A 576,716-nucleotide genomic window follows, 5' to 3' on the forward strand; every position below is an offset into this window, starting at 1 on the left:
GTTCAAGCCCTAACTCCTTATATCCCCACCTCGTTGGGGACATGCAAAAAAACAAAAGCAAAGAAAAAGCAGACCGCTCTGATACCACTGATCCGGATTTAAACAGGAATGTAAAAAATTATAGAGATAAACATAAACACAGAGATGCAATGGAAAGAAGACTTCATTTCAATAATGTAAAATACTGAAATATTCTTACAAACAACAATGGAAATAAACCAGCTAGGGCACTGGTAGCTTATCTTTGAGAAGAGACGTGGTGGCTACATGCCTCTGAACCGTGTTACAATGAGGCTTGAAGGCCTATTTATTGTTGAGAAACAATGGAAAGCCCTAAACATCCAAAAACCTAACCCTAGAAGATGAAACGCCAAACGGTGGGCCCTGTTTGGGTAAATTGGTACATCAACTTCCCGGGGTCGTAAATTTGGCATACGATCTTCATTTGATGCACACAATATCTCGTTAGAAAGATCTATCTGAGAACTACAACTTTGGGAAGAGAAACATTAATCCATGGACCCATGTTGCTCCCATTTTTCCCAAAAAACGTCATTTAGGGCCTCAAAATGACTTCAGAAGTTCAGGACTTGAAAAACTTTAAAAAATAGTAAACTGTGCTACAATTAAGGAAACTGAAAAGCTAAAAGAAACAATTTTATAGTTGGATCCTAAACAGAAGGGAATTTTCATAATGCCAGGTTGGAGCATCCATGCCTAACCCCTTCCTCTTTTCTATCTTTATCAAAAGATAAGGCACTGGATTATAAATACGACCCAAGGCCTTTTTTGCATTCTCCTATTCGAAATGGGCCTACACTAGGTAGAATTTCTTCCCCTCTCTCTGAGGATGCCAATTTGGAATTGTTATCTAGGGAGGGATCACTTGGCTTAGAACCTATGAGCATTGGAAGAGTCAAATGACTAGAAATAAGAAAGAAATTAAATATAAGAAAGCTTCTTCATGCATGGATATTGGATTTGATCTTAACTCTTGTTTCTTGGAGTCTCAAAACAAGGTTCTGTATCCACCTTTTGATCTCGATTCTTCCAATGACACTTATGGTATGCATGATGGTTCCAATTTATGGGTCCATAGAGGGTAAAAACATGTTGTCGCCCCATTATAATAAATATTATGTCTCTAAATGTACAAGTTTTGCGATAGGCACAAAATAGAAGATCTCTTTATAATATCATTCATTCAAAGTAGCCCTTTGTAGTTCTTCTCTAGGAAACATTGTCAATTAAAGAGAAATTGAGGGACCTCCTACTGAAAATATGCCCTACATTTGAGGTTTTCACAATAAGTGCTTCAAGCCTGTCTAGGGGATTGGTAGCTATATGGGTTCCTAAACAGTTTTCCCTCAAAGTTTTCAAAAATTTTGATTGGATACATCATGGAATCTTGAAATGGTTTGTGCATTCTCAATATATATGCTCCATACACCAATTGAAAACTTTTATGGGACAGGCTTGATTCCCATGGACTTTTGGATATTCAATCCTTCATTTTAGCTAGAGATTTGATTTTAACAACAAAAGACGGGCATATCTGTTGAAGAAAGTGTAACTAGGTTCGGTCCTCATGACATTGTAATTATGATTTTTTGTAAAATGAATTTATTATTCCTTTCTATATGGGTTTCATGAGAAAGATGTTTATTTATTTAGTGGCTCCCATTGAGAGCCTTAGGATGTCAAAGAGTCAATTTCACGTGTAATGAAAAGTCTAAACAACCCTCCAAGACAAGCATAGTCTTCTAAGATAAGCACAAGAAGAAGTATTCAAGCTAAAGTATGAAGAAGATAGTGATGTCAAAATCAAAGCATATATAAATGACAAGTTGGACCAAAAATAAATTCACAATGGTTCACTGTGACATGTCGGCTTATTTTTGGAGACTAACAACTATATATACCCCGTCCAGGTCTGTGCTGAATAGAGACCCAAAACTCGGACTTGTCTGAGGTTTTTGAAGGTCTATTATAGGGTCTCGGATGACACAGTAAGTACAGGATCTTGGACAAGTAGGAATGTAATTTCGAATGGGTACAAGACTATAATTTCATTTGGGTACAAACTAGCATATCTGTATTTCAAATAGGTACAAAACATCATCTTCATATATTTCGGATGCATAGTTCAGAAGGGGAAAACACAATCATGGTATCGATATATTTGGACATCTGTCAATAACATACTCTCGGCATATATTTGCCTCTGTATTCATGTCTCGGATCACTATATCGAATTTATTATGATCCAACAGTGATATACTCTTGACATAACTAGACACAATGGCAACCATGTAATTAAGCTCAAGGTCGTGATGAATATCCATATAAAGAGAGGATGATGATCTCAGTAAGAGTGCAGGCTATGATCTCGGTGAAGGTATATATATGGATGTAGCAATGATAAACTAAGTATAGATGGAGATATGGTGCAACATTCATGCTTTAATGAATATCTCAGTGAAGGAAGCGTGACTGATGATCTCGGTGAAGTAGTAATGACGATGATGCTCTCAGCAACAAGAAGAGGATTTGAGTCTTCATCTTAGATTGGCCTAGTAGGTCAAGGGTCATCTTGGATTGGCCTAGTAAGTCAAGGGTCATCGTCTTGGTATTCATCAATTGGAATCTATATAAGAATAATTTTGTGCAGGTTTTCCTCTCCAAGAGGGAGAGGTTTTGGCATTGGCAGAATGCCAACATCTTGTGTTCTTGTCTCTTTTTTTTGGTAGTTATTTGATGAACTAATGAAGGCACACTCTAATAATAATAAGTGAAGATTGGTATAAGAAGAAAAATTGAAAACACCTCACAAATAGTTATCATGCTAAGAAGAATCTCATTAACTAGGTTCGGTTTTCATGACATTGTAATTATGATTTTTTGTAAAATGAATTTATTATTCCTTATTGCATGGGTTTCATGAGCAGGAGGTTTATTTATTTAGTGGATCCCATTGAGAGACTTAGGATGTCAAAGAGTCAATGTCATTTGTAATGAATAGTCTAAACATCCCTCCAAGACAAGCACAAGAAGAAGTCTTCAAGATAAACGATGAATAAGATAGTTATGTCAGCCTCAAAGCACATATAAATGACAAGTTGGCCCAAAAATAAAGTCACAACAGTTAACTGTGATATGTAAGCTTATTTTTCGAGACTAACCACTATATATACCTCGTCAAGGTCTGTGAAGAATAGAGACACATAACTCGGACTTGTCTCAGTTTTTCGGAGGTCTGTTACAAGATCTCGGATGACAAAGTAAGTACAGGATCTTGGACAGGTAGAACTGTAATTTCGGATGGGTACAAGACTGTAATTTTAGATGGGTACAAACTAGCATCTCTTTATTTCGAATAGGTATAGACCAACATCTTTGTATATTTCAGATGGGTACTTCAAAAGGAGAAAACACAGTCATGGTCTCAGTATATTTGAAGATCTCTCAATAAAATACTCTCGACATACCTCTGTCTCTGTATTCATGTCTCAGATCACTGTCTCAACTTAATTATGATCCAACAGTGATATACTCTTGACATAACTAGACACAATGGCAACCATGTAATTAAGGTCAAGGTCATGATGAAGATCCAGATGAAGACAGGATGATGATCTCAGTGAGAGTGCAGGCTATGATCTCGGTGAAGGTATATCTATGGATGTAGCAGTAATAAACTAAGTACAGATGGAGATATGGTGCAACAATCATGCTCTAATGAATATCTCAGTGAAGGAAGCATGAATGATGATCTCGGTGAAGCAGTAATGACAATGATGATCTCATCAACAAGAAGAGGATTGGTGTCTTCATCTTGGATTGGCCTAGAAGGTCAAGGGTCATGGTATTGGTATTTTTCAATTGGAATCTCTATAAGAATAATTTTGTGCGGCTTTTCCTCTCCAAGAGGGAGAGGTTTTGGCACTGGCAGAATGCCAACATCTTGTGTTTTTGTCTCTTTGTTTTGGTAGCTATTTGAAGAACTAACAATGACACACTCTAATAATAATAAGTGAAGATTGGTATAAGAAGAAAAATTGAAAACACCTGACAAATAGTTATCATGCCAAGAAGAATCTCATTAACTATATTAGCCCTAAATTCTTCAACAAGATCTCAGGTCAGAAAATCAAGTCAGACCCACTAGTTGGGTACTTCAAGGACCTATTTTCTTACAAAATGCTTAGGTATATAATCCCCTATCCTATTTGCGCAACTTGGAGTGCACTGGAGCTAAAGGCATAGCTAAAAGGTTGGACAGGTTTCTTGTACATTCCTATTTGTATGAAAGAATGAAACATGTTTTGTCTTGGACCTTTTTCTTTGATATTTATAATCATGATGCAATTTTTCTAGAATGGACTAGAGAAAATGATTCTCCGACCTTACCATTTAAGTTTAATATATGTGGTTGCAAGAAAAGGAGTTTGTAAACCTCGTTAGAGCATCATGGCTCCAACATTTAGAGACATATCCAAAACACAATATGGAGAAGGTGACTCACAAATTGAGTAGGTTGAAGTCAGTAGTTTTCTCATGGAAATGAAAGTTGAAGAAGTAGCTTTCTAAGGAATTGTTGATTATTCATCAAGAGATAGGTGCACTAACTGATTCCATAGGTTCTGATTTCTTTGCTAAACATATTAAGAAGGCACTTATGGAAGTAGTGTCTATAAAATATGAAATATTGAAATTTCAAGAAGAAGAATGGAGAAGTTAAAGATTAAATCGAATTGGGTAGTAGGTGGGGGTAAGAATACTCATTTTTTCCACAAGGTTTCCATGAAAAGGAAGAGGGAAAATACCATTTGGGATATTAGGGTTGGGGAAAATAGATTTATTACTTCCTAGAAAGATATTCAAAAGGAGGATTTTCTCTTTTTTAGTTATTAGTATAGGGCTGCAGAGGATATAAACATTGAAAAACAATTAGGTATTTCCAACCTTTTCCCCTGCATGGTGAATGATGAAGCTATTGAGATGATGGATAGACCGATTACATTAGGAGAGCTACAAGAGGTGATGAATGCATTGGTGAGGTACAAGCTTCCTCTATCTAGATGGATGGTCGGTTGAACTATTTTTCTTCTTCTATGATATCATGGGCACAAATATCTTGGAAATGGTGGAAGAATCACATTGCATGGGCTACATTTCAAGTGCTATTAATGGAAATTTCATCACCCTTATTCCTAAAAAGTATAAAAAAACATGCTTTTCTGATTCCAAGAAACTCCAGAGACTCCAGAGACCTAGGACACCTCAGAGTCCCCCAGGGGGAAGGCAGAAACCCTCCACATACCAGTGGAGGGTCAAGCACCTGTAGTGAACCAAAGGGGAATGAAAATCGCCTCCTATTTCCTCCCCCACCTAGAGGAAATCTCCATCAGTCTTTGGCTTGGATGGCTCAATCCCCATTAGGCATTAAGGTCAAACTTCACGACATGCCTCGCCATCCCGAGAAACATCTCTTGAAATTCGACCCTGAAAAGGGAACCTCACCTGACGACCATATTAGCAATTTTTACCTAGCCTTGCAAATGATGAGGGTGAAATACGATGACGTGGCTTTCCACCTTCTCCCTCTCACTTTTGAAAATAAGGCTACCACCTAGTATCGGTCACTACCTATAGCCTCAATCTGAACATGGGAAGAATTCTAAAAAAACCTTTCTTGATAAGTTTTCAGAAGACAAGACACCTTCTATGCTCCTCACCAAGCTTAGTACGTTAAAGTGCCATAAGAAGGAGAAGGTGAAATATTTCAACCAATGATTCACCACCATTTTGAATAAGTTCCCGACAGACATGGCCCTTGATGACTCCATCACAATCAATTATTACACTAGGGCCCTTCCGTGGGACATTGCCATGTTCGTTAAATGTGAAGCAAAACCCACTCTAGTAGAAAACTTTGCTACAACCCTAGAAGTTGAGAAATATCTACTCTCTATTGGCACCCTCAAGCATGATTTGCGAGAGGAGACAAAACCATCCGCTAAGAAAAATCAAGCCTCAACTAGTAAACATGTCGATAAAGACAAAGATTCCTTTGATTTCGAAGGATTAGCCAAATCTTTAAAGAAGCTAACTAATGAGGTGTCTTAATTGAAAAAAAAGACTAGTGACACCATCACAAGGGGGAAACCCACTAAACCTTTTCTCTGAAATACCAACAATCCCCCCTAATACAACTCAAGGATCCAGTACGTGTTAGAAAATTATATATTAAGGAGCAATGGAACACATAAAATATTGCAGTAATATAAACACAGAAAACGCACAAAACAAGAGAGACACAGATATACGTGGTTCACCCAGTTTGGGCTACGTCCACCCCGAACAACCAGTCCTTCCTTTCTATTATCCAGCAAAATGAAGAGACACAACCTACAGCAAATCCGCTGTAATATCCTCTATTTTCTCTCACAGTCTCACCTCTCTGTTTCTCGCTCACAGAATACACATCTATCACACAGCCTCAAATACAATACCCTCATACAAAGAGAGGGGTTTCCTTCTAGGGCAAAAAACCCTAAGCTAAACATAAGTTATACCGTCAGATCATCCGCCTAATGAACGGCCCAAATTGACTAGAAATTACTATACTTTTACAAGGTAATTTTACAGCTGTTTTTAGCTTCAGGGGCGCTGCCCCCGAAACCCCCCGCTAGGGGGGGGCTCCCAAAGGTCGCAGCTACCCCCCTTGGACCCCCCCCCCCCCCCCTACAGTGAATATTTTACGGGCAGCGTTGCCGCCCCCATTTCGAACTAGGGTTTTATGTGGCGATACCTTTGAATATAGAAGATAATCAGGCTCCACACCCAACATTATGAACTTCAATGTGTAAGAACTATGAAAGAACAATTTCTACACTTTCCATTAGGACTCTCATTCCGAGAAGACTTGCCCCCAGTGGCTCCATAACATGACTATCGTAGTAACCTAACTCCTAGAAGACCAGGTCATGGGAGAGGGTGAGGAAGAAACTAACGACCCTGAAGAGGAAGCCTCCCCTCCCAACAATGATGCTCCTTCCATTGTGCTATCCTTTAAGGTCATTTGCGAGGCAGAGGTTCTGACCACTCAAGAGGCCATCATGGGGGACACCCCTCCCTCAAAGCCTCCCAAAAGTTACAACCTCAGGAGTAAGGGACCTGTGTCAGACTCCACACTAGAAGATAAAAAAATGGCTTTGTTAAGAAGGATTCTTCCACCCACTAACACTAGCCAGCCATCCACCCCTTCCTCTAGAGGGGCACCTGGCCAAAGCCCTAAAGAATCCCCAATGGGTGGTAAAGGAGACACATCCGTACCTAAAAGTTCAACCAAAGGGGTTGTAACTAAATCCATTGCATCCTCGCAACCCTCGTTGGAAGATACTTCGTCCGTAGACTTGGAATATAATGTCATCGCGGACATGAAGAAGACGCAAGCCAAAATCTCATTATATGGGCTATGCAAGTTGACTAGCCAACAGGAGTTGATCATCAAAGCCTTCATCGCCTCTCTCGCTACTTCAAAACCTTCCTCGTCAGCTAGGACTAACTCCTCAGGCCAATCCCAAGCCGTGATTGACCTTCAAGCCATTGTAAATGCCACCAATGCAAACTCGAGAGGTTCAACCCCTCCTTTCCTCTTGACCTTCGATATTTTCAACTACAATGTGCACAACTACCTCGTTGACTCTGGCATGTCAACCAACGTCATGCCTTGGTTGGTCTATAAGAAGCTAAATATCCAGCCCGAAAAAACATATGCTAAGATCATCCAACTAGATAGGTCCCAGGTCTTGACCATTGGTGAGTTGAATAACGTTATTATTAGGTTGTCTTCCAATTCTCGGGTGCATCAGTGCATTGACATTATTGTGGTGGACATCCTAGAAGCCTATGGGTTACTCCTTAGCAGGGATTGGTCCTACAAGCTTCAAGGCTACTTCGCCATAGACTGGTCCCACTTATGGTTACCCTATAAAGGAAAGAATAATCAAATCAGAGTCAACAATGAACCTTGCATGAAACACACTGTTACTGATCTTGAAGGCTCTAATGAGCCAATCAGCTACGCCCAAGAGGAGTTGAGGGTGTGTTTCCTCGAGACATTATTGGGTTTTTATCAGTCCTAAACATCGACCATCCCCCCGGGTACCCAACTAGAACTCCCATCACACCCCCCAGCCAATGAGAATGAAATATGCACTCTAAACCTACACACTCTGGACCCACCCGTTCTCAATGATGGAATCTGGATGTTATATTATGACGGGTCCAAGACTCATGATGGAGCTGGAGTGGGTTGTGTCTTGGTAGATCCCAAAAGGAACAAATTTTTGATTTCTTGCAGGTTAGAGTTCCAATGCACCAACAACACTATAGAATACGAGGAATTAATCCTTGGCCTCAAGAAATCCATAGATCTAAAGGTGGAGTGTCTGAAGGTAATCGAGGATTCTGAAATTATTACAAGACAGGTATGCAACACAATTCATTGTTTGTCACCTCACCTCAAGAATTACTAGCAAGAGGTATGGCGCTTCATAAGATTGTTTAAATATTTTAACATTATTTATGTTCCTAGATTTAATAATGTCACTGCTGATACTCTAGAAAATGCAGCGGCTAGGTTTACACCCCTTAGGGATGGATTTTCAATTGAAATTGTTTATAAACTGGTTGTTCCTAACAATATAAATAACGTACATGTTTTCAATGATGACCAACAGATACTGGAGTTCATGACGAATTCAGAATTGTTTATGGACGTAGACATCAAGGAGGAGAAGCATGAAAGGCCCCTACAGGAAGAAGCAAATTCACGTAAGGGGAATCCTATACCTAAAGGAGTGGTTACATTAGAAAAATTATTTGATTTAAAGAATACCTTCCAGGGCCTGCCAAAAACCAAGACCCAAAGTTCCACCCTCTTGCACGAACAAATCAACCTCAGAACTGAGTCTGATCCCAAATTCATTAACATAGGTCTTGGATGCTCCCCCGATGAAAGATAAGCCCTCATCAGCATGCTTAAGATGTACTATGACATTTTCGCTTGGGCATATGATGACCTAAAAACATATGATACGCAAATCATCCAACATGTTGTTCCTACGAAAGAAGGGGCCAAACCATTCCATCAAAATTTGAGGAAAGTGCATCCTGCATTAGAACCCCTTATCTAGAAGGAACTTAAGAAGTTTTTGGATGCCCACATTATCTTCAAGGTCAAGCACTCTATGTGGGTATCCAATCTAGTCCTAACATGGAAAAAATATGGAGAGATATGTTTATGTGTCGATTTCCAGAACCTCAATCAAGCATCAAACAAAGACAACTACTCGATCCCTTACATGGAGAAGATTCTCCAAACCGTTTTAGGATTGGAAATATTCTCCTTGCTTGATGGCTTCTCCGACTACAATCAATTCCTAGAAGCCAAAACAAACTGGATTAAAACGAACTTCAGAATGAAGTGGGGAATGTTCGCATTTTGCCGCATGCCATTCAGATTTATTAATGTCGGGGAAACATTCCAAGAGTGATGGGCATTGCATTTAGGGGTTTAATGGGCCAGAATGTGGTGGTATACCTCGACAATTTCATTTTCTTTTCAAAGAAGAGGTATGATCACCTTCACCATTTGAACCAGATTTTTGAACAATGTCGGAAATATGGAATTTCGCTCAATCCTATAAAAATCATATTCGTAGTTTCCGAGGGAAATCTCCTCAGCCATATCATCACTAAATATGGAATCATTGTCTATCCCGATCGCGTAAAATCTATAGCAAAATCCCTCCACCAAGCTGTAAAAAAGGCATGCAGTCCTTCCTTGGTAAAATCAATTTCATATTTTGTGAAAATTGTTAAGCCCTTGTAGAACATGATAAAGAAATATTTGGTCTTCAAATGGAACCAAGAAGAAAAGGATTCATTTGATCGCATCAAGAGAGCAATCGTTGAGGCCCCTTCCCTTTTCAGCCCAAACTTTAGTAGGGACTTCATCTTATACACTTTTGCTTCAGATTCATCCTTAGCCGTAGTCCTCACACAAAAGGATAACAACAATGATGAATGTCCTATATCCTTCATGAGTACAGGGCTGCAAGGTGCCAAACTCAATTACCCGGACATAGATAAGTAGGAGTACGTGGTCTACAAAGCAGTGAAACACTTCAAACCATTCATTCTCAAAAACCACATCAAAGTGATGGTACTGCACCGAGTAATCAAATCACTCTTCATCCAACAAGAGTTGGGTGAGAGGAGAGCCAACTGGATGACTTCTCTGTAGGAATATGACTTGGAGTTTAAACCCTCACATACAGTGAAAGGGCACGGGCTTTGTAAACTAACCATCGAGGCTGTAGATCAACAGGGTTCGAAGGCAGAAGGCTAGGAGCATGAGGTTGAAATGTACCAGAATGAGCTACTTGGCTCACATGATCCCTCGTCATGGTACTCTGACCTGAAACAATACCTAGTGCAGGGGGCCCTACCACATACTTTGTTCACCAAGTAGAAGAGAGAAATCGAACTCAAGGCTGCCTCGTATCAAATGGTCTAGGGAAACCTATTTAGAAAGAACCACCTCAGTGTGCTACTAAGATGTTTGGAATATGATGAAGCTTAGCGAGTGTTGAAGGAATTGCATGATGGACCTGCAGGAGGCCACTATGCGGGCGATGCCACTACCCACAATAACATGCTGGAAGGTTTCTACTAGACCGCACTCTTCAAGGACGTGCATGCTTATGCTTAAAAGTGTCCCATTTGTCATAAGCCCGCAGGAAGGTAGGCTCGATCATCTGCTCCACTCCAACCCATAGTGGTAGAAGAGCCTTTCCAACAATGGGGGTTGGATGTCATTGGAGAGATCGTGCCAAACTCATCAAAATAGCACAAGTATATACTCATAGCCACCGACTATTTCACTAGGTGGGTGGAGGAAATCCCGTTACAGAAAATCAACGACGACGAGGTAATATCTTTCATCCATTAATACATCATGGCTAGGTTTGGTGTCCGAACATCACTTGTCTTTGATAATACTACATATTTTTCATCCTTAAAGTTGTATGATTTTGTTTTGGAGAATAGTATTGTTTTAAAACATTCAGCCAACTATTACCCACAAGGGAATGGCCTAGCAGAATCTACCAATAAAAACCTCATCCACATCCTCAAGAAAACCTTGCTTTCCCACCAAATAAACTAGCACAATGCACTCAACAACGCCTTGTGGGTTGATCGGGTCATGCCCAAACCATCCCTTGGTACATCCCCCTACTTCCTGGTTTATGGGAAAGAAGCCATACTACCTCCTAACCTTTATCTCTCGGCCCTCAAACTAGCACAAGAATCACAAGGCTCCCCTTGCCCTACCATTCAAAGCCGCATTGACACACTCCTTAGATTGGAAGAGGAGAGACTAAAGACCAGGGAGAAATTTGTTATTCACCAAAACTAGATTAAGAGGTGGTTTGACAAGAAGTCTGCGGGAACCTGTGAATTCAGTGTGGGAGATCTAGTTCTTAAATGGGATCGTGCCCATGAGGACAAGGGAAAACACACCAAGTTCCAAGCCTTGTGGATTGGTCCTTTCCAAGTCAAAGAGAAAATTGGCCAGCACACCTATAAGTTGCAAACCCTAGGAGGGCGGGTTGAACCCCTTCCTGTGAATGGCCAAGACCTAAAATTCTACTTCACCTAGAAGCCCTCGAGGTTGCTAGTCCCACCCTGTACTATAGTTCCCTTTTGTTTTCCTTTTTAGTCAGTTTGTTTTTCCAGCACAGTTTGAGTTTTGTTTGCTTTGAAATAAAAGTTTGGGATGTCAGGTGGAGGTTGGAATGACCCTGCACTTTGGCTCCTGCGGGTGCTCTATGGAACCGTTTGTTGACTAAACCTTAAGTCACGACCAAAATAGAGTGTTCAAAATTGACATAGTGGGGAACTTGACGACACACACAATCCCTTTTTTCTCGTGTCGGCCTATCCCAGCTGCTTACTTGGCTTGAATTTTACATTGTTCTAGCTCACCCGTTGTTTTGGGAATGAAGGGAAATTGAAGAAACCTTTTTGAAGCACACAAAAATTACTAGAAAACAATAAGGAAACCATAAGCAACCTCTTTGCAAGCCAAATAAGTCGGGATCCCTCGTTTGCTCAGGATTACACAGCCACCTCAAGTAAGTGCAAATAAGCACAGACAGATAAGTGTCAATGATCACATCCATTTATCAATAAGGGATAAAGGACTAAGAAAGGCTTCCTGCGCAAAGAGGTGAAGGAACGACTTCGTCAGGGTATTGACAAGGATCACTAGCAATGGAGCAATGTTTGTGATTTCTAGGTAGTGACTCTGACGGGGTACTGTTCATGCTCGTTGGGAGCGAAGAAACACTAGAGTACTATGACTATTATACCAAAAATACTTAAATATCATATCATTACTTCAGCTTCCTTTTCCTTCCCAAACCAACAGGAATTGATGTCCTATTCCATGTGTTAAAGGTTAAGTTTTTGCAGATTGGGGATAGCCAACCAATGTAAAGGAGAGACCCAGGTACCATCAGCAGGACCCACAACTCTATGGAAACAACACTCATTGAGGTCCCCCTTAAGCTAGGCCATAAGACGTCTCAAGATCCTAGAGTTCTCCTAGTGAATCGCCAATTGTTGTAGCCGCTGCAACAACCCCTCCAAAATTTCAAGCTCTTCAAAATTTAGGAGCCCCTTTTACCTTTCAAGAGTTTTCCTCATCCTAAGAGTCTGTTTAAGAGCTCGAGAGACCAAAAAAGTCTCGTAAGAACCCAAGGCTTCCTTCCAAGTCAAGCTAAGTTGCAATCTGGTCCAAGTCATCTAGTCGCAGCCGCATAATGCGACCTTTCCTTCACCTGCGACTAGTACAACCCATGCGACCCGACCAACCCAAGTCACATAGGTCTTATAGGGAATATATCTAAAGTTTGTGACCCTTGATGCCTTTGCGACTGTGCGACCAATAGGTTGTTGGGTCGCAAGGTCGCATAGGTCATAGATCGCAGCCACCACGACCACGTGACCCTTGCGACCTAGCGACCTTCAGAGGTCATAGAGGTCACAAAGGTCACAAGGTTGCACTCCTTCCCCACTCCAGGAGTTGCAACCCATTCAACCACTGCACGTGCGACCGAAACTATTTATATTTGTTGCCCAAGACTCATTTTGTTATGGTTCTTGGGTCACACGAGAGACGAGGGAAATTTGCGACTGGGGTATGCACACATTTTCTCGAGGTAGGCAACCTTTTCTCTTCCCCTATAATCATTTCTCCATCCAAGTGTCACTCTCTTCCATCCCGACCCTACATATTCCAACCCTAGGGGGTTTTATCTACATTTCAACCTAAGTTTTCACCACAAACCTCAAATCAATGCCTCTGGCCTCATGAAACCCCTTTTTCTTTCCTCACAGTCATTCCTCACCCTTAGCCACCCCTATTTTCTCCTATGAGCCTGACCATTTGGCCTTGAGGAATTCCAGACATCTCCCTAAGTCTCAAGCTGCCTTTTTAACTCACCCAGTGCATAGGTCACACGGTCAACAACCACGATAGTCTACATCGCATGAACGATGTGACTCATCTCTACTACTTAGTCGCTAAGTCACACTTCTCTCCTTGTGACCCTTGTGACTGCTTTCCCTTGCGACCTACCTAAAAGCCCCCTCACAGCATCTGGAACTGATTTTGTTTAAGTAGTCTATTTTATTTTCATGTCATCACTCTCATCGTGGGATTGTTTGTTTGACATGCCAGGTGACATGGACCTCGACTACATTTCCATCTCCTCTTTCGAAGACGAGATGACACCCCTAACTACAAAGGCCACTCGTAGAAGCTCGGGGAGAAGTTCACTAGAAATATATCAATATGAGGAACCACCTATCTATGGAGACACGACCTGCAATATCAATAAGAATATGAGGCTCTCCTGGTACAACATCTATGAAGAGTTCACCAAGCCAAACATACCAAAAACCCAGGAAGACTTCCTAGTGTACCTGAACGTCAAGAGGTCTAAGCTCCATAAGATAGCATCACACCCTCCCATTTTTCTGTTAGCTTAAACGATTGATTAGATCCTACAAAGAAAATATATAGATTCATTGACAGTGAGGGATCATACCGATGCGCCCTTAGCAGTTATCTCTTCTACAGATATTACCACCTACTACAAACTCCCAGAGAATCAGGAGACTTTCAACACCCTAGGACTCTCTGGCTTTGTGACACCTACGAAAGACATCCTGAGGGAATGGTGGAAACCCCCATCTAAATTTCGGGTTAGAAAAGATCAGTTGTACAAGATAGAAGGGCTAAGAAAATTTTATCAACTAATTTCCATCATGATGTGCCGCTTGTACAGAAAAGTAGACTGTCATGTACATTGTCGCCACCCGTGGAACAATCTTCCACTGGGAAAGAATCCTTTTGTTGGACCTAAGAAAAAACATCATTTCAGCAAAGCAACCAGAGCTAGAGTAGCCACTATAATTTTACATAGCTTCATACCTCATGGATACCATCTATTCAAGATGTCAGTTCAATAACTGGAGCTATAATTGGGATACATCAGTAGCCAGCCTTGTGCACCAACTCTACAAGGTCTTCTAGGACACCGCCTATAAGGGTATGATAGATGTTATTTCCGATTCTTTTATCACCCCAATATACCAGCAACTATCCAAGGAGGAGCCACCATGCATGTCAAAGAGGGCCATGGAAACCATTGTCAAGGTGGCACATTGGTTCCCATCGAGGAAGGTACGTTCATTAGAGTTTTTGGTACCCATAAGACCCCTCATACTCTGCCCAGGTTTGTCATAAACAAAGTACTCATGCAATAAGCATGGTACAAAATGATGCAAGGTTTCTCGAGGGTACTAAGAAAAGGCAAGAAAAAACCATTGTCGGCTTTCTCGCTCATCATTGGAGCATATGTAGTTGAGAAATTCAAGCAAGTAGAAGAAGAAGTTGAAGCTTTGAAGGGTAGTCACTTTGTAACCCTCAACTATCGGATATACAACCCTGAGAAAGTTGTGGCTTCCCACTGCAAGAGGGAAAAATTTAACTAGTCATATTCACACGCCACGTAGGATCATGAAGATGGGGTCAAGATTTGGTATAATACCACTAGGGAACTCTACCCCAGTGAGAAATAAGCCAGAGATGAGAAGCTCACTGAACACTCCTAGGAAAATGTTAGTCTATAAGAAATATCCTCTGCCCTGAAGAAGAAGCAGTAGGAGACACAGAAAGCCACCGGGAAATCTAAGAATTAAAAGGTGAAAGAAGTCAAAGATATCCCAAGAGACTCAGAAAAGGGGGATGATAACAAAATGTTGGAACAAAGGAATGATGCCCTGTAAAAGAAGAAATAAGAGCTTAAGAGAAAAAGTGAGCAAGAGATCAAACAGTAACAAGAGTCCAATGACCAGGGCCAGCGTGAAAAAAGAGGTGCCAGGAAGAGGTGGAAAAGAAGAAACAACTAGAAGAAAAGCAACAGGAAGAACAAAGGGCCCAAGAAGAAGCAGAAAAGAAAAGACAGAAAGAAGAGCAGATAGCCAGAGAGGAGGAAGAGAAGAAGAGATGAGAACAAGAGCTAAAACAACAAGAAGAAAAACTTAAGCAAGCCGAAGAGCTCAAGAAGAAACAAGCGCTAGCAAAACAAGAGAGGAAGTATCAAGAGGAAGAACTATGGAAGAGCAAATAAGAGGAATGAAGTACCTTTCTAAATAGTTATACAATGTAGTCATTGTTTGAGATTTGATTGTCTTAAGTGAATTTATTTTGTTGAGCATAAGCAAGGCACCATATTAAGATAATTCCATTGTAAAAACCTTAAATGACATTGGTTTAGATGATAAACAATTATTTCATCTAACAAAACATTTTAACAAGTTTAATTTAAAAGCTTGTCACACATATTTGTATAATTTCCACAACACCTATAAAATAAGAAACTTTTTTCCAAGATGACCCATTACATCAAAATGTTATCTTCTAATACAATGGAAATATTTACATGTTAAACCTATGTATCCTTTACACTCTCCCACATAATCTCCACCCAACAATTAACAAATATCCCATCTAGCAATCCTATTTGGTGCGGCACAAGAAGAAACTTTTCCATCCTTGTTTGTTGCTTACCCACATGTATTTTTGGAAAACGACTACATAAGCATTTCAAACACATGACGTGATGTTTGGACATCACCTTCCTCAACATTGTGCATTTACTTGACCTTATCATAGATCCATAATTTCTAGCTAGTGATATGGCTTGTTATTAATGTACAAGTTTTATCACCATAAACTGAATTTTACAAAGTTCATTAGGTGGCAAGTTTTATGACAATTGTTTGATTAGTCATAATCGTCTTCATGGAAAAGTAAAGTCTCATAGTCACAACTAAAGGTAGTCCCTCTAGAACTAACACTACAATTATCTTAGCTGCGATTGTCATGAAAATCTTTCTATATCCATCTTGGACCTTTGTCACTGACTTTAGAAAGGTATTCTCTTTATTCACTTTTGCAGGTCACTATCCCTTGTTAGATTAGTTACATATTATCAAGAATAACTCATAAAAAAATAAAACCTAGTACAATGATCTAGGTGGATGTTGGGGGCCACCTGCCTACCACTTGGACCCCTAACATTGTCTCTTTTAGTTTTTCAGTTTCCTTAATTGTAGCACAATTTACTACTTTTGGTATTTTTTTGGGTCCTAAGCTTCCAAATCCGTTTTGAGGCCCTAAATGACGTTTTTTTTGGAAACATTCATCCAATAGTTTCGAAATAAATCACATCAATAGTTGTAGTCCTCGGAGAGGTCTTTCCAACGAGGTATCATAGGCATCGAATGGAGATAATATGACCAAGTTACGACCTCGGGAAGTTGTCTTCCCAACTAACCCCAACGACGCCCATAAACTCTTAGTGTTACATCTCCTCAGGTTAGGGTTTTGGTTGTTTAGGGTTTTCTCTTATTGTTCAATAATAAAAAGGCCCTTGAGCCTCATTGTAACTCAATTCAGAGGCATGTAGCCACCACATCTCTTCTCAAAGATAAGCTACCATCGCCTGAGCTAGTCTTATTTCCATTTTGTTTGTAAGCATATTTCAGTATTTGATATTAATGAAATGAAGTGTTATTTCTATTGCATCTCTGTATTTATGGTTATATTTGTAATTTGTTGTGTTTCTATTTAAATCTGAATCAGTGGTACCAGAGTGGTTTGCTCTTTCTCTGTTTTTCTTCGCATGTCCCCAATGAGGTTGGGATATAAGGAGTTAGGGCTTGAACTAGTCAAACCTTTGCATGACCAGCCTCACAAATCTCGATGGCCTCCCATGGAAAATGAAAAGAAAGATGAGGGGTAGGGGATCCTTTCAAAATCTTGCTCGATGAAGCCCTCGAGTGACAAAGGAACGTGATGATGGAAAACTTTGCCCATATCCTTCAGTGGCTACCCATGGGCGATGCATCTACTTCTGGCATCTACTTTGGAAGCGCCACACCCTTTAAGGTACAAGTTAACTTTGACATTCCCATATTTGAGTGTTAGATAGACACGGATGCCATAGATAATGGTTAAATCTGCTAGAAGGATATTTTTTTGTTCATGATTTTTCCAGCCAGGTAAAAGTCACTTTTACACTCTTAAAAGTCGTCCCCCGTGTCAAGTATAGGTGGGAAAACTATTACGAGCAGAAGGATGAAAGTACGGTCTCACTATTTTCATCTGCACCCACTTGGAATTCATTCTAGGATGCCATCAATGAGCAGTACTACCCTATCGGAAGCTATGAGGATAAATACGTATAGTGGATCATGTTGCACCAGGGAAGGGACTAGTCATGCCAGATTTTACCAATACTTTCCATGCCCTTTGTATAATCTTGGGTACCAAGGACTCTGAGTGGCATTTGGTACTTAAATACCGCAACTGCCTACACAGGTACATCTAAGATGAGATGGAGTTCCTGAACATATCCTGTTTGGCATGATGTACCGATATGCTATTAAGATCAGGAAGAAGTTTAAACAAAAGAAGCAAGACTTTGGATCTGCGAATCCGAAGAACAAAGGAAAAAGCCAAGGCGAGGTGACCTAAGACAACCCATCGATGCTGCAAGAAAATAACACCACCACGAATTCAAAGAAGGACACAGGAAAGTGGTGTGAGATCCATAAGATCCCCACTCACAACACAAGTGAGTGTCGAACCAAGCAGTCGTTGGTGGTCGAGTTGAAGGCTTCAGAATCAGATGCATGTTCCAACCCTGAGTCAGATCCTGACAAGAGGAATGACAATGGGAAGCAGATTATATGCAGAGCCCAGCGCCACTATTTCCATCACCAAGATCCATAAGAATGAGCCTAAAGATCCATGTTGAAGGAAATGTAACTAGGCTTGGTATTCATAAATGTACTTTTGATATTTGTATAAGAAATATTATTTTTATAATATGTTAATGAGTTTCTTGCTTAGTGAAGTAGGTCTAGTACATGTCAAAGTGCTATAGGAAAGTCAAAGAGTCAAAAAAATTATGTTGAAGACCTTAAGGGCATGTTACATTATGTATATTTATGTATAAGAGTCAAAGAATACACCTCCAAGCAAATTTAAGTCTCCTCCTAGCAAAGACACCATCAAAAGAAGCAATGGCACTATTAAAAGCACCTATTGCAGCAATGAAAGTTAAGTCAGCCTCAATGCAGCAAGTTGGCCTACAAGTCAGCCTAAAGAAGGGACAATCCTCTATATATAAAGGTTGTTCACTCCTCAAATGATAGCAAAGATCATCTCTGAAATAAGTAGGCAAGTGCAGCCAACTAGAGGGTGGAAAAGTCAAGTTTAAGGAAGCCTCCTGAGCAGCGAAGAAGGAGGAAAGATAACCAAAGTATTAAGGAGTATTTTAGGGTAAGTTGCAGTGACACATGAAAGAAATAAAAGGGTTGACTACAGTCACTACAACAGCAACATTAAGGTTTCTCATCCATCATTGTTTGGGCTTCAAACTAGGCTTACTAGGCTTACTAGGCCTCCTAACCAAGCGAAGAGAGAAGGACCTCAAGCGAAGTTAGAGGGATCCCTATAACTACAACAAGAATTATCACACGTGAGAAGATTAGGGCTACAATGTTGTCACACCTAGCCTCCCACCATACATCAAGAAAGAACTCGGATGATCTAGAGAAGGAATGAGTATACTTAGGTGAAGGATATCACTAAGTAAAAGTATCTCTCTTAGAAGATCTACTTATAGTATAAGGAAGAATGAGGTGTCAGAAAAAGGACAAAGTGCCAGGGAACAAAGTGCCGGAAGGAGGTAGACAAAGTGCTAGGGAACATAGTGCAAAGAAAAGGAAGGACTTGACTTGTGCTTGGAGGATCTTCTAGTCAATCATCTAGGGTTTGGCATTGATCAAGAAAGAATCTCCAATAAGAGAAAACTTACCAAAGGTTTTTCCTCTTAAGAAAAGAGAGGTTTTGGCCCTCGCAGAGAGCCAACATCTTTTTTTCTTGTTCTTATGTTCTGGTAGTAGTTTGATGAAGTACACTCACATGCATTAATAATAATAAGAAGAAGATTACGCTAACAAGAAAAAGTAAAAAGACTCCACAAATTTTTATCAAGTAATGAAGAATACTACTATACCTAATTGCTCTAGATTCTTCAACATGGTATCAGAGGTAAGGTGTTAAGTTATGGTATGTTCTATGCTTATAGCAGTTTACTTATCTTTCTTATTACTATCCACAAATCAGCAATTACATGTACATAAAGTAAAGTGCAAATAGAACATTCAACGATCGACAGAAAACAAGCCAAGACAAGAGACACAAGATGTGGCGGCTAGCCAGGGATAAACCCCAATGTGGGGAAACCCTTTGATCAAATCATCCTTTATTTTCAATAATTCAGTGGAGAGAAATAGTACATAAATTTGATTTATATCAGCAGCAGCAAACCCTAGATCAGCATCATTAGCATTAGCAGCTTCATCATCAAAACTAGGGCAGTCGATATCTTGCAAACCAACTGTCGGATCGGCTTGATTCCACCACCAAAAAATGCGGCCTTTTAGGAGGTCCAGATGGACCTACAGTGTAGTTCAAAAGAGGAGGTTTGATGGTCAATGCTGGTCAAAGTTAGGATCTACAGTTGCAGCTTCAGGTTCAGTAGCTTCCTTCCACATGTGTGAGAGAGAGACTCTTTTCTGTGCAGTAGAGAAGAACCTCTTTTCTGCACAGGAGAGAGAGAGAGAGAGAGAGAGAGATGTGATGAGATGAGTGAGTGAAAATGAGGAAAATTCCTCCTGTATTTATACACAATTGTTGATGTTTGAATGGATGCAACTGTTGGGCTTCTGAGCCTACATGAGTTGTAGGTTGGCTTGATAATAATTCCATAATCAAAATAAATTCATATCTCCATAAATACTTATCGGAATCGGATGATCTTTAGATCAATCCTACACCTCTCGATGAGAGGAATCTAATAAAAATATTATCAGCCGTGAATAAGATGACCCACATGGAGTTTGGCCCTAGTTGACAATTTTAACACTCCCTCTCAATTAGGGATAACTCCATCACAATTCATTTGTCGATCACTACTATTAATCCATCAAATGCACTGCCCTGTACAACTTGACCCCTGCTTTGCTCTGCTCTATCCTGCCTACTCTGCTCTATTCTGTTCTTCCCTATTCTGATCTACTCTGCTCTACTATGTTCTATTCTGCCCTATTCTGATCTTCCTTGCTCTGCTCTGTTCTACTCTGCTCTACTTTTTCCAAATTATGAAGAAGAAGAAATGATCAAGGATGTATCGTATTGACTCAAAGTCAGTCTCAGAGTATGTACCACTGGTCCCAGACCAGTCTCAACCAACCCGAAGTCAATGTCATAGTGAATACAACTCCTACCACTGGTCCCAGACCAGTATCATCCTCCACTGACTCAAAGTCAGTCTCAGAGTGCATACCACTAGTCCCAGACAAGTCTCAACCGACCTAAAGTCAACGTCATAGTATGTACCACTCCTACCACTGGTCCCAGACCAATATCACAGTCTCATAGACTGTACCACTAGTCCCAGACCAGTCTCAACTGACCCGAAGTCAGTGTCATAGTATGTACCACTCTCACTGGTCCCAGACCAGTCCTGCACTGACCCAAGGTCAGTCTCAGAGTATGTACCACTGGTCCCAGACCAGTATCATTGATCCCAAATCAATGAAGGTCATCCTAGCGTAGGGAGTACAGTAGATACAGCGATGCGTCCATCGGTACTATTATGGTCCCTAACTTCATTTCCCTTCTCATTGATCAGATGAGAAGTACTTCCCATGAGTCCTTGACTACATGGGTAGGATGCCTTGACAGGAGAACTTAATCAATCCCGTCCTCACAGGAGAACTAATCATCCTGCTACACAATCGCCATGGAGAACACATCATCCAAGACTCACAAGAGAACTAATCATCCTGCTACATAATCATAATGGAGAACACATCATCCAGGCCTCACAGGAGAACCAATCATCCTGCTACATAGTTGTCATGGACAACACATCATCCAGACCTCACAGGAAAACCAATCATCCTTCTATATAGTCACCACGGAGTGTAAATGTACACCACCAGGGGATAGTGAGTCACCTTGAGGTCATATGTTTCTCCAAGAAGTACCCCGCACCCCCCAGAGCTCAATGCATCATACAGGACCCTCATCGGAGGGTCTTTGAAAAACACCAAGTTGTTCTCAGAAAGTCAGGAATTTGACTTTCCCTAGGGGCTTTGTTAGAGTGTCGGCAACCTATTCATCTACACTGATATGTTGGAGCCTTATAGCTCCCTGCTACACCATATCTCAAATATAGTGATACCTGATATCGATATGCTTGGATCTATCATGAAATACGGGATTTTCTGGCAAACGAATCCCACTCTGGTTGTCACATAGGATCACGGTGGTATCCAATGTAAATCCAAACAACTCACTGAAGAGCTTTCACACCCATACTGCCTCACAGGAGGCCATGCTAGTAGCAATGTATTCTACTTCGAGCGTGCTCAAAGCCACCAACTTCTTCTTCCTACTCATCCAAGATATTGAAGCAGATCTCAAGGAGAAACAACACCCAGAAGTGCTCTTACGGTCCTCCACATTGCCTGCCCAATCAGCATTAGTATATCCAAGTAGTCTCACATCTTCGGTAGTGTATCTTAACCCCTAAGTGATTGTGCCACGAAGATATCTCAACAGGTTCTTGCCACCAATCCAATGTATGTGGTGAGGTTCAACCATATGTTGACTCAATGTGTTGACTGCAAAGCATATGTCTGGAAGGGAGTTCACTAAGAACATTAATGCTCCAACGAGTTGCTGATACTCAGTAGCATTTCATAAAACAGGTCCAACAACACTACCGCTTAGCTTCTTGAAGTCAAGCTCCATCGGGGTAGTTACAGGCTTGCAGTCTACCATACCAAATCTTTCCAATATCTCCACCACATGTTTTCGTTGAAATAGGAAAATTTCCCCTGGATTTTGCCATATTTCAAGTCCTAGGAAATAATGCATCAGTCCTAGATCCTCCATTTCAAATTCAGAAGCCAACTCCCTCTTACATTTGTGAATAAGAGGGTCTGCGCCTGTTAGGAAGAGGTCATCCACATACAACACCAGTATGAGAGGTTTATATCTTCAACCTTAAAATAAAGGTTAGGATCGGCTTCACTCCTAGTGAATCCCAACTTCATCAAGTAGCTATCGATCCTCTCATACCATGCTTGAGGTGCTTGCTTCAGCCCATAGAGAGCTTTCTTCAACCTGCATACATGATATTTTCGATCATAAATCTCAAATCCTTCAGGTTGCTCCACGTAGACCTCTTCTTTGATCGAACCGTGAAAGAATGTGGTCTCAACATCCATCTGATGTATGTTCCATCCTTGTGAAGCCGCAAGGGATATGATTGAGTGGATGGTCGTATATCTGGCAACAGGTGCAAATATCTCATCATATTCTATACCTTCCTTCTGGGAGAAGTCACGAGCAACAAAACGAGCCTTATACTTTTTCGTACTTCCATCTGCTGCATGCTTTATCTTGTAAAGCCATTTTGAAGTGACCACTGTCTTGACCTGGGGTCCGGGAACTACTTCCCGGACATCATTCTTCATAATAGACTCATATTCTTCGGTCATAGCATCCTTCCATACTTGATGCTTGACAACATCTGAGAATGATAAAGGTTCATTTTGTATGATCATGCTCATGATAGTTAGGTATCCCTGATACCTGTTAGGTTTCTTACTTTCACAGAAGGTTCCTCGGGGTGCATCATGTCCTTCAGCATCATCAAGTAGCCCCCTAAGCCATGAAGGCCTCTTCCTAGAAAAGGAAGGCTTAGGTGGATAAATAGGATCCATGGGTTCCTCCACATCAAGCATTGTTACATCATCTACCCATAGAAACTTCGGAAGTCTTTGATCATGGAGCATGGTATGAACGAATTCCACAATCATACGGTTCTTCCTTTCTGCCACACCATTCTGCTCAGGAGTATTTGGTGTAGTAGTCTCCCTCTTAATGCCAGCCTCAGATATGTCGAAGTGAAACAACTGTAATATATCAGAAGTCTTGCTTTGGGTTGAGGGGAATGGTCCCCTTTTAAGCTTTCCTTCGGCACATCCTAGACATACACCTTCTTTCTCTACTCAGAATTCGGGCATCCATATCACCATTTGTCTTAAATCGGGTAGTGCTTTATAATGAAGGTGGGCAAACCTCCTATGCTAAGGTTCAGACTAAAGAGATGTGTCATAAGACATGACACCTAGCAGACTTCCACTGACCTAATATAATGAATCAACATGAAACCCAAGAGTAAAGGCATCTTTAACATTATTTTTCCATATATGTACCTTTCCATCGTTGAAGGTTACCTTGTAGCCTTTGTCTTCCATTGCTGAGATGGACACCAGGTTTTTTTAGAGGTCAGGTACATATAATACATCCTGGAATTTCTAGCCTTCTTGAATGGTTGTCCTCTTCCTTGGTTTCCAGCGCTCCTTTTACCTTTGCTATTGAATTTGCCATTCATTTGATTGCCATCAGAGGGATTTTGATCATTGTCCCAGTCTGAGTCCTTTCTATCAGGGCACTCCCTTGCATAGTGACCTGCTTTATCGCAGATGTAACATCATCCTTTTCTTCCACCCTTAGGTCCAACCTTTCCTTTTGATTTAGTCTCGGAATTATTTCTTTTCTTAGCATGAGAAGAAAAAGAAGCAAGAGGACCTTTAGGCATGGGCATTTCTTACTCTTCTACCCTTGTTTCTTCTTAGATGCATCCAACCATTAATTCCTCGAAACCAGGAATTACATTATTGTTCAGAAGAGTAGTCCTGAACACATATCATTCCGATGGTAATCCTCCAAGATTCGTGAGTGCCATTTCCCTATCAATAATAGTCTCCCCAATAGATAGGAGATCGTTCTTGATCTCGTTGATTCTTAAGAAGTATGCTTGCATACTCTCATCTATACCCTTCTTAATTTCCTTCAACTTATTTCGAAGAAACAAAACTTGATTTGCATCATTAACTTTAAATAAACTGACCAGTCTATCGTAGATTTCCTTGGAGTTCTTCAGGTCGGAGATGTAGGCCACTAAGCGCTTGTCAATAGAGTCTCGGATGATCTTCTTTGCTTTGACTTCTCTGGTTTTTCATTTGTTCCTGGCAGCAACGGATGCATTTGATGGAGGCTCAACAATATTACCTCTCACATGGTCCAACACTCCTTGATCTTCTAAGGTTAGATCGATAGACATCTTCCATCTGCAATAGTCAACTTTCTCACGGAGCTTGTCTTCGGCAGGAAAGAGTGATGAGGACCCCACAGTTCTTTTAGGATAGTCTTGCCAATATTCTCTTCAGTGATTGCTCTTGCTCTTGCTCGAGCTTCGTCTTCACCTCAGCTTTGATACCATGTTAAGTTATGGTATGTTCTATTCTTATAGCAGTTTACTTATCTTTCTTATTATTATCCACAGATCAGCAATTACATTTACATAAAGTAAAGTGCAGATAGAAAATTAAACGATTGACAGAAAACAAGCCAAGACAAGAGACACAAGATGTGGTGGCTAGCCAGGGACAAACCCCAATGTGGGGAAACCCTTTGATCAAATCTTCCTTTATCTTCAATAATTTAGCAAAGAGAAATAGTACATAAATCTGATTTACATCAGCAACAACAAACCCTAGATCAGCAGCATCAGCATTACAGCTTCATCATCAAAACTAAGGCAGTCGATATCTCGCAAACTAACCGTCGGATCGGCTTGATTCCACCACCAAAAAATGCGGCCATCAGAGGAGGTCCAGATGGACCTATAGCGCAGTTCAGAAGAGGAGGTTTGATGGTCAACGCTGGTCAAAGTTAGGATCTATAGTTGCAGCTTGAGGTTCAGCAGCTTCCTTCCACATGTGTGAGAGAGAGACTCTTTTCTGCGCAGTAGAGAAGAGCCTCTTTTCTGTGCAGGAGAGAGAGAGATGTGATGAGATGAGTGAGTGCAAATGAGGAAAAGTCCTCCTATATTTTACACAACTGTTGATGTTTGAATGGATGTGACTGTTGGACTTCTAAGCCTACATGAGTTGTAGGTCAACTTGATAATAATTCCATAATCAAAATAAATTCATATCTCCATAAATACTTATCGGGATTGGATGATCTTTAGATCAATCCTACACCTATCAACAAGAGGAATCTAATAAAAATATTATCAGCCATGAATAAGATGATCCACATGGAGTTTGGCCCTAGTTTCCAATTTTAACATGAGGTGACACATCAAGGAAAGGGAAACTCAAGAACACTCATCAAGGAAAGACATCTACAAGGTTGAAGCATCAAGCCTAGAAGTCTTAATCACTTCAAGGACAAGAAGGTCTACAATCCATCATTCATCAAGGAAGTCTACATAGCAAGAAGAAGAGCCTTACTCAAGGGCACCAACAAAGAAGAGAAGATTGAAGAGGACCTACATCAAACAAGTCATCAATCAAATCTCATCAACAAGCAAGTCCACTTGAAGAAGGCAACTTGAAGAACATCAAGATCCTAGGAAGGAAAGCCATCAAGTCTTCAAGGAGAAAGAAAATCCACTACATATCTGTTATAGACATTTTTGGGCACTACAACCCCAAGCATGAAATGTACATAAACCAAGGGCTCCTAAGTCCCTAAAAGTGTTGTTCTAACCCTTAAAGGAACAAGGTCAGCTGATTACAGCTTCTCCTAGAAGTTCTCCATGAAAAACTGCTCAAAATTGGTCAAAACAGGATCATTTCAGCTGCTCCACAGGCCAAGTGCGTTGCATCTCACCTAAATACTCTATGTGGGTGCGTTGCATTTCAAAAATCCCTTCTATGAGGTGCGATGGGCGAGAAATGACAAATGGCAGTGTCATTCCGCGAGGTGGAGAGGTAATGGAAGCTTCCAGAATCTTCTCCTGTGACACTTGCCTCTCTGAATTCGACCAAGGATGAGTAAGAGATCATCAATCTCCAAGTGGAAGCAAGAACTATTAGAGGGAAGACACTAATCAAACCACAATCTCACTCATCTCCCTTACAGATATCTATATATGGATCCCTCATCCCAGAGATCCGGAGGCTGGAATTTTGCATATTGTAAGGAATTGTTGTTGGTTTCTTGAGACAAACATCAGATTGTTGGGTGATCTAAGCTTTGTATGAGGTGAAGAGGGGCTTCCTTGCTGAGAGGTTGATGCTGGGTTAGAACAACTGGTTGTAACTCCTCTTGGCTCTTTCTTGTTTATCAATAAAATCTATTCAAGTTTTCCTCCATGCTTTTGTGTCATTTATGTTTGTTGCATTTGTATGGTCAATTTACATCTGATCCTAGATTGTTTATGATTATAGATCCATGTTCTTGTATAGTGCTATGCTACTGTGATCTTACAGGTACTCTGTGAAGCTGGGCGTGCAAGGGAACAAGTAGCGAAAGACTATCAAGGAAGAGAGGAATCGAACCAGGAGATTAGCGCAAGACAAAGGTTGGTCTTCTTTGTTCCTCTCTATCTATACTTCATAAAGGAAAAATGAAAGTAGCTTTACTTTGTTTGTTTCTAAGGCAGTTATCACACCTTAGTGGGATAAGCAGTTCTGAGTAGACACTTTTCCCTGTAACAAAATGGCGACTCTGCTGGGGACGAATTAGTTTGTTTGTTTATCTTCCTTGTTGTCTATTTCATAAACTTACAGACGGAGTCTGAAGTCGTGCCAGGTAGCTTTCGAACTGCATTTGCTATGCAAATGAAAAGTAGATAAATGTCGCTTCAGTCAATCTCCGGGATCTGTTTATGATTTAAACAACTGATTCACAAACTCTCTGATTACCCCTTGTGGTAGCTCTTAGAGCCTCCTTAGATCTACCCCTGATTATTGCATTACTGATTACCTTTCGCTCGGCCAAAACCCATGAACTGAACTGCAAACTGTGACCCGGAACCGAAGAAAAGTCTCGTTTCTGGCCCAGCACGGGTAGTGTTCTGAGAATCTGAAATTCAGCGCACTTCCCGAGTGTAGTAGGTGCGCTGCATTTCAAATTCCATGTGTTACAGGTGCGCTGATCAGACTAGGCATTGTGCAGTTTTGGTTTCTGTGATTCATTCTTTCCAGTTCTATTCATGAATTTTGCTGCCAGTGATCAGTATATCTCTGTTTGAAACCCCTTTTCCTTGCTGTTATTCCACCTCCTTTGTACAAAAGAACTTTAAATGTTTTTGTGTGTTTGTTGAGTCATTTTCAGTTCTCCTTTGCAAAAAGTAACATAATCGCACTGTCGTCCTTTGATTAGAAAGTTTCGCAAGTGTCGATTTCAATCATAGGAAAGAGTTTGATTGTTGTTGATAGTCGGTTATCCTGTTACTATTGTTTTTGGTCTGAATTTATAATTTTTCTAGTGTCGAAAACAAGTATTCATTTCAAAATCGTAAGGTGTTGTGATTGCCTCCATTTTTGATTTCGAAAAGAAACTTGTTGATAATTGTCGCTTGAAAAGAAATTCAGATTTGTGCATCAACTTTCTTTTTATCATCCATATACTAAGAAAGCCGAAAACAAATACATGCATGTTCATTTGCATTTAGACAGTCTGATTGGTTTGATTTAGGAAAGTGCATTTAGAGTGTGCTCTTTGCTCTTTGTGAAAGGATTCTGTCTTTATTTCCTTAGTAGCTAGGATTTTCATTGCACAAAGAAGATAAAAATATTGGTTATCATCTTAGATTGCATTTTAGGAATTACATCTACATCTCGCGGTGAACCTGAAAGGCAAACTTCATAAACAAGATCAACTATAAAATAAATTCAATAGTCTAACAACGCTTTGGAACCTAATGCACAACATTTAGAAGTCTAGGCTAGAGACGTATTCCGGCGTCGTAAAGCCTGGTAACTGTTGTTCTCACTAATGGTTGGGTGATTCCTCCTCTTTGAGACGATAAGTTCCAGTACAGACTTGTGCTCCCATGTACCGTCGAGTATATTTTAGGAGACCACAGTAGGCTTAATCCTTTATCCATAGGAAGCCGTGTCTGTCGCCCTATCGATCGCAATTCACTGAACACAACATTCAGGAAGATTGATTGCCATACTGTAAAAAGTATTCTACAGTTTTTCGATTGGTTTGGTAATCCCTCTACCTAGATTTCCAGAGCAGTCCCTTTCGTTCATTTTCAGACTCTTTAATGGAAAAGGTCCATCTGAGCACTTGTCACTTCAAGCTCATTAAAAATCAAAGGCGACTAGAGTCATCTTTTGTTTTTTATCGACTCTTAAAAATTGAAAAAACAAGTTGTGTCAAAGCGTCTAAAATTTATTTTAAACGGAATATTCATCACCCTTTCCTACGTTGATCTTGGGTTGAGAAAATGGAATCCACCAACCAAGGAATTCCCCTTGGAGGAAATCCTAGTCCCTTCTCCTCTTGGGGAGATGTTGGTGCACCCCATATGGCCACATTGTCGCTTCCAAGACTGACAATCGGCTTGCCTGTATGGCTCTTCTCAACCTCTGTCGTTCAGAACACCGCAATTCCTGAACAATCAAGTCAGCAACTAGACGAGTCCAGAGTTACCCACCGACCTTCTACTTCCTCCAATTCTTCCTCTCCTCCTTCCTCTTCGCTTGATGGGGCTGGTAAAGCCAAAAGTCAAGTACCTGAGAAGAAGAAGGAAAAGAAGAAGAAAGAGAAGAAGAAGAAGGAGCCAAAAGCGAAAGGGGGCAACCAAGCGTCGTCTAGCGAAAATCCACACACTGCACCGACTAGGCCTAAATCGCCATGTGTCATTTGCAAAGGAGACCACTATCATAGAGATTGTCCTTGCATCCCTCGGATCTTAAGGGACTGGTCTCCTCGTTTGCACAACCCGGTGTCGTCAACCTCTGATGATCATGTTGAAAACACACCGTCGACTAGTGAAAGTGAAGCCCCAGGACAAAAAGGAAAATATAGATTTCCTTGTAAACTGTGCGAAGGCGATCATGTCGTCCACCGTTGTCCCTTCTTAGACGAGGCTAAAAGAGTTTTGGACGATCGTCCGGTTTCACTGTTACGACTTCCTCTTGGATATAAAAAACTCTTGCCGAGTCCATCACTAGTTGAAAATCCGGTTGGCCTGCTCAGGTGGTCGACTGAAGCATCTATCATTGAAGACAAACCATCTGAACCCATACCAGATGAAAGTCAAAAGTTCGAGGCGGCGGTTGACTCGGTCTTGCCTTCAAGGGTTCCATCTTCAGATGATACAGTCACCGGAGAGAACAAGGATGACACCGTCCAAATTCTTTTCGTAAGCACAGACTCCGATGAACATGGGGGAAATTTACCCATTCCTTTACCGCAGGAAGGAAGTTTGTCAGATTCGTACCCGACCGTCTATTCGGTCCCACCTCCAAGCTACCTAGTTGTCTCCTTTGATTGGAATCAACTAGGCAGACCCCGTTTACGAGCTAGTATACCATTCTGAATCATTGTTCAAATATATAGAATGGTTATGGCCGGTACCATCATAGATGAAGGGGCTTCTGTGAGTATCCTTTCCTCAACTGCTTGGAAAGCGCTTGGTTCGCCATCGCTTTTGCCTGAGATGAGAAATCTGGCAGGCTTTGACAAAGGAACCAGTCGACCGTTAGGGATCCTTCCCAATGTACCCATAACATTGAGAGGGAAAACCGTTCAGATGAATGTAATGGTAGTTCAAGGACCCCTGGATTATAATCTACTCCTTGGACGAGACTATATTTATTGCATGGGAGCAATTGTCTCCTCACTCTTTAGAGTAATGTGTTTTCCGCACGAAGGAAGAGTGGTCAAGCTCGTGGAGCAGCTTTCATTTCCCGGATCACACAGAGCAAATAGTCATATACCATCCCTGAATGGTCTTTTCATGCAAGAAATGTCTCAATCCCCAGTCCGTCCGCCCGATGAGCGCGAGTAATTCGGGGGACTTGACTGAAACCCAGGGGGCATGCACCCTGGACTACTTCGGCAGGAAAACTTCGGGTATAGGGTAGGTTTCCGCGAGAGTATATGACCTCCATACTCCTGTCCGGGATTGGAAGAGGGAGTTGGACTAGAATAATATTCTCTTGTCAAAGTTATGTGGGTTGGCAGGCATTGTCACTCACCTTTGTTTATTTCGATAAGCATCGCCGAAGAAGTGTTTTGTTTACATCGTGAATAGAACAATCTTTGGTAACCTGTAAGAGGTATACCTTTCCTGATAAAACAAATGTTTTGTCAGTGATTTGAAGGGTGACCTTGAAACTCTGTTTTATACCTGGGGGCATGCAAACCTTTTGGAGTGCAAGCAAAGAGCGATCATTTATCTGTTTTTTGGATTGGTCGTTTTCTAACTTGCATAAAGAAAGGATGTGGGGCAAAACTCAAAAAATTGTCGTTTTTATATATGAGACATTCTTATTATACGACTGGATTAATCGAGCAGTTTTAGCGCAGACTTCATGCTCATTAAAAAATAAACATAAGCAATGAGCACATGTTCCTCCAAGAGTTTAAGCTCATTAAAAAATGAACCAATTTTCCGGTAAATAACCATCGTGAATGTAATACTTCAGCCTTTAAAGCCTTGGTCATGTTTGCACCGTCACCTCCACTTTTGCATTGGCCGATCATTCACCTCCATTTGATTGTTTACCCATTTTGAGGAACAGCTGCGAAGAGTGATCTCACTAGCCATCCTTGTAACACTGCCGTGATTGGAAAATTCCAAAACCTTACATGGAATCAGTAGCTACCCATTTTATCACTCATTCCTCAAAAAACAAGTCTCCTTTAATCTCTTTTCAATTCACTCGTAAAATATGAAAAGATTACCGAGCCATTGGCCTCTCTAGCTCGTTAAAGGGACCGGAAGTGCTATCCCTCCTCTAAATTTTAATATTTTTGGACCTGAGGGATTATTACACAAAAAGATCGAGCGCTTGTTTTGTTCGGCTTGTTAAAAGTATCGAAAATTCATCCTTCTGTATTGTTTTATACTTTTTCGGACTTAAGGGATTAGATGACGAAAAAGGAATTTTTGAGTTTCCTTTACATTCCTTTTCAGAAGCTCTAAAATTGAAAAGGACCGAGTTATCTTTGTCGTTAAACTCGTTAAAATTTTAACAACGACAAACTTGTCTATAGACGAGAACGAATTTCACTATCGCTAGGCTCGTTAAAACATAGCGATGGGTTTGCCCGAAGGGAAAATTATAGAACAAGCATATGTTATCCTCCTCAAGCTTGATAAAAATAAAGAGGTACTGGTCAGCAATGACTGGGGAAAAATTGGGAAGAAAACTTGAAGAAACTTTGTTGGTAGCAAGTCGCTCTTGAACATGACACTTTCACTCCGCATCCAAGTTGGGTTGGGTTGTTTCATTCACCGGTCACATCACCATGGTCCCATCATCCATCCACATTTGGGGTTAATGCTACCAATCCATCATGTCAGTGTCGCCGATATGTTCAAGAGAAGTCATTCAGAGAATTCACCTGTGTCTCACCTACTACAATACATTTATACTCCATTCTTTCATGACCTCCACCCTGAACCTTATATCACCAGATCGTTTTCACCTCCATTAAAATCATTTGCTCCGTTCTGTGTCATTGATGTGGGATTCATTAAGGCCCTCATGTGACGGATCGCTTCTTGTCGACATCAGCTCATTATCCAAGAAGTTGATCTAGGGACACCCCATTCAGTACTTTGAAGCTTGCATGCCTCAATGGCAATTTTCTCACTTCCGGCGACAGGTTTACATCAATGACCTTCGACCGAAAGATTTTGCGTGGTGTTCGACTCCAAGTCCTTTATTCACACCATGTGAATTGTACTGCAGTACCTTGAGGGTCATTATCATTATCGGTGATTCCTCTCGCGCTTGTTAACAGCTTATATCATTGGCTGGTAATCAAGCGATGTCTTTCCATGTTCGACTCCAAAACATCTATCACATGGATAGATTTTTACTTCGAGTGAAGATCGAACGAGATTGAAGACCCCGGATCTAGATTCATCCATCTGGGCTGTGATATATATTCAGGGAAATAAAGACATCAAATGTACATTATTGTTGCACAGATAATCATCCAATCAAAGGGATGATGGCTCTATCTGAATCATCAGTCTACACTCAGACGATTGTCTGTCCTATGTACATGAAAATAAATTTATAAAGCTGAGCATGGGAATGCCCGCCTCAGCTAGATCATGAAAATATTATGAAGATAATGTATTGTATTGTATCTTATTACAGGTCTCCTCCCAGCTTGAAAGAACTTCGGATCCTCATAATAAAGCATTTCACCCGACATCAAAAGATTAACGACCTCATGCTTTAGGGGGCAACTGTTATAGACATTTTTGGGCACTACAAACCCAAGCATGAAATGTCCATAAACCAAGGGCTCCTAAGTCCCTAAAAGTGTTTTTCTAACCCCTAAAAGAACAAGGTCAGCTGATTACAGCTTCTCCCAGAAGTTCTCCATGAAAAACTGCTCAGAATTGGTCAAAACAGGATCATTTCAGCGGCTCCACAGGCCAAGTGCGTTGCATCTCACTTAAATACTCTGTGTGAGTGCGTTGCATTTCAAAAATCCCTTCTATGGTGTGCGATGGGCGAGAAATGACAAATGGCAGTGTCATTCTGTGAGGTGGAGAGGCAATGGAAGCTTCCAGAAACTTCTCCTGTGACACTTGCCTCTCTGAATTCGACCGAGGATGAGTAAGAGATCATCAATCTCCAAGTGGAAGCAAGAACTATCAGAGGGAAGACACTAATAAAACCACAAGCTGACTCATCTCCCTTACAGATATCTATATATGGATCCCTCATCCCAGAGATCCGGAGGCTGGAATTTTGCATATTGTAAGGAATTGCTGTTGGTTTCTTGAGACAAACATCAGATTGTTGGGTTATCTAAGCTTTGTATGAGGTGAAGAGGGGCTTCCTTGCTGAGAGGTTGATGCTGGGTCAGAACAACTGGTTGTAACTCCTCTTGGCTCTTTCTTGTTTATCAATAAAATCTATTCAAGTTTTCCTCCATACTTTTGTGTCATTTATGTTTGCTGCATTTGTATGGTCAATTTACATCTGATCCTAGATTGTTTATGATTATAGATCCATGTTCTTGTATAGTGCTATGCTACTGTGATCTTACAGGTACTCTATGAAGCTGGGCGTGCAAGGGAACAAGTAGCGAAAGACTATCAAGGAAGAGAGGAATCGAACCAGGAGATTAGCGCAAGACAGAGGTTGGTCTTCTTTGTTCCTCTCTATCTATACTTCATAAAGGAAAAATGAAAGTAGCTTTACTTTGTTTGTTTCCAAGGCAGCTATCACACCTTAGTGGGATAAGCAGTTCTGAGTAGACACGTTTCCCTGTAACAATATAAAAATATATCAAGTAAGTACATGTCCCCTTCTGAATATACATCAATGTCTTTTTGCAAGAAATCAATAAATTGGTAGGTACCAATAACTTTCTTTCTTGGAAGAAGAGGACTAATTTACTTCTCAAGGAGAATGAACTTCTAGAACATGTCAAAAGGAATATTGCTATCCCTGCTAAGGAACAAACTCAAGCCTTAGCTAAATAAAATAAGGATGAGACAAGAGCTCAAAGGATTCTGATAGAATCAATCAAAGACTCTCATTCCTTACGTCTCCAAGATTAAAACATCAAAAGAAATTTATGATAAGCTAGTAGAGCTATTCGCGATATCCACAACCAGAGAAGTAATATCTCTAAGGAATGAATTGTACAAGATGAAGATAACAAAGGAAGGAATAGCTCCCTACTTCATGAAAATCTCTAACATGAGATATTGAATTTAAGAGCTTGGGGAAGTCATGTCTCACAGAGAGATGACAACTGTAGTACTCAATCCTCTACCTGAGGATTGCGGAAACTTCACATCAAGCATATATGCCAAGAAGGAAGCAACCACACTCAGTGAAATGTGGTCTCTATGTAGGATAGAGGAAACTAGACTTAAAGCAAAGGAAGATGTGGGATCAAAGGACCAAGCATTTTCTACCATGGACAAGAGAAAGGGAAAATTTGGCAGGTTTGGTCCACGAAGAACAAAAAACAAGACATGTCCAAAACCATGTTTTAGATGCCAAGAATATGGACACTACAAAAGAAATTGTCCTAAGATTAAGAAGGGCAATAACAACAAAATAAAGAGGGAAGCCACTCACCTGACTCAAGAGGTGAAAGAAGAAGAAAAGAAGCAAAAGAAGGAATATCCTCCGGATCTCTACTATGACTAGGTCAAACTCTTTACTTCAATTCTTCTTTCAAAGTTTTGAGTAGGATAGGAGCATGTATGAATAAAATAAAATTGCATGGCTAGAAACATCTTCTAGAATCTAGAAACATGAAGTGCATAGAGTTCTAGATACTCATGCGAAAAGAGAATTTATAAATGAGAACAAAAATGCATGGTTAGAAATATCTTCTAGAATATAGGAATATGATGAACATAGCTCAAGATATTCATATCGAAGGAGTATACCTAGAATAGGACCTCATCCACTACGAAAGAAAATTGATCATGAAAAAGAATCTTAGAAGACCTCCATCATCAAAAGAAAAGAAACATTTGCAAGGCAAGGATCTCTAAGATCCTATGATGGAATCTTCAAAAGAAGGTTCATAAACCAACACAGATGTCTCATTGAGAATCCCATTCCATGGGATTCAAGAAAAGCGCAATATGCAGGGAAGCTAAGATGAAGCAAGAAGGGCCACACAAAGGACAACGAAATGAAGCTAAGATGATCAAAGGAGAATCAAGATGAGGTATGTATGCATCAAAGTTTAATTCATGTTATCATTTGTATATAATTGAGTCATGGGAATAGTTCTACAACATGATCAAGTATGAAATAATCTCTTTCACCAAGGACATGCTCAAAGGCATGTACTACATTGCAATGAAGGTCAATAAAATAATATGCTCACATAAGGAGTATAAGATTGTTGACTAAGAAGCAAGAAGAAATGTTGACGAGTCTGAGAAACAAGCAATAAAGAAATGCTCTCACCGGAAGCACAAGATGGTTGAACTATCTATCTCAGAAGAAGAAAATGAAGAAAGAGATAAATCATGTGAAGAACACCATGATCACCGAGAATCACTATCCGAAAAAAACACTTTGAAGATATCTCCTGAAAGAAGGCAAGACAAATCTGACAAAGGAAGGAAGAACACTTGACACCTATGAAGGCCTTGGAGATATGAAATATGCAGATAATTGATTCTACTCTACAAAGATGTCGTGATGAAGAATCCATCCAACAAAGAAAAAGCAATGTTGAAGCAATATCAGGATGAAATCATGATGGGCTACTAGGTCGAAGCATGTAAACAAGAAAATACAACGAAGCATCCATGAGAAGAGTATTCTAAAGCATGGACAGATGACAAAGGAGTATCCAGATGACAAGAAAACTTGATGTACAGTAAGAAAGACACTTTCCATGAAGGAAGCAATGACATGACAAACTAGGAAGGAAAGTGATCGATGGATGGTGCCCTACCTAGAAGAAGTTTGAACAAAGACTTCATGACATCAAAGAAACGAAGGAGATCAAGCAGCTGAAGGACCCATGAAGAAGAATTTGTTGATGAATGAAAGAGACCCTAGTTAAGACGGAGCTCTGACAAGTCCCTGATCAAGAGGGACTTTTGGATCACCACTGGTTACAAAGGAGTGACAATTGTGTTTTTCCATTTCATGGGTCATGCACTAGACCAAGACTAACAGTCATAAGTCTAGATGAAGGACATGAATGGAAATGTAGACACAAGATAGACACAACCTTCTTTTCTTCACTTGGGAAGAAAGAATGGGAGGATTAGGTAATCATCTGGCATTCGATACTCTTTGAGAATGTGTAGGGCATCCATGACAAGAGTAGGTAAGAGGACCGATATTCTTTGAGGGCTGGGAACCAAGGATAAGATTAGTCCTAGAAGGTCATACTCAGTGAACACCTGGGTGGGTGTGTACCTTGAGAGACAATGATGAAGGTGTCAATCATTGGTCTTGACAACATTGTAACTCATAATCTCATGAAGAGATGGAGTTATTAGTCAAGGCCTTGCACTATGACAATATTGATTGATATGATGCTATAACAGATGGATTGCTAATCTGATTTCTCTTATGTGAATTCTTCAAAGATTGATAATAGCCAAACACCTTGTAATGTTGTATGAATACCTCCCTAGTTAAGAGGGAGTGTTGAAGGAAATGTAACTAGGTTCGGTCTTCATAAATGTACTTTTGATATTTGTATTTATACAAGAAAAGAAATATTATTTTTATAATATATGTCAATGAGTTTCTTGCTCATTGAAGTAGGTCTATGATAGGTCCCTATAATACTAGTGATTACCCCATTACTATTGTAGTTGTATCCCTTATTAATATTGTTGTGCCCCTATTGTCCCCATATTTTTATTACTGTGCCCCATAGAATCCCTCTATTGTTATTTTTGTGGCTTTATATTATTATTGTTAGGTCGACTGGGTTATATTGTGACTCCTTAGACTCCTATATATAGAAATGAGGTTTTGTCATTTGAATCATCAAGGAATCATTCATTTATATAATGTAAAGGAGGTTGCCCCCTCGAAGAGGCTAAATTCTAAGGCGTTGATCTATCTTTTCTATCTTTTTGTGAGTTGGTTTCATAACATTTGGTATCGGATCTTTGGATTCTAGGGTTTCACTGCTCCAAACAGGTCATTGTGGCATTTTCGCTATAACTTTTTTCTGCGACGTTTTAGAAGCTAAAAAAAAAACCCATTTGAGAAGAAATCGCACTGAATCGCGGGTCTGAATTTCAGAGCTTTTCGTGCTATATTTACGGAGATATGATCTGAGGAAGTTGGTCTTTTTGCAGACTCCTGAATTACATTCCAAACAGGTGACCTGGGGAAAATTGTCATAACTTTCTTTCTATGCATTGGATTGAAATTTCATAGGAAGGTACAGAATAGGATGGACTGTAGTTGCTTATATATATTTTTCAGAGCCAAAAGTCGAAACAGTGACTCGTGGCACGTCATACAAGTTCACTCTACTGAACTAGTCTATAATCAAGTCACTGTGGGAGATTGTGCATAACGCTTTCTTGGAGAACCCAATTTGGATCAGATTGGTGGCATTGGAAAGAGGACCCAGAGGGCTACTACAAATCAAAATTTTAGAACTGGATGATCTGAAATTACAAAGATACATCAGATTCAATATCAAGCTCCTACAAAGTGAAAAAAGGTGTGTAGTTTTTTTCAAATTTTTACATAAGCTTGGTTTGAAAAATTAGTTTGAAGGAATTCAAAGGGCATAGTAAATCATTATTATCGGTAATTGATGCCCCGGGGAAAGAAAATGCAAACACCTAGTAGGCAACCTGAAAGCTCTAGCATGAATCATGAAGAAGAGGAAGAAATGCAACATGATATATCAAAATTACAAGACCAAGTGCAACAGGTGTCACTTGCACAAAAAGGAACAGAATCTAAGATGGATGGCTTAAAGAAAGATGTAGAAGCTAAGATGGATGGTTTAAAGAAAGGCATAGAAACTAAGATGGATGGATTAAAGAAAGGCATAGAAGCTAAGATGAATGACGTGGAAGCTAAGATGGATGATTTGAAGATAGATTTGAAGACAGACATGGAATAATTGAAGATAAATATGAATAAGTTGCGACAAGAAATGGTCACTAATGGTGAAAGGGTAGTAAAGGAAACTCATGATGAGAACAAAAGAAATGTTAATCATGATTCCATAGACTCTAATGTTGGATCGAAGACCCACCATATTCCAAAAATTGATATGAGGAAGTTTGATGGCAACGATCCCGCAACATGGATATTACAGATGGAGCAATTTTTCGATCTCAATAATGTGCAAAACACACAAAAGGTACATATTGCAACTTTATATTTAGAACCAAATCAGTTTGTATGGTATCAATGGCTTTGATCTTGTAAACAAATTATCACTTGGGCAATTTTTACGGAAGAATTGACAACACATTATGAGGATACAAAAAACAACACTTTTTTTAGCCAATTTATAAGTCTCAAACAAAAGGGTTCAATAATGGAGCACATTGAGGAGTTACAAAAATTGAACATAAGGGTAAAAAGGAGCATAAGATTGATGTGTTCATAGGGACTTTAAAGGATAATATCCAACATGATGTTCGCCTTTGGGAACCTGATTCATTAAAGAAGGCATTCAGGTTAGCAAGAAAAATGGAAAGCAAAATTATGGCAACCAGGAAGCATACCAGTCACAACTATAAAGATGGAAGTGTTGTTACAGTTGTGATAGCGAATATACTAAAGGTCATAAGTGTGCTAAGAAGAAATTATTCTACATAGATTGTGAAGAGGAAGAAGAAAAGGAGCAAGAAAGGTCATAGGAAGAGGATATACTCCAGGAACAAAGCCTAAATAAATAAGAAATGAATCCTGTTAGCACTTGAAATTTCACCTCAGGATGAGAAAGGTAAACCTCAAGGCTACATCAAACCATTCAGCCTCGTAGCTAGCCCTACAGGGCAGGAGAAGGCTCTCTCCGGTCAATCTCGGTAGATCTTCAATGGGATGAGATGACCAACAAGGTAACACTGATATTAGGCTAGTAAACTGATTAGAAAGGTTGATTTGGGGGTTTTTTGGGTTTTTGGTGGCAATTTGAGGAATTGCAATTTTGGGTGCGGGGATTGGACACAGTTTCTGCAGGGGGTTCCTTGGGGCGAGGTAGGAAACAGTATTGATGCCTTAACTTGAGATGGATGATCAGGAATGAAAGATGAGGAGCTAAAGAGAGCAAACAATGACTTTGAATTCCCTTTAGACAGTAGAAAACATGGAAATTAAACAAATTTAAAAGCAGAGCATGGCTAGCATGAATTCCTACTTTAACACTTCATTTGTTTAATGTGCAGCAGTAAAGAAAGGAAATGAATCACATAACAAAGCTTACAAGAACATTGAGAAACACACCATCAACACATGAGTCCACAAGAATCCCAAAGAGGACTGCAAAACCTTGGTCTTCCTTAGCCAAAAATTGCAGAGATACAGTGAAAATATACAATGATAGCTTCTCCCTCAAGATTCCAACCATGAAAATGAGCAAGAAAGTACATAATATAGCTGATCTAACCTCTTTCCCTGCCTCCATGGGTCGAGCTCACTATCCTAGGAGCTGTTTCAACCACCTCTAAACTAAGCACTACAAAATAGGCAGTCAAAACAACTTGCCTCTATAAACTTGGAAACCAGTTCATACATTCAATTTTTACCCTTTACATGAATAAATCTTCTAGAAGAGTTAAAAAAGGGTAAAAGTGTCTAAAAAGTGTCACAATTACATCAAAGAGGACCATCATTAACCTCAAAAAGTCAAACCAAGTCAAACTGTGCTTTTCCGAGCTGTTACAGTGAAATCTGGCAAAGTTTGTCTGACGGGTCGCGCACATCTGCCTGACGTGTCGCGCACATTGGGAGCTCTATTTGAGGCACTTTCAGGTGTCAGAATTGGGTGCAGGATAGCTCGTTGGAAAGGTCTATGAGTCTACTTTCCAACCCAACTAGAATTTTTAAATTTGGAGGTCATTTGCCCTGTCAAAACTTAATTCTCCCAAGACTGGTTTCTGCAACTCAAAAAAGGGGCAGAAAGTCAAATTTTGCATGTATTTTGACCTTCTGGAGGCCCAAAACTCCATAAAAACTCAAGTCCATCCATAGGCATATGTAACTTTGCATAAAAAATCTAGAAATGCTGAGTTTTTACAAAAAGGAGCTGCCATGACAAAGGGTCTCACCGGGGGTGAGACCCGTTGAGGAGCCAAAACCTGTAAATTTCCAAAAAATGCCAAAATTACCCAAAATTCTCAAAATTTTTTGGGATTTGAGCTGTGGCTAGGCTATTGAGTGCCATGATCTTTGAGAGAAGCCTCAGCCAAGATACGGAGGGGATTTGGCTTCTTTCTCTGTTTTTGAGCCTTAGTCAACCTCCTTTGAAAAACTTTCATTTTGGCTTTGCATACATGCATCCTTGCCCAATAATGATTCTTCATATTCCTCAGCAGCTTTTTCTCTTGGTTGGCCTTAGCCAACAGCCTCTCTAAGTATGCATTCACCTGGATGAGCATTGACCCTCGGTTAGCAGGCAATGGATCACCGGGTCTTCTTCGGTTCAAGACTCGGTCACTACGAATCCTCCATAACTCATCCAGTGCTTTCTCCTCCTCCAACTGTTTGTTCCGCTGCTCCAGGTAAGTGATAGTCCATTGGGCACCCTCAAGTCTCTTCTGCAAAACATCATTTTCAGCTCTCAGATGCTGAATGATCTCCTTTGCCTCTCAGCTAGGAGAACTGGCCTCAAGATCAATGACCTCGGTGTCGGGGACTCCTGATGGACCCTCATGAATCATGGGATGTTTGCCCCTCTGTGGTACCTGTGCTGGTGAAGAAAGCGAGGCCCCTTCCACTTGATGTGGAGATAACACTCGTTGTGCTGATGATGAAGGCGAGACCCCTTCCACCTGCTGTGGAGATAGTACTCGCCTAGCTGCTGCAAATAAGGCCCTCTGGCCTCTCTGATAAGTGAGCTGAGATGAGGCACTAACATGTCTAGTGACAGGGATATCAGGTTGCTGAGATGGTCCTCCCTCCTCCTGAATGACCTCAGGATGTGGCTAGGGTGGTGCTGTGAAAAACTCACGGGAAATGAACTCCTCCCATGAGATGCCCTGCTGAGCCAACTGATGCAAGACTACGAGCTGAATCAAACCATAATGACATAAGCTCCTGTACTGCTGGGCCGGGGTCTTCCTCTGCAACATGGGCACCATCTTCTGAATGTTCTGAAAGAAGAAAACCGGGATGTTCATCATCCTCACTCGGGTGAAGTGCATCAAGAGGCGAATGTGATATGAGTACACCTGTGAAAATCTGCCCTCACAGGTAAAATAGTGCATAATAAGCCTCATGATGGGAGCATACTCTCTCCGGAGAAATCTGAATGGAAAAACACCCGCTAAATGTCTCAAGAATGATGGCCGAACATAAGGCTCAAAGTGAACAATATCTAGCAACTTGCGCTTAGGCCACACCTCACCAACATTCGGTATCCCTGTAGCATGTGAGATCACCTCGGGTGTCAATGTGAAATCTACCCCTGCTATATTGACATGTCCATCATGCAAATGTAAAACAAAGAGGCGGGCCAACTCTCTGTGATGTTGAATCCGGGAGATCCTCTCACAAAACTAATAACAAGACATGTACTGAAAACAAGTCACTGCCATGGGACAAGCCTGTAGTTCTGCCAAAGAGGTGGGCTCCTCTCGCTTATGATGTCCACCCTTACCTCCCCTGCGAGGCCTCCTCTGTACCTCAACCTCTGTAGATGATGAATGGTCATCACTTTGCTCATAAGTTTCGGTTTCTGACATGGTTTAGGAGCAAAGTGGACAAACTGAACTGCTGTCTCTGCCTGCAAAAAGTGCTGAACTCTATGCTGTTTCAAGGGGAAAAAGACATGAGGGAAATTTCAGGGGAGGGATCTTTTAACAAGGAATGGGAATATATAAATATAACAGGGAATTTTTAAGGGAAATGTTGCAAATCATTATGCATATAGGAATACATATTTATAATTGGGAAATCATTTGCAAAGATCATTGCATATGGGAAAAAACATATATGAAAGTGAACATGGGAATATGCATACATGTATTAATAGGGGAAATAGGGAAACCATGAACAAAACATGCTGACATATTTACCAACATTTTTGCTTTATTTACACATGCATATGGTGGAGGAGAACTAGGGTTTGAATTTTGTTTTTTGATGCTTTGGGAGAGGGGTAGGGTTTTCATTTTTAGTGATTAGGGATGGGGAAAGAATTGCATTTTATTTGTAAAATACTATGGGAAAAGAGATGAACATATAAGTGTGAGTGAAAGGGAAAGGAGGGAAACAAACCAAAGGGAACAATAGCTTGAAACAACACAAACCCTAGCACAATTTGCTCATTAACATTGCAGCCATATAAAGGAGTTCCACTTGCAAAATTTTAATCATTTTAACATGTTCATGACACCCACCATTCATAACCAGCAACCAATCCATGTTTAGAGCACCTACCTCGAACAATTTGATAGCTTGGAGGGCGTTTGAGGGAATTCGTTTGAAGTTTGCAGCAAAACAGTCCAACGGGTCGCGCACCACGCCCAACGGGTCACGCCCCTCTGACGGGTCGCGCCCATTGTTTTTCTGAACGGTGGGAGACCCTCTGACGGGTCGCGCGCACCCAACAGGTCGCGCACCTGGCTCAACGGGTCGCGCACCTCTCTGCTGCCCGAAACTGCTCTGCCTTTGCTCCTTTCTCACAATCGCTCTCTCAAACCTCTCTTGCAAGCGTTAGGATGCACAATGAGAGTGAAAGGAGGGAATTTAGGCTTTTATAAGTTTCATTTGAAAAAATTTCATTCATAAACCCACTTTCTAATGTTTTCCTTTTGACACTTTATAACACTGATTTTTGGTTTCTTTTATCCTGAATTTGACTCATTGAGTGCTTTGACTTGATTCTTTTTGCAGGTAGATCATCTGAGGGACCTTGGCAAGGGGACCAGGGTTGCATTTTGTCCGCTGAAGACTTTTGAAATTTCATCACTTATTTACAAAAACTGAGAAAATGACCTTGGCTTTAAAAACAGAGTTTTTAAATCCAAGGTGAAAGTTCACTGTACAAGATAAAAATATCGAAGAAACATGTTTACAAACCTCCCTCTGGCTTGCTGAGTACTCATGGATTTTCTTAGACATGACCTTGCAGAGATAAATGACCAAAACCCTAGACCTAGGACTTTGACCTCAAGACAAATCAAGACAAGCTTGAAAAACTTAATGACTGATATGACCTGATCCAGCAAAGCCAAGAGGGGTAAAAATAGACCAGCTCCTCCACCAGGGTTATGGCCTAACGGGATGCAAAATTTGACACTGATGAGACACCTACTAATGCAAATGCAAAGAGCTTTGATCACTGATGGAGGGCTTTCAAGACCGACACTAACAAATCCGACCATATCTTGTAATGCATTGGCTGGAATTACCACTCCTCAAACCATCAAGATAGAAGGACAAATCAAGAAGAAAAAGGTAATAGTGTTGATTGATTCAGGAAGTGCCCACAATTTTATTCATTGTAAGGTAGCAAAGGAATTGAATTGCTTCCTATATCTAGCACCAGAGTGTCAAGTGATAATTGCAAATGGAGGAACGATGAATTGCTTTGGAAAGTGCCATAATATCAAGCTATCCATGGGATAATATGTATTGACTAGCCCAACGCTTTCCATTCCAATGGGAGGTGTTGATGTTGTACTAGGAGTCCAATGGCTACAATCCTTGGGTACAATAGCTTTTAATTTTCAAGAACTCGTCATGAAATTTTCTGCAGAAGGAAAGGAAGTTGAATTAAGGGGTATTGTAGGGAAACTAGGAAAGATAATCAGCTCTAACGGTATGACAAAGCTTCTAAAAAGGGAACAAAGAGGTGTAATTGCATAATTATGTTCGCTAGATGTTTCCACATCGGAATCATCTATTTCTCCAGATCTCCAAAAAGTCTTGGACAATCATTCCAAGGTATTTTAGACTCCCAAATGTCTACCACCTATTCGTGATCATGATCATGCTATCCATCTGATTCCAGGAAGTGTTCCTCCAAACATCAGGCCGTACAAATATCCCTATGCCCAAAAGAGTGAAATTGAACGTATGGTTGCAGAAATACTAGAGGCTGGTATAATTCAACCTAGTCAAAGTTCTTTCTCTTCTCCAGTAGTATTGGTGCACAAGAAGTATGGATCATGGTGCATGTGTCTGGATTATAGGGAGCTCAAAAATCTCACTATTAAAGATAAGTTTCTCATTCCTGTCATTGATGAATTATTGGATGAACTGCATGGATCAATTTACTTCACCAAGTTGGATCTTCGTTCAGGATATCATCAAATCAGAATGAAGACTAAAGACATTCCAAAAAAAGCATTTAGAACTCATGAGAGTCATTATGAATTTTTGGTCATGCCTTTTAGCCTTACCAATGCACCTTCTACATTTCAAGGTTTGATGAATTCGATTTTCAAACCCTTCCTTAGAAAATTTGTGTTAGTATTTTTTGATGATATACTAATCTACAGAAAGTCTTGGAAGGATCATGTTGAACATGTTGACAAGGTGCTACAACTATTGGAGGAGAAACAATTATATGCAAAAAGATCCAAATGTTTATTTGGAGTACAAGAGGTGGAATATCTGGGTCATATTGTATCTCATGAAGGAGTTAAGGTAGACCCTAGCAAAATTAAATCCATTAAGGAATGGAAAATCCCCACATCCATAAAGCATCTGCGAGGATTTCTCGGGTTGACAGGGTATTATCGCAAGTTTGTTAAGAATTATGGGAGAATAGTGGCACCTCTAACAACATTATTGAAGAAAGATGCATTTTCATGGACTCCAGAAGCAACAAAGGCCTTCGAACATCTTAAAGAGGCAATGTGCCAAGCACCTGTCTTAGCTACACCAGACTTCACAAAAACCTTTATTGTGGAATGTGATGCTTCAGGAAATGGAATTGGTTTTGTTTTAATGCAAGATGAAAGACCCATTGCTTTTGAAAGCCGTCCAATCAAGGGAAAGTTTTTACACAAAGCTATTTATGAGAAGAAAATGTTGGAAATACTACATGCACTTAATAAATGGTGACCCTACCTAATGGGAAGACACTTCAAGGTAAAAATGGATCATGATAGCCTTAAATACTTTTTAGAAAAAAGATTATCCTCTCAAGAGCAACAAAAGTGGGTCACAAAGATGTTGGGTTATGACTTTGAAATCATCTACAAAAAAGGGAAGCAAAATGTGGTGGCAGATGCACTCTCAAGAAAGGATGAGAATGTGGAAGCATTGTTGTGCGCCATTTCTATTATCCAACCAGATTGGATAAATGAAGCAAGGGAGGAGTGGAAGAATGATGAAGAAGTGTGGGCACTTATTCGAAAGTTACAACAAGATTCCAGTACATCTGATACATTTAGCTGGCAAAATTATTCGTTATGGTACAAAGATCGCTTATACCTATGTAAGAATTCGCAACTCAAACAAAAGATTCTTATGGAATTGCACACTTCTCCCTTAGGAGGGCACTCAGGATTTTTAAAAACTTACCACAGGGTTAACAAGGAATTTTTTTGGGATGGCCTTAAATCAGATATTCAAAAGTTTGTGGCAGAATGTTTGGTTTGCCAAAAAAATAAAGTTGAAACAATTAAGACCCTGGGTCTATTACAACCTTTATCCACTCCAAGCCAACGTTGGGAGGAGGTTTCAATGGATTTTATCATAGGTTTACCCAAGTCTGAGGGAAAGAGTGTCATCATGGTGGTAGTTGACAGACTTACCAAGTATGCACACTTTTGTGCATTATCACATCCATTGAAATCCAGTACAGTTTCTACTGCATTTATGGAAACAATTCAAAAGCTACATGGAAACCCAAAGATTATTGTAAGTGACAGAGATCCCATTTTCACTGGAAATTTTTGGACATAATTATTTTCTTGTCTTATTACTCAGTTACCTCATAGCTCATCTTATCATCCTCAATCTGATGGGAAAACTGAGATAGTAAACAAATGTTTGGAAGGATATATTTGTTGCTTTGTATCTGATAAATAGACACAATGGGTCAAATGGTTTCCTCTGGCTGAATGGTGGTATAACACTTCCTTCCATACAGCAACAAAAATGACCCCATTTATGGCACTTTATGGATATTAGCCACCATCCATCACATCATATTTAAGAGAAAATTCTAAGGTTCAAGCAGTGGAACATCACATTGAACATCAACAACAAGTCCTCCAACTCTTAAAGGATAACCTCGTGTCGACACAGAATAGAATGAAACAACAGGCTGATCAACATCGCAAAAAAAGAAGTTTTGATGTAGGCGATTGGGTATTCCTACGGCTACAACCATATAAACAAATGTCCCTCAAGCAAGCTAAGAAGGAAAATAAATTATCACCAAAGTATTATGGTCCGTACAAGGTGTTGCAAAAGATTGGTACTATGGCATACAAATTGGAGCTTCCTGCAGCATCTCGAGTGCACCCAGTTTTCCATGTTTCATGTTTAAAGAAGGTTATAGACGACAAGCTCCCAGTTCAAACAATATTGCCAGAACTTGACGAGGAAGGAAAAATTATATTGGAACCGGAAGTAGTCACAGAAACAAGAGCTCGACAGCTACGAAATCGATCAATCTCGGAGTATCTCATCAAGTGGAAGAACTTATCCGCTGAAGATTCCACATGGGAGGATGAGAATTTTATACAGAAGCATCCAGAACTACTCAAGCATTGAGGAAAACACTTTTTTTGAAGGAGAGGGGCATGATAGGTCCCTATAATACTAGTGATTATCCCATTACTATTTTAGTTGTATCCCTTATTAATATTGTTGTGCCCCTATTGTCCCCATATTTTTATTACTGTTCCCCATAGAATTCCTCTATTGTTATTTTTGTGGCTTTATATTATTATTGTTAGGTCGGCTGGGTTATATTGTGACTCCTTAAACTCCTATATGAAGAAAGGAGGTTTTGTCATTTGAATCATCAAGGAATCATTCATTTATGTAATGTAAAGGAGGTTGCCCCCTCGAAGAGGCTAAATTCTAAGGCGTTGATCTATCTTTTCTATCTTTTGTGAGCTGGTTTCATAACAGTCTAGCACATGTCAAAGTGCTATAGGAAAGTCAAAGAGTCAAAAGAATTATGTTGAATACCTTAAGGGCGTGTTACATTATGTATATTTATGTATAAGAGTCAAAGAAGACACCTCCAAGCAAAGTCAAGTCTCCTCCTAGCAAAGACACCATCAAAAGAAGCAATGGCACCATTAAAAGAACCTATTGCAGCAACGAAAGTCAAGTCAGCCTCAATGCAATAAGTTGGCCTACAAGTTGGCCTAAAGGAGGGAAAATATTCTATATATATAGGTTGTCCACTCCTCCATTGATAGCAAAGATCATCTCTGAAATAAGCAAGCAAGTGCAGCCAAGTAAAGGGTGGAAAAGTCAAGTTTAAGGAAGCCTCTAGAGCAGCAAAGGAGGAAAGATAACTGAAGTATTAAGGACTATTTTAGGGTAAGCTATAGCCACACATGCGAGAAATATAAGGGCTAACTGTAGTCACTACAATAGCAACATTAAGGTTGCTCATCCATCATTGTTTGGGCTTAAATTTAGGCTTACTAGGCCTCTTTTCCAAGCGAAGAGAGAATGACCTCAAGTGAAGTTAGAGGGAGACCTATAACTACAAAAAAATCTCTCACACGTGTGAAGATTAGGGTTGCAGTACTGTCACACTCAGTCTACCACCATACATCAAGAAAGAAGTCTAATAATCTAGAGAAGGAATGAGTATCCTTAGGTGAAGGATATCACTAAGTAAAAGTATCTCTCCTAGAAGATCTACTTACAATAGAAGGAAGAACGAAGTGCCAGAAGAAGGACGAAGTACTAGGAAACAAAGTGCCGAAAGGAGGTAAACAAAGTGCCAGGGAACATGGTGCAGAGAAAAGGAAGGACTTGACTTGTGCTTGGAGGATCTTCTAGTCAAGGGTCTAGGGTTTGGCATTGATAAAGAAAGAAGCTTCAATAAGAGAAAACTTACTGAAGGGTTTTCCTCTCAAAAGAAGAGAGATTTTGGCCCTGGCAGAGAGCCAACATCTTGTGTTATTGTTCTTATGTTTTGGTAGTATTTTGAAGAAGTATACTCACATGCATTAATAAGAAGAAGAAAAAGATTAAGGTAACAAGAAAAAGTAAAAAGACTCCATAAATTGTTATCAAGTAACGAAGAATCCTACTATACCTAATTGCCCTAGATTCTTTAACAATCCAGAGGAGGGGGAGTGTCTTTTCCACTCACAAATGTGGGTGAAGGGTTCGTCATTGCAATTCCTTGTCGATAGTGATAGCCAAAAGAACCTCATTTCAACAGAGGTCGTAAAGCGGCTGGGCCTACTGACCACACCACACTTGCAGCCGTACAACATTTGGTGGCTTCACCAAGGACAAGATCTTTGAGTCAACCAGCACTGTTGCCTTCCCTACATCATCAAGCCCTTCATAGATGAGGTATCGTGTGATGTTGCTCCTCTCAACATTTGTGATTTATTATTAGAACAACCATACTTGTGGAAGCGACATGTTGTATATGAGTATAGACCTCACTCTGTGGTTATTTCTTTGGGTAATACGCTATACAGGATACCGGAGATAGCCCCACCTACTGGCACCTCTTTGATCTCTGCTAACAAATGTAGTAAGATCATCTCTAATACTAGGAAATTTATTTCTTTATGGTTTGCTCTCAAGGTAAGGGGAAGATCGTAGCCACATCCATGGCCCCTAGGAAGGGTTCCTACATGCAACAGAAGTAGGTGGATACGGTCATTAAAAGAATACAAGGACATCATCTTCTCACCCACAGGGGTATTGTTGCACTGTCAGGTGAAGCATTCGTTCGATCTAACTCCCAGAGCACCTCTACCCAATGGGCCGATATATTATCACTCCATTGTGGAAAATTCCAAGTACAAGTAGCAAGATGATCATCATCGGGTGCCACACAAGTTTCAGGTGAACAACAAAGTCTAGTTGCATTTGCAGAAAGAATGCCTTACAAGAGCCCTTTAGAATCTCAAACCACTCTAATATGGTCCTTACACCATTACCAAGATTTTGGGAAACAATGCTTTGGAGCGCATCATTCCCCCAGTCCTTGGCTTTCACCGACTGTTCAATGTTGGCCTCCCTCGACCATGCTTCCCACCATTATTGGACACATCAGGGATTGCAGAACATCTCATCAGGGACCAAACTCAAAAAAGTTTCCCATCTCATGGAGGCACTCAACGCAATGGGGACCATTGCTTCCTAAGGGGTGAGGAATGATCCATGTGGATGTTGGTGGCCAACCGCCTATCGCACTTGGACTCCTACCACAGTCTCTTTCAATTTCCTTAATTGTAGCATAGTTTACTATTTTTGGCAGTTTTTCGGGTCCTGAACTTCCGAAGCCGTTTTGAGGCCCTAAACGATGTTTTTTTTTGGCAAAATGCACTTGGAAATTTTGAACGAAATGTTGTCAACATCTGTAGTCCTCAGAGAGATCTTTCCAACGAGGTATCATATGCATCAAACAAAGATAATATGACCAAGTTACAACCCCGAAAAGTTTGCTGCCCAACTAACCCCAACGAGGCCCATCAACTCTTGGTGTTACATCTCCTTAGGTTAGGGTTTTGGTTGTTTAGGGTTTTCTCTTATTGTTCAAAAATAAAAAGGCCCTTGAGCCTCATTGCAACTCAGTTCAGAGGCATGTAGCCGCCACATCTCTTCTTAGAGATAAGCTACCATCACCCGAGCTAGTCTTATTTCCATTCTGTTTGTAAGCATATTTCAGTATTTGATATTAATGAAATGAAGTGTTATTTCTGTTGCATCTCTATATTTATGGTTATATCTGTAATTTGTTGCATTCCTGTTTAAATCTGGATCATACAAATAACATATTTGGGGAACTCAATGCCATCATCATCACTAAATGCTCAAGACCGCCATAAGCACCATATGGACATTCTTCTATAGAAATATGAACAACTAGTTTAGACAATATGTGTTAAATCCATACTAAATTGTAATGTGCTTCAAGCTCTCTTCTAATCATTGTATAGATATATCGGAAAATCGTCAGATGATCACTCTACAATTCTAAATAGAAGGATAATGGAGAATGATTGGTTGATCATTCCTTATTCTAATTAATGACGAGTGAGATTAGGGAATGGTCCTCTTATTGTTTCCCATTTTTTAGGAGAAGAATGATCAATGGATCATTCTCTTTGATAATTACAAAAGGAGGAGAATGAATAATTGTTGGTGGAACATTCCCCATTCCTAAGGATAGGAAGAGTAGATATTATTGGTCAATCACTTTCTTATAATCAATGAAGATGGAAATGTCTTAGGTTGACATGGATCAGTGGTTGGTTAAGGATGTCATAAATAGAAGTGATATAGTTAGACCTTGTGTAGAGGCCAGATAAAAAATGCATTCTATAGGAAAACCTGGTAAAATAATTTCTGCTAAGTTATACATTGGTAAACCACTTCTCTCTATTTAAATGCAAGTATTGATGCTCCTTTATGTTGAAGAAATTAACTAGCTTCGATCTTCATAATTGTACTTGTAAAAGAAAATTTATTATTGAAAAAAATGACTTATTAAAGCATGGGTTTCATGTTTGGGTCAATTTTTTCTAGGTCAAAGCTTCCATTGAAGGCTTCTAGGTTTTGTCTTGAGTCATTAGAGTAATTGCCATTTTTATTAGACCCTTCTTAGGCTTTTGTATCATGTAAAAAGAATTGTTTTTGAGTCAAAATATAATTTGTCACCTCCACACCAAGTTGGCCCTACCCTCAAAAAGTTGGCCTGGATTAGAGCAATTCGACCTCACAAGAAGCTTATATATTGAGCAACTCAACTTCATTTGGAGAGCATCATCAACAATTTTTATCTCTAAGAAGCAGTAGCTTCAAAAAAGAGTGAAGTTGCTTGAGAAGAAGGAGAGAAGCTAGGAAGAAGAAAATTGAGTATTTGGGTTGCCTTTCTCTCACACATGCGAAGTTACTGCGTTGAAGTTAGGGCTGAAATTATGTTTTTGTTGCAGAGTCAAAGTTATGAAGCTGGGGGGCGAAAATCTGTTGTTGGGGCCAAAATTTGGATCTAAAGCTACCCTTGGAAGAATTGTCATTTGAAAGGCTGAGCAAAGGACATCTACAAGGAGGAAGTTCTGACTTGGTGGCTAGAGGAGATCTTTGTCTAGGTCTAAGAAGTCTACAAGTGTCTCATCTTGAATTGAATTACTGAAGGAAGAGTTTTTGACTGGGTTTTCCCCTTATAGGGGTTTTTCCCTAGTTGTGTACCTACATCTTGTGTCTCGTCTTTTTGATCTTCATACACATATAATTTGGTAATTGCTTGATGAAATATAATCTAATAAAGAAATAAAAGAGGTCAACATAATTCACAAGTAATTATCAAGAAAGAGGAATCATAACACTTTCTTCTCAAAATATTCGATGCACATTGTGGGATAATTTGGCATCTTATAGTAACTATGAATCATCATAAATTTGGTTAATTTGTGGACCTTATTACCATTGAATAATACCAGGTTTTTTTAGGGAAAAATCCTGTTGTAAACACACCCCTTTGACCTTGGGGATGTGTTCGCTATGATAACCCAACTTCCCTAGTACAATTAGAAAAATGGGGTAATACTAAAAAAATTTAACATTCCCCAAATTTCCCAGAACTCGAATTTGATGTCACCAGCTCACTCGTTTCAGTGAAACTTTCCCAGTGATATAATTGTTTTCCCAATTTGGACTCTGAGATCTCAAGTTATTCTCTTTTGAAGTTTTATTTGATTTTAAGTTGTCATTTTTTTTTTTCAACCACGTGGCACATTACTATTCTACCATGTTGCTTGGCCACAAGGTGTACTTAAGTGTCACGTACCTCATATTACCCTTCCACCATCGTGTATGGTTTGTTACCACGTACCTTGTATTACACTTCCACCGTTGTGTATGGTTTGTTATATATATGTGTGTGTGTGTGTGTGTGTGTGTGTGTTTGGCCCTCCACCATCTATCATCTGATGGTCCACAACCAACAAACCAATCAAAACGATGTCCACTAATTGCACTACCCCCCCTCCACTGACATCATAGGGTGGGGTGGTGCAATCTGAATTTCGACTCTCGGTTCTGACGTAAAATTTGATGGTCCTCTGCTCTTTCTCTCATCCAAAAAACAATATTCAATAGCACCACCTCCCCCTTCCATTGGCGTCATAGGAGGGGGAAGGGGGCGAGTGTCATGTAATTAACCACGTCCATCGATTTTGACCGATTATGCCCACTATCCATATTAGGTTTGGCCTTGCCCTTGGTCATAACACACATTATATGGCTTTACGACCTGGCCCTCAGGGCTTAAACCTATGATTTCACCCGAATTGCTACGATGCATTATATTACGATAATGGAACCATGAGCTCTACTCTTGGTTATGAGGCTTGATCGAATGGAGTCAAAAGGGCTAAATCCCCTCTGGGCTAAAGCCCCTCCATTTGGTGCATACAATAGGTCAATCCTGACCTCAAACTCTGGGTTCTCAACATCTATTCACATTATATATTTACGTATAAATATACACATGCACACACACATATATCTATATATATAAATTTTATGGTCATATGTATTACATAAAACATTTTCCCATGTACATTTCCCTACCTGTGTGTGAGCCAAAGTCTCTCAGCACAAGCCTATCAACCCATTGAACATTACAGAGCCACCACAAATTAAAATATCTCATCTTTGATCCATTTCCATGACAATTTGGTTTTATTCATAGTCGTGACTGAGAGTTGTAGGCATTAAGCTCGGAACCGCAACACTTACATCAACATTGTTTATATATATATATATATATATATATATATATATATATATATATATATATATATATATATATATATATATATATATATATATATATATATATATATATATATATATATTAGCAGTCTCTAAATTAAATGGCATTCTCCTTTTGCATTACAACGACTGGTTTAAAAATTTCATGCATTGTACATTCATTTCTATGAGCTCTATACACTTAAGAATTTTCATTTATGTTGATGAATTTAATTAGTACAGAAAGGTTGACACATGATTTCTATACAGGTCCATTGTGGCTTTTGTATTTTCATTGTTCCAACTCATTGATCAAGCTCAAGGGTCATTTAGATTAATTCCATTATTATACTTGTGCCTAGTGCTTCTCACACTGACCTCACAACATGAATTTCTTGTGCATACAACACTCACTATATGTATGCCCCCCCCCGTGCATAAAGAATATTAATGCAAAACCACAACCATGTTAATTTTGGCAGCTAGGGAAAAATTCCCTAGCACTCACTTGACTTTGAAATATTATTGAAGTGAATTTAATTATGATCTCCAAGTTGGCTCAAATTATTGGAGGGAAATCTCTTTATTTTTATTTGAAAATTCAAATGTCAAAGGTCAGCCTCAAGTATTCATATCAGCCCAATTAAGGGTTGTGCCCCTTCACAGTCAAAGTTCCACTATATATTCCCATCGTAATGATCTCCAAGGATAGAATTTGATTATGAGGTTCAATGGACCTAATATTCTGAGGATCGATTGCAAGGGTTCTGAAGTTCAATATAATGGATTTGAGTTTCGATGGCACTTTTGTTCTAAGCAAGAAAAAGATTCGTATGGCAAGGAAATTTGTATGGTCTCTTGTTCTGGGCATTCGTATGGCACCTTTTGTTCCATACAATCAACATGGCATGACACAAAGTATTGACTTTACATGGAACAAAGTATATACTTTGCATGGAACAAAGTATTTACTTTGCATGGAACAAAGTATGGACTTTGCATGGCATAGTTTATTGGCATCTCAAAACAGAACTTTGCATGGCATAGTTTATTGGCATCTCAAAACAGAACTTTGCATAGCATAGTCTCTAGCTTTGGACTCTTGCTCATGATCATGATATGATGGTCTCTCTCTTACAGTCTCTCACTATCATGATATGAATCTCATTGCTGTGATATGGATCTATTTCTTGTGAATTCATATCTCACTCTATTCGGATATGGACACACTCTAGGTTATGTCTCACAACTCGTTCTAGAACTCATTCTCTGATCTCTTGTTATGGTAATCTTTGAACTATGTTATAACACCTTTTGCACATTATAAGAATGGTTGATACAGTCTGCAATATGATTGATCGTTGTATAGTTGGCATGGTTGATTTCAATACCTCAGTGGTATGTTATGTATGAACAAGGCACTCAATGTATGGCATCATAGATTCATAGTTATTTGCATAGTCTTGTTGGCATAACTGTATTCAATGTGGACAATCTCGTCTTGCACTCGACATCTCTATGGTATAGTTGATCTCTGCTCTTCGTGGTATGGATGATGGCATCACAGTTATATATATATATATATATATATATATATATATATATATATATATATATATTCATTGACCCTACAGTGATATACTTGGTATTTCTGGTCATGCTCAGTACAATATTAGGTATGACTTTATATCATAGTTCAACAATATATGTATGACCCTCTCTACATCTCAGCATATATGGTATGACTATTGGCTTCCTCTCAGTTGTATATTGGCTTCTTGTCAGTTGTATGTGGCATCAGTTCATTCGTATAACAATCCAGTTATTTGCATGGCATTATTGGCATCAGATCTTTGTTATATATTTGCAGTTCATAATTTTGGTGGCATCTCCATGTTAAAACCCTAATGTCAAGTATGCAACTTATTAATGATAGCATTATGTAATAACATTGTCAATGAATCTTGCTCACAAACGAAGTTGTGAACAAGACATATATAGACCCCAGGTAACCTATTGATATTTGTACTTTGTATCTCAATCGAACAATTGATGAAATCTAATAGAAGAAGAATTGAATTTCGGGTTTTTCCCCTTGTGGGGTTTTTCCTTGGTCTCCGACCAATCCTAGTGTCTCTATGTGTATGTGCTTTTCTTCTGGTGCTTCCCTTATTTTCGTAGCATTCTTAATGATGTTGTTCTTTCTACATAATTGCATATGATGTGATGATGTTATGAGGTGAATGAATATGTAAATAATGAAAAATATATATAAATGAAATTATCACAGCAAAGAACAATATAACCCTAGGGTAGATTAACAAACCACAAGGGACCATTTAACAAAGCTTCATTCTTTTTAATCACAAGTGAACCATGAACCTTTCATGCAATGAATACAACATTAATTTAGCAGTCCAACATGAAATTAATGGCAAGGAATACATATGAAAGCTCTTGTCTTCTTTCTCCACCGTTACCTTTGTTATTCCTTCTTGTTATCAGTGATTCCTCGAATCCCTTCTCTCTCTATATGTGCTCTCTCCTGGTTCTCTGTTGCGCAGGGGTTGACTTCCAATATCACATGTTGTCAACACATTCCATTCCTCCTATGAATTTCTTTGTCTTTCCTGCCTTGTAATGTTTTCAAAAGTAGCATGGTTCTCGTCCTTTTGCTTCATCTCAATTAAATTCAAAAAACCAATCCATTAAAACACACCAACCAACCTTTAATAGCTATCATAAACAATTTATATTTCCTGCTACAAGGAAACCTTAATATCCCAAGCAAGTAACCTCCCTCGGCCTCTGGAATCTGTGCCCTTCGACTCAGCCCATTTTTTTTTTGTTAATAAACCACATGAACTATGTACAATGAGTTCACAAGTAGAAAATAATTGGGGTTGTCACAAACCCCTCCCCCTTGGGGGAACGCTATCCTCGATGCCCTTTGTCCATATACAATGCAAAAGACATGCTTAAAAACAAACATATTATTTCATGGAGCTTTATATACACAACTTTATACAGTATTTACAAATTTGTATACATTTTCTTCAACTAGCAAACAAAAAAGAATATGATTCCCACATTGTATCAATCATTTCCCAAGTGGCTTCCTCGAGCCCAAAGTGCCTCCACTGCACTTTAACTTGCTCTATTGCTCGATTTCGGAGCATGAGGCTCCTCCAGTCTAGGATGTATAGTGCCTCTAGCTGAAACTTTCCCTCTTGTTCCACCTGTAGCACAGAACAATCAATCCCATGATTAGAATCTTGTACATATTTTTTAAGAAAAAAACATGGAAAACATCATGGGATTTTAATGATGGAGGCAAGGCTAGCTTATAGGCCATTAGCCCAATTCTTTCAAGTATCTCAAAATGTCCACAAAAGTGTGGTGCCAATTTGGCACATGACCCAATATTCAAGGAACTTTTCTTTGGTCTAACTCTAAAGTAAACATGTTCCCTAACTTGGAACTCCTTATGCACCCTATGTTGACTCACATAGATTTTCTGCCTGTCTTGTGCCACCGTTAAATTCTTCCTGATGATCTGCATTTGTTGCTCCATCTCCTTTAGCATATCAGGCCCAATAAGGACCATGTTCACTGGATCACTCCAGTTGATAGAAGGATTGTAACACCTTCCATAAAGTGCCTCGAATGTGCTCATCTTTATAGATTGTTAGCACCCATTGTTGTATGCAAACTCTACAAGTGGAAGATACTCTTCCCACTTCCTTGTGTGGTGCATTACATACATCCTCAACGTGTCTTTGAGGATTCTATTTGTCCTTTCTATTTGTCCATCCATTTGTGGATTCTATTTGTCCTCTCTATTTGTCCATCCATTTGTGGATGATAAGTTGTACTAAAGGCCAATTCTATCCCCAAGCCTGCAAATAGTTCCTTCCAAAACCTTGAAGTGAACTTGGCATCTCTATCTGAAATTATTTTATTGGGAACTCCATGTAACCTCACAATCTCCTTTATGAATATTTGAGCCACCTCACTAGTTGAATTGGTGGACTTAACTACTACAAAATGAGCCACCTTTCTCAACTTGTCAATGACCACCATAATTGCATCATGTTGTCTGGAGGTTCTTGGCATGCTGGTAATGAAATCCATGAAGATCATTTCCCACTTCCATTCTAGAATGGGAATGGGCTGCAATAAACCCTTTTGCTGTTTAAATTTGGCCTTCACCTGCTAGCATTCTATATATTTAGCAACAAAATCAACTACTTCCTTTTTCAAATTAGGCCAATAGTAAAACCTTTTGATGGCCATGAGAGTTTTATGGTATCTTGGGTGGACAAAATATGGCTTAGCATGGAACTCTCTCATTACAAGCCTCTTCAAATCATCATTGCTTGGCACATAGATTTGATTCTTGAATCTAACTAGAACAACATTTGTGAGATGATATTCTTCGTCTTTTCCACCCTTTCCACATTGTTCTAGCCTCTCCTTTATCTGCTAATATTTTTCATCATACTTCCCTACACTTTTGACTTGTGCTTCTAGGTCCAATCCATAAGAACTTATGGTTGCCAAGTGGTTCAACTAAATCCTTCTACTAAGTGCATCAACGACCCTGTTTTATTTTCCCTTGATGTACTTGATATCAAAGTTGAACTCGTTAAGTGTGTCTAACCACCTAGCTTGTCTAGTGTTCAACTTAGGTTGATTAAACAAGTATTTTAGTCCCCCATGAGTTGTCATAAGCATAAATCTTCTATCGAGAAGGTAATGCCTCTACATTTTCAGTGCATAAATAATGGAAACTGACTCCAAATCATGAGATACATGGTTTGCCTCATGTTCATTCAGCTTCCATGACTCATAGAAAACTACATGTTCTTCATGTATCAAGACTCCATCGAGCCCCTCCTTGCAGGCATTTGTACAAACCCTAAAATATTTGTCTGGATCTACAATCCTTAATACCAATGCATCAATGAGAAATTGTTTCAGTTGCTCAAAGCTTGATGCACATTCAGTTGTCCACTTAAATTGCTTTCCTTTTTTCTACAAGGATGTGATAGGGTGACCTATCTTGGAGGATTTTTTGATGAATCTTCTATAGTACCTTGCCAACCCGATGAATGATCTTATCTCATTCACATTTTTCGATGTTGGCCTATCCATTATGGCCTTTATATTTTTTGGAACAACTGATATCCCCTCCTTGGAGAAATTGTGTCCCAAATAATGTATTTGTGACTGGAAGAATTCACACTTACTAAGCTTTGCATAAATCTTGTGTTCCCTTAGCAACTATAGCACTGAATCTAGTTATTTTTTATTTTCTTATTCAGTTCTTGAATATACCATGAAAGTGGCGGGGGCATTAGTAAGCCCAAATGGTACCACCATAAACTCATAATTCATGTATCTGGTCCAGAATGCATTCTTATGGGTATCTTATTCCTTGATGCACACTTGATAATACCCTAACCTTCAATTGATTTTGGAGAAAATTTTTGCTCCTCTCCATTGGTTAAATAAGTCATCAATATGTGGCAATGGATACCTATTCTTTATGGTCGCCTTATTTAATTGTTTGTAGTTGATACACAACTTGAGTGTACCATCCTTTTTATTCACAAATAGCACCGTGCTCCCCACGGAGACAATCTCAGCCTTATATATCCCTTATCCACCATTTCCTTAAGCTGTAATTTTAACTTAGTCAATTCAGGAGTACTCATCTTGTATGGTGCCTTGGATGTTGACACTGCTCCTAGCATCAACTCAGTGGAGAAATCAACCTCTCTGTGAGGAGGTAATCCAGGAACATCTGTTGGAAACACATCTCTATATTGCTGCAACATAGGATATTCTTCACCACCTCAATTTCCTCTTCCTCAACGTTGTCATTGACTTTTTCATTGTTGGAGATTTCCACAACAAATAAATGGCAGTCTTTTCAACAATTATGTTTAGCTTGCATGGTTGTCATTAGCTTCAGAGAAGTAGGCTTGCACTTTCATTGTAGTATTCTCCTCTCTCCAACTTCATCCAGACACTCAATTTCCTTTTCAAAATAATCAACTTTGGTGTGGTGCTTGTACAACCAATCCATGCCTAGCAACATGTCATACACACCCAATGCGAGTAAATTTAAATGTGTTTTTGTCGGCATATCCTAGAGCTCCAACACACATGATTTCATCCCCTAACTTACTTTTCTCTTTGTCCATGTTGCTAATTGGACCAACCACGGCTTTGTATGCACTTATTTAGCTAACTGGAATTTTTCCATGAGCTTTGAACTAATGCAGTTGTAGTTAGAACTAGGATCAATTAAAGCATAAATAATTTGATTGCAAAACTTACCTTCCATCTCAATTATGGATGCTTGGTGGTATTCTCGTCAATTATCCACAACTGCATATATTCTAAGTAGGCTTTGTGTTCTCTCCCATAGTACAAGCTTCTTGCATGTTATAAATTTGTGGTCCTACATTTTTCTAGTGTGGGAAGTCCCATTTACCGTGATTCTTTCCACATGCCTAATACCTCAAGGATTCTTTGGTCTCAGGTCTCTGTTGTTCGCTATAGGCTAGTGCGCATAGCCTTTGTCAACTGGGTTGAATTTTTGCTGTGGTCGACTTGTATTATTTGTGCTCATGCCTTCCTTCTCATCTAATATTTTCTTGGGCCATTTCTTTCAGTCTTTCATGTTGTTCTTTGCTTTCCATTCCCATTTGAATTCGGGACTACATTTTGATTGTTCATAACAATGTTTTATATTTTTCATGGCATCATCTAATGTCTAATGTTCCCAAATTTCAATCTGATCCTTGAATGGTAGAGGTAACCTATTGATGAACCTTTGAATCGTTGCCTTATCATCTTTAAGATATGGCACATATCTCAGCGATTCTAAAAACTTGATTATGTATTCTTCATCAGACATTTTCCCCATTTTGGGCTCATAAAATTATTTTTCCTTGTTGTCATAATACCTGTCGGATAAATATTTACCTCTGAAGAGCCTTTCAAACTCACTGCAAGTCAACTCCTCTTCAGTGATGCCTCTGACATTCTTCAAATCTTCCCACCATATGTCTGTTTTTCCCTTCAAACTATAGGTGGCTACCTTTGCTTTCATGTTTTCGGAATAGTTATGGATTCTGAAGAATTTCTTCATTCCAAGCAACCAAGTTTCTACATCTTCATATTTCTTTATTTCTCCATCAAATGTGAGTGGTTTGGCATTCTTAAATTCCCCTGGGATATAGTCCCTTCTCTCTTGCTTTGATGATGATGATGTTATATTTTAAACTTATGTGTCTTTCTTTTGGGAAAAGATAGTTCAAATTTTCCACGGTATTATATGAATCTTGTCAACGTTTTGAACCCCAAAGGGGATCCATCATCAAGATAGTGAGTAAATGAAAGAAGAGTCAAATGATTAAAGGGACTATGAATAAATAATAATTGAAAAAAAAAAATCTAAAAAAGAGCCGACTAAAATTATAAAGCGTAAACCTAAATTAATTTAGAAATGGAATAATTGCAAAAAAAACAAATGACTTATAAATAATTAATTAATAATAATAATTAATTATTTAATATAAATAAATAAATTATTATTATTATAAAATAAATAATCATTAATACTAATTCATTCATTCATTTATTTATTTAGTAAAAACTAATTATTCATTCATTTGAAATAAATAAATAATTAATCGTTAATAATAAATAATTAATAATAATAATAATTAATTCATTAATTAATTTATTTATTTAATAACAACTAACTATTCATTCATGGGAAATAAATAAATAATTATTTATTAATAATAATTATTTATTTACCTATTAATTATTAATTATTTATTTATTGTAATAAATAAATAATTATTATTATAAATAAATAATCATTAATAATAAAACTAAAAAATATTAATGTTAAAGATTGTTGAATTGAGGCTTCTGTGATCCATATCAGGTTTATGAGAAATTCTTCGGCGTAAATCACAGGATAAATCATTTGTCGACGTGTTTCGAACCAACAAGTGTGATTCATCATCAGGACAAGTTGAAGAAACAGATCCAGCTTAGCATGTTAAATAGTCTGAGCAGAGACTCCAACGGCTATCTTGACTAATGGTTAATTTTGACTTTAGGACCAGAGTCAAGATTTAATTGAAATTAGTTAAATTATGTGAATAAATAAAAATATAAAATAATTTAAAATTGTTAAAGATTAGTTAGAAAGTTATTAAAAAATTATAATTTTTTTTAAATGGGACTTAAATAATAAGTATATATATATAAAAGAAATATATACAAAGGTTAGTTAGAAAAATAAAATAAAATTGAAATATACATAAAAATAATAATGAATAAAATTTTAATTACGAAAGTAATAAAAGGTAAAAAGATTTTATTTCATTTTAAATAAATAAATAAATTCAAAAAATAAATAAATAATAATAATAATAATAATAATAATAATAATAATAATAAAACTAAAACTAAAAATAAATAATAATAATAAATAAATAAATAATAATAATAATGGAAATTAAATAAATTAATAAATTAATTAAAGTAAATAAATCAAGCGAGCGAAAAATAAAATAAAATAAAATTAATTAATTAATTAATTAAAATAAATAAAACAAGCGAGTGAAAAAATAAAAATAAAATAAATAAATAATAATACTAATAATAATAATAATTGAATAAAACAAGCGAGCGAGGAGGAAGGAAAAAACAAGGCACCCAGGAAAAATGGCGAAATAAAGGGGAACCAACGAAAGCAAGAAAGGGCAAGACTAGGAAGAAAGGGTCGGGATCCAGCAGCTACTGATCTTCCAACCGTCATCTCTATTGAGATTGCCCGGCCTTCTTTCAATTTCAATAGCTTCTCTGAATTTACGGTGATGGAACTGAGCAACCTTGGCAATAACCTTGGCCTCCTCAATACACACTTGATGCTTGGTCTTTTCCACATGCTTTGCTAACGTTGAAGACTTGGTTCTTCCATGTCTTAGGTCCGCTGCATGTTCGCTAATCCTTTGATGGATGGAGCGCCCTGTTTCCCCAATATAGGGGGTCCCACAAGAACAGGGGATCAAGTAGACACCCTTCATATCTTTAGGATCAATGGGATCTTTCACTGATCTGAGGGATTTGCGAATAGTGTTGAGGGGCCTGAAGGTTGAGGGAATATCATACTTCTTAAGAATCTGAGCAATCTTGTCAGTGGTTCCTTGGACATAGGGAAGATGGACCCCTAGCCGGCGCTCTTTATGTTCTTTTTTTATTAACGAGCTTTTAGAGGCTTTTAAGAACGCCTTCTGACCCAGGCGCCTACTATAGCCATTCTCCATAAAGACATGAAGGAGATGGGATTTCTCTTTATCGAAGCTCTCCTTATCAGAAATCCTCAGGGCTCGCGTAGCGAGTGTGTTAAGAACACCCAACTTTTGAGCAGGGAAATGATGGGAATCGGCATGAAGATACTGCTCAGTATGCGTTTTTTTCCGAAATACTGAATGGGAGAGAGAACCATCACTATTCTTCGATATAAGGATATCCAAGAAAGGGAGGCAACCATTTACCTCTTTTTCCATAGTGAACTTAATGGAAAAGGACTGACAGTTGAGGTGGTTGAGGAAGAGATCTAACTCCTTTGAGCCATGGGACCAAATGACATTAGTGTCATCTACATACCTTTTCCACAGCTTGGGAACCACAGCTTAAGAACCCTCTTAAGAAGATTTCCAAATCGGTGGCTCTTGCCATCAAATCTTGTAGCTCTACGAGTTCTCTTTACCATAAGCTCATTGAAAGTAGTCCAATTACCCCTAGGATTTATGGGCTGCCTAAGATTCATAAAGAAGGGACCCCCTGAGGCCTATTGTCAACACCATTGGTGGGTCGACCTACCTTCTAGCCAAGTTCCTTGCCCTTAAGCTCAAACCCCTAGTTGGTCGTATAGAGTCCTTCGTAAAAGACTCTGCTTCCTTTGTTAAAGAGCTTAAGGACATAAAGCTTGACCCAGAAGACATTCTCGTGAGCTTTGATGTGGTCTCCCTTTATACGTGTATCCCTATAAAGGAAGCCATGGCAGTGATCTATCGCCTAACAGATCCTGATACAACGCATCTTGTTGAGATCTATCTCACTTCCACTTTCTTCTGTTTTGAGGGTGAGTTCTATGAACAAACCTGTGGTGTTGCCATGGGCTCACCCCTATCCCCTATTGTTGCGAATTTTTTTATGGAAGATTTCGAAGCCAGAGCTTTAGCCTCAGCTCGTCTCCTTCCCAAGCTGTGGAAAAGGTATGTAGATGACACTAATGTCATCTGGTCCCATGGCTCAAAGGAGTTAGATCTCTTCTTCAACCACCTCAACTGTCAGTCCTCTGCCATTAAGTTCACTATGGAAAAAGAGGTCAATGGTTGCCTCCCTTTCTTGGATATCCTTATATCGAAGAATAATGATGGTTCTCTCTCCCACTCAGTATTCTGGAAAAAAACGCATATTGAGCAGTATCTTCATGCCGATTCCCATCATTTCCCTGCTCAAAATTTGGGTGTTCTTAACACACTCGCTACGCGAGCCTTGAGGATTTCTGATAAGGAGAGCTTCGATAAAGAGAAATCCCATCTCCTTCATGTCTTTATGGAGAATGGCTATAGTAGGCGCTTGGGTCAGAAGGCGTTCTTAAAAGCCTCTAAAAGCTCGTTAATCAAAAAAGAACATAAAGAGCGTCGGCTAGGGGTCCATCTTCCCTATGTCCAAGGAACCATTGACAAGATTGCTCGGATTCTTAAGAAGTATGATATTCCCTCAACCTTCAGGCCCCTCAACACTATTCGCAAATCCCTCAGATCAGTGAAAGATCCCATTGATCCTAAAGATATGAAGGGTGTCTACTTGATCCCCTGTTCTTGTGGGACCCCCTATATTGGGGAAACAGGGCGCTCCATCCATCAAAGGATTAGCGAACATGCAGCGGACCTAAGACATGGAAGAACCAAGTCTTCAGCGTTAGCAGAGCATGCGGAAAAGACCAAGCATCAAGTGTGTATTGAGGAGGCCAAGGTTATTGCCAAGGTTGCTCAGTTCCATCACCGTAAATTCAGAGAAGCTATTGAAATTGAAAGAAGGCTGAGCAATCTCAATAGAGATGATGGCTGGAAGATCAGTAGCTGCTGGATCCCGGCCCTTTCTTCCTAGTCTTGCCCTTTCTTGCTTTCGTTGGTTCCCCTTTATTTCGCCGTTTTTCTTGGGCGCCTTGTTTTTTCCTTCCTCCTCGCTCGCTTGTTTTATTCAATTATTATTATTATTATTATTATTATTATTATTATTATTCTGTTTTTATTTTATTATTTTATTTTTATTTTTTTCACTCATTTTATTTATTTTAATTAATTTATTCATTTATTTTATTTTGTTTTATTTTTCGCTCGCTTGATTTATTTACTTTAATTAATTTATTAATTTATTTAATTTCCATTATTATTATTATTATTATTTATTTATTTATTATTATTATTATTATTATTTATTGATTTATTTTTATTTTTATTTTTAGTTTTATTTATTTATTTATTTATTATTATTATTATTATTATTTATTTATTTATTTATTTTGAATTTATTTATTTATTTAAAATGAAATAAAATCTTTTTACCTTTTATTACTTTCGTAATTAAAATTTTATTCATTATTATTTTTATGTATATTTCAATTTTATTTTATTTTTCTAACTAACCTTTGTATATATTTCTTTTATATATATATACTTATTATTTAAGTCCCATTTAAAAAAAAAAATTATATTTTTTTAATAACTTTCTAAATAATCTTTAACAATTTTAAATTATTTTGTATTTTTATTTATTCACATATTTTAACTAATTTCAATTAAATCTTGACTCTGGTCCTAAAGTCAAAATTAGCCGTTAGTCAAGATAGCCATTGGAGTCTCTGCTCAGACTATTTAACATGCTAAGTTGGATCTGTTTCTTCAACTTGTCCTGATGATGAACCACACTTGTTGGTTCGAAACGCGTCGACAAATGATTTATCTTGTGATTTACGCCGAAGAATTTCTCATAAAAATGTTAAAGATGTGAACTAATCTAATTATAAATATTATTTAATTTAATTTAATAAGAAATTCAAGATAAGGGTAAGGATAGAAAATATATACTTGGGATACTATACCTGAGAAGCAGAATTGGGGAACTAATGTGTCTGATTAGAGGAAGCCAATTTCCACTTAATCTCGCTCCCCCTATCCCTGGTGAGATCATGTGGATGCTTCATAATCTCAACAGTGTCTCTGATTTTCCTCTTTTGATAGTGCTCTTCCCTAGCGATAATCTTGGCGATAATGATGATGATGCCTTCTGGTAGTAGAACTAGAATGTCTACCAGAGTGATGCCCATAAGTGATAGTTCTTCTTTCTGGGGTACTTAATGGTGCATTCTCTCTCATGGTGTCTTCACTTTCCCATCTATGCCTCTTCCTGGACCTGCTACCATTTGCCCCATTTGTTCTCTCTTCTGATTCTAAAGGGCTCTACCTATCTCTGTGACTAGCTCCCAGGTCATGCTGCCTCTATCTCTATAAATCTGAGAGGCTTTGTAGTATGACTACATTTACCTCATCTTGCCTCTCCTGAGCCCTTACCAACCTTTCATTATCTACCTTGAAGCTCCTAATCTCAGCCCTTAGGCTCCTCAAGGTATCCATCCAGTTAGGAGAGTTTTCCCCTTGCATGTTCTCCACAGAAGCTTCTTCATGTCCATGTTGTGACCTGTCAAAACTTTATTGAGCCATCCTACTACTCCTTCCCTTGCTTCTCACTGTCCTTTGTTGGTTGTGATGTGTTGTCATTCACACACCATTATTAGACACATATAATATAAATAAATGACAAAATCATGATTATGGGCTTGCTTTTGTGGAGTTGCTATGGTAAGCTAGCTGTAAAAAACAACCCATGGTAGTACATCAATATCAATCAATCATCGAATCATTAGCATCACTACATATGCATGCCTAGTCAACAACATCTATCAATCAACGCAAACTGTTATCTCACAAAATGATCAATCATAGACTAGCCTTTAACACCTAACATTTGTTTTATCAATTTTCTAAAATTCAATATGTAACACCTTTGCAGGAACCTTGTTACTTTCCCATGATAGAGCCCATCCAATCCAAGTATTGAACCTGGATTCTCTAATAACCCCTGTAAACACACCCCCTTGACCACAGGGATGTGTCCAATATGATAACCCAACTTCCCTAACACAGTTAGAGAAATGGGGTAATAATACACCTTTTTTTTTGTACTTTTCCCAAGTTTCCCAAAACTCGAATTGAATGTCACCAACTCACTCGTCTCACTGATACTTTTACAGTGATATAAAATTTTTCCCAATTTGGACTCTAGGATCTCGAGTTATGCTCTTCTGAAGTTTTATTTAATTTTAAGGTGCCATTTCTCTTTTTCTACCATGTGGCACATTACTATTACACCAATTCCCCTACCCACGAGGTGCACTTCGATACCACGTACCCTGTATTACCCTTCCATCATTAGAGGAATATATATATATATATATATATATATAGATATAGATATAGATATAGATATAGATATAGATATAGATATAGATATAGATATAGATATATATATATATATATATATCTATATATATATATATATATATATATATATATATATATATATATATATATATATATATATATATATATATCTATATCTATATCTATATCTATATCTATATCTATATATATATATATATATATATATATATATATATATATATTTATATGGCCCTCCGTCATCTACCATCTGACAATCCACAACCAACAAACCAATCAAACAAATGTCAACCAATAGTTATACCCCCTTTCCGCTAATGTTACAAGCGGGGTCGCTCTTCCGCTCATCCGACAAACGATATTCAATAGTGCCACCCGCGCCCCTTCCACTAAAATCACAAGGTGAAGGTGTGCGTGTCGCACAATTAACCACGTCCATCGGCCTCCACTCTTGGCCATGACACATGCTTGTATGGCTTTACAACCTCGCCCTCAGGGCTTAAACCTTCGATTTTTCCCAAAATGCTATGGCACATTGTATTACGATAATGGAATTGTGACCTTTACTCCTAGTTATGAGGCTTGAATGCATGGAGTCAAGGTTTCACCATTTGGGTTAAGGACCCTCCATTCGACGCATATAACAGGTCGATCTTGTTGACCACACATGTGTCAACACCTCCCAAAAGCAGAGTACACATCAACAAATAAAATATTTCAAGATCATCTTCACCATGCAGCTTCCATATTATTATTTAACCCAAATTCTGCAGCCCTGTGAGCCTTCATTGTAAATATGATTCTAGTATGACTATGAAGCAATGTAAAAACATCTAGGTAGCCTAAAAAACTTTGCTGAAGAGTTTCACACTCAAGAGTTTTTTACCCTTTGCTAATTATTCATGTTTCCGAACCCAAATAATTGGCAAATTTTTTCTCCCACACATCCCCCAACGCTAGAGTGGGGCTCGATGGTAAGGTGTTAGGTGAGTCAGTTTGATTCTAAAAGTTCATGTGTCAATTGTAAAATTGCCCTTCTAATGGAATTTCTATATAAAATCTTGATGTAATAGGTGTTGTCTAGGAATATTTTTTGTGGATGATTACTCATAATTAGACATCATTGCCAAAATATTTCTTAGACCCACTTTGAGGGTGAAAATATGTTTAATCCCCTCTAGAGTAATTTTAATTTATTTTATGGCAAAATAATTAAGCCAAAAATTTGTCAAGAAATAAAATGAAAGAAAATTAAAATCTCTCTAAGTCGAAAAAATTACAAAAATTGATGAAGTCCTTTTTCAAAGTCCAAAAATTAGAAAGGACTCATTTCCAAGGCAAAATGTCCCAGTCCAAAAATTCGTTGGGGCCAAAAAAAATATTTTCTCAAGGAAATCAAATTTTTGGGTCATGGTGGTTCAATGAATGCGAGAATGACAATAATTCTATTTTTTTAAGATTCTCCAGTGGTCCAAAACCACCCAGAAGTCAAAATTTGGTCCATCCAACCTAACTATCTAGGAGGTCAAATTTTTTTGGGAATCAGTGCAACAATTATGAAGGGATCAAATTAATTTGGCAAAGGATCAAGCCATGGATTGAGGGAACTAGCTATTATTTCCACTTGGATGGGTTTGATGCTCTCATTTTCTATATAAGGAAGTTATTTGCACCTCATTTGAGATCGAAAAAAAAATTAATCGAGCTCTAAGTCAAGCTCTGTTGGTTGTAATACTTTTTCTAGAATAATAAAGCAAAATTCGTTGGGGGTTTATTCGTGATGGTGTTCCTCTTATGTTTCTTGTGGTAATTCTTTATGGATCATGTTCTTAATGCTCCACTGACTAATATTGCACAAGTTATTATTTCATTACCCAATGGTTTGATTAACTACTTCACTAGTATCTTGAATTAGTTACTTGGTTTAGAAAATCATTCTAACTTGATTGATCTAGCAGGTATCTCCAAATTTTGAAGTTTTTGATTTGTATCTAGCCCCTTTTGATCTAATAACTTCATCTTATGTGTGTAGATATTGTAAGGTATTCAAATCTTGGGCGTGAGGGGAAGTCTTCGGTTGGACCAACCAACTCCCAAGGCAGGGAGCTCAGAAACCTATTGTGTTAAACTCCCAGGACTTATCTAACGATTGTTTTGCAAAGATCTTGGCCATGACATTAATATAAAAAATTATTTATTTTACTCATTTATCTCTAAAATAATTGGGCAATAAAGATAGATTTGTTAATTATAGCTTGAAATCCATTGTGAATATTGTAGATAAATTGTAAATAATTTTTCTAACCCTTGTAATTATTTTCTTCCTATATATAGCCTATTGGGGGTTTTTTCTCATTTTCTTGTAGATCTAGAGGGACAAGTAGGGATTCGTCATTTTGCAGGTGCCATAATTCAAAGACCAAAGGCCAATTCAAATTTTTTGAAGGTGTTAGCCCTCAACAAGCCTAGCAGCTAGGGTTTGGGCATCATAACATTTAAAAGTTGTCCAACCATTTGAAGAGGGTCGCAGGGATTTTGGCCCTTGATTTAACCTTTAAAGGCCTAGATTGATCATCCCCAAGTCTCTATTCCTCAATTCTCAGTCTATATTGGAGGTTGCAAGCCCTACAAGGGATAATTTCATTACAAATCAGGGTTTTCATAAGGGTTTATCATTCCAGATTTTTTGCAAGTAATTTCTTGTGGCTTTAATTATATTTTTGGCAATAATTTTACTTTGGTTTGCATTGCATGCTTGTTGAAGAATTTTTTGAGGGTCGAAGATCTGATTTCTAGCCTCACTAAGGTAGCCGCAAGGGTTTGAGGCTAGTAGGCCCTGGTCGCAGGGCTAATCTTGCCCATCTAGCCTAGCTGCAAGCCTAAAAAGGCCAAAATACCCTAGTCATAGGACTTGGAAGCATCACAAATTCATCACCTTTGATTTTCATATTGATCCATTGGTTTTGCGAGTCTATTTGATAGGGTTATTGTTGATTTTGATTTGAAAATTTTCCATTATAAGATTGGATCCATTTAAAGGATAATAAAAATTGTTTACAAGCTAATTGTGATTGAGTTGCAAGCTTAACGTTCACTTGAGCAAGGGTTTTACATCTTGTTTTGGGCTTAGGTACTCATCTTGCCATCAAACCTTCTCTTTAGGTCTAGCCACAAGGCCTAAAGGCATATTTCTCTTTAGTCGCAAGCATATCAAGGGTGTATCCATAGCTTTTGTCACATTTGGGCTAAAAAATTTGTGGTTGCAAGTATAACGTGGAGATTTAAAACGGTTTCACTGATTGATTGTGGTCTAGACACCAATATTTTAGTGCTTTCCTTCATATACTAACCATTGAGGGAATTCGCAAGGCTTCAAGCCTCAATACTCCTCCATCTCTCACCTTTTGTTGACTTTCATAAAGCATAAGATATGACGTGTTTCATTGCAATACCTAATCATAAAGAATTCTAACAATAATAATCCCTAAAACACTAAATTTGTCACATAATAATTGTAAGAATCACAGCAAGTGCCATTTTGGATCTTGTTCCTTGCATTTTTGCTGATTAATTGGGGGTTAACTTGGACAGATCAGTGAGCTAAAGTAGGTTGATCTTATCTTAACAGTGGTATTTCTAGCATTTGAAGTTAGTCATTATGCAATCTTGTGGCATTGGTGTTTATTTTGGTTATCTTCAAGGACACTCTTGTCTTTTAGTTAGGTCACTAACCATTTTTCTTTTACAAGTTGCATTGCATGGTTGCATTTGACTCTCTTTGCATTTCATTAAATCACTATTAGCAATCTCAATTAGTTGTGCTTATAATTGTTCTTGTGTAATTTTAAGGTTCTTTTTGTTCTAATTGCTATATCACATAAGTGAAATATAACCTTAATAGGCACATATAAGTAAGCAAACACAATTTCTATGTTTCATTAACTTTGAAGTGCTTCTCTAATTGTGATCGGCATCTTGTAATCTTGGGTTGATAAGCAATATTTGAATATCTTGCTTGCATTTAGATTTATAGTGTTCATGTTGAAGAACTTCTCATAATTGTGATCTCATTTGAATTTTCATCTTAGAGATAGACTTGCATGGTCCAAGCCTAAACTTGGTTGAATAGAAAGTTAGGCACACCTTATCCACCATCTAATTTGAGAAGTATGACCCTTTGCTCAACGGTTAAAACAAGTGACCTTGTAGTTCTCTTGCAAGAAATCCCTTGTAGGAACGTAGGCATCTGGGTCATTAGAACTCCAAGGTATGTATTGTTAATGAGGCCTTAGCCTCCTTCCCCTAGAATTATTTCTACAACCTTGTGTGAACCTTGATTCACAACAATTGAGGAGAGGGATCTCATCTAGATTAAGCATTTTAACTAAACTCAACCACGATTTTGCACCTCACCTAGTTTAGATTGCATCTCATCTTTCTAGTTGTCTATTTCTCATGGCATATTCATTTCATTTTCCTTGCAATTAACATTGGCGTCCTTGTACTTATCTTTTATTTACGTGTTCATTGCTTATCTATTTTGTCATACTTTACTTGAACATCTACTTTAAAGTACAAGTTATCTGTTACTGCAAACTATAATTACATGCTCATACTTTTAATACCATGCCATTTTCTCATACTAACACTCTTCTTGCAATAATGTTATCATTGTGACTTGAGATATCTATTTGCAAGTTTCTTAATTCTCATTGAGCATTGTTAAGGCACTGGTCTATCATGTTTATCTCATTGAATCCATCTTAAAACACATTGTTCATAAATATTCACCCTTTCTCTAATCATAATAAAGTTACACTAATAACAATTGCATTGCCCTTAGATCTCCTAGACTTGTTGCTTCAACAAGTTTTATGTTGAAGAATCTAGGGCAAAGTAGTGTAGTGTAATTCTTCGTTACTTGATAACAATTTTGGAGTCTTTTACTTTTGTTGTTAGCTTATTCTTCTTCTTCTTCTTATTAGTGAATATGTGTGTACTTCATCAAATAGCTACCAAAACATAAAAACAAGAACACAAGATGTTGGATCTCTGCAGGGCCAAAATGTCTCTTCTCTTGAGAGGAAACCCCTTTAGTGAATTTCTCTTATTGAAGCTTCTATTGATCAATGCCAAACCCTAGACCCTTGACAAAGAGATCCTCCAAGCACAAATCAAGTCTTCACTCCTTTCTACACCATATACCTTGGCACTTCTTCCATAACTTTTTTTTTCTGGCACTTCATCCTCCTTCTTCCAGCACTTCGTTCTTCTACTACTTAGTAGTCTCTCTTATACTAGTTCTAGAAGAGACAATAATCTTTGATCCTTAGTGAGAGCTTTCACCAAGGGTATACCTTCTTTCTCTTGACCCAATCGATCTTCTTCTTGATGTATAGTGCAGGCTTGATATAGTGGTACTGCAGCCCTACCTTCTCACATGTGTGGGACGTTTCCTTTAAGCTTTTAGCTCCTTTTTCCTTCGCTAGAGAGACCCTCTTCTTCACTTGTGTATGAGGCCTAATAGGCCTAATTCACTAGCCCAAACAAAGAATAATATATGACTGTGATCTCACTGTTGTTATAGCCACAGACTATCCTTCATTTCCTCGCATGTGTGACTATGTATACCCTAGAAACAGTCCCTCAGTCTTCGTTGTGCTTCCTCCTTACTTCGCTGCCCTAGTAGACCCTTTACCTCAGCTTCCTTTGTTCTTCTTGTCCTCTTTTCTTCTTGCGGATTCTAGAGCTTGAGTAGTATGTTGTATTTGGAGTGGACAACCTCTATAAATAGAGGATTGTCCCTCGATTTAGGCCAACTTGTAGGCCGATTTGATTGATTGTTTGTAGGTCAACTTTGAGGGTTGTTTGTAGGTCGATTTGATTGATTGTTTATAGGTCAACTTTGAGGGTTGTTTGTAGGCCAACTTTGAGGGTTATTTGGATGTTTATGTGTTGAGCAGACTTCAGATATTTTTCATGGTGGTGTAGCAAGCTTGAAGGATCTTCTTGATGGTGCCTTTGCATAGGAGTAGACTTGACTTTGCCTGGAGGTTATGTCTTTGAGTTATATATTTATACATGGTGTAACATGCCCTTAAGGCCTTCAACATTTTCTTTTGACTATTTGACACACCTATAGCACTTTGACATGTGCTAGACCTATTTCAATGAGTAAGAAACTCATTGACATATATTATAAAATAATATTTATTTTCTTGAATAAGTACAAATATCAAAAGTACATTTATAAAGACCGAACCTAGTTACACTTTCCTTCAACATTTTCCTCCATCATTCATCCTTAGGGACTACCCCCTTTGACTTATCTAGGAGAGAGTCTAATCGGAGTGAGTAGGGATCAAAGTGATAAAACCTATTTTGAGTGTTGAACCTTATGTGTACACTTCAGGCGGCAACATTTTTGGCACTATTGTCGAGGATAGTGTTTTTTGTTCTTGGTTTTTGACTTCTTTCACCGAGATAAGTTTCTTGACCTCGGTTCCCCTTTACTAACTATCGGTTCTAGCAGCTTGGGTTTCTAGAGTTATATTTATGTTTGTGTGGCAACTCCACTTATTCCATCTTTCACAAGAGCGTATACTAGGAGGAATCTAGGTAGCCTGGTTAATCCTACTCTGAATCTTGAAAAGGCCTTCAAAGTTCGATTAAGCAAGCTCACTTCTAGTAAACTTCTTGTTTATCTCGGACAGGAAGCTCTCTCTAATATTTGTTTTATTTTTCCTGACTCGGTTGAACAAAACATCATGGACTTGTTCACCCCTTGTAACTTTGCTAACATTCAAGGTTATCCACATGATCTTCCTAACCATTAAGGTCTTGACAAGTTACCTTCTTTCCAAGGCAATAATGTGGTTAGTGTTAAGGCCCATCACTCTTTTAGCTCTTGGATGGGTTAAAAATTGTTCTTACTTTGGATGAAGATGCTTTGGAATGGTTCATTGAAAATCCTGATCATTAATTTGATTCACTGCAGTCGGTTCTTAATTCCTTTCAGGAAAATTATGGAGATAAGAGAGAAGAAATGCATTTGGTTAGAGCTATTAACGACATAAAGAAGAAAGAAAATGAGACTGTGGAGGAATTCAAGAAAAGGTTTAATGGTGTTGTTAAAGAGTTACATCACTACAACAAAACAGGCAATTTGCACCAGATTTTAGTGCATTTTTTTCTCAATTGGGATGAGCAGCCTGGCACTAAATCTGGCTCTATTGTACAATTTTTAAAGCGTCCTTTTTTGCACCAAATTTTGCATCTTTTTTATGCTAAATTTTCCATCATTTTTTGCATCATATTTTGCACCAAGATTTTCATTTGGTTTTACAACAGGATTTGCTTCTAGTTTTGTGCCATTTTTTGCATCTATTTCTGCATCATTTTTTTGCTTCCTCTTTTGTGGCATTCTTTGCTTCTAGTTTTGTGTCATAATTTGCATTGATTTTTACACCATCTTCGACATCTGATTTAGTGCATTTTTTTACATCCAGTTTGAGTCAATTTTTGCATTTGGTCTTATGCCATTTTTTGCTTCTAATTTTGTACTTATTTTTACATCTATTTTTGTGCCAGTTTTTCTCCCTTTTTTAACACCATTTTTTCCATCAATTTTGCACCATATGTTGAATTTGATTTAGTGTCAAATTTTACATGCATTTTTGCATCCACTTTTGCGTTTTATTTATCTCCCTTTTTTGCATCCTATTTTGCACCATATTTTGCATTTAATTTTGCATCATTTGTTTCATCCAATTTAGCACCATTTTTAACACCATTTCTTGCATCCAATTTTGCATCCTTTTGAGCATCTAAATTTGCGTCCTATGTTGAACCATATGTTGCATCCACCTTTGCATCCCATTTTGTGTCTATTGCTACGTTCAATTTTGAGCCATTTTTTTCGTCTACTTTTGCATTTGTTTTTGCACCAAGTTTTGAATGATTTGTGGCACCTCATTTTACATCCAATGTTGCATCCAAATTTGAGCCATTTTTATGCCCATTTTTGCACCATTTTTTCTTCTTTTGTGTCCAATTTTGCACCATTTTTAATGTCCAAATTTGCATCCCTTTTGGTATCTAATTTTTCATCCTTTTTGGCTTCCAAATTTGCATCCTTTTTCTGCCACATTTTGTGTCCACATTTGCATCTCATTTTGCACCTAGATTTTAGTTTGAATTTTCATCTAGTTATGCATCATTTTTGACATCCTTGGTTTCACCCTTTTTTAGTCCCATTTTGCATCTTTTCTTACATCCTTTTTTCATCCTAATTTTACACCATTCTTTGAATCCTCATTTTGGTGTCCATTTTTGCATCCTTGTTTGTGCCCAATTCGGTATCCTTTCATATGATCTATTTCGTTCCCTTCTTTGTGTCTAGTGTTGCACCATTTTTTTATTTTACTTTAAAACCCTTTTTGTGTCATTGTTTGCATCTTGTTTTGATGGCTAGTTTAACATCCAATTCGAATCTCAATTTTGCTTCCATGGTTAAATCCACTTTTGGCTTCTTGTTTAGAGTTTTACTTTTATTTCCATTTATGACCCCCTCTATGGGTTCATTTACTAAGTTCATTTACATAGTGAAATATATTAAAGTTTATAAATATCATTTTGCTGTAGGATTTAATGCACGGTTAGATGAAAATAAAACCCTCTCAGTTTATCCCGGAAACCTAGGACAAACCAATTAAGAGAAAGGTTGTTATAAGGCTTAGGATTCTTAGTAGATCAAGATGTAGAGTATAGATTAAAAAAAAGAGAATGAATTCTTGTGAGTCCTCACATGTAGATCTTCTTGGAGTTTTTAGTATAGCTAGGAAGTGCTCATAGCTAGCTCCAAATCTTGGTCCTACACATAATAGAGAGAATAAAGTAACCTTCACAACATAATATCTTGATAATCAAAACTATCATAAACATATAAATATTATTGAATAAATAAATACAAACCAAAATTCCATACATCCATTAGTTAAATAGAAGAAGTAAAGAATGAATAGAAGCATATGGAAGGAAGAACAACTTATCTATATGAATAAAGGAGTTGGAGGAAAGTTACAACAATCAGATGTAGTTGCAACAGCACCTCCCCCAACTCATAGCTCTAAAACTCTCCCTCTCAAGATAGATCTCAGTAGCATGACAATACAAGAATTCCCATCATTTTTTCAATGGCCAAGCCTCCAATATATAGGAAAGTGAAGGCTATGAAGATTTCCCAAATTCCTCATTAGTTCAATTTGGGAAAAATCTTTTGGGTGAATAATGTTTCCTCATATAAAAATGGCATTTTCCACTTTTTAGATGCTTTTGTGCTTGGGAAAAAGCTTCCTGGTGCTTTATGGCTCTTTCCCGCTTTTGTATGCTTTTATTTTTTAGGAAAAAGCTAAAGATGAGGATAAAGAGATCACATTCCACCATATGAGTTTCCGAAAGTGAACAAGAGTGTCAAATTCAAATTCTAGTTTGCTTATGTTTTAGTTTTTTTTAATATATATTTAGTTTTAGTATTTTTTTATTTTCTAAAAAAAATATTTAGTTTTTGGTATTTTTTTTCTATAAGAAAAATTATATTTTGTTTTTATAAAAATGGATTTTAAACATTCCATTCATGCTAAATTTGTGATTTTATTATAGGAGTTTAAATTATATATAAAAAAGTAACTCAATGCCATGTGTTGTGTCGTTGACATGGGTGTTATACATCTCTTCCTTGGTAAGTTATAGAATGTGCTTGGGTTTTCTTAATGTAATAAAACTAATTATGTTTTTCATGATATCTTGAAATGTTCATCTTGAACCAGGCTAATAAAACAATAAAGTTAAAATAGGTTTGCCTTTGTCCTTTGTAGATATTTGTCCCCATTAATCTTGATATTAATAGATTAATTGTCTTATGGTGGCCTTGAGTGGTCACTTCCATTAGTTGCATGCTTTATAGTTTTCTGTTAGTGACATTTTTTAGGCTTGATAATATGTTATTTAATTTATCAAAATGTGTTATTCTCCATATTATTGTTAAATATGTTGGTTTTTGAGCATGTTTTAGCAAAACATTTCCAAAATGTTTATAGATTGTATTTTATAATGCAATGATTCATTGATGAAATTGTTTTGGATATTTTTTTTAATGATTCATTGATTGATGAAATTGTTATGGATATTTTTTAAATATATTAAATTGTATGTGATAAAGTCAAAGGTCACCTCTTTTTTAGATTTTTATTGGTCAATTTCCCTTAAGGCCATCAAGTTCAGCATTTGGTCCCAAGTTAAGGAAATATAGGAGTCATGAAGTGGAATTGTCCAAGCACTTAAATCTTGAGACAGGTTTTTTTTTTAGTCACATTATACTTCCTTTCTATGTAAATTCTTGATGAAAATAGTCTCATGGAACATGAGGGGCATCAATAGTAAAGGAAAACAAAGACTCCTAAAAGAAAAATGGTACGCAAAGCACCCATCAATAATGTTGATATAAGAAGCAAAAATATTAAGTGAGGTTCTACCTCATATAATTAGAAAATGGGGGAGGAATTTCCAAGTAGTAGTGATTGATGCTTAGAGATACTTGGGTGGAATGGTTATTATTTGAAATTATCAAGACATCAAGGTTACCAATATGTTTACCTCTTTTCGCATTATGACAATACAATTTTAGTTAATCGACATCAAGGACTACTACCATGTATCTAATGTCTATGACTCCAATATCGCAAATGGAAAACCTCTATTTCTCAATTCTATTTCTAGCACAAGTAATTTATACTCCCCATCTCCATGGATTATTGGGAGTGACATCAATATTATCCAGTGTCTCGAGGAAAAGAAAGGATGAATTGCAATGTTTAACAAGATATTTTATAAGCTATACCATTAAAGCCATAAAGTAGTCTCCATTAAAGTTGTCAAGCAATGAGTCTCCAACCCACACATGTGGATCAATGAAATGTAATACATGTGTGTGTGGTGACTAGCTTAATACACCACTCTAATAACTCCACAAACTTACGTATTTCACTCCGTCACATAAATTGACAGTAGTGTGACATAAGTAAACCAAGAGTAGACATGAAAGCCTTAGGCAACAAACATTCCCTAGATCCTCAATTAGGTGCTTAAATGATGAAGTGAAAATGCAAGGAGAAAAGAGGAATTCATGATTTAACCATCACAAACATGTGATCAAGTGTGACTAGGAGTGTATATATTCATATATTTTCCAAAGAGGGAGTGAATACATGAGTTACCATTCATTGGCCCTTATTTTTCTTTCTTTTTCATTTTCTTAAATATAGGACTTAGGGAATAAGGTTTTCATAAGTTTGGCACAACTCGTAGATATAATATTTACATGAATTTTCACTTCAACCTTAGAGTTTAGACTTAGATAAATCAATATAGTGTATCTTTAATGATTTTGGCTTTCACTTTTTGATTTTATTTCATCACAAATGACAAAAGGGGAAATATTTTGCCACAAATCTATGAATGCTTAATCATAAAGGCATCATGTGATGAAAACAAATTAATGATTTTATTCTCTATGAAAATGATGGGTATTCTTGAGAAAATCTTATGCTTGTGGATGTCTCCTCTCTGGTTGAGAGGGAGTGAGGGTAGACACCATATTATCCATGTGTCATGTACTATGGCCAGGACTAACAATCGTAAGCCTAGTAAAGACACTAGTAGGGAGAATGGTGGATTGGATAAACATCTGGGACCAATATTCTTTGAGAATTTGGACTTTGACTAGGACTAATCGCCATAAGTCAAGTACATTAATCCAAGATAAGAATAGTCATGAGGATTGACATTTCCTGGTGTCAAATATTATGATAGTGGATTAGGAAATGATCATGTGAGGACATACCTGGTGAACATCCTGGTGGGGTAAGTGCCTAGAGAGGCAGTGGTGTCCAAATTTATGCGTCCCAACATTGTGCTCTGATCTAATGGAGAGATAAACTTGTTAGTCAAGGCCTTACTATTTTGACAATGTTGGCTATGATGATGTAAATCATCATTGATGCTTATCAATCCAGATCCCTTCTTATATGAATATTTCAACTTGAGAGTACTTTTTTGTCTCATTATGAGTACCTCCCTAGTTTAGAGGGAGGGTCATCATCTTCATTATCGCCATCATCACCACCATCAATGTCATCATTATTGTCATCATTTCATTATCGTCATAATCACCATTCATGTCTTCATCATCATCATCATTATCATTATGGATATTGTCATCAATTGTTCATAATTATAGGCATCATAAGAAATATCATCAACCTAAAAAATGTTACGAGTGCTCGAAAAGGGTTGTTAGGACACATGATATATGCAAGAAAAATAACAACTTTATTTTTTAGAGATGATTGATCATCATCATCATTACTACCATTATCATCATCATTGTAATTGTCATCATCCCCATCATCATAACTAATATAATTTTTATCATAATTTTTGTCATCTTCATCATGAACATCATAATCATTATTCATGCCATTATTGTTCTTGATGATGACCAAGATGAAAATAATGATAATGATGATCAGATGATGGTGACTTGGAAGATGACGCCAAAGATAATTATTATGATTTTGACCATGAAAACATTTAAAAATTGGGAAGAATGGCCAAGGTCATTAGCATCATCATCATCATTGTCATTGTAACTCTCATCATCTTTATCATCATTTTCGTTATCATAACAATCACAATTCATGTCATCATCATCATCTTCATTATCATCATCGTTATAATTATAGAAATTGTCATCAGTGGTTCATAATTTTCAATGTCAAAAGAAATATCATCAATGCAAAAAATATGATGTGTGTTGGAAAAGGGATGCAAAAGTGAACAAAAAAAATGGGGGTAAAAATAGACGTAAATTTGGATGAAGAGTGGACACAACATAAGTAGATGTAGAACAAGACAGAAAAATTGACACAAAAGTGGATGAAAAATTAGATGCAATAGTTGATGCAAACTTGAACACAAAATAGGATTCAAACATGGATGAAAAAGTGGAAGAAAACATGGGCACAATAGTAGGCATAAAACTTAGCATGAATTGTGGTGAAACAAATGTGGATACTACAATGAATGTAAAAAAAAAGACACAAACTTGAATGCAAAAAGGAGGAAAAATTGGATGAAAAAAGGGATGTAAACATGGGTGCAATAGTGAACACAAAATTAGTTGCAAAATTGGACGAATCAAAAGTGGATGTAAAAGTAGATTCAAAATGGGATGCAAAAAACATAAACAATATTTGATGCAAACTTGGACACAAAAGAGGATACAAATGTGGATGCAATAGTGGAAGAAAATGTGGGTTGCAACGATAGGCATAAGATATGGCACAAATCATAGCACAAAAAAAGTGGATGAGAAAGTGGATGTAATAATAGACAAAAAAAAAAGATGCAAACTTAGATGCAAGACAAGATGCTATAAGGGATATAAAAGTGGATGCAAACACGGGTGCAACATGAGAAACAAAATTGGATGCAATGGAAGTACATGCAAAAGAAGATACAAAATGAGATGCAAAAACTAACACAAAAATGGATGCAAAAATAGATGCAATGTTTTATGAAAAAGAGGATGTGAAGATGGATGCAAAATTGGAAGAAAACGTGGGTACAATAGTAAGTACAAAACATGGTACAAATTGTGTCACAACAAAAGTGGATGTAATGATAGATACCAAAAAAGAAGCAAATGAAAATGAAAAATAGGATGAAAAAAGGGATGTAAAAGTGGGCGTAAACATGGGTGCAACAATGGATGTAAAATATGATGCAAAAGTTGATGCAAAAAAATCCTATGCAATACAAGACACAAAACCTGATGCAAATCTTGACACAAAAGTGGACATAAAAAGGGATTAAAAATAGATGTAAAGGTCGATGAAAACCTAGATGTATATGAGGATGCAATCATGGATGCAAATTTAGAAACAAAAAAGGGTGCAAAGGGAGGTGTCAAACTAGGTGCAAATTATGGCACAAGAAAAATGGATGCAATAGTGGACACAATAACAGATGAAAAAGAGGATGTAAATATGGATGCAAAACAAGATGTAAAAGTCAATGCAACAAAAGTAGATGCAAAAACTAGACACAAACCTCGATACAAAACTTGGAACAAAGGGGATGCAAAAAATATGCAAAAATGGATGCAAAAAATGATTTTAAAAATGATGCAAAAGAAGATGCAAGAGATGATGCAAAAGTTGATGCAAGTGTAGGCGCAAAAAGTGGATGCAATAGAGAATGAAAAAGATGGTGAAACAAAATTAGGTGCCAAACTTGATGCAAACATGGTGCAAAGGATGGCACAAAACTTGGCATAAAACGTGGCGTAAAACTTGGTGTAAAATCTGGTGCAAAACCTATTACAATACCTGGTGCTAAACTTGATTTAAGACTTGGTGCAAAACTCAGTGAAAACTTTGCATCAAGTTTTGCACCATATTTGATAAATGGACACAAATAGTACCAAAAATGATCTCCAGACGCAAAAAAGGGAAGCAAAAAGGGATGCTAATCACAGGGTTTTGTTGTAGTGCATCAAGATTATAAGCCTCCTGACAAGTCTCTTTTGGAATTTTATATTGATGCATTTAACGTTGATACTTCTTATGAGTTGAGACGTGCTAAGCCTAATGATTATAAGGTTACCCAGACTTTGGCTACAAAAATATAACAGTGTAGAAAAGCATCTAGGTGAGATTTCAGGGTTTGATAGAGGTCCAAGTAAGTCTCGTGAATCTAAACGAAAAGAAAGTAAAGAATTTGATAATGATCCTATTAAAGAATTGACAAAACTGATTAAAGATATGAAACTAGATCATGCAAGATAGATGAGTGCCATGCAAGCTAGGTTGGTCCAAATGGAAAGATCACAAGTGCAAAATTTCAAACCTAGAAATAATAATGTTTTGTAGGAAAAGGGGCCTCCCAATGAACAAATACCACCCAATCCTCTTGAGTCTGCAAATATGGTTGAACAACTTGTGCCATATTGTAGATCTTGTGATAATTTTCATGATCAATCTACTTGTGTTGTTGTGAAAGGAATCCTGAGTAATGAAGTGGCGGGGACAAGTAATCAAATAAACATTGTTGGTAAGGAATATCACTTGTCTATGGAGGATTGGATAGAGGTTGTAGAAAATAGTCGTGATGTTAAAACTCTCCAATCTTCTTATAGTGTGAATTATTTTGGTGATGAAAGGGATATGATTATTGAATTATATGGTGAGAAACCTTTTCCGAAGCGTATCTTGGAAATTTCAAAAGATAAAGGATTAACTTATGAGCATAGAGATAATAAACAGAGTGAAAAACACAATGCATCTAAGACTTATAATTCTAGTCTCAAAATTGATTGGGAAGGATGGCCAGATAATGCAAAGATTCCTATTCTGGTATCTGAACTTATGAAGATCCCATCCCAGAAGGAAAAATTGTTAAGTTCCATTAGAATTAATCAAAATGAAATCATTATTGTACAAGATGATGAACCTATAGATGAATAAATTAAGTTGAAGAATATGAATTGCTATATCACAAATGAGGATCATCAGTTATTCTTTATGTCTTTGATAATTAATGACCGGATTTTAAATAAATGTATGCTAGATTCAAGAGATTCAACTAATGTTATGACCAAGAAAGTCATGGAACAATTAAACTTAAGGATGTCAAGGCCTTATCGCAACATTTGTTCCATGGATTCAAAAAGGATTGAAGTAATTGGGTTAATCAAAGACTTGCAGGTTTTTCTCGCAACATATCCTGACATAATGATTGGTATGGATATTGGTGTGATAGATGTGTCTGATGTATGGGGCATGCTATATTCTAGGAAATTTGCATATGACCTTGGAGAGTGTTACATGTCAATTTGTCGACATGACACTTGATTAGTTTATGGGTCTTTTTACCATCTGTGAACATGTTTGAACCAACTCCCTCAGAAGTCAAACAACCCAAAATATCTTGAATTAGATGAGAAATTTGGGGAAAGTAGTTGTCACACCTTGTTAAGTTCCACCTACGTTGATTTTTCTAGAGCTTCCCGCGCATTCGCTAGAATTAACTTTGAGAACAACACAGAGCTGCGCTCTGTCTGCCACTATAAACCCGCGCAGGTGAATTCAAGAAAGTAAAAATAAAAAGTACATTCTAGAAACATAGTTGGTCGAATATTTCCCAACTAAAAGCTTCCAGGTAATGATTATTCGAACTATAACCCTCAAATGATGCATCTTAATCCCTTTTGTCATGGTGACCTAATCCCTCAATGAAGGAGTCCCATCCTCCTCTTTTGGATCTAAAATTTCTTCCTCTTAGCCTATAAAATGACTAGAGGGTAGAGGGATTGAGGAGGTTAGAACTCATAGAAGACAAACTTATGTTGTTGGTTTGAGATTGAAAAGCTTGTCATCTAAGGAGATTGAAGGCATTTGGGAGGGACCTCACAGCATCAATTCAAAGGTTGTAAGGCTCCTCTTAATCTTTGATTAATACAAATGAACACTTTCTCCGATTGATTTGTCTTATTGGAATAATGAATGGCTTGCAATTGTTTATAATGTTTAATAAGGCAAATTCAATTCCTAATCTCCTTGATCATTAGGTTAAGTTGTTTGGATTATTATCTCGCATGTGTTTTTTATCCTTTTATGGTCGATGTTTGCAGGTCTTATCAAGAATTGAAGAGCTACAACGTATCACAACAAGGGATCTTCATCGAGCATTTCGTGAAATAGGTAAGAGGCTCATCCCTTAGCTTTAATTCTTTTAATCCAAACAAGTTCAACTTAGGGAAAGGGTCAGTTCAATTGGGCGAATCATTCCCAATAGAAAGCCTCAAACTCATGTTTATTCAAGCCTAACCTCATTTTTTATGGAACTAGTTCCCATTCTTCAAGGAGCCCTCATCCCTGTTTTAGTGGATCGCATCCTTGGACTCAGGATCTCAAACTACTTCCCTTTGGCATATTAATCAAGCCATAGGTGGGGGAATTGAGGGAGGCTATTGAGAGTAAGTTTATGCTGAGGGAACCAGGTTGGAGAGCTTATCATTCTTGGAGATGATTGAAATCAATGGGAGGAGCTTCACAACATCAAGGTACAGGTTTTGTAGCTCCTTTATGTTTCTGAAATTAATACAAACAAGCATTTCTTCTCACTTCATTATTTAATGGATTAATTGATCAATTTCATGGATGGTTTATGTTATTTATATTTGTCCATTGGAATGATGTTATTTATATTTTTCCATTGGAATGATGTTTGTTACTAGTCTCCTTGATCACTAGTTTGAATTATTGAATCATTTATGTTGCATATGCCTTTGATCCTTTGTTGTTTCCATGTGTGCAGGTCTAGATTCAAGCATGGAGGAGCTGCACTAAAGCACAAAGAGGGATCTTCATCAAGCATGTCGTAATAAGGTATGAATTTCCATTTCTCACCTTGTTAGCTTATGATTCAAGAAAAGATAGATTCAGGGAAGGAATTAGCTTGATTATCTGTTTGTTTCTAGTTTCCGTCTAGGATCTAGGGAGATTGCTCTTGTCAGCAAGAGGAATTTATCTGCCTAACAGAGAGTGTATTCAGTTAGTCTTATCTTATGCCACCATTCCTCTAACTGGTGGTCATACGACTAGAATCTATAGAGAAATTGAGAGGAAATATCATGTTAAAGATCTCAGAAAGTCGAACAACGCAACTATAAATGGGTCAACCATATAAAACAATAATGTAGTGTTGATAAATTTCCTGGAGTCCGTGATAGCACTAACATAGAATAAAGAAGTTTGGAATAGCACAAAAAGCTTGGATCATCCATCAAAACCTTTTCTATGAAAGACCAAAGCATTGGCCACAATTGCATCATCATAACCACAACTAATTAACAAGAAAAGAAAAAATCACTGAAAGAGAAAGGATACGAAAGATAAACCATCAACAGTAAGCATTGTCATACCTCAGCGGGATAAAAGTCAGAAAAGAAGCAAGAAGAAGCTTGATGAATCCAATGGCCACATACAACACAAGACTGAGATAATTCAACATCCTAAGATGATCTGAATTGGATAGCAAACATCAAACAAACAACCCATGGATCCACTTGTGAGTAGGTAGGTTCTCAAAATGGACTTCATTGAATGCATCTAATGCCATAAGGCATCATTATTATCGTATTTATAACCCTATTCTCATAGATAAGGTTTAATTTGGTCATTAGAATATGTTTCATTTCAACATTTATGTTTTTGTGTTATTAGATTCAGATTTCATTTTTATAGTGTTTGAGTAGAAGTTTTCTATTCCAACACTTGGTATTATATGATGATTAGATTTGTATTTGAATCGATATATGTTTCATTTACTTTGTTTCTTGGATGCATATTTTGGATTCACTAAAGCAACGTATTCCCAAGTAGAGCCAAATGTCGACCACACCTGTGTCAACACCCCCAAGAAGCAGGCTACACATTAGAGATAAAAAAATTCAAGATCATCTTCATCATACAGCTTCCATATTATCATTGTAATCCAAATTATGTAGGCTTGTGGGCCTTCATTGTAAAAAATATTCTAGTATGACTATGAAGCCATGTAAAAACATCTAGGTAACCTAAGATTTTTTGCTAAGGAGTTTCACTCTAGGGAGATTTTTACCCTCCGATAATTATTCGTGTTTTCGAACCCAAATAATTGGTAGATATTTTCTCCCACACATCCCCCAAAGCTAGAGCGGGGCTCAATGATAAGGTCCTAGGTAAGTCCCAGTGTTATCAAGTCTATTTATTTTTATCATACTAGATCATATGTCTTGTATCACAAAATTTTTTTGAGTCCAAGAGGTCATGTGTCAATTGTAAAATTCTCCTTCTAATGGGATGTCTATGTAATAGGTGTTGTCTACGAATATTTTTGGTGGACGATTACTCATAATTAACCATTATCACCAAAATATTTTTTAGACCCACTTTGAGGGTGAAAATATATATAATCCCCTCTAAAGTCATTTTAATTTATTTTCTGGCAAAAAATATCAAAATTATTAAGCCATAAATTAATCAAAAAATATAATGAGAAAAAATTAAATTCTCTCCAAGTGGAAAAATTTATAAAAAATGATGAGGTCCTTTTTCAAAGTCAAAAAATTAGAAAGGACTCATTTCCAAGGCAGAAAGTCCCAATCCAAAATTTCATTAGGGCCAAAAAGAATTTTTTCTCAAGGAAATCAAATTTTTGGGTCAAGGTGGTTGATTGAATGTGAGAATTACGATAATTCTATTTTTTGAAGATTCTCTAGTGGTCCAAAACAGCCCAGAAGACAAAATTTGGTCCATCCAACCCAACAATCAAGGAGGTCAAATTGTTCTAAGGATCTGTGCATTAGTTATCAAGGGATCAAATTTTTTTGACAAGGATCAAGCCATGGATCAAGGGAACTAGTTGTTACTTCCACTTACAGGGATTTGATGCTCTCATTTTCTATATAAGGAAGCTATTTGCTCCTCATTTGAGATCGAAAAATTTTCAATCGAGCTCTAAGTCAAGCTCTGTTGGTTGTAATACCTTTTTCTATAATATTAAACCAAAAGTCTTTGGGGGTTTATTCGTGATGGCATTCATTTTCTGTTTCTTGTGGTAATGTTTTATGGATCATGTTCTTAATGCTCTACTGAATAATATTGCACAAGTTATTATTTCATTAGCCAGCGGTTCGATTAACTATTTGCACTAGTATCTTGCATTAGTTACTGGGTTTGGAAATGCTAATCTAGGTTGTCATTGACGTCAATATGGCATTGACTGAGGTGTCAATACTCTTGAGAAGCCTAGTTCCAGATGATGATGTCTTGCCCTAAGAAGTTTCCAAGTGTCTGATTGGTGATCTAGTCCCTAGGTACAAACCCTTGATGTGAAGAACTACACTTAATGAAGGCATACGTGTGATGATGTTATACTCTTATATGTCCACACTTAATGATGGTACTTGATGAGGGTTGGAAGACTAAGTGATGACATGATTGATGATTGAAAGAGACTTTCCTAATGATACTACCTACAACATATCACTGCACCATTATATGATGACACGAGATGATACACTCATTATTGCATACACTCATGATGACATAAATGCAGCACTCCTACATGATGACACACTCATACATTGAAAACAATGAAGAACCCATTGTCCCAAACATTACTCATGTTGTCCTAAACTTTTTATGCATAAAATTTAAGGACAGTCACAAAGAAAAATATTTTTTGCCAACTTAGAGGCATCTTTTCTCAATGGGACCTAGACCATCTTAAAGAGGATTTTTTCCTCTTTCCAATGAGCCCTTACTTTCCCCGAAACTCCCAGCAGTTGATGAGATATTGAATTTTTAATGTAAAAATATATATAATACTTGCAGGCTAGCGGACCTACACTGTCACTCATGTCGGCCTCCCTCCAAAAAGACGTGTCCCTTCATTTCAAACGCAAATCAATATAAATATAAGCAGAATTCATCATTCTAGCACAGAATTTTCGGTGAAAACAATCACAGGATTTCAGAGAGAATAGATAAACTCAGAAAGACAACTGAGCTCATAAGAAGAAGGATGAAGGTGATTGGGTCTATTTTTAAGGGCAAGTTTACATCTGTAAGAAGGCCCCATTAGTACAGGTGGACAGCCGTTGTCTTAAGGATGTTTTTCTCCTCCTGTAATCTGATTTCTGAGCAAGGAAAGCAGCCACAGTTCTGAGCAGAAAGAAGGAAGATTTTTGTGTGGTTTAGGAGAGGGTTATCTCCTGCATATTAGCCGCAGTCCAGGTAGAGAAGGAAAGTAGGCTGCAGGCCTTACTCTGTCCTAAAACAGAGTTGTGTTTAGGTGGTGTTGGGGCTGGTTATTAGCCCAAAGAACAACAAGCAAGACAGGGATCTGTTATCACCTCCTTGAAGACCACCTTTGAAGTTGTGAACTACTGTTGAAGACATTTTTGATCTCTTGATGGAGCGGACTATAAAGGACCTATTGTGGATACTGTTTGGGCCGAATTTTTGTGTTGGGGAAATTCATTGAAGATTGGAAAGCTGCTGTTGGGTCCCTATAATACTAGCGATTACCCCATTACTATTGTAGTTATACCCCTTATTTATATTGTTGTGCCCCTATTACCCCCATGCTGTTATTTTGTGCCCCATAGAATCCCTCTATTGTTATTTTTGTGGCTTTATATTATTATTGTTAGGTCGGCTGGATTATATTGTGACTCCTTAGACTCCTATATATAAAAAGGAGGTTTTGTCATTTGTATCATCAAATAATTGTTCATTTATGTAATTTAAAGGAGGTTGCACCCTCGAAGAGGCTGAATTCTAAGGCGTTGATCTATCTTTTCCATCTTTTCTTGAGCTGGTTTCATAACATTTGGTATCAGAGCTTTGAATTCTAGGGTTTCGCTGCTCCAAACAGGTCATCATGGAATTTTCGCTATAACTTTTTTCTGTGACGTTTCAGAAGTCGCAAAAAAAACCCATTTGAGAAGAAATCGCGCTGAACCTTGATTCCGAATTTCAGAGCTTTTTGCGCGATATTTACGGAGATATGATCTGAGGAAGTTGGTCTTTTTGCAGACTCCTGAATTACATTCAAAACAGGTGACCTGGGGAAAATCGTCATAACTTTCTGTCTGGGGATCATATTGAAATTTCGTAAAAAGTTACAGAAAGAGGACAGACTGTAGTTTCTTGTATGTGTGGTTCAGATTCAAAGGTTGAAACAGTGACTTGTGGCACGTCGTACAAGTTCGCTCTACTGAACTAGTATAAAAGCAAGTCACTGTGGGAGATTTCACATAACTCTTCCTTGGAGAATCCAATTCGGATCAAACTTGTGGCATTGGAAAGAGGACGCAGAAGGATACTACAGGTCGCAATTTCAGAACTGGATGATCTGAAATCACAGACATACATCAAATTCAATATCAGGCTTCTATAAAGTGAAAAAAGGTGTGTAGTTTTTTTTTTAAATTTTTGTGTAAGCTTGGTTTAACGGAATTCAAAGGGCATAGTAAAGCATTATTATCGGTAACTGATGCTCCGAGGAAAGAAAATGCAAACACCTAGTAAGGAACCTGAAAGCTCGAGCATGACTCAGGAAGAAGAGGAAGAAATGCTACATGATATAGCAAAATTACAAGAACAAGTGCAACAAATGCCACGCTCACAAAAGCTAACAGAAGCTAAGTGGCGTGGAATCTAAGATAAATGGCGTGGAATCTAAGATAAATGGCATGGAAGCTAAGATGGATGATTCGAAAACATATTTGAGGACAGATTTGAAGACAGACATGGCAGATTTGAAGACAAATTTGACAAATTTTCTACAAGAAATACTTACTAATGGTGAAAAGGTTGTAAAGGAAACTCATGATGTAAACAAAAGTAATGTTAATCATGATTCCATAGACGCTAATTTTGGATCTAAGACCCACCATATTCCAAAAATCGATATGAGGAAGTTTGATGGCAAGGATCCCGCCACATGGATATTACAGATGGAGCAGTTCTTTGATCTCAATAATGTGCAAAACACACAAAAGGTACGTATGACAACTGTATATTTGGAACCAAATCAGTTTGTATGGTATCAATGGCTTTGCTCTCGTAAAAAATTTATCACTTGGGCAATTTTTACGGAAGAATTGATAGCACATTATGAAGATACAAAAAGCAACACTTTTTTTAGCCAATTGATAAGTCTCAAACAAAAGGGTTCAGTAATGGAGCACATTGAGGAGTTCCAAAAATTGAACATAAGGGTAAAAGATATTCCAGAGGAGCATAGGATTGATGTGTTCATAGGGACTTTAAACGATAATATCCAACATGATGTTCGCCTTTGGGAACCTGATTCATTAGAGAAGGCATTCAGGTTAGCAAGAAAAATGGAAAGCAAAATCATGGCAACCAAGAAGCATACCACTCACAACTATAAAGACAGAAGTGTTGTTGCCCCTAGTCTTCCACAACCTATAAGGTTGACACCACAACAATTGGAAGAAAAAAGAGCAAAAGGGCTTTGTTACAGTTGTGATAGCAAATACACTAAAGGTCATAAGTGTGCTGAGAAGAAATTATTCTACATAGATTGTGAAGAGGAAGAAGAAAAGGAGCAAGAAAGGTCAAAAGAAGAAGATATACTCCAGGAACAAAGCCTAGATGGAGAACAAATAAATCCGACCATATCTTGTAATGCATTGGCGGGAATTACCACTCCTCAAACCATCAAGATAGAAGGACAAATCAAAAAGAAAAAGGTAATAGTGTTGATTGATTCAGGAAGCACCCACAATTTTATTCACTGTAGGGTAGCAAAAGAATTGAATTGCTTCCTATATCCAGCACCAGAGTGTCAAGTGATGATTGCAAATGGAGGAACAATAAATTGATCTGGAAGGTGCCATAATATCAAGCTATCCATGGGAGAATATGTATTGACTAGCCCAATGCTTTCCATTCCAATGGGAGGTGCTGATGTTGTACTAGGAGTCCAATGGCTACAATCCTTGGGTACAATAGCTTTTAATTTTCAAGAACTTTTCATCAAATTTTCTACGAAAGGAAAGGAAGTTGAATTAATGGGTATTGTAGGGAAACCAGGAAAGATAATCAGCTCTAATGGTATGACAAAGCTTCTAAAAAATGAGCAAAGAGGTGTAATTCCACAATTATGTTCGCTAGATGTTTCCACATCGGAATCATCTATTTCTCCAGATCTCCAAAAAGTCCTGGACAATCATTCCAAGGTATTTGAGACTCCCAAAGGTCTCCCACCTATGCGTGATCATGATCATGCTATTCATCTGATTCCAGGAAGTGTTCCTCCAAACATCAGGCCGTACAGATATCCCTATGTCCAAAAAAGTGAAATTGAACGTATGGTTGCAGAAATGCTAGAGGCTGGTATAATTCAATCAAGTCAAAGTTCTTTCTCTGCTCCAGTAGTATTGGTGCACAAGAAGGATGGATCGTGGCGCATGTGTCTGTATTATAGGGAGCTCAACAAGCTCACTATTAAAGATAAGTTCCCCATTCCTGTCATTGATGAATTACTGGATGAACTGCATGGATCAATTTACTTCACCAAGTTGGATCTTCGTTCGGGATATCATCAAATCAGAATGAAGATTGAAGACATTCCGAAAACGGCATTTAGAACTCATGAGGGTCATTATGAATTTTTGGTCATGCCTTTTGGCCTTACTAATGCACCTTCAACATTTCAAAGTTTGATGAATTCAATTTTCAAACCATTCCTTAGAAAATTTGTGTTAGTATTTTTTGATGATATACTAATCTACAGCAAGTCTTGGAAGGATCATGTTGAACATGTTGACAAGGTGCTACAACTATTGGAGGAGAAACAATTATATGCAAAAAGATCCAAATTTTTCTTTGGAGTCCAGGAGGTGGAATATTTGGGTCATATTGTATCTCATGAAGGAGTTAAGGTAGACCCTAGCAAAATTAAAGCCATTAAGGAATGGAAAATCCCCACATCCATAAAGCATCTGCGAGGATTTCTTGGGTTGACAGGGTATTATCGCAAGTTTGTTAAGAATTATGGGAGAATAGCAGAACCTCTAACAACATTATTGAAGAAAGATGCATTTTCATGGACTCCGGAAGCAACAAAGGCCTTTGAACATCTTAAAGAGGCAATGTGCCAAGCACCAGTCTTAGCTACACCGGACTTCACAAAAACCTTTATTGTGGAATGTGATGCTTCAGGAAATGGAATTGGTGTTGTTCTAATGCAAGATGAAAGACCCATTTCCTTTGAAAGTCGTCCAATCAAGGGAAAGTTTTTAAGCAAAGCTATTTATGAGAAGGAAATGTTGGCAATACTCCATGCACAATGGCGACCCTACCTAATGGGAAGACACTTCAAGGTAATGTTACTTGGGAGCGGGAGCGGAAGCGGGGAGCGGGAGCGGAAGCGGGAGTGGGAGCGACCATTTTCAGAAGCTCCCGGTTTGGGAGCGAATCCCGGAGCGATTTTTTAAAAATATATATATTTTTTAATTTTTGATACATATATGTCAACAAAAACATGTAGAATGATGAAATAGACATAAAAAACATAAATTGATCATTGAACCATATCACATCAATCATCTAGAAATTATAATCATCATCAACCTTAGTAAAATTAAAATACATATTACAACTGCAACATATTGAGTCTTATAAATCATGATTCATCAAATTCAATATTAAAGTTTCAACTTCAAGCTTTCAGAATTGAAAATTCAATAACATTTATCATCATTGATCACCAAAGTAACAAGTTGTACTTGTAAGCCAAGTTTAACCATTACAAGAAGTAATATCGAAGATATTTCTAAGTCCTGACTCCTAACTTCTAACTGTTAACATGATATGAAATGTTAAAAATTTATAAAATGAAACATGAATAATGAGATGAAATGAAACAACTTTAGTGACTAGTCTTTCACAAAGCATCATATTCATAATTCACAATCATTACCAATGAGTTATAATTGCCAAGGCCCAACTTCAAACTTCAAATTTTCATTGTCACAGTGATATAATGTTTACAAAAAATATCATAATGTCATAATGATATGAAAGAGTCAAGAGTCAAGAGTCAAGGACTCAAAACTCAACACTGAACAGTTATGAAAACTAAAGTGACAAGTCTAATAGAAACTAAAAAAGACAAGTAAACTGTAAATCTACAAGTGGCCCTTGCCACGAGAGTCTCCAGGAGTATAAGTAGGTCGTGGTGGTCTTCTAGGAGTCTCCCGCCTAGACCGACGACCAGAACTAGAGCCTCCACGCGAGGGTGCCGATGGAGGTGGCGACAGCAATGGAACAAGACTCGGGCCCCGAGAACTGCTACTGGATGGTGGAGGTGGAGGTGCCATGGCTGCTGCAGCTGCTTCAGCTTCATCCCGTACAAGCTCCTCTTCTAGTTCTTCCATATGTACAATGCCATCCTCCAAATTGTCGTCCTCAGGGTGATTGTCCCAAATTTTATATGTGGGATCTTCATTAGCCCGATCACAGTAATGGCTCAACAACCTCAAGTTGTAGTGCACATAAACCAAGCTTTCTGCTCGGTTTTCGTTGAGCCTGTTTCTTTTCACATTATGTATATAACTGTAGGTGCTCCAACACCTATCTGCAGAAGAAGAATTTACAACCTGTGAAAGAACTTTTATTGCCAATTTTCGCAAAAGTCCGTGGCCGCCATATGTTTCCCACCATGTGAGAGAATCAAATTTATCTTTGTCATCCATTGCATGGAAGTTACCATACAAACCACTGCTAGTGAAGTATCTGCCTATTTCAAGGCGCACAGCTGCACATTCCTCCCTGTCAGGCACCAACTTTTCTAATGCTTCCAGATATCCTCTAGTTACCTCTCGATCTAAATGGGGTTTGGTCCTAACACCACCCCCTGCTGCAGGTTTGCCCAACCAAGAATCTGAGTAGTATTTTGGCGTAAGGATATACGCCAAGTAATGTAGTGGAAGGTTAAGCCTATTCCACCGTTCACACACACAATCGTGAATCAGTTTGTACAAGTCGGGATCTTTGTTATGAACAATGTCTTTTATTTCCCCCAACATGGTATCCATTTGCTCATACACCTCGCCAATCACTGGTTTGTCTGTATCTGCAAACCGAATCATGTTATAAATTGGCTTGGTGAAATCCAATACCTGTCTCACAGTTGTCCAAAACTGCCCATCAAGAGTGGCCTCCTCCACCGTTTCAAAACCTGCAATGTCAGCTACATTTGTAGCCCTTTCCTTTAACACCTGCCAATGTGGACTTGATACCATGCTAGATAATGCCTCTCTTACCTTCAAAAGGCACCTGAAGGTGAGGTAATATCTACCAAATCTAGTCCTCGCAATCTTCAGCAACTCCAATCTCGAGTGACTGCGGAAAAGGCCATGGGTATTGCTATGATTTGTAATAAATTTTATCATTTTTTTTCCTTTCTTGTACAAATCACCAATCCATTGGTATTGTTCATTTTTGTTTTTGACAATATCATGCAACAGAAGGTTCAATGTGTGAACCAAACATCCAGACCAAAATATGTTCGGGTATTTATCCTCAATAATTGCTCCCACTGCCTTACAATTAGGAGCATTATCAGTGATGACTTGGATGACATTGTATGGGCCAATACGCTCAATTGTTTCAAGCAATGCTTCTGCAATGTTGATAGCGGTCTTGAACTTGTCTGAGTAATCATGTGCAGCTAGAAAGATGGGACCACTAACAGACACAGCAAGAACACTTATCAATGGCTTGCCTTTTACATTTGTCCATCCATCAGATACAATGGACACCCCATTGTCAGTCCAAGAACTTGTCATTTTATTCAAAGAATGTGATATTTTTGCTTTTTCATGATCAAGGCCAACAGTTCTTGCCTTGTCATACCCAGGGCTCTTGTATCCTTTAGGGGCATCATTTATGGCAGAAACCATTTCGTGCCAATAAGGTGAGCGTAGAACATTGAATGGTATCCCACATGCATAGAGGAACCTGTAAACTTTTGAATCCACATCATTCCTACACCCCTCATCAAGGAAATCTGATATGGTTCTACGGCGTAAAGATGATGACCCTGTGCCTCCATGTCCATATCCACTGCCTTGGGAGGATGTTGAAGGAGTTCTTTGTGAGCTTGGTTCAAAGAAACCCCTTGATCTTTTTGCTCTGTATTGGGCGTCCTCCTCTTCCTTTATGTATTTGGCTCTATCTGCTGTTGACACCTTGTCACAAGTTTTGATTCATATTTGTTTCTCTCCATCCCATGGCCTTTTCCCGCAGAGGTGTCTTCTAGCACGGGTGTATGAGCCTGTGTAGTCAGTGTTGCAATGGGGGCAATGAAATTTAGTGGTTCCACCCCCTCTCCCTGTTTCAGCCCTGTGAACATATTTCCACAATGGAGTTTGGTCTTGTTTAGTTTTTTGACCCTCATGTTCACCCTCCTCCACATCCTCCTCACTGGGGTTTTCACCCATTTGACTTCCTCCGGCTTCTTCATCCACCTCTTCAGTTTTAGGCCCCCTCCGTTTCCTACTCTCCACCACCATAATAACCAGAAAGGGGACCAGGAAGAGGAAAATGCCAATAAAAATGCTCAGGTCCATCGTGTTTGATGTTTGTAGGGTTTGAGTCTTGAATCTGCAAATTAATTTAGTTTATTGGGATTAATTCATTTAATTTATTAATTTAATTTAAATTAATGATCTTTAAACTCAAATAGGTAAATGAAACTAACCAAATTAACTACCTAACCAGCTAAACTAATTAAATGATTAAGTTACTTACCTCTGCAAGCTTCCTCCTCGCTCCTTGGCACTTGCTCCTCGCTCCTCAGCTCTGGCTCCTTGCTCCTCAGCTCTTGCTCCTTGCTCCTTTGCTCTTGCTCAGCTCTCAATCTCAAGCTCAATGAAGTTGAAATGAGTTTTTTTTGGCCCATTGGGCTTATAAACAAAAAAAAATTAGTTAAATTTTTTTGATTTTTCGGGTCCGGCGGAATTTTTTTCGCCGAACCACTCCCGGCCGGTTAAAAATCGCTCCCGGAGCGTTTTTTAATGCCCGGGAGCGATCAGGGAGCGATCGCTCCCCGATCGCTCCCGGGCATTAAAAAGCGCTCCGGGAGCTCGGGAGCGATCGCTCCCTGAAACGCTCCCTATCAGAGCAGGGAGCGTAAATTTTTTTAAGGGAGCGCGCTCCCGAAAATTGCTCCCGTCCGGGAGCGATTTTGGGAGCGCGCTCCCGACCCGCCCCCGAGCCGCTCCGGCCCGGAGCGCGCTTCGGGAGCGGGTTCGAGGGGGGGTGGGGGGGCGCTCCCCCGCAACACTGCTTCAAGGTAAAAACGGATCATGATAGCCTTAAATACTTTTTAGAACAAAGATTATCCTCTGAAGAGAAAAAAAAGTGGGTCACAAATATGTTGGGTTATGACTTTGAAATCATCTACAAAAAAGGGAAGCAAAATGTGGTGGCAGATGCACTCTCAAGAAAGGATGAGGATGTGGAAGCATTGTTGTGCGCCATTTCTATTATCCAACCAGATTGGATAAACGAAGCAAGGGAGGAATGGAAGAATGATGAAGAAGTGTGGGCACTTATTCAAAAGCTACAACAAGATTCTAGTACGTCTGATACATTTAGCTAGCAAAATGATTCATTATGGTACAAAGATCGCTTATACCTCTGTAAGAATTCCCAGCTAAAACAAAAGATTCTTATGGAATTGCACACTTCTCCCTAAGGAGGGCACTCGATATTTTTAAAAACTTACCACAGGGTTAAGAAGGAATTTTTTTGGGATGGCCTTAAATCAGATATTCAAAAGTTTGTGGCGGAATGTTTGGTTTGCCAACAAAATAAAGTTGAAACAATTAAGACACCGGGTCTATTACAACCTTTATCCATTCCAAGCCAACGTTGGGAGGAGGTTTCAATGGATTTTATCACAGGTTTACCCAATTCTGAGGGAAAGAGTGTCATCATGGTGGTAGTTGACAGACTTACCAAGTATGCACATTTTTGTGCATTATCACATCCATTTAAAGCCAGTACAGTTCTACTGCATTTATGGAAACAATTCAAAAGCTACATGGAAACCCAAAGATTATTATAAGTGACAGAGATCCCATTTTCACTGGAAATTTTTGGACAGAATTATTTTCTTGTCTTGGTACTCAGTTAGCTCATAGCTCATATTATCATCCTCAATCTGATGGATGAACTGAGATAGTAAACAAATGTTTGGAAGGATATCTTTGTTGCTTTGTATTTGATAAACAGACACAATGGGTCAAATGGATGCCTCTGGCTGAATGGTGGTATAACACTTCCTTCCATACAACAACAAAAATGACCCCATTTATGGCACTTTATGGGTATCAACCACCATCTATCACATCATATTTAAGAGAAAATTCTAAGGTTCAAGCAGTGGAACATCACATCGAACATCAACAACAAGTCCTCTAACTCTTAAAGGATAACCTCGTGTTGGCACAAAATAGAATGAAACAACAGGCAGATCAACATCGCAGTGAAAGAAGTTTTGATGTAGGTGATTGGGTATTCCTACGGCTACAACCATATAAGCAAATGTCCCTAAAGCAAGCTAATAAGGATAATAAATTATCACCAAAGTATTATGGTCCGTACAAGGTGTTGCAAAAGATTGGTACTATGGCATACAAATTGGAGCTTCCTGCAGCTTCTCGATTGCACCTAGTTTTCCATGTTTCATGTTTAAAGAAGGTTATAGGCGACAAGCTCCCAGTGCAAACAATATTGGCAGAACTTGATGAGGAAGGAAAAATTATATTGGAACCAGAAGCAGTCACAGAAACAAGAACTCGACAGCTACGAAATCGAGCAATTTCAGAGTATCTTATCAAGTGGAAGAACTTATCTACTGAAGATTCCACATGGGAGGATGAGAATTTTATGCAGAAGTATCCAGAACTACTCAAGTGTTGAGGACAACACTTTTTTGAAGGAGAGGGGCATGTTGGGTCCCTATAATACTAGTGATTACCCCATTACTATTGTAGTTATACCCCTTATTTATATTGTTGTGCCCCTATTACCCCCATGTTGTTATTTCTGTGCCCCATAGAATCCCTCTATTGTTATTTTTGCGGCTTTATATTATTATTGTTAGGTCAGCTGGATTATATTGTGACTCCTTAGACTCCTATATATAGAAAGGAGGTTTTGTCATTTGTATCATCAAAGAATTGTTCATTTATGTAATGTAAAGGAGGTTGCCCCTCGAAGAGGCTGAATTCTAAGGCATTGATCTATCTTTTCTATCTTTTCTTGAGTTGGTTTCATAACAGCTGCAAGGTTGTGACATAACTTGTTCATCATTGTATTTGGAAATTATTGGACAATTTATTGAGCATCCTTTGTGACACTTTGAAGTATCTTTAAGAAGTCTAGTTAGAGCAACATTAACATAACATCTTGAAAGATGCCTTGGAGAAATTTGTGGGACTTTCCTTAATCTGAAGCCATCATTGTTAAAGCTTTGTTAAAGACATCCTTGGAGTCTATCTCTTGGACTTTTGTTTAACATTCTTGAAGATTTGGAGCACACTGTGGAGAAGGCTTCAGTTCTTGGGGAAACATATTGAAGAACTTGTGAAGATATCTAGACGCTGACTTGGAGGCATTAGTTAAGACCTTGATGTGTGATTGAAGACCTCATGGAATAACCTTGGAGAATTTTGTTTGAGTGACATGAAGAGCAGTGGTGACACCTTCTTGTGAAGAACAAGGTAGTCATTGATGATGTGACATGAAGACTACAATGAAGCTGAATATTGACAGGGCTCGGTGAAGAAGATTTTGGGAGTCATGAGATACTATCAAACACATCTAGACGAAGTATGAGAGTGGTTTGGAGCCCAGAGGGTTGGTGCCTGGAGGTTGGAGCCTCGAACAACAAGGTCAGTGCCTTGGAAAATAGGGTTGGAGCCCTAGAGGATCGAAGTCCTCAAGAAATTAGTTGGTGCCTGAAGAAGATATAGGATTGGAGTCCTTGGGGTCGATGCCTCAGAATTGACAAGGTCGGTGCCTTGGAAAGTCCAAGTTGGTGCTTGGCAATAGGTTGGAGCCTGGAAGATTGAAGATTGGTGTCTTCATCAAGGTTTGGAGCCCTATATAAATTGTACTTGATTCATTGTAAATATTATATTAATAAAAGAATTTATTCTTAGTGTTCATTTTGTGTTCTAAATATAAGTGATCTAACTGGTAAAAGTAACAATTGAAAAGAAATATCCATTCACCCCCCTGCCCCTGACACCAAGTATTTCCAACAGGAAAAGCATTCTAACTTGATTGATTTAGCATGTATCTCTAGATTTTGAAGGTTTAAATGTGTATCTAGCCCTTTTTTATCGAATAACTTCATCTTAAGTGTGTAGAGACTATAAGGTATTCAGATCTTGGGCATGAGGGGAAGTCTTCCATTGCACCAACCAACTCCCAAGGTATGAATTTCAAGATCCTATTGTGTTAAACTCCCAAGACTTTTCTAACAATTGTTTTTCAAAGATCTTGGCCATGGCATTAATATAAAATTTTATTCTACTCATTTATCTCTAAACTAATTGGGCAATAAAGATAGATCTGTTAATTAGAGCTTTACATCCATTGTGAATATTGTAGATAAAATGTAAATAATTGTTCTAACCCTTGTAATTATTTTTCTTCCTGTATATAGCCTATTGGGGTTTTTTTCTTCTCATTTTCTTGTAGAGCTAGAGGGACGACTAGGGCTTTGTCATTTTGCAAGTGCCATACTTCAAATATCAAAGACCAATTCGAATTTTTTGAAGGTTCTAGCCCTCACCTAGCCTAGAAGCTAGGGTTTGGGCATCATAACATTTTGAAGGAAGCCTTCTAGCCATTTGAAGAGGGTTACAAGGGTTTTGCCCCTTGATCTAGCCTTTAAAGGCCTAGATCTATCATCCCCAAGCCTCTATTCCTCAACGCTCAGTCTATATTGGAGGACGTAAGCCCTACAATGGTTAATTTCATTGCAAATCAGGGTTTTCATAAGGGTTTATAATTTCAAGATTTTTTGCAAGTAATTTCTTGTGCCTTTAATTATATTTTTGGTGTCAATTCTGACTTCGGTTTACACTGCAGGCTTGTTGAAGAAATTTTCAAGGGTCGAAGGTATGATTTCTGGCCTCACTAAGGTAGCCGCAAGGATTTGAGGCTAGTAGGCCCTAACTGCAGGCCTACTCTTGCCCATCTAGCCTAGCCGCAAGCCTAAAAAGGCCAAAATACCCTAGCCGCAGCCTTGGGAGCATCACAAATTCATCGACTTTGATTTTCATATTGATCCATTGGTTTTGCAAGCCTATTTGAAAGGGTTATTGTTGATTTTGATTTGAAAATTTGCCATTATAAGATCTTATCCATTGAAAGAATAATAAAATTTGTTTACAAGCTCACTGTGGTTGACTTGCAGGCCTAGCGTTCACTTGGGCAAGGGTTTTAAATCTTGTTTTGGGCTTAGGTACTTGTCTTGCAATCAAACCTTCTCTCTAGACCTGGCCGCAAGGCCTACAGGCCTCTTTCTCCTTAGTCACAGCCATATCAAGGGTTGATACATAGCTTTTGTCACACTTGAGCTAACGAATTGTTGTTGCAAGAATAGCGTGAAGATTTGGAAGGGTTTCACTGCTTGATTTTGGTCTACACACCAATATTTGAGTGCTTGCCTTCATATACTAACCATTGAGGGAAGGTCGCAAGGCTTCAAGCCTCAATCCTCTATCTCTCACCTTTTTTTTACTGTCATAAAGTATCAGATTTGAATTGTTTCATTGCAGTGCCTCATCATAAAGAAATCTAATAATAATAATCCCTTAACACTAAATTTGTCACATAATAGTCATAAGAATCATAGCAAGTGTTTTGGCTCTTGTTTCATTTATGGTGATTAATTGGGGGCTGACTTGGATTGATCGGTGAGCTACAATAGGCTGATCTCATCTTGACAATCGTATTTCTAGCATTTGAAGTTTGTCATTGTGCAATCTTGTGGCATTGGCATTTGTTTTCATTCTTATTAAGAATAACTGTTGTCTTCTAGTTAGGTGTTATAGCAGCTACAACCACACTCCAAAATTTTAGCCTGCACCAATTTCAAAGCCTCCCTTGAAGAGTTTCACTTGATGACTGCACACACTCGGGTTCACTCTGTGAGCTCAAGTGAGTCTTTACATCGCCTTACTTGATCCAATGCATTCAATTCTCTGCATGCTGATGTCTGAGTCACGCTTGCGACCGTGTTTTGGTTATACTCAAACTCTTCGCTTCGTATGTGCTTGGTGTATTCGCTATGAAAGCATCTATCGCACTCACACACAGAGTCACATTCATTGGTGCACAAGCGTCGTCTCGATCAATAAACGATCAATCATGACTATTGCGCTTGTCACTTCCACCGTTGGTCAGTCTTGTTGAACATGTGTGTCTGGATGGTTTGGTCATTTCGTCATCAAGTCATGCGAGTGTGTGTTCATATGATCACCTATGAATCTTTCGATTGTTCACACACTCAGCCATTTTTGCTGAAGGATCTAACGAACTGACTCCCCTCTGACAGTGGGACCATCACCCTACCATCGGCTCGATCGACTGTCAACCAGAACACCGCAAAGGCACCAAGCTATTCTTTTCAAGTTGCACTTGCTGCAAGCAATTCAATCAACTCTCATGCTGGCCACCCGAACAGTCAGACGCGGTAGTCGCCCCGGCACTAACTCCCCTAAAAAATTGCACAGAGGCCACTGACCTCACCCGCTCAACTGACTGAGGAAATTGCGCAGAGAATTCAAACACAAGTGCCTGTCCATGTCTCCCTTAGAAAATTGCGCAATTTTCCTAGTCAGTCATCCCAACAATCGACCAACTGTTATCTCATAAATTACACAGTGCTCATGAGCAGGTCTTCCATGGCCCATCAGTTAGCTCAACAAAAAAATTGCATAGAGATGATCAGTAGGCCGGCCTCCCGATCTCACTGCAGTTTTCCTTGCCAGCAGCCCCTGGCAGCAGATTGCCAGTTCCCTCTGGGAATTGAGCAGTTTCTGCTGCCAGTCTCCCAGGCAACCAACTGGCAGTTCCCTTTGGGAATTGGGAAGTTTTGGCTGCCTGTGACCCCAACAGCCAACAGGAAGTTCCCTCTGGGAATTGCGCAGTTTTGGATACCAGTCTCCCGGGCAATTCCCTAGAAAAACTGCGCAATCCCTACATGCTAACCCTTCATGCAGCACGGCCTATTCCTTTGGAAAATTGCGCAAATCTGGCTATCCAGCCCCGCTGCATATTCATTCTGAAAAATGCACAAAGCATGCCTGCCTTGCCTTCCAACAGCCCGGACTGTTCCTCCCAAAATTTGTGCAATTTTGCCTCCCAGCCGAGCCAGACCTTGCAGACAGTCACTGTTGACTCAAATTTCCTGTCTCCATCCCTCAGTGACTCTTACACATTTTTCATCAGCAGTTTCCCGGAGCCATCATCCCGCATCACAACCTTGCTGCCTCTCCTGGTCACCTGCATCTGAATGATTGTGTGCCATGATAGACTAGGAGGTTTTGGATTTGATGTCATCTCATCATGAGTGACTCCAGGTACAGGTACACCAACAAACATGGAAAGACGACCAATGGGATGAACGAAGGGAGCACATGCAGAATGATAGTTTCGCCAACGGATGAACAAACGAAGTGTGCGAAGCGAACGAACACAATGAACATGCACATTGATGAATAGATGAGCTTGTCAAGCCTTCCAACATGCAAGGAACAACATGCTAAAGCTTCATCAAGCAAACCAAGGACCATCGAAGACTACACGTACTTTGCCATGTGGAGGTGAAGCTATGATACACCATGAAGACATCCATCATCCAGCAGCACTATAGCTCGACATGCACTACAGCAGTAGCACGAATGTACTAGCAATGTCATGTCAAGTCATGTCAAGTCACGTCATGAGTCCTGTGGCCCACATCTCCACTATGGGCTTGTTGCCAATCAATGTGATGTAATGTGGAAGTCCAAGAGACCCACTTGTTAAACAAAGAGTCATGTAAGTCGAAGAGTCATGGAAGTCAAATGGTCATGAGAGTAATCGAACAACCACAAGGGTCAGTTTCACCCTTGGTTATAAATACCCCTCATTTGTACATGCAAAGGACTTTTCACCTCATCTCCTCCCACATAGCCAAGAGAGTCTGTAATCTTTTCTTTGAGCAGTAAGTAGTGGCTCCAATGCCCCACACTAGGGGTTAGTGATGTATGGTGTAACGATGTGTCTTGGAACTTTCGCTTAATTCAGAAGCCTGCTAATAGGCCAGCACGTTTTCACACATGTACTGTATTTGTTGTAAGACTGCTCTTTAATACTCGTAATGCATGTTGCTTTAACCTGTGTTCTACATCTGAACTGCTTCATTTGTTGTAATGCATAATCTATTAATGGAAACGTGTTGTATATGCTATTAACGTTGTCTCGCCCATGTAAACTACTCTCCCGGACATCAGACAGAACTTTTAGATGAAGCTTGTTGTAACAACCATTGCGGTCATTCGGACTGCTTCGTGAGTGTTGTACATGTTATCTCACCTTGTATGTTGGGATTGCCACATCCGTGTGGACTACTCCACCAGAAGTTGTGCATGTCCTGTTGTGTTGTGTGTTCCTAGCAGTGTTGGGACTGCTCCCAATCGACCTAGAACTCACTCTCACCCTCTCCCTCGACAATGAAAGAACCATTGACACAAGTGATACTTACACTCACCAGGCACGCGATCCTCACTTCTCAAAGACAAAGTGAACCACTCTCCTGCGTTGACAAGAACAAGTTGAATCAAATCCTTAAGACAATGGCAACCGAGCCATCATATTGGATGGGACTCCCACACCAAATGGTGTGAGGTCTAGTTGGGACTTCATACTGGGGTGATCCCCTGAATGTTGGCGAGTCTAGCACTGTCAACATTTTTGGCGCTAGAAGGAGGGAAACTAGTTGTACATGGTTGAAATTCCCCTCACACTCACTCATCAATCATCTGGTCAAGGCAGTAATTCACACTCCCTCTCACACGACTCTGCAGTTGGTTACTCCTCACCTCCCAGAATTGAACACGAGATTTCATATCAACACCTTCGCTCTGTCCATCCTGTCACTCGCCAATTCGCGAAAGCAATCGGACTGATCCCAGACGTACAACATCTTCCACACACATCTAGGAAGCCAAAAGCCACTCCCACAGGAGTTGTTGTATCATCGGTGGAAGAACCAGTCCCTACCACGCTTGAAGGTCTAAAGGAAGCTATTGAAGACAGAGAAAACCTCCAATCTTCCTTGAAGACGAACAAGGTACTCTTGAGATCTTGGGATTGAACTCCGGTATAGGAGGCGAAGGGGAAGGCAGCGGAGGAGGTGGAAGCGGAGAGGAACTGTTAAACTCAGATCTGAAACCATCAGACTCTGAAGGAGAGGAAGAAGATGAAGAAGGCGAAGAGATGGTTGACCCAAATCTTGAATGGATGACTTAGGGACCATTGGCCCTCCTAGCTGTTATGCACAAGATGTCAAAGCGAGAAAAGAGGATGAACATCAAGTTCAACCCTAACAACACGGTGAAGGCAGAAGACCACTTAGACAACTTCTACCTACAGCTGCAGACCCTAGAGGTATGTTATGACGACGTAGCACGTAGATTGTTCCCATGTACCTTGGACGGTCACGCAGCTGCTTGGTATCCCAACCTTCCGCCCAACTCCATATAGAATTGGGGTTCTTTCAAACGTATGTTCCTCGAAAAGTTTGCTGATGAAAAGACCCCAGCCATTATGCTCAAGGAATTGGGAAGCCTCAAGATGGAGGGAAAAGAGAAAGTGAAAGAGTTCAGTCAGAGGTTTATGTGTATTTTGAACAAATTTGTAGCAGACACTAAACCTCATGACTCCACTGTTGACTATTACACGTCTGCACTGTCGACCACCATTGCGCATTTCGTCAAGTAAGCTACGAAACCAACACTTTTAGAAAGTTGTGAAGAGGTTATTGTTGTTGAAAAAGACTTGCACACAATTGGAGTCATCAAGGATGACAAATCAACGAAAGACTCCAAGGATGCTAGCAGAAAGCCCCAAGCAACGGCGAGCAAGGGTAGAGACAAGGAAGCAACTGATATTGAGACCCTCACTCGCCTTGTCAAGAACTTGGCCACCGAAATGTTTGAACTCAAGCAACGGAAAACATACACATTCGCAAGCAGCCATCCGCCCAGACAAAGACAGGCAAGCAGTTCATCAACTGGCTCATCAAGCAACAACTAGTTCGCTTCCAAATTTGCACAGAAGCCTATGTTCCAACTCGAGCATTGCACTGATCCTAATTTTTGTTCGTTCCATGAAGAGTTCCACCCCAAGAACTCTTTCTCAGATTGGAAGCAAGTCGTTACCTCAGTTTGCAGTCATACACTTGATGCGGAAGGTGATATGCAGGAGCAGTTGGAAGACACTGATGATAACGAAGAGGTTGCACCTAATGAAACACCAAGTTCTGGGCATGTGGTGAACGCTTATCAGTGCTCGCAAGTAATATCGAAGACAAACACTGAGAAGCAGCCCCAAAAGAAAAACGATCGTTACAATCTTAGAAGTAAAGGGGCTCCCCCTACACTTGGGGAAATGCAAGAGAAAGTGAGGCAATTGATAAAGAAGGCCAATCCATTGGCTACCTCGAAGCAACAGACACAAAGCAAGTCCGGGAAGACAGCGGCAAATAAGAGTACATCCATAAGCAGCAAGTTGCAAAACACTTCGTCGGACAGCACGAACATTCGTTCCACCCCGAACACCTTGGTGAGTCTACCACCTCTAGACTACAACATAGTCGACGACATGAAGAAAACTCGGGTGAACATCACTTTGTTCGAGTTAGCCAAAGTCCAGAGTCAGCGAGATATCCTGCTGCATGCGTTGGGACAAACAGCAGCGAACAGTGCGGCCTCCACCAGCAAGGGAGCAAGCACACCTCCCGGATCACTATCTACTGTGCTCAATACACTTCAGATGGAAGAAGAAAACTTAGGTTGCCCCCAATTCCTGCTTTCAATTGAATTTTTCAACTACAATGTTCACCACTGCTTGGTTGGTTCTGGCATGGCAGCCAATGTCATGCCGCTCTCCATTGCTAAGAAGATTAATGCACGATGGAGCAAAACATCCACGAGAATCATCCAACTTGACAGAACATCAGTACCAGCCATTGGTGAACTTCGAGATGTGATCATCTGATTATCTCATGACGGTCGAGTTCACCAATGCATCAACATAGTTTTTATGGACATACCAGAAGCATATGGCCTGCTACTCAACAAAGATTGGTCCAGCAAGCTAGATGGATATTTTGTTGTAGACTGGTCTCACATGTGGCTTTCGTACAAGGGCAGATGCAACCAAATCCGAGTGTTATCCAAGAGGTATATGAAACATAATGTCACTCCCCTTAACGGCGAGAACGAACCGTTGGCCTTCGCAGAACTCATGTTTGGCAACTGCCTCCTGGAAAAGACATTGGAGTGTTATCCTACATGGCTAGCTCCAACCTCATCAGACAAGCAGTTGGGACTCCTTCCTCGCCCAACTGATGATAATGAAACTTGTACAGTTTGTTTTTCCAATAGTAGCAGTAGTAGAAACAATGATAGTAGCAGCAGTACCAACACGCCAAATGGTCCATGTACAGACGAGTTGTGGGCTATGAGCCTTGACAAGTTGGGAACACATGATGGCCCAAAGACCGAGTGTATCTCAATCATCCAAAATAATGAACAATGCATGATTTCGAGCTTTTTGAAGTTCAAAGGCACAAACAACGATGTTGAGTATGAAGCACTCATGCTGAACACACAAAAGACCAACACTAAAAATGAACAAGGCAACCTGGTAACCTACCACGATCCGAAGATGGCCAATCTCGGTACAAGCTACACACTATAGCAATGAAAAATCATTGACCACTTGATCAAACAGTACCGGGATGGGTCTGCACGAGTAGATGATGACATGAGTACACACTACACACAAGCAATCCAACATGAGATTCCAGGTAAAGGAGGAGACAAGATATTGCATCAAGGAATAGGTAACACATACATGTTGTTTGCACTCCTTTCACCGAAAAGATTGACTAACAGTTTAAGTGTTTGGATTACTTGTAAAGTTTGTCATCATACTTGGTGTTCTAATTTAAATCCTGCACGCAAGAAATCTAGGAAAATCTACTTACGCATTGACTTCAGAAACTTGAACCCTTCCCAGAATAAAAATAACTACCTCATGCCATCATTAGAGTCCATGTTGCACACAGTACCTGAAACAATGGTCTTGTCTTTATTTGAAGGTCTTCTGGAATGCCACCAGGTTCCGATAGCGGAGCCTGGTGGACTTGCACTGGTCTACGAGAATCTTGGCCCCCACACGTATCATTTGCAATCACTGGGTAGGAGGATTGATTACCTTCCTGCCAATGGCCAAGGTCTCAAGCATTATTTTCAATAGGTCGGGCCGTGCCCATGCCATGTACATAGTCTACTTGCTACTTGTTGTTTTCATTTGATTTGTTTTGCTTATTATCTTTGTTTTTGCCTTGTTTGATTTTGCTTACTATTTTTGTTCACATTCGTTTTGTTTGTTTCATATATTACTATTTTTGTTTCCGAAAATAAGCGTTGCCAACTACTATGTTTTGGCTTTTGAATAGAGTATGTGGCTGAAATTTGAAGAGACTTGTGACACTGCAGCACTTGGCCAGTCTTGTGTTCGTCTTCTCTGTGCTTTGGTTACAACCTTCGGCCAATGAAGTCCTGACAGGAAATATGAACCTTCTATAAGGGAAGCTTTGGTCCAACCATGAACTTGTGTCCACACTAGGAAGCCCCATGCCTGTACTCAGCGTTCTTCTCTGTGTGTTTAAGCTCATCCAACTAGTATAAATGAAGAAGGTGAAAATCTAAATGAGCAAACCTATGTTAGAGGTCTTACATGCTTCTCTGAAGGAACAACCTCTTTTGCTCTCAATAAGTCGGGATCCCTCTTCCGCCCCAAAAATAAATAAGTGCCTATGCACAGTCCTCTTGAAAAAATACGAAGGCGAAAGAAGAGAAAGGCTTCCTACGCAGAGAGGTAAAGCATGCAAGTCCACCGGGGTACTGACCAATCTCGCTGGAAGTGGAGCAATGTATGTGTTCTTGTGTGACTCCGCGGGGGTACTGTCTAGGCCTGCTGGCAACAGACCAACACCAGAGATGAAAACTTATACTATGAAAATCTTCAACTCGCGAGCTAAACTACCCTTCCCAGATTCGAAATACTGAGACCTAAGCTGAATTTTTTATTGTGTTTGACTGTGTTGGCAAAAGGTGAACCATGTATGTCCATGGGGTAAGTGCAAAACTGAAGTAACCTGCACAGTAATTCAATACTCCCCAAAAGACCAAGGCCCTTTGCTAGAAATGAACTGAAACAGAGAAGTTGGAGTTCTACCAGTATGTCGCCAAGTGTTTTAGTGGCTACAACCACCCTCCAAAATTTTGGCCTGCACTAATTTCGGAGTCTCCTTTGAAGAGTTTCACTTGGTGACTGCACACACTCGGGTTCACTCCGTGAGCTCGTGTGAGTCTTTACATCCGCCTTGCTTGATTCATTGCATTCAAGTCTCTGCATGTTGATGTCTGAGTCATGCTTGCGACCGTGTTCTGGTTATGCTCAAAGTCTTCGCTTCGTATGTGCTTGTTGTATTCGCTATGAAAGCATCTGTCACACTCACACACGGAGTCACATTCATTGTTGCGCAAGCGTTGTCTCGATCAATGAACGATCAATCATAAGTGTCGCGCTTGTTGCTTACAGCATCGATCAATCTTGTTGAACATGTGTGTCTAGATGGTTTGGTCATTTCGTTGTCAAGTCATGCGAGTGTGTGTTCGTATAATCACCTATGCATTTTTCGATTGTTCACACACTTAGCCATTTTTGTTGAAGGCTTTGACGACCTGACTCCCCTCTGACAGTCGGACCATCACCCTCCCATCGGCTCGATCGACTGTCAAGTCATGCGAGTGTGTGTTCGTATAATCACCTATGCATTTTTCGATTGTTCACACACTTAGCCATTTTTGTTGAAGGCTTTGACGACCTGACTCCCCTCTGACAGTCGGACCATCACCCTCCCATCGGCTCGATCGACTGTCAACGAGAACAGCGCATAGGCACCAAGCTAGTCTTTTCAAGCTGCGCTGCCTGCAAGCAATTCAATCAACTCTCATGTTGACCACCCAGATAGTCGGCCGTGGCAGTCACCCCAGTACTGGCTCCCCTCAAAAATTGTGTAAAGGCCACTGACCTCACCCGCTCAACTGATTGAGGAAATTGAGCAAACAGGTCGGACAGGTGCCCGTCTCTATCTCCCTTTGAAAATCGAGTAGTTTTTCCAGTCAGTCATTTTGACAGTCGACCAACTGTTCATCTCAGAAATTGCGCAGTGTTCATGAGCAGGCCTTTCGCTGCCCATCAGTCAACTCAGCTCAGAAATTGTGTAGAGATGATCAACAGGCCAACCTCCCGACCTCAGTGCAGTTTTCCTTGCCAGTAGCCCCTAGCAGCAGACTGCCAGTTCCCTCTGGGAATTGCGCAGTTTCTATTGCTAGTCTCCCGGGCAGCCAACTGGCAGTTCCCTTTGGGAATTGTGTAGTTTTGGCTACCAATGACCCCAACAGCCAACTGGAAGTTCCCTATGGGAATTGAGCAATTTTGGTTGCCAGTCTCCCAGGCAGTTCCCCAAAAAAACTACACAATCCCTGCCTTTTGAACCTTCATGCAGCCCAACCCGTACCTCTGGAAAATTGCACAAATTTAGCTGTCCAGCCCCGTTGCCTGTTCGTTCTGAAAAATGCGCAGAGCATGCATGTCTTGCCTTCCAACAGCCCGAACTATTCCTCCCAAAATTTGTGCAGTTTTGCCTCCCAGCCGAGCCAGACCTTATAGACATTCACTGTCCACTCAGATTGCTTGTCTCCATCCCTCAGTGACTCTTACATAGTTTTCATCAGCAATTACAGGAGCCATCATCCCGCATCACAACCTTGTTGCCTCTCTCGGTCACCTACATCCGAATGATCATGTGTCATGGTAGACTAGGAGGTTTTGGATTTGATGTCGTCTTATCATGAGTGACTGCAGGTACAGGTACACCAACGAACATGGCAAGACAACGAATGGGATGAACGAAGGGAGCACATGCAAAATGACAGGTTCACCAACGGACGAACGAATGAAGCATGCGAAGCAGACAAACACGACGAACATGCACCTTCGCGAACAGATGAGCCTGTCAAGCCTTCCAACATGCAAGCAAGGAACAACATGCTAAAGCTTCATCAAGCAAACCAAGGACCATCGAAGACTCCGCACACTTCGCCATGCGGAGGTGAAGCTATGATACACCATGAAGACATCCATCATCCAGCAGCATTATAGCTCGACATGCACTCCAGCAGTAGCACGAATGTACTAGCATTGTCATGTCAATTCATGTCGAGTCACGTCATGAGTCATGTCGCCCACATCTCCACTATGGGCTTGTTGTCAATCAATGTGATGTAACGTGGAAGTCCAAGAGACCCACTTGTTGAACAAAGAGTCATGTAAGTCGAAGAGTCATGGAAGTCAAATGATCATGAGGGTAGTCGAACAGCCACAAGGGTTAGTTTCACCCTTGGCTATAAATACCCCCTCATTTGTACATGCAAAGGACTTTTCACCTCAGCTCCTCCCACATAGCCAAGAGAGTCTGTAATCTTTTCTTTGAGGAGTAAGTAGTGGCTCCAACGCCCCGCACTCGGGGTTAGTGATGTATGGTGTAACGATGTGTCTTGGAACTTTTGCTTAATTCAGAAGCCTGCTAACAGGCCAACACGTTTTCACACATGTATTGTATTTTTTGTAAGACTGCTCTTTAACACTTGTAATGCATGTTGCTCTAACCTGTGTTCTACATCTGAACTGCTTCATCTGTTGTAATGCATAATCTATTAATGGAAACGTGTTGTATATGTTGTTAATGTTGTCTCGCCCGTGTAGACTACTCTCCCAGACATTAGATAGACCTTTCACATGAAGCTTGCTATAACAACTGTTGCACTCGTTTGGACTGCTCCGTGAGTGTTATACGTGTTATCTCACCTTGTATGTTGTGATTGCCACATCCATGTGGACTGCTCCGCCGAAAGTTGTGCATGTCCTGTTGTGTTGTGTGTTCCTAGCAGTGTTGGGACTACTTCCAATTGACCTGGAACTCACTCTCACCCTCTCCCTCGACAATGAAAGAACCATTGACACAAGTGACACTTACACTCACCAGGCACACGATCCTCACTTCTCGAAGACAAAGCGAACCACTCTGTTGTGCTGACAAGCAAGAGTTGAGGAAAATCCTTAAGACAATGGCAACTGGGCCATCATATCAAATGGGTCTCCCACACCAAACAGTGTGAGGTCTAGTTGGGCATTCATACCAGGGTGATCCCCTGAATTTTGGCAGGTCCAGTACCATCAACATTAGGACACTAACCATTTTTCTTTTAGAAGTTGTATTGCATCTTCACATTTGAATCTCTTTGCATTTCATTAAATCATTGTTAGTAATCTCATCTAATTGTGCTTGTGTAATTTTAAGATATCACATAAGTGAAAGGTAACCCTAATAGGCACATATAAGTAATCAAGCATCATTGCTATCATTGTTTCTTTAAGTAACTTTGAAGTGTTTCTCTAATTATGATTGGCATCTTGTAATCTTGGGTTGATAAGTGATATTTGAATATCTTGGTTGCAAGTGGATTTGCATTGTTCATGTTGAAGCACTTTTCATAATTGTGATCTCATTTGCATTTTCATCTTAGAGATAGACTTGCATGGTTAAAATTTACCTCCAAGCCTAAGCTTGGTTGAATAGAAAGTTAGGCATGCCTTCTCCACCATCCATTTTGAGAAGCTTCACACTTGCTCAACGGTTAAAATAGGTGACCTTGCAGTTCTCTTGCAGGCAATCCCTTGTATGAACGGAGGTATATGGGTCGTTAGAACTCCATGGTAGGTATTGTTAATGAGGCATTAGCCTGCTTCCCATGGACTTCTTTCTACAACCTTGTGTGAGACTTTCTTCAAAACAATTGAGGAGAGGGATCTCATCCAGATTAGGCATTTTAATAAAATCAACCAATATTTTGCACTTCACCTACTTTAGATTGCATCTCATCTTTCTAACTTTCTATTTCTCGTGGCATATTCATCATTGTGGCCATTTCATTTTCCTTCCAATATTACATTGGCATCCTTGTACTTACCTTTTATTTACCTACTCATTGCTTATCTATATTGTCAAACTTTACTTGAGCACCTACTTTGAAGTACAAGTTATCTGTTACTGCAAGCTATAATTACATGTTCATACTTTAAATATTGTGCCATTTTCTCATACTAACACTCATCTTGCAACATTGTTATCATTGTGACTTGAGATATCTATTTGCAAGTTTCTTAATTCTCATTGAGCATTGTTAAGGTGTCGATCTATCATATTTATCTCATTAAATCCATCTAAAACACATTGCTCATAAATATTCACACTTGCTCTAATTATAATCAAGTTACACTAATAATAATTGCCTTGTCGCCTTAGATCTCCTAGACTTGTTGCTTCAACAAGTTTTCCTCTATCATTCATCCTTAGGAACTACCCCTCTTGACTTAGCTAGGAGAGTGTCTAATCGAAGTGAGTAGGGATCATAGTGGCAACCCCTACTCTGAGTGTTGCGCCTTAGGTATACACTTCAAGCGACATGTCCTGACCTCAAACTCTGGGTTCTCAACATCTATTCGCATTATATATTTACATATAAATACACACACACACACACATATTCTATGGTCATACGTATTACATAAAACACATGCCCACATATGTTTCCATGCCTGTGTGTGAGCCAAAGTCTCTCAGCACAGGCCTATGAGCCCATCGAATATTACAGGGCCACCACAAATTAAAATATCTCGTATTTGCACCATTGTCATGACAATTTGGTTGTACTCATAGTCGTGACCAAGAATTGTAGGCATTAAGCTAGGAATCTCTACACTTACATCAGTAGTGTTTAGACGTGTGTGTGTGTATTTGCAGTCTATAAGTTAAATGCATTCTCCTTTTGCATTACAGCGACCGGCTTAAATTTCATGCATTGTACATTCATTTATGTGAGGTCTATACACCTAAGAATTTTCATTCCTGATGATGAATATAATTAGTACAGAAAGGTTGACAAAGGATTCCTTTACGGGTACATTGTGGCTTTTGTATGGTCATTGTTCCAACTCACTAATCAAGCTCAAGGGTCATTTATATTAATTCCATTATTATACCTATGCCTAGTTCTTCTCACATCGACCTCATAGCGAATTTCTGTGCATACAAAACTATATCTATATATATATATATATATATATATATATATATATATATGTTAGTCCACAAGTGGTAGCATAGTTGGAAAAAAGCATGTTGTCAAGCCCTTGTGTATCCAAGTGATAGGAAGTTCAATTCACCCGTACATGTCTCACCAACCAAACTTAAAAAGATTAATATGTGTGTATGTGTGTGTTAATTTTTCACGGTGTTCTATGCTGTAATAATCACTTCAAATTATTTTCTTCAATTCCAATTACCCCTGTAGCAGATAAGCAATTATAGATAGAACGATAAACAATAAATTCACAATAGAAGATTGTCAACCACAATGAGGCAGAGATTTGGTCAAAGACAAGAGGAAAACCCTTAATCAATTCTTCTTCTTCTATGAGTCAAACAATGTTCAACATGAGATACATAGTCCAATTGTACATCCAATAACCAGTGAAAGTCAGATTTTGAATTTCCCTAATCAACCAATCCAAATAGAGAGAGATATTCAAATATGGTCAAAGATACCAGTATAAAAATTTTCGGCCTATGGAGGTACAATCAACAACAGTGAACGATCTGCAATTTCCAGTCAAAGTCAATAGGAAAATTGCCTAGAAAAGTTCAGTCAACCCAACAGTAAATTTGGTCTTCCTTGCTCAATCAAACTCAGTCAAAATAGTCCTTAAATTCTTCCTACAATTTGGTCAACTTCCACAGTCAACCCTGCAGTTAAACCCTAATCAACTTTGCAGTCAACCTCAGTCAAAGTGCGCATAAAATTTTGTTCAAGGTCTCCTTCAATTCGGCCTTCCAAGACAGTAAAAAATTCAGTTAAACCATAAGCAAATAGTCCAAGTCAACGTTGGTCAAAGTAGCCCAAAACAAAAAGTCAATTTTGGTCAAAACAAAATCTTCTCTCCTCCTTCGCACGTGAATATGTCTCCCTACAATTTCATATTATATCAAACCTCTTGATGTGATGTGTGATGTGATGGATGATGCCAAATGAGCTCCATCGAATGGTCTATTTTTATGTGGTTTTCGAGGGATAATTTCTACTTGTGGGGCTGAATTGTAGGCTTCACAAAGCCGACATGTCAAACATGAAATAGTAATTTTCCTTTGATCAATTTGAAATTTTATTTGAAGAAGAATGGTTCCTCCTTGGGGTAGTTGGGTTTCTCCTTGGGAAAATTCATCCTGTAGCTGCCAATTTTAACACTCCCTCTCAACCAGTGAGGAATTTTCGATTGTACCATAAGTCTCATCTCATATGTATATATCTCAACATATGAGAAGCTCATCTCATTTGAAAATTTGATGATTCCATCCATAGAAGAAGAAGAATGATCCACATGATAATAGGGGAGATCGATTTACCACAACCAAGTCCATGGCAGTGATAAATGACCTTGGTAAAGATCACACACACCCTATGTCCATTGAATGACCCTCACCCAACTTGTTAATTTGGCAGCAAAGTGACAAATTCCAATCATTGGACTAGACTCATCTTTCTGAGAGGACCAAAATCGACCTTTGAAGCACTGAATTTGGATAAGGAAAGGTTGTATTTTTGAAGTCAAGCCCATAGGTACACAAATTGTCAAGGTCGGCCTAAGGACGAATTTCCCCTCTTCCAATGCATATAAATACAAGTGACCTCAAGCTCATTTGGACATCACATCACATCTTCTCATCTTCTCTCTCTCAATTTGATTAGTTCGTACAGGTCTGAGGCAACTCTTTTCACACAAGTGGGCAGAAAGAAGGATGAAATTACAAGTGGTCAAAAATATGTACTGATCTACACTCTGACCAGTGTTTACTAGCGTTGACTTTGACCTTTGGAGGAGTGTTTGACTTCGATTTTTCTGGGGTATCTCTATCTCATCAGGCTGCATCTTTTGGCATAAAATATGAGGCATTTGGAGCAATTTGACTTGGGTTGACCATAGGAAAAATTGCAGATTTAACCGCAGAAGTTTCTCTCTCATTTGATCAAGTTTGACTAGGTGTTTTTGGACTATTTTTGGCTTTGTTTGACTAGCACTTGAGGCCACACTATTTGACCTTTGACCATGTTTTATTGGAGCACTTTGACCATAGGATTGTGGATTGGTTAGGGCACATTGACTGTTGTTGACTGTTGACCAGAATTGCAAATTATGACAGTTGACCAGATTTGACTATTTCTTCATTGACAATGAAATTTGGATGGTTGATTTGTTAGATAAGTCAAACTTTGACTTTGACTCTTATTTATGAATTTGGGCTCATTGTACTCTCTGTTCAACATTTTATGACAATCTAATAAAAGAAGAACTTTCAAAGGGTTTTCCCCCTTGTGGGGTCTTTCCCTGGTCTTTGACCAAATCGACGTCTCTTGTTGATGTTCTTGATTGTCTCCTATAATCATTACATTTATTGTTCTATCTTCCATTAGAGTTGATTATTGGAAGAATTAATTGTTACTAAAAATATTACTTAATGAAGGATTGAATTGGGCTAAAGTAATTGATATAACATAGAGCAGTGGAAAATTAACACAACTTGATCCTCGATAATCAAGTGGTAGAACATATGAATCCAATACTTAGGGAGATCAATTTACCATAAACCAAGTCCATGGTAGTCGCATCCGACATTAGGTAAAGATCACACACACCTAAGTCTCCTCTCCCATGTGACCAAGATGGGAGGCAATCCCGACAAGTTTAATCATGTCCATGGCCCCTTTACAAGGGTGAATTGTCGTTAGAGAAATTATGGGGCCTAAAATGGGCCTACTAAGGAATATTATAAAATAATAATGGAAATAACAAAATAAGATTAGATTACATCATCAAATTTTAGAGGTAAAAAAGAAAAAACTACTTTTTCAACTCGTCTTTTCAACTTATCTCCCTATAGTTTTACTCAAATTTTGAGCAAAAGCACTCGTTGAATGCAAAATTTAATTCTCCATCCAAGAAGTACCCATTTTGCATACTTTTGATGGACCCTACTACACAAAAATGAGAAATACATGAAAAACGTGATTGCAATCACGTTTTTCATGTATTTCTCATTTTGCGTGTAGCAAGGTCCATCAAAAGTATGCAACATGGGTACTCTTTCGATGAGGAATTAAATTATGCATCCAACATGTGCTCCTGCTTGAAATTTGAGTAAAATCGTAGGGAGATAATTTGAAAATACGAGTTGAAAGGCTAGGTTTTTTTATTTTATTATCTTTTAATTTTTTTACTCCAAAAATGGTGAATCATCGCCCATGGTTGACATGAGTGTCTTGAATCTTATTGGTTCTTATAAAGTTGATTTTGTTTATACATTTTTGTTTTGAGGGTCATTTTAGACCTCAAAATTTCTCTAATGGGATAGGATGCAAATTGGGGCATGTACTCGGCGAAGTCCATGGTTTTAAGGAGTACTCTCACACCCAGGGGCTCTCTTGCTCTTCCCCCCCTACCAAGTCCATGGCTAGTCAAAAGACTGGGGGCCTAAGCATAGCTCAGTGTTCTTGATCAGCAGTGTTCCCTCTTGGAGAGGGATACATCTTATGCACTAAAGTTGCTCTTTGAAGACTAAGAACTTCATTTTTGGCAAAGGCTTAGTGAGAATGTCTGCAACCTGCTCATCAATCGAGACATGTTGAAGCCTCACTGCTCTTAGCATTACGATATCATTGATAATGTGGTACTTGATCTTGATTTTCTTTGACCTGTCATGGAATACTAGATTCTTTGAAAAAAGTAGTGCATGATTCCAATGTCCTTCATTTCGAATTCAAAGGCTAGCTCCCACTTACACTCGATCATCAGGGACTCACTATCTGTCAAGAATAGATCGTCAACATATAAAACCAAAATCAACGGCATACCTTGGACTACCTTGAAGTAGAGGTTGGGATTGACATTGTTTCTTGTGAATCCTAGCTTCACCAAATAACTTTCTATGCGGGCATACCATGCTCTGGGGGCTTGCTTCAAACCATACAATACCTTCTTCAACCCGTAAACATTTGTCTTTCGATCCTCTACCTCAAATCCTTGTGGCTGCTCAACTTACACTTCTTCTTGTAACATTGTTAAAATTGGCAACTACCGTCAAACTCCATGTGGGTCATCTTATTAATGGCAGCTGATATTTTTCTTGGATCCATCTCATCGAGAAGTGTAGGATTGATCTAGAGATCATCCAATTTCGATAAGTATTCATGGAGATATGAATTTATTTGTGTTATGGGACAATTCGTCAAGGTCGGCCAGCAACCAAATATACCCCACTTGTGCTAAACGTTTTAGTATAAATAAAGGAGGACTTCAAGTCATCTGATATCATCTCTTGTGATCTCACTCTCCACTTGTTTGGGTTTTTAGTGGAAGAGGAGGTCTAGAGGAGATGCCTTCTACGCACCGCTAAAGAAGGGTCATCTAGGAGAGCCCTAGCCACAGATTTGTAGGAGATCCGGCCGCAGATCTAAGAGGCCATAAGCCGCAGCTAGAAGAGCCCTAATCCGCAGCTAGAAGAGCCCAAATCCGCATCTAAAGAGAGCCCTAATCCGCAGCTAAAGTGAGCCCTAATCTGCAGCAAAGGGAAGGCCCTAATCAGCAACAAGAGGAAGCCCTACGCTGCCTTACCTAAGGGTGGTAAGGATATACCCTAACCGGCAGCAACCTAGAAGAGAACAAGAGGAGTTCTGGAGTTTGGACAGCGTGGGAAAACAGGGATCCGAAGTCTGCTAGAGGAGGCCGAGTGGCTGAGGTAAGTGCAGATAGTCTTAGGGCTGGAATAGTGATATAATCAGGATACGAGTTTGTTGTGAAGAGGGCCGAGAAGGCTCACTATTAGGCCGAGTTCCTAAGGGTCAAACACGTTGTTGTTTGGAAGTTATTTTTGCACATTTTTGGAGGTCTGTTGCTACAACAATTTGTTGTGCTAGGCTGCAGGCCATAGCACACAACTAGAGGTTGTGTGAGGGTTGTCAAGGGTGGACAGTACCCTAAGCAAGCAGTGTGGGTGAGGAGGAGACCTATGAAGACTGCTGCAAGTGCCCTAATCGGGAGTGCAACAAACAATTGTTGGCCTAATCTATTTGGGCATGTTGGTGTTGTTGTACATATTATGGGAGAGCAACTAGTACAACATAGTGTTGTTAGCATAAAGTGATGGGTAGCAATGCAGCGTAATGTAAAAAGGGTGTTGCATGATATGATGCATAGTACAACACTATGTATGATGCAGCTACATGATTGGATGTAGTGATGATGAGTGCAACAGTGGCACAATGAGACAGACATGACATAGTGCAGCAGTGGCACAACGGGATAGCCATGACATTGTGCAACAGTGGCACAATGGGACAACAAGCATGTGCAGCATGATGAGGTGTAGCATGATGACGAGATGCAGCACTACGATAGGTGAAGGAGTCATCTTGGAGAATCAATTGAAGCAGCTTGTCTTCAACTGATCTCATGTATCATCTTCTTAGAGATTATCTATCTAGATAAGCCAAAGTGTTGACTTCCGTTGTAAATGTACTATCTCTCTATCTCTGCTGAACTATTGAAGAAAATATAAAAAGAATTGATCAAGGGTTTCCCCAAATTGGGGTTTGTCCCTGGCTAGCGCCACATCTTGTGTCCTCTTGTCTTTTGCGATTTATGTTTATGTTCTATCTGCAGTTTATTCTAATGCTGGTGTGATTGCTAATCTGGAAAGATATGTGAAAATTGAAATAAATTGCTCTGAGCATAGAACATACCTAAAATTAACAAACATGCCATGAAGGAATGCAGTCGTAATGTCCATTTGATGAAGGGTCCATCCTTGACTTGTTGCAAGGGAAACTATTGAACAAATGGTTGTATATCGAGCCACAGGTGCAAATATATCATCATAATCTTCTCCCTCTTTTTGGGAGAATCCTCGAGCCATGAAACTTGCCTTGTATTTCTCAATGCTACCATTAACTCCATGCTTGATCTTGAATAGCCACTTTGAAGTCACCACAAATTTCCCCTTTAGTCTCAGCACAACATCCCATACGTCATTCTTCATAATCGATTCATATTCTTCGACCATAGCATCTTTCCAAACTTGTTCTTTTACGACTTCTTTGAACGTGGGAGGTTCGGGTTCAATCATAGTGCTCATGGCTGCAACATATCCCTGGTACCTGCAAGGCTTCTTGCTTTCTCTCAATGATCTTCGAATGGGAACACATCTCTCATCATCATGTAATGTGTCTCGAAGCTAATGCAGCGTCTTCCTGGTGGGAGGATTACATGGAGGATGATCTAAGGGACCCATGGGATCATCAACAATATCTGTCTCAGATTCGAGCACTAAAGGACCATCTAAAATATCCATATCATCATTCTTCTCAAGAGGAAGCGAAGGAAGGTCCCTTGCTTTTCCAAGGGCAACATCTTCATTGAATGTAACATCCCTGCTAATTTCAACCTTCCTTTTACTATGAATATATTCTAAATGCTTTAGAATTTTCACAATATCCAACAAACGTACATTTTCTTTCGGTGGCCTCCAACTAGTTTTTTTGTCCTTCAACACTTCAAAGTATACAGGGCAACCAAAGATACGAAGATGACCAACATCCGGCTTGACACCTGTAAATACTGCTTCGGGGGTCTTGTTGTCCAATGTTTGATGAGGTACCCTGTTTTGAACATATACGACGGCATTTGTTGCTTCTTCCCAAAGGAATTTCCGCAACTTTTGATCATGGAGCATGGCACGGGAAACTTCTATAATGGACTTGTTCTTGCTTTTAGCCACTCTATTTTGTTTGAGAGAATAGAGCACAATTGTCTCTTTCTTGATGCCTTCCTTCCTGCAAAAATCAATGAACTCCTTTGATATGTACACTCCACCATTGTCAGACCTGAATATTTTGATTTTCTTCCTTGTTTGATTTTCGATCAAAGCTTTGAACTCCTTGAAAATTTCAAAGGCTTCATCTTTGTGCTTCAAATAATATATCCATGTCTTTCTTGAGAAGTCATCAATGAGTGTGATATAGTAGAGATGGCCACCAATAGAATGCACGGGTATTGGACCACATATATCGGAATAAATGAGATGGAGGATGTCATTTGTCTTATTCTCGCTAGAGGGGAATGATCCCCTTGTCTTCTTTCCACTAGCACAACCTAGACATACTCCATCATGATGGGCTTAAACCTTGGGAATCCCTGAGACCAGTTTCTCCAATTTTGAAAGAGCATCATAATGTAGATAGGCAAATCTTCGGTGCCATAACTTGCTAAGATGATTAGTATCATGGACCAATGCTAGAAGTGTTCTTCCAGTAACCCTGTAGAGTCCTTCATATCTCGATCCCAATGTGAATGCAGTTCGCATAGGTGATCCAACCGGCCAAGTAAGAACCTTTCCCTTGATGAAGGCAACCCTCATCCCTTTGTCTTCCTGAATTCTTCTTCGATCCCGGCACATACATCACATCATGGAGCATAATAGATTCTCCAAAATTCAAATGAAATTTGACGGACCCAAAAACCTTTAACGAGGTGAGTGAAGTTGTCTCCAAGAATAATTTTCAAATTTGACTCCCCCTCTACCAAATTAGAGAGAACTCCCTTATAACTAGAGAAGTGATGGGTGGCTCCACTATCAACAAACCAACTATCCCACGAATCTGGAGGAGATGAACTAGTAAGGGAAGAAATAAGAATATATTCAAATTGATTTGCAACATTACTTTCATACCTGGAAAATCTTGACTTCTTTTGTGGATGATGATCTTCTTCATGATCACTTGGAGCATTTCTTCTTCTTCTTTCATCTCTTCCATTGCAATCATTTCTTCGGTCATCTCTTCTTCTTTGATCATTAAACATGTTGTTGTTGCTTCTAGTATTGTAGCATGGTCCATTGTTCTTCTTGGGGCAATATTGAGCATAGTGGCATTTCTTATGACAATTGTAGCATTCAATGTGCAATAATTCCTTCCTTCTATTTGGATTTCAAGGAGGAGGCTTTCTTGAATTTGATGGACCTCCTTTTCCTTTCTTCTTCTTCTTGTCATGAGTGATGAATGCAACAAGATCTCCTTCTTCATGCTTTTGAATCCTTCCTCTTGATATCATCCTTGATTCTTCTTGAGTGAGCTTTCCAACAATTTCATCAAATGATGGGAGGACATTGTTGTTGCTTATAGTAGTAATAAAGGTTTCCCAAATAGGAGGGAGACCTCTAAGAGTCACAATCACCAATTCCCTGTCAGGCACAAATTCCCCAACTCTTTGCAATTGATCTCTAAGACGAGATATCCTCATTATGTAGGATTGCACAGACTCTCCTTTGTTCATCTTTATGTCTTTGAGTTGATCTTTCAAGGAGATGATTTCATTCAAATTGTTGACTTCATACATGCTAACTATCTATCTTATCATACATGTCCTTAGACTTCCTCAAATTTCCAACATATGCAAGTAAATTATCTTGTAAACCATCAGCTATAATTTGCTTTGCTTTCAACTCACCTTTCTTGTGCTTGTTCTTGGTAGCAACAAAAGCATTCTCTGGAGGCTCAGGTACTTTTCCTTGAATGTATTCCAAAACATCATTGTTGTCAGCTATGATCTCCAACCTGACTTTCCATGCAACAAAATTGGATGAGTCACCCAACTTCTCATTTTCCTTGAAGAAGGAAGACATCTTGACTTGGCTAGATTAGCTCCTTCAACTTTCCCAAAGATGATTACTTCAATGCTTGTCTCCTTTTGGGATTTTCCTTCACCTTAGCTTTGATTCCATGTTAAATTTTCAGATTGTTCTATGTTGTATCAATTACTTTAGCCCAATTCAATACTTCAATTAGCAATCTTTCCAATAAAAATTAGTCTTTCCAATCATCAACAGTAATTGAAGATAGAAAAATAAATGTAATGACAAAGGAGACAATCAACACATCAAAAAGAGACACCAAGTTTGGTCAAAGACCAAGGAAAAACCCCACAACGGGGAAAACCCTTTGAAATTATTCTTCTATTAGATTGTCATAAAATGTTTAGCAGAGAGTACAATGAGCCCAATACAATATCATCCAACAACCCAATAAAATTCAAAAATATGTTTCCAACATCAAAATATATTAGAGGCATGTCTTCCTATCTGCGGTCAACGATAAAATTTTAGTCAAACTTCTCGGTTGCATGGAGGAGGAGTTGTGCAAGTGATTGAAGGCTTCCAGTTTCTCCCTTGAACCTGCAAGACATCGACTGTGGTCGAATTTGTCCTGTGACGAGCCAGCGATTGTAACCCAAAACCCTAAAAACAAATGTGAGCCTCAAACCCTGTAATTTCGGACCTTTGTGAACTCCTTTTGTCATCTCACCCTCGGACATGTGTGAACCAATCAATGAAGAAGAGAAGAAGATGCCTGGTGATATCCAAATGAGCTTGAGGTCACTTATTTTTATAGGCTTCCCAGGGTAACCAATTTACCATTAGGGCCAACCTATCCAAATATGCATATGAGGGCGTTTCTTCACAAGTATAGTTTCCCTTGTCCAAATTTGATGATCTTTAAGTCGATTTTGATCCTCTCGAAAACATGAATTCAATGCAATCATCATTTCTATCAAATGAGTTGTCCAAAGTGGAAATTGACCCTAGTTTCATATTTAACAAGGATATCTTCTCCTTCTATTGTTGAAGTTGTTATTATTGTTGCCATTGATGTTGTTGTTGCTAGGCCTTTGAGCATTTCTTCTATTAGGACAATCTTGAGCAATGTGGCCAAATTTGTCACACCTATAGCATTGGAATTTTGAAAAGTCCCTTCTATTGTTGTTGAATGGTGGGGTTGGCTTCTTAGGTTTCTATTTGGACAGTCTTTCTTTCCCTTTTCATTTCTTCACATTGGCAACAAAGGTTGTAAGCTCTCCTTCCTATCTCTGGATTCTTCCTCTAGAAATGAGCCTGGATTCTTCTTGAGTGCAATTTCCCAAAAGTTCATCAAATGTAGGAACTCTTTCCTGCAACTAATACTTGTGATGAATGTCTCCCAAGACATGGGGAGTCCTCCAAGGGTCATCTGCACCAACTCTCTATCAGGGATGACTTCTCCAATGGAAAGAAGTTGATCTCTTATTTGAGAGATCCTCATGAAGTAGGTTGTAATAGATTCAGACTTGTTCATCTTGATGTCATGGAGTTGACTCTTCAAAGAGATGACTTGGCTTAGATTGTTGACCTCATACATCCCAATCAATTTGTCATACATCTCCTTTGACTTCTTCATCTTGGACACATAGGTGATGAGATGGTCTCTAAGAGAGTCAATGATGATTTTCTTGGCCTTGATCTCACCCTTCTTGTACTTGGACTTGGCACTGGCATTGGCATTCTCAAGAGGCTCAACTACTTGACCCTGCACATATTCCATCACATCATTTTCTTTAAATGTGAGATCCAATCTAGCTTTCCATGCTGCAAAATTGGAAGTATCATTCATCTTTTCCTCAATATTGAAGTAGGATGTAGTCATCTTTCCCAAGAAACTTGATCACCAATCAGCAAAAAGAGTGTCTCAAAGGGGTGCACGCTAGTCTCCTTAAGCTAACCTTCACCTCAACTCTGAAACCATGTTCATTCTTCATAGTGTTCTATGCTGTAATAATCACTTCAAATTATTTTCTTCAATTCCAATCATCTCAGTAACAGATAAGCAATTATAGATAGATCAGTGAACAATAAATGCAGAATAGACGATAGCCAAGCATAATGAGACATGGGGATTTGGTTAAAGACAAGGGAAAACCCCATAAGGGGGGCAACCCTTAATCAATTCTTCTTCTGCTATTAGTCAATCAATGTTCAGCATTGTTGCATACATTTTGTCAAAGTTCGAAGGTAGCGAAAGTGCCCAATTTTTTTAACATGATCAGGGCATCTATCAGCAGTTTACATGTCATTATAAACCCATTTTACAAGTTATATAATATAAATGATCTTAGTAAGACCTTGACTATATGTTACAACCTAGGTAAGCCTATAATTTTGACGACAAATTTCATCCTATGAGGTTTTTTTAGCCTCATTGATTACTTATGTTTCTAGACACAGCTAATCAGAAAAGTTTTTTCCCTCTAACTTAAACCCCAAAGCTAGGGTGAAATTTATTGTCGGAATCTTAGGTTATTCCTAGTGCTTTTAGTCAAGTCTGATGTAAAAGTGATTTTGGAATAATTTAAGCTAGTTAGCTTAATTATTTTATTACAAATCACTTGGTTTACTAGATCATATTGTATCGCAGATGTGTTATGTGTCTTGAGGGTCTAAGTCAAATATGTAAATGTAAAATCTTATGTATTAGAGTGTGGAAAAATAATTAAATCCCCTCATGTGTAAATTAATTAATTTTCCTGGAAAAATAAAATTAAATCCTCATCCAAAAAATTAATTAATAAGGTCAAAATTAAATTGTCTTAGGAAAAATAATTCTCCAAATGGAAAAATCCGTGGGTCTTAAAGGAATAATTTTTCAAAGGTTTTCCACCAAGGGAATATTATATATTCAAAGAAAAGTTGGACTCTTGGACCTGAGTGGTTAAGTCAAAGTCAATTTTTATAGGAAATTAGCGCAAAATAACTAATTTTGAGCTAATAAAAAAGGAATTAAATGATAAATTCAAAAAATCCTCAAAAATAAAAAATCAAGGGCCAAGATTAAAAGATCTTGAAGTGTTTCACTTTAAGCATCCTGGGCCCATATCCGGCCCTCCTAGGGTCAGTGTCTCCCCTCTTTGGCATGTGTCAGCCTCTAGAGCCTCTGCATCATTTTTTTAAGCCATTTAGGGTAAGTCGTAGCCTCTAGAGGCCTTGGCCTCATTTTCCTAGCCCAACGTTAGGGCTTTAGGGCCTTAAAAGGCGTAACCGTGGGCCCTAGGCCACACGACTGCCTTCCTCTAGCCCTAATGAATGCTCTTTAAGCAAGTCATCCTCTTTTTGGCCCTAATTTACCTCAGAAGCCCCAATGTCTAGCCTTAGGGCCTTCTCCTCCTCCAACGTCCAACCTCTGACCCCCAATGTTAGCCTTTTTTTAGCCTTCTCTCTCCTCCTTAGCCCCTGATTTGCCCTCCTAAACCTTAGTTCCCTCAACGTTACTCTTCCTTGGCCTAGCGTTGGCTCTTCTTGGCCATTTTCTACCCTAGTTTGCCCTAAACCCTAAATCTAAAGTTTTGTAATTGATTCCTTGGTGGTCTTGCAAATTTTTGAGCTCCAAAAGTTTAATTTTCAAGCGGTTTCTTGATCAAAAAAATTGGGTCACTTGGGCAAGTGCATCTACAAGGCCTTGGGCCTAGGGTTTGACCTCTAAACCCTAGTTTTATCTCTGTTTTATTTCAACAGTTAGATCAGTAATAATTAGGCCCTAAAATCACATGTTAAATGGTCAAAATTGTTTAAAATTGCAAAATATTGATTTTCCTAAATTTTGGCCACTTGAGCACCCTAAATATAGCCTAGATATATTTTTATGCTTGTTGGAATTTACTGCATAACTAAAAATTTCAGATCTGAAATTTCCGAAGCATACACTTGAAAAATGGTCAGAAACTCAAAAATTTCAGTTTGTTATGTAAAAAATTAGTTGGTATTTAATTTTAGGTTTATTATTTAATTTTCGGTTAATTAGACGAAAGGGCATGATCATAAGATCATGCCCTTTCCCCAAAGGGTGCCCATGGTGATATATAAGCCAGGAACCCCCACTATAAACAATCATCATCTGTCAATTATATATATATATATATATATATATATATATATATATATATATATATTTCTCTTCGCAACTAGAAGTTTTCACTTCATTTGGTATCAGAGCAGTTTGGTCCTCTAGGTTGCTTAACCAGTGCATAGAGCTCATTCTCCGATCCAGGTCCTTGGCTATCGAAATTCATCAACCTTGTTGCCGTACAATTGAAACATTTTGCTCAGAATTTGGGAGTTTCTCATTTTCTCTGTTTTTCTAGGTCTTTGGCCATAGAAATAAATAATAAATAAAATAAAAATAAAAAATTAACCAAAAAAAATATAAGTAAATAAATAAATAAAAAAGAAGAAGAAAAAAAAAGTAAAAGAAAAAACAAAACGGATACAAATCTCATACCAAATATATTTAAAACTTTTACGTAGAGAAGCCTGTGGTTTTAAAAACAACCCATGGTAATTGCCCATGGTATTTAAAAAGTTAAAAAAACAAAAAAAACAAAAGGAATACGTTTTACTTTTTACGTGGAGAACATTTTAACGGAGGTTTTAAAAACAACCCATGGTAATAGCCCATGGTATTTTAACATCGTGACCGTGTCATATGAAAAGACGTGACTGTCCAACGATATATTTCATATAGAGTAAATAAATCCTAATATACGCATAGTATATAATATATACATATATTTCAATTAAATTATATATAATTTGAAAAATATACGTATATTTAATTAGATTATATATATTTAAAACTATATATAATTAAAAATTACATATATCTAAGTAACATTAATTAATTAGAATAATATATTGTAATTAATTAATTAAAAAAATATTATTTTAAGCTGGCAGATAAATACACGCCCCCACAAACTAGCTCAATGTCAACAATGACAATGGCAAATTTCCAAAAAAAATTGGTTGACGCAGAGCATAAGATAAATAACAACCACGATGAGGTCAATAAAAGATTAGATGATTTCCAGATCAAGCCTAAGGGGTAGGCTGACAATATCAAAAATCTTCAGGATACGACAAATCGAATAGAAATAAAGATGGAAAATCACCGTGTTCAAATAGAAGTAGATCTCAAAGAGACCTTAACATTGCTAGAACTTCTGTGGAAAAAGATGACTTATACACCCACACAACTACTACAAGAAGTTGAAGAAAATCAAGAGCACAAGTCATCAGATTCAACGAAGTCAACAAACTCTCATGAAAAAGTTGAATGCTCAAAAAAATCAGCAACACCCCACCAAGAAATGAGTAACGCGACTCTTACAAACAAGCAACTCTGGGATACCTTTACCAATCAACACCCTTTTTTCGCTCAACCATTAGCGACATACCAGCGAAGGGCAAAAGTCGAGAAGCCTAAATTCAATGGAAACGAAAAAAAACAATGTTGCATGGATAAATAAAGCAGAAGAATAATTTGATATATATGACATCAATGATGATGACGAAAAGCTCAAGCACGCATCCATGAAAATGGAAGGGAAAGCATATAATTGGTATATGTGGTGGAAAAAGACAACACACGTCATTAGTTGGAGAAAATTTAAGGATGCATTCTTTAAAAGATTCCAAGGTGTAACGGAAAAAGAGTTATTTTCAAAACTCATAAAATTGCGACAAAAAGGAAGTGTGGACGAATACACTCAAGAACGGGAAACCTTAGTAACACAAGTACCTGGGTTATCAGAATCTCGTCTAATTCAATCATACGTCTCGGGACTCAAAACCCATTTACAAGTAGAACTTGAGATGCATGACATTACATCAATAGAAGTAGCAAGACGAAAAGCAAAAATAGCCGAAAAGAAATTCGAACAAATATTTTGGTCAAAATCGGAAAAAACATATTCAAGACGAAGAATACCCCAGTATGCAGACTCAAACAATACAAGATATGTTTAACCAAATCGTCGTGAAGATGAAAAATCTAATGTGGAAACGCAAATGTAAACGTTTAAGAGGGTAAATGTAAACGTTGTGGTGAGAAGTGGGACCCCAAACATAGATGTGCTAAAGGAAAAGAACCAAAGAACTTATATAATTGTGAAGCAACCAAAGATTCAAACAGTGAAGATTTTGACATAGAAAAAACAGAGGATGCCTCAGAATTCTCACCAGAATTAGATGACGGAAGTATTCCGCAAGTGTCATCATCAGCTATGACAGGTATAACACAACCTCAGACCTTAAAGTTAAAAGGACACATAAAGAATAACAACGTAATGGTTCTCATCGACACTGGTAGCACACACAATTTTTTAGATACAACTGTGGCAGAGAGACTCAATATTTTTTCATTTCCCTTACCAAACATGAAAGTGATGGTAGCTAACGATAAGAAGATTGAAAATGTGGAGAAATGTCATAAGGTCAAATTGCATATTCAAGACTTTAATTTAGAGTCTCCATTCTTCACAGTACCGTTAGGAGTAGATGTAGTCTTAGGTATCCAATGGCTACAAACTTTAGGTACTTATGCCACCAACCATCAAGTAAAATTTATAAAATTCAAATGGGGAGGTCAAAAGTACAAACTATACGGATCCCAAGCACCAGAAAATCAAGTTGTATCATCATCTCAGATAATGAAGCTGAGTCGAAAAGGAGCACTCTCTTATGTAGTGCAATGTCACCAATTAGAGATGTTATCTACAAATATGACCAGTGAAGAGTCACCAGAGATAAAAGATCTAATTCAGAAGCATGAAAAAGTATTTCAAGACCGACCTATGAAAATGCCACCTAATAGGGAAATTGAGCATACAATAGAAGTTAAGGCAGGGTCAAACCTCGTCAACATCAAGCCATACCGATATCCACATCACCAAAAAATGGAAATTGAGAAATTAATCCAAGACCTTTTAGAGTGTGGGACCTTGATCATCTTGGAATATCTGATCAAGTGGAAGGACTTACCTGAAGAAGACGCTTCTTGGGAGAATGAAGTATTTTATCAACAACATCCGTCGTTACGTATGCTTTGAGGACAAAGCATTCTTTCGAAAGGAATGCAATGTTATGTAAAAAATTAGTTAGTATTTAATTTTAGGTTTATTATTTAATTTTAGGTTAATTAGACGAAAGGGCACGATCATAAGATCATGCCCTTTCCCCAAAGGGTGCCCATGGCGATATATGAGCCAGGAACCCCCACTATAAACAATCATCATCTGTCAATTAATTATTAATAAATATTTATATATACATATATTTCTCTGCACAACTAGAAGTTTTCACTTCACAGTTACAGAAAATTTTTCCTATTTTTGGGTTGTTATATGCATTGATTGTAGTTTCAATAGCTTGTTGATCAGTTAGTTATTCACTACTGTAATAAATAAATCAGATCTAAAAATTTTTGAAACATACCCTCTAAAATCCCTAAAAATTGATTTTTTCAAGTTCTGAAAATTTTTACTATTTTTTGGCATTTTGGGCATTGTCTTTAGCATTGCTAGCTTGCTGGTTTGTTATTTATTTATTGTTGAATTAAATATATCAGATCTGGAATATCTCTGAAAATACATATTAAGGGATCTAATTCATCTATTTTTTTAGTTAGCTAAGTTTGCTTGGCAATTGAGTTGTTTCTTATAACATTGGACAAGCATATAGACTTGAAATTTGTTATTTACTTCTTGTGGTCATAAACTTCTTATTGTTGTCATAACAGTCACCTGGTATTCATAAAATGGTCTTTGGAACATAAAGTGCATAAGTGTCTTCATAGCTCTATATCTTGTTGTTACTTGTTCCTAGCATTTATATGGTGAAAGTGGCTAACATTGTGTTGTTCTTGTGAGTTTATGTTATAAAAATTTACACTTCACATTTAATAAGCTCACTCACCTAAAAGCACTTGAATCATAAATTGTCTTGGCGATAAGTCTCTTGATCATATTGGTATCTGCTGATGTGATTGAATTCCTCTTAATAATTGTCATTGAAGTGATAAGATCATTCCTAATCTTGTTCTGGGCATCTAAGTTTCCATTGGTTATTTCAATAGCAATATTTGGCTCATCTTAAGTATTGAATATTGACATCTTACAGTTTTGTGGTAAGTAATCTAACATCTTGAGGAATATTTTGTGAAATTTGCACTTGTATCTTTCAACATTTATCTTGTTAAGATTGTTATCTCAATATTGTTAAGTACTCTTGCTCTAACATAATTTACACTAAGTACTTAAATAATATAAACAATCTTAACTCAAGATAATTTCACTCAACATCAATGCATAAGCATCCTATATCTAGCTTGCATTAAACCTTACCTCCTAGCATAAGCTAGGTTGATAGAGATCTAAGACAACCCTTCTCACCTAGATTGAGGGGCTTGGCAACTCTTCAGTGGTTAACACGGTGACCTTGCAGTCATCAGAGCCGTAGTCTATATAGCACCAGAGGCATCAGGTGATAGGAGCACAACAAAAGGTATTGTTAATCAAGCTCTAGCCTGCTTCCCTTTGGCCTCCTTCCCACAACCTACCTTGGAACCCAACTTCAAAATAGTTAAGGGAAGACCACATTTAGATTAGGCATATAATTAAAATTAACCAAGATCACTGCACCTTACATAGGTCATAAGACTTGCACATCATATAGGTTAGTTAATCATTCAAGCAACGGGTGTCCATCCGGTCACTTGGTTTTAATTTATCATAAGCAAGAATTGTGACTCCATTAAGGCACTAGTCTCATACTTAAAATTTAATCTAATCATTAATCTTGCTAAATTTAACCAAGTAACTAGGCCACTCATCCTTGTCTCCCAAACAAGTTGATTCCCAGTTTGTTTTCCTTCACCTCATTCCATAGGGACTACTCCCCATAGCCTGTTTTTTGGAGATAGCTAGAACGGAGTGGGCGGGGATCAGAGTGACATCCCCCGCCCTAAGCAGTTGTCACGGTGCCTGTACAATCCGAGCAACAAGAAGCATGAGATACATAGTCCGATTGTACATCCAATAACTAGTCAAAGTCAAATTTTTGACTTTCCCTAATCAATCAATCCATAACCAATCTAAGCAAAGAGATAGTCAAATTTGGTCAAAGATACCAATCTGCAAATTTCTGGTGTTTGGAGGTACAGTCAACAACAGTCAACAGTGTTCAGTTTCTAGTCAAAGTCAACAGACAAACTACCCAAAAAAATTATGTCAACCCAGCAATAAATTCGGCCTTTCTTTCTCAGTCAAAACAGTCATGAAATTCTTCCTGCAATTCGGTCAACTTCCACAGTCAAACTCAATCAAAGTGCCCAACAAATTGGTTCCTCCTTAGGGTACTTAGCCTTCTCCTTTGACAAATTCCTCCTGTAGCTTCCAATTATATATATACATATATGTGTGTGTGTGTGTATCCTCCTCTGCATAAAGAATATTAATATAAAACCACAACCACAAGGGACCAATTAATAGAGCTTCATTCTTTTCAATCACAAGTGAACCATGAACCATTCATGCAATGAATACAACATTAATTCAACAGTCCAACATGAACTTAATGGCAAGGAATATATATGAAAACAATTATTTTGAATTAAATTTTGGCAATTGATTTAGGAACAACCCTCCACCCAACCATAGACGAATTGCAACCAGTTCTTACTTGCAGTTGTCACCCCCAAGCCAAATTCCAAAGGTTGAGGTGGTTTTGCTCAAGGGATTAAATACCAACTATTGGTTGATACAAAGATTCCATAGGTTCTCCCACCTCCACCCACCAACCACTTAGTAGCCAACAAAAATGCAGGTTATCCAAAGTCCTGCTGCCTCCACCCTTCAGCCATTCAACATCCAATAAATTCCAAGGGTTCCAGAGACTTCACCTCCACCCTAAAGACATATATCACAGCGATTCCACCCAATGAAGAGAATCCAAAACCCACTACCAAAGCAAGATAAAACAAGCAAAAGAGACTCAAGAACTTCCCTTACTAGTTATCCAAGGACTAAATCTCTACCCCAGGCTGTCAAGGGAATCTAGAGAAGACCATCTCCACCCTCCAGCCCCCCAGGGCATCCTGAGATTTGTCCTCACTTGAAGAAAATTCCTCCCGTACTATTGTTGCTCAATCTAAGACTTGTCCACATTCAACACTCCTTTCCTGCTGATTTCTTCCATTGCCTCCAGACCAGCGATATGCACAAATTTTCCTTTGTTCTCTAATGTGCTTCCCTTGCTCACAGTGGTGTCGATCTGAGTGATCGTGCCTGTGTGTTGTCTACCCTTTGTCTCTCTCTTTTTTTCCTCTGTTACCTTCGTTCTTCCTAGTTGTTCTGAGTGATTCCTTGAATCCCCTCTCTCTCTGTTCTCTCCTGGTTCTCTGTTGCGTAGTGGTTGACTTCCATTGTCCCCTTTTGTAAGCACAGTCCATTCCTCCTCTGAATCTCTTTGTCCTTCCTTCCTTGTAATGTTTTCCAAAGCAACATGGTCCTGGTCCTTCTGCTTCAGCACAGTGAAATTCAGAAAACCAGTCCATTAAAACACAACAACCAGCCTTTAATGGCTGTCATAAACAGTTCAGGTTTCCTGTTGCAAGGAAACCTTAACATCCCAAGCAAGTAACCTCCCTCAGCCTCTGGAATCCGTGTCCCTTGACTCAGCCCAATTTTCTTTTGTAAATAAAACACATGAAATGTTTACAATGTCTTCACGAGTAGAAATAACTGGGGCCGTCACACTTAAAACAAAAATATTTGTCTTTATCTTTCCAGTACAAATTCCAATTTCTTCTACATTATTCATCCCATCCATATCCTTATCTTAAACCGCAATTGCAAAACTCATTTCACTTGTATCGCAAACATATCGTGCACATAAAAGCATGTGTGATGTTCGTTGTTTAGAAGAGTTTCTAGTCACAATATGTAATATAGAACTGTAAAAGAAGCTATTCACTGCACAAAAAGAAGCAAATAGTTCATTGCAAGACTCTCCTAAATTGATCAAGTGCCCTCCTGAAGTGGTTGTGGGATCCGTTAAAAATCAGAGCCCTGCATTTTGTTTGTTGGCCTCCCAAATTGTCATGGTATCTAAATGAATATTATGATTGGAGCATTGCATCTGGCTAGTTGAGGGACTGAAAACACCGAGAAGAATAGTATCACCTGAACAAAGAACTGTGATCTCAAGCTGTAAATCCAACAAAGGGAAGTCACCATCATTGGCAACAACATACTGTGAAGAAACAAGGGGCAGTAATATGCTTCTATAAACAATTTCTTCAGAGTTGTCCTGTCCAGTGAAACCCAATTGAACCTGCCATAAAAGTCAGACCCTTCCAGCATAGTGGAGGAGCCTAATTGTTCCTTGAACAGGGGAAACTCCACCTGAAGCCTTAGACTGGTCACAGAGATCTGGTCTGAGAACTCAGATCCGGGATTACGCTTTAAAAGGCCATCGTTTTACATCAATTTCATGATTTTTTATGATGAAGTTTATGCATATTGGATACCAGACATTTTCAACTAGATTTACTTGATCTTGCATGTGAAATATTTTTTCTTTGTGAAAGTGTTTCAAGCTTCTACCTTGAAAAACACATACATACTGAAGAAATTATAAGGAACTTTTTGTTTTTGGACCATAACAGCAATTAAGGAAAGAAGTGAATGAGACTCTCTCTCTCTCTCTTAGTTTCTGAAAGTCACAGACAGCCAAGGTTGTTGGTTGACAAAACTTGATAACTTGCAGCGTACAATGCAGAGTTAGAGAAATTTTCTCAGATCTCATTGATAGTATCAACAGTCCAAATCAATTAAATTTCCTTGGTTGCTTTTCATAACTAATAATTCTGGCCAATCAGATGAACACAGTTTGGAATCCATAGGAATAGAAATATAGAAAAAGAGTTTTCTCCTATTACAAAGTTGCAAGCTCTGTAACCTTATTTTCTCGTTGAGTCACAGTCATGTAAAGTCCCTGCAGAAAGAGACACTGATGAATAGCTGCTTCTAATGATTTCGACAGTAAAATCCACATCAAATGAAGATAAAGAACATTAAAGTTGATTTGCAACTACTTGATGGAAGGCACATACTGTTGTGGTATGAATAGTGGCTCCTGTCGTCATTCCTATGTTTTGGTTAGGAACAAGCTCAAAATTAAAGTTCTGCAGTAAAATTGCCAGCGCAACAAGGGATTCCAGCAATGCAAACTGATCACCAACGCACTTACGCGGGCCACCACTAAAGGGAATGAATCTGAAGACACAAATAAAAGGCAAACACTGGAATACTGAACAGTGAAAAATAAAATAAAAGAAATGAACATACTGGAACATTTAGGCGATATCTCTCTGGGCATGCACATGTGCAAATAATGAACATACCATACACTGTTCTCCCTAAGAGCTGTTTTCTTCTCTACTTTCCATTTATTAGCTGGGATGTTTACCTGAAGTCCGAATTTGTTTCATTTGGCACCGGACTGTCCAAGTCAAATCTTTCAGGTATGAATTCTTCGGCCTTATCCCATACCTGTGATACACCAATTCACCATTTTTAAACTTCAGTCAAAAAAATTAAAACACATTTGGAAGAAACAGCAGAACTACGAAAACACAAATACTTGCTAATGCAGCACAGCCTGAGATCATGGTCAAGGTTTTCCTCAGTTACAAGCAGTTTTCTCTATTGCTAGTAAGAATGTATTTATGTTTGCATGGTATAGATGTTGGGTAGCTGTAGCTCAGAAGATTTCCATCCTATCTTTTAGCAGTCTTTTGCAGGCAAAATCCACCTAGGATTAAAATTTTCCCACATAAGGACAGCTGTAGATATTTTCAATAGTTTTCTGACACTGCGAAAATCCCAGTTTGGAGAGAAATTCCCTGAAATTTAAAGAGCTCTTTGGGGCACCGTCGGTGTGAATGTGGGAATGTTTTTACTGAAGATTTCAAGAATGAATATAAAAACACAAATGTACCATTTAGAAAGCGTTTCTATACTGTGGTGAATTTTGGAATTTAACTTTGTATGTGCTTTAAAACACCCCAACTTTTTGAGTGAACACTACATCCATCATCAGAGAACCAATATAAGCTTTGTAAGATAGAGAAAAGTGAGTGGATGTTATCTCTACATGTGTAAAAGTCCCATTTATAATCAATGACATAAAATCTTACCCACTGGATATGGCAATTTAGAAAAAAAACATCTCGAGTATCATTAAATCTCAAGCAGTGCTGAAATGAACAGCGAATTTAATCAGCCATGCATAATTTTTTAAAGTTTCAAGAATAAATACTAAGTTTCGAGTAAAGTACCTCTTGTAACTAAAAACCAGTGTTGCGAAAATCGCGATAATATCGGAAAATCATGATTTTTTGAGTTTGGCGATATTATCACCCGATTTTTACGTTAATTTCTTTTCTGCAAAAAATCGCGATTTTTACGAAAAAAATCTTGAAAAAAAAAAAAAAAAAAAAAAAATATATATATATATATATATATATATATATATATTTTTCCGATTTTTTTATGAGGAGAAGCAATAGGAGGAGGAGGTGACACAACCTACCTAGGCTACCCCTGTCACCAGTAGAGGACGTGGTCTATCTTCTGTAGCTCCTAGTTCTTCAGCTTCTAGAGCACCGCAGAGTCCACTGCCAACTCCACCGGCATCTACATCTAGAGGGAAAGGGAAAGCTATTGCATTTTCTCGCAAGAGGGGCAGAGAAAATCAGTAGTATTAGACTTTAGTTATTTGGTTCATTTCATTGTATATGACATTATGACTCATGATATGAGATACATTATTATATTTGTTGTTGATATTCTGAGGCTGAGTTGGGACTCAGGAGTCAAGACTTACTATTCAGGACATGATTCACTGTTATATGTGATGTAGCACTAGAAATGATATTACACATCTTATATATTAGTTCTTTTATCATATTTATGTGTCAATGTATTTATTTTATGTTGTAGATGCTTTAGATATTGAAAAAAATGAAAAAAAAATGGATATTTTTGTATTTTACGATTTTTTTCCAGATTATTACCTGATTTTTACAATTTTTTCCGATTTTTTCCCTTGCCGATAATATCCCGATAACGATAACTGCAACATTGCTAAAAACCATACAAGGTCTGAATATCTAAAGACTATTATTGATTTAAGAGTGGCAACAATTGCTTTGACTATAGATTATGTTTAAGTTAATATCTATACAATGTTGTTTCTGTAAAATCTTCATGTTGCTTTCGAATGAGATATAAGAGTTTCAGGTGGACTTCTCTTACTTTTTGATAAACCAATTAAGGGCTACAATGCAACAATTACAAGGCCAGCTTCTATTTGGATATTAAGAGTTTATAATTTGCTCCATTGTCTTTGAAACAATATTTGATTGCCCAACAATTCTTCCATTTATTTTAACATCCTAATGACGAGTGAGTATGAAACGATTAATAAAGCAATACCTTTATAAATTCATGCATTAGTTATTTTGTTGAGATAAAACATATCAAAAGCATTGGAATAAGACAAGATTGTTTAGTATTCAGCAAGTCTACTTGCCTCGGCATGTTAGTTTTTGGTAACAAAAAATGTGCTCTAGCCATGAAAATTGGTGGAGAGGCTAAGGCACATGAATTCTAAAAAACCCAGAAACTATTTGGTAAAATTCCACCCGGATTGTATTTTATTAAAATTATTAATATTTTTAATGGGATTCCTAGGTCTAAACTTAAGAAAATTAAAATATTAATGGGTATTAATCAAAATATGTGTGAGAATGTTCTAGAAAACGGATATCATTCTGCAACAGAGGGGCAGGGATAGTTCAGGAATACTAGGCAGAGTGGCGGAGAGCCACTAGTGGAGGCAGAACAACATCTAGAGGGACTGACGATGGGCCAGTCTGGGCCCATGCAGTCTTGACGCAGAGCCAGAAGGGCTAGTGCAGAAGCGAGGTTGCCCTCACGCAGAAATCTATAACTGCCAAGGAGCTGCCGGAACATCCGAGAGAGGTTGACGCAGAAGCTCCAGGAGGCAGAAGAGACAACGCAGAGATAGTCGGGGTTAGCCAGTTTTGCTGCCGCATCAGCCGAAAACTGTCGGGTGAAGTGAGGTAATCTCACTCAGTTTTCTGCCATTATATTTTTCTTTGTAACTGGATTGTCGGGAGGGCATCCAGCATTGTATTCAGAACTACTGCTTAATAATATAAAACCCTCAGAGCTGTTGCACCGGTTTTCTCGCATTGGGTTTTTCCGGGGACTATTTTGTCCAAAAATAACGGTGTCCTATGTATCTTGTTCTTTGCTCAGTTTCTTGTTTCATGTAATCAAATTAAATTGGTGTAGGCTGCAAAAGTAATTTACTTCAGTATTTTTCAGAAAATAACTTGATAATGTATATTAAAATCAAGTAGGTGAAGTAAATTCAGTTTTGCTGTAGTAGGGGTTCCTTGAGTGTAGGAATTTTCACACGGCATTGGTTCCAAATGGAGGGGAGTATGCTCATTTGGGTCATACTCAGTCAGACATGGTCAAATGTATCAAAACTCTGTCATGTTTGACCAAGTTACCTAGCAATCTACATTTGACAGATATTGACAAATTCTTTTTCAACATTTACTAAGTTTTCAAGTATTTTTGAGTTTGTTTTTCAATTTGCTGAGAACTTCCAAGTCCAAGTTGTGAGACTTTGAAAGATTGTTATTTTGATGATTAAACCCTAAACCCTAGGGTAACACCTTGTAGCACATAAAATTAGTTCTGCAAATTAACAGTTGATATATTTATATTTTTTATTAAGAACAGTGTGATGAACTACAATGGTGGGAGGCCTTGGCTTAAATATAGCCTAGGTGCCTTTACATGAGGTGGCATGATCTTTTGATCAAGCCCCTTCATTTAAACATTAAATTAAATTAACTTTATACATAACATTGCCTTCCTCTCGAAAGAATTCTTTGCCCTCAAAGCATAGGTAAAGAAGGGTGTTGTTGATGGAATGATTCAGTCTCCCAAGAGGCTTCTTCTTCTGGTAGGTCCTTCCACTTAATCATGAATTCTTTGATTATTCGTGATCACAACTTCTTTTCCCTGGTGGTGATGATTCCTTTTGTTTCTAAAATGATCTTCCCTTCGTCATCTAATGTCGGAAGTGTTTCCTGTGCCACTTGGTGTTTTTCAAATGCTTTTCTAAGGAAAAATACATGGAAGATGTTGTGAACACAACTTTTATCAAGAAGGTTTAAGCTATAGGCTACTCGGCTGATTTTTTTATTAATATGGTATACAGTCCATAGAACTTTGGTGCCAATTTGGCTTTTTCCTTTCTGTTTAAGGACAATTGCTTGTAGGGCTGAAATTTAACAAATACCCATTCTCCAACCTCAAATTCTCTCTCTGTTTTGTTTTGGCCAGCCTGTTGCTTCATACAATTCATGCAATATTTAGTTTTTCCTTTAGTGCTTGGGAGACTTTTTGAGTTTCTTCTAACTAGTCTTTAACTGCTAGAAGTTTTGTCTCAATAATGGCAAAATCCTTCCATTTAGGAGGTTCATAACCATACAAAGCTTGAAAAGGGCCATTTTCGCTGAAGCGTGTTAAGTGCAATTGTACCACTACTAGGCAAGTTGTAACAATTGAGCCGACTTATTTTGTTTGTCTGTTGCATAACAACGAAGATAAGCTTCTAAACATTTATTGACAATTTTTGTTTGACCATCTGTTTGAGGATGGTATGTTGAACTCATGTTGAGGTATGTTCTGATATGTTTGAAAAATTCCTTCTAGAAATTCCCTTAAATTTGGCGTCTCTATCACTAACAATGACCTTGGGAAAACCATGTAGTTTGTAGACATTCTTGCAAAATATCTCAGCGATTTGTTTTGTTGAGTCTGATTTCTTCATTCCTATTAAGTGTGCATACTTGGTGAGTCTGTCAACTACTACGAGAATTTTGTCTTTTCCATCCAACATGGGTAGCCCTTTGATAAAGTCCATCGATATTTCTTCCCATTTTTGGTTTGGAATATTTAAGGAGTGGAGTAGTCCAGGGGTCATAATGTTATTATTTTTATTTCTCTGGCATTGATCACATTTTGCTACATATTTTTTAATATCATCATTCCTTTCCAGAAAAATGATTGGCGTGCATTATAGTAGGTTTTAAAGAAACCAACATGTCCTGTTGATAGTGAATCATGGGACTCTTTGAGAACTTTGGACTTAAATTTGGAATTTGGGCTTAGGTAAATTCTCCCCTTATACCAAAGAATATCGTTTTTCCATTTAAATTTTGAATTTTGAGCAGGATAATTGATTAGAGCACATGTTTCTGGATCTTTTGCATACTCATTTCAAACTTTGTTAAGCCATTCTGGGATTACAATCAAAATTGCAAGTAATGACGACTCTTCATCTTTCCTAGACAGAGCATCTGCTACTACATTGTCTTTCCCTTTCTTATGTAATATATCCATGTCAAAGGCAACAATTTTTTCAATCCATTTTTGTTGTTATATGTGAAAATTTCAACACTGAAATCCTATTGTAGTAACTGAAATTATTTCTTCTAATTGTTAATTAAATTAGCAGTTTATTGCTACAGCAACAATGAAATAAACACATTGAAATCTTCACAAGAATACTATAGAAAATAATAGGGCTGGAAACTGAGAAATATGCTAGCACAGACATAAAAATTGACACACTTATTTTTGGACAAAAGTCCCCGGAAAAACCCAACTTCGAAAAACCGGCGTAGTAGCTAAAGGTTTTTATTATTATGCAACAGTGAAATAATCTGAGTACAATCAGGATGTCAAAAATTGGCAATCCTGCAGAGAAAATACTGGCAAAAAATTTCTGAGGGAAATTACCCTCTCTCTAAGCAATCCTGACACATAACTGCCCCTTAAAAAGCTAGTCGTCCAACTTGGCTTGTGCAGGCTCTACGTCACTCTGGAGCTTCCTGTCACTCGTGTTGCCTAAATCGACTAGCAATCTAGTCGTCCTACCTACTGCTAACTGAGAAAATGCTTCTCCAACCCTCTGGAAACTCTTCCTGGCCTATGGAACTAAAAGCTTCTTTTCCTCCAGCAAAAAAGAACTGCTCACTTGAGGGTCTGTGCTACCTCTATACAACTTCCTGGAGAAAATCTCGGCCTCTCTACAAAGTACTCACGGGATCTAGAAAATCTTCCCCCAACCTCACTGTCCATGCCCCTCTCTGTCCCTACTTCCCTTCTGAAGCTCGAACTCTTCCGGCAACTGTTGCTGCTCTCTGGAAAATCGAACTCTCCAAGGAAATCAATCTCTAGTGTGTGTGTTCTCCATCTACCCATTGACTTCTTCTTATAATCTTCTTTTGGACCTCCAATGGCCAAGATCAAATTTTAATCAATGGCTAAGATCATTTCCTAGTCGATCCATGTGAGTTTATAGATAATTTTCACCTTTCTCAGTTAATATTGATTAATTAACCAGTTTTCCTAAGTTTAGACTTAGAAAATATTAAAAAATTAATCTAATTGAGACATTTATAGGTGGATATTCCTAGAAATTGGTTAATAATCTAATGAAGTCTTGGGAATGCCATATTGTTTATGTGTATATTGAATCCGCCTCTAAATCGGGTAATTGGACCAAACTTGAATCATTTTACATTTAACTCTTGAGCATCACTGATTTATCTTCAAGAGACACTAATATATCCTAGGCATTGACTCTTCTCCTCAACCCGAGAGTTGTCTCTAGGAGCAACAACACCACACATGTGTCAATAGTCCAAGAAGCAGGGTACAAGGCAGTGGTAAAACCTTTTCAAAGATCATTGTCATCATTCAACATCATTTTTATCATTGTAAACCAAATTTCTACTTTTATATTGTAAATGATTTTAGTAAGACTATTAAGCCATGTAATAACACCTAGGTAAGCCTATGATTTTTGTCAGAGGGTTTCATCCTAGGGAGTTCTTTAACATCCCCGAACTATGTGTGTTTGTAAACATGAATAATCGGAAGAATTTTTCTCCCATATAGACCCCAAATCTAGGTTGGAATTCATTCACAAGGTCTTAACTGAGTCCTAGTGTTTATCGAGTCTACGCATTTCTCATACTAGATCATGTGTCTTGTCGCAAAATTGAGTAATGTTTTGACGATCTATGCTGAATGTGTACTTCTCGTTCAAAGAATTAAATTAAATTGTAATATGTTGTAAAAAAAATTTAGTGCATGGTTATTCATAGTTAGACACCATGGCTAAAATATTTGAGGGTGGAAAAAATAATTAATCCCTTGTTAAGTCTTTTAATTAATTTTTCTGGCAAAAATAAAAAGAAAACAATTAGCCAGAAAATTAATTAAATTTGACTCAAAAAATTAATTTGAGAGGAATTAAATTCTCTCCAAGTGGAAAATCATCAAAAATCCATGGGTCAAAAAATAATTAAATTTTGAAAGTCCTCCACTAAGGGAAAAATGGATTTTCTAAGAAAAAATAACCCCTTGGACCTTGGTGGTCAAGTCAAAGTGATTTTTTTGAGGATAATAGTCCAAAATATTATTTTTTGGATTAATAAAAAAGGGGTTTTAAGAAAAATTCGAATTCTCCTCAAAATAAAATATAAAAAAATCCAATCGATGGATGAAATTATTTGGATGAGGATCAAGCCAACTCGCTGTTATTTTCCACTTGGAGAGATTTTCTTCTCTCATTTTCTATATAAGGAAGCTAATAAGCTCGTCATTGTAAGAGGTAATCACTGAAAATTTTTTGATGTACTAAGCTAAGCTCTGCTAGATTTTTCTGAACTTAATAAAAAAAAATCTAGTTCAATTCAAGGTGTCTCTCGCTTGTTGATTTGTGGTATGTGCTCGATGAGTTTTTGTTCTATGCTTTGAGCTATCATATGTTATGGTTCTTATTACAGTTGCCGATAGTAGGAACATCTATTAGCACGGGTATCTTTCTTTAAGTGTTGGGCTAGAGGAAGCACATTGAACCTAGCGAGATCTAGCAAGAATCTCTAGATCTATAGGGGATTTGTGTGAATTGAACCCCTCTTGATCTAATAATCTACCTTTCGAAGTGTATTTGAGTTATAGGTTGCTCCAGCCTTGGCCTCTAAGTTCATAGATTGTGAGGGGATCACACCTTTGTTTGGCTCGAAGTCTTGATCTAACGATTTCTTTGCAAGAAGGTTTGGCCAAAAAAAAAAAATAATAATTTCTCCAACTCATCTATCTTATTTTCAAAATTAATTTGTGCTACAAAGGAATTTATCTGCTAATTAGGGCTTGTAATTTTATTTGTAGACATTGTGAATAATTCGTAAATAATTTTGTAAATAAATTTTTGGCCCTTCTATTTTATTTTTTATTGTGTAAATATTTTCACTAACCCTTGTATTGTATTTTTATTCTTCTGATATAATTATTTGGGGGTTTTCCTTGGTGATTCAATTTTAAATTAAATTTTCAAAATATTTTTCATAGATTAATTATTCTTGAAGGGTTTTAAAGTTCTATTTTGTAGATAAATTTTACTTCATAAATAGTTTTTTATTACTCACCTTGACTATATTTTGATTTTCTTGTGTATGTATCTATTGCTTTCTAATGTGGGTTTTGCAAGGGGGCAAGGGTTTCTTCATTAATTTGTTTTGCAGGATCAACAAAGAAATCAGTCTTGGAAACCCTAGATGGATAGCGTTTTAGACCTCATCTTGTTGCCTTTTGAGGGTCGTCTAGCTTTTTGTCAAGGTCGTGTGGGGTAACAAGGCTAATAGGCCTTGGCCATAGCCTTAATTTATCCATCTAGCTTGGTCGCAGTTCTAAAAGAAGCTAATAACCCTAGCCACAAAAATTTGAAGGCTAACTGAGCTCATTTCAATTGATTGTTTGATTAATATACTCGTTACAAAGTTTGGTCTCTTGATTATTGAACTGACATTTATGATAGTGGGCCCCTAGGGTTTTTTCTAGCCCTAGCCGCAACTTATTCCAAGGTGTGTTATGGTCAAATTTGAGTATAGTGCTAACTCTTTATGGTTGCAAGAGTACCGTGAGTGTTTAGAGGAGCTTTGGCAGTTGTTTGAGGCCTTAATATTGCAATTCAAGGGCTCATCTTGGCATATCATCTTCTAGAAAGCAGGCCGCATTTTTCTAGAAGCTTGAAATCCTCTTCATTTTAACCCTTTTCCTCATTATCATATGCTTCAGACTTGAAGCATTGTTTGAAGATCTTAATCCCAAGAGAGAAACACCCCAATAAGATCCTAAACACACTAAGAGTTGACATAATAATTATAAGAAGGTAGCAACTATTTAAATTCTATATGACTAACATTTTTTCTTGTGATATGAAAGCTACTTGAAGGTCTGATATAAAGCTACAACAGTCTATTCCTTGAGGACACTGACATAGTTGAGGCATTTGGAGGTCAATTGAGCAGCGTCACAGAAGGTAACACAAAGAAAGAGTGTTGTGATAGGATGTGCAGAACTAGAACACAATCCTCGCTAAGACAGAGTGTTAGTTTCTGTAGCATCAGATGTGTTCTAGCCACAAAATTTGGTGGAGAGGCTAGAATGCATTCGATCTCCAAAACCCATAAATCATTTCTGGAAATTCCACCTAAATATGACTTAATTAGATTATTAGCCTATTTTTTAATGTTTCCTAAGTCTAAACTTAGGAAAACTGGTTAATTAATCAGAATTAATTATGTCAAGATGAGAATAGTCTAGAAGCTCACACAAATCGATTTGAAGATGATCTTATTCCTTGATTAAGTTTTAATCTTGGTCATTCGATTTTTTTGGCAGTTCAATTTCTGGAGAGCAACAGCAGTTACCAGAGAGCCAGAGATCGAAGCAGTCAGTGAGTGAGGGGCAGGGATAGTGAGTCCAAATGAGATTTTACAGATACAGAGAGGTAGCAGCAAGTGACAAAAGTGATCCACGTAGAAGCAGCGCAAAGACTGCACAGAGGTTGATGCAAAGCAATTCGAATAGTTGAGGAGGAGGTCGATTCAATTTCCAAAGCCCGAGAAATTCTTCCAGAGGGCCGAAGAGTCACTTCCAGCAGCAGAGACAAGCTAGACGACTTGCTCAGAGGCAATATCGAACCACACGTGTGAGAAGCAGTGTAAAAGGGCTCACGCTAGGGTTTGGACGACCAATTTTCTGTAGAAGTCAATGCCAGGATTGCTTATGGGGCAAGAGAATTTTCTCTCAAATTATTTATGTCAGATACTTGCTGATTGGATTACCAGCTGGGCATCCATAGATTGTACTCATATTTTCATTGTTGCATAATAAAATATAACCCTCATTTGCTGCACGGATTTTCCCGCATTGGGTTTTTCTGGGGACTTTTGTCGAAAAACAATGGTGTTATTTTTATGTGTGTGTGCAAGCATTTCTTAGTTCCAACACTATTTATAATTTTATTTTTCAGCAGTTTTTATTTGTGAAGGTTGTAGTGTGTTTATTTCAATGTTGTCATAGCAATAAACTGGATAATTAAATTATCAGTTAGAAGAAATAATACCACTCGCTGCAATAGGATTCTGGTATTGGAATTCTCACACTTGGGACATGTTACTAACAAACTGTGTAAAGTTCTATAGTTTGAAGGTTTTGCTCAAGCTTGCGATGGATAAGGTTGTAAATTATTTTCAGGTGTTTGATAATTTGGCTCTAGTTATAAATTGAATGGAAGCTGCAACGCCTTTTGCTACCATTGATATCTCACATTTCTATAGGGCATTAAATTAAGAAGCAGATTTACTTTCAAAAGAAGACCGACCAAGTACGAGAAGGCATGATACATTTTGAAGAAGTTCTAGATGGAATTGCAACAATTCACACAACAACTCTATAGTTATACTTCCTAATTTTTATTATGCCATATGTGCAGATAAAAATGATATTGTTTAAATCATTTTTTTAGATGTAATAATTGAACATTAAGCATAATTGCTCTCATTCCTTGGCTCTTGCTAGGCATTCCGTAAATACAACATCACATCCATATTGAGGATGTTCGCGTCCTTGCTAAGATTTCTCGCTATCATCATAAAAAAATTAGAGAAGCCCTTGAGATTGAGAAGAGTACCTGTTGACCACACTTTGTCAATAGTCCAAGGAAGTAGAGTACAAAGATGTGAAGAATTTTTTTCAAAGCTCAAAGTCATCAACTAGTAATTACGTCATTGTAAACCCAATTTCTGTAGGTTATATTGTAAATGATGCTATTATGACCATTTAATTATGTAACAACACCTAGGTAAGCCTCTGACTTTGGCAAAGGATTTCATCCTAGGAAGTTTTTTAACCTCGTCGAATTATGTGTGTTTCTAAACACGGATAATCAGCAGAGTTTTTCTTCCAACTTAAACCCCAAAGCTAGGGTGGAATTCATTGACAAGATCTTAAGTGAGTCCTAGTGTTATATCAAGTCTATTGTAAAAGTGTGTTTGGGAATAATTTTAGCACATTTGGCTAAATTATTTTATTACAAGCACACTTGGTCTATACTAGATCATATTGTGTCGCAGAATTGGGTAAATTATTGAGGGTCTGAGTCTAAATGTGTATTTTCCCTTTCAAGGGTTGATATTGTAATAATTTGATGTAAAAAATATTTTAGTGCATGGTTACTCTTAGTTAGACACCATGGCTAAAATATTTCATGGTGGAAAAATCATTAAATCCCTATTGATCACTACTTGTCAACAACCCATAGCAGTACACCCCCCTTTTTTCACAAAAGGGATAGTGCCTGATCGACGTGTCCGTGCCATTCAACTACCATCATCAGCCTGATCATCATGTTATATTGTAAAACCATTCTGCATGTATATGATGTAAATAGTCTCAACAAATCCGTGTCGTGTATGTAATTACCTAGGTAAATCTACTTTTCTGGTAACAATCTACATTCTGGGAGGTTTTTTGTCTCATTGATCCATTCTCAGATAGTCGGCAGAGTTTTCGTTCAGCCTTACCCCAAATGAAGAAGAATCACAAAGCCATACAACCATATGCACAACAAATTAACACACAAAAATTAAACTGGTGGAAAAGGTAGAGAGCCATCATGTGGTCTCTCATGCTCATGTAATTCACATTATTAAAAAAATTTAATAATACATTTAAATACATGAGTAAGTGGTCTTAAGATAGTGCGTCTATCTTAGACTCACTTGGTTGAGACAATTTCTGAACTTACACACTAATTTAGGAATCTGAATACAAGTCATGCACACAAATTCACTGCACACAGTGTACCTAAGATCCCCATATTCAATTTCAAGCGGATCTAGGACACAAACACCACAAAAAAGATATGTTTTTATTTAAATATGGGAGTACATCAACCTTCACCTTCTCAAGCAATGAGAATGTCACACTGGCAAACTTTTGTCTTCAAAAAATTGCCTGCACTGACTCAATCGCTCTCAAAGTAAAAAATTACTTTGGATTACAATAATGACTTTCACTCAAACAAATTCACTTATCACTCCAAATTTACAAAAAAAACATTTCAAAGAAATTCACACTTATACCTCCACTAAAAAAATGCACCTTTTCACAAAAAGAATTTCACCTTATCACTCCAAAAATATCTATGACCACTCGTGTCTGGAAAAAAAAAACAATTATATCTCCACTATTACAAGTCAAAATATTCTTGAAACACACCTTATCCCTCCAAACATAATACACTTTTATGCCTTTTGTTTTGAGAACATAAAATAATATAAGTTTCATAAAACTTCAACAAAGCCCATTGATTATCATGAATGCCCATATACTTCCATTATAATTCCATGTTGAATATAACTTTAGAAAAGAGATGAGGCGAGCTTCAAACAATACAAAGCTTGAATAAGAGACTCACCAATTCACTGCTATTGACAACTACACCCATTAGCAGAGGAAATGGGTTCGTCCAAGGTGGTTTTGCTCATCATTTCGATATTCATTGCAATAATTTCCAATTCAGTTGCCTTCCGCTCAAAAGAGCTCCAAGATGACGAAGAATGGGGACTGGTGGGTGGCATATCGCTCAAATCAGACTTCGTTCATTACCCAAAATTCTCCAGAAGTAGCACGACAGGCCACTCTGATGTCCTCTCTACTTCTTCCGACTCCAAGCTTAACATTTCCCTGGAGCATCCGTTCGGTTATTCAGATTTCTCCCCTACTGGATATTTTACAGCGCGGTTGAAGCCATCTCCTCAGGGTGGTCAGACCCTAACTAAACTTCGGCTCACGAGAAGTTATCTAACTGAAAGTGAGCAGAAACTATTTCAAGAACTGCTGAGGGAGGATGATTTTTACCGGATAAGGTTGTCGACCAATGTCTTAACTCCTAGAAAGGATTATGTTCCTTTATATGAATTGGAATGTCGCGAGAAATGACAGGTCTGGAAAATACAACTGTTGAAAATACTTCCCAGGTTGAGACTGAGGCTTCACCTGTTGTTGGTGATCATATCTCCAACGCTGTTAAAGACAAAACTTTCATTGCAATTGATAGAAATTATGTTGCAGAGGATGAATCAGGAAATTCACTCAAGTCAGAAACTTTGATTTCGAATGATGTGAACAATACTTCTGGAGAAGTGGAAGATAAAGAGGCCTGTGAGACGAAACTGATCATTGAAAATCATGATGTAGAAAAATTTCAGAAGTCTGGGAGTAAGTCGCCTGTAGTGGATAATATTTCTTCTTTACATGAAGTTGTTGATAACAAGGTGGGTGCCGCTCAACAAGGTACTATAAATAATGATCATGGTAATGATGTTGAAAACTCTCTCAAACTTGAAAAAGAGGTACCTAATGTTGGCCTTAAACATTCTTCTAACAATGCTCAAGATGTGGATTTGGATGTAACAACGCCAATCAAGGGCTCTGGACAAAAGGCTTGTAGCAGGACTGAAAATACTGACGCGACACCTGTTGAAGATCATCACAGCAATACAAATACCCTAAAAACTATCGAAGATGATCATAGCAATTCACTCACTATGGAATACCACCATGGTAATTCTGTAAGCACCGCAGAGGATCAATTTTTGGAAAGCAAGAAAGCATCAGTAGCTGAAAATGTGGATTCTGTTGTTCCAACAAGTACTCATGTTTCTTCGGTCGTTGAAGAATTCGTGCCTTCCGGAAAGGATCCTGGAGAAAGATTGGTGACAGTTGAAACGGGGGGACTACATCGACAAGTTGAAGAAGTGGCAGTGAGTTCTCAAACTGATCATTTAGTGCCAAAGGCAGAAGCAGAAACAATAGATGTGGACAAGAATGCAAACAAGGATAATGAATTCTCTGAAAAGACTATTCATTCTTCTTCTCAAGTGCATCGAGAAGAGTTGACACAAAACAAACATCTACAAAACTCTCAAGCATCTTCAACAGACTTTGCAAAGGAAGTGGCAGAAAATGATAAAGTTCCTAATATTGAGAATGTGGAAGGTGCATCAGTAAACAACACTCTGCTCCATGCTACATGAAGTCTTCACAGTCAGGATATACTGTGCATTTACAACAACTTCACGCAAATTCAAAAGAACAAAGCATAGCTTGGTATCCTGCACTTTCTCAGGGAGCACACCTCTCAAACCGCATCTTTCTTTCACACGAATATCCTTCCACAAATTTGTAATGGCCACGCACATGTCTTTCCAAGTATATGCATGTTTTAGGTCTTCAACACAAATCTCATTCTAGCGACCCATTCACTTAGCTCATCAACAGTGGTTGTCAGGCCCAAAGATCCTTAATGCTCTGATACCACATGAAGAAGAATCATAAAGCCATATAACCATATGCACAACAAATTAACACACAAAAATTAAACTGGCGGAAAAGGCAGAGAGCCATCATGTGGTCTCTCATGCTCATGTAATTCACATTATTCAAAAAATTTAATAATACATTTAAATACATGAGTAAGTGGTCTTAAGATAGTGCGTCTATTTTAGACTCACTTGGTTGAGACAATTTCTCAAGTTACACACTAATTTAGGAGAGCTAGTTGGAGAGAATCTCTCATCCAAACTAGACTCCTTAGTTTGAGGAATTCCCATGATTTTATTTATTTAATTTAATAATTGGATTTATTATTGATTTTTAAAAGAGTGAGGCTAACAACAAAGCCGAAATAGATTTTGTTACTGGGATCTTAGGCGAGTCCTAGTGTTCTAGATCGAGTCTATGTAAAAGCGATTTGGAAATAATTCTAACTATTTGGTTAGGTTATTTTATTACAAATTGCTTGTTCTGCTAAATTATATTTGTGTCCCAGAAATGGGTAGTCTGTGAGGGTCTATCACAAATGGGTTTTCCCCCTTGAGATGTAGAAAATATGAAAATTATGATGTAAAGTGTCTTGAGAGTTGGAAAAATAATTTATCCCCTCCTAGGTTAATTAATTAAATTTTCTAGCCAGAAATTAATTAAAATCCTAAGCCAGAAATTTAATTAGTTCTAGGTCTTTGGTAAATTTAAATTCTCCGAAGGCAAAATTCGTTGGTCCTTAAAAATCAAACTTTGAAAGGTCCCAGGAGTATGGTAAATTGATTATTTCACTAAATTTTAAGCCTATGGTCCCTGGGGTTCAAAGTCAAAATTTTGAGGAAATTAATTCAAAAATTCAATTTTTGAATTAATTAAAATGCATTTAATTGAAAAATTCGAATTTCCTCAAAAATTTAAAATTTCAACGGATGAGATTAAAAGAAATTTTGATCCTCATCAACGGTTGAGATTGCTTTGACGAGAATCACTCAAACTAGCCATTAGAGAATTTATCTTTAAATAGGAAGTCATTTGTCAGTGAATTCATCCGACCTTTGAGACGTGCTAAGCGAAAAGCTCTCGTGTAAATTTTTATTTGGATAATAAAGAAAGACTTTGGGGTTATTTTTTGTCGGTGTTACTCTTCATGGAAATACTGCAAGATATATTGTTTTCATGCGTAATTTCTTTTTGCCATTGATAATAGCTTCTGAAGAGTGATTTGAGTACAGGTATCTTGCTCAATCGCTGGGGTTTAAGTGATAATTTAAATTTGAATGTAATAGCAGGTATCTCTATTTATCTGAATTTTATTATCATTTTCTCGCTCTATTTTGATGGTTGAATTGAGTTTTGCAGGAAAGTCTTGACTTTTAGATCATCGAGCATTCGGGGAAGTTTTCAGTTGAACCAGCCAACTCTCGATTCGTTTTTTCTGAAGAGCCCAGCATGATTTGATTCTAGGCTCATCATAAGATTTTTGGTGGTGGTGCATGAAGGCCTTTGAGCTCAGCACCTCCTTTAAACTTTAAAAAATTTAAATTTTTTACATGCAAAATTGATAAATCTGGCTATTTAGAGCCTTAGATTGTCAGATTTAGGAACGGAGTTGGACTCACACTCCTCAGATCTGATAAATCTGTCATTCCTGTGCATAGATCTATAAATTATTTTTGGTTTTCTAACTTGGGCTTTCCGAGTTTTAGTTTTTATCATTGTATATATCGTTTGAGTGCTTTCTTGTTGTCTTGCAGCTACAATTCTAAGGAAGAAATCTGTATAGAGTCCAGATCTAGGCCCTAGAGGGTAAGATCTAGATCTCTAGGGTTCATCAACATCATTTTGCAAGGATATTATTCAAATTAATTTTGCATTCTAAGGTTTCAAAGAGTTTTAAATCTAGATAATTTTATAAGGGAAGATTTTAATTAAGATTTCCGGAAAATTTTCTAAGGATTTCTGGGCCACCAGTTTGCTGATTGGTCTCTTTGATTTCTGGTCTGATTTGTGGAGTTCACTGTGCAATTTCGAAATTTTTTTTAGAAAGCTCACAGTCTTTTTGCTGCTGTTGCATTCTCTACAAATCTGCAAACCCCAGTCTTGCTGCCATCTCTCTCATCAGCAAAATCCGTCCAGCAACTCTTCCACCGCTGCTTGCTCCATTTGGCTCCCATCGCTCATCCTTCAATCTGCAAAAAACGCTGGCCTAAACCTGCATTATTCCTCAAACAAAACTTGTGTTCTCCTTTCCGCATTCAAAGCTGCATACATTTCCTCGTTGTTGCTTGCGTCTCTCTCTGTGTTCCCGCAGCAACCTTCACCCTCCTCTCCACACTTTTCCTCTTTCAGCTGCCCACAGATCCGTATGCTCATCGCTGCCATACCTGCATGCTGCAGCAAGCAAAAACAAGCCTCATCTCCCCGCCGTCAAGAAAGCTCCTTGCCCTCCCATCGACCTGCACATTAACCCGACGTCAGTCTAGTTCAGATTCCATTAACCCCTTCAACGCTGCCATTGCCCTTCCTTTCACGCTGCCTGCCCAAACTCCTCACGTTGCCACAAACCTTCATTCCCACTGCTGTCTGCACCTCCTATCTCTGTGTCTACGTCTGTTCTCCTCGTCGGTGAGTTCATCTGCCGCCATCGAACCTGAAAGCACACTTCAATTTTCATTTTCCTTTTTTCTTTTGTTTGTATGCTCGTTGGGTTAGATAGGTAGGGTTAAGTTTGGCATATTTTCATTTTATGGTTTAGAATAGATTTGATATTTTCCATTTTGATTCATTTATTTAAAATCTAAAACATAAACAAACAAATCAACTTTTTTTTGAAATTCGATTTTTTTCAGCTTATGATTTTTCGATTTTTTCTCTTTTGATTTTACTTTTGTTTCTCAATTTTTTATGATTTTGATCTTGATTTATTTTTATTTATTTAAAATTTAAAAATCTAAAATCTAAATTTTTTTAATAAAAATCAAAAAATCTAAACATTTAAAAAAATCTAAAAATATAAAAATCGAAAAAATTCATTCAACTTGACTAAAAACTTAAATCAAAAGTGATTTTCAGCGTTAAAAGATTTTAATTTTTTTTTTATGTGGCCTTTGGCCCATTAAAAAAAAAAAATTTAAAAACATTATTAGATCATGTTGATTTGTTTTACTTTTGTCACATTAAAGGAAAATTTTGATTAATCATTTACCACATTGGATTTGTTTCATAAAATTTAGCACATCGAAAATTTTTCCTAAGGACTAATTGAATTGTCAATTTAAAATTCCTTTCTGGTGTTTTTTTTGTGGTAGGGGTAAATTCTAAAGAAAACTTTTGTGATATTAACATTTTTTCACTTCTCTATAGTTAAACATACTTAAATTTTTTATCTAAAGATTAACTATAGAAAAGTGGTAAATTTTCCTAGATTTGAGTCACTAAGCATAAATCATTTTAATTCTAGGATTGGAATTGATTAGCATTTAAATTTCATGGTGTTTTAAAGTATTTGGATCTCTAGAAATTTAACTGCTAGAATATCTTGCATCTATTGAAAATGATCACCATTGTTTGAATTATTTTATGTGTGTTACATGTTAGATATATTGCGAATATTTTCAAGTAATTGTTAAAGTGCTCTGTCGTGGAATTATAATAGATTGCATATCTTTGTTTCCTAAGTTGAGTATACTTTTGAGCATCTGTTGACATTGATATTAATTGCAAAGAAGTTTTTGTTCTCTTTGAGCTATAATTGTATCAGAAAGATTTGAAATAAGCTTGTGGTTTAATTGTAATATCTTCAGGGGTTTATTTTTAAGTCTTCATCCAATAAAGCGAACATTTCATTTTGGTAATTGAGGGCTTTTGCGACATAAGTGTTTCTAATCCTTGAGTCTAACTTCATCCCATCATCTGGTGCATTCGCATATAATTTAGCTTTGCATAAATAAAATTTATTTCCAAGCATAAGCTTGGTTGATAGAGAGATAGGTATCCATCCATCTTTGCTTGAGAAGCCACCTTTTAATAGTACTTAAAATAGTGACCTTACATCGTCAGAGCCACAACTCTCTGCGACGCCAGAGGCACCGGGTATGTTAGATTTTCAGGAGAGGTATCGTTAATCACACCTTAGTGTGCTTCACCGAGTCTTCTCTCTGCCAATCACTGTGAAATCAGGCTCAACACAGAAAGGATCGAAGGATTCACATTTAAGTAGGAATTTAACTAAAATTAACCAAGATTCTTGCATCTCACATTAGCTTTAGGATCTGCATTTCATATAAGATAGTCATTCATCTAAGAAGCAGTTGCTAATCGATTATTTGGTCTTAAATTCCCTAGCAAGATCGTTGACTCCATAAGGCACTGGTATCAACCGTTTAAAATATGATCAAATCCTAAAAGTCTTGCTAAATCTTAATCAAGTACTTGATCACTTCACTGCGTCTCCCGAACTGGTTGGTTCCCAACTAGTTCTTCTTCATTCCATTTTTCCATAGGGTCTACCCCACTTAGCCTGTTGTAGGGAGAGCTTAAACAGAGAGATGGGGGATCAGGGTGACAACCCCCGATCTGAGCCATTGTCGCGGTGCCTAGATATTATGTGCGACAACATCTTTTGGCACCATTGCCAGGGATATTTTATTCTCGGTGTTTCATCGACATTTCCTCATCATTCATATTTTGTCTTTCTATCATTCATTTTAGCCGGAAACGACAACATTTTTTTGGTGTCATTTGATCTTTTCATCGGTTCATCTTTTGTCATCTCATTAATCGTTTCATCTGCACTTTTAACACCTGGACATTTCGGCTCGTTTCTTGTTTGGGTGGCGACTCCACTTCTTTCATTTATTATTTCTCAAATAAGAAGCCCTCCCTTATATCCAGTTGTTTTTTCCTTTGGATCCTAGAGCTAGATTCATGTTCAAGTGGCGACTCCACTTCTTTCATTTCTTACAAGAATTTCTACTAGAAGCTCGCTTCTTGTGGATCTCTTGATTTTCTTGAGCAAGGGTCTCTCTCTAGCATCCATTTGGTCCCTCCTTATCCCTTCAAGCAAGTCATCATGGATGATTCATTTACCCCGTGTCATTTTACTGATTTTCTCCATGATATGCCAGAAGAGGCCATTCATAAATTTCCTTTGTTCTCGGGTGGTGATTCAGTCGTTGTTAGAAAGCATCTATGCAGGTTTACTCATACAATAATCAAATATTGTAGTTCTCCCCAATATAAACATGAAGATGTCAAAATGCGTCTATTTGCCTTTTCTTTAGAGGGTGATGCTTTGAATTGGTTTCATAATTGTCCTAAAGATTCTTTCGCTTCTTTACAAGACATCATCAATGCTTTTACAGATAGATATGGTGATCAAGGTAGCTCGCCTTGTGCCCCTAACATTATGCAACAGAATGAGAGTGATCTTGTAAAGGATCTAGCTGTCAATGAAAGATTTCAAGACAATTCTCCATATCAGAATGTGCCATCCACTTGTACCGTTGCAGGACAAATCCATGATAGTGGAAAAGTAGGAACAAGTTATCAAATCAATGTCGACTGTGAAAGGAGAATGATAAGCATCTTATAGAAGAACTAAAGCAGTTGGTTAAAGACATGCAATTCAGTCAAACAAAGCTCGTAAAAAATATGGAGCTTAATCAAGAAAATTTTATAACTGATTACGTCAAGGATATGAGAACTTTGTACACTCAACTGTAAAAACTTGATGAGGAGATGGAAATTATGAAAATTAAACACTCTGATCACGTAGCCACCATAGTAGAAAAGTGTGCTCAGAATATGGAGGATATGAGGACCGACATGCAGAGTCAGCGTGCTAAGGAAATGGAAACCATGAAAGCTAATCATGACAGGGAAATTAATTCTATGCAAAGCAAGTTATTAGCCCTAGAGGAAAATATGACGATCATGGAATTTAATCATTCAAATCACGTGACTGCCATGGAAACAAGTTATCAAGAAGAAATAAGTTCGATTCAGAACAAATTGTCAACTATGGATGAAGAAATGACCATCATGAGATTCGATTATAATAATCAGTTAGCTATCATACAAGCAAATCATGAGAAAGAGATAAACTCTATGCAACATTGCTTGATGACCATAAAAGCAGATAATGACAAAGTAATAAAAGATATGGAAGTTGGTCAGATATGTCTTCAGAATAAGTTATTGACTGTGGAGGAAAAACATGCCAAGGAAGTCAGTGCTATGAAGGTTGAACACTCTACCCAAATGGATGCCATAACAATACAGGTATAGAAACTTCAGCATCAGTCAGAGGATGAAAGAAACAAGGAAACATCAACAGATCATAAGCCTCCCTATCTGCTGCAGCAAGCTCCATCTTATTATGAGGTCATTTGTTCCATTGAAAAGTGGCTAATTGAAGGTGACTCAGATAAAATGGAAACTAATAAAAATCAGGTTGATGCCTGCATGTTTGATCCACCGGTCATAAAAGATCAAGTTATAACTCATGACATCTGTGAGACTGATCCATCATTCTTGATAGCGCAGATGCGGAATGAAGAAAGACATGTCATGCATATCTTACATACTTCATCTGAGAGTTTTGAAGCAAAATGTTCCACATCATCAGTGATACAGCCTGCCATAAAGAAAAAGTGCAAGAGAAAGAGAATGAGAAAGCGTTTGATGCATCATATGGTTGCGAGCAACTTGATTTTCGGATAGGAAAAGGTCCTATCGTATGCAGGATTGGACATGGCACATCTGAGAAACAGCCGACAAATTTGCCTGAAAGCAGGAAAATGCTTAGTATGCACTATATTGAACACATCTGATGCCATGGGGCATCTTTGTATTGTATTTCTAACCTTATGCCCTGTTATTTCAGTATTTCATTTTGTAGTTAGATTTATGTTTTTCATGTTGTTAGACTAGTTAATAAATGAAGAGCTTATATCTTTCCTGTGCTTAATGTTATATGATGATTTTTGGATGGACGCTACTTATGTTATATTGTGTGTTGCGTGGATGCAGATTCTGGATTCTCACATTGCTTCATTGCAGCAACGTGTCCCCAAGCAGAGCCAAATGTTGATCACTACATGTCAATGACCGATAGCAGTACACCCCCTTTTTTCACAAAAGGGAGAGCGCCTAATCGACGTGTCCATGTCGTTCAACTATCATCATCATCCTGATCATCATGTTATATTGTAAACCCATTATGCATGTATATGATGTAAATAGTCTCAGCAGATCCATGTCGTGTATGTAATTACCTAGGTAAACCTACTTTACTAGTAACGATCTACATTCCAGAAGGTTTTTTGTCTCACCGCTCCATTCTTGGATGGTCGGCAGAGTTTTCCTTTAGCCTTACCCCAAAGCCGGAATGGATTTTGTCACTGGGATCTTAAGCGAGTCCTAGTATTCTAGATCGAGTTTATGTAAAAGCGATTTGGGAATAATCCTAACTATTTGGTTAGGTTATTTTATTACATATTGCTTGGTCTGCTGGATTATATTTGTGTCCCAGAAATAGGTAGTCTGTGAGGGTCTATCACAACTGGGTTTTCCCCCTTGCGATGTAGAAAATATGAAAATTATGATGTAAAGTGCCTTGAGGGTTGGAAAATTAATTTATCCCCTCATAGGTTAATTAATTAAATTTTCTAGCCAAAAATTAATTAAAATCCTAAGCCAGAAATTTAATTAATCTAGGTCCTAGGAAAATTTAAATGCTCCGAAGGCAAAATTCGTTGGTCCTTAAAAGTCAAAATTTAAAAGGTCCCGGGACTAAGCAACCTTCACCCTCCTCTTTCCCTGCCCACAGATCCGTATGCTCATCGTTGCCATACCTGCATGCTGCAGCAAGAAAAGACAAGCCTTATCTCCCCGCCATCAAGCAAGCTCCTTGCCCTCCCATCGACCTGCACATTAACCCGCCGTCAGTCTAATTCAAATTCCATTAACCCCTTCAACACTGCCATTGTCCTCCCTTTCATGCTGCCTGCCCGAACTCCTCACGCTGCCACAAACCTTCATTCCCACTGTTGTCTGCACCTCCTATCTCTGCGTCTATGCCTGCTCTCCTCGCCATCGAGTTCATCTGTCATCGTTGAACCTGCAAGCACACTTCGATTTTCATTTTCCTTTTTTCTTTTGTTTGTATGCTCGTTGGGTTAGATAGGTAGGGTTAAGTTTGGCATATTTTCATTTTATGATTTAGATTAGGTTTGATATTTTTCATTTTGATTCATTTATTTAACATCTAAAACATAAACAAACAAATCAATTTTTTTTTGAAATTCGATTTTTTTTCAGCTTATGGTTTTTCGATTTTTTCTCTTTTGATTTTACTTTTGTTTCTCAATCTTTTATGATTTTGAGCTTGATTTATTTTTATTTATTTAAAATTTAAAAATCTAAATTAAAAAAAATAAAAATATATATATATATATTTATATATATATATATATATAAAATAAAATTTAAACATTTTAAAAAATCTATGTTGCCAGGAAACGTGGGTGCGGGGACGGGGACGGGTACGGGGACGGGGACGACATTTTTGGAAATAGGGTGCGTGGGTTCGTCGGGTAATATAATAATATTAAATTTTAATAATTATATTTTTATAAATTATAAATTTATAATTAATAATATATATGAAATTTGAATTTGTATATTTTTTCAACTTTAAACAAGAAAACTTTAATGATAACCATTTAAACATGCACATCATTGAACATTCAACATTGACATTGAAATTTCAAAATTTATCACCAAAAAACTGTTCTTTTGAATCTTTTCCGTGTAACCATGACATTGTGACAGCTATGTGAGAGAGCTCAAGGCTACTACTAAAACTGAAAATTCAAAATACATACTAGGATAAATGCTAGACTCAGCTATTTTGGTGAAACTTGGGACAGATTTTGTCACACACAGGCTTTAAAATAACTATGCAGCTTAGGTTCATTTGCAAGGATGCCTATCAATGAATCAGGCTGTGGTTGTACAGACCCTTCCTCCTACACAGCCAAGGAGTGTTAGCATTTCTACCTCCTGCTCTAATTTCAAGACAACGTCTCTCCTTATTGAAATTGCTCATTCTGGCTGGAGCTTGAGCTTGTAACTTTGCTTTGAATGTTTAGTCTCTCCCATATAAAAACACAATTTTTTCATAGGAGATTCTTCTCAACCTGATAGTGGTCTAGAATTTTCTTGATGTCTAATCATCCACATGCCCCATGCATGGTGTGCTCTGTGGTAAAGCAATCCCAAAAACAGTGGCAGCCTTACCCTTCCACAAAACACGCTTATCAATCTTTGTTTCCCAATAAAATGCACAGCAGCCATCTGATGGCTTGAGGGATAGTTTGTCTTTGAGTGCGAAGCTCTGCCTGAATATTAATTATCTAAACATAAAACATCTTCGCAGTTTTTAGAGATTACTTGGTGTACAAGTTTGTAGAGATCATATATGATTTAGGCATATTTTCCTAGTTTTAATCTTAACATGATGTTATCAGAATGCTATGAGAAATTCGCAGATTTTGATACTTAATTTAGCCATTGTCCAAAATAGCCCTTCGCCATTTAACAGCATCAGCTGATTACAGCTTATGGCTGGTCTCAATCCTACTTTCTATTTGACCGAAAATGTCTGAACCTGTATGTGTGCATTTACAATTTATAATTTGATGGTTATTTGGCTCGGGAATGAATGTTTCATTCCAAATTGATTTACAAGAATTCTTAAAAAACAAGACTTGTAAAAAACTTAAAAAACCGGGTGCAGGTACCCGTGCAACACAGGTTTTGATGGTAAGGACCGTGGAAGAATGTTTCATTCCAAATTGATTTACAAGAATTGATTTACAAGAATTGATTTAGGGTTTTTTAGGTTTTGTTATAAGTTATTTTTTAAATTTCAATAAAAAAATTATTTGAAAACTAAATTTTTAATATAGTTTTTTTATGAAGAACCCAAAGAACCCGAAGAACCCAACCCGAAGAACCCAAGAACCCAAGCACCCGAAGAACCCAAGAACCCATTAAAGGAAAAGAACCCAATTTTTTTTTTTTTGAAGAACCCGGTTCTTCATGGAAGAACCCGGTTCTTCATGGAAGAACCCGGTTCTTCTGGGTTCGTCTGGGAAGAACCCGTACCCGAATCCGGTACTTGGGTGCGGGAACCCGGGACGGGTTCGAGAACCCCACCCCCAGGTGCGGGTACCCATGCAACACAGTAAAAAATCTTCAACTATAACAATCGAAAAAATTCAGTTAACTTGACTAAAAACTTAAATCAAAAGTGATTTTCAGCGTTAAAAGATTTTAATTTTTTTTCTTTTATGTGGCCTCTAGCCCATTAAAAAAAAATTAAACACATTATTAGATCATGTTGATTTGTTTTACTTTGGTCACGTTAAAGGAAAATTTTGATTAATCATTTACCACATTGGATTTGTTTCATAAAATTTAGCACATCGAAAAATTAGGACTAATTGAATTGTCAATTAAAAATTCCTTTCAAGTGTTTTTTTTTGTGCTAGGGGTAAATTCTAAAGAAAACTTTTGTGGTATTAACATCTTTTCACTTTTCTATAGTTAAACATACTTAAATTTTTTATCTAAAGATTAACTATAGAAAAGTGGTAAATTTTCCTAGATTTGAGTCGCCAAGCATAAATCATATTAATTCTAGGATTGGAATTGATTAACATTTAAATTTCATGGTCTTTTAAAGTATTTGGATCTCTAGAAATTTAACTGCTAGAATATTTTGCATCTATTGAAATTGATCGTTATTGCTTGAATTATTTTATGTGTGTTACATGCTAGATATATTGTGAATATTTTCAAGTAACTATTAAAGTTCTCTATCGTGGAACTATAATAGATTGCATATCTTTGTTTCCTAAGCTGAGTATACTTTTGAGCATCTGTTGACATTGATATTAATTGCAAAGATGTTTTTGTTTTCTTTGAGCTATAATTTTATCAGAAAGATTTGAAATAAGCTTGTGGTTTAATTGTAATATCTTCAGGGGTTTATTTTGAAGTCTTTATCCAATAAAGCAAGAATTTCATTTTGGTAATTGAGGGCTTTTATGACATAAGTATTTCTAATCCTCGAGTCTAACTTCATCCCATCATCTAGTGCATTCGCATATAATTTAGCTTTGCATAAATAAAATTTACTTCCAAGCATAAGCTTGGTTGACAGAAAGATAGGTATCCATCCATCTTTGCTTGAGAAGCCTACTTTTAATAGTACTTAAAACGGTGACCTTGCAGTCGTCAGAACCACAACTCTCTGCAGCGCTGGAGGCACCGAGTATGTTAGATTTTCAGGAGAGGTATTGTTAATCACACCTTAGTGTGCTTCGTCGTGTCTTCTCTCTACCAATTACTATGAAATCAGGCTCAACACAGAAAGCATCGAAGGACTCACATTTAAGTAGGCATTTGACTATAATTAACCAAGATTCTTGCATCTCACATTAGCTTTAGGATCTGCATTTCATATAAGATAGTCATTCACCTAAGCAGCAGTTGCTACTCGATTACTTGGTCTTAATTTCCCTAGCAAGATCGTTGACTCCATGAAACACTAGTATCAATCGTTTAAAATCTGATCAAATCCTAAATGTCTTGCTAAATCTTAATCAAGTACTTGATCGCTTCACTATGTCTCCCGAACTCGTTGGTTCCCAACTAGTTCTTCTTCATTCCATTTTTCCATAGGGTCTACCCCACTTAGCCTGTTGTAGGGAGATAGCTTAAACGGAGAGATTGGGGATCAAGGTGACAGCCCCTGACCTGAGCCGTTGTCACAGTGCCTAGACATTCTGTTCAACAACAATCCCCTTTAGTGTCAATTAATTAATTTTTTTGGCTAAATTAAATAAAAATTATAAGCAAAAAAAATAATTAATTTTGAGTCAAAAATAATTACAGAGAAATTAATCTCTCTAAGTGGAAAATGATAAAAAATCGTGGGTCAAAGAGAAGTCAATTTTTGAAGGTCCTCCACCAAGGGTAAAATGGGTATTTTAACAAAATTTGAGCCCTTGGACCTTGGTGATTAAATCAAAATCAAAATTTTGAGGAAATTAATCCAAAATATTAATTTTTGAGTTAATTAAAAATGGGTTTAAAAAAAAAAATCAAATTTTTCCTCCAAACTAAAAATTCGACAATGGAGATTAAAAGATGATCAAGTTACTTTCGACGTCAAGATTATTTTGACGAGGAACAAGCCAACTAGTCGTTATTTTCCACTTGGAAGAATTTCTCTATATAAAAAAGCTATTGAGCTTCTATTGGATATCTTTGGATGATGTCATTCTTGAACGTTGGTATTGAGTTGTGGCTCTGCTGGGAACATTATTTTATCATAATAGAAAGATTTTGGGGTCCAGTTCATGGTGTTCTTCTTCTGTTGATCTGTTGTATGTGTTAACTATGTGTTGTCCTATATTGTGCTGAATATTTTATGAATTGTTATTTCATTTGTCGGTGATAAGAACATTCTATTGATACATGCTATCTTAGGTGATCTGATTCACCATATGATCTAATAATTTTATTTTGAGAAAATTGTAGAGATCTACAAGTACACTATCCCTTGGGCTCCAAGTTCACAGATTGTGGGGAAGAGCATACCATGTTTGGCCGTAAGATTTCATTGTGGTAATTGATTTTGCAAGAGGGCTTTGCCCAATATCTATTTTTCAAAATTATTCATCCATTGTTATTTATTCAAAAATATTTTTCCAAAATTATTATTTTTGGGCTAAAAGGAATTTATTTGCTAATGAGAGCTTGTAAATTTAATTTGTAAATATTGTACATTTGTAAATAATTTGTAATTTATTTTCCTAACCCATTTTATTTCGCAACACTTGGGTATTTGGGATTTTATATTTTTTGTATATCTATTTGGGGTTTGGCATTCTTTGATTCATTTTGCAGGTGATAGCTCAAGGGTTTGAAGCAGCAAATTTTTCAGGGCTATTCAACCATGCAAGGAAAGTTGATCTAGGCCCTTGACAGTAAGATCTAGTCCCCATAGTTTCCAACAACTCAACTTCTAGCTGAAGAAGGGAAGTCATCCAACATTTTGCAGTGATTTCGTGGCAAATTTTTGTGTTTGCAAGCTTCAGAAAAAATTTTAGGCCATAAGGCCTAGCCGTCCTCCCTCCTTTTCCCTAGTTGTGAGACCTAGGGGCCTCCTAGAGCCCTCGGCCCCCCTCCGTGGCTTGGTTGCAACCCTTTTAGGGCTTGTAGTAGCTTCCTTTTCCCCTCAGCTCCCTTCTTTACCCTAGCCGCAAGCATTTGGAGGCCTCAACCTCCCTTTCCTCCCTTTGTCATGGGCTTAGGTAGCCTCCTTTTCCCTTCGGCCCCCCTTCTAGCCCAGGTCACAAATCTAAAAGGGCTTATCCCTTGGCTGCTAGACCTTTTAGGGCCTCGTCTAGCCCTGCGTCAACCCTTTTGGGCCTGACATCAGCCCTAAGGGGCTTCATTTCCCTATTTGTGGCCTTCTAAGGCCTTTTTTCCCTCATCTCTGCCCTTGTTTGCCATTTCCATCCTTTCATTGGTCCTTTATAGCCCTAATGTTGGGGTTTCCTAGTCCTAGTCTATCATTCTAGCCCTCATTCAGCAATTAATCAGTCATTGATTTAATATTTCATCTCTAACATTTGGTTTTGCAGCAATTCTAGATCTAACTTGGTGGTTGCAAATTCTCAAGATCACTAAAAATCTCTCTATTTGCCTACAAGGCCACTAAGCCTCTTGGTTTACCCTCTAACCGTTCATTTCTATCACTATTCTCATTTCAATTTCTGAATCATTTATGACAACAACATATTCAAGGCTTAAGTGCATCCAAATCAAGCCTAAATTCACTAAATAATTTGACTGAGCAATTGAGAATTAATCTAAGGTCAAATTTGGTGCATGGAAGTGAATATTGTTGGACTGTAAGTTAATTTCCACATCTGATATGTTTGCTACAGCCATATAAATTCACTTACAGCAGTGAAAAAATAACATAATCTTGGCATATTTCATCATTTACTGAAGGCTATAATAATAACTTAAGGTCTGATATGCACTGCATAAATGTCTAATATAAAATTTATAGTGGTGGAAAAAGTGTTGAAAGTCATCTGATTTCACTTGGCTCTTGTTCCTAGCATCTTGTGCTTGTCAAATAATTATTTTCTAGCGAGAGTTGGTGATATTATTACTGTTGCAATCATTTAACTATTGGCTTCCCTATCTTGCACTCCATTGCATTTTGCACCATTGGCATCCATTTGCATTCTTGCATTAGCATATTTCTAATCTGTACAAGTGCTCTAATTGAATTGGTAATTGATTGATAAGATTGGTTCTAAGAATACATTGTGATTAATGCTCTTGCCTCTCCTTGCTATCATTATCGGATAAGTGGATTTATTGATGTTGTCGAATAAGTAGTTTCTTGTGGATTTGCAATCTAAGTCACTCTTATAGCACTCAATCAAGTTAAATTGTGATAAGAGATCTAATTCTGTCCATAAGGAGTCTAGTCCCTCTCTTGTATATCTGTTAAAATTGGCAACTAGGGCCAAACTCCATGTGGGTCATCTTATTCATGGCTGATAATATTTTATTAGATTCCTCTCGTCGAGAGGTGTAAGATTGATCTAAAGATCATCCGATTCCGATAAGTATTTATGGAGATATGAATTTATTTTGATTATGGAATAATTATCAAGCCGACCTACAACTCATGTAGGCTCAGAAGCCCAACAGTGGCATCTATTCAAACATCAACAGTTGTGTATAAATACAGGAGGTCTTTTCCTCATTTGCACTCACTCATCTCATCACATCTCTCTCTCTCCTGCACAGAAAAGAGACTCTTCTCTACTGCGCAGAAAAGAGACTCTCTCCCACACATGTCGAAGGAAGGACGCAGTTTTGGGGCAGCAACTGCAAAACCAAAGTTTGACCAGAAGACTCCCTCCTCGGAACTGCGTTGTAGGTCCACCCGGATCTCCTCTGAAGGCCACAATTTTTTGGTGTTGGAATCAAGCCGACCCGACGGTCAGTTTGCGAGATATTGTTTGCCCTAGTTTGGGACTGATCTAGGGTTTGTTGCTGCTAATGTAAATCTGATTTATGTATTATTTCTCTCTGCTGGATTATTGAAGATAAAGGAAGATTTGATCAAAGGGTTTCCCCACATTGGGGTTTGTCCCTGGTTAGCCGCCACATATTGTGTCTCTTGTCTTGGCTTGTTTTATGTCGATCGTTTAATGTTCTATCTGCACTTTACTTTATGTACATGTGATTGCTAATCTGTGGATAATAATAAGAAAGATAAGTAAACTGTTATAAGCATAGAACATACCATAACTTAACATGGTATCAGAGCTGAGGTGAAGACAAAGCCCGAGCAAGAGCAAGAGCAATCACCGAAGAGAAGATTGGCAAGGCTATCCTAAAAGAACTATGGGGTCCTCATCACTCTTTCCTGCCGAGGACAAGCTCCGTGAGAAAGCTGACTATCACGGATGGAAGATGTCTATCGATCTAACCTTAGAAGATCAAGGAGTATTGGACCATGTGAGAGGCAATATTGTTGAGCCTCCATCAAATGCATCTGTTGCTGCCAGGAACAAATGGAAAACCAGAGAAGTCAAATCAAAGAAGATCATCCGGGACTCTATCGACAAGCGCTTGGTGGCCTGCATCTCCAACCTGAACACCTCCAAGGAAATCTATGATAGATTGGTGAGTTTATTTAAAGTTAATGATGCAAATCAAGTTTTCTTTCTTAGAAATAAGCTTAAGGAAATTAAGAAGGGTAAATATGAGAGTATGCAAGCATACTTCTTAAGAATCACCGAGATCAGGAACGATCTCCTATCTATTGGGGAGACTATTACTGATAGGGAAATGGAACTCACAACTCTTGGAGGATTACCATCCAAATGGTACGTGTTCAGGACTACTCTTCTGAGCAATAATGTAATTCCTGGTTTCGAGGAATCACTGGCTAAATGCATCCAAGAAGAAACAAGGGTAGAAGAGCAAGAAATGCCCATGCCTAAAGGTCCTCCTACTACCTTTTCTTCTCATGCTAAGAAAAGAAATAATTCCGGGACTAAATCAAAAAGAAAGGATGGGCCTAAGGGTGGAAGAAAATGACGATGTTACATTTGCGATAAAGCAGGTCACTATGCAAGGGAGTGCCCCGATAGAAAGGACTCACACCGGGACAGTGATCAAAATCCCTCTCATGGCAATCAAAGGAATGGAAAATTCAATAGCAAAGGTAAAAGGAGTGCTGGAAATCAAGGAAGAGGACAACCATTCAAGAAGGATAGAAATTCCAGGTATGAATCCAACATTGTTAAAAATAAGCAGGATGAATATTATCTACCAGCTGCTCTATCTACCTCTGCTCCTTCGGACTCAATGGAAATTTGGCTCATTGATAGTGGTGCCTCAAGGCACTTCACTGGTTACAAAGATGTTCTCCATAATCTGATAGAGAAAGAAACTAACCTGGAAATTGTCCTTGGAGATAATATGAAATATCCCGTGAAAGGTGTAGGCAATGTCTCTCTCAAATTGAATCAAGGTAATACGATCCACTTACAGGATGTATTATATGTACCTAACCTCAAAAAGAACCTAGTGTCCATCTCGGCAATGGAAGACAAAGGCTACAAGGTGACATTCAGCAATGGCAAGGTACGTGTATGGAAAAATAATGTTAAAGATGCCTTTACTCTTGGGTTTCGTGTTGATTCATTATATCAGGTCGGTGGAAGTCTGCTAGGTGTCATGTCTTATGACACATCTCTTTAGTCCGAACTTTGGCATCGGAGGTTTGCCCACCTTCATTATAAAGCTCTACCCAATGTAAGACAAATGGTAACAGGGATGCTCGAATTCCGAGTAGAGAAAAAAGGTGTATGTCTAGGATGTGCCGAAGGAAAGCTCAAAAGGGGACCATTCCCCTCAAGCCAAAGCAAGACCTCCAATATATTACAATTGGTTCACTCAAGCATATATGAGGCTAGTATTAAGAGGGAGACTACTACACCACATACTCCAGAGCAGAATGGTGTGGCGGAAAGGAAGAACCATACGATTGTGGAAGCTGTTTGCGCCATGCTCCATGATCAAAGACTTCTGAAGTTTCTATGCGCAGATGATGTAACATTGCCTGATGTGGAGGAACCCATGGATCCTATTTATCCACCTGAGCCTTCCTCTTCTAGGAAGAGGCCTTCATGGCTTAGGGGGCTACTTGATGATGCTGAAGGACATGCTGCACGCCGAGGAACCTTCCGTGAAAGTAGGAAACCTAACAGGTATCAGGGATACCTGACCATCATGAGCACAATCATACAAAATGAGCCTTCATCATTCTCAGATGCTGTCAAGCATCAAGCATGGAAGGATGCTATGACCAAAGACAATGAGTCTAATATGAAGAATGATGTCTGGGAAGTAGTTCCCAGACCCCAGGACAAGACAGTTGTCACTTCTAAATGGCTTTACAAGATAAATCATGCAGCAAATGGAAGTACGGAAAAGTATAAGGCACGTTTTGTTGCTCATGGTTTCTCCCAGAAGGAAGGTATAGACTATGATGAGATATTTGCACCTGTTGCCAGATATATGACCATCTGCTCGATCATAGCCCTTGCGGCTTCACAAGAATGGAACCTACATCAGATGGATGTTAAGACCGCATTCTTGCATGGTTCGATCAAAGAAGAGGTCTACGTGGAGCAACCCGAAGGATTTGAGATTTATGATCAAAAATCTCATGTATGCAAGTTGAAGAAAGCACTCTATGGGCTGAAGCAAGCACCCCGAGCAATGTATGAGAGGATCGATAGCTACTTGATGAAGCTGGGAGTCACTAGGAGTGAAGCCGATCCTAACCTTTACTTTAAGGTTGAAGATGACAAACCTCTCATACTGGTGTTGTATGAGGATGACCTCTTCCTAACAGGTGTAGACCCTCTCATTCACAAATGTAAGAGGGAGTTGGCTTCTAAATTTGAAATGAAGGACTTAGGACTAATGCACTATTTCCTAGGACTTGAAGTGTGGCAGAAGCCAGGGGAAATTTTCCAATCTCAAGGAAAATATGTGGTGAAGATATTGGAAATATTCGGTATGGTGGACTACAAGCCTGTAACTACCCCGATGGAGCTTGACTTCAAGAAGTTAAGCAGTAGTGCTATTGGACCTGTTTTATGAAATGCTACCGAGTATCAGCAACTCGTTGGAGCATTAATGTTTTTAGTGAACTCCCGTCCAGATATATGCTTTGCAATCAACACATTGAGTCAACATATGGTTGAACCTCACCACATACATTGGATTGGTGCCAAGAATCTGTTAAGATATCTTCGTGGCACAATTACATATGGATTAAGATATACTGCCAAATGTGAGACTACTTGGATACACTGATGCTGATTGGGCAGGCAATATGGAGGACCGTAAGAGCACTTTCGGGTGCTGTTTCTCCTTGGGATCTGCTTCGATATCCTGGATGAGGAGGAAGTAAAAGTTGATGGCTTTGAGCACCGCCGAAGCAGAGTATATTGCTGCTAGCATGGCCTCCTGTGAGGCAGTCTGGTTGCAAAAGATCTTCAGTGATCTATTTGGATTTACATTGGATACCACCGTGATCCTATGTGACAACCAGAGTGGGATTCGTTTATCAGAGAATCTCGTATTTCATGATCGCTCCAAGCATATCGATATCAGATATCACTATATTCGAGATATGGTGTAGCGGGGAGCTATAAGGCTCCAACATATCGGTACAAATGAATAGGTCACTGACATTCTGACAAAGCCCCTAAGGAAAGTCAAATTCCTGACTTTCCAAGAACAACTTGGTGTTGTGCAAAGACCCTCCAATGAGGGTCTTGTATGATGTATTGAGATCTAGGAGCTCCGAGGGGTGCGGGGTACTTCTTGGAGCGACATATGACCACAGGGTGATTCACCATCCCCTGGTGGTATACATGTACACCCCGTAGTGACTATGTAGCAGGATGATTGGTTCTCTTGTGAGGTCTGGATTATGTGTTCTCCAAGATGACTATGTAGCAAGATGATTGGTTCTCCTATGAGGTTTGGATGATGTGTTCTCCATGACGACTATATAGCAGGACGATTGGTTCTCCTGTGAGGTCTGGATGATGTGTTCTCCATGACAACTATGTAGCAGGATGATTAGTTCTCCTGTGAGCACTGGATGATGTGTTCTCCATGGCGTTTATGTAGCAGGATGATTAGTTCTCCTGTGAGGACAGGATTGAGTAAGTTCTCCTGTCAAGGCATCATACCCATGCAATCTGGGACTCATGAGAAGTACCTCTCATCTGATCAATGAGCAGGGAAATGAGGATAGGGACCATAGTAGTACCGATGGATGCATCGCTGTATCTACCGTACTCCCTATGCTAGGATAACCTTCATTGATCTGGGATCAATGAGACTAGTATGGGACAAGTGGTAGGAGTTATACCCACTATGACGTTGACTTCGGGTCAGTTGAGACTGGTCTGGAACCAATGGTACATACTCTGAGACTAACTTCAGGTCAATGAAGGACTGGTCTAGGACCAGTGGTAGGAGTGGTACATACTATGACGCTGACTTTGGGTCGGTTGAGACTGGTCTAGGACCAGTAGTACACACTCTGAGACTGACTTTGAGTCAGTGGAGGATGATACTGGTCTGGGAACAGTGGTAGGAGTTGTACCCACTATGACGCTGACTTCGGGTCGGTTGAGACTGGTCTGGGACCAGTGGTACATACTCTGAGACTGACTTTGAATCAGTATGATATATCCTTGATCATTTCTTCCTCTTCATAATTCAGACAAAGTAGAGCAAAGCAGAACATAACAGAGCAGAGCAGAGCAGATCAGAACAGGGCAGAACAGAACAGAGCAGTGCAGGCAGGATAGAGCAGAGCAGAACAGGGGTCAAGCTGTATAAGGCAGTGCACTTGATGGATGAATAGTAGCGACCGACAGACAGATTGCAGATGGAGTTCTCCCTAGTTGAGAGGGAGTGTTAAAATTGGAAACTAGGTCCAAACTCCATGTGGGTCATCTTATTCATGGCTAATAATATTTTATTAGATTCCTCTCATCGAGAGGTGTAGGATTGATCTAAAGATCATCCGATTCCGATAAGTATTTATTGAGATATGAATTTATTTTGATTATGGAATAATTATCAAGCCGACCTACAACTCATGTAGGCTTAGAAGCCCAACAGTTGCATCTATTCAAACATCAACAGTTGTGTATAAATACAGGAGGTCTTTTCCTCATTTGCACTCACTCATCTCATCACATCTCTCTCTCTCTCCTGCACAGAAAAGAGGCTCTTCTCTATTGCGCAAAAAAGAGACTCTCTCTCACACATGTGGAAGGAAGGACGCAGTTTTGGGGCAGCAACTGCAAAACCAAAGTTTGACCAGCGTTGACCAGAAGACTCCCTCCTCAGAACTGCATTGTAGGTCCATTTGGATCTCCTCTAAGGGCTGCATTTTTTGGTGGTGGAATCAAGCCGATCCGACGATCGGTTTGCGAGATATTGTTTGCCCTAGTTTGGGACTGATCTAGGGTTTGTTGCTGCTAATGTAAATCTGATTTATGTACTATTCCTCTCTGCTAGATTATTGAAGATAAAAGAAGATTTGATCAAAGGGTTTCCCCACATTGGGGTTTGTCCCTGGCTAGCCACCACCTCTTGTGTCTCTTGTCTTGGATTGTTTTCTGTCGATCATTTAATGTTCTATCTGCACTTTACTTTATGTACATGTGATTGCTAATTTGTGGATAATAATAAGAAAGATAAGTAAATTGTTATAAGCATAGAACATACCATAACTTAACAATATCTAATTGGCATATTCCATTGTTATAATCTTGAAGATTTGATAATTGTGCATGAAGAATTATATCTAATCGTTAAGAGAATCGATCTTGCGTAATTACAATCTTGGAAACATTTTCTGGCACCATTTATCTTGAGCACTTTCTCTTGTGGTGAAGATTGTCGTTATTTACTTCTAAGTACTTCATTGTACTAGATTGAATATCATTGTCTTTCAAGTACTTAAGAAACTTAATAATTTCACCTTAAGAGCATTCACTCATAATTTGAATTTGCATCTTAGGCCTAGTGCTGCGTTAATTAACTTACTTCCAAGCATAAGCCTAGTCGATAGAGAGATAGGCCCACCTTTCTCACCCAACTTGCAAAGTCTAGGACCTCTTTAGTGGTTAACACGGTGATCTTACAATCATGACAGCCACAGTCTCTACAGTGTCGGAGGCATCGTGTGGTTAGAACTCAAGGGGAGGGATCATTAATCAAGCCATAGCTTGCTTCCCCTTGGTTTCTCTCACACAACCTACTCTAGAGATTAGCTTCAAAACAATTGAAAGGAAGGATACCACTTAGGCATATAATTTAAAATCAACCAAGATTTTGCATCTCACTTAGATTATAAGATTTGCATTTCATATAGGATAGTGAAGCATCTTTAAAGCAACAATTGTCCATTCAGTAACTTGGTAAACAATTTATCTTAAGCAAGTAATTGACTCCATTAAGGCACTGGTCTTTCAGGATAAATCTAATCTAATCTTCAACTTGCTAAATTAACCAAGTTGCTAGGCCATTCAGTTGTGTCTCCCAAACTTGTTGGTTGCCAACGAGTTTCCCATCTTCGCATTTCATAGGGACTACCCCCCATAGCTTATTGTAGGTAGGCAGCTAGAATGGAGAGGGCAGGGATCAAAGTGGCAACCCCCACCCTAAGCGTTGTTGCATATTGCCTGTACAATTTGATCGACAACATTTTATGGCACCATTGTCGGGGATAGAGTTTTTTCTGTCCCTGGTTTTCATGACATCTTCTCATCATTTCATCCTCTCATTCTTCATCTTCTCACCAATCTTCTTATCACCTTGTTCACCTCTATATTTGCACCTTTAGAACTTGGACGTTTGGGTTAGTTTCTTGTTTGGGTGGCGACTCCACTTATTTATCCATTCACAAGAGCTTATACTAGAAAAAATCTTGGTAGCTTGGTTAACCCCGCTTCCGATCCTTAAAAGGCTCTAAGAGCTTGGTTAAACAAATTACATTCTAGTAAGAATTTAATCTTTCTCGGACAGGAATCCCTCCCTAGTATCCACTTGCTTTTCCCTGATCCCGTCAATGAGGACATCATGGAGTTTTACAAGCCTTGCGACTTCGCCAATATCCACGGATATCCTCATGCTCTTCCAGATGTTGGTTTGGATAAGATTCCTGTGTTCCAAGGAAACAATGCAATCATTATTGATGCTCATATCAAGAAGTTCACATCCTTCCTGTTAAGACATGCTCACGTAGTTGCCTACAATCATGAAGATGTTAAAATGAAGCTCTTTGTCCTTTCATTAGAAGATGATGCATTGCAATGGTACTTAGATAAGCCTGATGACTCTTTTGATTTTCTGCAAGCGATCATCAATGCATTTAAGGGTAAATATGGGGACAAGAAAGAAGGAAGATATTTGTTCAAAGCCATCAATAGCATTAAGAAGAATGAGAATGAAACAGTTGAAGAATTTAATCAAAGATTCAATGGTATTATCAAAGAAATGACTCAGGATTATAAGCCTCCAGACAAGTCTCTGTTAGAGCAATATCTTGAAGCTTTTTGTGTTGATACATCTTATGAAATAAGACGTGCAAAACCAACTGATTTGGCTTCTGCTCAAACTATAGCCGAAGAATTAGAAAAGGATAAGAAAGCATCTAGTAAATCATACATTCCTCGTCTTGAAAGAGGTCTAGTAAGAGATAAGGGAAAGGAAATAAAGGAGGTAGAGCATGACCCAATTAAAGAATTAACTCAAATGATTAAAGAAATGAGAATTGAGCATGTTAGAGAAATGAGTGCCATGCAATCTAGGTTGATTCAAATGGAACGAAATCAAACTCAGAATGTTCAGCCTAGAAATAATAATAATAACAGAGGTAACAATAATCCATGGCCAAGAAGGAATCCTCCCAATGATCAAAGGCCTCCCACTCCGCTTGAATCTGCTAATATTGTCGATCAACCTATTCCATTTTGCAGACCTTGTGAAGGATTTCATGAAGAAAGTGTGTGTGCCATCGCTAGAAGACTCCTAGATGAAGAAGCTAGTGAACAAATAAATAATGTTAATCAGAATTATTCAAAGAAAGGGCATTGCACGGACATTATCCCCTCATCTTTCACCATCAACAATTTCAGTGATGAAAAGGATCCTATCACACAAATGTATGGTGAAACTCCATCTCAAGAGCAGATTCTAGAAATTGCTAGAAGCAAAGGTTACACATATCAAAAGAAAAGCAAAGATCAGAATCAAAGTAAGCAACAAGTTGCATCGAGAAGTTATCAATAAGGGCTAAAAATTGATTGGGTTGCGTGGATAAATAGTTTTAAAATTTATGTCCCGGTGTTAGAACTTTTAAAGATTCCTTCCCAAAGAATGGCATTTTTCAAAGCTCTAGGCACGGCTCGGTGTTGAATTTTCTAAGTCTATCCATTAGAAAATTAATTTGTATTCCGCTGGTTTATTTCTTCTACTTGTAAATTCTGAACAAGTTATTTCAAACATTTAAATACCGAAATAAACACAATACAGTCACAACATCTACAGATCATCAGCGTAAGCAAAACAAACACACAATTGCCACCGTTATTTTTGGACAAATGTCCCCGAAAAAACCCAATGCGGGAAAACCGATGCAGCTATTCTGAGGATTTATTATTATGCAGTATTTCCTTGAGTACAACTGGGTGCCTAATCGGCTCACCCAATAGAGAAAATACATGGAAACAATACCTCTGTATACGGAAACAGGTATTCAGAAAACCTGTCCCATGAAACCCTCTCCAGTGACTTTGAAGCTCAGTGCTGACCCTTCTGGCCTCTGCGTCAGCCTCCTCCTGACCTGTGTCAGCCCCAGGACCCTCTGCGTCAGCTTTCTAAGGCACTGCGCAGCCTCTGGGACCCTCTGCGTCACTCCAGCAACCTCTGCCTGGATGACGCAGTCCCTCTGGCCTCAGCGTTGTCTCTGTTGGGCTTTGCGTGGCCTGAACTGGCTGCTTCTCTCGCTCTCTTTGCTTCTGCGTTGGTCTCTCTACTGTCTCTGCCTCTCTGTCCAATACTCACCGCCCCTCGCTGCTAATCACTGATTCACTTTTTCTTAGCAACCCCGCTCTAGCAAAATGAATGATTGATCACTCTGGTGTATTCTCCAACTAACCCTCAAGCCTCTTCTTATACTTTTCTTGTTGGTCCTTCAACCGCCGAGATTAAATCTCTAATCAACGACTAAAGATTAGATTTGGCTTGATCCATGACTTTTGGAACCTTCTAACCCAGTTTTATACTAATACCCATTAATATTTTATTTTTCCGAAGTTTAGACTTAGGAACTCCATTAAAAATATTAATTATTTTAATATCTCCCAAACTGGGTACAATCTATCCAAACTATTTCTGGACCTTGGAGATCTCATGTGCTTTAGCCTCTCCACCAATTTTCATGGCTAGAGCACATTCAATGCTACCCCAAAATCAACACTCCCTCCTAGTGAGGATTGTGCTCTAGTAATACTCCACAACTGAGCATCACACTAATTATCTGGCACCAGTACCTGTGTTGATGCTAGGCCTCCCCGCCCAACGTCCTCTGCATTAGTGCATCCTGTACTGCTGCCCATGGCCCTACCACTGCCACTGCTGCATCCATACAATAGCTCCCTCTGCATCTATGCCGTTGTTGGTCCATTCTCCCAACACTGCATTTGCACTGCATCCCCCTCTCATCATGTTGCATCGTGCTACTGCACACTGCTACTGCACTGCAACTGAGTTACTGAGAAGTAAGTAACTGATCCACCCAACTTCTGACATCCCTGTCAAGCTAGAAACACTCCCGATGTTGAAGCCCTCTCTGTCGCTAACATGTGCTCCCTCTACTGACCTCTGCACCACTGCAACAACTCCCTGCATCTCGCACCGTTGCACACCTCTTTGTGCCATCTTGCACCGTTGCAACACTCCCATGCCTCTCGCACTGTTGCAGCCTGCTAGCCTCACGCTGCCCAGTGACTCCTGCACTGTAGCACTCTCTATCACTTCATCCGCATCCATCTCTACCTACATCTGCCAATCCTACTACTCTTCGGGGCTCCCGTAACAAGGTATAATCCAAGAGGTTGGGTACCTCAAGGATCCTGCCCCTCATCACCTGTAGTCCTCCTGACTACAGCTCAATGTCTCCCCACTTCTTCTCAAGTGGCACATGAGCACTCATGACACAATCGTCATCCTCCTCGACTTCTTTCTCCGTCTTCGCTGGCGCTGCCTTAGAGTCAGAAGCCTCTCCCTTACTCTTCTTCCTCGAACACTGGTTCACATAGTGACCTAGTTCCCCACAATGGAAGCACTTGACCTTGGAGAGGTCCTTCTTCTTCCTCTTCTCCTGCTTTCCCGCAAATGCCAGAGCTGCATCCTCTTCCTCTTCCTTCTTGATCTTGACCCCTTTGCTGCTACTTCCCGTCTTGGTCATCCTTATGATCTCTTCTTGACGAAGAGTCGCCCACAGTTCTTCCCAATCTGGAAGACTCGCCCTGCCCAGTATGCTCTAGACAAATGTCTCCCACTCCTCGGAGATTGCGTTAAGTGCAGTCCTCACTATCAACTCCTTGATCCGACGTGGCCCCTATGGAAGTCAATTGGTCACGTATCTCCTTCAACCGACAGAGGAAGAGATCTATCTGCTCCCCCTTCTGCATCTGGTATGAGCTTAGCTGATTCTCCAGGAGCATCTTCCTCTCCACGGAAGTATGCTAGTACAATGTCTTCAAAGTGTCCCACATCTCCTTTGTCGTTTCCTTCTTGGCAATATGTTGGACCACATGATCCTTGACCCCATCAAGGATGACGCACTTTGTCGTAGCCATTGCCTCATCGTACCTTTCATTAGCTACTGGGTCAACTGGGATAGCCATTACTCTTAAGGCGAAGCCCTTGATACGATGTCTATCTAGAATGGACAAGATCCTAGCCTTCAAGACCACAAAGCTGGATGCTCCATCCAGCTTGTCCTGATCTCTCAGCCCATTCACAGCCATCTTTCTGCTCTTCACTGTCGACTCCTCCAAGTCTCTTTACTTCCCGCCTAGAAGTTCTTTGTTCGACTCCTACTGAGTCTCTCTACTTCCTGTCTAGAAGTTCTCTTCTGGACTCCCTCTGAGTCCCGATTTCCCACCTGAAAATCCTTCTGCCAACCATCAAGTTCCCCTCTCCAATCGTCTGTGCAGCTACAACACTGATCCGAATTCCTTGACTAGAAATCTGTCTCGACAGCAACTCCCTCTACCTTGGTCTTGCCCTATTAGGTATTGTTCTGACCACAGTACCCCACCAGCTTCGCTCCCGCAAACTACCCACAGCTTCCTTTGCCCCAGCAACTGAAGGATTGAGCCTCTTGGCTCTGCGCAATCCCAGCACTGGCAAAACAGCTCCCTCAGCCAACTGCGTCAGCCCTCCTGGCCTCTGCGTGAGCCTCTCTCTGCCCTCCTCAGCCTTTGCGCTGGCCTCTCTCTGGCCCAGACTGATGACGCAGTCCCTCTGCGTCAACCCTTCCTCTGTCGCTTCTGCAAGGATCAACTACTATCACTCAGGACAGTTGATTCTATTGCAAATGCTCTACTCAACTGATGCCTTCAGGTCTCCTGTGATCTGCAACCACGCTTTCATACCATGTTGAATTTTCTAAGTCTATCCGTTAGAAAATCAATCTGTATTCTACTGGTTTATTTCTTCTACTTGTAAATTCTGAACAAGTTATTTAAAACATTTAAATACCGAAATAAACACAATACATACACAACATGTACAGATCATCAGCTGAAAGAAAACAAACACACGAGTGACACCGTTATTTTTGGACAAATGTCCCTAGAAAAACCCAATGCGGGAAAACCAGTGCAGCTATTTTGAGTGTTTATTATTATGCAGTATTTCCTTGAGTACAACTGGGTGCCTAACTGGCTCACCCAACAGAGAAAAATACACGGCAGCAATACCTCTATATTCGGAAACAGGTATTCAGAAAACCTGTCCTACGAAACCCTCTCTAGCGACTCTGAAGCTCAGCGTTGGCCCTTCTGGTCTCTACGTCATCCTCCTACTGACCTGTGTCAGCCCCAGGACCCTCTACATCAGCCCTCTTAGGCACTGCGCAGCCTCTTGGACCCTTTGCATCACTCCAGCATCCTCTGCATGGATGACACAGTCCCTCTGGCCTCTGCGTTGTCTCTGCTGGGCTCTGCATGGCCTGAACTGGCTGCTGCTCTCGCTCTCTCTGCTTCTACACGAGTCTCTCAGTATTGTCTTTGCCTCTCTGTCTAGTACTCACTGCCCCTCGCTGCTGATCACTGATTCACTTTTTCTTAGCAACTCTGCTCTAGCAAAATGAATGACTGATCACTCTAGTATATTCTCCAACTGACCCTCAAGCCTCTTCTTATACTTTTCTTGTTGGTCCTTCAACAACCTAGATTAAATCTCTAATCAATGGCTAAGATTAAATTTGACTTGATCCATGACTTTTGGAACCTTCTAACCCAGTTTTATATTAATACCCATTAATATTTTATTTTTCCCAAGTTTAGACTTAGGAACTCCATTAAAAATATTAATTATTTTAATATCTCCCAAATCGGATACATTCTATCCAAACCATTTATGGGTCTTGGAGATCTCATGTGCTTTAGCCTCTCCACCAATTTTCATGGCTAGTGCACATCTGATGCTACCCCAAATCAACACTCAGTAGGATAAGACTGATGTGCACCAAAAAGATGAAAAAATCAGGTTAAATGATTTGAATTATTACATGACGAACGAAGATAATCAGCGTTTCTTCCCGGCTTTAGAAGTTAATGATTGCTTGCTTCACAATTGTATGCTGGATTCCGGGGCCTCAACCAATGTCATGACTAAGAAGGTTATGGACCAGTTAAACTTGAGAATTTCAAGGCCCTATCACAACATTTGTTCTATGGATTCAAAAAAGATTGAAGTCCTCGGTGTGGTTAAATACTTGCAGGTTGCCTTGGCAAATTATCCATATAAAATTATCACCATGGATATAGCAATCATCGATGTGCCAGATGTATGGGGAATGCTTTTATCCAGGAAGTTCACAGTCGACTTAGGTGGATGTATTCAGTTAGATCTATCATATGCTACTATTCCCGCAGTAGCAGGTGGTATGGTCAGATTGTACAAAGAAGTAGAAAGGAGATATCATGTTGAAAATCCAAAGAGGTCGAACAATTATGAGGAAATGGAACCACGGGGTCATCCTTCAAAATATAATGCAATTGTGGTTGAATTCTTCCAGCCTATCTATCAATTTTTTTCCTCTCATATTCCAAGCAAGAAAAGAAAATGGCTAGAATTTGACAAAGATATGCAACGCATTGATAAAAGTTTACATCAGCCAAAAAGGGTCAGAATTCAACAAGGGACATCTGACAAATAGCCTATCAACCTACCTATAAGAAAACAGGTGTTCCAGATTGTACCACAAGGATGACATCTGATGCCATAGGGCATCCTTTGTATTGTATTTCTAACCCTAAACTCTTAATTAGAATTTTATTTCTATTAGTAGTTAGTCTTCTTTCATATATATTTTGTCCTTACATTTTGATATGTTAGGATAGGTTTTTCTATTCCAACAAATGTTCTATTTATACATGATGATTTTGATTTTCAGCAGATATCTATTTGATGGACTTATGTTTTTCTTGGATACAGGATTCTGAATTCTCACATTCCTTCAACGAAGCAAAATGTGTCCCCATATGGAACCAGATGTTGACCACACTTTGTCAACAGTCCAAGGAAGCAGAGTACAAAGATGTGAAGAAATGTTTTCAAAGCTCAAAGTCATTAGCCAGCAATTATGTCATTGTAAACCCAATTTCTGCAAGTTATATTGTAAATGATGCTCTTATGACCATTTAATTATGTAACAACACCTAGGTAAGTCGTTGTTTTTGGCAAAGGATTTCATCCTAGGAAGCTTTTTAACGTCACCGAATGATGTGTGTTTCTAAACACGGATAATCAGTTGAGTTTTTCTTCCAGCTTAAACCCCAAAGCTCAAGTGGAATTCATTGACAAGATCTCAAGTGAGTCCTAGTGTTATATCAAGTCTATTGTAAAAGTGAGTTTGGGAATAATTTTAGCACATTTGGCTAGATTATTTTATTACAAGCACACTTGGTCTATAGTAGACCATATTGTGTCACGGAATTGGGTAAATTATTGGGGGTCTGAGTCTAAATGTGTATTTCCCCTTTCAAGGGTTGATATCGTAATAATTTGATGTAAAAAATATTTTAGTGCATAGTTACTCATAGTTAAACACTATGGCTAAAATATTTGAGGGTGGAAAAATCATTAAATCCCCTCTAATGCCAATTAATTAATTTTTCTGGCTAAATTAAATAAAAATCCTAAGCCTAAAAGTTAATTAATTTTGAGTCAAAATTAATTATAGAGAAATTAATTTCTTTCCAAGTGGAAAAAAATCGTGGGTCAAAGAGAAGTCAATTTTTAGAGGTCCCCCACCAAGGCAAAAATGGATATTTTAAGAAAATTTGAGCCCTTGGACCTTGGTGGTTAAGTCAAAGTCAAACTTTTGAGGAAATTAATCCAAAATATTAACTTTTGGATTAATTAAAAGTGGGTTCTAAGAAAATTTCGATTTTTTCTTCCAAATTAAAAATTTGACAGTGGAGATTAAAAGATGATAAAGTTATTTTCGACGATTGAGATTATTTTGATGAAGAACAAGCCAACTAGCCGTTATTTTCCACTAAGAAGGGTTTTCTCTATATAAAGAAGCTATTGAGCTTCTATTGGATATCTTTGGATGATGTAATTTTTGAATGTTGGTATTGAGTTGTGGCTCTACTGGAAACATTATTTTATCATAATAGGAAGACTTTGGGGTTCAGTTCATGGTGTTTTCCTTCTACTGATCTATGGTATGTGTTAACTATGTGTTACCGTATATTGTGCTAAATATTTTATGAATCGTTATTTCATTTGTTGGTGATAAGAACATTCAATTGATACATGCTATCTTAGGTGATCTGATTCACCATACGATCTAACAATTTTGTTTTGACAAAATTATAGAGATCTACAGGTATGCTAACCCTTGGGCTCTAAGTTCACAAACTATGGAGAAGAGCTGACTATGTTTGGGCTCTGAGATTTCATTGTGGTAATTGATTTTGCAGGAAAGTTTTGGCCAATATCGATTTTTTGAAATTATTCATCCATTGCTATATATTCAAAAACATTTTTCCAAAATTATTATTTTTGGGCTAAAAGGAATTCATTTGCTAATGAGAGCTTGTAAATTTAATTTTGTAAATCTCGTAAATTTGTAAATTATTTGTAAATTGTTTTCCTAACCCATTTTATTTTGCAGCACTCGGGTATTTGGGGTTTTATATTTTTTGTATATATATTCAGGGTTTGGCATTCTTTGACTCATTTTGCAAGTGATAGTTCAAGGGTTTGAAGCAGAAAATTTTTATGGGCTATTCAACCAAGCAAGAAAGGTTGATCTAGGCACTTGAGGGTAAGATCTAGCCTCCCCAGCTTCCAACAACTCAACATATAGCTAAAGAAGGGAAGTCGTCAACCATTTTGCAGTGATTTCGTGGCGAATTTTTGTGTTTGCAAGCTTCAAAAAAAAATTTAGGCCCTAAGGCCTAATCGTCCTCCCTCATTTGCCCTAGCCGTGAGGCCTATGGGCCCCCTAGAGACTTCGGCCCCCCTCCTTGGCCTGGTCGCAGCCCTTTTTGGGCTTGTCATAGCGTCCTTTCCCCCCAGCCCCTTTCCTTACCCTAGTCGCAGGCCTTTAGAGGCATCGGCCTCCCCTTTCTCCCTTTGTCGTGAGCTTGGGAAGCTTCCTTTGCCCCTCAGCGCCCCTTCTAGCCTAGGGCGCAACCCTAAAAGGGCTTATCCCTTGGCCGCTAACCCTTTTAGGGCCTCTTCTAGACCTGCGTAAGCCCTTTTGGGCTTCACGTCAACCCTAAGGGGCTGGATTTCCCTAGCCATGGCCTTCTAGGGACTTTTTTCCCTCATCTCTGCACTTTTTTGCCATTTCTAGCCTTTCATTGGTCCTTTCTAGCCATAGTCTTGGGGTTTCCTAGTGCTAGCCTATCATTCTAGCCCTCATTTAGCAATTATTCAGTCATTGATTTAATATTTCATGTCTTTGGTTTTGCAACAACTCTAGAGCTAACTTGGTGGTTGCAGATTCTCAAGCTCATTGGAAATCTCTCTAGTTTCCTACAAGGACACTAGGCCTCTTGGTTTGTCCTCGAACCCTTCATTTCTATCACTATTCTCATTTCAGTTTCTAAAGCATTTATGACAGCAGCATATTCAGGGCTTAAGTGCATCTAAATCAAGCCTAAATTCACTAAATAATTTGCCTAAGCAATTGAGAATTAATCTAAGGTCAAATTTGGTGCATAGAAGTGAATATTTTTGGACTGTAAGTTAATTTCCAGATCTTATATGTTTGCTACAGCCATATAAATTCACTTACAGCAGTGGCAAAATAACATAATCTTGGCATATTTCATCATTTACTGAATGCTGTAATAATAGATCAAGGTCTGATATACTCTGCTTAAAGGTCTGATATAAAATTTACAGTGGTGGAAAAAGTGTTTAAAGTCATCTAATTTCACTCGGCTCTTGTTCCTAGCATCTTGTGCTTGTCAAATAATTGTTTTCTAGCGAAATTTGGTGATATTATTTCTGCTGCAATCATTTATCTATTGGCTGCCCCATCTTGCACTCCATTGCATTTTGCATTATTGGAATCCATTTGCATTCTTGCATTAGCTTATTCCTAATTTGTACAAGTGCTCTAATTGAATTGGTAATTGATTGATAAGATCGGTTCCAAGAATACATTGTGATTAATGCACTTGTCTCTCATTGTTATCAATGTTATTGGATAAGTGGATTTATTGATACTGTTGAATAAGTGGCATGATGTTAAATTGTGATAAGAGATCTAATTGTGTCCATAAGGAGTCTAATCTCTTTCTTGTGTATCTAATTGGCATATTCCATTGTTACAATTTTGAAGATTTGATTATAGTGCATGAAGAACTATATCTAATCATTAAGAGCATCGATCTTGTGTAATTACAATCTTGGCAACATTTTCTGGCACTGTTTATTTTGAGCACTTTCTCTTGTCGTGAAGATTGTCGTTATTTACTTTTACTTACTTCATTGTTCTAGATTGAATATCATTGTCTTTCAAGCACTTAAGAAACTTAACCTTAAGAGAATTCACTCATAATTTGCATTTGCATCTTAAACCTAGCGTTGCATTAAATTACCTACTTCCGAGCATAAGCTTGGTCGATAGAGAGATAGGCCCACCTTTCTCACCCAACTTACGAAGTCTAGAACCTCTTTAATGATAAACACGGTGACCTTGCAATCATCAGAGCTACAGTCTCTACAACGCCAGAGGCATTGAGTGGTTAGAACTCAAGGGGAGGGATCATTAATCAAGCCATAGCTTGCTTCCCCTTGGTTTCTCTCTCACAACCTACTCTAGAGACTAGCTTCAAAATAGTTGAGAGGAAGGATACACTTAGATAGGCATATAATTTAAAATAAACCAAGATTTTGCATCTCACTTAGATTGTAAGATTTGCATTTCATATAGGATAGTGAAGCATCTTTAAAGCAAAAATTGGTCATCCAGTGACTTGGTAAACAATTTATCTTAAGCAAGTAATTGACTCCATTAAGGCACTAGTCTTTCAGGATAAATATGATCTAATATTCAACTTGTTAAATTAACCAAGTTGCTAGTCCATTCAGTGGTGTCTCCTGGACTTATTGGTTTCCAACAAGTTTCCCATCTTCACATTTCATAAGGACTACCCCCCATAGCTTGTTGTAGGGAGACAGCTAAAATGGAGAGGGCAGGGATCAAAGTGATAACCCCCGCCTTGGGCATTGTTGTATATTGCATGTACAATTTGAGCGACAATAGTACCAACAATATTAACAGGGATGATGGTTGGAAAATCAGTAGTAATTGGGTTTGCGCTCTTTCCTCGAAGTTTATTTCTTCTTTGTACCCTTGTTCTTCTAATCTTTTCTCCTGTTTACTCCTTTGGTTTTCTTATTGTTTCCTCTTTTCTTGTTCCAGACCCTAAACACCTCTCCCCGCTGCCCTCTCCTTTTTTTTAATAATAATAATTACTATTATTATTTTAGAGTTTTATATAGTGGTTAATTATTATTAGTTTTTAAATCTCCTTAATAATTCTCACAACCTTTCTAGCCTTTATTGATTTGATATAATTTATTTATTAATTACTATGAAAGTATTAGTAATATTATTAATATTTTATTACTTTTTCTTTTATTTTAGTTTCTTCTTTAATTCTATCCCTAATTAACCTCATTCCTCTTTACCCTTTGATTTTTATTTAGTTATTCCTATTATATTTACCCCCTCCATAATATTAATAATATTATTAACCTTATTTTATATTAATATTCCCTAAGGTGGCCAACAAACCCACTTTCCCAATGGGCAGGTTGAGGCCACTTTACCAAATGGATATGGATGTAAAACCTGCCTGTTTTTGTTCAAAACGTTGGCAACAAAAGTCTTAATCTGATGGATCCAGAAAATGTATTTCAAAAAAACTCTACTCACAGAAGCCCACATCCAGAAATTATTGGACTGTCAGGCACTCTGTGTCCTCTATGGGGCTCCAGACTTGAATGTTTTGCTTGGCAGAAATGTTTTATATGTGTCTCAATCTCTAGGAGAATGTTTTGGAAAACATGTGAGGATTGTAAGCAATAACTGATAAATAGTGATGAGGATGATATGATGATCGGATGATCCTTACTCTTCACAATAGTGTTTCAGCACCTAAAAAGAGTAATTTTTATTCTGCTGGAATATATATTATGTTTTTTTCTTGGAAAAAGAGGTGCAAATAGGCAGGAACTTCCAAATTTATTTTTTAAACTGCTCCTTTATTGTTTTCTTAATTATTTCCTTATTTGAGGTTCCTAAGTCATGGGGCTAAATCATGTCTAATTAGAAAAATTATAATTAAAAATAACAATTTCATTACGTTTTTGTACTGTTTCTAATATCTATGCTTTAAGACATCTGTTTTCTGGAAATAAGCCCCATGTTACATAATGTGGTCACCTGGCATCAACATCAGGAAAACAAAATGATTCAAATTGATCTCAAGTAAAGAGACATTATAGTCAGAAATGTAACCTTTAAAAAACAAGAAACTGTAGTACTGCAGCAAGGAAATTGTATAAAATGAGTTTTAGTATTTACATAATTTGAAGAAAAAATTTAAGTCAAAAGTTCCATCCAAGGCTACATGAAATAAAAACTGGTTTCTCAAAATACATAATGTTTCAAAACAATGATACAGGGTTGAGGATGCGAGGCATCATCCTCAAATAAAAGAAACGACCAGAAGAGCTGCGTGGAACAAATATTGCAAAAAATTAGGTGTGGTATGGAAAATTACCATTGGTGAATGATGGATGTTGTAGATGGAAATCATAATATCCTGACCAGCATCCACCTTATAACCTCCAGGCAAAATATCAGGCTCTTGAGCTCGTCTAATCAAGACCTGCATATCCATATTTAAATTCTGGTGACTCTGCCAAGATATGGATTCTATGACCACAATAAATTTTTAAATCGTGTAATATTGAGTTTCTGCAAAGAATGAAAGGCCTTACTCAATACAATCTTCACATACAGGTGGGTGAGGATAAAGTCGCATTGACTCATTTATGCAACGAGTCAAGTACTTAAGCTCCTTGACGTCTGCAAATTTTGGTTTCCTTCCTTGTAGGACTCTATCAACTTCTTCTTGTGCCCTTGCCATTGCATGAGGGTTCTGAAAGTATTGAGCAACAACATGTCAAATACAGAATATTAGTATTAAGTTCGAACCAATAAAAACATTTGAATCTGTCAATTCTCCTATAATATTGATTATGTGATAGGTTTTGTTAGAGAGGTGGTAAACACGAAGAAGTTTTATCTATTATCTAACCCCTCAATAGAACTGTATTTGATTTTTGACAAAATGCCTAAAGGTGACCAAGAATAAAGAGAAGAATTGCAATGACAATCCCCAAGTAATGGTAGAATTTATGAGCATATTGAGTTTTTCAAGAAAAAAAAATTATGTTTCTGGTTCTTTAATTTGTTTCTCGGTGATGACTTTCAAGTATTTTCCATATCTATTATAGAAGAAAATTATAAATTTTGTCAATTTATGGTGATAGAAACATGTTTTGAACTACACAAATCATGACAAATATGAAATTGCTAGCAAAACATAATTTCTTACTTCGATAATCAAAGGAACTCGGTTTTAATACTTCTAGGTAACCAGTATGGTTTTGTGCCCACCATTTTTTGGGTGATATCCCTAGGAGAAAAAATTTCTCCAAGATGGTCCTCAGCCGGCAGCCAGCAGCCCCTTGCAGCCACTAACTAGCTCTTTGTGATATTTCTCCACCACCTAAGTGAGCCATGTGGTCCCATACCCATCTGCATGATCGTATGTTTGAAGGTGGGCCTCACGAAGCTAAAGGTATGCCTTGTCATTTGGTAATTGAGTATTGTAGTTTGCTTATCATAGACACTCCTAGGCATGGATTAATGGGGGAATTCAAAGGAAAGAATGAGCTAGGTTTGTGCTCTTGTCCCCTAGACCCCTTTGGATGTTGACCTTGAATTCTAGTCCCGTGGGATCTCTTGTACTGACCATCTGACTTTAGGGATGGTACTTCATGGGAAACCCTGATTTTGGTTGCATGGTCCTGCTTCCTCATCCACATATATTGCCCCCTTTCCACTCATTATAACCCCATTCATCATTTCTCCCACCTAGATCCAAATTCCTCCATTGGGTCCACATAGGGCTAGCTCTCTCCTTCCCCTTGCTCACACCTTGGGTCGGGCCTGGAATAATGCCCCAGAGGTTGATGCAATTGAAAAGAAAATTAAAAGCATAATTGGCCACATTCAACAGGAAAATGTACCATAAAATGCAAAATATGGCCGAGACAAACACATTTAGCACGTGGGCAAAAGCCAATACATGAGCTCTACCCCATCATCATGGCCATCACCCTAGTTCCTACAGGCTCTATGAGCCTTCATCACATAGGAGCCCATGATTGTCCCAACCCCTGGTGGGCAATGAACCGCCCTACCTTAAAAGGCAGTATTCACTATTATATCTCACACATCATGCTCTTATTGTGAAAATTCCTAGACCGGAATCCCTACTATAGCGACTGACAATTTTTCTCCTACTTGTTAATTTACATGAACAAGTTATTTGTAGTTTCCTACGGCAAACATTGAAATACATACACTACAGCTTACACCATTTAAAATAATATGCCAAAACAAGAAACTGAACAATAGAGAGATACAACACAAATAACTCGGTAGTTTTTGGACAAACGTTCCCAGGAAAACCCAATGTGGGAAAACCGATGCAGCAGATCTGAGGGTTTTTATTATTAAGCAGAATTTCTGAATACAAACTCTGGATGCCTTGCTGGCAATCCAATGCAAAGAATATCACTCGGCAGAAGAAATTTGTGAGATTACCTCACTCCACACTGCAAGTCCTAGCTGATCCGACAATTGATTCAACAAGTCCCCAGTGACTTTTGCGCTGCCCCTACGAAGTCACTGCATGGGCCTGCGTCACAGCGTCTAAGGCCCTGCGTCACTTCTTTGCTAGATCGATTTGCTCTCAGGAGCTGACTCTAACCCTCTGTAATGTTCCAAACTAGGAAAAATAGTGTTATGCAAAGCAAAGTTGCAAACAATAAAAACAACACCATAAAATTGAAACATTCAGTGCACACCCATAAAAAGTCCACGAATAACCAACAGTTGAGCCATTTTATTATAATCTGGGAGAAAAGTACAGTAATGTGGAAGTGGTGCACCTGGGCTTGCCTCAATGGCAAGCGTGATCAAGCCCAGGTAGTAATATGTCAAGCCCAAATGGCACAAATCATTGTTGCAATGGTGCCTTGCGCTACCCTTGTGAAACTATGTTGTCTGCTACAAAGATACTGTTGGAAACCCCACCTCCGGTGCTTAGAAAATTAAGGGAAATTAACCTCGACCTCTCTACCAAATACCCAGAGTAACCCACGAACGGATTGGCCAAATGTTGACCTCGAAATTTTGGCCCAAATTCCCCTCCGCTCCTCTAGTTGTTAGCTGAGTTGGGACCCTTGTTTGACCCCTTAAATCTGCCCAGAAAATTCTATAAAATTAGGAGTGTGATCTCTACCCAAAACCCAGAAAAACCCAGAAAGGGTTTCCTTTGGTTCCAACCTTCAAAAATTGACCCTTCACAGCTTGGCCCTCCTCCAATTTCGAACTCTGTCACTGTGATGATCCTGTCAATCTTTGTTCTCCCAACTCCAGCAATCCTCCTCAAATGGCCCTCCAAATGATCTCCTACTTCTCCTGGCCAACTCCAGCTCTACAATTCCTTCCTCCAACTCCCATGTGAGCCCAGTGATGGCTCTCTGCACAAGCCCAGGTCACTGTAAATCAAACTGCTCCAATGCAGCAACCTCCTCCTCCAAACTCTACCTAAAGGTTGATTCTCCACTATAGCTCCAATGCCCAAACTCCCCCGGCAGTTGCTGCCCGGATGAACCCACAAGCAACACCTGCGTGTTCCCCTTCTGCGTCCTCCAGAAACACGCACTAGCTGAGACAAATGCTGAATGATGTGACTGTGAAACTCCACCGGCTCTCCTCCAAGGTAGTACAAATTGCCTTCCTAGGGTGGCACTCAAAGTCCACCAAAGCAAGGGTTGAGATCTCCACTCAGAGACACTTGTGTGCTAAACTGCACAATAACCCGACTAAGTAGCTCGAGCAACTAAGTTTGAGTTCAATATGTCAAAAAGATACCAAATGAGGTTGAGCCTCCTCTATTTATAATTTGTGGGCCTCTTTCCCATGTGGGCCCCCTCGAGCTAGCAATTCGACTTTACCTCCTTAGTCATTCGAACTTCCCTCTAAGGTGGTGTGTATTTCCTCATGTGGGTGGCCCCCATGTTATGCCAACAAAACATTTCGGCCCCTTTTTCCTTCCTAAGTCTTTTCCAAAAATCACATGGGTCCCATGGCCTCCAAAATTGTCAAAATTGTAGAATAAATAAACCTGTAACAATTTAATTTCGGAAGGGACATTACAGTCCTCCCCTCCCAAATGTTGCTTGTCCCCAAGCAACTTCAACACCGGATGCTCACATATGTGTTCACCCTCCCAGGTGGCATCCTCATCTGGCAAGTTCCTCCAATGCACCAAAAATCGTTTGTCCTCCAACAATGCCTAAACAAGTGCCTCCTCTGTCTGTTGATCACCCCTATCACCATCAGTAATATCGGGGTCCCAAACGTGCCACTGAGTCATCCTAGGTCCCTGCACTGTCCTGACATGAAAGAATCCCTCAATACCAGGATCCCAATCCATCCTGTCCCACCTGAAGCTCCCCTCGCTCCACTCACTATCCTGTCCGGTATAAATACCAGAAGTCCCCCATGCCATCAGTGACTCGCTAAAGCCCAAAGGAAGACCTGAGTGACCTCCCCCTGTTGCAGCCGACTGACCCCTAATGGTCACTGAGTTGTCTAGTACTGTGATGTCTGGGTCCCATGCTAGCCATAGAAGGGTGCCACCATGTTGTCGTTGCACCACTCTAGCTCTAGCTGACTACCCATCATGCGTACACTAATCCTCCTCTCCTGGAACTCGATGGTGGAATACTGATAGAGGTGAGACACATCCTGCCCCGACATCTCCATGACGCCAAAGTCTACCCGTCTAAATCTAACTCCGAACCATTGCAGCCACAAAGAAAGCCTACCTCGCCATCTGATGAAAGCCACTGTGTACCCCCATGTGCCAATCCCAAAGTGAACTAGACCACTCTCTGCCATGACTTTGACCATCACGAGATAGATTGATCTATCAATCAACTGAATCCTTGCATCCCCTAGTTGGACTTGCTGCAACATAGCTCTTACAACTACAAGAATCCATCCATGCCTCATCTCTAGTCCCTGCATGTGATCAATGTATAGGCTCCATGTATCGTGGGTTAATCCGATGCATGCTATTCTGCCTTGTGCTTGCCATTGTGTAGTGTCGATGATTGTTGGAAGCCACGTGTGCCAAATAGCTAGCCCCTAAATGCAACCAAAAGATGGGTATACGATACTTGTAATCAACTCAAAGTACGTGGATCCCTCCTGTCCCTGCCAACCATCTCCCCTGGGTCTGCCATCCACCCTCTCGATTATGTGCCAATATAAGGTCTAGAGCCCGGACACATACTGGGAAACTACCTTAGTCGTACCTGGTATCCTCTGCTCATGCATGGTCCCGACATGCCCTAAGAAAAGAGTGACACATATCTCCCTCATGACTAGCTCCCTAGACATAGGCTCGGTGATGAACAATATGCCACCCCTCCAGATGATCACCTCATCCCCCAACCTGTGGTTGTCAACTAGTGCACCAACCCAATGTCACTGCTGAAAAGTCTACCCCGTAGTGCGCTAAGTGTCACGCAAATATCTCAAGTGAGCTCCTCGTCCCCCACTGTTCATGCCCAGAGTGCAGAAAGTCGACAGCAAAATCGACTGTGCCCGTGAGAGATGTAGAAGAGGATCAGGCATGTGAGTACTCGCGAATACCATCAAGTATCGCTCATCTGTGTCCCCGTCGATCCTCGGTGAACTACGCCCAAAGTTATGCCCAGTGTTTCCATCCAAGGGTCTCCCTGGAGGCAACACTCCAAGACCTCGTTGTGCAGCACTATACACCCCTGCATACCACCGATCATCCCAGTACTCCTGGACATGCCAATGTACACCGCTGCCTAACCCTGTACACTGTTGGATACCCTCGGGTACAGCTATGCCATCCTGTACTGGCTTGTGTCCTACCTATGTCACTGTACCTGCCACTCCCTACATGTACTCAACGCAAGGTGAGGCACTCCCACTCCACAGCATAGTCCAACATACTATGACACACCACCCTGCATCTCCATGCTCCTCTGCAAGCCCTTGCTCTTCACTGCATAGCCCTGCACACCACTGGATGTTATGGCCTAACATTGGGTCTGTATGCATCAAACTACATCCCTCTACATAACACTGGACCCTATGACATAACTTTGTGTAGTCCTGTGTACCACTACCCACTGTCGTACCACCTTGTAATATACAGTATCCTACATGGGCCAAAATATCCACCTCTTTGCTAGTATGCCCTCCATGATGTGGGCTACATCCCCCCATCTGCTCTGAAAAACCTGAGCGGCCCGACTCCCCACATGCTAATGGAAATGACACTACTGCGCCTATCCTCAATAGTCCCTGCATCCCATATGCTGATAAGAGAGCACTCTCTCCATACAATTCCCTATCTAATAGTCTGTCGATGCCACCTCCTACCAGCTCCTGCCAGAGTAAGCTTGTCACCTTGTGACTCCACGCACTATCAATATGCCAAGACAACTCATGAAATTTGTTTGCTCGCTTGTCAAACCATCCTGTCACCTAAGTCATCGCGTTCGGCGAATTTAATCCTAGGGATTTGAAATTCGCCGAACTTCAACCGAATTCGAATTTGTTCGATCAGGTTCGCCGAACAAAATGACGAACTCAAACCCGAATTCGAACCCCGAACTTAATCGCCGAACTTCATTAAATTCGAATTAAATTCGCCATTAAATTCATTGAGGTTCATTTAATCTGGTTTTTAAAAAATGATTTTTATGCGGGCCCGTCTAAGTTAGGGTTTTGTTTTTTTCGTTGTTTAAAAATTTAAAAAAAAATGTCATTGCTTATGTATGCCGCGGGCAGGGTGGGTTTGGTTTTGTTTTATTTCACAAATCCAAAACACAGTGACAACGTCACTGTTCCGCAGGTTCCGTTTTGTTTTATTTCACAAATCCAAACACAATGACCACTGACAGCGTCGCTCTCTGCGGGTTTCATTTCACAAATGGCACGACAATGCACGCATACACAGCCTCGGCCCTCTCGTGACAGACCAATGAGCCTCGGCCCTCTCGTGATAGAGCAGTATGTCGTCCACGACGCTGCACGCATATGCAGCCTCGACCCTCTCGTGACAGTCTACAGAGCAGTGAGCCTTGGCCCTCTCGTGACAGGGCAATGAGTCGTCTCCAAACTGCACAGTCCAGAGTCCAGTCTCCGCATCCCATGGCCGTTGGCGTCGACTCCAGAGTCCACTGTCCAGACTCCCGAGCATCTGTTCCAGTTCAACCAAATCGTATGCAGCCTTCAGCAAGCCGCCCTGTCCAGACTCCAGCCTCCATGTAAGTCAAAAATTAAAATACACACTTTTTTTTATTAGTTAAATACAATTTACTGGTTTTTTATCAGTTAAATACAATTTATCAGTAAGTCACAAATTACAATTTAATAGTTTTTTTTTAATATAGTGCCGCCTGAGAGATCCAAACTCCTGAAATTTATTTTATAAATTATAGTTTCATAATTTCATTCTACAAAAAAAATATAAAACTAATTAAAATGGAAATTAAAAAAAATAATTGCAGACATTTCAGGCTTCAAGACTTCACCTCAGTCTTCAACAATTCAGAAGTTCAGAACCTTCAAATTTCAATGGCACCCCCAAAATCAAGTGTTGTAGCATGGAATTTTTTCAAAAAAGAGGGGAAAAATCTTTTGTGTCAGCTGTGTGGACATCAATTCACTGGCTCTTTAACTAGAGCAGTGGATCACATTCTCAGTATTAGCAATGGAAATGGAGGTGGTGTTGAACGCTGCACTAAGATCTCTTATGAACAAAAAACGTAGTGGAGAAAGACTATTTCACTTCAAAGATGGAAAAGGAGAAAAGGGGAATAAGAGGCAGTGAATTGAGAAGGAGATTCCCATGTCTTCCTCCAACACCATTAATTCAATCTCAACCATTGGTGGATCAAGTTCTACTCAAGTAAAAACAGGTGGTACCAAAACATTAAATCAATTCAAGAAACCTGTTGAGAGACAAGAAGTTGATGATGTTGTTGCAGAATTCTTTTGTGCATGTGCAATTTCCTTTAATGTGGCAAGAAGTCCATATTTTAGAAATGTAATTAAAAAGGCCATTGATTTTGGGAAGGGCTATGTTCCTCCTGGATCTGAAGTTTTAAGGACAAATTTGCTAAAGAAAACAAAAGACGGAGTGACAGGAAAGTTGGTTCAAATTAAAGATGTAATATCCCTTTTCAGGAATATCCCTCGAACACAAGCAAACTCCAACCAAAAAAACACACAAGTGGTATAGTAGCCGGGAAGCTCACAGAGATAAAAATAACAGTGGTGCAATATACAATAACGCATACACGGAATATAGCAAATACTCAAGAAATGCAGAGAGAAATGCTAAGCCATATTATTATGCTGAGTAATGGACAGAGTACAAAGGTGATCAGAAAGATAGCACCTCAACTTGCACAAGGCATGTGAAGAAATACACTCAGAACGGAAGAAAATGGCCTCTCTCTCTGAACTGCGTCCAAGCTGCCGGAGAACTGCTATGCTGCTGCTACTGCTAGAATCAAGTGAGGATTTGGGGTTGTTCCCCTCCACAAAAAATGCTAAAACTCTAGAATCGGCCTCTGCTCAATAAACCCAGAAAGCTTTTCTGAAACAGCTGACCCCCGAAAATCACCCCCTTGAGGATCTACGTTGTCCCTCAAGGCTTTGCGCTTCCACTGAAGTAAACCCTCCAAGACTCTGCCCGAAACTCTACCAAAATCCTCCAATATGCAAGGGCTGATCCCTTGCTCAATCTCCCAGCTCAAATCCTCCACATAAACCCAATACGGAACTCCTACAAGAAGGAACTGCGTCTTCCTCTCTCAAGACTGCGCAGTCATCACAATGCCCAGTTCCCCCTCAACTCCAAAATCGATCCTCCTGCAAAAGACTGATGAAACTACCTTACCCGAGCAGGCACTCGAAGTCCGCTGGGGCTAAGGGGTGAGATCTCCGAACCGAGACACTCGATGCACTAAACAGTGTTGCAGACAGGCTAAACAGCCAGCGTGCTCGAAGTCGAAGTGACTAGCTCAAATGCACATAATCGAATGCCAAAATGAAGAGGCTCCTCTCTCCTTTATAGCATTGCCCTTTCTCAAAACCCTAAGGCCCACCTCCTCCAACGTAGCCATCTCTTGCAATGTGCTCCTCTCCATTTGCGTAGTCCCTCCAAGTGTCTGCGTGGGCCCCTTTTTCTACGTGGTCCTATGGCTCCCTTGGCTCCCCTTTAAGTTACAACGTTGTGCTACTAGGAAATGACTTTATTCTAAAAGTGAGTTAGGTCCCCCTTTCCTCACCTTTTTATTTATAAATAACTATAGAAGGCAAAATTGAGCAAAATCGAATATTCTAATTAACCATGGCTAATTAGGAATATTACAAAAGAGCCTTGGAAGCTTACAGGATGCACAATTTTGAGTGATGGTTGGTTAGATTTGTGTCATCGCCCATTGATCAATGTGCTTGTTTATAGTCCTCAAGGGGTACTTTTCTTGAAGGCAATAAATGCAATGGATTGAGTGAAGACATCAGAATTTATTTTTGGAATTTTGGATAAAGCAATTCAAGAGGTAGGGGAGAAAAATGTGGTCCATGTTTACAGATAATGCATTAAATTGTGTTGGTGCAAGGAAGCTGATTATGGAAAAGTATAATCACATTTATTGGACACCTTGTGCAGCTCATTGCTTGGATTTAATGTTGCATGACTTAGCCAAATTTCCTTGGGTCAATGAGACAATCCGAAGAGCCAAAACAATTGCAAACTTCATCATCAACCATCATCTCACTTTGAGCATATATAGGAAGAATGCATCAAAAGAGTTGTTAAGGCCTTGTGATACAAGGTTTGCCACTTTTTATGTTACTCTAAAAAGAGTTGTTGAGGAAAAAGCAAGCCTAAGAGTTGTTTTTTGTAATATTGAGTGGGAGAGATCTACCTTTTCCAAAGAAACTAAGGGGAAAAATGTTGAAGAAATAGTGCTCAATAATGGCTTTTGGGAAAATGCAAACAAGGTTTTAAAAATATGTGGCCCAATTGTTAATTTGCTCCGCATGGTTGACGGTGACAAACCTTGTATGGGTTTTGTTTATGAAAGCATTGATCATTGCAAAGAGACCACTGCAAGTGCTTTTAATAATGTGGACGTTGATTACCAAGGGATATGGGATTTAATTGATCAAAGATGGAAGATGACGCATAGTCCATTACATGCAACAGCATGCTATTTGGACCCTAGATTGTTTGGGTTATCAAGACATGGGGATGAAGAAGTCATGAATGGACTTATCTAGGCGAATCCAGATCTAGTAATTACAGGTTTGGTCAGAAGTCAGTTGAGGGCATACAGGTTAGAAGAAGGGTTATTTGGAACACAATTAGCAAATTATGATAGGAGCATAAGTGACCCAGTAGTATGGTGGGAATTTTATGGTTCAGGGGCACCAGATTGCAAAATTTTGCAATTCATATCTTAAGCCAGGGATCAAGTGCATCAGCGTGTGAAAGGAATTGGAGTTCCTTTGACCACATTCATTCCAAGAAAAGAAATAGATTGTTATCTGGAAGATTAGAAGATCTTGTTTATGTTTGTAGTAACTTGTAGTTGTCTTTGAAAAATGTGGCTAAAGAGTCATCTAATTCCTCTACTCCGTGGATCGATCCTGTTTAAAATGCATCAATGGATGAAGCTGATTTTTACATTGATAGTGAAATTGACAGGGAATTGAGTGACGAATCTGATGCTAAAGCATCTAGCGGATTCACAGCTCCTACTGCTCTTGATGATATAGAACTTTTTGATATAACAAGTGGGCCACACGAACATCAAGAATAAAACTTGTGTTCCTATTTTATATTTCTAGTTTACTTTTTACATGAACAATTTTCTAAAACTGCCAAGCTAATTTAAACTTTCGAGTTTATATATTTTGAATACTTTTTTATCAGATTGTTTTTCAATATATGAAATCTCATATGGCCCGTGGTTTTATTGAATTTGATATGGGTGCCAATGTCTATGATGAATTTCTCACCTTGTTTACTATGTATGGAAGTTAGTTCTTTATTGGCACTCGCTTTCATGATTTATAAAATTATGTGGAAATGATTCAAATGTTTGAGCCTGTGTTGCATGGGTACCCGCACCCGGGGGTGGGGTTCTCGAACCCGTCCCGGGTTCCCGCACCCAAGTACCGGATTCGGGTACGGGTTCTTCCCAGACGAACCCAGAAGAACCGGGTTCTTCCATGAAGCACCGGGTTCTTCAAAAAAAAAAAATTGGGTTCTTTTCCTTTAATGGGTTCTTGGGTTCTTCGGGTGCTTGGGTTCTTGGGTTCTTCGGGTTCTTCGGGTTGGGTTCTTCGGGTTCTTTGGGTTCTTCATAAAAAAACTATATTAAAAATTTAGTTTTCAAATAATTTTTTTTATTGAAATTTAAAAAATAACTTATAACAAAACCTAAAAAACCCTAAATCAATTCTTGTAAATCAATTTGGGATGAAACATTCTTCCACGGTCCTTACCATCAAAACCTGTGTTGCACGGGTACCTGCACCCGGTTTTTTAAGTTTTTTACAAGTCTTGTTTTTTAAGAATTCTTGTAAATCAATTTGGAATGAAACATTCATTCCCGAGCCAAATAACCATCAAATTATAAATTGTAAATGCACACATACAGGTTCAGACATTTTCGGTCAAATAGAAAGTAGGATTGAGACCAGCCATAAGCTGTAATCAGCTGATGCTGTTAAATGGCGAAGGGCTATTTTGGACAATGGCTAAATTAAGTATCAAAATCTGCGAATTTCTCATAGCATTCTGATAACATCATGTTAAGATTAAAACTAGGAAAATATGCCTAAATCATATATGATCTCTACAAACTTGTACACCAAGTAATCTCTAAAAACTGCGAAGATGTTTTATGTTTAGATAATTAATATTCAGGCAGAGCTTCGCACTCAAAGACAAACTATCCCTCAAGCCATCAGATGGCTGCTGTGCATTTTATTGGGAAACAAAGATTGATAAGCGTGTTTTGTGGAAGGGTAAGGCTGCCACTGTTTTTGGGATTGCTTTACCACAGAGCACACCATGCATGGGGCATGTGGATGATTAGACATCAAGAAAATTCTAGACCACTATCAGGTTGAGAAGAATCTCCTATGAAAAAATTGTGTTTCTATATGGGAGAGACTAAACATTCAAAGCAAAGTTACAAGCTCAAGCTCCAGCCAGAATGAGCAATTTCAATAAGGAGAGACGTTGTCTTGAAATTAGAGCAGGAGGTAGAAATGCTAACACTCCTTGGCTGTGTAGGAGGAAGGGTCTGTACAACCACAGCCTGATTCATTGATAGGCATCCTTGCAAATGAACCTAAGCTGCATAGTTATTTTAAAGCCTGTGTGTGACAAAATCTGTCCCAAGTTTCACCAAAATAGCTGAGTCTAGCATTTATCCTAGTATGTATTTTGAATTTTCAGTTTTAGTAGTAGCCTTGAGCTCTCTCACATAGCTGTCACAATGTCATGGTTACACGGAAAAGATTCAAAAGAACAGTTTTTTGGTGATAAATTTTGAAATTTCAATGTCAATGTTGAATGTTCAATGATGTGCATGTTTAAATGGTTATCATTAAAGTTTTCTTGTTTAAAGTTGAAAAAATATACAAATTCAAATTTCATATATATTATTAATTATAAATTTATAATTTATAAAAATTTAATTATTAAAATTTAATATTATTATATTACCCGACGAACCCACGCACCCTATTTCCAAAAATGTCGTCCCCGTCCCCGTACTCGTCCCCGTCCCCGTCCCCGCACCCACGTTTCCTGGCAACATAGGTTTGAGCAACAATCTTATGTGTTTGCAATGTGCATTATGGACTTTGAATTTGACTTTAAACTGATTTATATATATATTTTGTTTTTCAAATTTCTATATGTCGAACTTTATCGACAAAATTTTGGGTGTCAAACTTTATTCGAATTTCAAGGTCGCCGAACTCGAACACGAACATGAACCTGGTGACTTAACCTGTCACTAGTGCTAACTGGGGCTCTAATGGAGATTTGAAAATGTGGGTGTGCTCAAGCATCAAATCCATCACGTAGCTACTACCATCACCTACCAACCCTATGATGTGATGGAAAATCCCACCTAGATCCCAAAAACAGTCCGGCCCTCGAGTCCCTCTAGGAATCCATGGCATTTGCGAACATGTGGCCATGGATATATCCAACCACCTAACCTGCTCCATCGAGTACCAACTTAGTACCTCTCGCCATCAAATCCCAAAGGAGAGATCGAAAGTGTAATCCTATGTGGAAGGAACAAGCCCTCCAAGCTGATGTCGTATCATTGTAATATTCCTAACCCAGAATATTCCTCAAACCCCAGCAAAAACTCCAACCAAATATGTGCACATGATATAATAACCCAGAAGTGATAAAATAACAGTGGAACAACATATAATAAAGTAAACCGGAAATATAAACAGATACACAAGAAATGCAGCGAGAAAAGCTAAGCCATTTTATTATACTGAGCAATAAAATGAGTACAAGAGGTGATTAGACAGATGGCACCTCAACTTGCACAAGGCAAGTGAAGAAATACTCTCAGAATGACAAGAATGGCCTCTCTGCGTGGATGCTGCTGCTGCTGCTAGAAAACAAATGATGATTTGGGGCTGCTCCCCTCCTCGGAAAAAGCTGAAACTCTGGATTCAGGCTCTACTCAAAAAACCCAGAAAAACCTAGAAAGATTTCCCGGAATGGTCGACCCCCGAAAAAAACCCTCTTGGGGTTCTGCGCAATTCCTCAATGCCCTGCGCTGCCACTGAAGAAAACCCCTCTAAACTTTGCCTGAAACACTACTTGAAACCCTGCCAAAAATCCTCAATGAGACAAGAGTTGGACCCCTTCTCAATCTCCTAGCATAACTCCACCTGCAAAACCCCAATCCAGCACTGCAACCAAAAAGAACTGCATCCCTCTCCAAGTGTTGCGCAGTCCTCCAAAATGCTAATGAAACTGCTACTGAGATGTTGATAAAACTACTGCTGAAATGCTGATAGAAATACCTTGCCCGAGCAGGCACTCGAAGTCCCCCAGGGCTAAGGGTGAGATCTCCAAACAGAGACACTCAATGCACTAAACAGTGCTGCAGACCAGCTAAACAGCTAGCGTGCTCAGAAGTCGAAACGACTAGCTCAAAATGCACATAACTGAATGATCAAAATGAGGGGGCTCCTTTCTATTTTATAGCCTCTACCTCTCACAATCCCTAGGCTCACCTCCTCCTACGCGCTTCTCCTCTTGCCACATGTTCTTCCCTCCTGCGCAATCTCTCCATGTGTCTGCGTGGGCTCCATTTCTGTGTCCCCCTTTGGCCCCCTTGGCCCCCCTTTAAGTCACAACATTGTGCTACCTAGGAAGAGATTTCTTATTCTAAAGTGAGTTATGTCCCCCTTCCTCACTTTTTATTTACAAATAACTATAGAAGGCAAAAATTGAACAAAATCGAATATTCCAATTAGCCATAGCTAATTAGGAATATCACAGTCTCCCCCGGCAAAATGTTGCTTGTCCTCAAGCAACTAAAGTGATGGATGCTGCAAGATCCTCTCACTCTCCCAAATGGCATCCTCATCCGGAATGGGAAGAGGCTGCAATAATCCTGCGAGATGGCTCATCTCCCCCTTGTTCCTTTGGCAAACATCGCACTCCCTGACATGCTGGAGTACGTCCTCCTTGAGGCCCTTCCATGAGAACCTCTCTATGATGGCCCTGTAGGTTTTGGTAAACCCCTAATGGCCTGCCAATGGTGAGTCATGTGATGCCTGGAGTATCTTCTTCTTGAGCTGAGACCCCTCAGTCAAGAAAATCGATCCCTGTAATAGATGATCTCATCGATCACCTTGTACCTGTCATCTGCTACCTGTCCATCCAAAATCTCACATGCAAACCTATCCTTGGAGTACTCTACTAAGAATCGAGCCCTCCAGTCCGTATCCAAGCTCATAAGAGACAACGTGGCTAGTTCACGTGAAAGGGCATCTGCTACCACGTTATTCTTACCCTTGACATACTCAATGTCAAAGTCATATGCTTGGATCTTGCTGATCCACTTCTACTGCCTCTCCTGTAGTTGCTTCTGCTCCAAAAAGAACTTGAGGCTGTTGTGACCAGTCCTCACCATGAACCTGTTACCCACCAGATATTGTCGGTACTTAGCCAATGCATGCATGATGGCCAGCATCTCCTTGTCGTATATAGAATACAACCTCTCGTGCGGAAAGAGTTTCCGGCTCTCGAAGGCTATAGGGTGACCTCCCTGCATCAATACTGCACCGATCCCCTCTCCTGACGCATCACACTCCAAAACAAAAGGCTGCATAAAATCTGGCAACGTAAGCACTGGGTAGCTACTCATAACCTCCTTGAGCCTGTCAAAGGCTCGCTACGCTGTATCTGACCAACTGAATGCCCCCTTCCTCGTCAAATCTGTTAGGGGTGCAGCAAGCTGCGAGAAACTTTTGACGAACTTCCGGTAGTAAGTACAAATGCCAATGAATCCTCGAAGTTCCGTCACATTTCTCAGCTCCGGCCATTCTCTGATGGCCCTGATCTTCTCCTCGTGGACCCTCACTCTGCCCACCCCTATGATGTGTCCCAGATACAACATCTCTGTCAACCCGAACTCACACTTGGAGAGGTTGGCATAGAACTGCTGCTTCTGTAAGATACGCAATACTGTCTCAATGTGTTGGAGATGCTCCTCCCAAGTCTTACTGTAAATGAGAATGTCATCAAAGAATACCAACACAAACTTCCTCAAGTGACTACGGAAGATGTGATTCATGCAGGACTGAAATGTAGCTGGGGCTTTGGTTAGCCCAAAAGGCATCACCAAGAACTCAAAGTGCCCATAGTGACCCCTGAAGGCGGTCTTGGGAATGTCCTGCTCCCTCACGCAAATCTGATGGTACCCAGATCTCAAATCAATCTTTGAGAAGAAACGTGCCCCTCTCAACTCGTCCATCAACTCATCGATCCTGGGTATGGGGTACCTGTTCTTCAGGGTCTTCTTGTTCAAGGCCCTATAGTCAATGCACATCCTCAATGTACCATCCTTCTTCTTCACCAACACCACAGAAGAAGCAAAAGGACTTGTGCTCGATCGGATATGCCCAAGAGCCAGCAACTCCTAGATAGCCCGCTCAATCTCATCCCGATAGGCCTTGGGGTGCCTATAGGGGGTGGTGATCACGGCCTCTATGCCCTGCTCAAGCTCGATGGTGTGCTCAAACCCCCGATCCGGCAGCTGTCCTGGTGGAATCTCCCCAAACACTATGGCATACCGATCAAGGATAGACTGTATCTCTGGATGTACCGTCTGCCCTGAAGTCCCTGCCTCTGATGCACGCAACTCCACTGCCCACTCTATGTCCCCCTTTCGGAAGACTGCCTCCATCCGATGAGCCGAAACAATCTGAGGCGGATATGTGTGTTGTCCCCATATCTTCTCATGCCTCCCTGTCTTCTCATCATCCCACTCCATCTCTAGGGTCTTCCAATCTGTCATGACCTTCCCTAGAGTGATAAGCCACTGAACACCCAGTATCATTTTGGTGTCCGGAATATCGACCACGAAAAAGTGGTCAGTCAACGTGTAGGTGCCTATCGTCACTGAAAGCTCTTCAACATATCGAGCACACGTCATGGTCTGATCTCCTGGGACCAAGACTGAAAACCCATCGAAGCTCTCTGTCGGTATACCTCTCCGCTCAACCATCTGAGCATCGATGAAGTTGTGGGTCGCCCCACTGTCCACCAAAAGTGATACTCGCTGGCCACATACTGTCCCACGTACGTGTAGCGTCAGATATTTCGGTACTCCTCGCAATGCTGCAAGGGCCCCTCCGGTAGGTACAAATGATGCACCTCCTGCTGCTGGTGGTGGAGGTGGTAAAGGTCCCTGTATGGCATGGCTATCTCCTACCACCCCATCATCCTCATCATCCTCTTCTCCACTGCTCTCGGAGAAGACCTCAATAAAATGTGCTTTACCAGCAGCACATCTATGTCCCGGTGCCCACAGCTCCTGACATGTGAAGCACAACCGCTTCTTCTTAAGCTCCATCCTGGCATCATCATCAAGCTGTACTCGTCCTAAATTCCCCTTTGGAGGTGGAATCCTCACGTCCTTCCCCTTAGACTAGAAAGTCTGTCTCTAGGGGTAAAGGTGTCCGGGTCCTGGGTAAGACATCCTATAAGTCCCGGGTCCTGTTGATAGCATCCTGGAGTGTGGCTAGTCTAGTGGATTGGACTAGACCCCGAAGTGGCTCTGCTAACCTCTCAACATACATATAGACCCTCCGTGCCGTGGATAGGTCTGGCACCATTACGGAGACCCTCAAGAAATCTGCAATGTAGGTCTCTGGTCTCCCTGTCTGTTTGAGCCGCGTCAACTCAACGAAATGCTGCTCTGGATCCCTCCGATCAAATCGCTCCATCAGTCTCCTGGTAAACTCAGCATGTGTCGTCACTGTGGAGTGCCCCTGTGTAACCATCCCATGAAACCACCAATCCTGGGCCTCGCCATCCAAATGCAATGTTGCCACCTTTATGGCCTCTGCCTCCGACATTTGGTTACACTGGAAATAAATGTCCAGCTTCTCCACCCAAGACTTTGCCGAACTATTTGATGAGCCATCAAACGTAGGCAAGTGGAATCTACTCGCTGCACGGTGGGTGTCGCCATCATGGTAATGCCGGTACCCTCTGTGATGGTCGTGGGGTCAGCTATCCCGCTGGAGCTGAACAAAATCTCTAAATGAGAGGGCTTCCCTAAACTCCTGCCCATAGGCCTGGTACTCTGCAAAATAATCGCCCATATGTCCGGGCTCTGCCTCCTACTGGGCTACGGCCCCCATGTCTGCTCCTAAGAAAGTGGGCATGGTAGAGCGTGTAGGGGCATGTGAGGCCACCTGCTGCACAGTATCACGCTGCTCTAGCAAGTGATGGGATGCACCTGATCCCTCACAAATCTGAAAAACTCGTGGGCTCTCACACTGTCTGGCCTCTACTGCCGTGAATCTCTACCCCATCACCTTAATTTGCCTCGACAGATCCTGCACTGATTTGAGGAGCATATCCGCAAATCTCTTCCCGTCCTCGTCGGCCATCTGTTCTGTGTCCACTACTGGCTCTCTCTGTTCTGCGTCTACCACAGGCTCCACCAGTTCTGCATCTACCACAGGCTCCACCTGTTATGCGTCCACCACAGGAACACAGTCTCCCTCCCCGTAGGTATTCTCCAACCTATGTCCAGTGTCTCTGTACCTCCTACCTCTGTAACAAATGTAGGGTTTTTCCCTTGGTGTCATAGATTGCTAGCTCCACAGGCTGAGCCAGATCTATGCTCTGATACCACTATAATATTCCTAACCCAGAATATTCGTCAAACCCCAACAAAAACTCCAACCAGATATGTGCAAATGATATAATAACCCAGAAGTGATAAAATAACAGTGGAACATCATATAATAAAGTAAACCGGAAATATAAGCAGATACACAAGAAATGCAGCGAGAAAAGCTAAGCCATTTTATTATACTGAGCAATAAAATGAGTACAAGAGGTGATTAGACAGATGGCACCTCGACTTGCATAAGGCAAGTGAAGAAATACTCTCAGAATGACAAGAATGGCCTCTCTGCGTGGATGTCGTTGTTATGCTGCTGCTGCTGCTAGAAAACAAATGATGATTTGGGGCTGCTCCCCTCCTCGGAAAAAGCTGAAACTATAGATTCGGACTCTACTCAAGAAACCCAGAAAAACCCAAAAAGCTTTCCCGGAATGGTCAACCCCCAAAAAACACCCTCTTGGGGTTCTGCGCAGTTCCTCAATGCCCTGCGCTGCCACTGAAGAAAACCCCTCTAAACTCTACCTGAAACACTGCCTGAAACCCTGCCAAAAATCCTCAATGAGACAAGAGCTAGACCCCTGCTCAATCTCCCAGCATAACTCCACCTGCAAAACCCCAATCCAGCACTGCAACCAAAAAGAACTACGTCCCTCTCCAAGTGTTGCGCAGTCCTCCAAAATGCTGATGAAACTACTACTGAAATGTTGATAAAACTACTGCTGAAATGCTGATAGAAATACCTTGCCCGAGGAGGCACTCGAAGTCCCCCGGGGCTAAGGGTGAGATCTCTGAACGAAGACACTCAATGCACTAAACAATGCTGCAGACTAGCTAAATAGCCAGCGTGCTTAGAAGTCGAAACGACTAGCTCAAAATGCACATAACTGAATGATCAAAATGAGGGGACTCCTTTGTATTTAATAGCCTTTGCCTCTCATAATCCCTAAGCTCACCTCCTCCTACGTGCTTCTCCTCTTGCAATGTGTTCTTCCCTCCTGCGCAGTCTCTCCATGTGTCTGCGTGGGCTCCATTTCTACATCCCCCTTTGGCCCCCTTGGCCCCCCTTTAAGTCATAACGTTTTCCTACCTAGGAAGTGACTTCTTATTCTAAAGTGAGTTATGTCCCCCTTCCTCACTTTTTATTTACAAATAACTATAGAAGGCAAAAATTGAACAAAATCGAATATTCCAATTAGCCATAGCTAATTAGGAATATCACAATCATGCTCTACTCAGTTGGATGCTTAAATGACTTCCAATCACCTTATATTTATACCAAAAATAAGGGCTTCACGAATATTTTGAAGAGACATGTCTTTTGGACCAAGCCTACATGACTCGATTGTCCAATAATTAATTGTCAACTTCAAAAATTCATATCTCCATTTCTACAACTCGGATTCAGATGATTTTCGTTGCATCAGATTCATCTTGACGAGAGATATCATCCTCACATGTCGAAATGTGTCCATGGTTTTGGCCCAAATCACGATGGGTGCAAAACCCCAAACTTGGGTTCCAAGCCCACAAGTGACTCTTGTGGTGCTCCACCCTCCAAACCCCAAACCGTAGGGCTTGGAGTACCTCACAAGCTACTCAAAAATCAACAAATGTGCATATACACCACTATCTCTACCCTAGAAATCTCAAGCCTTCTCTTCTTCAAAGTATACAAATTCCCATAAGTGGTCCCTGTTGCATCAAAATTTGGCAAGTCTTATGACATGTCTCACAAGACAAAAGCTAGACTAAGATACAACAATGAGGTGGATGCCACGATCACCTCAGAGCTCCACCTCCTGCTCTTTACTGGAATTACATCACACTAGAGGTTTCCCAGTATATATCACCTAAATGGTATTCTAGGTCAAAGGATCAAAGTTGACAATTCGATAGGCTTAATCAAGGTGCTCATACTAGGAACAAAGCTCAATTCTTTGTGATTAGAAATAACGTACCTATGAAGAGGCCTTGTTACCCACCACCTATGTGTGAAAATTCCCAAACCCGTAAGGAATTCCTACTGTAGAAACTGATGATATTTGTCCTACTTGTTAGATTTACATGAACAAGTTATTTGCAGTTTCCTACGGCAAACATCGAAATACATACACTGCAGCCTACACCATTTAAATAATATGTAGAAACAAGAAACTGAACAATAGAGAAAAATACACACAAGTGACACAGATGTTTTTGGACAAATGTCCCCCGAAAAACCCAATGCGGGAAAACCGATGTAGCAAATCTGAGGGTTTTTATTATTAAGCTGAAGTATTTCTGAATACAACTACTGGATGCCCTCTCGGCAATCCAATTACAAAAAAAATCATTTAGCCGAAGAAACTGGTGAGATTACCTCACTCTACACTACAAGTCTCGGCTGATCCGACGGCTGAACTGTGAGTTCCCTGGCTACTTCTGCATTGCCCCTGCAGTCACTGCATCAGCTCAACTGAGAATCAATTTGCCCTCAGAAGCCTATTCCAATCCTCTTGACTCAGAAACATCAAATTCCCCAGCAAACTCGGACTTCTGTGCTAAAGCTACTACGCTGCTCTGCGTGGGGCCTGCGTGAGCCCTTCCTGGCTATGCATCACCCTCTCTGCACTCTGCGCTACCTCCTTTGTGTGTCTCTCTGCCTCTCTACTGAGTATTCTTGGCTCCGGAGAAGATCCTCTAGCAAAAACTCCCTCTTCCCCTCTCTGCAACAGCTCACTATCGCAATTCTCTCGGCAGCTGCGCTGCTTCAGAAAATCGAACTTCTGAACTCTCTGTCTTTCCAAATGACCCTCAAGCCTCCTTAAATAATCTCCTTACTGACATTCAACGACCCAGATTAAAAGTTAATCAATGGCTAAGATCATTTCTGCTTGATCCGCGTCTACTTCTAGAAGTTACACCCACAGTTAGATTAATACCCATTAATTATTTTATTTTCCTAAGTTCTAACATAGCGTCCCATTAAAAATAATTAAGTATTTTAATAAAAAAAATTCTGGGTGGAATTTCCCAAAATGTTTTCTGGGTTCTTTGGAATACATGTGCCCAAGCGTCCCTGCAAAGTTTGAAACTTAGAGCACATCTGATGCTACCAGAAATCAACATTGTGGGTAGTATGCATAGGAGAAAAAAATTCTCCTAGATGGTTCTCAGTCGGCAGCCAGCAACCCCTTGCAACCACCAGATAACTCGATGTGCCATTATCTCCGCCACCTAAGCCAACCATGTGATTTTTGAAATATGTAACTAGGTTTGGTCTTCATAATGACATATGTAATCATGATTTCATGTCTTTGATGTAAAGAGAAAAATAAATTTATTATTATTCATCTTGAGTCATGGGTTTCATTCTCAAGGAAAATTTTATTTTTAGGTCAACCTCCCATTGCAAACTCTTAGGATTGGTCATTGAGTCATCAAGTCATTAAATGTCATTGTCATGTATGAGAAACCCATTTGGGCATGTTACATATTTATTTGAGTCATTGTAAGAGTTAAAAGACCCTCCAAGACTTGGTCACAAGTGTTCAAACAAGTCAACCTTCCAAAGGAGCTATAGATCTATCTAGAAGCAAATGTCGACCTACACATAATGACAAGTCGACATATTTGCATGAGCAACAACACGATATAAAGGAGGACTCGGCCTCACTTGGGAGGGTATCAATCAAGCATCCAAAAAGAAGAAGTGCAAGTAAAGCAAGGAAAGGAGTCTCTCATCGAGCAAAGAGAAGGAGAAGAAGATGAAAGGTTTTTGGTATTGTTTTTGGGTCTCTCTACTTGCAAGTGTGACTGCAACTAGGGTTTCTGCAGTAGGGTTACATCAGTCCTCTAAGGAGCCGAGATAAAGGTCGAGAAAAGGGCATTATTACTAGCCAAAATCACAAGGAGAAGTGTGCAAGCATAGCGAAGGAGTAGAGCCACATAGATCTGCTCAATCAAGCTCACATGTGTGACATCTTGACAATGGCAGGTACACCAAAAATTACAAGTCTGTGAAAAGAGGTCAAAATTCCAAAGAAGCCTAAATCAGAGGTGCAGAAGTCAATTTGACTTAGCATTGAATTGAAGAAGAAGAAGAGTTGTTCAAGGAAGCCTTGTGACTTTATTTGGAGAGGTTCTTAGGTCAAGGGTCTTGGTCTTGGAATTCATCAATTGAAGATTCTATAAGAAGAAGAATTCGATGGGTTTTCCACTCAAGATTGGAGACGTTTTCGCCCTGGTTGATTGCCTATATCTGGTGTCCTTTGTCTCATTGTTCATTATGTTTTAATAGTTGTTTGATGTAGAGAACGCAAAAATAATCAAGCTAAAGAAGAATCTAATCAAGAAAAGTAAAAAGTATTCACAAGTAGTGATCATACGCTAGAGAAATCACCTACACTTGTTGCCCCTTAGGTTTCTCAACATGGTATCAGATCTAAGGTAACAAGTCAGGTAAGGGTAGCTCATCAAATCATCAAAGAAGATCCTCTCCTCTACAAGGCATAGTCAAGGTCAAGGATTACATCATCATCTTGAACGAAGAAGACCTACAAACTCTAGTTCCTTCAAAGAAGGATTCTACAAAGCTCTCTTGGTAGCCTCGATCAAGGAAGGAGACCTCAATAGACCATAAATCATCTCAAAATTCAATAAGAAATACAAAAGTGAAGCATCTTGAATTCTACTCATCCAAGAAAATCAAAATCAAAGGCTTTCTCTTCATCATCAAGGATTCAAAGAGATCCCCCTCTACTTGGATCAAAGATCATTTATGAAGAAAGGCATCTTCAAGAAGAAGTCCTCTACTACCAATATCATCATCAAAAATCCAGAAGGCAGCAAGAGAAGTATCTTCACAAGTAAGTACATTTATGTCCACATCTGAATCTATCAAAATGTCTTTTTGCAAAGAAAGCAACTAGTTGGTTGGGGCATCAAACTTTCTTGCATGGAAGAAGAGGACAAATTTGATCCTCATAGAAAATGAAGTTATAAATCATCTTAAGGGCTCAATCACTCAGCCTCCAAAAGAAGAAGCTCAAGCTCATGCAAAATTCATGAAAGGGGAAGTAAGGGCTCAAAGGATTCTCATAGAATCCATTAAGGATCCCCTCGTTCCCTATGTATCAAAATTAGAAACATCAGAAGAAATATATGATAAACTTGTAGAATTGTTCTCCGTAAATATTGCAGGAGAAGTGATCTCGCTCAGACAAGAACTCTACAAGATGAAGATATCAAAAGAAGAAGGAATAGCCTCATACTTTATGAGGGTGTCTCAAATAAGGGACCAACTACAAGAGTTGGGGGAGATAATGTCTGACAAGGAAATTGTTAGTTTTTGGTAGCATCGGAAGTGCTCTAGCCTTGAAAATTGGTGGAGAGGCTAAGGCACATGAGTTCTAAAGAACCCAAAAACCGTTTAGTGAAATTCCACCCATGTTGTATTTTATTAAAATAATTAATATTTTTAAGGGAGTTCATAAGTCTAAATTTAGGGAAATTAAAATATTAATGGGTATTAATCAAAATATGCGTGAGAATGATCTAGAAGGCGGATCAAGTCATGTTTTAATCTTAGCCGTTGATTAGAGACTTAATCTCGGTCATTGAAGACTCAACAGGAAAAGTATAAAATGGAGGCTTGGGGTTCATTTGAACACATACAGAGAGAGAGAGAGAGAGAGAGAGTTGATTTAGAGTTCGATTTTTGGGGCTTGGAAGCTGAGAAATTTGAACTAAGTGATCATTCAACAGCAGAGGGGGAATGAGAATCCGAGCGGACTTTCCGGAGAATATTGACAGCGAGGCGGAAAGAGCTTGCAGAGAAGGAGCACAGAAGCTGGGAGAGCTGACGCTGGGCCAATCTGGGCCCACGTAGTCCTGATGCAAAGGTAGAAGGGCCAGCGCAGAGCAGAAAAGCTACTTGTCACACAGAATCCAGAACTAATGGGAACAGTCCAAACTACCGAGAACTGTCGAAACAGCCGGGGTAGCTGATGTAGAGGGCAAAGAAGCTGACACGTAGCCTTAAAGGTTGACGCAGAGCCTACGCAGGGCCAGCACAGAATAGTCGAGATTAGCCAGTCTTGTGCAGGATCAGCCGAAATTCTGTCGGGCGAAGTGAGGTAAAACTCACTCATATTTTCTACCAATATTTTTCTCTATAAAGGATTGCTAGATGAGCATTCTAGATTTGTATTTAGATATTTATCCTGCAATAATAATAAACCCTCAGAACTGTTGCACCAGTTTTCCCGCATTGGGTTTTTCCAAGGACTATTGTGTCCAAAAATAAGTGTGTCCTATGTATCTTGTTCTTTGCTCTGTTTTCTATTTCATGGGATCAAATAGTTAATTACTATAGGCTGCAAAAGTAATTTGCTTCAGTATTCAGAAGATAACTTGATGAAAGTAATTTAAAAATCAAGTAGGTGAAGTAGATTCAGATTTGTTGTAGTAGGGGTTCCTTCAAAGTAGGAATTTTCACATGGTATCAGAGCATTGATTTTGAAACAAGAAGAGCAGATCTAGTGCTGAGCAGTGAGGCTGAAAGCTACACTTGGCAGCAATTCAAATCCCCCTGAAAGGATTGTGTAGTCCTTGCCAGAAGCAAATCCAATGAAATCTCTCTCTACGTGAGACGATAGAGAAGTACGCGTTGATTTGGGGTAGCATCGAATATGCTCTAGCCATGAAAATTGGTGGAGACGCTAAAGCACATGAGATCTCCAAGACCCAGAAATGGTTTGGGCAAATTCTTCCCGGTTTAGGAGATATTAAAATAATTAATATTTTTAATGGAGTTCCTGAGTCTAGACTCTAAACTTAGGAAAAATAAAATATTAATGGGTATTAATATAAAACTGGGTTAGAAGGTTCCAAAAGACATGGATTAAGCCAAATCTAATGTTAGCCGTTAATTAGAAATGTAATCTTGGTTGTTGAAGGACCAACAGGAAAAGTCTAAGAGGAGGCTTGAGGGTCAGTTGGAGAATACACCAGAGTGATCAATCATTCATTTTGCTAGAGCAAGGTTGCTAAGCAAAGTTCAATCAGTGATCAGCAACGAGGGGCAGAGAGGCAGGGACAATACTGGGAGACCAGCATAGAAGCAGAGAGAGCAAGAGCAATAGTCAATGCAGGCTACGCATAGCCCAGCAGAGGCAGTGCAGAGCCCAGAGAGATTGCGTCATCCATGCAAAGGACAAAGGGAGTGACGCAGAAGCTCCTAGAGGCTGCGCAGTGCTTTGGAGGGTTGGCGCAGAGGGTCCTAGGGCTGACGCAGGTCAACAGGAGGCTGACACAAAGGCCAAAAGGGCTAGCGTTGAGCTTCAGTTGTGTCGGAGAGGGTTTCGTGGGACAAGTTTTCTGAATACCTGTTTCCGGATATAGAAGTATTGTTGTCGTGTACTTTTCTTTGTCAGGTGAGCCGGTTAGGCACCCTGTTGTACTCAGATAGACTGCATAATAATATAACCCTCAGAATAGCTGCATCGATTTTCCCACAATGGGTTTTTCCGAAGACATTGGTCAAAAATAATAGTATCACTTGTGTGCTTGTTTTCTTTCAATTGATGATCTGTAGATGTTGTGACTGTATTGTGTCTATTTCGGTATTTAATGTATTAAATAACTTGTTCGATTTTTAAACAAGTAGAAGAAATAAACCAACAGAATACAAATTAATTTTCTAACGGATAGACTTAGAAAATTCAACATGGTATCAGAGCGTGGTTGCAGATCACAGGAAAACTGAAGGCATCAGCTTAGCAGAGCATTTGCAGTAGATTCAACTGTCCTGAGTGACAGAGCTGATCCTTGCAGAAAGCGACAGAGGAAGGAGTGACGCAAAGGGACTGTGTCATCAGTCTGGGCCAGAGAGAGGCAAGCAGAGGCTGAGGAGGGCAGAAACAGGCTCACGCAGAGGCCAGGAGGGCTGACGCAGTTGGCTGAGGGAGTTGTTTTGCCAGTGTCGGGATTGCGTAGAGCTAAGAGGCTCAATCCTTCAGTTGTTGGGGCATAGGAGGCTGTGGGTAGTTTGTGGAGCGAAGCTGGTGGGGTAATGTGGTCAGAACAGTACCTAACAAAGCAAGACCAAGGTGGAGGGAGTTGTTGCTGAAGCGGATTTCTAGCCAAGGAATCCGGATCAGTGTTGCAGTTGCACAGACGATCGGAGTGGGGCAACTTGACATCGGCAGAAGGATTTCCAGGAGGGAAATCAGGACTCAGAGGGAGTCCAGAAGAGAACTTCCAAATAGGGAGTAGAGAGACTTGGAGGAGTCGAACCGAGAACTTCCAGCGGGGAAGTAGAGAGACTCAGCAGAAGTCGAACAGAGAACTTCCAGGCAGGAAGTAGAGAGACTCGGAGGAGTCGACAGAGAAGAGCAGAGAGATGGTCGTGAATGGGCTGAGAGATCAGGATAGGTTGGATGGAGCATCCAACTTTGTGGTCTACAAGGCCAGGATCTTGTGCATTCTAGACAGACATCGCATCAAGGGCTTCGCCTTGAGAACGATGGCTATACCAGTTGACTCGGTAGCAAATGATAAGTACGAGGAGGCAATGGCTAAGGCAAAGTGCATCATCCTTGATGGGGTCAAGGATAATGTGGTACCACATATTGCCGAGAAGGAAACAACAATGGAGATGTGGGACACTTTGAAGACATTGTACCAACATACTTCCGTGCAGAGGAAGATGCTCCTGGAGAATCAGCTAAGGATGTAGAAGGGATAGTAGATAAATGTCTTCCTCAGTCAGTTGAAGGAGATCCGTGACCAGCGAACTTCCATAAGGGCCACGCCAGATGAGGAATTAATGGTGAGGACCACACTTAACGCAGTCTCCGGGGATTAGCAGGTATTTGTCCAGAGCATACTAGGCAAGACGAGTCTTTTAGATTGGGAAGAACTATGGGCGGCTCTTCATCAAGAAGAGATCAAATGGATGACCAAGGCGGGAAGTAGCGGCAAAGGGGTCAGGATCAAGAAGGAGGAAGAAAAGGATGTGGCTCTAGCATCTGCGGGAAAGCAGGAGAAGAGGAAGAAGAAAGACCTCTCCAAGGTCAAGTGCTTCCATTGTGGGGAACTGGGTCATTTGCGAACCAGTGTCCTAGGAAGAAGAGTAAGGGAGAGGCTTCTGACTCGAAGGCAGCACCAGCGAAGGCAGAGAAAGAAGTTGAGGAGGATGATGACTGTGCCATGAGTGCTCATGTTGTGAAAATTCTATCACTGTAACAACTGATTTACTTTTCCTACTTATTTCATCATAAGTTATTCATGAAATTATTTCTACAAACATTAAAATAAATGTTGTTGCAGATATCACATCATAATACAGAAACAAACATATGCACACATTGACATAGTTATTTTGGACTAATGTCCCCGGAAAAACCCAATGTGGGAAAATCAGTGCAGCAAGGGACGTTTTTATTATTCAGCAAATTTCTTGTAAAACAGGGTGCCAAACTGGCTTACTCGCAGATAGACAAACTTCCAACACTTTTCTAAACCCAGCATAGGCCCTACTAGCTTCTACTACAACCATAACCCTCTGCGTCAGTCTGAAACCCTCTGCGTCAGCCTGAGACCCTCTATGTCAGCTTACTGAGGCTCTGCGCAGCCTCTCTAGGCCTCTACGTCACTCCTGCAACCTCTGCATGGATGACGCAGGCCCTTCTGGCTCTGCACAGTGTCTGCTGCCTCTGCATGGCTTCCTCTGGCTCTATGTCTGCCTCTTCTGTGTTGATCACCCATCTCTTTGTTCCATACTTGCTGCCTCCTAACTGCTCTCCAAACCACTGGTTCAATTTCTCAGCAAACCCCGCTCCAGAAATTGAACTGACTGGTCTCCCTCAGTGTGTTCTCCAAGTGCCCCTCAAGCCTCCTCTTATACCTTTTTTGTTGACATCTCAACGGCTGAGATTAAGTCCCTAATCAACGGCTAAGATTAGATCTGGCTTGATCCATGTCATTTGGACCATTATAACACAGATTCATATTAATACACATTAATATTTTATTTTCCCTAAGTTTAAGCTTAGAGACTCCATTAAAAATATTAATTATTTTAATATCTCCTGATCTGTTTAGAATCTTCCCAAACCCTTTTTGGGTATTGGAGATCTTATGTGCCCCAACCTCTCCACCAAATTTCGTGGCTAGAGCACATTCGATGCTACCCCAAATCAACACATGTAACTCTAGAGAAGAGGTGGGGAGACATCGAGTTGTAGGTAGGACGACTACAGGCAATGAGGGGCAGGATCCTTGAGGTACCCAACCTCTTGGATTATACCTTCCTACGAGAGCCCCGAAGAGGGAGTAGCAGGACTAGCGGATGTCGGTAGGAACGGATGCGAATGAAGCGGCAGAGAGTGCTACAGTGCAGGAATCCCCGAGCAGCGCGAGGCTAGCAAGCTGCAACACTGCGAGAGGCACGGAGAGTGTTACAACAGCGCAAGATAGCACAGAGAGATTTGTAGCGGTGCGAGATGCAGGGAGTTGTTGCAGCAGCACAGAGGCAGTAGAGGGAGCACTTGATAGCGGTAGAGAGAGCTTCAGCATCGGGAGTGTTTCTAGCTTGACAGGGATGTCAGTAGTTGGGTGGATCAGTTACTTACTTCTCAGTAACTGAGTTGCAGTGCAGTAGCAGTTGGCAGTAGCACGATGCAGCATGATGAGAGGGGGTTGCAGTGCAGATGCAGTGTTGGGAGAAAGGACCAGCAGTAGCACGGATGTAGAGGGAGTTGTCGTACGGATGCAGCAGTGGCAGTGGCAGAGCCATGGGAAGCAGTATAGGATGCAGCAGTGCAGAGGATGTTGGGCATGGAGGCCTAGCATCAGCACAGGTACCGGTGTCGTATAATCAGAGTGATGCTCAGTGAGGAGTATTACTAGAGCATAGTCCTCACTAACAAGGAGTGTTGATTTGGGGTAGCATCGGATGTGCTCTAGCCATGAAAATTGGTGGAGAGGCTAAAGCACATGAGATCTCCAAGACCCAGAAATGGTTGGGGTAGATTTTTCCCAGTTTAGGAGATATTAGAATAATTAATATTTTTAATGGAGTTCCTAAGTCTAAACTTAGGAAAAATAAAAAATTAATGGGTATTAATATAAAATCAGGTTAGAAGGTTCCAAAAGACATGGATCAAGCCAAATCTAATCTTAGCCGTTGATTAGAGATGTAATCTCGGTCGTTGACGGACCAACAAGAAAAGTATAAGAGGAGGCTTGAGGGTCAATTGGAGAATACACCAGAGTGATCAGTCATTCATTTTGCTAGAGCGGGGTTGCTAAGCAAAGTTGAATCAGTGATCAGCAACGAGGGGTAGTGAGTACGAGGCAGAGAGGCAGGGACAATACTAGGAGCCCAGCACAGAAGCAGAGAGAGGGAGAGCAGCCGTCAGTCCAGGCTACGCAGAACCCAGCAGAGGCAGTGCAGAGCCTAGAGAGACTACGTCATCCACGCCGAGGCCAGAGGGAGTGACGCAGAGGGTCCTATAGGTTGCGCAGTGCCTCAGAGGGCTGACGCAGAGGGTCCTGGGGTTGATGCAGGTTAGTAGGAGGCTGACACAGAGGCCAAAAGGGCCAGCGCTGAGATTTAGTTGTGTCGGAGAGGGTTTCATGGGACATGTTTTCTAAATACCTATTTCTGGATATAGAGGTATTGTTGCCGTGTATTTTTCTCTATCGGGTGAGCTGGTTAGGCACCCAGTTGTACTCAGATAGACTAAATAATATAACCCTCAGAATAGCTGCACCGGTTTTCCGCATTGGGTTTTTCCAGGGACATTGGTCCAAAATAATGGTGTCACTTGTGTGCTTGTTTTCTTTCAGTTGGTGATCTGTAGATGTTGTTACTGTATTGTGTTTATTTTGGTATTTAATGTATTAAATAACTTGTTCGATTTTTAAACAATTAGAAGAAATAAACCAGCAGAATACAAATTAATTCTCAAACGGATAGACTTAGAAAATTCAATAGTACGATTTCCAGTTCATGAGTTTGCAAAGGCAAAGGGAGTGACGCAGAGCCTCAGCCCAGTGCTTGAAGGGCGTAGTTTCTGTGAGGTTAGAAATCTACTGGAAAAGAACAAAGATACGTAGAAGGGGAATTTTCTCCTCAAAAAACTTTTTGCCAAAAAGTTCGAATTTCTCACTTATTGAGCTGCTAAGCAGTGACTAGAGGAGTTAGTTCGACAATTGGGTGAGATGGCATCGCATGGGCTTAGAGATCAGAACAAGTTGGACGGAGCCTCCAACTATGTCATATGGAAGACTAGAATCTTAGTTGTTCTGGAAGAACATGATCTCGAGACTACATCAATAGTGTTGTAGTTGTTCCTGCTGACAACGATCAAAAGAAGAAGTACAAAGCCGAACAGGGGAAGGCGAAGAGGCTCATTCTCGATGGAGTTCGAGATTATGTGGTCTCAAACTTGCAAGGCAAGGATACAGCCCGAGAGATGTGGGAAGCCTTGTCTTCTCTGTATGAAGGCTCTTCCGAATAGTGGAAGATGTATTTAGAGCAAAAGTTGCAGCGGACTTTGATGCAGAAAGGAGAAGGGATGAACCTCTATCTTCAACATCTTCAGGACACTAGAGACCAGCTTGCTACAATGCGGTCCACTCGTCAACCAAACGCGATGGTGAGGATAGCCTTGAATGGAGTCTCGGATGAATGGCAAGTTTTCGTCCAAAGCATATTGGGCAGAGAAAAACTACCTTCATGGGAGGAGATGTGGGCCACGCTTCAACAGAAAGAGTTAAGGAGGGACCAAGTGAAGGTCAACCTCAATGGCAGCAGTGGGAGTGGCACAAAGACAAAGGAGGAGGAGGAAAACGCAACTCTAGCATCGAAGGGACAGTAGAAGCAAAAGCGAAAGGACATTTCAAAGGTGAAATGTTTCAGTTGTGGCGAGATGGACCACTATGCATCCCATTGTCCTTTGAAGAAAAAGGATAAGGATGAGAAACATGATCCTAAGGTTGCTTCAGCAAAGATTGATGAGGATGAGTTTTCCATGAGTTCCCACACGTCTCCAGGAGGGAGATGGGGCGATATTGAGTTGTAGTCAGGAGGACTACATGTGGGCAGGATCCTTGAGGAGTCCACCTCTTAGATCAATTCCTTGCTACGGGAGCCCAAGATTCAACAGTAGCGAGATGGACTTAGTGTCAGATGATTCTTTAGCTAAGCTCAGAGCTACGGATTTATGTTTCCTACTACACCAGGTGGTCATTCCCGATCCAATATTGAAACAGTACCCAGAGGTACTTTTCCAATCCACTGAACTTCCAGCCCAATCTGCATCAGTAAATCCACTCAATCTAATATCCTTACTCCTGAAGTACAAGAGTCCATAATCGACTGTTCCATGTATATATCTGAGAACACGTTTGGCTGCTGCCCAGTGCGCCCTCTTCGGTTCCACCATGAACTGACTGAGGGTGTTGACAGCATAACAGATGTCTGGCCTAGTATTGACCAGATACATTAGGGACCCTATCAGTTGCCTGTTTAAGGTGGGATCAACATCCTTGTCTTTTGATGCATCAATTTTCTTCCAGTTGGTGATCATTGGAGTAGCCATGGGTCTACAATCCTCCATCCTGAATCTCCTCATAATTTATGTAGCATATCTCCCTTGCCCAAGGAAGATCTCCCCCTTTTGTTGTCAAACTTCCAACCCCAGGAAATAATGCATTTATCCCAAATCCTTTATGTCAAATTCTGTGGCTAGATTCTTCTTGCAGTCCCCGATGAGCCTAGATGATCCTGTCAAGAATAGATCATCCGCATATAATACTAGGATTAGAGGCTCATTCTCTACAACCAGATAGTAGAGATTTGGATCTGTGTCACTCTTGACAAATCCAATCTTCTGCAAGTAGCCATCAATTCGACCATACCATGCTCTAAGTCCTTGTTTCAGCCCAAATAAGGCTTTCTTCAATCTACATACATGAGACTTCTTCTCATATGTCTCAAAGCCTTATGGCGGTTCAATGTATACCTCTTCTTCTATCACCTCGTTCAAAAATGTCGTTTTGACATCCATATGATGAATCTCCCATCCCATCTGTGCTGCAAGAGATATCATGGTTCTAATAGATGTATAGTTGGCTACTGGGAAGAAGGTCTCTTCGTAGTCAATTCTTTCCTTCTGAGCATACACCTTAGCCACAAACCTGGCTTTGTATTTTTCCACACTGTCGTCTGCAGCATATTTAATCTTGTAAATCCATCTCGAACCTACCACTAATCTGTCTTGAGGCCTTGGCACTACCTCCCAGAAATTGTTCACCATTTTGGAGTTGTATTCCTCTACCATCGCATCCAACCAAACCTGATGTTAAGCAGCCTCCTGAAAACTGGCAAGCTCCCCATCCTGAGCTACTAATGCCTGATATCTATCTAGCTGTTTTCGCTCCCTCTTATTATTCCTTGGTGCACCGATGAAATCCTCTGCATCTCGCAGAATCTGACAAAGTTCCCTGCTCGTTCTTCCTCTAGTAGCAGGTACTTCTATTAGCTACTCCTCCTCCTGTGATTCTCCCTGATCTGAGGAAGAATTCTTTACTTTCGTGGGTTGAAGAGGTTTGACCAATAGCTCATCTTTTGACTGCTCCTCGGAAGGCATTTCTCGATATTTTCTGAAAACCCTATCCTCCATGAACTTCACATCTCGTCGAACTACTACCTTCCTTCTCCCTAGAAGATAGATTCTATATGCCTTAGCGTTCTCGCTATATCCCACTAGATATCCTTTCTCAGCAATTTGATCCATCTTCTTCCTCTTCTCCTCAGGTATGCGGCAATATACTAAGCTCCCAAATATCCTGAAATCACTGACTTCGAGTGTCTTCCCTATGATGACTTTCTCTGGAGTAATCTTGCCCAATGCCCAATGAGGAGTTCTATTCTGCACATAGACTGTTGTGTTGCATGCTTCTGCCCACAGGAATTTTGGCATAACCTGATCATACATCATGGCCCTAGTTGCTTCTACGATAGTCCTGTTCTTCCTTTTTGCTACACCATTCTGCTCCGAATAGTAAGGAGTTGTCCACTCTCTTCTAATGCCCTCCTTAGTGCAAAAATTAGTGAAGTCCTTATCGACATACTCTCCACCATTATTTGAGCGCAAAACATTTATTTTCTTCCCAGTCAAATTCTCCACTAGATCCGCGAGCTCTTTGAATCGACAGAAAACCTCGTCCTTGATTTTCAGAAAATAAATCCAAGTTTTCTTTGAGTGGTCATCAATGAAGGTGACGAAGTACACTGTACCACTAAGAGCTTTTGTGGACATAGGTTCGCAGATATCTGAGTGTATCAATCCTAGTACACTCTTAGCCCTGTTTTTACTTCTAGGAAATGCTGCTTTGGCATACTTTCCCAGAGCACATCCTCTACATTCTGTACTAAGAACCGCAGAATTCTCGAAGCCCCATGGTGCAAATGTTCCATTATTCTATGCCATTGTTCGTTCAAATCCTTGTCTCCATGAATGCCTACCAGTGCCATTGGTGATTCTAGTTTAGTCTGTACAACATGTTACTTATGATCCCGATCTGCACTTTCTTTGTCCAACTTGGGTGTTTGACGTATACTTTCTCCTTGATGAAGAAAACGTCATAGCCCTTGCCTTGAAATTGCGACACAGAAAGTAAGTTCATCCTCAATCCTAGTACATGTAGAACATTGGCAGCACGGAACCACTCTCCCATTTATGTTTGAAAAACTATGGTACCCTTCCCTACGGGAGTACACTTTGTCTTATTCCCCATGGTGATCTGAAAATTCATCCTTTCCTCCTGATAATCTAAGAAACATTCCCGGATTCCCGTCATATGCCAAGAGATTCCACTATCTATATACCATACCTCTAATGATGCAGAGCTAGTCACACAAGCCACTTCTTCTTCCAACCTAGAAGCCAATATAGAGAAATCGAAATTACTGTCTCTTGTGCAATTTTCTGAAAATTTGTGCGAGTCTCCTGACATAGATGCCTCTGCATCATGGTTTCGACCCATAATTGATTTTCCCTTCCTTTCTCTGATTACTTCCTCTGATAACATGTGAAAATTCTATCACTGCAACAACTGATTTATTTTACCTACTTATTTCCCAACAAGTTATTTACGAAAACCCTTCAGTAAGCATTAAAATAAATTATGTTGCAGATAGTCTCCGAAAGTGATACCATCCTCATATGGGCCCTTAATCAACTGCCATCCATCAATTCATTCTAAGGTCAGGCTAGGGGTATGTTGTGTCCAAGTGTGTCATCTTGAAGAATCATCAAATTCAGTGCAAAGCGGTACAATGTCCTGGGTGCAGGAGGTGCCTTGGAACATGTGTGATATGCTTTTGCTGATAAGAGGCCAAAGAGTCTCATCACTTCACCTGTTTGTGCCAATCTACTTCTCTAATGGCCTGGGTACCTGTGGAGAAGGTGCCCAAGACATGGGCTATTGAACCACCTAACAATCACAACACAGATTCTAGTGAAAACAACCAGTCATTAAGGACAAAAATCATTATTACATATAAGTGAACCAAGCTTGAGTGTCATGGGCTATTTAATACTTCATATAAGGATCCCCTTCCAAAATCAGGGCCTTGAACTCACAATGGTGTTTCCTCCCAAGGTAGGAGTGGCTAAAGGACAACCCTATTAGGTGTATCCAACACCTAAAGGGAAGTAAAATTTCCTCAGTCCACCCTTCAATTGATAGGTGTGAGTGGATAATAGTGATGGTAGCGAAGGGGACAAGGCTTCATGGACAAGTGCCATGGTCAAAGGCAACATTGCACGAAGCAGGGACGAAGCGAGGACGTTTTTTGGAAGCGGGAACACGGAAGCGTCATTTCCCAAAAATCTAGGAGCGAAGCGTCTATTTTATATATATATATATATATATATATATATATATATATTATTTTTTTGCATTTATATTAAAAAAAACATCCAAAATACCAAATTGGTTGTAGACAACATGCAACCATGCATATTTTTACATAAATCAAGACAAATATGCCATCCATTGTACATCAATGATTAATTATTCCAGCATCAACCATCTAGAATCTAGATTCCTCCTCTTGTCTAGCCTTTGCCTCTACTTCGATTCTCTAGGAATATTAGTCAACATTGCCCAATTTTGATCAAATGGCCTAATCCAAGCCTTATAATATGGTAGAGAAAGCTTAACATGCTTGATCAATGATTTTGACATGAGTGAAGGGTACATTTTTGCTAAGGCCATGACAAAGGAGTTCAACAATCAACAACACCAACACTAGGGTACATATAGGGCTTTGTGCTCTTGACTAAATGCCAATCACATGCCCTCATACATGATATAATCCAATGAAACGCCACAATCCCATTGATCCTAAAAACTATTAAGTCTGTTGAATTTTGAATGGGATATTAAATTCTATTTTCTCCACATGAAGTTTGATGCGATTGAAACCACTCTCAAACATCCTGAGTCATTTCATGGTAATGCTAAAAATTTAAGTAAAATGATGGAAATGAAAGATAAAGGAGAATGTCACTTTTACTTTAAGAATTTAAAATTACCATTAGGAAGCATCTTGGAAGCATCTAGGGGGCATCAAGGGGCACCTTGGGAGTATTCAGAAAGTGTAGTTCCTCACATAACAATTCGAAATTTCTAGAAAAAAAACAAAAAAGGCCCCACGGAACCATGTGAACCGTTCACCTTCTCTTCGATCCGCGGTGGATACACGCCCGAACCTCCACGGATCTGCACCCAATCCTTTCTAGATCTGCGGATCAGGCAGCTGGAATCGCAAATTGGGCCCCAGCGTATCCGATTTTCCAGGAATCGCTTTTCGGATCCGCGGTTCCGCCAAAGGATCGGTGGCGGATCGGTACAGGGTGCGATTCCGCCTCTGGATCCTTAGGGGAGGGGACGTATCCTACAACACTGGTCAAAGGGGTCGGCTAATGGGGGTATCCACATCCTAAGTGTATAGATGTGAGGATAGACCATTTGTGGATGCATGAGTTACCAACTCACCCTTTGTTTTTCCACCCCTCTTGTGCATCTTTCACTTTTTCTTGATTTTTCTTTGTATTACTGCTCATAGCTCAAGGCTTAGAGCTTGCTTTGAACAATATGACAATTGTATTACCCCTTAATGATGAGTCAATTAATAGTTCATCGGGGTTGGGACATGCAAGGGTTCTTTCTTTTGATGTAATGGGGCAACATGTGCTCAAGAACCAAGTCATGGCCATAATGAGTGAGATAGAGCTCATGTTAGGATTTTTCCCACATGCTAATCTTTATGTCCCTGGCCATCTTTTGCATTTTGATATTCTTTCTTTTTAATTTTATTGTGGTCGCGATATGCTCTTTCTATTTCTTTTAGCTACATCAACCTCCTAGGCATAGTTTTAAGACTCCGACTCCGACTCGATCGAGGATCGACTCCGACTCCGACTCTGAAACGGTAATGACTCGGCCGGCTCGATTTCAATGACTCGATCGTTGTAAAAAATACATTAAATATTTATTTTTTTTATAAAAAAACATAATTTTAAAGATTTTCATTCATGTTTCCAAACACACAGCATTATAATATAGATGGAAGACAACATATGATCAAAGTAGGCTCATGAACCAATCCATTATATCAAAATGGTACCCAATGGCAATACATAGTCAATTGTCATACATGATCAAAGACTCAAAACAAAAAACACATAACCAAGGAGGCTAGAATTTAGAAATGGCCTCTACAACAAAAGTAAACTGTGACGGTGACCAGACTCCAGGGACCAATACTAGTACTACAGTACTACTGGCTAGTAGCTACTGTCAGAGGAGCCAAGATCATGTCGATCAATCTCTAGATCATCATCATCAGAGTCAGACAGGGGACCCCATGGCTCCTCATCATCATCATCATCTCCAACTGCAACTGTAGAAGTGGTACCACTAGCAGGCTGTGCAACTGCAGCAGATGCAAGCTGAGATAGAGTAGATATGCGGCTGCGCTTCTGTCGTGGCTGATCTGAGGAAGCACCTACAACTGGAGTCCTTGCTGGCTGTGAGACTGAGGCTGGTGGATTGGGATCTGCATTCAACTGAACAGGCCGAAGTTGAACAACATGTTCAAGTTCAACTGATGTCTCCATATCTAAATCTACATCAAGATCTTCATCAGGATCAAACTCTGCTGGACGACTCTCCACTACCCAATCTGATGTTGGATCAATGTCTTCCAACACAATGGGATCTGAATCAGGTCTTTTGTTCAGCAAATGGTTTCGTCTGAGCCGAAGGTTGTATTGGACATAAACTAGATCATTTAACCGTTTTTTATCCAAACGGTTTCTCTTCTTTGTGTGAATCCTCTCAAAGACAGACCAATTGTGCTCACACCTAGATGCACTGCAAGTTTGACTCAAAATACGAATTGCAAACCTTTGCAATTCAGGACAATGGCCACCAAAGGCCTCCCACCATTATGCTGCAAAAAACATAGGAGTGTAATGAGTTAGCTCAACAAAATTACAAATTATATCTAACTTTCAAAATTTCAAATTATAAACGATTTAACAAACTTTAAAAAAAAAAGTAAAACTATTAAGAATTTGAAAATTGAAATTTTTGTTTACCTGGCTCATCTGCTTCTCTTGCAATCTTTGCTAGGTTCTTCCCAAAGGTACCTGCTGCATTGCTGAAGATATTGGCCTGTCGGTGTATCTCCAGCTGATCAGACTCCAATGGGATCATGCGTTCAATGCAATCAACCAGTCCATCTCTGACCTCCCCCCTCAAAGCTCCTGACTCCTTAGCTTTATAATGATACCGTGGGTTCAAAAAATACCCAGCTGCATGTATAGGGCGACAGAGTTGATTGTTCCATCTTTCACCAATGATTGCCCAAATGGGCCCATACTTTGCCACTCTATCCTTGTATACCGTCTTTATTTGCTCCTTTGCTTGATCCATAGCCTCATAAATGAAGCCCATAGCCAACCTTTCCCCATCCACCAACCGCAACACCTTAACTAGTGGCTCAGCAAGCTTCACAATCTCTGCTGCCTTTCTCCAAAAAGTTTCTTCATGGACTTTCCTTTTCAATTCTCTGCCTTCTGGTTTGTTAGACCAATTGCTTTGATTCCATTCATCACTGGAAAACATCTTTTGCAAGTTTCTATGTTGGGAAAGCATAGATTGCAATGTCAAAAAATGTGTAGCAAATCTAGTGATGGCAGGCCTAATAATATCCTTGCCCCCAGTGTGTTTCCTCATGAGGCTCAAAACCAATGTATGATTGTAGATAAATTTTGTTATGCTTTTGGCATGATCTATAGTGTTTTTGACCCAATCTAATTTTCCAATATCCTCAAGCATGAGGTCTATGCAATGTGCAACGCATGGGATCCAAAAGATGGTCTTGTGTTTTTCCTCTAACAGTTTACCAGCAAGAACATAGTTAGAGGCATTACCTGTGATGATTTGAACAACATTAGCCACCCCCACCTCCTCAACAACCTGATCCAATAGCTGAAACAACAAGTGGCCATCTTTTACCTTATCAGATGCATCAACTGATTTTAAAAACATGGTTCCCTGTGGGCAGAAGACAAGAAAGTTTATGATGGTACAGTTTCTTTGATCAGTCCATCCATCTGACATGATGGTACACCCTGTTCTTGCCCATGAGTCCCTGAACTCTTGCAAATACTCATTAATGGATTGAATTTCTTTCTGCAAACGAAACCCCCTTAGCTCATGCATAGTAGGGCCTTTGAAGCCTTTTCCAGCAGCATGTATGGCATCAAACATAGGCTCATAATATGGTGAACGAACAGCATTAAAGGGGATATCAGCATCATACCACCATCTAGCTATGTACTCACAAGCAGTGTCCCTCAATTATTTCTTCCAATGGTCATCTAAAGTGGGCTGCATTTGAGTTTTACTAACTTCAGGACCATGTGCATCTGATGGAGAGGAGGGAGTGAAATAACTTTTGATAGTCACATCACCCTTTTTCATTCTACCCTTTCCCTTATCTTGAACAGAACCAAAAGAGGGAGGAACATATCGGAAAGGGTTGGATGTATCAGTTTGAGGGATAGAGGAAGAACCCTCAAAATCATAATGGGGGTTGGCACTGGTAGCCATCATTTTTTGTATCTCCCTCTTCCTCCCAATTTCAGCCTATATGTCTCTTTGCCTAGCCTTATCTTCTTTAAATTTCTCAAAGCTGGCCAACAAATTCTTCCTAATCTCCCCAATTTCTGGTGAGGTACATGGGGTAATTTGGCCTCTAATCCCTGCCAAGTGTTGTTCCAGCCTATTAATGCCCCCAGGACCTTCCTTAATTTTCCTATGGCAAAATTTGCATTGCATTTGACTATCAACCATTTCAACATATGCCCAAGCAGGATCTCTTGCTCTAGGTGCCATTTTTTGACTAGGAAATGAAAGCAAACAATCTGAAAATGAAAAAAAAATAAAACCTTGATTCAATGTTCATTTATTTGACAAAAAACACTCTCTAAGATTTCTAGATATGCACCTAAAATTTACTAAGCAAAAACAGGTTTATAGAGGTGAAAAAAAATACCTCCAGGCACAAACTGCCTCCTCAAGCTTGCTCCAAGAATCAGCTCCTCAATGCTGCTCCAAATGGCTGCCCAAGAAGCTCCTCACTCCAGCTACAATGCTCCTCCAAGACTCCTCACTGCTGCTCCAAAACAAGCTCAAGAACTACTCACTAACTCTCAAAGAAGACTCTCACTCAAATGCATAAGATTGCTGTGAGTGAATGAGAGCACTTGGGTGTGTTAAATAGGGTTTTGGGGGGGGAAATGGACCCCAAAAATCATTTAGCAAATTCATATAACTATTTGGAGTCCAAACCAACCAAAAAACAATTTAAAAATCCATTAAAATTTTATAAAATCGCTGTAATACGTGTTGTTGGGCGGTTTTTTGTGACTCGGCCGAGTCATAACGGAAACGGCCGAGTTGGCCGAGTCAGCCATGACTCGGCCGAGTCATTGAGTCATGGCTGACTCGGCCAGTCGAACCGTTCCAAAGGCCGGGTCATGGGTGGAGGCAACGGCTCGGATCAACCCGGCCGTTTCGGTTTCGAAACGGTCGTTTCTTAAAACAATGCTCCTAGGGCAAAGTTTTTGGACCTTACCCAAGTATGAGGACATGTGGTTGCCAAATCCCAAAGAACTAATGGTCAGTTGAACTTGAAGAATGGAGGTGAGATATCGGCTTGTAATGTAAGATGGAAAGTGTTAAGTATCACATAGGAATAGATGGAACTACGCTATCTCAATCAGGGCTTCCTAAGTAGTGCCCCTCCTTTACCTATTCGACCATTAGGGGAGGTCCCACTAGACTAGGATTGAAGATTAACCCCCCCATTTAAGGTGAGAGAACAAAATCACGATCAAAACACATCCTTCTTCTAGATCACCCTATAATCCATACCAAGTGCCCAAAAACAAACAAGCATAAGCACCCGATTGCAAAACTATCAAAAAACCTTTGCGTGGAAGTCGACCTTTGTCCATTTGCTCATGCCAGATGGGTGAGAGGCATATGGTTGATGCCATAGTATTCAAAATTGGTCGGTTCGAACAGTAAACCGGTCAGTTCATAAGCCCAAACCATTGCACCGTTTGAAAAAACCCAATTATCTGACCGCCCCACCTTTTTTTGGTCTAATCGACCATAAACCAGCTGGTTTTCCCATAAACAGGTTGGTTCTGTCATAAACCGGCCAATTTATTGCTAGGACAGTCGCAGACCCCACAGAATGCAGTTTTGTGAGTTCTGAAGTTGTTTTGAGGGAAATTTGGGATTGTCTCCCTCCAAAGACAACCCCTCCAAGAAAAGTATGCCTCCCCTCTCATTTTCCTCACACATCTCAACCCTAGCAACCCTGGCAATCAATGGTATTGTTAAATTCCTTTATTTTTCATTTTCATCCTTTTACTTAAATTTTTAACATTACCATGAAATGACTCAAGATGTTTGAAAGAGGTTTCAACCTCACTGGATCTCATATGGAGAAACTAGAATTTTAGATTTCACTCAAAATTCAATAGACTTAATGGTTTTCAGGATTTCATGGTTTAGGGGTTTGCAATGTTTCCATTTGATTCTATCATGCATGAGAGTATGAGATTAGCATTTGATCAAGAGCATGAAGCCCTTTAAGAACCTTGATGTTGGAGGCATTGATTGTTGAACTTTGTTGATGTTGGTGGTATTGATTGTTGAACTCCTCTAGCATGGGCCATGGACTTAACAAGAATGTACCCTTCACTTAAAGGAAAATAACCGGTTAGGCATACTAATCTTTTTCTACCACGTTATAAAGTTGAGGAGATGAACCCTTCACTCAAATCAAAATGACTGGTTAGGCATGTTAAACATTTTCAATTTCTATCATATTATAAGTTGAGCAATCCAAGTCTGAAGATTTTGAGCTAGATGATGTTTATGTCTCTCTTGTTGATGATCCCATTTCTAGTATTGTTGAATCAATGATGAGTTTCATGAGTGATAATGTTGATCAATGATTTGTAATTTTGATGTCTATTTTTTTTGCTACTACTACCACTACTACTAAGGTTGCAGAGCAGTTTTAGGAGCCCTCAAACTCTAAGCCAGATTATTTATGTAGCTCATGTAAATGATCCCTTGTCTAGTAGCGGTGATGAGTTTGATCATGATGAGGAGTGATCATATTGATCACTGATATGCAGATTTGTAGTAGGCCAATGGCGCCATAGCTTGTAGCATTGTTTCTGGACTCTATAGGCCATTTAGAGCCTCATTGATTATGTATTTTGTTGTTGATATGTATTGCACTCAGTGCCAATTTGATATATTCACCTTTACATGGTATATAGATGAGCAAACTTTGCATATTTTGTCTCTATTGGTTTGGAATCATGGTTTTAAATTTTAAAAATTGTTTTTTCATTAAAAACTAATTATTTCATGTATTTTTTAAAGACCATGTTGACGGTGCTTGACCTGCCAATATGTCAGGGGATCTCCCCGGTAAGAAGTCCCAACTAGACCTCAGACCATTTGGTGTAGGAGTCCCAGCAGTGGGTCGTACGGTATCGCCTTGACCACGGTTGCGCGCAGAGACAAGCAGGATGCCCTTGTTGGTAGCAAGGGTGTGACTAGCACAACAAGCCAAGGAAGGTAAATGAAGGGTTCTAACACACAGAAAGGAGAATGAGTGCGCCCCTTAGAAACTTGTGGAAACACGCAACTTGAAAGGGAACACACGAGAAAAGATACATCACAAGCTGGAAGGTAGGGAAACCAATGATCCAAAGTGATGGTTAAACTAACAGCACATCTCAGTAAGATTCATACATACATATATAAAAAGAGTCCATACATACATGCGTAAGCAAACAACTACATATATCATTAGAGTAACCAAGATAGTTGAAATACAATAACAACATATGCATGAAACGTGTTGGCTCTGTTATATTAAGAGTGAAATATACAATCATACAATGCAACCATGACCAAACACTAGTTTCAACAGCGGAACGTTACAGTCACTGTAGCCTGCTCCTCCAAAGAGATATACTAGCTCTGCACTATGGAAAAGCCAAGGCTCATTACAATACACTCCAAGCTTTCTCTAGGATACACCTATGGAAAAGCCAAGGCTCATTACAATACACTCCAAGCTTTCTCTAAGATACACCTATAGGAAGCTTGGCTCCCAAAAGCCTGTACAATGAGTTATGAGGTTTTATATATAGCAAAGGGTGGGGTGACCCTTGACATTCCCCTTTGTGACTCTTCACCTACCCTCAAGACTCTTCAACTACTACATGATTGTTACATTCAACTATCAACACTTGGTCTTTCACTTTTACAAGATGTTACATTACAATCTGCACATGTACCCACGTGAGACAAAATAGGCTTGAGTAAGCCATGCAAGACATTACTAAGACTCAAACAATTGTGGGAAGACCAACTCTTCGACATCCTCACGGTCATCGACATTGGCGAACTGATGTCAAGCTTGGTATTCTGTTATGGTGTTCGCATGCTCAATGGTGACATCGTACTAAAAACGAACTCTTGCCTCCGTTGCATCTAAGTACAATGATTTGGCTCCTCTGTCCAACTCATCTAATAACATGTGCATCATAGTCTTGAGTGCGGTCGGGCCAGCAACATACTGATGCATAGTGTCTGCGTTGATCTCCAAGTGTGTGTTGGTGGCTATGTGCATCAACTCGTCGAAGTACATGTCCAGCTCCAGTCGGACTTGGTTCTTTGTCTTCGCCTCGGTGAGTGTGCCAACGGATGGGATCACATGCGTGTGCACAATGACATCCACGCTCCTGAACACCCGTGCATGCAATTGACAGCACTGCTCACCCTGTTTGCTCTGTGCCAGCTGCTGGGATGGGTCTATATCCTGTATGGGCACAGTTTCATCAGTCTGCGCGTGTTGCGCCCCCTACTGTACCTGTTCCTGCTGCGCTTCCTTCTCTTCTTTGCGCAGCTCCTGTTCTTCCCTAAGTTTCCACTTCAACTCCTACAACTCCTTCTCTATTTCCTCCATCCTTTGTTTGTCTCTATGCCTTTGCGCAATCCTCTTGCCATGCTATCACCTCTTTGCCTCAATCTCCAAAGTTGTTTTCATCACAAGTGGATCTGCTTTGAACTTGCAGCTTTGCTTCGCCTCTGCACTGTCAACAACCTTCCTCTTACCTTTATCACGCGCAAGTTTGCTGCTCTCTGCTGCCGCTGATGGTGCTACTCTCTACGATGCTGCGGCCATTTCATATTGATATCCTTGTCTTTGAACATCTTGGTGTCTTCATAGATAGGCAAGCTCATAGACACTCGCTCAACTGCATCTCCAGTTACGCTCTCAATGGTGTCCTTTGACCCTGCTCCCTGAGAGGCCATTGTACCTGTGCTACTGAGAGGCAGACGAACACCTGTGATACCTGGAGACATAACAACACTCATGGAAAGCAATTCGTCAGTTGAAAACCAAAACAAACTTGAGGACTGACTTGCAACATACCTGTATGACTGATTGTGAAGATTGTGCAATTTCCACCGAGAGGCTGGGAGACTGACTGCCAAAACTACACAAGGCACAGTCCAGGCTATCAAGAGGCTAACTCACTGTTGGAACTGCGCAATGCATAGTCCAGCCTGCCTGCTGAGGACTAAAATTGTGCAATGCGCAGTTTCAGTCAGCAAGGACATGCATGCCTAGAGATTGCATTGCGCAATTTTTTGGGTCAGCAAGGCACTGCCTCCCATAATTGAGCAATGCAAGCCTGGAGGCCAGTGTTAGGCTAGATTTGCGCAATTTTTGGAGGAAGGTAGAGCCTTCACTTCTAGAAATGCACATTTCTATCCAGGCAAGGCAAGGTCTGGGCTAAGGCAACCCAGACCAACCGACGGGCGACTGAAAACATGAAAAGGTTGGAATGGATGGCCAGATTAAGTGTAAACAATAGTGAATGATCATGCATGCAAATAGTGAGTGCAGGATTCAAAAAACGGGAAAACAAACATGTGTGTGAAGCGAGTCACTGCAACGACGACCGTGAGTGCAGAAACAGTGTCATGCATGCGGCAACAGTGAGATGCAAGGAAAACCTGAAACAGTGCTTCTACAGGCTAACATGCATCAAAACAACAGCAAGCGTTCATTGAAATCAAGCAGACAGCACTTACACAAAGTGAAATACAAAAAGCAACAAAAACGCAGCACAAGACATGAAAAGCAGACTTACCTTGAAAAAGATGAGTCGAATGTGCTGAAGACTCCTAGATGCAATGTGGGATGTCAAAGCTGCAAGATGAATGTGAGGAATGAGCTCTGCAGCATCCGGAAAATGAGTTTTGATAAGATTGAGGTTATGGCGCACATGCCACAAATCTAAAAAAAGGTGACACTTAGAGGGAAGTTTCTAAAACGATCTTTGCATGTAACCGCCAGCTGCTAAAAATAGATCCCTAAAATTTAGGGATGCCTTTTGCATGTTGCTTTTTTTCTATTTCAGAAAAGCAGCCCATGCATGCAAATCAGGATTGTTCAGTCCCGAAGGGAACCGGTCAACCTGAAGGCACATGCAATAGTCTGCAACCCTGGGGATGAAATTTGCGCAGTTTCTAGGCGGAGCAACGCTGCCTCTCCCTCAAGCATTGCGCAATTTCTGGGGTCAGCAAGTCACAGTCTCCCAGAATTGTGCAATTTCTAGTCTGAAGCCCAGTGTTGAGCTGGATTGTGCAATTTTCTAAGGGAGGGTTGCCTAGCTGGATTACGCAATTCTGGTGCTCAGCAGGCAGCCCAGTAGGAGCGCAATTTCTGGAGGGAAGGTTGGTTCCCCTCCAAAATTGCGCAATTTTCAGGGGGAGCATCTCGGCCATAAAATAACCTAAGTCCGGAACGGCAGCCTGTGATAGGAGATGAGCAAGTTGACATGCATAGGCTGGCAAGCCTTTGAAACTCAGTTGAAGCCTATGTACTTGACAGTGCAAGACATGCTGCTAAGGATGGTTGGTAGGAAGGCTCCAAAATGAAGCTAAGGCAAAATTTTGGAGGGTGGTTGTAGCTGCTACAACAGACCGGTTCATTAAGATATGACCAGTCAATTTGACCGATTCTGGTTTGAAACCCGGTTTGATAAGTGGACCGGTCCGGTCACCGGTTCCGGTTTTGAATACTATGGTTGATGCAAGTGGCGGATATATAATGGCATATCATCAGCTAGTGGTGGTTGTCATGGGTTATTGGTTATGTGACTAATTGTAAAAATTTCTGTTTTCCCACCCCGGTTTTCAGTTTCTCCTTATTTCTCCCATGTAGTTAAATGCCCATTCCCATAACCATACATTTAACAGACTGAAAAAAATAAATATTGCTGAAAACACAAATTCTGGAAATTTTTCAGAATGCTGGAAATTGCAGAATTAAAAATCAGCAATTAAAAACAGCCATTAAAACACTGATATTTTTGGTCAACTTGACCCTGGAAAAACCCCCTACAACTCTTGGGGAAAACCAGTTTGAGAGCTCTTCTTTATTTCTGAAAATTGCCTTTTTACAGTGAGAATTATTCAGCAAAAAATCAGCAAGCAAATTTACAACTTATCTCCTTTCCCGTGCCTCACAGCAATCTGGAAATTACAGCAAACAGGACAGCAATAAATGTTGTACGACCTCCGTTTTGTGTGCAGAAAAATCAGCAAACTGCTCCTCGATGTTTGTGCAAAAATCTGCCTTTCACTATGTGCTGAATCAGCTGTACAAATCTGCTCAACTGCTGCCTTGGAATGTGTGCCAAGCTGCTGTCTCCTTCTCCTTCCTGCTCAGAAATCTCTCTTGCTCTCTTGCTCTCCTTCTCCCAATCTGCTCATGAAAGAATGAATGACCTTTTCCTCCTTTTCCTCCTTTAATATAACTCCAAGTGACTTTTGGGTGATCCAAGTGACTTTTGGGTGATCTCTAAATCCAATGGCTGAAATAGATTTAGATCAATGGTTGAGATTAAATGCTCATTTAAATCTCACTTTCTATTTTTTAATTCACCCCACTTTAATAAAGACCCACTTAGTCATTTATTTCCAAAGTCACTTTTCCTTTCTAATTTTTCATTGACTTTATAAAAGTCACTTTAAAATTAGACTTAATAACTTTATCACTTAAAGTCACTTTTAAATTAGATTTAACTTTATAAAATTATAAAGTCACTTTAGGAGAAAAATTAAATTCTTTTGGACACTTTTCCCTAGGCCAAAGATCAAAGCCTAAGGGAACCACCTGTCCTCCGGTACCAAATTTCAACACTCCCTCTTACCGAGGAAGGTGTTCCTCACCACACCCATCTTGTCTCTGAAGTAGACATGCTTGCCCCGTGGTAAGGCTTTGATAAGGATATCTGCAACCTGCTCATCAGTGGAAATATACTCAAGCTTCACAGCTCCCTTCTGAACATAGTCTCTGATGAAATGATATCTGATCCCGATATGCTTTGACCTGTCATGAAATACTGGATTCTCCGTGAGTTTAATGCAACTCTAATTATCACAGTAAATCACTGAAGGTCTCAACGGCTGACCAAATAAGCCAAACAACATCTTGCGAAGCCAGATGGCCTCACAACTAGCTAGACTGGCTGCCATATACTCTGCTTCCGCTGAACTCAGTGCTACTGACTGCTGCTTCCGGCTGAACCATGACACTACTGCTGAACCCAACCCAAAACAACACCCTGAAGTGCTCTTCCTATCAGAAGCACAACCTGCCCAATCAGAATCAGTGTATCCTGCCAATCTCACTCCATCTCCCTGCCTGTAGTCCAGACCATAATCCACTGTCCCCTGCAAGTACCGCAAAATGTGTTTTGCAGCCACCCAGTGAACCTTCCTAGGCTCACACATAAACTGACTCATCGTGTTGACTGCAAAACAGATATTTGGTCTAGTGTTGACCAAATACATCAAGGAACCAATCAGCTGCCTGTACAATGTGGGATCCACCAACTCGGAATCCGAAGCATGAAGCTTCTTCCAGTTGGTGATCATCGGTGTCGACATGGGTCTACAATCCTCCATGTGGAATCTGCTAAGGATGTCCACAATATACTTCCCCTGCCCCAGGAAGAAATGCCCCTCCTCCTGCCACACCTCCAAACCCAAAAAGTAATGCATCAAGCCGATGTCCTTCATCTCAAACTCCGCCGCAAGATCTCTCTTGCAGTGCTCTATGAGTCTCTCTGCACCTATAATGATCAAGTCATCCACATACAGCACCAGAATGAGAGGCTCCTCACCAATCACAATAAAGTAAAGGTTCGGATCTGCCTCACTCTTTGTGAAACCCATCCCCTGCAAGTATGCATCTATCCTGGAGTACCAAGCTCTGGGAGCTTGCTTCAGGCCATAAAGGGCCTTCTTCAATCTGCACACATGGGACTCCTTCCCATGCACCTCAAAGCCCTGTGGCTGCTCAATGTACACCTCCTCCTGTATGAAGCCATTGAGAAATGCGGTCTTCACATCCATCTGGTGGATCTTCCAACCCATCTCTGCTGCTATCGATATAATGGAGTGGATCGAAGTATATCGAGCCACGGGAGCGAAGGTCTCCTCATAATCAACTCCCTCTACCTGGGAGAACCCTCTAGCCACAAACCTCGCTTTGAATTTCTCAATGCTGCCATCTGCAGCATGCTTTACCTTGTAAAGCCATCTGGAAGTAACCACGGGTTTGCCCTCAGGCCTCGGCACCACCTCCCAAACATCATTCTTCATGATAGAAGAATACTCCTCCTGCATGGCCTCTCTCCAGACCTGCTGGCTAGCTGCCTCCTCATAGCTAGAAGGCTCAGAGTCAAGGATGCTGGTAACCATCGCCATATAACTACAAAACCTCTCAGGTGGTCTACTCTCTCTGACCGGCCTCTTCGGCTCAGCAACAGATGTGGCATCTCTCAAGGTGTCCTGAAGCCACTTGGGCTTCCTCTTCCCTGAGCGCACTTCTTCCACCGGAGAATGAAACTCCTCCTCCTCATCACCATCAGTAGCCTGAACTCCTGACTGTCTGTTTGCTGTCCTCCTGCCTGCACCTGAACCTGTAGAAGCTGAGGTACCGTGTGAACTGTCCATCAGTGGACTCCCTAGTGAACTGCTCTGTGAACTGCTCTGCATGCTGCCCGGAGCACCACCCCTCTGGCTCGGCGAGCCACTGCTCACTGATGGACCTGACATCCTCATAGATGTACCTCCAGATCCTCCTGATCCCTGCCCACTGGATCCTTGCGACTGACTCAACTGCTGCTGAGGGTCTGGCTGATCCAGATACTCTAACTCCCGTGACCTCCTAAAGGCCCTGTCCTCCTCGAACTTCACATCCCGTCTGACAACAACTCTCCTCTGTGCAGGAATGTAAATCCGAAAGGCCTTTGAGGTCTCACTGTAGCCCACAAAGATACCCTTCTCTGCGGTGGGCTCTAGTTTGGTCCTCTCCTCCTTGGGTATATAGGAGTATGTAATGCATCCAAAGATATGAAGATGACCAAGATCAGGTTTCTTCCCAGAGAAAGCCTCCTCAGGAGTCATGTGCCCCAAGGCACGATGCGGACTCCTGTTCTGCAAGTAAACAGCTGTGTTGCAGGCCTCTGCCCACAAGAACAATGGCAACCCCTGATCATGTATCATGGCTTTGGCAGCCCCTATGATGGATCTGTTCTTCCTCTCTGCAACTCCGTTCTGCTGGGGGTTGTAAGGAACAGTAAACTCCCTCCTAATGCCTGCCTCCGCACAATAGTCAACAAACTCTCCAAGGGTGTACTCTCCTCCATTGTCCGACCTCAAGGACTTGATCTTTCGGCCTGTCTGTGTCTCCACAAGAGCTCTGAACTCCTGAAACCGCTTGAAGACCTCACTCTTGGTCTTCAAGAAATAAATCCAGGTCCTCCTGGAGTGATCATCAATGAATAAAACATAGTACTCATACCCACTCAAGGAAACATGAGACATCCGACCGCTCACATCGGAATGAATCAAATCAAGTATCCCCGTCGCTCTGCTGTCACTGCTGGGAAAAGGGGATTTGGCAAATTTGCCCATCGCACAACCTCTGCAAGTATCAAAGTGATCAGCACTGAAATCTGGCACACCTGTAGTGATCTCCCGCAATGTCCTCAAGGCTCCATGATACATATGTCCCATCCTGCGGTGCCAAATCTCACACAGCTCAGAACTGCTAGCTCTGCTGTCGGTACTACTGCTCAATGCCAAAAGGGGCTGAAATGCAAACTTGTACACCTTTGCATGGCGTACACCTATCACTCTAGCTGAATCAGCTGGAGTGTCCCTGGGATACATCAACACCTGTCCTCCCCTGAACAGTACGTCATATCCTCTGTCCTCCAAAGCTGAGACGGATATGAGGTTCTTCCTCATCCCTGGCACATAAAGAACCTCTGACACCTTCAAGGGAGGTTTGGACTCCCTCTGAAATGTCACTGTCCCCACCCCGACTGCTCTAACAACTCTGTCATCACCGAGTACTACCTCAATATCAGTGCCACTCTCTGAAAGCTCTGAGAAGTACTCACGGACTCCTGTCATGTGACGTGAAGCCCCACTGTCCACATACCAAATACCTGTAGATGCTCCGCTAATCGAGGGAAAAGCATGCTCCCTCTGAACCTGTGTGGCAGGTGATCCTGCACTAGAGGACTCACATGTAGTGAACGCAAACTCCCGGTCAAAACGACCTACAAAGTCCTCAATCTCAGCTGAAGCTGCCACGTCCTGGTTCTTTCCCTTCTTCTTCTTCTTCTCCGGACACACAACTGCATAGTGTCCCATCTTTTGACAATTCCAACACTTCACCTTGGAATAGTCCTTCTGTGTGTTCCCCGGTTTACCTTTACCTTTGCCTTTGCCCCCACCACTGCTTGTGGAAGCCTGCTTCTTCCCTTTGCCTTTCTTGCCTCCTGCCACCAGTGCTACATCCTCATCCTGCTCAACTGGCTTGGCTGCCCCAAGCTGTCCTTTCCTGATCTCTGTCTGAATGCAATCATCCCAAAACCTCTCCCATGTGGGAAGGGTCTCACGTGCACAAACCCCATCAGCAAAGTTCAACCATGAACGGGGGAGGCCATTCACTGCAATATGCACCAACTCAGTGGATGGAATGGCCTCTCCAATCGCTGCCAACTCATCTCTCACATTGGTAATCTTTGTGAGATATCCAGCTGCACTATCATTACCCATCTTAATGTTCTTCAGCTTCTCCTTCAGGACCATCTTCCGGTTCTCATTGGTACTCTGGTAGAGATTGGACAATGCTGTCCACATCTCATGGGCATTGCTCTTTCCTCTCACATGAAGAATGCAATGGTCTTTGATTCCGTCTAGAATCAGCCTCTTACCCTTATTGTTCTTCTTTTTATACTCAGCCAACTGAGTAACATCAGTGGGCACAACAACAGGGTTCTGTGCGGTATGCACCATGATATCCCAGACTTCTGCCTCCTCAAAGATACTCTGCATTCTCTCCTTCCAAACGCTGTAATTTATATGCCCATCCAGCCTATCCTCCACCCTCAATCCCAATGACATCCTGCTGTCCTAAAACTGAAAAATAGCACTGTTGTAGTAAAGATAAAACTGTTGTTTATGAAAAAATCAGCTTGCTGGAATTTTCTGAGTGAAAAATCAGCAACTGTAATTTTTCCTTTTGCTGTCCCAAACTGCCCTTCAGCACTCAAGCTCTGATACCATGTAAAAATTTCTGTTTTCCCACCCCGGTTTTCAGTTTCTCCTTATTTCTCCCATGTAGTTAAATGCCCATTCCCATAACCATACATTTAACAGACTGAAAAAAATAAATATTGTTGAAAACACAAATTCTGGAAATTTTTCAGAATGCTGGAAATTGCAGAATTAAAAATCAGCAATTAAAAACAGCCATTAAAACACATTAAAACACTGATATTTTTGGTCAACTTGACCCTGGAAAAACCCCCTACAACTCTTGGGGAAAACCAGTTTGAGAACACTTCTTTATTTCTGAAAATTGCCTTTTTACAGTGAGAATTATTCAGCAAAAAATCAGCAAGCAAATTTACAACTTATCTCCTTTCCCGTGCCTCACAGCAATCTGGAAATTACAGCAAACAGGACAGCAATAAATGCCGTACGACCTCCGTTTTGTGTGCAGAAAAATCAGCAAACTGCTCCTCGATGTTTGTGCAAAAATCTGCCTTTCACTATGTGCTGAATCAGCTGTACAAATCTGTTCAACTTCTACCTTGGAATGTGTGCCAAGCTGCTGTCTCCTTCTCCTTCCTGCTCAGAAATCTCTCTTGCTCTCTTGCTCTCCTTCTCCCAATCTGCTCATGAAAGAATGAATGACCTTTTCCTCCTTTTCCTCCTTTAATATAACTCCAAGTGACTTTTGGGTGATCCAAGTGACTTTTGGGTGATCTCTAAATCCAATGGCTGAAATAGATTTAGATCAATGGTTGAGATTAAATGCTCATTTAAATCTCACTTTCTATTTTTTAATTCACCCCACTTTAATAAAGACCCACTTAGTCATTTATTTCCAAAGTCACTTTTCCTTTCTAATTTTTCATTGACTTTATAAAAGTCACTTTAAAAGTAGACTTAATAACTTTATCACTTAAAGTCACTTTTAAATTAGATTTAACTTTATAAAATTATAAAGTCACTTTAGGAGAAAAATTAAATTCTTTTGGACACTTTTCCCTAGGCCAAAGATCAAAGCCTAAGGGAACCACCTGTCCTCCGGTACCAAATTTCAACACTAATCGGTTAGCTGTCAAGAATAGGAGAAAAGTTTTCTCCTATGGGGTTACCCATTTTGGTGGGTAACAGACCCAAAAAATTAGAAAATGTTATTAGACTTTTTAACACCCAAGATGATTTTCTATAAAACTCAAATTGGGCATTCAATAGGGACAACCCATTGATACATTATGCAATGCACCGGTTTGTCAGTCCATCATTTGATAGCAATGATTCATGGGTGCCACTTAGATAAGGCATGTAACGACCCATCTATAAATACAAAGAACGCAAGCATAATAGCAGATATACGGTACATGCATATGATAGCTGCATATGCATGTGTCGCATACACCGCACTAGTATTTTATACTAAATTGATTATAAGTGCTAAATACCATGACCCTTCTAGGAAAAGAAGTTCTACTCATTCATCAATATTGTGTAATGTATGGTTAGATCAAAGAGGACTATATATATTATATGCTCCAGAATATAGATAAAAATCATATTAATAAATTAATAAAATAAAGGTTAAATATTAATATAAATAATTAATTACAAAAGATCCAAGTATAGAGTTCTAAATGTTATATTAAGACAAATATAAATAAACTTTGTATTAAAACAAATATAAATAAACTTTATATTAAAACAAATATAAATAAAACTATGTAATATGATCAAAATATATATAAACGTAATAAAGTTTAATGGTACGTGCATATCCAAATGTAATGACATATTAAAAGAACGATTTATAAATATCTTATGGATTCAAAAAGGCGTATTTCATTTCACAACCTTAATCGAAACTAGGATACGTAGGCGGAGGCGTGGCATTAGAAGGGTGAGAAGTGGCTGCATGTGGGAGGGCGGCCACCGCCAAACCAAAGGATATAAACCGCAGGTCATGGGTTGAGCAGGGGGGGAAAAAGGAAGGAGAAAAACCAGGAGGAAGAATTCGGAAGGCAAGGGAATCAGCCATTGGAAGAGCTTGAGAGTTCTGAGGTTCTGGGCACGGGGGACAGTCAGCTTCTGTTGAGAAGCTTACTGGATTGAGCAGCCAGGCTCTGCTCAGTCTGGATGGGTGGAATCGGTCTCTCGGTAATTGGGTAACTGGAGCAGTGTAGCCAGAGGCATCTTCAACTGCAAGAGTGCAGGTAGGTACCTCAAATCGATTTTGTCAGGTTTCTGTTAAAAAATGTTACAGGTTCATACTTTAAAATTCATTACCGTTTTCTGTACATCTTTTTTTTGGTTCTTACATATGGTATCAGAGCCAAGTTCAAACCCTTTCGACCTTACCGGCCCTATGCATTATGTAACTCTCTGCTGAATTTTATCTGTTAAATTTTCTGTTGGAATGTCACCTGAAGCAGAAATTTATTTTCCTTGACTCTGCATACGTAGGGTTATCCCCATGTTTTAACTGTCTCTCAGCTTCTGCTATTTCTTTACCTTCATTTCGATTGTACCACAGTGGCAGAACTACAAGCCCAGAGTCGTACACCAGTTCCTAGAACTCTATTACAGATATGTAGTAGACGTTCTTTCAGATGCCCAACTCTATTCTGAGCACGCCAGCAAACCCACTATTGATTATGATGATCTCAAGCTCGCCATCCAGTCGAAAGTTAATTTCTCCTTCTCGCAGCCCCCCCCCAGAGAGGTTAGTAAATCCTAAGGGCTTTAACGCTTTCTCAGTTTTCATTTTTTTATTTTATTTTTATGGCAAAAATTTCGATGTAAAACCCTAAACCAGTATTGGCTTTCTGTAAATCGGTTTGCTAGAATCTAGACTAATGGATTTGAATTCCGGATTTTCTCATCATTTTGGCCAGAGGTTGTATTGTTATGCTATTTTCATGAGCAATGTAAAAAGTCTAGGTTTTACGATTCTAGAATACGTATGGACATAGACGTAACTGTTCCTCGTCTTTGAGATCTCACGTTAAAAAGTTTTCACATTTTGTCCGTTCAGTTTCACTGGTTCTGCATCCCTAGCAGTCCCAGTTTCCACTAATTACTCGCAACCTTCTACGTTTGGGCTGCAGGGAACTCCGCAGCCTTCTATTTGTGGGCTTTGGAAATTCCACAATATTCTGTTGTGAGCTGCGAGCATTGTGATTCGCGCCTATCCGCAAACAACTCTTAGTGAACTTTACAACTCCGTATTTGCTATAAACTTTCATGTCAGAACACCTCAAAACCACAGACTCGGCATTGGTGGAAAAATTATCATGGCTTGGAAAATTTTCTGTCAATTTCTTCTAGAAACTGTCCTTAGATTTTTTGAGAATGTAAAAGAAAAAAAAAATTGCGAAGGTGTTATCAATTTTTTTAAAGGTAAGATCGAATCTTGGAAACTATTTGAATTTCCTTTGATGTCTTAGCGTAAAAAAAAATTGGGCAAAGAAATATTTAAAATTAAATTTTGGAGGTTTCTATCTTTGCGGCTCTCACTATGAGTCTTCCCAGAGCACGGGAAAAGGTAAGTAATTTGTCTCTGCTTTCTCCTGTGCTCTTATCTGATGCTCACGAGTAATCTTTGGCCTAAAAATTCTAGTGCATTTGCATGTCCATGATTTTTGTTTTTTTTGACATTTTTTTTTGAACTTTAACATACGTCAGTTTATGAATCTGGATGCATGTACAATCAAGTACTAAGAGGCCATTTTTTGCCTGTTTCATGAAGATTTATGATAGTAGTATTGTTTGTGACACTTTGGAACTTCAAAATAAATCAGTTTATGAATTTATGTGTATCTACAACCAAGTATTAGGAAACAATTTTTGCCTGTTTCTTAAATATTTACGATAGTAGTTTTGTTTATGACACTTTTGGAACTTTAAAATATATCAGTGTATGAATTTGTATATATCTACCAACAAGTATTAGAAGGCCATTTTTGCCTGTTTCATAAAGATTTACGATATCAACCTCAAATCAACAAACTGGTAACTCAGATCCGTAACAGGTATATCTTTAATTAATCATATCTTGCAAATCTGAAGTAAATATTCTCCGTGTCTGCAAAAATAATTGCAGTTCTGTGAATACAAGTTATCAAGTTTGAAGAAGAACTTTTGGAGGCAGCAATAAATACTTGAATTTGAAAGTCTCATTTAAAAATCATCAAAACTGTAACTTGAAAGTTGAAACAATGAGAAGAATCTTTCAAAGAGTATTGCCAAACTCTTCTAAACTAACCTGATTCACTGAATGGTGCGGTAGTTGGAAAGGTTATAAAAGTAAGAGGAATACCAACAAGACAAAAAGTCTAACCAACATTAGAATCCTTCGAAATCAAATCTTAAATAAAGGGGAGCTTTAGGAAACATAATTCTCATAACATCAATATGCTCAAATTGGTCTCCAAGGATGAACATCATTCTTTTATTAATCAGAAGAGCAGGAAGTAAACAAAATCCCTAGAATCAAATGTAATATACCCTTCCCGGAAAATCTTGGAGAACCCACGAAATACCTAAGTTTATATAGTTTGGTTCATTGTGGTATTTTATCAAACAATTGGCATACAAAGTGCTGTAGGTGATTTCCCTGGAATGTGTGTGGGTGAACAAACATGGCATCATGTATATGCTCATGAAGTACTACATATCAGCAACGTATCATTTATATAATGCTCAGAGAATACATAGTCCACATCAGAAGTAGGAACATAACAATAGTTTCTGATTAGGCATTGATACAAAACTGAAAAAACACAGAGGTATGTTATCGTATGCTATTATGTTGATGTGGTATGGTGCCTATCCTCAGTAGCCGCTTTCTATATTAAATTCTATGATGTGTATCATCAGTAGCATTGCTACACTATGTTTTATGGCTCACTATTAATGTGTTGTGGATCACATTCTTTTCTAGCTCGTTATGTTACAGTGATAACACACATTATCTTCTTGGTTTGCTATATAATAATGTGACTTGACATCACATCTATGTTCTCCGTAATAATATATTAATCTCGTTGAGATCTATGATGTTATGGAATCTACGGCTTCTCATTCTACACAGTGGCATTGACTCATGGCATGAGTTTCGAACGCAATACAGAACAGTGGTATCTTTACAGTGTCTTGATAGTTAACATAACAGTGTTTTGGTTGTTCATTGTGTGTTTGTGATACTTAAGAGAATTTGTATTTGCCATAAATAACTAACAGGGCCCTGATGCCACTCCAGATTCCAGTCTATTCTTTTGAAATTATATCGTTGTCATTTATTTTAGTTGTAAATTTGAGTTAGGATTTACTGTAAAGGTCTGTAATTCTGCAGGAGAAGGAGGTTTATTGTTCCAATTCATACTCTTAGAGTGAAACATTAGATTTATTCTTTTATCTTCTTGGCCAGACTAATTGTATCCTTTGACAGAGTCATTCTTAAACAAAACTGGTTCTAACAATCATAATGACATTTTTTTCCTAATTTATTTCCTCAATTTGACCCCCAACCTACATTTATGGTATGGTAGACTGCTGAACTGTATCTCTTCTAGATTTTAAATCATGACATGTCTACGGTAAATTTCCCGGCTAAAAGTCAAACTGATATGGAACCAGAGCAATCCTTCATTTATATATATTATAGGTTTAATCCATATCTAAGTATATATTCAAAAAATATAAATATGTATGCCCTTCTTTAAAGGTAATAGCTAGATTGAGGTGTGACGGGTATGTTGCCAATGTTCATTGTAACGAGGAATTTAACATTTTCATTTTGTGAATGTTATTTAGTAATAAATTTTAGATGGTCTACCTTAGGAGCTCATGACCATACACTTCTGCATTATTTCATATTAGGATAGAATACCCTGCATTAGGACAAGGAGGTCGCAAGACCACCCTCCTTGACCTCGGTACCAGTAAGATCCGCCTAGCGGATAAAAATAGCAAAACTATACCCGTTTATGAATGTGAAGTTGCAAAAGAAAATTATATGTTAAATTCGGTTGTCTACCTCAAAATTTTTTTAATAATTTTATTATGTATTCAGGAAACATTACAATGGTAAGGACTTATGAGCGATGACGACATGATCGGGCAGCATCACCACCATTAATGCCGCCACCGTCGCCATCATCATCCCCATCGCCACCACCATCACCATCGTCACCACCTAGACCATTATCAACATCAATCGCCCCAACGCCAAAGTTGACAGTGATAATGAACTCATTGGAAGCCTTATTAGAGACATTGAAAGAATCAACGAAGGCTAAGACCAAAGAGGAATTTCAACCTTTAGCTACCAGTTCAGCGGAACCAAAGAATTTTGAGCCCAAAGGATCAAAAGAGGACATTTCTAGGGAGCTTCAAAAAATTAAACTCCCAGAATTCTCAGGAGGTCGAGCAGGTGAACGCGCTAAAGCATGGTTAGAAGGAATGAACAGATGCTTTAGATTAAGAGAATATTCTTCTTCGGCAAAAACAAAAATTGTTGTATTTCAATTAAAGGAAAGTGCCTTGATTTGGTGGGGAAATCTGGAAAAACAGCTGCACCTTACATCGGATAATGTCCCTTGGGAACTATTTGAGGAAAGGTTCCGCGCAAAGTATTTACCTCCATACTTTCAACAACAGCAAGCCAGAGCCTTTCATACATTAATTCAAGGAAATAAAACAGTGGAAGAGTACGAGATAAGGTTTATGGAGCTTGTAAAATACATTCACTACTTAGATTCTGATGAACGTCAAGCTGAACGCTTCATATTTGGGTTAAATCCTCGCATCAGAGCCTTGGTAAGCATGTGGAAACCATCATCAATAGCTGAGGCGGTTGAATGTGGTCGTTATGCAGAAGAGCACCTTGGAATCAAAAAAGATATAGGGCCAGCAGAACCTTTACAATCAGGATTTCCAGGAAAGACTCCCCGAAACTTCTTCAGCGGAGGTAGCTCGAGGCCACCTTACGGTAACAGGTTTACCCCAAGAAATATAGGAACAAGAGCTCCCATGGTAGTAAACACTATAGCCGCGGAATCATCAAACACCAATCCATGGACATCTCGAGAGACTGCCAGTAGAGGAAGAAATTCGAGAGGAATCAACATGAGAGGACAAAGCTCGTTCTCTAGAAATTCATGCCCTGATTCAAGAGGATCAACGCAGCTTAATTGTTGGGGATGTGGGGGACCGCATTTTCAACGTGATTGTCTAGAAGCTTCGTCAAATATATTGCATAGGACTGGAGAGGGACCAATATCAAACAATCAAGGTAATCATAGAATTCATGCAGTAGTCAGCAACGACCAAGCAGCGCATCGACCCACTATAATGGAATCTTCAGGTATCGGACGAGGGAATCGTATCGGTCGAACCATTACGTATACTGGAACGTAGGGTTCAACAGCTCAGGAATCCCCTGGTGGACCAAGTTAAGGTCCAATGGGGCAAATATAGTCCTGGATCAACTACTTGGGAAAATACAGAGGACATATGTCAAAGATACCGTAATCTATGTCAATTTTGAAGAAATTTAAACTATGTTTAGTATATATTTACTTCACTACAATCAAAGACTCAGAACTATTTTGAATGATTATATATAAACGTGAAATTTTGTGTCATAATATATGTTTAACTTCTGCTGGTACAAGGATACCAAAACGATATATGTTGTTGATCTTACTAAATTATAGTTGTCAAAGTAAAGTTTAAAGCAGTTAAGTGATTTTACTTCTGATAGAAATTAAGATATTATAAATCTGTCTTATTTATACATGTCAATATGATCAATGGAATAGAAATCAGGGAATAATTACATTTTAAATGAAAGTCAAACGACATGCATGGAATATGGCAAAATATGTTATACTGTAGTGACATATGTGAATAATACATGAGTTATTTTGAATATGCTAATGCACATTTTACGAATGCATGGATAAGTGTATGATTGCAGATAATAAACAGTTACCGGGATGACAAGAACCTCAGAACAATTAAAGCTCAAAGTGATTTTATGATAGGGTATTAGCCCTAATTCTACTAGGAGGGGTGGAGGTGTTGCCCACCATTTATCCTCCGAACCCTGGAGTCATGGGAGGACTGTGCGAATCACGCTCCCCTAGACGTGTGATGATGACTGTCGGATGCCTACTGGGAATCAGGTCGGTATAACCGACGCTGTCACCTTAGAGTTTATGAATGGTTAGGTCAGTAAAATTGACGCCATGGCATACTCCAGTAGAGGACGGATAGGATGGGAGCGGAAGAGATTAGGAAGGATAGGATGATTTTAGAATAGCTTGGGAACCTGGATAGGGCAAGACATGTCCATTAAAATCATAAACCTAAAACACTAATTTTATAGTCTCTTTATATTAAAATAAAAATTTTAAAACCTCGGTTTATAAACCTAAGAAGGGGGTACTAATTACTATCATAAGTAATCAGATAAGATAAAAACTCTAACTTCGAGATGAAGTTTTTTGAAGGGGGAGTGTATGTAACGACCCATCTATAAATACAAAGAACGCAAGCATAATAGCAGGTATACGGTACATGCATATGATAGCTACATATGCATGTGTCACATACACCGCACTAGTATTTTATACTAAATTGATTATAAGTGCTAAATACCATGACCCTTCTGGGAAAAGAAGTTCTACTCATTCATCAATATTGCGTAATGTATGGTTAGATCAAAGAGGACTATATATATATTATATGCTCCAGAATATTGATAAAAATCATATTAATAAATTAATAAAATAAAGGTTAAGTATTAATCTAAATAATTAATTACAAAAGATCCAAGTATAAAGTTCTAAATGTTATATTAAGACAAATATAAATAAACTTTATATTAAAACAAATATAAATAAACCTTATATTGAAACAAATATAAATAAAACTATGTAATATGATCAAAATATATATAAACATAATAAAGTTTAATGGTACGTGCATATCCAAATGTAATGACATATTAAAAGAACGATTTATAAATATCTTATGGATTCAAAAAGGCGTATTTCATTTCACAACCTGAATCGAAACCAAGATACGTAGGCAGAGGCGTGGCATTAGAAGGGTGAGCGGTGGCTGCATGTAGGAGGGCGGCCACCGCCAAACCAGAGGATATAAACCGCAGGTCATGGGTTGAGCAGGGGGGGAAAAGGACGAAGAAAAACCAGGAGGAAGAATTCGGAAGGCAAGGGAATCAACCATTGGAAGAGCTTGAGAGTTCTGAGGTTTTGGGCACAGGGGATAGTCAACTTCTGTTGAGAAGCTTACTAGATTGAGCAGCCAGGCTCTGATCAGTCTGGCTGGGTGGAATCGGTCTCTCGGTAACTGGGTAACTGGAACAGCGTAGCTGGAGGCATCTTCAACTGCAGGAGTGCAGGTAGGTACCTCAAATCGATTTTGTCAGGTTTCTGTTAAAAAATGTTACAGGCTCATGCTTTAAAATTCATTACCGTTTTCTGTACATCTGTTTTTCGGTTCTTACAAGGCACATGGTAGTAGGGTATTTATTTGCAAAAGGTTGAGGATTAGATAGGTTTTAGGGTTGGTAGTTTGTAATGAACAATAGTTCATATAAAAGAAAATTTCCAAAATAAGAAGGAAAACTAGTTGAAATCCATATAGAATAAATAATATATAATTGATAAATGAATAAGTGGCTTGATGATAAATACAATGACACTTGTTGACAATACGTATAAGCATTAACTAGTCACAAACGTGAAAGTTGTGTCCCTTTCTTATTAATTTAATACTATTATTATTACTATTAATTATTGTGTACTTCATGTTTATTACATTGCCTTCCTTTCAAAAATATTGTTAGTTTTCTTGAACCCTAATCAAATTTAATATTCAATCAAATTTCTCAGAACAAATAATTAAATTCCTCAGAACTAAAATTTTAAAACACGAAATACTTTGGGTTCCTAACTCAGTATACACAAAAAATAAACAAACAGTGAACCAAGCAAATAAAAATATTTGACACAATTTTTACCCTTGAAACCCCAATGTGGGAAAAACCGCCAAACTTGAACTCTTTATTCAACTTCAAAAAATTGATTATAGCGAACATTTTCTTAGGAATTTACAGTCATAGTTACCCAGAAATTTTCAGTCCTCTAACCCAGCAAATTAGTTGTACAACCCAATGGAATTTAGCCTATGCGACCCACCCAATTTTTTTTGTACAACTCACTGGAAATTGGCCTGTACGGCCCAATAAAATCAGCCTAGCAACTCGGCCCCCTTCAACCCAATCAATTTCCCCAACTCGACCCTATCAAATCGGTCAGTTTTTGCTCCTCTAAATCAGCATATATGACTTGGATAATTTGTCCCTCAAGTATACTCGTTGCCCCTGAAATTTTCCTCTGTTTTGATCACACTTTATTATAACTTCGTCTTCTTGTCTCTGTTGAATGCCCAACTCTTGTGCCAAATCAAACTAACTCTCCAACAACCCATTTCCCTCTTTTATAATTTTCTGACCTAATTTCCAAAGTGATGGAGGGCTGAGATTGCACCTCCACACTTGAGATCAATAGTCACAATATAATATTTTGTTGGCCTCCTAACTTAATAAAAAAAGTGGCCAATAAAATAAAAAATTAAATTATTGATTATATGGCTAAGCTCCAAACTTGGGAAATTTAAGTAATTCTATTATGAGAGAATTTTAGTGATTCACTACATGTCATGGCACTTGACCAATGCAGAATCACCTTCCAAGCTACATTTTCAACAGATATTATGTCGTCAAAGCATAAAATGGTTATGTCATATTTTTTGCCTATAATGCTTTAAAATGATACTCTATTCTTGATGTCCCTTCCTAAAAATATTTGTGACAGGTTTAGTCTCCAACAATTTTGAATAATTTTTGGTAAAAGTGGATCCCATACATTTTTGACTTAGGAACTTATGGGAAAAGGGGGGCTGAATTCCATCACTAGTGAAAGGTGGGGGCCACCCACGTGGGGGAAAAACGCACTTGGACACTTAGGCAATTCGAATTGCCTTGGAGGGGAAGTCGAATAGCTAGGGAGAGGGGCCCACATAGGAAATGAAGGCCCACGAAGTTATAAGGAGGAGGAACCCCCAACCTAAGGCATCATTTTGTCTATCGAACTCATTTGTGTTGCTTAAGCTGCTTAGTCAAGTTACAAGTTGTTTAGGATCGAGTTTTCTAGGCGGGAGACTCAACCTTCCTTTGGGGGACCTCAAGTGCCACCCTAGAAAGGCAATTCGTACTACCTTGGAAGAGAGCCAGAGGAGTTTACAGCCATATCACTCAGCCTTCAATTCAGCCAGTGCGTATTTATGGAACACATATGAGGGGAACACGCAGAGGCTATTTGGGGGTTCATCCGGGCAGCATTTGTCAAGAAAGCTTGGGAGTTGGAGTTTCAGCGGAAGATCAACCTTTGGGGAGAGTTTTGGACCAGGAGATTCTTGCATTTGGGCAACTCGATTTACAGTCACTTAGGCCTGTGCAGAGAGCCATTACTAGGCACACGTGGGAAATGGGGGAAGGAGCTAAGATATGGAGTTAGCCGAGAGAAATGGGGAAACCCTAAGAGGGGAGCATCTCACCGTTTGGGGGTGATTTGGAGGGCCTTTCCAACCAACTACAGGCAAGTCGTACTTCCCAGCGTGAGGAGGAGGACGTGGTGCTTGGGGGTCGAATTCTAGGAGTTTGAACTAGGCCAAACCCTTTCTGGGTTTTGGTTGAGAACCCAGGAGTTGAAGTTGCAGCGTTTTTTGAACACAGGAGACGGAGTTTCTAGCACATCCTTTCCAGCAGGCAGCGTAGTTTCTGGGCAGCGCAGATCATTTTTGGAGCAGCAACTATGCAGCGCTTGCATTGTTATTTACTCACTTGGGTTTTGTCATGCTTATCCATTGAGACAAGCCCAAGTGCACCATTCCATCACCATTGTACTTGCTCTAGAAAGAATTAATAATATGGCTTAAATGATTCTTATTTCCAGTGTTTTTATGGGTGTTTGCTGATTGTTTCTCATTTTCGGGTGTTGGTTGTTTATTTGCTTTGTATATCACTGTTCATCCTAGTCAGGAACATTACATCATAGTTGAAGAAAGGAGGTAATAGAATCTTCAAAGCACTGGACAAAATTCCCATATTGTTGAAGGTTTAGTCCAACCTAATTTCATCTTAAGTGGAACCATATGTTTATAGGGTTCTTGGATAGAACTTGCATTGCAATTCCAACAATATACTATTTTGAGATCATTTTGCACTAGAATTGATATTCTTTGGAATATAGGTCAAAGCATAAAATGGTTATGTCATCATTTTTTTATGTAATACTTTGACATGATACTCTGTACTTGATGTTGTCATAGTCGAAGAAAGGAGGCAGTACAATCTTCAAAGCACTGAACATAATTGTCTTATTGTTGAAGGGTTAGTCCACCCTAATTTGATCTCTTATGGAACTTTATGTTTATAGGGTTATTGGATAGAACTTTCTTGCATTATGATTCCAAGGATGCGCTATTTTGAGATCAATTTGCACTAGAATTGATCTTCTACAGAATTTAGGTCAAATATTGCTTGTTCAAAGCAATGTTGACATACTAGTTGGTTCAAGTGTTCACTATGGTGATTAGGATGTTCATAAGGTTTCCTTGTAACAAGATCTTTCCTTATCATAATTTCAGAGTTATCTTGATTCACCTTTATATCTTCTTCATACACTTGTCTCGCTTTGTTGATCATTGGAATTTTATTAGTAGAGAAACTTGGATTTGCTAAGGTTTTTGTATCCATCATTGTACTTTAATGTCTTAAGATATCCATACTTCAACTGAATCAGTCATTGTTTCTTTATCAATTGATGAATATTTATTTATAAGTTGCTCTATTTTTCTTATTGCATTTTCTCTTCATTTTGTAACTTCTTTATTTGTGTGATCAAGCTTTGACTATAATCTCTTTACATGAGAAATTTATCCAGCTACAACCTTTTCAATTTTTTTCTGCATCTTTTGTTGTGACTTCTAATTATCCTGGGAAATCACATTTAATACATTTTTTAGGTCTTATAATGAGGGATCGTCTGAGAATGAATTATGGGAGGATGTCAGAAATGTATTCTTCATGTTGAAGATGAAATTATCCAATGTTTCAATCTAGGTTGAACCTAAAATTATGTGAATGTGTGCACAGTCAACTAACCTTTGGTAAAGATTCTCTACTTGGTTGATGGGGATAAGCTTGCAATGAGCTACTTGTATGAGGCCATGGATCGGGTCAAAGAAACTATTCAATTAATATTTGGGCAAGGATACCCTTGAACATGAAAAATACATGGAGGTTTTCAATTTGAATGATAGTCGATAAACCAAGATGCTCAATTGTCCCATTCATGCAACAACACTTACCCTCAACCCAACCTATCCTTGCTCATGTGACTTTCGATGGTGAGGCTATGGAAGGGGTCCTTAAGTGCCTTTATAGGATGGTACTTAATATGGAAGCTCAATGAACCATTAATGACAAGATGGAAATGCACAAGAACGCCAATGGACAATTTGGCTATGGCACTACTACCCAAGAAAGGAAGCTTTTAATGCTAACTAAGCCATTTACATTTTTAATTGCATATTTCATTTGTAAGTTGAGTTATATTTTCTTCATTTCCTGTTTGTCTCTATAATGACATGTACTTCAAGTCTTGTTTTCTCATCTGTTGTACATGCTTGGTGGAGAAATTATGGTGCAAAAGCGCCTTTCTTACAGAATTTTGCCATTCGGGTTCTAAACCAAACTTGTAGTGCTTTAAAATGTGAGTATAATTAAACGAAATGCAATAATTTAGAACCAAACAATTACAATTATTATAATTTATGACCCTCAAGACTCGTCGTATTTATTATGACCCTATTACAAGTTGGATTTTCAACACTCGAATGATTTGGTTTATGTCTACTACAGCCTCGAACTGTGGGTGAGTCAGCTTGAGAAACTGTCTGATGTGGATGCAATTTCTTTGCACAACATTTACATAATGTCTCAATGGAGGGTAGAGTAGAAGTGATGCAACAAGCACGAGGAACGAGGGAGAGTAGCAACTGCAGATGCAGGAGACAAGTGAGGAGCAATAGCTGCAGGCATGGAAGGCAATGGAGGAACAGTGGTAGGGAGTGCAAGGGGCAGAGAAGCACTTTAACACCATCAAGGCCCCAGGGTGATGTGGCAGCCTCAGCATCAGCTTCTACACAAATTGATGCAAGACCTTCTAGGGGCCAACAACCCATGACCTTTTCTCATAGAGCGGGAGATGGAATTGATAGCTAGCTGCTAGATTTCTCATTTTAGAATCTAGATGACTCATAATGTTGAGATACATTGATATATTGTTGATGTTATTTTGTATTAGTTGTCCACTTTTGAGTACTTGATTGGACAGCTATTAGGGTTCAGGATTTAGTAACAGCTTTGATGTATCATTTTTTATTTGGCAACCATTACATCATATATATCATTTTTTTCCATATTTATGTGCCAATGTGTTTATCTGATGTTGCTGTTAGTTTAAATGTTTAAAAATTTGAAAATATATAAATATATATATATAGTATTTTTTAATGCTTGCCCGCAATTTGCTAAATTTTCCAATGTCCAGACCCTCAGTGATCTTTTGCCAATGCTGATGTTTTCAACAATGCATATTTGTAGTTGTACCTGCTATGTCTAGAAATTTCCATTGTCCTAGAACTATCATTTTCAACTTAATTCAATAAGACCCAAATGAAAGTTATCCAGTGTAAAATTGCATTCTATATATGTCCCAGAACAATGATAACCCTAAATTTATATAAAGGAATACTGATTATTACAGTATACCTGGCTCAGCAGATATGTTGTCCATGTTAAAACAGAGGCCGTGGTCTCATGGCCAGCAACTAGCATTGATAATAGATCATCCCGAAGCTGGACACTCGAGACCTACAATATAACAATCCTTAATTCAGCTACTATCTCCTGAAAGAAAAGCAGGGGAAAAGAAGAAGCTAAATTAAGTGCATAAACATATTAACATTGTATTCCCTAGCTATTGCAATTCCTTCCCAAAATTAGACATGGACGGCAGTATTCTAAAGAATCAGTTGTTCTTGTAGGGTATCTAGCAACTATGATGGTAGTCTGTTAACATTGTGACAATTCTAACATAATTCCCTTTCATGATTATCATTGTCTTTACATCTCTCTGTTTATCATCAAGCATATGATTCCTTTCGACTGTTCATCCTTAACTAATCATTTGATAGACTGCATTTCCACTATCTACAAACATCTAATGAGGGATGTGATAAACTATAACCACATTTATCTGCTTTCCTTGACATTGAAATCAGAAGCAGCTAAAAGAAAGTAAGCAATTGTGAAAAGAAACCTTCAGAGCTACCAAACTGAAATCACTCACTAAATAAGGACAGGAATAATAGACAGACCTCAGTGTAAGGTTTCACAAACACTAACAACACGGACTTGCAGGATTAAATATTCTTGTCAAAAGAGACCTTTAAGTTAGGCATAATTTATATTTGACATATGCCCCAGGTTATGAGAAAAGGCAATTCACATCGTTATATATGCATGTATGTGTTTGTCTATGTCAATACATATACTTAATTCCAAATCCATGACAAATAATTCCCGTTATGAGTTGTTAAAAATCAATCCTCCGCATCTGAAGCAAATGAAGACGAGATGGACATAATTATATGATTACCACAAACACAAGCCTTTTTAAGTTCTAAAGGCATGTTATGTTAAACTAAATATTGTTCATGCAATCAAAAGTGCCACCTTTAAGGACATGCTATATAAGCCTGTTACCCACCACCTGTGGGTAGTGTATATAGGAGAAAAAAAATTCTCCTAGATGGTCCTCAGCCGGCAGCCAGCAGCCCCTTGTAGCCACCAAATAGTTCGATGTGCCATTGTCTCCGCCCAACCATGTGGTCCCTCACCCATCTGTTATGAATTTATGTTTGAAGGTGGGCCTCTTGACCCCAAAGGTATTGCATTTCATTGGTTTGGTTGAGTAATTTTGTTTACTTTTCATAGATGATTTGTCGCGTGGATTGGTGGGGGGATTCGGTGGAAAGAGTGGGCTAGGTGTGTGCTCTTGTCTCCTCCACCTGATTTGGTGTTTAGCCTTGTAGCCTAGTCCCATGGGATCTCCTTTATTGACCACTAGATTTAGGGTTGGCACTATTACTGCTCAAACTAGCAGGGGGCATGAAAGGGACTCCTAAAGGAACAACTGCTAGATCAAAGAGCAACGATGGAGGCTTAGCCAACTGTCACCTCAGCTAAGACTCCCTACTCTTTACGGAATTTCACCAATGGTAGGATACCCGTTATATAGAAGGTCACTTGTGAAAGATGAATCAACCAATGGATGTAAAGTGACACTACTAATCTTTTTCTAGAAGGGTTTTAAGAATAGAGCTTGCTTTGCTTGTTAAGCAAGTGTAATATTCCTAATTAGCCATGGCTAATTGGAATATTCAATTTTGCTCGATTTTTCCTTCTATAGTTATTTATAAATAAAAGGGTGAGGAAAAGGGGAAATAACTCACTTTTAGAATAAAAGTCACTCCCTAGTAGCACAACGTTGTGACTTAAAGAGGAGCCAAGGGGGCCAAAGGACCATGCAGAGATGGGGCCCACGCTGACACTTGGAGGGACTGTGCAGATGGAAAAGGAACACGTGGCAAGAGGAGATTACGTTGGAAGAGGTGAGCCTTGGGATTGAGAGAGGCCAGTGCTATAAAGGAGAGAGGAGCCTCCTCATTTTGGCATTCAGTTATGTGCATTTGAGCTAGTCACTTCGACTTAGAGCACGCTGGCTGTTTACCTAGTTTGCAGCACTGTTTAGTGCATTGAGTGTCTCCGTTCGGAGATCTCACCCTTAGCCCCGGGGGACTTCGAGTGCCTGCTCGAGCAAGGTATTTCCCATCAACATTTTTGCAATAGTTTCATCAGCATTTTGGCAGGAGGATTGAGCATCTTGGGGGAATGCGCAGCATTGTGAGGGATGACGCAGTTCTTTTTGGCAGGAGTTCTGGATTGAGGGTTTTGCAGTAGGATTTGTGCAGGGATATTGAGCAGGGGATCAGCCCTTACATATTGGAGGGTTTTGGCAGAGGTTTCAGGCAGATTTCTGGAGGGTTTCATTCAGTGGCAGCGCAGAGCATTGAGGGACTGTGCAAAAACCCAAGGGGGTGATTTTCGGGGGTCAACTATTCTAGGAAAGCTTTCTTGGTTTTTCTGGGTTTCTTGAGTAGAGTCCGACTCCAGAGTTTCAGCATTTTCCAAGGAGGAGAACACCCCCAAATCCTCATTTGCTTTCCAGCAGCAGCACGGCAGTTCTCCAGCAGCTTCCACGCAGTTTTGAGAGAGGCCATTCCCTTGCTATTCTGAGTGTATTTCTTCACTTGCCTTGTGCAAGTCGAAGTGCCATCTTTCTAATCACCTCCTATAATCATTCTATTGCTCAGTATAATAAAATGGCTTAGCATTTCTCGCTGCATTTCTTGAGTAACTGCTTATATTTCACGTTTATATCATTATATATTGCACCACTGTTATTTTTATCATTTGAGCTTCCCGGTTATTATATCATTTATACATATTTGGTTGGAGTTTACTGGGGTTTGGAGAATATCCCTGAAACGGGATATTACAGTGGTATCAAAGCATAGATCTGGCTCAGCCTGTGGAGCTAGCAATCTATGACACTGGGGGAAAAGCCTTACATCTGCTACAGACGTAAGAGATACAGAGACACTGGGCGTAGGTTGGAAAACACCTACGGAGAGGGAGACTGTGTTCCGGTGGTGGACGCAGAACAAGAGGAGTCTGTGGTGGACGCAAAACAGAAGGAGCCTGTGGGGGACGCAGAGTAGGAGGATCCGATGGCAGACGAGGACGGGAAGAGATTTGTGGATATGCTCCTCAAATCAGTACAGGATTTGTCGAGGCAGGTTGAGGTGATTGGGTAGAGATTCACGGCAGTAGAGGCTCGACAGCGTGAGAGCCCACAGGTTTTCCAGGTTGGTGAGGGATCGGGTGCATCCCACCATTTGCCAGAGCAGCGTGATACTACTCAGCAGATGGCCTCACATGCCCCTACACGTTCTACCATGCCCACTTTCCTAGGAGCAGACACGGGGGCGGGAGCCCAGCAGGAGGCAGATCCCGGTCACATGGGCGATTATTTTGCAAAGTACCAGGCCTATGGGCAGGAGTTCAGGGACGCTCTCTCATTCAGAGACTTTGTTCAGCTCCAGCGGGATAGTAGACCCCATGACCATCATAGAGGATACCGGCATTATCATGATGGAGACACCCACTGCACAGCTAGTAGATTCCACTTGCCTATGTTTGATGGCTCATCAAACAGTTCGGTAAGGTCTTGGGTGGAGAAGTTGGACATCTATTTCCAGCTTAACCAAATGTCGGAGGCAGAAGCCATCAAGGTGGCGACATTACATTTGGATGGTGAGGCCCAGGATTGGTGGTTCCATGGGATGGTTACACTCGGACATTCCACAGTGACGACATATGTCGAGTTCACCAGGAGATTGATGGAGAGATTTAACCAGAGGGATCCAGAACAGCACTTTGTTGAGCTGACGAGGCTCAAACAGACAGGGAGCCTAGAGACCTACATTGCAGACTTCTTGAGAGTTTCAGTGATGGTGCCAGATCTATCCACAGCACAGAGGATCTACATGTATGTTGAGGGGTTAGCAGAGCCACTTCGAGGTCTAGTCAGATCCATTAGACCAGCCACACTCCAGGATGCTATTAGCAGGATCCGAGACTTACAGGATGCATTGCCCAGGACCCGGACACCTTACCCCCAGAGACAAGCTTTCCAACCTAAGGGGAAGGAGGTGAGGATTCCGCCTCCAAAGGGAAATCCAGGACGAGCACAGATTGATGATGATGCTAGGAGGGAGCTGAAGAAGAAGCGGTTGTGTTTTACCTGTCAGGAACCGTGGGCACCGGGACATAGATGTGCTGCTGGCAAAGCACATTTTATTGAGGTCTTCTCAGAGAGCGGCGGGGAAGAGGATGAGGAGGATGATGTGGAGGCAGGAGATGGTCATGCCGTGCAGGGTCCTTTGCCACCTCCACCACCAGCATCAGGTGGTGCAACTTTTGCACCTATCGGAGGGTCCCTTGCAGCATTGCGAGGAGTTCTCAAGTATTTGACGTTGCGCATACGGGGGACAGTACGTGACCAACAAGTATCAGTTTTGGTTGATAGTGGGGCAACCCACAACTTCATCAATGCACAGATGGTTAAGCGGAGAGGTATACAGATAGAGAGCTTCGATGGGTTTTCAGTTTTGGTCCCAGGAGATCAGACCATGATGTGTGCTCGTTATGTTCCAGAGCTATCAGTGACGATGGGCACCTACACATTGACTGACCACTTTTTCGTGGTCGATATTCTGGACACCAACATGATACTAGGTGTTCAGTGGCTTATCACTCTAAGGAAGGTCACGACAGATTGGAAGACCCTAGAGATGGAGTGGGATGATGAGAAGACAGGGAGGCATGAGAAGATACGGGGACAGCACACATATCCGCCTCAGACTGTTTCGGCTCATCGGATGGAGGCAGTCTTCCGGAAGGGAGACGTAGAGTGGGCAGTGGAGCTGCGTGCATCAGAGGCAGGGACTACAGGGCAAACGATACATCCAGAGATACAGCCCATCCTTGACCAGTATGCCATAGTGTTTGGGGAGATTCCACTGGGACAGCCACTGGACCGGGGGTTTGAGCACACCATTGAGCTTGAGCATGGCATACAGGCAGTGATTACTGCCCCCTATAGGCATCCCAAGGTCTATCAGGATGAGATTGAGCGGGCCATTCAGGAGTTGCTGGCTCTTGGACACATTCAGCCGAGCACGAGTCCTTTTGCTTCTTCCGTGGTGTTGGTGAAGAAGAAGGACGACACATTGAGGATGTGCATTGACTACAGGGCCCTGAACAAGAAGACACTGAAGAACAGGTACCCCATACCCAGGATCGATGAGTTGATGGATGAGTTGAGAGGAGCACGGTTCTTCTCAAAGATTGATTTGAGATCTGGGTACCATCAGATTCGCGTGAGGGAGCAGGACATTCCCAAGACCGCCTTCAGGTGTCACTATGGGCACTTTGAGTTCTTGGTGATGCCCTTTGGGCTAACCAACGCCCCCGCTACATTTCAGTCCTGCATGAATCACATCTTCCGTAGTCACTTGAGGAAGTTTGTGTTGGTATTCTTTGATGATATCCTCATTTACAGCAGGACTTGGGAGGAGCATCTCCAACACATTGAGATAGTGTTGTGTATCTTGCAGGAGCAGTAGTTCTATGCCAAGCTCTCCAAGTGTGAGTTTAGGTTGACGGAGATGTTGTACTTGGGACACATCATAGGGGTGGACGGAGTGAGAGTCCACGAGGAGAAGATCAGGGCCATCAGAGATTGGCCGAAGCCAAGGAACGTGACAGAACTCCGAGGATTCATTGGCATTTGTACTTACTACCAGAAGTTCATCAAGAGTTTCTCACAGCTTGCTGCACCCTTGACAAATTTGACGACGAAGGGGGCATTCAGTTGGTCGGATACAGCGCAGTGAGCCTTTGACAGGCTCAAGGAGGTTATGAGCAGCTGCCAAGTGCTTGCATTGCCAGATTTTACACAGTCATTTGTTTTGGAGTGTGATGTGTCAGGAGAGGGGATCAACGCAGTATTGACGCAGGGAGGTCACCCTATAGCCTATGAGAGCCGAAAGCTCCTTCCGCACGAGAGGTTGTATTCTATATACGACAAGGAGATGCTGGCCATAATGCATGCATTGGCCAAGTTCTAGCAATATTTAGTGGGTAACAGGTTCAGGGTGAGGACTGATCACAACAGCCTCAGATTCTTTTTGGAGCAGAAGCAGCTCCAGGAGAGGCAGCAAAAGTGGATCAGTAAGATCCAAGCATATGACTTTGACATTAAATATGTCAAGGGTAAGAACAACATGGTAGTAAATGCCCTTTCACGTATACTAGCCACGTTGTCTCTTATGAGCTTGGACGCAGACTGGAGGGCTCGACTCTTAGTAGAGTACTCCAAGGACAGATTTGCATGTGAGGTTCTAGATGGGCAGGTGGTGGACGACAGGTACAGGGTGGTCGATGAGATCATCTACTACAGGGACCGGATCTTCTTGACTAAGAGATCTCAGCTCAAGAAGAAGATACTTCAGGCGTCACATGATTCACCATTGGCAGGCCATCAAGGGTTTACCAAAACCTACAGGGCCATTAGAGAGAGGTTCTCATGGAAGGGCCTCAAGGAGGACGTGCTCCAACATATCCGGGAGTGCGACGTTTGCCAGAGGAATAAAGGGGAGATGAGCCATCCTGCGGGTTTATTGCAACCTCTTCCCATTCCGGAGGGGAAACGAGAGTGTATTTCGATGGACTTCATCACAGGGTTGCCCATGGTATAGGGCAAGGATTGTATTTTTGTCATCGTTGATCGACTGACAAAGTACGCACATTTCTTTGCCATATCCGCACACTACACAGCAGCACAGGTGGCCGAGTTGTTCTTCAGAGAGGTCTTCAGGCTACATGGTCTTCCTAATACCATCGTCAGTGACAGGGATAGCCGTTTCATGGGCGGGTTTTGGCAGGAGCTTTTCCGGTTGGTGGGGACGGAGTTCACACCAAGTACCAGTTATCACCCACAGACGAACGGGCCGACAGAGATAGTTAACAAGTGGCTGGATGGCTACTTGCGTAACTATGTCAGTGGGCAGCAGAGAGCATGGCTGAAGTGGCTGCATCTGGGGTAGTACTGCTACAACACTACACATCACATGTCCATCGGTATGTCACCATTCTATGCTTTGTATGGATATCATCCTTTATCTTTTGTTGACGTGATGTTTGGTGCTAGCAAGGCTCTGAGAACCAAGATTTGGATCCAAGAGAGTCAGGATATTCTCCGAGCTCTCAAAGATAATATGGCTACAGCACAGAACCAGCAGAAGTTGTATGCTGACAGGGGTCGGGTGGAGAGATAGTTTGAGGTAGGAGACTTGGTCTACCTACGATTACAGCCATACCGACAGTCGTCACTGAAGCAGAAGGGGGATGAAAAGCTCAAGCCCCGCTTTTATGGGCCATACAGGGTGATACACAGGGTTGGACAAGTTGCTTATGAGTTGGAGCTGCCCCAAGGCAGCAAGATTCATAACGTTTTTGACGTATCATGCCTGAAGAAGGCGTTGGGACAGCATGTGACAGTGACAGATGAGCTACCATCCACGGATGATGAGGGGCATTTGGTGTTGCAGCCAGAGGCTATTATTGATACCAGGGAGAGGCAACTGCGGAGTAGTACGGTCCGGGAATTCTTGGTGAGGTAGAAGAATTTATCGGATGAGAATGCCACTTGAAAGAGTAAGAAAAATTTGTAGCATCCATCACTTCAGTTGCTTGAGTACAAGCAACATTTTGCCGGGGGAGACTGTAATATTCCTAATTAGCCATGGCTAATTGGAATATTCAATTTTGCTCGATTTTGCCTTCTATAGTTATTTATAAATAAAAGGGCGAGGAAAAGGGGACATAACTCACTTTTAGAATAAAAGTCACTCCCTAGTAGCACAACGTTGTGACTTAAAGAGGAGCCAAGGGGGCCAAAGGACCACGTAGAGATGGGGCCCACGCAGACACTTGGAGGGACTGCGCAGATGGAAAAGGAACACGTGGCAAGAGGAGATTACGTTGGAGGAGGTGAGCCTTGGATTGTGAGAGGCCAACGCTATAAAGGAGAGAGGAGCCTCCTCATTTTGGCATTCAGTTATGTGCATTTGAGCTAGTCACTTCGACTTAGAGCATGCTGGCTGTTTAGCTAGTCTGCAGCACTGTTTAGTGCATTGAGTGTCTCCGTTCGGAGATCTCACCCTTAGCCCCGGGGGACTTCGAGTGCCTGCTCGGGCAAGGTATTTCCCATCAGCATTTTTGCAATAGTTTCATCAGCATTTTGGCAGGAGGATTGAGCATCTTGAGGGACTGCGCAGCACTGAGAGGGATGACGCAGTTCTTTCTGGCAGGAGTTCTGGATTGAGGGTTTTGCAGTAAGATTTGTGCTAGGAGATTGAATAGGGGATCAGCCCTTGCATATTGGACGGTTTTGGTAGAGTTTTCAAACAGATTTCTAGAGGGTTTCATTCAGTGGCAGCGCAGAGCATTGAGGGACTGCGCAGAAACCCAAGGGGGTGATTTTCGGGGGTCGGCTATTCCAAGAAAGCTTTCTGGGTTTTTCTGGGTTTCTTGAGTAGAGTCTGACTCCAGAGTTTCAGCATTTTCCGAGGAGGGGAACACCCCCAAATCCTCATTTTCTTTCTAGCAGCAGCAGAAGCACGGCAATTCTCCAGCAACTTCCACGCACTTCTGAGAGAGGCCATTCCCTTGCTATTCTGAGTGTATTTCTTCACTTGCCTTGTGCAAGTCGAGGTGCCATCTTTCTGATCACCTCCTATAGTCATTCTATTGCTCAGTATAATAAAATGGCTTAGCATTTTTCACTGCATTTCTTGAGTAACTGCTTATATTTCACGTTTATAATATATATCATTATATATTGCACCACTGTTATTTTTATCATTTGAGCTTCCTGGTTATTATATCATTTATACATATTTGGTTGGAGTTTACTGGGGTTTGGAGAATATCCTTGAAACAAGTATTACAGCAAGGTACAAAGATTTCTAGGATGAGGAGGTGAGGATTTCAGGGTTGGGTTAGAGGAATATGCATTATGAAGGAGTTTCCCAATCCTAAAATCCTTATTGGACTTGACTTCCCGAATGGTTTTTGAAGATTTGACTTTTCAAAAGTGTGGGACCACACAAGACCAAGTGGACCCAACCTAGGTTAAGGAGGAAGAATCTAGCAAGCAATGATGTTCTTAACCCAGACAAGGAAGGGGAAAGGATGAAAGCAAGAATTTTCATTAAAGGCGTCAAATTGATCCTATGAGGCACTAGCCTTGGGAACACTAGGGCAAAGTTTGATCTCGGAGATAGGGCTTAGCTTATCTTATAACTCCACCACTAGAATGGTGTCAAAATTGGAGGAGGCCTTGAGGACACACTCGCGCAAGAGAGGCTAGGAGATCGAACTTTTTCTTGGGTTATTTTATCGGGAAAATGATGCCCTAGGTGACCCAACTTGGCTAGACATAGAAAAGAGATGGAAAAGTTAAGAAAAGTATTCGTTTAGTGACCACCTATTGGAAGATCAGTGCCTTAATCCTTGGGGAGAATGGAGTCTAGGATAATGATGAGAAAGGACCTTGTATTTCAGTCAAGGAGGCCTTAAGGACTTCTTCACTCATCTTTTAGGGCAAGAGGAAGAGACCTCAAAACTTTTATACTTCACTTGGCAAAGGAGATGGCTTATCAAGATAAATTCCCCGATGGAATTATCCCTGGGAGATTTCATTCACATACATGGCCCGAACATTGAGAGATGCTATATAGAAATAATAATTCCACAAATTTGCAATTATACAATGCAACAATTAGCCCTATTATAGCGAAAATCCCATTCAATGCATATGACAAAATTAAAACAAGGATAGCATTAAAAGTGTGTACTCACATGTAATAGAACATATCCAACCATCAACAATTTGACAATAAAGAAGCTCCAAGATAAAAATACTCCAATCCAAACATCAAAATTCATCCATGCTCCAATTCTTCATCCCAGAAAAAAGTGTGAAATTCTCTAAAGAGAAGAGAGATCCAATCCAAAGTGATGATGAGAAAATGGATTTCACTTGTACTTACACTAATGATGAATTTGAATTAGTCTCTTAGGCCTACATAAGCCCCAAAAATAAAATAATGTGTTAATAACCTAACTTTTGTTGACAAGCCCACCAAACTAGCTCACAAATGAAATAATAAGCCTCTTAAGAGGTCAAACAATAAATAATACATGTTGTAGGGCCCTCCAAGAGGCCTGATGAGGTCCATATGTGCCATAATGAAGAATAGGACCCTCAAAAGTGATGGACAAGGGGTTGGCCCCTTGTTCTCCAAACAATAAACCTGTGGTGCTCTCAGTGGGTGTGGGGGCACAATAATAACCTCATGGGTCTCCAAATGAGTCGAAGATGCATGTAGATCATCTATAAGGATTCCGATGATGGTGTAGGTGACGCCAAATCATCCTACAAGTCCTGGGTCAGCTACCAAGTGCATGGTGCATCTGTGGGGTTGGCTAGGCAAAGGTGAACCAAGTGCATCTTCCTCGTCCAATAGGTGAATCTTGAGCAATCTCTAAACATCCTCGGCGATCCATAGAGTGTTGTCTACTGTTGTGGAGGCCCATGGCCCTCAACACACATACTACATGTGCCAATGTATTCCTCTAGAGGGTTAGGACCCTGTATAGGGAGACCAAACCCAAGATGGAGACCATCTGCAATCCTGCATAAGATCTAATGCGTCCCCTAGCCTTCCGATACAACAAGTCATCAAGGAAATCGACTAAAGGAGCTTACAAACCATGGACCACAGGTGGGGACTTCATAATGGTCTGCCCTTCCATAATGGGCTTCGAGATGTGCTAATGTCTCCAAACTCCAAATGGGGTTAACCAAGTATTCTATTAGGTGGTTTCTACTTCTAAAGGGGATGTGATCCGGATTTAAACAGGAACGCAACAAAATACAGAGATAACCATATACACAAAGATGTAGCGGAAATAATGCTTCATTTCATTAATGGAAAATACTGAAATATGCTTACAACCAGAATAGAACTAAACCAGCTAGGACGATGGTAGCTTATCTCTGAGAAGAGATGTGGCGGCTACATGTCTCTGAACTGTTCTGAACTGTGTTAAAATGAGGCTCGAAGGCCTATTTATTGTTGAGAAACAATGGAAAACCCTTCACATTCCAAAACCTAACCCTAGAAGATGAAACGCCAAATTGTGGGCCCCGTTTTTGGGTAAGTTGATACATCAACTTCCCGAGGTCGCGAATTGGTCGTATTATCTCCGTTTGACGTGCATGATAGCCCATTGGAAAGATATCTTTGAGGACTACGACGGAAAAGATGACTTTTTGACAGAAAAATCGTTGGCGGTAGATTTCCCAAAAAACGTCGTTTAGGGCCTCAAAACGGCTCCGGAAGTTTAGGACCCGAAAAACTACTAAAAATAGTAAACTGCGCTATAATTAAGAAAACTGAAAAACTGAAAGGGACAGTTGTGGGGGTCCAGATGGGATAGGTGGGTGGCCAACAACATCCACCTAGATCATTCCTCCCCCCTTAAGAAGCAATGGTCCCCATTGCGTTGAGTTCCTCCCTAAGATGAGGAAGCTTCTGCTGAGCTGGGTCCAATGTTACTTGGGAGCGGGAGCGGGAGCGGGAGCGGGGAGCGGGAGCGACCATTTTCAGAAGCTCCCGATTTGGGAGCGAATCCCGGAGCGATTTTTTAAAAATATATATATATTTATATTTTTTAATTTTTGATACATATATGTCAACAAAAACATGTAGAATGATGAATTAGATATAAAAAACATAAAAAAGCATAGATTGAACCATATAACAACAATCAACTAGAAGTTATAATCTTCATCAACCACGTCCGCAAGTTAGTAACATAGTAACATACAACATATTGAGTCTCATGATTCATCAATCTTAAAGTTTCAAGCTTTCAAAATTCAATATATAACATTTGTCATCATTGATCACCAAAGTTGTACTTGTAAGCTAAGTGTAACCATTACAACAAATAATATCTAACATGAAATGAAATGAAACAACTTTCAACTTTCATGAAGCATCATATTCATAATTCATTACTAATGAGTTATAATTGCCAACTTCAAACTTAAATTGTCATATATTGTTTAAAAAAATATCATAATAAATATGAAAGAGTCAATAGTTATAAAAGCTACTAGAAACTGGAAAAGAGAAGTAAATCTATTATCTATTTCTTATGCTTGGGCCTCTTGCCACCACGAGAAATGTCTAATTTTTTAGTCTTGTTGCAAAAACAGAATCTTTGTCATTAATATCACCCTCCAAGCATTAATATCCAGAGGTATCTTTGTCATTACCTTTGTATCTGTATAGGGATCTTTGTCAATAATATCACCCTCTAAGCATTAACATAAGATAGAAAAAGCATAGCATGTCAAGTCAAGATTTTGTTTGAGTGATGCGTACATTTTTAGAAGGGTCATGATAGAGGAGTTCGACAACCAATGTCACTAACATCAAGGTACATAGAAGGATTGGTACTCTTGATTAAATATGAGTTCCATACCCTAATACATGACAAAATTCAATGGAAACATTGCAATCCCCCAATCCTGAAATCCTGAAAAACTGATAAGTCTGCTGGATTTTGAATGAAATCTAAAATTCTACTTTCTCCATATGAAATCCAATGAGGACGAAACCACTCTCAAACATCCCGAGTCATTTCATGGTAATGTTAAAAATTTAAGTAAAAGGATGAAAATGAAAAATAAAGAAAATGTCACTTTTACTTTAAGAATTTAACATTACCATGAATAGCATATCAATACTAGGGCCAAGACTTGATCATTAAGTTGCCCCACTCAAAAACTATTTGTTTCTTTCAAAAAAAATTGCATTTCGAACATTACTACAAAAAAAAAATGCAAAAAAAGGCAAAACGCTCCCGAAAACACTCCCGAAAAGGCAGGGAGCGCGCTCCAGAAATCGCTCCCTTTTCGGGAGCGATTTCGGGAGCACGCTCCCGACCCGCTCCCGAGTCGCTCCCGCCCGGAGCGCGGATCAGGAGCGGGAGCGAGGGGGGGGGGGGGGGCGCTCCCCCGCAACACTGGCTGGGTCTCTGGTGAGCTGTTCTGCACTCTCTGATGTGTACAGATATGGTGGGAAGCATGGTCGACGACGGTCCACATTGAACACTCGATGCAAGCGAAGGAATGGAGGAATGCTGTGCTTCAAAGCATTGTTGCCTGTAGCCTTGTTATTGGTGTAAGGACCATGTCGAAGTGGTCTAAGTTTCTGATGGGTTCTGGTAAGGCGTTCTCTCTGCAGATGTAACCAAACTTTGTCGCCCACCTGAAACTTGTGTGGTACCCCTCTAGGTAAGGAGAAGTTGTTCCTGTGTTCTGTCATGACCGTATCCCTCTATTGCTGCTGTGTGGAGGAACCCTTCGTGGGGGTCATGGATGTAGCAACAATCTTCCCCTTACTTTGGGAGCGAACCAGACAGAAAATAAATTTCCTAGTCTGTGAGATGAGCTTGCTGCCTTTCTTAGTAGTGATCAAAGAGGTGGCGGTAGGTGGGGCTATCTCCGGTATCCTGTATAATGAATCACCCAAAGAAATAATGACAGCGCGAGGCCTTGACTCATACACAGCATGTCGCCTCCACAAGTATGGTTGGCCTAATAATACGTCACAAACATCTAGAGGTGTAACATCACACAATACCTCGTCTGTGAAGGGCTTGATGCTGTAGGGAAGGTGGCATTGCTGGCGAACTTTGAGATCTCGTCCTTCGTGAAGCCACCCGATACTGTACGGCTGTGGGTGTGGTGTAGTTGGTAGGCCCAACCGCTTCACGACCTCTGCTGAAATGAGGTTCTTTTGGATGCCACTATCGACAATGAATTGCAGCGGCGAACCCTTCACCCACGTCTGTGAGTGGAAAAGACGTTCCGCCTCCTCTGGATCTTCGGGCTCATTTTTCTGGATCTTAGCGATGGCAACAGTGGCACTGGGATCCGCATCAATGATCTGCTTCCCTTTGCCATTCCCCTTATCGGGTTCTGGCTCAGGGTCGGAACCTGTATCTGATTCGGAAGCCTTCAACTCGGCCACCAGCGACTGCTTGGTCCGACACTCACTTGTGTTATGAGTGGGACTCTTGTGGAACTCACACCACTTCCCTGTGTCCTTCTTCGGCTTTGTGGTGTTGTTCTTTTCTTGCGGCTTCGAGGGGTTGTCTTGGGTCACCCCGCCTTGGCTTTGTCCTTTGGGCTTCGGATTTGCAGATCCAAAGTCTCGCTTCTTTTGTTTGAACTTTTGCTCGATTTTGACAGCGTATCGGTATGTTGTGCCAGTGAGGAGATGTTCAAGAACTCCATCTCTTCCTAGATGTATCTATGTAGGCAGCCACAGTATTTGAGTACCAGATGCAGCTCAGAATCTTTGATACCCAATTGTGTGCGAAGGGTATGAAAAATGTTTGTGAACTCCGACACATCTTGGTCTCGTCCCTGCCGCAGTGTGGTCCATTTGATGTATTTGTCCTCATAGCTTTTGACAAGGTAGTACTGCTCCTTGATGGCATCCCGGAAGTCATTCCAAGTGGGTGCGGCTGAAAACAGTGAGCCTGTACTTTCATCCTTCTGCTCGCAGTAGGTTTCCCACCAGTCCTTGACGTGGGGGGCTTCTTTGAGAAGAGCGAAAACAATCTTTTCCCGACTTGAAAATTCATGAACAGAAAAATACCCATCTAGCATATTTAACCATTTATCTACAGCATCTGCGTCTATTTGACCCTCGAAGATGGGGATTTCAAAATTAACTTGTACCTTAAAGGGTGTGGCATTTCCAGAGTAGCTATTGGAAGCCGATGTGTCGCCTCTGGGTAGCCGTTGAAGGATCTGGGCAAAGCTGTCCATCATCGCGTTCCTTTGTCGCTCGAGGGCTTCTTCGAGCAAGATTTTGATAGGATCTCCTACCCCCTCGTTTTTCTTCTCATCCGCCATGGGAGGTCGTCGAGATTTGCGAGGCTGGTCTTGCAAAGTTTCGACCAGTTCAAGCCCTAACTCCTTATATCCCGACCTCGTTGGGGACATGCAAAGAAAAACAGAGAAAAAGCAGACCGCGCTATAATTAAGGAAACTGAAAAACTGAAAGGGACAGTTGTGGGGGTCCAGATGGGATAGGTGGGTGGCCAACAACATCCACCTGGATCAGGATGATGTGTCCAAGGTACATCCTTTAAAAGGTGGTGGCATGTGATAAAGAGGTGAATGGAGTAGGGATCAGAAGGGGCATCCATGGGCCACATGCTGGGGTACAAGGGTAGCTAATAAAAGGGAAGCCAGCACTTGGGTATATAATGTATAAGAGGGAGCAATCATGGTACATGAGGTGCCCTAACCTTAGTTTTTACACCCTTCTTTATATGCCTTTTTCTTTTTTATGATTTTTCTTTGATTAACTACTCGGCCCTCAAGGGGTAAAAGCACGATGTGTTAGATGTAGTAGTGGATACCCCCTTAGTTCATTACCAACCAGGGGTTGGGACAATCACAGGTTCCTATATGATGAAGGAGACTCATAGAACCTGTAGGAACCAGGGTGATGGCCATGATAATGGGCTAGAGCTCATGTATTGGTTTTTGCCCACATGCTAAATGTGTTCGTCCTTACCATCTTTTGCATTTTGTGATACATTTTCTTGTTGAATGTGGTCAATTATGCTTTTATCTTTCTTTTTAGCTGTATCAATCTTTGAGGCATCATTCCAGGCCTAACCCAAGGTGTCGGCAAGGGGAAGGGGAGAGCTAACCCTATGTGAACCCAGTGGAGGAATGCTGACCTTGGTGGGAGAAATGAGGAATGGGGTAATAATGAGTGGAAATGGCGTAATATATGTGGATGAGGAAGAGGGACCACGAAACCAAAATCAGGGTTTCTCGTGAAATACCATCCCTAAAGCCAAATGGTCAATAAAAGAGGTCCCACAGGACTAGAATCCAAGCTTAACATCCAAAAGGGGTCTAAGGGACAAGAGCATAAACCTAGCCCACCCTTTCCATCAAGTTCCCCCATTAATCCATGCCCAGAAGTGTCCATGATAAGCAAACTACAATACTCAATTACCAAATGACTAGGCATACCTTTAGGTTCGGGAGGCCCACCTTCAAACATAAAATCATGGCAGATGGGTGAGGTACCACATGGATGGCTCAGGTGGAGGAGAAATGGCACAATGAGCTAGTCGGTGGCTGCAAGAGGCTGCTGACTGCCGACTGAGGACCATCCTGGAGAAAAAAAAATTGTCCTAGGGATATCACCCACAAAATGGTGGGTAACATCTAGCTCCAACGGGAGGTCATGAGAACTCTAGCAATCTCTTGGTTACCATAAACTTGTTACCTACACATATAATAGATGAAGAAAATGGGGCAGCATGCTTTCGCAACGTCTCATGATTGCACATGCTTCAATGTTAGGCCATAAAATCAACATAAAAATAAAATATGCAGAGATTCATCTATTCTACCATGAGAAATATCATATGACGTTAGTTCTAATGCAAAAATCAACATGCAGTGCATCCTACTCTACCATGCATATGATACAATATCAAGTGACAAGTCTAAAGGAAAGAGGTGATATGACTTAATTTGACCGGTTTGGGCCAAAGTTCGTCACTGAGTTTGGCAATGTAATAATAATCCTCCCCAACTTTTTCATGAATCTTGACAGGCATAGGATCTCTATCAACCAAGACTAAGTCCCCAGCCTTATACTCCTTTTTAGGCTTCCACCTTTTGCTTGCTTTAGAGGTTGGTCGTTTGAGGATACGTACTTCTTGAGCTGGGTGAATAGGAGAAGGCTTCTCGATTTCACATGCTTCATAGTATGCTCCAGGCTTGATCACATGAGGTAGGTAAGTGGGTTCCTTATAAAGAATAAAAGGGGTTGCATCTGATTGCGGAATGGTGGCATACGATAAGTCCATTTGAATATGACCCCCAACGATAGCCCCCCATTTCCTAGATAATAGCATCCCCCACACATCAGCAATATCAATGACAATAACATCCACGATGTTAAATTTGGCAACTAGGACCAAACTTCACATTGAACAGTTCATATAAGGCAACTCATATTTTAATTGGATTCTTCTCTCTGAGAAATGTAGGATTGATCTAAAGATCATCCCATTCTAACATGTACAAATGGAATTATGAATTTATTTTTATTATGGACAAATTGTCAAGGTCGGCCAGCAAACTCATGTAGTCTCAGAAGCCCAACAGTCACGTCTATTCATCCTCAATGTTTGCATATAAATACATGGTGCCTCCTCCTCATTTGGACACTTCACACGCTCACAATCTTCTTTCTCCTTCATTTGATTGGGTACGAAATTCATAGGTTTCTCTCCACACGTGCAAAGAAAAGGAAGGCTTTTCTGTTCCAGTTGTTGACCAGAGTTGACCGAAATTGCAAAGGTTGCTTTTTACTTGCATTGACAAGCGTTGACCTATTTTGAGTACAATTTTGGGTGGAGGATTTATGTTTGAGCAGGCCGCAGTTTTGGGCATGAAATCTGAGGCAGTTTGACCTCTATTTGACCAATGTTCACTGTGCTAGGGTTTGTTGCAGTGTTGACTTTTGTTGACCAGTTTTGACTGGACTTTTTCAAACTGTTCTTGTGATGATTGGACTTGCTGTTGGAGGCCGAAGTTGACTGGGTTTGACTGAGCTGAATTGGAGGAAGAATTCTACCTTGTTGACCAGCATTGACTTTCTAGTTAGGGCTTTTTGTTTCTGTTGTTTGACTGATCAGATTTTCACTGTAATTGGGCAAGTGAATATTATATATTGTACTCTCTCTCTCTGTGCTGAACTTTTGAAGAATTATAAGAAGAATTGATCAAGGGTTTCCCCACATTGGGGTTTGTCCCTGGTTGGTGCCACATCTTGTGTCCTCTTGTCTTGGCTAGTCTTCTACTATTATTGTTTATGTTCTATCTACATTTTACTATCATGATGATGTGATTGCTGAACTGGATATTGATATTGGGCTAATAAAGAAATTGAAGTAAAATTGCTCTAAGCATAGAACATACCATTGTCATCAAAAATTAACATGGTATCAGAGTTGAAGTGAAGACAAAGCCCAAGCAAGAGTGAGAAGAGCAATCACTAAGAGGAGCAATCACTGATCAAAGACAAGATTCAATGGCTTCCACATCCTACTTCAAGTCTGATGATAAGCTTCATGATAACTCTGATTATCAAGCATTGAAGATGTCTCTTGATTTGACATTAGAAGAGCAAGATGTTATGGATTATGTGCAGGGAAAGATTTTAGAACCTCCTTCTAATGCATCAGCTACTGCTAAGACCAAGTACAAGAAGGGTGAAGTCAAAGCCACGAAGATCATCAGGGATTCTATTCATAAGCATTTAGTTGCTTACTTTCTGATTTGAACACATCAAAGGAGATATATGACAGGTTGGTTGGCATGTTCAAATCCAGCAATGCAAATCAAATTATTTTCCTCAAGAACAAGCTGAAGGATATAAAGAAAGGAAGAAATGAAGATATTAAATCCTACTTCATGAGGATTACTAAGATCAAAAATGACCTTCTTTCGATTGGAGAAGCTATTGTTGATAGGGAGTTTACTCTCATTGCCCTTGGAGGACTCCCTCGTGAATGGCACGTGTTCAACACTACTATTCTTAACAACGACAGGAATCCAACTTTTGAAGAATTGTTGACTAGATGTTCTCAAGAAGAAACAAGGATGATGGAACTAGATATGCCTTCAAATAAGAATGATCCTACTGCATTCTCCACTCATGCTAAAAAGAAGAACAATGCAGGTTCAAAGAAGCAATGTCAAGGAAGGTTAGGTTTCAAAAATGGAAGGAAGAGAAGATGCTTCATTTGCAACAAGTTTGGTCACTATGCTAGGGAGTGTCCAAATAGAAGAGATACACCTCATGATGATGACAACCACAACAAAAATCAAAGGAATGGCAGATTCAACAACCAAAGAAAAATGAATGCTCCCACTCCTCATGAAGGAAATGATCGCCCTCCTAAAAGATCAAGAAACACCAGGTATGATGAATCTAATGTTGTTGATAACAAGAAAAAAGAATTCTATCTTATATTTGCCCTTTCTACTACATCTCCTCCAAACACTTTGGGAAATGTTGGAAATAATACTGAGAGGGGGGGGTGAATTAGTATTATCAAGTTCTTTTTAATAAATATTCCTTATTTATACTTTGAATTATTCTTGTATGTCAGTACCATAAAACAATGAGCATGAACAAGAAAAAACAAATAGTCACACCAAAGAACACCAGATATAAGGTGGAAACCCAATGTGGGTGAAAACCACCTGCTGCAATATGTCTCTATCTTCTTTCAATTAGAAACTCCTTTTACAATGATTTTGTACTGGTGCAGTCCTTTACCAGTACGCAGGCTGCAACCTGCAGAGAACTACAACTCTCTCTCGTTTTCCAGTCTCTCCTGGAAGGGAGCTACAACCCCCTACTTCTTTTCTTTCAAGGACCACTTTTCATAAATTTTCAAACTGGATCCAAGAATATCAAATAAACATCAAGTACATGCAAATTACCCAAACTCCTTATACAATCAACCAAGAATTACCCAACTTCTCAGAATGTTGTAAACAGAAAGATAGTACCAGAAATATAAACCCAGAACTCTGCAGCAATAAATAGAAGATGATCAACAAATGTTTTAGGACAGATACGCAATTTTTCTTTATCTGGATTGCGTGGCTTCGCACTTCACCTTCTGCGAATCCCCGCAGAGAGCCTTCCACTGCACCGCGTACCCACGCACTGTTTCTTCAATCACGCCGCGTACTACTACTGTGGCCACGCACCCTCAGATGCTATCGCGCCGCGTATCTACGCACCTGCGGCTTCTGTAGCGCCGCATACTTTCACTATGCCTCCGCACCTGAACCTCTGCCACGCCGCGTACCTTTACTGTTCTTCCGCACCTGAACCTCTATCGCGCTGCGTACCCACGCACTGCGCCTTCTTCTGTTGTGCGTACCCCCGCACTTGCACCGTTAATCACCTGCGAACCTCTGATTAGGGCCAAATTGGCAGTCCACCAGTGTGCCACAGATAGTCAGATGCCCAAATCTGATCATGCGCCCGAGAGATCACACTTCATAGATTCACTTTCAACTTCACTTTTATATAGATCAAGCTTTTAAACCGATAACCCAATATTTCAGATCTTAAGATATTCAATTTGCAAAGATACTTTGGCCAAGTGATCTCCTTCCCTATTTATAGTCAAGCCCTTATTCACACCATGGGACAAAACCATCAAATAACCAAAACAAGGGATCCAAACCGGGGCTAAATTAGATCCTATACCACGGGCCAAAACCATAGAATCAAGAACGGTGGGCTAAATACCACGGGCCAAAAATAAGAAACCCCACGTGAGCGCGCTTCTCTGCCTTGAAGTGAGTGAACTGGGGGTCCGCACCTCATGAACGGGTAACCTGCGGGTATGAATGCACTTCCTGGCCGGCGTACCTGCGGGTCCGCACCTTTTGAACCATTCACCTGCGTACCTCTTAATTTCCAACATTTTGAGAGCCTGAGCATTGCTACTTGAGTGAGTTGCCATCAAGTACAACACCTGTAACATAGAGTCATACCAGAATCATAATGCCAACAATCTCCCCCTTTGGACTTGATGGCAACCTCAAGATCCTCAACGTCATTCTCCCCCTTTGACATCAAGGGCAAAGGGTTATGCTCCCCCTAAGAACATGCTCCCCCTGACTATAAACCAGATCTGCAAAGAAGAACCATAATCCACCAAACACCATAAATGACCATGAAAGAGATAGAGACATATTGCAGCAATATTCAGACCAGCATCCATGATCTCCTTCTGTACTTCCTCCATAATGCCAACAATGCATTATATGCTCCCCCTGAACCTGTGCCATTCGATCTTCGACCAATCCGCAACCCAGCACATGTACGCATGAGCCTTGCGTACAACCAACCATCAGAAGAGATTCAACAACAAGATGATGCATCAACAACCCCCAGCTTTTGCCTGAGGTATTCAAAGGTCTCCCTGGGCAATGGTTTGGTGAGTATATCAGCAACTTGTTCCTTAGAAGGAACATACTCCAACTTGACCTTTTGTTCAAGTACTTGTTCCCGGAGAAAATGATACTTGATCGGTATGTGCTTGGTCTTGGAATGCATGACTGGGTTCTTTGAAATGCTGATTGCACTTTTGTTATCACATAAGATGGAGATAGGTGGTGTACAAGTGATTTGAAAATCCTGCAAGGTCTGCATCATCCAAAGGAGTTGAGTGCAGCAAGATGCAGCAGCAATATATTCCGCTTCAGCTGTAGACAAGGCAATCGAACTCTGTTTCTTGCTGAACCAAGATACTAATCTGGAACCCATAAAGAATGCACCACCACTTGTGCTCTTCCTGTCATCCACGCTTCCAGCCCAATCTGCATCTGTATAAGCATGAAGTGTGAGATCTGTATCTCTAGGATACCATAAGCCATAGTTTTGAGTTCCTTGAAGATATTTGAAGATTCTCTTTACTGCCTGAAGATGAGTTTCCTTTGGATTTGCCTGAAATCTTCCAACTATTCCCACTGCATGCATGATGTCTGGTCGGGTACCTGTCAAATAAAGTAGACTTCCAATCATAGATCTGTAGGTTGGTTGATGCACTGCTGCTGATTCATCATTTGCACTGAGGCTACATCCTGTGACCATGGGTGTACACACTGGTTTTGCATCTTCCATGCCATATTTCTTTAAAATCTGCTTGAGATACTTGGTTTGAGACAAAAAGATCCCTCCTTTTTGTTGGATTTGCAAACCAAGAAAATATGTCAGTTCTCCCAGCAAGGACATTTCAAATTCTTTCTGTTTTACCAAGGCAAAGCTTTGACTCATAGCTTCTTCATTGCTGCCAAAGATAATGTCATCTACATACACAACAAGTATTAGCAATTTGTCGTTTTCAACTTTTATATAAAGATTGCTATCTGCTGATCCTTTTGAAAAACCTTGTTGATGAAGATATTTGTCCGAACGATAGTACCAAGCCCTTGGAGCTTGTTTGAGACCATAGAGAGCCTTTTTCAATCTGCATACAAGATTTGAATCATTTCCAAGAATGAAACCATCTGGCTGCTCAATGTATACTTCTTCTTCCAAGTCTCCATTCAAAAAGGCTGATTTCACGTCCATTTGAAATACTTTGAAGTTTTGAAAGCTTGAGAGAGCAAGGAACATTCGGATGGCCTCAAGTCTTGCAACAGGAGCAAAAGTTTCTTCAAAATCTATTCCTTCTTGCTGCGCATACCCTTTACAAACAAGTCTGGCCTTGTTTCTAATTACTTCTCCATTTTCATTCAATTTATTTTTGAAGACCCATTTTGTCCCTATAACATTCTTATCCTTTGGTCTAGGAAGCAATTCCCAAGTGTTGTTCTTTTCGATCTGCTCAAGTTCTTCATCCATTGCTTTGACCCAACATTCATCTTTGCATGCCTCTTTCACATTTTGTGGTTTAGTGGAAGAGAGTAATGCCAAATAGCTTGAAGCTTCTGCAATTGTTCTTCTTGTTTGTACACCTGCTTCTTTCTGCCCCAAAATCTGAGATTCTAGATGATTCTTCTGAACATACCTGGATGGAGTCTTCTCTTCTATCCTTATCTGCTCCTCTGGTTCTTCTTGAGGTTCTTCTTCTTCATCATTCTGTCTTCGAGGGTAGTCTTCATCTTCTTCGATATCTTCATGATTTACTTGCCTAGGAATGTATCCCTTCTCATCAACCACTACATCAATGCTGTCAACAATTCTTCCAAGTCTTTTATTGTAGCACTTGTATGCTTTGCTGTGTGGAGAATAACCAAGAAGAATGCCTTCATCTGCTCTAGGTTCAAGTTTGCCAAGTTGCTCATCAGTATTCTTAATATAGCATTTGCTCCCAAAGATTTTGAAGTGCTTTACCGAAGGAGTCTCACCATACCAGAGCTCATGAGGGGTTTGAGTGTTGTTCACCCGGACATTTGTTTTGTTGAGAATAACAACCGCAGCATATGCAGCTTCACCCCAAAAAGTTGCGGGAGTTCCAGACTCATCAAGCATAGCACGAGCCATTTGTTGGACTGTTCTGTTCATTCTTTCCACCACTCCATTTTGCTGAGGAGTTCTAGCTGTAGAGATTTCTCTTCTTATCCCATGTTCTTCACAGAAATCGAAAAATTCATTTGAGGTGAACTCCCCACCTCTGTCGAACCTGAGGCACTTAATTTTGTATCCTGATTCATTTTCAACCAAGGCTTTAAAGGATTTGAATTTTTCAAATGCTTCATCTTTGTGCTTCATAAGTCCTAACCAGACAAACCTGGAGAAATCGTTAATGAATAATATCAAGTATTCTTCTCCTCGAGGTGTCCTTTTCCTTAATGGACCACATACATCTGTATGTACTAGCTCAAGAGGCATGCTAGCTGATCCTTCCTTCTCCGGAAAGTTAGTTCTGGTTTGCTTTCCAAACTGACATGATTTGCATATGGTGTTGTCTGGAATTTTGATATCTGGAAGACCACGAACTGCCTGATATTTGCATGCTTTCCTTATTTGTGAAAAGCTTAGATGCCCCAACCTCCGGTGCCATAACCAGTGCTCATCATCCTTGCTCAGATAGCATTGTTGTTGTCCTTCTTCAAATATGTATAGATTATTTGGAGTTCTTTTACCTTTGATCACTGTTTCACCTGTATCAAGATCACGAACAAGACATCCATTTGATCTAAATATCACCTCGGTTCCATGATCACACATCTGGCTGACACTCAGAAGATTATGCTTCAATCCATCAACATACAAAACATTTCCAGCTTTGACCTTTTCTTTTAACTGAGCAGTGCCTTTTCCTTTTATAGCTGCAGGAGTATCATTTCCGAAAGAAACTTTCTTTCCTTTTTCTAAAGCAGAATATGATTCAAGTTTTTCTTTATCACCTGTCATATGCTTCGAACATCCACTATCAATATACCATAGATTTTCCTGTCCCTCTGCATAAAATGCTATCCCACATCTTTCTGTTTGTGGTTCCTTTATTCTCCATGTTTTGGTGCTTGAGGCTTGTTCCTTTGTCTGCTGAAACCTGCTCCTGCATTCAGAATCTTCATGACCAAAGTTATTGCAAATAGAACATTCAACTTCATTTTCAAGAGCCGAAAAGTTGTTATAGGTCCTCTTTGTAATCCCGGTCATACTTCTTTGTTTTTGAGCTTCTCTAGTCATGATTGTTTTATATGCAACACATTGAGCTGCTTTGTGACCAAAGTTATGGCAAGAGAAGCATTGTCCATTGAAGAAACTTCTGCGGTTATCAAATCTTCTGGCCAAATGATTGTAATTTCTATTGTCATCCATTCTTGAAGCAAATTGAGAGGATTTTACCTGTGGCTGGTTGTAGCTTTTGTTCATCCTTAAGACGGATTGCCCCTGGTTTACCTGATAGTCTTTGTTTGTTCTTGATGTAATTCATCCCTGCTTTACCTGGTGATCTCCATTGTGCTTTTGCTCATTCCTTCTTGCTGCATCAAGATAACTCTTTGAGGTGGATGCTTGAGAAGTTTCTCCATTATACCCCAGACCTATCTTGTTTAGTGGAGAACGTTGTACATTGATGATCTCATCCAGAGTTTCAGATCCTTTGACAAACTTAAGATTAATAGCCTTTGTTTTCTCAATCTCTTTTCTAAGACCAACAATTTCACCTTCTAATTTTTCAAGATATTTTTCCTTTTCATCAATTTGAAATTGTAGAGTATCAATGATCATATTATTTTCTTCTATACATCTCTTGAGTCTAGATATTTCTTCATAAAGGCTATCCACATCTATAGCATCCATGTAATCATCATCTTCAAATGCCATTAAAAGTTTATAGTCATTACCTCGTTCATCTTCATCACTATTTGATAGACCATCACTATCTTCATGAGTGTAGTAGCTTTTATTATTTGCATTCTGTTTCTTGTTCCATCTAGCAGGTTCCTTTCCTTTGTCAATCTTATCCTTATGAGGACATTTCGCAGCATAATGACCTACTCTTCCACAAGCAAAACATTTAAAAGGTAAATTACCTCTGAACCTTCCAGTACCCCGTTGAAGATTTCTGACAAAATTTGATTCTTCTTCTTCTTCTGGCGCATGACTTGCTTCATAGTAGTCTCCTTTGCCTGAAGCCTTCAAAGCAGCTTCTCTCCTGTCTGATGGACCTCCTTTTCTCATTTCATAAGCAGTTAGAATTCCGTGTAGCTGAGACATAGTAAGAGTTCGTAGATTTTCCTTTTCTTCTATTGCAGACACTTTAGATTCAAACTTGAGGGACAATGATCTTAAAACTTTTTCAACCACAATAGCTTCTTTTATTTCTTCACCCAAGTTTTTCATGCAATTAACAATCTCGTCTACTCGAAGGAAATAGTTAGCCACACTTTCATCATTATACATTCTGAGATTCTCATACTGAATCCTGAGGGTTTGAAGTTTAGCACGCTTTACCTGTTCATCTCCTTCGTAGCTCAAGACAATCTTGTCCCATATTTCCTTTGTGGATTTATATTGCATAACCTTCACGAATTCTGTTTGAGATAAGCATCCCAGCAGAGTATTGACTGCTTTAGCATTTGTTTCATATTTCTTCTTCTCGGCCGGATCTGTAGGAGTAGCTGAAGGAAAAGTGTAGTCTGTATCTATGATATCCCAAACTTCTGTACCAAGAGATTGAAGATAGGCAGTAACTCTTACCTTCCAATAATTGAAGTTTGTCCCATCAAAAATTGGTGGCCTGATTGATGCTTCCCTCTCGTAGTTGCTCATGATGAATGATCTTCCTTCAAGCGATCAAGCTTCTCTGAAGGACCTGCTCTGATACCAATTGTTGGAAATAATACTGAAAGGGGGGGGTGAATCAGTATTATCAAGTTCTTTTTAATAAATATTCCTTATTTATACTTTGAATTATTCTTGTATGTCAGTACCATAAAACAATGAGCATGAACAAGAAAAAACAGACAGTCACACCAAAGAACACCAGATATAAGGTGGAAACCCAATGTGGGTGAAAACCACCTGCTGCAATATGTCTCTATCTTCTTTCAATTAGAAACTCCTTTTACAATGATTTTGTACTGGTGCAGTCCTTTACCAGTACGCAGGCTGCAACCTGCAGAGAACTACAACTCTCTCTCGTTTTCCAGTCTCTCCTGGAAGGGAGCTACAACCCCCTACTTCTTTTCTTTCAAGGACCACTTTTCATAAATTTTCAAACTGGATCCAAGAATATCAAATAAACATCAAGTACATGCAAATTACCCAAACTCCTTATACAATCAACCAAGAATTACCCAACTTCTCAGAATGCTGTAAACAGAAAGTTAGTACCAGAACTCTGCAGCAATAAATAGAAGATGATCAACAAATGTTTTAGGACAGATACGCAATTTTTCTTTATCTGGACTGCGTGGCTTCGCACTTCACCTTCTGCGTCTCTGCGTATCCCCGCAGAGAGCCTTCCACTGCACCGCGTACCCACGCACTGTTTCTTCAATCACGCCGCGTATCTACGCACTTGCGACTTCTGTAGCGCCGCGTACTTTCACTGTACCTCCGCACCTGAATCTATGTCACGCCGCGTACCTTTACTGTTCTTCCGCACCTGAACCTCTATCGCGCTGCGTACCCACGCACTACGCCTTCTTCTGCTGTGCGTACCCCCGCACTTGCACCGTTAATCACCTGCGAACCTCTGATTAGGGCCAAATTGGCAGTCCACCAGTGTGCCACAGATAGTCAGATGCCCAGATCTGATCATGCGCCCGAGAGATCACACTTCATAGATTCACTTTCAACTTCACTTTTATATAGATCAAGCTTTTAAACCGATAACCCAATATTTCAGATCTTAAGATATTCAATTTGCAAAAGATACTTTGGCCAAGTGATCTCCTTCCCTATTTATAGTCAAGCCCTCATTCACACCATGGGACAAAACCATCAAATAACCAAAACAAGGGATCCAAACCGGGGCTAAATTAGATCCTATACCACGGGCCAAAACCATAGAATCAAGAACGGCGGGCTAAATACCACGGGCCAAAAATAAGAAACCCCACGTGAGCGCGCTTCTCTGCCTTGAAGTGAGTGAACTGGGGGTCCGCACCTCATGAACGGGTAACCTGCGGGTATGAACGCACTTCCTGGCCAGCGTACCTGCGGGTCCGCACCTTTTGAACCATTCACCTGCGTACCTCTTAATTTCCAACATTTTGAGAGCCTGAGCATTGCTACTTGAGTGAGTTGCCATCAAGTACAACACCTGTAACATAGAGTCATACCAGAATCATAATGCCAACAGGAAATTGGTTGATTGATAGTGGTGTCTCAAGGCACTTCACTGAGTATAAGGAAGCTCTTTCAAATCTTAAATGAAAGGGATACAAATTTAGAAATTATCCTTGGAGACAATGCCACCTATCCTGTGAAGGGAGTTGGGAATGTTACTCTTCAATTGAATCGGGGTAATACCATTCATCTACAAGAAATACTATATGTATCAATATAAAGAATAACCTCGTATCTATCTCGGCGATGGAGGACAAAGGATTCAAGGTGGCATTCATCAATGGAAACGTACGTGTGGAATAAAAATTTCAAAGAAGCGTTTACACTTGGCTTCAAGGTTGACAACCTATATCAAGTTGGAGGAAGCCCACTGGGAGTTATGTCTTGCGACACATCACGCGGCAGCAGCGCCAAATAATAAAATGTCCCCAGCAGCGGCACCAAAAAATGTTGTCGTTGCTGGTAAAAATGATAAAAATGATATGAGGAGAATGAAGATAAAATGTCATTGAAGCGCCGAGAATAAAATATCCCCGGCAACAGCGCCAAAAAATGTTGTCGCACAAAGTGTCTAGGCACCGTGACAACGCTCAGAGTAAGGGTTGTCACTCTTGATCCTTACTCCGTTTAGACTCTCCTAGGCAAGTCAAAGGGGGTAGTCCCTAAAGTAAATGGATGAGAAAGCCTGTGAAACACGGGCTCTAGGAGATTTTAATGATGGACAACTTAAATGAATTTAAATGAATCTCGATTAACTCATATGAATAGATTAAACGCAAGACACGACCACGAGATAGAAACAATTATAGACCAGTGCCTTTAATTTGAATCAACCATAGATTAAGTAAGAAAACAAGTCATCCAGAATAATTTTTCAATATGTGACAAATAGTGACAATCATGAATAATCAATGTAAATGCCCAAAACTTTAACATGCAAGAGGTTCCAGATTTAAAATGATTTTCATTAATTTCCCAAATCTAGATTCAACTAACTTTCTCTGACAATCTATATGATTTAAAACATTTATCGCACTTAACAATAGAGAAATATCAAAGACGCATTTAATCACCAAATAACACTAAGGAACTTCAAATTTAGATTTTCATTATCCCTTAGGCAATAATTTAAAAAGGTAAAACAAACCAATAGGTTAATAAATCGAAATTTTAATGGGTCGTAGACCACATTAAAAAAATTAACATTTAAGCGCAAATCCTTTAATTTATTTTAAATCCTTAATCACAAATTTTAAAATTTTTAGAATCTTTTAATGTTAAGGATTTTTAGGTTTTTCAAAAAATGTTTTGAATTTTTAAATTTTTAGAATTTTTAAATTTTTTATGAATTTTTTTAAATTAGAAATTAAAAAATAAAATAAAAAGAGAAAAAATAAAATGTCAAAAGGTTAGTTTAAAAAAAAAAAATTAATTCTTTTAGATTTTTTGAAACTTTGTAAATGTTTTATATTTTTAAATTTTTAAATTTTTAGATTTTTAAATATACTACAATTTTTTTTTTAGTTTTAGAATTTTTAAAATAAAAATCATAAAATAAAAATGAAATGAAAACGAAATCAAGATAGAAAAAACAAAAAATCGAAATTTTCTTTTTTGAAACTTAATGAATCCTAACTTAAGTCAAAAATTTAATAAAACTAAAACACATATGCATACGCTAACCCTAACTCTAAAATACAAATGAAATGAAAGAACTACCTACGCATAAAAGAAAATATTGAAGTGTTTGTTGTGCAGGTAGGCAGTTTCGAACAGCGATGAATGGAGGATGCGTAGGAGAAAGCAGGCTGACAGCAGCGTGGGCGGATTGATGGAAACTCGACGGAGCAGCGGGATGAGGTAGCGCGGTGAGGGCTGAGGGTAGACAGAGGTTGATGCAAGGAAAGGGTATCGAGGTAGAGCTCGACGGACGACAAGAGTTTATGCAATGGTGGTAAGGAAAGACGCGATTGTGGAGCAGCGTGGGAGATGGAGGCCGATCTGCGAGAGAAGGTTACGTTTTATGCTTGCAATTGCACGGGAATGGAGGAGCAGTGGATTTATGACAGGGAGAAGACTGCAACATATGGAGATTGGGCAACGGCGGAAGGAGGGCTGGATAGCAGCATGAGAAAGAGTCGCAGATCTGTGGGCAGCGGATTGACAAGCTATAGCTGCAGGTCAAGCAGCAGAAGGATGGCTGCGTGAGGGTTCTATCGAGGGCAAAGAGTAGGTAGCAAGGAAAGGCCAGCGAACACAAGTCGGAAATGTAGGTAGAGGACTGCAAAATCGAGCAACAAAGAGGAGGGTTTGAGATATCTGAAATTTCCAGAAGACCCCTGTTGTCGCACAGATTGTCACGACAACGCTCAGAACGGGGGCCGTCACTCTGATCCCCGATCTCTCTGTTTAAGCCTGTCTCCCGCGGCTAAGGGGGGTAGACCCTGTAAGGAAATGGATGACCAACTGTAAACAAGTTGGGTTGGGAGACAGAAGGAACAAGCACTAAATTGATTTGTTAAATAAATAGACCAGTGCCTTACAAAGTTAATGTTTAAATGATTACTAACTAAGTGTTGTAGAAAAGTAAACCATGTAGAGCAATCATTTATCACCAAATAGCTCGAACAGAGACTAACTTTTACCAAATGAGAGAAAATGCTTAAATGATATTTCAGCGATTAAAGCTTCAAAAGATGAAATTCTATATAAAACCGCGAAATTTTAAACGCTAACCATATATGACATTCACAATCATTCAAGCATGTTAAATCGCATAAACATTAGTTTCACATCAAAATTTTAGCCTTAGCAGAAAAAGATAAAACGTGATAAATCCCTTAGCTAACACTGAATCTGGCAAAATATTCCCAAAAAATGATTTTATGATTTTTCAAAGCAAATTAAAGACAAAAAAAATTCTAAACAAACTAAACTAAAAGGAAAATTTTTATTTTTTATTTTTTTATATTTTTTATTTTTCTTTTAATAAAAATCAAAACAAATAAAATGAAAAATGAAAATCCAAATTTAATTTCTTTTTTTTATTTTTTTAACTTTTTCTAGATTTATATTTTTTTATTTATTTAAGTGAAAAAACAAAATAACTGAGAACCTAAATCTAAATCTAAAACAAAACTCTAAAATCTAACCCTAACAAAACCATAAAAATCCTTTTCCTTTTTTTTTTTAAATCTAAATCTAAACAAAATTAAATAAATCTAAAATTAAAACTAAAATTTAAAATTTAAATATCTAAAATAAAAACAAAAAAACAAAAAAAAGAATCAAAATCCTAAACTTTAAAATCTACATATGATAAAACTAATGTTAAAATTATGTAATCCTAAAACTAAACTTTAAAAAATTTCTAAATGTCCAACACTAAAAAATCAAACGCACATTTCATGAAAATATATACATGAACCTAAAAAAATCAAAATCAAAATCATTCTAACTATATTTACATTAACCCTACGCATGTAATCAAAACCAAATAACAATACATAACCTAACCTCAGACCGAAGAAAATCGATAAATTCGTTTTTGTGCTACGCAGGTCGACAGAAGAGGCTGCGGGTTGACGGATAGAGATCTGAGGACAGCGCAAGAGGATGGGCAATGGTGGATGAGGGGTCAAGAGTGTCGTTTGCAGGGATTCGGATGAGCAAGCTGCAAGCCAATGGATGATGGGCAACATATGGAGCAGAGATAAATGGCCGCAGAACTGTTTGTGTTGTTGACTGCAGGTTTGCGTGGAGAAGAGTTGATGGACAGCGTGGGAGCTATGAGGAAAACGTAAGCTGGAGAAGGCTGCAGCGTAGGGTGATGAAAAATGAGGGGAGGATGTTTGCAGGGATTGGCACGGATGGCAGCGTTGAGTGCTGGAATGAATACGCAGAGAGGGATTGAGTATTATCTGCGTGGAGAGATGGGCAGCGAGCAGATGGAAGAGAGCAGCGTGCAATATGGCTGAGTTTTGGAATGAACGGACGGAGAGAGGGAGTTATGGTATAGACGCATGCAGTATAGGCATGCAGCAAGTGAATGGCAACGTTACAGCAAAGGAGAAGAAGAAGGAGCTGCGTTTTTATTTTTATTTTTATGCAGATTTCTGGCAGCTGAGGATAGATGGGGAATTTGAAAAAACGATTTTACAGTCCTTGGAAAAATATTCCAAACCCCAGAAGCTGATATCAATGAAACCGATGTAAAATTTCTTTCGGACCTGAAAAACAATTGAAATTGAAACCCTTGGACAGCGAAACGGCGCAGATAAACCTTGGAAATCTTCAGAAACCCTGCAACCTGGAAGGAAAAATCACCCAAAAATGATATGTGCATAAAACAAAAACTGAAAACCCTAAACCCAGCAAAAAATTTACAGTATTTACAAACTGAAAGCTCTTAAGAAGCCAGATTTATCAATAATCACAGTAATATTATCAGAATTTAATTTTAATGTAAAACGCTTCAGAAAACCCTGCATGCATTCATAAAAAATATTTCGAATGATAAGCCCGGGATCAAGAACTGGCTGGGCTCTTTCAGAAAACACAACCCGGGAGTTGGTTGGTTCAGCCGAGAACTTCCCCTAACGCCCGGTAATCTGAAAAAAAAAAGGATTTCCTGCACAGCTTAAAATCAACCATCAACATAGAAGGAGAAAACAATAGTGAAACTCCGATCAAATGGAGATACCTGCCACTATATTTCAGAATCTAACTATCATTCGAACCCCAAAGATCAGACAAGATACCTGTGCCTAGATCGATCTTCATTAAGCTATCATTAATGGTTGAAAATAAAATTATGCAGAAAAAATACAACAATCTTACAGCATTTTCAGAAGAGTAACACCAGCAAGATTTTTAACCCCAAAGTCTTCTTTATTGCACAAAAAATGACTACAAGAGAGCTTTCTTTAGCACCAGACTCCCAGATCAAATCTCAAATGACCCCTAGCACCCTATTTAAAGGAAAAATTCCCAACAGCTAGTTCGAGTGATCCACGTCAAAATGATCTCGACCGTCGATGAGGATCAAGATATCTCTTAATCTCATCCGTCGAATTTTTAATGTATTAAAAAATTGAAATTCTGCATTTATTTACTCAAAATATTATTATTTTATTATTTTTAGGTTTTTTACTTTATTTTTTTATTTTATTTTTTTTAATTTTTTTAATTTTTAATTTATTTTTAAATGGATCCTCGAACTTAGCTTTTGGAAAAATCACCTAGGACCTAGGACTTAGGACTTATGAGGGGATTAAAACATTTCTTAACCCTCAAGACACTTTACATCATGACTTTTACAACTTTACATCCCAAGGGGGGAAAACCCAATTGACATAGACCCTCATAAACAACCCAGTTCTGCGACACAACTATAATCTAGCAGATTAACACACTAGGATTCTCCTAAGATTCTAATGACAAAATCCATTTCGGCTTTGGGGTTAGGCTGAAAGAAAACTCTGTCGATCATGGATCGGTGAGACGAAAAACCTTCTGGAACGTAGATTATCACTTAGAAAATTAGGTCCACCTAGGCAATTTACATACATGACTCATATCTGCTAAGATTATTTACAATTTATACATGCAGACTGGGTTTACAACATAACTTGATCAAGTTGTCAATCACTGTCGAATGGCACAGACATGTCGATCAAGCGTTATCCCTTTTGCGAAAAAAGGGGGTGTACTGCTATGGGTAGTTGACCGGTAGTGGTCAACATCTGGCTCCACTTGGGGACACGTTGCTGAACTGTAGGAATGTGAGAATCCAGAATCTGCACCCATGCAACACACAACAAAACATAAGTAGCGTCCATCCAAAAATCATCATATAACATTAAGCACAGGAAAGATATAAGCTCTTCATTTATTAACTAATCTAGAAAAGCAAATCTAATCCTAAAACAAAAATGAAAATGTTGAAATGGCGAGTAGGGTTAGAAATACGATACAAAGGATGCCCCATGGCATCAGATGTGTTCAATATAGTGTATACTGAGCATTTGCCTGCTTTCAGGCAAATCTGTCGGCTGCTTGTCGGATGTGCCATGTCCAATTCTGCATATGGTAGGACTTTTTCCTATCCGAAAATCAAGCTGCTCGCGGCCGTCTGATGCATCAAATCTTCTTTTCGTTTTCTTTCTCTTGTGCCTTTTCTTTGTGGCAGGCTGTATTAATGACGACGTGGAACTTTCTATTTCATAGCTCTTAGATGAAGTATGTAAGATATGTGTGACATGTCTTTCCTCATCTTGCATCTGATCTTTATCGTTTTTAATTTTATCTGGATCACCTTCAATTAACCACCTTTCAATCGAACCAATGACCTCCTCATAGTAAGATGGAGCTTGTTGCAGCGGATGAGAAGGCTCTTGATCTATTGATGTTTCCTGGTTTCCTTCATCTTCCGACCGCTGTTGAAACTTCTGAAACTGTATTTTAATGGCGTCTATCTGACTAGAGTGTTCAACCTTTATAGCACTGATTTCCCTGGCATGGTCTTCTTCCATGGTCATCAAACAATGCTGCATAGAGTTTATCTCTTTCTTATGATTTTCTTGCATGGTCGTCATATTTTCCTCTAAGCTTGACATCTTGCTTTGCATAAAACTAATTTTTGTGTCATGATTAATCTTCATGGCTTCAATTTCGTTACTATGTTGATTTTGCATGATCTCCATCTCCCTATTACGCTTTTCCAGGTGAGTGCATAAAGTTCTCACATCATTGGCGTAATTAGTTTGATTTATCTCCATATTTCTTACCAGTAGCAATAGATCTTGTATAATTTGCTTATGATCTTCCTTTTCATTGTTAACACTGTTTTTACAATTTGTTTCTACTTTTCCACTACAAGTGGATGGCAAATTCTGATATGAAGCATTGTCTTGAAATCTTTCTTCGACAGCTGAACCTTTTATAAGATTACTTTCATTTTGTTGCACGATTTTAGGGGCACAGGGCGAGCTATCTGGATCACCATATCTATCTTTAAAAGCATCGACAATGTCTTGCAAAGAAATGAAGGAATCTTCAGGACAACTATTAAACCAGTTCAAAGCATCACCCTTTAAAGAATGGACAAATAGACGCATCTTGACATCTTCATGATTATATTGAGGAAGTCTACAATATATGATCATTACACAAGTAAACCTGTTTAAATGTTGTCTAACAGCGACCGAATCACCACCTGAGAACAAAAATAATTTAGAAATGGCCTCTTTCGGAAAATCATGGAGATTATCAGTAAAATGACATGGTTTAAATGAATAATCCATGATGAATAATAGGGGATCAAATGGATGATAGAAAGAGATTTCTGCTCAAGAAAATTAAGAGATGAAAGAAGTGGAGTCGCCACTTGAACAATGAATCTAATTCTAAGATCCAAAAAGCAACCAACAAGTAGATATGAGGGAGGCTTCTTGTCTGGGAAAAATAAGAAAATGGAGTGGAGTCGCCACCCAAACAAGAAATGAATCGAAGAGAAGTTGTTGATATGATGAAAGATAAGGTGATGAAAAGATCAAAACACGCCAAAGAATGTTGGCCGTTTGACAGGCTAATGAATGGCATAAAAGATGAGATGACGCCAAAAAATGTTGAATCTGCCAGCTCAAACGTGAGATGAGAAAGATGAGAGAATGATGAGAAATGAGAAGATGAATGTCGAATAAACCAAGGACAGAAAAAACTCTGTCCCCGGCAACGGCGCCAAAAAATGTTGTCGCACAGATTGTCACGACAATGCTCAGAAAGGGGGCTGTCACTCTGATCCCCGATCTCTCTGTTTAAGCCTGTCTCCCGCGGCTAAGGGGGGTAGACCCTGTACGGAAATGGATGACCAACTGTAAACCAGTTGGGTTGGGAGATAGAAGGAACAAGCACTAAATTGATTTGTTAAATAAATAGACCAGTGCCTTATAAAGTTAATGTTTAAATGATTACTTACTAAGTGTTGTAGAAAAGTAAACCATGTAGACAAATCATTTATCACCAAATAGCTCGAACAAAGACTAACTTTTACCAAATGAGAGAAAATGCTTAAATGATATTTCAGCGATTAAAGCTTCAAAAGATGAAATTCGATATAAAACCACGAAATTTTAAACGCTAACCATATATGACATTCACGATCTTTCAAGCATGTTAAATCGCATAAACATTAGTTTCACATCAAAATTTTAGCCTTAGCAGAAAAAGATAAAACGTGATAAATCCCTGAGCTAAGACTGAATCTGGCAAAATATTCCCAAAAAATGATTTTATGATTTTTCAAAGCAAATTAAAGACAAAAAAAATTCTAAATAAACTAAACTAAAAGGAAAATTTTTATTTTTTATTTTATTATATTTTTTATTTTTCTTTTAAATAAAAATCAAAACAAATAGAATGAAAAATGAAAATCCAAATTTAATTTCTTTTTTTTTTATTTTTTTAACTTTTTCTAGATTTTTATTTATTTATTTATTTAAATGAAAAAACAAAATAATTGAGAACCTAAATCTAAATCTAAAACAAAACTCTAAAATCTAACCCTAACAAAACCATAAAAATCATTTTCCTTTTTTCTTTTTTTTTTAATCTAAATCTAAACAAAATTAAAAAATCTAAAATTAAAACTAAAATTTAAAATCTAAATATCTAAAATAAAAACAAAAAAACAAAAAAAAGAATCAAAATCCTGAACTTTAAAATCTACATATGATAAAACTAATGTTAAAATTATGTAATCCTAAAACTAAACTTTAAAAAATTTCTAAATGTCCAACACTAAAAAATCAAACGCACATTTCATGAAAATATATACGTGAACCTAAAAAAATCAAAATCAAAATCATTCTAACTATATTTACATTAACCCTACGCATGTAATCAAAACCAAATAACAATACGTAACCTAACCTCAGACCGAAGAAAATCGATAAATTCGTTTTTGTGCTACGCAGGTCGACGGAAGAGGCTGCGGGTTGACGGATAGAGATCTGAGGACAGTGCAAGAGGATGGGCAATGGCGGATGAGGGGTCAAAAGTGTCATTTGCAGGGATTCGGATGAGCAAGCTGCAAGCCAATGGATGATGGGCAACGTATGGAGCAGAGATAAATGGCCGCAGAACTGTTTGTGTTGTTGACTGCAGGTTTGCGTGGAGAAGAGCTGATGGACAGCGTGGGAGCTATGAGGAAAACGTACGCTGGAGAAGGCTGCAGTGTAGGGTGATGAAAAATGAGGGGAGGATGTTTGCAGGGATTGGCACGGATGGCAGCGTTGAGTGTTGGAATGAATACGCAGAGAGGGATTGAGTATTATTATCTGCGTGGAGAGATGGGCAGCGAGCAGATGGAAGAGAGCAGCGTGCAATATGGCTGAGTTTTGGAATGAACGGAGGGGGAGAGGGAGTTGTGGTATAGACGCATGCAGTATGGGCATTCAGCAAGTGAATGGCAGCGTTACAGCAAAGGAGAAGAAGAAGGAGCTGCGTTTTTATTTTTATTTTTATGCAGATTTCTGGCAGCTGAGGATAGCTGGGGAATTTGAAAAAACGATTTTACAGTCCTTGGAAAAATATTCCAAACCCCAGAAGCTGATATCAATGAAACCGATGTAAAATTTCTTCCGGACCTGAAAAACAATTGAAATTGAAACCCTTGGACAGTGAAACGGCGCAGATAAACCTTGGAAATCTTCAGAAACCCTGCAACCTGGAATGAAAAATCACCCAAAAATTATATGTGCATAAAACAAAAACTGAAAACCCTAAACCCAGCAAAAAATTTACAGTATTTACAAACTGAAAGCTCTTAAGAAGCCAGATTTATCAATAATCACAGTAATATTTTCAGGATTTAATTTTAATGTAAAACGCTTCAAAAAACCCTGCATGCATTCATAAAAAATATTTCGAATGATAAGCCCGGGATCAAGAACTGGCTGGGCTCTTTCAGAAACACAACCCGGGAGTTGGTTGGTTCAGCCGAGAACTTCCCCTAACGCCTGGTAATCTGAAAAAAAAAAAGGATTTCCTGCACAGCTTAAAATCAACCATCAACATAGAAGGAGAAAACAATAGTGAAACTCCGATCAAATGGAGATACCTGCCACTATATTTCAGAATCTAACTATCATTCGAACCCCAAAGATCAGACAAGATACCTGTGCCTAGATCGATCTTCATTAAGCTATCATTAATGGTTGAAAATAAAATTATGCAGAAAAAATACAACAATCTTACAGCATTTTCAGAAGAGTAACACCAGCAAGATTTTTAACCCCAAAGTCTTATTTATTGCACAAAAAATGACTACAAGAGAGCTTTCTTTAGCACCAGACTCCCAGATCAAATCTCAAATGACCCCTAGCACCCTATTTAAAGGAAAAATTCCCAACAGCTAGTTCGACTGATCCACGTCAAAATGATCTCGACCGTCGATGAGGATCAAGATATCTCTTAATCTCATCCGTCGAATTTTTAATGTATTAAAAAATTGAAATTCTGCATTTATTTACTCAAAATATTATTATTTTATTATTTTTAGGTTTTTACTTTATTTTTTTATTTTTTTCAGTTATTTTTTAATTAATTTTTTTCTTATTTTTTAAATTTTTAATTTATGTTTAAATGGATCCTCGAACTTAGCTTTTGGGAAAATCACCTAGGACCTAGGACCTAGGACTTAGGACTTATGAGGGGATTAAAACATTTCTTAACCCTCAAGACACTTTACATCATGATTTTTACAACTTTACATCCCAAGGGGGGGAAAACCTAATTGACATAAACCCTCATAAACCACCCAGTTCTATGACACAACTATAATCTAGCAGATTAACACACTAGGATTCTCCTAAGATTCTAATGACAAAATCCATTCCGGCTTTGGAGTTAGGCTGAAGGAAAACTCTGCCGATCATGGATCGGTGAGACGAAAAACCTTCCGGAACGTAGATTATCACTTAGAAAATTAAGTCCACCTAGGCAATTTACATACATGACTCATATCTGCTAAGATTATTTACAATTTATACATGCAGACTGGGTTTACAACATAACTTGATCAAGCTGTCGATGACTGTCGAATGGCACAGACATGTCGATCAAGCGCTATCCCTTTTGCGAAAAAAGGGGGTGTACTGCTATGGGTAGTTGACCGGTAGTGGTCAACAACCCAAAGATATAGACAGCATGAACAACCTCAAGATTTTCTGCTAGAAAAATTGACCTCAAGCAACAAACAGATGGCCCAGAAACCCTTTAAAACTTTTCCGAAAAATTTAATTTGTTGCTTCAGATTTGTTAATGAAACCCTCACGAAATTTCCAGATCTGAAAATAAATAAATTTAAACCCTGGACTGCAAAATGCTCGAATAATATCCCTGGAAAATTATGTATGAATCCCAGAGATCTAGATCTTACCCTCCAGGGCCTAGATCTAGACTCTATATAGATTTCTCCTTCAGATCTCTAGCTGCCAGACAACAAGAAACACCCAAATGATATATGCAATGACCCAAAAAAACCCAATTAAAACTGAAAATAATTACAGATCTATGTACATGGATGGCAGACCTATCAGATCTAGGGAGTGTGAGTCCAACTCTGCTCTCAGATCTGATAATCTGAAGGCTCTCAACAACGAGATCTATCGATTTAGCACAAAAAAAATTAAATTTTTTGAATTTTAAAGGAGGTACTGAGCTCAAAACCTTTCATGCATCACCCATAAAAAATATCTTATGATAAGCCCGGGATCAAATTTAAGTTGAGCTCTTCAGAAAACACAGATCGAGAGTTGGCTGGTTCAACCGAAAACTTCCCCGAATGCCCAATAATCTAAAAATCAAGACTTTCCTGCAAAACTCAATTCAACATAGAGCGAGAAAATGATAATAAAATTTAGATTTAATAGAGATACCTGCTATTATATTCAAAACTTAAATTATCATTCAAACCCCAGCAACTAAGCAAGATGCTTGTACTCAAATCACTCTTCAGAAAACTATCATCAATTGCTAAAAAGAAATCTATGCATGAAAATGACACATCTTACAGTGTTTCCACGAAGAGTAACACCAACAGAAATTAACCCCAAAGTCTTTCTTTATTGCTCATAAAAAGATTACAAGAGTTTTTCGCTTAATTCATGATCTAGAGGTTGGATCATACTGACTGACAAATGACCTCCTATTTAAAGATAGATCCTCCAATGGCTAGTTCGAGTGATCCTCGTCAAAACAATCTCAACCATTGATGAAGATTAAAATTTCTTTTAATCTCATCTGTCAAAATTTTAAATTATTGAGGAAATTCGAATTTTTCAATAAAATGCATTTTAATAAATTCAAAAATTAAATTTTGAATTAATTTCTTCAAAATTTTGACTTTGACTTAACCCTGGGGACCAAAGGCTTAAAATTTAGCAAAATAATTAATTTATCTTAGTCCCTGGACCTCTTAAAATTTAATTTTTAAGGACCGACGAATTTTTCCTTTAGAGAATTTAAATTTGCCTAGGACCTAGAATTAATTAAATTTCTGGCTTGGGATTTTAATTAAATTTGGCCAGAAAATTTAATTAATTAATCTATGAGGGGATAAATTATTTTTCCAACCCTCAAGACCCTTTACATTATGATTTTCACGTTTTTTACATCTCAAGGGGGAACACCCATTTGCAAAAGACCCTCACAAACTACCCAGTTCTGCGACACAAATATAATCTAGCAAATCAAGTAATTTGTAATAAAATAACCTAACCAAATAATTAGGATTATTCTCAAATCACTTTTACATAGACTCAATCTAGAACGCTAGGACTCCCCTAAGATCCTAGTGACAAAATCCATTCCGGCTTTGGGGTAAGGCTGAAGGAAAACTCTGTCGACCATCCGAGAATGGATCGGTGAGACAAAAAACCTCCCGGAATGTAGATCGTCACCAGAAAAGTAGGTTTACCTAGGTGATTACATACATGACATAGATCTGCTGAGATTATTTACATTATACACACGCTGTAATGCCCATAATTCGAAATACAGGAAACATGTAAATACTCATAAGCTGAAAAACAGGAAGCAGAAAAATGTAATTTGCACCTACCTGAACTGCTAGCTGATTGCTAATTCTGCTATTGAACTGGCGATTCCGCTGCTGGTGATGCCGTGGCTGTTTTGATCCAATTTTCGAGAGGCCAATACCACCCAACCAGACTGAGCAAACCTAGTTGCCCAATCCAGAAAGCTCTCCACAGAGGCTCTCTGTCCCTCCGTGCCCAGAACCCCAGACCACTTAAAGCTCTTCAATGGATAATTTCCTTCTCCTGGTTTCCTCCTGATGAATTTATGCTTCTCATCCTCCGCTGCCCCTCTCTGGTTTTTCCCCCCCCCTGCTTCCGCTCAGAATAGCGATTATAAAGGCAGGCTTGGCAGTGGCCACCCCCTGCTTCCGGCCACCGCTCTTCTTCCTCCTTACACGCCTCCGCATGCAATTTAACTCTCAGCTGTTGTCCTGGCAAAGCCGCTCTGCCATAACTTCTCAGCTGGTTGGACGCGCCTTCGTTAAATGGTTTCAGTGATGGTTCATAGGTAGGTTATCGCATAGTATTTTCATGGATCTATTTATTTATCTTACAGCATATAAACTTTACATATAATCTGTAAAGTTTCAATTATATACTTTATAACATCTCTATATATAAAGTTCCATTTACACTTTATAACATTTTACATTATATAAAGTTCCATATATATATATATACTTTATAACATTTTACTTTATACAAAGTTCCATATATATATACTTTATAACATTTTACATTATACAAAGTTCCATATATATATATTCTTTATAACATTTTATTTATAAAATTCAATTATATATTTTGTAAATTTAATATATATATATTATAAAGTTTAATTATATATTTTATAAAATTTTAACTTATATATGTTTTAAATTTAAATTGTATTTATAAACTTAACATACTTATAGTTTAAATTTCCTCACAATTGGTTTTATTATAAAGTTTAAAACTTTATAAAATGGATTAATTTAGCTGGGTTGTTACATACTCCCCCCTTTCTGAGAACTTCGTCCAGAAGTTTAGAGTTTTAAGATCAATGTTTTAATGGACATGACCTTTTCTATCCAGGTCCCCAAGCTATTCAAAAATCATCCTATCCTTCCTACTCTCTTCCGCTCCCATCCTATCCGTCCTCTACTGGAGTATGCCGTGGCGTCAGTTTCACTGATCTAACCATTCATAACTCTAAGGTGACAGCGTCGGTTATACCGACCTGATTCTCAGTAGGCATCCGGCAGTCATCATCACACGTCTAGGGGAGCGTGACTCGCACAGTCCTCCCATGACTCCAGGGTTCGAAGGATAAACGGTGGGTAACACCTCCACCCTTCCCAGTAAAATTTGGGCTGATACCTTATCATAGAATCACTTTGAGCTTTAACTGATCTGAGGTTCTGTCATCACGTGGTCATCCCGAAAATTGGATCATTTATCTGCAATCATAGTTTATCTGCAATCTTACACTTACCCATGCATTTGTAAAATGTGCATCAGCATATTCAAAATAACTTATGTATTATTTACATATGATACTACAGCATAACATAATTTTGTCATATTCTATGCATGTATTCTGACTTTTATTTAGGATGTATTCACTTCCTGTCTTCCATTTCAGTTGCTTATCTTTGACATGCATAAATAAAACAGATTTATATTGTTTCAATTTCTACCGGAAGTAAAATCATTTAACGGCCTTAACTTTACTTCAACATTTATAATTTAGCAAAATAATCACATATATTGTTTTGGTATCCATGTACCAGCAGGAATTTAAACACATATTATTTTGGTATCCATGTACCAGCAGGAATTTAAACATATATTATGCCACAAAGTTTCATGTTTATCACTAATCATTCAAATGTTTTTGGGTCTCTGACAGTAGTGAAGTAAATATATACTAAACATAGTGTAAAGTTCTTCAAAATGGACATAAACTAGGGTATCTCTGATACCATGTGTAATGCCCATAATTCGAAATACAGGAAACATGTAAATACTCATAAGCTGAAAAACAGAAAGCAGAAAAATGTAATTTGCACCTACCTGAACTGCTAGCTGATTGCTGATTCTGCTATTGAACTGGCGATTCCGCTGCTGGTGATGCCGTGGCTGTTTTGATCCAATTTTCGAGAGGCCAATACCACCCAACCAGACTGAGCAAACCTAGTTGCCCAATCCAGAAAGCTCTCCACAAAGGCTCTCTGTCCCTCCGTGCCCAGAACCCCAGACCACTTAAAGCTCTTCAATGGATAATTTCCTTCTCCCGGTTTCCTCCTGATGAGTTTATGCTTCTCATCCTCTGCTGCCCCTCTCTGGTTTTTCCCCCCCTGCTTCCGCTCAGAATAGCGATTATAAAGGCAGGCTTGGCGGTGGCCACCCCCCTGCTTCCGGCCACCGCTCTTCTTCCTCCTTACACGCCTCCGCATGCAATTTAACTCTCAGCTCCTGTCCTGGCAAAGCCGCTCTGCCATAACTTCTCAGCTGGTTGGACGCGCCTTCGTTAAATGGTTTCAGTCATGGTTCTTAGGTAGGTTATCGTATATTATTTTCATGGATCTATTTATTTATCTTACAGCATATAAACTTTACATATAATCTGTAAAGTTTCAATTATATACTTTATAACATCTCTATATATAAAGTTCCATTTACACTTTATAACATTTTACATTATATAAAGTTCCATATATATATATATACTTTATAACATTTTACTTTATACAAAGTTCCATATATATATACTTTATAACATTTTACATTATACAAAGTTCCATATATATATATTCTTTATAACATTTTATTTATAAAATTCAATTATATATTTTGTAAATTTAATATATATATATTATAAAGTTTAATTATATATTTTATAAAATTTTAACTTATATATGTTTTAAATTTAAATTGTATTTATAAACTTAACATACTTATAGTTTAAATTTCCTCACAATTGGTTTTATTATAAAGTTTAAAACTTTATAAAATGGATTAATTTAGTTGGGTTGTTACACATGCAGACTGGGTTTACATTATAAGATGATGATCACGTTGATGATGATAGATGGACGGCACATACAAGTTGATCAGGCGCTATCCCTTTTGCGAGAAAAGGGGGTGTACTGCTATGGGTCATTGACACGTAGTGGTCAACAAGGCCAAGTCATTTCACTCTCCCGGAATCAAAGGAATAAAGATCATGGTAGGGTCGGGTGATACTCAGTCCTAGTTTATCCATGATGGCTTTAGGCATAAGATTATGTGAGGCACCAGAATCTAGCATGGCATTATGAAGGATAAAATCATGAAGTTTAAGACTCAGATAAAAATGAGGCATTTCACTATCTTCAGGAGTTCCTTCTAACGCTAGACCAAAAAGGATTGCTAGCTCATCATCAGCTACATTAACTGTATCAGACATGTGGTCAATCTTAAGCATCTTTGCAATTCGAAATTTATATGTCATTCCTCACTAATTCAATGAGGGGAATACCAATCTTCAATTTAGAAATTTCATTTTCCAAACTAAAAAGATTAGATTGCTTTTCTACCTCTTTTGCAGCGATGTCCTTCTTTTCTGTTTGCCCTTTAGCTTGTGACTCCTTGTGGCTTTCAGTCTGCAACTCTTTGTCCTTCCTCACATTGTTGGTAGAGGCTTCATTTGTTCTGTCCTGGTTCAATAGGACAATGTCCTTTTCTTTATTTTGACCTGCAGGAGCAGTTTCCTTGCTTAATGTGTCTTTTTTAACATTTTGTCTTTTCTGAGTTAGAGTAACAGGTACATTTCTATGCCGACCATCCAAAAATGGATCAGTGAGACAAAAAACCTCCCAGAATGTAGATCATCACCAAAAAAGTAGGTTTACCTAGGTGATTACATACATGACATGGATCTACTGAGATTATTTACATTATACACATGCAGACTGGGTTTACATTATAAGATGATAATCATGTTGATGATGATAGTTGGACGGCACATACACGTTGATCAGGAGCTATCCCTTTTGCGAGAAAATGGGGTATACTGCTATGGGTCGTTGACACATAGTGGTCAACAAGGCCAAGTCATTTCACTCTCCTAGAATCAAACGAATAAAGATCATGGTAGGGTCGGGTGATAGTCCTAGTTTATCCATGATGGCTTTAGGCATAAGATTATGTGAGGCACCAGAATCTAGCATGGCATTATGAAGGATAAAATCATGAAGTTTAAGACTCAGATAAAAGGGAGGCATTTCACTATCTTCAGGAGTTCCTTTTAAGGATGGACCAAAAAGGATTGTTAGCTCATCATCAACTACATTAACTGTATCAGACATGTGGTCAACCTTAAGCATCTTTGCAATTTGAAATTTATATTTGTCATTCCTCACTAATTCAGTGAGGGGAATAGTAATCTTCAATTTAGAAATTTCATTTTCCAAACTAAAAAGATTAGATTGCTTTTCTACCTCTTTTGCAGCGATGTCCTTCTTTTCTGTTTTCCCTTTAGCTTGTGACTCCTTCTTGTGGCTTTCAGTCTGCAACTCTTTGTCCTTCCTCACATTGCTGGTAGAGGCTTCATTTGTTCTGTCCTGGTTCAGTATGACAATGTCCTTTTCTTTATTCTGACCTGCAGGAGCAGTTTCCTTGCTTGGTGTGTCTTTTTGTACATTTTGTCTTTTCTGAGTTAGAGTAACAGGTACATTTCTATTCCTCAAATTGTACTGCTTTTGAAGATGACTAAGGGCATTCTGATATCCTCTTTGGTACTCTTCAGTTTGAACAGCCCACAGATCATCACTTGCAAGCACAAATTGTTGATCACTTGGTATGAGAGAATCTTCAGAAAACTGATCTTCTTCTGTTAGGAAAGTAGGCAGTTCATCTTCTTGAAAGAAGTGATTTGCTTCCACAATCTCTTCTTCATCTTCATCCTGGCCTTCAGTATAATTTTGTTGAAATGGAGCTCTTACTTGACCTTGAGGATCTTGGTTTCGCTGCTCTTTCTATCGATTTCTGAACTGCTATTGTTGTTGTCCGTGAAAGTTAGGATTCCTCACTGAAGGTTCTTCTTGTCGATCAATTATGGATATTCTATCCATCATCCTCTCCATAGTTTTTATCAGATTGTCAAGCTTTACATCAGAAGATGATGCAGGTTCTTCTTTAAAGACAACTTTCTTCTCAGTCCTCTCAAGCTTTGATTTAGACTTCTTGATAAGCAGGATTGGCTTCAACACTCACTGCATTTCGCTACATTTCTTCAAGAGAAGCAGGGTCTCTCTCTCTGAGCTGATATGCCATGTCTAAGTCAAAGGCATCAGGATAATGGAGAAGCACTAGACCAGGCAGAGGCTTCATATCATCAGGAAACAATTGTATACCAAATTATATCTTGCTGTAAATTCTTGAACTGTCTCATTTGCATTTCTTTTCATTGAATTATACTCGGTCAATATCTGCATGGATTTTCCTTCTCTTGCCAACAAGCTAGGAACAATTCAATCAACCTTTGTGAGTTATTTACAGAATTAGCAGCTAGGCTGCGAAACCACTTCTTCACATCCCCTGAAAAGCTCTGAGCTATGATTCTCATTTTAGCATCATCATCATCAATTTCTTCTAGGTCAATAAAATCTATCAATTTATCAACATGATGTTGAGTTGTGATTTCTGCACTTCCATCAAACAAGGGGAGTCTTTGACCATAATTTTGAGGCAGAGCAAAAATTTGAGTGGGTAGTATGAGGGGCGCAAATCGTGCCATGACTGTTGGAGGTGGTGGGGGTACTACAATGGGCTGTGTAGGTAAGGATGATGATACTGATGGGGGTGGTGGAGTTACTACAATTGGTTGTACAGGCAAAGATGGAACAAATGGAGGTGGTATGAAAGATGATGAAACTGAAGTCTTGGGAGATGTAACAGATGTGCTTGGAGGCGAAACAGAAGATGAAGTGGTGGCTAGGTATTCAAGTTGATACTGGATGAAGGCCTTTTTAGTAGTGATATGGAGTTGGTCAACAAGGCTTTAGAGCTTGTCAAAATTCAACCATAGTTCATGATCAATTTTAGTAGACAAAGATTCTGAAGAAATAGAGTGAGTTTCAACCTTTAAAGGCTCTAATGTTACTTCAGAAATACAGGACTCAGACTTCGACCTGGAAAGAGATAATTCTATCTGCTCATCAAAAGGAATTTGCTCAAAGGCAAATAGATTTTTAGGAAGAGAGGTTGTTCTTTTAATTTTTCAAACTGCACTTTTAGCGATGGGTAATCTAAGTTTTCTGAGCAATCTCTCTGGATTTTCAACAATGAAGGGTGTATTTGGGTCAGGGTTTGACCTCGTATGCCTTTTAGAAGCCAGAATGTATACACCCTAAACTGATGAAATTTATGAATTCGGCCTATCTTTGAATACTGGAAGTTGTGAACTACAGAACCAGTTTTTTGAACGCTCTTAGATATTTCCCAAGAGTGATTTAACAATCATTCCCGGCAACAGCACCAAAAATGTTAGTCCTTACAATCTCCTAGGCTGAAAAGGAAATCGAGAAGGGTAACCTCAAACCACTTCAGCTCAATAGCTAGCCCTACTGAGCATGAGAGGGATCTCTCTAAGTCTCTTATCAGTGATATGACTTTAAAGAAAATGAATTTTAGGCTAGATATGTGTATTTGTTTGTTTGTTTGTGAAAATTTGGGTTTTAGGGTTTGTTGAACTTAGGGTTTGGAGCCACAAATAGGTCTAGGTTGTAGGAGTGCAGGAGCAAATATGAGAAGGAGCTAGATATCAGAAGCCATGGTGTATTTAGAATATTTTCAGTGTAGTATAGAGGAGAAAGTGTAGAAGAAACTAATGAGCATAAGTAAACATGATTTCATTAGCTTAGGAAGACATAAACATAACTATGAAAACCAGATAACAGAGCTTGAAAAACAAGAATTCTGTATATTTCACTATAAGGCATCCATAGAAAGAAGAGATATCATGTAGATAAAGATGTTTAAACCATTAGAAAACAAATAGAATGAAGAACAAGCACCATGAACTCACTGGGCTAGAGTTCCTTGAAAATCACTACAGCTTGTCTCTATATTAGCTAAAAATATGATTACATGCAAGCCTCTTTCACAAAAAGTTCAACCTTCTTCTCCTGAAGAGAAATGATACATATAGACTCTCCTAGACCACTTGCCCACCTTCAGGAGTCGAATTCCTTGGTGGAGGAACTGACTCCAAGATTCTCTCAACCAACAGGTGAGAGTGAGAAGGTGAAACTCAAACACTTCATGGAGAGTTTGTTTAGGAGTTTGCTTCTTTTATGAGGCCTAATAAACATCAAAAACAACCTATGATGTACATTTATTCATGCCTACATCATCTAGCCTTGAAAATAGTGCCATTACATAGAGAATCTTGACTTTGACTGAGTTAAACTAGAAACTAGAAATTTTACACAGTGAAATTTACAAATTAAAACACAGAAACGTGCAGAAGCACAACGCCGACTTTGCGCTGATTTTGAGGTGCCTTCCTGAGGTTAAAATGCAAATCTGAGAGAACAGTCAACTAGCCCTTCAAGTCTAGTTTCTAGAACAGTTTGAATTTCTGAATTTGGACCATGGGAAGGCCTTCAAAAATCCATTCTCCCAAGGTCGCTCCAGGTGCGCAGCCCCTGTCAAAAAAGGGTCCAGAATGCTAGTTTTTTGCCACTTTTTTGCACTTTTCTCCAAAACTGAGCCACCTCTGTAAAATCTGAGCAAATGAGTTTTTAGAGGATGGCAAGATCTTTCCAAAAATATAAACTTTTCCTGAAATAGATGCCTGAGGAAAAAGCGCAGTGCCAAGGCGTTGCGCTTCTGGAGCTGCTAATTTTCTGAATTTAGCTCAAAAATTCTCAAAAAACAAAAAGTGCTCAGAATTTGCTCAAAATTTGCTGGAAGTTGTAAAAATATGTTTGTTAAACCTTCATAGATGCTTCAACAAGCATCTCCAAATTTCCCTCATCCTTTTGGTCTTTTTTGCTTCCTTGCGCTTGTTTTCAAGTTGTTTTATCTTGACATTGGCGATCATGTTTTGAGCCTGGTAGTGGTGTGCCATATGTCTAAGCAACTGATTATCTTTGTTTGCCTTCTCAAGGAGATTCTCCAAGTGTTCATTCACCCTGTTGAGCCAATACTCCTTGTCTTGATTGACCTCAAGAGCAATTCTATCTTCTAGGTCTATGTCTTCATTCAATAGGATGTGTTTTTCCTCTTCTTGCAATGCCTTCTTCAGGCCCTTTGTTCTTGGCCTTTTCCTCTTTCCTTTCCCTTTTGATCCTTCAGGCTCGCTTGATTCTATGATTTCTTTGCCTTTGCCAACCTGCTGCAATAACTTGGCTTGTTCTTTTTCCATGATCAATTCCTTTGCTTTGAGTTGACTATTCTCCTGTTCAAGGAATGAAATGACATATTTATCTCTTTCCATATTGATTGTAAGCTCCTTGATTTGATAGTCTTTATCTCTAATTGTCTTTTGCATGCTTGAAGTCTGATCCTTTGCCTCTGAATCAACTAGCTCAAACTCATGCTCAACTGTGTCTTTATCTTTCGCTGTCGGTCCCTGCTTTGTCGATGAAGAAGGCTTGGCCCCTTTCTCTCCATGAGAAGAAAACACAAGCCTTTGTCCTCTCTTGTACACTTTAGTCACCTCAAGCTTAGGTACTTGAGTTTTCTCAACTGATTTGCTAGAGGACCCCACTTCCATTTGCTGTTTTGGTGTGCTAGAGGTTTGAGCTGCTACATTGGCCTCATGCCATTTCAGGGCGGTTTCCAAAAAGGTTTCCCAAGTCATACCTTTCTCTGCAAGCTGGTGAAGGACTATAGTCTTAATTAGACTATGATGAAACAGGCTTGGGTAGTGCTCCTTGTTCTTAATTTGTATTTTCTCTGACATTTTGGAAATGCTCCTGAATAGGTAGTTACACATGTTGAGTGGCTTCTGAGAGGTGAAGTGCATTAGGAGGCGAAAATGATAAGCATACAACCTGGAGAATCTCCCTTCACATGTAAAGAACTTCATGATAATCTTCATCAAAGGGGCATATTTCTCCAATAAGTATCTGAAAGGCATAGTGTGATCATGTTTTTCCCTGTATGGTGTTTTTAAGAAGGGCTTGTAATATTCAAGATCTAGGTTCATTCCCTTGAACCAATATTCACCATTGTTCGGTAGCCCTGTTGCAAGTGAGATGGAGGCCACTGAAAAAATGGACTCAACACCAGCGATAACAACACTTTCACCCTTCAACTGAGTTGCCACCCAATCTATTAATTGTTCTTGAAAACCCACCTCACTCACCCTTTTGCAAAACTCCAAGCAATGTACATCTTCGAAGCACTATTTGATGAAAGGATAGGAGTTGATTTCATTACAATTTGATGGCTCATATCTGAGGATTTTCCCTCCCTTATGATGTCTTTTCCTCTCTGGTGAAGATTCTGCCTCCATGATGACAAAAAACCCTAGCAGCAGGAAATGAGAAAAAGTGTGAGGTATGAATGAAAATGAAGTGATGTGAAGGTGGAGTTTGACAAAATGATAGAGGACGTTTTGAAAGAGGTGGAAATGAGCTTTGGAAGGTGATGAGAATGAATGAAAAAGCAATGGAAGAGTGATTTGCTTGTAAAGAGGAAAAACAGGGTTTGTAATGAAAAATGCCCAAAAACCTCTAGGAGTGACCTAAGGTTTTACTTTTGGAGAAGTAAAATTTTGCTTTGAGGTTGATTGAGTGGTCAAAATGGTTTATTAAACATGTATGGAGGTGTAGGGCAACATTTTACATGTTTAGAAACCAAAAAATAAAAATGGCCATTATCACCCTATCATTTCCCATGAAAAATTTCACTACAAACCCTAATTTGAAGAATCATTGGCATGAGATGATTTTGAAAAGAAAATGAGGGAGAATGATGGTGTACTTACTTGTTGCTTGGCTTAGAAATCAATGAAATTAAGTTTGCAAGCCAAAAAATGGAATTTGGGAGAGATTTGGGCGTTTTCTGGACACTCTGTCCCATGCGCAGCGCTTTGTTCCTGTGCGCAGCACAGTTTCTCTATGCGGAGTGCCGACTCTCTGTGTGTAGCACCTTGTTCCTGTGCCCAGCGCCTCAATATTTTTTTCAAATTTGCCTAAGAAATCGACTTTTTCTCTTTTTTGGATGGGAGAGCTCGATTCTCAAGAGTGAATAGGAGGTAAATGAACCAAGTTTGGGGGCTTTTGAGTTTATATAAGAAAAATTATTTCTCTTTTTTTAAAATGAAATGGGACCCACAAACCTTTGAAAACTGATTTTTCACTTTTGAAAACAGAGTTACCTTTACAACTAAAACCTGAGCTACCTTTTCACTCTCTTAAGTGCTGGAACTTCTTCTTCTGGAACTTTTTGACCATGAGAACATGATGAATGTGTGATAAATCACAAATCAATACACAAGAGCCTCTTGTCATGCTCTATTCACTACTAGATTTATTCATGAAAATGATGGACCTTGGAAACCCTAGTGACCTAATGGATGACCTGAAACTAAATGGAATGATGTTGATGACTGACATGTTTTTATGATGACACCTCCATAAAAATGTGATAGTTGACCAGCATGAGTGAATTTCCAAAAGACTAACCTCATTTCTAGACCAAACAAACAGTGACCAAATTTTGTTGTGTAAACCTAATGACATAAAAAAATGATTTTGATAATCTTGACAAGCATAGTAAAAGCACATTTGGTCCAGGTGACAGGCTAACAAGACTGACACTAATAGACGCATCGTGTACTATTGTACTCCCTATGCTAGGATGTTGATATTGATCTGGGATCAATGGAAACTAACTTCGGGTCGGTTAAGAGTGGTATGACACACTCTCTATTATTGGACACTGACTTCGAGTCAGTGGAGAATGGTATGATACATTCTCAATCATTTCTTCTTTCTTCATGGTTTAGCACAGCAGAGCAGAGACAGGGATGGTACAGATTGTCAGACAGTTTGGCAAGTGAAGTTCTCCCTAGTTGAGAGGGAGCGTTAAATTTGGCAACTAGGGCCAAACTTCACATTGGACAGTTCATATTTTTATTGGATTCCTCTCTCCGAGAGGTGTAGGATTGATCTAAAGATTATCCCATTCTAACATGTACAAATGGAATTATGAATCTATTTATATTATGGACAAATTGTCAAGGTCGGCCAGTAAACTCATGTAGGCTCAGAAGCCCAATAGTCACGTCTATTCATCCTCAACGTTTGCATATAAATACATGGTGCCTCCTCCTCATTTGGACACTTCACTCACTCACAATATTCTCTCTCCTTCATTTGATTGGGTACGAAATTCAGAGGCTACTCTCCACACGTGCGAAGAAAAGGAAGGGTTTTTTGTTCCAACCATTGACCAGAGTTGATCGAAATTGCAGAGCTTGTTTTTTACTTGCATTGACCAAGCGTTGACCTGTTTTCAGTGTGATTTTGGGTGGAGGATTTATGTTTGAGCAGGTCGCAGTTCTGGGCACAAAATCTAAGGCAATTTGACCTTTATTTGACCAACGTTGATTGTGCTAGGGTTTGTTGCAGCGTTGACTTTTGTTGACCAGTTTTGACTGGAATTTTTCGGACTGTTCTTGGGCTGATTGGACTTGTTGTTGAAGGCCGAAGTTGACTGGGTTTGACCAAGCTGAATTGGAGGAAGAATTCTGCCCTGTTGAACCACGTTGACTTTCTGGTTAGGACTTTATGTTTATGTTGTTTAACTAATCAGGTTTTCACTATAATTGGGCAAGTGAATATTATATATTGTACTCTCTCTCTCTCTCTGCTGAACTTTTGAAGCATTATGAGAAGAATTGATCAAGGGTTTCCCCACATTGGGGTTTGTCCCTGGCTGGTGCCACATCTTGTGTCCTCTTGTCTTGGCTAGTCTTCTACTATTATTGTAAGTTTTTATCTGCATTTTACTATCATGATGATGTGATTGCTGAACTGGATATTGATATTGAGCTAGTAAAGAAATTGAAGTAAAATTGCTCTAAGCATAGAACATACCATTGTCATTAAAAATTAACGCGAGGAGGGATATATAGGGATTCCTAGCTAAAGAAACCTTCAGGTCCTTGATGAGACCTTCCACTTCCACAGGTTTGGAGTTAAAACCACACACCTTTTTGTATGGTCGAGAGATGTTGAGACCCAATTGCTTCATAGCTTTTAAAGGCATGATATTCGCGGAAGTCCCTGAGTCTAACATACAATTGTGTAAGAAGAGGTCATTGATAGACAAAGTGAGCATGAATGGTTCGTGCCCAGGGTTTCGGTCAGGAATATGGATGTTTTGCAATTCTTCGGGTAATTCTTCTTCCTAAATTCCCAGGGACTTCTTGATTTGTTGTTATTTCTCAAGAAGTTTAGTAATCTCCTTCAAAGGGACGGGTATGGTCATTCTTCCTATGGTAACTCCTACTTCAATGTCAAGTTTAACCTCTTTCTCTTTTTCCTTCTTCTTGGTGTTTTCCTTTCTTGGAGGATCCTTTTTTGGATTGGCTTTGGTTGGGGGATCTTTCTTGGGAGGAATTTCATTGAGAGATTCTTTGGGAGGGCTTGCTTAGGTAATGGATCTTCTTTAGATGGTTCCTTAGAAGTTGCGGGTGTAGGAATTTACAGGGTAAGTTCCTTAGATAGAACACCAAGGGACACCGCTCACAAACAGATCACAGATCAGTACACCAGTATTCTTGACGTGGTTAAAACCCTCAAAGAGGGAAACAGTCCACGGCCTGAGCCAACGCAGCCACTTCAGGCAATTTATTACTGTAAAAGAAAAAAAAATTACATAAGCTTCTCTCATGAACGGTCACCTTACCAATGACCCTCCATGCTCTTTAAATAGAGATCATGGACCAATTGGGTGTTAAGCCATGGATCAAGTGTCAGTAATACCGAGGAGAGAATGAACTGTCGGATCACTTCATGTCTATAACATATCGTGACCGTCGGATTGTAAGTTACAAAAGTACATAGTAAAGAAGCACACTTTACCTAACTCTACACTAGACCAAGTTATACTTAACTATTTCCTATGTGTTGGAATATCCTAACATCCCCCCTTAAGAACAACTTAGGATAGGATTGAAGGATGTACAAATATGACACGATAGGAGAAGGAAGGAGGCATTAGAGTCTATCCCCCCTTCGTGAAAACTTCCTAAACTCCAACCATAAATCGAAGTTTAGTAAACTTCGCCTCTATGAGAGCCTTTGTAAAGATGTCTACAACTTGATCATCGGTTGCACAATATTGCACTTCAAGAACATGGTCATGAATGAGCTTTCTGATGAAGTGCATGTGTAGTTCAATGTGTTTTTTGCGTTGATGTTGGACTGGATCTTTGCATAGTTCAATGGCACTTTGATTATCACACCAAAGTGTCGTCGGAAGCTGCTGCTGAAAGCCAAACTCTGACAAGATCTGACGAAGCCACAGGGCTTCCTTACTAGCTTCTACGGTGCCACAATACTCTGCTTCTGCTGAATAAAGAGAAATGGCACTTTGTTTTTTCCAATACCATGTAATAGGTCCAAAACCAAGAGTGAACACATAACCTGCAGTAGACTTCCAATCATCAGGGTCACTAGGCCAATCAGAATCAGTGAAACCAACCAATAGAGGAGATGCTTTTGCACTATAATGAATCCCAAACTGAATTGTACGTCGAACATAACGAAGTATTCTTTTAGCTGCTTTCCAATGACTTTCATGTTGGTTTTGCATAAACCGAGCAATAAGGCCAATAGCAAAGAAAAGGTCGGGACGGATATGGCTCTGATACCGTGTAGGAATTTACAGGGTAAGTTCCTTAGATAGAAACACCAAGGGACACTACTCACAAACAGATCACAGATCAGTACACCAGTATTCTTGACGTGGTTAAAACCCTCAAAGAGGGAAACAGTCCACGGCTTGAGCCAACGCGACCACTTCATGCAATTTATTAATGTAAAAGAAAGAAAATTTACATAAGCTTCTCTCATGAACAGTCACCTTACAAATGTTTTCCTACAAGTTGACGGTATAAGGTAGCATCAACTTCAGGGGAAGTACAAGTGACTGAAAGTTTGGCTCCAGACTGAAAGGGAGAAGGGGCTAGCTTACAGTCTTCCATGTGAAAGCAACATAGAAGATCACAGACATACTTGGACTGAGAAAAGGAAATACCTTCCTTGGATTGCAAGACTTGAAGACCAAGAAAATAATGCAAGTGTCCTAAGTTTGTCATTTCAAACTGCGTTTTAAGGCTAGACTTCACATGGTTTATAAGGTTGGGATCACTACCAGTAAGGATAAGATCATCAACATAAAGAACAAGAATGATAAGAGACTTACCCACTTTCTTGGTGTAGATAGTATAGAGACACCTAGAAAAGCCAGTATCTAAAAGAAATCTATCCATTTTGGCATACCAAGCTCGAGGGGCTTGCTTGCGACCATAAAGGGATTTCTTAAGCTGACATACAAGGCTGGAGTCTATTTGTATAAAGCCAGGAGGTTGTTCCATATAGATTTCTTCATGCAAGTCCCCATGCAAGAAGGCAGATTTAACATCCATCTGATGGACTTCCCATTTGAAAGAGGCAGTGAGGGAAAGAACAAGGCGGATAGAGTTCATTTTGGCAACAGGGGAGAAAGTTTCAGTATAATCAATGCCTTCAACTTGTGAAGAACCCTTAGCAACAAGACGAGCTTTATGTTCATCAACTTTTCCATGTGGTCCGAACTTGGTTCTGTAAACCCATTTGCATCTAACAAGTTTTCGTCCCTTTCGAAGAGGAACAATATCCCACGTATCATTTGCCAATAATGAATGATATTCTTCATTCATAGCTGCATCCTAATTTGGATGGCTTGAAGCTTCTGCAAAGGTGTCAGGATCATAATTCGTTGAAGCTTGAGTCAGTAAAGAAGAGGCTCTATCGAACTGAGGATGTGTACGTCGTTGATCTGTAGGATCACCGGCAAGAGCACCTACTGCATCCCGAGTAGCACAGACCCATTTTGGAATCTGAGGAGTTGAAGGAGGATCCCAAGAAGGTGGGGAAGGATTGTCATCCTCGCTATCATCATCTAAAGAAGAAATATTTTCAGAAGTAGAAAGGATAGAGAGAGGTGGCACATCTGCCAAACTAGGCTCATAGGCCAATATATTTACAGCAAACTTTACATCTGTTCTAACGATAACAATTTTGGATTTAGGTGGATGAAGTCTATATCCTTTGACATCTTCAAAATATCCAACAAAAATACATTTTTCACTCTTAGGTTCTAAGGCTTTATGTTTCTCACCTGGAATATTGGCCCATGCTTCACTTCTAAAAACGCGAAAGTGACTTACATTTGGTTTAATTGAGCTCCATGCTTCTTCTGGAGTGATATTCTTTAAAACCTTAGCAGGAGTGTGATTTACTATGTAATTTGCACCGTTAATTGCTTCTGCCCAAAAATTAAGACTAAGTCAATTAGATTGAAGCATACAATTAGCCATTTCCTTTAAGTTGTGATTCTTCTTCTCCCTTTAAGGTGTGATTCTTCCTTTCAGCTGCACCATATTGTTGTGGAGTATATGGAACAGTATGCTGCATTTGAATTCCATGCTCAGTGCAAAAGTTGATGAATTTGTTGTTAACATATTCTCTGCCATTATCAGATCTTAGCTTAAGAATTTGATGTCCAGATTGTTTCTCAACAAAGGCCAAGAACATGTTAAATACTTCACTCTTGAGTTTTAAGAAGTACACCCAAGTGCGTATGGAGAAATCATCAATGAAAGTTAAGAAATACTTGTAGCCAGAGAATGAAACAATTGGAAGTGGACCACATAAATCACTATGCACAAGCTGTAAAGGAGTTGAGGCGTGTGAAGGGCATGTTTTTCAAAACTATCTCGATGATGTTTTCCGAGTACACATCCGGAACAAACACCATCTTTGCAAGATACCATTGGAAGACCTGTCACCATCTTTTATTTACATAGATTTTGAAGGGAGTGACAGTTTAAGTGACCAGATCGCTCATGCCAAAGTTTGCTCACTTCATCATTATGAGCAACAAATACCAAGGGAAGAGTTGATGATCCAAAGTTGTTAAACTTATACAACCTTGTAGAATCATCAGCAATTCCAGTAGCTAAAATCTGTCTAGGATCTCTTAGGTCCTTAATTACAACATCGTGAGGTGAAAATTCAACGGTTTTACCTTCACCTGAATGAGTTATCTGATATACAGATAGAAGGTTGCAGGATAAGGTTGGAACACATAATACATCATTAAATTGACCATTGTCTAGATGAATAGTTCCAGTCCCTACAACACTAAGAGATCTATCATCACCAACATATATATTTTTGGTGTTACAATCATTTAAAGAAGAAAACATGGCTTTGTTTTTGGCCATGTGATAAGAAGCTCCAGAATCAATGAGCCACTCATGAGAATGAGAAGAAGAAGATACATTTAGTGCATAACCAGACCGAGATGCTTGACAACCACATGCAAAAAGTGTTATTCCTAAAGATGAAGTTGAAGTTGAAAAGTGCTCCAAATGGATGTTATGCTTCTTCATTGCTGCTTCCAAGGCTTCCATCTTCTTAAAGCATTTGGATTCTAAGTGGCCATCTTGATTACAAAAGTTGCAATGTCTATCAGTGTTCCTCCCTTTGTTTTTATTTGCCTTATCATTTTGTTGACTTGATTTTTCATTTTGTTGAGACTGAAAGTGCTTAGGACCCTTGTTTGGTTTAGGACCATTCTTTTTAGGATACTGCTTCTTAGGATTCTTTGAATTTGGTTGTTGCTAGGCTGCTAAAGCTTTCTTAGAAGAGTTTCCAGTATTAAGAAGACCAAGATGTAAGAGTTTTTCTTGTTCTCTTATTAAAGAATCACAAAAGACATCAAAAGAGGGGGACTTGTAGGCTTGTCCTTGAGAAATAAAGGCTTCTTCTGTAGTAGAACGGAAGGTGGAAACAAACACAGAGTAAGCTGGTCCTAACTTAGTAAGAATGGAATAGATAAGACTACCATCTTCTTTCTTAACTTTAACACCTTCCAAGAGAAGTCAAAGGGTCTTGAACTTGGACAAAAAATCTTCAATGGAAGAAAAATTATTGGGGTCCAACATAAGCAACTCATTTTCGAGTTGATGGGCTCTAATTTCATTTTTAATTCCAAAAACTTTATTGAGTTGTATCATTGCTTCATTAGGGATATCAAGTTCTGCGATATGGAATCTAAGGTCTGGAGAAACAGACATCCCTATCAACCCACGTGCTTGATCTTGCCTATTTTCCCATTTAGAATCTAAGCTCAAGTTCTGCGATATGGAATCTAAGGTCTGGAGAAACAGACATCCCTATCAACCCACGTGCTTGATCTTGCCTATTTTCCCATTTAGAATCTAAGCTCTGGAGAAATAGACATCCCTATCAACCCACGTGCTTGATCTTGCCTATTTTCCCATTTGACTATCTTATCTTTATCTTTAGGTTTAGATTCTTGGCCTGAGACTATTCTATAAAGACCTGTTGTAGCGGCTACCACCACCCTCCAAAATTTTGCCTTAGCCTATTTTGGAGCCTCCCTACCAACCTTCACAGTAGCTTGCCTTGCTTTGTCAAGTCCTCAAGCTTCAGTGTCTTTCTTGCTCAAAGGCAGCCTGTCAATCACAGTTTGATCTTTTCCCTTCACAGGCTGCTCACCCGGACTTGGTCCAGCTGTAGGCTGAGCAGCTTCCCAGTGAAATTTGCGCATTTTTGGAGGGAAACCAGCCCTTCCCTCTAGGAATTGCGCAATTCCCTCTGATAGCCTGCTGGGCTCCAAGATTGCGCAATCCTGCCAACCAACCCTCCCAGCAGGAATTGCGCAATTTTTCCCATCAATAGGCAGTTCAACCCAGGATTTGCACAAATCTGGGCAACAGTCAGCTGTTGGGCCCAGAAATTGCGCAATCCCCTTGGGCAGTCAGCCTAGCTTATAGTCAGGAATGCACATTTTTCCCAAGCAGTTGAGCACTGGCATGCATGGACATTCCGGTTAACCAGTTCCACACAAGACCGAGGAAACTTGACTTGCATGCATGCATGACTTAATCTTCCCAGAATAGCAAGAGGCAACATGCAAAAGGTATCCCATGATTCAGGGAGCTATTTTTAGCAGTCGGGGGTTACATGCAAAGTTGTTTTAGAAGTTTCCCTCCAAGTGTCGCTTTTTCCTAGATTTGTGGCATGTGCGTCTTGAGACCAAACTTGTTTATTCGACACATCAGAGCTCATTCATTTACATTGATCTTGGAGCTCTGACATCCCACAGCACATCCAGGACTCTTCGACACATTCGACTCAGCTATTCACGGGTAAGTGGCCTCAACTTGTCTTTTTCAGCATTTTTGTTGCTTTTTGTGTATTCGCTTGTGTGAGTATTGTTTGCTTGATTTCTTTGAACGCTTGCTATCGTTTACATATATTCTAGCTTGTCCTAGCTCTGTTTCAATTTTCATTGCTATCTCACTGCTGTCGCATGCATGAAACTGTTTTGCATGGACGTTCGCCCAACCGGCGAACAACCTCACCCACATGCATGTTGATCTGTTTTTTGAATCTTCCATTCATGTTTTGCATGCACTGTTTATCACTTCTGCTATCACTTAGTGTCACCATGCATTTCATCGACTTACTTGCTTTCAGTTGCCCGTCGGTGAGTCGGGCCAACCTTGGCCTGGTCTCTGCCTTCACCAAGGCTGCATTGTGCAATCTGGAGAAGGAAGGCTCACCTTCCTCTCCAGATTTGCGCATTCTAGCCCAACACTGACCTCCTAGACTGAATTGCGCATTTCTAGAGGTTAGTGGCTACTTGGCCCAAAAATTTGCGCAAAATTGTCCCTGGGCCAACAGTCTTTCCTAGATGGAATCGCGCATTATGCAATCCCAACAGCCAACTGCCCAACTAGATTGCGCATTTTTCAGATCCAACAGCCAGTTCAGCCTCCCAGTCAATCAGTCTCTCAGCAACTCGGACTATGCCTTGTGTAGTCTTGGTAGTCGGTATCCCGACCTCCTGGCCGAAATTGCGCAACCTTCATGATCATTCACCCAGGTATGTTGCAAGTCAGTTCTCATGCTCATTTTGGTTTTCGACTGACAGATTGCTTGCTATAAGTGTTGCCATGTCTCTAGGTATCATAAGTGTTCAACTGCCTCTCAGCAGTATAGGTACAATGGTTCCCTATAGAGCAGAGACGAAGACACCGTTCAGAGCACGCTTGGGGATGCAGTCGATCAAGTGTCCATGGGCTTACCTACTCATGAAGACATCAAGTTGTTCATGGACAAGGACATCAAGCAGCAGCATCACAGCGAGCAGCATCATGAACAACAACTGAAGGCAGCATACCGAATGTAGCGAATGCAACGAATGCAAGAGGAAGGTTGTTGACAACATAGAGGCAGAGCAAAGTTGCAAGATCAAGCAGATCCATTAATAATGAAAGAAACTTTGGAGACTCAGGCTATGAAGTGACAGCGCGACATGAAGATCGCGCGAAGGTAGAAGATGGAACAAAGAAGGAGTTGCATGTGTTGAAGCAGCAACTCAGGAAGAACATGAAGCTGCACAGACAGACCAATGAGTTACAGCAGGAACATGAATAGCAGTGGGCGCAACATGCACTCACGGATGAAACTGCGCTAGTACAAGTTAAGGATCCATCCCAGCAACTGACACAGAGCAAACATGGTGAGCAGTGTTGTTGTTTGCATGCAAAAGATCCAACAGCATGCATGTCGTTGAGTGCACGCATGCAATCCAACCCATTCAACACAATCACCAAGGCAAAGACAAGAAGCAAATCCAACTAGTGTCAGTGATGTCTTGCAAGGCTTGCTCAAGCCATGTTGTCTCACATGAGTACATGTGCATTGTAATGTTGAGTCATGTCAAGTGTAATTTGAGTGTCAACAGTTGGATGTAAGAGTCATAGAGTAGGTGAAGAGTCATGAGGGTAGTTAAACTGTCACAAAGGGGAATGTCAAGGGTCACCCCACCCTTTGCTATAAATTGTCCCTCATATCTCATTGTATAGGCTTTTGGTCAGCCAAGCTTCTACTAAGACTATCTTGAAAAACGCTTGGACAGTATTGTAACGCGCCTTGGCTTCTCCACTGCACGGCGCGAGTAAATCTCTTTCGAGGAGCGGGCAGATGTGGCTGTAATGTTCTACTGATAGGGCTAGTAGGTTTACATGGTGTATTGTATGATTGTGACTAACACTTCTTTATATAATAAAAGCCAACACATTTTCATGCATATGTTGTTATTGTAGTTGCACTGCTCCAGTTGCCTTAATGATATATGTTGTTTAACTTACGTACTTGTATAAGAACTGATTTGTATGCAATTATATGAATCTTATTGTTAATGTGTTGCATATGTTGTTAATGTTGTCACCGTCTGTGTCGACTGCTCTGCGGGACACCAGACAGACCTTTCTCTAAACCTTGTTATATCAACTGTCACATTCGTCTCGGACTGATCCGTGAGTGTTGTTTATGTTGTGACTGTCGCATCTATGTCGACTGCTCTGCTGAAAGCTGTGCATGTCACTTGTGTGGTGTGTTCCTAGCAAAGTTGGGACTGATCCCTTTCAACCTAGAACTCACCTTCACCTTCCTCCCCCTTTGAAGTGTTGGAACCTCTCATACTCATTCCTTGACTCACTGCATCAGTCACACCCTTGCTATTGACAGAGTTATCTTACTTGCCTCTGTGCGACATCGCGGTCAAGGCATTACCTTACGACCCACTACTGGGACTCCTACACCAAACGGTCTGAGGTCTAATTGGGACTTCTTGCCGGGGAGATCCCCTTGACATGTTGGCGGCCCAGCACCGTTAACATTTCTGGTGCTAGAAGGAGGGCCTGATGACAAGCAGTGCCTTCTCATCCAGTATTGAACCTTTGCATATCTTCATGGAATCTTGCATTCTTCTTCCCTCGAGGTGTTTTTCGAATCGTGAAGATGTCTCCATCTCGAGGAAGCTTTTCAATCTCTTGTCCACTCACACGTATGATGGTGAAGGTGAAGTGGCCTAGCCTGAGCACTTACATAACTTCCTTTCCATGATTTATGAGGAAGATGAGTTTACTAACAAACAGGTCAGTCTGTTGCTTGCATTCACACTTTGTGAATCTCCATTTTGTTGGGTGCTCAGCCTACCGGCTGACACTGTGCACTCATGTGAGCACTTCTGTGATCTTATTGAAGACACATTCCATCATTTTGATCCAGACCATCTTGACCAGAAACTGTTACAGCAACGGAGGGCTCCGCATGAATCCATTATTGATTTTTAGCAGTGCTTCCGTGACTTACAGTTTCAAGCTCTGAAGAGCCAGATGAAGTTCGCTTATCTTTGGGACTGGTTCGAGTAATGCCTTAAGAAATATGCTCGTCCCAAGAGAAAGATTGATGTCAAGCCTCGCTCAACCTTCTTCATTGATGGAATTGCGTAATCCCATGTGGGAGCAGGCACTGTCTCAACGGACTGTCCGCCTCCCTCTCATTCAACAGTTCCACCATCGCCCATGTAAGAGCCGTATATTCAAAATATCAGAATATGTAATTTAAATGCAGAATTTAAATAATTTATCTAATGAATACCTACCTGTCTGCTCTGCTGCAATTCTTATTCCCACTGCGTTTTTTCGGTTGCGTTACCAAAACGGCCAAAACCTCCCTACCGAACTAGGTACAACCTAGGTACTCAGTCTCATAATGCTTTCCAATCGAAGCAATCTGGTCCCCCGTGCCCAAAAACTCTAGTACTCCTTCCTATCTCCTTCCTGTCTGTGCCTGTGTGTTAAAATTGTTCTCCTTCCTCCCTTCAATACTATGCTCCCAAGCAGCAAAAAGATCCCCCTTTTAGTCCTACTCCCTTCTCCTTTTATTTCTTAGAACCATCGCTTATTTATCTTTCATTGTCTTCGTTGTGTGCCCCCTATCTTATTACGTGGCTCCTTACCATGAATTAAAGAGGGAGTCATGATTTATTGACACTCGTCACTTACGTAGTATTTTTGTGATTAATATTTATTTAATATTTTATTATATTATAACTTTTAATGTTTAACCTTTAGTATAAAGTTACTTCTTTTATAACAATATACTCCTTTTAAAACTTTAGTAATTTAAATTTAGAACCTTTGGATAATGTTCTATGGTTACTTATTATGATAACGACACACTAAAATACATATTCTAGTGTATTATTTTTGTGAGTTAGATATTTATTTAATATCTTCAACAATTACATCATTTATCCTCTACTTGAAATGTCTTTATAATTTAATATGATTACTAGTGCAGTGTAGGCGACGCATGCATGTGTAGCTATCATATGCATGCATCGTCTGCATGCTAATAATTCACATTTCGTTTATACTGGTAGATGGGTCATTACATACACTCCTTCAAAAAACTTCGTCCCGAAGTTAGGTTTTTTATATAATATATTAGTAATTATTTAATGATTAATATAATTTATGTTTAATGTGAGGACACTATAAAAATTATGTTTTGAACATTTATAGGTTTTCAACTTTAATAGTTATACCCTGTCTCAGTTGGGTTCCCAAGCTATTCCAAAATCATCCTATCCTTCCTAATCTCTTCCGCTCCCATCCTATCCGTCCTCTACTAGAATATGTCATGGCGTCAGTTACACTGATCTAACCATTCATAAACCTCAAGGGTGATAGCGTCGACTATATCAACCTGATTTCCCAGTAGGCATCCAGTAGTGATCATCACACGTCTAGGGGAGCGTGATTTACACAGTCCTCCCATGACTCCAGGTTTTGGAGGATAAACGGTGGGCAATACCTCCACCCCTCCTAGTGGGACTAGGGTCAACACCCTATCATGAAATCTCATTGAGCCTTAATTGTACTGAAGTTTTTGTCATCACGTGGTCATTTTGGTAACAATGCTATCTGCAATGTAAACACTTGTCCATATATTATAACATATGCATCAATATATATAAAATAAACAGTTTCTGTATAGCTCATACATGTTGTTATCTACAGTATAACATACTTGGTCATGTCCTGCTCATGTTATTGGCTTTCATATTGAAATTGTAATCATTCTTTTATTTCTATCTCATTAATCATATCAATATGCATAAATGAAACAAAATTATAGATATCTTAATTCATATCATAATTCATGATTTAGATTTTATAGCAAGGTTAATCAAATATTAAACTTCATCTTGGTATCCATAATTCAGTAAGGTTAATTTAAATAATATATTTCATCTTGGTATCCACATACTAGTAGAATTAAGCAGATAACATATACTATATTTCAGTAACATAAAAAATTCACTTTTATATGTGATCCTTCCAAAATGGTTTTGAGTATCTAATTTAAAGTAAAGTAAATATATACAAAATATGGTTTAAAGTTCTTCAAAATTAGCACAAGTTGGGGTATTTTTGACATATGATTTATGTATCTTCCCAAGTAGCCAATCCAGGGCTATACTTGTCCCACTGGACCTTAATTTGGTCTACCAGATGATTCCTAATCTGTCGAACCCTACGTTCCAGTATATACTATCCATAATGGTTCGACCAAAATGATTCCCTCGTCCGATACCTGCAGTTCCTTCCATTGAAGGTTACGAGATTTGTCAGCTATGTAATGCCTTAATACAGATATATGAAATACATTATGAACTTTATGCAAGTGAGATGGCAGTGCAAAACGATAGGCGACAGGCCCAACTTTTTCCAAGACTTTAAATGGTCTGATAAATCAGGGTGACAACTTTGTCCCTTTTCCGAATCGGATAGTGCTTTTATTTGGTTTGATGCGGACAAAAACTTGATCCCCTACTTCATACTTCCTATCAGTTCTATGAGCATCATCATAAATCTTTTGTCTATCTTGTGCTTCTTTTAACCGTTGTCTAATTTGTTTTACCTCTTCCTCCATCTCTTCAGTTAATTTTGGCCCTACTATCACCCAATCTTCTAACCTGTCCCAACTTAACAGTGTTCTGCAAGGTCTACCGTATTGTTACAGATCCATTTGGGCACATCACTCCCATCCTCTAGATCAGTGTTTTAGGGCTCATCAAACCCTAATTTCAGTTGCTACATGCCCTAAACAAGTCAACCTTTTGAATGCCTCTTTCCCAAATAGTTTCATGGCCTGAAGACATCTTGAAATGACCTCTAGAGGGACCAGCGTAGGTAGGCCCATGCAAGGGTGTGCTACAGAGCAGTTAAGTCCATGCCAGGGTGCTCTGCAGAGCACTTAGGCCCTCTTTAACCTGTGTTGGGCGAGTTTGAGCAAAATTCACATAGGGTTTGGAGAATATTCTTATTTTCTGGAGCCTTCTAGAAGATTCCCACACTTATCATCTCTTATGAGTTCGAAAATGGATGAAGAATGAGTTAAGATACCTCCTATCCTCTCATCCCTTCCTCCATGGAACTAATTCTAAATTTGGAAGGCCATTCAATACCCTAATTGATGACAAAAACTCCTCCATCTCCCTATAAATTGAGCACTCATCTAAGTGATCAAGGGCTAGACTTTGATGAATTGTAAAGAGATAATGTTAGTTCGAGAATTGAGACTATTGTAAGTGTCGTTATGCTGTCGGAATGTCATTCTTATGATGTGATGTATATGGAACCAAAGTTGGAGGACTGACTTCGAATCAGGTTTCATGGTTCCTTCTATTCAATAAAGTATTTACACCTTTTTCCATATACTTATCTTGATATATGATGCTTATATGTGTGAATGTATCTGATTCCATTTACTTGTAATCAATAGATCTTTTGCTTTGATTGGTTCTTTGTCTTTTGTTGATGTTTACAGGTACTTCTCAAGTGTGTTAAGTACAGGAAGGAGGGATAGGACCGATCCAAAGGAGACAAGAGGAAAGTGAAAGTACAAGTAGGTCCTCTCATTTTCTTTATCTTATCTATTGTTTATAGAAAAAGGTTAAAGTGCTTTAAATTGTTGTTCTAGATATGGCTACTTATCTAGGGAATTAGTATTTATCCATAGCTACAAAATTCTTCATAACAAATTGGCAACTCCACTGGGGAGCGATCATCATTCCAAGTAGCTTATACACATCCTAGGACACTCTAGCATACCTTACTTCCTTTCATTGATTGTATTTCAGCCTTATTGAAGTGAATTTTGGTCAAAAACTGTGTTTACTTGCCTCTTGAAATGGCTTACTGTCACCAGCGCAGGCTTGTGAGGGACACAGTGTGCTGCAGAGCACCCTTGGCTTAGGGACAGTGCTCTGAAGTGCACTGTCTCCCATTCAGGGCTGCGTTGATCCTCCTTGGGTCAGTTTTCCACCTTTGGATAGGGTTTTTCACCAAATTTCTTCTGTTTGATTGCTTGTTGAATGATCAATGAGTGTCATGTCTCTGAAACCAAGATTGTATCTCCTTTGCTAGCCCTACTTTGACTTGATTGATTAATGTTTCTTAAATGATTTCTTTGTCATTATCGATTCATCGTCAAAGTTATATTATAGTCGATTAATCTTTGTTCGAAAGAAAGTGTTGTAAAAGTCTTCTTTTCCTTCAAAACAGAACTGTCGTAAAGTCTTCGTTCTTGTAAAAAGATTGATTGATTGTATGTGCATTAGTTTCCTTTTTGTTCATCATAACATTAAGGGAATCGAAAAGAAAAACTTGCATCATGCATTGAAAAAGTTTGTGTGTGCTCATAGGAATAGTTTAGGGAAATTGCATTAGATTGTGCTCTTTTCTCTTTGATTGAAAGAAATTTGATTGTTCTATCCCTATTAGCTAAGATTTTCATTGTTAAATTGAATGGAAAGAATGTTTATCATATTAGTTGCATTCTAGGAATTGAAAATACATCACGTGGTGAACCTTGAAAGGCAAATTCTTAATCAAGATCAACTTAAAATTAACATCAATTTACCTAATGGAGCATTGTCACCTAACGAATAACATTTAGAGGTTCTAGGCTAGAGATGTGTTCCAGCATCGTAAAACATAGCAGCTATTGCTAACTTGTCTACAATACATCCCCAGTGTGATATCTCATTCCATGTACGTGAATATATCGTAGCTCATCCACGTCCCTTCGGGTATATAGGGCGATGTTACAGTATGTAAAGTATTTGGGAATGCTCTCACTGTGCGGTTTTGCATTAGACAACGTTAATACGGATTGGGCCTCCACGTACTTTCAAGTAGATATGGGAGGACAACACTAGGTTGCTATCCATCCTTAGGTAACCGAGTCGGCCGCCTTGTACACTGTGATACACCGAACACAGCATTCGGGGAAACTGCCTGCTTGTACTTCTTGGTTTGCCAGGAGGTATTTTGCAGTTCACAATTGCTTGATAAACCTTTTGCCTAGCTTAACCCTTTTTGTTTATTTCTTTTCTGTAATAAAATCAATCAGCGATCATGGAGGAAAATCAACCCTTACCCCGTCGTCCGCGGAGAGCGACGAGTAATCCACCTTTACCACCCGAAGCTACACCTATTCGGTCAAAGCGGTCTCGCTTGACTGGATCCAGTACTTCACAAGCATCTGGTTCTTCATGTGAATTACCAAAAACACCTATATCGGTAAGTATTGTGACCCCAGTTACTCCTATGGTTACTGGTACATCTGTTACTGAAGTGGAATCTCCACAATTACCTGAGGAAACTAGAACTGAATCTAGTGAAACGGTAACCCAAGTTGTTCAACAACAAGTTGATTCTCAATCCAAAGTTGTTCAACAAGAAATTACTTCTGAACCTGAATCTGTTCAACTAGAACTGGATCCTAAACCCATCATTGTTCAATCAGAAGTTACTTCTGAGCCAAAAGTTGTTCACGAAGCCCAACCTGAACTTGTTCTTTTACCAGAACATTTGGATCTTGAGGTGGAACAATCAAAAGTTGTTACCTTACCGGAATAAGATCAACCGGTAGATCCTCAGACATTCGTAACTGTCGAGACCTCCTCTTTACCTCAGCAACAACCAGAAATCTATTACGAACCAAACGGTGAAGTTCTTCCACCTGGTTTGATTTCAATAGAAGAGGAACCTGAGGTAGAATCACCCAGAACTCCATTCCATTTTGGAACTAGACTTTATCTGTATCCTCATACTCCTCATTTCACTACTCCTTTTGATCTTGATTACTTTCAGACACCTGTTGATTCGTTAGGAAACTTATTTGGACATTTGACTATGGTAGAGTCAACATCCCAAACTGTACCATCTGTTACGGCTACGGCAGAATCTTATGTCGCAACCTCTTCGATGTTTACTACGACACCTGAGTCACACTTGTATGGTGTTCCGTCCATCCCATCGAGTTACCAATATTTATCGGGAACCCACTCAGGTGTTGCTTCTAGCCCTTGGTCTTCACCAATGTCCTCTACTGAAATTTTATCTGGTTCCTCATTTACGGGTACCGAACAGCTGAACCCATCGAGTTCACATCAAGTTGGTTCATCTAGTTATCGTCCTCTGTATCCGCTTCACACTGGACTACCCCCATACGGAGAATAATATGCATATTCTCCTTATCCTCCTTATCTGGGGGGCAACCATATGTCGGTATGCCATCGTCTTTCGGTCAGCCTGGAATCACTGTTTATCAGTGGCAGCCAACCATGCCCATTCAACCTAGGCTTGTGTATCCATCACAACCTATGCAAGCTATCTCATCCCTACCTACAACACCTGTTGTTACAACGGTGCCACAGTCACAAGCCCAGATTGTTGTATTGCAACCTGAGACCCCCAAGTTTCAGGTATACAGATCTAGCCTTCTCAGGTGGTTTTACAACAACCACTTGTGTCTGGAGCCCAACAACTTCAAGCTAGTTTACCTTTTACTGGAATGACCCAGACTTACACGGGTTTAGTGTATTCACAACTTGGTCAACCTTACATCGGTGGGCAACAACAATCGTTGTACCAACAACAACAGCAGTTGATTCAACAGCCTTCGTAGCCCCAATATCAACAGCAACAATTCCAACGACACCAACCTCAACATGGACTTGGACAACAAGCTTATGCTGGGTTCGGTCAGCAACAAGTTTATCCAGGCCCTGGTCAACAAGCCTATGCTGGGTTTGGACAACAACAAATTTACCCTAGTGCACAACAACAACAACCTTACACCGGATTTGCTCAACAAACTTACCCATATCAAGGTTACCAGCAGCAGATGCCTTATGCTGGTATGCAAAGGCCCATTGCCCAGGCAATTCCATCTTACCCTGGATATGCTCAACCTAACCTCAATAGACAGTTGCCTTCATTGTGACACTTGAGTTACCAGATCTAAATCGGCTCACCAATGACCCAATTCTTTATGCACCTTGGTGGCCGGTGATTCCTCATAAGTTACCTTTTGATATTCCGAAATTCAATGGAAATCCTGGAGAAGACCCATCCAACCATGTCATGACTTTTCATTTATGGTGTTCATCAAACTCCTTGAATGATGATTCTGTTAGACTTCGTCTTTTCCAGAGAACGCTTACTGGTTCGGCTGCGAAGTGGTACATCGAGTTACCACGAGCTTCTTTCGATAACTTCACTGCTTTAGCTACCACATTTTTAACCCACTTCCAGTTACCCATACGATATGAGACTGGAATGGAACTATTAACCAACTTTAAACAAACTACTGCTACTCATATCTTTGATCATATTCATGAGTGGCATCGTCGTCGTCAAATGGTTAAAACTTATGTTCCTGATCAGCTTCTGGCTGAGTGGTTTATAAAATCCTTGCTGCCATCTATCACTGAGGATGTGTTGAATAATTGAGTTGTCACAAAAGAGCGAGTGATTGCTCGTGCCCGATATTTGGACTTGATATATACACAGTCTGGCACACTCTACGACAAGATCCCGAATGCACCCCGACCAACTTTCACTATTCCTCCTCCGCCATCTAGTAAGGACTCTCATGCCGGTGATGGTGTGATTGGTTCTTCGAGCACACAATCAGCAGGTAGACCATCTGGTCAAACATTTGCCATTTCCAATCAAACTACAAATGCACCTGATAACACTCTTACTTCTGAAATCAATGTCGTGTCATCTGACAAGGGCAAGAATGAAAAGCAACCAAGAGGTAAGAAAAAGGGGGAAAACAAGAAGAAACAAAATAACTCCCCTCAAGAGAAATCATCTAATTCCTCTTCTTCAACTGGAAAACCTCGTTACCCGTGTTTGATTTGTAACGATGAGCATTTTATGTGAGATTGTCTGCACCGCTCTAAAGTCTCAAAACTTCTGAAGACTTCTAATACATCTACGGTATGGACTGATCCTTTTCCAAAACTGAAGACAAATATGGTTGCTACAAACCAAGCTTCCACTTGCCAAGTGCTTATGTTATCCGCCTCTAAGCAGCAATATGATGTTTTGGTGTCAACACGAAGTAAAGATTATGGAAATCAATCGTCGTCGTCGAATAACCAGGCTGATCGACCTAACCCTTCGACTACAACTTCGAATGATCCTATTCCACCACCTATTGCACCAGAGTTAACAATAAAACTGCCTAAGGGAGTTGTACACAAATCAACATTTAACCCTCGAGCTCGAGTTGCACAAAACTATAACATAGTAGAAGATTTGGCTCAATCACCTTCTACTATGTCTACGCTTGAGGTGCTACAAAACTGTCCCTCCCAAAAGCAGGCTTTGTTGTTAGCAATTGGTGGAATCGATCCAACTGATTCCAATCTTGTGGTTTTCAACCATGCGGGTTATACGCCACAGTTACCAGCACAATTAGCATTTCTGATTCAAGTAAATGCCTTGAATAAACTTGTTCATCGAACCATTATTGACGAGGGGGCATCTACTTGTATAATGTCTATGAGTTGCTGGAAAACACTTGGTTCACCGCCGTTGTCACGTTCACCAACAACATTAAAAGCTTTTGACGGTCGCACATATACGCCTTGTGGAATATTGAGTAATCTGCAAATTGAACTAGGAGGCAAAACGGTAACAGTTGAAGTTGAGGTAGTTGACGGACCCCTTGACTACAACATTTTGCTAGGAAGACCGTGGGTTTATGCCATGGCTGCTGTGGTTTCAACATACTTTTGTATGATTGCATTTCCTCATAAAGGTGGAATCATAGTTATCGACCAACTCACCTTCTTCGCCTCTAGTTCACAGGTTACTAGAAGCATTTTGTTGGTACACGGACCCCCGCTATCTCTCCAAAACATTGGTGTAGGTCTCTTTAAAGACTCTTCCCTAATGGGTACTTTTTCACTACCACCACCATCAAATTTGGCGGAAGTGGCAAAAGTTGAGACTTGCAACATGATATCTTCCACTTCATCTGACTTAAGGAGGATTACCAATAGTTTTGAAGTTGATAGTAGTAATGAAATCATGCCGCTAAGCCCTATTGAGCTAGCATAGCAATCAATCTTTCTGGCTTGTGCGGCGAATCCAAATCCATTTTCGTCAATTGTATGGGTAGATCGTTCATTAGAATTTGGTACTTCTTCCGATCCTTTTTCACGTATATTTTCTACTAATGAAGGAATCGTCCAATCAATGATGATGGAAGGAGAACCATGGGAGGATTATCATCATCATTCCCATCTTCCAGATCACATCGAAGATTATTCAAATGAACTTAATCATCCTTCAGTTGTCGATTTCCTTTCGAATTTTGTTTTCATAGATACAGTAGATTCTGAGCGAAACTTGTCAAATATTGAAGAAACCATTTCTGTAAATATTTCGACCAAACCTAACATTGTAGAAAACATTCATGTTGGCAAATCTTGTTCTCCATCAGAACTTGATATTTACCATGCTCTTTTTCGTGAATTTCGAGATATATTTGCATGGTCATACAAGGAGATGCCAGGTATAGACTCTAGTATAGTTGAACATGAAATCAAAATGTATCCTGATGTCAAACTAGTATGACAGCGCCTTTGACCTGTTTATCCAAAGAAGGCTGCTACCATTAAGGCTGAAGTTGAAAAACTTTTGCATACTGGTTTCATTTACCGTGTTCTTCTTACTGACTGGGTTTCCAATATTTTTCCTGTCATGAAGAAATAAGGGACAATACGAGTGTGTGTCGATTATAGGGATGTAAATCAGGCTTGTCCAAAAGACAATTATCCCACTCCCTTTATCGACCAGATTATTGATGAATGTGCTGGATGTGAAATATTCTCGTTTATGGATGGTTTTTTCGGCTACAATCAAATCAATATCCGCCCACAGGACCAATCTAAAACTGCTTTTATTTGTCCATGGGGCACATTCGCTTATCGGAAACTCCCATTTGGTTTGAAGAACACAGGGGCCACATTTCAAAGGACAATGAACTATGCCTTCCATGACATCAAACATATTGTTCAACCATACCTTGATGATTTACCTGCTCATTCATGAAAGCGGTCCGATCACCGCAACATTTATGAGCTATATTTTTACGGTGCCGACACTATAAAATACGACTCAATCCACAAAAATGTGTGTTTTGTGTTGGTTCTGGTTGTTTGCTTGGATTCGTAGTGTCTAAGGAGGGAATTCGACTCAATCCATTCAAGGTTCAGGTAATTCTTGACTTGCCTCCACCTTCAAATCTACTTCAGTTACAGAGACTCCAAGGGAAGGCTAACTTTCTGAGGAGGTTCATTCCCAATTACGCTGAAATGGCTAAAGGATTTACTCGTTTATTGAAAAAGGGGATACCCTTCCACTGGGATCAGGTTGCGCAAGCTTCCTTTGATGCTCTTAAAGATACATTGATTAGAGCCTCATTAATGTATTCCCCGATTACGTTGAAATGGCTAAAGGATTTACTCGTTTATTGAAAAAGGGGATACCCTTCCACTAGGATTAGGTTGCGCAAGCTTCCTTTGATGCTCTTAAAGATACATTGATTAGAGCCTCATTAATGTATTCCCCGAATTATCAAAACGACTACTTCTTGTATCTCGTCGCTGCAGATATAACCATTGGAATGGTTTTAGTCCAAGAGGAAGATGGGATTGAACATCCTATATATTATTTGAGTCACAATCTCAATGATACAGAAAGTAAGTACTCTTATGTCGAGAAAATAGCTTTGGCAACTGTTCAAGCTGTACATAGATTTCGCCATTATATCCTGCTCCGGAAAAGCATTGTCATTTCGGATTGCAACCCTATGACATATTTTGTCACGTCAATTGCTGGGGGGCAAATACTCAAAATGGATAGTCATTTTGCAGGAATTTGATGTGGAATTCATCAAGTCCAAATCAAAGAAATCTCTAGTTTTCGCTGAGCTACTTAGTGACCTTCCCTCGACTTATCGATTCAACATCAGAACCATCAATTCTAAATGAGTCCCTGTTCCTGATTTCGTCATCTGACGCGTGGTATGGCGATATACTGATTTATCTCCAGAGCCAAACTTTCCGGCCTGATACCTTTCGCTCGCAACAGCGACGTATCCGATACCAAGCCAAAGATTATCTGATCGTTGGCGACACTCTTTACCGTCGTGGTATCAATACGATTTTACAAAGGTGCCTCACTCATGAGGAAGCCGAGAAAGTTTTGAATGATTGCCATTCAGGTGCTTGTGGTGGACACTTATCTGGTTATGCTACCGCACAGAGAATTCTTCGTGCTGGTTACTTCTGGCCTAGTATATTCAAAGATTGCATAATTGCCGTCAGAAGCTGTCACGCATGCCAGATCTATGACCATAAAGCTAGATTACCACCTGCACCATTGCATCTTGTCGTCGTTGTTGGACCATTCGCCAAATGGGGCATTGACTTCATGACATGTAACCCCACCTCGGCCGGGGGGCATGGGTACATTATAGTCGTTGTTGACTATTTTACCAAATGGGCCGAGGCGATGCCAACATTAAACAATAGTGGCGAAACGGCTGCTCTTTTCTTTTTCAACCATGTGGTTACCTGGTTTGGTGTACCACAGGCTATAGTTACAAATCATGGGTCGCATTTTCACAATCACATGATGGCTGAGTTGACTGCTAAGTTAGGACTTTCACATGATAGTTCTACCCCTTATTATCCGCAAGCGAATAGACAAGTTGATGCCATCAACAAAATCCTGAAGCGAATGCTTCAAAGAATGATAGGGGTTCATAAACGAAACTGGCATTTAATCCTGTACTCTGCCTTGTGGGCATATCGAACCTCGGTGAGAAATGCAACTGGATTCACACCCTTTCAATTGGTGTATGGTCTAGAAGCAATCTTGCCGATACAATGTGAAATTTCATCTCTCAAACTCGCAATTGACCTGTACCCGACACTTCTAAAGAAGAAGCGCGTTTCTTGGAACTTATCCATCTGGATGAAACCCATCGTGAAGCTGCATTGGCTAACGAAGCGCACAAGAAACGAATCAAGGTGCAATATGATAGAAATGTCAAGCCTCGCATCTTCTCAGAAGGAGACCTGGTCTTGCTTTACGATCAGGAAGCTAATAAACTAGGAGCAGGAAAATTTGAACCACTTTGGATGGGTCCTTATATTGTCAAACGTGTTTTGGCAAAAGGAGCCTACGAGTTGGTGGATTATGATGGAATTCCATTGTCACAGCCCCGAAATGGGTTGTATCTCAAACGTTACTATGCTTAATTGAGTGTAGTAAAAATCATTGTATATACGCTTTAATTGCATGTGTGTGTGTCAGTGTGTCTTTTAGAGTTTTTATGTGGTTAAGTAATCCGCTTTGCATTTGTTGCAGATGTCAAAACCTTTGGAACCATTTGTTGGTTACGCCGATGGTGCTAGTCATAGTATGCAGAACCTATCTTCTACAGCATGGGCCATTTTCGCTCCAAGTGGCGAGTTAGTGAGTTTTCAAGGGATTTGTATCGGTCGATCGACGAACAATATCGCTGAGTATAGCGTGTTGATCGAACTTCTCTCTGATGCCATTTCACTTGGCATTCGCCAAATCATCATTAGGTTGGATTCACAACTCATTGTACTACAACTAACAAACATTTATACTGTCTGAAATCCAACAATTCTTCGTATGTTCCTTAGAGTTCGTCTTTTGGAAAGACATTTTGAGTACATTCAATATCAACATATTTCCAAAAACTTTAACACATTAACCGACTCATTAGCGAATTATGTGTTAAACATACATTTGTGACACATGTAAAAGTAAATTTTCAATTCACATCATTAGTTGAATAATATTGCATATAGTCATACACATAAAAACTCTAAAAGTAAAAATAGATAGATGTTTTAAAAGTTTTTACAAAATTTGTGTCCAAGACACGTTTGGTCATCTGACCTAAAAACTCAAAATGCATGCAAAAACATCCTAAGTAGACCTAGTGATGCTCGTGATAACAAGTCACAGCCAGAGCTATCATGCGCAAGAGCCGCATCCAACGGCCTAGAACACCAATAGTATGGCACTACAGCCTCATAGGTAACTCCTCAATCCGGACATCCAGAATACCAAGGTTTAATCCCTCCACATGATCCTGCAACTCTGCCAAGGTCTCGGCCAAATCCAAATCCTGGAGAACCATTCTCTCGATGTTTATCCTCGGTGGCCCACCTGCCTCCAATTAGTGCCTCATAGGTCGAACAGTACCCACATCTACATGAATGAGAACGATTTTAGTTTAGTCTTGGAAACATTAAAAACACAAAAACACGTAGAAACTTGAAAATCAAAAACATTTTGGTCAAACAATTTACCTATAGCATCCCATTGAATGCCCACTGGTAAAATCAAATCTGATCTCCACGAAAATCCATCCCCGAGTATGGATGCTCCTCAATGATAATGTGTTGTCGACCAAACCAACTAAAGAATGCAGTGGAAAAAATGATTTTTGACTAACCCGCATGTCTAGCCATCAATTCAACCCACCTCTGCATCCGTGGATCTCTAATACCAGCTACACCCAGTGTTACATGTTGTGGTTGCATCAATGGAATTCCGGTTAAGATCGAACCATAGCTAAAATTCTTCGTCTTACCACTTTTTACCTTTGTCAATTGTTTTTCAGTGAAGAAAGTACGGCCTCAGACCAGTGGAATACTTTTGGCTCAAGACACTCTAGCGCATATTGCATATATGATCTGTTCGCTAGATGAAGTGTCACATTGCCAGCCAACTTTGCGATAGTGAAAAGGATAGTTCTCAAAGGCAAATCACTTACATCCCTAATGATTATTTTCCCATCCTTGCTAGGTTGAGTACCTGGCCAACAAAACTGTTGAATGTAATCCTTCACCGATTCACCTCCATGGGCAAGTCCTGAAAGTAAGATGGGGGCACCTTGCCTCAACAGCCCAGTAAGAAAGTAAACATCATCGATCATAATAGGGACCACTTTGTCCCCTATGTGAAAACCCTGATCTGTCGGATCCCATGCATGAACAAAGAATTGCAATAGTTCTATTTGTTGCCTCATTCCGGACCAGTGTTGAAAATATCGGTATTGGCAAAATATCGGCGAGGGTCCAGAAAATATCTTATCGGCGATAATATCGGCGAAAATATCGGCAAATATCGGCAAGCATAAAAAATAATTTTTTCAAATTTTTAAATGCCTATATTTTGCCGATATTTTCAAAATATCGTGATATTTTGCCGATATTTTCCGATATTTGCCGATATTTTGAAAATATCGCGATATTATCAAAACAGAAAATATCGCGATATTTTCTCGGCGATATATCGTTTTGCCGAAAATATCGCGATATTTTCGATTGAGCAACCCACAGTTTTTTAGGGCCTCAACTATACCTGGATTATTTAGGGCAATCATGTCTTGTTCTTCATGCTCTCTTTCTCGCCAAGTAATAGACATTCTGATCCGATGAAAGCCTGAAATCAAACCATAAGCTTAATTAGGATCCTTTCCATGCAAAAAACAGGACAAATTTTGGAGCAAACAAGTGAAACAAGTTTGGGAAACTCGCCCAGCACAGCCCATGCAAGGAGACAGTGCACTACAGAGCAGGCAGCCTTCTATCTGGGTGCTCTTCAGCGCATTTTTTGACATGCAAGCCTATGCTGATCCCAAGGCGAAAAAATCTAACCCTAGAGGCCCCAAAAAACCCTAAAACTTGCATGAAACAATAAAAGAATGACATGAAAAGAAAGAGGAGGGGTAGATCTCCTACCTGGTCCAGACAGCACGAGAAATGGTCCACAGAATCTCTCACAATCAGCTGCTGAAGTTCGAGGTAAAAAACTAGCCCAGAGCACAAAACTGAATGGTAAATATTAAATGGTAAAAATGACATGGTAAATACTTGTTTTATGTTTATTTCATGTTCATTAATTGAATAAACTTTAGTATTTACCTATTTTTACTCATGAAACAGGTATGTTTAATCCATTTGGTGGTGTTTTGAGCAGGTTTTACAACTAACTTATAGAATTTGACGTGCTCGATTGTAAGTTGTATCTTTGACCACAGAGCATACTTTTATCTCTTTTTTGAGCTCTGTTAAACATCGAAAAAGGAACCCCCTTGGAGTCCTCTTTAAGCTCTTTTCAGACTCTCTAAATATGAAAAGATTGTCAAGCGCTTATCCTTTTCAGCTCGTTAATGGATTGGAAACGACATCTACTCAGTATAAGTTTAACCCTTTTTCGGGCTGAGATAGATTATTTACGAAAAAGGAATACGTTGACCAAACATGGTCAATAGGTTCTCTCTCGTATTGTTTTACGCTTTTTCGGGCTTGAGAGACAAATCTACGAAAAAGAACTTGTGGAGTTTTCTTTTCGTCCCTTTTCAAACTCTCTAAACATGAAAAGGACCGAGTTATCATTGTCGTTAAACTCGTTAAAACATCAAATAGCGACAAACTTGTCGATCATGACAAGACCAAGTTTCACCTTCTCTAGACTCGTTAAAACATCACATAGTGATGGATTCACCCAAAGGGTGAAATTATACAACAAGCATATGTTATCCTCCTCAAGCTTGATAAAAAATAAAGAGGTACTGGTCAACAATGACTGGGGAAAATGGAAAAAGGGGTAAACCACTTTTGGTAGCAGGTCGCTCTTGAACATGACACTTTCACTTCATCACCATGACTATTTGGGTTGGGTTATCAGCTTGATGGTTATCATACCGTTGGTCTATCATACCATCCATCACTTTGTTTTGGGTCAATGCTACCAATTCATTTCAGTGTCGCCGACATGTTCAAGAGAAGTCATTCAGTCAAAATTCATCCTTTGCAATACCATAAACCTTCATTTTCATGACCGCCATTCCTGAACCTTGTGTCGTCAGTCAAATTCCGTCTCCAAAATCATTACACTCGTTTCGTGTCGTTGATGTGGGATACATCAAGGCCCTCCTATGACGAGTCGCTTCTTGTCGACATCAACACATTATCCAAGAAGTTGACTTAGAAACACCCTTCTAGTACCTTGAGGCTTGCATACATCAATGGTAAGTTTCTCGCTTTCGGCGATAGGTTGACATCACTAACCTTCGACCAAAAGACTTTGTATGGTGTTCGACATCAAAACATCCATTCACACCATGCAGAATGTACTGCAGTACCTTGAGGATCATTATCATTATCAGTGATTTCTCTCGCGTTTGTTAACGGCTTACATCATTGGCTGGTAATCAGACGGTGTCTTCCCATGTTCGACTTCAGATCACATATTCACATGGTTAGACTTGTACTTGAGCGAACGATTAAACGAGATAGAAGACCCCGGATCTAGTTTCATCCATCCGGGCTGCGATTTCAGAAAATGTACCAAATCATTCGTATAATGACTTTACATTGATGGTCATTCCGATCATGGGTCTATATCTGTAGACGACTGTCTATGTACTTGTAATGAAAGTTTATATGCTGAGCATGGGTATGCCTTCCCTCAGCAATTCATGAGAAAATATCATGATATCATGTATTGTAATCGATGCAGGTCACCAACCACTTCGGAACCTCCTCATCACATCGTAAAGCATTTCACTCAACATTAACATTTTTCAACTTCATGCTTTAGGGGGCAGCTGTTACAGATCCATTTGGGCACATCACTCCCATCATCCAGATCAGTGTTTTAGGGCTCATCAAACCCTAATTTCAGTTGCTACATGCCCTAAACAAGTCAACCTTTTGAATGCCTCCTTCCCAGACAGTTTCATGGCCTGAAGACATCCTGAAATGACCTCTAGAGGGACCAGCGCAGGTAGGCCCATGCAAGGGTGCGCTACAGAGCAGTTAAGTCCATGCCAGGGTGCTCTGCAGAGAACTTAGGCCCTCTTTAACCTGCGTTGGGCGAGTTTGAGCGAAATTCACATAGGGTTTGGGGAATATTCTTATCTTTTGGAGCCTTCTAGAAGATTCCCACACTTATCATCTCCTATGAGCTCGAAAATGGATGAGGAATGAGTTAAGATACCTCCTATCCTCTCATCCCTTCCTCCATGGAACTAATTCTAAGTTTGGAAGGCCATTCAATACCCTCATTGATGACAAAACCTCCTCCATCTTCCTATAAATTGAGCACTCATCTAAGTGATCAAGGGCTGGACTTTGATGAATTGTAAGGAGATAATGTTAGTTCGAGAATTGAGACTATTGTAAGTGTTGTTACGTTGCCAGAATGTCATGCTTATGATGTGATGTGAATGGAACCAAAGCTGGAAGAGTGACTTCGAATCAGGCTTCATGGTTATAATTCTTCCTTCTATTCAATAAAGTATTTACACCTTTTTCCACATACTTATCTTGATATATGATGCTTATATGTGTGAATGTATCTAATTCCATTTACTTGTAATCAATAGATCTTTTGCTTTGATTGGTTCTTTGTCTTTTGTTGATGTTTAAGGTACTTCTCAAGCGTGTTAAGTACGGGAAGGAGCGACGGGACCGATACAAAGGAGACAAGAGGAAAGCGAAAGTACCAGTAGATCATTTCATTCTCTTTGTCTTATCTATTGTTTATAGAAAAAGGTTAAAGTGCTTTAAACTGTTGTTTTAGATATGGCTACTTATCTAGGGAATTAGTATTTATCCGTAAATACCAAATTCTTCATAACACGTATAATGCTTCAAATGGAGGCATTCCGATTGAACTGTGGTAGCTGTTATTGTATGCAAATTCAACTAAGGATAAGTACTTTTCCTAGTGTGATTGTTGATCCATAACGTACATCTTTAACATATCTTTTAGTACTTGATTTACCCTTTCCGTTTGCCCATCAGTCTCAGGATGATAAGTTGTACTTAAATTTAGTTGAGTTCCTAAGGCTGATTGCATACAAGTCCAGAATCTTGAAGTGAATCGTGAGTCTCTATCTGATATGATCTTCTTAGATACTCCATGATATCTGATAATTTCATTTATGAATACTCGAGCTATGTCAGCAACTTCGTAAGTATCTCTTACAGGAATGAAATGAACGTTTTTTGTTAATTTATCCACCACAACTAGAATGGCATTGTGTCTTTGTGGAGTGAGAGATAGTCCGACGATAAAATCCATAGAAATTATCTCCCATTTGGTCATAGGAATGTCGTGAGGTTGCAAGAGACCTGATGAGTGACAACGATTAGCTTTCACTTGCTGACATTCAAGACATTTTGCAACGAATTGAACGATATCGTGTTTCATGCCTGTTCAGAAGAAGAGTTTTTTGGTATCAGTATACATTTTCTTTACCCCGAGATGTGCACAATACACTGCTCTGTGGGCTTCCTTAAGGATGGTGTCTTGGAGATCCCCATTATCAGGAATATACATCCTTCCATGAAATCGCAAGATTCCATCATCTTCTAGTTCATACCCCTCAAACTTAGGTTCTTTTGACTTTTTACTATCAAGATTAAATCTTACCTTTAAATACCAGCTATCTCTTATGAGATGTTCTAGTACTTGTTGCCTTAAGTCTACTTTGATAGGTATGAGGAAAAATATTTGAGATCTTCTGCTTAAAGCATCTGCGACTACATTTTCTTTTCCTTTAATGTAAGATATTCCAAAGTCATACTCACTTAGGAATTCACTCCATGTGATAGCAACAGAAATCAGCAAAAATAATCTCGCTGATTTGAATTAGAAAACAATGAATTAACGCAAACAAATATATGCTAGGATGATACCCAAGTACACATCAATTGAAAAAGTCCTCTAGTTTCCCCATGTTTCTGTGTAAAAAGTCAAAATCCAGCAAGCTAGGCTTGCTGACTTTTTGCAAAAAACCCTAAAACAAATGCAACTTAATATGCCTATATGAGTATACCGATACAAAATCCTAGAAAAAGGTTTCAGTTTTTTTCTGAAATATGTGTAAAAGAGAGAAGATCGGCAAGGTAACTCATGCTAAAAAGCACAGAGTTCACCTAGATATAACCTCAAAATGTCCAAGCGATTCGTTTGTAATCTAATCTATGTAACCACTAATGGTTGAAAATTGAAATTTTTTATGCGTTCGTTTTTCATAATGATTAAAACAAGTGAATGAAAACGATTAATGCCTTATAATCGAATTGATATGAATGATAGAAACTAAGTAGGTAAAACAAAAATTACTTGAATCCTACCTGTTACCACTCAAACTCTCGTTAGATGGAAGCATCCTAACCACGGCAGAAGATCCTAGAGGAAACTACTAGGAAAGCCACCCAATATCACCTCAATGGCCTTGCCTCTCACTTTAAACCTAGGAAATGGGATCTTCCTAGCATAGGGTAATGTCCCTAAAGTCAACCTAACCAATATATTGTAGTATGGGAGTAACAATTAGCTTATGTTGATTATTAATGTAATCAACCCAACAATTCAAAATTTCCTTAATCAATGTGAATGAGATGTCATGCAAAGAGTGCAAATTGATTATTTGAGTCAATCCCAAGTGTGTAAAATCACAATGTGCCACAATTCAAAAATTGTTACAAAGTGTTGCACATAGACTTGAATAAACATTTTATTAGTATCCAACCCTTTGCAAATGTGATCTTCTACCCACTCTCTTTTCTGGAACATAAGCAGATCTCATGATTATGCAAAAGATGTGCTATAGTTGTGTCCTATGCAACCTATTTGGTTATATGAAATATTAAATCAATGATTCATTTTACAACAAAAATGAATAATGGTAAGGCAACCTAACACAAAATCTCTCAAAAAGTGTAGTCAATTCAGTATCACAAACCTCTTCACGACTTGCCAATAAGAACCGGAGAATACTTGGGTCTGATTCATTTACATACTCTTCTCCCTCTAGTTGTTCACCCTCAGCTTCCACTATTGCTTTGCACTTGGTTATTAGTTCTTCAACAGATTCTCTAATAATAGCCACTGACTTTGCTGCTTTTATTTGCCTCGGAATTACCTTGCATAAAAGATCAATCTGCCAAGAGGAAACAAGCAAAGGAATGTATTACAGATCATATTTGTGTTAGTATTTGGGTTAAATCTCATTTATTGTAAAACCAGGAAATAAAAACAAAGAAATTCCCTAAGAAGAATTACACAACAAAGGAAATTAATTTATGGAGAATGAAGAATGTTAATAAATGTTCAGTTAACACTAAAAATTACTAAATCCTTCCTGTCCCCTTGTATAATCCTAAACATCATCTAGTCATGACTGAAAACAGAATATTTGAATTCTAAAAACTTGGCTACTACAATCTCAATATAATATTTACAAATTAAAAGCAAGATCAACTATTATGTCCTTATTCCTCAACTTTTGCAAATTTACCAAAAAAAAAAACAAATAAAACACTTCAATGTGATTATCCATATTCAATAATAGTAAAGCTCAAAATCCCAATAATGGGTCTAAATGTAGGAATAGCTTTCAAAGTGGCAAGGACGACAGGAAGAACTTGATTGGTTCACCAACAAAGATCCAATAGTGGAATAAGCAATTTCGCACAGAGTTAGGACATTATAAAAGATAGCTTGCAATCTGAGATTATGAGTTTGTTTATGTTCTTTTCCTCAACTGGACATTATTGCCCCTCATATTATATGAGGCTCACACTTGTGATTTTTGTTGATTTTTGTGTAGCATCGGGAGGTATTCCCGCATGCCTAAGTCAGCCTAGAAGAAAAATGAAGAATTAAAATAAAATTTTCATTTTTGAATGACAAGTCGGCCCATAAAAGTCAATTCGGCCCAGGAGGGTGAAGAGACTTGTCACTTGGGTTATTTCACCCCATTCAACTAGTATAAATAGATGATGTGACCTTTCATTTTTCTCCACCAAGCAATAGCAAGTCTAAGCAAGGAGAAGTCTATTTTGGAGATCATTTCTGTGTCTTTTATCTCTCTCTCTCTTGGCCACACATGTGAGGAGAAGATCAAGTTGTTTTGGGCCAAATTGACCAGAATTTGACCAAGCTCTTTGACTGAGGATTGACTGCAGATTGCTAACCACAGGAGGGCTGCACATGCAGACTGCTGATGTAGTTTTGACCACAGTTTGACCAGCCACAGGCCACACATGCGAGTTTGACTGCAGGGCCAAACTTTGAACGCAGACTGTAGTTTGACCAGCATTGATATTTAACTGTTTTGACTGGTTTAACCAACATTGACTTGCTGGATACTGACCAAGTTTGACTGATATTTTTGACTTGGATTATGGACATAGATTTGTAGACAAAATTGTTGATTTTGTAAACCTCGCTGAAGAATAATTTCTCCTAAAGAAAAGTTGTTGGGTTTTCTCCTAAGGTTGGGTTTCCCATGGTAAAATTTGTTGTCTGTGTTGCGCATGACTGTCTTTCTATGATCTTTACTGTTTCCGCTACACTTACTATTGATATGTTTCTGAAGTGCAATTGCTCAATGATATCAATGACATAAGAAAGAATATTGTGTGAAAATCATTAGGAAGTTATTATCTGGCATAAAATTGTATTCTACTGTATATCTTGTAGATGAAAGAGCAGCCATTAAAGTCGGCGTAAGAGACAAGTGTTCAACAGCTTGATTTTTTTGGGGGATCTCTTACCAAAATGGCACCAAGTCTCAGAGTTGAAGACAAGTTAGATGGTGCCATCTGTCATGTCCCTTCCTAAATTATTTTGGAACAGTATTAATTTCTACATTTTGGGGCCAATTTTGGAGGTGATGGGGGCCCATTCGATTTTATTAGGAGGCTAGACTTAGCAGAGGTTAATTTGATGTGGTTAAGTATATGTGGGGGGCACCCATACTAGGGGAATATGCATTTCCTAGTTCGATTTGCATGGAGGGGAAATCGATGGTTAGGTGAGGGACCCACGATGAAGGGAAAATGGAGGGAAAAGTGCTCTAAGAAATCTATATAAGGAAGGTAGCTCTCCTCATTTGGACATCTTATCTTTTGACATATTTTACTCAATCTTAGTTGCTCGAGCTGCTTAGCCGGGTTACTATGTTGTTTAGCACACGAGTGTCTCCGAGCAGAGATCTCAACCCTTGCTTCGATGGACTTTGAGTGCCAGCCCTAGGAGGGAGTTCTTCTTCATCTCAGTTCGTAGAAGTAGCAGGGAGACGAGTTACAGTAGTTGTAAGTCGAGTATCAGCGGCATAGGGATTTACAGCAGCGCGGGGATTGCACAGTCACATCGTGAGGTACTCCGGGAAGTTGGAGAGATGGTAGCTAAGGGGAATTTGGGCCAAAATTTGGAGGTCAACATTTGGCCAATTCGTTTGTGGATTATGCTGGGTATTTGGTGGAGAGGCCGTGGATAACTTCCTGTAATTTTCTGAGCACTGGAAGTGGGGTTTCCAACAACAGACAACACAATTTCACAAGGGTAGTGCAGGGCACCATTGCAACAGTTATTTGTGCCATCTGGGCTTGACATAGTACCACCTGGGCTTGATCACGCTTGCCATTGAGGCAAGCCCAAGGGCACCACTTCCACATTATTTTACTTTTCTCCCATATTATAATAAAATGGCTCAGTTGTTGGTTATTCCTAGACTTTTTATGAGTGTGCACTGAATATTTCAATTTTATGGTGTTGTTTTTATTGTTTGCTTTGCATAGCAATACTTTTCCTAGTTTGGAAGAATCCACCATCAACTTAAGATCTTGGAAGACCAGGATACTACTTTTCTTGGAAGAAAATGAGCTTTAGTATCATGTGAAGAAAGTCATTCCAAAACTAGAGGGAATTGGGGAGAAAGCCAAGTATTAGAAGAATAAAGCCAAGGAGAAGAAAATATTGGTAGATTCCATAAAGGACCACTTGATTCCTCATGTTGTTGCATTGAAGACTACCAAGGAAGTAGTCTGATGCTTTGGTAGGATAGTATGAGAGAAATAACACTAGTAGGAAGTTAACCTTAAAAAATTGTCTCCGTAATGTCATGATGATTAGAGAAAATTTTGTTGTCTCATATCTTATAAGAGACTCCCACATCAAAGATGAGCTTGTAGCCATTGGAGATACCATTGATGATACAAAACTTGTTGCAGTGACTCTCAATGGATTTCCCTCCTCATGGGAGCCATTTATTTAGGGAATTTGTGCATGAAAAAATTGTCCAAGTTTGATAAGCTATGGACTAATTGGGTTCGAGAGGAGACCAGATTGTTGCCCAGGAATAGCTTACAAAATCCGCACGATGAAGAAACTCAAGTTGTTGCAGCTCGCACAAGGAAAAGAAAAGGAAGAAGGAACTCTGGAAAGTTTGATAAGAAGAATATAGGTAGAAGACCCACTCATGTTCAGGATAAGAAGAAGAAGGATATGTCAAAAGTCAAGTGCTTCAATTGTCGTGATTTTCGACATGTTACCCACCATTTTGCAAGTGATATCCCTAGGAGAAATGTTTTCTCCAAGATGGTCCTCAGCCGGCAGCCAACAGCCCTTGGAGCCACCAAAAAGCTCGTTGTGCCACTTCTCTGCGACCTAAGCTAGCCATGTGGTCCCTCACCCATCTGCCATGATCGTATGTTTGAAGGTGGACCTCCTAAACCTAAAGGTATGCCTCGTCATTTGGTAATTGAGTATTGTAGATTGTTTATCATGGACACTTCTAGGCATAAATTAATGGCGGGATTCAGTGGAAAGAATGGGTTAGGTCTGTGCTCTTGTGCCCTAGACCCTTTCGAATGTTAACCTTGGATTCTAGTCTTGTGGGATCTCTTTTACTGACCCTTTGGGCTTTAGGGATAGTAATTCATGGGAAACTCTAATTTTTATTGCGTGGTCCCGCTCCCTCAGCAACATATATTGCCCCCTTTCCACTCATTATGACCCTAATCATCATTTCTCCCACCTGGGTCCACATTCCTCCACCATGTCCACATAGGGTTAGCTTTCCCCTTCCCCTTGCCCACACCTTGGGTCAGGCCTAGAATGATGCCCAAGAGGTTGATGCAACTAAAAAGCAAAGTAAAAGCATAATTGGCCACATTCAACAGAAAATCTACCACAAAATGCAAAAGATGGTCAGGACAAACACATTTATCACATGGGAAAAAGGCAACACATGAGCTCTACCCCATCATAATGGCCATCACCCTGGTTCCTACAGGCTCTATGAGCCTCCTTTATCATTTAGGAACCCATGATCGTCCCAACCCCTGGTGGGCAATGAACCGCCCTACCTTAAAAGGGGGGTATCCACTATCATATCTCACACATCATGCTCTTACCCATGAGCCCCGAGCAATTAATTAAAGTCAAATCAAAAAATGCATATAAAGAAGGGTGGAAAAATCAAGGTCGGAGCACCTCATGTACCATGATTGCTCCCTCCTACACATTATATACCCAAGTGTGGGCTTCCCTTTTACTATCTACCGTTGTACCCCAACATGTGGCCCAAGGCTACCCCTTTTCATTCCCTACTCCATTCATTTTTTTATCATGTGCCACCACCTTTTAAATGATGTCCCTTAGATATATTATTCCTTTTAGAAGTAGAAACCACCTAATGGGATACTTGGTTAATCCCATTTGGAGCTTGGAGACATTAACACATGCCAAAGCCCATTATGGAAGGGCATGCCATTATGAAGTCCCCACTTGTTGTCCATGGTTTGTAAGCTCTTTTACTCGATTTCCTTGATGACTTGTTGTACTGGAAGGCTAGGGGACGCATTGGATCTTATGCAGGATTGTAGGTGGTCTCCATCTTGGGTTTGGTCTCCTTATACGGGGTCTTAACCCTCCAGAGGGCTACATTGGCACATGTAGGGTGTGTGTTGAGAGCCATGGACCTCCATAGCAGTAGACAGCACTCCATGGATCACTAGAGATGTTCAGAGATTGCTCGAGATTCACCTATTGGATGAGGAAGATGCACCTGCTTCACCTTTGCCCAACTAGCCCCACAGTTGTACCATGCACTTGGTAGGTGACCTAGAACTTGTATGTTGATGTGGCATCATTTACGCCATCATCTAAGCCCTTACAGATGGTCCACAGGCATCTTCGACTCACTTGGAAACCCATGAGGTTACTTGTGTGCCCTCACAGCCATTGGGAGCACCACAGGTTTATTATGTGGAGAACAAGGGGCCAACCCCTTATCCATTACTTTTGGAAGTCAAATTCATCATTTTGGCACTTATGGACTTCACCAGGCCTCTTCGAGAGCCCAACGACATGCATTATTGATTATTCGACCTATTGGGAGGCTTATTATTTTGTTTATGAGCTAGTTTTGTGGGCTTGTCACCAAAAGATAGTTATTTGCACATTATTTTAGTTGATGGGCTAATGTAGGCTCAAATTCGGTAGTTCAAACTCCTAATGAGTGTATAAATAGGAGAGACATGAATCCATTTGTATCATCACTTGGATTAGATCATTCTCTTTCTTGAGAATTTCGCATTTCTTTCTTAGAGGACAGATTGGAGCATGGTTGAATTTTGATGTTTGCATTGGATTTTCCTATCTTGGAGCTTCTTTATTGGCAAATTGTTGATGGTTGGATGTGTTCTCTTACATGTAAGTACACACATTTAATGTTATTCTTGTTTTACTTTGTCATATGCATTTGAATGGGATTTTCTCTATATTAAGGCTGATTGTTGCATTGCATAATTGCGAGATTGTGGAATTATTGTTTCTATATAGCATCTCTCAATGTATGAGCCATGTATGTTGAATGAAATCTCCTAGGGATAATTCTATCTTCGAATTTATCTTGACAAGCCATCACTTTTTGCAAAGCGAAGTATAAATCTTGAAGGTCACTTCTTGCCCTAAAGGCCAAGCAAAGTAGTCCTTGAGGCCTACTTGATCGAGAAACAAAGTCCTTTCTCATCATTCTCCTAGACTCCATTCTCCCCAAGGGATTAGGCAATGGTCTACCTATAGATGGTCACTCAAAGAACCATTTTTCTTCACCTTTCCCTCTTCATTCTAGGTCTAGCCACACTAAGCCACCTAGGGCATCACTTTCCCGACAAAGTAGCCATAGAAAAAGTTTGATCTCCTAGCCTCTACTACGTTGGTGTGTCCTCAAGGTCTCCTCCAAATTTGAAGAAATTTCGACGGTGGGATTGTGAGATATCCGAAGCCCTAACTCTGAGATCAAACTTTGCCCTGGTGTTCCCTAGGCTAGTACCTAAGTGAAAACTCTTGTTTTCATCCTTTCCCCTTCCTTGTCTGGGTTAAGATCATCATTGGTTGCTAAACTCCCTCCCCTTAACTTAGGCTGGGTCCACTTGGTCTTGTGTTGTCCCATACCTTTGAAAAGTTAATTCTTTAAGAACCACTTGGGAAACCAAGTTTAATAAGGATTTTGGGGATTGGGAAACTCCTTTACAAGTCATATCCCCCCAACCTAGCCCTTAAACCCTCACCTCCTTCTCCTAGAAAGATGTGTGCCTTGCTTAAAGAGCAAGCAAGCTCCATTCTTGACCTCCTTCTAGGAAAAGGATCATTAAGGTCGCTTCACATCCATTTGTCGATTCATCCTTCACAAGTGACCTTCCATATACCAGGTCTCCTCCCATTGGTGAAAGTCTGTAAAGAGTAGGGAGTCTTAGCTAAGGTGACAATGGGCTAAGTCTCCATTGTTGCCCTTGATCTAATAGTCGTCCCTTAAGGAGTCCCTTTTAGGCCCCCTGCTAGTTTGAGAAGTAACATTTTGGCGTCGTTGTTGGGGACACGAAACATGTGTTTTGTTCCCCATAAGACATATTGACATATCATTATTGGCGATTCCATTGGAAGAACGAAGCCCTGGTTCTTCATTGAACTTCAAAGTCAATGCTTGTAGGGTGAAGCAAGCATTTGTTAAGGCAATTTTAGTTCACCCTGGCGACTTCCATGATATCAATATATAAAGATCAATGGGTTCTAAAAAAACTTTGTGAGTGGTTTCTTGCTTTGGATATCACATGGTTTCCAAGATACCCAAATGGCCTGGATTGGAAGTTTATGCAAAATATGCCACAATTCAAGGGTGATCCATCCATAGCATTGGACCACATAGCAAAACTTTTGTAGCATGCTTCCAAAGTTAATGTGGTTCATCTATACAGCCTCGTGGAGTTATTTATTGCTTCTATTGAATACACGCACCGAGGTTGGCTAGACTCATGTGAGCCCGAAAGCATTTCATCGTTTATCAAGTTGCTCAACAAATTTATAGAGTACAAGGGACCCAAATTCCAATCTAATGAAGTTGCTTGTGAAACCCTAGAGGAAGCCCTCCGAAGGGAAGGTCTCATTAGTCAAGATGAAGAAGTTGGAGATAACCTTGAGGATCTTAGTGATGAGCAGGAAGATGAGTCCTCATTAGGTCCACATGATGAACAAGATGACTCTGAAAACATAAGTGTTGTGAAGAATGATTTTATGGAAAGTGAAATTGAGACCAACCTTACCTTTCTCAAGGATATCACTCACGAGGACTCTTCTTTTGAGGATCTTGAGAAATTTGATCCCATTAGCCCCTTGGAAAATGACACTGGAGATTACTTCTGCATTGAAAAGGAGAAATGGGAAATTGTTGGGCCTCAATTTGATTGTGCTACCATTTATGACACCGACAAAGAGGATGAGGCTGAGATTGGTTTTCTCTTTATCCCAGCCATTACTGTGGTTACATATCCATCGATACCCTTGGGAAGGAGAACTGTTATTCTCCCTTGCATGAAGAGGGACAGTTGGAAGTAATTTGATGCTTATAATGAGGAAAGCAATGAGGCTCCTACCTATCCTCCTTATGATCATATATTCAAATCACTTGAGCCTTTAGATTATGATTTTGAGGAAGGAAAACCCATTGAATATGACACTTCAACCTTCCCTTTGCCTTCCCCTCTTGCTCATCGTATCGAGTCTTCCTCAAGCAAGTCCCTCGCCACTTTTCATATGATCTCAAGTGACCATGAGCCCTTTCCCCCTTCTGAACATGGTGTCAAGGAAGAACCCTTCATCGAATAAACTTTATCTCCTTTGACTCATCCTCAGGATTATGATCACTTCGCAACCTTCCCTCTCCAATGTGACTATCACCATGAGCAACCTATTTGTTGCACTAATTTTGTCCCTCGCCCTTCATTCCCCTCTCATCACGACCTTGCAACATCTACAAAGCATGATATTACAAGCAATGATTGTGATAGGGAGTTCTTGAGAGTGATCTTTCATTCCATCATTGTGCACTTAGAGGGAAACCCTCGCACTTTTAGAATGACTTATTCTCCTTCTCCTAGGGTTTCCTTTCACCTCCAATGGAGATCACATTTTCCCACCTCCCACCCACTTCATCCTCCATGTGATTGTGTTCGCATTCGCTTTGGGATTTGCTATATGAGTAATCATACTGGCAGGCATATGTATAATGACGTTATGATATGTTGGTTGCACTAGCTTTATGATTACACTTAGTATTGCTCTTACCATATGCATGTTAGGGTAGGATGCATTGCATGTTGATTTTGCATTAGAACTAATGTCATATGATTTTATCAGAGTAGATTAGCTACATTTAGATTTAAAAATTGCATTTCACTTCTATGAGTTGATTTTATGAACCTAATCCAAGCATGTGCGATCATGAGACATAGCGAAAGCATGTTGCCCTGTGTTTTTCATCTATTATATGTGCAGGTAACAGGTCTGCGGTAACCAAGAGATTGTTGGAGTTCTCATGACCTCCCATTCAAGTAGCTTCGTCCACTTCTTTGAGAGATCACATCCCAGTTGGAGCTAGATGTTACCCACCATTTTGTGGGTGATATCCCTAGGGGAAAAAATTTCTCCAAGATGGTCCTCAGCGGGCAGCGAACAGCCCCTTGCAGCCACCAACTAGCTCGTTGTGCCACTTCTCTGCCACCTGATCCAGCCATGTGGTCCCTCACCCATCTACCATGATCGTATGTTTGAAGGTGGGCCTCCCGAACCTAAAGGTATGCCTCGTCATTTGGTAATTGAGTATTGTAGTTTTCTCATCATGGACACCTCTGGGCATGGATTAATGGGGGATTTAGCGGAAAGAATGGGCTAGTTTTGTGCTCTTGTCCCATAGACCCTTTTTGGATGTTAACCTTGGATTCTAGTCCCGTGGGATCTCTTTTACTGACCCTTTGGGCTTTAGGGATGGTACTTCATGGGAAAACCTTATTTTGGTTGTGTGGATCCACTCCCTCATCCACGTATATTGCCCCCTTTCCACTCATTATGACCCCATTCACCATTTCTCCCACTTGGGTCCACATTCCTCCACTAGGTCCACCTAGGGTTAGCTTTCCCCTTCTCATGCCCACACCTTGGGTCAAACCTAGAATGATGCCCAAGAGGTTGATGCAGCTAAAAAGAAAAGTAAAAGCATAATTGGCCACATTCAACAAAAAATGTACCACAAAATGCAAAAGACGGCTAGGGAAAACACATTTAGCATGTGGGCAAACGCCAATGCATGAGTTCTACCCCATCATTATGGCCATCACCCTGGTTCCTACAGGCTCTATGAGCCTCCTCTATCATTTAGGAACCCATGATCGTCCCAACCCCTAGTGGACCGTGGGCAATCAATCGCCCTACCTTAAAACGGGGGTATCCACTGCTATATCTTACACCAGTGTAACAGGAATCGGCGAGTACTCGCGATTCCAAATCTGATCGCCCGTGAAACGATCCGAGTCAAAACTCTGCGAGTCAAATCGCGTTGACCGAGTTTGACTCGTGGTCAACGCGAGTTTGACTCACGAGTCTGTCGATTTTTCCGATTTGCCGAGTCCCGCCAGTTTTGGGTTTAGGGTTTTCGCTTGGGTTTATCAATCCACCGTCGACGCCGCAGAGCTATTCCTGGATTCCATACACCGCAGAGCCGACGCCGCAGAGCTATTCCTGGATTCCATACACTGCAGAGCCGACGCTGCAGAGCTACTCCATACACTGCAAAGCCGACGCCGCAGAGCCATTCCATACACCGGATTGTTGACAGTGCATACACCGCAGAGCCGCAGAGGTATTCCGGATTGTTGACATACACCGAAGAGCCGCAGAGGCATTCCGGATTGTTGGCATACACCGCAAAGCCACATTCGACACTGCAGAGCCAGATTGTTGACAACTTGACATACACCTGCGTAAAAGAAGATTGCCCATTATCCTTAGAAAAGGAGGCAATTTCTTATAAAAATGGACTTAAAGGCTCTTTAAGGAAATCGCATCGGAAAAAGTCAAAGGGAGGACTTAAACGGAGGTGGAAGGACTCCCCGATAGCGATCTCCGATATATCGCATCGGAGGAAGGCCTTCATGCGATATCAGAACCCTGGGCAGGCGATTAGCGATTGTGATGAGTGATTGCGATTGCGATCGGCGGATCGGCACAGTCAAATCGAAGACCCCCGGGGCTGTTGCGATAGCGATATGCGATGCACCGATATTGGCGATCAGTGGATCGCAACAATACAAAGGGTCGTTGACATGCGATATGCGATGCGCCGATATCAGCGATTGGCGAATGGGATCGCAGCCATATAAAAGAGCCATGCCATTGCGACTTGCGATAAAGCACGGACCCGATGAGGTTTATAGCCGCGATTTCATAAATCTTGAAATCCGGATTTACGGGATTTCTTTGTATTTCCGATACGAACGAGATATGCATTATTTCGAAGATTTTGGAAAAAAGGTCGCCTGTTTCTTTTCATTGTGAAACGGTCCCTATTCCTACAACGTTTTGTTCCATGTTGTAATTGGGGCATTTCTGTAACAATAATGCATTATGTAATACGCAGAGCCACAGGGCCAGCGAGCCAGATGGTCAGTCGCAAAGCCACAGAGCTAGAGAGCCAGAGGGCCAGTCGAAGAAACACAGAGGCAAAGGAATGATTACACACAGAGAAACGGACAGGAACCGTAGAGTCAGAGGATTCCTCAAAAGCCAGAGAGTATGACTCTCACAGGGGAGCTCACAAAAATGTAGCAGTAGCGAAGTGAGTCCTCTCTCGAGGGAGCTCACAGCTGGGGGCAGAGACAGAATCGCATAGTACTCTCTCCCCCTTCGCAGAGCTGACAAAGCCGAGAGCCACAAGGCCATAGAGCCAGAGAACTCGTGAAATCTAGAGAAGCCACCAGAGGTTGGGGCGATGGCAAAGGGGTGATGCCTCAAGAGTTGAGCGCAACAGAGTTGCAAAGCCAGAGAGCTTGAGCGCAGCAGAGTTGCAAATCCAGAGCACCGCAGAGCCAGAGAGCTCAAAGCAGACTTCTAAGAGCCATGATGTTGTAATGAAGTTCAGAACAGCAAAGAGATCGAAATGGTCAAGCTATTGCTGATGTCCGAAGTGTGCTAAAGACAGAAGAAGGAATTCCAGAGACAATAAAAGAATTCTGAAGGAGTTGGTGCAAGCTAGAGCTCAAGATAGCTCAGAGGACTGATTGAAGGAGTCTAGTTCAGAGAAGCCTAGATCTGTCTGCAGAGTATGGACAGCCAGGGATAAGATGGTATTCTAAACCCATAGGTTCAATTGTAAACCAATGGAGTTGAGTGTGGAACTTGTAAAAGAAAGATTACCATAATCCCAGAGAGCTTAGTCGAGTTGACTGGAGCTCACGGAGATGTAGCCCAAGAGGTTTGGGTGAACTCCTAATTATATTGTTGCCTTATGTGTTTGTTTATTTGTTGCTTTATTTATTGTTATGTGTGTTTAAATATCAGCATAAGCAAATAAACTTAAAGCACATAAACAGTCTAAAAACAAGCACAAACATACACCTCTTTCAAGCACTTTTAATTCTGCAAATTGTCAAGCATAAGCTAGATCTTGGAAATATGTAAGCTTTGGAATGGGAGAGGTTCTTGTAAGCTGACAAGAAGCCTTTAGTGCCCCATTTTCAAATCAAGAGGGTTCTCGCAAAAAGAGGGAGTGGACTATGAGGATATTTTTGTTCCAATCGCCAAAAGGTCAGGTTCTTGTATGGCCTAAGGGCTTGAGCATAGACTCAATAGGAAGTGATTGATGTTCGAGAGGGAGGATTGTATAGATTGTTAGGACATCCAGGACCGTGCAAGATTGATGGAAGAGCTTCCAGCTCCAAGGAAGAAGACAGTCGGGCAAAATGGAAGGAGCAACCTTCTAAGAGGATGTCATGGTTTGAGATCATCAGACTAGATGCTCAGAGACAAGAAGTCTCTAGAAGCAATATGCTTTCTATGAGGGGACCATGCCAAGGCAGCTGGATATGCTTCAGTGACAGAGGGAGCAACAGTGGCAGAGGGGGAAACTAGGATTGTCACGGGAGGATCTACTTCAATGTCAGAGGGAGCACCCAGTCAAGGTGACTAGAAAGCAGTTGTGGTGATGGATCCAATGAAGGAAGCTAGCCAATTTATGGTTGAGCCAAGGCATGCAACAAAGCATGTGTTGAGGTACCTACATGGTACAATTGGATATGGTTTGAGATATGTCTCAGGTGGTGAAGTGAGGCTGCAGGGATATACTGATTCAAATTGGGCCAAGAGTTTATAGAATAGAAAGAGCACCTCGAGGTGTTACTTCAGCGTAGGATCGGCTACGATTTCCTTGTTTAGTAAGAAGTAGACTTTTGTGGCACTCAATACAACAAAGGCAAAGTATATTGTAGCCAATGCCTCAAGTGAGGAAGCAGTGTGGCTTCAGGAGCTACTTGTAGGGCTATTTGATCAAGCAAAGATAAATATAATTTCATCAGATACATCGTGCAGAGAAGAGCAATGAAGCTCCAGTACATATCCACAGACAAGTAGATTGCTAACATTCTCACCAAGCCTCTATCTAGAGCAAAGTTTGTATACTTCAGTGACAAGCTTGGCGTGATGCAAAATGTCTCCCTCATTGAGACAGAGTGTTGATGTCTTTGCAAGATCGAGCAAGCCATCTCCTGAAAAGCCATTAAGGACTTTGGCTGGGTCATGCTAATTTGACCAAGGGAGATGGATACATTCACCTAAGTAGCCATGTTGATTTGGCTAGGCCATGCTGATTTGACCAGGGGGGCCAAGGCAACTGCATCACTGGACAAATCTTCTCCTAAGAAGCCATGAAGGACTTTGGCTAGGTCATGCTAATTTGACCAGAGAAGATTGATGTAATTCACCTGAGAAACCATGAAGGACTTTGGTTGGGCCATGCTGATATGGCTAAGGTGAATGGTCCAAGGGCAGATCCTCTCCTGAGAAGCCATGAAGGACTTTGGTTAGGTCATGCTGATTTGACCTGAGGAAATTGTTACATTTACCTAACAATCCATACTTATTTGGCCAGGGGTAAATGGCCCAAGGATACTAGCATTGCCTACTCCAAGATGGAGTGATCTATAGAGTGCATGTGAGGAGTCGCATTGCCTACTCTAGGATGAAGTGACCTATAGACGTGCATGTGAAAAGACACTACATCAACGTATCAGGCTCGTGAACTTTTCTTGTGGAGGAGAAATTTCAGCTAAGGAGAATGTTGATTTTGGATAGCATCAGATGTGCTCTAGCTCTGAAGTTTTGTGGAGGGGTTAGAATACATAAGATCTCCAAGACCCAGAAATCGTTCAGAGAAATTCCACCTGGATGGGAAGTTATTAAAATAATTAATATTTTTAATGGGTTCCTAAGTCTAATCTTAGGAGAAATAAAAATATTGATGGGTATTAATAAGAATATGGGTGAGAAACTTCTAAGTGATGAGGATCAAGTCTGTTTTAATATTAGCTGTTGATTAGGGACTTAATCTCAGTCGTTGATTCATTAACAGGAAAAGTATAAGAGGAAGCTTGAAGGTTAGTTGGAGATACACTTGAGAGATCAATCAGTTCGATTTTTCTGGGGCAAGGTTGCTGAGAAAATCGAACAAGTGATTTGTTGCAACAGAGAGGCAAGGATAGTTGAGGTTGGAGGATCTTCTCCAAAACCTCGAATCAACAACATAGAGAGGCAGAGAGACGCCAGAGGAGGCAGCGCAAACCCAAAGACACTAACACTGGGCTAGGAAGGGCCCATGCATTTCCAACGCTGGGGTATTGCCACCCTCCAGCAGAAATCTGAATTCAGCCAGGGCAGCAACAGGTTCAGCCGAAAACGCTGACGTCAAAGCTCCAGGAGGCAGAGGAGGCAATGCAGTGCTGACGAATGTCCCTGTGTGCTCCACGCAGGCCCACGCAGCTACTGCGAAGGGGCAATGCAGTTGTAGCCTGGGACAGTTAGTTCAGTTGTCGGACGGAGATATTTTGCTGAGTGATGTAAGGTAATCTCACTTAGGTTTCTACCAGTATATTTTTATCTCTGTAACTGGATAGCCGATAGGGCATCCAGAGTTGTATTTAGAACCACTGCTTAATAATAGAAAACTTTCAAAGTTGTTGCACCAATTTTCCCTCATTGGGTTTTTCCGGGGACATTTGGCCAAAAATAACAGTGTCCCTTGTGTGTTTGTCTCGTATCTACTTCAATTTATGATCTGTATGTCAATGTAATCTGCAGTAGTGTTTTTCATCAGTGTTTAAATAATTAAATAACTTGTTGAATGTAAAAACAAGTAGGAGATGATAAACCAATGATTGCAATAGGATTTCTGATGTGTAGATTCAGAAATTTTCACATGGTATCAAAGCATTGCAGATCATAGGAGACTGAAAACACCAACCGGGAGATCCAGAGAATTTGTTGCAGAGAGGTAGCTATCCCGAGTGATAGCATTGTTCCAAAGCCAGAGAAGCAAAGGGAGAGTGATGCAGTGCAGAAAAGGTGATGCAGAGGCTCACGCAATGCCTGCGTCAGCATTCTGAGCTAGGTGAGGGTGACCCAATAGCTGGGAGGAGCCCACGCAATAACTACGTTAGCTATCTAGGCCAACGCAAAAGTAGAGGGGCAAATCAAGCTCACGCAGAGCCACGTCATCTTTTCGGACCAGGAAGGAGTGACGCAGTGGCCAAGAGGAGCTGATCTAGCTCACGTAGTGATTGTGTAGAGCCAAAGGAGCTCAGATTCTTCAGTTTTCAGGGCTAGGGGAGCAGAGCAGATTCGATCTAAGGAGCTGGTGGGACACTATTGTTGTTGGTGCAGAACATTGTCTGCGGAGACAGAGCCGAGGTAGAGGGAGTCACTTTCTTGACAGATTTCTAGCCAAAGAAATCTACATCCGGGTTGCAGCAGCAAAGGAGGATTGGAGAGGAGTGATTCAACATTTGGCCAGAGGATTTACATGAAGGAAATCAGGACTCAGAGGGAGTCTAGAGCAGCTTGTTCCTTAGAGGGTTTCTTATGCCAAAGAAATCTAGATCCAAGTCTTGCTGGATTAGCAGCAGGAGAGGGAGAAGAGAACCAGTGCTATTTTTGAACAGAGTAATGGATTGAGGGATCAGGACAGATTGGATGGAGCATCCAATTTTGTCATCTAGAAAGCCAGGATCCTGGCAATCCTAGACAAACATCGCATCAAGGACTATGCCTTGAAAGTAGTTGTTGTTTCAGTTGACATTAATCCATTAAAGAAGTACAAGGAGGCTCAAGCGAACGCCAAGTGCATGATCCTAGACGGGGTTAAAGGATCATGTGGTCCCACACATTGCTGAGAAGAACACAGCAAGGGAGATGTGGGAAACGTCGACCACCTTATACCAGGGCACTTCCATCCAGTGGAAGATGCTATTAGAAAATCAGCTGATACAGTACCAGATGCAGAAGGGAGAAGAGGTCGATCCCTTCCTCCTCAAGTTGCAAGGGTGTAGAAGGGGTCTACACCAGATCTTGAGTTCATGGTCAGCACTGCCCTGAATGCAATCACCAAGGGTTGGGGGACATTTGTCCAAAGTATCTTGGGCAAAGCGACTCTTCCCAGTGGGGAGGAGATGTGGGCAGCTCTTCGACAAGAAGAGATCAAGAGGTTGACCAAGGCAGGGAGTAGCGACAAAGGAGCCCGGATCAAGAAGGAAGAGGAGGAGGATGCAGCTCTTGCATCATCGAGACAGCAAGGGCAGTAGAAGTGGAAGAAGAAGGATATTTCCAAGGTCAAATGCTTCAAGTGTGGGGAACTTGGACATTATGCCACTTAGTACCCCCGGAAGAAGGGCAAGGAGGAAGCTTTTGAATCAAAGGTTGCTCCAGCGAAAGCTGACAGGGAAGGCAAGGATGACGATTGTGCCATGAATGCTCATGTGCCTCTGGAGAAGAGGTGGGGTGACATGGAGTTGTAGTCGAGAGGATTGCATGAAGGGTAGGATCCTTGAGGTGCCCAAACTCTTGGATCACATACGGCTACGGGAGGCCTTAACAACAGTAGCATAATGACGGGTGTCGGTTGGAGCAAGGTGTGATGGAGCGACAGTGGCATTGCTAGAGGGCCAAAGTCTGAGGCAGCGCAGTGAATGTTGTAGCAGTGCGAGAGGCACAGAGCAGTTTGCAGCAGCGCAGTAGCAGCAAAGGGTCAACACATATTAGCAGCAGAGGTAGCTTCAACATCACGAGGCATCCAGACTGACCAGCATGTCAGTGCTTGGGTGAAGTTTCAGTTACTTACTTCTTAGTAACTGAGTTGTAGTGCAGCAATTAGCAGTGGCAATGCTATGGGCAACATGATGCAGCATTTTGAGAGGGAGTTGTAGTACATATGTAGCAGTGGCAGTGGCAGAGTCATGGGCAGCAGTACAGGAAGCAGCAATGCAGTGGATGAAGGGCATCAGGCCAAGCATCCGCAGCACAAAGGACCGATGCAGTGGATCAGTGTAGTACTTCTGTTGAGAAGTGTCACTAGAGCACATTCCTCGCTAAAAGGGAGTGTTGATTTTGGGTAGCATCGGATGTGCTTTAGATCCGCAATTTTGTGGAGGGGCTAGAATACATAAGATCTCCAAGACCCAAAAATAGTTTGGAGAAATTGCACTCGGATGAGGAGTTATTAAAATAATTAATATTTTTAATGGGTTCCTAAATCTAAACTTAGGAAAATAAAAATATTAATGGGTATTAAAAAGAATATGGGTGAGAAACTTCTAAATGACAAGGGGATCAAGTCTGTTTTAATCTTAGTCGTTGATTAGGGACTTAATCTCGGTCGTTGATTCATCAACAAGAAAAGTATAAGAAGCTTGAGAATCATTTGGAGATACACTTGAGAGATCAATCAGTTCGATTTTTCTGGGGCGAGGTTTGCTGAGAAAATCGAACAAGTGATCTGTTGCAGCGGAGGGGCAGGGATAGTTGAGGTTGGAGGATCTTCTCCGAGACCTCAAATCAACAGCAAACAGAGGCAGAGAGACACAAGAGGAGGCAGGGCAGACCCAAGGAGACTGATGTTGGGCCAGGAAGGGCCCACGCATTTCCAGTGCTGGGGTAGAGCCACCCTCCAGCAAAAACCCGAATTCAGCCAGGGGAGAAGCAGGTTCAGCCGAGAAGGCTGACATCGGAGCTCCAGGAGGCAGAGGAGGCAGTGCAGTGCTGACGCAGTGTCCCAGTGTGCTCCACGCAGGCCCACGCAGCTACTACGAAGGGGCAGCACAGTTGTAGCCAGGGATAGTCAGTCCAGTTGCCGGAACAAAGAGATTTTGCCAGGTGAAGTGAGGTAATCTCACTTAGGTTTTTACTAGTATATTTTTATCTCTATAACTGGATAGTCAAGAGGGCATCCAGAGTTGTATTCAGAACTACTGCTTAATAATAGAAAACCCTCAGAGTTGCTGCATCGATTTTCGCACATTGGGTTTTTTCGGGGATGTTTGTTCAAAAATAACGGTGTCCCTTGTGTGTTTGTCTCGTATCTACTTCAGTTTATGATCTGTATGTCAGTGTAGTTTGTAGTAGTGTTTTTCATTAGTGTTTAAATAATTAAATAACTTGTTGAATGTAAAAACAAGTAGGAGAGGACAAACCAGTAATTGCAGTGGGATTTCTGATGTGTAGATTCATAAATTTTCACAGAGAAATTTGTTGATTTTTTGTGTAGAAACGGGAGGTATTCTCGCATGCCTAAGTTGGCCTAGAAGAAATATGAAGAACTAAAATAAAAATTTGATTTTTGAATGACAAGTCGGACCATTAGGGTGAAGGGACGTGTCCCTTGGTTTATTTCACTCCATTCAACTAGTATAAGTAGATGATGGGACCTCTCATTTTTCTCCACAAAGCAAGGAGAAGTCTATTTGGAGATCATTTTCATCTTCTATCTCTCTCTTGGCCACACATGTGAGGAGAAGATCGAGTTGTTTTGGGTCGAATTGACCAAACCTTGACCGAGCTCTTTGACTAAGGATTGACTACAGATCGCTAACCAAAGGAGGGTTGCATGTGTGCACTATTGACTGTAGTTTGACCAGCCACAAGCCACACGTGTGGGTTTGACCACAGGAATTAGCCGCAAGCCGCATGGTTGATTGCAGGGTCAAACTTTGACCGTAGGGCCAAATTTGACCGCAAATTGTAGTTTGACTATCATTGACTTTCAAATGTTTTGACTGGTTTGACCTGTTGAGAAATCGAAATGCTTGCAGATTAGGGTAGATTTTTCTTAACTTAATAATTAGTTGTGAATGTTTGTGAAATTTATATTCTCTTCATCAAGCAATTACTAAAATGTACAAAACATGAATATCAAAAGAGATAAAGAACACAAGAAATTAGGCTCCAAGACAGGGAAAAACCCCAAAAGGGGGAAAACCCAAGAAAATCCTCTTCTTATAGAATCAGATCAAAGTGAGATATCCAAGACCCAAGACCAAGACCAAGACTACCACAAAGACCTAAGTCAACCCTCCTTCAAGCCACCTTTAACAAGTCAAAGTCAACAAAAGTCAATGTTGATCAAATCTCTAAAATCTTATCATCTCCTGAAATTTCGGGCCTACAGTAGCACAGAATTTGCCTCAGGAAAACTCGCATGTATGAGCATAACTAGAGCAAAATAACTCATCTTCTCTCTCCTTGGACTGTTTTCTCTCTCCCTTGACTTCGTTGTTTTTTCTTCTTATCTTGGCACAAAAATCGATGTGATAGATGGATGAATGAATGAGGTCGAACTACCTTGTAAACATGTCCAGGAAGTTGATGTAACACCCTCCTCCCACATCTACCCAAGTAACTAGCCAACTAGGGTAAACATGAGACGAGAGGCTACTATGATTGGATTTGACCTCCTATGTGACCTTAAGGAAGTGGAATCAACGGAAACATCACACACAGTCATCCAACATCAGCTTCAGAATCCTCAGGAGACAAGTCAGCCACTCAAACAGCCTATCCCTGGGTCCCACTGATGTTCTGGACATCTTAGGCCTCAGTCGCTCCCATGCTATGGGCAAGAGAGCGTCCAGAAACCCAAAGTCGCTCTCAGAGACTTGCCTGCTAGCAACCAAAGACTAAAATTGCCAGTTTTGTGCCAGCGACCCAGGATTTAAGCCACTTTTTCAGGCCCAGAGCCTAGGTCACTGCCCAGAATGGAGTGATAGCTTAAAATCAGTAAAAGTATAGGGAAACAATGATGCCAAAGCAATAAGTTGAACAAGACCTTAACCAGACCCCTACTAGCCATGACAGGCATTTCGTCAAACATATCATCAACATGTAACCTACAGGTGTAAACAACAGAATTAAGTGTAGGGATCTCATACTTATCTGAGAATCGCTATGAACCATTGTTCCCTCATGTCATTTGCTGCATTATCATCTATTAGGCCATAGATACATTATCCATTCATTTACAAGTAAAAACATGTTGAGAGCCATACATAGTTGTTGTCATAAAACATACATATAACCAGCATAATAGGAACAGAAATATCATAAACATATCAACCATAAAATCCACATATACATCAGTACATTTACACATGAAAATCAAGGGAATGAATTTCTCATTAATGAATGCAATAAACCAACCGAAGATGGGACTACCACATTCCACCCGACCATAGATTGGTTGAGCCAAGTCTCTCTTCAGCCAATCACCCCCGTGCCATATTCCAAGCATGAATGTGGGACTCATAGAACACACCAAAAACAACAACAAGCATGGATGCCATCGGAGTTCTCCACCTACACCATGAGGAATTTGAGTGTCTCCTAGTCTCTCAGGCTTTACCGCAATCCACGGTCCGATCCAGGGATCACTAGGCCTTACACCGAGACATACTCTCCAGGCTTTACCGTACATCCCATTCTGGGACTACTAGGCCCGACAGAGAGAAAAATCCACCTCTTGGCTTTACCGTATATCCCGCCATTAACTGGCAAGGATTCCTAGGCCGACCGAGGCACACAATCTAGCTTTACTGCAATCCACAGTCTGATTCAAGGGTTACTAGGCCAGTGGCTTTACTGTAATCCACAGTCATGTTCAGGGACCACTAGGCCATGTGTTTGTCAGTTCAGAGATCCACCCCACTCAGCTTCGAATCCATCCGGCCATCCCACATTAACCGAATATGAGAAACCCATCTCATCAAAGCTATCAGGAAATGGCAAGGCTAGGCTGAAGAACATTGTCAAACCTGGCAAAAACAATGCCATGTTAGAAAAGAACCACATGCAATACCATGGATGCCAAATCTAGCAAGGAAAATACACAGGCAAGTCGATACCTGTAATGAACCCTGTTGTAGCTGCTTGATCTTTACTTCCGCTTGCCTTCTTTGCCTTTGTTGCTCTAATGCCAAAGTGCTCCAAGAAACTCCAAGTGTCCAAGAGTGAGAGAGAGAGAGAATAATGAGAGAACTCCAAAACTCAACAGAGAAAAGGTTACCAACTGATCCTCGGAAGCCTTTTTACAAATGAGGCCTCTATTTTCTTCATTTTCCTTCAATTTTCTCCTCACATACAACTTGTGACCTTTGACCTCTTTTTTCTCCTAATTTCCATTATTTTCATAAATAAATGTGTCAAAAATGCTATTTTGCCTTCCCAAATCCTTAGCCATTGACTTTGCCAATATCCTTAGCCATAAACAACCAAATGAACACCCCCTAGAATGTCTTGCCCAACATTCAACTTCGAATAAGTGTCCCATCAATCGTGGTTATTGTTTTTCAATTTTTATTACATGGAATTTTCACCAGGGTTATTACAATCGAATAGCTGCCTCTTTAGGCCAACTTGTTCCGTGGATGACATTTTGACTCAACAAAAAAAAAAAAAAAATCTTTTTCTTGCAAGAAGTCCAAATTAGACTTTGACTCAAAATAAATTCTCTTTTGACTCAATTGACCCTATAAGCATGAAGAACCTGCTATTTCTAGGATTAAAAATAATAATAAGGAATGTAACAAATAAATATAATAAGTATAACAATAGTACATTTGAATTACATTATGAAGACCAACACTAGTTACATTTCCAACACTCCCTCTTAACTAGGGAGGTATTCATAATGACACAACAGGATACTCTCAAGTTGAAATATTCTCATAAGAAAGGATTCGGATTGATAAGCATCAACATAACAAACATTGTCAAAAATAGCAAGGCCTTGACTAACAAACTCTATCTCTCCACTAAATCAGAGCACAATGTTGGAACTTGGAAGAGGCATAAATTTGGACACCAACACCTCTCTAGACAAATACCTCATCTGGATGTTCACCAAGTATGTTCTCACCGGACTATTCTTATCTTGGATACACATCCTCAAAGAATATCGGTCCTCGGGACTATTCTTATCTTGGATACAAATCCTCAAAGAATATCGGTCCCAGATGCTTATCCAATCCACCATTCTCCTTACCAGTGCCTTCACTAGGCTTATGGTTGTTAGTCCTGGCCATAGTGCATGACACATGGAGAATACAGTGTCCACCCTCACTCCCTCTCAACCACAAAGGAGATCCTCACTTCCTCTCAAACAGGGAGAAACAACCACAAGCCTAAGCTTGTCTCAAAATTTCACAAAAAGAAACTTCATCAATTCATTAGCTATCGGTTCTTCTGTGGAGATTTGTTGTAGCTTCTCGCCTACTATCATACTTTTGAATAATAAAGCACTTCAACCTTCCTAGTTCTCTGACAATCTTCATACAGCTTTGAATCCAACATGTCATCAAGTAGTTTATCAAACACCTTATGGAACCAAACTTCTTCACAGTCGATTGCACAAGCCTTCACATCTTCTTTCTTCATATAGAATTTTGCATCACGCTCTTCCAAGAAATCATATCAACTCCTAATCATTAGTGGTATCTCTATCAGCATCATTACTGTCAACCCAATCAATGTATTCCTGAATTGAACCAATCAGAGCTTCCTCTTTCCAGCTGAGGTAGGTGAACTTCTTGCTTTCATGTTGCCATCTAATCGACTTCTTTGATGCAAACTTTAAACCGTTTTCTCCTTCTTCAATTACGTCTATTAGGATTTAGAGAAGTCTTTGTGCTTTGTTGCTTTCTTCTAATTCTTCCATTTGTTAGTCAAGTTTAGATAGTTCTTGCCTTGACTTGCAAGTTGTATTAGAAGACTATGAAAGAACAAAAGGCAAAGTACAAAGACAATAGCTTTAGTAGTAATCAAGGAGATGTAGAGTACTTATCTTTTGAGGAAGGTTAGCTCCCTCTTAATCTTGGACCTATTCACCAACCTTGTTCTCACATTAGCATGATGTCATTATCATCAAGGGTTAGATATACCTATTACAGCAAACATAATTAGATAGGGTTTTGTTTCCTAGGGTTCTTCTTAATCCAAAATATGCTAGGGTTTACAAACCCTAGATGCCAAAGTCCTCAAGACTTGCCAATTAAAAATTGTAAAATTCGACACCCATACTAGAGAGATAGTGTTAGTTGCAAAACCCTAGAGACATTACTAACAAGCCTTCTATACCAGAGATTTCATTCCTTGACCATAAAAACCTAGTCCTTATATGCCGGGAAAAGATTTCGAACTTTAACATACATACATGGATCTTTTCATAATATGATACTAATTATCAAAAGAGCATAAGATCATTAACTTTTCCCTCATGTGAGTTTACCATGATCTAGAAAACTTTACAATTATATCAAAATTCTTGTGTGTGTGGTAGAATTTCTCAATTTTCAGTATTTTATTTTTCCATAGTATTTTTTGGTGAAAATTGCAATTGTGATTTTATTCGTTGTTTGCCGTAGCAAATAAACTGCATAATTAAATTTACAGTTAGAAGAATAATTTCCAGTCACTGCAATAGATAAAAATTTCACATGGTATTAGAGCTGGGTTGATCAGTTAGAGAGTTTAGAAGTGAAGGAAAGGAATTTTGTTGCTCAGTAAGGGTAGCAGGCTGAAATTCCCAAGGACAGCGTGGTCTTTTTGCTAGGAGGTTGAGTTGCTTAAGGAAGTTTGATTTTTCTGAGAAAGGGGCAGAAAATTTTGATTCTTCTAATTCACTCATTCCAAAGGCAAAAGGAGCAACTCAGTTATTTCGTTGGGCAGATCTCTAGCAAGACGCAGAATGTTTTGCAGCAAATTGCTAGTGAAAAACCAATGTCGGGTGAAAGAGGAATAGCACACTATAAATTATTCAACATAACCATGGACAGAAGTGACATCCAGGGAACTTCAAATTTGTCTACCAATTTGGAGGACGAATTTGCTTGCTTATCAAGATCAGCTTCATAGGGTATCTGGTATATAGACAGTGGAGCATCAACTCACATGACAGGGGATAGAGAATATTTTTATAGCTACAAGGAGCAGATGGACTTCCATATTACTATGGGAAACAAGACGAAATGTACTCCAATGGGGAGAGGTACCATAGATTTTCAGAGGGAGTTAGGAGCAAGCACCAGCGCTACAGATGTATTGCATGTGCCAGGATTGGGTATGAACCTAATTTCAGTATCCCAATTACAGGATAAGGGGTATGATATTCACTTCGTAGGGAAGAAAGTGTATGTCAAACACCCAAGCTGGAAAAAGGTAAGACAGATTGGAGTTTGAAGTAATAGATTGTACCAGTTACAGATTGACTCTCCAATGGCACTAATAGGCAGTGACAGTAGCAGTGGGAAGGAGCTGAATGAGTTATGGCATAGGAGAATGGGACATCTACACCATGGAGCACTCAGGATGCTTAGAGAAACAGTAACAGGGGTTCCAGAACTTGGCACAAAACACGATGATGTGTGCAGAGGATGCGTACTTGGGAAGTATGCTAAGGCAGCATTTCCAAGAAGTGACAACAGAGCTGATGGCGTGTTAGGACTCATACATTCAGAGATTTGCGGCCCGATGTCCATTAGAGCTCTCAACTGTGTTGAATATTTCGTCACCTTCATTGGTGACCATCCCAGGAAAACCGGGATCTACTTCTTAAACACCAAAGATGAGGTCTTCGATCGTTTCAGAAAGTTTAAAGCTCTCATGGAGAATACGACATGGAAGAAGATCAAGGTGCTTCACTCAGATAATGGTGGAGAATATATTGATAAAGACTTCACAAATTTTTGTGCCAAGGAAGGGCATCAAGAGAGAATGCACAACTCCATATAACCCATGGTAGAATGGTGTAGCGGAGCGGAAAAACAGAACCACTGTTGGAGTTGTAAAGGCTATGTTATATGACCATGATTTACCTAGATTTCTATGGGTAGAGGCATGTAACACAGCAGTATATATTCAGAACAAGACTCCTCATAGAGCATTGGGGAAGAAAACGCCAGAAGGAGTCTTCACAGGGAAGAAGCCAAAAGTTAGTCACTCCAGAATTTTTGGCAACGTTGCTTATTGCCACATGCCAGATAAGAAACGTACCAAACTGGATCAGACTGTAGAGAAGGGGTTCTTCGTTGGGTACAGTGAAACCTCAAAGGCACACAAGATCTACATTCCTAGCAATAGGAAGAATGTAGTAAGGTGAGACATGAAGTTCATGGACGACCGAGCTTTCAGCAGATCTCGTGAGATTCCTGCAAGTGATCAGAATCAATTAGCAGAAGGTCCTTTGGTCCAGCCACAGGGGCAACCAGTGGGACAAGCAGGAGGGCAGTCACAAGGATTGAGTATTGTGACTAGTACCAGTATTTCCTCAGGTGCAGGAAATCGGAGAGTTCTCAGCCGATGGAGCAACAGAGGCAGGATGAGGAGGAGTTGGCTGAACCTCCCACGACTAGTGGTCGAGCCAGCAAAGAGGTTCATAAGACATTGAGAGATGTAGAGGATTTTGTTGTAACTCCTAGGACGAACAAAGACAACGCAAAAAACCTGACAGGTACCAAGCATTGGTGGCTCGGGTTGAAGAACCTTCCAGCTTTCAGGAGGTTGCACATCATCAAGTATGGGTAGATGCCATAGTAGAAGAGTATAGCTCTATCATGACAAATTATGTTTGGGAGGTAGTGCCAAGGCCCGAAGACAGACCAGTTCTAGGTTATAGATGGATCTACAGGATCAAATATGCTGTAAACGGTAGTGTGGAAAAATACAAGGCTAGGTTCGCGGCAAAGAGGTAAGCACAAAAAGAAGAGATAGATTATGAGGAGACCTTCGCCCCAGTTGCCAAATACACTTCTATCCGGTCAGTTAGCAGCTCAAATGGGATGGTAGATTCACTAGATGGACGTTAAGACAGCCTTCTTGAACACGGTGATTAAGGAATAAGTGTACATAGAACAGCGAGAGGGCTTCGAGACTCATGTGTGCAAACTGAAGAAAGCTCTATACGAACTCAAGCAGGCTCACAGAGCATGGTATGGTAGGATTGACAGCTACTTGCAGCAGATGGGATTCATCAAGAGTGACGCAAATCTCAACCTTTACTATTTGATGGTAGAGGGTGAGCCATTCATCCTCGTGTTGTAGGTGGATGGTCTCTTTTTTACAGGATCATCAAGGCTCATAGAGGACTGCAAGAGGAATCTGGTAGCAGAGTTCGACATGAAGGATTTGGGGTTGACGCACTATTTCCTAAGAATGGAAGTGTGGAAGAAGGATGGGGATATCTTCCATGGGCAAGGAAGATACGCTACAGATATTCTGAAGAGGTTCAGAATGCAAGATTGCAAACCCATGTCTACGCCCATGATCACCAACTAGAAGAAGATAGATGCATCGGATGACAAGGATGTCGACACACCTTGTATAGACAGCTTATTAGGTCTCTCATGCATCTAATCAATACTAGGCCAGATATTTGCTTCACAGTCAGTATGTTAAGTTATGGTATGTTCTATGCTTATAACAGTTTACTTATCTTTCTTATTATTATCCATAGATTAGCAATCACATGTACATAAAGTAAAGTGCAGATAGAACATTAAACAATCGACAGAAAACAAGCCAAGACAAGAGACACAAGATGTGGCGGCTAGCCAGGGACAAACCCCAATGCGGGGAAACCCTTTGAACAAATCTTCCTTTGTCTTCGATAATCCAGCAGAGAGAAATAGTACATAAATCTGATTTACATCAGCGGCAGCAAACCCTAGATCAGCCAAACTAGGGCAAACAATATCTTGCAAACGGACCATCGAATCGGCTTGATTCCACCATCAAAAAATGCAACCTTCAGAGGAGATCCAGATGGACCTACAGCGCAGTTCTAAGGAGGGAGTCTTCTGGTCAACGCTGGTCAAACTTTGGTTCTGCAGTTGCAGCCCTAAATTCTGCACCTTCCTTCCACATGTGTGAGAGAGAGTCTCTTTTCTGCGCAGTAGAGAAGAGCCTCTTTTCTGCGCAGGAGAGAGAGAGAGAGATGTGATGAGATGAGTGAGAGCAAATGAGGAAAAGTCCTTCTGTATTTATACACAACTGTTGATGTTTGAATAGATGCGACTGTTGGGCTTCTGAGCCTACATGAGTTGTAGGTCGGCTTGATAATTATTCCATAATCAAAATAAATTCATATCTCCATAAATACTTATCGGAATCGGATGATCTTTAGATCAATCCTACACCTCTCGACGAGAGGAATCTAATAAAAATATTATCAGCCATGAACAAGATGACCCACATGGAGTTTAGCCCTAGTTTCCAATTTTAACACTCCCTATCAACTAGAGAGAACTCCATCTGCAATCTGTCTGTAGGTCGCTACTATTCATCCATCAAAGGCACTGCCCTATACAACTTGACCCCTGCTCTCCTCTGCTCTATCCTGCTTGCTCCGCTCTGTTCTGCCTACTCTGCTCTATTCTATTCTGCCCTGTTCTGATCTGCTTTGCTATGTTCTGCTCTGCTATGTTCTGCTCTGCTCTGATTTGTCTGAATTATGAAGAGGAAGAAATGATCGAGGATGTATCATACTGACTCAAAGTCAGTCTCAGAGTATGTACCATTAGTCCCAGACCAATCTCAACCGACCCGAAGTCAGTGTCATAGTGGATACAACTCCTACCACTGGTCCCAGACCAGTATCATCCTCTACTGACTCAAAGTCAGTCTCAAAGTGCGTACCACTAGTCCCAGACCAGTCTCAACCGACCCAAAGTCAGCGTCATAGTATGTACCACTCCTACCACTGGTCCCAGACTAGTCCTTCACTGACCCGAAGTCAGTCTCAGAGTATGTACCACTAGTCCCAGACCAGTCTCAACCGACCCGAAGTCAGCGTCATAGTGGGTACAACTCCTACCACTGGTCCCAGACCAGTATCATTGATCCCAGATCAATGAAGGTCATCCTAGCATAGGGAGTACAGTAGATATAGCGATGCGTCCATCGGTACTACTATGGTCCCTATCCTCATTTCCCTGCTCATTGATCAGATGAGAGGTACTTCCCATGAGTCCCAGACTGCATGGGTAGGATGCCTTGACAGGAGAACTTAATCAATCCTGTCCTCACAGGAGAACTAATCATCCTGCTACATAAACACCATGGAGAACACATCATCCAGGCCTCACAGGAGAACTAATCATCCTGCTACATAGTTGTCATGGAGAACACATCATCCAAACCTCACAGGAGAACCAATCATCTTGCTACATAGTTGTCATGGAGAACACATCATCCAGACCTCACAGGAGAACCAATCATCCTGCTACATAGTCGCCACGGGGTGTACATGTATACCACCAGGGGATGGTGAATCACCCTGTGGTCATATGTCGCTCCAAGAAGTACCCCGCACCCCCCCGGAGCTCCCAGAGCTCAATGCATCATACAGGTCCCTCATCAGAGAGTCTTTGAACAACACCAAGTTCTTCTCGGAAAGTCAAGAATTTGACTTTCCCTAGGGGCTTTGTTAGAATTTTGGCGACCTGTTCATCTGTACCGATATGTTGGAGCCTTATAGCTCCCCTCTGCACCATATCTCGAATATAGTGGTACCTGATATCGATATGCTTGGAGCGATCATGAAATACGGGATTCTCTGACAAACGAATCCTACTCTGGTTGTCACATAGGATCACGGTGGTATCCAATGTAAATCCAAACAGCTCAATGAAGAGCTTTCACAACCAGACTGCCTCACAGGAGGCCATACTAACAGTGATATACTCTGCTTCGATGGTGGTCAAAGCCACCGACTTCTACTTCCTGCTCATCCAGGATATTGAAGCAGATCCCCAGGAGAAACAGCACCCAGAAGTGCTCTTATGGTCCTCCACATTGCCTGCCCAATCAGCATCAGTGTATCCAAGTAGTCTCACATCTCCGGCAATGTATCTTAACCCATAAGTCATTGTGCCACGAAGATATCTTAACAGATTCTTGGCACCAATCCAATGTATGTGGTGAGGTTCAACCATATGTTGACTCAACGTGTTGACTACGAAGCATATATCTGAACAAGAGTTCACTAAGAACATTAATGCTCCGACGAGTAGACGATACTCGGTGGCATTTCATAAAACAAGTCGAGCAGCGCTACCGCTTCACTTCTTAAAGTCAAGCTCTATCGGGGTAGTAACAGCCTTGCAATGAACCATACCGAATCTTTCCAATATCTTCACCACATATTTTCCTTGAGATAGGAAAATTTCCCCTAGCTTCTGCCACACTTCAAGTCCTAGGAAATAGTGCATTAGTCCTAGGTCCTTCATTTCAAATTCAGAAGCCAACTCCCTCTTACATTTGTGAATAAGAGGGTCTGCGCCTATTAGGAAGAGGTCATCCACATATAGCACCAGTATGAGAGGTTTGTCATTTTCAACCTTAACGTAAAGGTTAGGATCGCCTTCACTCCTAGGGAATCCCAGCTTCATCAAGTAGTTATCGATCCTCTCATACCATGCTTGAGGTGCTTGCTTCAGCCCATAAAGAGCTTTCTTCAACCTGCATACATGAGATTTTTGATCATAAATCTCAAATCCTTCGGGTTGCTCCATGTAGACCTCTTCTTTGATTGAACCATGCAAGAACGCGGTCTTGACATCCATCTGATGTAGGTTCCATCCTTGTGAAGCCGCAAGGGCTATGATTGAGCAGATGGTCGTATATCTGGCAACAGGTGCAAATATCTCATCATAGTCTATACCTTCCTTCTGGGAGAAACCACGAGCAACAAAATGAGCCTTATACTTTTCTGTACTTCCATCTACTGCATGCTTTATCTTGTAAAGCCATTTAGAAGTGACAATTGTCTTGTCCTGGAGTCTAGGAACTACTTTCCAGACATCATTCTTCATAATAGACTCATATTCTTCGGTCATAGCATCCTTCCATACTTTATGCTTGACGGCATCTGAGAATGATGAAGGCTCATTTTGTATTGATCATGCTCATGATGGTTAGGTATCCCTAATACCTGTTAGGTTTCTTACTTTCACAGAAGGTTCCTTGGGGTGCAGCATGTCCTTCAGCATCATCAAGTAGCCCCCTAAGCTAAGGGGGCCTCTTCCCAGAAGAGGAAGGCTCAGGTGGATAAATAGGATCCTTGGGTTCCTCCACATCAGGCATTGTTACATCATCTGCCTATAGAAACTTCGGAAGTCTTTGATCATGGAGCATGGCACAGACAACTTCCACAACCGTACAGTTCTTCCTTTCCGCCACACCATTCTGCTTAGGAGTATATGGTGTAGTAGTCTCCCTCTTAGTGCTAGCCTCAGATATGCCTGAGTGAACCAACTGTAATATATCGGAGGTCTTGCTTTGGCTTGAGGGGAATGGTCCCCTTTTGAGCTTTCCTTCGGCACATCCCAGACATACACTTTCTTTCTCTACTCGGAATTCGGGCATCCCTGTTACCATTTGTCTTACATCGAGTAGAGCTTTGTAATGAAGGTGGGCAAACCTCTGATGCCAAAGTTCGGACTAAAGAGATGTGTCACAAGACATGACACTCAGTGGACTTCCACTGACCTAATATAATGTGTAATATCCCGTTTCAGAGATATTCTCCAAAACCCCAGTAAACTCCAACCAAATATGTATAAATGATATAATAACCGGGAAGCTCAAATGATAAAAATAACAGTGGTGCAATATATAATAATATAAACGTGAAATATAAGCAATTACTCAAGAAATGCAAAGAGAAATGCTAAGCCATTTTATTATACTGAGCAATAGAATGAGTACAGGAGGTGATCAGAAAGATGGCACCTCGACTTGCACAAGGCAAGTGAAGAAATACACTCAGAATAGCAAAGGAATGGCCTCTCTCAGAACTGCTTGGAAGCTGCTGGAGAACTATCGTGCTGTTGTTGCTGCTGTAAATCAAATGAGGATTTGGGGTTGTTCCCCTCCTCGGAAAATGCTAAAACTCTGGAGTCGGACTCTACTTAAGAAACCCAAAAAAACCCAAAAAGGTTTCCTGGAATAGCTGACCCCTGAAAATCACCCCCTTGGGGTTCTGCGCAGTCCCTCAATGCTCTGTGCTGCCACTAAATGAAACCCTCCAGAAATCTGCCTGAAACCTCTGCCAAAACCCTCCAATATGCAAGGGTTGATCCCCTGCTCAATCTCCCAGCACAAATCCTACTGCAAACCCTCAATCCAGAACTCCTGCCAAAAAGAACTGCACCATCCCTCTCAGTGTTGCGCAGTCCTCCAAGATGCTCAATCCTCCTGCCAAAATGTTGATGAAACTACTGCAAAATGTTGATGGGAAATACCTTGCCCGAGCAGGCACTCGAAATCCCCGGGGCTAAGGGTGAGATCTCCGAACGGAGACACTCAACGCACTAAACAGCGCTACAGACTAGCTAAACAGCCAGCGTGCTCTAAGTCGAAGTGACTAGCTCAAATTCACATAACTGAATGCCAAAATGAGGAAGCTCCTCTCTCCTTTATAGCCTTTGCCTCTCTCAATCCAAGGCCCACCTTCTCCAGCGTAATTCCTCTCTTGCCACGTGTTTCTTCCCTTCTGCGCAGTCCCTCCAAGTGTCTACGTGGGCTCCATTTCTGCATCCCCCTTTGGCCCCATTGGCTCCCCTTTAAGTCACAACGTTGTGCTACCAGGAAGTGACTTTTATTCTAAAAGTGAGTCATGTCACCCTTTACTCACCTCTTTATTCATAACTAGCTATAGAAGGCAAAATTGAGCAAAATCGAATATTCCAATTAGCCATGGCTAATTAGGAATATTACAGTCTCCCTCGGCAAAATGTTGCTTGTCCTCAAGCAACTGAAGTGATGGATGCTGCAAAATTTTCTCGCTCTCCCAAGTGGCATTTTCATCTGGTAAATTCTTCCACCTCGCTAAGAATTCCCAAACCGTCCTGCTCCGCAGTTGCCTCTCCCTGGTATCAATAATAGCCTCTGGCTGCAACACCAAATGCCCCTCATCATCTATGGGTGGTAGCTCATCTGTCACTATCACCTGCTGCCCTAATGCCTTCTTCAGGCATGATACATGTAAAACATTATGAATCTTGCTGCCTTGGGGCAGCTCCAACTCATATGCAACCTGTCCAATCCTGCGTATCACCCTGTATGGTCAATAAAAGCGGGGCTTAAGCTTCTCAGCCCCCTTCTGCTTCAGTGACGACTGTCGGTATGGCTGTAATCGTAGGTAGACCAAGTCCCCTACCTCAAACTGTCTCTCCACCCGACCCCTGTCAGCATATAGTTTCTGTTGGTTCTGCACTGTAGCCATGTTATCCTTGACAGCTCGAAGGATATCCTGACTCTCTTGGATCCAAATCTTGGCTCTCGGAGCCTTGCTATCACCAAACATCATGTCAACAAAAGATAAAGGATGATACCCATACAAAGCATAGAATGGTGACATACCAATGGACATGTGATGTGTAGTGTTATAGCAGTACTCCCCCAGATGCAGCCACTTCAGCCATGCTCGCTGTTGCCCACTGACATAGTTACGCAAGTAGCCCTCCAGCCACTTGTTAACTATCTCTGTCTGTCCGTCTATCTGTGGGTGATAACTGGTACTCGGTGTCAACTCCATCCCCACTAGCCGAAAAAGCTCCTGCCAAAACCCGCCCATGAAACGACTGTCCCTGTCACTGACGATGGTCTTAGGAAGACCATGTAGCCTGAAGACCTCTCTGAAGAACAGCGCGGCCACCTGTGCTGTTGTGTAGTGTGCGGATATGGCAAATAAATGTGCGTACTTCGTCAGTCAGTCAACAATGACAAAGATACAATCCTTGCCCTGTACCATGGGCAACTCTGTGATGAAGTCCTTCGAAATACTCTCCCATTTCCCCTCCGGAATGGGAAGACGCTGCAATAAACCCGCAGGATGGCTCATCTCCCCCTTGTTCCTCTGACAAACGTCGCACTCCCGAATATGTTGGAGTACGTCCTCCTTAAGGCCCTTCCATGAGAACCTCTCTCTGATGGCCCTGTAGGTTTTGGTAAACCCCTGATGGTCGGCCAATGGTGAATCATGTGATGCCTGGAGTATCTTCTTCTTGAGCTGAGATCCCTCAATCAAGAAGATCTGATCCCTGTAGTAGATGATCTCATCGACCACCCTGTACCTGTCATCCGCCACCTGCCCATCCAAAACCTCACATGCAAACCTGTCCTTGGAGTACTCTACTAAGAGTCGAGCCCTCCAGTCTGTGTCCAAGCTCATAAGAGACAACGTGGCTGGTTTACGTGAAAGAGCATATGCTACCACGTTCTTACCCTTGACATACTCAATGTCAAAGTCATATGCTTGGATCTTACTGATCCACTTCTGCTGCCTCTCCTGTAGCTGCTTCTGCTCCAAAAAGACCCTGAGGCTGTTGTGATCAGTCCTCACCCTGAACCTGTTACCCACTAAATACTGTCGGAACTTGGCCAATGCATGCATGATGGCCAGCATCTCCTTGTCGTATATAGAATACAATCTCTCGTGCGGAAGGAGCTTCCGGCTCTCAAAGGCTATAGGGTGACCTCCCTGCATCAATATTGTGTCGATCCCCTCTCTCGATGCATCACACTCCAAAACAAATGGCTGCGTAAAATCTGGCAATGCAAGCACTGGGCAACTGCTCATAACCTCCTTGAGCCTGTCAAAGGTTCGCTGCGCTGTATCCGACCAATTGAATGCCCCCTTCCTCGTCAGATCTGTCAAGGGTGCAGCAAGCTGTGAGAAACTCTTGACAAACTTCTGGTAGTAAGTACAAATACCAATGAATCCCCGAAGTTCTGTCACATTCCTCGGCTCCGGCCAATCTCTGATGGCCCTGATCTTCTCCTCGTGGACCCTCACTCCGTCCACCCTTATGATGTGTCCCAAGTACAACACCTCCATCAACCCAAACTCGCACTTGGAGAGCTTGGCGTAGAACTGCTACTCCTGCAAGATGCGTAACACTGTCTCAATGTGCTGGAGATGCTCCTCCTAAGTCCTACTGTAAATGAGGATATTGTCAAAGAATACCAACACAAACTTCCTCAAGTGACTGCGGAAGATGTGATTCATGCAGGACTGAAATGTAGCGGGGGCGTTGGTTAGCCCAAAGGGCATCACCAAGAACTCGAAGTGCCCATAGTGACACCTGAAGGCGGTCTTGGGAATGTCCTACTCCCTCACGCGAATCTGATGGCACCCAGATTTCAAATCAATCTTCGAGAAGAACCGTGCTCCTCTCAACTCATCCATCAACTCATTGATCCTGGGTATGGGGTACCTGTTCTTCAGTGTCTTCTTGTTCAAGGCCCTGCAGTCAATGCACATCCTCAATGTGTCGTCTTTCTTCTTCACCAACACCACGGAAGAAGCAAAAGGACTCGTGCTCGGCCGAATGTGCCCAAGAGCCAGCAACTCCTCAATGACCCGCTCAATCTCATCCCGATAGGCCTTGGGATGCCTATAGGGGGTAGTAATCACTGCCTGTATGCCCTACTAGAGCTCAATGGTATGCTCAAACCCCCGGTCTAGTGGTTGTCTCGGCGGAATCTCCCCAAACACTATGGCATACCGGTCAAGGATGGATTGTATCTCTGGATGTACCATCTACCTTGTATTCCTTGCCTCTGATGCACGCAGCTCCACTACCCACTCCACGTCTCCCTTCCGGAAGACTACCTCCATCCAATGAGTCGAAACAGTCTGAGGTGGATATGTGTGCTGTCCCCGTATCTTCTCATGCCTCCCTGTCTTCTCATCATCCCACTCCATCTCTAGGGTCTTCCAATCTGTCGTGACCTTCCCTAGAGTGATAAGCCACTGAACACCCAGTATCATGTTGGTGTCTAGAATATCGACCACGAAAAAGTGGTCGATCAGTGTATAGGCGCCCATCGTCACTGATAGCTCTGGAACATAACGAGCACACATCATGGTCTGATCTCCTGGGACCAAAACTGAAAACCCATCGAAGCTCTCTGTCTATATACCTCTCCGCTCAACCATCTGTGCATCGATGAAGTTGTGGGTTGCCCCACTGTCAACCAAAATTGATACTCGCTAGCCACATACTGTCCCCCGTACGCGTAGCGTTAGATACTTGGGAACTCCTCGCAATGCTGCAAGGGCCCCTCCGGTAGGTGCAAAAGATGCACCACCTGCTGTTGGCAGTGGAGGTGGCAAAGGCCCCTGCATGGCATGACTATCTCCTGCCTCCACATCATCCTCATCATCCTCTTCCCCATTGCTCTCAAAGAAGACCTCAAATAAAATGTGCTTTGCCAGCAGCACATCTATGTCCTGGTGTCCACGGCTCCTAACAGGTGAAGCACAACCGCTTCTTCTTCAGCTCTCTCCTGGCATCATTGTCAATCTGTGCTCATCCTGGATTCCCCTTTGGAGGTGGAATCCTCACATCCTTCCCCTTAGACTAGAAAGTTTGTCTCTGGGGGTAAGGTGTCCGGGTCCTGGGTAAGACATCATGTAAGTCTCGGGTCCTGCTAATAGCGTCCTGGAGTGTGGCTGGTCTAGTGGAACGGACTAAACCCCATAGTGGCTCTGCTAACCCCTCAACATACATATAGATCCTTCGTGTCGTGGATAGATCTGGCACCATCACTGAGACCCTCAAGAAATATGCAATGTAGGTCTCTAGGCTCCCTGTCTATTTGAGCCTCGTCAGCTCAACAAAATGTTGCTCTGGATCCCTCCGATCAAATCGCTCCATCAATCTCTTGGTGAACTCGGCATATGTCGTCACTGTGGAGTGTCCGAGTGTGACCATCCCATGAAACCACCAACCCTGAGCCTCACCATCCAAATGTAATGTCGCCACCTTGATGGCCTCTGTCTCTGACATCTGGTTACACTGGAAGTAAATGTCCAGCTTCTCCACCCAAGACTTTGCCGAACTGTTTGATGAACCATCAAACGTAGGCAAGTGGAATCTATTAGCTACACGGTGGGTGTCACCATCATGATAATGTCGGTATCCTCTGTGATGGTCGCGAGGTCTAGTATCTCGTTGGAGCTGAACAGAGTCTCTGAATGAGAGAGCCTCCCTGAACTCCTGCCCATAGGCCTGGTACTCTGCAAAATAATCGCCCATATGACTGGGCTCCGCCTCCTGCTGGGCTCCGGCCCCCGTGTCTGCTCCTAAGAAAGTGGGCATGGTAGAGCGTGTAGGGGCATGTGAGGCCACCTACTGAGTAGTATCACGCTGCTCTGGCAAATGGTGGGATGCACCCGATCCCTCACCAACCTAAAAAACCCATGGGCTCTCACGCTGTCTAGCCTCTACTACCGTGAATCTCTGCCCCATCACCTCAATCTGCCTCGACAAATCCTACACTGATTTGAGGAGCATATCTGCAAATCTCTTCGCGTCCTCATCTGCCATCGGATCCTCCTGCTCTACGTCCACCCTAGGCTCCTTATGTTCTGCGTCCACCACAGGCTCCTCCTATTCTACATCCACCACTGAAACACAGTCTCCCTCCCCGTAGGTGTTTTTCAACCTACGCCCAGTGTCTCTGTATCTCCTACCTCTGTAACAGATGTAGGGCTTTTCCCCCGGTGTCATAGATTGCTAGCTGCACAGGCTGACCCAGATCTATGCTCTGATATCACTGTAATATCCTGTTTTAGAGATATTCTCCAAAACCCCAGTAAACTCCAACCAAACACGTATAAATGATATAATAACCGGGAAGCTCAAATGATAAAAATAACAGTGGTGCAATATATAATAATATAAACGTGAAATATAAGCAGTTACTCAAGAAATGCAGAGAGAAATGCTAAGCCATTTTATTATTATTGAGCAATAGAACGAGTACAGGAGGTGATCAGAAAGATGGCACCTCGACTTGCACAAGGCAAGTGAAGAAATACACTCAGAATAGCAAAGGAATGGTCTCTCTCAGAACTGCGTGGAAGCCGCTGGAGAACTGTCGTGCTGCTGCTACTACTGGAAATCAAATGAGGATTTGGGGTTGTTCTCCTCCTCGGAAAATGCTGAAACTCTGGAGTCGGACTCTACTCAAGAAACCCAAAAAAACCCAGAAAGCTTTCCTGGAATAGCCGACCCCCGAAAATCACCCCCTTGGGGTTCTGCGCAGTCCCTCAATGCTCTGTGTTGCCACTCAATGAAACCCTCCAGAAATCTGCCTGAAACCTCTGCCAAAACCCTCCAATATGCAAGGGCTGATCCCTTGCTCAATCTCCCAGCACAAATCCTACTGCAAACCCTCAATCCAGAACTCCTGCCAGAAAGAACTGCGTCATCCCTCTCAGTGTTGCGCAGTCCTCCAAGATGCTCAATCCTCCTGCCAAAATGCTGATGAAACTACTGCAAAAATGCTGATGGAAATACCTTGCCCGAGCAGGCACTCGAAGTCCCCCGAGGCTAAGGGTGAGATCTTCGAACGGAGACACTCAATGCACTAAACAGTGTTGCAGACTAGCTAAACAGCCAGCGTGCTCTAAGTCGAAGTGACTAGCTCAAATGCACATAACTGAATGCCAAAATGAGGAAGCTCCTCTCTCCTTTATAGCCTTTGCCTCTCTCAATCCCAAGGCCCACCTTCTCCAGCGTAATTCCTCTCTTGCCATGTGTTTCTTCCCTTCTGCGCAGTCCCTCCAAGTGTCTGCGTGGGCTCCATCTCTGCGTCCCCCTTTGGCCCCCTTGGCTCCCCTTTAAGTCACAACGTTGTGCTACTAGGAAGTGACTTCTATTCTAAAAGTGAGTCATGTCACCCTTTACTCACCTTTTTATTCATAACTAACTATAGAAGGCAAAATTGAGCAAAATCGAATATTCCAATTAGCCATGGCGAATTAGGAATATTACAGGAATATTACATAATGAATCAACTCGAAATCCAAGAGTGAAGGCATCTTTAACATTATTTTTCCGTATACGTACCTTGCCATCGCTAAAGGTTACCTTGTAGCCTTTGTCTTCCATTGCCGAGATGGACACCAGGTTCTTTTTGAGGTCAGGTACATATAATACATCCTGTAAGTGGATCGTATTACCTTGATTCAATTTGAGAGAGACATTGCCTACACCTTTCACGGGATATTTCATATTATCTCCAAGGACAATTTCCAGGTTAGTTTCTTTCTCTATCAGATTATGGAGAACTTCTTTGTAACCAGTGAAGTGCCTTGAGGCACCACTATCAATGAGGAAAATTCCCATTGAGTCCGAAGGAGCAGAGGTAGATAGAGCCGCTGGTAGATAATATTCATCCTGCTTATTTTCAACAATGTTGGATTCAAACCTGGAATTTCTAGCTTTCTTCAATGATTGTCCTCTTCCTTGACTTCCAGCACTCCTTTTACCTCTGCCATTAGATTTGTCATTCCTTTGATAGTCATGAGAGGGATTTTGATCATCGTCCCGATGTGAGTCCTTTCTATCAGGGCACTCCCTCGCATAGTGACTTGCTTTATCACACAAATGTAATATTGTCCTTTTCTTCCACCCTTAGGTCCAACCATTATTTTTGATTTAGTCCCGGAATTATTTCTTTTCTTAGCATGAGAAGAAAAGGCAGCAGGGGGACCTTTAGGCATGGGCATTTCTTGCTCTTCTACCCTTGTTTCTTCTTGAATGCATCTAGCCATTAATTCCTCGAAACCAAGAATTACATTTTTGTTCAGAAGAGTAGTCCTGAACACGTATCATTCGGATGGTAATCCTCCAAGAGTCATGAGTGCCATTTCCCTATTAGTAATAGTCTCTCCAATAGATAGGAGATCGTTCCTGATTTCGGTGACCCTTAAGAAGTATGCTTGCATACTCTCATCTTTACCCTTCTTAATTTCCTTCAGCTTATTTCTAAGAAACAAAACTTGATTTGCATCATTAACTTTAAATAAACTCACCAATCTATCGTAGATTTCCTTGGAGGTGTCCAGGTCGGAGATGTAGGCCACCAAGCGCTTGTCGATAAAGTCCCGGATGATCTTCTTTGATTTGACTTCTCCGGTTTTCCATTTGTTCCTGGCAGCAGCGGATGCATTTGACGGAGGCTCAACAATATTGCCTCTCACATGGTCCAATACTCTTGTATCTTCTAAGGTTAGATCGATAGACATCATCCATCCGTGATAGTCAACTTTCTCACGGAGCTTGTCCTCGGCAGGAAAGAGTGATGAGGACCCCATAGTTCTTTTAGGATAGCCTTGCAAATCTTCTCTTCGGTGATTGCTCTTTCTCTTGCTCGGGCTTTGTCTTCACCTCAGCTCTGATACCATGTTAAGTTATGGTATGTTCTATGCTTATAACAGTTTACTTATCTTTCTTATTATTATCCACAGATTAGCAATCACATGTACATAAAGTAAAGTGCAGATAGAACATTAAACGATTGAAAGAAAACAAGCCAAGACAAGAGACACAAGACGTGGCGGCTAACCAGGGACAAACCCCAATGTGGGGAAACCCTTTGATCAAATCTTCCTTTATCTTCAATAATCCAGCAGAGAGAAATAGTACATAAATCTGATTTACATCAGCAGTAGCAAACCCTAGATCAGCCAAACTAGGGCAAACAATATCTTGCAAACCGACCATCGGATTGGCTTGATTCTACCACCAAAAAATGCGGCCTTTAGAGGAGATCCAGATGGACCTACAGCGCAGTTCTGAGGAGGGAGTCTTCTAGTCAACGCTGGTCAAACTTTGGTTCTGCAGTTGCAGCCCTAAATTTTGCACCTTCCTTCCACATGTGTGAGAGAGAGTCTCTTTTCTGCGCAGTAGAGAAGAGCCTCTTTTCTACGCAGAAGAGAGAGAGAGATGTGATGAGATGAGTGAGAGCAAATAAGGAAAAGTCCTCTTGTATTTATACACAACTGTCGATGTTGGAATAGATGTGATTGTTGGGCTTCTGAGCCTACATGAGTTGTAGGTCGGCTTGATAATTATTCCATAATCAAAATAAATTCATATCTCCATAAATACTTATCAGAATCAGATGATCTTTAGATCAATTTTACACCTCTCGACGAGAGGAATCTAATAAAAATATTATCAGCCATGAATAAGATGACCCACATGGATTTTGGCCCTAGTTGCCAATTTTAACACAATACCCTTAATCAGTTCATGGTAGAGCCGAAGAGGGTACATTAGGCAGCAGCGAAGCACATTCTGGGGTATGTGCGTGGCACAGTCGAGTATGGGTTGAGATATACCCAAGGAGATGATGTCAGATTATGTGGATTCATAGATGCAGTTTTGGCAGGCAGTTCAGTGGACAGGAAAAGTACCCCGGGTACTGCTTCATTGTTGGATCAAGGATGGTTTCTTGGTGTAGCAAGAAGCAGAAGTCAGTAGAACTGAGCTCTGCAGAAGCAGAGTATATGGCAGCAAGCATAGCCACGTTCGAATCTATATGGCTTCGGAAGTTGCTAGTGAGCTTGTTCAAGCAGAGGATGGAAGCGACCAATGTCTACTATGATAATCAGAGTTGCATAAAACTCTTTGAGAATCCAGTGTTTCATGACAGGTCGAAACACATAGATATTTGATGTCATTTCATCTGAGATTGTGTACAACATGGAACAATCCAACTACAGTATGTTCCCACAGAAGTACAGGTTGCAGATATATTCACGAAAGCTCCAGGAAGAGCTAAGTTCGTCTATTTCAGAGAACAAATGGGTATCGTGGAGAACCCGTTTCAGTAGCAGAAGCAGATTGCTTGGATGATTCTCAGTTACAGCAGCAGCAAATAAGAGGGAGTCGTAGTGCAGATTCGGTGTTGACAGTGTCAGTAGCAGCACAAATGCAGCATATATCAGAGTTGCGCAGTGGTTGGTGGGCAATATGGCCAAACATCAGCAGCGTGACAAGAGATGATGCAGAAACAGGGTGTTGTGGCAAGCAGTGCATCACTAGAACACATTCCTCGCTAAGAGGGAGTGTTAGTTTTTGTAGCACTGAATGTGTTCTAGCCACGAAATTTGGCGGAGAGGCTAGAATACATGAAATCTCCAAATCCCAAAAATCGTTTCAGGAAATTCTGCCTAGAAGTGTCTCAATTGGATTATTAATCGTTTTTTAAATATTTCCTAAGTCTAAACTTAGGGAATATGGTTAATTAATAAGTATTAATTGAGATAAGGTGAGAATCATCTAGAAACTCACACGAATCGATCCAAAGATGATCCTATCCATTGATTAAGTTTAAATCTTGTTTGTTGGTGCTCCAACAGCGGATTATAAGAGGGGATCGATGTGGTGATGGAGGATACATCAGTGCAAATACTCAGTTGCCTAGGCAATTCAATTTTCTCTGTGGCAGTAATTCAACAGAGAAGATAGAGCCAAAGGGTGAGTAGCAGGTGGAAGAGGAGGGTAGCAACATTCCGAGAGGAATTTTTCCAGTTCTGGGAAGAGGCAAAGGAAGGAAGGCCGAAATCCCCACAAGATCTGCGTAAGCACTACGCAGAGGGTGACATAGGAGGCTCAACGCAGAGGCTAGGGAGGTAATTTCGGAGGCAGAAATTAGTTGTGGGGCGAGAGAAAATTCTCACAATAATTTTGCCAGTATTTTCCCCATATAAGATTGCCAGTTGGGCATCTATATTATTGTACTCATAATTGCTACTGAAGAATAATAATAAAACCTCATTTGTTGCACCAGTTTTCCGCATTGGATTTTCCCAGGGACAATTGTCCAAAAATAATTGTGTCAAAATTCTTGTGTGTGCTAGAATTTCTCAGTTTTAGTATTTTATTTTTCCGCGGTATTTTTATGGTGAAAATTGCAGTTGTGGTTTTATTCGTTGTTTGTCGTAGCAAATAAAGTGCATAATTAAATTTACAGTTAGAAGAATAATTTCCAGTTACTGCAATAGATATAAATTTCACACTTGACTCTTAAGGGTCTAAATGGAGGATCAACAGACAATAGGACAATGTGTGATCCTTAACTCGATCTCGCCTATTGTCACAGGTCGATAGGAAAGAGTGTGATACTTGCCCTTGCAGTAAGCAGATCTCGCCTATTGATAGAAGGTGGTAGTTTAAGCTCCTCTATGATGTCAAACTCTTCTTTTAGATTCAAGAGTGTTCAGCAAAGATGAGGAAAGACAACATTCGACTTGATGATGACAAGACAATTGAGATGGGACATATGACGCAATCAGAAATTTCTCCCTAGCTGAGAGGGAGTGTTTATTTGGCAGCTCAGGGACAAATTCCCTCCTTTAGACAGCCTTCCTCATTCAGAGAAGACCCTCTTTTCCCTTGGAAGAATTTAATTTGATCAAGGAAAATTTTATTTTTAATGTGAAAACCCAAAAGTGCACAAAAGTTTAGGCCGGATTTAAAGACAAATTGGGTCTCCTCCAATGCCTATAAATACAGCTCATTAGCACCACATTTGGACACACATCTCACACATTCATTTCTTCTTCGCTTGGAGGTTTGTACATCTGAACCATTGCAGGTCTCTTTCACACGTGTGAGGAGGAGAGAGAGGAGATTTTAACTGGGCCCTGCACTGATTTACTCTTGCAAACCCTTTGTGCTTAGATCTACGCTGATACCATATGAAATTTCACTAATTACAACAACTAGAATTTAATATTCTAACTTATGCAATTTATTTGTCTTCAGAAATTTAATTCAACAAATAGTGATTAATTCACTACTGTAATTTTCACAAATAAATACAAGAACTCATAAATAATGCACACACACAAAATTATTGACACCAAGATTTTTGGACAGATGACCCTGGAAAAACCCAATTTGGGGAAAACCAATTACGCAAATGAGGGTTTATATTATTAATTCTTTAGAGGAATTGAGAAATACAACAACTGCTTGCCTTTCACTGGCAAAACTCTAGCATACAATTTTCTCCACTGGAAAATCAATCTGGAAACCCAAGTTTCCTCTGCAAAATCAAAACGGCCTCCTTAGTGCAATTTGCACTCCTTCTTGCAACTCGCACTCGCACTGGCAACTGGAAATGCGTACGACTCAGCGGGAACTCGCATTGCCACTGAAAAATCGTTCCTACACTACCTTCTTCCTCTTGCAACTCACTCTTCCTCTGATTCATCTTTGGCAACTGAAAAACAATCTACTGCCCAACTCTGTGCACTAGCTAATTCGCACTATTTCGTACGGCCTCTTTGTAGACAAATTTGGCCTCCCTTCTTGTCACTGGAATGCTGGAATCACTGTGTATAATTTCTCCGGAAATTATGTCCCCAATCTCTCTATTGAAACCCCTTCATTGGTGTCTCCCTCTGCACCCTTGCTCTCACTGCTCTTTGCACCAATGAGTATCATTGTGTGTTCTCCAAAGCACCATCGGTTTGCTCTTATAATCTCTCGTTAAGGAACCAACGACCACGATCTAATCACAAACGATGGTTAAGATCATCTTGACCCCATCAAATGAATTTTCTAGAAGTCTAGAGCAAAATCGATTTTCCTCAATTAATCTAATTTAATTAATCAGTTTTCCTAAGTTAGACTTAGGAAAATAATTAATAATTGGCTACTTAATCTAATTGTGGTGTTTCTTGCGAAACCTTTTCTGGGTATTGGAGAAAATTTGTTCCTTAGCCTCATAGACACCATAGAGACTAGAACATTTGTCCACTGCTTCCAAAAAATAACAGTTATGATGTCAATTTATGGACCTCTAACCACTATGGCACAATTCTCAAGGGCACAGTGTATTTGAGGTTTATTATATTATTTCTTAAAGGAAGGTTACAACTACTCTTGCACATTCTTCAACAACACTATTGACCACTGGAGTGGCACCTGATGATTATATGAAGACTCCATGCCCAAGAATGATCCAAATGACACTGTACCATCAAATATCATCAGTCAACAGAGTTTTTTAACTCTACTTCTATTTTCTCATTATCTTTCTTATACCCAGATTCCACACCCTGCGTGGAATTGTAATAAGTAATACTAGTAATGATGAGTTTTGAATCTGTAACAGGCTTAGGATGTTGGGACTCAATCAACAAACGAGTACACCTTGGAGTGTTTTTTTAATCTAGTTAATTATCCCTTCTTTTTCAGAGACGGATAATTTCCTAGGTTTTTTTACTCACTTTTTACCCCAAATCCGGGGTGACGGTTTGAAGGTTGAGCCTCAACACATCTTAGTTTTTAGAGTCGATGTATATTACCATTCTAGATCACACAAAAAATTGTGGAATTTGGTTAGGTCTAGGTAGTCATGTTTTAATTTTTTAAATTTTTCGCACTATGGAAATTGCTAATAAAATTGTATTTGTAATGTAATAAGTGATGTCTAGAGAAGTTCTACGGCGTATAAGTAATGAAATTTGCACTTCTCACCCTCAACTTTCTACTATGACACACGTTGAGGGGTTAAAAATGTGTTTTGAACCCTCAAAACCCACTTTTCCTAAGTTTAATGGGAAATTTGGCAATTAAATTAAGCCAAAAATTAAATAAATGGAGAAAAATAAATATCCACACATGCTAAATGTTGTGGAAATGAGGTGGAAAATTATGTAGGAGTTAAAGTGAAGTCCCAAGGTGATATAGACTCCTAAAATCAAGGAAAGGACATGTGCTCAAATAAAATCGAATTTCTGGCATTAAATGAGAAAGTTGTTTACTTGAAAATTTGAATTTGTGAAGTTAATGCACATTTGGGAGGATTTGGGAGAATATTTGGTGGATATTTTTGTGGGATATTGTCCCCACATGGGTTACCACCCATATACACTTGTCATTCCATTATAAAATTCGAATTTGGCACATAAGGGAAGAAGAAAATGATGTCCACTTGTCATAATTCAATTTTTACACTTAGCATTGGAGCTTCATTCAACAAATTCGAATTTCGCTTTGGGAGTGTCACCTCATGCCACTTGTTTAATCATTTCTACATTGGGATTGGCTCCCATAGTTCTATACAATAAAGTCTTGAGCTCTCATTTGTATCATATTGTTACTAATTATTGTGCTTGCAGAAGCGCTGGTACCTTGTACACTTTCAAAAATACCAATAAAGACTTTGGGTTTCATTCATGAGGTGTTTCTCCTTTGGGAGTAATGAATTGTTGATCATTGGTATAATTCATTTTACTCATGTTTTGATCTAATTTGTTTCCATATGCTCTTGTAGATTTGTTAATGTAGAGCTATCTTGCATTGACATTTGATTTAAAAGTATGCTCTAGGTATAGAATGCTCTAATTGGTTTTAAATAAATCTCTAGAGTTTCTTATCATTGTTTATTGCTAAATCTATATGGAACTAATTCTTGATTTAAGTTTTGTAGAGGGAACATCTTGTTGGAATCACATAATCAAGCGTGAGGGGAAGTCTTTGGAAAGACCAACCCACTCTTGATACATTCTTAAAGGAGCTCTCATTTGTTCTTTGAGTCTTCATAGTCTTATCTTACAAAGTGGTTTTACAGGAGTTTTGGCACATAGCTTGTACACAAGCCGAGTACTTCTAAATTTAAATCTCATTTAAAAAGAACATTGAACTTCATTTCTTTCATTTGCTATCTAAGAGCTTGAAGATGGCTAAGCAAAGAACGAGAGTTTACTCTCACTCTTTAGCTTAGCCTTTTGTGAATTATAATTGTACATATACATTTTATCTTGCTGATTTTTCCATTAACACTTAACTTATTTTGCAGCCATTGTTTGGATTCTTTGCTAACTCTTGTGTGGCAGATTTTAAAGAGCAACTTCCTGCGACATCTAACAAGTGTTTGCAAGACCTTTGGCAAGTGTTGGGGGTTCGATTTCCAAGGATGCCATGAGCCCTTTTGAGGCTTATTTTGGCCAAACTCGAGTTCACTAGAGGGCTGCCCATTTTCCTCTCTAAGTCATGGGCATTTGGAGGAAACTTTCACCTTGTTTCCCTTGGATAAGTTTTGTGAAATCTTGTCATTAATTTCTCAAAAAATGAGGTCTACTGTCCAAGTTTCAAGCAATTATTGTGAACACTCTCCTTGAAGTTTAGTTGAGGACTTTGAAGCGTCCTCTTCTCATTGTAATATTAATAAAAGATCTAATTTGCTTGTGGGATCTTGGGATTTCTCCCATGGTATCTTATCTCCCCATTTAAAGGGAGGCTTCTCTTGGGTGGATTGACATTTGCATGGTTTAAACTTTCATACTTCATTCACTTAAATGCATGCTTTAATTGAGAATCTATAGGACCACGCTATCACATTTCATTTTTAAGTTAAAGTTTGTTACAGTTTCATTTGAGCTTTGCATTTTCTATCTCATTGTAGCCTGGAGCTACAAGCTTACACTTTACTTTGGGCAATTCATCATTTACATGCAAGAATTTTATATTCTTAACAAACTTTGATTCGTTACCATTTACCTTGGTAAATTGTTTCATGAGCACTTGAATACATGCTTCATTTTTATCCTACATAGTTATCTTGAATATTGGAGCAGTTTATTGTCATTGTCTATTTGAAACAAATTTTACTTTCAAACAAATTACTTGTATCATTTTAATTCATTGATGAGACACATGCAACACTTGTAAGCTAATTTTATTCCTCCAATTGAAGTTATAATTGCAACTTATGTTGAACGCTATTTCATTTTCAAGCATTGCAAATCAATCTCTTTGAAGCATTTGCATGTAGCATTATTTTATTTTGGGGAAAAAAACTTACATGTATTTCATCTAGGCATTTTAGTATAGGAAGAACCCAAGCCTCATTAAAATTTTACCTCCAACATAAGTTAGTTGAAGTAGACATCTTAGGGATCTTCTACTCCTCTATTGACACATCACTGTGAGATCCATATCTTTGGGCGAGGGTGGAGTCTGAGGATTGAAGAGTTATATTGTAATCTCGTTGTAGAGATAATTAATAAAATTAACCAAGAGCACTTTCCATTACATTTACTTTACTTGTCTCTTGATAGTTTGAGTTTTCATATGCAAATTTTATTCCAAAAGCAAGTATTGTAATCCTTTCAAACAAGTGTTTTATTTTCATGTTTGAAATCTAATTGCATATTGATGTCTTGGTTTAGCACTTTCTTTCTTTTACATTTCCAAGTTAATTACTAATTTTTGGGTTTTGGCAAGATATGTTTCACATGTTTTGATTTATAAAGTTGATTATCTCAAAAGCATTTTGTATCTTACATATCTTGTGCTAACAATTTTTGTTTACATTTCAGGGTTACTTTGTTTTCTCTTTTGAGAGCATTGCATTTTATTCTGAGTAAATATATCTTTAAATTGTTGAGCAACTTCCTTATAAAGCATTGGTTTTATGGTTTTTCTCATGTTAATGGTTGCCATTGTTACTTCAAGTTGCTCACATCATATTTTCTCATAAATCCTTAAAAGTAATCAATTTTCACTATAACACTCTCCTAGAGACTCACATCTTTTAACTTAAATTTTCTTTAGGGACCACCCCCCTTAGATAACCTAGGAGATGGTTTATTAGACAGAGAGAGTCGAGATTAGTGTGACAGCCCCTTCTTTGAGTTCCCTGCCACCAACCACACCTTGTGGGGTTGAAGCTTTTCTCACTAACTAGAAGGTAGGTGTAGGCGGCAGGTTCAACAGGCACCATTATCTCGATTATTTTATATCATTTGGTAGTTGTGACATGTTGACTGGTCACTCTCCCAGTGGAGTGCTCCCTTATGCGGACCTATTGCACATGCTTCTACGGATCACTATTTTTGGAATGTTTGTCAACCATAAGAAGTGGCACCCTAAACACCACATGCACATGCTTTGGTGGTTACTCCATCTGGACTTGTCCACTCTCCTACTGGAATGTTTCATTATTTTATTGCCTTGGCACATATGTGGAGGTATTTTTTATTATATTGACTCATTCTAGCACCAAAATCTTAGTCATTTTGCTATATTTGGATGTGGTTTATCATAATTCTAGATGAGAGAAACCTTGGAGAATTATTTTATTAATTTTTGGAGGTTCTTGAAGGATGCACCCTTGGGAGCATTTCTTTGCCATTTCATGGACAGTTTGACATGGTCAAACACTTGATTATTGATGGTATATCCACTTTGGAAGAGATCTAGGAAGTTTCATATTAATTTTCTAAATATCAGATCTGATTTATATCCCAAACAACTTTTATACCCAGAAAAAATTATTTAACCCAGCAAATTATTTTCTGAAATTGCTAAATAAAAATTCACTGCTATTTAACAATCAAATTTGCAGCGGAAGCACAAGTAGAAAATCAATCAAATAGCAGAAAAATATAAACCCTCCAATTTTTCCTTCACTTTGAATTCCTAGAATAAATAAGGGCTCCCTTATATGGAAAATGGCCAACAGAGAAACACTCAATTTTTACAACAAACAGAACCTTGAAAACTCAGCTCCCTGGAAAACCCCAAACTGCGAGTGCTCTCCAATGAGGGTCAAAAGATGACAACTGTAGCTGAAATATCCAAGCAATAAAGATGAGAGAGCACCTAGGAGAGGCATGCCTTAGAAAATCGTGCCATGTAACTACCTCAACCACCCAACAAATAATAAAATATCTCCATGTGAAGTGCACCATAGGAAGAAGTGCCAACGTGGTTAGAACTCATCAACACTCATGTCAAATCATTGTGTTGTTTCCATATATCATCTATTGATTTCCTCAAACCATGTGCACAAGAGAGTGTGCCATATGAGAATGTGCCAACCTCTCCATCAATAATATAATTACCAATGCATTGGAAATTATGCCCAATAGAGGAGCACTCCATGATAAAATCCTTAAATAACCTCCAAACAACTCCTCCAAGTGTGAACAACTACCACGTGAAGTAGGGTGCTCAACCCTTTAACCTCAAATATAATCAAATGGACTAATTTAACCACTAAATACTTAAATTAACCTCAACATGTGTGCACAAAGGTTAATGCTGAAATAAAAACATAGTCCAAGCTCCCATTGATCACCAACTGCTTAAATCAACATGAACATGTGTTCCAATGAGTGGGGTGCCACTCCAACAAGTGTTGTATCATGAAAATAAGATGCCACCGTGATAGAAACACAATGAAAAATTAGAAGCTCCACCTAAATTGAACCTATGGCACACCACCAAAGGACTATTTCATGATAAACACTTCCTCGAACCTTAGGAGAAGACTTGACCATCGAAAATGTATGTAGTACACCCCACAACCCCCCCAACCCCACATTCTAACTCAAACGTAGGAAATAACACATCCACAAAGGTACTAACATGATCAAACACATTCCAGCTAGGTTGTGTCTAGCAATTGTTACAATGTTAAGTCATATCACCTACGGAAACCCCAAGAATGCAAAGTGCACAACCAAAACTCATCTTCCAACCACATCGCCATCATAAGATAAGAGGACAATAGAAATGCTAATGCTCATTACCATCAAGTATGTCCTCACCACACATCCATAACAAGAGAACCATGTCGAACATCCCCCCAAGGACGAAAATAATACATCACCATGTAAAAGTCACTAGGAAACTCCAACAATGTCATGAAACATCTAACTCCTAACACCACCATCTAACTCCTTGGGGGGCAAGAACTATCATCCAATAACAAGATGTAACACATGCAAGACAAGCACAAATACCAAAAACATATCATAATGAGTTAGTGTGCACCATAATCATCAAAAGTGCAACCAAGGGGTGATCAACAAGGCAAGCACATGTGAAAAGACCACCAAGTCAGCAAGCACAATCATCCAACAAAGGATAAGTGAGGCTCCCCCAAACCAAAGACTTTATCAAATGATTCAAAGCCATGAAGAGAAAGGGCTCCAAGAAGATGAATTCCCCCCAGTCAATCCAATGCTCCAAGATACTAGCTACAAACCTCCATGAATATGATGAAAAACACAATGTGGAACCTCATACAAAATGAAGTGTAAAAGACCCTATAGAATCTTCTTGAAAGTCCACCATTGACTGGCTCCACATGTGTGTAAGTAGCATTGATGTGGCATGGCACTGCAGTGGTTAAAGCATAGGTCAAGTTTGTTAAATTTGGAAACTAGGGCCAAACTCCACCTTGGACAGCTCATATGATGGAGATGATATTTTTGTTGGATTCCTCTTTCCGAGGGGTGTAGGATTGATCTAAAGATCATCACATTCTGACATGTAAAAATGGAATTATGAATTTATTTCTTCTATGGACAAATTGTCAAGGTCGGCCAACAATCTAATGTAGGCTTAAAAGCCCAAAAGTCGTGTCTCTTCACCCTCAACGTTGCATATAAATAGGAGCATCTACCTCATTTGGAAATTCATCATCTCACACATATATCTCTCTCTCCTCATTTGATTGGGTCATACGAATTGCACGGCAGCCTTCTTCTCCTCCACACGTTGGAAAGTTTGACTAGGGTTTTCTGATTTCTGCGTTGACCAAGTTGCAGCAGGTTTGACCAATGTTGACCAGGCAGCGTTTGACCTTTTTTGACTGCAATTTTGTGGGATTATCTCTATTTGGGTAGGCTGCATTCTTTGGCACAAAAACCAAAATTTTATGTGTTGTTTGACCAGCGTTGACAACATCAAGTTTGACCACAGGTTTGACTGTGCGTTGACCAAGTTTGACTGATTTCTTCAGGACTATTTTGGGTTGATTTGGATTGTTTTTGGAGGTCGAATTGACTAGGTTTGACTGAGCAGATTTGGAAGAATAATTCTGCTAATCTTACCAGTGTTGACTTTCTGGTTAGGGCATCCTATTAACTGCAGTTTGACTGGACATATTTGACTGTTTGGGCAAGTGAATTTTGTATATTGTACTCTCTCTCTCTCTCTGCTGAACTTTTGAAGAATAATAAGAAGACTTGATCAAAGGGTTTCCCCACATTGGTGTTTTTCCCTGGCATCAGTCAAATATTGTGTCCTCGTGTCTTGGCTTGTCTTCTTCTTTTTATTTATGTTCTATCTGCATTTACTATCATGTTAATGTGATTGCTAATCTGGAAATTGATATTGGGCTAATAAGAAAAATTGAAGTAAATTGCTCTTAAGCATAGAACATACCATTGTTATCTAAAATTAACATGGTTTCAGACTTGAGGTAAAGACAAAGCCCAACCAAGAGTGAAAAGAGAAATCACTAAGATTTGTTGGACAAGGACAAAATTCAATGGCCTCCACATCTTACTTCAAACCTTATGACAAGCTCAATGATAAATCTGATTATCATGCATGGAAGATGTCTCTTGATTTGACTTTGGAAGAGCAGAATGTTATGGACTATGTGCAGGGAAAGATTATTGAACCTCCTTCAAATGCATCGGCTGCTGCTAAGACAAAGTACAAGAAAGGTGAAGTCAAAGCTAAGAAGATCATCAAGGATTCTATTAACAAGCATTTGGTTGCATACATCTCCTATTTGAACACATCTAAGGAGATGTATGACAGGTTGGTTGGCATGTTCAAAGTTAGCAATGCAAACCAAGTCCTCTTTCTCAAAAAAAGTTGGACATAAAGAAAGGAAGAGGTGAAGATATCCAATCCTACTTCATGAGGATTACTGAGATCAAAAATCATCTTCTTTCAATTGAAGAAGTTATTGTTGATAGGGGGCTCACTCTCATTTCCCTTGGAGGTATCCCTCGTAAATGGCATGTGTTCAACACTACTATCCTCAACAATGACAGGATTCTAGGTTTTGATGAATTGTTGACTAGATGTACTCAATAAAAAACAAGGATGATGGAGAGAGACATGTCTTCAAATAGGAGTAATCCTACTGCATTCTCCACTCATGCTAAAAAGAAGAACAATGCAGGTTCAAAGAAGCAATGTCAAGGAAGACTGGGATTCAAAGATGGAAGGAAGGGAAAATGCTTCATTTGTAACAGGTTTGGCCACTATGCTAGGGAGTGTCCTAATAGAAGGGATACACTTCAAGATGATGACAACAACAACCACAACAATTTCAGGGGCAACAACAATCAAAGAAATGGTAGATTCAACAACAAAGGAAAAAGGAATGCTCCCGCTACTCAACATGGAAATGGTCGACCTCCCAAAAGATCAAGAAACTCCAGGTATGATGAATCTAATGTTGTAGATAACAAGCAAAAAGAATTTTATCTTATATCTACCCTCTCTACTGCCTCTCCTCCGAATACCTTGGAAAATTGGTTGATTGATAATGGTGCCTCAAGGCACTTTACTGGGTATAAGGAAGCTCTTTCAAATCTGATAGAAAAAGATACAAATTTGGAGATCATTCTTGGAGACAATGCCACCTATCCCATGAAGGGAGTTGGGAATGTTACTCTTCAATTAAACCTAGGTAGCACCATTCATCTACAAGAAGTACTCTATGTACCTGATCTAAAGAAGAACCTGGTATCCATCTCGGCAATGGAGGACAAAGGATACAAGGTGGCATTCATCGATGGAAAGGTACGTGTTTGGAAAAGAAATTTCAAAGAAGCATTTACTCTTGGATTCAGGGTTGATAGCCTATATCAAGTTGGAGGAAGCCCATTGGGAGCTATGTCTTGCGACACATCTCTTCAATCCGAATTATGGCACCAGAGGTTTGCTCATCTACATTATAAGGCTCTACCCGATGTGAGGAAGATGGTGACAAGTATGCCCAAATTTAAAGCAGAACATGAAGGTGTTTGTCAAGGATGTGTCGAGGAAAACATACAAGGGGACCATTCCCCTCAAGTGATAGCAAGACTACTGACATTTTGCAATTGGTTCATTCTGATCTATCTGGTATGTTGCCCATGACATCTTTGGGAGGATATTTATATTATGCTATCTTTGTGGATGACTTCTCTCACAAAACTTGGATTTATTTCTTGAAGAAAAAGGACGAAGTGTTCACATGGTTCTGTTCTTTCAAAGCCTTGGTCGAAAATCAAACAGGGAAGAAGATCAAAATATTGAGGACCGATAATGGAACCGAATATGAATCAAATGAGTTCAATGACTATTGTAGAGAAGTTAGCATTAAGAGGGAGACTATCACCGCATATACTCCTGAGCAAAATGGTGTTGCCGAAAGGAAGAATCGTTCCATTATAGAAGCCACTTGTGCCATGCTTCATGATCAAAGCCTTCTGAAGTTCCTATGGGCAGAAGCTGCCAACACTGCTGTGTATGTTCAAAATAGGCACCCTCATCAAGCGTTGGACTCCAAAACTCACGAAGAAGTTTTCACCGGTAAGAAACTCGATGTTTCTCACTTTAGAATTTTTGGTAGCCCTGTGTATTTTCATGTGCCGAAAGAAAAGAGAAGCAAATTGGATGCGTCTAGGAACAAAAGAACATTTGTGGAATACTGAAACTTCTAAGGCATATAGAATCTATGTGCCTGGTCAAAGAGAAGTGGAGATAAGTCATGATGTCACCTTCGATGAAGATGTTGCCCTTGGGAAGATTAGTAACCCTCCTATTCCAAGGAAGGACAAAGAAGCAAATACAGGAAAGTAGGGAGAACCGCAAGACGAGTCGATGCCCGATGTTGAAGGACCAATAGATCCCATTGATCCACCTCCTCATGAGCCCACCTCCTCAAAAAGGAGACCCTCATGGCTTAGGGAAACTCTTGAAGGTGTCGAGAATCATATTGCTCCAAGGGGAACTTTTCGTGAAAGTAAGAAGCCGAATAGGTATCAAGGGTACTTAGCTGCCATGAGCACCATTGTTCAAACTGAGCCTTACACATTCGAAGAAGCTGTGAAGCACCAAGTTTGGAAGGATGCTATGAACGAAGAGTATGAGTTGATTATGAAGAATGATGTCTGGGATGTGGTCCCTAGACCCAAGGATAAATCTGTTGTCACCTCGAAATGGCTCTACAAGATCAAGCATGGAGTTTATGGAAGTGCTGAAAAGTTCAAGAACACGTTTGTTGCTCAAGGCTTCTCTCAAAAGGAAGGTGTGGACTATGATGAGATATTTGCACTAGTTGCCCAATATACCACCATCTGTTTGATCATTGCCTTTGTTGCCTTACAAGGATGGAATTTACATCAAATGGATGTCAAAACCTCCTTCTTGCATGGTTCAATTAAGGAGGAAGTCTATGTTGAACAACTCGAGAGGTTCGAAGTTCAAGATCAGGAGACACATGTATGCAAGTTAAAGAAAGGCCTCTGTGAGTTGAAGCAAGCTCCCTGAGCTTGGTATGAGAGGATCGACAGTTATCTAATGAAGCTGGCATTTACAAGAATTGAAGCTAATCTGAACCTTTACTTTAAGGTTGAGAATGACAAACCTCTCATCTCAGTACTTTATGTGGACGATCTCTTTCTGACAGGTGAAGACCCTCTCATTCCTCAATGCAAGAGGGAGTTGGCTTCCAAATTCGAGATGAAGGACCTAGGACTAATGCATTATTTCCCAGGGTTGGAGGTCTGGCAAAATCCAAGTGAGATTTTCCTTTCTCAAGGAAAATACATTGTGAAGATACTTGAAAGATTTGGGATGGTGGATTGCAAGTCCGTGACTACTCCGATGGAACTTAACTTCAAGAAGTTATGCGGAACTGTTGTTGGGCCCTATTTGGAAATCCTTTTGAGTATCGTCAACTCGTGGGGGCCCGGATGTTCTTAATGAACTCTCGTCCAGACATATGTTTTGCAGTGAATACATTGAGTCAGTTTATGGTCGAGCCTCATCACATACATTGGATTGCTACCAAGAATCTTCTGAGATATCTTCAGGGCACAACCACCTATGGACTGAGATACACTGCCGGGAATGTGAGGCTCCATTGTTATTCTAATGCTGACTATGCTGGCAGTGTGGTGGATCGTAAGAGCACATCGGGATGTTGCTTCTCACTAGGTTCTGCTTCGATATCATGGATGAGCAGGAAGCAGAAATTGGTTGCTTTGAGCACCACCGAGGTCGAATATATTGCTACTAGTATGGCCTCCTATGAAGCTATTTGGTTGAGGAAGCTCTTTAGTGAGCTGTTTGGACATGTGTTGGATACCACCGTGATCTGCGACAACCAAAGTGGGATTCGTCTTTCTGAGAATCCCGTGTTTCATGACCATTCAAAGATTATTGATATCAGTTACCACTTTATTCAAGATATGGTACAACGGGGAGCAATAAGGCTCCGTCACATTGAGAATGATGATCAAATCGCAAATATTCTTACAAAGCCCCTAAGGAAGGTCAAATTCTTAACCTTTCGTGAATGACTTGGAGTCGTGGAGAAACCCTCTTATGAGAATCCGGTTTGAGTTGGATATTGAACTCTGGGAGCTCCAAGGGGCTTGGGTTACTTCTTGGAGCGATGAACGACCATAGGGTGAGTCATTCACCTTCCCCTAGTGGTGTGCTATGCAAAGGGTAAGTGATTCACCTTCCCCTGTGATACCCCATGATGGTTGAGATATGCATAGGATGAATGGTTCACCTTCTCCCGTTGATACATCCTACCCATGTAGTCCAGAACTCATGGGAAGTACCTCTCATCTAACCAGTGAGTTGGGAAATGAGGATAGGGACCATAGTACTACCGATGGACGCATCGTGTACTACCGTGCTCTCTATGCTAGGATGTTTGATATTGATCTAGGATCAATGGAGACTGACTTCAGGTCAATGGAGAGTGGTATGATACACTCTCGATCATTTCTTCTTCATTATTTCTTCATAGTTCAGCAGAGCAGGGATGACAGGGATGGTACAAATTGTCAGATGGTTTGGCAGGTGGAGTTCTCCCTAGTTGAGAGGGAGTGTTAAATTTGGCAACTAGGGCCAAACTCCACCTTGGACAACTCATATGATGGAGATGATATTTTTGTTGGATTCCTCTTTCCGAGAGGTGTAGGATTGATCTAAAGATCATCTCATTCTGACATGTATAAATGGAATTATGAATTTATTTCTTCTATGGACAAATTGTCAAGGTCGGCCAGCAATCTAATGTAGGCTTAAAAGCCCAAAAGTCATGTCTCTTCACCCTCAACGTTGCATATATATAGGAGGAGCATCTACCTCATTTAGACATCCATCATTTCACACATATCTCTCTCTCTCTCCTCATCTGATTGGGTCATACTAATTGCAGGGCAGCCTTCTTCTCCTCCACATGTGTGAAAGTTTGACTAGGGTTTTCTGATTTCTGTGTTGACCAAGTTGCAGCAGGTTTGACCAACGTTGACCACGCACCATTTGATCTTGTTTGACTGTGATTTTTGTGGGATTATCTCTGTTTGGGCAGGCCGCATTCTTTGGCACAGAAACCAAGATTTTCTGTGTTGTTTGACCAATGTTGACCACAGCAAGTTTGACCGCAGGTTTGACTGTGCATTGACCAAGTTTGACCGATTTCTTCAGGACTATTTTGGACTGATTTGCACTGTTTTTGGAGGCCGAATTGACTGGGTTTGACCGAGCTGATTTGGGGGAATAATTCCAGTGATTTGACCAGCGTTGACTTTCTGGTTAGGGCATCCTGTTGACTGCAGTTTGACTGGACAGATTTGACTTTGTTTGTGCAAGTGAATTTTGTATATTGTATTCTCTCTCTCTACTGAACTTTTGAAGAATAATAAGAGGACTTGATCAAAGGGTTTCCCCACATTAGGGTTTTTCCCTGGCATCTGCCAAATATTATGTCCTCTTGCCTTGGCTTGTCTTCTACTTTTTATGTATGTTCTATTTGCATTTACTATCATGTTAATGTGATTGCTAATTTGGAAATTGATATTGGGCTAATAAGAAAAATTGAGATGCTCTTTGGACTGTTGGAAAGCTCTTGATGAGTATAACAGCAGTGAAGGGATGAGAACTTCGATTGCAAATTTTGACCCCAAAAACAGTTGTTTAATCCATGAAACAAAGTCCAGAAGTTTTAGGAGTCAGGATCCCAAATCACCAAATACAATCTGCCCCTAAAATAGCCCTACAAGTCCATGTCAAATGACAAATTACCAGTTTCAGGACCCTAAATTTCAATAAACAGGAATCAAAGACCAACCCAAAGCTTTAGTTGAAACTTGAAACTATATGTAGGTTAAGTCACTAGAGACAAAGCATCAAAAGCAAAGACATGAACTAGTGTCAAAGCATTATTTGGATCCACGGAAGCTATGAGATTTAGATGGGAAGTCAAAAGAGAAATCATAATAAATGGACAATGGAGTCTGGACTGTCACACATTCTTAAAAGAGGAGAAAATATGTCTCCATTTTAAAAAAACTTAAATCTTATCAAGTTAAAAAACCAATTGAAAAAACAAAATAATTTCTCTTTGAAAATACAACCATTCACCGTGGAACTTCAAGATCTTAACCAACCTATGTTGTCTCCTCATTACCTCATAGAATTGTAAATCATTTGTATTTCATAATAAACTATAGTTCAAAACCAGCTTATAGCATCGCAACTTAACAGAATATTTGAGTTCTGAACCCTTCCATCATTCATATATAAACTTTTACAGAATTCCGTTCTGACGTTAGTTTGGGATTTATCACAGTATTCCAAGTCTTATTTTCTTAAGGAAAAATAGTTTGAAGTTTAAAGATCTCCACACACATATTAAGATGGCTTACATACATATCACAACTTTGCAAATTGGAACTAGCACGGGCATCTTAAAAAAATTTAAATGACAGGGAAGATAGAGCAACTCTACCTTCCAATACGGCAAAATATCAGTTGAACGAGATTCTGCCTCTTTCAGAGCAGTGTAAACAGCATTGATGAGTTGGCTGTCCGATGTGAGTGAATTGAAGTTGTAATTGAATAATGATAAACCAATAATGTCTAGAGTTAGCTGGGAAAACTTTTCCTCCATGTTAACAGAAACCGACATTTCCATATTGGCCTTCAATTTCTCAACTAGCCTCTCGGCACACTTGCAAAAAACATTATCAACGATTACAGAAAGATATTTTCTATGGAGTGAAGGTAAAACTGCCCTTCGTCGAACCTGTGAAAATCCAAATTTAAATGATGTTCAGATTTTATCAAAAATGTATATCTCTGCAGAGAAGGAGCTTCAACAACCTAACTTCTCTACTGATGAGTATTGTTTGATGAAAATGCTCTCTAATATCTTATTTTAAAATCATGCATTGATGAGTATTGTTCAATAGAAAGGTATTACTAGGTTCGATGTACAGCACTCTAGATTCTTACTCATCACTTGAATGCACAAAATCTCTGGTTTTCTTAAAGTACTATACGATTGGAAATAGGCACCTGGGCATTACTTGAGAGACAAAACATGCAATTTTTCTAGCTCGTTAAAGTAAACTGCCACTATATAGAACATACAGTCATTTATCCTACACATCTTTTGAAAGGGTATTATCCAACCAGAAGTCAGTATAATTTCTTTGCTGAATTTGTGTAGATAGGTTTTAGATGTTCATTCTATTTATCAGAGTCATGGAGAAAAGGTTTGTAAAAGTGCCAAACAGAAGAAATGTGGGAGAAATATTGGATCATAAGAAACGGTGGTATCCACAGTCGTGTTTGTTTTATGCACAAACTGTGTAGTTAATCACCTCTCCAATGTGGACTTAAACCTGTTAAAAGTTAGAACCAGGTTTATAACCGCAAAATCCGATGACAACATTAGATGCACGACCCCTTAAGTAGGCTGTTTGTTTCACAAAGAAGATAAAAGAGCCACTCCTCTCAAGTTCCAAAGTCAGATTGGTTTGACCAGGTTGGACAAAATCTAATTGGGAACAGACTCATCAAGCAATGGAAAGGGGGCCACCAAGGCAAAATTCAACAGAACATGATCTTGGTAAGTTTTCAAAAGTAGAGACAGAAATACACTGTTCTTTCACAATCAGGCCAAACAGCGTATCTGTAACTTCAGATGAAGGAGAAACGCTGGACTCCTATAATCAGATTAAAGAGACAGCTTTGGCTCATCATGCAACCTTGTACAGGGAACAGCCAACAGTAAATATGGAAGCCTGGGAAAGCAGGATCGAACACATTCCCTAAATAGTCACCCAGGAGGACAGCGATAGTCTGACATAGCCAATCAAAACCAATGAAGTTTGGGAAGCCTAAACTCTTTTGATACATATCAATATTGCAAATATCATGTCGGAGAAAACATCGCCGAGTGTCCAGAAACAAAAACATCTGCAACAGGGGTAAATATCAGAAAAATTCAGCAAAATTTTAAAAATACAAATAATTCATTTTTTTCAATTTTTAGACATCTAAAGCAACAACAACATCAAATAAATGCATTACCACATCAATTTTCATCCTTGGCTCAAGATAAACTGATCTCCTCCTTTCCTCTCCTTTGTCCTCAGTCCGTTTGTAAAATAACCCAAAAATTCCACTTTAAAACAGGCTTTTTCCATGGACTGGCGCTTTTTGGTACGATGCATTACATTGCACTTTTTTGAAAAGTGTGATGTTATCACCAGGGAAAGATGTGCACATTTTTCCCTGCAATAATATTACCAAAGGGTTTGATGCAGAAAAATGCACGATGTTGGTGATAACATCACACATTTTGCAACACTGATTCAGATAAAGCCCTGAGCCCTGATGAGTTCTCTACCCACTTTTATAAATCATGTTGGAAAATCATAAAAACAGATCTAATTCGAATGATCTCATATGTTCACCAGTCTTCAAGGATGGGGGAGAGATAAATTCAGCCTTATTAGCATTGGTCCCAAAAGAAGTCAATCCTTCCTCTTTCAACAGATTTCGTCCTATTTCTCTCTCTAATGTCTCATACAAGAGCATCACAAAAATCATCTCAAATAGATTAAAACCACTCCTCTCAAGATTAATTTCAAAAAATCGGGGCGGATTTGTCCAAAAAAGACAATATATGGACAATATTATATTCTTGTCCAAGGGGTGATCCACAATCAGAGCAAGAGGTGAAACAGTAACAATTATCAAGTTAGATATGGCAAATGCCTATGATTGAGTCCATCACAGCTTCCTCTTTGTTGTCCTTCTCTGTTATGGTTTCAGCCCTAAATTTATTTATTGGATATTGACCTGCATGAGTTCCCCTTGGATTTCCCCATTGGTAAACAACTGATCAGTAGGTTTCTTCAAGGACTCGTGAGGTCTCAGGCAATGATGTCCCCTGCCCCTATTTTATACATTCTCATGGCTGACTCTCTCAGCAGGAAATTAGATCAGGAGAGAAGATTGGGCAACCACCCAGACCTTAGAATTGTCAGGGGGGTTAAAGAGATAAATCATGCTCAATTTGCTGATGACACTCTTCTGATGTGAGGAGCTTCCACGATTATAGCAACAAGATTCAATGAAATCTTGGAATAATTTGTTCAAGTCTTAGGACGTCTAATAAACAAAAGAAATGCCTCTTTCTAACCTGAAATGCTAATAGCAATAGAAAAGTAATAACTCAGTAAAATATTTAGATCCTAGTCTAGGAGGAGTGGCCCTCATTTCGTTATCTAGGCATCCCCATCAGCCTAAAGCATTTCCTGCACCCTTCTTGTCAGTCAGTCATGGAAAAATTAAAATCAAAATTCTTCAAATGGGGAGCTCAGTGGCTCAACTTCGGTGAGCAACTGGTCCTCTAAAAGCTCAATTATCGACCTTCCCCCACTCTCTTTATTCCAATTCTTAGTGGCCTTAGCTCCAATGGGGGTCTGAAACACTTTTGCTCAAGAGCTAAGGAATTTTCTTTGGCAAGGCAGCAAAACAAATACAAAAAGATATCACTTGGTTAATTGGTAAACTGTGAAATCTCCCTTAAATCATGGTGATCTAGGTTTGGAAGACCCCTCCCTTATGAATGTTGCATTAGAAGGGAAGCTCTTATGGAGACTGATATCAGAAAGCTATGATTGGTGGAAGCAACCAACACATTTGAAGTATTTAACTGGAGAAAGGTGTCACTATCTGGACCAAGTTTCCCCATCCAAAGGTGGATCTTAGATTTTGAGGCTAGTGTCAACAACTATCCCTCTCTTACAAGGATGGTTTACCTGCATCCCATACAATAGAAAGGACATCAACCCTTGGAAGGATAGTATACTGGGGAACCTCCAATTAAGAATATTCAAGCTCTCTTCCCTCTTAGGACTTGGTTTACTAGTGTATGGAAGTATTCTCTTTATGACATATTCAATTGGACTCAGGACGATGTGTGGTGTGGATGGAACTTGGACTTCATCTCACCTCATCTTTCTAATCTCTCCTCTAACTTCCTCTTGGCTCTAGATGGAAGTGCTAGCAACTCAAAACAAGACAAGGATGCCAGGGATTGGGGTCCTCCCATATACTTTTTGAAACTTGGCTATGAATCTCAGATCTTTCATGATGGTCCTTTGTCATGTTCGAGCATATGGTTTCATATCTGGAATCCAGATGATCTTCCCAAAATAAATATATTTCGCTGGACTTGATACCATAAAATATAGCAGGCCTTGGAGAGGAAAACCCTACAAGACAAGAGCTAGACAAAGTGTTAACAATGGGACGATGGCCCACTATCACCACAACCAAGGTCCCCTACTCTTTACAGATGTTCACTGATGGGAGGAGTCCCAGTAGGAAGGAGATCACTTAAAATAGATATGCTAGGTATAAGGCACAAAATGATCAAGCAAGAACTCGTTCAAGAGAGAGACTCAATAATGGTTCAAAGCTTCAAAGAAGCAAAACGCTCTCAAAGAAGAGTCCAAGAAATGGAGGCTCAAGACCTAGGGTTTCAAGATTTTTCAGTGGTGATAGGTATTCACAAGGTCAAGGCCCAAGAGAATAGGCTTTTTATGATATACTTCAACAAGTACTAAGCCCATACCACCTTCAAGGAAGTCCTCAAGTTGAGGGGAAAAGAACTAGAGTTTCCCTCTTGGAGAAACACCTAGGGCACAAGATTTTATGGATGAAATCTGAGTGGATGCCCACCAAATTTCGAGAATACATAACCTAGACTCTAAGCTTGATGTTTAGGCTCTCAAATCACCAAAAAGCCACCTCCCTAAAATTTCGCTGCAAGCTCTAGATTTTTGTCTTAGCCTTAAAAGGACCGATTTTAGGAGAGACAATTATGGAGAAAATTTAGGTTGATCACCAATGACTTGGACTACTGCCTTGTCCTTTGGGCATATGGAGTCATGGATGAAATAGATAAGCTAGATCCTTTCTAAGGAGGCTAAAAATTGTTGCCCTATGTATCAACTTTTAACATTTACCCACTCCAAAGGAAAATGGAGTTTGATGAAGAGATTAAAGATTTCCTCCACTAGGAACATTCATTACTTGTTGTACAATGAATAACATACGCAATACTCAACTAGATAACCTTTCACAATTAATTTTCAACATTTATGGAACAAAATAGCATAACCTAGAAGCAGCAATTCCATACATTAGATAATTTCAAGATAGAGAATCTTCAACAATAAGCACTTACAAGACAACATGCAATATACCCATCTATTATCCGAAAAAGTAGCTCCAAAGACAATCAAAGATAAATTCCAAATATTGAAATGCATCCAAAAAGATCTCCAATAGCCAAAGAAACAAGTGCAAGTTATGATGAGAGATTCAAATGAGGTCTCTTCTATTTATACATTTTCTACCAAGTCTAATTTTAGCCTAGAAGCCCCTCTTAGTTTTCAAAATGGAGGGAAAAACTAGTTGTCCTTACAAGCCAATCACATAGCTAATGAAAAATCATGAAGTTAAACCCGCAAGAGGGTAGAAATGTTGATGTCATCACCGTGTGGGCCTCTTAGAGGCATGGGTTGATCTCTCTCTATGCCAAAGTGAGTCAAGAAGGCTCCATAAATCACCTACTAGGGGTTGGCCCCTATACATCCATGCAAATCAAATGGACCCTAGTTTTGTGTTTGGGGAACAAAATGGGTCTCATGGGTCTCCTAGTGATAGAATACCCTAAATCTGCTCCATCGTTGAAGGCTTGCAAAATGGTGCTAGCCTTGCCATGCCTCAAATGGTGAGACAAACCTCATTTAGGCCTCGGATCAGCTACCAAACCACATGTACACTGCTAAGCCGGCTAGGGCATAATGGTCCAAGTGCATCATATCGTGAATAGTATGGGGCAAAGTGCAAATTGTTGTGGTGTTGTAGGTGCCCATGGAGCAAAGTAATGACGCTCTGCAAGTACAGTGTGAAAATTCCTAATCTGCAATCCCTACTGCAGCAACTGATGATATTTCTCCTATTTGTTAGATTCCTTTAAACAAATTACCTGCAGTTTCCTACAACAAATATTGAAATATATACACTGCCGCCTTCACTTAATTTAATATAATACAGAAACAAGAAACTGAACAGGAAAAGATACAACACAAGTGACAATTATTTTTGGACAAATGTCCCCGAAAAAACCCAATGCAGGAAAACCGGTGCAGCAACTTTGAGGGTTCTAGTATTATGTAGTAGTAAATCTGAGTATAATTCATTGGAAGCCCAACTAGTTATCCGATACAGAGAGAAAATGGACAAAACAATTAGTGAGATGATCTCACCCTGTCACTGGAAGAATCTGACCCTAATCTTGCTGGAAGAAGGCTCTATGTCCCTTCTGCGTCAGCCTCTACGCAGATTTGCATCAACCCTACGCAATCTCTGTGTCACCTCAATTGGGGACTGCGTTGCTCTTCCTCTAGATCCTCTGTTGCCCAAAAAATTCGATTTCTAGCCCCCCGATCTCACACCTCGACTCCCGGCTTCTGAAATTGATCTCCCCAATAGAAATTTGATCTTCCTCCAGGCTCTACGCTGCCATTGCATCAGTTCTACGTGGGCCAGCGTCAGCCTCTCTCTGGACGTCGTTTTGCCTTCTCTGCCTTGTACTCTCCGGCCCAAGAAAACTTCCCTCTTCCAGATACTATCTCTGCCCCTCACTGCAAAAGATCACTATCGAAAATCTCTCCGGCAGCTACTCTACTTCAGAAAATCGAACTTTTGATCTCTCTCCGTGTGTTCTCCAAGTGCCCATCAAGCCTTCTCTTATAATCCTCTCGTTGATCAATCAACGGCCGAGATTAGATTCTAATCAATGGCTTGGATCATATTGACTTGATCTCCACCTTCTTCTAGAATTTTTGCCCACAGTTTAGATTAATACTCTTTAATTATTTTAATTTCTTAAGTTTAGACTCAGGGTCCCATTAAAAATAATTAATTATTTTAATAAAACTGTCTCCAGGTGAAATTTCCCAAAACGATTTCTGAGTATTGGAGAATACATGAGTCTAGGTCTCCCTTCAAAATTTGAGGCTTAAAGCACATCCGATGCTACTAGAAATCAACACTCCCTCTTAGCGAGGAATGTGCTCTAGCAATGCAACCTGTTCAAGCATCACTTTGTTCTATAACATCTCCTTTTGCGATGTTGATGTCTGACATCCTGTCCACCAACTACTGCGCAAATTTGTACTGTTGTTGACCCTGCCACTGTCAACACTGCATCCTTACTGCAACTCCCTCTCAATTCTGCATCCATGTTGTTGTTGGCACTGCCACTGCCAACTGCATCTACACTGCAACCTTCTCCAATTGTTGTTGCTACTGCATCAGCAATGGAAAAGCATCCTAAATCACTGAACCGTTGTTTAGTATGATGCATCTCGTTGTTGGACTCTAATTGCTGCTAGTCTCTACGTTGACCCTCTGAAGCCTCTGTGTTGTTGCTGACCTCTGCTCTATGCCATCTGCACTGCTGCCAACTCTGCTCTGCGCTGCTTAATCTCTAGCGCTACTAGCCACTGCAATTGTCACTCTGGCACTCCTCTACACCAACTAACACTAGTCCATCTTGCTATTTCTTTTATGGGCTCTCGTAGCAAGGAATTGATCCATGAGGTGGGCTCCTCAAGGATCTTGCCCATTTGTAGCTCTTTTAAACTACAGCGCTAAATCAGCCCACCTCCTTCCTGGAGGTATCTCGGTTGTCATGGCAAACTCATCCTCCTCGATCTTCGCGGCTCCAACCTTCGGATCATGCTTCTCATCTTTGTCCTTCTTCCTGAGAGGACACTGTGTTGCGTAGTGACCGAGTTCACCACACCTGAAGCATTTGAAACGTCCTTCTTCCGCCTTTGTTGCTCCTGTTGCCCCTTGGATGAGAGGGCTACATTCTCTTCCTCCTCCTTGGGCTTCGACCCACTGTTGCTGCTCCGGTCAAGTTTACACTTGACCAAGTCCCTCCTCAACTCCTCTTGCTTAAGAGCTGCCCACATCTCATCCTAGTTTGGCAAAGTCTCCCTGCCCAGGATGCTCTGGACAAAGACTTGCCACTCCTCAAACACTGAATTTAGGGCCAGTCTCACCATCTCGGAACCTTGAGGTGTAGACCCCACAGCTGCCAATTCATCTCGGGTCTCCTCAAGCTTTGTGATGAACGGATCAATGCATTCCCCCTTCTGCATCTGCATAGATTTCATCTTCTGCTCCAAGTACATCTTCTGTTGCTCAGAAGATCCTTGATATAGCATCGACAATGCATCCCACAAATCCTTAGCAATGTTTCTACCAGCTATGTGACAAACTATATGATCCTTCACTTCATCGAAGATCATTCTTTTTGTCTTCGCCATTTCTCCCTTGTACTTCTTGAGCTGATCTAGATCTGTGGGCTCAACTACCAAGCTATCGACGTAGACTTTGAGAAAATGTTCATCTAGAAGGCATGACATCCTTGCCTTCCAAAACACATAGTTGGATGCCCCATCCAACCTATCCTGATCTCTCAGTCCATTGGCTGCCATCTCTGCCAAATGAAAAAAAAGTCGAATAACCTCCTCTCTCCTCTACGCAGCACTAGACTGGCCTACGCACTCCCTTCTGGAGCTTGTAGATTTGCCCCTCCGCTTCTTCTCAGCTAATGAGAATTCAAACTCCTTCGTTGGAAGTCCTCTGAGGAAGAATTCCCTCAACCGTGTCTCTCTCTTCCTTCTGACGTCTTTCTGCCTAGCAATTGCCTGCAGAAAACTGCGTCTCACCAGAAAACCCCTCTTTGCTGAAGCTTCTGCTGCACTACTCCCTCTGTCGCTGACAAATCTCGAACTGGAAATCTTACCTCTCTATCGACTTACTTAGAGAGAGATTTACCGCGAAAATCTTGCCCTCCTAGACTGAACTACGCAAACCCTCTAAGAATTCGAATTGTTGCCTCTGCAGAAATTTCGAACTCCCTTCCTCCTTTAACGTTGGGCTCTTTTGGCATTGCACTTCTTGCTTGACCTGCAGCTCTGATACCATGTGAAAAATCCTCAACCAGAATCCCTACTGGAGCAATTGATGATATTTCTCCTAATTGTTAGATTCCTTTAAACAAATTACTTGCAGTTTCCTACGACAAATATCGAAATACATACACTGCAGCCTTCACTTAATTTGATATAATACAAAAACAAGAAACTGAACAGGAAAAGATAGAACACAAGTGACACAGTTATTTCTGGACAAATTTCCCCAAAAAAATCCAATGCGGGAAAACCGGTGCAGCAACTCTAAGGGTTTTATTATTATGCAGTAGTAAATCTGAGTACAATTCGTTGGAAGCCCAACTAGCTATCTGATACAGAGAGAAACTGGACAAAACAATTAGTGAGATGATCTCACCCTGTCACTGGAAGAATTTGACCCTGATCTCGCTGGAAGGAGGCTCTGCGTCCCTTTTGTGTCAACCTTTGCGCAAATCTGCGTCAACCCTACACAATCTCTGTGTCACCTCAGCTGGGGATTCCTCTGGACCCTCTGTTGCGTAGAAACTTCGATTTCTAGCCTCCCAGTCTCACACCCCAGCTCCCGGCTTCTGAAATTGATCTCCCTAGCAGGAATTCGATCTTCCTCTAGGCTTTGCACTGCCATTGCGTCAGTTCTACGTGTGCCAGAGTCAGCCTCTCTCTGGATGTCGTTCTGCCCTCTCTGCCTTATACTCTCTGGTCTAGGAAAACTTCCCTCTTCCAGATACTATCTCTGCCCCTCACTGCAAAAGATCACTATCAAAAATCTCTTTGGCAGCTGCTCTGCTTCAGAAAATCGAACTTTTGATCTCTCTCTCTCTCTGTTCTCCAAGTGCCCATCAAGCCTTCTCTTATAATCCTCTCGTTAATCAATCAACGGCCCAAATTAGATTCTAATCAATGGCTTGGATCATATTGACTTGATCTTCGCCTTCTTCTAGAAGTTTTACCCACAGTTTAGATTAATACCCTTTAATTATTTTAATTTCCTAAGTTTAGACTTAAGGTCTTATTAAAAATAATTAATTATATTAATAAAACTGACTCCGAGTGAAATTTCCCAAAACAATTTCTATGTATTGGAGAATACATGTGTCTAAGCCTCCCTGCAAAATTCGAGACTTAGAGCACATCCGATGCTACCAGAAATCAACATACAGGAGTCTCATTGCTCTCAACACTTCACATCGAGGGTGTTACATGCTCCTCTAGTGGACTTGGGCCCTAGTTAAGTTGCCTAGCCCATGATGAAACCACCTGCCAATCACATATAATGTCTAGTGTTGCATCCTCACCATCATGTACAATAATTCATTAGTGCATCTAAGTGAACCAAGCTTGTTAATCAAGGGCACATTGAGACTTCATATGGGGCTTCGCCTCCAAATTTGGGGCTTTAATCTCATAATAGTGATACCTCCCTAGGTAGGAGTGGTTAATAGGCAACCCTATTAGGTGTTCCCCACCCTTAAGGGGAAAACAAGTCCCTGGTACATCCTTCAATTAATAGGTGGCATGTGAATGATGATGAAATGGATGGGAAACAGGGGTCTCAAGGCCAGATGCCATGGGTACAAGGATAGCAATGATGAGGGATGTCCACATATTGGGTATATAGATGTAGGAGTGAGCAATCGTGGATACATGTGCTACCCCAGCCTTTGTTTTTCCACCCCTATTTATTTTCCTTTTTGTTTTTCTTGATTCTTCTTTGAAGTTTGTATTACTGCTCGAGGCTCCAAGAAATGAGAGCATGATGTGAATGATGTAGAGCAATTATTACCCCCTTAAGGTGGGGTTTTTCATTGCCCACCCAGGGTTTGGGACGTGCATGGGTTTCTTAATGATGAGGGGCACTCATGGGCCCTAGGAATGAGGGTGATGACCATGATAAGGGGTAGAGCTCATTTTGGCTTTTGTCCACATGCTATGTTAAATGTCTCGACCATCTTTTGCATTTTATAATATTCTTTTTCTTTTGTTTTCTTGATTGTGGCCATGATATGCTTTTAACTTTCTTTTAGGTGCATCAACCTACAAGGCAACATTTCCAAGCCTGACCCAAATATGTGGACAAGGGGAAGGGGTGTGCTAGTGCCTTGTGGACCCAGAGAAGGAAAATGATGCAATAGAGCTTGTAATCTGTAGATGGGAGTGAGAAATGTGGAACACGAAAAGGGACCACACTACCAAAATTGGGGTTTCCCAAGTAGTGTCCTTCCTAAAGCCTAAAGGCCCATAGGGGAGATCCCACGGGACTAGGATTGAGGATTAACCCCCCTCCATTTAAGGTGAGGGAACAAAACCATGGTCAAAGCCCTTCCTTCTTCCAAGTTGCCCAATAATCCATACCCAAAATGCCCAATGAAAAACAAGCATAAGCACTTGATTGCACAATGAAAAGAATACCTTTTGGGTTGGATTGCCCACCATCTAACATATGCTCTTGACAGATGAGCGAGGAAACATATAACTAACTAATGCAGGGAGCAGAGGTAAAGTGGCACATCATATCAGCTATGGGTAGCTCTCAAGGGTTGTTGGTTGTCGGCTGGAAGAAGATGACCAAGAGAAATGCTCTCTTAGGGATACCCACTTTTGGTGGGAAACAAGACTCTCGCACATAAAAAATAAAAAATAAAATTAATAGCAGAAAACCTACCAAAAAGAGGGATCCATGGCCCTTCAAGGTGTGTCCTTTTCCACTCCAATAATGAAATAATACTGCATTTGTTTATACAATGTGACTTCTCCAAGAAAGTTTGGGCTCATGTTATGGAGGGGCTCCTCCACCATGTAAAATGGCCAAATTCAACCCTTTAGCTCTTTGAATCCTGGCATCAACATTATCTTAACTCATTTGGAGGAAAACCTTTATTCAGGAGATTACAGATAGCCCTCCCAAAGTATGTGTTTGAAAGATTTAGCTAGCGTGAAATAAAGCAGTATTCCAAGACATCATCACACCTACCAGTGGTAGTAGACAGCGCTAGAGCTTTACTAGCAGAGCACATTGTTGATTTATGGTAGCATCAGATGTGCTCTAAGTCTCAAATTTTGCAGGGAGGCTTGGGCACATGTATTCCAAAGAACCCAAAAAGCGTTTTGGGAAATTCCACCTGGAGACAGTTTTATTAAAATAATTAATTATTTTTAATGGGTCCCTAAGTCTAAACTTAGGAAATTAAAATAATTAATGGGTATTAATTTAACTGTGGGTGTAACTTCTAGAAGAAGACGAGGATCAAGTAGAAATGATCTTAGCCATTGATTAGCTTCTAATCTGGGTCGTTGAATGTCAACAAGAAGATTATTTAAGGAGGCTTGAGGGTCATTTGGAAAACACACCGAGAGTTGATCAGTCAGATCAAATTGCTGAGCCAGAGAGCAACACAATGAGTTCGTGGGGATCACGCGGAGAGGAGCAGAGATAGTTTTGGATGGAGAATCTTCTCCAAAGCCAAGAATATGCAGCAGAGAGGCAGAGAAAGATGCAGAGGAGGCAATGCAGTGCCTAATGTGTGAAAATTTCTAAATAGAAATCCTATTGTAGTGATTAATATTATTTCTTCTACTTATTATCTCATAAATAAGTTATTCACAGTGTTCTTACACCAAATATCGAAATATATTCTATTGCAGCCTTCACAATTAAAATATTGTAGAAAGTAAATATAAGGAAAAATACTGGCACAAATACAATCACAATGACACAATTATTTTTGGACAATCGTCCCCAGAAAAAACCAATGTGGGAAAACCGATGCAGTAGATGAGGGTTTCTTTATTATTCTTTGGCAAATTCTCATGTACAAATTACAACCAGCGAAATAGGAGTGAGAAATTTTACAGACACTTCCTGACAAATTTTTGATCCAGGTGAAGTACTCCTCTTCCCTGGAATCCTTCTATGTCAAACTTCTCACGCTGGCCCAGCGTCTAGCTGTCCACACAGGCTCTGTGTCAATCAACCTCTGCGTTGCCTCTTTCTGTGTCACCTTGTTCCTGCTCTGCGTCTTGCTACCTTGCACTCTCAAAAGATGTTGAGGCCCTTTCTTCCATTCTTACCTACAACTCTCCCTCTTATTCGATTTTCTCTTGCAAAACTTCAACCGATAAGAAAATCGATCTTACTCGGGTAACTAAGTATCTACCTCTGGTGTGTTCAACAAGTGCCCATCAAGCCTCCTCTTATAATCCTTTCGTTGATCAATCAACGGCCCAGATTAGATTCTAATCAATGGCTAGGATCATATTAACTTGATCTTCGCCTTCTTCTAGAAGTTTCACCCACAGTTTAGATTAATACCCATTAATTTTTTAATTTCCTAAGTTTAGACTTAGGATCCCATTAAAAATAATTATTTATTTTAATAAAACTATCTCCGGGTGGAATTTCCCAAAACGATTTTGGGTATTGGAGAATGCATGTGTCTAAGCCTCCCTGCAAATTTTGAGACTTAAAGCATATCTGATGCTACCAGAAATCAACACTCCCTCTTAGCGAGGAATGTGCTCTGGCAATGCAACGTGCTGAAGCATCACTTTGTTCTGTAACATCTCCCTCAGCGCTGTTGATGTTTGTCATGTTGTCCACCAACCTCTACGCAAATGCTGCATTTGTAGTGCTGCTGACTTTGCCATTGTCAACACTGCATCCATACTGCAACTCCCTCTGAATTTTTGCATTTGTGTTGTTGTTGGCACTACCACTGCCAACTGTCCCTGCACTGCAAACTACTGCTGCTACTAAAACGGATTTTCTACCATACCCATTTGCTCTCTAAACTAAGTGAACTTAGCTCCTTTGAGAGCCTTTGCAAGTATATCGGCTACCTACTCTCCTGTGGGGACAAACTGTAGTTGTACTGCCCCACACTGAACACAGTCTTTGATAAAGTGACAACGGATATCTATGTGTTTCGACCGATCATGAAACACTGGATTCTCAGAGCGTTTGATACAACTCTAATTATCACAGTAAATCCTGGTCGCCTCCATCCTTTTTTCTGAACAATCTCACAAGCAATTTTCTGAGCCATATAGCTTCGCACATAGCTGTGCTGGCTGCCATATATTTTTCTTCTGTTGAGCTCAAAGCTACCGATTTCTACTTCCTGCTGCACCAAGATATCATCCCTAATCCAACACTGAAGCAGTACCTGGAGGTAATTTTTCGGTCTACTGAATGTGCCTAGTTGTTGCCCAATGCACCCTTTTTGGTTCTACCATGAACTGACTAAGAGTGTTGACAGCAAAGCAAATGTTTGGCCTAGTTTTGACCAGATACATGAGCGACCCAATGAGTTGCCTGTACAAGGTAGGGTCTACTTCCTTGTCTCCTGATGCATCTATTTTCTTCTAGTTGGTAATCATGGGAGTAGCCATGGGTCGACAATCCTACATTCTGAATCTCTTCAGAATTTCTGTAGCATATCTTCCTTGTCCAAGAAAGATCTCCCCATTCTTCTACCAAACCTCCAACCCTAGAAAATAATGCATCAACCCCATGTCCTTCATGTCGAATTCAGCTTCAAGATTCTTCTTCCAATCTTGTATGAGCCTGGATGACCCAGTTAGGAACAGGTCATCTACATATAATACCAAAATAAGTGGCTCATTCTATACCATCAAATAGTAGAGATTGGGATCAACATCACTCTTGACAAATCCCAACTGCTGCAAGTAACTATCAATTTGACCATACCATGCTCTAGGTGCCTGCTTGAGCCCATACGGGGCTTTCTTTAATCTGCAAGCATGAGTTTTGAAGCCTTCAGGTTGTTCTATATACACCTCTTCTATCACCCTATTCAAGAATGTTGTCTTGACATCCATCTGGTGAATATCCCATCCCATTTGAGTTGTTAGTGATATAACGGATTTGATAGAGGTGTATCGAGCAATTGGGGCGAAGGTCTCTTCATAGTATATTCCTTCTTTCTGAGCATACTCCTTTGCTACAAACCTTGCCTTGTACTTCTCTATACTGCCATCTGCAACATACTTGATCTTGTAGATCCATCATGATCCTATAACCGATCTATCTTCTAGTCCAAGTACTACTTCGCGGACATCATTTATCATGATAGAGTTGTGTTCTTCTACCATGGCATCCACCCATGCTTGGTGTTGAACAACTTCCTGAAAGCTAGAGGGTTCTTCAACCTGAGCTACCAATGCCTGGTATCTATCAGGTTGTTTACGCTGCATTTTCTTGGTTCTAGGAGCTCCAACAAACTCCTCTGCGTCCCTCAGTGTCTGTCGTACTTCTGTGTTGGTTCTACCACTGGTGATGGGAGGCTCAACCAACTCCTCCTGATCCTGTCGTTCTATCTACTGAGAACTATCTACATTTCCTCCTTCTGAGGAGATACTGGTACTGGTCACTGTACTCGATCCAGGTGTCTGTCCTCCTGCCTATCCTTCTTGCTACCCTTGCTACTCTTGGACTAATGGAATATCTCCTGACTAATCTTCTGTAGGCATCTCATGCGATTTCCTGAAAGTTTTGTCCTCCATGAACTTTGCATCCTGTCTCACTACAATCTTCCTGCTACTAGGAATGTAGATTTTGTATGCCTTTGAAGTCTCATTATATCCTACGAGATACCCCTTTTCTGCAGTTTGATCCAGTTTACTGAGCTTCTCGTATGGAATGTGACAATAAGCCACACTTCTGAATATCCTAAGATCACTGACTTTCGGCTTCTTCCCTGTGAAGACCCCTTTGGGCATTTTTATTCCCCAATGCTCTATGAGGAGTTCTGTTTTGGATATACACTGTTGTGTTGCAAGCTTCTGCCCATAGATACCTAGGTAGATCCTGATCATACAACATAGCTTTGGCTGCCCCAACAATAGTTCTATTTTTTCGTTCTGCTCCAGATTATATGGAGTTGTCCACTCGCTTTTGATGCCCTCCTTTGCAGAAATCTATGAAGTCTTTGTCCGTATATTCTCCACCATTATCTGAACGCAATACTTTTATCTTTTTCCCTGTCATATTTTCAACAAGAGCTTTAAACTCTCGGAAATGATCAAAGACCTCATCCTTGGTCTTTAAGAAATAGATCCAGGTTTTTCTGGAGTGAACGTCGATAAAGGTGACATAGTATTCGCCACCAGTAAGAGCTCTTGTGGACAAAGGATCATAGAGATCTGAGTGTATCAATCCTAATATACACTCTGCTCCATTGTTACTTCTGGAAAAAGTTGCTTTAGCGTACTTCTCTAGTACACATCCTCTGCATAAGTCATCATGTTCACTACTAAGGACTGGTACTCCTATAACAGTCTCTCTGAGCATCCTCGGTGCTCCATGGTGTAAATGCCCCATTCACCTGTGCCATAATTCATTTCGCTCCTTCTCACCATTATAGTTGTTGCCTATCAATGCCATTTGTGACTCAAGCTGCAATCTATACAACGTGTTGCTTCGAATCCCAATTTTCCTTTTCTTCTTCCAGCTTGGATGCTTGATATATACTTTCTTTCCCATGAAGTATACATCGTATCCCTTGTCATGTAACTGGGACACTGAAATCAAGTTCATTCCTAATTCTGGGACATGCAGAGCATTGGTGGCTCGAATGTTGGTTCCTACTTCCGTCTGAAATGTTATGGTGCCTCTCCCTACTAGAGTACATTTCGTTCTGTTTCCCATAGTGATTTGGAAGTCCATTTGTTCTTCTTGATAGTTAGAGAAATGTTCTCGTACTCCAATCATATGAGCTGAAGCCCCGCTATCAATGTACCAAACATTTGCTGACGCTGAATTTGCTAGGCATGCGAATTCTTCATCTAATCCGGTAGATAACTCTGAGACACTTTAAATATCCATATTGTGCCAATTTCCAATGCTAACATGTCCCAGCAACTGCTGCAGGAAAAATTGCGTCCCACTTGAGACAACCCCTTTTGCTGAATCTTTTGTTGCATTGTTCCTTCTACCACTGACAAATTGTGATCGGAAATACTTACCTCTCTATCTACTCACTCAAAGAGAGTTTTCCCATGAAATCTAATCCTCTTGGCTTTGAGCTGCGCAAGCCCCTTGGAGATTCGAATTACTGTCCCTGCAAAAATTTCGAATTCCTTTCTTCCTTCAACGCTGGGTCTTTCGGCTTCTGCTTTCCCTTAGCTCTGATACCATGTGAAAATTTCTAAATAGAAATCCTACTGTAGTGATTAATATTATTTTTTCTACTTATTATCTCATAAATAAGTTATTCACAGTGTTCTTACAGCAAATATCGAAATATATTCTACTGCAGCCTTCACAATTAAAATATTGCAGAAAGTAAATGTAAGGAAAAATACTGGCACAAATACAATCACAATGACATAGTTATTTTTGGACAATCGTCCCAGGAAAAACCCAATGTGGGAAAATCGGTGCAACAAATGAGGGTTTCTTTATTATTCTTCAGCAAATTCTCATGTACAAATTACAACCAGCAAAACAAGAGTGAGAAATTTTACAGACGCTTCCTAACAAATTTCTGATCCAGGTGAAGTACTCCTCTTCCCCGGAATCCTTCTGCGTCCCTCTACATCAAACTTCTCACACTAGCCCAGCGTCTAGCTACCACGTAGGCTCTGCGTCAATCAGCCTCTGCGTTGCCTCTTTCTGTGTCACCCTGTTCCTGCTCTGCGTCTTGTTGCCTTGCACTCACGAAAGATGTTGATGCCCTCTCTTCCTTTCTCACCTGCAACTCTCCCTCTGATTCAATTCTCTCTTGCCGAACTTCGATTAGTGACAAAATCAATCTTACTCGGGTAACTGAGTATCTGCCTCTGGTGTGTTCTCCAAGTGCCCATCAAGCCTCTTCTTATAATCCTCTCATTGATCAATCAACAACCCAGATTAGATTCTAATCAATGGCTAGGATCATATTGACTTGATCTCCACCTTCTTCTAGAAGTTTCACCCACAGTTTAGATTAATACCCATTAATTATTATAATTTCTTTAGTTTAGACTTAGGGTCCCATTAAAAATAATTCCTTATTTTACTAAAATTATCTCCAAGTGGAATTTTCCAAAACGATTTCTGGATATTAGAGAATGCATGTGTCTAAGCCTCCCTGCAAATTTTGAGACTTAGAGCACATCCGATGCTACCAAAAATCAACACAGTGAGGATGATGCAGAGCCAGGAAGGGCTCACGCAGAGCAGCGCAGTGCTTTCCAAGTAGAAGTCCGAGATTTTGTTGGGGGTTTGACGTTCCGAGTCGGGAGGGCTGAAGTCGAAGCTCCTAAGAGCAAATTGATCCAGCAAAGAGGTAACGCAGTGCCTCAAAGGCAGTGACACAGGCCCATGCAATGACTGCGTAGAGGCAGCGTAGAGGTAGACGAGGACACGTTAGTTCAGCGGTCGAATCAGTCGGGACTTGCAGTGTAGAGTGAGGTAATCTCACTAATTTCTTTTGTCGAGTGATATTCTCTGTACTGGATTGCCAGCAAGGCATCCAAAGTTTGTATTCAGAAATAAATTCTGCTTAATAAAAAAAACCCTCAGATCTGTTGTACTGGTTTTCCCACATTGGGTTTTTCCGGATACATTTGTCCAAAAATAACGGTGTCATTGTGTTGTATTTTCTTTCTTACTTAGTTTCTTGTTTCTGTATTATATTAAATTAAGTGAAGGTTGCAGTGTATGTATTTGACATTTGTCGTAGGAAACTGCAAGTAATTTGTTTAAAGGAAATCTCTCAAATAGGAGAAATATCATCAGTTGTTGTAGTAGGGATACCAGTTTAGGAATTTTCACATGGTATCAGAGCAGTGCAGGTGAGACAAGAAGAGCAATGTCAGAGAACCCAGTGCTGAGCAAAGAAGAAGGTCGAATCGCTGCAAGAGGCAGCAGTTCGAATCCCTAGAGTGATTGTGTAATCCAGGCTAGGAAGGCTGAAGTTTTCGAGGAAAGTCTCTCTCTGAGTGAGTCGACAAAGAGGAAAGACTTCCAAATCGAAATCTTGCCAAGCCAGAGGGAGCAGCACAGAGCCTCAGTGTGAGGAAAGAGCTGGTGTGACGCAATTTTTAGCAGGCTAATTGTTGCGCTGAAAGACGTCAGAAAAGAGAGGAGAAGCACAATGAGGGAATTTTTCCTCAGTAGACTTCCCGCCAAGAAGTCTGTTTTCTTATTGCCTGAGCAGCAACAGTAAGAGACAGAGAGGAGCAGTTCGACATTTTCGTGGCAGAGATGGCAACCAATGGGTTGAGAGATCAGGACAGGTTGGATGGGGCATCCAACTATGTGATCTAGAAGGCAAGGATGTCGTGCCTTCTAGATGAGCATTTTCTCAAGGCCTATGTCGACAGCGTGGTCGCTGAGCCCGCGGATCCAGATCCGCTGAAGAAGTACAAGGGAGAAATGGCGAAGGCCAAGAGGATGATACTTGATGGAGTAAAGAATCACGTGGTATGTCACATGTTGTACCAAGGATCTTCGGAGCAGCAGAAGATGTACTTAGAGCAGAAATTGAGATCTGCATAGATGCAAAAGGGGGAGCACATTGATTTGTTCCTCACGAAGCTTCAGGAGACTCGGGATGAGTTAGCAGCTATGGGGTCTACACTTCAAGGTTCTGAGATCGTGAGACTAGCCCTAAACTCAGTCTCAGGTCCAGAGCATCTTGGGCAGGGCAGCTTTGCCAGACTGGGATAGTATGTGGGCAACTCTCAAGCAAGAAGAGCTAAGGAGAGATCTAGTAAAGTGTAAGCTTGATGGAAGCAGCAGCAGTGGGTCGAAGCCCAAGGAGGAGGAAGAGAATGCAACCCTTGCATCCAAGTGGCAACAGGAGCAGCGGAGGCGAAAGAAGGACATCTTGAAGATCAAATGCATCAGGTGTGGTAAAATGGGTCACTACGCAACACAGTGTCCTCTCAGAAGAAGGACAAAGATGAGAAGCACGATCTGAAGGTTGCACCCGCGAAGATCGAGGAGGAGGAGGTTGCCATGACAGCCAAGATACCTCTAAGAGGGAGGTGGATTGATTTAGAGTTGTAGTTCGAAAGAACTACAGATGGGCAGGATCCTTGAGGAGCCCACCTCTTGGATCGATTCCTTGCTACATGAGCCCAGATTAGAAGTAGCAAGATGGACCAATGTCAGTTGATGTAGAGAAGCGTCGGAGTGATAGTTGCAGTGGCTAAGAGCGCCAGACACTGAGCAGCACAAAGCAGAGTTGGTAGCAGTGCAGTTGGCACAGAGTAGAGGTTAGCAGCAGCACAGAGGCTTCAGAGGGTTAGCGTAGAGACTAGCAGCAGTCAGACTCCAGCAGCAAGATACATCATACTGAACACTAGTTCAGTAATTTAGGATGCTCTTCCGTTGTTGATGCAGTAGCAACAGCAATTGGAAAAGGTTGCAGTGCAGATGCAGCTGGCAGTGGCAGTGCCAGCAACAGCACAGATGCAGAATTGAGAGGGAGTTGCAGTACGGATGCAGTTTTGACAGTGGCAGGGTTAGCAGCAGTACAGATGTACCATTTGCGCAGTAGTTGGTGGACAACATGTCAAACATCAATAGCACAAAGGACAATGTTATGAAGTCAGGGTGATGCTTTAGTGGGAAGCATGCTAGAGCACATTCCTCGCTAAAAGGGAGTGTTGATTTCTGGTAGCATCGGATGTGCTCTAAGTCTCAAATTTTGCAGGGGGGCTTGGGCACATTCCACCCGAAGACAATTTTATTAAAATAACGAATTATTTTTAATGGGTCCCTAAGTCTAAACTTAGGAAATTAAAATAATTAATGGGTATTAATCTAACTGTGGGTGTAACTTCTAGAAGAAGGCAGGGATCAAGCAAAAATGATCTTAGCCATTGAAGGTTCCGAGATCGTGAGACTAGCCCTAAACTCAGTCTCAGAAGAGTGGCAAGTCTTCGTCCAGAGCATCTTGGGCAGGGCAGCTTTGCCAGACTGGGATAGTATGTGGGCAGCTCTCAAGCAGGAAGAGCTGAGGAGAGATCTAGTCAAGTGTAAGCTTGACGGAAGCAGCAACAATGGGTCGAAGCCCAAAGAGGAGGAAGAGAATGCAGCCCTTGCATCCAAGGGGCAGCAAGAGCAGCAGAGGTGGAAGGACATCTCGAAGATCAAATGCTTCAGGTGTGGTGAAATGGGTCACTATGCGACACAGTGTCCTCTCGGAAGGACAAAGATGAGAAGCACGATCTAAAGGTTGCACCTGCAAAGATCGAGGAGGAGTTTGCCATGAGAGTCGTAGTTCGAAAGAGCTACAAATGGGCAGGTTCCTTGAGGAGCCCACCTCTTGGATCGATTCCTTGCTACAGGAGCCCAGATTAGAAGTAGCAGGATGGACCCGTGTCAGTTGGTGCAGAGGAGTGCCGGAGTGACAGTTGCAGTGGCTAAGAGAGCCAGAGACTGAGCAGCACAGAGCAGAGTTGGTAGCAGTGCAGTTGGCACAGAGCAGAGGTTAGCACCGGTGCAGAGACTTCAAAGGGTCAGCATAGAGACTAGCAACAGTCAAACTCCAATAGCAAGATAAATCATACAGAACACTAGTTCAGTAATTTAGGATGCTTTTCTGTTGTTGATGCAATAGCAGCAGTAGTTGGAAAAGGTTGCAGTGCAGATGCAGCTAGCAGTGGCAGTGCCAGCAACAGCACGAATGCAGAATTGAGAGGGAGTTGTAGTACGGATGCAGTTTTGACAATGGCAGGGTCAGCAGCAGTACAGATACAGCATTTGCGCAATAGTTGGCGGACAGCATGTCAGACATCAGCAGCATAGAGGACGATGTTATGAAGTCAGGGTGATGCTTTAGTGGGAAGCATTACTAGAGCACATTCCTCGCTAAGAGGGAGTGTTGATTTCTGGTAGCATCGAATGTGCTCTAAGTCTCAAATTTTACAGGGAGGCTTGGGCACATGTATTCCAAACAAACCAGAAAGCATTTTGGGAAATTCCACCCGAAGACAGTTTTATTAAAATAATTAATTCTTTTTAATGGGTCCCTAAGTCCAAACTTAGGAAATTAAAATAATTAATGGGTATTAATCTAACTGTGGGTGTAACTTGTAGAAGAAGACAAGGATCAAGAAGAAATGATCTTAGCCATTAATTAGCTTCTAATCTGGGTCGTTGAATGTCAATAAGAAGATTATTTAAGGAGGCTTGAGGGTCATTTGGAAAACACACCGAGAGTTGATCAGTCAGATCTAATTGTTGAGCTAGACAGCAGCACAGTGATTTCGTGGTGATCACGCAGAGGGGCAGAGATAGTTTTGGGTGGAGAATCTTCCTCGGAGCCAAGAATATGCAACAGAGAGGCAGAGAAAGACGCAAAAGAGGCAGCGCAGTGCCCAATGAGGGTGACACAGAGCCAGGAAGGGCTCACGCAGAGCAGCGCACTAATTTCCAAGCAAAAGTCTAAGATTTTGCTGGGGGTTTGACGTTCTAAGCCAGGAGGGCTGAAGTCGAAGATCCTTAGAGCAAATCGATCCAGCAGAGAGGTGACGCAATGCCTCAAAGGTAGTGATGTAGGCCCACGCAGTGATTGTGTAGGGGCAGCGCAAAGCTAGCCGGGGACGCGTTGGTTTGGCTACCGGATCGACCGGGACTTACAGTGTAGAGTGAGGTAATCTCACTAATTTCTTCTGTCAAGTGATATTCTATGTACTGGATTGCCAGCAAGGCATCCAGAGTTTGTATTCAAAAATAACTCCTGCTTAATAATAAAAACCCTCAAATCTGTTGCACCGGTTTTCCCACATTGGGTTTTTCCGAGGACATTTGTCCAAAAATAACGGTGTCATTGTGTTGTATTTTCTTTCTTGCTCAGTTTCTTGTTTTCATAATTTGTTTAAAGGAATCTAACAAATAGGAGAAATAGCATCAGTTGTTGCAGTAGGGATTCCGGTTTAGGAATTTTCACATGGTATTAGAGCAGTGCAGGTGAGACAAGAAGAGCAGTGTCAGAGAACCCAGCGCTGAGCAAAGAAGAAGGTCGAATAGCTGCAAGAGGCAGTAGTTCGAATCCCCAGTGGGATTGCGCAGTATAGGCCAAGAACATTGTTTTTTTCGAGGAAAGTCTCTCTCTGAGTGAGTCGACAAAGAGGAAAGACTTACAGATCGTAATCTTGCCAAGCCAAAGGGAGCAGCGCAGAGCCTCAGCGTGAGAAAAGAGCTAGTGGGACGCAATTTTCAGCAGGCAGATTGTTGGGCTGAAAGACGTCAGAAAAGAGAGGAGAAGCACAGTCAGGGAATTTTTCCTCAGTAGACTTCTCACCAAGAAGTTCGTTTTCTTATTGCCTGAGCAGTAGCAGTAAGAGACAGAGAGGAGTAGTTTGACATTTTCGCGACAGAGATGGCAGCCAGTGGGCTGAGAGATCAAGACAGGTTGGATGGGGCATCCAACTATGTGATTTGGAAGGCAAGCATGTCATGCCTTCTAGATGAGCATTTTCTCAGGGCCTATGTCGACAGCATGGTGGGTGAACCCGTGGATCCAAATCTGCTGAAGAAGTACAAGGGAGAAATGGCGAAGGCTAAGAGGATGATACTTGATGGAGTAAAGGATCATGTGGTATGTCACATCGCTAGCAGAGGGACTGCTAAGGAGATGTGGGATGTCTTGGCAACGTTGTACCAAGGATCTTACAAGCAACAGAAGATATACTTATAGAAGAAATTGAGACCTGCACAGATGCCGAAGGGGGAGTGCATTGATCCATTCCTCACAAAGCTTCAGGAGACTCGGGACGAGTTAGCAGCTGTGGGGTCTACACCTCAAGGTTCCGAGATGGTGAGACTAGCCCTAAACTCAGTCTCAGAAGAGTGGCAAGTCTTTGTCCAGAGCATCCTGAGCAGGGCAGCTTTGCCGGACTGGGATAGTATGTGGGCAGCTCTCAAGCCGAAAGAGCTGAGAGATCTAGTCAAGTGTAAGCTTGACGGAAGCAACAATAGTGGGTCGAAGCCCGAGGAGGAAGAGAATTCAGCCCTTGCATCCAAGGGGCATCAGGAGCAGCGGAGGAGGAAGAAGGACATCTCGAAGATCAAATGCTTCAGGTGTGGTGAAATGGGTCACTACGCAACACAGTGTCCTCTCGAAAGAAGGGCAAAGATGAGAAGCATGATGTGAAGGTTGCACCCGCGAAGATTGAGGAGGAGGAGTTTGCCATGATAATCTTGGAGGTGGGCTGATTTAGAGTTGTAGTTCGAAAGAGCTACAAATGGGCAGGATCCTTGAGGAGCCCACCTCTCAGATCGATTCCTTGCTACAGGATGGACCAGTGTTAGTTGGTGTAGAGGAATGTTGGAGTGACAGTTGCAGTGGCTAAGAGCGCCAGAGACTAAGCAGCACAAAGCAGAGTTGGTAGAAATGCAGTTGGCACAGAGCAAAGGTTAGCAGCAATGTAGAGGCTTCGGAGGGTCAACGTAGAGACTAGCAGCAGTCAGACTCCAGCAGCGAGATACATCATACTGAACACCAGTTCAGTAATATAAGATGCTTTTCCGTTGTTGATGCAGTAGCAGCAGTAGTTGGACAAGGTTGCAGTGCAGATGCAGTTGGCAGTGCCAGTGCCAACAGCAACACGGATGCAGAATTGAGAGGGAGTTGCAGTACGGATGCAGTTTTGACAGTGGCCGAGTCAGCAGCAGCACAGATGCAGCATTTGCGCAGTAGTTGGCGGACATCATGTCAGACATCAGCAACACAAAGGACGACGTTATGAAGTCAGGGTGATGCTTCAGTGGGAAGCATTGCTAGAGCACATTCCTCGCTAAGAGGGAGCGTTTATTTCTGGTAGCATCGGATGTGCTCTAAGTCTCAAATTTTGCAGGGAGGCTTGGGCACATGTATTCCAAAGAACCTAGAAAGCGTTTTGGGAAATTCCAACCGAAGGCAATTTTATTAAAATAATTAATTATTTTTAATGGGTCCCTAAGTCTAAACTTAGAAAATTAAAATAATTAATGGGTATTAATCTAACTGTGGGTGCAACTTCTAGAAGGATCAAGCAAAAATGATCTTAGCCATTGATTAACTTCTAATCTGGGTCGTTGAATGTCAACAAGAAGATTATTTAAGGAGGCTTGAGGCTCATTTGGAAAACACACCGAGAGTTGATCAGTCAGATCAAATTGCTGAGCCAAAGAGCAGCGCAGTGATTTCGTGGTGATCACGTAGAGAGGGGCAGAGATAGTTTTGGCTGGAGAATCTTCCTCGGAGCCAAGAATACACGGCAGAGAGGCAGAGAAAGATGCAGAAGAGGCAGTGCAGTGCCCAATGAGGGTAACGCAAAGCAGCGCAATGCTTTCCAAGCAGAAGTCTGAGATTTTGCTGGGGGTTTGACATTCTGAGATGGGAGGGCTCAAGTCGAAGCTCCTAAGAGCAAATCAATCCAGCAGAGAGGTGACACAATGCCTCAAAGACAGCGATGTAGGCCCACGCAGTGACTGTGTAGGGGCAGCGCAGAGGTAGTTGTGGACTCGTTGTTTCAGATACCGGATCGGCCGAGACTTACAGTGTAGAGTGAGGTAATCTCACTAATTTCTTCTATCAAGTGATATTCTCTGTATTGGATTGTCAACAAGGCATCCAGAGTTTGTATTCAAAAATAACTTCTGCTTAATAATGAAAACCCTTAGATCTACTGCACCGGTTTTCCCACATTGGGATTTTCTGAAGACATTTGTCCAAAAATAACGGTGTCATTGTGTTGTATTTTCTTTCTTGCTCATTTTCTTATTTCTGCATTATATTAAATTAAGTGAAGGTTGCAGTGTGTGTATTTCAATATTTGTCGTAGGAAACTGCAAGTAATTTGTTTAAAGGAATCTAACAAATAGGAGACATATCATCAACTGCTGCAGTAGGGATTCCGGTTTAGGAATTTTCACACACATGAGGATCAAAAATCCTATGTTTTATAGGCCTCAAATGCTAGATTCTAGTTAACAAAGATGGATTCCCCAATTCAACATCCAATGACAGCCTTCTCTCCCATCCCTTCGAAAAAAGCCATGGCAACAATCTCTTACCAAAGAGCAATTCAACGATTAGATATCCTCACATAACTCTTCCATCCTATGCTTTGATGGGACTTCAAAGGAAAACCCAAGGGTGGCAGTTGCAGGGAGGGGGAGTGGTGGGGTGTGCTCTATGGCTCCAAAGATCAAATGGAATTAACTTATCCCTGGGGTCTAGGCAAAGTATCCAATAACCAAGTGGAAATGTATGCCCTCCTACAAGGAGTTAACCTAGCTAAGAAATATTACAGACTTATTATCATGGGCAACTCCAACAATACAATTCAACATCTCAATCTTGTAACCGCTCCTTCACATCACAAATTAAGTTCCATTTTTAAGAGAATTGTGCCAAGCCTATCCTCCATTCCAAAAACTCAACCAAGCATGTACCAAGGGAACTAAACTTATTAGCAGATTCATCGACCAACCAAGTTGTCTCACTCAATTCAGGTTCAATGAAGCCTAATGGAATTGTTACCAAAAAATCTAGCAGACCTTGGAGAGGGAAACCCTACAAGACAAGAGCTAGACAAAGCGTTAACAATGGGCTAGAGGCCCAATGTCACCTCAGCCAAAACCCCTGCTCTTTACGGACTTTCACTAATGGAAAGAGTCCCAAGAGGAAGGAGATCACTTAAAATAGATATACTAAGTATAAGGCACAAAGTGATCAAGCTAGAGCTCATTAAAGAGAGAGGCTCAATAATGGTTCAAGGCTTCAAGGAAGCAAATCGCTCTTAAAGAAAAGCCCTAGAAAACAAGTTACAACACCTAGGGTTTTTAAGCTTCTGATGGCAATAGATATTCACTAGGTCAAGACCAAAGAGAAAGGGTTTCTTGCAATGATAATCAGCTATGCCAAAGCTCATGAAACCCTCAAAAAAGTCCTCAAGTTGAGGGAGAAGACTAGGGTTTATCTCTTAGGGAAACACCTAGGGCAAGAGATTTTATGGATGAAATTTGAGTGGATTCCCCCCAAAATGATAGGTCATGTAGCCAAGACCTACCTTTTGATGCTTACGCTCTCAAACCATCAAAAAGCCTCCTCCCTAAAATTTCACTCCAAGCCCTAGTTTTTCTCTTTAGCCTTAAAAGGACCGAATTTAAGAGAGAGGAATTTATGGAGAAAATTTTGAGATGATCACCAAAGGCTTGGACTAGTGCGTTGTCCTTTGAGCGTATGGAGTCAAGGATGCTTTAGATAAGCCTAATTTGTTGCTAAGGAGGCCGAAATTTGATGCCCTAGGTATCAAAATTCCAGCATTTACCCACTCAATGATAAATGGAGTTTGATGGAGTTATAAGAATTCCTCCACTAGGAACATTTATTACATGTTATACAATGAGTAACATATACAATTCTCAACTAGATAGCTTTCAAAATTAATTTTCAACAAATTAGGGCACAAACAAGCATAATCTAGAAGCAACAATTCCATACATTAGACAAATTCAAAATGATAATCTTCAACAATAGGCACTTACAAGATAACATGTAGTATATCCATCCATTCACCAAAGAAATAGCTCCAAAGACAATCCAAAATAGCTTCCAAACATCAAAATGCATTCCAAGAATCTCCAATAACCACAAAAAAGCAAATGTGAGTTCCTTCAAGAGGTCTAAATTCTCCAAGTGATGATGATGAGAGATTAGAATGATCTCTCTCCAATTTATACATGTCTAATGAACTCTAATTTAGCCTAAAAGCACCTTCTAGTTGTAAAATGATGGAAAAAACTAAGCCAGCCTCATAGCCAATGTAAAACATAAGAAATAAGCCACAAATGAGGTTGAAATGTTGACGTTATGCATGCGTAGGCCCTTCTAGGGCAAGCGTTGAGCTCTTCCAGTGCCAAGTCGAGTGTAGACTCTAGAGGGCTCCAAAAATCCATATCTAGGGGTTGACCCCTCAATCTCCATGCAAATCATCCTGTGGACCCCAGTTTTGTGTTTGGGGCACAAAATTGGTCTCATGGGTCTCTTGGTGATAGAATAAACTGGTTTTGGTCCAACATTGAGGGCTCACAGGATGGTGCTAGCCCTCTCATGCCTCCAGGGGTGAGACTAACCTCATTTGGGCCTCAGATCAACTATCAAACTGTGTATACACCATTATGCCAGTTGGAGGCATGCTAGTCCAAGTGCATCATCTCATGAATAATGTGGGGCAAAGCGCAGACTGTTGGGGTGCTATAGGTGCCCATGGAATGGAGTGATGCTCTACAAGTGATAAGAATCCCATGGCTCTCGAGTCTCAACACTTCACTTGTAGAGCATCATAATGCTCATCTAGTGGACCTAGGTCCCAATTAAGTTACCTAGACCATGATGAAAACCACCTGCCAATCACACACAATGTCCAGTGTTGCATCTTCATCATTAGGTACAATTAATTATTAGTGCATCTAAGTGAACCAAGCTTGTTAATCAAGGGAAAATTGACCTTTCATACGAGGCTTTTCTTCCAAGTTTGAGGCCTTGATCACGTAATAGTGTTACCTCCCTAGGTAGGAGTGGCTACTAGATGACGCTATTAGGTGTTCCCAGACCCTAAGGGGAAAGACATGTCCCTGGTACATCCTTCAGTCAATAGGTGGCATGTGAATAATGATGGAATGAATTGGGATAAAGGGGGCTCGGAGCCATATGCCATGGTCACAGGGGTAGGAATGATGAGGAAATCCACATATTGGGTGTATAGATGTGAGAAGGAAGAATTGTGGATGCATGAGTTACCCTAGCCTTTGTTTTTCCACTCCTCTTTATTTTCTTTTTGTTTTTTCTTGATTTTTCCTTGTATTACTGCTTGAAGCTCTAGGAAATGAGAGCATGCTGTGAAAGGTATATAGCAGTTATTAGCCCCTTAAAGGTGCGGCAATTCATCGCCCATCAAAGTTTGGGACATGTATGGGTATCTTTTATGATGTAATGGGGCAATCATTGGCCCTAGGAACCAGGGTGATGGCCATTATGATAAAGGGTAGAGCTCATGCTTGCCTTTTGCCCATGTGTTTTATTTAATGTCCCATCCATCTTTTGCACTTTATGATTTTCTTTTTCTTTAGTTTCTTGCTTGTGGCCATGATATGCTTTTAACTTTCTTTTAGCTACATCAACCTCTTGAGCAACCTTTCTAGGCCTTACCCAAATATGTGGACAACGGGAGGGGTGTGTCAACGCCCTATAGACCCAATGGTCATGTGGACTCAGGGAAGGGAAATAGGGAATAGGGTTCATAATGTGCGAAGAGAAGTGATAAATATGAAATGGGAAAGCAGGACCATGCTATCAAAATCACAATTTCCCAAGTTGTGCCCTTCATAAAGCCATAGGCCAATACAGGAGAGATCTCACAGGACTAGGATTGAAGATTAACCCCCCATTTAAGGTGAGGGAACAAAATCGCAATCAAAGCCCTTCATTCTTCCAAGTCACTCAATAATCCATGCCAAAATGCCTAAATGTAAAACAAGCATAAGCACCCAATTGCATAATGAAAAACATACCTTTTGGGTCGGATTGGATTGTCCACCTTCTAACATGTGCTCTTGACAAATGGGCGAGGAAACATGCAACTAATGCAGGTGGCTGGGAGAAGATGAATAAGTGAAAAGCTCTCCTAGAGGTACCCACTTTTGGTTGGTAACAGGAACCATGCAGCTGATCCCTATTCCATCGCTCAAGACCAATGATTAATGGCAGTGCTGCCATTGTGATGGCAAGATGTTCATGCACTATTTGGAACAAGGGATAGGCATATGGTATAGAATGTTGGTTTCATGTATTTAAAATGATGGCTATGGGACAAACCTCCCCCACGAACAAAATATTCGGTTACCATTAACACCATTAGATTCGGTTACCTCCAGCTAGGTAGCTGCAAGTGGAAGATATATATTCCACTAAAGTAATCTAGGATTCACGACTGAACCCGCTGCTGTTGCATCCACAAGTGCAAGTACAAACACTGGCATTTCACCTGGTGAGACTTGAAACCAGATGGGGACTATATGAGCTACCCATTTTCACGGACCCAGAAAACCGCCATTGACAATAGTTGCTATAGTTGTTAGTTTGTTCGAAAAAAGACTTGTTTCTTGCCGTACTTCAGAATTTTTACTGATGGGTACCACCCAATTTATTGACACTAGTTTCACAATTCTACTGATGAATGTTGACTTGTTGAAGCAAATGTGTAGTCTCTTACAATATTCTACCACTAAGTATTAGTTTCTACTGCATTCCGTATTTACCATCTCCTGGTGGGTAATTTATGAATAAAGGAAACATCTAGTTCATGCACATTATTCTAAGTTTCCTTCTAGTGGGTAATCTGTAAATGAATCGAAGAGCTTTATGATTACCGTCCACAGCTGTCCCTCGGCAATGGCAAAACCTGAACCAAAAAGGAACTCAGAGACCTCCGACACAAGCCCTTTTGCATACTTGCCATAGTTTCTTAACACATGCTTAGCTGCTTCAGGATCGCTGATTACAACGAAGTTTCTGGGCCCAGCTGCTAATCTATACACAGGACCGCAGTCCTCCATCCATTTAAAAAGAGGAAGGAAGAGAGCGCCGCCCAACAAGTCTTTTACATCGTCTAGCTTTGCACTTGCCACGGGAATGCCAGAAGCATCAGGACCTAATAGCCTTACTCTCATAAAAGAAGTCAGCCAATCCGGACTCACCCATGAACGCCCAGCCCCTGCCTTATCAGGGGATCCTGAACCACCTTTCCCATCCCGTCTGCTGCATTCAATTCTTCGCAGCGTCTTGTTCCTGCTGCTGTTATTGCTGTTCCAGCTATAAGATTTTGATTTATGCTTCGGTAAAAACGAATTACAATTTGGACACTGAGGGTTTACAGTTAAATTACTGCTAAGAGAAGGAAAGAGAAAGGATAGCGTCGATGTCATGGTGGAAGGAAGAAGGGGCGGGAGGGTGGTGTATAATACAATGTATGGATTACTTAATCATGGCTGTGGTTGAACCTTACGCGTGAGAACACTCGATGGGTTCTTCTTTAGGCCTGTCCACTGGAAATAGCCCACCCATGCATATTCAGATATTCAATATACTCTGATAGAATTGGTCGGCCTGCTGAGTGTTTTATGCTGAAAGATACATTTCTTCTCAATTACAGTGTAAAATGAATGTGTAACCCATAAAATGTGTCGTCACCCGACACCTGCCGTTGTATCGAAGATAACGCAATCACCCACCACAAAATCTTAGGGACGTATTTCCAATAAAATCTTGCAGACGATCCTTCCATGTGCACGAGTATTACTTTCGAACATTATGATTAAATTTAATGGATTTTTTTTCTTTCATAAATGAAATGATATTTATTTCAACGTCCATTAATATCATTTCAACGTCCATTAATGAAATGATATTTTATTTCAATGTCTATTAGATTAAAAATAGTCTATGGGACCATCAGAGTCTGTTTTTCGCCTTTTGTAATTTAATTTTTTTCTTATTTAAATTGGTGATGAGCTGGCCCAATAGTCTATGAGACCCTTAGTTTTTGTTTTTCGCCTTTTATAATTCAATCTTTTTCTTATTCAAATTGGTGATGAGCTGGCCCAACCTTCCAACAATCCCCTCGCTGAAAAGACAATGCCAAGAAACCGATGTTAACATATTCTCATAACTTTCTCTAATGTCTTTGAACGCATCACATTCCAAAATGAAATGCTTCTCTAATTCCACTGCCCCAAACATGCAAAATGTACACACCCATTCTTCCCAAGCTTCTTTAGGCCTTTTCCACCGTCTTGTTTCACACCGAAGTTGATGCGAGTTGGTTCTTAATTGAACAATAAGAACATTTGCCCTCATCGAAGTATTGGCTCCAATGTACTCTTTTTGTTGGAGATCACACGTAGGGTTGAATTCCTCAATGTAGTACTTCTTCTTTCTACCCAACTCTTTTCCCCATACCCATTTACGAAACTTCTCCATAACAAAATTCTTTAGCTCCTTGTTATTTGTGGGACAGGCATTGAGGTAGATATTCCATTTTTGCATCCATGCATAGTTTTGTCTAATCCATGTTTTCTTTCGTTCACTCGTGCCTTCATTGAAGATAACATTAGGCCATCTATCTACTCTCATTTGCTCAATTCTTTTTAGATATCTTATGAGTCGCACCATAGCAATTACATCGATGGGAGTTGTTCCTATTTCACTCAACATTATCTCATGAAGTACCGAACTTTTTATTTTGAACTTGCTCATGATCAAGCGTTTTTGTATTTTCTCAATTTGTTTCCATTTTGAGACGGGGATGTTGCTAGCCCACAATTCACGCCCATATAGCTTCACTAGACAAACTAGGAGTCCAAAAAGCACTTAAATTGTTTTCCAATCACATAACTTTGCCTCCCTACATTTGTTTTTAAGAGCATATAATGCTTTCCACCCTCCTAAAATTCTCTTCTTTCGGCAGTCCTCCCAATTAAGTTTGTTGTTGAAATCATTCCCGAGGTACTTGTACTCATTTACTTCTTCAAGAATGTTTCCTTCAAAGAAGAACATGTGTTGGCTTTGCTTCCTTTTATTAGAGAAAATCATTTTTTGGTCTTGCTAGTATTGACTTGCATCCCCACTGCTCTACCAAAATACTCAAGTGCATATAGGTGCATCTGCAATCCATGGGCGGATTTAGAAATCAATACAAGATCATCAGAATATAAAAGAAGCTTTATCACAAACTCCCCCAACTGACCACCATCTCCACCTTGCAGATTTAGCCACTCTTCCAGTTTATCAATATATAAGCCAAAAAGAGTAGGGGATAGAGGGCAACCTTGCTTGACTCTAATGTCACTTTTAAAGCTTTTTGAAATACTCGTTGAGGTTCTAATTTTGACTTTCACCTCTTCATAAAGTCTATGGACAGCGGCTCTATAATGCAAACGAATTTCAAGTTCTTCCATTCTACGCCGCAAGTTATCTCTAGGGACTGTGTCAAATGCCTTTTTGAAGTCAACGAAGCAGCGTAATACTTCTTCTTTGTCCCCCAAAACCTTTTCAATAATGTGTCTCAACGTGATACCATGATCCACTATAGAATACTTTGGCCTAAAACCCACTTTTCATTTTTCCCTCTTTTCTTTTACTTATGCCCACTTACTAATTCTATTTTCCAACATGCTGCCAAAAAGCTTTGCAAACAAAGGATTGATCATAATAGTTCTATAATTGGAAGGATTATTAATGTCTCCACTTTTAAAAAGGGGTATTGCTAGGCTAGTTGCCCACTCTCTTGGCAATACTTGTTAAATCTTTACATGATGTGCAGTGCAAGATTGTTCATTCCCCATTTTAGATACTCTGCTTGAAGTTCAACCAAGTCCTTTGCCTTTCCTGTTTTCAGCTTCTTAATTCCAATCTCCACCTCCTGTAATGTGAAGAGCTTTGTAGTTGTGTTGATCCTCGGGGGAGGCTCAGCCTCCGATTCTTTCTCATAGAGTTGTCTTGCATATTCAAACCATTGATTGGTTGTAATATTGTTTTTGATTTGCTTCTTCCTTGGTTGAAGTTCCTTTCGTAAAAGCTTTGGGTTATTCTTGCCTAGATATATTAATTTTTCTCACCTTGTTTGCATGAACTCATATTTTTACCTTTTAAGTATCTACTTATATAACTTTACATTCATCTTCTTCTTGCATGTATTTTTCAAGGTTCTCCTTACCATTTTGCTTTCCTCATCGAACCAATCATTTACAGAAGAAAAAAAAATGATTATGATTTCCTATTTTTTGTTCTTTTGCACTTCTCAAGTGCACTTTGAATTATATTTGTTAACTCATGATTGTTGAAGCTTTGGAAACCAATTTTCTCCTTCTGAATTAACCTCTCTAGCATTGTCTTGAAGATAGTACAATTTTCTTGTGTTAGAAGGATTTTGCCCCTTGAAAGTGTTTGCCAAGAGCATTGGGTTTTCCTCTTATGTTGTCTTTCTTCTAACCATGATAACTTTATATAAATTGGGTTATGGTTTGATTTTAAGTCCCAAATATGCTCTCCAATCTTAACTTTGTCTATCTTTTCTATCAATCTTTGTGAACAAATCACATAGTCAACGACACTTGCCCCATTATATGTGTTGCAAGTGAAGTTCCTAAACCTTTTCCATCTATCTTGACCATTGCGAATAATTAAGTTGAAAGCACCACATAGTGTAAGCAACTCCTCTCTAAAATGATTGCTAACTTTGTCACCTTCTGAACATCTCACCCATTGGGGATTCTCCTCTTCCGTGAGCCAAATAGGACTGTGATCCTCTTTGCAACAAATAATACTAGATTGTTGATTTGTTGTTCTAGCATTTAAATCTCCCACTAAAAGAACTTCTCCCTACTAAGAGTATGTGGCAATATCTTGCTTTAAAGTGGCATATGGATCCTTGCTATCTAGCCCCTTATTTTTGTAAGTTTTGGAGACTTGAGGAGCAAAATAGCATGCTACAATTCTTATGTGATTCTCATTCTTTGATATTTTGAACCATAAATATTGTTTGTTTGCATCTCTTTCATTAACTGAATGTGATGACCTTCTTTTTCTTTCACTAAAACTAGTATCCCCCATACCCTTTTCCATTTTCTGCTACCTTGTTCCAAACAGCTAACTTCAAATAACCGTCAAACACAGGAGTTTTGCAACCATCATGTTCATGAGTTTTCGTGAGACATATGTCTCTACCTTCCGAAATAGGTCCCAACCCAAGTCCCCTCCTCCAAGGGTAACCTCTACAATTCCAACAAACTAAACTTAGGTACACCTAGGTAAGATTTGACTACTACGCAGTTTGGCACATAAGACTCAAATTTTGTCTTCACCCTTTTTCATACATGTTGATCTTGTTGTTTTCCTCCCTATTATTGAATTCTTTGTTTTTTCTTTACTACCAGTTTGTTGCCCTATTTTGCCCTGAGTCCCAAACACTACAATAATTTCTTTACCATTGTACAACCATGCCTTTTTCCCTTCATTTCTTGTTGCTCTAATTTTCTCCACTTCTCTCCTCTTGTTGTTTGTTGGTTAAATCTTCATCTAGGAAGAAGTGTGAGCCTTTCAAGAGTTTCTTTTTGCTCAAGAGATGGTGTTTGTCTTGCACGCTTGCCATGGTGACTTTTATGGGTCGAGGCCTCTCTTCACATATCTTCCCCACCCTCCTTGCTTGGAAAATTTTCCCTTTCCAATGTAGTTTCTCTTTTAGAAAGTCCCTTGTCAAATTAAAAGTACATTCATTCCTCCCATAATCTCTTATTCCCCTGATAATAAAGTTTGTTTCCCTGTCTTTTCTTTCTTTGTGTTCTCTTTCCTGTGCTCTACGAGCACTTGCATCTTCTTCTTCCTCTATCCTTATGTAACCATTAACGTCTTTAGCTCTAGCTTTGATTTCTTTTGGACCGTCTTTCCTATTGTTCTTTTTTGCCTTCTCTTTCGAAAGGTCTGTTTGTTGAGATACTTGTGTATCTACCTAAGTTGCTTTAGAAATTATCACATCCTTGTTTGCTACTATTGATTCTTTCATGGTTTGCCACATTGTCTTCATGTTTTTCCATTCTTGTTTTCCTGTCTCTAGAGCCTCTTGTAACATTGTTACTTGTTCTTTTAAAATTCTATTACCTTCCATTAAACATCAATTTGCAAATGTGATCTCTAAAATTTTGCGGTCCCTTTCCTGTTCTTTGGCTTCCAAAATCTCCAGCCTTGTCCTGGCCTTCATCAGTTCTTGGACATAAAGATCTGATGACCAAGTAAGAGGTGTAGATGTGGGACTGTAAATGGTTGACTCTTCTTTATTTTTGTTTTTCTTATTTATTTTCTTTCTATGAAACTATTTTCCTTTTCTTTGTTCCCATTTAAGGCGAGCAAGCCTACGCCTTAAAATGTCCTGATATTGCTTTGCATTTACCCAAATCCACTTTCATGTTTTGTCTGTTGAAGCAATTTTGACTTGACCCAAATGATTTGTTTCCACAAAACCTGAGATTTCCTTGCCATTTTTAACATTTACTATTGATTTGCTTTCCATTTTAAGATGAGGCCACACACTAAATAAATAAATATCCTTAAGTTGAAGAAAACCTTTTTTTCACTTTACCGCAAGGACTCTTTAACGAACGATCTAAAAAACCACGAGACTTCTACCCTTGAAAATTTGAACTTGTGACATGTATCAACTCTAGTGGATAACAAACATGTCGAATTTTGCCCTCAAAACTTAAAATGCCCTCCAAGCAGCGATGAAAACCTCTTAGGTACTGCCCCGAACCTTCATTTCTCGACTACCCGATTAACCACACATCTTTAATAGTTATATATATACACTTATATATATCTATATATATATATATACTTTTAAAAAGAGTTATATATATATATATATATATATATATATAATCAATCAATCTTAAAAATATGTATAGAGTTGTTTATATTTATTTAATTTTTAAATTTATAAAATCTATTAATAACTAAAATTCAATTCTAGAGTATGTTCTATTTACGAATATTATATAATTGCATTAAAAAATTAAATTCATGGTGGTGCCAAAAAAAAGTAAGAGAGGGAATTTTGTCTTTCAAGTGGGAGTCATGTCAAAGCAATGCATTTTATATGGTATTAGATTCCAAGTTAAGTAATTTTATGTAATTCCAAATCAAACCAAGAATTATAAAGTTGATTTATTATTAACAAAAAAAACAATATAAAACAAGGTCACATCACTGATAGTCCCTATCGCAGAGTTAAAAATATGATATTTAACTGATAAATTTGCGTCAATTGTATGTTGGCTAGGTAATTGTGGAAGGGTCATCTACTTGTAGAGCTTTCTGTCAGGACTATGGATATACAAATTATCGAGTTAGGACATACGAAATCTTAGCCGGTAGTCATACATACTAGTACGACACTACAATAAAATGGTAGGAAGGTAGGTAACCTTAGGGGTTGTCCTTTCCAGCGGCTAGTAGTTGCTCTTACTTCGCCTTCTTTCGTCCTAATGAGGTGGGTGTTTTGAGTTGGCAACGTGCCCAATACTCATACTCTAGTAGCATGTAATTTTACATGTTTGTCTAAACTTCAAAGAAACGAAAGCTCTAACTCTTGTCTTTGTACACATTCGTACACTTAAACTTTATATTCAAAAATCATCATTGTTGTCGAGTAAAGAGTGGAGGGTGGGTTGTACAGTACTCTGTATTAATTAAAATAATTATGGAGTACATTGAAATCCTCTCATGTCATCATTATATAATAAAATCTAAAAGATTTGAACCAATAATATTCCAAATAAATGAATTTAAATATTATTTAAAAATAATAAATTTCAATTTATAATGTAAAACTTTAGACATACCTTCTCAATGCAAAACATAAATTGAATGTGTAATATCCTTCTTGTGGTAGGTATAATAAAGTTGGGAACTAAAGTACAATTTAAAATTTATAATAAATTCAGTGCAATGTAAAGCTAATTTTGATAAGTTGACTATAGTTTAATTGATTTTAAATATTATCAAGATAAATTTATACAAATTGTAAGTATCATTATTTATGTATAATAAATATATCTTTCCATACCAATTCGGCTAATAAAAATTATAAATGTGTGTATATTTTATCGTTATAGAATTTAATTTTTAAAATGTACATATTTTATCCTTATAAATTTGATGAGCTAACCCAACAAAACAGGTATTTCTTAGTGAGCGATTGTAAAAAAAATTAAATGATGCATTATGACTTCATCTTAGGGAATTAGTTCTGTGTAATTCCCGGTCATGTTGTGTGAAGTGTTCGCTTGTTATATATCTAAATCAAAATAATGTAGAAACATAAGAAAATATAGATCAACGACTTGATAATAAACCACTTTGAGGGGACAACCTCCTTTTACATCTCATAAATGAACAATTATTGGATGATTCAAATGATAAGACCTCCTTGGTATATATAGGAGTCTAAAGGGTCAAAATATAACTAGGGCCCACAACAATAACAATTGTGGGCTTCTATGGGGCACAATAATAACAATATAGGGGCTACACTAGTATTGTAGGGACCTAACGTGCCCCTCTCCTTCAAAAAATTGTCGTCCTCAATGTTTGAGTAGTTCTAGATGTTTTTGTATAAAATACTCATCCTCCCATGTGTAATCTTCAATAGGTAACTTCTTCCACTTAATGAGATACTCTAAAATTGATTGACTCTGTAGTTGTAAAATTCTTGTTTCCATGATTGTTTCGGGCTCCAATATGATTTTTCCTTCCTCAACAGGTTTTGATGATATAGTTTGTACTATGATCTTGTCACCTTTAACCTTCTTTAAGCATGAAACATGGAAAACTAGGTGTACTCGAGAAGATGTAGGCAACTCCAATTTGTATGCCATAGTACCAATCTTTTGCAACATCCTATAAGGGCCATAGTACTTGGGTGATAATTTATTATCCTTCTTAGCTTGCTTTCGGGGCATTTGTTTCTATGGTTGTACTCATAAAAATACCCAATCTCCCATGTCAAAACTTATTTCAATACGATGTTGATATGCATGTTGTTTCATTCGATTTTGTGCCAGAGTCATGTTATCCTTTAAAAGTTAGAGAACTTGTTGTTGATGCACAATGTGATCTTCCATTGCTTTAACTTTATAATTGTCTCTTAGAGACGATGTGATGGACAATAGATGATATCCATAAAGCTCCATAAATGGGGTCAAAAAACCCAATCTCCCACGTCAAAACTTATTTCAATACGATGTTGATATGCATGTTGTTTCATTCGATTTTGTGCCAGAGTCATGTTATCCTTTAAAAGTCAGAGAACTTGTTGTTGATGCACAATGTGATCTTCCACTGCTTGAACTTTATAATTGTCTCTTAGAGAAGATGTGATGGACAATAGATGATATCCATAAAGCTCCATAAATGGGGTCATTTTTGTTGTGGTATAGAAGGAAGTGTTATACCACTATGCTACTAAAGGTAACCACTTAACCCATTGTGTATGTTTATCAGATACAAATCAACAAATATATCCTTCCAAACATTTGTTCACTATCTCAATTTTCCCATCAGATTGAGGATGATAAGATGAGCTATGAGGCAATTGACGAGTTATGAGGCAATTGATTACCAAGACAAGAACATAATTTTGTCCAAAAATTTCCATGGAAAATGGGATCTTGCTGCAAATTTTGAATGAGTTTACACACTTATTCATCATTCTTCCATTCATCCCTTGCTTCATTTATCCAATTAGTTTGGATCATAGAATTGGCTTAGAGAAATGCCTCTACATCCTCATCCCTTCTTGAGAGTGCATTTGCAACAACGTGTTGCTTCCCTTATTTGTAGATGATTTCAAGGTCATGACCCAACATCTTTGTGAATCATTTTTGTTGCTCTTCTGAAGATAATCTGTGTTTCAAGAAGTATTTAAGATTATCATGATCTGTTTTTACCTTGAAGTGTCTTCCCATTAGGTAAGGGTGTCATTTCTTTAGAGCATATAGTATTGCCAACATTTCCTTTTCATAAATAGGTTCATGTAAATTCTTTCCCTTGATTGGTCGACTTTCAAAAGCAATGGGTCTTCCTTTTTGCATTAAAACAACACTAATTCCATTTCCTGAGGCATCAAATTCCACAATAAAGGTTTTTGTGAAGGTTGGTGTAGCTACGACTGGAGCTTTGCGCATTGTCTTCTTAAGATGTTTAAAGGCCATAGTTTCTTCTGAAGTCTAAGAAAATGCATCTTTCTTTAGTAATGTTGTTAGAGGTGCTGTTATTTTCCCATAATTCTTAACAAACTTGCGATAATACCCTATCAACCCTAGAAATCCTTAAAGATGCTTTAAGGTTATGGGGATTTTCCTTTCTTTGATGGCTTTAATTTTGTTAGGGTTTACCTTGACACCCTAATGAGATACAATATGGCCTAAATATTCCACCTCTTGTACCCCAAAGAAACATTTGGAGGGTTTTGCATACAATTGGTTTTTCTCCAATAGTTTAAGCACCCTGTCAATATGTTGAACATGATCTTTCCAATACTTTTTGTAGATTAGTATGTCATCAAAAAATACTTGCACAAATTTTCTAAGGAAGGGCTTGAAAGTGGGATTCATCAAATCTTAAAATGTGGAAGGTGCATTAGTAAGGTCAAAAGGCATGGCCAAAAATTAATAATTACCTTCATGGGGTTTCAATGTTGTTTTCAGAATGTCTTCTATCTTCATTCTTATTTGATGATATCTTGAACAAAGATCTATCACAGTGAAGTAAATTGTTCTGTGTAATTCATCCAACAATTCATCAATGACAGGAATGGGAAATTTATCTTTAATAGTGAGCTTATTGAGCTCTTTATAATCCAAACACATGCGCCGAGATCCGTCCTTCTTGTGCACCAATACTACTGGAGAAGAGAAAGAACTTTGGCTAGGTTGAATTATACCCGCCTCTAGCATTTTTGCAATCATACATTCAATTTCACTCTTTTGGGCATAGGGATATCTATAAGGTCTGATGTTTGGAGGATTACTTCTAGGAATCAAGTGAATAACATGATCATGATCACGAATAGGTGGGAAACCTTTGGGATTTTCAAATACCTTGGAATGATTGTCAAGGACTCTTTGGAGATCAAGAGAAATGGATGCCTTTGATGTTTGAACATCTAGTGAGCATAATTATGCAATTACCCCTCGTTGTTCCTTCTTCAAGAGCTTTGTAATGCCATTAGATATGATTATCTTCCTAGTTTTCCCGGTGATACCCCTTAATTCAATTTCATTTCCTTCCCAAAAGAAATTAAGGAAAAGTTCTTGAAAATTAAAATTTATTGTCCCCAAAGATTGTAACTATTGGACTCCTAATACAACATCAACATCAGCGATTGGAATGGAAAACATTGGAATATTAAATACATATTCCTCCATGGTTATATTGGTATTATGGCATTTACAAGGAATTTATATCTCCTCCATTTACAACTATCACTTGACACTCTGGTATTGGATATAGAAAGAAATTCAAGTCCTTAACTATCTTACGATGAATAAAATTATGGGTAATACCCAAATCAATGAGCATTATTACCTTTTTCTTCTTGATATATCCTTCTATCTTGAGAATTTGTGGAGCAGTAATTCCCACCAATGCATTACAAGATATGGTTGGATTTATTTCTTCTTTTTCAACCCCTGGGGTTGGTTCCTAGTGTATATCTTCTTCTTTTGATGTTTCTTATTCCTTTTCTTCCTCCTCTTCGCAATCTATGTAAAATAATTTCTTCTCAACACACTTATGTCCTTTAGTGTATTTGTTATCACAACTGTAACAAATCCTCTTTACTCTGTTTTCCATCAGGTGTTGTAGTGTCAACCATGCAGGTTGTGGGAGGCTAGTAGAAGCAACACTTCCATGTTTATAGTTGTGAGTGGTAGACCTCCTTTTTGCCATAATTTTTCTTTCAACCTTTCTTTCCACCCTAAATGCATTCTCCAATGACTTAGGTTCCCAAAGATGAACCTCATGTTGATGTTATCCTTTAAAGTCCCTATGAAGGCATTAATAAAATGATCCTCAGGAATATCAGTTACCTTGATATTCAATCTTTGGAAGTTCTCAATGCGCTCCGCAAGTGTACCCCATTGTTTGAGATTTATCAATTGGCTAAATAAGTTATTACTCTTTCTATCCTCATAATGTGCTATCAATTCCCTCATAAAAATTTTCTAAATGACAAGTGATTTGTGAGAATAAATCCATTGCTACCACAAATTAATTGGGTTCTAATTAAATATGCAATGCATACCTTTATGTGTGTTTCACATCATGTAGATCAAATAACTACTCCATCTATAGTATCCTTGTTATCTGATCCTTGCCATCAAACTTCCTCATATCGATCTTTGGAATGTGGTCGGTCTTTAACCCAAAGTTGGAGTCTCTAAGATCATGATTCACATTCCTATTGTTCTCATCATGAGTTACATGGAATACCTTATTAGAAGGCTTTCTTCTAGCAACTTTGCGAAGCATTCTTTCAAACCTTCCATGTTTGATTTTAAACTATCAATGTCCCCTTTTATTTATGCTTTTAAACCATCCATCTTAACATTCATCATCACTTCCAATTCATTTTTGGCTGCTCTTTGTAGTGAAAATTGTTGTACTTGGTGTCATAATTTTGATATATCATGTTGCGTTTCTTCCTCTTCTTTGTGCATCACGGTAAAGCTTCTTGAGGGATTAATGGGTGTAGAATTTTTTTGTTTGGGGGGCATTTTGGAACCAATTAATGATATATACGCTTCATTATGCCCTTTGAATCACTTCAAATTGATTTTTGAAACAAAAATGCAAATTTAAAAATACACACCTTTTAAGATCTAGATTTTGAACTTATTGATATGGTTAACCTTGAAATTGTTGTATCAATGTGTTTCGGCGTCCCATAGTCTAAAATTTCATTCTAAGATAGCTCTCTGTGTCTTCTTTCCAAACCCACCAGTTAGACAGATATTAGATTCTTCGAGATAAAGTTATGCCAAATCTCCCATGTTTCCCTTATTATGGACTAGTTCAATAGAGCAAACTTGTATGAGATGCCACATGTCACTGTTTTCACCTTCAACCCTAAAAATCATATCCAAAAAACTACAATCTATGTGCTTTTATTATTTTTTTACAAAATTCAAATCCGATGGTCGAAGAGAAAGTTATGATGATTTTCCCTGGGACACTTGTTTGAGACTAAATTCTAGAGCATACAAAAACTCTAAGTTCCTTGGACCATATCTCCTAAAATATAGTGAACCAAGTGTTGGGTGTGTGTTATATTCTTTCCATGACTACCCCACGTGTGGGGGGGTGGTAGCCCCCTTGCATAGGGTTTGGGGCAGCGCCCCAGGAAATTTTTTTTGGACCCTATATTAGGTGGGCAGACCTACCTATGGTTTTGTGCATGGATTTTGCATATGGTTTTGGGCATGATGGTTTTCTGTCCATGGTATTTTGTAGATTCGGTCAAGGGAACTACAATTATGTTCTAATCTAGGGTTAATGGATTAGGGTTTATGGATGCTTCAGCATGTATATATATGTATTGTAACATTGAAAGGAATATAATGAAATATCAATCTGCTAGTCCCAGTTTTGGGATCCAGGGGAAATCTCTGTGTATATTTGTTTTACGTTTTATGCTCTTGCCATTGTTTATTTTCTATTTTTTAGAATTCGTATGCAAGTAATTTATGTACGAGGTTAAAACATACACCAAGGTCTTAAATTATAACCATATGTTCATCATGATTTTGAATCCATTTGGTAAAAATTTCACCATCTGAAACTTCACAGAAACAAGTTATTGTGAAAATTCCACGATGACTCGTTTAAAGCAACAAAAACCTAAGATAAAGAGCTATAATACCAAATTTTATGTATCCAAATCAAAATAATGTCGAAACATAAGAAAATATAGATCAATTACTTGATAATAAACCACTTCAAGGGGTTAACCTCCTTTTATATCTCATAAATGAACAATCCTTGGATGAGTCAAATGACAAAACCTCCTTGGTATATATAGGAGTCTAAAGGATCAAAATATGAATAGGGCCTACAACAATAACAATAGTGGGCTTCTATGGCACACAATAATAACAATATAGGGGCTACAATAGTACTATAGGGACCTAACATCGTCAAGGCTGACTTGTTCAATGTTAGGATGCTTCAAATGGTGTACAAAGGAATATGTATGGAGGTGCGAAAGTGGAGGTGTGTGAAAGGGGAACATGCACAAGGGAAAATAGTTGAGTGTTATACTTTGTTAAATGACATATAAATCTCTATCTCATGAGTCCTGTTACTTAGCATTCGTCCAAAATTTTAAATGATGCATTATCGAGTTCGTCCTATGGAATTACTTTTGCAGTGACATTTTGTCAAGTGTTCAGTTGGGCTAACTTGGCCAATGGCGGGATGCCTAAGATGGTAGCTACCATGCATTTGATTTGTCATGTGCCCTGTTAGTTAGCGGTGCTCGACAATTTTAAACAATGCATTATCAAGTTTGTCTCGATGAATTACTTCTGCACTAACGTTCAATGAAAAGTGTTTGGTCGAGTTGACTTAGTCAATGACGAGATCCCTCAGATTTTAGATGTCGTGACCTTGATTTATAAAAGTAGGTCTTTATATAAGCATTGCAGTGCAAACATAGTCAATTGCCATGTTTGTAATCACAATAGCTAGCATGCAAGTAGTGTGCACAAGACTGAAGTGTCGCGGGGAACAATGATGTGCATTACTTAGGGATGTGAAAAAGGTAGGAAATAGTAAAATTCGGGTCCATTATTGTATATATTAGAAAAATCAGACACAACAACCAATAGAGCCATAGAAGTAAGAAGTCAAATCAGATTTAAAATCAATACTATACATGGAACACATACGTGAGACACAAAATTCTTGTCAAATGTTTATATTCATGTTGATTAACAGAGAATTAGAAGTGTGGCAGGAGGGGGAGGGATTCTCTTAAATCTCAATGAATATAAAGAAGTAAAGTTTGCTTCAGGGTTGGGTCAAAAAATGAATAATATTGCATAAATATTTTGGCTTCACCTTGCCCTTCAGTGGGCCAAAGATCGATACATCTCTTCCATAGTCATCTTGGGGAATTCTCTCATCACAACCCAACACCTTCAAATGGGCTCTCTTCCAAAGAATAACCTTATCTCCCTTCTCCTTCGAAGAATTAATTGGATCCTCGAGTCATTCTCATATAAATCTTATTTCCACACCTTTGGTAGCCAAAAAAGAGATGCAAATATCGCTTGTCGATTGGAAGAAGGAAAATGTGTTGTTAATCGATCATTAAGCTCAAAAGTTATCCCATGATATCTTCAAAGGATGTTCCTAGCCCATCCCTCTTATTAGAATTCATGGATCAATCCAAAATAAGTTTTACGACATGGAAAAGGATATATGCCTCCCGCTCAAGCTCTCATTGCTTCTCGTCTTAAAGAGTATTTCGACCATGCACAAGTGGAATCACGCTCAGGTCATATCACATGAGGTGGAAAATGATATGAATGGATGCCATGAGACCATTTACTTAAGGCACATGGAGCTGATTCCAGATCCTCCGCTCCTCCTCTGTCTTCGTACTAGACCTAATGGCTAACAAGCAGGTTAAATTTATGAATTCTATGACGATGTCACCCTCTGAAGCGTGGGATCTCTTTGAATTGTCAGCTACATTCATGGTAGATGATCTCACACTTATGATGTAGGAATTATTTCGAAGTGATACATGTTTAGGTCTATGTTGATATTACTCTATCTTGTGCGCTATTAAGTCCATCAATCCATGTGCCAAGACTCTCATACCAGAATTTTGGAAGTTCACTTGGTATTCTTCTCTTCATAAGAACATGTTAGGAATTTTTGAGCCTTGTTTCAACTTTGGTCTCTTTTCCACTGCTGCAATTCGTCGGGACAACTCGCTAGTGAATGAAGTAGTGGATTTTAGTTTTCTCTGAAGTGTAAATTGGGAAATTCTAATTGCGTAAGGAATGGTTTACAATTTTGTCTGAAATTTTACTTTGTCGCCCCTCACATTTAGTGTAGTAGCTCTTGTTAGGTCCATATAATACTAGTGTAGCCCCCTATTGTTATTGTTGTTCCCATATAGCCCCCATATTGTTATTTTTTTGTCCTTACATTATTATTGTTATGTAGGCTTTGATTATATTGTGACCTCTTAAACTTATATATATACAAAGGAGGTCTTGTCATTTGTATCATCCAAGAATTGTTCATTTATGTGATGTAAAGGAGGTTTCCCCTCAAAGAGGCTAATTTTCAAGTTGTTGATCTATCTTTTGTTCTGTTTTGTGATCATGTTGCATAACATTTGGAATGAGAGCATTGGATTCTAGGGTTTCACTGTTTCAAATATGTCATCTTGGATTTTTCACTATAATTTTTTTATATGAAGCTTCAGAAGTTGAAGTTTCGACCACAAGGAGCCTAAATATTGGTGAAATTATTATGCAAATTTTAGATCTTGGTTCACTATACTTTTTGAGATATGGTTTGAAGAAGTTAGGGTTTTTGCAGGCTCCGGAATTCAGTCTCAAACAAGTGACCTAGGGAAAATCATCATAAATTTGTCTACGAGCATCAGATTTGAATTTTGTAAAAAGTTGTTGAAAGTGCAAGTGCGTTACTATTTTTTGTATCATTTTAGGGCTGAAGGTAGATACAATGACACGTGGCATTCCATACAAGTTTACTCTACTAAACCAGTGCATAATCAAGTCATCGTTGGAGATTGGGTATAAATTTATCTTGAAGAATCTAATCCTAGTATTACTATGGCATTAGAAAGAAGACTCAGAGGGCTACCACCGGGCGAAATTTCAGACCTTGGAGAGTCTAAATTGAAAATGTACAACATTTTCAATATCAAGCTTCTGAAAAAAAGAAAGAAAAAAGGTGTGTATTTTTTGAATTTTGCATAACATTTGTTTGAAAAACTAGTTTGAAGTGATTCGAAGAGATTAGTGTAGCATAGATATCATTTTTTGATTCCAAAATGCCCTGAAACAAAAAATAGACACACCTAGTAAGCAACCATAAAGATCTACTATGATGCATGAAGAAGAGGAAGAAATGCAACATGATATATCAAAATTATGAGACCAAGTGCAACAAATTTCAATCTCACAGAGAGTAACCAAAAATGAACTAGAAGCTAAGATGGATGGTTTGAAATCCGACATGGAAGCAATGATGAATGTCAATATGGAAGGTTTGAAGGATGGTTTAAAAATAGAAATGAAAAGGGACCTAGAAGGTTTGACAAAGTTGCTACGAGAAATGCTTCCTAGTAGTGATAAGGTACTCCATGAAAATCATGAAAAGGATAAAAGGAATACGAATTATGAATTTAGAGACTCCCATGGTGGGTTGAAGTCTAACCACATTCCAAATATCGATATGAGGAAGTTTGATGGCAAGGATATGGTAACATGAATACTACAGATGGAGCAATTCTTTGATCTACATGATGTGTCAAACACACAAAAGGTACGCATTACATATTTGTATTTAAAACAAAATTATTTTGTTTGGTATCGATGGCTTTGTTCTCATAAATAAATTGTCACTTGGACAATTTTGTGGAAGAATTGGTAGCACATCATGAGGATAGAAAGAGTAATATATTTTTTAGTCAATTGATAAATCTCAAACAAAAGGGTTTAATGGCAGAGCACATTGAGGACTTCCAAATATTGAATATCAAGGTAAATAATATTCCAAGGGAGCATAGGATTGATGTCTTCATAGGTACTTTAAAGGATAACATCCAACATGAGGTTCACCTTTGGGAACCTGATTCATGGGAGAAGGAATTCAAGGTGGCAAGAAAGGTTGAAAGCAAAATTATGGCAACAAGGAAGTCTACCACTCATAACTATAAAGATGGAAGTGTTGCTGCTACTAACCTTCCACAACCTACAAGGTCGATACCACAACAATTGGAGGAAAAAAGAGAAAAAGAGATTTGTTACAATTGTGATAGCAAATACACTAAAGGTAATAAGCGTGTTGAGAAGAAATTATTTTACATAGATTGTGAAGAGGAGGAAGAAAAGGAACAAGAAGCATCAAAAGAAAAGGATATATGCTAGGAACCAACCCCAAAAAAATAAGAAATGAATCTGACGATATCTTGTAATGCATTGGCAGGAATTACCACTCCTCAAACTATCAATATAGAAGGATATATCAAGAAGAAAAAGGTAAGAGTGTTGATTGATTCAGGTAGTACCCATAATTTTATTCATTGTAAGATAGCCAAGGAATTGAATTGATTTCTATATCTAACACTATAGTGTCAAGTGTTGGTTTCAAATGGAGGAACTATAAATTGCTCAAGAAAATGCCATAATATCAAGCTAACCATGGGAAAATATGTATTGAATAGTCCAATGCTTTCCATTCCAATGCGTGGTTCTGATGTTGTACTAGGAGTCCAATGGCTACAAACGATAGGTTTTAATTTTCAAGAAATTTTCTTGAAAATATTTTGGGAAGGAAAGGAAATTGAATTATGGCATATCACAGTGAAACAAGGGAAGATAATCAGCTTTAATGGCATAAAAAACCTTTTGAAGAAAGAACAATGAGACATAATTGCACAATTATGCTCACCAGAGGTTCAAACATCTAAATCATATATTTTTACAGATCTCCAAAAAGTCTTGGATAATCATTCCAAGGTGTTTAAGATTCCCAAAGGCCTCCCACCAATTCGTGATTATGATCATGCTATTCACTTGATTCTAGGAAGTGTTCCTCCAAACATCAGACCTTACAAATATCCCTATGCCTAAAAGAGTGAAATTGAACATATGGTTGCAAAAATGCTAGAGGTCGGTATAATTCAACTTAGTAAAATTTCTTTCTCTGCTTCAGTAGTATTGGTGCACAAGAAGGATGGATCATGGTGTATGTGTCTGGATTATAGGGAGCTCAACAAGCTCACTATTAAAGATAAATTTCCTATTATTGTCATTGATGAATTGTTGGATGAATTACATGGAATAATTTATTTCACCAAGTTGGATCTTCATTCAATATATCATCAAATTAGAATAAAGACTGAAGACATTCTAAAAACAACATTCAGAACTCATGAAGGTCATTATGAATTTTTGGTCATGCCTTTTGGCCTTACTAATGCACCTTCCAAATTTCAAGGTTTGATGAATTCCATTTTCAAACCCTTCCTTATAAAAATTGTGTTAGTATTTTTTGATGATATATTAATCTACAACAAGTCTTGGAAGGATGATGTTCAACATGTTGACAAGGTGCTAAAACTATTGGAGGAGAAACAATTATATGCAAAAACCTCCAATTTTTTCTTTGGAGTATAGGAGGTGGAATATTTGGGTCATATTGTATCTCATGAGGGTGTTAAGGCAAATACTAACAAAATTAAAGCCATGAAGGAATGGAAAATCCACACAAACCTAAAGCATCTTCGAAGATGAAGACCCATTGCTTTTGAAAGTCATCCAAACAAGGGAAAGTATTTACACAAACATATTTATGAGAAGGAAATGTTAGTAATACTACATGCACTAAAGCAATGGCGACCTTACCCAATGGGAAGACACTTCAAGGTAAAAATGGATCACGATAGTCTTAAATATTTTTTGGAACAAAGATTATAATCAAAAGAGCAGCAAAAACTGGTCACAAAGATGTTGGGTTATGACTTTGAAATCATCTAGAAAAAGGGAATCAAAATGTTGTTGCAAATGCACTCTCAAGAAAGGATGATGATGGGGAAGCATTACTCTGTGCCATTTCCATTATCCAACTTGATTGGGTAACTAAAGCAATGGATGAATGGAAGAATGACGAAGAGGTGTGGACACTCATTCAAAAGTTGTAGCAAGATCCCAATACATCAGATATATTTATGCGGGAAAATGATTCATTATGGTACAAAGACCTCTTATATCTCTGTAAGAATTCCCAACTCAAACAAGCACACCCCCCCTTAGGAGGGCACTTCAGATTTTTAAAAACTTACCACAAGATCAAGAAGGATTTTTTTTGGGATGGCCTTAAATATGATATTTAGAAGTTTGTGGCATAAAGTTTGGTTTGCCAACAAAATAAAGTTGAGATAATTAATACCCCGTGTCTATTACAACCTTTATCCATTCCAAGTCATCTTTGGGAGGAGGTCTCCATGGATCTTATCATAGGTTTACCCAAGTCTGAAGGAAAAAGTGTCATCGTAGTGGTAGTTGATAAACTTACCAAGTATGCACACTTTTGTGCATTATCACATCCTTTTAAATCCAGTACAATTGCTACTACATTTATGGAAACGATTCAAAAGCTACACAGAAACCCAAAGATTATTGTAAGTGACAGGGATCCCATTTTCACTATAGATTTTTGGATGAAATTATTTTCTTGTCTTGGTACTCAATTAGTTCACAGCTCATCTTATCATCCTCAATTTGACGGGAAAATTGAGATAGTGAACAAATATTTGGAAGGATATCTTCGTTGTTTTGCATCTAATAAACAAACACAATGGGTCAAGTGGTTACCTCTGGTTGAATGGTGGTATAACACTTCCTTCCATACTGTAGCAAAAATGACACCATTTATGGCACTTTATGGATATCATCCACCATCCATCACACCATCTTTAAGAAAAAAAATCTAAGGTTCAAGCAGTGGAAGATCACATTAAGCATCAACAACAAATTCTCCAACTTTTAAAGAATAACCTCACTCTGGTGCAGAATCGAATGAAACAACCGACAAATCAACATCACAGTGAAAGAAGTTTTGATCTAGGTAACTGGGTATTTTTACGGCTACAACAATATAAATAAATGTCACTCAAGCAAGCTAAGAAGGATAATAATTTATCACCCAAGTACTATGGTCCTTACAAGGTGTTGCAAAAGATTTGTACTATGGCATACAAATTGGAGCTACCTGCATCTTCCTGAGTACACCAAATTGTCCACGTTTCATGCTTAAATAAGGTTATTGGTGATAAGCTCCCAGTTCAAATAGTATTTCTAGAACATCACAAAGAAGGAAAAATCATATTGGAGCCTTAAGCAGTCACAAAAACAAGAACCCGACAATTATAAAATCGATCAATTTCAGAGTATCTCATTAAGTGGAAGAATTTACCTGTTGAAGATTCCACATGGGAGGATGAGAATTTTATACAGAAGCATCCAAAACTAATCAAGCATTGGGACAACACTTTTTTGAAGGAGAAGGGAATGTTAGGTCCCTATAATATTAGTGTACCCCTTATTGTTATTGTTAGTGTATGTATAAATATGATAGAAATTGCAACTGCTCAAGAATTCAAACAAGAATTAGGAGACACAAATTCTACTCTACTAATCTGCAAAATGAAAATCATAATTTAGATCAACATGAAAAACCACAAGTACATAGTGATTTCTAGGGGAACCCAGCTCGGAAAAATTCCTCAAGCCTCTTTGCATTAATTAGTTCAATAAATAAACTATGACAATTACTTTCTCCCTTTCTAAGCACAACCTGCAAAAGAATAATTTTTCTCCCTAGTGAATGAAATCCTCTAGCCAACACTTAGCCATATTTTTCTCCACCAGCCCACTATTTCCTTGCGCAAATGTGAGAAAATTCCAGCTCCTAAGCAATAGGGAAGTCACTATTTCCTTGTGCAATTCCTAAGGAATTGATCTCTTGACTGCATACAACAACTATACACTCAACTAGTATACACCTCATGTTGCACTAGCCTTGTCTCCTCCACCTCAGTTGAGAAATTTGAATTCCATGCATGCATGAGCTATTTTGGGTTGCCTGATTAGTTAACTAATATATCTTTGATTTAGACTGTTGTCCCACTACACAACTGACCTTCAACTGACTCGATCAATAGTTAGAGGTTATTTAACTAAATACAATTGAAAATAACTAAACTAAATTGCTAAATTTTAGCAATCAATACATGCATGAATGAAATCGAAGCCCCTAACTCGAATTTACTAAACTAACTAAGTGACAAGGGCCATGTCACATTAGTTAACTACCTCCAAGTTGTCATGTTGATGTGGAAATTTGATTTACTTAATTTGACTAAGGCTAAAGTCAGATCGAGCCTTTCTTGCTACACTTTATAACAATATATCCCCTATTGTTATTGTTATTCCCATGTAGCCACCATATTGTTATTGTTGTAAACCATAGAAGCCACTATTGTTATTATTGTGCCCTTACATTATTATTGTTATGTAGGCTTTAATTATATTGTGACCCCTTAGACTCCTATATATACAAAGGAGGTCTTGTCATTTGTATCATCCAAGAATTTTTCATTTATGTGATGTAAAGGAGGTTTCCCCCTAGAAGAAGCTAATTTTCAAGTCATTGATCTATCTTTTCTTTTCTTTTGTGATCTGGTTACATAACAACTCCAATGGACATTGAGGGTCATTTGTGTTGGGTGTGGAGCCTTATTATCTTCTGTATTCAAAGGTTTCAGCTGGATGTATACCCTAGGAAGACTGTACACCCCTCCACATGGGGGGGGGTACGGCGGGGCTAATCCCCCCCGGCTAGGGGGTCCGGGGGCCAGCGGTCCCCCAGCGGGGTTTTGGGGGCAGCGCTTCCGAAGCTAAAAAATAGATGTAAAATTGCCTTGTAAAAGTCTAGTAATTTCTAGTCAATCTGTCAATCTGGACCGTTCATTAGGCGGATGATCTGATGGTAGAAATTATGTTTAACTTAGGGGTTTTTGCCCTAGAAGGCAACCCCTCACTATATATGAGGGAATTGTATTGCGTTGATGCATATATATATTCTGAGTGAGGAAGAGAGAGGAGATTGAGAGCAAAGAGGGTGTTACAGTGAATCTGTTGTAGGTTGTATCTCTTTAGTTTGCTGGATAATATAAAAGGAAGGACTGGTTGTTTCTCCGTGGACATAGCCCAAATTGGGTGAACCACGTATATCTATGTCTCTCTTGTTTTATGCGTTTTCTGTGTTTATATTTCTGCAATATTTTATGTGTTCCATTGCTCCGTAATATATAATTTTCTAACAACTAGTATCAGAGCCGAAGGTCTATTTGGCTAATAAACTTGCAGGAGAGAAGGGTTCCTGGTTTGATTGGGAGCAATGGTGGAAGATGGTAGATTTAGGGTCGAAAAATTCAACGGCCAAAACTACCAGCTATGGAAGATGCAAATGGAAGATTATCTGTATCAAAGAGAATTGTACCTACCACTGAGCGGAAAGACAAAGAAGCCGACGAGTATGACAGACACAGAATGGGATATTCTGGACAGAAAGGCACTTGGAACAATACGGTTGTGCCTAGCGGCGTTAGTAGCATTTAATATTTCAAAGGAAACGACAACACAAGGTTTAATGTCGGCATTGGCCAAACTATATGAAAAACACTCGGCCTCAAATAAGGTATTTCTTATGAAGCGTTTATTTAATATGAAGATGTCAGAAGGTGGATCTGTTGCAGATCATTTAAATGATTTTAATACAGTTATAAGTCAGTTAAGTTCTGTAGGGGTAAATTTTGATGATGAAGTTAGGGCTCTGTTATTTCTGTGCTCATTGCCAGAAAGTTGGAATGGTTTAGTTATGGCCATTAGTAACTCTGTCTCTGGATCTAGTACTTTAAAGTTTGATGATGTTGTCGGTGCACTCCTTAGTGAAGAAATGCGACGGAAAAGCTCCAGTGAGACATCAGGTAATGCTTTGACTACAAAGACTAGGGGAAGAAAAATGGAAAGAGTCAAGAGTCCAGGATACCACAGTAAGTAAAGAAAAGGCAGATCCAAGTCTAGATCGGGGATAGTGTGCTGGAAATGCGGGAAGAAAGGACACCTGAAGAAAGACTGCAAGTCTCGGAAGGGAAAAGAAGGAGATGCGCAGCAAGACACTAATCATGAAGGGAATGTAACAGGTGATGTGTTGCAAGATGCTTTGATTCTTTCATTATAAAATATTATTGATGCCTGGGTGGTAGATTCAGGGGCCTCATTCCATGCCACACCTGATAAGAAACATTTTCATGATTATGTTCAAGGAAATTTTGGACAAGTTCGATTAGGTGATGATAAACCCTGTAAAATCGTTGGAATGGGTACAGTTTTCATAAAATAGCAAAATGGAAATCAATGGTTATTGAAGAAGGTAAGGCATGTTCCAGATCTGAAGAAAAATATGATTTCAACAGGGCAGTTGGGAGGTGAAGGTTGCGTAACTACCTTCACAGATAAAACCTGGAAGGTCACTAAAGGATCCCTGGTAATAGTGAAAGGAGAAAAGGTTGGTACATTGTATTTATGCAATGGTATTTCTAATTCGGTTAACGCTTTAACCTCTACAGGAGAAGATACGACATTGTGGCATCATAGGCTCGGGCACATGAGTGAGAAGGGGATGCAGATTCTTCACTCAAGAAATTTGTTACCAGGTTTGAAGCATGTTGATTTAAAATTTTGTGAGAATTTTGTTTATGGAAAACAGAAGAAAGTCAGATTCCTTAGAGTTGGGAAAGAAAAGAAGAGCGAAAAATTAGAGCTTGTGCATACAGATGTATGGGGACCTGCTCAGGTATCATCTCTTGGTGGCTCTTGTTATTATGTTACTTTTATTGATGATGCAACCAAAAAAACTTGGATTTATTGTATTCAAAATAAATCTAATGTATTTGATACTTTCAAGAAATGGAAAGCTTTGGTTGAAAATGAGACAGGGAAAAGGTTGAAGTGTCTTAGATCAGATAATGGAGGTGAATACTACAGCAAAGAGTTTGATAGGTACTATTCAGAGAATGGAATTCACAGAGAGAAGACAGTTCCAGGAACACCACAAGAAAATGGTGTGTCAGAAAGGATGAACAGGACAATCATGGAGCGTGCAAGGTGCATGAGATTGCATGCAAGATTGCCTTTACAATTTTGGGTAGATGCTGTAGATACTTCTGTTTATCTAATAAATAGAGGGCCTTCAAGTTCCTTGGATGGTGGTATTCCAGAGGAGGCATGGATAGGTAAAAAGGTAAACTACTCATTTTTAAAGACTTTTGGTTGTGAAGCTTTTGTCCACATTAACAAAGAAAATAGAACAAAGCTTGAGGCAAAATCAAAGAAATGTACCTTTATTGGATATGGTGTTAATGATTTTGGTTATCGCTTATATGATTATGAAAATCACAAAATCATTAGGAGCAGAGATTTAATATTCAATGAAAAGGTCTTGTATAAGAATCAGTTGCAGGAAAAGAAACAAGAAAAAGAAAACAGAGAATACACAGTGCTTGACGATATCACAGGAAAAGTGATGGTGCTTGAAAATCATAATGATCAACAGCCAGAACAACGACCACAACAACAACAAGCACTTCAAACACTTGAAAGTGGTGTTAGAAGATCTACCAGGATAAGTAGACCCCCTAAACGATACTCTGCTTCATTATATTGTATTGTTGACTGATTCTGGTGAACCAGAATGTTATGAAGAAGCAGCGCAGGTAGAAACCAAGAAGAAGTGGGAGCAAGCCATGAAAGAAGAGATGGACTCCTTAGCACATAACCAGAATTTGGACTTAGTCAGGTCGCCTGCAGGTAAAACAGCATTGCAAAATAAATGGGTTTACAGGCTGAAGGAAGAAGATGGAGGAAAACAGAGGTATAAAGCTAGAGTTGTGGTGAAAGGGTTTGCACAGAAAAAGAGTATAGACTTTGATGAGATATTTTCTCTTGCTGTGAAAATGAATTCAATCAAAACTATTCTAAGTCTAGTAGCTGCTGAAGATTTACATCTTGAGCAGTTAGATGTAAATACAACCTTTCTCCATGGGGATTTGGAGGAAGAGATATATATGCAGCAGCCACAAGGATATGAGGTAAAAGGGAAGGAGAAACTAGTGTGCAGGTTGAAGAAGAGCTTGTATGGCTTAAAACAGGCTCCAAGGCAGTGGTATCTAAAATTTGACATGTTTATGTCTGAACAATGTTATACTAGGTGTCACTCTGATCATTGTGTTTATCTCAAAAGGCAAAATGATGGCAGCTATATTATATTGTTATTGTATGTAGATGACATGCTTGTTGCAGGTTCTAACATGCAGGAAATAAATGTGCTCAAAAGGAAATTGGCAAACTCATTTGCAATGAAGGATTTGGGTGCTGCAAAACAAATCCTTGGTATGAGAATAACTAGAGACAGGAAGAATCGCAAATTGACATTGTCTGAAAGTGAGTACATAGAAAAGGTGTTGAAAAGGTTTAATATGCAAAATGCAGAACCAGTTAGTATACCTTTGGCTAGCCATTTCAAATCAAGTACGGAGGCGTGTCCCAAGACTCAGGAAGAAATGGCTCATATGTCTAAAGTTCCATATGCATCAGCAGTTGGAAGCTTAATGTATGCAATGGTCAGCACAAGGCCTGATATTGCACATGCAGTGGGAGTTGTAAGCAGGTACATGAACAATCCAGGAAAAGAACATTGGATGACAGTGAAGTGGATTCTCAGGTATTTGAGAGGTACCACAAATCAAGCATTATGCTTTGGTGGTTCAAACATTGCTCTACAAGGATATGTTGATGCAGATATGGCAAGTGATAGAGATAACAGGAGGAGCACAACAGGGTATGTGTTTACTGTAGGTGGAACAACTGTCAGTTGGGTTTCAAAAATCCAAAGTGTTGTTGCACTTTCAACAACAGAAGCAGAGTATGTTGCTACTACAGAGGCTAGTAAAGAAATGATTTGGTTACAAAGGTTTCTGGATGAATTGGGCAAGAAGCAGGAGTTGGGCAGGTTATACAGTGATAGCCAGAGTGCCATACATCTTGCAAAGAACTCTGCATTTCATTCCAAGACTAAACATATACAACTCAAGTACCATTTCATACGGTCAGCATTGGAAGATGGACAGTTGAAGCTGGAAAAGATACACACTAGCCAGAATCTTGCAGATATGTTAACAAAAGTTGTAACCAGGGAGAAACTGAGAATCTGCTCAGTTTCAATTGGTCTTCAAGTATGATGAAGAAGATGAGAAACAACTAGGTCCAAAGTGGAGTTATTGTCTAGCAAATGAAGCAGCGGTGGAGTTGCTATAATCAGTCTCCAAGTGGGAGATTGTTGGGTGTGGAGCCTGATTATCTTTTGTATTCAAAGGTTTCAGCCGAATGTATACCCTAGGAAGACTGGGCTAATCCCCCCCGGCTGGGGGGTCCGGAGGCAGCACCCCCGAAGCTAAAAAATAGATGTAAAATTGCCTTGTAAAAGTCTAGTAATTTCTAGTCAATCTGGGTTGTTCATTAGGCAGATGATCTGACGGTAGAAGTTATGTTTAATTTAGGGTTTTTTGCCCCAGAAGGCAACCCCTCACTATATATGAGGGAATTGTATTGCGTCTATGCATATCTATATTCTGAGTGAGGAAGAGAAAGGAGATTGAGAGCAAAGAGGGTGTTACAACGGATATGTTGTAGGTTGTATCTCTTCAGTTTGCTGGATAATATAAAAGGAAGGACTGGTTGTTTCTCCGTGGACATAGCCCAAACTGGGTGAACCACGTATATCTGTGTCTCTCTTGTTTTATGCGTTTTCTGTGTTTATATTTATTCAATATTTTATGTGTTCCATTGCTCCGTAATATATAATTTTCTAACAATTTGCAATGATTTCTTAGCTTTCTTTCCAGTGTCTCATATTGGGCCCTTCCTCCAAAGGTATCGTTGTGCCTCCTTGCGCTTTCCTATTTGAGGAGTTTTCTCTATTCAATCTTATCCTGCTAGCGCGCTTGGCTCTCTTCGCAGTGTTGGATGTAGGCTTGTAATGGATAAAAAAGATGCTTCTCTCTCCACCTTTGGCAGCTCCAATCCCTGTAACCTCTGCCTGCATATCCTCATTGGCAGTCATGAAGATATTAGTGCCCCCTGTCAGTAGATTTGTCAACAACTAGCCAATATTCTGTTTTTGGCTGAGGAAATCCAAAGGCATCAATCCAGGATTAATCAGTTGGAAGATGAGCTTGACTAGATTCATCGCCAACTTACAAACCTGCAGTACCAGACAACTTTAGAGGAAAACCAAAGCACAACCAGTGATGCCCTTGGTGGCCCCTCAGAAAATATGCCCATTGGCCCTCCTCTGTAAGTTATGTTTGCTCTGTATAAATGTATTAATTTGTAATGTGACCAGTTTTTTCGTGCCTACAGTAGTAGTAGTTTTTGCATTAGGCATGATCTTAGTAGCATACATGATGTAATTTTTGAATTTCCTATCACAGTCCTCCTTGAAGATCATGTATCTTGGAACATAATGTAAAATTTCCTGAGTATTTTGTTGTGACCAAGCGTAGAAATAATAATAAATCTTCTAATTTTTTTGTCCAAAAAAACAAAGAATTAGATATTATATATAAGCTAAGAGAAGTGGTTGGAAAACCCATGGTCAATTAATAATTATGTTCACATTCATAAGCTTCAGAGCCATAAAACATTTGATACAAAAAGCTATGTCAAGGTTCTTTGCATCATTCGTGAGCAGGCTCAAAATATACAAAATAGACCAAACGATATATACTATAAGAAAGTAATCAAGGATGTCAAATCTTCTTGATGTCAACAATGATATTGTTCATCAAAATTATAAAGGTTCCAGTTATTGAGAATCCATGTAACAAGAAGACATTCACTCAGATGTTTTATTTGTATTCTGCAAATGATATTTGCAGAAGCTTTGGGAAGAAGACTTGAAGAAGGCCCTTTGAAAGGTTGCAATCTAGCTTGCCATTTACATCCTTGATTGAACATTGCAAATTGTGTTCATAAGAAAAAACTTTTTGTTAACATAGTTTGTACAACAAAGCATGTTATCTACTGGACAATCCATTGTTCTAATTAGCTATTTACTCTCATTGTGGAATGCCCTGTATGATAGGAAAAACATATTAGCTGGTTTGAGGATTCCAGTAATCTAATGTAGTTTGCTTGTGAATAGACATACAATTTTGCTAGATTTATGGTACATAAATAATGTAAGGAAAAGAAAAAAAAGCAGTAGAAGGATCAGATAACCGCAAAAAAAAGAATAGAAGAAAGCTTTTAAAAAGTTAAAATGCACTTGAAAACTTGCTTGGACATTTGTTTTTGACAAAGTCCATAAATAGGATTTAAGGTTATACAAAGTCAAAATGCAAAGCAGCTAGTCCTACCTTTTAAATTAGTATATGAAATTCAACTTTTTAAAAGCTAAGGGTTATAAGGTTACTTATTTTGTATTATTTGTATTAGTGTAACTATTGAATAAAAACTAGGGAATAGTTTTGTATTCAAAAAATTCTGCTGCGCTAGTCCGCTGTAGCTCTCGCGCGCGACCTTGCTCCCAGCGATTTGCTTGCAGCTGCTTGGGCCACGGCCCCAGCCATGGCCCCGGTATTGGACCCTCTGGATCCCCCTTCGGAAGGGATGGATTCTCAAAGCGCGTTTTCTGCTTTGGTTAAATCGCTGCCTCCACAACGCCCCAAGCCTGCCCTCTCTAAATTTGTGAAGAAGCTAGATGGGCTCCAAGAGGTTCAGTTACCCCCAGCCTTGACCCGCATTGCCGCTCTATCTCTGGCTGAAAAAGGCCTCATAGGTCAATTCACAGGCCTCTGGCCTTCTCCTAGAACCGTTCAAAGATGGGTGGAGAGAAATTGGACTGATAAAATTCAAGGGAAGATTTCCATTAGGTTTTGCGGGAAAGGATATTTCACATTCCACTTCGAATCCAAAGAGGACAAGGATTTAATTTTCAGAAACGGACCCTACTTCATGGACTCCAGGGGCCTCTACCTCAACAAATGGACTCTAGATTTTGACCCTGAACTGGACGTCCCCAGTGCTGTTCCGGTTTGGGTTCGTCTTCCCCACCTCCCACTCCACTGCTGGGGAGACGAATCTGTTCGTGCCATTGGGAATGCAGTTGGAAAATACATCGACCGTAGCGAACCGAAAGAGAACATGCAGGCCTGTGCGAGGATCTGCGTCAAAGTTGATCTTGGCAAAGGACTCCCCGAAGCAATAAAACTAAAGGTGGATGAGTGGAGGCATATTCAGCAGCTCGACTACAAGCAGATCCCCTTCAAATGTAAGGTATGTCACGAATACGGCCATTTTGCCAATCAATGTGCTAAACTTGTTGATGCAAAGAGCAGTGATCAAGAAGGCCAATGGGAACCTGTCAAAAAGAAGAAGTCCGCCCTGGCATCCAAAGCTCCTCTGGAATCTGACCCTCCTGTTCCTTCTGCTCCCCATACTGCCTCATCATCCCCTCCCCCTGTTGGAAATAATACTGAGAGGGGGGGTGAATCAGTATTATCACATTAATAAAACTTTTTCATTTCCATAATCAGATTCATATATGCTACTTCCACAACTTCTTATGATTAAGTTAATTGATCTTCAATGAGTGCATTAGAACATTATCAACCATATTATCAGATAACAGATGCCGTAATAGAGAATAGATCATCACACATAAGGCACACACATGAACACCATGATATAAGGTGGAAACCCAATGCGGGAGAAAAACCACCTACTGCAAGTCATCTCAATCTTCTTCTTAATAAGAAAATCCTTTTACAATATTTGTACTGGTGCAGTCTTATACCAGTACGGGAGCTACAACCCCCTTTGCTCTTGTACTAGCCGATCCATTTACTAGTACGCAGGCTGCTACCTGCTACAATGCTCCAAAGATCTCCCTTAGCTTTTGTACTAGCTTAGATACTAGTACATAGGCGCTGGCCTACAATCTTCTCTCCTCCAGGTACCACGTTTCATCAATTTTCAGACTGGATACGCTGAAGCACAACACATAATCTGAAAGGCCACTTTTCATCCAATTTTCATACTGGACCCAACAACAACATTGAAGCTCATAATCAAACAACCTTCTGAATCACCTAATCACCAGATCCATACATATACAATGATATTATGAGAGTTATCAACCAGATCTAGTACATAAAGATAAGTCATTAATCATGCTGTTATCTGAACTCAATACCAGTAACCAAACATCAGTTATGCACCCAAAACCCTGCAGAATAGTCAAAGGCAGTTAAAACAAATTTTAAGCAGGGATCGCAACTTCACTGGTATAGATCTGCGGATATCTGTACTACCTCCGCACCTGCGCCTTCTGTGGCGCCGCGACCATCGCACCTGCGCCTTCTGTGGCGCCGCGACCATCGCACCTGCGCCTTCTGTGGCGCCTCCGCACTACGCCTTCTATGGCGTCTCTGTGGCGTCTCCGCATTGCGCCTTCTGTGGCGCCTCCGCACTGTGCCTTCTGTGGTGCCTTCGCACTGCGCCTTCTGTGGCGCCTCTGTGGCGTCTCCGCACTGCGCCTTCTGTGGCGCCTCTGCACTGCGCCTTCTGTGGCGCCTCCGCACTGCGCCTTCTGTGGCGCCTCCGCACTGCGCCTTCTGTGGCGCCTCTGCACTGCGCCTTCTGTGGTGCCTCCGCACTGCGCCTTCTGTGGCGCCTCCGCACTGCGCCTTCTGTGGCGCCTCCGCACTGCGCCTTTTGTGGCGCCTCTGTGGCGTCTCCGCACTGCGCCTTCTGTGGCGCCTCCGCACTGCACCTTTTGTGGCGCCTCCGCACTGCGCCTTCTGTGGCGCCTCTGTGGCATCTCCGCACTGCGCCTTCTGTGGCACCTTTGTGGCGTCTCCGCACTGCGCCTTCTGTGGCGCCTCCGCACTGCGCCTTCTGTGGCGCCTCCGCACTTTCGCAGCTGCAGCGCTCGAGAGATCACCCTTCACAGATTCACTTTCAACTTCACTTTCATAGATCAAAATTTCAAAACAATAACCCAATATTTCAGATCTTAAGATATTCAATTGCAAGGATGAATTAGCCAAGTGATCTCCTTTGCTTTATATAGGCAAGCTTCTTCCTAAAATCATGGATCAATACCATAGATAACCAATACAAGGGGCCCAAAAACATGGGGCTCAATAATACCAAGGACTAACCACCATGGACCAAAGGTAAGTTCTCCAACATATACACACTTTTGACGGGGTACCATGGTCCAAAACCATAGGTTCAAATACCAAGGACTAACTACCATGGACCAAAGGTAAGTTCTCCAACATGAAAGTGCGTGAACTTTTTCTCTACATGAAATAAACTTTTCTCTGCATAAAAGTGCGTGAAATTTTCTCTACATGAAATAAACTTTTCTCTGCATATAAGTGCGTGAACTTTTCTCTACATAGAATAAGCTTTTCTCTGCATATAAGTGCGTGAACTTTTCTGCACTATAATTTATCATCTGAGATGAGTGGGTTGCCATCAAGTACAACATATGTATCATAAAGCCATACCAGAATCATAATGCCAACAATCTCCCCCTTTGGACTTGATGGCAACCTCAAAATCTTCAGCTCATTCTCCCCCTTTGACATCAAGGGCAAAGGGTTATGCTCCCCCTGAATATGAACCAGATCTGTAAAGAAGAAACATAATCCACCAAACACCATAAATGACCATGAAAGAGATAGATTGCAGCAATAATCAGACCAGCATCCAAGATCTCCTTCTGTACGTCCTCCATAATGCCAACAATGCATTATAAGCTCCCCCTGAGTACCTGTTGAAATCTCTGAATGAGCTCCCCCTTTGTATATGTCATGGTGCACCAATCTGATCATGCTCTTTCTGAGAACAAGCTGAAATGTCTGCTCTGCTATATAGTGTTGTTCATGCTCAGGCTCCCCCTGACTGTAAGCAAGGTCTGCAAAAGGATGTTCTACATCACAAATGACCTTCCTAAAAGATTCAATACATACATCCATCACCCAACCAAGTGGGGATATATCAGAAAAATGAAAACCAAATACATTACTTCTTCATCCCAGGCATAGTGGGGAAACCAACATAGGTCGTTACATGACCTGAAGAGATGACACTATTACATCATGAGTCTTGATATGACATCACCTAAATAAGATGAACATCAGCAACAACACTGTATGATCTGCTCCATAGTATCTGTCAACAGCAACTAGACCAGCAACTTGTATTAGTGCATGAATCATCAAGGTATGTCCGCATCAACAGAATTTCACATTCTATGTGAGAAACATCATAGCCATCCAGATCTACATGAATCAAGTATCATCAATTGGGAATATCTGCATTAATCAACATATGTATGAAACAATCCTATCATCATATAGATTAGAGCTCATTATCATCATGTCTCCAACAATGCAACTTTGAATAATCATCCCTGTATCCAGCCAACAATCCTCATCCATTTGTGCCAAGAATGAAAGGAATCATAACTGTAATATATGATCTTTATGCATATGACGACAGCAGCATATGAGTGACTCAACATCAAGAAGATGTGAATTCAAGCTAAGTGCTTCCCATGCAAGCATCATTAGAGAATCAACCATAAATCTGATCCAAGAACCATGTGAACAACTCATAACCATAGCAAGATGAATCATTTATCCATATAAGTATCATCACCAAGGACTATTAACCATAATGCCAATAATGCATTAAGTCCATATGCTCCCTCTAAACCTGTGCCATCTGTCTGATCATGCATATCAATAAGAAGTATCGAGACATCTGATCCGGATTTAGACAGGAACGCAATAGATTACAGAGATAACCATAAATACATAGATGCAATAACCATAAATACAGAGATGCAGCGGAAATAATACTTCATTTCATTAATGGAAAATACTGAAATCTGCTTACAACCAGAAATGGAAAGAAACTAGCTAGGGCGATGGTAGCTTATCTCTGAGAAGAGATGTGTGGCTACATGCCTCTGAACTGTTCCGAACTGTGTTACAATGAGGCTCGAAGGCCTATTTATTGTTGAGAAACAATGGAAAACCCTTCACATCCCGAAACCTAACCCTAGAAGATGAAACGCCAAATTGTGGGCCCCGTTTGGGTAAATTGGTACATCAATTTCCCGGGGTCGTAACTTTGGCATACGATCTCCGTTTGACGCGTACGATAGCTCGTTAGAAAGATCTATCCGAGAACTACCACTTTGGGAAGGGCAACATTGGTCTATAGACCCATGTTGCCCCCAGATTTCCCAAAAAACGTCGTTTAGGGCCTCAAAACGGCTCCGGAAGTTCAGGACCCGAAAAACTGCTAAAAATAGTAAGTTGTGCTACAATTAAGGAAACTGAAAAGACTGAAAGAGACAGTTGTGGGGGTCCAAATGGGTTGGTGGGTGGCCACCAACATCCACCTGGATCATTCCTCCCCCCTTACGAAGCAATGGTCCCCATTGCGTTGAGTTCCTCCATCTGCTGAACTTGTCCTGCAATCTTTGATGTGTCCAGTGATGGTGGGAAGCATGGTCGACGATGGTCCACATTGAACATTTGGTGCAGGCGAAGGAATGGAGGAATGATGTGCTCCAAAGCATTGTTCCCCATAGCCTTGGTACTGCTGTAAGGACCATGTCGGAGTGGTCTGAGCTTCTGATGGGTTCTGGTAAGGCGTTCTCTCTGCAGATGCAACCAGATTTTGTTGCCCACTTGAAGCTTGTGTGGTACCCCTGTGGGTGAGGAGAAGTTGTTCCTGTGTTCTGTCATGACTGTATTCCTTTGCTGCTGCTGCTGCATGGAGGAACCCTTTGCAGGAGTCATGGATGTAGCAACGATCTTCCCCTTATTTTGGGAGTAAACCAGACAGATGAATTTCCTGGTCTGTGATATGAGCTTGCTGCCTTTCTTAGTAGTGATCAAAGATGTGGCAGTAGGTGGGGTTACCTCTGGTATCCTGTATAATGAATCACTCAAAGAAATAATGACAGCACGAGGCCTTGACTCATACACAGCATGTCGCCTCCACAAGTACGGCTGGCCTAATAATACATCACAAACATCCAGAGGTGTAACATCACACAATACCTCGTCTGTGAAGGGCTTGATGCTGTAGGGAAGGCGGCACTGCTGGCGAACTTTTAGATCTCGCCCTTCATGAAGCCACCCGATACTGTACGGCTGCGGGTGCGGTGTAGTCGGTAGGCCCAACCGCTTCACGACCTCTGCTGAAAGGAGGTTCTTTTGGCTACCACTGTCGACAATGAATCGCAGCGGTGAACCCTTCACCCACATCTGTGAGTGGAAAAGACGCTCCCCCTCCTCTGGATCTTCGAGCTCATTTTTCTTGATCTTGGCAGTGGCAACAGTGGCAGTGGGATCCGCATCAATGATCTGCTTCCCTTTGCCATTCCCCTTGTCGGGTTCTGGCTCAGGATCGGAACATGCATCTGATTCGGAAGCCTTCAACTCAGCCACTAGCGACTGCTTGGTTCGACACTCACTTGTGTTATGAGTGGGACTCTTGTGGAACTCACACCACTTTCCGGTGTCCCTCTTCGGTTTCGTGGTGTTGTTCTTTTCTTGCGGCTTCGACGGGTTGTCTTGGGTCACCCCGCCTTGGCTTTGTCCTTTGGGCTTCGGATTTGCAGATCCAAAGTCTCGCTTCTTCTGTTTGAACTTTTGCTCGATTTTGACAGCATATCGGTATGCTGTGCCGAGTGAGGAAATGTTCAAGAACACCATCTCTTCCTGGATGTATTTGTGCAGGCAGCCACGGTATTTGAGTACCAGATGCAACTCAGAATCTTTGATACCCAACTGTGTGCGAAGGGTATGAAAAATGTTTGTGAACTCCGGCACATCTTGGTCTCGTCCCTGCCGCAGTGTGGTCCATTTGATGTATTTGTCCTCATAGCTTCCGACAGGGTAATACTGCTCCTTGATGGCATCCCGAAAGTCATTCCAAGTGGGTGCTGCTGAAAATAGTGAGCCTGTACTTTCATCCTTCTGCTCGCAGTAGGTTTCCCACCAGTCCTTGACGTGGGGGGCTGCTTTGAGAAGAGCGAAAACAATCTTTTCCCGACTTGAAAATTCGTGAACAGAGAAATACCCATCTAGCAGATTTAACCATTTATCTACGGCATCTGCATCTATTTTACCCTCGAAGATGGGGATTTCAAAATTAACTTGTACCTTGAACGGTGTGGCGTTTCCAGAGTTGCTGCTGGAAGCCGATGCGTCACTTCTGGGTAGCCGCTGAAGGATCTGCGCAAAGCTATCCATCATCGCGTTCCTTTGCCGCTCGAGTGCTTCTTCGAGCAAGATTTTGATAGGATCTCCTGCCCCCTCGTCTTTCTTCTCATCCGCCATGGGAGGCCGTCGGGATTTGCGAGGCTGGTCTTGCAAAGGTTCGACCAGTTCAAGCCCTAACTCCTTATATCCCGACCTCGTTGGGGACATGCAAAGAAAAACAGAGAAAAAGCAGACCGCTCTGATACCACTGATCCGGATTTAGACAGGAACGCAATAGATTACAGAGATAACCATAAATACATAGATGCAATAACCATAAATACAGAGATGCAGCGGAAATAATACTTCATTTCATTAATGGAAAATACTGAAATCTGCTTACAACCAGAAATGGAAAGAAACTAGCTAGGGCGATGGTAGCTTATCTCTGAGAAGAGATGTGTGGCTACATGCCTCTGAACTGTTCCGAACTGTGTTACAATGAGGCTCGAAGGCCTATTTATTGTTGAGAAACAATGGAAAACCCTTCACATCCCGAAACCTAACCCTAGAAGATGAAACGCCAAATTGTGGGCCCCGTTTGGGTAAATTGGTACATCAATTTCCCGGGGTCGTAACTTTGGCATACGATCTCCGTTTGACGCGTACGATAGCTCGTTAGAAAGATCTATCCGAGAACTACCACTTTGGGAAGGGCAACATTGGTCTATAGACCCATGTTGCCCCCAGATTTCCCAAAAAACGTCGTTTAGGGCCTCAAAACGGCTCCGGAAGTTCAGGACCCGAAAAACTGCTAAAAATAGTAAGTTGTGCTACAATTAAGGAAACTGAAAAGACTGAAAGAGACAGTTGTGGGGGTCCAAATGGGTTGGTGGGTGGCCACCAACATCCACCTGGATCAACATCATCAATATCAAGTTAGAACCAAAACACTTCTAACCATCATATCCACACATCATTATTATTAACTAGAGCAAAACTGATCCTTCTCTTGAATCTGTCCCTACTGCCTTTCTTCAAACAATCATATACGCGACTGTGCAGTAACTAACTCGCGTATATATGCAACTTTCCTTTATGGAGTTTGCATATGAGATTCAGGACACTGAAGTTTTGTACTTTCAGCTCCCTCTGATTCTGGTATGTCTGTACGTTGTGCAGTGCCACCTTTTTCTGTCTGTACTTCCTTTTTCCTCCATATCTTCAAGCGTGATGATGACATTTTCTCCTTTTGATATGGTGCCCACACTTTGTTCCTGCATTCCTTAGCTATATGTCCAAGCTTGTTACATGCATAACATCTTACATGTTTCATATTCCTCCTGTAACAATCAGCAGCTTTGTGACCAAACATATTGCAAGCAAAGCAATATCCATAAAAGTACCTTGAATGTGATGATCTTTCTGCATAATGGTCTTGAACCCTTCTTCTTCTACATCTAGCTGCAACATGTCCAAGATTATGACATACATAACATTCAACATTATTCATAGGAGGAGTAAAGGATTTTCTTTGAGGAATCTCTTTTCTTGGTTGATGATGAGATTGATCTTTCATTTCTTCGTTGATCACTTTAGATTTCTCTTTAGAGTTCCTTGCCTCACCTTGTGAACTAGATTCACCTTCAACAGATTCATGGAAACCAAGACCAGTCTTTATAGCAGGAGACCTTTGACTACTAAGAATGTCATCCAAGACTTTAGAACTATCTTGAAATCGTAAAAGATTATCCTTTTCTTCTAGTTTAACTTTCAAGATATTTAACTCAACCTGAAGCTATTCTTCCTTTTCAAGAGATTGCTTTTTCAAATCTTCTTCAGCTTTCCTTCCTTCTTCCATTTGTTCCCTTAGTTTGAGAATCTCCTTTTCTTGTTCTTCATTCAGATCCTGCTGCATTTGACGAACTCGGAAGGCACATTCTAGTTGAGATTTTAAGCTGGTGACTTCGTTTTCTTGTTTTGCAATAGCTTGGAGTGGATCTGTATTCTGCTTCTTTGATTCTTCAAGATCTCCTTTTAGTGAGAGGATTGTAGCTTCAAGATTTTCATAGTAGCTGGATCTATCTTTGAGTTTCTTGATGGTTGTGCTTCTTTCGTTGACTTCTTTTCTTAATGATGTCACTTCATGCTGCAATTTTTGACATTGGTCTTCCTTGTCCTTGAGTAGCTTTCTTACCTTGTTTCCTTCTAGTTGGGCCTTTAGTTTGGTAGCTTCTTCTTTGAAATCACATTCCCTTTTTTTCAATAGATCTTGTTGATCTCTAATTTTGTCTGTCAGCCTTTTAAATTCTGCCTCTATTTGATATCTTTCTTGTTCACCCATAAGAGCAAATTCAGTAGTTTCGCTATCACTTTCATCTCTTCCAAAAGGAAAGATAGCTGGAACATCAGAGGATAATATATTCATACCTGATAATGATTTTGAATCTGATTCTGAATCTGAAGAGCTTCTTATACCTAATCCCCAATCGATTCTCCCACTGTCATAGTTCTTCTGAGATGACTTATTTTTCTTAGTTGCTTTCTTCTTAAGCTTCTTTCCCATTGTTCCACGGATCTCCTTCAAGCGATCAAGCTTCTATCAAAGGACCTGCTCTGATACCAATTGTTGGAAATAATACTGAGAGGGGGGGTGAATAAGTATTATCACATTAATAAAACTTTTTCATTTCCATAATCAGATTCATATATGCTACTTCCACAACTTCTTATGATTAAGTTAATTGATCTTCAATGAGTGCATTAGAACATTATCAACCATATTATCAGATAACAGATGCCGTAATAGAGAATAGATCATCACACATAAGGCACACACATGAACACCATGATATAAGGTGGAAACCCAATGCGGGAGAAAAACCACCTGCTGCAAGTCATCTCAATCTTCTTCTTAATAAGAAAATCCTTTTACAATATTTGTACTGGTGCAGTCTTATACCAGTACGGGAGCTACAACCCCCTTTGCTCTTGTACTAGCCGATCCATTTACTAGTACGCAGGCTGCTACCTGCTACAATGCTCCAAAGATCTCCCTTAGCTTTTGTACTAGCTTAGATACTAGTACATAGGCGCTGGCCTACAATCTTCTCTCCTCCAGGTACCACGTTTCATCAATTTTCAGACTGGATACACTGAAGCACAACACATAATCTGAAAGGCCACTTTTCATCCAATTTTCATACTGGACCCAACAACAACATTGAAGCTCATAATCAAACAACCTTCTGAATCACCCAATCACCAGATCCATACATATACAATGATATTATGAGAGTTATCAACCAGATCTAGTACATAAAGATAAGTCATTAATCATGCTGTTATCTGAACTCAATACCAGTAACCAAACATCAGTTATGCACCCAAAACCCTGCAGAATAGTCAAAGGCAGTTAAAACAAAATTTAAGCAGGGATCGCAACTTCACTGGTATAGATCTGCGGATATCTGTACTACCTCCGCACCTGCGCCTTCTGTGGCGCCGCGACCACCGCACCTGTGCCTTCTGTGGCGCCTCCGCACTGCGCCTTCTATGGCGCCTCTGTGGCGTCTCCGCACTGCGCCTTCTGTGGCGCCTCCGCACTGCGCCTTCTGTGGCACCTCCGCACTGCGCCTTCTGTGGCGCCTCCGCACTGCGCCTTCTGTGGCGCCTCTGTGGCGTCTCCGCACTGCGCCTTCTGTGGCGCCTCTGTGGCGTCTCCGCACTGCGCCTTCTGTGGCGCCTCTGCACTGCGCCTTCTGTGGCGCCTCTGCACTGCGCCTTCTGTGGCGCCTCCGCGCTGCGCCTTCTGTGGCGCCTTCGCACTGTGCCTTCTGTGGCGCCTTTGTGGCGTCTCCGCACTGCGCCTTCTGTGGCGTCTCCGCACTGCGCCTTCTGTGGCGCCTCCGCACTTCCGCAGCTGCAGCGCTCGAGAGATCACCCTTCACAGATTCGCTTTCAACTTCACTTTCATAGATCAAACTTTCAAAACAATAACCCAATATTTCAGATCTTAAGATATTCAATTGCAAGGATGAATTAGCCAAGTGATCTCCTTTGCTTTATATAGGCAAGCTTCTTCCTAAAATCATGGATCAATACCATAGATAACCAATACAAGGGGCCCAAAAACATGGGGCTCAATAATACCAAGGACTAACCACCATGGACCAAAGGTAAGTTCTCCAACATATACACACTTTTGACGAGGTACCATGGTCCAAAACCATAGGTTCAAATACCAAGGACTAACTACCATGGACCAAAGGTAAGTTCTCCAACATGAAAGTGCGTGAATTTTTTCTCTACATGAAATAAACTTTTCTCTACATGAAATAAACTTTTCTCTGCATAAAAGTGCGTGAACTTTTCTCTACATGAAATAAACTTTTCTCTGCATATAAGTGCGTGAACTTTTCTCTACATAGAATAAGCTTTTCTCTGCATATAAGTGCGTGAACTTTTCTGCACTATAATTTATCATCTGAGATGAGTGGGTTGCCATCAAGTACAACATATGTATCATAAAGCCATACCAGAATCATAATGCCAACACCCCCTTCCTCCCATCCCCCTCCTGATCCGCCCCTCCCCTCCTCTTCTAACCCTTTCTTTGTCTTATCATCCCTAGATCCTCCCCCCGAGGATCCCTCTCTGCCCCCCTCTCTTCCCTCTGATCCTTCAGATCCTTCCCCCCTCCAAATCACCCATTCGCAGGCATCCCTCGATCCCCCCTTTCCTAGGCTCACAAGAAGCTCGTCCAAAGATCATGGTTCCTCCTGCGACTCCTTCAAGAAATCAGGTCCTGGTAGAAAATCTGCCAAGCAGCATAGAGACGAGAACGCTCAGAAAGACATAGCCATGGGCACTCAAACCCCTATAGAAGCTTTCATCCTGGGGCAACACGAGAAGGAGGCAACTCAAGAGAGGCGAGCACCTCTCCGTAAGCCAAACATCCAATGATGAAAATTCTATCTTGGAACAGTAGGGGTTTAGGGCATCCCTCCAAAGTTTTAGCCCTCAGAGAACTTATATATAGCGAAAAGCCAGAAATTATTTTGATTCAGGAGACAAAACTTGAGCAGCAAGATATAAGAGGAATAATAGATCAGCAGAAACATTATATAGGTTGTACCAGTGACTCAAGAGGAGCTTCCGGAGGTATAGCTACCCTTTGGGCTCACAACAAATGGAACTGCATTTCAGAAAATCTACACCAGCATTGGATCAGAACGGTCTTGGAAAATAAAATAGACAATCAAACAGTAGTTATCTACAATGTATACGCTCCCAACCAATACAGAGAAAAGGAAAGCTGCTGGGACGATTTGAAGGCAAGCATCGATGGGGAAACAACTATAAATATTATAGTGGCTGGCGATTTCAATTTGATACTTCATGCCAATGAAAAAAGGGGAGGATGCTTTTCGCCTGACCCCTTCAGAGGCCGTTTGGAAGCTATCATTCGGGACCATGAATTTGTGGATGTTGTTCCAAAAAATCGCAGGTATACCTGGAGTAACCGTAGGCTTGGATCTGGCAACATAATGGAGCAGCTGGACAGGTTCCTAATAAATGTTTCGTTCCTCTCCTCCTTTTCTGTGGGGTACGCTAACATTCTTTCCACCTCTGCCTCGGATCATTACCCCATAATGCTCACTTTGGAAACTCACTGCCCTCTAGGGCCAATTCCGTTTAAATTCAGTCCGCTCTGGAGTTGGGACCCGGCTGTCAGAGATATTATCCAGAGATCCTGGAACCAGCACGTTGAAGGCTCACCAGGTTTCATCTGGGAAACCAAACTTAAGAGTACCAGACAAGCCATCAAAGAATGGGCAAGAGCCAATTACAAAGAACCTGAAGAGATAAAAAAAAATAAAAAATGATCTTGAATGCATCCAAAGAACGATAGAGGTTCATGGTCTCTCTCAACAGAATAAGGAGCAAGAAGGTGCCCTTTACGCAAAGCTGAGCCATATAAACAGAGAAGAAGAGATAAAATGGAGACTAAAGTCAAGGCAGCTCTGGCTGCAAGATGGTGACAAAAATACAGCTTTTTTCCACAAACAGGCCACGGCTAGAAAAATTAGGAACAATGTTAGCTCAATTTTGGACAATGAAGGCAATCAGCATAACACCCAAGATGCCATCAGATTGGTTGCCACGGATTACTACAGAGAGCTTTTAACGGAAACCAAAGGAGAAGAGAATTACGCTGACTTCCTTCAATACATGCCTAAGGGAGTTACCAAAGAAATGAATGACAGCTTGGTAAAAGAAATAGAAGAGGAGGAAATCAAAAGAACGATCTGGGATATGAATCCTAATAAGGCTCCCGGGCCTGATGGATTCCCCATTTGTTTCTATAAGGCCTTTTGGGGTGTAATAAAAGACTTGACTAAGATGATCAGATGGTTTCAGAGAAAGGGAAAAATAGGTGGATATACTAATGCCACTTTTTTGGCTCTCATCCCTAAAGAAAACAGGCCCACTTCTTTTGCTCGGTTTAGACCCATTTCCCTCTGCAACTCCTCATACAAAATTCTGGCTAAAATCCTTGCTGCTCGACTTAAGCCCCTCCTCCCCTCCTTGATTTCGGACAACCAAGGAGGTTTCATGGCCAACAGACAAATTAATGAATCCATCCTTTTAGTTCAAGAAGCCATCCACTCAAGCCTCTCTAGGAAGGAGAAAGGATTTATCCTCAAACTCGACCTCGCCAATGCCTTTGACAGAGTTAGACACTCCTACCTTACTGCTGTTTTAAAAAAGATGGGTTTTGAGTTGCCCTTCATCAGCCTAATCACTTCTTGCATCTCTGGGCCTTGGATTTCCCCATTGGTTAATGGTAGACCGGGTGAAGCCTTTCAATCCTCCAGGGGTCTCAGATAGGGTTGTCCCCTCTCCCTGTATCTATTTATTCTGATGGCTGAATCTTTTAGCCAAGCTTTGGACTACAACAGAAGAATGGGCCTCATAACTGGAATCAAATTTGGAAATGGAGCCAAGAACATCAATCATTCTCAGTTCGCCAACGACACCTTGCTTATTGGAGGAGCCTCCACCACCATAGCAAGGAGGTTCAAGACACTTCTGGACAAATTTATGGGGTACTCAGGAGGTCTGGTTAACCAGTTGAAAAGCTGTATTTATGGATGGAATGCTTCAAATCAGGTCATTCATAAGATCGCTAATATCTTTGGTGTCACTTGCAACCTTGAGTGGACACATTTTTCCTATTTGGGCATGCTTGTGAGCCTAAAACCTCTGAAGGCAGGAACTTGGGACATCATCATTGACAAAGTGAAGTGGAAAGTGCAGCAGTGGGGTTCAGTATGGCTTAATCCAGCAGGACGGCTCATCCTCCTTAAATATGGTATTTCTTCTCTCCCCCTTTATAGATTTTCTCTGTATCAAGCCCCTTCTTCTTTTCATAACAAAATGGAAGTTATCCTCCGTCACTTCCTTTGGCAAGGAGGGAAAACTGATAAAAATAAATTCAATTTAGTCAGCTGGAAACAAGTCATTCAAACCCAGGACAGAGGAGGTCTCGGTGTCAGATCCCCCAAATTTCAAAATCTTGCCTACGGGGGGAAGATAGTCTGGAGGCTCATCACTGGCCCTTCAACATGGTGGAAAAGGGTTCTAGAAACCAAATATCTGAACTGCCCAAGACAACAATTGCTTGATTCGGTCATACCCAATAGAGACTCTTCAAAAATCTGGAGCCTTTGTAAAAAAGCTATTCCGTTCATTGCCCAGAACATATCCAAAGTGCCCAAGGGAGGAGACAGTATAAATATTGGAGCTGATAAAATTCTGGGACAACAACCTATAAAAAGTCATGAAGAAACCATCCCTATTCTCTCCTTTCTCAGCAGCAAGGGTATCCATTTTCTGGATCAGATTTCTAGCTGGGATCCTCTATCCCACCTTTGGCTGGGATGGTCCTTCCCTGATGTTCCCACCGCTCTCAATCCTAGCCTTGCCTTTCTGCAGTCTTTCCTTCACAGCAAAGCCCCCGTCAAAAAGAATGAGAGGGATGGCTTTCGTTGGGACCCAACTGGCTCTGATTTCTCAGTTCGAGCAGCTCACCAACAAATCTGCCTCAGCACTTTCCCTATGCCAATATGGAACTCCTGGAGAATGGTTTGGAAGTCAGAGGCTCTGCCCAAAATTAAATTTTTCATCTGGACCTTACTAAAAGGGAAAATTCTAACAGCAGAGAATTTACAAAAAAGAGGTATCAACGGTCCATCTTGCTGTCCCAACTGCTATGCTGCGGAAGAATCTATGCAACACCTCTTTGTAGACTGTTCTTTTGCTATTGATTGCTGGAAAGAATTGTATCCAATTGATAATTTCCCTTGGATCACCCAGCACTCCATAGGTGAAGTGATACAATACTGGAAAAAGAATTGTCCTTGGAAAAATAAGAACAACAATTTAGTGCAGAGGGTCTGGAACATTCTCCCATACACCATGTTATGGAGTATTTGGCTGGTAAGAAATAGAAAAATATTTAAGGATAAGAATTCGACTTCCAGATCAGCCTGCAACAAGGCAAAAACTCTAGCTCTTGAAACTATCTCTGTCAAAGCTCATAGCAATATTGATGCAACAGAGTATAGTGTGGAAGAAAGGAACTTTGTCAGCTACATCTTGGACAAAAATCACAGCACTCAGAATGGAAAAACAATGAGAGCTCAGAGTAGACAGGGAACCCACAGTTGGAAGATAAGGCTCAAAGAGGAAGAGTTCGCAAGTTGGTTGCAAAAATGTAACTGTTTCTACCTCTTCTTCGATGGAGCATCCAAGTCAAACCCAGGTATTGCAGGGGCAGGGGGTGTGATCTACAATGCCAATGGGGAATGTGTCCTCTTCTATGAATGGGGCTTAGGGAACATCTCCAATAACAGGGCAGAGGCATTGGCCCTTTTTCAAGGTCTTAAACAACTCAACAGACTTGGTATAAGATCAGTGAAAGTCTTTGGTGATTCTTCTATAGTCATTAGTTTAATGGCTCAAAAAAAAAAATCTCCGAACGCTCTCCTTCAGCAGGTCATACAGCGCTGCCAATTCCTGCAAATGACAATGGGAACACTGCAGTTCCACCACATCCTTCGATCATTGAATAAGCAAGCAGACATGCATGCAAATAAGGCCTGCGACAGGACAATCGGCAATCTGTTATGCAATACAGAGGAATCGCTTCAGTATTTTCCATGAATCATTTCAGTCCTTCCAGCATTTATCCTGACAACTCTACCAAGTGGAAACAACATCAGATCCTCTAGGCTTGCAGCAGGATCAGTCTCAGCGATCGAATAAGGCAGAGAAATGTTCCCTTTCTTAAACTTCTGTCTCTAATTCACTTCACTTACTCCTATCAGAATCACATCTTCTCGCTCCTTGTCAGCGTAGGCTCCAGGCTCCAATGCGACCTGGACGAATTCATTTCTTTGTATTCAACGACATCAAATGGGGATGGCCCTCCCGCTGCTGTTAATGTATCTTAGATGACTTGCAAATGTCAGTTCTTAGGCTTTCAATTTGTTAGAATTTATTCTAGCAAAGACTCTCTCAAAACCGGAACAAGCAGGACTAAGGAGATAATTGCTCTCTGTATCTTCTTAGATCCATAGCCTCCTCTGCTTCGCATGTATCACAGGAACCTATGTTCCCTCTTTTCTTTTTTTTCATTTTTTAATATAGCAACCGATTCTGTCAAAAACAAAAAGTATTGAATATTAGACTATGATCTACATATTTGTCATGAAGTTTCCCTTTTCTAATTATTTGGATAATGCATGATATTTTTACCCCACTGGCTATATATAATTAAACCACTTTCATTTGTGGTTCAATATTTATGTAAAATTATAACCTCATGTTGCGGTTTTTGTTGGATATAATTCAATGTTAAATGACATCTAGGAAACATGGGTAGGTACTTGGTGTTACACTTTATATTACATGGCATACAATTCCTCATCTTGTGAGTGTTGTTAGTCAACGACCATCATTAATTTTAAACAATGCATTATGAGTTCCTCTCGAAGAATTAGTTGAGTGGTCAGATTATGTCGAATGCTCAACCACAACGACTTGGTGATAATGTTCACCAAAATATATTTTTATTCACAAGATAAAACAAGTGCTACATGGTAGCTACTCCATGTCGTTTAGTTTTAATATAGCTAAATTAAAATATATTTTATTGTTAAATATTTTATTTTTATTATTAATTTGTACTCCACTCGCCATGAAATCGATTCAAACATTCATTAACTTTAGAATAAGTGTCGACTAAAGAGTTGAAAATTTATATTACAATAGCTACTATGTAGTATTAAAAATATTAAATTATTAAATTTTATTAATTAATTTTCTTTTTATTATTATTTAAATTATTTGAAAACATATAAATTATATATATATATATGTATATATAATTTTTACATTTATAATATTTTATTAATTAGAAAATATTTTATTAATAATAATAAAAATAATTTTAAAATCTTTTAACATTAAATATTTTAATTTTTAATGGAGAAACATCATGTGGGATTTAGAAAATATTTTTTAAACATCAAAATATAAAAATTTATAAAATTAACATATAGTGGCATGGGTTCCCTGTTGGCCACATTTCTTCTATTAATTTGAGTCATCGCTTCAAGCCAAAGATAAATAGAACTACAACCTCCATAATTAATTTGCTTATGACTAGAAGATGTTGCCAAATAACACTGCAACTTTATCATGTTAGTGCTTATATGTATCATGATGATTATATATATCGATAAATTATGCTTATAATATATAAATTCATCCCTTAGCAGAATAAGAAATATTAGTATGCTACATCGTAAGCCTTAACTATACTAGTATATTAATTTATTATAAAATATTAATTTTATATTATAATATAAAAAACTATTTTCATAAACAATTTAAAAACCTCAAATGTATTAAAATTGAATTAAAAACCTCAAATTTGAACGTATAATTAAAAACCTCAAATTTGAATGTATTAAAATTCAATTATAATTTTAAACTAATAAAATTATTCTATTTAATATAAACTAATAAAATTATTCTATTTAATATATTATTTCAAAAAAATAATTGAAGATTCCATTTTAGGCTATGATTTCTTTTCATCATTGCTAACGTACCACACTTAGCGAAATGTCACTATCATAACCTCCCTCTTTACGCTCTATTTCTTTATATATATATATATATAAAATAGGAGCTCGGATGTGAATGCAATGTGCTATTTTCATCACTAAAAATCAACTCCATTGTCCAAACGTACCAACTTGAGCAGGCCTTGAGGTGCCTCAACGCAGTCTGTGACATAACATAAATTTGAGGAATATAATTTTACAGGGACAAATATGACGCAGACAAGTAAAAATCCTAGAAAAAGCATTTCAGAGTCAGCAGTTGGGGTTGTCCTTATGAATGGCAATTTGGAATGGAATCTGAGGGTGCTACAAAGAAAAATTTATCCTAATCATTGCTCATCGTCTATATAAAAACATCTTTAATAGAGTAATATAGGAATACAAATTTATGATAAGATTTTTGTATTTTTGGTTTATTAATTGATAAGGCATTTGTACTTTTGGCTCATTAATTTATGCATTGAGAAATAACATGTTGAATTTGATGACCAATCGGATTGTAGAAAATTAAATTAAAATATTGTCAAAAAATATTAATTTTCAATGTGCAAAATAAAACTATGGAAAGTTTACAAATATTTTTAGTCAAACCTACACTAATATAGTTTTGACCACAAATTGAATGCAATATCCCATGCCTACGACAATGATAATAAGATAATTTTGCCTTTTGTCAATGCCAAGATGCTTTGTATTGTAGATTTTGCTTTGAATACTTAATATAATGTGGGATTTTTAATATATAGTTTTTTAAAACTGTGCAGAGGTAGGAATATGTATGGAGGTGTAGAAGTGGAGATGTGTGAGGAATGGGAACATGGCAGAGGGAAAGTAGTTTAACTTGACTCTTAGATGACATATAAAACCTCGTCTTGTGAGTCATGTTAGAGAACAATCATCACCAATTTTAAAGGATGCCTTATGAATTCGTCCTAGGGAATTAGTTCTGCGTAATTTCCCAGTCACGCTTTCTGAAGTGTTTGGTCAAGCTAACTTGGTCAAAGCTAGGATGCTTCAGATGGTGTACAAATGTAGAAATATGTATGGAGGTGCTGAAGTGGAGGTGTGAAAATGGGGAACATGCGCAAGGGAAAATAGTTGAGTGCTACTTTCCACAATTTTAAATGATGCATTATCAAGTTTTTCTTGGGGAATTATTTTTGTGTTAGCATTCTATCAAGTGTTTCACTGGGATGACTTTGTCAATGGTGGTATGCTTCATATGGTAGATAAAGTGTGCTTAATTTGTCACGGGTCCTGTTAGTCAACGACATCCCATAATTTTAAACAATGCATTATCGGGTTTGTCCCGACAAATTACTTTCACACTAACCTTACATCAAAAGTGTTCGGCTGGGCTGACTTGATCAATGACACGATGCCTTAGATGATAGATATCATGACCTTGATTTCTAAAATAATTTATTTACATAAGTACCACAACATGAACATAAACAATTGCCATGTTTGTAATCAAAATATCTAATGTGCAAGCAATGTGCACAATACTGAAGTGTTGTGGGGAACAATGATGCATGCATCTTAAATATGTTTTGACGGTGTTGAAAGTTCACCAACACAAGGGGGTCTTCCCAGTATGAAGTCTCAATTAGACCTCACACCATTTGGGATAGGATCCTCATCCGGGAAATAGGCCCAACTACCATTATAATGATCTTAAAGATTTGTCTTGGCTGCAATTTACAACATAAGAGAGCATACTTATACTTTTGAGATAATCAAGTAAGTTAGCTTTGTGAAACGTACGATTGCAATGTGTATAAAATACTTTCATGGGAGGGAAAAGAAAGAGTGAGCCTTTAGAAGAAAAGCAATAGTACTATCTTAATAAAGACATACACACATACATAGAAAGAATAATGAATTAATTCGCAAAATAGTTCTTAATGAAACAACGATCAAGAAAGCAATCAAGGACACATAATTCAATTAATATGTATACCAAAACCCACGAATTAGTTCATTTTCTTTAGTACATATGAATACAAACATACATTGTAAACATGAAAGAATAGTCGTACAACATTCACGATACATGCATGAAAGGACACCTAGCTTTGAGAGCTTGAGAAAATTAAGTGAAAGTATCAAGATACACAATTACAATGGATGCATCACTAGCCTCAATAGTGGAACATGAAGCCACTACTTGCTCCTCAAAATAAATATCTTCTCTCTTATGCCTAGCTTGAGAAGCCAAGATGAAAAGTCTAAAATCCATTTGCTTGAGTTACGAGGGTTTATTTATAACAAATGAGATGACCTTTCATCTCCCATGTGACTCTTGACTTCCCTCGTGACTCTTGAGATCCTATATGACTTTTGAGCTCCTAAATGACCTTTGGAATTCCTAGTGACTTTTCACATTCCATGTGTGACCCTTGGGCTTCCACACATTTTTCACATTTACTCATTTTTAGAAATTACAAAATTACATTCCACAAATTGTGGCAAAATACATGGGACAAAATAACACTCTTGTATCGACACTTTGAAAGGCTACAATTTGGCGATTGTGACATGAAACTTCATTGTAATGTGTCGAGGCCAAGTCTTATTCTTTGATATTACGTCTTCAACTCTTTATGATAGGTCTAGAATGTACTTCATCTTCACCCTCCAAAGGGTATGGATATAGTACTGGAAACTTCTAAGTCATCATGGATCACCATATATCTGTCGTAGTTCAGAATTCCTTTACTCTTGCATGATAACATTCTTGTGTCTCATTTCCACAAATGTCTTCCTGAAAACTCTTCTTGATGATCTCCTTGAATATCATTTTCCATGTTAAGATGATGGACTCATTGGCTTTGACTCAATAGTACCTAGAAATTAAACTCACTCATGGCAAGACAATATCAGTCCCAAAATCACCTATTCTATCTTTTTCTCTCATGCAAGATGTCGATTGTGATGGGACAGTGTGCTACGACTGAGAGAGAGGCTTTATTGGGTGCAGAACACAGGTCCAAGAGGAAAGAGGTGTAGGTATGGGCACTGGAAGTGCACACTGCACTAGGGCAAGTGAGAGGGATGAAAGCTAGAGCGAAAAGTGTAGGTCCCGGAGACAATTGCTAGAGGCATGAGGACTAAGGATGCACAATGCACTATGACTGAGAAGGAGTCTCTAGGTTGAGTGCAGGTCACAACTACAAGGGCCAAGGGGAGACCTTACATTCCACTTGGAGTGCGAAATGCACTCCACAAGGTATGGATGATCAAGGCTTGGCATAGAGGGCAAGCGTAAACAATAAGAGGTTTGATGACTATGAAATAGAGATGCACAATGTGCTTGTGAAGGAAGATGACCTCAAGATGGGCGCAGGGCACAGGTTTAGGATACAAGAGTCTCACAACTGAGGCTTGGGAGTGTGCAATGTGCTCATCACTTGGTTGAAGGTTGAATGTGTTCATAACTTGTGCAAGAAGTGAGGACGAGGAAGGACCCACAAATTGACTAGGTGTGAGATCAGTTGAGTGAAGAAGAGAGTAAGAAAATTCATAGCATGATCACACACATACATACAATCAAACTCATGCTGAGAATATGGAAATTTCCCAAAACCAACATGTATACATTAAAACAACAACAAAACGAAACTAATCTCCAAGTGCGACAATTAGGACACAAATCTTTGTGACGAAAGTGTCAACTGCAATAAAAAAGTGTGTTATGTGTCTAACACATATCCTTGTGATAGAGAGGATCAAGTAATGCGAGAAAGTGTGTTGGAGTTGCCTCTAGGAGGTGTGTCAAGGCTACCTCTAACAAAATACGACACTTCGGGTTTCTTTAGAAAGGAACTTGAACACTTAGAACGACTCAAATAACAAGAATGGAACAATTTTAATGATTGAAATGACAAATCACACGGTCATTAGGAGGTTCAAAAATTTGAATATAGGCAAAATTTTGGAGGGTTTTGTAGAAACTACAATAGGAGGTATGAAAACATGAAATAGTAAAATCTGAATCCATTATGTACACATTAATAAATTAGACACAAAAACCAATAGAGCCATAAAGCAAGAACTCAAATCAAATTTAGAATGAATACTAGACATGGAACACATATGTGAAACACAAAATTCTTGTCAAATGTTTATATTCCCATTAATCAACAGAGCATTGGATATAATATATAAGTTGAGAGCATGCTTTCAAACTCATGGTCAATTAATACTTATGTTCACAGTCATAGGCTTCAAAGCCATAGAATGTTTGATACAAAATGTTATGTCATAATTCTTTGCATCATTCATGAGCAGACTCAGAATATACAAAATAGACCAGACTATAATATAATAGAGTAATGAAGGATGTAAAATCTTATTGATGTCAACAATGATATTGTCTATTGAAATTGCAAAGGTTTTAGTTATTGAGAATCCACGTAGCAAGAAAACAATAGGTGAGTTTTTTTTTTTGTATTATGCAAATGATATCTACAAAAGATTTTAGAACAAGACTTGAAGAAGGTCCTTTGAAAGGGTGCATTCTAGCTTGCCACCTACATACTTGATTGTAAATTGCAAATTGTGTTCATAATAAAATAACTTTTTGTGAGCACAGTTTGTGCAATAAAGCATGTTATCTATAGGACAATCCATTGTTATAATTAGCTATTTACACTGGTTGCAGAATGGATTTTATGGCAGGCAAAACATTTCAATAGGTTTAAGGATTCCTGTAATTTGCAGTAGTTTGTTTATGAATATACATACTATTTTGTTAGATTTATGGTACATAAACAATGTAAGGAAAAGAAAATAAAAAGTAGTAGAAGGATCAGATAGTTGCAGAAAAAATAATAGAATAAAGCTTATAAAAGGTTAAAATGCAATTGAAAACTTGCTTGGACATTTGTTTTTGACAGAGTTTGTAAATAAGATTTAAGGTTATAAAAAGTCAAAATGTGAAGCAGCTAGTCCCTGCCTTTTAAATTAGTATAGGAAATTCAACCTTTTAAATTTAAGGGTTATAAGGTTAATTATTTTGTATTATTTGTATTAATGTAACTACTGTTTATTAGATTGTGATCCACATATTTGTCATGAGCTTGTCCTTTTTATAATTATTTGCATAATGCATGATCTTCTTAGCCCCATAGCTATATAAAATTAAACCACTTTCATTTATGGTTCAATATTTATGTAAATAAGAACCTTTCGTGGTGGTTTTTGTTGAATATAATTCAATGATAAATGACATCTATTGTGCAGAAGGGGAACATGGGTAAGTACTTAGTGTTAGATTTTATATTAAATGATACATAATTCCTCGTCTCACGAGTGCAGTTAATCGATGACCATCAACAATTTTAAACGATGCATTATGAGTTCCTCTCGAGGAATTAATTCCATCCTCATATTGTGTCGAATGCTCAGTTGTGGTGATTAAGTGATAATGTTAACAGAAATATCTTTTCATTCACAACATAAAATAAGATAAGTTTGCCTTATGTCAATGCCATGATGCTTCATATTGTACATTGGGCTTTGAATACTTAATCTAATGTGGGTTTTTAAATATATGTTTTTTTTAAAGTGTGCAGAGGAAGGAATATGTACGAAGTGAAAAAATGGAGATATGTGTGGGAGGGGAACGTGGGGGAGGGAAAGTAATTTAACATGACTGTCAAATGGAATATAAATTCTTGTCTTGCGATTCATGTTAGTCAACAATCATTGGAAATTTTAAAGGATACATTATGACTTCGTCTTAGGGAATTAGTTCCACGTAATTCCCCAGTCACATTGTGTGAAGTGTTTGATTGAGTTGACTTGGTCAATGCCAAGATGATTCAGATGGTGTACAAAGGTATCAATATGTACGAAGGTGCTATAGTTGAGGTGTGTGAAAGGGGAACATGCGCAAGGTAAAATAGTTGAGTGTTAGAATTTGTTAAATGACATATAAATCTTTGTGTCACGGGTCTTATTAGTCAGTAGGAAACCACAATTTTAAATGATACATTATTGAGTTTTTCCCGAGGAATTATTTTCATGGTGACGTTATGTAAAGTGTTTAGTCAGGCTGACTTGGCCAATGGCGGGATGCCTCAGATGGTAGATACAATGCACTTGATTTTTTTCAAGTCTTGTTAGTCAGCATCACCCCCAGTTTTAAATGATGCATTATCGAGTTTGTCCCAACGAATTACTTTCGCATTGGCCCTCTATCAAAAGTGTTCATTTGAGCTGACTTGGTCAATGAAAGATACCTCAAATGATAGATATCATGACCTTGATTTCTAAAAGAATGACTTTACATAAATACCACAATGCAAACATACACAATTTCCCTGTTCGTAATCACAATAGCTAGCACGCAAGCAATGTGCATAAGACTAAAGTGTTGTGGGGAACAATGATGCGTGAAACTTAGGGATGTGTGAAAAACAGGAAACAATAAAATCTAGGACCATTGTGTATACATTAACAAAATCATACACGACAACAAATAGAGTCATAGAAGCACAAATTCAAATTAGATTTAAAATCAATACTATACATGGAACACAGATGTGATACAAAAAAACTCTTGTCAAATGTTTATATTCATATTGATCAACAAAGAATTATATATAATATATAAGTTGAGAGCAGTGCTTGGAAAACTCGTGGTCAATTAATACTTTTGTCCACAGTCACAGGCTTTAGAGCCAGATAACATTTGATACAAAACACTGTCAGAATTCTTTGCGTCATTCATGAGAAGACTCAGAATCTACAATATAAAATAGAATATACTGTAATAGAGCAATCAAGGATGTTAAATATTCTTAATGTCGACAATGATATTGGCCATCAAAATTGTAAAGGTTCTAGTTATTGAGAATCCACGTAACAAGAAAATAGTCACTGAGATGTTTGTTTGTATTCTACAAATGATATCTGCAAAAGCTTTTGGAAGAATACCTGAAGAAGTTCCTTTGAAAGGGTGGAATCTAGCTTACAAGTAATATCCTTGATTGTACATTGCAAATTTTGTTCATAAGAAAATAACTTTTTGTTAGCACAATTTGTGCAATAAAACATGTTATCTATTGAACAGTCTATTGTTCTAACTACCTATTTACACTCATTGCAGAATGGTTTGTATGGAAAGAAAAACATATCAACTGGTTTGAGGATTCCAGTAATCTACAGTAGTTTGTTTGTGAATAGACATACAATTTTGTTAGATTTATGGTACATAACAATGTAAGGAAAAGAAAAAATAGTAGTAGAAGGATTAGATAATTGCTAACAAAAGAATAGAAGAAAGCTTATAAAAAGTTAAAATGCATCTGAAAACTTGCCTCAACAATTGTTTCTGTGAGAATCTACAAATAAGATTTTTGTTGATTCATCGTTAAGTGCATCAAAGAAACTTGATAAACATGTATGTATGATATGCGATCCTTTTGGACAACTTGGAATCATGTTTTTGAACAGAAGCATGGTTGTATTTTGGCTTACTATATCTTTTTGCACTTTGGTAAATTTTTGTGTATTATGTTCGGCCAAATGCACCTGATAAAAGTTGAAGTAGAAATTTTAATTAGTTGCAACAAGGAGAGAATGAAATCATGAATTCTTAAACTAATAAATGGAAAAAAAGAAAAGAAGGGAAAACATATAGGTAAAAATCAAAGCATAAGAAGACATAAGACTCGACAGAATGTCGTGGCATTGTCATTATTTGTTTCGCCATCTTTGACATATATTTCGAATTGATGATTGTTTTGTTAGCATCTTGTAATAGGTGTTGCAAAGTTTCCACCTAAATAATCTATATTGGCTTCTAAAAGCACAACAATCATAGTATTTGGAGTAAGACGATATTTAGAATAGAGAATTAATATTGTATCAACAACATATGTTGGAGCTAATGAGATGCGGTGACTAGCATTGCCCCTTTTTTATGATGTTAAATCCCATTATATGTACAATGCTCCTGATAGATAAATATGACAAGAATCGAGAAATTGGCTTATCACTTATGTTGGCAGTTATTGTAAGTTGTCCATGTACATCAACCAGATTAACATGTATGACTTGAGCCTTTGGTGGTGAGACAGATACTGAATTAGAAGTGGGACCATATAACACTAACACATTTCCTTCAAAAATATATGTTGAGTTTCCCATGAGAATGTCAATTATGGACAATGTGACTATTTTTCCTTTTGCTTGGATAGGAAAAGAAAAGACATTTCTCTTAGTGGTTTGTATCTTTTTGCTATTTTAAAAACATTAAAATGGAAAAATAAAATGCAAAAAATAATTAATGTGCAAATACAAAGAATCCGGTATGTTCTTGATTGTGGAAGCATAAAGAGCAAACCTTTGTCCATATGATTGGATTCATTACCTCTTGTTCCACTATCTTCTTTGTGAGCTGACATCTTTTTCATTGTTACACCTATAGAAACATAGCTATGAAACAAATATATTGTAAATTACCTATTGAAAACATTACACAGAGGTTTAGATTTATTAAACAATGTTTGTGTAACTTAAACATTTCTTCGTGATATATTCAAGTAATATCAAAGAGAAATCATTGTTCAAATATATTAATTTGAATTAAAAAAAGGTACACTATGCAAAACTATTGAACTATATATTTAAACATGACTTCTGTAAATGCTTTCTTTCAAAAATACACATTAAAACACCACAATATGTATTACAACATTTTTACTACAGATATTTGAACTCATGTTACAAAGGTTAATGTTAGCACCATTACATATGATTAAGTATTAAGTCCCAAACAAGAAAAGAAACAACGAGAAAGAAAACAATACCTAGAACAAGTTATTTTCTATTGCCACCTTTATTTTTTTTTAATAATCAAAGAGTAGACAAAACAAAGATAAGATTGCAATTGTTTCTTGCAAAGTTCAATTTACACGCAAGCTAACATGAATTTCATCGTGATCAATCCAATATTGATGCAAGAGCATCCAACCTCCATGTCAAATACTTTTGACTAAGACCTGGGGGTATTTCATTTACTAAGGGAGTTGGTTCCCTAATTGTTAATTGTTTGTAATTTTATATGTTTTAAGGGAATTTTATAAACATTGTAATATTAATGTAATTGGCGTGTAATTAGATATTATTCTAAGAGACCTTGAGAGTTTGGGTGAGTTAGAGAGATCTTGGGATAGGTTAGATTTCTTGAGAATATTTTGTGGATCTAGAGGATTCTTAGGAGTTTATTAGTTGAGTGAATTAAGGATCGAACTAATTCTAGTTCAGGATCCTTTTGATATTTTTGTAAGCCCAAAATTCATTTTGAGCAACCACCAAGAGAGGAGAATAGGAAGGATTTAGATGTCGAATATGGCCATTAGGCCAAGAAGGGCCAAATTAATATAAATCAAGCCAAGAGAGGTCTTTGTAAATTCCTGTATGTGTGTGTGATTATTAATGGAGGAAAACTTTGTTCGAGTGTTTGAAGTTTGTGTAAACGAGCCTCTATTTATTGGTTGTGATAATGTGTAATTGCACTTTATTATTGAATACAAGCATGATGTATACCAGGCAAAGTTAAGCACAGGAGGGAGAGTGCATTTAGAAGGATAGCACAATAGAAGTAAAGGAATTCAAGGATTGTGAAGAATCAGAGTGCATACAAGAGGCAAAGATCATTTTTATTTTTTATTTTTTATCAACGAACCGAATCAACGATCCAATTTAATCATATTTTTGCAGAGAAATAGAGCAGTGGAAGCGTGGAGACTACAAAGGGCCAAAAGGAAGCCATAGAGGGGTGTGCATGGAAGTCTAGAGTGATTCCTATGTAGGAGCAGCACAATGACAACCAAGAACATAACAAAGAAAGGAGTGGAACAGTTAATTTATTTGGATCTCGTGATAGTCTGTGACATAATGGAGGTCGGGGAAACATAATTCAAGGTTCTGTCAGAAAAATATTGTCAAGAGACAACATCGGGTGACGTGTCCAGGAGGTCTTCCTCGGAAGGTCGGAGAGGGAGTAACCAAATGAGTGTTGAGATGATTAGACGTTGAGTAGATGTGGCAGTGAGCTAACGTTTAAAGTACCATGATGATTTGGAGCCAGTATATTGGACATACAACCAACAAATAGCCCACGTGATCACTCCTCCTAGAAGCACAAGCCTTTGCCCATCATTTGAGAGAGCTGGGATAATGTGGAAGCCAGTCAATGTGTGAAACATCGGGATGATGTGGAGTGTCTTTATTGGTGCGAGACTGATAAGTGGGCCACAAGGATGTTGAATACTCCCAAAAGTTTGTTATTTACGTGCTTTAAAAAGGGTCGGGGACAACAGTTGATGGAAGCTAGGGAAACAACAATTGACAGGATTAATTCCTGTTACCCAGAGTCTGTCTCCCGAAGGATTCTATTGTGCACACTTTTGGGTAGGCCAGGGTGACATGTAGTGGGTGGTGACATGAAGTAGACGTGCTAGTTGATGAGACCGATGAAGACAATGATGTGTCCTGGAAGGTTTTCCCTATGCGGCTAGAGGATTAAAAAGGAAAGAATAGAAATTCAAAGGTTAGGAAACATGTCCCAGGTGGATTAAGAGTTGCACTACAGAGTTAGGACTAGGTCACGAGGCTTGGTTGCATGTCGTGAAGTAGGAGGAAAGCTTAAGTGCCAGGAGATAATAAAGTGGGTCATGCCTATATGTGATGTATGTGTTCCTTTGGCTTCGGTGGCTATTGTTGCAAAGAGGGCTTAAATCCATTGGTTTTATAAAAAGTGTTTGGACTATACCCTTATGGCTCTTCCCACTTGATTTTAAATTACTATTAAAAATGGATTTATCTCCCTAAGTTGGGCTTGTAGGAAGCACCTTTTCACCATAGTTTTGGCACTGTGGGTTTTAAGACGACATATTGGTGCAATTGTTATTAGGTCAACATCATGTGGTATCAGACCTAGAATGCTCTATGAAACTCAAAATAGAGAGGTTGAAGTGTTTGGAGATGCAATGAAGAAAGAAAAGTAGACTAAGATCAGAGGATAGAAATATCTTGGAGGAACAAAGTTTACAAAATCAGATTTGGAGGGTTCGAATGAGGTAAATTGTTTTGTTTTGCAATTTACATTAAATTTGGAGATTGATGATTATAGGATGAAGCCCTGAGGAAGAAATTGAAGTTATAGATATTTTTTAATAAGGTAGAGGAGGTATATCCCAAGCTAAAAGGATACTAAATCAATTGCAGAATCAATAGAAGAGGATTAGTACAAAGCATATTCAGTAGAGTGAATCAAAGGAATGTCTTGACACAGATCTTATAAAGTATGATGTTTTTAATGCTAATTCTGATCATGAAGAATCTCGTTTGCATGTAGCATATAAACAAAGAGGGGAAGCCAATAACAACCATATAGTAAGTGAAATTGTGAAAGAGGAAGAGGGAGCAAGTAGAGCTCTTAGAAGAGGAAATTGTGATAGAACCCCTACAACAAATGAAATTGTTGAGATGAGGACAACTGTAGTTCTCAAAAGAGGAAGTGAAGAGGTGAGGAGTTGAAGTGCAGAAGCATGAAAAATTTAGAAGCTGAAGAGTAGACGTACTCAAATTCTAAAGAAGAGAACCTTTGGAAGGGAGATACCAAGAGGTCGACTTGGTACTGGTGATAACTGAGAGACTTGTTACAAAGATGTAGCAGGCTTATTGTAGCTCACAAGTGGACAAGGAGAGTTCACAAAATAAAAAGGAAGAAAGGATGACTACTAATAGTAATGCCAAGGGTTTAGGAAGAATTCACAAGCAAATGGAAGAAAGTGCCAAAGTAGCTGGCATGAGGTAGGTAACATATGAGGATTTTAAAGGATAAATGGTTGAGTTAAAAGTAGAACTCGACAATGTAAAGCAGTTGTTACGAAACCAGGGATATGGCTAGATAATAAAGAAGAAGAAAGTGAGATGGCCTTGATTGCAAGTGAAGCTGAGACAAAGAATGTGTTTCAGGTTGAAGAAAAAACTCAGAGAAGCTGAGTGTAAGGTGGAAATTCACTATTGTGAAAAAAGGGATCAATCCTTGGAGAGGATGAAAGCGATGAAGATGTTGAGAAGAGAATTTTTGAGAGTCTCATAAATTGTTTGGAAGATAAACATATGATGGCATAATCATTTATTGAGGCTAAAGGGCCTATTGATTTTAAATTTGATAATTGGTATGTGGATGCAAGAATTGTTGCAGGTGATGAACATAACATTAATTTTGTTCTATGCAGAGATGAAGAATAGTCACCGAGTACTATTATAAATATGAAAAGAGAACATAATTGTCTTGTAAAGGTAATCAAGGTAGAGACCATATACAATGGATAAATTCAGTTATGGAAGAAAATCCTGAGGTAGAAAGGTTTTTATTTCTGGATGGGATGCCTAAAACAAATAAGTTTTTATTCTATAACGAGGTGTCTGAGGTTGATAAGTTTTTTTGAACATATGCGTATAGATATTGGAGATGTTAAGGAAGGAGTTGTTACAATGGAAAAAGTTGATGAATATATGATGAGTGGCTTAAAAATTTCAATGTTGCATGAGGAAAGGGTGTTGTAAGCACCTAAAGGGACTCTAAAGTCTCATGTTTTTAAAGGTATTGAGTAGTTTGTGTTTGCATTTAGTGAAGAATGTAAGAAAGGATAGACTGATAATTATTTCATTTTAGTGGGTTAGACAACATTGGAAAGATATGAAGATACAATCAGTACAAATAGGGGAATCTGTCAAGAAGATAATGATGTGTAGGGAATGATGAGCTAGCTTGGAGATGCTTCAGTTGACGAAGTACAAGAAACTTTTGTTGGCATTATGATGCATGTGTTGTACTTGATGGCAAACAACTCACAGAAGATCAACTCACTTATATATATCTAGATGAATCTACGGAAGAGATATCAGATGACAATTCTCAGTATGACAAGTCCAAAGGGGGAGATTGTTGGCATTATGAGACAAGTGTTGTCCTTGATGGCAAATCACAAAAATGATAAATTATAGTGCAGCAAATTTATTTGATAAATTATAGTGCAACAAAGTTTCCTTCATATAGAGAAAAGTTCACGCACTTTTATGTACAGAAAATTTTATTTCATGTAGAGAAAAGTTCACGCACTTTTATGCAGAGAAAAGTTTATTTCATGTAGAGAAAAGTTCACGCACTTTTATGCAGAGAAAAGTTTATTTCATGTAGAGAAAAGTACACGCACTTTCATGCAAGGAAAAGCGCGTATATGTTGGAGAACTTACCTTTGGTCCATGGTAGTTAGTCCTTGGTATTTGAACTTTCATGCAAGGAAAAGCGCGTATATGTTGGAGAACTTACCTTTGGTCCATGGTAGTTAGTCCTTGGTATTTGAACCTATGGTTTTTCATGTAGAGAAAAAGTTCACGCACTTTCATGCAAGGAAAAGCGCGTATATGTTGGAGAACTTACCTTTGGTCCATGGTAGTTAGTCCTTGGTATTTGAACCTATGGTTTTGGACCATGGTACCTCGTCAGAAGTGTTGATCTCACGCACTTTCATGCAAGGAAAAGCGTGTATATGTTGGAGAACTTACCTTTGGTCCATGGTAGTTAGTCCTTGGTATTTGAACCTGTGGTTTTGGACCATGGTACCTCGTCAAAAGTGTTGATCTCACACACTTTCATGGTTGGTTCATGGTATTAGTCCGATAGTTTTTGATCCTATGGTTTTGGCTCGTGGTATTGCATCCAAAAGTGTTGATCTCACGCACTTTCATGGTTGGTTCATGGTATTAGTCCAACAGTTTTTTGATCCTATGGTTTTGGACCGTGGTATTGAGAAAGGACTAAGGCTATAAAAGAGGAAGGAGATCATTTGGCAAAGCATCATCTGAATTATTGAATATCTCATAAAGTGCTAGATCTGGAATACTGTGATTGGGTTATGGTGCAGATCTAGATCTGAGCTAAAGAGGGATCTCACCAGTTGATGGAAAACAAGATCCAAGGATAGATCGGGATCAAATGGTTTGAAATGAACTATCTCTATATAGTTGATTATGCTTATTCTAGATCTGTATACTGACGCTTGTAATGATCTGAACTGGGTATAACTTAAGTTTGAAATCGCTGCAAGTCATGATTGAATATTTATAGATCTGTACGCGGGTTGGCTTTGGTGAAAGCACGTATGTACGCAGGTTTGGTTCATTGTAGTAGCATATACCATTTGAGCTATGATGTTTAATGTTACAGGTGGTTCAGGTTGTTGATGTGTTCTGATGACTGTTTAATGGTGTCAGTATTCTACATATTCAGTTTGATTGATTGTGTTGATGGATGAGATCTAGTAATGGATCTAATGGACTAGATCGGGTTTCTAACACTCATATTATCCTTGTATATGTATTGATCTGGTGATTGGGTGATTCAGAAGATTGATTGATTATGTGCTTCAATGATATTTATGGGTCCAGTATGAAAATTGGATGAAACGTGGCCCTTCAGATTATGTGTTGTGCTTCAGGAGTATACAGTCTGAAAATGCATGAAACGTGGTACCTGGAGGAGAGAATATTGTAGGCCGGCGCCTACGTACTAGTATCTTAGCTAGTACAAGAGCTAAGGGGGTGGTAGCTCCCTTCCAGGAGAGACTGGAGAACGAGAGAGGGTTGTAGCTCTCTGCAGGTAGAAGCCTGTGTACTGGTATAAGACTGCACCAGTACATAAATATTGTAAAAGGATTTTCTTATTAAGAAGAAGATTGAGATGACTTGCAGCAGGTGGTTTTCTCCCACATTGGGTTTCCACCTTATATCATGGTGTTCATGTGTGTGACTTATGTGTGATGATCTGTTCTATTTTACTGCACCTGTTTACTGTTAATATGGTTGATAATGTTCTAATGCACTCATTAAGGATCAACTAACTGAATCATAAGAAGTTGTGGAAGTAGCATATATGAATCTGAATATGGAAATGAAAAAGTTTTATTGATGTGATAATACTGATTCACCCCCCCCCCTCTCAGTATTATTTCCAACAATTGGTATCAGAGCAGGTCCTTTGGTAGAAGCTTGATCGCTTGAAGGAGATCCGTGGAACAATGGGAAAGAAGCTTAAGAAGAAAGCTCATAAGAAGAAGAAGACATCTCAGAAGAACTATGACAGTGGGAGAATCGATTGGGGATTAGGTATAAGAAGCTCTTCAGATTCAGATTCAGATTCGGAATCATTTCAGAATGAAGATGAACTATCAGGTATGAATTTGCTATCCTCTGATGTTCCAGCTATCTATCCATTTGGAAAAGATGGAAGTGATAACGAAACAACTGAATGTGCTCTTATGGGTGAGGAAGAAGGATATCAAATAGAAGCAGAATTTAACAGGCTGACAAACAAAATTAGTGAACAAGAAGGACTTCTGAACATAAAGAGTGGTGCCCTCAAAGAAGCTGTTACTAGACAAAAGGCTCAACAAGAGTTATTCAAGGAGAAATATCAAAAGTTGCAGGTTGAAGCAACATCTCTAAGAAATGAAGTCAATGAAAAGAACACAACCATCAAGAAACTCAGAGATAGATCCAGTTACTATGAAAGTCTTGAAGCCACGATCCACTCTCTAAAGGAAGATCTTGAAGAATCAAAGAAGCAGAATAAAGATCTAGTCCAAGATATTGAAAAACAGGGAAACGAAGTTATCAGCTTAAAATCTCAGCTAGAATGTGCCTTCAGAATTCGTCAAATGCAACAGGATCTGAATGAAGAACAAGAAAAGGAGATTCTCAAGCTAAAGCATCAATTGGAAGAAGAAAGGAAAGCTGAAGAAGACATGAAGAAGCAATATCTAGAAAAAGAAGAACAACTTCAGGTTGAGGTAAATATCTTGAAAAGTAAATTAGAAGAAAAGGATAAGCTCTTACGTTTTCAAGATAATACTAAAGTCTTGGATGATATTCTTAATAATCAAAGATCTCCTGCTATCAAAACTGGTCTTGGCTTTCATGAATCTGTTGAAGGTGAATCTAGTTCACAAGGTGAGGCAAGGAACTCTAAAGAGAAATCTAAAATGATCAACAAGGAGATAAGAGAGATGAAAGGTCAATCTCATCATCAACCAAGGAAAGAAATTATTCAATGAAAATCTTTTACTCCTCCTATGAATAATGTTGAATGTTATGTATGTCATAACCTTGGACATGTTGCAGCCAGATGTAGAAGAAGAAGGGTTCAAGATCATCAAACAAACAGATCATCTCAGTCAAGGTACTTTAATGGATATTGCTTTGCTTGCAATATGTTTGGTCACAAAGCTGCTGATTGCTACAAAAGGAATATGAAACATGTAAGATATTATGCATGTAACAAGCTTGGACATATAGCAAAGGAATGCAGGAACAAAGCACGGACATCACACCAAAAGGAGAAAACATCATCACACTTGAAGATATGGAAGAAAAAGGAAGTTCAGTCAGAAAGTGGCGGCACAACACATTATACAGACATAACAGAGGGAGCCGGAAGTGTAAAACTTCAATCTCCTACGCAAGCTTGATAAAGGGAAGTTGCATATATACGCGGATTTGTTACTGCACAGTCGCGTATATGATTGTTTGAAGAAAGGCAGTAGGGACAGATTCAAGAAAAGGATCAGTTTTTATCTAATTGATAATGGTTGCATTTTGCTAATGATGTGTGGATATGATGGTTAGAAGTATTTTGGTTCTAACTTGATATTGCTGATGCCTTGATACTTCTTATTAATATGCATGATCAGATCTGACAGAAGGCACAGGTTTAGGGGGAGCATATGCTTTTAATGCATTGTTGGCATTATGGTTAATAGTCCTTGGTGATGATGCTTATATGGATAAATGATTCATCTTGCTATGATATGGTTATGAGTTGTTCAGATGATTCTTGGGGTTACATAGTTGATATTTAGATCAGATTTGTGGTTGATCCTCTAATGGTGCTTACATGGTGATCTTCATAAGGATAAGGAGAAGTACATAGCTTGAATTCACATCTTCTTTACTTGATGATGAGTCACTCATATGCTGTTGTCGTCATATGCATAAAGATCATATGATGCAGGATTCCTATTGTTCTTGGCACATATATGGATGAGGATTGTTGGCTGGATACATGGATGATTATTCAATGTTGCATTGTTGGAGACATGATGATGATGAGTTCTTACCTATATGATGATAGGTTGTTTCGTACATATGTTGATTGATATTCCCAATTGATGATACTTGGTCCATGTAGATCTGGATGGCTATGGTGTTTCTCACATATGATAGAATGATTCTGTATATACAGAATTCTGTTCAAAAGGATGAGTTGATACGGACATACCTTGATGATTCATGCACTAATACAAGTTGCTGGTGACAGATGCTATGGAGCAGATCATTCAGTGTCGTTGCTGATGTTTATCATGATCTTATTTAGGTGTTTGGTCTCTGTTATAAATGTCATGTATATCATTCGATGTAAAGGTCATATCAAGACTCATGATGTAATAGTGTGTCTCTATCTATTGTAGTCATTTGATGAAATATTTCAGTCATATCAAGGTCATGTAACGGCCTATGTTGGTTTCCCCACTATGCCTGGGATGAATGATGTAATGTACTTGGTTGTCATTTTCTGGTATATCCCCACTTGGTTGGGAGATGGATGTATGTATGAGTATTTGGTGATAGGAAGGTCATTTATGATGTATAAAGTCATGTACTTCTTGTAGAACATCTTTTTGCAGACCTTGCTTAACAGTCAAGGGGAGCATGAACAAGCATATTTCAGCAGAGCAGAGATTTCAGCATGTTCTCAGAAAAAGCATGGACAGATTGGTGCACCATGGCATATACAAAGGGGGAGCTCATTCAGAGATTTCAACAGGTACTCAGGGGGAGTATGAACAGCGGAATGCCTTTCTAGGAAAGAGAATATCTTGGTTCGCCCTTTGCCCTTGATGTCAAAGGGGGAGAGTGATTTGGTATTGTTGCCATCAAGTCCAAAGGGGGAGATTGTTGGCATTATGATGCATGTGTTGTACTTGATGGCAAACAACTCATAGAAGATCAACTCACTTATATATATCTAGATGAATCTACGGAAGAGATATCAGATGACAATTCTCAGTATGACAAGTCCAAAGGGGGGAGATTGTTGGCATTATGAGACAAGTGTTGTCCTTGATGGCAAATCACACAAATGATAAATTATAGTGCAGCAAATTTATTTGATAAATTATAGTGCAACAAAGTTTCCTTCATATAGAGAAAAGTTCACGCACTTTTATGTAGAGAAAAGTTTATTTCATGTAGAGAAAAGTTCACGCACTTTTATGCAGAGAAAATTTTATTTCATGTAGAGAAACGTTCACGCACTTTTATGCAGAGAAAAGTTTATTTCATGTAGAGAAAAGTACACGCACTTTCATGCAAGGAAAAGCGCGTATATGTTGGAGAACTTACCTTTGGTCCATGGTAGTTAGTCCTTGGTATTTGAACCTATGGTTTTGGACCATGGTACCTCGTCAGAAGTGTTGATCTCACACACTTTCATGCAAGGAAAAGCGTGTATATGTTGGAGAACTTACCTTTGGTCCATGGTAGTTAGTCCTTGGTATTTGAACCTATGGTTTTGGACCATGGTACCTCGTCAGAAGTGTTGATCTCACGCACTTTCATGGTTGGTTCATGGTATTAGTCCGATAGTTTTTGATCCTATGGTTTTGGCTCGTGGTATTGCATCCAAAAGTGTTGATCTCACGCACTTTCATGGTTGGTTCATGGTATTAGTCCAACAGTTTTTTGATCCTATGGTTTTGGACCGTGGTATTGAGAAAGGACTAAGGCTATAAAAGAGGAAGGAGATCATTTGGCAAAGCATCATCTGAATTATTGAATATCTCATAAAGTGCTAGATCTGGAATACTGTGATTGGGTTATGGTGCAGATCTAGATCTGAGCTAAAGAGGGATCTCACCAGTTGATGGAAAACAAGATCCAAGGATAGATCGGGATCAAATGGTTTGAAATGAACTATCTCTATATAGTTGATTATGCTTATTCTAGATCTGTATACTGACGCTTGTAATGGTCTGAACTGGGTATAACTTAAGTTTGAAATCGCTGCAAGTCATGATTGAATATTTATAGATCTGTACACGGGTTGGCTTTGGTGAAAGCACGTATGTACGCAGGTTTGGTTCATTGTAGTAGCATATACCATTTGAGCTATGATGTTTAATGTTACAGGTGGTTCAGGTTGTTGATGTGTTCTGATGACTGTTTAATGGTGTCAGTATTCTACATATTCAGTTTGATTGATTGTGTTGATGGATGAGATCTAGTAATGGATCTAATGGACTAGATCGGGTTGCTAACACTCATATTATCCTTGTATATGTATTGATCTGGTGATTGGGTGATTCAGAAGATTGATTGATTATGTGCTTCAATGATATTTATGGGTCCAATATGAAAATTGGATGAAACGTGGCCCTTCAGATTATGTGTTGTGCTTCAGGAGTATACAGTCTGAAAATGCATGAAACGTGGTACCTGGAGGAGAGAAGATTGTAGGCCGGCGCCTACGTACTAGTATCTTAGCTAGTACAAGAGCTAAGGGGGTGGTAGCTCCCTTCCAGGAGAGACTGGAGAACGAGAGAGGGTTGTAGCTCTCTGCAGGTAGAAGCCTGCGTACTGGTATAAGACTGCACCAGTACATAAATATTGTAAAAAGATTTTCTTATTAAGAAGAAGATTGAGATGACTTGCAGCAAGTGGTTTTCTCCCACATTGGGTTTCCACCTTATATCATGGTGTTCATGTGTGTGACTTATGTGTGATGATCTGTTCTATTTTACTGCACCTGTTTACTGTTAATATGGTTGATAATGTTCTAATGCACTCATTAAGGATCAACTAACTGAATCATAAGAAGTTGTGGAAGTAGCATATATGAATCTGAATATGGAAATGAAAAAGTTTTATTGATGTGATAATACTAATTCACCCCCCCCTCTCAGTATTATTTCCAACAACTTTGGAAAAGGCTATGCAAGACTACATAGGAGCAAGCATGGAACTTGTGAAAGAAGGAATGAAAGCAAGAGAATGCAACAGAACCATAGAGGAAACCTTGTCCAAAGGTATAAACTGTTTATGGGAAAATTTTCATTTTAGCAATATTCAAAACGTGAATTTGTTGGAGAAATCGGGCTACCTGAATTTGCAGCTTAAGAGTATGTAGTGTTGGATGCATAATTTTGTTGAGAATGACTAGAATTACAAAGAGTTGGAAATAATAATAGCCAAACTTATTTCCTGTGGAAGTTAGTAGCAAACAAATTATAGAAATGAGGTATACCAGTAGAAGATAGAGCTTGACATTGGACTTGATGGAGCATGGAGATTGGTAAAGGAGGTAATCATATAGAGTTTTCATATAATGGAAAGCATAGTCAGCAACAAGTTGCCATGGACTAAGAGGGATTGTATCAATGGAATTATGAGTAAGCAGCATAACAAGAAATGAGATCTTGGAAGGGAGAATGTATAACAGATAATGCAACGAGATGACAAAGAAAGAGAATATTGCTGGAAAGCAGCAGAGCAGTTCCAACGTAAAGTTCGAGATCTAGTAGGATTTTAATTAGTCTATGGAAGTACATGGTTAGGAGACCATGATTTTTTTTCACCTTAGGAGTATGATGCAGGAGCATCTAACCTCCAAGTCAAACACCTTTGACTAAGACCTAGGGGTCTTTCATTTACTAAGGGAGCTGGTTCCCTAATGTTGATTATTTGCAATTTTCTATGGCTTTAGGGAATTCTCTAAAGATTGTAATATTGATGTAATTGGTGTGTAATTAGATCTTCTTTTAAGAAGAGATATTGGGAGGTTGAGTGAGTTAGAGAGATCTTGAGATAGGTTAAATTTCTTGAGAAGATTTTGTGGATCTAGAGGATTCTTAGGAGTTTATTAGTTAAGTGAATTATGGATCTAAACTAATTCTAGTTCAGGGTCCTTTTGTATATTTTTGTAAACCAAAAAGGCATCCAAAGCAACCATCAAGAGAAGAGAATAGGAAGGATTTGGAGGTGAAATATGGACACAAGGCCAAAAAGGGTTGAATTAATGTAAATAAGGCTAGGAGAGGTCTTTATAAATTCCTGTATGTGTATATGATTATTAATGGAGGAAAACTATGTTTGAGTGTTTGAAGTCTGTGTAAACGAGCCTTTGTTTATTGGTTATGTTAATGTGTAATTGCACTCTATTATTGAATACAAGCATGATGTATACTAGGTAAAGTTAAGCCTAGGAGGGACAGCGCATTTTAGAAGGACAGCGCAACAGAATCAGAGGAGTTCAAGGATCGTGAAGAATTAAGGTGCGCAAAAGGGTGAAGATTATTTGTTGATCATTAATCAATGAACTAGACCAACGATCTAATTTAATCAAATTTTTGCATATAAAGGGTGCAGTGGAAGTATGGAGACTAAGGGCCAGAAAGAAGCCATAAAGAGGAGTGCATGGAAGTATTGAATGATTCTGGTGTAGGAGAAACACAATGAAATCCAAGAACATAAATAAGAAAGGAGTGGAATACTTAATTTATTTAGAGCTTGCGAAAGTTTGACACATAAAAGAGTTGGAAAATTCTGTCAAGAGACGACATTGAGGTGACATGTACTAGGAGGTCTTCCACGGAAGGTCAAAGAGGGAGTAACCAAAGGAGCTCCGGGATGAATAGATCTCAGGAAGTCGTGGCAGAAAGCTAATGTTTAAAGTACCAGAATGATTTGGAGCTAATATATTAGACGTACAACTAACAAAGAGCCCACAAAGGAGTGTTGACTCCTCCAAGAAGCACAAGCCTTTGTGCATCATTTGAGAGAGATGAGATAATGTGGAAGCCAATTAATGTGTCAAACATCAGGGTGATGTGGAGTGTCTTTATTGGTGCAGGACTCACAAGCCACAAGGATGTTGAATCTTCCTGGAGGTTTGCTATTTACATGATTCTAAAAGAGATAGGGACAATAATTGATGGAAGTCGGGGGAACAACAATTGGTGAGATTAATTCCACTTCCCTAGAGTCTATCTCCTAGAGGGTTTTATTACACACACTTTTGGGCAGGCCGAGATGACATGTAGTGGGTTGCGACATGAAGCAAGCATGGTAGTTGATGAGACCAATAAAGATAGGTATGTGTCCTGAAATGTTTTCCCTAGGCATCTGGAGCATTAAAAAGGAAATCAGAGAAAATCAAAGGCTAGGAAACATGTCCCAAGTGGATTAAGAGTTGTGTGCCAAAGTTAGGACTAGGTCACGAGGCTTGTTTGCACCATGAGAAGTGAGAGGAACGCTTAAGTGCTAGGAGCTAATAAAGTGGGACACACCTATATGTGATGTATGCGTGCCTTTGGCTTTGGTGGCTATTATTACAAAGATGTATTGGATCTGGTGGTTTTATAAAAAGGGTTTGAACTATGTCGTTATGACTCCTCCCACTTGATTTTAAATGAGTATTAAAAAGGGATTTATCTCACTAAGTTGGTTTTGTAGGAAGTGCATTTTGGCCATAGGCTTGGAACTGTGGGTTTTAAGCAGGCATATTGGCACAACTAGTATTAGGCTAACATCAAATATGCATCCAAAAAACCAACCTGACAACAACCAGGGTCAAGACTTGTCCAAATATGGTCTATTTGATCTTTTTAATTTGGAGTATAATTGTGTGTCAATTCGTGCAAATGAATTAATTCCATATATTCAATTAGTTTTTTTGTTCTTAGGCTATTTGAATGCATATCAAAATTTAAATCACCAATAATAATCAAGATACAATGGTCATCAAGAATGTGTAATTTGGAAATTGATATTATTTCAATGATAGTAGAGACATGAGTAAAAGGTGCAACATATATGTTCATTATGCAAATTGTTCGTATTACATAGATTTGTGACATCACAAACTCAAATTTTGCATTGCAAAAGATTTTTGTTTTATCTGTTTTTTTATGCAAGAACACCATGAACATAGTATGACGAATTCCAATTGATGTTAGGAAACTTATGTTTTCTAAATAGGTATTTTGTGTGTGTTTATTACAAGAAAATAACCATAATGTCCATAATGTCTTCGTCTACTTGAATATCATCAAGATGTGCATGCAAGCTATGCGTGTTTAGAGAGACCGATGCAAGTACAATGGAATATGCAAAATACTTAGGAAAAACATCAAAGTTCCACAATGCATTTTCAATAAAGCGCTTCATTTCTCTGTCTATCTTTTTGTTAACATGGAATTTTTCATGTGTTAATTTCTTAAACAAGAACAATTAATGCATGGTTTTTACTCATAGAAGAGTTTTATACACTAATAAATGTGTTATAATGTTACTTGGGTTAAACACAAGTCTTTCTAAAGTCAACCCTTGTGCTCTATGTATTATCTTAGCACAATCTAGTTGATCCGAGTGGATCCAGAAATAGCTCGGTGGCCTTGAAAATAGCTCAAAAATAAATTCAGCAGATGGAAGTGAAACTAGGACCATATTGTAGTGCTCATCTCCTTGATTCGAACGGTGTGAACAACACTTAAATCCGAGTTTGTGTGCTCAAGTTATAGCTAGTCAAATTTATGGTCAAACTGGGCCAAGTGGCAGTCACTAACGATGCAACAATTTGGCAGAGTCTTGGTGCATGGAAAACGATCGTTGGAAAGGGCGAATTTGCCGCCTCCTTAATTCATCCAGTAACCCTTAATTTCCGGTGGAATTTTTTTAATTATCTATATATATATATATATATATATATATATATATATATATATATATATATATATATATATATATATATATATATATATATATATATATATATATATATATATATAAGTTTTGGGGGGCGAGCTGCCACCCCCACCACCCCCAATGATACTACCAACAACATTATATAATATATATTTAAATAGGGTGGGAGCCCCCCCCGAGAGACCTGCCCAACCCCGGTGGAACCATGTACACAGATCGTCGCATATTATATTAACCACCGACCATATAAAAGATTCAAGCTATGTATTAAAACAAATTCGCACCAAGTATGGGGTGGGCAGGTTTTGAACCCAAGCCACCCCCACATAATCCACCAATGGTTACCAACGAGCCACGACTCATGCTTTGCTAACTCCACCACACAAAATGTTATTTAACCCTTCATTCATGCCATTTGAGCAGATGGGCAGAGGGCGGACCAGTGGAACCTTGAGCGACCAAAACTATGAGCGAGAAATCTATTTAGATGTTGAAAAGATTCTCTTGGAGGGCCAGAGGTGCTAGTTTCGGAATTTGACAAGTTTATAGTCATTTTTGCACGTTTTCTTGTCAGGAGTCCAACTGTGTAGAATGTTTCTCCATCCAAGGTCTCCAATTTTAGGCCATCATCAGAAATGGAGGTATGAGGGTCATTTTCGAAAGTTGATTGTAATTCATTTCTTTGCTGCCACTTAATGAAAGAAGGCCTCCCCACTTTGAGTAGGTCCCAAAGATGTAGCCCACATTGGGTGAAATCCATAATCAAATCATTTATGTGACTTTGATCTCATGGTTGCTTTATGATTTCCTGTTATTTTTCATGTGTTAGTTGGTTAATATGCTCTTTTATATGCAATTCTATATGCATCCTTGAAGTTAAAAGATCTAGATCAAGTTTGCTATCAGAGCAGGTCTTCTTGATGTGAGTTGCATGAGTGAATGCTAACCAGGAACAAGTTCCAAATAGGTGAAGGAAAACTTAAATCCTTTCATCCCAAAGTGGGGCGTGCACCACGAAGATTAAACATGGTAGACGAGGAAGCTCGAATGGAGGAAGAACGAAATTATCAAAAGATATTCTTCACTATGGAAGAGAAAGTTGAAAAGTTGTTTACAGAGTATGGGAAGACAATCAAGCCTGAGAAAAAAGAACCAGATGATCATGCCTCAGTAAATCATGAAGGTGGAGGAGAATATCCTCCTCACTCTTCATCCTCCAATGATAGTTCTTATTCTTCCTCTTCTCGTCATTCTAACAAGCATAATAGGAATGCATCTAAAATGCCGCTTTTCAAGTTAGATGCCAAATTTGATTTACCTGTATTTAGTGGAGAATATAATGCAAAAAAGCTAGATAACTGGATAAGACAGGTTGAAGTATATTTCTGGATACAAAAAATCAAATAAGATGAAGCCAAGATCTAGCTGACATCCCTTCGATTGAGTGGCACCACTCTTGTCTGGTGGGAAGGAAAGTTGTCTAAAGGTGGTAAGAGTAGTTGTAAACTTCTTTCATCTTAGTCTGAGTTAATTTCTACTTTAAGAGGACAATTTTACCCATTGGGTTACAGATAGATGCCATGATGGAATGGAAACATTTGAAAGAAAGTAAAGATCAAACTGTTCAGAATTTTACAAAGGAGTTTAGAAAACAAGCATTGGCATTGAATATTCCACTAGACACTTATGAGACATTGATGAAATATATTTTCTCTTTGCATAGTTATTTGCATCATTCATTGTTATTATTTGAACCTAAGTCTCTTGATGAAGGTAGTGTGAAGGTCGTACATCTTAAAAGCAGGGGGAAGCATGAGCAATATGACCGCCCAAAGAGGGCAGCAACAACTAAGAGAAGATAAACAAGGCCCTCTTGTACTCATTATGAGAAAGAAGGGCTTGATGAGGAGAATTTATGGAAACTACATCCAGGATTGAGATCTAAGAGGAACGACAAAAAAGAGAAGCAGAACATAGTTTCAACTGTGCAACAACACCAAGAATTTGAATCAGAGGATGATGAGAAGATCATAGCTGTAGGATTTGTAGGTGGTGGACCAATTAACTTAGGATTAGACTCAGGTGATGAAATGAAGATTGCAGCTCTTGGGATTGTAACAAATGGACCAATCGACTTGGGTTCCTATTCGGGCGATGAGACAAATATTTTAGTAGATGTTGTGCCAAAAATGAAAAGGATGCCAAATGCGGCATGGCTCCAAGAACTCGAAGAAATCAACCAAAACATTCAGGCGGAGAATGTTGAACTAAGGAGACTCCTAAAAGAAGCAAAGAAGGAGAAACAAAGGTTGCAACATTAGTTACAAGCCAAGGAGGAGGCCTTGGAAAAATTGCAACATAACAAGCCTGAGGTAAAAAGTGATTCTTCAATTTCATGTACTTTTTATGATGATGATTTCGTTTCTTTTGAGAAACATACTACAAGAATTGGATCAAAATTGTTGAAGAGAATGGGGTATCAAGGAAAGGGCCTTGGAATTAATGGCCAATGCATTGTGATCCCATCAAAGTGGAGGAATTGCCTCGTTATGCAGGACTCATATATGTCCGAAAATAGGTTGGGGAACGTTCCAAGGAAACGAGTGGCCAACCAACGACAGATGATGAGAGCACTTCATCACATTCTAGTGATAGTGAGGGTTCCACAGGAACTTATCAGAGGCACACCAAAAATAAGCGTTCCAAGATGATCCGAAAAGTTTGGAGGAGAAAGAATCATTATAGTTACTACAACGAGGTTGGACACTAGAGGGTCATGTGTCAGATGATCTAGGCCCAGAAAGCACCTCTAAAGAAACTAACAAGAAAAATTGTTCATCAAGTGAATCAACTCCAGAATAATGACCCCTTCACTTTGCTGAGTAAGATATGGTTTTACTAGATATAATAGATTTTCATGGGCACATTTCGTAAATCACACATTGCAAATAATTGTAAAAGTGATGATGTGTTTTCCATCACTTATTAAAGCAACAATGATGTTTTTGGAATTTTGCTGATAACTGGGGTATTGGTTTCCATTATGATGTAAACTTGACCAAAGAGTGTGTGTTATAAAATCTTTGCAAGTATGGGGTTGTTTGAGTCATGTGTGGATTTGTATGTGATTCCAAAGAATGTACCAGATTTGCATAGAATGCAGATGTTGAAAGTGTGGCTTGAAAAGGACACATGCAGTGTGCATACTTTTGGAGGACGAAAAGCTCCTCAGTGGGGAGGAATGATTTGGGTGGATCTAGAAATAGAAGTGACCTTGAAAATAACTCAAAATTAGAGTCATCAAGTGGAAGTGAAACTAGGACCAAAGCGTAGTGCTCATCCCCCTGATTCCAATGGTGCAAATGAAACTTAAATCTGAGTTCGTATGCTCAAGTTATAGCTGGTCAAAGTTTTGGTCAATATGGGCCAAGTGACAACCACTAACGATGCAACAATTTGGTAGGGTCCCGACGCATGGAAAATTAACAGTCGGAAAGGGAGAATTTATCGCTTCCTTAGTTCATCCAGTAACCCTTAATTTACAATGGAATTATATATATAAGTTAGGGGGGAGGCGGGCTACCACCCCCACCACCACCCAATGATCCTACCAATGACATTATATAATATATATTTAAATAGGGTGGATGGGCCACCCCCGGCGGACCCGCCCAACCCCGGTGGAACCACGTACAAAGATCACTGCATATTATATTAATTTTCGACCATATAAAAGATTCAAGCCATGTATTAAAATAAATTCCCACTAAGTATGGGGTGGGCGGGTTTTGAACCCAACCCACCGCCACATAATCCATCAACGGTTACCAACAAGCTGCGACTCATGATTTGGTAACTCTGCCACACAAAACTTTATTTAACCCTTCATTCATGCCATTTGAGCAGATAGGCAGAGGGCGGACCAACGAAACCCTGAGTGACCAGGAGGGCCGAAACCATGAGCAAGGAATCTATTTAGATGTGAAAAGATTCCCTTGGAGGGCCATAGGTGCCACTGTCAGAATTTGAAAAGTTTATAGTCATTTTTGCACACTTTCTCACCAAGAGTCCAACTATGCAGTCTGTTTCTCCATCTGAGGTCTCAATTTCAGGCCATCAACATAAATGGAGGTATAAGGGTCATTTTTGAAAAGTTGAATGTAATTCATTTCTTTGCTGCCACTTAACGAAAGAAGGCCTCCCCACTTTGAGTAGGGCCCAGAGACATAGCCCACATTGGGTGAACTCCATAATCAAATCATTTGTGTGCCTTTGATCTCATGGTTGCTTTATGATTTCCGCTTCTTTTTGGTGTGTTAAGTTACTTGGTTAATATGCTCTTTTATTTGAAATTCTATATGCATCCTTGAAGTTAAAAGACCTGGATCACTAGTTGTATTGGAAATTATCTTCATATTCTGCAATGACTTTTGATTCCAAATAATGGCAATAACGTTGCAACATGAAACACTGGTGTCCATGTTTTTCAATATCTACACCATATAATTCTTGGAATTTTTTTCTTTGTAATTTTCTGGCAGATGAATAAAAAATTTCTATCCAAGGTATATCTTTTCTATTTTCTCCATTTTAAGAATAAGTTTTCAATATTCCATCAACACCATTAACAAGGCCATCCTCGATGTAGTTTTCAACATATAATTCAACGAGCAAATTTTGTTTTAGTAGTATTTTCGCTAGCAGTATCTTTGTTCTTCCATAAGATGCAAAGTTTGTTTGAATACTTTCAAATTAATCAAATGCTTCAAGCACTATTAAATATGTATCCACATAGCACAACTTTTTTTTATTGTGTCTCTACACATATATTTTTTTTTTTTATGTACAATAGATATGGAAAAAGTGGATCAATTGGTGCTTCCCTATAATAATGATGATTGATGAATTCTATGTTAGCATTCGATAGGACTTCCAATATCATTATATTCAAAATTGAAATGAAAGCTATATCTTTTTGATGCATTGGAATATGCAAAACATAAGACTTGACTTTGTCTTGCCAAAAACTATGTGGCACTCTTAACTTGTTCAATATCGGTTGTTCAAAGATCAAAGATCCTTTGACAGGTTGCACTTGATACAAGTCACCATACATTATCAAATCAAAATTACCAAAGTAATTAGTAGGGGTGTATTTTATTTCATGCAATCATTTATCAAGATGATATAAAAGTGTACAACCGACAAAAGAAATCTAATCGATAATCATGACTCAAAGATGTTCAAAGTGCTTTGACAATGTATCAATCTTTTCATTATTGAAAGGAAAGTATTCAAATTTGTTAAAAGGCATGGAAAAGGCATAATGCAATGTGACACCACCAACATTGAAGGCTTCTTTTCCTATACAAGATACCGTGACTTCTTTTAATGTAAGTGGATCATATTCAACTTTGCTATTGTACATGCACACAAGAGATTGGAAGATTTCTCTTGCAACATATGGCTTTCGAGTGGCTGCATTGTTAGAAAATCAAAAGGCAAAAATATTTTCTTATCTAGATAATTAATTGTGACATATTTGAATTCTGATTAGGTTTCCTTATGCCTTCTTTTATCTATCATCAAGAAATTATCAAAACCAAATGTATGAAGATAAAAAACAACAAGCGACATAGTATGTAGGATCTCAGCCATGAAAAAACCCCTCTTCTAGAGGAAAACCCAAAATTCTCTTCTCTTCTTTTAGAACCAAATAAAATGCGATAACCAAGACCTTTTTTCCAAGACAAAGAACTTCTTCAATCCACCAAGCCAGCCTCCCAAGATAGTCCTTCTAATCAACTCCTTCAATATCGCATCAACATTGCATTAATAATGCACCAACCAAGATTTTGACCTTTACTACAGACTTGCAATTTCGACCCCCTTCTGCAATGTAGAAACTTGAACAAGTGACTAAATTAAGAGGATTTTGAATTCCTTTTACTTGACAAATTATCCTTCCTCCTTTGCCTAAGATTCTTATTCTTTTCTAGCCTCTTCAAACCTTCTTCTTCACTTCAAATTGTAGATCAAACTTCTTGCTTGGATGATGGCTCAAATAGGTCAAATTTCACTTCTATATAGCATTCTATGTGGTTGAATTCATTTAATGAGGCCCACTTTTCTTCTCTTGAGGCCGACTTGGTGGAGGAGTGACAAATGACAATTTTTACATAAAAATAATTTTCTTCTTTGATACAATGAGCCCAATAAGGGTCTATTACAAAATGACAAGGAAAATGACATATGACACAAAACCTAGAAACACACAGTGGGTGCTTAGACCTAGAAATAAAATAGATAAAGCATGAAACCCATTCTTATATAATTTTCTTTTACAATAAATTTCCTTTTTCTTTCTTTTGAAAAATACATTACATTATGACTCAAATAAAATTATGAAGGCCGATACTAGTTACATTTCTTAACATGCATCTCCATTCAAAAAACATATATTGGTTCCGAGGGATTCTATTTCTTCTTAATCAAGATATGTTTTAATATTATTGCCCGTTGTTTGTTCAATTGTCTTCTATTCTATAGAGTTGTTTGTCTTATAGTATACATGGTCATTTTACAATATGGTACGATTGATCAGTTGATGTTTATATGTGTTTAATTCTATGAAAATAATGGAGGTCAATATCAATATTGTACTCTTCATATTCTTTACTTGTGTTCAAGAAGAGACCATTGGAAATTGAATTGCTTTCTTTGATCACATCGGTATTGAAATCTCCACAATCATGTAGTTTAATAATGTTTGATGTGTCATCGAGGTCACCCCACACTTTAGGAATCGTATAAGTGAACGCTTGTTCATTTTGTCTTATGCTTTCTTTTAGCATCAAATAGGAATTCATCCAACTAGAGTACATATCTTTAAAAATAGACTCATCAAACCTATATGGCACATATAGCATCAACTTTTCTCAATAAAAGTTGTTTGGGTCCTTATGTTCACTATATCTCATGAATCTTATGACAAATGGCACATCACCATGTTTTTGTTTCTTGCCCTTTTTTTTATAACTTGATGCAAACTTTACTAAACAAATGTGTTCAATAGTTGAAGGTTGTTGCAAATAACAATAAATAATTGAAGCACAAAACACATCCTCTAAATCATCTGGTTCTTGTTGTAATTGTTTTGGTCATTTGAGGATAGAAACCCTTTGATATTTAGGAGACTTATTAATGAATATACATTTTCTTGAAATTGTACACAAAGGAAGGGACAAAAAATATACACAGCTTGGTGTGTGGACATTTGTTGCAAATTTAGCAAAGTTTTTCCAAGTCGAACGATTGTTTGCACAGTATCAAGGTTTGTTTTCCATTATTCTTCTCGAATATATTGAAAAGTTTTTGTCATTGTTCTATCAAGTTTTTTCATGTAACAACTACATTATTTGGATCCTACATAAGAATCAAAAGCAAACTGAGCATTTGTGTTTGCATTATATATTTTTGGAATATGACAAGAAAAAGATTTGTCCATATGTCAACTGGTCTTCTTTTTAGTAAAATCATTGTTCGTTTTAAACTACATTTTATGGCATCAATGTATTCATGCTCGAACAAACCCAAATCTGTCAAGAAGTTGTCAAACATATATGTTTCATTGTATGTGGCATGTTCTAGCATTTCAAAAATAATTTTTGTGTTTTCTTCCTTTTGTCATCTGTGGACTTAGTTGGTTCAAGTATAGTTGTTTTCCTCATTAGAGGAATGGGCAAATTGAACCTACAAGACTTTGTATGATGACAATGTTGAATTGTTTTAAAATCATTTGCAAAATCACAAGACAAATATCTATCTACAAACTGCTCTATCTCAATATTCACACTTCTTCCATAAACTAGTGTATTATTTCTCCATAGAAATGCATGGCCATGTTGACTTCCTCTGTTTTGGAATTCTGTTACAAAAAGTAGACTTAAAATTCACCAAAATAGTTCTTATCATGGGAAATTAGTTTTCGTAGGGAACCTATCCTATTTTTGTAGCAATGTACACATGTTACTGGATCATTTCTTAATAAGTTATGAATTATGTTTTCTATTATCTTATTGTTAGTAGAAGGGTTTCTTTTGTCCTTGATAACTTCTACCACATTGACCCGTGGTTTCCAATGATGGTCACCACAACTGAAGGAAACAAAAAATTCAGTGGACCCAATGTCATATCATTGCATAAACATTCCTACGTAAACCAAGAAAGTAATTTGGATATGTGCGGGTTGTTCTTAGATCCATGTAACCAATTTATGATTTAAGAATATGATCTAAATTTGGACTTGGCTTAACATCCTTTGCTAGTATCTTTCTTTCCTTTAGTTGTCTCTTTCTTATTCTTATCGAAATACAATTGAGAACTTGTTTAAGTATAATGCACACTTCCTTGTAAAACAAATTTTTGATGTGGTATTCAAAGTCATGGTCCTTGTGCAATATTTCCCATTGGGCATTTTTTTGATATGTAAATATCTTTGTAATCTCATTTGCACGTTTTTCTCCATAGAAAGGTTTAGGGAAGCTCATTTCCTCGGAATAATTGTCCTAGAAAATTCCCAATGGAAAATAGCCTTCACCAAGGGCAATGTTCAACTGATTAATTTGAAGATAAAAAATAATAGGTGATTCTATGAAACCATGCAACATTGTTTTTGTCACTGGCTCTTCCTTGTTGTCATTGGTATCGGTCCCTACTTCAATATCTGCATCAACTGCTAGTGTACTTGTGGCCTCTAGAAACATTTCCTTCCAATTGTCATTTATGACAATCCTCTCCATTCAATAAAGCATGGTTTTGCCTAAGGGATGCAATGCTTTCATTACCACATGTTGCTGGAGACAACTATAAGCATAAGCACTTTTGTAGTGGAGTCTTGTTTTTGTTGCCACATCAATTGAATCTATTTATTTTATGTCACAGGGAAGCGTAAGTTGAATTCGAGACACGTAAAAAAGAACATCAATTATACCTCCAATTCGGCCCATTTGTTTACCTCTATATTTTTGATCCAGTTCTTGAAATTTCATGAATGGTAAGTGCATTGAGACTAGTCATTCTTCTAACTAAGTTAGTTTGAATACAATACAAATACTTTTATTTCATTTAATTTATTAAGGGCATGAAAATATGGGAATCTCATCATGATCCAAGGATTTTTGACAATGCCTACAAATGTATTCATGTTTCAGTTCCATGTCCCTAGCTTCAACATATTTTGTTTGAAAATCAAACTTTTTATTTGTTACAACATCCTTTCCAAAGAAAGTCCGACAACAACATGAACAATTATAGATAGGCATGTTAGCAATTTATTTTTCAAACATTTGTTTAATGAGGGTGACAACGTTCTTTTATGTATATTTTCTCTTCCTATCATGAACCGTAATTACTTTTTATTTTCAGTTCATTTTTTTACCATTTTCCTCAGTATTGTTTCTAAGAAACCTTTTTATTGTTCGAAGGGAATTGTTTTTGTATTACATAGATTGCTACTTTTTGAAAGCATTGATGTACTATTGATAAATATATTGTCTCTATGTTCCAGTGGTTCAAAATAACATTACGACAATTTTTTTTATTATACTGAATTACATTAAAAGTGACTAATTTAGATCCGTCTGAGTTGAATCGAGTCAAAATATCTCCTTTTTTTGTAGACCACACATAAATGTCTAACCCCAAAACATAAGCCATCTAAGCAAAAAAAAGACCACCATATATGTCTCCTTTTTCATATGGGAGTGCCAAAAAAAAATATATCAGTCATAATCCAAATTTCATGTTTGATTTTTTTATATTAACTTTGACATCGTGATCTATGCATTTTAATGCAAAATGATCACCTTGTAAAATCGTGTTTGATAAAACCTAGGCCACAATGTGATGCAAGCAACCCATATCATATTGATGTTGCGTGCGATGACAAATGCATTGAAACAAACTTTCACCCCAAGCACCGTTGAAATTTCACATTTGTTGAAGTCCTTGTGATAGCATATTGGCTTCTATTTATGTCCATTATTGTTCAATCAATGTATACAACAAAGCATCTACATTGCCTCTAGAACTATCGATATGTGCATTTTCTTTATTGCACAAGAGTGGCTCAAAATGTCCAATGAGGGGATTAGTATCATGACATAATATGTCATATGTGTGTATGCCTACAGATGAATTAAAATGAAAATTATGGCCTCTTTTGTGTCTTTGACCAAATTCTAATTGGTGTGTTGCGCCACTTTGACAACCAACGCATGCAAAAAAATGTATTCCCAAATTCCCCTCTCTTTCAATGCATGTTCAAGTGAAGAAAACAGTGATGTACCTTGAATATAAACCTCATGATCATCGATATTATGCATATCCATCAATGAATATGTTTTTAACTCATTTCTATAAGATACCATTGCTTCATTGCAATTATTTTGCGAACAAAGTCTGAAATGTTGTATTGTTCCTTGTCTCAACTCTGTAGAAGTATCTCTATTATGCAAAAGAAATCGAAGATAATCAAACAAGCAATCTCCTATAGTAAAAATGAAGTTGTTTATATGAGTCAAATGGTGTTTTGCCAAAACAAGATTAATATCAAGTTCTTCATGCACAACAAATTTATTTAGTTTAGTCATGTGCATGTCTACATCTTTTTGTTTCTTTTGTGCCTCAACCACATCCATTTGTTGTCTTTTTCTTTTTTTCCATATATGGACTATTGTTTTATAAAAATAGACACCAAAAAAACAAAATCAACGCTTTTATTTTTTTTCTTTTTCTCTCTTTCTAGATACTGACAAAAACAATTCTATTACTTGCATTTACGTTGCTAAAATGTGCATACCTTGTATCAAATGGAAATTGTATAGATATGCAATGGCTCCAAAAAAGTTGGACAAGTTCCACCTTAGATCGAGATGATTTGTTCCCTTGCAAATTAACAGAGAAGCCAATCAAAAGAAGAAAATATCTCAATGAAACAATATTTTGTTAATACAAATATTATTTTCCTTTGCAGTATGCAAAAATCATTAGTACAAACAATAAGAAAAGAAATGATTCAATATCAACATACAAACCAATAGTGACATTGTAAAATTGCACATTGTTGAAAGGACACTCATCTTTAAACTCATATATAGTCATTCATTATAGAAAGGGGATCGATCAAACAAACCAATATATGCATTTCCAAGAAAACTTACATTTTGTCAATTTTAACACAGAAATGTTTTTGATTTAAAAAAAAAAACAAAATTTAGACTGAATGCATATTTCAAAATGACTTACATTGAACCATTCAAAAGAAAATAAAAATAATCCCTCCTACAAATTTTCCAATGAAACAAACTATGTATTCTGTTTCAAATTCCACGTGTGCGAAAGAAATGTGTTCCTTTTGCTCCACATGCATTGCTCCACACACCCATTCTTGCAGTAGGAGTGACGAGACACAAATTCCTACATTAGTTAATAGATTTTGGTGTCCTTCCATGACACTGTATGTAAGCACTTACAACCTACGAAAAGTAAGTGGATCGCAGCTAAGGACAGAGAGATAGGAAATCTTACAATATACACAAAATTTGACGTCGCACCATGGGATCTCTTATAGCATGCTCCTTGGGCTCATGCCCTAAGTCTCCCATTTCCAAAAACCTTAGCAAATCCTAATGAAATTACCTAAGAAGACAACTTTCTTAAACGATTACACTCATCATCGTAACTAAACTTTCTTTGAGTTCAAGCCTCTATGGAACAAAAAAAATTGCGAAACTAAAACCTTTGTGGAACAAAAAAATGTGCATAAGTAAAATATGTGCCGAAATACATACATAAAAAAACAAGTTCCACTGTTTTTCACAAACTAAACCCAAAACGAAATACTGAAGCATACTTTTTAGGATAGACTCTATCTAATCATCTTGATGGCGCATAATGATATCTGCAAGACTTAAAGTAAATTTTTTTCTTCAAATAATCTTGGGACAACACATCCTAGGTGATGGTCCCACTGCAACAATATGGAACTAATATAACTGATCTCCTTGTTGCAACTGCGTTGAACCCTCCCATTTTGGCACACTAGAGTCTCATACTCCTCCTCCTCCTAGATTTGGCACCTCACAATCTATTTTTGAGCATAGTCCTTGGTTGGGACCCTTATTTTCTTTGTAACTCACACTAAATAACTCATACTTCCTTTGAAACCTAACTCTGGCAATTGGAAGTCGATCTGATGCCTAGATATGCATTCTAGATTAAATCGCTTGGACTCCCCTGGTAATCTCATATGACCATCTCTGCAAAGATGCAAAATTTGCGAAACTCAAAAAATGAGAAAATAAATAGGAATATCCTCCCTTTCTTCCTTGGATGGCTGCTATACTACTCACATTCTTTTATGGAATGCGTAGTCCTGCTAGCTACTACTACCAACTACAAACTAGAAATTTTGGATTTCTGGAACTCAAAACCCTCTGAGAGAGACTCCCTTAATGTGTGCAATTTCTCTTCCAACCAACATTGAATATGCTCTAGCAAACTGTTGCAAAACCTCTGTACCCAGAACAATATTCTGCTCTCCGAAAATACTAAGTTGTTGCTCCCTCTACCTGTTGGAATCACTTTTCTGGACACGTCGAATTTTCCTACCACTACAACTGGAAAATCGAACCCTTTCCAAACAATTCACACTTCCTAGCTAGGCATTACACAACCCATGAAAATCTCATCTTTTTGCTCCCTTTGAACAACGAATTCCAAAAATAACGGTGTCATAATTTTTGTGTGTGTGCTGGCATTTCTTAGTTTCCAGTATTTTATTTTTCGTAACGTCTATTTTATTTTATGAAGAAATTACAATGTGGTTAATTCGATATTAATAAGGAAATTAATAAATTGAATAATCGATTAGGAGAAATAATTCCAGTTGCTGCATTTCGAGGAATTTTTCACATGGTATCAGAGCGTATTTGACAGTTAGGAAGCTCAAAGGTAGAAGAGGAAAATTCCGTTGTTAAGAGGGAGCAACATGAAGAAATATTAAGGGGTTGTATAGTGCCTAGCTAAGCAGTGCAAATTGTTGGGTAAGGGTTCGATTTTCTAGTTGCAGTGGCAGGAAAATTTGACTTGTCCAGAAAAGTAATTCCAGCAGGTAGAGGGAGCAACAAATCAATATTTTCACAAAGAAAAATCTTGGTCTGGGCACAGAGGATTTGCAACAGTTTGCTAGATTAGATTCACTTACGGGTGGAAGAGAAATTTCACACACTAAGGGAGTTTCTTTCGAAAAGTTTAGAGTTCCAAAAATCCAAAATTTCCAGTTGTAGTTGGAATTATCCACTAGCGGGACTGCACATTACATGAAGGAATGTGAGTAGCAGAATGGGTAGCCAAGTAGGAAAGAGATAAGATTCCTATTTATTTTCCCTTTTTTTGAGTTTCACTGATTTTGCAACTTTGTAGAGATGGCCGTATGAGATTGCTAGAGCAATTTGTGCAAGTTAGCTAGAATTTAGATCTGGGTAGTAGATCAACTTCCAGTTATCAGAGTGAGGTGTTAGAGGAAGTATGAGTTACCTAGTGCAAGTTCCAAAGTGAAGAAGGTGCCCATCTAGGGACTAGGCTCAAAAAGAGATAGTAAGGAACCAAATCTAGGAGGAGGAGTATGAGACTCTAGTGTGTTGGAATGAGCAAGGTCCATCACAGTTTGTTATCGAGAAATCTAGTGTCTATGCAGAGTTGCTAGTCCCACTAAGACGGGTAGCTATCTTAGAAACAAACAGATTAAAGTTAATTTCGTTTTCCTTTATGAGAAGTAGATAAGAGAGGATCAAAGAATACCAACCTCGATCTTTCGCTCGGTTCTTTGCTTGTTCCTTCTCCTCACTGACAGGTCTTTGCCGCTTCTCCCTTGACCACTCCGCTTCAAAGAGTACCTGTAAAGTCAAAGCAACATAATACCTTCAAAGTGCAGAGATCTACAATCATAAGCAATATAGGACCAGAACTATATTGACCACACAAATGCATATATTATCAGACATACAAGAATGTGGAGGAAAACTTGAATAGCTTTATTGATATAAATATTAGAAGAGAGGATTACAACCCATTGATCTAACCTAGCGTCATCCTCCCAGCATGAAAGCCCTTCTTCACCTCATGAAAAGCTTAGATCACCCAACACTATGATATTTCACCAAGAAACCAACAACACTTCCTTACAAGATACAAAATTCCAGCCTCCGGATCTCTGGGATGAGGGATCCATATATAGATGATTGCAGGGAGGTGAGTCAGCTTCTGGGATTTTGATTAGTGTCTTCTCTCTGATAGTTCTTGATTCCACTTGGAGATTGATGATCTCTTACTCATCCCTGGGCGAATTTCGAGAGGCAAGTGTCACAGAAGAAGTTTCTGGAAGATTCCATGATCATCCACCTCGCAAACTGTCTCTGCCATTTGTCCATTCTCGCCCATCGCACCCTACAGAAGGGATTTCCAGTATGCATCGTACCTGTTACACTGGGCAGGTGAGATGCATCGCACCCTTAGCTCTGAGCAACCTGTATAGTCCAGTTTTGACCAGTTCTAAGGAGTTTTCTGTGGAGAACTTCTGGGAGATGATGTAATCAACTGACCTTGTTCCTTTAGGGCATGAAACAACACTTTTAGGGACTCAGAAGCCCTTGGTTTATGGACATATATGATTGGGGTTGCAGTGCCCAGAAATTTCTATAACACAGTTGCAATAAGGAGATCGGTTAGATTAGTTCCATATTGTTGTAGGGGGATGATCACCTTTATTACAGGAGCCCACAGTATCACAGTAGTAGGTTCAATATCAGTAGGTGCATTCAGTTATTCAGATAACGAATTCATAACTAGTTGTAGTCAATACTCGAGAGATAGTTGCAGAAATAGTTGCAGTGACACAGGAAGTGCGAATTAACCAATTACAGGATGCAGGTGTAGTTCTAGCCAAGTGATGCCCAACACAGAGCTACGAAGGCCAATTTCTAGTGCAGGAGGATAATGTGAGTTTCCGGAAGGGAGTAGAGAAATTTCCCATAGGGAGATTGAGACTCAGAGGGAGTCAAGCTTCAGAGGGAACAACCCTATGGAATCCAAAACTTCAGGATTCAGGGAGATCAGGCTCATTATTTCAGTAGTTGTAGTAGCAACAACAACAATTGAGAGGGAGTGTTAGTTGAGTTGCCGTGAAAATTCAAAGTGGACATCAATACAATTTGTACAGTGTAGTGTCAACAACAACACATATGGATCATGGTTCAACTACAGTTAGTGGTAGATTCAGAGTTAGTGCAGTGGTTGATGGACAATGACTGAGGAAACAATGAAGTAACTAAGGGAACAATGTAGTGACTGAGTGAGAAACATTGTGACTGAGGGAGAAATGTAGTCATTTCCAACAAAGTTTCCTATTAGATATCAACAACACGTATGGGAGGATGATGCAGTGGTAGGGGGTTGTAGCAGTTCAACACTAGAAAACCTTCCTCACTAAGAGGGAGTGTTAGTTTTTGTAGCATTGGATGGTGTTCTAGTATCGAAATTTTTGGAGAGGATAAAACACATGAATTACTCACTAGAATTGGAAAAATTCCTCTGGATTCGCTATCTTTGCCCCTCCGTCACCTGCTATTCACCACTGTTGATCTCCACTGTTGAATCACTCCTGCTACTGGGAATTTGAATTGTCTAAGCAACTGAGTATTTTCGCTAGTATTTTCTCCATCTAACCATTGACCTCTTCTTATAATATCCAGTTGGGACTCCAACGGCCAAGATTAAAACTTAATTGACGGCTGAGATTATCTATACGTCGATTCTTGTGAGTTTCTAGAGAATTATCACCTTTCTCAATTAATTTATATTAATTAACCATTTTTTCTAAGTTAGAATTAGGAAATTTTAATTATGGTGAATTAATTTAATTGAACCATCTCTAGGTAAAATTTCTACGTTTTAGAGGACTCTTGTGTTTTAGCCTCTCCATAAAGTATCAAGACTAGAACACCATCTGATGCTACAAAAACTAACAATAATTGCAACGCCACTCATGGCTCGTGTAAAATATAATTTATTTAAATGGTTTGATTAGGCCACCGGGGCTTTTGTAGCTCTGAAGGAAGCTATGACACATGCTGCCTTAGAAACTCTAAATTTTAATTAGGTGTACATCATAGGATGTGATGCTTGAAGAACATGTTTTGGTGTAGTCTTTTTATGGGAGGGTAGACCCATTTAATTTGAGTGTAAGCACCTCAAAGGTAGTGATGTTTTCTCTTCCACGTATGAGCAACAAGTGTTTCACTTCTTGCATCTAGTAAATATAAGTATCAGTATCTATTAGGCAAGCATTTAAATTTTAAAATTGATCACTCTAATATTAATATTTTTGTAGCTACAAGTCTCTTTCAAAGAGGAATACAAGTGGGTAGCTAAAATGCACTGTTATTGTTTTAAGGTCATCTACAAAAAGGGAAGGGAGAACATTCTAGTTTATGTAATCCCTATAAAACATGTTGATACACACCATATATATTCCATAACTACCTAGTATATAGATCAAAGAATTCATGAATAACTTGGCATGTTATGGCATCCTCATGATATATGAATTTTAAAGTTCCAACCCTTTGGAACACTACATTTGTGAAGTAAATATTTTGAGGTATTAAAATAATATCTTTTTATGCTCATATTCTAGTTTCAAGAGAATACGTGTGTGTGTGGAATGCATGCTAACCCATCCTCATGATATATGAATTTTAAAGTTCCAACCCTGTGGAACACTACATTTGGGAAGTAAATATTTTGAGGTATTAAAATATTATCTTTTTATGCTAATATTCTAGTTTCAAGAGAATATATCTATATATATATATATATATATATATATGGATAATGCATGCCTTGCCTTGCCTAGGGGTGGATTATTTTATATTTTTGAAAACATACCATAAAATTAGCACTCTTTTTTGGAGATGGTCTTAAGGGTGATGTAAATGTAAGTTTGTATTTAAGTGTGAACCTATTACTGCAATAAGGGAGGAACTTGAAAATATGTACTTCTTTAGCCCTTACCCATCCCAAATCAATATTGGGAGGAAATTTTAATGGATTTCATTATTGAGCATCCCAAATTAGAAGGACAAGAATTTATATTTGTTTTTATTGTTCAATTAACCAAATATGTGCATATATCAACCATTCAATCAACTCACTGTTATGCAACCAACTCACAAAATAGAAGAAAAGATAGATCAACGACTTAAAAATTGTAACAACCCCGGTGAAAATTCCATGTAATAAAAGTTAATAAAGGAAAAATAATAACCGCGGTTATGGGACACTTATTCCAAGTTGAATGTTGGGCAAAACATCCTAGTGTGGGTGTTCATTTTGATTATTATGGCTAAGGAAATTGGAAAGGCTTTGGAAAGGCAAAATGGCAATTTTTGGCAATTTATTTATGAAAATAATGGAAATTATGAGAAAAGGAAGGTGAAAGGTCACAAGTTGCATGTGAGGAGGAAAATGAAGGAAAATAATAGAAAATGAAGAAAATAGAGGCCACATTGATAAAAATTCTTCTGAGGATCAGTTCATGGCTTTTGGTCAGTTCAATTTTAGATTTCTCCCTCTATTCTCTCTCTCACACTCTTGGACATTTAGAGTTTTCTTGGAGCACTCTAGCATTGGACCAAGAAAGGAAAAGAAGGCAAAGAGGAAGAAAAATATCAAGCAAGACATAGAACAATCAAGAAGCTACAGTGGGTTTACTTGTAGGTATCGATTTGCATGTGTGATTTCCTTGCTAGATTTGGCATGCATGGTTATGCATGTGTGTTCTTGGTTCTCTTGCTATCATGGGCATGGGTTTTGCCAGGTGTGACAATGTTCTTCAAGTTTTCCTTGCCATTTACAGATAGCCATGGTGTGATGGGGTTCTCATGTTTTGGTTGAGTTGGATTTCCGAATGGATTTGAAGATGAGTGAGGTGGATCTACGAATAAAAGATCACATGGCCTAGTGATCCATGAACCAGGCTGTGGATTGCGGTAAAGCCACTGGCCTAGTGACCCCTGAACCGAACTGTGGGTTGCGGAAAAGCCAAGTATTGTGTGCCTCGGTGGGCCTAGGAATCCTTGACCAATGATTGGCAAGATAGATGATAAAGCCTAGAGGTGGTTTCCCTTGATCAAGGCTAGGAATCCTTGCTGGTGAATGGTGGGATATACAGTAGAGCTTGGAGGGTGGTGTCTTGATTATGGCTTAATGATCCCTGGATCAGACTGTAGATTGCGGTAAATCCTAGAGACTAGGAGACAAGAAAATTCCTCATGGGGTAAGTGGAGAAATACGGTGGCATCCATGCTTGTTTATGGCCTAGTGATCCGGTGAGGATTCTATTGATGAGGGTGAGATGGTTTAGCCTCGGGAATCCCTGGTTGGTTCTTTTGGTTTGAGTCCCACATTCATGCTTGGAATATGGCACGGGGGTGATTGACTAATGAGATATTTGGCTCAACCAATCTATGGTCGGGTGGAATGTGGTAGTCCCATACCGAGTTGGATTTTTCATTCATTAATAACAATTCCATTCCTTGGAATTTTTAGAGTAAAAGTATTGGATTATATGTGGCATTTATTGATGTTGTATCCTCATTATTTCTATTGTTTATATGCTGGTTATGAATATGTTTTATGATAGTGAAAATGTATGGTTCTCATCATGTTTTTATTTGTAAATGATTGAGCAATGAATCTATGACCTAATAGATGATAATGCAGCTAATGTGATAAGGCATCAATGCTTCTTAGCGATTCTCAGATAAGTATAAGACCCTTATGCTCATATATGTTATTATGACCTGTAGAATGCATATTTGTGACATGTTTGACGAAATTCCTATCATGGATAGTAGGGGTCCAGTTAAGTATTTGTTAAAGAATTTGCATTAACATCATTGTCTCTATATTTCTTTTCATTTATGTAAACTCCATGAAGTTCTGGGAAGTGACTGGGTCCTAGCCCTAGAATTTAGCCTTAAATCTCGTAGTCGATGGCATAACACTGGAAAAAAAAGTTGTTGTCACACTCAGGCAGGCTCATGGGAGTGACTAGGACCCTCTGTCACTTGAAGGGCTTGGAAAGGGAGTGACTGGGCCTCTAGGTCCTTGAATTGCTGAGTTTCCTCAGGGGTTGGTCACCTGGAAAGGTGGGGCATCTCTTGGAGGTTCTATAGGATGTGTGGATGGTTAATTCGGTTGTTTTTTCGGTTCCACTTCCTTAAGGTGACCCTAGGAGGTTGAATCAGATCATAGTAGCCTCTTGTCACATGTTTACCCCGGTTGGTCAGTTACTTGGGTAGATGTGGGACAAGGGTTTTACATAGTGGTATCAGAGCATGATTCACCCCTTGAACTATATGGGCAGTGTGTTGGTCATGCATTCATGTCGGTTGCATATGTGTTCTCATCTTTTTGGTCTATCCACTAGCTGTGTATGCATGGTGTTGATTATGGTTGTAGTGGTGTTGCCATGTGAAAGTTAATGGCGTTGTTGTTGGATCTGTTTATCATGAGTTTATGTTGGTTATGCACTGGATATGTATGTAATGTGTATGCATGCATTTCATACATATGTTGGTCATGCATTGATGACTAGATAATGGTTGAGATGATGATTAAATGCTAATATGATTATGTTTGTATATGTATTATGCTAATCTAGTTAGTCTCATAGATGAAATATCTGCCCTGAGTTATATTAAGGTATGTTGGTTTGTTTATGATTTGGTTTAGCTGACATAGTGTGCCTTGCAGGAAGAGATCAAGATGACTAGCAAGATGGTCAACTACAAATATTCTCCCTATGAATCAGATGAACAATGTGGTGTTGCGAACTCTTTTGACTTAGCAGACACATTGAGGAGTTTGAAGGAAGAAATAAGAAGTTGTAAAGTAGATAATGACAAAATCATGTAGGCACAGGATAAACAAGCAGAAGTCAATGCGGTGATTCTTCAAAGTTTGTCAGAATTGAAGAGACAAGGACCACTATGGACCAACTATGGACAGGAGGACAAAAATAATGGGGCATATGGTAGTAGATATCATGGTGGTCACATGTCAGATAAAGATGCCATGACCAAAGATGGTAGATTCTTTGACACTCCAGATAGGAGAGGTGATGGACACAAGTACTATTCTAGTTCTGGTTCTGACAGGAACTATGATCATCATTGTTATCACCCTTACAGGAGGAGTGATAGGGGATACTTTCCGGATGAGTTTAAGAAAGCGAAGATACCTAATTTTGATGGAGAGTTGAAGAAGCATGAGGATGCAGAGGCTTGGTTACTTGGCATGAATAAGTTCTTTGAACTGCATGAGTATACAAAGAATATGAAGGCCATAATAGCTATCTTCAACCTCAAAGGGAAAACATATATATGGTGGGAAGATGTAAAACGGGTCATAGACATCAGGACAAAGGATTTGAGTTGGCATGAATTCAAGAGACTCTTTAGAAAGAAGTACTTGTCAAAAAGGTACTACGACAACAAAGCCAAGGAATTCTATGAGCTAAAAATGGGATCGATGACAGATGAGGAGTATATGACCAAGTTCTTGGAGCTATTGAGGTATGTACCATATATTAAATATGAAAGGCTAAAGTTCAGAGATTTTTTAGTAGATTTCCATTAGCATTTAGAGATCGGATTGAGTATGATGAACCTTGGTCACTTGAGGAAGTTATTGTTAAACTAAAGCATTGATATGAACAGTCAAAGTGTAAGACAAGGTCTCAACAAGGATGGAAAGGGAAATATAAAAGTAAAGGTAAATGGTAGCCAAAAAGAATAAGGCCTTAGAATGTAGAAGGAAAAGAGAATGTTGCACTGCATAAGAAGTTCAATGCAGCTAGACAGGAACATGGGACAGAACAACAAAATAGAGGTGATGGTACAAGACAGTTGGAGTGTTGGACATGTGGTAAGGGCCATCTTAAGAGGGATTGTACATAGAATCAAGGTGGTAGGCCTCATATCTATAGTGTATAGGAGGCACATACTATTGGGGATGATGGGCAGAGCATTCCTCGTATCTATGTAACGTTGGGTAATAGGCAGGCATATCATCAGGTGTCTATCATTGAGATGAAAGATAAGATTTGTGATCAAGTTTTTTCTATTTTGATTGACCCTAGATCTAATTATAGTTATGTTAACCCTGACTTGGTGGATAAGTGTGGTTAGAATAAATAAGTGCATGCAAAATCTTGGTTAGCGCAGTTGGCTACATGTACCAAGAAGAAAGTTAAACATTGGGTAAGAGCTTGTGCATTTCAGTTGAATGGTATGCCTACTTTAACACATTTGAACGTATTACCGTTGGGTTCATATAGTATGATTTTGGGTATGGACTGGTTATATCTTCATAGGACCAAAGTGGACTGTCATGACAAAGCCATTGAGTGCTTGGATGATAATGAAGAGCAAAGAATCTTGCAGGGTAAGAAGAAATCAACATCAGTTAGGATGGTGACAACTATGCAAGCACAACACAGTTGCAGAAAAGGGTATGTGTTATTTGTAGTACACATTTCTAGTGATAAAGGTAAGGAGAATGAGGATGCAGAGATATTGATTAGGTACCCGGTTTTACAATAGTTTCAGGATGTATTTCTCATAGAGATTTCAGAGTTACCTCCTCACAAGGAAGCAAATTTTTCTATTAAGTTGGTACCAAGGGCAGCACCAACATCAAAGACACCATACAAGATGAGCACTCCAGAGTCAGTAGAGCTGAAGTTGTAGTTGAAGGAAATGCTTGACAAGTGATACATTAGGCCAAATGTATCACCATGGGGTGCATCGGTCTTGTTTGTGAAGAAGAAATATGGTACTCTCAGGTTATGCATTGATTATAAGTAGTTGAAGAAGGTGACCATCTGTTACACAATATTTTGTCATGTCTCTTGTTCACTTCCCATGCCATATCTCAAAGTGACAAAACATTGACTACTGTGAAGAATATCCATCATGATATACATACCAAAACCTCCCCAAAGAATCAAAGGAAAGCTGCCCTGAAATCATTATGGAGAAAATTGCCTTAAAACCTAATTTTTGGCATCAACCCGTTTTGCTTCACTGCTTTCTCGTGCTGATGGTAGGTTTCTCAGTTAGAAATTCATGTTGCTAGCATGGGTTTCCATAGGAAAAATCATGTTGAACTCCTTCTAACAGGATTTCCCAAACTGGAGGAGAAGCTTCGCTCACTAGAACCTTCAGCAACAACGAGTTGGATATTGGTTGTTGTTGATATGGTCGAACTCTCTCATTTAGAATTCTTGATCTTATCATCATGGGCTTTCCCCTTGAGATGTGGGCCTTCCTCCCTCTTTTGTGGATCCCTAACTCCCTCTCCCTTCCTATAAATTCACTCCCTTCCATTCCCAAATGGTTGTTCATTTATTGTTACATCCCTATGTTGAGATTATGCTTACATGCTTCCCATTCTAGCTTGGAGAAGGAGTACTTGAAGAGTCTTTGCTTGGACTTGGACATCCACCCAAAGGAAGGCCTCAACATCAAGGCATAGGTTGTATACTTTCATTTTCAATTTCTTAATATATACATCTGATGTTCACTTTCCATAATTGTATAAATATTTATGTGATTAGCTTAATGTTCCTTGATCTATTAAGTAGTTAATGCTTGATATATGTTATATATGCTCTCGTGTCTTGTATAGTACTTTGATCTTCCTCGCAGGGTTCCTGACATGAATAACAACTTAGGAGAGAGGCCTGTAGTGAAATATTCAAAGCCATATATGAAGAACGAGTGATTAACATCAGAACAAGGTAGGTTCCTCTTTCTTATTGCATTTGTCAAGCATAAGCTAGGAAAGTGAGTAATAGATTGTTTGGTTTGTTGCTAGACCCACTCATTGGGCTAGATGGATCACCTATGTCTGTAGAGGGGATTTTCCTTCACAACAAAATGGTGACTCTGCTATATCCTGTTCATCCTCCTTTCTCAATTAATCTCTTGATCAATTTGATAGACCATTGTGTTCTTAGTTAGTTTGGGTTGATATAAGTTTACACAATCATTGGTTATACTGTCTTGGAGTGGTCAGTTTGGAAAGGTTTGTGAAATTCTTTCTATTTTTTGTTTGTTTCCTCGACTATCACATTTTTGATCTAATAGTTGTGATGCCAACACGTTTTGTCTTAGAATAGTCGCGCTTCTCCCCTGTTCAACACCTGTTTGGCCTTAACAGCTGTGATGAACCCTGAGATTGGCAAAACTTAGAGTTTCTCTACCAAACCCTAGTGTGTCTGAGCCCCTGAGATCTTCTTTTGTCATGTGTGATTGGTTTTGGTTGATTTTTTGGTTGATTACCTCGTTTTATTAGAAAATACTTGCTTTTTTGGACTTTCAAGTATATGAGTGCAATTTGATTGATTTTAGGGTTTGTAGGTTGATTGGTTGCCTCTTGTCACTTGTAAGTGTCTTTGAGTCTCTGGTTTGTTGATGATTAGGTCTGTTCATTTGGTAAAATCACTTGAAACATTGACTTGCATTTCGGTTTATCTTGTGCAAAGTTGTTTTTCATGTGTATTAGGTCATCTTGCATTTGAAAATCATCTTTGTCGCTTGTCAAACATAGATTACATTGTTTGGTTTGCAAGCTAGAATGAATATATTTAATTGTTTATTTGAAAGCGAAAGTGAAAGACATTTGCATTGAAGTGCTTTGAATTTGGTGTTATTTTGATTGATGCCTTGTTACAGGGGCATTTTAGAACAAAATCTTGATTTTTTGCTTTAGTTGAAGCTTAGTTGCATATAGACGACTGGAAAATCAAAGAGAATCATATAAGTAAAAGTGAATCTTAGTGAAATGAATATCATTTTTTGCTTTCAATAGATTTTATTTTCATTAGTGAAATTGAAGTTTAGTTTTTCTCTTGCTTTTTGCATTTGGAAAAGTTAGTGGAGGCATATTGTTTGATGCATTAATTGCTTGTACTCTCTTCCCTCGCTAGTATAGAATTCATTGAAATGAAAGGTTTACTTTTCCTCATATAGTTGCATACTAGGATTCAGGTGACATCATTTGAGCCCAAAATTGAAACCTAATTCAAGAAAAAAAATTAAAATTTACTGAATTAACCTAAGGAGCATTTGGAACTTAACACAAAATGTCTAGGCTAGAGACATGTTCTAGCATCTATAAACCTAGCATCTGTCGTTAATTACCTGTATTGTATCATGGAGGTGAAATCCTATTCCAGTACGGAAGTATATCGTAGGTTCTCTAGTACTCTAGGGTATATCATAGTCACTCTAGTATGGCAAGTATATGGGAACGCTCTCACCGAACGGTTATGCATTAGACAACACTAACACAGACTTGTGCTCCTCGTGCCATCAAGTATATATTGGGAGACCCCATTAGGTTGATATCCTTTAGCCACTTGTAACCAAGTCAACCACCTTGTAAACGTGATACACCAAACACAACATTCGGGGAGATCAGCCGTCGTATGTTAAGTCCTTGGTTTTGGCTAAGGTGTATATAACGGTTCACGGATACTTGGTAAACCCTCTTGCCTGGTACACCCTTTTTGATTTATTTCTTGTTTTAAGTTCTAAAATTTAACTGCCCACGATAACATGACTTACCCATTCAGTTGTCCTTGGCTTCATATTGCCTAATTAATAGTAAATTTTAAATTGTAGGCTCAAATCAACCACCCCTTTTATTGTTTTTGAGAAATAGTCATCGTGGCTGAACCACCGAGTTCACCTTATATTTCCCCTTCATCATTTGATACTAAAGGGTCATCATAAGGAGTTCATCCTAAGTTTTCACAGTCACTTGAAGCCCAAGGTCTTGAACTTGGAATTGTCCCAAGCATCCAACCCCTTGCTTCTCATCATCCACCTCAAGACTCATCGTCATCTCAAGAATCTAATCCAAAAACTCCTAAGAGTCTACAGAGGTTTGTTTTATTCCCTCCGAGTCTACTTTTTGATCCGTTGGTTATATCGCCTCAACAACCTTATAGTACATACGAAAATTCTGGTGTTCCTTTGGAGTTATCTCCCCGAATGTGTCAGATTCCTACTCGCCAACTATTTCCACCCATGGCTTCAAATGTTGAGCTTCTAGCCTCTTCTCAAGGTCCTCCAAAAGTCTCAGCTACTCACACTCATGGTGTTTATAATGATTATGAATATGAATTTCCACCTGAAGGTTATCCATATGTGGGAAGTATTGCACCTCCACCACCCCCTAAAAGTAGTAGGCCTATATTTCCACCTGGTTATACATCATTGGCTCAATTGGTTTCAGGTACTCCAAGTGCATCTTCATTGTATCGCAAACCCATTTGGTCATCAAGCGCCATGCCTACTTTAGGTCCGTTTTTTTCAAATGCGGCCTCCCAAATTCTTGTACCAACTACAGTTCCGTTAATTCCTGTACAACCGATAGTCACATTTGGGGCAATTAATGTCCCTATAAGTTCCCAAGGTCCTCCATTAAGTGGACAATATGTGCCACCACCTATTCCACCGCCTGGGGGACAAAAACCACCTCTGTCTTATGTACCTCCTATTTCAGGTGGACCTTATGTGAGTGCACCTCAAACTCACGTCACCAGGCTAGTCAAAATGTTGGTAGTGTACCTTATCCTAATGGATCATCAATTCCATCTGGCTCAGTTCAGATCCCATATCAACAACCTTTTTTAGCTCAAATACCCTGCCAGCACCCTTACCCTTTGTATGGCTCTAAGTAGCCTCAAAATCCACCCTTTACCCAACAGGCAAACCCCTAGATGCAGTTTGGTTAAAATCCCTCATTTGGGGCAGCTGGTTAAGATGGAATTTATCAGTACCAACCTGGAACTCAACAGATTCCACAAGGAATTTACAAACAACAACCTTATTTACAACAACAACCTTTCGTTCAACAAGGTCCTTATGTGCAGCAAGGGCCTTACCAATAACCATTGCAACAACAACACCAACCTCTATATCAACAAGGCCAACCCTTGTAGGCACAAGGTCAACCCTTGCAACCAAAAGCTCAAACCTTGCATCCATAAGGTCAATCCCTGTAGCACCAGGGCCAATAGTTTTATCACCAGGGCCCACAGTTGCAACAAAATCCTTATAATCCACACACCACGCAAACTGTTTATCCAACTTATGGTTCTCAACTGCCTATGGCAGGTCAATATCAACCTTACCCTAGTCAAAACCCACCTTTGTGGGGGCATAATCCACCTTTGTATGGGCATATCAAGCTCCTTATGGTCAAAATACGCCACTTTGGGGGAAAATCCCATACCAACAAGGATGGAATCCGCAAGTTGGGCCTTATCAAAGGCCTTCCATGCCTTTCAACCTACAATTTCCATTTCTAGCAACGTTGGAACTGCCGGATGTGTTGAGGCTCACTAATGATCCAATACTTCATTCACCTTATTGGCCTCCAGTTCCCACTAAGATTCCTGGCGATTGCCCGAAGTTCAAAGGAAAATCTGGAGAAGACCCCCAGGCCCACGTTATGACTTACCACTTATGGTGTTCATCCAATTCCTGGGTTGAAGACTCTGTTCATCTATGTATTTTTTAGCGAACCTTGATGGGTGCTGCCGTGAAATGGTACATTGAGTTACCTTGAGGTGCCTATCAAGACTTCAATTCTTTGGCAATGGCCTTCCTTACTCACTTCCAGTTACCAGTTCATTATGAAACTGGTACTCATTTTCTTATGTATCTAAAACATAATACTTCCACCCACATCTCTGATCACATCCATGAATGGAGACGTCGACATCGCGTTATCAAGTTTGATATACTTGGTGAGTTGTTAACTGAATGGTTTACCAAATCATTCATCAACAAAATTGCTACAGACATAACAATGGGAGGTTGTGTTATCGAAGATCAAGCCATCTCCCATGCCCAATATTTAGATTTTGTGTATTCCCAATCTGGCACATTATATGATCTCTTTCTTGATGCTCCGAGGCCACCTACGAATCCAACATCTTCTAAATCTTCGGATGTACCACCTGTCGATGGTATTATTAGAGATAATTGTCTCAAACTTCCAATAAAGCTTCTTCGAAGCAAAAATCCATTTCGAATATTGCATCCAATCCTCCTTTGAAACCCTCTTCAAATCCTGGTAAAACCTTTGAGGTTAATGTTGTTCAGTCTACCGCGATAGACAAAGCCTCCAAATATTAAAAGAAGGGTAAAGGAAAAGAAAAATCTGATACCCCAAAACAGGACCCTCTGAAAGCAGTGGTTGATGATGCCTCCAAACGTAGGCCTAAATATCCTTGCCTCATTTGTGAGGAATATCACTATACCAAGGATTTTCCCCATTGTGCAGAAGTTAGTCGCTTGTTAAAAGGCACCCAAGGGACACCAGATTTACTGAAAGAAACTTTCCCATCACAACAACCCCATTTGGTAGAATAACCACAATGTTCTACATCTTCAAGTTCTCAGGTTTACATGAGTGGAACACTGCCTATTTCTTTTGCCACATGATTGAAAGATTATCAAACTCCTCAAAAGTAGATGGTGGATACACCTTCTACTTCTCCACCCAGTTCCGGTCCTCTTCATATTGAGAGACCCAATAATGATTCCATTATCCGACCACCTCCCAAAGGTGTTCTTTGGAAATCATCTCACAATCTGAATGCGCGAGCTGCCCAACATTACAATATTGCAAGCGCCTTCGACGACGTTTGCCTTGGAAGTTCTTCAAACTTTTCCAACATGGTGGAAAGCATTACTGTCCTCTATAGAAGGGATTGACCCTATGGATTCGAACTTGATCACTTTTGACTTGGAAAATCATGTTCCTCATCTTCCCCATCAAATTGTGTTTTTAATCCAAATCGTTATTAAAGGAAATATGATTCATCAGAATGTGATTGATGAGGGCATTTCCACCTACATCATGTCTGTTTCATGCTAGAAATCCATCTTCTCTCCACCTCTCAACTAGTCTTCGAACACCTTAGAATCCTTTGATGGCAGAGGATCTCGTCCTTATAGTATTTTCACAAGTTTACCCATTACGTTGGAAGGGAAAACTCTCGAATTAGAAGTAGAAGTCGTGGATGCGAATTTGAATTATATCCTTCTGCTTGGAAAAAGTTGGACTCATGCTATGTTTTGTGTGGTTTCTTCTTTGTTTCACATACTCCATTTTCCTCATGAAGGGAAAATAGTTACCATTGATCAATTGGCCTTTTTCTCTTCCGGTCCTTCAAATGACAACATGTTATGTGTGGGAATACTGACATTCCTTATGAGAGCGTGGGGGCAGTCTTTTTAAAGATTCTTCTCTTTTGGGAACCTTTGCCCTCCCACCTCCTCATGTCACTTCTGTCAACATGATATCTACTATTTACGATCCTTGGATTGTTCCATCTCCAGATTAGGTTGATTATTTTGGCGATATTATGCCACTTAGCCCTGTAGAACAAGCTTACCAAGCTGTTGTTTTAGCTTCAAGAGCCACCTCTGAAAGTCATACTACTCTTAATATGCATCTAGATTCGTATTCACAGCCTTCTTAGCTTGGTTCTTAGGATTCTCCAGATCCTTTGAACGAGACATTTCCTACTTACGAGAGTATCACCGAGGTTATGTCTCTTGAGGAAATTCCTTGGAATGATGCTCATCATCATTCCTCATTTCTTCAAGTATTGGTGAGATTTCATCGTGTCTAGACACCTTTGTTTCCCGTACACTTACCCATCCACTTCAAACACCCATCTTGGTGCATGAAGTTTTGTTGGAGGGAAACATGGGGAACATCACTACTACCTTACCCATTGGTATTTTGGTCCAACCCAAAATTGTCAAAATCTTTCAATTGGAGGCATCTTTTTCTCGTGATGAGATTAAGATTTTCTTGCCTTCTTTTATGAGACCTTCTCACCGAGTCTTTACCATTCGCCCATTATCGCAATGGGGTATTCATCCTATGAATTGTAACCCTCACTCATCCGGGGGGCATTTTTACTTATGTGTGTTATTCCACTATATGGCCGAGTCGATGCTTACATGTCATGCCAACCGTAAAACTTTGGTTTTTTCTCTCTTGATCGATTACCTGAGTTCAAAAATGGGCTCCATTTGAATTTTTTTATGCGTGATCATCCATGTAAATACTTATGTACATTAGTGTGTTTTCATTAGTGTGCAATGTGATTTTGGTGTGTTATTTTGCTTTTACAACCCTTTTCCCCTGCTTACCTCATGCTCTACTTGGTTTGCAGATGTCATCCGACCATTATGTCAGTTTTGCTGATGGTGCTTGTCGTAGTACACAGAATATATCTTTTACTACATGGGCAATCTATGACCTTAATGGTGAGTTAGTGAATTTGCAAGGTATATGTTTAGGTCAGATGACTAATAACATTGCTGAATATAGTGCGGTCATCGAACTTTTTTCAAAAGCTATCGCTCTTGGCATTAGAGAGTTAATCGTAAAACTTGATTCACAGCTCATTGTACTACAACTTAATGGACAATATTCAATTAGAAATCCTCAAATTTTGATAATGTAATTGTGAGTTCGTTTATTGGAACGAGAATTTGATTTTATTACTTATCATCACATTCCAAGACGTATGAACACATTAACAAATGTATTGGCTAATTATGTGTTAGATAGACATTTGCAAAACTTGTAAATCATAGAACATCACACATCAAATATGGTAAACAGGAAAAATATATATATATATATAGAGAGAGAGAGAGAGAGAGAGAGAGAATGTCAATTTTTTTTTTTTAAATAATAATTATAATTTTTAAAATTTTAAATTAAAAATGTTTAAATGTATAATTTTTATTTAAATAATAATTATATATTTTAAATTTTTAAATTGAAAATTTTTATATGCATAATTTTTTTTTAATGATTTTTTTTAATAAGAAAAAAAATGTTAAAAATAATAATACCATAATTATTTTTTAAATAATAAAAAAATGTTTTCAAAAAATCCATAATTCTCTTTTTTTTTTTAATTTTAATTTTAATTTTTTTTTTTTTTTTAAATTTTAAATTAAAATTTTTAATTCGTTTAAAAAAATTAAAATTTTTTTAATGATTTTTTTTTTTGGGTTTTTTAAAAATAATTTTCATATATATATAATATATATATATATATATTTAATTTTATTTATTTTGCAAATTCTTTTATGGTTTACGAGATAATTTTTTTTTAACATTTTTTATTTTTATTTTTGTCTTTTTTTTATATATATTTTTAAGTAATTAACATTTTAATCTTAATTTTAGTAGTTTTTAACTTTTTTTTTTTTTTTTTTGTTAATTTTCTATTTTTTTTAAAATCTAGTTTGTTTTTAATTTTAATTTTTAACTTTTACTTTTTTCTTAATTAATTAATTAATTTAATTTAATTTAATTTTTAATTTTTAATTTTATTTCTTTTACCTACTTAATTTTTAGTTTATTTTAAATGTTATTTTATTAAATGTTATTTTTTCTTTTCCTTTTTTTTTAATGGTTTAGAAGATTTATATATATATATATATATATTTCCATTTTTTAAAAATATTTTTTTTACTATTTATTTGTTTATAATGTTTATTTATTATTATTTTTTGTTTTTGTCTTTTAATTCTTATCATTAATTTTTTTTTTTTTTTTTTATAGTATATATTTTAATTTATGTTTTGTTATTTTTTAAACTTTTTTTATTTTGTGTTTTTTCATTGTTTTATTTATTTTTATTTTTATTTTATTTTATATTTTCATTATTCTTTTTAAATTTTAATGTTTTTTGGGGTCATGATAAAATATTTTATGCCATTTTTTCGAAATGTTGAAATTTTACTTTTGAAAAAAAAAGTGTTTTCCCAACACTTTTCGTTTTGAGGGTGTTTTTTGGACAATTTTTGTGCAAAAATTTGGTTTTCACCGCCATTTTTAAAACATGTTGAAAATTTACCTAAGAAAAAAAAGGTGTTATTCCAACATCAACACTTTTCGTTTTTAACACTATTTTTGATGTTTTTTCGAGGTTTTTTTGGCCAGAGTTCCCGTTTCAAAGTTTACATTGTTGTAAGTATATCAACTACAACCATGATGCCACTCTTTCCTTCGAACTTGGGTAAACCTATGATAAAATCTATTGAGACCTCCTCCCAACGCTTACTTGGAGTGGCTAAAGGTTATAACAAACATGGGGTCTTAGTTGTCTCAACTTTTTTTGTTGGAAAACCAAACATCTTGCCGCAAACTTTTGAATATCATATTTAAGGCCATCCCAAAAAAAATCCTTCTTGAACCTGTGGTAAGTTTTGAAAAATCTTGAGTGCCCTCCTAAGGGGGAGGTGTGCAATTCCAAAAGTATATTTGGCTTGAGTTTGGAATTATTACAAAGATATAAGCGATTTTTGTACCATAATGAATCATTTTTCAAAATAAATGTATCATATGTACTAGAATCTTGTTGCAACTTTTGAATGAGTGTCCACACCTTCGTCATTCTTCCATTCATCCCTTGCTTCGGTTATCTAATTGGGTTGGATAATAGATGTAACACTCTCCTCCCACATTTACCCAAGCTAATTGGTCCATCAGGGTAAACATGTGATGATGAATTACTATGATATGATTCAAATCCCCAAGTACAATTAAGGAAGTAGAATTGACTAAACAAAACCAAACTAACCTTCCATAGGAGCTACAAAACCATAAGGAGCCAACCAACCCCTCCAGGTGCCAACCCCTGAGACAACTTGCTATTTTGTTGAGCTAGACCCCTAATCGCTCCCATGAAAAGCTTTCCAGGCCACTGAGACCCTCCAGTCTCTCTCACAGCAAGGCCTCCATGCGATTGTAGCCTTTTTTAGGCAATTCTGTGCCAGTGACCCCAAATTCTGAGCCAAATTTTCAGGGCTAGGACTTAGGCCTCTGCGAAAAACTTCATGAAACTTCCAGAAATGATAAATAACATGATGAAAAGGCCTCTAATGCAAAACTTTAACAAGGACTTGACCTAACAAGGCCTATCCATGACATACATTCCATCAAACACATCATGAACATGTAATCTACAGGTCATATAAACACATATGAGCATAGGGACTTCATACTTATCTAATATTTTCCAAGAAGGTTTGATGCCCTCTCCTAATAGCTGCATTATCATCTATTAGGTCATATATTCATTATTCATTCATTTACTAATCAAATATGACGAGAGCCATAACTCAAGTCTGTCATAAACCACGCTTATAATCAACAGAATAACAATGATAGAAAACCATTATAACCACATAATAACAACCACATTTACACATAATACACAAGAGGAAAATAGATCTTATTAACACATGCAAAATGAAACCAAGCCAGGGACTTCCACTTACCACTAGACCATAGATTGGTTGAACAAAATCTTTCTTTCAACCACCCCTATGCCATATTCCAAGCATGAATGTGAGACTTACAACAAAAAAACCAGGGCTTCCTCAAGCTTTACCACAATCCAACAAGGGATTCCTAGGCCTAAGCCCTCATCTATCCAACTAGGCTTTACTACAATCCCACTAAGGCATTCTTAGACCCAAATAAAAAAAACAAACACTACCAATATTTATCGCAATCCCAACATATAATAGTCCAAGGATAACTAGTCCTATACAAGCATAGATGCCTACAAATCTCTCCACTTAAATCATGACGATTTTTTCTCTCTCCACCTCTAGGCTTTACTGTATATCCCACTATTCACTAGTGAAGGATTTCCTATGCCCTATGAGGCTCCACCCTCTAGGCTTTATCGTATATCCTGCCATTCACTGGTCAGGGATTCCTAGGCCCAACGAGGGCATATAAAATCTAGCTTTACCACAATCCCACCTTCACTGATCCAGGGATTCCTAGGCCTTGTGTTTCTCTCCGAGACCACCCCACTCAGTTTTGAAACCATCCGACGATCCATCTCAAACAAGTAAGAGAAACCCCACCACACCACGACTATCCGGAAATGTAAAGGCAAGGTTGAAAACCACTGTCACACCTAGAAATACCCATGCCAATGATAACAAGAGAACCAAATACACACACACATGTACCATTCATGCCAAATCTAGCAAGGAAATCATATATGCAACTCGATACCTGCAAGTGATTCAGTTGTAGCCACTAGATATTGCGCTTCCTTTCTTGATCTTTTCTTCCCTTTGCTTTATTTGTCCTTCCTTAGCTTTTTTCCTCCAATGCTAGAGTGCTCCAAGAATTCTCTAAGTATCCTAGAGTATGAGAGAGAGAGGGAGTAGAGAGAGAGATACAAGCTAAAACTAACAAAAGGTTGTGAATTGATCTTCAAAAGCCTTTTTATTATTGAGGCCTCTATTTTCTTCAATTTCTATTATTTTCCTTCATTTTCCTCCTCACATGCAACCCATGACCTTTCACCTTCCTTTTCCCCTAATTTCCTTTATTTTCATAAATAAAATGCCAATTAATGCCTCTTGCCTATTCAAAGCCTTTTCCATTGCCTTTCCCAATTTCCCTTAGCCATAATAACCAAATAAACACCCACACTAGGATGTTTTTACCAACACTAAGCTTGGAATAAGTGTCCCATGACCTTGGTTAGTATTTTTACCTTTATTAACTTTATTACATGGATTTTTAACCTGGGTCTGTTACAAAACCCACCCCTTAGGGGAACACCATCCTTGGTGTTCAATGACACCTATAATCAACAAGACTGCTGAAAATAAAAACATACTACCCATGGAGCTTTATAACTTAGCTCGATTAGTATTTACAATGATCAACATGTTGAAAAACAAACCAACATGACAAACATAACAATATGATAACCATACTGCTTATTGGAGCTTTATAACACAACTCATGGCATCATTTACATCCATATACATATATAAGTATACCAAGACAGCTTTGCCTCAACTGGAAAACAAGGAAGGATACATTGCCCACATCGAATCAACCATCTCCCATGTAGCTTGATCAGGCCCAAAGTGATTTCCTGCACTTTAACCTGCTGAATTGCTCTATTCCAGAGCATGAACATCTTTATCTACAAAATCCACTGAGGTTCTGACTGAAATTCTCCTTCTGTTTTCACCTACAATATAGACCAATCAATAACATGATCAAAATCCATATCTTAAGCAATGAAACATGGAAATATCATGGGATTTCACTGTTAGAGGTAGTGCAAGTCTATAGCCACTGGTCCAATCCTCTCAAGGATATCTAAAGGCCCACAATACCGAGATGCCATCTTTGCATATGAACCAATCCTCAAGGAGCTCTTCTTGGGCTTGATACACAAATACACATGTTCCCCAACCTCAAAATCTTTAAACAACCTGTGCTGATCTACATAACTTCTTAGCCTGTCCTATGCTACCTTTATATTCTTCTTGATAACTTAAATTTTTGATCCATCTCTGCCAACATGTCATGTCCTATCAACACCTTGTTCATTGGATCACTCCAACTGATGGGAGTATTACAAATCTGCCCATAAAGTGCCTCAAACAAACTCATCCTCGGTGACTCCTAATACTCATTGTTGTAAGAAAACTCAACCAATGGAAGCTACTTTTCACATCTTCTCTACTGATGCATCACATACATCCTTAACATGTCCTCCAAGATCCTATTGATCCTCAACATGTCCTACAAGAATTCTTCTTGATTTCTTTAGGATTTGTCATAATTAAAGAGCTCTTCTGAGCATGAGAAAAATATATATGAGTCTATAGAAATGTCAAGTAGCCCTCCAAGACAAGCACAATACACCAAGAAAAGCACAAGAAGAAGTCTGCCAGCAAAACGATGTGAAAGAAAATCATGTTGGCCTCAAATCATATATAGATGTCAAGCCAGCTCAAAAATGAAGTCACAACAGTTTACTGGTTCATGTTAGCTTGCATACATGGACAAACAACTATATATACGCAACTAGAGTCACCGATCATAGAACTTCGCATAAGCCACTGCAACTTCGGATGAGGACAAAACTTCGACATACCTCTGAAATCTCGGTGACAATTACAGTGATCTCCTCGCATACCTGTCTATAGTCTCGACCTAGTTAAAGGGTCACTTTAATAAAGTCTCGGCATAGTTGCATTAGACCTCAGTGCAAGGAGAACAAAGCTATAGTCTCAGAGAAGATCACAGTGAAGAAGAAGATATAGTCATAATCTTAGCATTCATGTTAGAGGAAGAATATCGATGTAGTATATATCCTAGACACAATCATTTCCTCGGCATCATTGTGATCATGATAACATAATGATCCTAATAAATATAAAGACCTCGGTGCAACAGTCACATGTATATACATATCTCAGTATATAGACCTCGATGTCATGATGAAGGTCTCAGTGAAGGAGTAGCATTGATCTCAGTAAAAGTGCAACAATATTCTCAATGAGGTACATCAAGGTGTCAAGATGTCAGTACTGCATGACTTCCATGGAGCAACAATAATGAAGATGATATCATAAGTAACAAAGAAAAGGATTGTTGTCTTGGTCTTGGAGTGGCCTAATAGGTCAGGTGTCATGGTCTTGGTATTCGTCAATTGGAATCTATATAAGAAGAATTTTATGTCGTTTTCCTCTCCAAGAGGGAGAGGTTTTGGCTCTAGCAGAAAGCCAAACATCTTGTGTTCTTGTCTTTTGTTTTGGTAGCTATTTGATGAACCAAAGAAGACACACTATAATAATAACAAGTGAAGATTGAATAAGAAGAATAGGATGAAACACCTCACAAATAGTTATCATGCTAAGAAGAATCTCATTAACTGCACTTGCGCTGAGATTCTTCAACATGGTTTTAGAGATAAGGTTCAGAAGTCAAAGGAAGGGTAGAAAAGAGAAATTCAAGGATCGAGTTTCATGAAGGGAATCAAAGCAAGTTGAAGGATAAAAGGATCTACATTGAAGAATCATCTTGAACAAAACCTAGATCAAAGAAGTAGTCTAAAACAACAATCTACAATCGTAAGGGTTTTGGAGAACAACAGTGAAAAGATGAAGCATTTAGAACTCTGGTACATGGCAACATTTTTGGTGCCTCCCAAAGTTTCGTTCAATAACATATTAAAGCTACATACTACAAGATTTGTCATCTCAAATAATTAATGTTGCATGCTACAAGGTTCCATAAGTCCACTTATGTAGCCCAAGTATATCAATAGTTTGTTAGATGTATAAGTCAAGGTAGCTCGACGGCAAAGAAAGAAATCTTCCTATTTGTACATCAAGGATCTCATCCAAAGGAAGCATCAATACATCTGCTTCAACCACTTCCAACATGATCAAGGTGAATATTTCATCTTCACATCTCAAGAAAGTATTTTTATTAATCAATTTGATAAAATGACTTCACGATTGCAAGGAGACCTATAGGTTGGATGGGTCATCAAGATTCCTTGCATAGAATAAGGAGGATTTTCATAATCCTCATAGATAACAGAAGTCAAGTAAACATACCAAGGAAATGGGTCTCCTTTAAATTTATGGGAGTAAACTCTTAAGGTCTTCTCATTCCTATGTAGCAAGAAAGGAGACATCACATAGATGTATATGATAAACTTTGTCTCTAGAATTGCAATGAAGAAGGTCACATGAAATCTTATCTACATGAAAGTAAAGGATATCAAAGGATGTAGGATATTTTCATAAGGTACCATCTACAAGATCTAGGAAGGAAGATAACCACCACTGATCTATAATGCAGACAATCAAGTTAACCAATATCCATGGGATAAGAAAGTTACCTCATTTAGACAACTTATGGTCTCTATGCTAAATAGATAAAGACAAGTTGATGGAAAAAGTATTGAAGGTCAAAAGAACTCAATCATGTGCAGAAAGGAAAGGGAAGTTTGGTCCTCAAACAAGACAAAATAATATAGCTAAAATTATGGAAAGATTATGGAAGCTCATATCACCAGATAGATGAAGGAAGTTAAAGAAAAGGGCCAAGGAAAGAGGGAGTAACAAATCTCTGCTATGATTGAGATAGTATCCGTCACAAAAGGGTCCTATCATAAGATTCTGTTACAAGATATGGAAATGATAATAAGATGCATCTTGGCATCATGGAAGCATTAGAAACAAGAGCTCGTGACAACACTATGGGAATCGTGAAGGAAAAAATCCTTGAAAGACAAACATGTAGGATATAGCTCTTGAGCATCTCAGTCTACATTTCAGGAAAATAAGAAGTCATCCAGGACAAGGTTCATCATACATCAAGTAAAAAAGGAAACATTTTCCAGATGGGGATATATAAATATCCTCAAGATTCTCTGATAGAATCCTCATTGAAGGGTTCACTAATCTAGATGAGAAGCAAGTGTTTCATTAAGAACTCCAACTTGTGCAATTCATAGATGATGTTATGGTGACATAAGAAGTAGATCAAGGGGTTGAAGACACTTCAATCAAGGAAGCTAATGAAGGAAGCCTAGATGACCTAAAGATGAAATAAGGTATGTATGCTTGTGTTTAAATTTATAATGTCATGTCGTATGGTTGCAAGTAACATGGATCATTACTTCTAGCTTAAAAAGCATGATCAAGAGAAACATGATCTCCTCCTATGAAAGGATGCAGGAACGCAGAAAAGTCACACTAGATGAAATCAACATAATATGTGAAGTATGAGGAAGTTGACTACAATGAACAAACTCTGATTGAAAGCTCCTAGGAATGGAATGTGTGAGGAAGGAAGAGATCATGATATATGCAACCCTGATGAAAGAAATCAACATCCAAAAGACCAAGAAGACTTGACTATGAAATCTCCTAGAAAGATATGAAGACTTAGATGGAAAAAGATGAAGACCCTTGACAATGATATCTTTGGGATATGTGTCAACATGTATGCATGATGTTGATACCTACAGAAAGATGTCATGATGAAGAGCCATCTCGTAAGGCATGATATGATTTAAATATTATGTTTTGATTTCTTGAATAATATCTAGATAAGTTCATGCAGGGCTACTTACAAATACAACTAGCATTCATGTGGTGGATAGAAGAAGCATGATAAGGAAGAAGTAATTATATGACGAAGGTTCTAGATAAGAAGAAGGCCGCTTTCCATGAAGAAGGCAATGACATGAAAAACTAAGGAGGAAGGTGATCGATGGTTGTTTCCCTACAAGGAAGAAGCTCAATTGAATTTCATGACATCAAGGAGAGAAGTTGATCAAGCAGTTGAAGGACCCATGAAGAAGAATTTGCTGATGTATAGAAGAGTCCTTAGCTAAGAGGGAGCTTGACAAGTTCCTGATTAAAAGGGAGCTTGGGCAAGTTCCTGATCAGAGGGAACTTGGGCATATCATCCCCGGTTGAGAGGGAGAGACAGACACAACATTCTTATCTTCACTTTGGAAGAAAGAATGGAGGATTGGGTAATCATATGGCATTCAATGCTCTTTGAGGATGTGTAGGGCATCCAAAACAAGAGTAGGCAAGAGGATCGCTATTATTTGAGGGATGGTAACCCAAGATAAGAATAGTCCTATAAGGTCATACTCAGTGAACACCCACGTGGGTATGTACCTTGAGAGACAATGATGAAGGTGTCTATAATCATTGTTCTAACAAACATTGTGCTATGATCTAATGAAGAGATAAATTTGTCAGTCAAGGCCTTGATGTGGAAACAATGTTGGTTACTATTATGCTATACATATGGGTTACCAATCCGATTCTTCTTATGAGAAATTCTTCAGATGGAGAATGGCCAAGTACCATTATGAATACCTCCCTAGTTAAGAGGGAGTGTTGAAGAAAGTGTAACTAGGTTCGGTCTTCATGACATTGTAATTATGTTCTTATGTAAAATATATATTTATTGTATTCGTTGCATCAAGGGTTTTATGAGAAAGAAGTGTCATTCATAGGTCAAAGACTTATTCTTGATGTATTTAGGATTTTTCATAATTAAAGAGCTCTTCTTCAGAATGAGAAAAATATATGTCTATAGAAATGTTAAGTAGCCCTCCAAGACAAGCACAATCCTCCAAGACAAGCACAAGAAGAAGTCTGCCAACAAAATGATGTGAAAGACAATCATGTTGGCCTCAAAGAATATATAGATGTCAAGTTGGCTAAAAAATGAAGTCACAATGGTTTACTGGTTCATGTCGGCTTGCATACATGGACAAACAATTATATATACACAACTAGAGTCACCACATGATCACATAACTTCACATAAGCCTCTGCAACTTCCGATGAGGACAAAAATTCTACATTCTTCTAAAATCTCGGTGACAGTTATAGTGATCTACTCGCATACCTCTCCGTGATATCTACCTAATTAAAGGGTCATTGTAATACACTCTCGACATAGTTGCAACAGAACTCAATGCAAGGAGAACAATGCTACATTATCAGAGAAGATCACAGTGTAGAAGAAGATATAGTCATAATCCTAGCATTAATGTTAGAGGAAGAATCTCAGTGTAGTATATATCCTAGACACAGTCATTTCCTCGACATCACTGTGATCATGATAACGGTCATTATCCTAATAAAGATGAAGACCTCAGTGTAGCAGTCACATGTATATACATATCTCAGTATATAAACCTTGATGTCATGGTGAAGGTCTTAATGAAGGAGTAGCACTAATCTCAATCAAAGTGCAACAATATTCTCAGTGAAGGTACAACAAGGTGTCAAGATCTTAGTAATGCATGACTTCAGTGGATCAACAATAATGAATATGATCTCAGAAGTAACAAAGAAGAGGATTGGGTCTTGGTCTTGGAGTGGCCTAATAGGTCATGGGTCATGGTCTTGGTATTTGTCAATTGGAATCTCTGTAAGAAGAATTTTGTGTGGGTTTTCCTCTCCAAGAGGGAGAGGTTTTGGCCCTAGCATAAAGCCAAACATCTTGTGTTCTTGTCTCTTTACTTTGGTAGCTATTTGATGAACTAAAAAAGACACACTCTAATAATAACAAGTGAAGATTGAATAAGAAGAATAAGTTGAAATACCTCAAAAATAGTTATCATGCTTAGAAGAATCTCATTAACTGCACTTGCTCTAAGATTCTTCAACATGGTTTCAGAGCTAAGGTTCAGAAGTCAAAGGAAGGACAGAAAAGAGACATTAAATGATCAAGTTTCAAGTAGGGATTCAAAGCAAGTTGAAGGATTTCAAGATCTACATTAAAGAATCATCTTGATCAAACCCTAGGTCAAAGAAGCAGTGGAAAACAACAGTCTACAACATTAAGGGTTTTAGAGAAAAACAATTAAAAGATGAAGCATTCAAAACTTTGGTACATGGAAATAGTTTTGGTGCCTCCCACAGTTTCGATCAATGACATATTAAAGTTGCATACTACAAGATTTGTCATCTCAAATCATTAATCCTGCATACTACAAGGTTCAATAAGTCCACTTATGTAGCCCAAGTATATCAATAGTTTGTCAGATGTATAAGTCAAGGTGGCTCGAAGGCAAAGAAGGAATCTTCCTATCAGTACATCAAGGATCTCATCTGAAGGAAGCATTAATACACCCGCTTCTACCACTTCCAACATGATCAAGGTGAACATTTCATCTTCACATCTCAAGCAAGTATTTTTATTGATCAATTTGGTAAAATGACTTCATGATTGCAAGGAGATCCATAGGTTGGATGGGTCATTAAGATTCCTTGCATAGAATAAGGAGGATTATCATATCCTCGTAGATATGAGAAGTCAAGTAAACATACCAAGGAAAAAGGTATCCTTTAAATTGATGGGACGAAACTCTTAAGGTCATCTCATTCCTATGTAGCAAGAAAGGAGACATCACATCGATGTATATGATAAACCCAGTCTCTGGAGGTGCAATGAAGAAGGTCACATGAAATCTGATCTACATGAAAGTAAAGGATATCAAAGGATGTATGTTATCTCCATAAGGTCCCATCTACAAGATCTAGAAAGGAAGATAACCATCACTGATCTATAATGTAGACAATCAAGGTAACTAATAACCATAGAATAAGAAAGTTACCTCATTTCGACAACTTATGATCTCTATGACAAATAGAGAAAGACAAGTTGATGGAAAAAGTATTGAAGGTCAAAAGAACTCAATCATGTGCAAAAAGGGAAGGAAAGTTTGGTCCTCAAACAAGACATAATAGTATAAATTATGGAAATCTTATGGAAGCTCATATCACCAGATAAATGAAGGAAGTTGAAGAAAAGGGCCAAGGAAAGAGGGAGTAACATATATCTTCTATGATTGAGATAGCATCCCTCACAAAAGGGTCCTATCATAAGATTCTGTTACAAGATATGACAATGATAATATGATGCATCTTGGCATCATGGAGGCATTAGAAACAAGATCTCGTGACAACACTATGGGAATCGTGAAGGACAAAATCCATGACAGACAAACATGTAGGATATAGCTCTTGAGCATCTCAGTCTACATTTAAGGAAAATAAGAAGTCATCTAGGACAAGGCTCATCATATATCAAGTCAAAAAGGAAACATTTTCCAGATGGGGATATATAAAGATCCTCAAGATTCTTTGATAGAATCCTCATTGAAGGGTTCACTAATCTAGATGAGAAGCAAGTGTTTCATTAAGAACTCCAACTTGTGGAATTCATAGATGATGTTATGGTGACATAAGAAGTAGATCAAGGGGTTGAAGAAACTTCGATCAGGGAAGCTGCTGAAGGAAGCCTAGATGATCTAAAGATGAAATAAGGTATGTATGCTTGTGTTTAAATTTATAATGTCATGTCGTATGGTTGTGGGTAACATGGATCATTACTTCTAGCTTAAGAAGCATGATAAAGAGAAACATGATCTCCTCCTCTGAAAGGATGCAAGAAGGCATAAAAGTCACACTAGATGAAATCAAAATAATATGTGAAGTATGAGGAAGTTGAATACAGTGAAGAAACTTTGATTAAAAGCTTATGGGAATCGAATGTGTGAGGAAGGAAGAGATCGTGAGATATGCAACCCTGATGAAAGCAATCAACATCCAAAAGACCAAGAAAACTTGACTAGGAAATATCCTAGAAATATATGAATACTCTGATGGAAAAAGACGAAGACCCTTGATAATGATATCTTTGGGAGATGTATCAACATGTATGCATGATGTTGATACCTACAGAAAGATGTCATGATGAAGAGCCATCTCGTAAGGTATGATTTGATTTAAATATTATGTTTTGATTTCTTGAATAATATCTAGATAAGTTCATGCAGGGCTACTTACAAATACAACTAGCATTCATGTGGTGGATAGAAGAAGGATGATATGGAAGAATTAGCTATATGACGAAGGTTCTAGATAATAAGAAGGCCACTTTCCATGAAGAAAGGAATGACATGACGAACTAAGGAGGAAGGTGATCGATGGTTGTTGCCCTACAAGGAAGAAGCTCAACTGAATTTCATGATATCAAGGAGAGAAGTTGATCAAGTAGCTGAAGGACCCACAAAGAAGAAGTTTTTGATGTATAAAAGAGTCCCTAGCTAAGAGGGAGCACTAACAAGTTCCTAATTAAAAGGGAGCTTGGGCAAGTTCCTGATCAGAGGGAACTTGGGCATATCATCCCCAGTTGAGAGGGAGAGATAGACATAACATTATTGTCTTCACTTTGGAAGAAATAATGGAGGATTAGGTAATCATCTGGAATTCGATGCTCTTTGAGGATGTGTAGGGCATCCAAGATAAGAGTAGGCAAGAGGACTGATATTCTTTAAGGGTTGGGAACCCAAGATAAGAATAGTGCTACCAGGTCATACTCAGTGAACATCTGCGTGGGTATGTACCTTGAGAGACAATGATGAAGGTGTCTATAATCATTGGTCTGGCCAATATTTTGTTATGATCTAATGAAGAGATAGATCTATCAGTCAAGGCCTTGCTGTGGAAATAATGTTGGTTACTATGATGCTATACATGTGGGTTGCCAATCCGATTCTTCTTATGAGAAATTCTTCAGATTGAGAATGACCAAGTACCATTATGAATACCTCCCTATGTAAAAGGAAGCGTTGAAGAAAATGTAACTAGGTTCGGTCTTCATGACATTGTAATTATGTTCTTGTGTAAAATATATATTTATTGTATTCCTTTCATCATGGGTTTCATGAGCAAGAAGTGTCATTCATAGGTCAAAGACTTATTCTTGATGTCTTTAGGATTTTTCATAATTAAAGAGCTCTTCTTGAGCACGAGTAAGGTATATATGAGTCTATAGAAATGTTAAGTAGCCCTCCAAGACAAGCGCAAACCTCTAAGACATGCACAAGAAGAAGTATGAGAGAAAAACGATGTGAAAGACAACCATGTCGGAGTCAAAGCATATATAGATGTCATGTAGGCTAAAAAATGAAGTCACAATGGATTACTGGTTCATGTCGGCTTGCATACATGGACAAACAACTATATATACGCACTAGAGATACCACAAGATCACAGAAATTCACATAAGCCTCTACAATTTCAGATGAGGATAGAACTTCGGCATACCTTTGAAATCTTGGTGACAATTACAATGATCTCCTCACAAACCTCTTTGCATTCTGAACCTAGTTAAATGATGACTGTAATACAGTCTCGACATAGTTGCAACAAACCTCAGTGCAAGGAGAATAGAGCTACTGTCTCAAAGAAGATAACAATGTAGAAGAAGATATAGTCACAATCTCAGCATTCATGCTAGAGGAAGAATCTCAGTGCAGTATATATCCTAGACACAGTCGTGTCCTCGGCATCACTGTGATCATCATAACAGTCGTGATCCTAATAAAGATGAAGAAATCAGTGCATAAGTTACATATATATACATATCTTAGTATATAGACCTCGATGTCATGGTGAAGGTCTCAATGAAGGAGTAGCACTGATCTCAATAAAAGTGCAACAATATTCTTTGTGAAGGTACAACAAGGTGTCAAGATCTTAGTAATGCATGACTTCAGTGGAGCAACAGTAATGAAGTTGATCTCATAAGTAACAAAGGAGAGGATTGATGTCTTGGTCTTGGAGTTGCCTAATAGGTCAGGGGTCATGGTCTTGGAATTCGTCAATTGGAATCTCTATAAGAAGAATTTTGTGTGGGTTTTCCTCTCCAAGAGGGAGAGGTTTTGGCCCTAGCAGAAAACCAAACATCTTGTGTTGTTGTCTCTTTGTTTTGATATCTATTTGATGAACTAAAGAAGACACACTCTAATAATAACAAGTGAAGATTGAATAAGAAGAATAAGTTGAAACACCTCACAAATAGTTATCATGCTAAGAATAATCTCATTAACTTCCATTTCCTTGAGATTCTTTAACATGGTTTTAGAGCTAAGGTTCAGAAGTCAAAGGAAGGGTAGAAAAGAGACATTCAAGGATCAAGTTTCAAACAGGGCATCAAAGCAAGTTGAAGAATATCAAGATCTACATTGAAGAATCATCTTGATCAAACCCTATATCAAAGAAGAAATCTAGAACAACAGTCTACAACAATAAGGGTTTTGGAGAAAAATAGTCAAAAGATGAAGCATTCAGAACTCTGGTACATGAAAACAGTTTTGGTGTCTCCCACAGTTTCGGTCAATGACATATTAAAGCTGCATACTACAAGGTCTATCATCTAAAATCATTAATGTTGCATATTGCAAGGTTCCATAAGTCCACTTATTTAGCCAAACTATATCAAAAGTTCGTTAGATGTATAAGTCAAGGTAGCTCAAAGGCAAAGAAGGAAATATTCCTATCATAAAATCAAGGATCTCATCCAAAAGGAAGCATCAATACATCTACTTCAACCACTTCCAACATGATCAAGGTGAAGATTTCATCTTCACATCTCAAGTAAGTATTTTTATTAATCAATTTGGTAAAATAACTTCATGATCACAAGGAGATCTATAGGTTGGATGGGTCATCAAGATTCCTTGCATAGAATAAGAAGGATTTTCATAATCCTCATAGATAAGAGAAGTCAAGTAAACATACCAAGGAAAAGGGTCTCCTTTAAATTGATGGGAGGAAACTCTTAAGGTCCTATCATTCCTATGTAGCAAGAAAGGATACATCACAGAGATGTATATGATAAACTCAGTCTCTGGAGGTGCAATGAAGGTGGTCACATCAAATCTGATCTACAAGAAAGTAAAGGATATCAAAGGATGTAGGATATCTTCATAAGGTCCCATCTACAAGATCTAGGAGGGAAGATACCATCACTGATCTATAATGCAGGCAATCAAGGTAACCAATATCCATGGGATAATAAAGTTACCTCATTTTGACAACTTATGGTCTTTATTCTATATAGAGAAAGACAAGTTGATGGAAAAAGTATTGAAGGCCAAAAGAAATAAATCATGTGCAGAAAGGAAAGGGAAGTTTGGTCCAGAAACAAGACATAACAGTATAGATAAAATTATGGAAATATTATGGAAGCTCATATCACCGGATAGATGAAGGAAGCTGAAGAAAAGGGCCAAGGAAATAGGGAGTAACAGAGCTATGTTATGATTGAGATAATATCCCTCACAAAATGGTCCTATCATAAGATTCTGTTATAAGATATGTCAATGATAATAAGATGCATCTTGGCATCATGGATGCATTAGAAACAATAGCTTGTGACATCACCATGGGAATCATGAAGGAAAAAATCCATGGTAGGCGAACATGTAGGATATAGCTCTTGAGAATCTCAGTGGACATTTCAGGAAAGGAAGAAGTCATCCAAGACAAGGCTTGATCCGGCTTTAAATAGGAACGCAAAAAATTACAGAGATAACCATAAACACAGAGATGCAACGGAAATAATACTTCATTTCATTAATGTAAAATACTGAAATATGCTTACAAACAACAATGGAAATAAACCATCTAGGGCGATGATAACTTATCTCTGAGAAGAGATATGACAGTTACATGCCTCTAAACTGTGTTACAATGAGGCTTGAAGGCTATTTATTGTTTAGAAACAATGGAAAACTCTAAACATCCAAAAAAATAACCCTAGAAGATGAAACACCAAGCTGTGGGCCTCGTTTGGGTAAATTGGTACATCAACTTCCCGGGTCGTAACTTTGGCATATGATCTCCGTTTGACGCGCACAATATCTTGTTAGAAAGATCTATCCAAGAAATACAAATTTGGGAAGAGAAACATTGGTCCATGTACCCATGTTTCTCCCAGTTTTCCCAAAGAACGTTGTTTAGGGCCTCAAAACGGCTCCGGAAGTTCAGGACCTTAAAACTGCTAAAAATAGTAAATTGTTTTACAATTAAGGAAACTGAAAAGTTGAAAGGAAAAATGGTGGGGGTCCAAGTGGACTTGGTATGTGGCCACCAATATCCACCTGGATCATTCCCCCCCCTTAGGAATCAATGGTCCCCATTGCGTTTAGTTCCTCCATGAGATGAGGAAACTTCTGCTGAACTTGGTCCCTAGTGAGCCACTTGCCCTGGTGAAGGAGTTGGCCTGCTTTGACAACTCGATACAGTTGGATATTCTATTGGCGAGTGTGCTTGATCTGTGCATCCTTGATCTGATTAGTTTCAGCTTGTTCCATGCAGTCTGGATTTAACTCTGTGGGTGTGAGCTGTTCTGCAATGTCGGATGTGTCTAGTAATGGTGGAAAGTATGGCCGAAGGCGGTCCACATTGAACACTGGGTGCATGCCAAGGAATGGGGGAATGCCGAGCTCAAATGCATTGTCTCCCACAGCCTTGATAATGGTGTATGGACCATATTGGAGTGGTCTGAGCTTCCTATAGGCTCCGGTAAGGCGTTCCTTTTGCAAATGCAACCAGACTTTGTCGCCCATCTGAAACTTGTGTGGCACCCGATGTTGATCATGTCGCTGCTTATACTTGGCATCTAGTTTCTCCAGAATGTCATGGACCTGCTAGTGAATATGTTGGATGTGCTCAATGAAGCTGGTTGCCTTATCTGTTTCGGACTGGACATGAGCCGAATCTGTGTGAGTAGCTACAAATGGCATGGCCACATCAATGGGACATAGTGGCTGGAATTCCAAGCCCACCTAAAAAGGGCTGTGGGCAGTCGAGCTGTGAAGAGCCGGGTTGTAGCTGTGCTGAACATAGGGGAGGCTCTTGTCCCAAGTGCGTGGATGATTTGAGTTGTACATGTGCAAAATGTGTATGATCATCCTGTTGACAACCTCTGTCTGGCCATCGGTTTGAGAATGGAAGGTTGTGGACTTAGTGAGTTTAGTGTTCAACATCGACCAAAGACTGGACCAAAATGTACTGAAGAACCTGCTATCCTAATCTGAGATGATAGACTATGGGATGCCAAAGTGTACCCACACTCATTCAAAGAAGAGTTTAGCAGTGGCTTCTGTTGTGATATTCTTCTTGCAGGTTGCCATAATGGCCATCTTCAAGAACCTGTCGACGACCACAAAAACACAGTCGTTTCCATGCTTAGTGGAAGGAAGGCCTGACATGTAATCCATGGAGATGGATTCCTAAGGTCGAGTAGGGGTAGGCAGCGGGGTATAGAGGCCTGCCATCGTTTTCTTGACCAAAAATGCCCAGCAATCCGACTGTAGTGTGCTTCCCAAATCATCTTGGCACGCTCGCTTGAAGAAACACAAAGGTGACCCAGGTGGCATAACAGGGAATCCTGGAGGAGAAAATCTGGAACATGCTGACCCTCCAAGAGTGTCTGGTATGTGTGGCTGAATTCTGGGTCACTTTTGTAGAGAAGTGGCCAATCAGAAGTCTTGTGCCCACAAGAGTTGAGCACGGTGGTTAACGCCATGATCAGTGGTCGAGTGAGGCAATCTACAACATTATTGGTGCTTCCCTTCTTGTATTTGGTATTCAAATGGAACTGTTGTAGGTATGTGGACCACTTATGATGGCGATCATTCTGCAATTTCCCTTGGGTCTGTATGAATTGCAGGGGTCAGTGGTTTGTGTGGATTACCGTTTCCTTCCCCAAAATGTAATGCTTCCATTGTCGGCAGGCCTGCACAATGGAATACATCTCTTTGTCATATGTGGGATACTTCCAGATTTTGTCTGAAAGTGTCTCACTGTGATATGCCACTAGATGCCTGTGTTGAGTAAGGACTGGCCCAATAGCATAGTTAGAGGCATCTTTCTCGACCTCAAATGGTTGTTACAAGTCTGGTAATGCGAGAACTGGTGCCGTGCAGAGGCGATCTTTCAACTCTGTGAATACCTTTTGTTGAGATTCAGACCAAAAGAATTTTGCTTTCGCTCCTCCCTTGGTGACTTAACTCAAGGGCCAAGTGATATGAGAAAATACTAACACGAACCAGCGGTAGAAGTTGGCAAGACCTAGAAAGCTGCGGAGCTCTGTTAGAGTGGTTGGAGATGGCCAATCCTAAATGACTTGGATCTTGGCTGGATCCACATGCACCCCCTGTTCATCAATAATGTATCCTAGATACTGAACCTGGGTTATACCAAAAGTGAATTTCTCCAAATTGGCACATAACTTGTGTTGCTGCAGTGTTTGGAGAACCTGTCGGATGTGGTGGAGGTGATCTTCCCAACTCTGGCTGAAGATTAGGATGTCATCCAAGTATACCACTACAAATGAGTTGGCGAATGGCTGCAAGATGTCATCCATTAACCTCATGAAGGTTGTAGGAGTATTCGTCAATCCGAAAGGCATAACCAACCATTCGAAAAGGCCCTCCTTGGTTTCGAAGGAAGTCTTCCACACATCAAAGGGTTCGATAGGTAACTGGTGATATCCTGACTTCAAATCGATCTTGCTGAAATATTTCCCCCCTTTAGTTGGTCCAGGAGGTCATCAATCCGTGGGATCGAGTACCTATTACAGAAAGTGATCTTGTTCAACGCCTGATAGTCAATACAAAGTCTCCAAGTCCCATCCTTCTTCTGTACCAACACGATCGGACTCCCATAGGGTGATGAACTTGGACGGATGTGACCCTTCTGCAGCAGTTCCTAAATCTGCCTCTTGATTTCATCGTTCTCCAGAACAAAGTGCTGATAGATTGGTCCATTGGGCAGTGGCGCACCTGGGGTCAGATTGATGGAGTGCTTGACTTGACAGTGTAGAGGAACCCCTGCAGGGGAGGTGAAGACGTACTTGTACTCCTCCATGACCTTGTCCATCTCTAGTTGTCGTGCGGAGGGGCCCTGTCTGGAGGTCGTGGCAACCATCTTCTTCTTTCCTTGAGGGAATATCATCATGAAAACAAATTTCTCGGTCTTGGAAATGAGCTTTCTGCATTGTTTTGCAGTAACCAAAGAGATGGAGGTAGGCGGTGCTACCTCCGATATCCTGTACAACTTATTTCCAAAAGTAATAATAACAGCACGGGGCCTTTGATTCATACACAGCATGTCACTTCCACAAGTATGGTTGTCCTAATAATACATCACAAACTTCAAGGGGAGAAATTTCACACAATGCCTCATTCATGAAGGGCTTGATGTTGTACGAAAGGCGATACTACTGGCTCACACAAAGATCCCGTCCTTGGTGAAGCCATCCGATGGTGTACGGTTGTGGATATGCTGTGGTCGGTAAGCCCAGCCACTTCACGACCTTTGCCGAAATGAGGTTCTTTTGGCTTCCGATGTCGACAATGAACTATAGCAGGGATTCCTTTACCCACATTTGGGAGTGGAAGAGATGCTCCTCCTCCTTTGGATCTTCGAGTTCCTCCTTCTGTATCATCATGGTGGCAATGATGGCATTGGGCTCCGCATCGATAATCTGCTTCTCTTTTTCATTCCCCTTGTCAGGTTCTGACTCAGAGTCGAAACATGCATCTGATTCTAAAACCTTTAGCTCGACCACAAGTGACTGCTTGGCCCAACACTCACTTATGTTGTGAGTGGAGCTCTTATGGAACTCACACCACTTTCTCGTGTCCTTTTTCGACTTCACGACACTATTCTTTGCTTGCAGCTTTGGCAGGTTGTTTTGGGCTGCCCTGCCTTGGCTTTGTCCTTTGTTCTGCGATTTGGGGGCACTTTTCCCTTGCTTCGGATTCGCAGATCCAGTGTCTTTCTTCTTCTGTTTAAACTTTTGCTCGACCTTGATGGCATATCAGTATGCCGTGCCGAGCGAGGAGATGTTTAGGAATTCTATTTCTTCTTGGATGTACTTGTGCAGGTAGCCACAATATTTGAGTACTAAATGCTGCTCTAAATCCTCGATACCCAACTTTGTGCGAAGGTATGGAAAATATTGGTAAACTCCGGCACGTCTTGGTCCCTCCCCTACCACAGCGTGGTCCAATTTATGTATTGATCCTCATAGCTTCCGATAGGGTATTACTACTCCTTGATGGCATCTTGGAATGAATTCCAAGTGGGTGCAACTAAAAATAGTGAGCCTGTACTTTCATCCTTCTTCTCGTAGTAGGTTTCCCACCAGTCCTTGACGTGGGGGGCTGCTTTGAGAAGAGCGAAAATAATCTTTTCCCGACTGGAAAAATCATGAACAAAAAAATAACCCTCTAGCAGATTTAACCATTTACCGACAACATCTGCATCTATCTAACCCTTGAAGATGGGGATTTCAAAATTAATTTGTACCTTAAATGGTGTGGCATTTCCAGAGTAGTTGTTGGAAGCCGATGCCTCGCCCTTGGGTAGTCGCTAAAGGATCTAGGCAAAGATGTGCATCATCGCATTCCTTTGTCGCTCGAGGGCTTCTTCGAGCAAGATTTTGATAGGATCTCCTACCCCCTAGTCTTTCTTTTCATCTGCCATGGGAGGCCATCGAGATTTGCGAGGCTGGTCTTGCAAAGGTTCGACCAGTTCAAGCCCTAACTCTTTATATCCCGACCTTGTTGGGGACATGTAAAGAAAAACAGAGAAAAAGCAGACCGCTCTGATACCATTGATCCGGATTTAAACAAGAACGTGACAAATTACAGAGATAACCATAAACACAGAGATGCATCGGAAATAATGCTTCATTTCATTAATGTAAAATACTGAAATATGCTTACAATTAGCAGTGGAAATAAGCCAGCTAGGGCGACGGTAGCTTATCTTTGAGAAGAGATGTGGCGGCTACATGCCTCTGAACTATGTTACAATGAGGCTCGAAGGCCTATTTATTGTTGAGAAACAATGGAAAACCCTAAACATCCAAAAACCTAACCCTAGAAGATAAAACGCCAAACTGTGGGCCACGTTTGGGTAAATTGGTACATCAACTTCCCAGGTCGTAAATTTGGCATATGATCTCCATTTGACATGCATAATATCTCGTTAGAAAGATCTATCCGAGAAATACAACTTTGGGAAGACAAACATTGGTCCATGGACCCATGTTGCTCCCAGTTTTCCCAAAAAACTTCGTTTATGGCCTCAAAACGGCTTCGGAAGTTCAGGACCTGAAAAACTGCTAAAAATAGTAAACTATGCAACAATTAAGGAAACTGAAAATCTAAAAGGAACAATGATGGGGGTCCAAGTGGACTTGGTAGGTGGCATCATACATCAAGTCAAAAAGGAAACATTTGCTAGATGGGGATATATAAAGATCCTCAAGATTCTCTGATAGAATCCTCATTGAAGGGTTCACTAATCTAGAGGAGAAGCAAGTGTTTCATCAAGAACTCCAATTTGTGGAATTCATAGATGATGTTATGTTGACATAAGAAGCAAATCAAGGGGTTGAATACACTTCAACCAAGGAAGCTGCTGAAGGAAGCCTAGATGACCTAAAGATGAAATAAGGTATGTATGCTTGTGTTTAAATTTATAATGTCATGTTGTATGGTTGCAGGTAACATGGATCATTACTTCTAGCTTAAGAAGCATGATCAAGAGAAACACGATCTCCTCCTCTGAAAGGATGTAGGAAGGCATAACAATCACACTAGATGAAATCAACATAATATGTGAAGTATGAGGAAGTTGACTACAATGAATAAACTCTGATTGAAAGCTCTTGGGAATGGAATGTGTGAGGAAGGAAGAGATCGTGAGATATGCAACCCTGATGAAAGCAATCAACATCTAAAAGACCAAGAATACTTGACTAGGAAATCTCCTAGAAAGATGTGAAGACTCTGATGGAAAAAGATGAAGACCCTTGACAATGATATCTTTGGGAGATGTGTCAACATGTATGCAGGATGTTGATATATATGGAAAGATGTCATGATGAAGAGCCATCTCGTAAGGTATGATTTGATTTAAATATTATGTTTTGATTTCTTGAATAATATCTAGATAAGTTCATGCAGGGCTACTTCCAAATACAACTAGCATTCATGTGGTGGATAGAAGAAGCATGATAAGGAAGAAGTAGCTATATGACGAAGGTTCCAGATATGAAGAAGGCCACTTTCCATGAAGAAACGAATGACATGACGAACTGAGGAGGAAGGTGATCAATGGTTGCTTCCCTACAAGGAAGAAGCTCAACTGAATTTCATTAGATCAGGGAGAGAAGTTGATCAAGCAGCTGAAGAACCCACGAAGAAGAAGTTGCTGATGTATAGAAGATTCTCTAGCTAAGAGGGAGCTCTAACAGGTTCCTGATTAAAAGGGAGCTTGGGCAAGTTCTTGATTAGAGGGAAATTGGGCATATCTTCCCTATTTTAGAGGGAGAGATAGATAAAACATTCTTGTCTTCAATTTGGAAAAAAATAATGAGGATTGAGTAATCATCTGGCATTCGATGCTCTTTGAGGATGTTTAGGGAATACAAGACAAGAGTAGGCAAGATGGACGATATTCTTTGAGGGCTGGGAACCCAAGATAAGAATAGTCCTAGAAGGTCATACTCAGTGAACACCTGGGTGGATATGTACCTTGAGAGACAATGATGAAGGTATCTATAATTGTGCTATGATCTAATGAAGAGATAGATCTGTCAGTCAAGGCTTGCTATGGAAATAATGTTGGTTACTATGATGCTATACATATGGGTTACCAATCCAATTCTTCTTATGAGAAATTCTTTTGATTGAGAATGACCAAGTACCATTATGAATACCTCCCTAGTTAATAGGGAGTGTTGAAGAAAGTGTAACTAGGTTCGGTCTTCATGACATTGTAATTATGTTCTTATGAAAATATATATTTATTGTAGTCCTTGCATCATGGGTTTCATGAGAAAAAAGTGTCATTCATAGGTCAAAGACTTCTTCTTGATGTATTTTGGATTTGTCATAATTAAAGAGCTCTTCTTGAGCACGAGAAAAATATATATGAGTCTATAGAATGTCAAGTAGCCCTCTAAGACAAGCATAATCCTCCAAGACAAGCACAAGAAGAAGTCTGCCAGCAAAACGATATGAAAGACAATCATGTCAGCCTCAAAGCATATATTGATGTCAAGCCGGCTCAAAAATGAAGTCACAATGGTTTACTGGTTCATGTCGGTTTGCATACATGGACAAACAACTATATATATATGTAACTAGAGTCACCAAAAGATCACATAACTTTGCATAAGCCTCTGCAACTTCAGATGAGGATAGAACTTCGACATACCTGTGAAATCTTAGTGGAAATTACAGTGATCTCCTCAGATACCTCTCTGCAGTCTCGGCCTAGTTAAAGGGTCACTTTAATACAATCTCGGCGTAGTTGCAACAAACCTCGATGCAAGGAGAACAGAGCTACAGTCTCAGATAATATCACAATGCAGAAGAATATATAGTCATAGTCTCGACATTCATGTTAGAGGATGAATCTCGGTGTAGTATATATCCTAGATACGGTCATGTGCTCAACATCACTGTGATCATGATAACAATAATGATCCTAATAAATATGAAGACCTCGGTGAAATAGTCACATGTATATACATATCTCAGTATATAGACCTCAATGTGATGGTGAAGGTCTCAATGAAGGAGTAGCACTGATCTCAGTCAAAGTGCGGAAATATTCTCGGTGAAGGTACAACAAGGTGTCAAGATCTTAGTAATGCATGACTTCGGTGGAGCAGTAGTAATGAAGATGATCTCAGAAATAACAAAGAAGAGGATTGGCATCTTGGTCTTGGAGTGGCCTAATAGGTCAGGGGTCATGGTCTTGGTATTCGTCAATTGGAATCTCTGTAAGAATAATTTTGTGCGGGTTTTCCTCTCCAAGAGGGAGAGGTTTTGGCCCTGGCAGAAATCCAAACATATTGTGTTCTTGTCTCTTTGTTTTGGTAGCTATTTGATTAACTAAAGAAGACACACTCTAATAATAACAAGTGAAGATTGAATAAGAAGAATAAGTTGAAACACCTCAAAAATAGTTATCATCCTAAGAAGAATCTCATTAACTGCACTTGCCCTGAGATTCTTCAATAAGAGGTTCCTCACGAACCTCCTTTAATAATCTGCTAACCCCATAATGAACTTACCTCATCCACATTCTTAGGAGCTTCCCATTCCATGATAACTCTTATCTTTTCTGGATCCACTGCTATGCCTTCCTTGGAGACAACATGCCCCAAGTAATGTACCTTTGTTTGAAAGAAACTACATTTGCTAAGCTTGGCATATAACTGATGATATATTAGCAATATCAACACCGCCGCTAAGTGTTCGACATGCTCTTCCTCATTCTTAGAATATATCAGTATATCATCAATGAACACAATAACAAAATTTCCTAGATAAAAATGCAATATACTATTCATCAAGCACATAAAAGTAGCTAGAGCATTAGTTAGACCAAAAGAAACCACAAAAAATTCATAATTCCCATACCTGGTCTTGAAATCTGTCTTGTAGATGTCCTCTTCTTTGATGCATACCTGATGATATCCCGATCTCAGATCAATCTTTGAGAATACTGATGCTCCCTTCAACTGATCAAACAAGTCATCAATTTGTGGAAAAGCCGTACTTGTTCTTGATTGTTACCTTGTTCAAATACCTTTAGTCAACACATAACCTGAGAGTACTATCCTTCTTCTTCACAAAAAACACTGGTGTGCCCTAAGGTGATACACTTGGCCTGATGTATCCCTTGTCAAGAATTTTCTTCAACTGCAACTTCAGCTCTACTAACTTTTGTGTGCTCATCCTGTATGGTGCCTTTGATGCTGGTGCTGCCCTTGATACCAACTCAATGGACAAGTACACTTCCGTGTGAGGTGGAAAATTTGAAATCTTTGAGGGAAATACATCCTGAAACTACTGTTAAACCATGTAACTGCTCAATACCTTTGCATCCTCAACATCCTTACCTTTATCACTGGAAATATGTACTGCAAATGACACACACCCTTTTCTGTGACTGTGGTTTGCCTGGATTGTTGTGACCATTCTAACTGATGTTCCTTCTTCTTACGCTACAAGATCCTTTGTTCTCCATTGTCATCCAAGAATTCAATAGACTTGTCATAATAGTCCACCTTGGTCCTATGAAGATACAAACACTCCATACCCAACAACATACTATATGATACCAATGGAAGCACATTCAAATGTGCTAATGTAGGCATACCATTCAACTCAAAGGCATAAGATCTTACCCAATGATGAACTCTCTTCTTTGTACCTGCACTAACCAAGATTCTGTATGCACTTCTTTATTCAAACCACACTTATCCACCAGGTCAAGATTAATATAACTAAAATTAGATCCAGGGTCAATAAATATATAAACAACTTGATCACAAAGCTTACAGTCCATCTCAATAACAGATGCTCGATGATATGCCTGCCTATTATCTAATGCTGCATAGATACGAGGAATGCTCTGCCCAACATCCTGAACAGTCTGCGCTTCCTGTGCATTGTAGATATGATGTATACCATTATGATTCTGTGGACAATATCTCTTAAGATGCTCCTTACCACATGTCCACACTGCAACCGTCCCTTACCATCACCTTTCTTCTACTGTTCTCCAGGATGAGTTCCATTAAAATTCTTGTAAGGTGCAACATTTTCTTTCTCACTTGCATCTTGGGGTCTTGTTCTTTTAGACTTCCATTTACCTTTAGCCTTGTCTTTCCCTTTCCAACCTTGTTGAGACTCTGTCTTGTGCTTTGATTTCTCATAAAATGCTTCAACTTACCAATGACGTCTTCAAGTGACCAAGGCTCATCATATTCAATCCAATCTATAAATGCTAATGGTAATCCACTGACAAATCTCTGAACTTTGGCTTTCTTATCCTTAAGATATGGTACATACCTCAACAACTGCAGGAACTTGGTCATATACTCCTCATCTATCATTGATCCCATATTTCCCTGATAGAACTCCTTAGCTTTACTGTCATAGTACCTCTCTAACAAATATTTCTTCCTGAAAAGTCTCTTGAATACCTGCCAACTCAACTCTTTTGTCCTGATATCTCTAACCTGCTTCACATATTCCCTCCATATGTATGCTTTCCATTTGAGGTTGAAGATAGCTATTCTGGCCTTCATATTCTCTGTGTAATCATGTAGCTCAAACAACTTCTTCATCCTGAGTAACCATGCCTTTAAATCTTCCGATTTCTTCAAATCTCCATCAAAGGTAGGTGGCTTGGATTTCTTGAACTCGTCTAGAAAATGTCTCCTGCCACTCCTCCTAGAAGGATGATAACGATGATGACCATGATACCTACCAGAACCTAAGCTAGAATAGAACCTGTGTCCATCACCTCTCCTATCTAGTGTATCTAAGAACCTACCATCTCTGATCATGTCATATTTATCTGACCTCTGTCCACCATGAGACCTATTTCCATATGCTCCATTAGTCATATCATCTTTCCCATATCTGATCCTAAGCGGTCCCCGTCTCTGCATATTTGACAAACTCTGAAGGATAACTGCATTAACCTCTGAAGGATGATTTTGTCATTATCTTCTTTGCAACTTCTTATTTATGCCTTCAGACTTCTCAATGTGTCTGCTATGTTGGCAGAGTGCCCATCACCATGTTGCTCATCTGATCTATAAGGATAGTCTCGTGAATTGTAGTATACCATCTTGATAGTCATCTTTGATCTTCTTCCTGCAAGTATACCATGTCAACTAAACCAAAATATAAACATAACCAACATACCTCAGTACAGTTCAAGGGATGATATCTCGTCTGCAATATCAACTAGATTAGCACAATACACACACACACACACACACACACACACACACACACATAACATAATCATACTAGTATTTAGACATCATTTACACCATTATCTAGTTACCATGCATGAATATACCATAACCATGACAATGCATGCATAATGACGTATAGACACTGACATGCATAACAAATGCATAACCGACATTTACTCATGACGACCACATCCAACAACAACACCATCATATTCCACATGGAAACACAACTGCAACAATGACCACCACCATGCATACATAACAAGCACATAGACCACAAACATAAAGAACACATATGAAACCAACATGTATGTATGACAAACACATTCTGCCCATCCGATTCAAGGGGTGAACCATGCTCTAATGCCACTCTATAACTCCCTCCTCCCACATTTACCCAAGCTAACAGGTCCACTGGGGTAAAAAATTGACGAAGAGTTAATATGATATGATTCAACTCCCCAACCATAGTTAAGGAAGTGGAATCAAAGCCTTTAGGAGCCAACCAACCCCTCCAAGTTCCCAACCCCTGAGACAACTTGTTGTTTTTCTCAGATAGACCCCAAGTTGCTTCCATGACAAGCCTTCCATGTGACCATGGCCTTATTCAGGCAGTTCTGTGCTATGGAACTCAAATTCTCGGCCAATTTTTCAGAGCTAGGACTTAAGCCTCTGCCCAAAACTTCATGAAACTTCTAGAAATGATAAATAACATGATGATATGGCCTCTAATTCAAAACTTGAAAAAGGACCTGACTTGAAAAGGCCTAGACATGATAGACATTTCGTCAAACACATCATAAACATGTAATCTACAAGTCACATAAACACATATGAGCATAGGGATTTCATACTTATCCGAGATTTTCCAAGAAGGTCTGATGCCCTCTCCTAATAGCTGAATTATCATATATTAGGTCATACATTGATTATTCATTCATTTACTTATCAAAATATGATGAGAGCCATAACTCAAGTCTGTCATAAACCATACTTATAACCAACATTAAAAATGATAGAACAACCATTATAACCACATAATAACAACCACATTTACACATAATACACAAGAGGAAAAGAGAACTTATTAATATATGCAAAAAATAACCATGCCAAGGACTTTCACGTACCACCCGATCATAGATTGACTGAACCAAATCTTTCTTTCAACCAATCACCCTCATGCCATATTCCAAGCATGAATGTGGGACTTACAACAAAACAACCAGGGCTTCCTCAGGCCTTACCACAATTCACCAAGGGGTTCTTAGGCTCAAACCCTCATCTATACAACCAAGCTTTACTGCAATCCCACCAAGGGATTCCCAGGCCCAAGCAAGAAACATACACTACTAGGCTTTCCTGCAATCCCACCATATACCGGTCCAGGGATCACTAGGCTTATATAAGCATGGATGCCTCCAGATATCTACACCTAAACCATGAGGAATTTGTCCGTACACACCTCTAGGATTTATCGTATATCCCTCCATTCACCAATCAAGGATTCTTAGTCCCAACAAGACTTCGCCCTCTAGAATTTACCGTATATCCCACAATTCACCATCGAGGATTTCAAGGCCTAACAAGGGAATACACAATCTGACTCTATCACAATCCCACCTTCACCTGTCTAGGGATTCCTAGGCCTTGTGTTTCTCCTAGAGACCACCCCACTCAGTTTTGAAACCATCTAGAAATCCAGCTCAAACAAGTAAGAAAAACCCCATCACATCATGGCTATCCGGAAATGGAAAGGCAAGGTTGAAAACCACTGTCACACTTGGAAAGACCCATTCCAATGACAACAAGAGAGCCAAATACACATATGCATGTACCATGCGTGCCAAAAATAGCAAGGAAATCATACATGTAACTCGATACCTATATGCGATTTCACTGTAGCCACTAGATCCCGCACTTCCTTGCTTGATATTTGCTTCCATTTGCTTTATTTTTCCTTATATTTTCTTCGCCCATGGATAGAGTTCTCCAAGAATGCTCTAATTGTCCAAGAGTATGAGAGAGAGAGAGAGTAGAGAGAGAGATCCAAACTAAAACTTACAAAATGTTATGAATTGATCCTCAAAATCATTTTTATTAACGAGGCCTCTATTTTCTTCAATTTCCATTATTTTCGTTCATTTTACTTCTCACATGCAACCTGTGACCTTTCACCTTCCTTTTATCCTAATTTCCTTTATTTTCATAAATAAAATGCCAATTAATGCCTCTTGCCTTTTTAAAGCCTTTTCCATTGCCTTTACAAATTTCCCTTAGCCATAATAACCAAATGAACACCCACACTAGGATGTTTTGCCCAACATTCAGCTTGGAATAAGTGTCCCATGACCTTGGTTATTATTCTTGCCTTTATTAACTTTATTACATGGATTTTTAACTTGGGGTTGTTACAATAGAAATGACACAAAGCAATGCTTCCACATCTTCATCCTTTCTTGAGAGTGCATCTGTAACAACATTTTGCTTCCCTTTTTTGTAGATGATTTCAAATTCATAACCCAACATCTTTGTGACCCATTTTTGTTGCTCTTCTGAAGATAATATTTGTTCCAAAAACTATTTAAGGCTATTATGATTTGTTTTTACCTTGAAGTGTCTTCCCATTAGGTAAGGTCGTCATTGCTTTAGTGCATGTAGTATTTCCAACATTTCCTTCTCATAAATAGGTTTGTTTAAATACTTTCCTTTGATTTGACGACTTTCAAATGCAATGGATCTTCCTTCTTGCATTAAAACAACACCAATTCCATTTCTTGAGGCATCACATTCCAAAATAAATTTTTTAGTGAAGTATGACATAGTTAAGATCGGTGCTTGGCACATTACCTCTTTAAGATGTTCAAAGGCCTTAGTTGTTTCTGGATTCCAAGAAAATGCATCTTTCTTCAGTAATGTTGTTAGAGGTGTTGTTATTCTCCCATAATTCTTAACAAACTTGCGATAATACCCCGTCAGCCGGAGAAATCCTCGAAGACGCTTTATGGTTGTGGGGATTTTTCATTCCTTAATGGTTTTAATTTTGTTAGGGTATACCTTAACACCCTCATGAGATACAATATGACCCAAATATTCCACCTCCTATTCTCCAAATAAACATTTGGAGGTTTTTGCATATAATTGTTTCTCCTCCAATAATTTGAGCACTCGGTCAACATGTTGAACATGATCCTTCCAAGACTTGTTGTAGATTAGTATATCATCAAAAAATACTAACACAAATTGTCGAAGGAAGGGTTTGAAAATGGAATTCATCAAGCCTTGAAATGTGGAAGGTGCATTAATAAGGTCAAAAAACATGACCAAAAATTCATAATGACTGTTTTTAGAATGTTTCTAGTCTTCATTCTTATTTAATGATATCATAAACAAAGATCCAACTTGGTGAAGTAAATTTCTCCATGTAATTCATTCAACAATTCATAAATGAAAGAATGGGAAATTAATCTTTAATAGTGAGCTTGTTGATCTCCCTATAGTCTGGACACATATGCCATGATCCATCCTTGTTGTGCACCAATACTATTGGAGCAAAGAAAGAACTTTGACTAGGTTGAATTATACTGGCCTCTAGCATTTTTGCAACCATACATTCAATTTCTCTCTTTTGGGCATAAGGATGTCTGTAAGGTCTGATGTTTGGAGGAACACTTCCTAGAATCAAATGAATAGCATGATCATGATCATGAATAGGTGGGAGGCCTTTGGGAGTCTCAAATACCTTGGAATTATTGTCCAAGGCTTTTTGGATATCTGGAGAAATAGATGATTTCGATGTTTTAACCTCGTTGTTATTTCTTTAGAATCTTTTTCACGCCATTAGAGATGATTATATTTATTGGTTTCCCTATGATACCCCTTAATTCAACTTCCTTTCCTTCCCAAAAAAATTTCAAGAAAAGTTCTTGAAAATTAAAAGTTATCGTCCCCAAAGATTGTAACCATTGGACTCCTAGTACAACATCAACACCACCCATTGGAATGGAAAGCATTGGACTATTCAATACATATTCCCCCATGGTTAGCTTGATATTATGGAACTTTCCAAAGCAATTTATAGTTCCTCCATTTGCAACCATCACTTGACACTATGGTGCTAGATATAGGAAGAAATTCAATTCCTTGGCTATCTTATGATGAATAAAACTATGGTGCTACCCAAGTCAATCATCACTATTACCTTTTTATTCTTGATATATCCTTCTATATTGAGAGTATGAGGAGTGGAAATTCTTGCCAATGCATTACAAGATATGGTCGGATTCATTTCTTCTTTCTCTAGGGTTGGTTCTTGGTGTATATCCTCCTCTTTTGATGTTTCTTGTTGCTTTTCTTCCTCCTCTTCATAATGAATGTAGAATAATTTCTTCTCAACACACTTATGACATTTAGTGTATTTGTTATCACAACTGTAACAAAGCCCTTTTGTTATTTTTCCTCCAATTTTTATGATTTACCTTGTAGGTTATGGAAGGCTAAAATCAACAACACTTCTATCTTTATAGTTGTGAGTAGTAGACTTCCTTGTTGCCATAATTTTGCTTTCAACTTTCTTTCCACCCTGAATGCCTTCTCTAATGAATCAGGTTCCCAAAGGTGAACCTCATGTTGGATGTTATCCTTTAAAGTGCCTATGAAGACATCAATCATATGCTCCTATGGAATATCAGTTACATTGATATTCAATTTTTGAAAGTCCTGAATGTGCTCGGCCATTGAACCCTTTTGTTTGAGATTTATCAATTGGCTAAAGAAGTTGTTGCTCTTTGTATCCTCATAATGTGCTATCATTTTCTCCATAAAAATTGACCAAATGATAAGTAGTTTACAAGAACAAAGCCATCGATATCGTACAAACTGATTGGGTTCTAAATATAAAGACACAATGCATACCTTTTGTGCGTGTTGCACATCATGGAGATCAAAATATTGCTCCATATGTAGTATCCATGTTACCGGATCCTTGCCATCAAACTTCCTCATATCGATCTTTGGAATGTGGTGGTTCTTAAACCCAACATTGGAGTCTCTGTAATCATAATTCGTATTCCTTTTGTCCTGATCATGATTTTCATGGATTACATTGTCACCACTCGAAAGCCTTTCTTCTAGCAACTTTGCCAAACCTTCCTTCAACCCTTCTATCTCGACGTTCATCATTGCTTCCATGTCTTCTTTTAAACCATCATTCAAAGTCCCATGTCATTTTTTATGCCATCTATCTTAACATTCATCATGGCTTCCAATTCATTTTTTGTTACTTTTTGCGAGAGCGAAATTTGTTGCACTTGGTCTCGTAATTTTTATATATCATGGTGCATTTCTTCCTCTTCTTCATTCATCATAGAAGATATTTCTGGTTGCTTACTAGGTGTATATATTTTTTTATTTTGAGGCATTTTGGAATCAAAGAATGATATCTATACTTCAGTATGTCCTTTGAATCACTTCAAACTGATTTTTCAAACAAAATTGTGTAAAATTAAAAAAAATACACACCTTTTTCTTTCTTTTTAGGAGCTCAATATTGACATTGTTGTATCTCTGTAATTTCGGATCTCCAAGGTCTGAAATTTCATCTTGTGGTATCCCTCTGGGTCTTCTTGCCAACCCCATAAGTCAGACTGAGATTGAATTCTTCAAGAAAGAGTTATGCCCAATCTCCCACGAGGACATAATTATAGACTAGTTCAGTAAAGCGAACTTGTATAGAATTCCACATGTCATTTTTTTAACCATCGGCCCTAAAAATGATACAAGCAAAACTACAATCCGTGCTCTTTTCATTACTTTTTACAAAATTCAAATCCAATGCTTAGAGAGAAAGCTATGCCGATTTTCCTTAGGTCACATGTTTGAGATTGAATTGTGGACACTGCAAAAACCATAACTTCTTTAGCCCATATCTCAGAAAATATAGCGAACCAAGTGAAATTTCTACACGACGTTCAGCAAGATTTCTACTCCACGTGGTTGAAATTTCAACTTCTGAAGCCTCACAAAAAAAGTTAGAACAAAAATTCCAAGATGACTTGTTTGAAAGAGCAAAACCCTAGAATCCAAAGCTTTGAAACCAAATGTTATGCAACCAACTCACAAAACATAAGAACAAATAGATCAATGACTTAAAAATTATCCTCTTTGAGGGGGAAACCTCCTATACAATACACAAATGGACAATTCTTGGATGATACAAATGATAAGACCTGCTTGGTATATAGAGGAGTCTAAGGGGTCACAATATAATTAGAGCCTACATAACAATAAGAATGTAAGGGCACAACAATAACAATAATGGACTTCTATGGGGCACAACGATAACAACATGGGGGATACATGGGCACAACAATATCAATAGGGGGCTACACTAATAATAACAATAAAGGAGGTACACTAGTATTATAGGGACCTAACATATACCTTACAACTTATAAGAGATAACCTTGTATTGACTCTATTGAGCTAGAACATGATAACATTGAAAGTAGATAAGAATCATACATAATGACAATTTATTTTTAAAAATTAAGTCAACCTTCATATTTAACCTTGCAAACAATGATCTTAAATCATAAGCATAGTCTAAAGTTATTTCCAAAGTAATATAAACCTACATATTATTAGCAAAATTAAAAAGATAACAAATCCCTTATAGTTATCTTTATCTTCTCATATTCATAATTTATTCTATATTTTTTTATTTGAAATTTTTTTATTTGTGAAACACATTCCATTTTAGATATCTTCACATTCCATTTTAAATATCATTACCTATATTAAAACAAAAAAAAAGTCAATAAAGCCAAAATCTATGATAACCACTAAAAAAATTATCATTTAATTTACAAAGAACATCACTTTTCAAGTGAAAAAATATTACATTGAAAAAAAATCCATTTAAAAATACCAAACATTAACAATACTTTTACAAAGAACATCACTTTTCAAGTGAAAAAATATTACATAGAAAAAAAATCCATTTAAAAATACCAAACATTAACAATACTTTTTAATGATAAGACAAGACACCATATTGTGTACATCCATTACTTTCTTATTCTCTTTATATACCTTTCCCTATATTATTTTCTTTTTAATATAATATACCCACACTATTAATCCCACTTCCACTATGTTCTCCATATACGTTTTCATAAAAAAATATCAATTAATCCTCAAAATAACGTTATTTTACATAACTTTCTCTATATTATTTTAACTCCACCTCCATTATGCTCTCCCTATATTATTTAAATAAATCAATTAATCTTCAAAATATGTATCTTCCACTATGCTCCTATGTATCATTTTCAAAATAAATATCCTAGGAAAAAACATATGTGTCATGAATTGAGCCATAATAAACCATTTAAGTTTAATTAAAATATATATTAAAAGTGCATGTTATATTAATGACACACTATAAGCATAAACACGTGAAATGTGACTTAGTTGTAGACTTTTCAAATGCCCCGCTTTTATCGACCAATCCAGGTTCACTTTAAAAAATTAGCTGGAACAACATTCACATGACTATGTACTTATGATATCATATTTAATGTGTCATGAGTTTTTGTTTGTATTGACAGTAAGCAAATTTACGTATCTTAACAGTTAAAGGACAAATAAATAATCTATATTTGATCAGAAATTTAATTTTATTATATTTAGTTGAGTAGAATGAAATTAATTTTATTTGAATTAATAATAATATTTAAAAATAGTTTATTTAAAATAAAAGAAAATATTTAAAATTTAAGTTTCAAAGTTAAATCAATTGATTGAGTATCTCTAATGTAAAGTGTCTCTAGAATTGGGATCACATGTTCAATTCTCTTCTTTTCAATATTTTTGGAAAGCCCAAAATTCTCTTCAATTTTTTTTTTACTTTAACCATAATTAAAAAAACCAATTTAAAAAAAAGTCCAATTGCCAGGCAATATCGTGAACCATAATTAAAAAAACCAATTTAAAAAAGACCCAATTATTGTGAACCACAATAAAAAAACAATTCTAAAAAACCAATTTTCCAATAACCTGAAATGCAAAATATTAAACAAAATACTTGAAACTATTCCGGGTATTATTATAATGATTATCCCGACATTAGGAATCCAGGAATCCAGTTAAATGTACAAATGCAAAATATTAAACTTCATAAACAAAATAGGTCACTATTCCAAGACTTAATATAATGATAATCTCGACATCAGGAATCCAGTTAAATGTACAAAATATTATTAGGAATAAAAAAATCAAAGGAAGTGTACAATCCCGTGGGGCCATAGTTTGACTCTTGCTCGCATCTATGATACATATCCACTAAAATTCAAAGCGGAACTCAGCTGTCATTAATAATGAATGAATAAATACATTGAAAACTCAATTCAACTCAACGGACTGGGATTCATAATTAAGGAATCCGTGGTTGTGTGAAGTTGCAGAGATTGATCTTCAGAAGAGCTTTGACGGGTCTATGATCTGAGGCCTTTACTGTTTCAATCGAATCATAGTCCTGCACATGGACTTTGATGTTTGTGGCAGATGTACTGACTCTGTACAAGATTCTGTCAGTCCAGGAAGGGACTCTTTCCTGTAACATTCATAACAGTCGAGGTGTCAACTTCCAGTAGAAATGGAAATATTGGTGGCACCAATATTTACTTTCAACCCCACACACATATATATATATCTCATTGAAATGTATATAAAACTTTCTTAAATGTTCTATGAAAGATTTTCCATAAAATTAGCCTCATTTTAATGCCAAGTTGGACAATTTGGAATCATATAAATCATATGGTAACACTAACTGTCCAACCTAAACTTTGTCTGCAAAATTCCAGTCAGAAATTTGAAAGGTAGGTAATTTTAACCAACTTAACTTTACAATGAGAACAAGTAAATGTAGTTGATATTCGTTGATTCACATCATTTTCCCTTTGTTATTTGATAATTTGCAAGCGTAATTTCATAATTATGTTAAGTAAAATGTGAAAAAGTAAACCTAAGTTTAGAGGCCCAAAGAGTTGATATACCAACAATTAGTTAATATACCAACAGTTCTCATTTATCTCTGTAAAATAAAGATGCCTGGTTAAAGACAATTTTCATTTATCTCTGTAAAATAAAGAATTGTATGCCTGGTTAAAGATTTGTATGCCTAGTAATAACAGTACCTTAGCACTTGTGTCATAGTCGTCTGTTCCGATGTCATACTTGTAGGTGGGTCTGAAAGAGAGCGGGCCTTCGCAGAAACCATGGAAAATCTCCCCTTTTTCTGCTTCTCTTGAAAGTTGGTCTTTGGCTCTCAAAAGCTATTTAATATACACACACATTGCATGCAGTCAGCCTCTAAAAGTCAAGCGATCGAATCCCCCGCCTATTATTATGTAGGTAGACGAGTAATATAAAAAGTACCTTTTGCAGATTTTGGCGGATGAGGAGGCTCACAGACTTTCTGCTTCCTTCAATTCTGTAGTTGAGATCCCCCAGCCAGACTACCACATCGGATTGGCGAATAGAAGCGGAATGCAGAGAAATGCTTTGATCTTGATCATCATCTGCCATCCTGCACCCTGAAAGATCCATTAATTGGTTCGGGCTCTGCCTAAAGCTGGACGTCTTCGGTTTGTTGAAAATGGTCTGGCAAATGCGCTGGTACTGAACATTGCGCTCTAGCACGTTATTCTCATGAGCTGCACCAGACCAAAAAAAAAAATTAATTCAACAGAGCTTTAAAAAATCATTTCCCCACTGAAATGGGTGGGCACTGCCATGGCTGGCTTTTCAACTGGGACAGTTGTGAAAAAGTAAGATATGGTAAATATAATGATCTCCACTGCAATATTGACTGTTAGGTAACGGATAACAGAGTCCTAATTAATTACCAGAGAGATGACAGTCAATGAAAAGAAATGAACAGCCTTTGTATATCAAGGTTATTGCTACGGCCCCCTTCTGTCGCCTGACGACTCCTCCAAGGCCTCCCAAACTAACCTTATCCACTCTCACCTCTGCGACAGTTTTTCAGTATTTAAATCAAGCAATGATCTTTATAAACAAAAATGATCTAATCTTAATTCTAGGATTATGATTTTAACTAGACCTAAATTGACATATGAATCTCTTTATCTGTATTAAAAATCTTTGAAAAGAATCATTTAAGTGCTTAGTAAAATCTGTCAGAACAAATATTTAATAAGCCTTAGAAAAAGATGAGGATCACCTTTAATGAAAGGCTTTGAAGCGTTTCTTGCAAATATGAAGAGTTGCAAAGACAGCATGACAGAAGTGGCAACCAAGCTGTACAGAAATCAAAGCAGCCATGAGAAACAGTGATTCATAGTAATATTATTAATGCAAGCAGACTTCTTAAAGTTTCGTAATAGATCAACCTGTAATTTCGTCCCAAGGCATCCAGAATCACAGAACCGGCATCCAAGTTGGGAACTTCTTGAAGTCCTATGACGTAAAAGTCAAAGCTTTCCCCTTTTCCACCCAGAAGCTTATGGAGCTCATGACATGCGAGCTGTGATTGTTACAGTAAGGTCGATTAGCAAACAGGTTGCAGTTCTTTAAATAAAGCTATAACTTTCACGGAAATTTTAAAATTAGCCGTGATTAGCCATAATTCTATCTCTTTATATGGATTATATCCCATATTTTTATGATCTTAATGGATCTTTAATGGATCTCCCTTAATGTTACTAGTTTTAACAACAGGCCCCCCGAAAGCTTAATAAATCTTCTGTTAATTCTAAATCTAAGCGCGTTAGCAAATGCAATTTGTGAAAATTATCGTTCAGATTAAAGGGGCATGAGTGACTGGGAAAAGATAAATCTCTGTACCTTCCCATTCATATTCCAAGTGACAATGTGCATGCACAGATTATCGGGGCCAGAGGTCCAACCGAACCTACTGGGCCTCCTTTCGACCCTTCTGATTCCGCGAGTACAGGTCTTTTCCTTTTCGCTTAAGCTTCTTTCCAGAAAATCGAGAATATCCTTCCTTCGCAGACCATAAAAGGCAACCATATCAGAGCCGCATAACCCATCAATTTTGGACCTCTCCTCCTCAACTTCTCGATCCAGCGATTCAGGCCCCCAGCTATATCTCGGCTTCGAAACCCCGTATGCCTCCTCCTCCTGCTCCTCCTCCTCCTCCTCCCCCTCCTCTGAATACATGTAAGGGCTTTCGGAGGGTGGTTTCCAAGGCGAAACGATCAATCTTACCTCCTTACTCTTCGGCGTCCCCCTTCTCAAAACGTGCTTCTTTTCACCGATTGCATTAGATTCAACACTCCTGTGCACAGTACTGCTGCACGAGTTCCCCATTCTTGGCAACTTATCAAATGCAAATTCCCCACAAGACTATTCTCTGTCAAATGTTTCGCGATACCCATCATGGAACATAGGTACTCTTGAGTATTGGCGTTCTAATCTAATCCAATCCGCTCCCTGCAGAGAAAAGAAAATCAAACGTAAATACTATTTCTGTTCGATGCATCACATCCTTTAGCAGAATCCCTTTCTTGAAACCAATAAAGAGTGAACAACATTAAAGCAAATGCCATTAAATTTCCGGCCCAAAATCAGGGGAACCAGAATCACTATAACTTAGGATTGGACTTCAGAAGCCACAACTAAATGACAAATAAGATACAGCTCTCAGACTGAATATGTCGCAGATTTTTTTAAGAAACTCGACTTTTCTTCATTCCTGAGGCACATACGATCTTGTAGAGGACGGATAGTTGTGAAGGAACCATAACACACATCACGTCTGCCTCACCAGCCGAAATTTTGGATTTTTCGGCAAGAATTTAGGTTGACAGGGCCCGCTCAGCTAATCAAATAGACGGTGGAAAATCGGAGCGGCCATTATCGATCTCTCGCCATTTCCATCAAATATCAATCCACACCAAGAAAGAGACCTAATAAGAAAAAGTCAGCCATGAACCTGCAACTCTGTCTGTCGAAGGATTCAACCAGGGCAATACAAATGCATGGCTTCTTCTGAAAAAATAAAAAGTTGAATATGTGTTTTGTTTTTGGAAATTTAATTTTTGAAAGCAGAATTGCAAAGTTCTCGCGTAATGATTTAGTCTGTGCATATAATTCTAAAGACGACATTTCATTTTTCTAAATTGTTTTGTGATAAAGCTATATGATTTGATCTCTGGTTAAGAATTTTGGCAAGCATTTCCACTCAATCTTCACTTAGTCAAAACAAATAAAAAAGCATCTGTAATACCTTGTTTGGAAGCCATGAATGGTCGTTGACAGAGCTAACCCTGATCAGCACAGTCAGAATCCTCAGCTCCTGCTACTCCGGAAAGAAACACGAAGTACTGAGAATGATTAGAGCCGAATCAAGCTGCAGGCAGGATTTTAGCGCGGAGAAGGAAAATGCAAAATAATGTCGTGCGGTCCACGAGGCGAAGGTCGTCTGAGTGTTTCCTCTGTGTGTGTTTCCTCGCCCCATTTAAAAACGAATACCGATATTTGAATGCACTCCTACACGTGGTCATGCACGCAGAAAAAAGTGGTCGGCCTCGGCATTCCCTCTCGCTGTGGATTCCCAATCCCTTCGTCCATTAAAATATTTTACCGTTTGAAACTCCAATGACAACAGTTCCCCACTTTCCTGATGTAAATAATCATATTGTTTGATTTAATATTTTAGTGAATGTTGCGTTTCCAGGTAAGAGGCTGAGCGGCCCGGTCCAATGTATTTCTTTTCTAAGTTCCATTAATTTGAAATTAAAAGATTCGAAATGATGCCTTAGGGAATTCAAATTGCCTGTATTAAAGTCTTAAAGGCATTGCCATAAGGTTTGTATATAATTTATTATGAGATTTAATTTGTTGTTTTTCAAGCGTGACCTGTGACATTAACTTTTATTCCCCCACATCTCCCTATCGGCTTGCGGCAGGTCGTCGTTTGTAATGTGGGTCCCGGCCTTAACCGTTGCAGGCTACCAAGGTAATAATAATTATAGTCTTGATAATAATAAATCGCCTCTAATACTGCATACCATAATTTAATTTAATCGAAATTGGTTAAATAATGTTTTGTAAGGTTAAAGCAATTTAATTTAAATGTCGATGTCAAATAACGTTAAAGTAATTTAAGGTTAAACATCAATGTAATTTAACTTGAAGTATATCGATGTTTAAATAACGTTAAAGTAATTTAAGGTTAAATATCAATGTAATTTAACTTGAAGTATATCGATGTTTAATTTAATTTAAACATCGATATTTTCGATTAAATAATGTTTTGTAAGGTTAAAGCAATTTAATTTAAATGTCGATGTCAAAAAACGTTAAAGTAATTTAAGGTTAAACATCAACTGGAAGTATATTGATGTTTAATTTAATTTAAACATCGATATTATAAAGGTTTAAGTTGGTCCAGGAGAAATGGGTAGAGTACAATCCGTGAAATCAGTTAAAAATATATACAAAAAGAAAGATAATTTAAAAGTAGTGAAATAAAAAATGATTAATTTAATGAGATGAGGAAATTCAAGAAGAGGGATAAAAAAGGTTATTTTTAATAAGTATTTTTGACCCTTAATGTTATGGGAGAATGTTAATCATGTATTTTTTATTATTATGGGTAGTAAAAGAGAATCAACTTAGTGTATGTCTATTGAAAACTAGCTTTTGGTAGGCCACTAATAAAGGTCAAACATTTCTTGGAGGAATAGAGCTAAGATTTTTTAGTCCTTATAATCTATGAGTTTTTAAAGAGAATTTATCTAATGCATGTAAGTATGGAGAAGTAGTTTTCGGTAAGTTATTAATTATTAATAAAGGTTACACATTTTTTTGGAGGAAGAGAGCTAAGCTTCTCTAATCCTCATAATCAACGAGTTTCTAAAAAGAATCTGCTTATGATCTCGTATTAACAAGAGAATTTAAGTACAAAATGGTGTTTAATCTCAAACTCTAAGACACATATCTAGGAAGCATTGTGCCCTCAAGGAATATGGCAATATATCTAATTGCAAACCTAGTTGGAATGTTTATGAGCTAGGTCAAAGGTAAGCAAGAGGGAGCCTTGGGTTACACACTAACTGGAGTTTGGTGTACCCAAGAGGCTAGACGAGCCCATCATTACATTAGAAATATAAGCTTGAGTATTGTTGAACTTTGGAAGAAAGCTACTCTCTTGGATTAGACCATGTGAATTGGAGGGCCTCTAAAAATATCAATATGAATACCCATTTTATCACTTCCTTGGGGAGATTGTTAGCATCCTGTAAAAAGCTATGCAAGGGTGGCTTTTCAATATCAAGGTCAATGAGGTGAATTAAGGAAGATTCTCTCATATACCAACATGACTCGATTCCATGTTTTGCTTAATCCTTAAAGGACTCGAGAGGAAGATATGGATATCTAAGAAGACCACTTTATGAATTGCTTGTCTACCTAAGCCTCTGTAACATCATGATTATATGAAAGATCATTGAAATAATGAGTGGGGTTGTGTCAAGACACAAATCACTTAGCATGAAAATGTTTGGATAACATCATGACAAGCAATGTATCATGTTTTAGTTTACTCCTGAAAAGTATAGTCTGTGAACCTCACACCTATACAAGAGGACATGTGTGACAAATGAGTGAAAAAGTTGGATCTTTGCTTGAATGTTCTGAACCTCAATTTGAAAACATTGCTCTTCAAGGGTGGTAAGGCTCACATATCCCTCACTCAATCTAGCCTCTATTGCTAGAATCAAGCTAAAGCATGGTTCAAAGAATGGGAAATTGACATATACATATGAAAACGCTACCTCAACCCTCTCATCTTTGTAAGCATGGATCACATTACTTGCCCCACTTTTATGCATGTTAAAGACCATGAGTTTTATTTTCCCTAAATTACCTAGCATTTATGAGTTCCATGAAATAAATCTAAGATGCTGAGTTATCTTTGGATTCCCCTCATTATTCGGGACATGAGAATAATGATATCTACAAATAAGAGAATAGAAATGGAGACTTCAAAGAGTAAGCAATCATTTATGGCACCTAGTGGATATAATATGGTTTCCTCTATCTTATCAATGTAGAAGTCCAAAAAGTGTATGCAAGAGTGAGCAACCTTATTTAACTCTTATAACACTATGGACCTCATTTACCTCACTAGAGTTTGTTCATACCTTGCCAACGATGGTTCCATAATGTCTCATCACAAGTAAGACCACCAAGGGTGGAATACCCAAAGCCTAAAGTCAAGTCAACAAACAAGGTTCAAGCAATAATTTATACTTTACAATTGTTTTCCTTTGCCTCTTCCATGATGGAAGTCCTAAGTAACTATATGATCATTGGTTCATTGGTTCCTCCTAAACATACTTGTCATTTGGGCCTTAGTGTTTTTGTCCCTAACTTCTAGAGATGTGAATTTCTAAGGTTGTGGCAAAGATCTTAGCCAAGGCATGGGTGGTTGTTAATAATGGATAAGATACTAGAACCATTCTAGGCTCCATTATTTAGATGGAATATATAGTATCACAGATTAAAGAAGATAGAAAGCCATGGGTCACCATGCAGTTAAGCAAGTTAGCAGTATACTCTATGAAGAATTTAGGGATACTTTTGAAAAATTCAACATTCAGGTTCCCCACATCTTGAGATTTGTTGAATTGAAATTTTGCAATGGCACATAGGATTTGATGGTAAAAAAAGTAATATGAATATACAAGTTTTGAGTTGACTAAAGAATGCTTTGTTGGTTGGGGGAGGGGGGAGTGGGGGCTCACATATCCAAAGTGTCCCACTCCACATGACAATGCATTTTCCTTGCTTCATTCCTTTAACCATTTTGGTGTGCTTTTCCATTTTGGCTATGTTTTCCTTTAGATCGTATTTTGTTTAAATCTTCTTCAATGTAAATCTTTTTAATAATAGTGAGTAGAGCTTTTATAGACCAAAAGATCTCGAGCCTGTCTTAAAGGTCCTTAAACCTAATAATGAGGGAGTTGTGGGTAAGCCATGCCCTTTCTAGCTCGATTTGTAGAAATATAGTCATAGATTCAATTATATTGTCTTGTTTCTCTAGACATCCCTTCGGTAAATTAAAATCTTTACATTTCTTTTGTATTTCTTCCTTCACTGGGATTACTATGTCTATAATAAGTGGTTTTTTGAGTTATAGTTGCCTTTAATAATTAGAAACCATGTAGTATCCACTGACTCAATCCTAAATGCAAATGCTTTCCAATTCTCTTAGCTAAGATACATGCTTTAAAAGCTTTAATAACCCAAAAACTATCCTTTATGAACAACTCTACATTTTCAATGTTATTTAATACAAAATGTTTTATCCTGCTCTTAGAATTTTGTTATTTGATACAAAATGTTTTATCCTGCTCGTAGAATTTTTCTTATTGGTTTGTAATGCACGTTTCCTGGCTTCAATTGTCATCCTCCGTTTGTTCACTATTAGGAAAGGTTTCTTTAAAAAACCAGTGTTATGGGATTGCTCTTCAATTAGTTTCGGTTGGGTGGTCACTGTAGACAAATCTCGCAACTGTTTGTCAGAGAGGCCAAACTTTGTCTGTATCAATTCTTCCAAATTGTTTTTTTCTTTCTTAAATATTCTTCAAAAGCATTTCTGACATGGTATGTCCCATGGCCGTTTTTCTGACAACTTTCTTCATTTAAGAGTTTTGTCAAATACATCCCATACCACTGAACCTACGATTCCTACCTATTGCACCACAGTTGCACGCATGTTCAAGATTCCAATTTTGTTACACATTACGTTCAAGCTTCCCATATTGCGAAATCATCGTTCTATAGTCAGTTCCCATATTGGATAACATTTTCTTTTAGATAAATACATTTTTCACTAGCTCAGCATCTTCTAATTACAATGTTTGTTACGTAATATAAACGATTAGTACTTCAGTTCATCAAAACTACAAACGTTTTAGAATTTGCCAACCCACGGAATTTATGGATAGATAGGCCACTCTCACAAGTATTTTATACTTCGGATGCAGAGCAGCAGAGGTCGTAGGGAGTGAAAAATGTAAGCGTTCCGTTGATGTGCGTGGGTCTAACGCCAGCATAGACTTTCAGAGGGCTGGGCAGTGCCGTTACATTGTCGGCTGCCGTGTGTCCCACCCCATAGCGAAAAAGCAAGCTGTTGTTGACTTTGAAAGAGCAACGGACGTGATTCGAAACCAAAACGTTAGGGCCGTTACACGTCGGTCAGACATACAAGTTGCAACTGCTATGTTGACGTGCAGAAGCGGAATCTTGGAAACTTTCCCCATTTTTGCCACTTTTCAAAGCAACAGAAGAAAAAACAAAACATATTAATTATGAACTCCTCGTAAGATTCCAATTACAGTTGTCAATCCTATATTATAATTATAATCATGTGCATGTAATACATAAAATGCAGTCCTATTGTTTTGATTTGGACCAATATTTGAAGACCTTGGAAAGCAGATTTAACTCATCTTTGTCCATGCTTTTGCTGTGCCTTTCTTGGAAAGTTTGACTCTCTATGTTTAAAATTTTGGAGGGAAACATAACCTAAGAAATCCACGTCTAATGGTATTCCAGTCATTCATTTATTTATAAGTGGAAAACCTAGGAAGATTCACATCTGATGGTATGTCATTCAATTTTGTACTTTTACTGCCAATGTAATTTTTGTTGAGAATTGCTTTTGAACGTAATATATATAAATGTGATTGATAATGTAATTTATTAGGTTGGTTTTTTTTTTTTGTTTTTTTTTGTTTTTTTAAATTAGGTTATGTATAAATTAACTTTAATTTTAAGGTAAAGTTTAATTTATAGATGAAATAATTTTTTCATGGGAATTCATCAAAATTAGGAAATACAATTTTAAGAATTTTTGTTTTTTTAAAATACATTTTTGAATGTCTAAATAGATTCAACACCTTAAAAAACCTCTAGGGCACTCAAATTATTCAACACCCTAACAAAACTTTAGGGAACTCAAATTATGTAGATCAAACAATTTAAAGTCTAAGTTTTTAAAATTAACCAAAAATAATGTCTTGAAAAAGGTCATTTCGTCTATAAATTAGACTACGACTAATTTTAATGTTACATAGAAAAACGCTTTATTTAATAATAAAATATTATTATGCCGTAAGGCGTTTCCCTTTGGGAAGAACTCCCCCGGCTGCCACTCTGTACTAGTTTCCACCGTGAAATTGAATGTTAGACGATGGAAGAATACTGGGTTGTCAGATGGATACTTATACAGTTTCAACAACTGAATTATAAGACGGGCCATATAATGCTCCTCCTCCATGATGGTGAGCTTCACCTTGTCATTTGCTTTTTCATTTTCAAGAGTAAAACTCTTCTCCTAGGGTTTATGAGATAGTTGGATCCCGCCAACAAGCTCACCAGTGGACTAGAGACCAGATGAAAACCCTTGCAACGACCCCATATCGGAGCTCGAAGGCATGACCTACTATAATGATAGGGATTTCAAGCTCAACGTCACGGGATGTGATTTTGAATTTATGGTGTGATGTATTGTTGGTTTAGATCTGATCCTTGAAGCTGTGCCAATGTACGAAATTACAAAAAAACCACCATGTTTTTGCAGTTACCTATGGTAACAACTCTGCTCAGGGTTCATTTTCACTGTGATGGGTGTGCCAAAGTAATGAAAAAAACAAGGTTTCCTCTTAAAGAATGGGAGTAGCTTGGATGTTGGGGCAAATCCTTCCATTATAAAGTTTAACAAGAATGTATGAGAGCCAACTATTGGAAAAACCATTTATAACTGCCTTGTCTAAGTGCTCAAGATCAACGCCAATTTTGGCTTGTTGCGCTATGAGATTTGCATTCTGTGTTGGTTAACTCAATCTTTTTAGAAATGTTGAGGATGTTTTGAACAAATGGTGGTTTATGCAGGAAGGAAAGGCCAAAGAGAAGAAGGAAGAAAAGAAGGGCGGGGGTCATAAGAAGGAAGATGGGCCTCTCACAATTGTGATAAAGGTGGACATGCATTGTGAAGGATGTGCTAGAAAGGTCAAGAAATGTGTTAAAGACATGCCATGCTTATATCCAAATTGAATATTTGTTGGTTTGCATGATTCCTGTCCTTGAAGTTATGCCAATGGACAAAATTTTGAAAAGAAACCACTCTGTTTTTGCATCCAGTTGTGGTAACAACTGTGCTCAGGGTTCATTTGCACTGTGATGGGTGTGCCCAATTAGTGAAGAAAAATATCCTCAGAATGAAAGGTATTGTGTTCAATTCCTTATTCAATGTCATACACATTCACTGTGCCGTCGGATTGATACTTATACAGTTTCAATAACTGAATTATAAGACGAGCCATATAACGTTTCTCTTCCACGATCATTTTGTAGAGCAAAACTCTTCTCCTAGGGTTTATGAGATAGTTGGATCCTGCCAACAAGCTCACGCAGTGGACCAGAGACCATATGAAAATCCTTGCAATGGTCCCATATTGGAGCTCAAAGGCATGACCTACAATAACGACAGGGTTTTCAAGCTCAGTGTCACGGGATGTTGTGATTTGCAATTTATGGTGGGATGTATTGTTCGTTTAGATTTGGTCCTTGAAGCTATGCCAATGTACGAAATTATATATTAAAAAAAACCATTATGTTTTTGTAGCCAGTTGTGGTAACAACTCTGCTCAGGGTTCATTTGCACTGTGATGGGTGTACTAAATTAGTGAAGAAAATATGGTTGCTTATTAAAGAATGGGAGCAACCTCGCTATTGGGGAAAATCTTCCATTCTAAAGTTTAAAAAGAATGTATGAGAGCCAACTGCTAGCAAAACCATTTATAACTGCCTTATCTAAGTGCTCAAGATCAATGCCAATTTTGGCTTGTTGTGCATTGAGATTTGCATTCTGTGTTGGTTAACTCAATGGTTTCAGAAATGTTGAGGATGTTTTGAACAACAAATGGTGGTCTGTGTAGGAAGGAAAAGCCGAAGAGAAGAAGGAAGAAAAGAAGAGCAGGGGTCATAAGAAGGAAGATGGGCCTCTCACAGTTGTGATAAAGGGGGACATGCATTGTGAAGGTTGTGCTAGAAAGGTCAAGAAGTGTGTTAAATACATGCCAATATTATATGCACTTTGAATATTTGTAGGTTTGCATGATTTCCATCCTTGAAGTTATGCCAATGGACGAAATTTTGAAAAGAACCCACTCTGTTTTTGCAGCCAGCTGTTGATCAGATATTGATCCAAGACTTCAGTGATAGCTCAAGATTCAAAGTGTTCAAAAGTGTGTCAAACCTGAACGACCAGATAGATCTCTTCTTCCTGATTCCGGTGCCGTGAACAGTTCGAAAAACCGACACCGTATGGAGGAGTTATCGCATTTTGAAAAAGTCTAGTAAATTGCAATTTTCAAGAATAATTTGATTTTTGGAAATATTAAAAAAAGAATATTTGGAGGAATATTCCTTGGAATATTCCCTAGAATATTCTCTATAATCTTCGCTAGAATATTCCTTCTAGGTTGACCAATCGGGAGCTGACACGTGGCAAGCCCGGAGGCCGCCACGTGGTCCTAGATTGGTATTGTAAAATTTTTATGGGTTAACTAGGGTCAAACCCGTGACCTCCCACAGGCAAGCCAGGCACCTTAATCGTCCGCTCTACATTGGTTATTAACAGTGTATGGCTAAATGTTATATTTAAAGTGTAACGGTTGGAGGTTTGGGGGTTAGGACTGCCAGCGGTCCTCATAACTTCGGTCACATATCCGCGGAGTTAACCGTTGCCAACAAAACCGCTAGCATTAACGGTCTTCTCCCTAACCACCGGAGTTATACCCATCACATGTGCGCCAAACGCCGACGGTTACTGTCATTTCTGGTGGTTAAGCTTGGTGGAACGCTAAAAAGGCAGTTTATGCCAAATTTAACTGCAATCAAGTGCAGTTTTCCAAATTTAGTGGAGGATTTTTAGGTGAGACTGATTAACTGAACTCAAGAGGCAATTTTCGACCTAAGGGAGTGAAAGAGGAGTCTACCTAGACGAATTTGGGCCTTATGAAGCCATGGGAACAATCTATAGAAGTTGAAGAAGCCATCTTCAAGGAGATTTTCATCCAGGGAGATTTTGGATCTTAGTGCCACCAGGGGTTGGGGGTTGTTGCAGGAGTTACCAGTATCCATTCTTAGCAAAAAAACAGTCGTTCCTCACTGTAATTAACCTTCTGAATCAATTCAAGGTGTTTTCAGAAGCATTTGGAGACTTCTAAAGGCCAATATGCTGAAGGGAATATTCAGGCAACCTAGTGCCTTCCGTGGAGGAAGGCCTAGATCGGGGATGAAGTGCTCGTTTTGAGCAAATGAACAGTCATTTTTTGATGTCAGATATGTGCTGGAGACAATAACATAGGTTTCAGATACATTTGAAGCATTCTGAAGGAGTTTGTACCATTAAGAAGCTTAGGGAAGCTCAGTGCACTTGCTGAAGGAATCAAGTCTAAGGGAGCCTAGATCTGCATGCACAATGAGGATAGCCATGAAAATTATGTAGATGGTTTTCTAAGCCCATTGGGTCAGTACAGTAACCTATAGAGTTGAGTGTGGAACTTGTAAAAGAATTCAAGCCATAATCCCAAAGAGCCAAGTCAAGTTGACAAGAGCTCACGGAGACGTAGCCCACTAGATCGGGGTGAACTCCTTATTAAATTTGTTATTATGTGTGATGTTTATTTGCTGCATTATATGTCTGATATATGTGTTTAATATCAAAAGAAAGAAATCAAATTAAAGTACTTAAACAGATGAAAAAAAACAAACACATACACTTGTTTCAAGTACATAATTCCGCCATTTTCAACATAAGCTAGATCATGTTTATTTAAGCTTTGGAGTGGGAGGTCCTTGTAAGCATGAAAAGTTGTTCAAACCCTCATTTCAGATCAGCTGTGGTAACAACTGTGCTTAGGGTTCATTTGCACTATGAGGGGTGTGCCCAATTAGTGAAGAAAACTATCCTCAGAATGAAAGTTATTATGTTCAATTCCTTATTTAATGTCATACACATTGAGAATGATGAAGTGGTCCAGTCTAGTACTCATGAAATGTGGCAATTTTAAAACCATTATATAGGAAACTTGCCAAATAGATTTTGTCCCATGAGAAGTCACTAAAAAATACTATTTCTCTAAAGTTAGTTATTTAGTTATCATAAAGAAAGATTTTAGCATTTTCATCGTTCTGACTAGAAATATTTTTTGCAATGTTTTCAAGCGATATAATTATTCTATAATTATTTGCATCTAGCACATAACACGTATTTCATTAAATTTGGAATTAAACAATAGATCTAGAATTTCAAAATAACCAAAAAGCTCAATTTTAGTGATGTTCTTGTAATAAAAAATTTCCAATTTTAATGAAATATGTGTTACATCTAACTATAAGTGGATTCCTCAGAAGATTTGAAATTACCCATGGAGAACATCCTCTGAGCCTTGGGAGGAATACTGTATGGAATCAGATCGTTAAAGTCAATTAACATTAGGAAGCATTTTGGAACTCAAGATGGCCTCTAAGAAGGTGTCTCCAATTGTCTAATTTCAATTGACTTGGATGTTTCTTAGGATACAAAGACAATTGAACAGATTGAATGTGATGTAAAATGTACACATCCAGGTATGCATTTTTTTCTCTGGAGATTCTGCATTTGCAATTGCAAATGAGGATCATGTTACTATTGGGTTGAATTATATTTGGTCAGGCATTTGTAACAAGGATTGGTCTTTTGAAGTTTACAAAGCCTAGGGAACTGTTAATGTGAAAATGACAAATGGGTTGTGTCCTAGCAATATTGTATTTTCATGGAAATTATAATTCTCCTAAGAGATTTATTTGGGCATTTAAACAGGAAGCATTGAAACACATCTTACTAATTTTCTCAAAGTTGAACCCAGGGATTGGTTATGTGCGAGGGATGAATGAAGTTTTAGCACCATTATTTTATGTGTTCAAAACAAATCCAGGTGAATCCAATGCAGTAAGAAAATAATTGTGTCCAGTCATGTTTGCAATTTCTATCAGCCAATTCCACTACGAAGCAACATTTTATTATTGTATTTTGTATGTCATGTATTCCTCTCGATACAAAATGATAAATCACTGCCTTTGTTACTTTTGAAGTTTATTTGCCAATTACTTATTTATAAATCATTAAATGAGATGAATGGACTTTTGATATATAGAAAGGCTTATGAATTGTGGAGCTTGCAAGGGAAAGTTAAGAGAATATGGGAGAGCACCTATAGAGACTCTTGGACTGATATTGTTGCAAAAATTGTCTTAAACATTTGGTACTAGCAATACATCAAAAGATTTGCACAAGAGAATTAAACAAATTCAAGTATTACATAAGTAATTTAGGGAGACACACACATATAAGTGCAACAGATTCTAGGGTTATGACATATACATGTGTATGGTACAGATCTTTTGGTCTTAAGATGGTAAAAATGTCTATTTTGGACCACATCAATTTGAGCTACAGACTGGTTACCATTCCTTTGCAACAACTGGTGCAATTGCTAGTTATAATGGTTTACATGTGTAATTTAGAATTTATACCTTTATATTATCATGTTGTGTTGTTCTTTCCCACTCTACATTCTAAAATTTATGTTTAGTGACACTATAAATTTTAAAATTAAGCTTCAAAATTTACTATTTCACAAAAATGGACATGTATAATTTAATAGATACACAAATTTTTTAATTAATTTTATATTCTATCTCACATTTTCAATATTTTTTGTTTAATAAAGATAGATTTCACATTTATATTTCCAAATTACTATTAAAAAAATATAGGCATGATAATTAATTTTATTTTGCATTTTAGTTTTAAATACTTTTATGTTTAATAAAAATGAATTTTAGAAAAACATTTCAATATTTACTATTTAACAAAATATAAAATATAAAAGCTATTTATATATACAATTTTGAATTTATATATTTATGTTGTGTTCTTATTTTCTCTTTTACATTTTTTTTCTATGTCTAATAAAAATAAATTTTATAGTTATATTTTAAAACTCACTTGCTTAATAACAATAAATTTTGAAAGTAAATTTCAAATTTTACTATTTCACAAATATGGACATCTGTAATTTAATGCATATATATATATATATATATATATATATATATATATATATATATATATATAAAGTTAATTTTACAATTTTACTATCTACTTTATAATAATATAATATTATTAATATTATTTTATAAATATGGACATAAACAACTTTGAATTTATATATGTATAATTTAATAGATACATAGTTTTTTTAATTAATTTTATATTCTATCTCATATTTTCAATATTTTTTGATTAATAAAGATAGATTTCACAATTATATTTCCAAATTACTATTAAAAAAATATAGGCATTTATAATTAATTTTATTTTGCATTTTACTTTTGAAGATTTTTATGTTTAATAAAAATGAATTTTAGAGTTACATTTCAATATTTACTATTTAACAAAATATAAAATATAAAAGCTATCTATATATACAATTTTGAATTTATATATTTATGTTGTGTTCTTATTTTCCCTTTTACATTTTGCATTTTTTTTTGTCTAATAAAAATAAATTTTATAGTTATATTTTAAAACTCATTTGCTTAATAACCATAAATTTTGAAAGTAAATTTCAAATTTTACTATTTCACAAATATGGACATCTATAATTTAATACATATATTTTTCTAAGTTCATTTTACAATTTTACTATCTATATTATAATAATATAATATTATTAATATTATTTTCTAAATATGGACATAAACAACTTTGAATTTATATATTAATATTCTTTTCTATCCTAAATTAATTAAAATAATTGAATGCATAATATTTTAATAAAATATCCATGCTATTTATTCAATTAAACTTTAGGCAACTAGCTCCCCAGTGCACACACTCTCTTATGGGCCCCATGACATGGACGATTTTATTAAAATAGCCTATGCGCTAAGAGTTCTGGGTATTATCCCGGATGCGGGTGCTCTGCATAGCCATTAATGTGATGAGATGGAGGACGGCGAGGTGTGAAGGGCACATGTCTAGCATGCGCGCCGGACGGAACACCGGATGGAAAGAAGGGACATTAAGCGAGGCAAGCATTAAGGCAGACAGAATGAAGGGTCTCACCATTAATCAGAAGTTTGGCTCCGCACGCGCTGAGGATTACCCGCCTGCAACCACCCTGATAGCCACAGTAATGGCGGGTGAAGATCGAGGGAGCAGCGCCTGTTTATTTAAGAATTCGGGCAGCAGCGAAATGCTACTATGCTTCATGATATTCAGATACATTCTGGGTTTTGGTTATGCAAAGGTCTTGGGTTGGTCTGGCTCTGTTTGCTGTTTCTGGTTTATGGTTGGGGAGAAGAACTCTTTCGTAGCTGAAGGAGGCTGCCGCGGTAGAGGACAGCTCGCTGATGGTAGCGGAATCCCCACTGTTGCGCCTAATCTTCCTTCGGTGACAGGTAATTCTCTCAAAGTAACTTGTGGATATCCGCCTGCGGTTGATTATTTTCATCTTGCTGTCTGCAATCTCTGGATAGCTATGACGAGACCACGCCAGCGTTTGTTAAGCCGTAGGGGCTCCGGCCGTGGCAATCCCTCTCGACATTCTGTTGGGCCGGGTTCCAAGGAGCAGGTTCCAGACCCTCTGAGATCTGAAAACGTCATGAGACCGGGTCAATTTATCAATCCAAGTTCTCCAGGTTCTACCGGCTCGCCGTCCTTCGGCTCTGCCACTTTCACTTTTAACTGTGCTCTCAGTCGACCCCGAATTACTGCTCATGTCTCTGTGCTTTTTCTGGAAGATACCCAGGATGAAGGCGAGCCTGGTAACACTCTGCCTCACTCCCCTGAACCTCCTCCTGCAATGCACTACGGGACTTCACCGCCTGCCAGCGCTGTCAATACAATAACTACTGATCCAGCTCAGATGGAAGGGACGGAAATGGACGAAGGTGGCTGCAGGATTGCTGAAGAGCCCCCAGATGTTTAATCCCATGTCACAAATCCTCTTCAGGTTTTTGGTCATCTGGACAAGATTCAGTTTTGGTTCTGTTTGTCTGCTCATATGTGTTTGTTCTTGTGTCGGATGTACTGTTATGTTTCATGTTCCAGTGATAAATGCATGTATCAGTGGTATGTTCATGTGTCGATATTTTAGTCAAGTCCCAAATGTTTCTTCCTGATTCCCCTGCGCGGGATATCTTATCTCATCTCACAGTTTTGGACTAGACATGCTCACTCGGCCTATCTCTCGGGCACGATGATTATCAGGACCCAAATGATGTAACAATATTCTCTTTTTGTAAATAATAGATTAATCTTACTTAGCAAAAAAAAAAGAGTTCTGGGTATTAGAGAATTTCTTGGTCAACCCGTGTTGTTGTCAACTAACATTCTAGGCACCCGAGCTCAAAGTTTAAATATCTTACTGGAATGAGGCTCTCCGGGCTAAACCACCTTTGGGCTACCCCAATTTTAAACAACTTATGGGATCCGACCCTTTTTAGACATTCAACCACTTTAGAGTTAGCGCAGTCAGCCCAACTCGTGTGTGTAGGAATCTCACTTTTTCATGGTAGATCGACCCCCAACTTCTGGCCTAATCGGGGTGAGTCTATCTCTCTTTGGATACTACATTCTTTTGCAAGGTGCATTGCTCGAATTCCCACCAAATAGGTGTCGACATCAATCTTTGCTTATGATTACCATAACAACAACAACATAAATATTTATCCATTAAACTTATAAATTCTAATCGGGCTGTGCGCTTGGTTTCGCTATCTGCATAGCGAATCAAGGTATGCCATGCCTAGGGTTCCTCCCATCAAATTGGGACAAGGTTTGAGTATTCTTCTCATTATAAGGTTGAGATGCACCTCTTAGTGCCGCATCGAAGTGACTTGCTACCTTTGTCATGGCTCAACTAAGGGATTCCGCCCGAGCCTTCTACAATACAATTGCGGAGGGCTTCTATGATCATTCCTCTCATGCCTCTCCTCCCAATGATGATCATCTTGATATAGCTTTCTCAACCAAGGCTCAGATTCATAAGTCCAATGGACCTCGATTTCAAGTCCAAAGCCTGATACCAACAGTAAGAAGTCATTAACACCTTTCGTGGTGCTACCTCTATTGAGCTTGGGTAATAGATTTTCTAATAGGTTTCAACCCCTCCCGATTTCCTCACTTCCAAACACAGAATTCCGGGCATGGCACTTTAGGCACATCTTCAACCATTACCTGTCACGGGCTTGGCGTGAACTCCTGAAAGGACTTCGCCTCTTCTGCTACACGTCGAAGATGTGCGAATCCTTTTCAAGGTTGGAAGCACCTCTATGGTGCCACATAAAGCATTTCGGTGCCTCATCGACAACACGAAGATGCAAACGGTGAATTTCCAGCCTCCTAAGAATGTAAGGATGAAATCCATTTAGGTAAATATGATGGGCTCGACTGGCCCCAGAGGAAACTTCCCTCAGCATTAATGCATTGCTTGCCATGCGTCACAACAACTTGTGACTTGGTAACAACAACTATAAGCAAATACAGACCGTGCTAAGTAGAGAGTCTTCCATGTAACTATTTCACATTGATAAAATGGGTCTCTGAGCCCATTGTTTTAAGTTTTTATTCAAGATTTTGTTGTGGCATGTGTCAGGGCCTTATATTCCTTGGTTCCTACTTATTTACTACTTTCAATACAGTTAAGTATTTATTCAAAATAATGTCCAACTCGATGATATAGCATAGCCTTGATTATCATGTGGTGCATTTGCACATTTATGCAACAAATCCTCTGCGTTTAACATCAACAAATTATCACACAATTTTTTTCTTTCCAGATTCAACACACATACATATATATAATTAGCACATATATCAGTGACATCCCCATAGAGATACACCACATATGCAACCATTAACACCAAAAATGCATGACTCGCCCTAAAGGAAACTTCCCTCAACATTAATGCATTTCTTTCCATGCTTTAAAGAAACTTGTGACTTGGTAATGAGTGTAAGCAAGTACAGACCGTGCTAAGCAAAGAGTCTTCCATGTAACTATTTCACATTAATAAAATGGGTCTCTAAGCCCATTGTTTTAAGTTTATTCAAGCTTTTGTTGTGGCATGTGTCAGGCCTTATATTCCTCGGTTGCTTACTTATTTACTACTTTCAATACAGTTAAGTATTTATTCAAAATAATGTCCAACTCGATGATATAGCATAGCCTTGATTATCATGTGGTTCATTTGCAAATTTATGCATCAGATCCTCTGCATTTAACATCAACAAATTATCTCACAAATTTTTTCTTTTCAGATTCAACACACATACATATATATAATCAACACATATATCAGTGACATCCCCATATCTCTCTCTCTCTCTCTCTCTCTCTCTCTCTATATATATATATATATATATACACCACATATGCAAGCATTAACAACACAAATGTAGTCCCTAAATCTAGAATCATTACCAACAACAACACAAGATGGTTCATTAAAAGGTAAATAAGCATACACAAATACTTATTTTTGAACTTGCAGAGCAACTGAGTCTGGGATAAGGACTCTCCACCCAACGATAAACAACTACAACCACACTTACTTGCAGTTTCCACCCCCGAGCCAGATTCCAAAGTCTAAGGTGGATGCTCATTCAAGGGATTAAAACACTAGTTGCCAAGTGAAACAAGGACTTTAGAGGACCTCCTTCCTCAACCCCACCAGCTGAATGCTACTTCGTTGGCACACAGGGAGTTCATAGGCACTCTACATCACACCCAAGTGCACACACAATGATTCACCCCCTTCTAGGGACTCCATAATCCACTTTAACTGTAACACAATGACTATAAGTCTTTAGTCTAGTATTCCTTTGGTGCTACTCCAGGATGGCCTCTTCCTAAGAGTTACATGGCTCTAGATTATGTTATCTCAACCCATAGCCTCCACGGGACCCAAGTTGTTACAGGGCTCTAGAGATTCCATCCCAACCCACACCTTCTAGGGACCTAGGTTGTTAAAAGGCTCTAAATACCGTATCTCAACACAAAGCCAAAGAGGGACCCAAGTTGTTATAGGGATCCATGGATCTTATCTCAACCCACAACCTCTAGGGACCCGAAACTGTTACAGGGCTCGAGAGACTAGCATCTCAACCCACAACCTCTAGGGACCCCAAACTGTTATAGAGATTGAGAGACTAGCATCTCAACCCACAACCTCCAGGGACAAAGAACGAATCCCCTTCTCTCCTCTTCTCTTCAGCGTTGCCTTTTAAAATATCTCGTTGAGTCATCCATTCGATCTCCCTCACTTTTTTCCTCTAGCCTCCATAAGTTTGAATGGGTGTCTCTCCCCCTCTTCCTCTAGCTTTCCTTCAAATGGATCCCTACTGCTGTCTTTCTTATTTTCCAGGATTATCCCCTATTTGAATTCTCTAATTAGGTTTTTCCCAGTGTCCTCACAAATGGTGTCTTCTTTGTCTTTGTCATGCTTGCTGGCTAGGACTGGATTTACTCTTGCATCCTTGTTTCCTAGTAGTTTGCAACCCCTTCATAATCCTATGTCTTCTTTTCTTGTGGTTGCTTCCTAAGAAACATGTGTCTGA

The 576,716-nt window shown here is 39.3% G+C and overlaps 3 protein-coding genes across 6 annotated transcripts; 1 reads left to right on the plus strand and 2 right to left on the minus strand.

Annotated features, from left to right (window-relative positions):
- Window positions 1-133,522: 133,522 nt before the first annotated feature.
- LUT1 (Cytochrome P450 superfamily protein) lies at window positions 133,523-420,137 on the minus strand. The gene is made up of 9 exons (XM_089412345.1): window positions 419,317-420,137; window positions 389,372-389,668; window positions 331,815-332,012; window positions 249,927-250,028; window positions 183,841-183,981; window positions 183,601-183,708; window positions 134,430-134,512; window positions 134,074-134,236; window positions 133,523-133,955 (listed from the first exon to the last, which is right to left on the minus strand). The coding sequence occupies exons 1-9, from the start codon at window positions 419,869-419,871 to the stop codon at window positions 133,896-133,898; spliced, it is 1,707 nt and encodes a 568-aa protein (XP_089268471.1). The 5' UTR covers window positions 419,872-420,137; the 3' UTR covers window positions 133,523-133,895.
- Window positions 420,138-448,020: 27,883 nt separating this feature from the next.
- LOC149191120 (uncharacterized) lies at window positions 448,021-471,546 on the plus strand. The gene is made up of 2 exons (XM_089410672.1): window positions 448,021-448,728; window positions 471,472-471,546. Exons 1-2 carry the CDS (start codon window positions 448,021-448,023, stop codon window positions 471,544-471,546), a joined length of 783 nt encoding a protein of 260 aa, XP_089266798.1.
- An 83,672-nt stretch (window positions 471,547-555,218) lies between these two features.
- On the minus strand, window positions 555,219-559,637 carry LOC149191121 (type IV inositol polyphosphate 5-phosphatase 11-like). Of its 4 annotated transcripts, XM_089413501.1 has the most exons (9): window positions 559,257-559,637; window positions 558,736-558,936; window positions 557,852-558,460; window positions 557,398-557,531; window positions 557,229-557,305; window positions 556,891-557,016; window positions 556,421-556,698; window positions 556,180-556,317; window positions 555,219-555,593 (listed from the first exon to the last, which is right to left on the minus strand). In XM_089413501.1, exons 3-9 carry the CDS (start codon window positions 558,335-558,337, stop codon window positions 555,414-555,416), a joined length of 1,419 nt encoding a protein of 472 aa, XP_089269627.1. In that variant the 5' UTR covers window positions 558,338-558,460; window positions 558,736-558,936; window positions 559,257-559,637; the 3' UTR covers window positions 555,219-555,413. The 4 variants fall into 4 exon arrangements, with proteins under 4 accessions (XP_089269627.1, XP_089269626.1, XP_089269629.1 ...); XM_089413500.1 differs by lacking the exon at window positions 558,736-558,936; XM_089413503.1 differs by lacking the exons at window positions 558,736-558,936; window positions 559,257-559,637 and adding an exon at window positions 558,620-558,715.
- Window positions 559,638-576,716: the final 17,079 nt, after the last annotated feature.

This window comes from Pinus tabuliformis, chromosome 3_1 (assembly GCF_031772625.1).
Source record: "Pinus tabuliformis cultivar Carrire ecotype Pingquan chromosome 3_1, CPIR1, whole genome shotgun sequence".
Lineage (NCBI taxonomy): Eukaryota > Viridiplantae > Streptophyta > Pinopsida > Pinales > Pinaceae > Pinus > Pinus tabuliformis.

Bases quoted from the DNA above. Each gene is read 5' to 3' on its own strand.
- LUT1 (XM_089412345.1), bottom strand. From the start codon at position 419,871: ATGACATCGACGCTATCCTTTCTCTTTCCTTCTCTTAGCAGTAATTTA. The intron at 250,029-331,814 runs GTTTGTGATACT...GTTATATTGTAG, and splicing joins TATTGGCAAGTCGTGAAGAG to GTCTCGAGTGTCCAGCTTCG. The intron at 183,982-249,926 runs GTATACTGTAAT...CAATACTTTCAG, and splicing joins CAACATATCTGCTGAGCCAG to AACCCTCATGCAATGGCAAG.
- LOC149191120 (XM_089410672.1), top strand. From the start codon at position 448,021: ATGGCCCCGGTATTGGACCCTCTGGATCCCCCTTCGGAAGGGATGGAT. The intron at 448,729-471,471 runs GTATGTCACGAA...TAAAGTGTGCAG, and splicing joins AGATCCCCTTCAAATGTAAG to AGGAAGGAATATGTACGAAG.
- LOC149191121 (XM_089413500.1), bottom strand. From the start codon at position 558,337: ATGGGGAACTCGTGCAGCAGTACTGTGCACAGGAGTGTTGAATCTAAT. The intron at 556,699-556,890 runs GTAATTAATTAG...GGTCTGGTGCAG, and splicing joins CATTGACTGTCATCTCTCTG to CTCATGAGAATAACGTGCTA. The intron at 555,594-556,179 runs GTACTGTTATTA...TGAATGTTACAG, and splicing joins ACTATGACACAAGTGCTAAG to GAAAGAGTCCCTTCCTGGAC.